Source organism: Mobula birostris, chromosome 31 (assembly GCF_030028105.1).
Source record: "Mobula birostris isolate sMobBir1 chromosome 31, sMobBir1.hap1, whole genome shotgun sequence".
NCBI classification, from domain to species: Eukaryota; Metazoa; Chordata; class Chondrichthyes; order Myliobatiformes; family Myliobatidae; genus Mobula; species Mobula birostris.
In genome coordinates this window covers 2,024,628-2,478,569 of record NC_092400.1, presented here as the reverse complement: position 1 = coordinate 2,478,569, position 453,942 = coordinate 2,024,628, and the positions used below count along the sequence as shown (strand labels likewise).

The window sequence follows — 453,942 nt, the reverse complement described above, 5'->3', positions numbered from 1 at the left end:
GGAGGGGAACCGATATCCTGACCGGGAGGTTTGTTGATGTTTGTTGTCGGGAGGATTTAAACTAGTTTTACAGGGGCAGGAAGCCAGAGCTCCAGGTCAGTAAATGAAGGATTGGACGGGAAGGTAGACGTCAGGGAAAGTATTGAAAGGGAAAGTTGAAATAACAGATATGATGGGTCAGATAGTTTGAAGCGTGTGTATTTTAATGCTAGGAGTATTATGGGTGAAGGTGATGAACTGAGAACATGGATCAGTACATGGAACTATGATGTTGTGGCCATTACAGAAACTTGGTGAAGAGAGGAGCAGGAATGGGTGATTAATCCACCAGGTTTTCAAAGTTTTAGAAAAGATTGAGAAGGAGGTAGGGGAGGGGGTGGGGTCGTTGTACTACTAATCGGGAACAATATCTCAGCTGCACTCTGGGGGGACATAATGGTTCAGACACTGAGTCCATTTGGGTAGAACGCAGGAATAGGAAGAGTGCAATCACACTGATGGGATTGTTCCACAGACTCCCCAATAGAAACCCGGATACTGAGGCACAGGTATGTAAACAGATTAAGGAAATGTGTAAAAATAATAGGGTTGATGTCATGGGGGGATTTCAACTTCCCTAATATAAACTGGACCTTCTTAGGGGCTTAGAGTGTATGGGGGGGGTTATTAAATCAATATGTGAATGGTCCAATGAGAGGAGGGGCTGTACTGGACCTGGTGTTGGTTAATGAGCCTGGCCAGGAGACTGAGCTTTCAGTCAGTGAACAGTGACCACCTTAACTTTCAGGATAGCTATAGATAAGGACAGGATTGGTCCTTGTGCGGGAGTATTAAATTGGAGTGGGACAAATTATGAGGGCATTAGGCAGAAATTGAGAAGGTTAATTGGGAACACCTTTTCTCTGGCAAGTTCACATCAGACATGGGAAGAATGGTTAAAGATCAATTGCACAGAATACAGGAAAGATATGTTCCTGTTAGAAGGAAGGACAGGGATGGAAAGATTGTCTGTCCAAAGAGTTGATGAATTTAGTCAAGAAGAAAAAGGCAAAGTACATAAAGCTTCCGAAATTAGGATCAAACAGAGCACTTGAGGATTATAAAGAAGCCAGAAAAGATCTAAACAAGGGATTAGGAATGCCAGGAGGGGTCATGAAAAGTCCTGGCAAGTAGGATTAAGGTGAATTCCAATCATTCTATACATACATCAAGAACAAGAGGGAGAAGGTAGGACCCCTCAAGGACAAAGATGGGAACATTTGCTTGGATGTAGAGAATGAGAGTGAGGTACTTCATGAGTACTTTGCTTCAGCATTTACCAAGGAAACGGACATCGAGGATGAGGAGATCAGTTCCAAGTGTATAAATATGTTAGGTTATGAGTCAGGGAGGAGAAAGTGTTGGGCTTCCTTAGGAGTATTAAGGTGGATAAGTCCCTAGGGCCTGGTGGAATTTATCCCAGATTATTGAAGGAGTCAAGAGACGAGATTGCTGGGGCCTTAACCAGCATCTGTGTCCTCTTTAGGCCCAGGCGAGGCCCTGGAGGACTGGCAAGTAGCTCATGTTGTACCTCTGTTTAAGAAGGAACAAGGGAAGATCCTGGGAAATATAGACTGTTGAGTCTCACGCCAGCTATAGGGAAAGTACTGGAGAAAATCCTCAGGGACAGGATATATGAGCATTTGGAAACGCATGTCCTAATCAGGGAGAGACAGCATGGCTTTGTGTGGGGCAGGTTGTGGCTTACCAACTTGACTGAGCTTTTTCGACATGGTGATGAGAGAGATTGATGAAGGTAGAGCAATGGATGTTGCCTGCATGAATTTTTGTAAGGCATTTGACAAAGTCCCTCATGGGAGGCTAATCCATTAGACTAAGATGCATGGGGTCCACAGCGAATAGGCTGTTTGGATTCAGAACTGGCTTGCGGATAGAAGTCAGAGGGTAGTGGTCGAAGGGACTTGTACAAGCTGGAGCTCTATAATTAGTGGCGTCCCCAAAGATCTGTGCTGGGACCTCTGCTGTTTGTAATGAATATACTGTAAATGACCTGGATGAAAATGTGGACGGGTAGGTTAGTAAGTCTGTGGATGATACAAAGATAGGTGAAGTTGTGGATGGTATGGAAGACTGGCAAAGAATACAGAGCAATATAGATCAGTTGCTGATATGGGTAGATAAATGGTAGATGGAGATTAACCCAGATAAATGTGAGGTGTTGCACCTCGGTAGGGCAAATGTGAGGAGACAGCACACTAGTAAGGGCAAGATCCTTAACAGTGTTGCTGAGCAGAGAGATCTTGGGGACCAAGTTCGTCGCTCCTTGGAAGAGGTTATAGGAAGGATGAGAAGGCTTATGGAATGCTTGTTTTTATTAGTCAAGGTTTTGATGCTACTTTATAAAACTCTGGTTGCCACATCTGAGTACTCCATACAGTTCTGGTCACCCCACTAAAGGAAGGTGTTGAGGCTTTGCAGAGGGTGCAGAAGAGATTTACCAGGATGCTGCCTGGTTTAGAGGACACATGCTGTCATGAGAGGCTGGACAAACTTGGGTTGTTTTCTCTGGAGTGGTAGAGGCTGAGGGGAGATCTGATAGAGGTTTATAAGATTATGAGAGGCACAGATAGACAAGGAGTATCTTCTTTCTCGAGTAGAAATGTCTAATACCACAGGGCATGCATTGAAGGTGAGAGGGGATAAGTTCAAGGGGGATGTGAGGAGTAGATTTTTACTCAGAGTGGTGGATACCTGGAATATGCTGCTTTTGTGTGGTGGTAGAGGCAAGTACATTAAAGGCTTTTAAGAGGCATTTAGATAGGCAAATGAAGATGGAGGGATATGGACATGGTGCAGGGAGAAGGGAGTTGTTGGGATTTTTGATTTCTTTTTTATTTGGTTCAGCACAACATTGTGGGCTGAAGGGCCTGTTTCTGTGCTGCACTGTTCTATGTTCTACCTGCATCTTCACCACTGTCTGTTGAAGCACTGAAATACAGTACTGCCAAATTCAAATACCTTTACAAACCAAACTACATAACGGTGACATCGCAAACACAAACATAAGAATGATCTTTATTTCTGAATTTATTTTATTTCTACATTTTTGGCATTTTTTTTGTCTTTAATCTCACAAGATGTTGTTTTCAGATGTCCTGTCAGCTTGGATTTTGATTGGTGCTGGTTAGATCGGTGACCAACTGTGGTGAGATATTCAAATGAGCAGGTGAGTGCATCCAGAAGGCCCTGTCTTTATGCAAATAAATCATTAATGTTTGTAAATATATTCCTTTAAGCAATTCAAATTTGCATACAAACTAAGGAGCCTTGGTTGCTTTCATAATTAAGCAGGTTATACAAGTACATGGGAAGAGCATGATTAACACATCCGCACCATTGAAAGTTCACACAATTCTATTGCATGGTTCCAGCAAGCTAGGTTTTCTGCACACTTTCTACCACTGAATATTACAAAATAGAATTAGAGGAAGTTATAACCATTGAGATTTACTAATAATGAGAATAAACTTAAGTCAATATAAATTGCAGTCTCTTTCTTCAATACACCTATAATGTTATTGTTGTACAGTGGAGTTCTGCCACTGGCTTCCGTGGTAATCTGCAGACGGTGACCCACCCATGTGTTCCACTTACAGACACAGATAATTTTGAACTATCAACCTAAACTTTTGAGCATCTGGTTTCCCTCACTCAAGTTTTACTGAGATGGAAATAACTTCCCAGTCTTATCCTGTCTAAACAAACAAGAAAGTTGTAAATACCATCTAATTAATTCAGAGGGTGTGGTTCTCTTCTGATCTGACAGAATGCTTTCCAATTAATTGTGAGCTGAAAAGATAGCAATTGTTAGAATGTGATCTGGGAAGGGCAGGAGTGGAATGGGGGAGTTTGAGGTTCATGTCAGATAGTCACCCAGATCCAATATAGAGATTATGGCATCATGCTTTGGCACCTTTAGGTAGCAGGCTGTTATCTAATTTATTTCTTATTATCCAGTTTGCTTAACATTTTTTACATTGTTGAATGGAATAATATTTGTTTAATTCCTCAATCCAACATGCAAGTTAAAGCATTCCTATCAAGAGAGAGTTCAAAAGCATCATCCAGCATGGGTTACAGTTGCCTATTAAGGAGGTATAAATTCAAGGGAGCTTCAAAGGAAGATGAGGAAAAGAGATTGCTTTACTCAAATATGGCCCCCAATGCTTAATTTTAGTCAAGAAACCTATCATCTTGACATAGGAACAAAAAATGTTGGAAATACTCAATAGGTCAGGCAGGATTGGTGGAAAGAAATTCTGACGTGGGTGTTCAGTCTGAAATGTTAATCTTATTTCTCTTTCCTCATATATTGATCAAGTGTTTCCAGAATCTTCTGTTCTTATTTCACATTTTCAGAATCTGCAGTTCTTCAATTCTCAGACATCTCGACACTCTGTCGAATTCAGCATTTTTCTGATTTAAAATAACTGGACGATCCTGGCATTGACCTAAAACATCCAGATCTATCAAAGGTAGAGATGTGTTATCTCTATGACTGGCATTTAACCGTGAATAGAAGTCCACCATCTCAGTTTCAAAATGAGGCCTCTGCAATATAACTACAGGTGATTCTAGATTATATATTAGGACTTCATGTCAATATAATATATTGTAGAGGCTACAGCCCAAGGAATTATGTTTAAGTGTTTTTATTCAAATGAAATAGCTCACTTGATTTAAACTTCCATTTTCCACCCTTCCAGAAGCTGTGTTTCACATCTTTCCAATTCAGAACCTTCATTGCCTTTAACTTTTCAACTGAGCCATCACCACAGATAAAGCCAACAATCCTGGGTGGGATCAATTGTATCAGCTTGAGTAAATATGTTATATTTCTTGTGAGAGAGGCTTTCTTCATATTGTCATAATACAACTTTAGATTAAGCAGGGGTTACAGAGTGCTGTGGAGCTAAAAAGCACCGCGATTTGCCAAAGACTGTGTCCCATGTCAGTGTTGAATGGACTCTAAGTGAACATATCTCAGTAGTAAAGCCTGCAGAGGCCAGCCCATATCGCCACCAGCCTGAAGCAATCTCAGCAAAGAAAACAAATTCTTGTGTCATTCATGGTGGGAGCAGAGGTAGCGAGAATACATGCAGCCACACCCTGTTAACGAATTACTAAAATAAGATTGATTATTAAAGTATGTGGGTAAGGAACCTGCATCAGTCAGAACATGCTCTCTTCTCATTAAGGTACAGAAGTGTCAGGACTATCACTACCAGGTTCAGGAACAGTTATTACCCTCAACAATCAGGCTCTTGAATGGAAAGGGACAACTTCACCACTGAACTGTTCTCACATTATATGGATTCATTTTCAAGGACTCTTCATCTCATGTTCTTGAAATTTATTGCTTATTTATTTATTATTTTTTTTCCCTTTTGTGTGTATTTGCACAGATTGTTGTCTTTTGTGCCTTGGTTGTTTGTCCATCCTGTTGGGTGCAGTCTTTCATTAATTCTATTATGGCTCTTGGATTTACTGAATATGCCCACAAGAAAACAAACCTCGGGGTTGTATATGGTGACATATATGTACTTTGATAATAAATTTACTTTGAACTTTGTAAACTGTGAGGTTCAGAACATGTTACCCCACACCTCCTCCCCAATGAGCATGGGGTGAGGGAGAGTCAGGGAAACCTGAGGGAAGGGACGATAGTTCAACATATCCATCAAACAATTTCCATTTCTTTATAGAGATTCACAACATTATCAAACCAGCAACCTCAGCTTTCTCTTTATCCCCCATTTTTTCTTGAATGAATACACTCAGGTGTGTTTTTACATTACTGAAATGAAAATCTTAATATATAACAAATTACAAATATTTTACTAGTCTGTTTTAAGTATAATCTGCAGATTTATACAATCTCAGTTTTATATTCTAAACAGTTTAAACAATGTAAATATTTACATGGTCTATTTGCGTAGTTTTTCACAAGGTATTCACAACTGTTGGTGGCAGACTATTGTGTCTGACACTCGACAAACTCAGGAAAGTAATGAGTATGTTTGTCCCATGGCATTAGATTCATACACCATATAACAAGTGAAGGATACAATGTAAAATGTATGGCCAATTATTGAATAGGAAACTATCCCAGTAATAGGATAATCAAAATTGACCTATTACAAACCAAGGAACCATGAAGGAGTTTGATTCTCGGAGGTTACTTTGTTTGAGGGTGGGGCTGTTTAATTACAAGTCACATATTTCAAAAGGCAGCAGAGAACTGCCTTTGAAGCTCTGTGATGACAGGTGTCAGGAGGGAGACTTGGTCTGTTTTCGTCCTTTCCTGCCTGATCTATCTCATTTTTTTTTACTTACTCTTACTTCTTCACTTCCCATTTAGCAGGTAAAAGTTCTGTGTAAGCACAACTGTATAAACACTCACAAAGTGCTGGAAGAACTCAGCAGGTCAGGCAGCATTCATGGAAATGAATAAACAGTCGATGTTTCAGGCCGAGACCCTTCATTAGGACTCACTGTGCCTTTAAAATGACATGTTAGGATGAGGCATTTGTAATTCCCCATCCACGTGTGAATCAAAGTGTACGTCGGGATGTCATTGTACACATAATCCACAGGCCACAGCCCAAGGTAATTGCTTCAGTCTTATTGATCATTCTTGCTTTTGGTGAACTGGGAACTCCCAGTTATCTAGTGCTGAATAACTGCAGACATTGATGTCATTAATGCAAGCTTTCAATGGCCTATTATATTTCCTCTGCTTGCTTCATTGTATTGAGTTGGGCAATTTGCTGTGTTTGTCTGCCTCTGGCCGATCTTATGCTGGTGGCTAACCAGCAGTAAGAGATGAGTGCATACTGATCTCTCCTCCTCCAACAAAGGCAATTATCATCGCTAGTACTCTATCTTCAGCTAACTCTACACTGTCCAGTTTGATGCCTAACATTATCATTTCAATGAAGCAACAGTAGCTACCTGAATCTGAGAGGACAGGTCAAGAGTCATAGGTCACTGAATAGGAAGAGTTTCAGAAAAGACGGTTTACGGGTCAGATCGTGATTAAAGGAGTTGGAACAAGATGAGAACGGGCCAAGTGTGGTAGGATGGGTAACGTAGTGGATGGCGCAATGCTTTACGGTACCAGTCACCCGGGTTCAATTCCTGCCACTGTCTGTAAGGAGTTTGTACATTCTCCCCGTGACCACACAGGTTTCCTCCGGGTGCTCTGGTTTCCTCCCACAGTCCAAAAACGTACCGGTGGGTAGGTTAATTGGTCATTGTACATTGTCCCATGATTAGGCAAGTGTTAAATTGGGGGTTGCTGGGTGGGGCAGACTGAAGGGCCAGAAGGCCTATTTGTGCTGTATCTCTAAAAATAAAATACATTGTGCAAAAACTGGAAGTTCAACTCATGTCCACAATCTATCACTAGTAAAGTGCCTTTAGTGAATGAAAAGCTCATGACTCAAAGTGCTTTGAAAATAAATGGAAACCAGTCACAAATGGGGGAACTGTAGTGAGGACGACGGGTGCTTATGAGTTAGGCAAGAATTAGAGGAAAGAAGCAGGGAGGGAAGTGATTTTCCTAGATATACCACAAATGGTGGACCAAGTACTGTAGAGGCAATAAATGGAAGAGAAAACAATTAAGATAAGGAATAAAAATGAGAGTAGCCATGAAGTCAGCACATCCCATCATCTCTTTTCCCCTCTGGAGTCCAAATAACTTTTCCTTCATTAATAGGAGATGTTTATTCTGCTTGAGGTACAGAACTGGAATGATTTAATTATTCTTCATGGAAGACTAATTCTGAAATTAGGCCAATCATAAATGTGAGCGGTAGATGCCATGGACTTAGCAGACTCTGTTACTACCTGTTGCTCCATCAAAAGGTTCTGAATTGTTGCTTGGAAATAGATATCTTAAGCAGCTTCCTTTCTGAGCTGATAACGTGGTTTTCTCAGTCACACTGAAGACCCCCTTTTCACGATATCACTGTTGCTCTTCTTCACGTCACCAACACAGCACAGAGGGAGGTGAATCTGTGGAATTCACTGCCACAGGCAATAGTGGAGGCCAAGTCGTTGAGTATATTTAAAACAGAGGCTCATAGATTCTTGATTAGTAAGTGCATCAAAACATATGGGGAGAAGGCAGGAGAATGGGGTTGAGAGGGATAAATAAACCAACCATGATTGAATGGTGGAATGTATTCGACGGGCCAAGTGGCCTAATTCTGCTTCTACGTTTTATGGTCTAAACTGGCTTCTCACAGGAAGCTGTTTCAGTCTGCATCACTGCCCATTTGTGGTAAATTCACAAAGGTTTGCTCAGGAAATACTCTGAAGCTTAAAAAATATGTTTGTCAATAAGATGAAGGGCAGAAAACCTGAGTGTGTGCGTTGAAAAAAAAACGACCACTGAATGTGTAACAACAACTGTAATTTCCAATCGTTGTGCTTTATCTGTTAGGATTTGGGATGGTGGTGGGGACGGCGAGTGGATTAGGATCAAATCACATTAGTACAAACAGCCGTTCAGGGCACTGGGAGTGGAAGGCAACCTTTAGTCAGTGATCCAGCAGCCCATGTTGTGGTGTGGTCAAAAACAGAACTAATCCACTGGATTGTGAGGTAGACAGCAATGTTGATGATACATTATATGTTAGAGCAAATGATTTGCTGTGTCAAACCTTGCAGAATCTCTAAACTTTAAGCTTGCGACATGATTTGCTACCTGACTACTGCAATTTTGCAATTAAGTGTGACAATGTTATGTTTTAAGTTGATCTAAAGCACAACAAATCAGTTGATCTACTTAGTAGCCGAGCAGGATGATGCTATGGAACAGCAGTCTGTGCTTCACCTTCCACACACTATCATTCTGAGCTTGCGTTCTCGTGTTAAGTTCAGTGATTCCCCATAGCAGGCCCTTTCTCCCTCGCTGCTGTCCCTTTCGTCTCTGTATGCAATGATGCCAAGAACACAAGGACCCATCACCGAGTTGCACACAAGGCTGATCTAGCTCCCAGCACAGAGTGATTCCAGTCTAACACTACTGCCAAGGATCTGTATATTGTCCTTTAACAGTAAAATCTAATTTCAGCTGACAAAATTCTGACCTTCTGTCCAGGACTGCAGATCACATCAACACTTGGGTTCTCAGGGTACTACGGATGTTGGATTACCTGGCTGTTTGAACATTGGTGCTGACCACCAAAACCCCCCCCCCCCCAAGCAACCCACCACTTTCACTCTATGGACATCTGTGGTTAAAAATAATTCCATGGATCTTCTGTGGGATGTATTTTTCAGGGGAGAGGGGAGAGAGCTGTGTTGTGTCTTGTGAGCGGGGCCGTGGTGTTTATTTGCATTGATGTTGTCTGTACCAGAGAGCTGCCCTGTACGTTTCCATTGCTCTGTTCTACAGTGGAGATTGACAATGCTCCTTTCCTCTACTGCTGGTGACTGGGGAGACTCTGAGGTCCTTCGGCCTGGAATTGAACATGCTCAGTAAATGTCTGGGCACAACTCCCAGTCTTGTGTGTCCTTGCACTCCCAGTAGCCACCTTTATAAACGTACATCTCCTCGCCAGTGAAGGGGTCCTCTTTCTTCTCGAACCACACCGGTTTGTAAGCTTCAGAGTCCCTGCCTGTGTTTGGAAGAACAGTTTCATTTAGAGATATGAGAGACTTCAGATGCTGGAATCTAGAGCAAACAGAACATAAATGGTGGGAGGAGCTCAAAGTTTGTGGAGGGAAATGGACAGTCAATGTTTTGGGATGAAACCCTTCTTCCGGTCTGAAAGAGTAGAGGGGAGACAGCCAGTATAAAAAGATGAGGAGGGGTAGGGCAAGATCTGGCAAGAAATACCTCAGGTGGATCCAGGTGAGGGGGGATGACTGGCGGATGGTGTTGGGTGGTGGGGGGGGCGGAAGCAACAGAGACTAGGAAGTGAGAGGTGGAAGCAACAAAGAAACAGATTACCTGAAATTAGTTTGCAGCCAGGAGCTTCTTCCCCTCCTTATTCCTTTGTACAGGAACCACTCTCTCAATGACTCCTCCGATTGGTTCATCTCTCCCCCCATCCTCCACCCTGCCTTCCCTAGCACCTAGCACTTGCCCCTGCAACCGAAGAAGGGGGACCTGTCCCTGTACTCCTTCCTCACCACCATCCAGGGCCCTAAAGAGCTCTTCCAGATGAGGCAAAGATCGACTCTCAGCTCCACTAATCTCACCTATTGCATTCAATGCTCCTGATATGGCCTCCTTCACATCGGTGAGACCAAGCACAAAGTAGGCGACCATTTTGCAAGTCCCCTGCTTGGCCATTTGGACCTTTTGGCCAGAAGTCATTTTAATTCCTCTCTCCATTTCCACTCCAAGCTGTCGGCCCTCAACTTCTGCCTCTGCCAGGGTGAAGCTAAACAGAGGAACAGCACCTCTCATACTGCCTTAGTGGTCTACAACCCAGCGGCATTAACGATGAATTGAATTCTCCATTTCAGGTAGCCTGCCCACCCCTCCCGTGCCTTCCTCTCTTCTGTTCTACCCAAGTCCATTACAGCCCTCACCTTATTACCCTCCCCTCCAGCCTCCATTCACCCAGTTTCTTTCTTCTGCCCCAGATTCTCCCCACACTTCCTTTTTTTGGATCCATGCTTCACCTTCCATTCCCATTAGTTCCAGCCCGTTTTTTGCCTCTGCAGAAACTACCAGCCTCTATCATTACTTCTGCTCTCTTGCCCCCCTCCCACTGCCAATCCCCCCCCCGCTTCCTTTCACTTCTTCACACTGGCCATCTCCCCTATATCTCTGAGTTCAGATTGAGGGTCTTAACCCAAAACATGGAATGTCCATTTCCTTCCACAGATGTTGCCAAACCCACTGAGTTTCTCCAGAGTTTAAGTTATAGAGTCATGCAGAGGTACATCACGAAACGGGCCCTTATCCACAATATCTATGCTAATGCTGCCTCTCTATTTTTCATCCACATCTACCTATATATTCCCCAGACAGCTCCTATCTTTACACACAAACTTGAAACTTTGGGGTAATGGTCCTATTCCGATCACTAGGAGCCTCAGTTATCAGTAAGCTCTTACAATGTATTTAAATTGCTTCTCTGTGATAATGTTACCGCAGCCCACTTCACCTTTCACTTGTGTGCGATTGATGAGAAAGTGGCTGAGATAAACTAGGGAGAGTCTATAACCAGCCATTTCCATTCATCTGCATTATTTTTGTAATTTTCCCCTCATTCCCATCAGCTTCACCTTGATTTGCCACTTACTTATACCCGAGGAACAATTTGCACTGGCTAATTAACTTACCAACCCACAAATCTTTGGGATACAACTGGAGAACCTGGAGGAAACCGACACATTCACAGGAAGCACATGCAGACTCCACCCTGAGGCCAGGATTGAACCCAGGCCTCTGGTGCAGTGCCAGTGGCTCTAATAACTGTTGCACCGTGCCGTCCACAAACAGTGCCTTTCAAAACATCCTGATATTCACAAGCAAGGGGTGGTGGGCAGAAAACAGTGCAGACAGCTGACACGAAATCCCACAGAAAACAATGACCAGGTCTTCTAAGTGTTATTGGTTTTGACAGGAGGGGTAAAGACACCTCCTCCTTTTCTTTGAAAGGCTGGTGTGACAGAGGGCAAAGTGAGCTACAGTGTGCCATTTGAGCTGATGGCATCTCTGGGCACTACCTCAGTACTGAAGCAGTTGCCACCCACCTTCTGCACTGAACTCCTGTAAACCCATGAATTTACAACTTTCTGATTCAGATTATAGAGCAACTAACTGACTCAAGGCATCCAAGAGGGAGGAGATACGGCTGCCTGGAGACGCACCCTCCACCACCAGGTTTCTGAGTGGCCCATGAACACTCACTACCTCCTCACTCCTTTCTTTTGTACGATTTATTCATTTTGTAATTTGTGGAAATTTGTTGTCTTTGCACTGAATTGTTGCTTTCAAACAACAACATTTCACATTGTACAAGTCTGTGACAATAAATCTGACTCTAAAGACTCCATTGTAAAATTTCTTCTGGAACGTTAGGAATGTTAGTTTCTAATACTGTGAGAGAGCGTGATGTATTTCTCTCTCTCCCCTAACGCCCAGATTTGAGGTTACAGGATTAGTGACTGATTCTTACAGGCAGTTTTCCCAGAGTGTTGCTGGGAGATGGTTAGAGGGTAAGACAGAGAGGTTGAGTTGGATTAAGGTCATGTGTGAAAGGCCTGGGCGTTGCCTTATTCTGTCATCCAGCTCCAGCTCCATCTCCAGCTCCACTGCTAACCAATGTCCTTGGTTCTCACCTTCCTCCAAGGCTCTGGCTGCCTCGGCCTCCCTCAAGCGCCGGGCGGCTCTCTGCTTCTCCTCCAGTCGCTGCTTCTCCACGTTTGCCTCCTCCCAGTCGCCGTTTTCCATCAAGCGCTGATCCGGACGCAGGCGGCTGTCAGTTGGCGCCGTCCCACTCTCCATCTCGTTCAGGGTGAGTGCCAGCTCAGAGAAGTAGTACATGTTTTCTGCATTGTCCCTGGAACAGAAGGGCATATTGTGGCCATCTTTCTTAATACAGGACACACATACAATGGCCTCAGAAAGGTGCACCACACAGATTCAACAGAATGTACCAGGGATTAAAAGGCTACACTGTGAGGTTAGGTTCCAAAATTTGGAGGTGGCTGAATGAATCAAGGTACGTAGAGAGTTGATAGAATAGAAAACCCATTTTCTTTGAGCAAAGGACTAGGAACACAACGGCGTGATATTAAAACTGAAGTCAGCCTATTCAAGACCAAAGTCAGGAAGCAATTTCTCTACACAAAAATGTCATGGAGGTTTGGAACATAGTCCCCTAGTAGAGGCTTGATCTACAAAGCCTAAGGCTGCAGAAAGACCAAGATCTGTAGAGGAAGAAGGATGTCTAAGGGCACATGACTAAATGAAGGAACAGATCAGTCATGATCTAGTGGAATCCCTACCCATATTCTAACCAATTCTACCAGAGCACCATCCAGTGTCCTGACCAGTTGTAACAACTTCTAGTAAGGTAATTACAAGGCATATGACTGCAAGACCCTTCAATGGATTGCGAGGACTGCTGAGAGAATCATCAGGGTCCCTCTCCCCCCTCATCCAGGATAAATACCAGAAAAGCCGTGTTCACAGAGCTCTCAGCATCGTCAAGGAACCACCCCATCCGTTCTACAATCTCTTTGTCCTCCCACTGTCAGGTAGAAGGTGCCCCAGTATAAGAACAAAGACTGTTAGGCCCAGACTGTGAGACTATTGCTACCATGCAGTATACACTATTTATGATGGTGTCAGTAGCAGTACACTGTTGCATACTTAACTATATGTCATGTATGCACTTTACATCAACTTGTACACCTACAGAATATTTCTAAAATATCTGTTAAAACTATTGTGTTCATATTATTTTATGAGCTGTGTAGGATATATACGAATACCCCCGGCCGTCCCTCTTAATCATGGCCTCAGTTCTGAAAATCAACAAAATAGAACTGTGGTCCTATTCCATTATCTCTAGCTCGAGTATTCAGGCGCGCCAGGCCTGCTTTGAACACTCTAATTTTTTCAAAGTAAATGCTTCGGACCCCCAGGACACTCAGCTAAGAGCATCAAGGGTGCGCCGAGAGGCAGGGGCTGGGACAGGCAGTAGCTCGCCTCCCGGTGGACCACCAACCCTATCCCAAGATCCAACTACGAGCTTTTTAACCGCGGCAGCTTTATGTGTTGGCGCGTGGCCAAGTGGTTAAGGCATTCGTCTAGTGGTTTGAAGGTCGCTAGTTCGAGCCTTGGCTGAGGCAGCCTGTTGTGTCCTTGAGCAAGGCACTTAACCACACATTGCTCTGTGACGACACTGGTGCCAAGCTGTATGGGTCCTAATGCCCTTCCCTTGGACAACATCAGTGGCATGGAGAGGGGAGACTTGCAGCATGGGCAACTGCCGGTCTTCCAAACAACCTTGCCCAGGCCTGCGCCCTGGAAACCTTCCAAGATGCAAATCCATGGTCTCATGAGACTAACGGATGCCTAGGACATATGTGCTGTGTTTTGCACCTCAGTGCCAGAGTAATGTTGCTTTGTTTAGCTGCATACATGTGTACAGTTGAATGACAGTAAACCTGAACTCGAATGGCAGATCAAGTTCAAGGGTCTGTTGTTCTGACCCATCTCGATCAAAGGCTGGTGACACTACTGAGCCTGAAGGTGTCTGGCATGACATTTCAAAATGCAATGACTTGCCGCGGCATACATAAAGCAGATACCGGCAGAGTGCAGTCTAGAAGCATGAGAATTACAAAGGAAAGAACAGCAAAGCACCAGCAAAAGACAGAAGGGGTGATTACAAGCCTGACTGAGGAGACCTTTCCTGGAGCACACAAAGGTAGACTGAAGGTCAGATGTCAGGAATGATTCCAATCGTGTGGCTGAGTACTGAGCCCTGCACCACCCAAACCTGGGCTGCAGGAGTGCAGGTTCAACTGAACCGATGGACTGAGCAATTGTAGGAGGGGATGCAAGTCTGGGGAAGGTTGCAAAAGTCACTCAGGGCAATGAGCACATTTTCAAAGCCCTTGGTAGAGCAGGGGTGCTGAACTTAATGAGAGCCAGCTGAACTTCAAATCAGGCGCTACAGAATGGCAATGTCAGTGAAATCTCGAAACAGCTCTGAGTTCCCTTGGTTTGGAGGTTTGACCGGACTGTAACAGGCAATGACAACATGGCTGGGGTGGCACGGTAGCTCAGTGTTTGTGAGATGTTGGCAAGCTAAGCTGGCACCAGAAAGTACGGTGACACTTGAGGGCTGATTTGATTTGATGCAAATGATGCATTTCACTGTATGTTTTGATATACATGTGACAAATAAAGCTGATCTTTAATTTTAAATACAAGTGGGTCCACTGTTGACAAGATTGTGGACCTTGGAGATCTGGGTGGCCTCTGAGGTGAATGGATTCTCTAGGTCACCATCCACGAAATAAGTTTATCGCAAGTATGGAGTATAACACCGTTAACGCAAGTATGGGGTATAACACCGTTAATGCAACTATGGAGTTTAACACAGCTAACGCAACTATGAAGTTTAACACCGTTAACGCAACTATGGAGTTTAACACCACTGTTGGACATCAATCAGGAAGCACTTCTTCCACACTAGAGTGATGGAAATCTAGAATTCCCTCCGAAAGCACCTGCCGAGTCACATTAAATCTTACAGAGTGAGAGCTTTAAGTACCCAGGGTAATGACTACGTTTTCGCTAAGAGAGGTCAGACTGTGGTTGGGGTGGATGTAAGGGTTGGAAGGGGGGATTGCTAATGAGCACTAAGGCTGGGAGGAAAAATGGCAAAGACAACCCTGCATAAAATTACCACCAGAAATTTGACATGATGTCTACCTTACACACACTTTGCCATTCATGAGCCTACAGCAAAAGAATTTCATTCAGGCAATGCTGCTTCACTGGCTTCACCTTGAACCTTTGTAACCAACTAAGAGGTAATTATCTAGGGTGAGGTTCAGGTGGTAGGCGGGTTACCAACTCACATCTCAGAGCACAGTAGTAGCTGTAAGAAATGAGGAAAGGTTAATGATCTCTACCTGGCATAGAAGCTGAATGTAATTGGCCAGAGTAATGCATACAAAATGCTGGAGAAACTTAGCAGGTGAGGAGCATCAATAGGAAGGAATAAACCGTTGACATTTCAGCCTGAGACCCTTTTCATAGCTGCTGCCTGACCTATTCAGTTCCTCCAGCATGTTGTGTGGGTTACCCTGGATCTCCAGCACCTGCGGAATCTCTTCTATTTATAACCGGCCAAGAGGCTGTACAGCATTTAATCATTAGTTGGACTAAGTTCAAAGGCAACTCCTCCTAGTTAGACTGTTGGGTGTTTTTAAAGAAACAGTTAAAAAGAGAAATCTCTCCTCTATGGATACATATGGGTGTGTGGATCAGTGTGGAGAATTGAAAGGTTAATTGACCATTGTAAATTACCCCTAGTATGTGGACAAGTGGTAGAATCTGGGAGGAGCTGGGTAGGGAAGTCACGTGAATGTGGGGAGAATGAAGTAGGATTTGTATTGATGAATTCCTGATAGTTGGTGCAGGCTTGGTTGGTCCAGGGGCCCATTTCTTTGCTGTGTGACTCTATTAACTCAATATGTTACAGCATAGAAAGAGGCCACTCACCCAACTGAAGGTGTGTTAGCTCTTTGGAAGGACACCAGATCACAAATGATTCTGCACTGGAATTTGCTGCTTTCAGAATACGAAGATAGCTGAGATGATGTTTACCATATTTACACTGTGTGTTAGTTTGTTAAGTCAATACTCACGGAAGTGCATACTTTCTCCACAGCACCTTGGGTGGAAGGGTCTGGTAAACAGTTTTCTGTTTGCCCTCATCTTGACTGCTCTGTACAACTTTTGCAAACTCCATCTTCTCATCCCATGTCCCTGACAGGATATAATTTGCTTTGCCTTCTCGGTCAGTCACCACACCCGTCACCTGTTTTATCGCAAGAAAAGGTATTCTCATTATATAGCTGAACTTCTCCCAGCTCAGTAAGAAGACCCTCATTAAATCCATCTCAATTAGTGGTTTCTCCATTTCATTGGGTTTCATCCTATTTTGGTGTTGCATGGATAATGGGATTCTAGCTCACAAGACAAGCTACTTCTGTAGGAAACCCATAGAAATCTGCTCTGTAATCCAGGTTTACAGGTAATCCAGTTTTAACTGCACTGTCTTGCTTGACATTCAAAACCTTTCTCCTGTACCACCTGAAAAAGCTCCTTGATGTTAAAGTGTTCTGTACCATGACTGTAAAAACAAAGAAACTTCAGTGGTCATGGGCTCTTGATCAGGACTTCGAGCCATCAAAAGCTCAACATAAATTCTCCTCAAGCCAAGAATAATGAAGCAAAACCTTCACTGCTGTGGCGTGCAAGTAGTTGAACAGAGTAGTATTTATTTATTAATCCATTTACTGTATTTACTTATCTATTCTTATTTATTGAGACAGTATAGAAAATGCCCTTCGAGCCATGCCTCCCGGCAACCCCCGAATTAACTATAACCTAATCACAGGACAATTTACAATGACCAATTAACCTGCCAACTGGTACGTCTTTAGACTGTGGGAGGAAACTGGAGCACCTGGAGGAAACCCATGCGGTTATGGGAGAACGTATAAACTCCTCACAGGACAGAAGTGGGAATTGAACCCATGTCACTGGTACTGTAAACCACTGTGCTAACCACTTCACTACCATGCCACCTCAATGGGGCAGTTAGCTACTTGGGGGATAAAAGAATAGAAGAATACAGGACTATGGTTAAATGAGATAGAAAGGTAGACTCCTGTGAGTCTAAATGCCGGCATATATCAGTTACGCTTCATACCTTCTTCCTATGCTTTAACATCTACACGGTTTCCACGCAGAACCTGAAATGCTCTGGATTTTGTCCAGGTGTTGAGCTTGATTCTGATAGGAAACTGAGGGATGGAGAAATGGTGCAAATGTCTGTTCCTTGGAGATTCCTCCCATCTTTACCTGCTCCTCTGTGCCTGATTGAATTTTTTGAGGATGTGACTAAACACATTGATGAAGGAAGAGCAGTAGATGTAGTGTATATGGATTTCAGCAAGGCATTTGATAAGGTACCCCATGAAAGGCTTATTGAGAAAGTAAGGAGGCATGGGATCCAAGGGCACACTGCTTTGTGGATCCAGAACTGGCTTGCCCACAGAAGGCAAAGAGTGTTGTAGATGGGTCATATTCTGCATGGAGGTCGGTGACCAGTGGTGTGCCTCAAGGATCTATTCTGGGACCCTTACTCTTCGAGATTTTTATGAATGATCTGGATGAGGAAGTGGAGGGATGGGTTAGTAAGTTTGCTGATGACATAAAGGTTGGGGGTGTTGTGGATAGTGTGGAGGCCTGTCAGAGGTTACAGCAGGACATTGATAGGATGCAAAACTGGGCTGAGAAGTAGCAGATGGAGTTCAACCCAGATAAGTGTGAGGTGGTTCATTCTGGTAGGTCAAATATGATGGCAGAATATAGTATTAATGGTAAGACTCTCAGCAGTGTGGAGGATCAGAGGAATCTTGGGGTCTGAGTCCATAGGACACTCAAAGCAGCTGCGCAGGTTGACTCTGTGGTTAAGAAGGCATAAGGTGTATTGGCCTTCATCAATCATGGAATTGAATTTAGGAGCTAAGAGGTAATTTTGCAGCTATATAGGACCCTGGTCAGACCCCACTTGGAGTACTGTGCTCAGTTCTGGTCACCTCACTACAGGAAGGATGTGGAAACCACAGAAAGGGTGCAGAGGAGATTTACAAGGATGTTGCCTGGATTGGGGAGCATGCCTTACGAAAACAGGTTGAGTGAACTTGGCCTTTTCTCCTTGGAGCGACGGAGGATGAGAGATGACCTGATAGAGGTGTATAAGATGATGAGAGACATTGATTGTGTGGATAGTCAGAGGCTTTTTCCCAGGACTGAAATAGTTGCCACAAGGGGGAACAGGTTTAAGGTGCTTGGGAGTAGGTACAGAGGAGATATCAGAGGGAAGTTTTTATGCAGAGAGTGGTGAGTGCATGGAATGGGCTGCCAGCGACGGTGGTGGAGGCGGATACGATAGGGTCTGTTAAGAGACTTTTGGACAGGTACATGGAGCTTAGAAAAATAGAGGGCTACAGGAAAGCCTAGTAATTTCTAAGGGAGAGACATATTCGGCACAATACTGTGGGCCAAAGGGCCTGTATTGTGCTGTAGGTTTTCTATGTTTCTATAAATTTTAACCTTACAATGTGCTTGGGTATGAGTCAATAGATAATCAGAAACCACCAATGTGAAGTACAAGTGACCAGCTCCTTGCTCAGTTGAATTTTTTTTGTATTTTAGAACTTCAAGTAACCTGCTGCCTGGCTCCCACTGATGCTCCTCAAGCTGACTGATGGGAATTACACGTGTTGCACCTTGTAGAGGAAGCTTCCAACGGTTGATAAGACCTGAGAGAACCATGGACGAGGGTGTATATGTACATAATCCTTTAGTGAGCAATTAGTGGCAATGAAGAGTTGTACCGGAAGCAGATAGGTTGCCTAATGAGTGGCGTCATAATAAGAGCCTTGTGCTCAATGTCAGCAAGGCCAAGGCACTGACTGGGGACTTTAAGAAGGGTACATTGGGAGAACACACAAGTCCTCACTGAGGGGCCAGCAGTGGAAATGCTGAGCAGTTTCAAGTTCCTGGACCTCAATATCTGAGAGGATCTATCCTGTGCCCAACACACTGATGAAATCATGAAAAAGATATGCCAGTTAGGTGCCTGAGGAGATATGGCTTTATCAAACTTTGACTGATGTACTGTGGATAGCATTGAGACTGGAGGCATCACCGCCTGCTATGGAGGCTCCAAAACACAGGAACCAAAGAAGCTGCAAAGGGTGGTATGTCAAATGTCTAGCCTCCTAAGGAAGTAGAGGTGCTGGGGAGCTTTCTTCAAAGTTCAAAGTAAATTTATTATCAAGGTACATGTATGTCACCTATACTACATTGACATTCGTTTTCTCACAGGCATTTACAGGAAAATAAAAGAAATACGACAGAGCTTGACAGGAAGTTGGACAGGAACAAAGACTGACAAACAACAAATGTGCAAAAGAAGATAAATTGTGCAAATAAATATAACTAAATAAATGTACAATATTGAGAATATGAGTTATAGAGTGACAGATTTGAAGGTGACACTCACCTTCCTGGCACAGTCTCGTGAGAAGTAACTATAGGGACTGAACTTGAGTTGACATTTGTCCTTTGTCTTGAAGTTCACAATGTCGATGTCTCCTGACTGAAGCACAGACACAAAATTATACTCTGAGTCTTTATAGGAATTTCATTAAAATAAGGTTAACTGGTATCCTGCTGTTGAATGGGAACTGGATCTGATTTAATGAGCCGATTCAATAAATTACTGAATGATTAGAAATGTAATTAAAAATTATCATCACTAAACTAAAACGGGGGAGCCACAGCTCTTTCTCTCATTCTCCTGCAAGGAAAACATCTCTGGGAAGTTCTCAGTGTACTACATAGTTTTACTTCCATCATTTATTCTTCTTGAAATGACTCCCTGATACCTGAACTTAATACTGCAGTACAATATTTTAGTTGCGGGACTGGAAGGAGTGAGGGATGGGGGTGAACCACAGCTGAACGCTTTTGTGTCGTAACCCAACAACCAAACAATGCACTTTCCACCAAATCCCCGAGGGCATCAGGATCAATGGTAAATCAGAGTTTGATAATTTCTTGATTAGTAAGGACATCAAAGGTTAAAGGCAGGCAACTGGGGTTGAACGAGAAAGTAAATCAGCCATGATGGAATGGTGGAGCAGACTCAATGAGCCAAATGGCCTAACCCTGCTCCTGCCACAGACTCAGCAGAGTTCAGCTGATGCAGCTCAGTTCTACAACTGCCAAAAGTCTCTAACGTCCTACATCTCTGCACAGCACTCACTGGTTGTCACGTTACAAACAGAGCAGGGCAGAAGTGAGGTGTTGGGACGGTGGATTTCCTTCCTTCACTTTGGATGTATTATGGGCTGAGGCAATGAAGCAAGAAATAGGAAGAAACCACTCACAGCCCTTGGGTTTCTTCGCCAGCTGACCAGGTCATGTCTGGCTCATTTCCCACTTAGTGCCACGCACCTCAACACTCAGAATGAAAAGTAACTCCATCTCAGCCTTGAATGTTTCAACTGCTCTGGATGAAGGAATTCCACACTTCCAACTTCTGTCTGGAAAAGTGATACCCAAATTCCCTCCTGAACAGCCTAGCTCACATCCCTTCATAGTCAGTGAGCCGAGGCGTTGAGAAATTGCACGCAGTTGTGAGGACAGCAGAGTAGTTTTGGTGGGAAATACCAACTTTCCCAGAATTTACTGGATCACTCAGAGTGCAAAGGGCCTGGATGGAATGGAATTTGTACCGTGCACCCAAGACTGTTTCCACATGCAATATATAGAGGAAACTACTCAGAAGGGATCATACGGGACCTCCTCTTAGGGAATGAGTTATGGAAAATACATAATAGGTTCATAGGTTAAAGTCCTGAAATGGGGAAGGACCAACTCTGACAGCATGAGGCAGGATCCAGCTGGGGTCAACAGGGTTACTCTATTTAAAGGCAAAGTAACAGCTGGCAAGTGGGAAGCTTTTAAAAGGGTCAAAGAAGTTCAAGGAGAGCGTGTTCCTGTTCAGGTGAAGGGTAGACCTACCAAGTTCAAGGTACCCTGGCTGATGTAAGATATTGAACCTCTGGTAAGGCAGCTGGGTACAAATGAATCCCCTCACACTTAACCACTCAGAACTGTCATGCAGTTTGAAAGAGATATGCGAAGTTTGTTACTGACCTGGTCAATCCATAACTTGCCTACAATGATATTATGTACGGTGGATGTGACCTTCCTCCACATATAGTGGTTGCCTCCAGAGTGGAATTGTAAGCGAATAGCACCTGTGGGACAAAAAAAAAGTAGCTGAGATCAAAGAACGAGAGTGCTGACATCTTTTAATCCAAGGTTAGTCCATCCACTCTGTACTACTTACACCGGCCACACCAGTCTGGCAGGCTGACAACTTAAGCAATATCTACAGAGACACAAGAGAGGCACGAAAGGGAAACTAGATATATACTTAACAAAAACAAAACAAAAGCAATGTGAAAAGGGCTGGATTCGATGGATAGGGCTTTGGTAAAAGCAGCAAAAGCAAAATAGACTGTGGCTACCTGCACTGCTGTAGGAAACAGGATCAGTTTCACAGTGATGAGCCGGAGAGAAAGAAACAGCTGAATTATTCAGCACGCTGCTCAGCAGCCAGAAGGGAAAAGTCCTGTTGCCAATATAAAACTTCATCAGAATCAGCATACTCACCATTTCAAATGGACCGCAAGTCAGAATAATATCAAGTGGGAAAAGGCCATTTGAGACCTATCGAGGCCTTCTCCATACCAAATCTTGCAGTAATGGACCCAGACATTAGAACATAGAACAATTTCAGCACAGTACAGGCCCTTCGGCCCACAATATTGTGCTGACTTAATAATGTAAGTTCAAGATTAATCTAACCTTTCCCTCCTACACGGCCTTTCGTTTTTTTAAATCATCCATGTGCCTACCTAGGAGTTTCTTAGACATTCCTACCATCTTTCCCAACTGGTTTGGGAGAAAGAAGACGAGTGCTGATCAAATATTTTGGATTGTTCCAGTGAGTGTACCTCAAGCTTTAATCATTGCTGGCAACTTTTAAAATCTCACATTTAAATGGAGAGACAAGAGACTACATATGCTAGAACATGGAGTAGAAAACCATCTGCTGGAGGAACTCAGTGGATTGAGCAACATCTGCGGAGGCAAATATACAGTCAACGTTTCAGGTCAAGCTGCCTCACCAGCTGAATTCCACCATGTTTGTTTTTAGCTCTGAATTCCAACTTCTGTAGTCTGTTCTGTCGTGAAGAGTTTCAACCTTAAAAGTTCACTGTCCATTTCCCTGCACAGAAGCTGCCTGACACACTGAGTTCCTCCCACAGTTTGTTTTTTGATGGCATTTTTAAAGGCTTCATGAATTTATTTTATCTATCTCACAATCAGTTTTTCTTTCTTTCTCTATTTTACTCTCTGCACCTCATTTAATATCATATTCAACACAAGAGAATTACTGGTCCAGACTTGTGGACTTTAGCAAGGTCCTGTATGGCAGCCTGGTCTGGAAGGTAAGGTCCCATGGATCTCAGCAGAGTTAGTTAGCTGCATATAGAACTGCCCCAGACGTAAAAAGCAGAGGGTGGTGTTTTGAAAATTCTGTCTTGGAATGGAGGACAGTGATGAGTTAGTACTGGGACCTTTGTTATTACATAGAACGTAGAACAGGCCCTTCAGTTCACAATGTTGTATCAATCCAATTAAATTTGTAATCAAATGGCCAACTAAACCAATCACTTCTGCCTACACAGAGTTCATATCTCTCTTTTTTCCTCACATTCATGTGTCTATCTAAACGTCTCTTAAAAGTCCCTGATGTATCTGCCTCTACCACCACCCCAGGCAGGGCATTCCAGGCACCCACCTCTCTAAGTAAAAAACTTGCCCCTAACAACTCGTTTAAAGTTACCCCCTCTCACCTAAAATGCATATTCTCTAATTTTAGACATTTCAAACCTGGGAAAAAAGATACTATCCATCTTCTCTACCTCTCATAATCTTATAAACCTCTGTCCCCTTAGTCTCCACCATTCCAGAGAAAACAAACAAAGTTTGTCCAACCTCTCGTTATAGCATATGCTCTCTAATCCAGGCAACATCCTGGTAAATCTTTTCTGCACCCTCTCCAAAGCCTTGACACCCTTCCTATAATGGGGTGACCAGAACTGTATAAATTACTCCAGATGCGGCCTAACTAGAGATTTCTAAAGCTGCACCGTAACTTCCTGACTATTGAACTCAATGCCTCAACTAATAACAGCACGCACGCCATATGCCTTCCTAACCACCCTAGCAACCTGTGTAGCCACTTTTAAGGAGCTATGAACTTAGATCCCAAAGTACTGTATTCATCAACATTGTTAAGGGTCTTATTTATATGAATGATTTGGGTGCAAATACACAAGGCTTCATCAGTAAGTTTGTGGATGATGCGAAACTGGGAGGTGTTATTGATAGTGATGAGGGTTATCACAGATTACTGTGGGTCTTGATCAGTTAGGGAAGTGAGCCGAGGAGTGGCAAATGGATTTCAGTACGGATAAGTGTGAATTTTTGGGAAGTCAAACTTATACTGTAAATAGTAGGGACCAGGGAGTTTAATGGAACAGAAGGACATACGAGTACAAGCGCATGGTTCATTGAAAGAGGCATCACAGGCACACAGTACAGTGAAAAAGGCCTTTCACACTCTGCCATTCAATAGTCAGGACAATATGTACAGGGGTTGGGACATTACGTTGAGTTGTATTGGTCACTGGTGAGGATGCATTTTGAGTAATGTGTACAGTTTTGGTCACCCTATAGTAGAAAAGACGTGGTTGAACTGGAAAGAATATAGAAAAGGATGCTATCAGACTAGAGGGCCAGAGTTATAGCAAGAGATTGGCCAGGGTAGGTCTTTAATCCTCAGAATTTAGGAGGAAGCATTCAAAATTATGGAAGGTATAGATAAGGTGGATGGGAACCCCATTCTCCAGGGAAGGGCAGACCAGAACTAGGGGGCATAGATTTAGGATGAGAGAGAAGAGATTTAAAAGGAACCAGAGGGGCAATTTTTCACACAGAGAGCTGTGGGAATATGGAACTGGCTGCCAGAGGTAGCGGCTGAGGCAGATACAATAGTATCATTACAGAAGTACTTGGATAGGTACATGGAGGAGCAGAGCTTAGGGGGATACAAGGTGAACACAGGAAGTTGGGGCTAGGTGAGTGGGTACCACGGTCAGCGTGGACTCATGCTATCTATGTATCTATGATTCTACCGCCCAATAACATTCCAAAACGTCACTACAGCTTGATTGGTTAGGGAGGCACAGGGTACTGTCTGTGACCAGTTCACAAAGTTACAGATGTCTGCTGAAAACATTACTGTTTTGTCAGTGATTGGTGGATAGAACTTCCGGTGCCAAAGCCCATAGAAAGACCATGAACAAGTGGAACTATCACTGGCCCATTTTAAACAATGCTTTGAGAAATATAAAGGGTGAGTCAGTATTAAAGTAAAAAGAGAAACCATGTAACTGATAGTGGGAGGGCATGTAAAATAAGATGAGAAATGTTGAAAACAAACAGTTAATCTGCCAACATTAGTAAAAAGCAAACACACAAAGTGCTGGAGGAACTCAGCAGGTCAGGCAGCATCGATGCAGAGGAATAAATAGTCGATATTTCGGGACAAGACCCTTCCTCAGGACGGGAACAGAAGGAGTAACAAGTAAGAAGCTAGGAAGATAAAAGTAGTAAAGGCTGAAAAAGAACAAATCTGCTAGAATTCTATCATTCCCAGCATCTTACTTAATTCCCCTCCCTTACCCATCCACCTTCCCCTCACCTAGTTTCACCTGACACCTGCCAGCTTGTGCTCCTGCCCCACCCCCACCCCCACCACCAAAGACTCTGCAAGTTTCTACGGCTACACGGTGGAGAGCACTCGGACTGGCTGCATCACAGCCTGGCATGAAGACTCCAGTACACAGGATGGCAAGAGGCTGCAGAGGATTGTAGACTCAGCTAGTTCCATTACAGGCACAACCCTCCCACCACGAGATGATGCCTCAAGAAGCCAGCTTCCAACATCAAAGGCCCTCACCACCTGGGACAGGCCCTCGCCACCTGGGACAGGCCCTCGCCACCTGGAACAGGTCCTCACCACCTGGAACAGGCCCTCGCCACCTGGGACAGGCCCTCACCACCTGGGACAGGCCCTCGCCACCTGGAACAGGCCCTCATCACCTGGAACAGGCCCTCACCACCTGGAACAGGCCCTCGCCACCTGGGACAGGCCCTCGCCACCTGGGACAGGCCCTCTTCTTGCTGCTACCGTCAGGGAAGATGTACAAGGAACTGAAGATCCACATTTAACGTTTTAGGAACAGCTTCTGACCCTCTGGCATCAGATTTTTGAACGGCCCTTGAAACCATACTTGCCATTCTTTTTTTATTGCACTATTTATTTATCTATTTATTTATATATAGCACTTATAGATGTTTATGTGTTTGCAAAATAAGTCTGCCGCAAAATTTCACATGATACGTCAGTGATAACAAACCTGATTCTGATCTGTACAGAATATGGAATGAGGAGATCCAAATGATCACTCCTTGGGAAAATTCAAGGTGATACACATCGTCAGTTGCATTGGGTACAGCAATTCCTCATCCAAGTCCTGTCTGGAAGTGAGAGAACCGTTCTCTCTCCTGCTGGCAGACAGAGCCCCAGCTAAGGCCAACCCAGTGGAGATTTCTCATTTCACAGAGAGTGGCGAACTCCTGGTGTGAGGGAGAGGGCTCCATGGGATGTGTTATCACGAGGAACGCTGTCGGGGACCTCATTACCCAGCGATAAGCAGGGATACAAATCTCTTACCTAGTGGCATGATGGAGAGGTACTTCCCACGAAACTTGCTGGCAATGGTAATTTCCTGCCACAAGGTCCAGCCATTCTTAGAGTAGACGTGGTGTGCTGCAGCCGGAGGATGGTGACTCACCTACATACCGGAGACCGGGAGAAAACAAATCAGGAAATGCACAGAATTATTAAACGGGATGTCACCGTTACAAAGTGCTTCTTCTAATCAAGACGGTTTAAAAAACTACAGTGGTCATTTTAACCTAATACGCTGGGTTAGAGTCTGATGGGATTGGTATTTGCATATATCCATTCTGATACACCCTGAAGATCAAACTATTGCTTCTCACAGATACACGTAAGTACAGGCAGATTTAACTTCCTCTGGTAGGGTTGGATGCAAAGATGCATTACAGCTCCCATTTTCCACTTTGCTGAAATAAATCAAGTAGATAGAGTGGACAGCCAGAGACATTACCCAGGGGGAAACAGCTAATACAAGAGGGCATTGTTTTGAGGTGACTGGAGGTAAGAATAGGGGAAAGTCAGAGGTATGTTTTTACACAGAGTGGTGATTGTGTTCAACGCCCTGTCAGGGGTGATGGTAGAGACAGATACATTAGGGACAAGTAAGAAGCTCTCAGATTGGCACATGGATGAGGGAATAATGGAGGGCTATGTAGGAGGGAAGATGAAATTGATCTTATGAGTGGATTAAAAGGTCAGCACAGCATTGTGGGCCGATGGGTAAAGATCTATATTCTAAATGGAACGTAAGAGATGGTGCAAAGCCCAATCCCATCAAATTGCTATCTCAAGAATTTGGTTAAAATGACCACCTTAGATTGCAAACTAATATTGTGGGGAATGGAATGCACAATTTTATACCGAGCCTCGAGATCACGCACTCTTGGGCAAGGTATAAAATTAGCTTAAAGTACTGTAAAAGTCCCTTCACCCCTTCCTGATGACTAAGGTTAGAATTCAGCCTGTTTTTTTGTTTTTTTATTATTCTCTGTTCTACGTTGGCACCTCATGCTTCATGGTTGGGTTAAGGGTTCTACTGATTACATTGAGATCACTCACAGTGCTTTAACAGAGTCAACAAGATTTTCACCAAGAACATTAAACAAACAGAAAATGACTTAGGACAGCAAAAAATGGTAAAACGACCAGTTATCAAAAGAGATGGAAGAGCTGAGAACTTAAGGGTCAGGGGATATTGTGGGACTGAGGATGGAGGCAAGAATTCATCAAGGAAGGAAGGAAGATTCAGGGGATGGGAAGTGAAGGGAGAGGAAGATCAGGGACAGAAAATGGTGAGAGAAGAGCAGGGGATTGGAAATGGAGGGAGAGAAAGAGCCGAGAACAGGAAGTGAAAGGGATTAAATGCAGTGGGAAATACATAAGGGGAGGGATGGACATCCTGCATCTGGAAATTAATAGGTACAGATTGTAGAGGATAAAGGGAAACTAGATGAAATGGAGAGGGTGTTTATTTCTCAGAATGGGCAATTTTGGAACCAGTTCTTCCACTGGAGAGCTTGTGAGATATTCTGACAATGACCCAGACCTCAAACACTGGAAAATTCCATAAATCAAATTTTTAGTATTTATGCACATTTTATCCCATATCAGACTTTATCCTCTAACTTTATTTTGATATAATTCTTCATTCTTTATAATTGTTGAATTTTTTTTTCTTAATACATGTCATACCCTGAACAACACACCAAAGCAAATTCCTAATACATATAAATGTATATGGCAAGTAAAGTTGATCCTTGATCCTTAGCTGTAACAAGATAGAAAAACCTAAAAGGAAAGTGACACTATTAGTAGATTTTCCTTCTTTGGGTACATACAGTACTACAAATGTACATTAATTATAAATATCACTAGCAGCAATTATCAACACTTTAAATATATGCTTATTTATAAATCTAGACTGTAATCATCAATGTAATAACACATTAGGGAAAATGCAGTACTGTATCTGTTCTTAATATTCATGTGTTTAGCTAATGATGGTAGCATCCACCATTAAGAGCCCCCATTACCCAGGACATGCCCTTTTCTCATTGCTACCATCAAGGTGAAGCTACAGGAGCCTGAACACCCACACACAATGTGTTAGGAACAGCTTCTTCCCCTCTGCCATCAGATTTCTGAATGGACAATGAACCCATGTATAATTCCTCAATGTATTTTTCTTTTATTTTTGCTCTTTTTCCACTACTTATTTAATATAATTTTTACCATATATTTCTTATTGTAATTTATCATTGTTTAATTATTATGTATTGCAATGTACTGCTGCTACAAAACACCAAATTTCACCACATATACTAGCGATATTAAACCTGATCCTGATTTCTATTGCGTTTAACAGTTGCAGGCTTGGTCATTTTAATGACTGGAGCACAACCCTGTTATTTCATCAATCCATCATGTCTGCTGATGTGTGGCAGATCGTGATTGGAGATCTAGTCCTGAGTGCTCATCCTACCTGACCAAGTCACCATCCACTCATTGAGGCTGGGGAGGACGAGTCCAAGACGGTATAAGAGCAAAAGAGAGGGCTCACAATACAGCGAAAATTAGGGGGAAGCTAAAGGATTGGAAAGCTTTTAATAATCAACAGAGGGCAACTAAATAAGGAGAGAAAAGATGAAATATGGTCAGCTAGCTGATAATATAAAAGAGGATAGCATTTTTTCCAGATATATGAAGAGTAAAAGAGAGGCAAGGGTGGACATCAGACCACTGGAAAATGATGCTAGAGAGGTAGTAATGGGGGCAAAGAAATGGCAAACGAACTGAGTAAGTATTTTGCGTCGGTCTTCACTGTGGAACTCACCAGCACCATGCCAGAAATTCGAGAGGGTCGGGGGCAGAAGTGAGTGCAGTCATTATAACTAAGGAGAGGGAGTATGGGAAGCTGAAAGGTCTGGAAGTAGGTCAGTCACCTGAACCTGCACTTCTAACTCCTCTAACTTTGACAAGTCAGGGAAAAGCTAGGAGAGTTACTGGTTAGTGATGGGACACTTTCCAAAATCAAAACTTAAACTTAGAACTTTTTAATTTGACTTCCTCTTCTCTTCAACGAATGTCTGTAGCTTACCCCAGCAAGGATTCCTTGAAAACTCACACAGCTGGTTGGGACAAAAAACTTCACTGCCCTCCAGTGATGGAGATCAGGGGAAACTTGAAGGCAAGTAAGGGTGGTCCCAGCTAAGAGAGGGTGTAAAACGCTAGTTAAGCAAAGGGTGCAAACTTTTACAGTTACGCTGCCATTGAACCTGCACTAGGGTTAGGCTTGAAACAGGTTTAATAACTCCATTTATCTCAATGAGGTGAGAGGTGTGGTTCAGGTAATTTACAACTTTTTAATTCATTGTTAAAACTTAAATGTACCTTACTGTTTCTGTTCTTCTTCTCTATACCTCCCTCTGCAACTGGATCCTCAACTTCCTAACCGAAAGACCACAATCTGTGTGGATTGGAAATAACATCTCCACCTCACTGACAATCAACACCACGCACCACAGGAATGTGTACTTAGCCCTCTGCTGTGCTCTCTCTACACCCATGACTGTGTGGCTAGGAACAGCTCAAATGCTATCTGTAAATTTGTTGATGATACAACTATTGTTGGCAAAATTTCACATGGTGACGAAAAGCTGTACAAGAGCGAGATATACCAGTTAGTCAAGTCATGCTGCAACAACAACCTCGCACACAGCGTCAGCAAGACCAAAGAGCTGATTGTGGACTTCAGAAAGGGTAAGATAAGGGAATACACACCAGTCATCGTAGAGGAATCAGACGTGGAGAGAGTGAGCAGTTTTAAGTTCCTAGGTGTCAATAACTCTGAGGACCTAACATGGACACAACGTATTGATGCAGCTATAAAGAAGGCAAGACAGCGGCTATATCTCATTAGGAGTTTGAGAATATTTGATTTGTCAACTAAAACACTCAAAAACGTCTACAAATGTACCACAGAGAGAATTCTGACTGGCTGCATTACTGTGAGGTATGGAGGGGCTACTGCACAAGATCGAAGTAAATTGCAGAAACTTGTAGAATTAGTCAGCTCCGACACATGTAGTGGCCTCCATAGTATTGAAGACGCCTTCAAGGAGCCAATCAGCTTGGGTCCAAGATTGCTGGGATCAGGATTGTGGGGAGGGTGCTGCCGGGTGGGTGGGCGGTGTGTGAGGTGGTGCACTCCTTCTGCTATTTACACTGGGTTTCAACGGGGCCCCAACAAATGGAGCCAAGGTTCTCCTTGCCATCTTGGATACTTCCTCTCCTTTTCCAAGCCGCCGTGGGTCAGCTATTTCCAGAGGGGACAATACACTTAGCCCAGTGAGGCTCTGAGAACATGCTAGAATAGTTTCCTCTATCTGATAATCGCTTGCCATGACAGAACTGAAAACTAGTGATTTGTTTTGAACATCTCAGTTTTTTTATAAATGAGGCAACAGAATGTAAAGGAATCATTGAACGTTGATAGGTATAATTATTTGGTGCTTGTGATAATCTGCTGACATACAATTGTAAGTCCAGTAACTGTAATATGTGTAATTCTGGTTGTGAACAATAATTGTTGCTTTAAACACTGTGTCAAGTGCCTGACTGTTCTTTGACTGCAAAATTTATTGAACGTTCTAGAGGCAATTTGTGAGGAAGAAAGAAGGCACACTTTGCTTTTGTGTAATTATACCAAATAATTATACCTATCAACGTGCAATGATGCCTTTACATTCTGTTGCCTCATTTATATGAACGAAGTGTGAACTGTGCTCGTATACCCCTATTAACTGTGCTTTTGAAAAGAGAGAGAGTTATTTAACATCGATATCTTGTTTTGAAGAGAGAGAGAGAGAGAGAGAGAGACAAAGACTAACTGTTGGACTGTCAGTTTAAGGCACGAGGAAGAACTGGCTAACTTTTGGATTTCTGCTGAGTTGGAGAGCGAGATGGCACCCAGCAGCTCGTAAGTTGCTATGGTGACCGAAGGCAGTGTTACTTGATGGACACTCGATGTTGTGATTTTCGGCAGCGTGTTGATACTTCCCAAGGACATGGCATGCTTGTACATTTCTTACACAGACAAAGGAAGGAGGAGTTATTTGAGTGTCAGTTGGTGCTCAGCACGGGAAGATAAAATAGGAGCTCAGATGATAGACCTCAGACACATCTTTTGGACACTGAATGAGCATTGTTGTGCCCGCAAATCTAAAGTGGGTTTTGGAGGATCAATCAGGCGGATCGATCAGTTGCTTTTGCAGTGGAAAGGAAAGGGGTTGACTGGTGGGGAGTTGTCCATGTGTCCACCCTCGCCTGGGTGATAGCTCCACCACAGAAAACTGGTCCCCTTTGTTAAAGTCACAGTCGGTGACTTTTAAAGGATTTCGAAGGACAACGAGAGAATCAACGGCGTCAGCTCACCTGAAGACTCAAATCTCTCCCTCTCTCTCTCTCTCCTTCACTACTCAACTCAATACCACGAACCGAACTGAACTGAAATGAACTTTACTCATTATTGTAAGACTGTATCTTTTTACCCCTAGACTTAAAGAAGCTTGGTTTTTCATACATATATTTCCACACTTACTGATATACTTACTTATATATATAATCATTGCTAACCTGTTTGATTTATCTACATTTATATTACTGTATTGCGTAGTTACTAATAAATATTATTAGTTAATAGCAATACTGGACTCCAAAGTGTTTTCCATCTCTGCTGGTTCTTTATTCCCGTCACAGGGTACATGACACTTTAAGCTCTCTGAGTCTCCCATTCTTATGCCAAAGATTAAAGATTAGATTACATGTACTTCAAAATGCACAGTGAAATCAAACCAGTGAGGATTGTGCTGGGCAGCTCAAAAGTACCACACGCTTCCAGTGCCAATATAGCATGCCCACAACTCACTAACCCTGACCATACATCCTTGGAATGTGGGAGGAAACTGGAGCACCTGGAGAAAACCCATAGAGTCACAGGGAGAAGATACAAATTCCTTACAGACAGTGGAGGGAATTGAACCCAGATCTTACAGCTGGTACCTGTAATAGTTTTTATTCCATAGAACTACCACACCATCCCTTACCATGCCAATGGACTTTGCTGGATATTAGAACTGCTCAGAGAACACAGTCCTTAGAGTTAAGGCTACTATCTGTCACAGAGGTCCCTCACCTGCTCACTCAGCGAACGGAAGCCACTCTCCTCTAGCCGGTCCAGCTCAAAGGTCTCCCCCAGCAGAGGATTAAATGGCTTTGCTGTGCGATGGACGGTCGTTGAGTAGGAAGACACTGAGAATGCAGCCACGTAGCACATCTGCTCAGCTGGGTTTTCACACTGAGCTGCCTTGTCCAATAAATCATGATATTCTAAGTCTTCAGTTAGTCTTTGAAGCATTGATAAAGGCTCATTGAAATTAACCTAGAAGAGGAAAGAACATGAGCTGTAAAGGTCATGCTTTTAATTAAACTTCAAGGATGCAATTGCACAAGGCATTAATTTTTCACACTCATTACTTAAATAGAGAATTGAGTCTTTAATAGTAAAATGAATTAACATCAGTTAAAATAGCAAAAATTGAACTTGAAACAAATATTTTAAGATAATTCTGCAAGGACATAGTTACCACACACCATCCACTTCAAGAAAATAGTTCCCAGTGTCTCCCAATCACCAGGTGACTAATTTCATCATAACATTTCCTCTAACTAGCTGATGATCTCTTGCTACAACAGGAGTAAAAATCTACTGATTTGTTTTTAACATCTTAGTTTTTAATTTTAATTAGCCTGAAGAGTGTAAAGTCATTTATAACATGTCTTGACTGCCTCCTGGCCAGCTTACACATGACTAAACAGCGAATCTGCCAGCGTGCAGAGACACAGCAAGAATTTGATCTCCACCAATTGTACACCTTGTTTGGGCGAACAATTATCAACCCGGTTTCAAACCAAAATCATCAGCAAGTCAATGATACTTCAGACACTGAGCCCACCTCCCCCGGAACCAAAGATGATGTTAGGATATTTTATACCATTTGCCTTTGTCAGTTAAATAAAATTCAGCAGGGTGACAATCCCGTCGCTGTAACAGTGTGCACGACTTGCGCAGTTTGGGTCCTGACGTAACTTCAGATCTGTGTTGATCAGTTTAGCCAGCAGGGAAATGGCAGACATTTGGGTCATAGCTATTCAAAGATTTACTCCAGTTTTAGAGATTATTTTTGACTGCAGTGCAAGCCCGAATATGGATGGAAAATGCATCAGTACATTGGGGGTTAATCCTATGCAGGTTATTCCAACTGAGTGTAACTGTCTGGAATGCACTCGAATACCTGCCTCCCCGCACCCCAGTGCACCCCCACCCTTCTGCTAGCCTTCTGCCTGCACCGATCCTTTGTGCCCCATGGCTGCCAATCACCTACGGGTCCCTCTGTCCAGTGAACAAGGTGGGGGCCAGGCCTGGGGACGGCCCCTCCCGAGGTTTCAGCCCCAGCCCTGTCCTCTCACAGGGCTGCCCTGCCCCTTTCGTGTCTTGTTGTCAGACACATTAAAAGAGAGACACAGGAGACTGCAGATGCTGGAATCTGGGGCAATACCCATTAAGGATGCAGCGTTTACAGCAGTACCTATGGGAGGAAACTCCGCATCAGGATGAAAATCTCTTTCCTGTCACTGATGTCACTTCACCCGCTAAGTTATTCCAGCAGATTATTTGTTAATTAAAAGAGAAATGAATTTAACAGAGACTATAAAATTTATAAAGTAATAATTTATTTTAAAACACATTACTTTTAAGTAATTGAAAGAATATGTGCGGTCAAAACAAAGAGGAGTGAAATTTCCCTTTAATCAAATGGGTGGAACTGTGGGCAAACAGCATCCAGCCCTCAGTTTTGGATATTAAGGGATCCCTCTGGACTTACTGGTCATCAGCTCCAGTGTGATCCAGTTCATTGCAGTTCTACATAGGTACACCTCAAGAATGTGTGTTTAGCCCACTGCTCTACTCTCTTTACACTCAAGACTGTGTTGCTGGGTCCAGCTCAGATGACATCTGTAAGTTCACTGATTACATTACTGTTGTTGGCAGACTCTCAGAAGGTGACGAGGAGGAAATCAGGAGTGAGACAGACTGGCTGGTTGAATGGTGTCACAATAACCACCTTGCTCTCAATGTCAGCAAGATCAATGAACTCAACATGGACTTCAGGAAGGTGATGTCAGGAGCACACACACCAGTCCTCATCGAGGCGCTGGAGTAGAAAGTGTAACCAGCTTCTGTTTCCTGGGTATCAGCATCTCAGAGTCTCAGAGGATCCATCTTGGGCCTAACATATTGATGTAATCATGATGAAGGCAGTTCTACTTCACTTGGTGTTTGAGGAGATTTGTATGTCAACGAAGATTTGTAAATTTCAACAGATGTGTGGTGGACAGCATTCTGACTGGCTGTACCTCAGCCTAGGACAGGGGGCTCCAATGTGCAGGGTTGAAGGAGGCTGCAGAGGACTGTAGGCTCAGCCAAAACCATCATGGGCACAATGCTCCCCACCATCAAGGACATCTTGAAGAAGCAGAGCCTTGAGAAGGCAACATCAATCATTAAAAGACCCTCACCATCCAGGACTTGGCTTCATATTTCTACCATCAGGGAGGAGCTACTGGAGCCTCAATGTTTTAGAAGCAACTTCTCCTCTGTGATCAGATTTGTGAATGGTCCATGAACACAACCTCGCTATTCCTCTTTTAGACTATTTATTTTTGTATTTTATAGTAATCTTTATGTCTTGCAGTGTACTGCTGCTGCAAGACAACAAATTTCAAGATGCATGTCAGTGATAATAAACCTGATTCTATTTCTGATAAACCTGATTTGAAGTGACAACTTTAGTAATTAAATAATACAAATGTTGCAAAATATTTATATTTCAACCCTTGACCGTACTCCGTTGAGCCTTGGCTGTTTAACAAACAGTTAGTGAAGGAACTGAACCTGTGGCAGCTGAGGCCGATTTGTTAATGAGTTATAGAGATATGAAACAGAAACAGGCCCTTTGACCCATAAAGTCAATTTCGACCATCAACCACCAATTTACACTTACCCCCATTCTCAATTCCCCCACCACCTGACTGTTCCATTCATTTACACACCAGGGGCAATTTACAAAGACCACTCAGCATGCCTTTGGAACACGGGATGAACTCAGAGCTTCTGGAGAAACCCTACACGATCGAAGGGAGGATGTAAAACTCCACACAGACAGCGCCGGACGTCAGGATCGAACCCAGGTCTCTGGAACTATGGGGTAGTGGCTCAGAATCAGATTTATCATCACCGACATATGTCATGAAATTTGGAAAAAGTCAGTAATACAGTGCAAGCCGTAAAAATTATGATAAGTTACTATTTAAAAAAGTAAATAGATAGTGCACAAGAAGAATAGTGAAGCAGTGTTCATGGACCGTCCAAAAATCTGATGGTGGAAAATGTTCCTAAAAAGTTGTGTGTGTGTCTCCAGGCTTCTATACCTCCACCCCGATGGTAGTGAAGAGAACATGTGAGGGTCCTCAAGGATGGATTCTGGGGGCTCTGCAGAATGTGAGAATTTGCATTAACAAAGCACTTTCCACAACCTAGGATTTCTCAAAGAGCTTTGTAGCCAATGAAATACTTCTGATGTGTGGTCACCCCAGTCTATGCACTCAAACAGCAATATAATATAACCAGATACCTGCCCCAGTGATGTCAGTTCAGGAATAACATTGGTCAGAGCACCAGGTAAAACCTCCTGCCCTCCTAAAATGTTGCTGTGGGGTTGTTCCATCTATCTGGACAGTAGGTGGTGAGGGCTTGGATTACCATGTCTATTGAAAGGTAGTAGCACTGACAGCGTTGTGCAGCCTCAGTACTGCATGGAAGTGATGGACCAGATTATGTGGGCCAGTTCTCTCTAGCATGGTATCTAAATTTGTATGTGTAAATCTGGTTGTTTATGTTAAAATGACCCAAACTGTACCACATACTTTGTGTTACTTTTTAGTTACTCCACAATGTTTGCCTGAAGTTCCCTCCATCCTTTTCCTGTTGATGCTTTAGTCTTTATGGATACAGTAGGTGGCGCTGTTTCACATCTTGAGGCAGATCACAGTGCATGTTTCAGCAAGTCACAAAGGACTTCAATGGAAAAAGCACCAACAGTACACAGAAACTGCTATTTAAACCCACAGGATGGCCACTGTCAATTTTGCATTTCATATCACTATTTTCAGAGCTTCTATAGCAACTCCTGGCTCTTGTGTGGGGCAAATGTTCATTGATTACTTGCAGAATCCAAATAACACTTTCATATGTCATGAAATTTGTTGTTTTGTGGCAGCAGTACAGTGTAAGACATAAAAAGCAATACATTACAATAAGATATATAAAAGTAAGTCATGCAAAAAAAATAGTGAGATAGTCTTTCATGGGTTGGTTCACTGTCCATTCAGAAAAGTGATGGTGGATGGGAAGAAGCTGTTCCTAAGACATTGAGTGTATGTCCTCAGACTCCTGTCCCTCCTCCCTGAAGATAGCAATGAGAAGAGAATATGTCCAGGGTGATGGAGGTCCTAAATGATGAATGCCTCATTTTTGAGGCATTGCCTTTTGAAGATGTCCTCTGTGCTGGGGGGGGGGGCTGGTGTACATGATGGAGCAGACTGAGCTTGCAATCTTCTGCTGCTTTTTCTGAGCCAGTAAAAGTGCCCCCTCCACACCAGATGGTGATGCTTCCAGTTAAAATGCTCTCCATAGAATATCTGTATAAATTTGCTTGTCTTTGTTGACATATGAATTCTCCTCAAACTCCTAATGAAATATAACTGCTGACATGCCTTCTTTGTAATTGCATCAATGTTGGGCCCAGGATGGATCTTCAGAGATGTTGACACCCAGGAGTCTGCGACTGCTCACCCTTATCCCTCAATGAGGACTGGTGTGTGCTGCCCTGACTTCCCCTTCCTCAAGTCCTCGGTCTTACGAACACTGAGTGCAAGGTTATTGTTGCAACAGCACTCACCCAGCGGGTTTATCTCACTCAAGTACAGCTCCTTGTCATCACCTGAAATTCTGCCAACAACATTTCTGTTCTCAGCAAATTTATGGATGCCATTTGAGTTATGCCTAGCCACACATCTATTTATCATCCAAAGTTTAGGTGCATTTATGAATGGACTACTTTGTGTTCTGATGCACAACATACCATCTTCATTCTGACCTTAGACGGAGGGAAGCAAGTTTCAGAATCAAAATCTAGGTTTATTATCACTGATATATGTCACGGAATTTGTTGTTGTCATGACATTAAAAAATACCATAAGTTACAATAAATATACATAAAACAATAGTGCATAAGAGAAATAATAATCGAGTGTTCATGAGGTAGACATCTTAAAAATTTCTTTTCCCAAGCTATTACTTTGATCAACCATTCTAGTTAGCTCACCTAACTCCCCCAGTCATTAAACTGCTCTGTAAAAATTTTAAACCACTTTTTATAATGCTGTTTATATTGTGTGTGTGTGTATATATATATATATATATATATATATTAGTACACATATATTATATACTATATATTTAATACATATACTATATATTTGTGTGTGTGTGTGTGTGTGTGTATATATATATATATATATATATATATTTCTGTATCTACCTATATTTTATTCCTTATCCATACTTTAACCTCTAACTTTATTTTTTATATAATTCTGTTTGAATTTAGTTGTTTATGATGCATGTTGTGCCAACACATCACAGCAAGTTCCTAATACATGTGTAACACCCTCACCAGGCGTGTACGCAAATTTTTCTCATTAGCTATCTCTGCTAACAGCCACGAGACTCGGTGATGAGAAGGCCACCTTTTATAAATGATGGACGCCTAGGATCAGTATCACTTGGGGTTCAACCAAACAGGAACGTCGGGATGTTCCAATTAAAGAAACCTCGATTTGAGCAAATGCTGTGTAAATACTGCCCATACACAGATATCGGTCGGCAAGAAATAACAGATTGTACACAGTATAAAGCAAGTATATTTACTAATTTCAGCTTTATCAAACAGTTGTTCAGAAACAGAAAAGGGCCAGTTACAGTTAAACCAGACCATTGGAGCTCAAACTGGAGTATTTGGGGATGTATCTCTAACTCATGTGTGGACCCACGGTCTACATGAAAACACCCACCATATTGTCCAACTCCCCTGGAAAATCTTTTTTTTTCTTTCTCTCTCTCCCCCCTCCCTCCGTCTCTCTCTCTCTTTCTTGTTGCCCTTCCTCCTTTGAGCCCTTCATCTGCATAAAGCACTTCTTGCATTGGGGATTCTCTTTGCAACAACATTCTGCAGCATCTTCCCTCCTGTCCTCTCCACAGTTCCCGCCAAAAAGCCCCAAACCAGACTACTGTCCATCACAAAACTCTCCCTGCCCCACTCTCTCTACAACTTTCTCCAGATCCCACCGTCCTGATTGGCTGACACCACATTCCTAAGTTGATCAGCAGGGCTTCTTATCTTTAGCCGAAACCAAAGCATTCTACCAGCAGGACACACTGCCTTTGTAAAAACTGCTAAAATGAAATATCTACAACATAGCAGCAGAAATCTTAACCAGGGTATTAACATGTAAATATATATGTGAATAAATCTGACCCCTGATTCTTGCTGCTTTTCACTCTGCACAAGGAACTATCTCCTAGGGCTAAGATGCTTGACTGCCCACAACTGCAACTATCTTCCTTTACATTTAATTTGCTGGGGATAAGTTTTCTCCAATTCCTGTAAAAATGGCCTTGATGTTATGCCATCACCTCATTTTGCCTCTGGAAATCACTTCTTTCTGATTAAGGTTAATGAGGGCTGAACAAAACCCAAACTGTAAGCAGGTTATTACTGAAGAAATGGCTGTCACTTTGTTAGCAGTAGACCCATGAAAGAGTAATTAGTTGCAATGAATTTGTTCTGTTTTTTTTTGTAAAGGAAATACCAAGGCAATCTTACAGATTGTCAGATAGTTACCAGAGTTAAAATCATATTTATAGTCATAGTCATACTTTATTGATCCCAGGGGAAATTGGTTTTCGTTACAGTTGCACCATAAATAATTAAATAGTAATAAAACCATAAATAATTAAATAGTAATATGTAAATTATGCCAGGAAATAAGTCCAGGACCAGCCTATTGGCTCAGGGTGTCTGAACCTCCAGGGGAGGAGTTGTAAAGTTTGATGGCCACAGGCAGAAATGACTTCCTATGACACTCTGTGTTGCATCTCGGAGGAATGAGTCTCTGGCTGAATGTACTCCTGTGTCCAACCAGTACATTATGTAGTGGATGGGAGACATTGACCAAGATGGCATGCAACTTGGACAGCATCCTCTTTTCAGACACCACCGTCAGAGAGTCCAGTTCCATCCCCACAACATCACTGGCCTTACGAATGAGTTTGTTGATTCTGTTGGTGTCTGCTACCCTCAGCCTGCTGCCCCAGCACACAACAGCAAACATAATAGCACTGGTCACCACAGACTCGTAGAACATCCTCAGCATCGTCCGGCAGATGTTAAAGGACCTCAGTCTCCTCAGGAAATAGAGACGGCTCTGACCCTTCTTGTAGACAGCCCCAGTGTTCTTTGACCAGTCCAGTTTATTGTCAATTCATATCCCCAGGTATTTGTAATCCTTCACCATGTCCACACTGACCCCCTGGATGGAAACAGGGGTCACCGGTACCTTAGCTCTCCTCAGGTCTACCACCAGCTCCTTAGTCTTTTTCACATTAAGCTGCAGATAATTCTGCTCACACCATGTGACAAAGTTTCCTACCGTAGCCCTGTACTCAGCCTCATCTCCCCTGCTGATGCATCCAACTATGGCAGAGTCATCCGAAAACTTCTGAAGATGACAAGACTCTGTGCAGTAGTTGAAGTCCAAGGTGTAAATGGTGAAGAGAAAGGGAGACAAGACAGTCCCCTGTGGAGCCCCAGTGCTGCTGATCACTCTATTGGATACACAGTGTTGCAAGCACACGTACTGTGGTCTGCCAGTCAGGTAATCAAGAAACCATGATACCAGGGAAGCATCCACCTGCATCGCTATCAGCTTCTCCCCCAGCAGAGCAGGGCGGATGGTGTTGAACGCACTGGAGAAGTCAAAAAACATGACCCTCACAGTGCTCGCTGGCTTGTCCAGGTGGGCGTAGACACGGTTCAGCAGATAGACGATGGCATCCTCAACTCCTAGTCAGGGCTGGTAGGTGAACTGGAGGGGATCTAAGTGTGGCCTGACCATAGGCCGGTGCAGCTCCAGAACAAGTCTCTCCAGGGTCTTCATGATGTGGGAGGTCAATACCATCGGTCTGTAGTCATTGAGGCCGCTGGGGCGTGGCGTCTTCGGCACTGGGACGAGGCAGGACATCTTCCACAGTACAGGAACCCTCCGGAGCCTCAGGCTCAGGTTGAATACATGGCGAAGTACTCCACATAGCTGAGGGGCACAGGCTTTGAGCACCCTGGTACTGACACCATCCGGTCTTGCAGCCTTGCTTGGGTTGAGACGTTTCAGCTGTCTTCTCACCTGTAGAGCTGTGAAGCCCACCGTGGTGGTCTCATGTGGGGAAGAGGTATAGTCATGAGAGCAGGGGGACTGTGAGGAGGGGTAGGAGGGGAGAGTGGAATATGTGTTGGTTGGGGGCCGACAACAGATGGCTCATGTGGGGGATGGGCAGGGGCCACAATGTCAAATCAGTTAAAGAACAGGTTAAGTTCGTTGGCCCTGTCCACACTGCCTTCAGCTCCTCTGTTGCTAGTTTGCTGGAACCCAGTGATGGTCCTCATCCCCCTCCAGACCTCTCTCATGTTGTTCTGCTGGAGTTTCCACTCATGCTTCCTCCTGTACCTGTCTTTAGCCTCCCTGATCCGAGCTTTCAGGTCCCCCTGTATTGCCCTCAGCTCCTTCCTATTTCCATCTTTAAACACCCTCTTTTTAGCGTTTAGGTTGTCCTTAAAATCATACTGCAACAACTAATTCTGAGGTACAGGTGTTCAGCAATATAAATGGACTGCTGTCTGGTCCCACAACCTTTGTAACTGGTGTCCTCATCCTCATCCATTTCATGATAACACTTGGAAGAGCTCAACTGGCTGGACTAGCTGGTCTGATGGCGATGGGTCCTCAGGAGACTAAGACAAATGGACCACTCTATCCTTCTGACTGAAGATGGTTACAAATAAGTCAGCCTCCTCTTTGCCACTTACACGCTGTGCTCAGTCATCACTGAAGATGGGGATGTTCTTCTTTTATTTGTTGTGGTGTCCTTATGACAGGATGTGTAGGATAGTAGAGTTTAAATCTGACCCGTTGGCTGTGAGATCTGTTTGTCTACTCACATCTTCCAGCCTCATATATATATTAAATAAGCAGTGCAAACACAGTGAGGAAGTGTTGATGGGTTCATTGTCCATTCGGAAACCTGTTGGTGGAAGGTAGAAGCTGTTCATAAAACGCTGAGTGTGTATCTTCAGGCTCCTGCACTTCCTCTTTGATAGTAGCAATGAGCAGAGTATTCAATGATGGATACCACCTTTCTGAGGCATTGCCTTTTGAAGGTGTCCTCATAAAAGCATAAATAAACAGATGTCAACAGCAAGTAATGTTACAGGGCTGAAGTTTATTTTGTTGAAATTTTAACTTGCATCTTTAATTAACAGAAAGTCGTTAAAGATGAGGATCAACAGCGTAGGGGTTTAGACAGCGATACAGACTTCGACTCTAGCCTGACCTCTAATTTCCCCACATCCATGTTCCTAAAACCATAACCTGGTCCCTAACTACCCTCTCTGTTCCCAAAACCATCCTTACGAACCTAAAAAAAAATTAACAATTAAACAATGAAACAATTAAAAAACAACTAAGTCTGAGCTGCGACTTTAACAGAGGTCACAGCTCAGCACTGTGCATAGGCTGAAGCACTCAAATGGAAATTTCCAATGCAAATCTCACAACCTTGAGAATCACTAATGTGATAAAAGATAGTGCTACACTGGTACAGCAGAGGCAGTCGACTGAGGATAAGCACAAGCCTGTTGGAATTTGCCTCTGTATATTTAGCAATCACCAAATGCAAAGCATCATTGCTGTGGAAAATTTCAAATATATATTGAACAATCATACCATGGGAAACAGATCTGCATTTTACATGCCCCCACTGTAGTTAATCTACAATTATAAGACTGACCCAGCACTGCAAAAAACATACATACAATTAATGCAAAAAGGTTATTAGATTATAAATGAGCATGGGTCAACCTGGAATGCCAAGTTTTAGAGATCTAATTTTGTACCTATTTTATTGCTCATTTGTCATTTGCCATCCTCAAGGCAGACTAAAATTCTACATAGGTTACCACAAACCCATTAGTCTCATTTGTACTCTCAGCAGAAAGAGAAGGAAGCCCAAAATATTATTCAAGGAATAGCAATCAGCAAGGAATGTTCAAGATAACACAGTGGGAGTGATCACCCCAGTAAAATACAATAATCCATCAGGCAAAATATCAGCTCTGAGGGAAGGAGACTGGAGCTCAGCAAGATAAACTGGAGATAAATACCTCTGAAGAAGTGAAAACAGCAATGGCCTGGGGAGGTGGATCTACTGAGGACAAATTTGCTAAGAAAAAGAGGGGAAAGATTTAAGAGGAACTTGAGGAGCATTTTATTTTACACAAGGCTGACATCTGTGTGGAATCAAGTGCCAGAGGACATGGTCGACACAGGTACAATCCCAACTTTTGAAGGACAGTTAAATATGTATATAGACTGGAAAGGCTCAGTTAGACTGGGGCTAGTTTGGATGGGTTATCTTGTTCAGCATGGACCAGTTGGGCTGAAGGGCTTGTTTAACTCTACAACAATGACCATGAGATAATGGCAATCTTGAACCTAAAGAGACATAAACCAAATGCATAAATAAAGGAGAGAATCCCTTAATAACTAAAATATATCGATCTTTATTTAATGCAGTAATATTTTCTATAAGCACATTCACAACACAAGTCTTTAACAAGGTTAGGGCACAAAAAACCTGAAGATAAACTTGAAATAAGATGTCTTTTACTTTACTTTTCATTGGAGAGGTTACAGTACAGCAGAAGGAATGTTCACAGTTAGTAAACGACCCAGATTTAAGATTAAAAATACAATTCCAGATGAATTTCAACCATGAACTTCCAAAAGAAATGATAATGAGTATTTAACATCAGAGTGCAGAGATAGAAAAATAGGAAAAACAGGGGATGCATCGCTCCAAAACAGGGGAGACAAACTAATCCATTGAGTTGTTAATCAACTAACTTCATGAAGTGATGGAAGATACTCAAAACTATGTTGTGCTGATGCTGATGTCAGTTGATAGTAAATGTTCTCCTCCTCCTATGCATCACCCACATCCCTCCATTCCCTTCATATTCTCTGTGCCAAGCCTCAAACTCCACCAGACTGCCTGATTCCACTACTACCCTGGTAACCTTTTCCACTCCCTGTGTAAAAAACTTTCCCTTCACATTGCCTTTAGACTTCACAACTCTAAACTTTAAAGCATGTCCTCTGGTGTTTGAAATTTCTACCCTGGGAAAAAGATTCTGACAATATACCCTATCTACGCTTCCCATAATTTAAAGAAAAACTCCACCACTCCCCCCCTCAGTCTCTGATGCTTTAGGGAGAACAATCCAAGTTTGTCCAATTTTCCTTGAAAGCTCATACATTCTAATCCAGGCAGCCTCCTGGTAAACCTCTCCTGTACCCTCTTCACAGTCTCCAATCTTTCCTATAATGGGGCGACCAGAACTACACACAATATTTCAAGAGTGGTCTGATTAAAGTTTTAAGCAGCTGCAACATGACTTTGTTACTCTTATAATCAATATACAGACCAATGAAGGCAAGCTTGCCATATGCCTTCTTTACCATCTTATCTACCTGCACAGCCACTTTCAATGAACGGTGGACCTAGAATCCAAGATCCTTCTGTACCTCAATGCTGTTAAGGGGTCTACCATTAACTGTATATTTCCTTTCACTTTCCCTCCTGAAGTGCAATACCTCACATTTTCCCAGATTAAATTCCATCTGCGACTTCTCTGCCCATATCTGCAACTGACCTATATCCCATTATATTTTTTACAGTCCTTTATACTGTCCACATCTTCTTGGTGTCATCTGCAAACTTGCTTAACCATCGATCTACATTTCAACCAAACCATTGTTATATATCACAAAAAACACCCCAGCACCGATCCTTGTGGAACACCACTAGTCATGGATCTTCAGCCAGACAGTAACAGCCTTCCACCCTTACTCTCTGTTCACCCTGAATCCCATGCACCGTTATCTTCTGAATTTACATTACCATGAGTGACCTTATCAAAAGTCCATGCAGGTAACATCCTCAGCTTTACCCTCAAACACCTTTGCCACTGCATTCTGGCCACAGAAACTCCTAACTGCACCACTTTCTACCAAGTCCCCTATCACTATTGATTACTCTCACTATATGCATTGATTATTTATTTTTATTATGCAGATATTTTTATGTCTTTGTACTGTACAGATGTCACAAAGTAACAACCTTCACATTTGCTAATAAATCTGATTTCAATCCTTACCTTAAATCTGCACCTTTTGGTTATAGACAGCTTGGTTATGGGGAAGAATCTACCTATGCCCCCCAACCCCATAATTTTGTATACATGCAACACACATAAAAGTTGCTGGTGAATGCAGCAGGCCAGGCAGCCAGACATGAGTCCTGACGAAGGGTCTCAGCCTGAAACGTCGACTGCACCTCTTCCTAGAGATGCTGCCTGGCCTGCTGTGTTCACCAGCAACTTTTATGTGTGTTGCTTGAATTTCCAGCATCTGCAGAATTCCTGTTGTTTGAGATTAAATTTTGTATACATTAACAGTTTATAGAAGGCCAGGTTTAATCAGATGAGACGGAGCAATGGTCTATTCCTTCTGTTAGGGTGTGTAGTGTCAGGATCGGTTAGCTGAACAGTTGAGTGATAATTACAAAATAGAAGGTAGGCACGGCAATTAGCTTTCTCCTGCTGGCAAAATGTGAAATGGTATCCTAGAGGAATATGTCCTGGTACTCCTGCAGTGGACAATATTCAAAATGGATCTGGACTCACAGATTGGAGGAAAACATTATGACTGGTGGTCAAAGCTTTGTGAAGGACTGTGTGAACTATAGAAAAGAAACACTCAGTGACTTGACAGATAAATCAACAAACAAATTCAACTTGGTTGAGTGTGAGTTGAATTATTTTGGAAAGAGGGATTTGGAATACATTTATTCCTTGGAAGTAGGGGACTAAATGGGATCAGCAATAAAAGGAGATGAGAATACAGTTAAGAAGAACCTATTGAATTGACAAAGCACACAGGTTCTTTTCTGGAAGAATCATGGAATTAAAGGAAATTCAATTGCATATGGCATTTTGATATTCAGTGTACGACTGAGACATAAAATCAAACAAGTTTACAATTCCTAGTACATAAGGCAAATTTCAATCATCTGCTTTGGTGATTGTGATACACTCTTGCATGCTGTGCTGCCAGTCACTACATAATCATAGTCATAGTCATACTTTATTGATCCCGGGGGAAATTGGTTTTCGTTACAGTTGCACCATAAATAAATAGTAATAAAACCATAAATAATTAAATAGTAATATGTAAATTATGCCAGGAAATAAGTCCAGGACCAGCCTATTGGCTCAGGGTGTCTGATCCTCCAAGGGAGGAGTTGTAAAGTTTGATGGCCACAGGCAGAAATGACTTCCTATGACGCTCTGTGTTGCATCTCAGTGGAATGAGTCTCTGGCTGAATGTACTCCTGTGCCCAACCAGTACATTATGTAGTGGATGGGAGACATTGTCCAAGATGACATGCAACTTGGACAGCATCCTCTTTTCAGACACCACCGTCAGAGAGTCCAGTTCCATCCCCACAACATCACTGGCCTTACGAATGAGTTTGTTGATTCTGTTCGTGTCTGCTATCCTCAGCCTGCTGCCCCAGCACACAACAGCAAACATGATCGCACTGGCCACCACAGACTCGTAGAACATCCTCAGCATCGTCCGGCAGATGTTAAAGGACCTCAGTCTCCTCAGGAAATAGAGACGGCTCTGACCCTTGTTGTAGAAAGCCTCAGTGTTCTTTGACCAGTTCAGTTTATTTAACAGTTCAGTTTATTGTCAATTCGTATCCCCAGGTATTTGTAACCCTCCACCATGTCCACACTGACCCCCTGGATGGAAACAGGGGTCACCGGTACCTTAGCTCTCCTCAGGTCTACCACCAGCTCCTTAGTCTTTTTCACATTAAGCTGCAGATTATGCAGATTAAGCAACAGCCATGATTGATGTTTCTGGCAATACACAGCTAATTAATAATGTGATCCTGAATCTCCAAAGAAGGACTTAATGAAAAGGTTCAATATTCAAAATAAAGTTCAAAGTAAATTTATTATCAAAGTATGTATCTGCCACGATGTACTACCCGGAGATTTATTTTCTTGCAGCCATTTACAGGGAAATAAAGGAATACAATCGAACTTGTGAAAAACTACATAACGAAGACTGACAAACATCCAATGTGCAAAAGGAGACCAATTGTGCAAATAATAATAAATAATAAACACCGAGAATGAGTCTATAGGTTGTGGAACCCACTCAGAGTTAAAATGAGTGAAATTATCCTTTCCGCTTCAGGAGCCTGACTGTTGCTGAATCTGGTAGCGTGGAACTTAAGGCTCCAGCACCTCCTGCCCAGTGGTAATAGTGAGAAAAGAGCATGGTCTGGATGGCGGGGGTCCACAATGATGAATGCTGCTTTCTTCTGGCAGCCTTCCTTGTAAATGTGCTCAATGGTGGGAAGGGCTTTGCCTGTGATCCACCACTTTTTGTAGATCTTTCCGTTCCTGGGCATTGCTCCACTATACCAGGCCATGATGCTCTCCATTGTGCATCTATATAAATTTACCAAAGGAAGAAAGCCCACTAATGTTCTTTAAAAATGACATTTCCTCTGAGAGTCATTGTTGGGTTGTCTACTGATAGACCAGCTTTTTCCCTTTATTGGAGTGGGAAAGAACATCAGAATGAGATTCAGGGTTATTATCACTGACATATGTTGTGAAACTTATTGTTTTTAAAAATTTACTTTTACTTATTGAGATACAGCACGGAATAGACCCTTCCGGGCCTTTGAGCCACACCACCACACCACCCAGCAATCCCCCAATTCAGTCCCACCTTCTATGTTAGTGCAATTTTAAGCAGATCTGCATTTTTAAAGGCAAACCTCACAGTTAAAGCTTTCTCTTTCCAGTTGGCCAATATCTTCATTGTTCATTAATTATTCCGGCTCTTCGCACATACTATAAATAGCTGCTCAACTTCGCATCAGTTTTCAATATTTTTTCAATTGCACCCCCACTGGAAGTGCTGCAACACATACATTCCCATAAATAAATATGATCAGTGTCACTGCACATTCTGTGCTATTAATGGAGGGCCATCATTAAGTACTCAATATACGTAACACCTGCAGATGAACTGTTTTGCGAATTTGACAGAGAGGGAGATGTAGAGAAAGTGAAGGAGAAAGAGGTGCAGAGAGAAGAGTGAAAGGCAAGGGTGACGAGAGTGAGAGAGACATCGGGAGAGACAAATAGAGAGAGAAGGAGATAGAGACAAGGAGGGAAAAGCCAGTGTTAAAGGGGTCAGAGACCACCAGACACAGATAATGAGAGAAGTGGGGGGGGAGGGAGGGAAGCGAGAAGAGGGAAACAAGGAGATAAAAAGTGAGAGAGAGGAGAGAAGGGAGAGTTAAAGATGAGGGAGGAAATAGGCAATGATAGAAAGAGACGAGGAGAAAGAGAACGTGAGACAAGAGACAGAAAGAAAGGGGAGATATAGAGCTTGAATGGCAGAGAGAAAAAGAGACAGTCAGGCAGACAGATCAGACAGCAAGGGAAAGAGGGTGAGCCAGAAGTGTGGCATACAGCGTGTGGAGAGATCAACTTCTTCCAGCTGACGGTTCAGGAGCTAGGGAGGTTGTTACAATTCGGGAATCTGTGGATTATTCCAGAGAGTCAAGACAGAAAACTGCGATGGATTAACACCCTCATGGGAGGTAATGTGCCAGAGGACATTTAATTCAGGGAAGTATGAAGTGATGCATTATGGCAGCAGGAATGAAGAGAGACAATGCAAACTGAATGATTTAGAGAAGAGAGGGCATAAACACAAGAGCTTCTGCAGATGCAGGTAATCCAGAGCAACACACACACACACACACACACACAATGCTAGAGGAACTCAGCAGGTCAGGCAGCATCTATAGAGGGGAATAAACAGTCAACGTTTCAGTCCAAGATGTTCCATCAGGACCGGAAAGGAAGGGGGAAGGAGCCAGAATAAGGTGACTGGGGGAGGGGAAGGAGTACAAGCTGGTAGATGATGCCAGATGAGGGGGAAGGGGGAATGAAGTGAGAAGCTGGAAGGTAAAAGGTGGAAAAGCTAAAGGACTGAAGAAGAAATCTGATAGGAGAGGACCCCCTATCCCCTCAGCTGGCTTCACTTATCACTTTCCAGTATGTACTCCTTCCCCTTCCCCCACCCTTCTTATTCGGCCTCCTTCCCCCTTCCTTTCCAATCCTGATGAAGGGTCTCGGCCTGAAATGTCAACTGTTTATTCCTTTCCATAGATGCTGCCTGACCTGCTGAGTTCCTCTTGCATTTGTGTTTGTAACAGAGGGCATATTTGCTTCCACCTCTTCTCTTGGGTGCCCCTAAATACCCATCGTTCTGTGTAAAAAAAAAACTTGCCTTTTAAATCACCTTCAAATTTTCACCAGCACTTAAATCCAGGCCCTCATTTGATATCTGGGAATAAGTCTATCCACCTTATCTATGCCTTTCATAATTTTGTAAACTTTGTAACCTATTGTACAATAATTATTGAGGCCAGAATGATCATCAGGGTTAGAAATAAATTGTCCTTCGTCTTGTGCCTTTCCCTTGCAGATGCATCTGGCCATGACAATACAGTACAGGGCAGTTTGAGGAAAGGGTTTAAAAAAGGCACATGGGATCCTGGACTTTATAAACAGGGCTATGGTGTACAAGAAATGACAACTCTTTATAAAACACAGATGTGGCCACAGCTGGAGTATCATGCTCAGCATCTAGTTTATTTTTATTTTAAAACATAGAACACAACGGCACAGTACAGGCCCTTTAACCTAATCTAATATTAATCTCACTCTTTCCTCCTCCATAGCCTCCATTTTTTTATCATCCATGTGCCTACCTAAGAGGTTCTTAAATGTCCCTAATGTATCTGCCCCAATCACCACCCCTGGCCGGACATTCCATGAACCCACCAATCTAGGTAAAAAACTTACTCTGACATGCCCCCTATACTTTCCTCCAATCACATTAAAATTATGCACCTTCATATTAGACATTAGCCATTTCCACCCTGGGAAAAAGACTTTGGCTATCCACTCAATCTATGCTTCTTACCATCTTGTACACCTCTAACAAGGTTCCCCTCATCCCCTTTTGTTCCAGAAAAAAGCCCTCACTCGCTCAACCTGTCTTCACAAGACATGCTCTCTAATCCGAGCAGCATCTTGGTAAATCTCCTCTGCACCCTCTCAAAAACTTCCACATCCTTCCCACAATGTGGCAACCAGAACTGAACACAATATTCCAAGTGAGGTTTAACTAAAGTTTTATAGAGCTGCAACATTATCTTGCAGTAGTTGCGTCCTTTTCCTTTGGAAAGATGTGAAGGTGTGAGAGAAGATTGTGTACAGTTTTGGTCACTGAATTATAGGAAAGATGTCAACAAATTAGAGAGAGTACAGAGAAGATTTACTAGAATGTTAGCTGGGTTTCATCCCCTAAGTTACAGAGAAAGGTTGAACAAGTTGGGTCTTTATTCTTTGGAACATAGAAGGTTGAGGGGGGACTTGATAGAGGTATTTAAAATTATGAGGGGGATTGATAGAGTTAACGTGGATAGGCTTTTTCCATTGAGAGTGGGGGAGATTCAAACAAGAGGACATAGTTGAGAGTTAAAGGGCAAAAGTTTAGGGGTAACATGAGGGGTAACTTCTTTACTCAGAGAGTGGTAGCTGTGTGGAATGAGCTTCCAGCAGAAGTGGTTGAGGCAGGTTCGATGTTGTCGTTTAAAGTTAAGTTGGACAGCTATATGGACAGGAAAGAAATGGAGGGTTACAGGCTGAGTGCAGGTCGGTGGGACTAGGTGAGAGTAAGGGTTCGACACGGACTAGAAGGGCCGAGATGGCCTGTTTCCGTGCTGTAATTGTTATATGGTTATAAGATGCAGAAGAAGTTCACTATAATGATTCCAGGGATGATGGACTTTAGACTGGAGAAGCTAGGATTGTTCTTCTTGGTAAGAGGACATTGCTGGGGATCTAACAGAGGTAGTTAAAATCATGAAAGATAGTTAAAGTCGTTGGGGAAAAACTGTTCCTCATGACAAAGGGGTGATAAAGTAGGACATGAAGTGGGCCACAACATGGCCTTTGTGGAACCGAATTCCCATGTTCACAATGAGAATAGTGTCCACCATGTTGTGCGGCAGAGTCAGTGAGATAAAATCAGAAGAAAACATTGTGACATTCTGTTGGAGATCTTTGGCATATTTATTATACTCCACCACAATCTCAAACTCTGTACTATCCATACCCAATCAGGAGAGCAACTGTGGTTCATTTAAGAGTGAAGATAGATAAGTGAGGAAAAGCACTGGGTGAGCAGACCTGGGGAGGATTGTAATCCAACACAAGATGACCTGCCTGTTAAACAGCTAAGGTAACATGATGTGGTCAAAGCCAACAACCAGCAACTCAGTCCAAAGGCATGTGGCCTCACACATCTGCTTGCGATAACCCTTTAAGCAATTAATGTGAGGAGATGGCTCCATTATTATCCCCATTCCCAATGACAGTAGAACAGAAGTGGTAAAGAGAGTCACAGAATTTTTAAAGCACAGGAGATAATTCATCCCATCAAGCTTATACTGGTTTTACGTACAGGCAATCTAGGCAATTCCATTCATAAACACAAGAGATTCTGCAGATGCTGGAAATCTTGAGCAACATGCATAAAATGCTGGAGGAACTCAGCAAGTAAGGCAGTATTTTTTGGAGGGGAAGATACAGCTGACGTTTTGGGCCAACACACTTCCTCAGGACTGATGAAGTGTCTTGGCCTGAAACATCAATTGCCAATTCCCCTCAAGAGGTGCTGCCTGACCTGCTGAGTTACTCCTACATTTTCTGTGAGCTACTCAGTTAATCCCATTCCCAGACGTCTTTCCATTGCCCGCCAAAGGTATCCCTTAACAGCTGACTTCTGAATGCTTCACTAGAATCTTCCTCCATCACTACTCCTTGTTGGGTAATGCAGTCCCTAACCACACTACAAAAGAAAAGCTCCTCCTGGGTATTTGCCAACACCTTCATCCTGTGTTGTACTTCTCAACCCTGTAAGCAATTGGAACAGCTTCTCCCTATCAACTATGTTCAAACCTTTATTGGTTTTAAATATCTCTGTCAGATCTCCTGGCAATCTGCTCTGGTCCAAGGAGAATCGCAGCTTCTTCAGTCAATATTAATAACTAAAGTTCCTCATTCCTGGAATCATTATGGTCAATCTCTTCTGCATTTTCACAACCTTCCAAAGGTATGAATACAAAATGAAAATCAAAATAGCTGCAGTTACTGGAACCATCGATGGACTGAATCGATTCATACGTATCCAAGTGACTGCCAATTCTATTCGATTATTATTTTTAGAACTTACCCCACTGCAAAGGTTAAACTGGCTTCAAATATTTCAATCAAAGGCCTGAGGGTCTGTACCTGCTGGAGATGAGAAGAATGTGGGGGGGGAGGGGGAGGGGGGAGGTGAGGGATCTTATTGAAACATACCAAATATCGAGTCAACATGGAGAGGACATTTCCAATAGTGGGGGTGTTTAGGACCTTGAGGGCACAGCCTCAGAATACAACGATATCTCTTCAGAATAGGGATGAGGAAGAATTTCTTTAGCCAGAGGGCAGTGAGTCATAATCAACATGGGGTCAATTTAGGAAAGAAAAGCATCAGGAAAGTGGTAAACAGTTTTCATTAAGGTAAATGAGTTTCTTTTGCAGTTTTCTCTCCTATGGGAGAAGAATCATGGGCTTAAACAGGTGAAGGATGCAGCTGCCTACTTTGCCTCAGCTCCCAGTCCTCGTACACAGGATGAAATAATATTGCAAATATAGTGTGTGGAGATCTGGACACAAATACAGGGAGCTTACGTGTTCATTATATAGGCCAACAGTGAGACAACAGCTGAAGTGCAGTGCACAATATTGGTCTCCATAGATAGAGAAAGATGCAAATGCATTTAAAACAGTTCTGAGAAGATTTACTAGTCTAGTACTTGGTTTGGGCAATTTGTCCTATGAATAAAGGATAAATAAGCTAGGGTTGGGTTCACTGAGGTTTAGCAGTGTGAGACAACTTGATTGAAACACAAAATCCCAAGAGGAGTTAAAAAGGGTGAATGTTTCTACTTGTAAGAGAATCTAGAACTAGGGATCTTAGAGTGGATAGCCAGCGCCTCTTCCCCAGGGCACCACTGCTCAATACAAGAGGACATGGCTTTAAGGTAAGGGGTGGGAAGTTCAAGGGGGATATTAGAGGAAGGTTTTTTACTCAGAGAGTGGTTGGTGCGTGGAATACACTGCCTGAGTCAGTGGTGCAGGCAGGTACACTAGTGAAAGTTAAGAGACTACTAAACAGGTATATGGAGGAATTTAAGGTGGGGGGTTATATGGGAGGCAGGGTTTGAGGGTTAGCACAACAATGTGGGCCGAAGGGCCTGTACTGTGCTGTACTATTCTATGTTCTATGTTCTTATGTTGAAAGTAAAGACTCATCTACTTCAGTGAGGAGGCAAAACTGTTTCTCTCAGCAGCTGTGAGTTTTTCGAACTATCTTCCTCATGGCCCTTAAACAGAGGTAGGACCAATTCTTCATAAATGTGGTGCATGGGTGGTGAAAGGTTACATGTGAAGTGGGTAGAGTTAGCTCAGCTATGTTCTTATTGAATGGCCAAACAAGTTCAGAAGGCTGGGTGGTCAACTTTAAATTCCTTGGTGTCATCGTATCTGTCCTGGGACCAGCACATAATGCCATCGCAAAGGAGATATGACACTGCCTCTACTTTCCTAGAAGTTTGCATAGATTTGGCGTGTCATCTAAAACTTTGACAAACCTCTATGGATACACAGTGGAGAGCATCCCGACTGGTTATATCACAGCCTCATATGGAAGCACCAATGCCCAGGAATGGAAAAGTCTTCAGAAAAAGGGGGATGCGGCCCAGTCCATCACAGGCAAAGCCCTCCCCACCCACTGAGCACAACTACAAGGCTGCAGCCACAAGAAAGCAGCGTCCACCAACAAAGACTCCGACCATCCAGGCCATGCTGTCTTCTTGCTGCTGTCATCAGAAAGACGGTACAGGATTAGGTCTCAAACCACCTGTTTTCGGAATAGTTATTACTTTACAACCAACAGTCTCCTGAACCAGTGTGGATAACTTCACTCACTTCAGCTCTCAATTGATTCTACAATCCACAGACTCTCTTTCCAGGACTCTACAGCTCATGTTCTCAGTATTATTCATTTTTTAATTTATTTATTGGCTGTTTCTCTGTTTTTGTTTATGTACAGATTTTCATTAATTCTATTATATCGATGAAGGATGTTTGGCAGTTATGGTAGGGCTTGAATACGATCACCTCTTATAAAGTTAAATCCAACAACAGGGCTTCACTTCCAGATGAGCACAATGTCTTCTATGCTTGCTTTGATTGTCAAAGCATGGAAACATCACAAACTCCCACATCCCCCAATGTTTCTGTGACTTCAGCCTCTGAAGCCGACATGCCAGCAGCCTTTGGGGGGGGGGTGAACCCCGAAAAGCACCCGGCCCAGATGAGTTACCTGGTCAAGTACTAAAGACCTAGGGGTATTCACTGAGATCTTTAAGTTCTCACTTCGGCAGTCTGAGGTAGCCACCTGCTTCAAGCAGGCTTCAATTATATCGGTGCCGCAGAAGAGTGTAGTGACCTGCCTCAACGACTATCTCCCTGTAGCACTTACATCCTCAGTGATGAAGTGCTTTGAGAGGTTGGTGATGAAACATCAACTCCTGCCTGAGAAGTGACTTACATCCACTTCAGTTTGCCTATCAGAGCAACAGGTTCACAGCAGATGCCACCTCACTGGCTCTTCACTCAAATCTGGGACATCTCATCAGCAAAGATGAGATGAAATGCTCTTCATTGACTACAGTTCGGCATTTAATATCATCATCCCCTCAAAGCTAATCAATAAGCTCCAAGATCTTGGCCTCAATCCCTCCTTGTGCAATTGGATCCTAGATTTCATCAATTGCAGAGCCCAGTCAGTTCAGACTGACAACACCTCCTCCACGATCTCCATCAGCACAGGAGCACCACGAGGCTGTGTGCTCAGCCTCTGCCCTGCTCGCTTTACACTTATGATTGTGTGGCTAAGCACAGCTCCAACACCACCTTCAAGTTTTGCTGATGTCACCACTGTCATAGGTCAAATCAAAGGTGGCGATGAACCAGCATTTGGGAGGGAGATTGAAAATCTGGCTGAGTGGTGCCATAACAACAACTTCTTACTTAATGTCAGCAAGACCAAGAAGATAATTATAAACTTCAGAAGGAAACCAGAGGTCTACGAGCCAGTCCTCCTCAGAGGATCAGAGGTGTGAGGGTCAGTAACTTTAAATTCCTCAGTGTTATTATTCTGAAAGACCTGTCCTGGGCCCAGCATGGGAGTGCAATTACTAAGAAAATGTGGCAGCATCTATGCTTCCTTAGGAGTTTGCAGAGATTCGATATAACATCTAAAACTTTGACAATCTTCTATAGATGTGTGGTGGAGAGCATATTGACTGGCTGCATCACAGCCTGGCACAAAAGCATCAATGCCCTAGAATGGAAAATCTTACAAAAAGTAGTGGATACGATCCAGTCCATCACGGGTAATGTCCTCTCAACCATTGAGTGCATCTACATGAAACACTGTCACAGGAAAGCAGCATTCATCACCAGGGACTCCCACCACACAGGACATGCTCTCTTCTAGCTGCTGCCATCAGGAAGAAAGTACAGGAGCCTTAGGACTCACACCATCAGGTTCCAGAACAGTTACTACACCTCAACCATCAAGCTCTTGAATCAAAGAGGTAACTTCACTCAACTTCACTTGCCCCATTATCAAAGTGTTCCCACAACCAATACACTCAATTTCAAGGACTCTTCATCACTGGTTCTTGATATTTATTGCTTATTTATTTATTTATTATTATTATTTCTTCTTTTTGTATTTGCACAGTTTGTTATCTTCTGCACTCTGGTTGAATGCTTTAGTTAGGCAGCCTTTTATTGACTCTGATATGGTGATTATTCTATAGATATAGACTGAGTATGCCTGCAAGAAAATGAATCTCATGGTTGTACATGGTGACACATATGTACTTTGATAATAAATTTACTTGGTTCTGATACCATACATTTATTTCACTGACTGAGTCTAACCCGTTCTCATTTTCCATCCACACACCAAGGTAGTGATAAAATATACTTACTGAGGCTACTTCATTTAATAAACTTTGGGAACTTGTACCAGCCCAGTGGTGCTCTGCCCCACCACCAATTCACAGGCAATCACACAGACAGTAGATCTGAAGTTACATACAGTCAAAAGGACATAGTAATATTGTAGTTTACTTACAGGCATAGGGATTTTGGACAGCTCCTTCCCAATGCAGTTTTTCATGATGCTCCAAAGGTTAAGGCTATAATTAGGCTTTTCTGGGATTTGGGTTCGCCTCTTTCTGCTTGGCTTTACCGCTCTACTTGCTGACACACTGAAAGAAGCCTGGTGCCCACAGTCAAATGCCTGCAGGAAGGACAACAAGGTGAGCAACAACAGCAACAACCAAGAAGCATTGCTATTTCCATAAAAAAGATGAATAAAGGACAATTTTTCTATGAAATGGTATTTAACCGGAAGCAACTCTGTAAATGCAGATCTTGTCCTAGATAAATGATGTGGAGACACAAACTTATCCTTGATTAAAAGGCACCGAAGAGTGTTTGTGAGTGTGCTCAGCATCAGACAAGATTAATAATTATATTTCAAGTTATTACATAATGTAAGCTGACATCATCTGGAATAGTTTGAAAACTAATGGGCTAATCAGTAATAATGTTGAGCAATCACAATTTGAAAACAAAACAACCAGGCAAAAGTAGTTTAGAACAGTTATTCATCAATGAGTTTAGTAGTGTTGAATCAGTACTGTGTTGACAACAGTATCAGAAGAGCAGTCACAGCATGAACAAGGCATAACACTGCATGCACTCCCTAAGACAGCTGTAATCAGCATATTAATTTAGTTATGTCACACTGTTCGATTTCGTACACTGGGGAGGTAGAACAGTGAGCTGTCTGTTGGTAGCTAAAGTGGAGCTTGATAGGCTCTCGATTAGAGAGGGTGTCAAAGGTTATGGGGAGATTGCAGGAGAATGGGATTGAGAGGGAAAATAAATCAGCAGTGATGGAATGGCAGAGCAGACTCGATGGGCCGAATGGCCTAATTCTGCTCCTGTGACTCATGGTCTTATAGTTGCTGCCTGTGGTCTTGTCAGTCTTATAGAAAGGGAGATTTTGTTACTGATGAACCTGTTATGATAAGGCTGATATTGCAAAGAGCTGCTCAGTCATTCTTTTCAGGGACTTTCTGATCAACAGGCTCCTATATCCTAAACTCTAAGTTTCTACCATTTCAGATTTAAGAGGAACAACAAATGCAGCTGCACCAGATCATCTTGGAATAACAGACACTCTTCAAAAACTGAATCCATCAGCACGTAAACACACAGAAAGTAGCATTAGTACATAGGAGGATATAATATTGGACTGGATGGTGCTGACAGCTAGCTCCCAGTTCTGTACATAAGTGGCAGCTCGCTGTATACATGTGCTCAGGTCTCCTGCTCCCTGCAGTATAAAGACATGGAATACACTGGAGGTCTCATGCAGCTGTGACTGACCTCTTTTCCCCGCTCCAACATTCACCATTGTCCAATGGTGCTGTGTTATGTGCTGAGCTGAAGGGCAATCATATTCCATAGCTGGTCCCTCAGTCTCAGTGATCTAATGTGGCCCCATTTTATTTAGAAGACAGGTATAACAAGAAAGTAGTCTTTTTTGCTTAAACATTTTAATTAATATTAATGTTTAAGTTGTGTTTGCTGGGCTTTTCATTTTTATTTTAATAACTTGCATGTTTAAAAAGTATTCAAATGTTTTTTTTTTCCAATTCATGTTCAATTCTAGAACTTACAAGTTCTCAGACAAAGAACCAATCCTTGCCCATGTGCAGCAAGACCTGGTCACAATTTGGGCTGGCACTGTGTTAGATACATGGGTTATGACCAAAGAAAAAATGGCTGGAGTCGCTTAGCATTTTAGTGCAAGGGTGTTGTCAGGTGCGTCAAACATCAAACTTACAAAAAATAGTGAAAAGAAAAGCGACAATATGTACAAAATGATGTCTACAAGTAAATGCAATAATAGCTCCATACTTAATCTTGTTCAGTGTGAACTCGCAGCCCCTATCTCTGCCTTACTGAGGGCAAAGAGCTCCTTTTTGTAGACAGTAGGACATACCATCTTTAATTACCAACCAAGTTAACTTAATGAATTAGAAAATCATGCACTCCACAATGTAGTTACAATCATATTACAAAATAAACAGGAATATCTATCTCAAATACAGGACACAAACAACACTTACACATCCCCACTATGAAAGAAATTGAATATTCCCCTGTGTATGGAGGGAAGGGCGACATAAAGCCAACCCGAGCGCATCAGCTTGGTTTAGAATTAAACTACGCTTTGGTGTCTGACTCTGACTGCATGTAGCATTGTGGGGCGAAATCAGTGGGTCAACTATGAGAACGTACCAGGAAAGTCACTAAAGTGCGGACACTCACCACAAGGACAAGGCAATGTTTGTGTTTGAGTGAATGTGTGTGCATAAGTAGTGTGTTTACCAAATGCTTTCCGTCACACACTGATAACTGGTAAAATTAGAGCCACATGCATTTTTTCCCCCGAGTGCTCCAATTTCCTTCAACGTCCTCGGAGACATGTGGGTGATTAGGACTATGTGTGTGAGTGGGAGGGGAGAATGTGGTTTGTTTTGCTGTTGCTGCTTGTTGTTTGATGCGTTCTGATTTTTGCATTGTGTTATTTTCCCGAGCACAGTGGGCACGCTGTGCTGGCACCAGAATACGTGGCTACACTTGCAGGCTGCCCCGAGCACCCCCTAGGGTGTGTTGGTTGTTAATGCAAATAACACATTTCACTGCATGTTTTGATATACTGTACATGTGATAAATAAATCTGAATCTGAATTTAAATGGACACTGTAAACTGCGCCTCGTGTGTGGCTGGGTGGTAGAATGTGGAGGAGATGATGGGAACGTGGAGAGAGTGAAATGGGGGAAGTGAAGATGGGTGTTTGAAGGTTGGCACAGACTTGATGGGCCAAAGGACCAGCTCAGACTGTTCCCTGGGACACTCAGAAACTGCATCAGGCCCAAGGAAGGACACAGTGAAGTGGATGCAGCAAGACCTGACCTATTACTTTGAAAGTGTTTTTAAACATGCCAAATGATAAACTCAAATGATCAGAGTCCCTTCAAGTTTCAGCAACTTTCTGCAGCAGTAGATTTTTTGATGGCTGTAAAATGATGTTACTCTCTGTACCATCCATTGATATAGCTATGGATTTCAGCTGTGGAATGAAGCGGGAATACTTGAGCCGCTCGCACAAGCTGCCTTCTTGATGGTGCCCCGGAAGTTGCTGTTCTGGTTTAAGGTTGTCTAAAGAAGCCTGGCTTTCGACTCCCAACACCAACCATGGCAAACGTAAAGACTGTGGTAAATAAAATCAAAGATCTCAGAGCTAGATTGCTGTACCAGAGGGACATTAGGACCAGTTGTGTTTTTTGTTTCATGGACTCTTGGCTATCCTCCGCCATTCTGGATGCTGCGATACAGATTGATGGCTTCACAATTCACCGCCAAGATAGGACTGCAGAGTCTTTCAGAGGCAGAGGAGGTGGCATATACTTTATGATCAACTCCTTGTGGTGTACAAACATTGCAGTGCTGTGCACCAACCTGGAACATCTCGCGGTCAAGTGAACATCTCGCGATCATTTTACCTTCTGTGGGAGCTTTCAGCCTTCAGCTTGGTAATGGTGTACATCCCACCTCAGTCCAGTGTCAAACAGGCGCCGGATGAACTGGGCGATGTAACCAACAGGCACGAAACAGCACATCCTGATGCCTTCCCACCACTTTGGGGGATTGAAACCAGACAGGCCAGCTTGAAAAAGTCTCTAAATAATTATTACCAACAAATCACTTGTAGTATCAGAGGAACCAACACACTGGGCTGCTGTTACACTCACATCAAGAGCGCTTAGCACGCCATTCCACACCCGCCCTTTGGGAGGTCTGCTCCCTGAGTATAGGCAGAGACTGAAGACTGCAGCACCATTAGTGAGGACCAAGAAAGTTTGGACAAGGGAGGTGTAGCAGAGCTCACAGAACTGCCTTGGGTTGGTGGATTAGACTGCGTTCAGGGATTCATCGTTGAGTCTGAATGAGAACGCCACAGCTGTCACTGACTTCATTAAAACCTGTGTGGGTGAGTGTGTGCCTATGAGAACATACTGTACATCCCCAAATCAAAAGCCGTGCATGAACCAGGAGGTTCGTGGTCTGCTGACCACTAGATCTGTGGTATTTAAGTCTGGAACACCCAGAACCATACAAGAAAACCAGGTATGACGTGAAGAGTTATCTCAAGAGCAAAGACAGAACTTCAGATGAGGCTGGAGGCGGAAGTGGATGCACAGAAGGGGTTGCAGGTCCTTACTTCCCACAAACCCAAACCTAACGTCATGAATAACACTGATGCTTCACTCCCAGACGAGCTCAACGCCTTTTATGCTGGTTTGAAAGGGAGAATAAAACAGCTATGACCGGCAGCAGCCAGTGACCCTGTGATCTCTGTCTTGGAGGCCGACATCAGACTGTTTTTCAAGAGGGTGAACTCTTGCAAAGTGTCAGGTCTCGACAGAGTACCCGGTGGGGCTTTGAAAACCTGTGCCAACCAGCTGAGGGGTGAGCTCAAAGATACTTTCAATCTCTCATTACTACAGTCGGATGTTCCCATCTGCATCAAAAAGGCAGCAATTATACCAGTGCCCAAGAAGAGCAGGGTGAGTTGCCTTAATGACTATCATCCAGTATCACTCACACCTACTTTGATGAAATGCTCTGGGAGGTGGGTTATTGCTAGAATTAACTCCTGTCTCAGCAAGGACATGGGCCGCTGCAATTTGCCTATCGTCACAACAGGTCTAAGGTGGATGGGATCACAATGGCTCTTCATGCGGCCTTGGATCACCTGGACAATACAAGTGCCCATGTCAGGATGCTGTTTATTGACTACAGCTCAGCGTTTAACACAATCAGTCCTTCAGCTCTGATTGAAAAGCTCCAAAACCTGGGCCTCAGTACCTTGCTCTGCAACTGGATCTCTGACTTTCTAACTGGAACCACAATCTGTGCGGATCAGAAACAACACCACCTTACAGAGTCACAGACAAGGATGTGTGCGTAGCCCACTGCTCTACTCTACCTACACCCACAAATGCATGGCTAGGTAGCACAAACGCCATCTGTAAGTTTGCTGTTGACGGAGCTCTTGTTGGTAGAATTTCAGTTGGTGACGAGAGAACGTACAGGAGTCAGATATATCAGCTAGTTGAGTGGTGTCGCAGGAACAACCTTGCACTCGATGTCAATGAGCCTAAAGAACTGATTGTGGACTTCAGAAGGGGTAAGATGAGAGAACACACAGCAGTCCTCAGAGGGATCAGAAGTGGAAAGAGTGAGGAATTTCATGTTCCTGGGTGTCGACATCTCTGGGGATCTATCCTGGGCCCAACATATCGATGCAGCTTCAAAGAAGGCAGGACAGCGGCTACATTTCATTAGGAGTTTGAGGAGATTTGGTACATCACCAAAGACACTTGCGAATTTCTATGATGTACCATGGACAGCATACTGACTGGGTGCATCTCTGTCTGGTATTGGGGAGTTGGGGTAGGTGCTGCAGAAAGTTGTGAGCTCCATCATGGGTACTACCCTCCCTAGTATCTTCAAGGAGTGATGCCTCAAAAAGGCGGCATCCATCATAAGGGATCCCCATCACCAGGACATGCCCTGTTCTCATTGCTACCGTCAGGAAGGAGGTGCAGGAGTCTGAAGGCACATGCTCAACTATTCAGGAACAGCTTCTTCCCCTCTGTCATCCACTTTCTGAATGGACATTGAACCCATTTATATACACACACAATATAATTCACGGATTTCTCTGAGGTATTGCAGTGTACTGCTGCCACAAAGACAATGAATTCCTGATTATATAAATGGGGGAACTGGACTCAGCAGCACTATCACCTTGAATTTTATTAATACAAAAACAAAACTGCCACACCATTTTGGAAATTTCTTCTCCCAGGCAGTTAATCTGATCACCCATTCTAGTTAGATCCCCACCACCTCTCTCTATTACCTCAGTCACTGTACAAAACAGTGAACACTTTAAACTACTTTTTATATAACAATTGTAGGCCGTATCTCGGGTAATGATGAGTTTGAGTACAGAGAGGAAATTAAGAACCTGGTGGCATGGTGCGAAGACAATAACCTATCCCTCAACGTCAGCAAGACGAAGGAATTGGTTGTTGACTTCAGGAGGAGTAGCGGACCGCACGACCCAATTTACATCGGTGATGCACAAGTGGAACAGGTCAAAAGCTTTAAGTTCCTCGGGGTCAATATCACAAATGAGCTGACTTGGTCCAACCAAGCAGAGTTCACTGCCAAGAAGGCCCACCAGCACCTTTACTTCCTGAGAAAACTAAAGAAATTTGGCCTGTCCCCTAAAACCCTCACTAATTTTTATAGGTGCACTGTAGAAAGCATTCTTCTAGGGTGCATCACAACCTGGTATGGAAGTTGCCCTGTCCAAGACCAAAAGAAGCTGCAGAAGATCATGAACATGGCACAGCACATCACACAAACCAATCTTCCGTCCTTGGACTCACTTTACACCGCACGCTGTCGGAGCAGTGCTGCCAGGATAATCAAGGACACGACCCATCCAGCCAACAGACTTTTCGTCCCTCTTCCCTCCAGGAGAAGGTTCAGGAGCTTGAAGACTCGTATGGCCAGATTTGGGAACAGCTTCTTTCCAACTGTGATAAGACTGCTGAACGGATCCTGACCCGAATCTGGGCCATACCCTCCAAATATCCGGACCTCCCTCTCGGTTTTTTTGCACTACCTTACTTCCCATTTTTCTATTTTCTATTTATGATTTATAATTTAAATTTTTAATATTTACTAATTTAACTATTTTTAATATCTTTAATATTTAATGTTTGTAATCCAGGGAGTGTGAAGCGCAGAATCAAATATCGCCGTGATGATTGTACGTTCTACTACCAATTGTGTGGCGACAATAAAGTATAATACTGTTTCCACTGTAAATACATGCTGGTAGTTATGTAATCATCCACATTTATTTACTTCTAATTTTATATTTACATAATTCTTTATTCTTCATAATTGCTGAATTTTGTTGTTTTTTGTTGCATGTTGCATTGACACCCTGCAGCAAATTCCTAATTCATGTAAATGTATATACCAAATGAAGTTGATGCTTTAATTTTGCTCTTATCTAGGAGATGAGCATGTGAGGTGTGATGCAAACTGGGATTACCTAACCAGCGAGCTGATTAACCTGAAGATTTTGGAATTGTTCTGTTTCTTCACCAGCAGATAAAGTGTGTGGTGAATTGCATTTGTCAAGCTGGAGATCAGCAGAGTTAAGTAGGTGGTTTCAACCATTGTAATCCATTTGCTAAATGGAGGAAGTTGTACAGCGAAGAAAAATGAACAAAGGAAAAAGTGCTTGCCTGGACACTTTTTAAATGCTGTCAGTGACTGCTTGTGCACTCCAATCATGGCCATGCTATTATGTGGCTGTCAAATGAGGAAGCAGCACAGGAGGTTACAGCATTGAGCAATGATTGGACGATGTGCTGAAAACTGGCAACATTTTTTGTGCTGTGGAAAACCCCATCCACTTAGGATGGCATCATCTACCTGAAACTCAAAATTGCAAAGACGGACACTTAGACTTCCACCTCAGTGCCTTGCCGTTCTCTAACCAGATTCACCACACATCTCATCTAATGGGGAGAACGCAGAATGTTTCCAAAATCAACTGGTTAAGGAGCTTTGTGGCTAGTCTTTAACCACCATGCTTTTCGCAGCACTGAACACTGGATCTCAACTCCATTGAGATTGTTAAGAGCAGCAAATTTCTTGGTGTTCACCTGGCGGAGAATCTCACCTGGTCCCTCAACACCAGCTCCATAGCCAAGAAAGCACAGCAGCGTCTCTGCTTTCTACTTTCTGCGAAGGCTGAGAAAAGTCCATCTCCAACCCTCCATCCTCACCACATTCTACAGAGGTTGTATTGAGAGCATCCTGAACAGCTGTATCACTGCCTGGTTCGGAAATTGGACCATCTCAGATCACAAGAACCTGCAGCAGATAGTGAGGTCAACTGAGAAGATCATCGGGGTCTCTCTTCCCGCCATTACAGTTACACTACATGCTGCACCCGTAAAGCCAACAGCATTGTGAAGGACCCCACGCACCCCTCACACAAACTCTTCTTCCTCCTGCCATCTGGCAAAAGGCACCGAAGCATTCGGGCTCTCAAGACCAGACTGGGCAACAGTTTCTTCCCCCAAGTTATCAGACTCCTCAATATTCAGAGTCTAGACTGACACCTACATCATTTATTATTATATTGTAATTTGTCCTCTACTGTGCCTATTGTCTTGTTTATTATTTATTGTACTGCCTTGCACTGTTTTGTGCACTTTATGTAGTCCTGTGTAGGTCTGTAGTCTAGTGTAGCTTTGTGTTGTTTCATGTAGCACCATGGTCCTGGAGGAACATTGTTTCGTTTTTACTGTGTACCGTACCAGCAGTTTAAGGTCGAAATGACAATAAAAGCGACTTGACTTGACTTGACTTGAGTATTCTGACCACAGACAAGTCTCAAGTTGTCTGATGCTTCACAACCAAGTGTGGATCACCTCCTCTTATCGGTCTACTGTGTCAGACAGGAAGTGAAATGAACCCAACCAGTGAAGTATCCTTCTGTCACTCACCTGGTCCTCCGGGTTCCAAGTTTCAGTCTGATCGCTGCTGGTCGCGCTGACATTACTTCCTGTTCGCCTGCACACAAACACAAGTTGAGAGATCTCAATCCTGACATGCCAGTATGTCAATGCAGCCTCTAATTCAACAAAAGTGACCTGGGAAGCAAGCAATGGAGGACCAGCAGAATGATGTTGGCACACCATTTCTAGTTGTTCAGAGGGCTTTCAGATAACTGCAAACAAGGGATGGTGTAGGAGGGATTGGTTCGAGGTGGCTGACTGCCTCCCCTGCAAGATGAGCCATTGTACTGATGAAGGCTCTCGGCCTGAATCACTGACTGCTTACTGCTCTCTATAGGTGATTCCTGACCTGCTGAGTCCTTCCAGCACTGTGTGTGTGTGTGTGTGTGTTCTGGTTTTCCAGCAACTGCAGAATCTCTTGTCGTAATGACCCACCGAGTTTGACGGCAGCTCCGTGGGATTTGAGCCTCAAGTTCCGGCTGCCATTCATTCATGAGATGTTAAGGGAATGCTCTGCTGCCTTTTGGATGAGATGTTAAACTGAGACCATACCTGTGGTCGGAGGTGGATGGAAAGGTTCCCACATAATTAGACAAAGAGCCATATATAAAAACACTGCAAAATTAATTCACAGTCATCTCTTCCCACAGATACTGCTTAATACGCTGTGCATTTCTATTTGTCCATGAAAATAGATTACAGAAATATTATCTATCTCTGGAGACAGTTTATCTACTGATATCTTTTATAAACCCATTCATTCTCCCAGCTACCTGGACTATACCTCTTCCAATCCTGTCACTTGTAAAAATGCCATCCCCTTCTCTCAGTTCCTCTATTCCTGATCTCAGGATGAGACTTTTCATTCCAGAACTAATGAGATGTCCTCCTCCTTCAAAGAAAGGGGCTTTCCTTCCTCCACCCGCAACACTGCCCTCACCCATATCTCTTCCATTTCACGCATATCTGCCTTTACCCCACCCTCCTGCCACCCCACCAGAGATAAAGTTCCTCTTGTCCTCGCCTATCATTCCACTAGCCTCTGCACATAATCCTCCGTAACTTCTGCCATCTCCAATGGGATCCCACCACCAAACACATCTTTCCTTCAAGTGACTTCCTTCTCCATTTGTATCTCCCTCTTCGTACTTATCCTTGCAAGCAGATCAAGTGCCACACCTGCCCCTACACCTCCTCCCTCACCACCATTCAGGGCCCCAAAAAATCCTTCCAACTGAGTCTGTTGGAGTCGTTTACTGTATCCGGTGCTTCAGTATATCGGTGAGACCTGACATAGACTGGGAGACCGCTTCGCCGAGCACCTACGCTCCATCTGCCAAAAAAAGCAGTATCTCCTGGTGTCTACCCATTTCAATTCTACTTCACATTCCCATTCCAACATGTCAGTCCATGGCTTCCTCTACTGTCACAATGAGACCTCACTCAGGCTGGAGCAGCAACACCTTATATTCCATCTGGGCAGCCTCCAACTTCAATTTCTTGAAATTCCAGTAATTATCTCCCTACCTGCCTATCACCTCCCTCTGATGCTTCTCCCCCTTCCCTTTCTTCCATAGTCTTCTACCCTCTCCTATCAGATTCCCCCTTTTCCAGCCCTTTATCTCTTTCACCTATCAGCTTCCCAGCTCCTTACTTCACCCCTACCCTTCTCACAGTTTCACCTATCACCTACCATCTCGTCTTCCTCCCTTCCCCCACTTTCTTACTCTGCCTTCTCATCGTTTTTCCCAGTCCTGATGAAGGGTCCCAGCCCAAAACATCAAATGTTCACTCTTTTCCGTAGATGCTGCCTAACCTGTTAAGTTCCTCCAGCATTTTGCGTGTGTTGTTTAGATTTCCAGCAGCTGCAGATTTTCTAGTGTTTGAAATAGATTAGCTGGTCAATATCTCACAGTTTAGACAATGTTTGCAAATGATTGCATTAGGGAACGTTGGAATGCCAAAATACATCACACAAATTTCCTTATCATTTTATAAGGGGTTATAGAAACTATATTTCCAAAAGATGACAAATCATAGCAAAATATTAAGGCCATTGTTGGTATGAATATAAAACAGACTATTTACAAAGTAACACATACTAAATGTTGCAGATCTCTTAGGCGGCATCTATGGAAAAGAGTGAACATTGGACGTTTTGGGCTGGGACCCTTCTTCAGGACTGGAAAAAACGATGAGAAGTCAGAGTAAGGAAGTGGGGGAAGGGAGGAAGACAAGATGGTTAGCTAACACTATGGTGTAGGCCAAACAGTTGACACTTAGGCCAAAACCCTTCATAAGGACTTTGAGCTCTACATTCTCACATGCCTCTGTTTCTCAATCCAGAGGCCACCAAAGACAACATCCATGCCTTTGTTATCTCTCTGTCCTTGTGTGACCTAGGGTCAGATTTGTTCTGGTAATGCTCCATGAAGCACCTTGGAAAGTTTTACTTTATTAAAAGGCTACGTATAAATAAACAGCACTGTTTAGGACCTAGAAGGGTTTCTTCAGCTTGTTCCAAGTTGGTATCACTTACTGAGGTAGTAAAAGGGGCTTCAAGGCTATTTGATTAGGGATGTGAACAAGGAAGTTGGGAAGAGTGAAGTTTGGCCCACAGTGTAACGTACAATCTGGGGTAATGGGGTTAAGTGTGCATGTTCCATCCCTTTATCCAACAAAGCCATCACATTAAAGGCATGCACAGCACTTTCCAAAGGTTCCCCTCTCGCCCCAGCATTCAAAAAGACAGCATTTCCAGCAGTGCAGCGTTTTTCTGCCAAGACTGGGATGTCAAATCTCAGCAGTTGGATTGAACCTGTAGCCCCCAAGTTCCATCAGGTTCATTTCTGTGATATATCACAATGACAGAGACAGGTCTCAAATAAACAATTGTAAACACAAGAGATTCTGCAGATGCTGGAAATCTTTGGCTTTACCATGCCTTTGCCATAGACCATCCATTTGAGGGAATTAATTGTAGGATTAACACATACAGATTTTTTATTTCATTTAGAGATACAGGATGGTAACAGGCCCTTCTGGCCCAACAAGCCTGTGCCACCTAATTACTCCCACATGACCAATTAACCTACTAACCCACGCATCTTTGTAATGTGGGATGAAATTGGAGCACCCAGTGATCACGGGGAGAATGTACAGTGGGAATTGAACCTTACTCGCACTGCTGTAAGATTGTTGCGCTAACTGCTACACTACTGTGCCACTCCTAATGTTGGCAGCAGGTCAAGCAGCATCTAGGGAGGGGAATAAACAGTTAATGTTTCAGGCCAAGAACTTCATGAGGACTGGAAAGGAAGGGGGTAGAATAAAAAGCAGAGGAGAGGAAGTAGGAAGCTGGGAGGTGATAGGTGCACCCGGTGCACCAGATACAGTAGATGACCCCGAAAGACTTGCAGGTGAAGTGTCACCTCACCCAGAAGGACTGATTGGGGCACTGAATGGTGATGAGGGAGGAGGTGAAGGGGCAGATGTGGCACTTGTCCTGCTTGCAGGAGACAAGTGGACACGTGGACAAGGGAGTCATGGAGAGACATCCCTGCGGAAAGTGGAGAGTAGAGGAAGAGGGAAGGATGTGTTTAGTGGTAGGATCCCTTTGAAGATGGCGAAAGTTGCGAAGAATGATGTGCTAGATGTGGAGGCTCAAGCAGCTTGTAGGTAGGGACAAGGAGAATTCGATCCCTGTTATGGCAATGGAAATATGGGGTAAAGGCAGAAGTCCAGGAAAGGGAGAAGATGTAGGTGAGGGCATCATGATGTTAGAGAAAGGGAAACCTTGTTCTTTATAAGCAATTCTCTATCCTGGAGAGATAATGGATGGATTATGATCTCTTTCCAAAGGGGCAAGGCTCCTGTAGGGTCAAGGAGAAGAGGTCTGGCCATTGGATTGCTGAATTTCCCTACTTAAGCTGATTGTATGTATCCTTGAACTGTTTTACTGAGCTCTGCAGACACAGAGGTCGATGTGGCATGTCCTTCGAACAGGGTTACAAACAAAAAAAACCACTTCTTGCAGAGGAGGCACTTTCACTTCATCAGTCTGGATCGCAATGAACCCTCTGCACAAGTAGCGTCACAGCACAGCGGTAGTCTGATCACTGACCTGTGTTCTGTAGGATCGGTTGTTACTGTGATGAATTCTGGTGCACTCTCCATGGCGTCAAAGTATTCGGTCTCCTCATCTTCGTCACTTGTCTCCCCTTTCACGGGTCGCGTTCTCGCTGCATTTAAGCACTTACGTTAAAAGGTATTCCTTGTTATGTAGGATGCAGGCACTACAGTTCCCCTGCTGATTAAAGTGATGGTTGTAGTTGTTAGGGATTGTTCCTTTTTGTGCCTTGTGGCACGTCAGGTGGCATTGTTTCCATAGCATTGGACTGCTTTATTTTACGAGGCTAACTTGCTAGCCCGAAGTTCAGCCCAGCACAGGTGGAAATCATGCAAGGAACCAGCTGGACTGAAACTTGGGACTATTTGCATTGAAGTCCAGCCCTTTATCTCTTTCACCTATCAGTTTCCCAGCTCTTTATTTCACCCCCACCCCCCCCCATGGTTTCACCTATCACCTACCACCTTGTACATATTCCCCTCTTCCCCCCACTTTCATACTCTGACTGCTCATCTTTCTTTCCAGTCCCGATGACGGGTCTGGCAGATGTTAGGAATGAAACAGTTAAAATACCCTACAATCTTCTTCATCCATCTCTGCACGGTCATGAAAAGGCCAGGTTGGAATTAAAATAAAGGAGGCTCCATACACCCAGCCACTGAGTATGTTTTGCTTCCCTCGTAACATTTTAATACAAGGAACTGAAATCCCCCTTGGATTCTCCTGGTCTCCAGCAGAACCTCTTAAGAACTGGGCTTTGTGACTCAACTAATTCTCCTGGGCTTCACTGTCGGTGCTTTTATTTATGTACACGCTATTTATTTATGTACACACTATTTATTTATTTACAGACACAGCAGGATCACAAGCCCTTCCTGACCAACAAGATTGTGCCACCCAGTTACATCCAAGTGACCATTTAATGACTAACACATGTTGGAATGTGGGAGCTAACACAGGTGGTCATGGGGAGAACATACGAACTCCTTAAAGACACAGCAGGAATTAAACTCAGATCGCTGGTGCTATAACAGCCTTATGCGAACCACTACACTACCACGCCACAGTGAAGTGTCAAAAGATTCCCAGAGTTTCTCCCCACTGCAATCCAGTAAGAGGAGAAAAAGCAGCAAGGGCCTCACAGATTCCCTTTACATCAGACAGTAAACCCCAACCTTGAGTGTTGCTGCTTGGTACCTCAATATCCCCTGCATCTTAACTTTCACAGACTTTCTAAGTGGAAATGACAGCTTAAGGCCAAGCTGCGAGCAATAACAGTTTTCCCCTGAGCTTGCACACCTGTCAGAGTGGCATCAGATTGAGACCATCGGCATTGCACATTTATTCACAAGTGAGGATGGAACATGTATCCTATCACTTCACAAGGTTAAAGAACAGAACAAATATGAAGGGTGATGTATTAGAATGAAATTTGAGGTGTGTGGCAAAACAAAGGGACCTGGGACTACAGATCCATAATTCCTTGAAAGTCACATTAGAGGTTACAAAGAGAGCATCTGGCACATTTGCGTTTATAAATCAGGTTATTGAGTGCAGGAGTTGGGATGTTACGTTGAAATTGTACAAGACGGTGAGTTCGAATTCAGAGCATAAGGATTTAGAGTATTGTGTGCAGTTCAGGTCAGTTAACTACAGAAAGATGTCAACAAGCTTGAAAGAATGCAGAGAGAATGTACAAGGACGTTGCTGGGAAATGGGGTGCCGAGTTAAAGGAAGAGGTAGAATAGGTTAGGACTTAGAGTGCAGGAGAATGAGGGGAAATCTTATAGAGGTATACAAATTATGAGGGGTATACATAGCATCAAACTATGCAGGAATTTTCCCCTCAGGTTGGATGATACTAGAACTAGAGGTCATAAATTTAGGGTAAAAGATGAAATATTTAGAGAGAATCTGAAGGGGAGATACTTCACGCAGAGGGCGGTCCGAAAGTGGAACAGTGGATGTAGTAGATGGGTTCAATTGTAACATTTAAGAGAAGTTCGGATAGGTGTATGGATGAAACAGGTACAGAAGGCTACGGTCCAGGTGCAGGTAGATAGGACTAAGCAGAAAACCAGGCCAGCGCTGACTAGATGGAAGAACAGCCCTGTTTATGTGCTGTATTGCTCTATGACTTGAGACTTTAAAAGTCAGAGATTACAGGAGAAGCAAAGTACTGGTCATTGAACACGTGGCACTTGCTTAAACAAAAACAAAAACTGTTGGGGGAAAAAATACCAGTTGGGCAGTAACCATGAAAAAAGAAACAGAGTTAACATTTCAGGGTGAAGACCTTTGGTCTCAAACACTGATTGTTTCTTTCCACAGATGCTGCCTAACCTGTTGAAAGTTTCCAGCACTTTGTTTATTTAGAGGTACAGCGCAGGAACAAGCCTTTCCAGCCCAACAAGCCTATGCTGCCGAATTGCACCCATGTGACTTTGCCTTTTGAAATCAAGGAGGAAACCGAAGCACCCAGAAGAAACGCACAAGGACATGGAGAGAACATGCAATCTCCTTATAGTGTTGTAATAATTTCAAATTGCCTTTTTTTTTATTTTCCTAGCATTGCTACAGGGCCATGTTGTGGCTCATGGACTAGAATGCTGTACAGGTGTAGCACACTCAACGGATCATTTTAATTTCACTGGTCATTATCACACTCTTCTTGGTAACAATACTATGTAGAAATTGTTGAGTGCATTTCACATTGTTAATGTGTCATTTGCATTTACAACCAACACTTTCACATTTGCCAATTACAACTTGCCACGGCAAACCCACATCTTACTCTCTCTGAAACAAAACCCTCCTCCAGGGCACGTTCACCTGTAAGAACTGGAAAAGTGACAAGAAATGACCCTCCATTTTAGCTGTGACTGGGAGACAGAGTCAGGTGTTAGTTGGGAGGTGGCTGGAAGAGAAACAGTCAACGCTGAAACATACTGCACATTTAGCATCTTGAACAACACCCTCATCATTCATCTGCTGCTACATACACTTACTCCACACCTGCCTCTGATATCCAGTTATGCCTTCAACACCCTCTCTCGCACAGATCCCCAAGCTCTTTTTTCGTTTAACCTCTCCTGCCCCTACCCCACCACAGCCCTCCACGATGCAGAACATGCCTTCTTTCCATTACAGTCACTGGGGAGGAGGTAGAGGAACCTGAAGGCTCACACTCAATGATTCAGAAACAGATTCAGATCTGTATATTACATATACATCAAAACATGCAGTGAAATACGTCATTTGCATTAACAACCAACACAACCTAGGGACATGCTGGGGGCAGCCCGAAGTGTGGCCACGCATCCTGGCACCAACACAGCAGTGGTAGTGCAATCACTCGAGTTGAGCATGATATTCTCCTAACAGGTTCTCTATTGGTGGGTCTGCGGGCATGTTTGTCAGAACAACACAGAGCACAGCCTTCTTCCCCTTCATCATCCAAAAGATTTCTTAATGCTCCATGAACACTACCTCATTATTCTTTCTTTTTACATTACATATATACTTCTGTAATTTACAGTAATTTTACATCTTTTCATGCTACTGCTGTAGCAAAACAACAAATTCCATGTCATCTAAGCTAGTGATAATAATTCTGATTCTGATTCCATCATTAAGGACATGCCCCCATCACCCAGGACATGCCCTCTTATCATTGCTACCATTAGGAAAGAGATACAGAAGGCTGAAGACATACAGTCAACATTATTGAAACAACTTCTTCCCCTCTGCCATCAGATTTCTGAAGAGACAATGAATCCACGTACACTTCCTCTCAATTTCTCTGCTCTCTTTTTGCACTACATATTTAATTATACATGTATATATATTTTTTCTCATTGTAACTTAGAGTTTTTTATTATGTATTGCACTGTACTACTGCCGCAAAACAAATTTCATGATATGTGCCAATGATAGCAAACCTAATTCTGATTCTAATTTTTTCCCTTCCTCTTGATTCATCTCACCTTCCTCTGCATTTTAGAATTTATTTTACACTTAATTGATGAAAGGTCACCAACTTGAAATATAATCTTGGCTGTTCTCTCTACAGGTACTTCCTTGTCTGCTGGCCCTAGCAACTTGCTTCACCACGTGCCAACACTATACCTGTACTCCTCGATTGCCTTAAAGTCCAGAACTCATTGGGTCTGTGCATTGAATGAATACAGCAAGCATACACCTTAATCTCAGAGGCTAAACAAGTGATGATCTGTATCTGCCTGGAATAGATTTTTGTTTTCCTCATGGTTTGCCTAATCACTGTAGTCACAGGGTCCCGTTTTGTTTAGTGCTCATGTGGTTGTACTGAGTCGAAGCAGGTGCAAGACACCTGTAGGAAGCCCTGTGTTAAGAAATTATTCTGGAGTTCGGGAATTATATCAATAGAGAAACATCAAATAAAATGAGAACTGGTCTTCAGAAATGAAACTTGTTGACAATTCAACTTTCACTGACACTTTACGGTCATTGAAATCAATGGCAGGTGTGGGACATTGTAAATACACGGGGAAAGACAAAAGATGAATGTTTTATATTAACTGACACTCACTGAAACCTTCACGATGCGATCAGGGAACGACTAAGTGGCCATCTCCTGTATCAACACCTTGTTAAAGACATTTCTCAGCCACTTAATGCAGAGTTTGGGACACTGGTTTTGCCTCTATTCTAGTTATTTGCATATTTGTGTACTCCCAGTTTATCTGAGCCAACCTCCAACATAGTAAAAAAAAAAGGGTATAATTTGGGAGCGTGGAGTTTGTGCTCAGAAGCTCTCAAACAAGCTACCAAAATTTAAATATTCCAAGAGGCTCTGCATTTGAGACATACTCCCATTTGAAATACGTAATTCTGCAAAAGTTAGCTGACTACCCTCAAAAAGTTAAAGTTATTATGGCCATGAGCACTATAAATTACAATAATAGATAGTACGGGAAGAAGGAATAATAAGGTCTATAGTCCGCTCAGAAATCTGATGGCGGAAGAGGAGAAGAAACTGTTCTTAAAGCTTTGGCTGTGAATCTTCAGGCTCCTATATCTCCTCCCCGGTGGTAGTACTGAGAAGAAGGCATGACCCACACGGTGATGGTCCTTAGTGAAGTTGAAACAAGTAGGGATGAAGATGGAAGAAATCATGAATTGATGCGCCCGACCAGTGCAGAGAAGCAACTAACAAAGAATTGTCTGAGGTTGCCAAATCTAACTGTGAAGTAAGAAGATGAATAAAGTGAGGTCAGTGTTCTGCTTTCTTCTTTGCAAGCATGAGAATAGCCCAGCTGAAGTAAATGATCAGTTCCTGCCATTGAAACATGGAAATCAGACCTGCCAACTGGTGCAGTGAGATGATCTGATTATGACTTTATTTTGGATAGCATCCATCTATGTTTAATAGAGATTGCACTGTAGCATTGGGCAGGGTGTTGTGATTGCTGAACTGAGTCACACAGAGACAGTCGCTGAGGGATATAAAAGGTCTTTATTCAACACAACAGAGCTCCTAGAGAACTTATTTCTTCTTTCCCCATACTTAACAGTACTGGGCTGTTTCTACTTTTTAAGCACAAAGAGTAATGATTTTGTCTTTGCACTGCTCTGCTGCTACCAAACAACGATTTCACACCACAAGACCATAAGATATAGGAGCAGAATTAGGCTATTTGGCTACTCTGCCATTTCATTACGGCTGATCCAATTTTCCTTTCAGCCCCAGTCTCCTACCTTCTCCCCGTATCCTTTCATGTCCTGACCAATCAACAATCTACCAACCACTACCTTAAATATACATGGAGACTTGGCCTCCATGGCTGCCTGTGGCAAAGAATTCCCCAGATTCATCACCCTCCAGGTAAAGAAATTCCTCCTCACCTCCATTCTACAAGGACACACATCCATTCTGGAGCTATGTTCTCTTGTCTTAGACTCTCCCACCATAAGAAAGAATCCTCTTCACGTCCACTCTGTCACTATTCAATAGGTTTCAATGAGGTCACCCCTCATTCTTCTGAATTCCGGTGAATTCAGAGCCCCTAAACGCTCTTCATCTGAAAAGCCGTTCAATCCTGGAATCATGTTCATGAACCTCCTTTGAACCCTCTCGAGTTTCAGTACATCATTTCTAATATGAGGGGCCTAAAATTGCTCACAATACTCCAAGTGAGGCCTCACCTTCTTCTTCTTCATGTGCCTTGCGCGTTACATGCTCGGGCGATCATGGCTCTCCACATCGAACGATCCCTCGCAGCGTCAATGATATCTCACACACTTTAGATCTGTTAGCTCTTTCACAGTGTCCATATATTTTCTTCTTTGCCTTCATCTACCGCGTTTCCCAGGCATACCTCCTCGTAATGTAAGGTATTCTATTTCTCCCTTGCTGATGACATTCCCCAGGAATTTAAGTTTCCTCTCATTTAATGTTCTCATTAACGATCTTTTTGTATGGGCACGTTGGAGTACTGTCTCATTAGTTACCCTATCTCTATATGATATTTTCAGCATTCTTCTAAGAAACCACATAAGGTCATTCTAAGACCTCACCAGTGTTTCATAAATTCTCAACATATCATCCTTGCTTTTATATTTGAGTCTTCTTGAAATGAATGCTAACATCATGGGCCAAAGGGCCTGTACTGTGCTGTTATGTTCTGTTATGAGGGAGGGAACTGGACCCCTGTGTATTGAAAGGAGGGTGGGAGGGAGGGAACTGGACCCCCGTGTAAGGAAAGGAGTGTGGGAGCTGGAAAACCACTGAACCATCAGAATTCCAAACAGTCGGGTAGTGAATTATCAAGATGCAGCGACATAAACACAACAAGAATGGAACGTGACTGATGTCCTCCTACAGAGAAGAGAGGTCAAACTTCCACCAAGATAACAACATTGACTATTATTCACCTGATAATGTAACTAACTACACATGCAAGTTTCCATTACATGATCACAATAATGGCAAAGATGTTAGTCTTAGAAGCTATGGTTAATATACTATATTTTTATCATGCCATAATAGATATCCAAACAGAATTTTATACGGGAATTATGCTTTTCTTTCTGTGCACAAGGAGGAACAAGCAACTTCACCACATCACTATTGTAAGATTTTGACTGTGCTAAATACACCACAAAATCAAGTTTCATGTTGCGATACTGACAAACGGAGGAAGGCCAAGCAGTCCTTCATAACTCCCCCACCTCATTTGCAACATTGTGACTTGATCTACCTAGCTCGTCATCACTCACAGGCAGTCAAGACTAGGCCATCTAATGCGAATGTCAACTATTAATCTACGTACCTTTTATACGGTGCGATCTTTGTCCCAGCCAAGAATCAGTCCAGCTTCCTTTGGAAGGCGTGCAAAAGAAAGACAGACTTACGTTTATATAGCACTTTCCACAACCTCAGAGTGTCTCAAAACCCTTTACAACCCATTAGGTACTTTTGACATGCAGTTACCAGAAAGGCCACAAATGCTCTTACAAATTTCTGGTGTTAATAACAAGAACTGCTGGTTTGAGTGAGGGTGATTATGGGATAAATAATGACTTAGGTATTGGGGAAAAACTTCACAGCTAGTCGCCAGAGAACGGCAATGAGAGTGCAGCGTTCCCTCAACACTGAGCTGGAACAGCCTGAAGAGGGAGAGGGAAAGGGGTAGGGGGAAGGGCGAGGGGAGGGGGAGAGGAGGGAGAGGGGGAGGGAGGAAAAGAGGGAGAGAGATAGATTGCAGGAGAGAGGGAGATAGATGGGAGGCCGGAAGAGAAATGGAGAAGGAGGAGAGAAGGAGAGACAGGAACAGAGATGGAGGGGGGAGGAGAGGGAGAGCGGGGGTGAGGCAGGGGGACTGGAACGGGGAGGAGGAGGAAGAAAGAGGAAAGGAACAAATTGGGGGGCAGAGAGGTGACAGAGGCACTAGATGGCTCCAGTACCTGATACCTACTCTGGAACAGAAAGAAACATAACACAAGCAGCATCCTGCAGATGGACAGGACCAACTGTTCAAGAGGACACATCTCCGCAGGAAGTTATTAGAAGTTGGCTTTGGAATCACTATGGCCTATTCTTCCCACTGATATGCAATTTACATCTACATATTTAACATACAGAGAAATTAGGAGACAGTCAAAATCGCACTACTACACAACGAGGCAAAGTAGGTACATCATTTTGTTTTTCTGCAATCTAAAATAAAGTCACAACTTGCATCTCTAATTCTGGGATCATAGTATTCCTTTGATATTAAATCTATTTTGATAAAGTTGGAAAAGTAAGAGATGATAAAAATTTAATCGGCAGTATTTGTTGAATTTCCTTTTTAATCCCCACTCCTCAGACTAACCAGCTGTGCTAAAGACAACTAACAACAACATGGGAAAGACCCAAGGAACAACTTTGCTCGCATTTTCAAGCCGGTTACTCCCCTAAGCTGGGTGAAAGGGAAGACCCTGACCGGAGCGCTGAAACTAAATACACCTGCATGAAGGCCTGTACTCTCCAGAGTTGAGAAGAATTGGGGGGGTTCTCACTGAAGCCTACTGAATATTGAAAGGCCAAAACAGAATGAACATGGAGAGGAGATTTTCAATAGTGAGAGAGTCTAGGACCACAGGGCAGACCCAGAACAGAAGGATGTCCCTTTAGAATAGAGATGAGGAGGAATTTCTTTAGCCCTAGCATGGTGAATCTGTGGAATTCATTGTCACAGTCAACTGGAGGCCAATTCTTTGGGAATATTTAACGTGGAGGTTGCTAGGTTCTTGATTAGTAAGGATTCAAAGATTATAGAGAAGGCAAGAGAATGGGGTTGAGAGGGAAAATAAATTAGCCATGATTGAATAACGGAGTAGACATGATGGACCAAATAACCTAATTCTGCTCCTATGTTTTATGGTCTTATTATGCTGGTTGGGAACACAACATCACTGCTGAATGGAGTTGTTACTGTTTCCAGTGACAGCAGACATCACAGTTTAAAAGGATGCATTCTGTAATATTATTTCAACAAGGGTAGGTGCATGAGTCCTAAAACAGGAATCCCTGACTGCACAACACCTTCAGATACTCACAACCGTATCACACCAAGGATAGCAAATCTCATTTTGCTTCCGTTTCCCTCTTATCCAGTCAGGCAATGTTGAAAGGCAGGCCTGATCAGATGAGAGTGATACCAATTTACCAGAGCCGTCTGCTCCCTCAATGTCACAAACTACCTCTGACACTCAAGAATCCTACAAGGAATCAAAAAGACAGGTCTGACAGCTGGGCTCAAATTTACATCGTAAGGGTGAGAATGTTTTTAATTCTGTAAGGTAGCACCTGCCCTGACACTACACTGAAGGACACAATTCTCTTTCCTGATTTGGACTCAAAGTAGCTGGATGACAAATCATAAAATCAAGATACTCTGCAGAAGCTTGAAATCCAGGGTAACACACACAAAATGCTGGAGGAACTGCATGTTATGCGTGCAACATTGGATAACATACGTTGTTCTAGAGGACTTGTACAACATTTGACAGACTTTTACCGCTGTACCATTGAGAGCATACTCACCAAATGCATCTCAGTGTGGTACAGCAATTGTCCCGTATCAGACCGCAAAGCACTCCAGCATGTGGTGAAAACTGCCCAGCGGATTATCGGCACCCAATTGCCCACCATTGAGAACATCTACCATAAACGCTGCCTGGGCAGGGCGAAAAGCATTATCAAGGATGCATTTCACCCTAACCATGGACTTTTTACTCTCCTCCCATCCGGTAGGTGCTACAGGAGCCTCCGCTCCCGCACCAGCAGGCACAGGAAGAGATTCTTCCCTGAGGCTGTGACCCTACTGAACCTCACATCACAGCGCTAAGCAGTATTGCACCCATATTGTACTGTCTCAGTACTTTTATATTTGTGTGCTGTGGCACTTACTTTTTATTCACAGTTATTTTATAAATAATGGTATTCTTTTGCACTTCTGGTTAGATGCTAACTGCATTTCATTGGCTTTGTATCTGTACTCGGCACAATGACAATAAAGTTGAATCTCATCTGAATCTAATCTTAATACAGGAGGCCAGTCAGCCCATTATCTATGCTATCTCCTGTAAATATCATGCCTATTAAACCTCTCTTTGATTCTTTTTGCCAACTACTCATCCAAGAGACAATTTACAACAGTCAATTGACTGAACAGCACAGCGTTGGGATGTGGGAGGGAACTGGAGTGAACTCAATGCAGTCTCAGAGGGAAGGTGCAAACTCCACGCAGACAGCATCCAGGGTCACTGGAGCTGTGTGGACAATCATATGATCACCATCTCCACCAAGACAATGTACAGATCTCACCTACTTCGGCAGACTTCATTATGCAAAATACAGTCCAGGTTTATAATGCATGTCACACACTTTACACCAGTGTCTGCAAAATACATTCAGTGAGAAATGCTGTTCTAGAGAGGCAACTCCTCCACTTCCCTGCTCTTTGGCTGGCCTACTGGAAAACAAACCTCGGTCACTGTCTAGAGTAACACACACAGAATGCTGGAGGAACTCTACAGGTCAGGCATCTATGGAGAGGAATGAATAATCGAGGTTTCTGGCCAAGACTCCTCATCAGTCACTGCCACTGAGTCCTGACATGAAGTGTTTGTACGAGGACAGACGTGGAGAGATAGAACATGGAACAAGGAACATGACAGCACTACAGGTCCCTCAGCTCACAGTGTACAGCAGACATTTTAACCTACTCTGAAAACTAGAATCAGGTTTAATATCACCAGTACATGTCATGAAATTCGTTAACTTTATGCCAGCAGTACAATGTAACACATGATAAATAAATATAGAGAAAAAAACAAATTACAGTAATTATATATACGTCTATTAAACAGTGAAGTAAAAATATGTAGTGCAAAAGAGAAGTGGTGAGGTGGTGTCCATGGGTTCAATGTTCATTTAGAAATCAGATGGCAGAGGGAAAAAGCTGTTCCTGAATCACCGAGTGTGCACCTTCAGGCTTCTGTACCTCCTTGGTACAATGAGAAGAGGGCATGTCCTAGGTGGTGGGGATCCTTAATGATGGACACCACCTTCCTAAGGCACCACTCGCTGAAGATTAATCTAATCTTTCTTTCCTACATAGCCCTTCACCCATTTTTTTTTATATAGTTCATGCATCTATCTAAGAGTTTCTTAAATGTAGAAAGGTTGATAACCCTGGTATGATCCAACTTCCTCGTGGGCTGTTGGGTGAAGTCACAAGTCCCTGGCTTGAGTCGAGTTTCTGATGATTGTGCAGCGTGGAAATTTCCCTTGATCACTGAGTGTTAGACCAGACTGAGACAGAAATTCATCAACAATCCCATGTCAGCTTCTGCAGCTGCTGGCCCCAGGTTCCCTCGTATTAAAATTGACGTGCTTTGTCCTCTACAAAGGAGCAAAACGAGCAAAGAAGAAGCAAATGTGAACTATGTTCTGTTTCCATGTTCTATAAAAATGGAGGGCTCTGCAGGAGGGAAGGGTTAGATTGATCTTAAAGTGGGTTAAGAGGACAGTCTAACATTATGGGCTGAAGAACATGGCAGTATAGTGCAGGTCTACGCTTCGTGTTCTGTGAACTAGCCGGAAAACGAAGCCAACTTCCAGTGAGGTTCGGCCCTGGGTAGCTGATTGACGCTGTTGGGATTCTGTTATCCGGTATATCTACTGCCTACAGACCAGCAAGACATCAAAGAGACACCAGACATTATACCACCATACATATCACTGGAAACATCACCACATAACCACCACAACACCCCCGCCCCTCATTGGGTCACACAAGACAATCATTATCACACTGCTATCCCTCAACACAGTTAGCAGATTTTTCACCTACAAACCCGTTTCTCCTTCCTACACCCCACTCCATCACTAAGTGCTGCCATTATATCCAATGGCCAAAAGTTCAGCCAAATAGGTTGGTTTTAAAGAGGACCTTAGAGTGAGGGAGAGACAGAGAGAAAGGAGTGAGCCAAGACCATCGGTAGCTGGACTGTGTCTGTTGATGGGACGGGGAGTGGTTTCTGGGGATGAGGCTTCTTGGAGGAATAGAGCAGGCTGACAGATATTAACAAGGGCAGAGCAACAAGGAGATTGAAAGCAAGCACAGTAATTTTTTAAATAAATATCAGTCTGGGCCAGTGAACTCAAGTTCAAAGGGTGATTAAGACAATAAATACTGCTCTGTGAACAGAGGTAAAACAAACACAAAAATAAACACAATGGATTGGAAATTAACAGGCAGCTGAATAAGCCTACTGTTACATCTTGTGGAACTGTGCATTCTGTGAAGAATGCTGCTAACATTCTTGGTAGTGACAGTGAAACATGCTGTGACATAATCACAACAACCAACAGGGTACGGAGCAAACAGCAACTCATCCATAAAAATGCTCTCCTAATGGTTTAAAAATCAATTTCTAATCATGCTTACTGCAGCTCATTACTCAAGGGGGAATATATGAATGTCAGGTTTAATGGTTACAGTGTTTATATATTCAGAATCAGAATCAGATTTATTATCACCAAGACATAGAGTCATAGAAAAGCACAGGACAGAAACAGGCCCTTTGGCCCACTTAGTCTGTGCTAGGCCATTTAAACTGCCTATTCCCATCGACCTTTACCGGGACCATAACCCTCCATACCTCTGCCATCCATGTCCCTATGAAAACTGACATGTTGTGAAATTTGTTGTTTTGTGGTAGCATTACAGTGCAATAGATAAAGTATAGTATTAAGTGCAATAATATATACTGTATAAATAAAGTGGATTCCCATTACCTGGGGCAGCTGCTTATTTGGGACAACTCATAAACTAATTGAGAAACTAGCTGGGATTTCCTTCCTTCATTTGGGGCACTATGCTGCTTAGTTAGGACAGGAGACTGTTGCCGGTCTCCGACTAGCATCCATCAGATGCACTTGCACAGCTGTTAGAAACAACACCATGCTTTGAGTGAACAGTGTTTAAATAGTACTGATTTTTGTCACTCATAGTAGCTTGGAGATGCCAGAAACAGCCTGAAGTGAAAATAAACGATTTCAAGTTAGGAACTACGAAGAATTTGAAGGTATTGTTAATCATTTTGAATGTGACAATGAAATGAAGATTTGGAGGACGCAACACTTTCTAACTACAAATTTGTAGCTACAGTCACATGCATTTGTGTAGCTATTAGACACTACACCATACTTCGAGTGAACAGTTTTTAAATAGTGTCAGTTGCTGTTGCTTGTGTTATGTTATTCATGTCAGCTGACCAACGCCGAATTAGAAAGCAGTGATTTTTGACACTACTTCATGCAGAAAAGCAATGCAGGCAGCTCATTATCTGCATGAGGTGTCTGTGCTTTTGTTCATTTACAGGCAATCAAAAGAACAGGGCAGCGTGCACTTTATGAATTCCTCTGTCGATAACAATTAGGAACTGATACACAGTTTTATAGTACTGCAGTAATACGGTAGTTTTAATTTGCTCTGTATTTCATTTAAATACATAATTTGTTACTCTGTTAAATGGTAGTTTGTCTTTTTTAAACTACTTCCGTGAAACTTCTGGTAACTGATGCAGCTGCTTAATTGGGCCAATGTGTCCCAATTAACTGGAATCTACAGTATATAGAATAAGTATTGAACAAGGAAAGCAAAAATAGTGAGGTAGTGTTCACGGACCATTCAGGAATCAGATAGCAGTGAGGAAAAAGCTGTTCTTAAAACACCGAGTGTGGGTGCTGCTGTACCTCTTCCCTGATGGTAGTAATGAGAAGAGGGCATGTCCTGGGTTGGTGGGTGTCCTTAATGATGGATGTCGCCTTTTGAAAATATCTTTGATGCTGGGTAAGCTAGTGCCCATGATGTGCAGGATGTGGACACAGCTGGCTAGTGAGGACACACCTTTGATGCCCTTACAGCTGCAGTACTCTCTCTCCTGTTGTCTCTCTCACTACCTGCAACAGGCCCAGTCTGCTCTTCAGGATTCTGCCAGCTTGTCAGTTCACTGAACCACTCCGACTAGCGGAAGATTTTATACTCAGCTGGGAGAAGGAGAAGCCGGCGGTTGGCTGGGAGAAGGAGAGGCCAGCAGATGGGCCAGAGATGGTGAAGTCAATGGTCAGCTGGAGAAAGAGGAGCCAGCGGATGGCTGGTGACAGTGAAGCCGACAGACAGCTGGGTCCAGACTGTGTTGCTGCTGGCCATCTGAAGACATGGCCGGCTGGTGGCGCAACGGCATCAGCGCCGGACTCCGGAACGAAGGCTCCCGAGTTCGAATCCAAGTCGGGCCACCCCCCCAGCACGCTTCCCATCCGTGCCGGGTTGGGCGTTGAGCTAGCCACTTGGCCTCGTAAAAAAAAAAAGGGTCGAGTCAGGAACGTTCATATCGTGACCCGGTTAATCCTAAAGGAGACCAATCCTGACACCACACGCCAGACAAGAATGGCTGACTGTGTGGTGCGACATGCTAAAAACAAAACCTGAAGACACTGGAGTTGGTGCAAGAAAGCAGCGTGCAGTGTAACCATGAGTGACTGTCCTGGACGTTTCTCTTCTGATCAGAAAACCTTGTTAGACATTGATAATGTGAGATGTCACTGACCTGTTTCCCTTATTTGTTGGGGAGACAGGCGATGAGGCAGCAGCGTGGCCTCAAGCAGGCTTGCCTATTATATCTATTAATCGCTATTATATCTGCTTGCACCACTCCCTGTGGGCGGCAACCTATTCCAGGCATTCAGCGCTCTCTGTGTAGAAGAAAACTTGCCCTACACATCTCCTTTAAACATGCCCTCTCTTGGAGAAAAGTCAAGTGTTGCTTGATGACAGCAAAACAGATCTACCAATAATAACACATTCCTAAGTATCGGAGGGAAAGACTTGGGGACATCAGCAGGGCTTGGGTGCATTCCTGTTGTGAATATTTAGGTTGTCCTTTGGTGGTCAGTCCGGTTTTCTACTGTTGTCCTGAGACTGTGGACTCCAGCCTCAACCTTCTGCTGGAACCCTGGGTCAGCCCAAGAGCCAGAAAGCTCGTGGAAGTTGGATTTACCTAGCGGAGATACTATAACAAGTACTCTAAACAGGAAGGCACTACCCACAGGAGCAGAGGGGAAGATCCCCTTTACAATTTAAGAACATGCCAATACTTGGGATTAGGTCTCCGGGAGGGAAACCAAATATGTCTCAGTACAAGTGCTGGCAGTAAATCTGTAGATCTATCTTATTTCATTTCATTGCTAGCCAAGACCTTTGCTTTTCATGTGCCCCACTGTCCTGAAGGTGTTTCTTCTGTGCTTTGACAATGACGATCTGGATCTTCCCTTTGATGCAATGTGCGGATTGGTGCTGCTGAGCAGGGAGAGAATCATTTCATGCTATCTCCCTTTGCCTTGTGTGGAAAAGGGACAGAATACCTGTGGTTTCACAAGTGGCAGTCATGTTCCAGTGTTTTGCATGTGGCCTGGAACTGCTTCATATCTGCACCATTTACTATTGTATTGAACCAAACCTCTGTCATGCACATCCATTTAAAATGAGATTCCTTCTGAATCCATTAAAAGCGTATGTACCACCAAGACCATGCTATATCCTAGAGTGACCTACTGCTGTATCCATTTAAACTGTGTGGTCACCCATCCAGTTAAACTGAATCTACTTAAACCATGAATAGATCACACAAAATGCTGAAGGAATCAGCAGGTCAGGCAGCATCTATGGAGAGGAATAAACTGTTGTTGCATCAGTCCAAGACACTTCAGTAGGTCTGGCGTGTGACTTCCTCCAGCATTTGTTGTGTATTGCTCTGGAGATACTGGAAACACTCGGCAGGTCAGGCAGTGTCTGAGGAGAGACTGTTAGGCAAGGAAACAGATTTTCACAGGTTGATGGTTGATAGTTGATAGTCAACACGGGCTCAGTGGACCAGTGACTAGCTTCTGTGCTGTACCTCTAGGAGAGTTAACATTTCAGGTAATCGTTAACCTAAAACAGAAATTCTACTTCTCTCTCCACAGCAACACACACAAAATGCTGGAAGAACTCAGCATGTCAGGCAGCATCAATGGAAATGAACAAACAGATCAAGGCATGATCTGCTGAATAATTCCAACATTTTTCTTATTTTGGAATACCAGCATCCATATTCTTTGCTTCTCTTAGTGCCCTACAAAATGTGTGAGGAAGGATTCAATAACAATGACAGCCAATAAATGTACTGAATTAAATAAATTTTTGAAGATAGCAGCAAATGATGTATTGCAGCTGTCATCTGTGGGAGTTGATGGAAACTATTGCCAGCCATGGAATCCACATCTGCAGTAAATTTGAAGATCCTTGGTATCTGAGATTCACACACTACAATGCATCAGCAAAGGAGAAGTTACCCAGATACTTTGTTCCAAAAGGCTGTTATACCCCCAGCACAACATACACAAAATCCTGGAGAAATTCAGTCGGTCAGGCAGCATCTGTGGAAGGAAATGAACAGTTGACATTTTGGGCTTAACTGGAAAGCAAGGGGGTAGGAGCCAGAATAAAAAGGTAGGGGGATGGGAAGGAATACAATAATTCATTTCAATCTGAAACTAGGATGTCAGACCCAAACAAAGCAAACCACAAAGGCATATGAGATGTGGCATTAGTAGATTTGGAAACTCCATTTATGGGTATGGCAGGAAAAAGCAATGGCTTAATATATAGATTGTAATTAAAATATACGTCACTAAGGTGAAAACCCTCCAGCAAGTAGCTGTGTTATCTAGAGAAATCAATGATATTTTAGATCAAAGGAAAAGCTTATAATATTGCCAAATAAAAAATAATGAGCCTGAGAATTGGGAACAATTCCAAGTTCAGCAAATGACATCCAAAGCACTGATAAGGAAAGAGGAATTAGAATATAAGAGAGAAACTGAATGAACTTGAGTAAATGAGAAACATAAAAACACAGAGCTCCTACAGATATATGAACTTAACATAGGTCTCTGGAGGCTGAAACAGGAGAAATTATTTAAGTATTTAAGCCTCCTAGAAACAGTGAAGGACTACAGATTTAAAGTGAATGAGGAGCTCCAAGAAATTGGCATTTGCAAAAAATTAGTACTGGAGAAGATAATGTGACCAAAATCTGATAAATCCTCTGGATCTGCTGATCTACATACTGGAGTTTCGAAGGACTTGTGTGTGTGTGTGGGGGGGGGGGGGCAGCGGGGGGGGGGGGGAAGGGCAGAGATAGTAGATGCACTGGTTGTTGTCTTTTAAAATGCCAATTATATATATTCTAGAATGATTCCCACTGACTGAATGGCAATAAATGTAACCTCATTATATAGAGATAGGTGGAAAAACCAGAACACGGGACTCTAAGCCAGTTAGTTGATATCAACAGAGGGAAATGGTGGAATCTATTATTAAAGGAATGACAGTTAAGCATTTGGTAAATCATAATAGGATTGGCCAGAGCCAGCATTGAGGTATGAAAGGGAGATCATGTTTGACAAATTCATTGTACTCTTTTTGGACGTGGTTGTCAATTGATGTGATGCATTTGGACTTTCAGAAAGGCTGTAATAATCACACGAAACCATTAATCAACATTAGAGCACGTACTATTGAAGGTACACTGGCTAATGGTAAAAAACAGGGGGTAATCAAGAGTTGTTTGGATTGAGGAGTAGTGGCCAGTGGGACTGATGGTGTGGACCCAGCTGTTCACAATCAACGTTAATGATTTTGGATGAGGGGATCAAACATAATATATTCAAATTTACTGATAATCAAGGACAGTTGGGAACATGTGTTGTGAGGAAAATGCAGATGATTCAAGGCACGGATCAGGCATTTGGAATATAACCTGGCAAAACTGAAGGTCATCCAATCTAATAAGCAATATAATGATGGTGTTGATTTAAATGGTTGGAGATTAAATGGTAGGGTGTTCTCAGGAAACTGGTGTCATTTTACACAAATCATGAATAACCAAGATATCAATGCAGACTCAGTCATTGAATATATTCAAAAGATATTGTTCTATTTTTAGGCATGAAGAGAGTCAAGAGACATGGAGATAATAGCTCAGGAAAGTGACGCTGAGGTAAATGACATGCTGCAATTGGATTGAATGGCATAGTGGGCACAAGGGGGTTAAATGGCACATTCCATCAGCTATTCCTTATGTTCTCAAATAAACCCTTTGAACTACAGCTAACAGATCACACACCTTAACATGTAGCAACGTATCAGATCTTAAGCATACACTGGTATTTCTACAAAATAATGGATTAGTTGGAGGATATTTTCAATTTAAATTCAATTTTCAATATAAATTGAATTTAATTCAAGTCACGAACAACAATGTTATTCCTGTGTGATTAATGGGAATCTGACCCGATCGCCACTACTCTGTGAATGGTGGTGAATCTGAGTGTAATAATAACATATACAGGGATATGTTGATTGAATATGCATGTGAATGGAATTACTTTCAGATCCCTGTGATATTTGCAGTACAAATTGAGGTGGGTAGACAAATTACCATGGACCCGCCCTAGGATTCAAACATGCTTGAATTCTTCCTTTGAATACAAGATCTAGCTGCACAGAACTGATGCCAAAAAAAGATTAATGATGGATTGCAGGATTTGCTGACTGTTTTACTAGCTTTTTATTCACATTACAGATAGCACAGAGATCTCAGGATAGCTTCACTCTAATATGAGCAGGCGTGTTCATCCAACGCAACCATGCACATTAAACCACTGTATGAACATCCCATCTAAGTAATTACTGTGGCCAAAGTCCAGTTAAATAGGAAATAGATGGATTCAATAGCTGAAACTTGTTGTCGTATTGATTTCACATTTATCGGGTACAATGGTGAAGCAGTTGTTAAATTAGGAAATTCAGAGACATGTCTGGACAGTCCAGAAACTAGAGTTCAAATTCCACCGTGACATGAAAGTAAAATCAAGCTCAGTTAATAATTGGGATTTGGAAAAAAAAAGTAGTCCTTATGGTAATAACCATGAGATTATCAGAATTTTATTGACAAACCCATCTGCTTTGTTAAATTCTTTCTGGAGAGTAATTCTGCCACCCTTAACCAGTACATGACTCTTGACTCTCAATGTCTCTGACCATTAACTATCCCAGCAAACAGTTTGTTCAGTGGCAATCAGGGATAGGCAATTTTATAGTTACTGTCTTAAAATAGGATCTTTATGAGATTTTGTTAGTTAAGTGAAAAGGAAATGAGAACAGTGATATGGCAACGCATGGGGAAATGGGATTATGCTGCACAGTGAACTACCCTGGTTAAGATTCCCACTGCTATGCTGAGAACTGGTTTATATTAGCAGTTTTCTGTAAAAGCAGTGTACCATGGTGGAAAGTGTGTTTTGGCTTCAGCTGAGATAAGGATCCATGTGGTCCAAGTTAGGAATGTGAGTCAGCCAGTCAGAATTGTGAATTGTGAGAGAAGGTTCCGGAGAGCTGTGGGGAAGAGATTTCTGAAGGGTAGTAGTCTGGTTTGGGGTCTTTTGGTGGGAGTAGTGGAGGGGGGCACAGGAGAAGATGCCACAGAATGCTGTTGGAAGGGGGGTCTCCGTTGCAAGAAGTGCTTTGTGCAGATGAATGGCTCCAAGGGGGAAGGGTCAATATTCCTGAGAGAGAGCCGGTTTGCTCAAGATGGACTTTGAGGGAATTTCAGAATGTGGCAGGTGTTTTCCGCAGACCATGGATCAGCGTGTGAGTAAAAGATACACCCCCAAATACTCCAGTATGAGATCCAACATTACGTGCACATTGGACTAGTTTAACTGTAATGGGCCCATTTATTTTTCTTTTCCTTTTCTGTAACTGTTTGTTAAAGTTGAAAATTCAGTAAATATACTTTCTTTATAATTTTATGCTGGTGTTCGAGCTCTCACTTCTGGGCTACTGAAAACTGTGTATGGGGAGTATTTATATAGCATTCACTCAAATTGAGGTTCCTTTACTCGGAACATCACGATGTTCCTGTTTGGTTGAATTCCAAATCATACCGACCCGAAACGAAAATTGTTCATGAAAGATGGCCTGCTTACCGCTGAGTCATGTGGCTGTAGGCAGAGTTAGCTAACAAGCCAAGTATGTACACGAGCCCCGATGAGAGGGTTAATATTCATTACTTATTGACTCTATAATACCTGATCACACCCATTGTACAATATCAGTGCAGTTTGACTCCCTCTATATATCAAAACAGCGCAGCTCCCTCTGTATAATATAACTACGGTGTGACCTCCTCTGTACAATATCATTGCAATATGGCTCTGTGTACAACAGCATCACAGTACAACTTCTTATTCACAGGACCACCGCTGAACAATATCACCTCAGTGTCATCCCCTCAGCATAAATTACTGCAGCGTGACACCTTCGTACACATCATGGTAGTATCGCAATATAAGCTGTCATTTGTAGAATTAAGAATTCAAAAGGATTGCCTATTTCACAAGTACAAGAAATTCTGTAGATACTGGAAATCCAGAGCAACACACACAAAATGCTGGAGGAACTTAGTCAGTCGAGCAGCATCTGGTGAGAGGAATAAACAGCTGACTTTTTGCATCAAATCCCTTCATCCTGTTTGTGTGTTATTCCACAGCTGTGCTCAGTCTGATAGTGACTGCTTTGTGTTGTTTTTCACATAAATAAATGAACTTGTATAATGCCTTTAACATAAGCCCTATGTTTTCATCACACAATTACTGGTCTGTAGAACAGGTTATTAACAAGTGACCAAATGCAACAATTTTTCAGAAGAGTCATCAGGGAAAGTGAGTTGGCCTGCTGGGAGAATTCCAGATCTTAGTCCATATGTCCATAAGACACAGGAGCAGAATTAGGCCATTTAACCCATCGAGCCTGCTCTGCCATTACATCATGGCTGATATATTATCCCTCTTTAACTCCATTCTCCTGCCTTCCTTCTGTAAATTCTGACACGCTTACTAATCAAGAACTTATCAACCTCCACTAACTTGGCCTCCACAGGCATCTGTAGCAATGAATTGGGACCATGCTGCCAAGTCACCAGCTCTGTGACAAATCAAGGAAACTAGAATTTAGTTTTAGAGGGCTGTGCAGCTGCAGGAGATAGATCATGGGATGACACAGATGTGATAGCAATAGAGAGGCTATCGGCTGGGAAACTAGGCTGAGGGTAAAATAGAGCGATATGTAAGAGAAGTGGCTGGTTTAACCTGAAATTAGCAGTGGAAGAGTAGAAAAAATATCAGAGGCAAGGATACTGTCAATGAAAGGTGACAAACAATGACTTTAATCTTTGCAAATGACTGAATAAAATTGTGGAAGTGGAGGTAGAGGTTGGGGTGGGGGTGAAGGAGGGAAGAAGGGGGAGACATTGAGGAGGGAGAGGGGAGAGATGAGGAGGGATAATGAGAGAGAAAGAGGGAGAAACATAAGGAGATGGGAGTTGACAGTGTGCACTTGCGGAAAGATTTTGACAGTGCCAGCAAGCAGGCTCAACAAAATAGGGAAGGACAGACCCTTGGGGAACTGGAGGTTACGGGTCGATGGATGGAAGAGATGCTGCTGCTTGGTGAGCTCATTGAGGGTCATTTTGACATTGTGGGGGAACTGGTGCCATTTTAACATGGAGTCGTATGAAAACATTGGCATAGATTTGATTAACAACACTATGCATTCCTGTAAAATTTTCTGACATCCCCTACAATTCTCAATGGATTTCTTCTTGCTTTACATTTAAGTAAACTCTGTGAAATATTAAAGAAACATCAAAGTGTTTTATGTAGCACTACTTAATTCCTGACGCTTCGGAAAATGGAATGAAATGTCTTTCCATTTGACCTAGGCAACATTTTAAAACCAACTAATAGATCAATTAAACAAACTGAAAAATTTGGCGTAGTTCCTTTCAAACTCAATACCCATACTAATGAAGGGTAGCTGCTGCTATCAGCCCGTGATGCTAACCATTTACCATTAACTCAGCAGCTAATTATAACGTGTTAAGTGTTATAGCCTATTACCAGCAACTCATTAAGCATTTATCCTGTACTTACCAATTTGCTCTGGTGCTTTCAGGCATATTGAGATATGAAAGCTGTTCTAATCACATTTTTAAACTCTATTTGATGAGACTCTGGTTGCAGCTGTTTAACATTAGAGGCACTTGTTAGGTGAAGACTTCCTATATTTTTACATCTGATACCCAGATTCATAGAACAAGTCCATTTAACCATTTGTACTGATACAACTCTCGGAATGAACTCTCCCTTCCCCTAGTTCTTTCTCATAGTCCTAGAGTATCTTCTTTTTAAGTATTTATTCAAAGTTCAAAGTAAATTATTATCAATTACATATATGTCACCATATACAACCCACAGATTCATTTTCTCACAGGCATACTCAGTAAATGCAAAAACCATAACAGAATCAATGAAAGATGGCATCCAACAGAGCAGACAAAGTTCAAAATACATTTATTATCAAATTATGTATACTATATATAACCTTGAGATCTGTCTCCTTATAGGTCACCACAAAACAACTAAACCCAATAGAACGCATTTTAAAAAAAGACCATCAAACACCCAATGTGCAGAAAAAAAACAAAACGTGCAAACAAAACCAAACAAACAACTAACGTTCACAAAAGTGAGTCCACAGCTGCGAAGCCAGTCATCACTGCAGCCGGTTCAGCCTGTTAACTCAGGCCACAGCCACAGTTCAGGACAGAGACGAGTAAACCTTGTGGAGCAACAAGATGAACTGGTTTGTCCTTCACCTCTGCCCCAACACCCTGACCTATTCAATCTGGCCGGGTGCTTAAATCGTCCAAACCTCGGGTTGCTCCTTACATGGTCCCAGTTGCTTCAATACCCTCTCAGGCCCGGGCCTAGGCCTGGGCCCCGCTGCTTCGCTGCACTCTAGGGCCCAGGCCCTGCCGCCTTGATCTGGCCGACACCCAAACTTTCCAATTCAGCCCGGCACTTGAATCGATCAATCCTCAAGTCATTCCTACTCTCAGACCCGGGCCCTGCTGCTTTGAAACACTCTCCGGCCTGGGCCCTGCTGTCTTGATTCGACTTGTACCCAACTTTTCCAATTCAGTCCATCGCTTCTTAAATCGATCAAACCTCGGGTCCTTGCTTGCTCTCAGGCCCCACCACCCTATCTCTGCCTTGCCTCGGTCCTGCTGCATTAGATCCCCTCCAAGTGCGCTCCAGCAATAGCCAAACATTAGCTCATTCCCTGCTGTCGGGCCTGGGCTCTGCCGCCTTCATTCTGCCTGTACGCACCATGCAGCAACTGTCCTGCATCTTTGAGAGTTCAGTTCACAACAGGTCGTACAGGTGGTTCAAAAGCTCAACTCTGAAAGGGAAGTTACAGGCTACAAACAACCAATCTGCAAAAAACTGCAAATACAAAAGAGAAAAATAAATAAACAAATAAACAAACAAATAAATAAGCAATAAATATGGAGAACTCGAGATGAAGAGTCCTTGAAAGTGAGTCCATAGATTGTGGGACCAGTTCACTGATGGGGCAGGTGAAGTTGAATGAAGTTATCTCACTGGTTCAAGAGCCTGATAGTAATAACTGTTCCTGAACCTGATGGTGTGAGTTCTGAGGTTCCTGCACCTTCTTCCTGATGGCAACAGCAACAAGAGAGCACAGCCTGGGTGGTGGGGATCCCTGATGATGGATGCTGCTTTCCTGCGACAGTGCTCTGTACAGATGTGCTCAATGGTGGGAAGGGCTTTGCCTGTGATGGACTGGGCCTTCCTTATCTATTGAATGTGTTGTATCAACACATTCCAGACCATGCTCTTAAAAAGAATTATCATAAAGCCTCTGGCTGTTTTGCTAGTTATCTGAAAATCTCCGATAACTGACACACTCCAAATGGAAACAACGTTTAGTTTCTTTTATTGACTAATTTCCTGACTTTAGACACCTATATTAAAACTCCGTTGAAGTTTTCTATTCTGAGACAAACAATCCAGGCTCTGAGGCACTGCTCCGAGAACAATCAATCGTTCCAGTCTCAGAATGTCACTGGTCCACCAATGACCTTCCTTCTATCACAAGGTCAGAAGGGATATTTGCTAATGACTGCATAACATTGAATTCAATTGTGATTCCTTAGCAAATGAAGCACGCAGTAAGAGTAGGTAATATTCAGCTAGGGGCTGAAAGTGGCCACCTGCAACATGTGAGAGGCATTGATTCCACGGCATTAACATTGAGTCCCACACCAGTATCCTGCAGTGGATCCACAAGATGTGGCTACCACAGCAGCTCAAAGGCTGGGAATCCGGTTGTAGGTGACTCACCTTCTGACACCCTACAGCAGGGGCTCCCAAACTTCTTTTTGCCATGAACCCCTACCATTAACCAAGGGAGTCCGTACACCCCAGTCTGGGAACCCCAGCCCTAAAGCTTTTCAAGCATACACAAAACAAAAATATAAAGCATGTAGGAATACCCCCCCGCCCCCAACTTACCTGAATGAGTACAACAAACCAAGAGGTTAAAAAACTCCCTTACAACAGTTCAAGGCGGTCTACTCATTATGTTGTTCTCAGGGGAAGTTACAGATGAGCGACACACATTAGTCTTGCCAGCAAAATCCAGATCCCAAAAGCTGAATAAATAAAAGAAACTCCAAGGGATCGTAGCTTCAGTAAAACTCTGCTCAAGCAGCAGCATTGGTGAAGACGTTAATGGCAAGAAACTAAAAAAAAAAATTACCCCCGTGTTTAAATTAACATCAATGCCAACTACTGTGATAAACAACGTGAAAAATGATTTATGAACATGTCTATAAATGTAACTGCTCATTTGTAATCATGTCTTAGAGGTAATCACTACAAAACTGAGACTCAATTACTGAGGACAATTATAAAAGTCAGAAGATGAGGTTCACCAATGGTATATTTTTGGGAAGATTTCTGCGTTTAGTCACTAACCAAATGAGCCTCTCATGGGCTTTACTAAAGGCAGTGTGGTCACATTGGGAACCCACTCTTGTAAAACCTTACTCCTGTACAGATGGTTCTGAAAAGTAAGCATGCCATGTTCTCTAGTACCCTCTGGCATTTTAGTATAGGTATGAACGTATGAATCAGGATGAGGGTTCAGCCACTGAGCCTGCTGCACCACTTCATGAATTCATGGTTGATCTGCTTACAGCCTCAAGTCTGCATTTATGCTGTAACTTCTCACCGACCTGCTTTGCAAAAATCTACTGTGAGTACCACAGTAGCATAGTGGTTAGCGCATCGCTTTCCAGCATTCAGTGATCAGGGATCAATTCCCACCACTGTCTGTAAGGAGTTTGTACGTTCTCCCAATGACCATGTAGGTTTCCTCCAGGTGCTCTGGTTTCCTCCCACATTCCAAAGATGCACAGTTAGGATTAGTGAGTTGTGGGCATGCTATGTAGACGCCAGAAGCTTGGCAACACCAGCACAATCCTTGCTGATTTGACTTTCACAAGCAACAGATTTCACTGATCTCCCAATGTACATGCGTCAAATAAACCTAATCTTTATCTATCTCTGCCTTAAAATACCCAGAGACGTTGCTTCCCCCTACCCTGCTCTCAGGAAGAGAGTTCCAAAGGCTTGCGACTCTCTGTAAAAAAAATAATTCACCTCTTTTGTCTTAAATTAGCGACCACTCATTCTTAAATTGGCGATCCCTCATTCTAGACTCTCCCACAAGAGGAAATGTCTACTCTACATACATCGTATCAGGTCTCCTGAGAATCTTACATGTTTCCATTAAATCACCTCTCACCCTTCGAAACTCAAGCAGCTACAAGCCCAGCTTGGCCAACCTTTCCTCATAAGGTAAACTGCCCATTCCAGGAATCTGTTCAGTTAAGCTGAAGTAATTGTTTACTGCCCCCATTAACTCAGGCTAACAATACTGCACACAGTCCAGATGTGGTCTTGCCAATATCCTATATAACTGAATTATAACCTCCCTATTTGTATTGAATTCCCTCAGCACAAGGTAACATTCTGTTAGCTTTCCGAATTTCTTGAATAAGGAGGAGATGATTGACAGTGACAGCCATGCGATGATTTGATCATCATTTCTCCTGCGTTAACATTTGAAATTTGATTGCTTAAGTTGTTGTGGTGCTTTAGGGCATTTGCTCTAAAGTTTCTTTTCCTAGCACTAAAATAATTCAAAGTCACTGTCACACGCTTAACTATCAAGGGACAAAGGAAGGAATGCAGCTGCTGGAAATCTGGAGCAACATAGTAAATGCTAGAAGAACTCAGTGCGTGAGACAGCCTCCAGGGAGGGAAGTGGACAGCTGATGTTTTGGGACAAGATGCACCATCAGAACTAGAAAAAGAGAGGGGAAATAGCAGTATAAAAGTGGGTGGTGCCTGAGCTAGCAGGTGAATGGTGGATCCCGCAGAGGGGGGTGAGATCGGCAAGTGGGAGAGGGGAGAGTGGGAATTACGTCAGAAGCTGGGTGGCGATAGGAAAAGACAGTGGACCATGGAATAAAGGGAAGGATGTAGGGAGGAATGAGTGAGTGATAACAGAGGGACAGAGAGGGAACGATGGGGCCTGTGTGATAAGGGAATGCAAAAGGGGGACAGAGGGGAGTGATTACTAGAAGTTAGAGAAATTGACGTTCACGTCATCAGGTTGGAGACTATCAAGACACTGTTCCTCCAATCTGCATTTAGTCTCAACTTGGTAGGAGAGGAGGCCGTGGATATGGAAGTGAAATGAAAATGGCTGGCCACTAGGGAATCCTGGCTGTTACAGTGGCTGGAGAGAAAGTGCTTGATAAGGACACCCCCACCTGCATCAGGTCTCACTGATGTAGAGGAGATCCTGCTGAGAGCACCGGATGTAATAAATGACATTGACTGCATCCAGTGGATTCACATACCTCGCCTGGGGTGCTGAATGGTCGTGGGGGAAGAGCGCAGGGACAGTCACAGGGACGAGTGCCTGGAAGGGTATCACTGGGAAGGGATGAACGGTTAAGGGAGTTTTGGAGAAAGTAATCCCTGCGTTACACGGAGGTGGGGTGGGGAGGAAGATGTGCCTATTGGAGATGGCAGAAGCCTTGGAGAATGACGCGTTGGATTCGGATGCTTGTGGGATGGTAGGGGATTCTATTGCTGTACGTCTGGGACAGATGGGATGAGGGCTGCATTGACAGCAATGAGGAAAACACTGTTTTCTGAAGAAAGCAGACAGGAAACCAGGAGTGGAAAGCAAGATCATGAGAAGAGATGGGACAGAGACGAAGGAATTGCGAGAAGGGAATAGCATTCTTGACAGTGACAGGGTAAGAAGTGGTCTATCACCTATCTGTGGTTCCCCTCCTTACTTTCTTCCCTTTATTCCATGGTTCACAGTCTCTCCCATCAGATTCCATCTTCCTTAGCTCTATTTCGCTTCCATCTATCACTTCCATGCTTGTCATTTTCATTCCCTCTCTTCCCCTCCTCCAGATGCCTATTTTCGCCTCCTCGCATGGGTCCATCCACCCATTCCCCCCACCCTTTTAGACCAACTCTTTTCCTTCTTCCTTTCCAGTCCTGATGAAGGGTCTCGGCCCAAAACATTGACTGTCGATCTTCCTCCACAGAAGCTGTCTAAGCTGCTGAGTTCCTCTGCACTCTGTGTATTGGTTAACTGCCAAGGCTTACCTTTGCTGGCGTTGGAGACCTCTGTGGAGCTGGTTGGCAGTGCCGGTGCTCCACGGCAGGCTCGCTCCAGACTGTTGTGCTGTTTGGCTAGCTGCTCGATCGTCTCCTCAAGTCGGGCACGCTGCTCACGCTCGTACTGCAAGGCTCGCTGCCATTTCCGACTGTGTGTCTCTGCTAGCTCCAAAAAGTCCCGGCATGCCTGAGGACAAGAAGGAGCAATGCTTATCAGGAATCAGTAACAAAGCGACAAAGAGGATAAACTCATCAGATTTCAATTTATTTCTCAAGGTTCAAGATTGTTTAATTGCCATTTCCAGTACACAAGTGCAAAGGAAAACAAAGTAATTGTTACCCTGGATCTGATGCAGATTAGAGGTAGAATCTGGGGGGCGGGGTAGGGCTGGGGAAGTTGGTGTGAGTGTGAGGAGAATTAAAACAGAAGGTTAGTGTAAATGGGTATTTAATGTCGTTACTGACTGGGTGTGCTGAGGGCCCATTTCTGTGCTGCATGACTCCTACAGCTTGGGGGTATGGAGGCATAAGTGAAATAGGTAGGGGTGAGGCTTGGAGGGGCGTACTAATCAAGGTGACAACATTAAAATTTCACATTTTAATACTTGCTGCAGGTAAGGTTCTTGCATGGCTATAATTTTATGTAATGGCTTCTTTGTAATGTTCACTGCTGAGGTAACGTTTTTTCCGTAGCAGCAATGTTTGGGTTATCGCTGGAGATAACAGGACTGTAGTATGCATGTTAGCCAATCGGAGATTGTTGTTTTGACTTGCGTATCTGGAAGGATGTTGTTTTCACGGTCTTTTGTCGAGGAGAGATAAAGAGGGAAGACGTGTGGGGTGAGAGCTGGTAGACCACCGGATGGAGTAGGCTGGGATCTGAGGGTCCGAAGGGCGGCGTCATTCTCATTGTCACCAATACAGACCATTTCCTGTTGAACAGGTTTAACAGAACATGCTTGACTTTGTATGATACAGGCATAAGAGGCAGCAAATTTTGACTGGACTTATTGTGACTCCGAAGGAGACTATTTAGCCTATCAGGTTGATGCATGCTCCGAGCAGAGCAATCTCATGATCCCTCTTCACAGCTTTTCCTGTCATTCCAATCCGCTTGCCCTTGATTCTTTTACCTTCACCAGGTCTGATGGACTACACAGGGAAGAGAAAACGCTAAAAAGTCAAGTTGCAGTTTCCAAAAGAGCACCAATCTGCACACTGTTGATGAAATATCTGATAATGATGAGAGTGACACGGAACTGTGTAGTCTTGAGATTTACAATGTAAAAATTAACAATGGACAAGTAATATGGCCTACGCCAGAAGTGCACAGCAAATTAAAGTTCTTCACACAAAGGGCTTGAAAACTAATAGTAGCTGACAGCAGCAAAGCACATGAATAATGAATAGAGGAAAGTGAAAACAAAATGACAAAAAAAACTCCTAGGTTTCCCAAGAAATTAATTCTATCTGTCTCGAACATACTGCCAGAGGAATGAAAGTACAGACAATTTGTTTCTGCATTATGTGCTCTCAGGGATGAGCTTGTAATTTATGCTCCCATCATGGGCACATTACTACGATAAAGCACTAACACGTTTTGTGCTGGCTGTACAAATAAACCAATAACAGCAGAAGAACCAGATTATTTGAGATTTCCAAACCTGATCCAACCCATTAGTAGAACAAATGATTTTGCTTTAAATTCATTCTTGGAATGTGGATGTTACAGGAAAGATCAGCATCTATTGCCCATCCTTAATTAGACTATAAAACATATGAGCAGAATTAGGCTACTTGACCCACTGAGTCTGTTCTGCCAATTGCCCTTTTGAGGGGTTATGGTGAACTACTACACTCAGTGTGGTGATTGTACTCCAGTATCCTGTAAATTTAGAGTCACTTGACACAGTTCTAGTGTAGATGAAGAAGAGACATTTTCTGTTTAATTCAGAGATGGTGTGCGACTTGGAGAGGAAGTAGGATGAGTCTCCAGCTTCCTACGACCTAAGCAATTGTGGTCATATGTTTGGGAGGTTCTGGAAGTGAGACCTTGGTTTCCTACTTCAGTGCATTTTACAGAAGATGTGAGGGTATGATGAGGGAGGAGGGGATGCTGATTAATTGGGTTCTTTGGTTCTGGATTGTATCCAGCTTCCTGAACATTTTGGAGCTGCACTTCATCTGCACCTGCCTTGCTCCTTGCAGATGGTAAAAAGGCTTCACACAGTCAAGTAGTGAGTTAATCACTCCAGAATTACCTGTCATTCAGATGCTCTTATAGCCACAGTCCTTGCACAGAATTCAATAAAATGTATGATACAGAGACAGGTCATTCAGCCTAACTAGTTTGTATTTCACTCTATTCTCTCCTCATTTTTCTCCGCTTAACTTTATCTTCATAACATTCTATTTCGTTCTTCCTCATGTGCTTGCCTACCTGTCCATTAAATGCTTCTGTACACTCGTCTTATCCGGCCCATGTGGTGGAAGTTCCACATTCTTCCCCACTGGATTTCCTGGTAACTATCTCATATTGTCAGCCTCTGTTTTCGTTATTCTCTTCAAATGCACTCTCTTTGCATCCACTCTATCTTCTCATTTTATACACCTCTATTAGGTCTCTCTCAGCCTTCTTTCTCAAAAGATAGCTGGTCTGTACACCCTTTCCTGATGCATCTACCTCACGTATCTTGTAAACTTTCTCCACATCCTTTCCCAGGCTTCTCAAGACAGGAGACCCAGTGTTATGGCTGCTCAATTAAGGAATTTCACCCTTACAGAATTCACAAATCACCAGCCAAAAATTTGACATATGGAATAAAATTTGATCCTCAGGAACTTATGTGAAAAGTAAATAAATAAATAAACACACAATGTGTTTCCTTCCCAAATTGCATTTCTTGATACTTATACAGATGATGTGGATTCACGTAATAGAAAAACAGGACATGGACAATCTTCTGGGTGAGGAACTATCCCCTAATGACCAGAACTCCTTGCAGTCTCTAGGTGTGATCTCACTAGTGCAGGTTTCGTATAAACTTCCTACTTTCTAGTCTTACTAAAATTATGCCTTGTGCTTAGTTTATAATATATATATGACCTTGCTATCCTGTGATACAACATTTCGTGATGTGTTCACTTGTAATCCAAAGTTCCCTTCGACCAAAATCTGCTACCCCCCCTTTATCTGTTGAAATTTCATGAATGTCCTTCGATGTGTTGCTATCCTCCTACCCAATCCTACCTCTGGCCCTTCCCAGGGAAACTTAGTATTGCCTACAAATTTATAATTTGTGTTTTTAATTCCAAAACTTAAATCCTTTAGCTCTCTCGCTACATGTCATTTATCTCAGTGATAGGCTATGAAACTCACTCACTCTACAAGGTGATGACTATGAAGAGCAAATTAATAATGACTATGCAAGATCATCTAGTCACATTTAGTCATGAACTCCAATTTTATGTCATGCACCATCAAGAATGTAAAAATATAAAAAGGAAGATGGTCATACAACACTAACTCACCATTCAACCAAGAACTGTAATCATTACACTATAGAAGAGAAACTCTGTAGAAAGAGAAAATATCTCTTTCCATTCTGCTTGTGCTAGTCTAGCATATACAATAATTTCATGTCCTTAAATAATATCATAAGACATAGGAGCAGAATTAGCCATTCAGCCCATACAGTCTGCTGCAAAATTTGTCACCTTCATTAATATTTCTTTTTTATATGTGCTTTCAAGCGTATATAACATACAATTCCCTTTCAAATAATGTCACAGTTTCTGCATTCGTAACCTGCTCATTCCACTTGCAAATAATTTTGAGACAATAACTTCCCCCTCCCATTTTCCATATGTTTTAATCTGAGCTCCATTATTATTAAATGATGAATACATGAAAATAGTCTTTCTTGTTCTAGATTCTTAAATAATTCACAATGATAAAAGCCATAAATGTTTATGTTTTTAGCAAAAATAAACTACTTTCAGGAGCTTTTTCATACCTATAATCTTTCATTTCTGAACATTTTCTGACAAGGGTTGGACAGACTAGGACATTATTCATTTGTACGTAGGAGACAGAGAGTTGTTTCTATAGAGGTGGCATAAAACCATGAGGGGCATAGATGAGGGAATGCATGCAATCTTTTTCCCAGAACTGGGGAATCAAAATTTGAAGGCATAGGTTTAAGATGAGAGGGGAAAGACTTAATAGGAACTTGAGGGACAACCTGCTTGGACAAAGGCTGATATAAGCTGCCAGGGGAAATAGTTGAGACTGGTACAATAACAAGCTTTAAAAGACAGATACATGGACTAGAAAGGTTTTGAGGGATGTGGGCCAAACGCTAGCAAATGGGATTAGCTTGGATGGGCTGCCTTGGTTGACATGGACCAGTTGGGATGAAGGGCCTGCTGTATAAGTCTAAGACCATAACTATGACCGTGAGTCTTCACGAAATCTGTCCATGACTCTCAAACCTACTTGCAATGACATTCCCAGAACTATGAGGACTCCTTGAATCAAATCAATACCTCACATAAATTCAACAGAATATTTTCAGATCTATAAATAAACATTAAATTCATTTACCTTTCTCAAGGTGTTTCTTACTTTTGGACAGAATTTTATCACTTAATGAACTTATTGCCAGTGTTCCCATTTGGATAATACTTCATAGCTCTCTGCATTGAACGAGTTTCTTCCTATCCATTAGATTAACTGACATTGTTTTAATCTTCTGTACTCTGCTTCAAAACAATGCAGTGCTTTCAGGAACAGACAGATAATGGTCTTTGACACTGTGAGGTTGTCAGGATGTACAGGGGCTAAATAGAATCTTGACACGTGCTTTCACAGGGACTGTAGTAGTAGTAGTGCAATCACTCAAGTCCAGTGTGATGTTCTCCTAAGGGGTTATTCCCTCAATAGAGAATGCCTGTGCATGATTTTGTTTAACACGGGGAGGCTAATCTACGGGCAGCCACTCTAAGGTCCTTGAAAGATCAGGGTCAGGGTCCAGTCACAAAATGACTGGGGACCTTCTACTGTGCAGCCTTCCTCCACCTTCAGCCTTTGTAGTGTGACATCAGTCACCACCTCCACCACTGAGGTCTTGGTTGATTCATTCTTTGTCTGCAAACTCCCCCTTGACCTGTGGGTGAACTAACCTGGATACCTGCAGGACATAAATGGCCAGTTTCCAAATACTCATCTCAATCATTCATTCGCCAAGTTAATCAACAATAAATGACAATCAAAATGGCTCATTTGAGGATGAGTCTGTTAGCTTTGCAGAATGTGTTTACATTTCTTCCAGTCCACTTGGGTTGCAGAGAATGCAAGGAAGCGGGTTAGAGACTCACTGGAGTTGGAAAGCTGATCAGCGAATGTGAGTCATACTTCTGAGTAAGCATGGTGGGAGGCTGAATCATTTACGTCCACGTGTTCCTGTTCATGGAAAACAGTGATTTCTGCTGGTGCAATGGAAACGGGATGTGAGATGGTTTAACCAACCACTAGTGAATGTGACAGCTCATCTGAGCTGTTTTGGAAATTCCACCCAGTAAGACAATGGAGGGTTTTTCCCGAATTCACCACTGTGGCCACAATTTGCCGCTGAGCCCTTCTCATTTCTCTTTCAGGGGAGAGGGTCCTCTGATGTTCCTGGTTGAAAGCCAGGGGTCTGACAACAGTGTTTGGAAAACCATCTTGCCCAAACACTACCCATCCTCGCAGTTAATTGAATCTGCCTCACTACTTGAAGCAGCAAACTGCAGCTCTGGCTCTTGCCAATAACACAGATATGTACTCATATGTACTTTACTACAATGCACTTTTTACTGGGCTTCCAAAGTTATCTACTGACAAACTTCAACTGATTCAGAATGCCGCTGCTAGACTTTTAACCAAAACCGGGATGAGGGAACATGTTTCTCCTGTGCTTGACATTGGCTTCATGTATCTTTTCGAATTAATTTGAAAGTTTTCTTACTTGTTTTTAAAGCTCTTAATGGTCGGAGACTAGAATACATCACAGACCCATTTTTGTTTTATAATCCTGCTCGAGCTCTCATGTACTGTATCTGAATGGAGGGTCAGCTGGTAACAGGTCACAATGAAGTCGCAGGACTATCTTCACTGAATTGTATACCACATCGATGCAGCTATTCACAAATTTATACTCCTTTCGAGCTGCTCTGAGTTTTTATGACAATTCGCTTACAGAGGTCCCTTTATGCTACCAGTTAAACCGAAAAATCAGAATTCATATTTCTGGTGATGTCACCATGACTCTCACAATTAAAGGACACAAGGTGTTTTACATGGTGTCTTACTTTCTTCAAGTAATATCAATATTGTAGGTTAAGCAACCAGGCACAAACCTATATCGGGTTGCTAGCGTATTCCTGGTATCAAGGGATTCTTGCCAGACCCTCACTTAGATGACATCATGATTAATTCATCAGTTCCTGAGTTAAATCCAAGGCAATCAAAACAGACCCTGCTGGGTAAGTATAACACAGTTCAGCAAGTATCTCAGATACTCATTCGTAAAAGCCCAAGATGACGCTAGCCATAACCAGAAAATCCACAGAGTATTAACAAATTGTCACCGCTCAGCTGGAATCTCAGTGCCACTGCAACCTTTCTCCTTGTCCAATTTCTGACAAAGATTATTGCTGAAACTCATGTAACAACCACCCAGGCATCCCAAAAGATATATTCAGGCAAAAATTGGGACCGAACCAAAGGGAATCACCCAAAGATCAAATGATTGGTCGAAGGAGGTAGGTTTTAAGCACATAAACGAGAAAGAGGTGACAGGGAAAAGAGTAACACACAAACTGCTGGAGGAATTCAGCAGGCCAGGCAATCCTTATGGAGAGGGATAAGCAGTGGATGTTTCCAGCCAAGACCATTCATCAATCACTGGAAAGGAAGCAGGAAGAAGCCAGAATAAGACGGTGGGGAGAGGGAAAGGAACAGAGAACAGAGATTTGAGGAAGAAATTTCAGAATCTCAGGGTGTATGCTGCAGAAGGCACAGTTATTGACGATGAGTTAAGGGACTTTCAAGAAGCCAGCGTTAGAATTGTTAAAAAGGCATATTTCTACTTTCCTTCCTTTATTGCTGCGGCAGAGAAAGTTTGCACATTAAGGAGAGGTAGAAGGCATTGCAAATGCTTGAGTAAAAATAGAAAATTGATCTTCCATTGATCTTTCATAAACCTGAAATGCTAACCTGGTTTTCTTTCTATTGACTTTGCCTGAGTGGGAGGAGCATTTTCTACTTTCATTTCATGTTTTCAGTATCTGGATTTTTAAAATTTTCTGATACAAATATCTAGCTCTTTCTGGGGACTCTTGAATGAGAAACACTGATCCTGCATCATTGTCAATTAGACCAGAAGACATAGGAGCAGAATTATGCCATTTGTCCCATCGAGTCTGCTTCCCCATTTGATCACGGCTGATTTATTTTCCCTCTCAACCCCATTCTCCTGCCATCTCCCCAGAATCTTTGACACTCTTATTAATCACTTTAAATATACACACCGATCTGTGGCAATGAATTCCACAAATTCACCATCACCTGGCTAAAGAAATTCCTCCTCATCTTTGTTCTAAAAGAACATACTTGAATTCTGAGGCTGTGGCCCCGGTCCAAGACTCCCCCACTATAGGAAACGTCCTCTCAACGTCCACTCTCTCTAGGCCTTTCTGTGTTAGACTGCTCCTTTACAAGTCCTCCACATGTCCTACTTTCAGCAACACTGGACTTTGATCCATTTGTTCACCCCATTACTTGTTATGTTTTGTAACTTCTAAACATTAAGCTAATCCAAGAGAAACACGGGAGTCCGAACAATGCGAGTATAACTTCGTCTTTATGTCAGGCGAGGCGGCATGTATCACATGGTAGCATGATGATTTGTGCAATCAACATATTTTTACATAAAACCCATAATTATTTAATCAAACAAGGATGCTTAATCAATTAATATATATAGAAAATTATTCAAATATCATTAAAATATTAAATACACAACTCTCCTCCCTGCTTAGCTATAAACTTCAACACAACGTAGAATGCATCTCAACTATATATTATACGGTGCATATTATATAATACAACTACTATATTCAAACATCCACAGCATAGTAAACTTTAAAGTAGTAGGCTTAAAGATTTAATCACTGTGGAGGATTTCTTACTCTTGTGGGATAACTCCTTTCCTGACAAGTGAGCTGACTTTGCTTGGCTGGTGAGAGCAGTGGCTGAGAAAGCAGTCTCAGGTTCTGGGGCATCCTCTGTGATGGTGAGAGACTGCAGCAAGTGGTTCTGACAGCTCTGGACAACCTTCTTCACCCTTTCTCTCTTTGGATCTGCTTCAATCCATTTCTCTTTCTTTATGTTCATTCTCCTTTTAATCATTTCTCTTTCTCATTCACATTCTTTGTCTCCATCTCTTCCTTCTTCTCATTAGTGTACCCTGATCTTGGGAAGGTCCATTCAGTTCACGGGAGTATTCTCTTCACAGCATTTCTATTGCTTCCTTTATGATACGATCTCTCCTCTTGGTTTCCGCATTCACAACGTCATCTGACGGATTCTCTGTTTTTGTATCTCCATTGACTTCTTTCGTTTTGGCCTTCCATTCATCCAGCTGGTTTTGGTCACTGCAAAATCCACTTTTACAAGCAGCTTTCTGCCTCCCACTCAAGCAATCACCTTAATGCACACAGAGTAGATCCTGGCTCTATATGCTCACAAAAGCCAAATGCTTGCAACTTTCCTAAAGCTCGTTGAACTCTTTTCTATCTTAAAACCAAGCCACAGTTTGCAAATAACTGCCTGATTAACATAGCAGAAGCTTTCTCAGAGACACTGTCTACAAAATCTGTTGCAGTCGGACCACTGATTTCATCACCTTCAGGACTCCTCTGAGCAGCGTGATCCTTCCTCCAATATGCCTTCCAACCAGAGGCACAGAGGTTGGCACAACTGTTGGTCCTCTGACAGGTAGCATTTCATGGGATTCAGCACAGGCATCGTGCAGTACCGTTCTTAATTTGCTTTCAGTTGGCTTCATTTCAGGGATGTGGCATGCAAACGGTGGATGGATCTCCAATCAAGTTGTAGTTGTCTCAGCCACTCATGCCCCCACAATGTTGTTTCTTCTGTCTGTACTGTACCACATAATAGCTCAATGTGGCTTTTTGGTTATTGTATCTCACTGTTACGAATGTCATTCACACAGGAGTTTTCCTTTCTCCAGTTCAAGTTCTCAGTTAGATATCTGCAGACTTCATTTCAGCATCTTTGAAATACCTCTCAAACTCATTTTGCTGAATGAACCAGTGTCCAATTCCACTTTAATTAATTTGCTGTGCACTTCTGGCGTAAGCCATATTGCTTGTCTATTGTTAATTTTTACATTAAAATTGTTCAATAGGAAATGGTCTGCATTGGTGATAATGAGAATGCTGACCCTACACTAACCCAGCTAATGGTGAGAGTAACACATACCAAATGCTGCAGGAACTCAGCAGGTCAAGCAGCATCTATGGAGGGGAATCAACAGTCGACATTTTGGGCTGAGACCCTTCATCACTTTTTTTCTGCTGGCCCAATCGTATCATGAGAGGAGGCTACACACAGGTCAGGGTGAGAAATTTAAAAAGGAGCGTTCATGGGCTATCGGCTTTTTCCTGAGGCCCAACTGAATCACGATTAATTGGCAAGAGCAAATAAAAACAAGGCAGGTACAAGCAGAATGGCCATTGTTGGAATGAACCAGTCAGGGTGGTGAGGCTTTTGTTCAACAGGCTTTGGTAAAGTAAGTTTCTTCTTCACTCTTCAACTGTTAGTGCATAGTTAGTGCAATGAGAATGGCTCCAGAGACTGTATTGTGTTCTTTGCGTGATTACCTCCAGCCTCCCAGATAACCACATCTGCACCAAGTGCTTCAAGCTGTAGCTCGATGACCTTCAGCTCATACAGGAAACTGAGGGGCTGATAGATAGGAGCTACAGGGAGGTAGTCACCCTTAAGTTGCAGGAGGCAGGTGACTGTCAGGAGAGGGAAAGGAAATGGGCGGCCAGTGCGGAGTACCTATGCCCACTCCCCCCACTCCCCTCAATAATAAGTATAACACTTTGTATACCACTGGGGTTGGGGGGGGGGGTGGAGAAGGGAGGAACCTACCAGGAGGAGCTGCAGCTACTGCGTCTCTGGCACTGAGTCTGGTGCTATGGCTCAGAAGGAGAGTGGAGGTGGGGGGGGGGGGGGAGAAAAGAACTGCAGTAGTGACAGGATATTCCATAGTTAGAGGAGTACACACAAGATTCTGTGGACGTGACAGTGACACCTGATGGTATGCGGCCTCCCAGGTGCCAGGGTCAGGGAGATCTTGATCGGGTCCACGGCATTCTAAAGCAGTGGTCCCCAACCACCGGGTCGCGAGGAAACGATATGATTTGGTGATATGAAACGATATGAGTCAGCTGTACCTTTCCTCATTCCCTGTCACGCACTGTTGAACGTGAACACCCCCATGCCCCCGGTTGGCTGGTCTGCAAGAATATTGTCAATATTAAACCAGTCCACGGTGCAAAAAAAGGTTGGGGACCCCAGTCTAAAGGGAGCAGCCAGAAGTCTTGGTACATATTTGCACCAATGCCATAGGTAGGAAAAGGGAAACAGTCTTGAAGAGAGAATTTAGGGAGTTAGGCAGAAAGGTGTAAAGCAGAACCTCCATGGTAGTAACCTCTGGATTGCTGTCTGTACCACATGCCAGTGAGGGTAAGAATATGATGGTTAGTTAGACAAATGCGTGGCTTAGAAACTAGTGCAGGGGGAAGGACTTCAAATTTCTGGATCATTGGGATCACTTCTGGTATTATCTGTATAAAAGGGACGGGTTACACCTAAACTCAAGGGGGACCAATAACCTTGCAGACAAGTTTGCTAGAGCTGTTGGGGAGGGTTTAAACTAATTTCCCGAGGCATGGGAACAGGAGTGATAGTGCTAGATGCAGTGTGCATTGAGACTGTCAGGAAGGACAGACAGATGTTAAGGCAAAAATGCAATTGGTGGGATGAGTTGCAGTGTAGTATAGGGACAAACTCGAAAAGGGTGATGAATTTAGGACTGAAGGTGTTATATTTGAATGCATGCTGTACAGGCATGAGAGAAAAGCTGGCCAAAGTTGATTGGAAATGACCCACAACACCATACCTACCAATCTCTAAGGGATGATGGCAGAACAGAAATGGCAAGTTTCTGGGACAAATTCAGAAGGTGTAGGGTAGATCCATCCCAAAGAAGAAGTATTCTAAAGGCACAACGACACAACCGTGGCTGACAAGGGATGTCAAAAACAATATAAAAGCAAAAGAGAAGGCAGAAAATAGAGGAAAAATTAGTGAGAAGTTAGAGGATTGGGAAGCTTGTAGAAACCAACAGAAACCAACTGAAAACCCATAAGAAGGGAAAAGATGACATATGAAAGTAAACTTGCCAAAAATATCAAAGAGGATACCAAAAGTTTTTACAGCTATATAGAGTAAAAGAGAGGCGAGAATAGATATCAGACCATTGGAAAATGACACTGGAGAGCTGGAGAGGTAGTAGTAGGGGACAAGGAAATGGCAAACGAACTCAATAAATATTTTGTATCCACCTTCAAGTTTGAGAGTGTAGTTGCTATTACTAGGGAGAAGGTGCCTGGGAAGCTGAAAGGTTTGAAAGTAAATAAGTAACTTGGACCAGATGGACTACACCCCAAGGTTCTGTAAGAGGTAGCTGAAGAGATTGTGGAAGGTTAGTAATAATCTTTCAAGAATCACTAGATTTTGGCATGGTTCCGGAGGACAGGAAAATTACAAATGTCTCTCTGCTCTTCAAGAAGGGAAGGAGGCAGAAGAAAGGAAATTATAGACTAGTTACCCTGACTTCAGTGGTTAGGAAGATGTTGGAGTTGATTGTTAAGGATAAGGTCTCAAGGTACTTGGAAGCACATGATAAACTTAGCCAAAATCAGCACGGTTTCCTTAAGAGAAAATACTGCCTGATAAATCCGTCGAAATTCTTTGAGAAAATAACAAGCAGGAGTGACAAAGGGGAATCGGTGGATGTAGGGTACTTTGATTTTCAGAAGGCCTTTGCCAAGGTGCTGCCTATGACGCCGTTTAACAAGATAAGAGCCCATGGTACTGTATTACAAGAAAGATACAAGCATGGACAGAGCATTGGCTGATTGGCTGGAGGCAAAGAATGGGATAAAGAGGGCCTTCTCTGATTGGCTGCCTGTGACTAGTGGTGTTCCACAAGGGTTGGTGTTGGGGACTGCTTCTTTTTGCATTATATGTCAATGATTTGGATGATGGAATTGATGGATTTGTGGCCAAGTTTGCAGATGATACAAAGGTAGGTAGAGGCGCAGGTAATGTTGAGGAAGCTGGGAGGCTGCAGAAGGACTTAGGCAGATTGTGAGAATAGGCAAAGAAGTGACAGAAGGAATACAGTGTTAGGAAGTGTATGGTCATGCACACTGGTAGAAGGAACAAAAGTATAGACTATTTTCTAAATGTGCAGAAAATTCAAAAATCTGAGGTGCAAAGGAACTTGGGAGTCTGTGTGCAGGATTCCCCAAAGGTTAGCTTGCAGGTTGAGTCAGTAGTGAGGAAGGCAAATGCAATGTTAGTATTCTTTTTGAGAGAACTAGAATATAAAAGCAAAGATATAATGCTGAGGGATTATAAGGCACTGACCATGCCTCAGTTGGAGTATTGCGAGCAGTTTCAGACCCCTTATCTAAGGAGATGCTGACACTGGAGACGGTTCAGAGGAGGTTCATAAGAATGATTCCAAGAATGAAAGGTTTATCGCATGAGGACCGATTGATGTCTCTGGGCCATTACCCACTGGAATTCAGAAGAAGGAGGGGTAATCTTATTGAAACCTAATGAATGTTGGAAGGCCTAGATAGAGCGTACATGGGCAGGGTGTTTCCTATAATGGAGAAGTCTAGGACCAGAGGGTATAATTTCAGAATAAAGGGACGTCCATTTAGAATGGAAATGAGGAGGAATTTCTTTAGCTAGGGGGTGAGGAAGTCATCGCCACAGGTGACTGTGGAGGCCAGGCCACTGGGCGTTTTTAAGGTGGAGGTTGATTGGCTCTTGATTAGTCAAGGTATGAAAGGTTACTGGGAATGGGATTGAGAGGGAAATGAGGCCAGCTGGGATGATATGGTGGGGCAGACTCAATGGACCAGATGGCCAACTCTGATGGTCTAATCAGGACTGGAAGCAAAGGGGGAAAAAGCCAGAATAAGAAGTGGGGTGGGGGAGAGGGTAAGGAGTACAAGCTTGCAGGTGATAGTTGAAATCAGGTAAGGGGGAAGATAAGGAGTGTGGGAAGGGAGACGAAGTGAGAGGTGGAAGGTATAATGGCTGAAGAAGGAGGAATCTAATTGTAGACCATGGGAGAAAGAAGAATGGGCGTCAGAGGGCCATGATATGGCTTCTTCCCCTTACCTTTTCAGTCCTGCTGAAGGGTCTCAGCCCAAAACATCAGCTGTTTATTGCTCCCCACAGATGCTGCCTAACCTGATGAGTTCTTTCAGCATTCTGTGTGTGTTACTCTGGATTTCCAGCATCTGCAGAATCTCTCTTGTGTTTATGACTTATGGTGAAAGATGCTTTCTTGTCCTTGCAGGCACCTGATACCTTCTGCACATTCATTGTGATCAACCAACCCATGTTAGTTGTTATCAGCAACTGCAGGGTTAATCTCCACAAGGAAAAGGTACACGACTGATGAGAGCTCAGCAATCAGTTACCCCACTGATTCTAACTAAGAAATTGTGGACCTTTACACGGTACAATGCTGGCTGCTGAAGTAGCTTGCCTACAGTCTGCACCTCTCAATCCTTTGCCAGGCAATATGATACACCCATTCTCCTTGGTACAAAGCATCTCCACAGGAAAGTGCACTCATGATTTGGCTGGATCAAGCAATCCATGAACAGTTTTACAAACCAAAAATGTTAGCAATTATTCAGCAGGGTAGGGAGAATCTATAAGAGAGAAACAGTTGGAATATGTCCTTACCTCAAAATAGATGAATATTTGGAATATTTCCTCTTTATATTTACAAAATTTGCACTGTTTTTCCACAGATAGTTTTATTTACACTCAAGGTCCATTTTATTAGTTATCCCTGTGTACCTGCTCGTTAATGCAAATATCTAATCAGCCAATCACGTGGTAGTAACTCAGTTCATAAACCATGCAAGCATTGTCTTGAGGTTCAGTTGCTGTTCAGACCAAATATCAGAATGGGGAGGAAATGTGACCTAAGTGGTTTTGACTGTGGAATGATTGTTGGTGCCAGGCAACTGAGAGAGTTTCTCAGAAACTGCTGATCTCCTGGGATTTTCACATACAATAGTCTCTAGAATTTACAGAGAATGGTGTGAAAAACAAAGTACATGCAGTGAGTAACACACATCAAAGTTGCTGGTGAACACAGCAGGCCAAGCAGCATCTGTAGGAAGAGGTACAGTCGACGTTTCAGGTCGAGACCCTTCGTCAGGACTAACTGAAGGAAGAGTGAGTAAGGGATTTGAAAGTGGGAGGGGGAGGGGGAGATCCAAAATGATAGGAGAAGACAGGAGGGGGAGGAATGGAGCCAAGAGCTGGACAGGTGATTGGCAAAAGGGATACGAGAGGATCATGGGACAGGAGGTCCGGGAAGAAAGACAAGGGGGGGGACCCAGAGGATGGGAAAGGGGTATATTCAAAGGGCCAGAGGGAGAAAAAGGAGAGTGAGAGAAAGAATGTGTGTATAAAAATAAGTAACAGATGGGGTACGAGGGGGAGGTGGGGCATTAGCGGAAGTTAGAGAAGTCGATGCTCATGCCATCAGGTTGGAGGCTACCCAGACGGAATATAAGTTGTTGCTCCTCCAACCTGAGTGTGGCTTCATCTTTACAGTAGAGGAGGCCATGGATAGACATGTCAGAATGGGAATGGGATGTGGAATTAAAATGTGTGGCCACTGGGAAGTCCTGCTTTCTCTGGCGGACAGAGCGTAGGTGTTCAGCAAAGCGGTCTCCCAGTCTGCGTCGGGTCTCGCCAATATATAAAAGGCCACATCGGCAGCACCGGACGCAGTATATCACCCCAGTCGACTCACAGGTGAAGTGTTGCCTCACCTGGAAGGACTGTTTGGGGCCCTGAATGGTGGTAAGGGAGGAAGTGTAAGGGCACGTGTAGCACTTGTTCTGCTTACACGGATAAGTGCCAGGAGGGAGATCAGTGGGGAGGGATGGGGGGGACGAATGGACAAGGGAGTCGCGTAGGGAATGATCCCTGCGGAATGCGGGGGGGGGGGGAGGGAAAGATGTGCTTAGTGGTGGGATCCCGTTAGAGGTGGCGGAAGTTACGGAGAATAATATGTTGGGCCCGGAGGCTGGTGGGGTGGTAGGTGGCAGTAAGGTGCAGTGAGTGGCAGTTCTGTGGGAGACAATGTTTTGTTAATGAGAGAGGACAGAGGAGAATGGCCAGGCTGGTTCAAGCTGGCAGGAAGATAATAACAACGCATTACAACATTGGTGTGCAGAAGAGCATCTCTGAACACACAACACATTGACACTTGAAGTGAATGTGTACAGCAGCAGAAGACAAGGAACATACTCTCAGTAGCCACTTTATTAAGTACCTAAAAAAGTGGCAAATAAAGTGGTCATAAACTACCCTGAGATTAATTTTCTTGCAGGCATTCACAGGACAACAAAAATAAATAGAACCAATAAAAAACTACACTAAAAGACTGACAATCAACGTGCAAAAGAAGAAAAACTGTGTAAATACAAAACAAATAACAACAATAAATACATAATACTGAGTACATGTATAGTAGAGTCCTTGACAGTGAGTCCAGAGGTTGTGGAATCAAATCAGTTCAGAGTTGAGGTGAGTGAAGTTATCCACGCTTGTTCAGGAGACTGATGCTTGAAGGGTAACAACTGTTTCTGAAGCCGGTGGTGTGGGACCTTCCCACGGGCTGACGGAATGTATACTGAACAAGCAGAACGCTCAGCTGCACCAGATTCTCAGCACTGAATGAACAGTGTCTCAGACTCACCCCAATTCCATAAAACACAGGAGGAAATGTACAAGCAGGTATCAAAGAATGCCTATAACCTGCAAGGCAATCGCCATACATTAAACACGTCACTCTATTCCCACACCCTGAACAGTCGTGGAGAGCAGTCAATTCCACATCCATATCTTGCTTGGCTGCTGCGCTCCAGCATTCATTACGGCTCGTTAGTTAATTGGTGGCTCTTGCTTTACCATCACTTTGGGAAAGTGTGAAACGTCACATTTACTGGACGCTATGACAGCTGGCATAAACTGGAGAAAGTGTGAATATCCCCAGCAAAACCTGAACTAGGCTGCAAAGGCGGGATGTAATTCTCTGATTGTTGTAGGTGCTGGGCAAAAGGAACATGCCAAACAAGCACGAGGGGAAGGAAAAATTAAAGCAATACCTTGTCACAGATTTTCCACGGCGATCCCCATGGATTCCAATATGCTGTTTCCTGAACAAACACCCAGGTTATTATCATTGTCCAAACTGGCTAGACCCCAGGGAGTTGACCATCTTCACCGAGGCATAAACAACACCATCAGCCCCCCCCCCCCCTCGTATCACCCAAATAACATATGGTACCTTAGTGAGAGTTCAGGGTCGCGAAGCACAGCACTAGACCCAGACATATTCGAACACATTCCCCCCATCACACTTTCCATAGTGATCACCAAAACACAGCTCATGGAAGAACAAACGCCCACCTCATACACAGGAGGAGAGGAACATACCTGCTTTCTGTCGTTCTACTTTCGCTTCTTCAAAGTGGGAAAGGCTGGCTCAAGATTCAGCAGCAGGATAAAAACATGTGACCACAGAGCCTAATTAAACAGAAGTGTTGCCGTGTGACTGAGAGGAGGGTGACACTAATAGCCATCTGTCGGGTAGTTACAGCACTCTGTCTGTATTCGACTGTCAGTATTTGGGGAGAGAGAGAGAGCGAGCGATGAAGAGGCAGACAGAAAGAACGAGAAGGAAGGAAGGAGAAGGGAAAGGAAGAGAGGAAGGTATAAAGTAAAAGAGTAGGGGAGATGAAGGGGAAGATGGAAAGGGCTTGAAAAAGAGGAGGGGAAAGAAAGGAGGGAGAAAGCAAGAGAGTGTAAAGAGTGAATTGGAAATATCCTTTAACCTGGCATTTTGTACGAGGTGACCTTGCGTTACACCGTTTCCAATAAAATTCTAAAAATCAGTTTGCTGATCACCCTCTCTGTCTCCTTGACTTACTTATATATTTCTCAATTCCTCACATTTTTACACATCAAGCAACAACAACATCTGAAAGCAACTCCGATCTGAATTAGTTGAATCCCAAGGTGGCATTCTCAGTACCTATTAACTAAGGTAGGCTGAATTACAAGTGCTGCTCTGTTACACCTCTACAGCAACGTAAGAGATGTGAACTATTAAATGTCGCAATACTGGCCAACAAAACAACCAGTTGTATTTATATTGCAATTTTTAACATAAATCTCTTCACAAAAGAATTACCAAACAAAATTTGATAATAATCCTGATAAGGTACCGGTGACCCCTGTTTCCATCCAGGGGGTCAGTGTGGATATGGTGGAGGATTACAAATACCTGGGGATACGAATTGACAATAAACTGGACTGGTCAAAGAACACTGAGGCTGTCTACAAGAAGGAGCAGAGCTGTCTCTATTTCCTGAGGAGCCTGAGGTCCTTTAACATCTGCCGGACGATGCTGAGGATGTTCTACGAGTCTGTGGTGGCCAGTGCTATCATGTTTGCTGTTGTGTGCTGGGGCAGCAGGCTGAGGGTAGTAGACACCAACAGAATCAACAAACTTATTCGTAAGGCCAGTGATGTTGTGGGGATGGAATTGGACTCTCTGACGGTGGTATCTGAAAAGAGGATGCTGTCCAAGTTGCATGCCATCTTGGTCAATGTCTCCCATCCACTACATAATGTACTGGTTGGGCACAGGAGTACATTCAGCCAGAGACTCATTCCACCAAGATGCAGCACAGAGCGTCATAGGAGGTCATTCCTGGCCGTGGCCATCAAACTTTACAACTCCTCCCTTGGAGGGTCAGACAACCTGAGCCAATAGGCTGGTCCTGGACTTATTTCCTGGTGTAATTTACATATTACTATTTAACTATTTATTACTATTTTTCTATTACTATTTATTATTTCCATGACTATTACTAGTTACTAATAGTACTATTACTATTTCTATTACTATTTATTATTTATGGTGCAACTGTAACGAAAACCAATTTCCCCCGGGATCAATAAAGTATGACAATGACTATGACTATAAGGAAGTATTCATGATAATAATAAGGAAATATTCGTGACAATGTCCAAATGCTTGGTGAGATACATCGATTTTAAGGGGTATTTTAAAGCAAGAAAGGTGGCGAGTTTTAAGGGAACAAATTCCACAACTTGAGTTTTGCACAAAATGAATTCCTGAATTTTGGGGAATGAGTTCAAAAGAGTAATGTGGGCACTGAATTTTTCAACACAAGTGTAGTTATTAAATGTTTCTAACTTTATCTAATTTTGATGAAAGGCCTTTGATTAGAAATATTAACTTAGTTTCTTATGCTTAAATTTGGAGAAAATTAGAAGTAATCTTTATGATTCTACAGTTAAATTCGAACAGACCTGGAGATCTTTTATTCAACATTTTCATTTAATGTAATTTTTTTTCTCTTGGTCCTGTGACAAGAATACACATAAATTAAGATGTTTGCTGGCCTGGGCTAGCATCAGTTGCATCAGCAGTTGGTCTGCCACCTGTCCTCAGGGGAAGGAGAGATAAGGAACAATGAAGCAGCATCTGGAGATGTGTAATGAAGGGACGGGAGAGAGAGCTGTCTAGAGCGGCTCCCCCTTTGAACCCTGAACTGTTTGAAGTGATGGACAGGCGATACCCCAGCAGGGGGATAAAAAGGGACAGGTTCGCTGAGGCAACACACACACGACACCCGAGGAAACAAGACCCTGGAAGCGGTGCGCCTCTCACGAGTCGGTGGAAAGTACCGGACCTTAAACGCACAGGGTGGAAAGGTACGATCAGTGGGAACCCGGTGTGTGTCCACCCTCGCTTGGGTGCCGGGTTCACTGCAGAGGATCGACCGCATCTGGAGGAGGGGTCACAGTCGGTGACCCCAGGTGACATCACAAAGGACCCGCCCGAAAGCTGCTTGTGAGCAATATCGCTGGTCTGTGAGTGGAAGCTGTTCTGAATGATCAGTCGTTCTCGTTCTCTCTCTCCCTCCCCCCACGTTGTCCATCGCCATGGCAACGATTACTGCGAACTGAACTAAATTGGACTGAACTTTGTGTCACTTTGAAATTGGTCATTTACCCCTAGACAATGATAGAGCTTGCTTGATGCTGTTATCTTAATTCTGTGCACATGTATGTTTATCATTGCTGAACTGTTGCATTTATTATCCTTTCGATTACTGTGTTGCTTGTTTCTTTAATAAAACTTTCTTAGTTCTAGTAATCCAGACTCCAACTGAGTGATCCATTTCTGCTGGTTTGGCAACCCAGTTACGGCATACGTAACAGTCCATATTTATATTCCCTTCTTGTTTTTATAACTGTTTTTAATGGAGGTCGGGTTTGAGGACGTGATTGTTTTAAGTTGTTTAACTCTACTTGATTCCTAGTTAGCCCATTGCTTTGCTTTGCGTTTTAGATTAGTTGCACGGTGGATTTTTTTGGGGGGTTTTTTTGGGTTTTTTTTTCTCTCTTTATTGATATATATAAAAATTAGTATACTATTATATTACCTTGCTATTTATGTTTAAATGCACTGTTTGTATTAATTTTTTTTCTGTATTAATATTTCCTGTAATATATTATATTCTAACAGTGTATTAGTGCCTATATGGTTTATCTTTTGTGTACTTATTCAATAAAAAGATTTAAAAAGAAAGAAAGTTTCTTTCTCCACATCTGCTGACTGATCTGCTGAGTATTTCCAATATTTTGTTTTTATTATATTCTGTACGTTTTTGCACCCTGACAAAAACCAACCCCTTGAAATGCAAGAATGCAGAATGTGCAACCTGCCTCCTCCAGATCCCATCATGAGAAACTTGTGAAGCCTATATTTCCAGAACACTTGCTTAACCCAACAGAGCAGGTGCACAATGATTTTGTCACATGTCAGGAGTGGTTCCTTTAGGAGACATCACTATTCTATTATCAGTTCCCTCTTGTGGATGGATGACCAAACAACGTGTAATAGTTTGTGGAGAACTAAAAGGTGTTGAAATGTGAGTGCTGTATTTGTTTGACAATTGCCCATCCCTTGGACGGCGCAATTCTGGTGGCTGGTGATGGCATTACAGGAGTGAGGTTTCTTAGCATCAAACATGCCCTTCTGACCAACCTCATCAATAGTGACTTATGATGCCTATCTGTGCCAACCCCATTTGTATGCACTAGACCCACATCCCTCTACGATTCTTCTATCCAAGTACCTGTCCAAAAAACAAACCGCTGGAGGAGCTTAAGCAATTAAGGCAGCATCTGAGGAGGGAAATGGACAGTTGACGTTTTGGTCTGAGACCTTTCTCTCCAGGCCCATGTCTCCATACCTGTCCAAATGCTTTTTCAATGCTGTAATTATTTCTGCCTCTACCATCTTCTCTAGTAGTTCATTCCACAAATCATTCCACAAATCACCACCTTCTGTGTGGAAAAAAAACCTTGCTCCTCAGATTGTCTTTAACTTGAAAGCCTGAGACTATTCATAATTTTATAAACCAGTGTGAGTCACGCCTCAGCCTCCTATATCTATTTGCATTTTAACAAAGAGAATAATCTCTTGGGAAATGTATTTCCATAATACCACAAGATGTAAGAGCAGAATTAGGCCATTTAGCCCAATCAAGTCTGCTCCACCATTCAATCATGGCTGATTTGTTATATCTCTCAACCCCATTCTCCTGCCTTCATCCCACAACCTTTGATGCCTCTACTAATCAAGAACCTATCAATCTCTGCTTTAAATATGCCCAATGACTTGGCTTCCACAGCTGTCTGTGATATATTGATTTAATCTTTCATGCTGGCATCAGCTGTATCAAGATGACTGCAAACCAGGTGACTAGATATTTGAAGAGTTGGTTAAACTATTGAAGTGAACAAATGTCCCAGGTGCTGGGACATATTTAACCAACACTGGAAATAAGCTGCTGTATTTATGACTTTCCACAGATTTGAGATGGGGAGTTAAGCACAGTGAGCATGGGGTAAACTTGGGAAAGATGTTACAAAGTTGTGCAATTTGTGGAATCCATGATGTGCATACTGAAAAGAGAGAAAACTAAATTTAAATTAGCTATTCAGTTATTTCTCCAGCAGAAGAGATGGAGGTCCAGTAGATGCAGGGTTTATAAGATCACCCAGCCAAAACACAGTGCATGATCAACCTGGGCCCTCCGTCTACGGTGCCCATGAGAAAAAAGTTCAAAGTAAATTTATTAACAAAACGTATATGTCACCATGCACTATCTTGAGATTCTTTTCTTGCAGTCACTCACAGCAGAACAACAAAATACAATAGGATCTCTGAAAAACTACACAAAGACTGACAAACAACCAAAGAGCAAAATAAGACAACCAAGACAAACTGAGCAAGTACAATGATAGCTAGATACATGCATACGTACACACAGCATGTGTTGTAAAGTCCTTGAAATTGAGTCCACAGGTCATGGCATCAGTTCAGAGTGAAGTTATCCATGCTGGTTTAGGAACCTGATGATTAGAGGGTAATATCTATCCTAAACCTGGTGATGTGGGACCTAAGGCTCCTGTAACTCCTTCCCAGGCCTTAGACTTAGCTTTCTCAATCCCTTTTGGAGAAAAGAGCTGACTTGATGATTGTGGCTGCAACATTTACCCAAGGTGCATAGACTCAACCTGTTATCTATAATCACAGTGTTAGGGACAGTTCACCTGAGTGCAGAACAAGAACAAGGACATGATTAAGTTCAAACAATGTTGGTCTTCATTGCTAGAGGAATTGAATTTAAGAGCAGGGAGGTTATGCTGCAGTTGTATAGGGTACTGGTGAGACCGCACCTGGAGTACTGCGTGTAGTTCCAGTCTCCTTACTCGAGGAAGGGTATACTGGTTTTGGAGGTTCACCAGGATGAGGGGGTTAGACTGTGAGGAGAGATTGAGTTGCCTGGGACTGTACTCACTGGAATTCAGAATGATGAAAGGAGATCTTATAGAAACATATAAAATTATGAAAGGGATAGATAAGATGGAGGCAGGAAAGTAGTTTCCACTGGTAGGTGAGACTAGAACTAGGGGACAGAGACTCAAGATTCGGGAGAGTAAATTTAGGATGGAGATGAGGAGGAACTGCTTTTCCCAGAGAGTGGTAGATCTGTGGAATTCTCTGCCCAATGAAGCCGTGGAGGCTACTGCAGTAAATATACTGCAAGACAAGGTTGGATAGATTTTGGGATGGTAGGGGAATTAAGGGTTATGAAGAAAAGGCAGGTAGGTGGAGGTGAGTCCATGGTTAGATCAACCATGATCTTACTGAATGGCAGAGCAGGCTTGACAGGCCAGATGGTCTACTCCTGCTCCTATTTCTTATGTTCTTATAAAAGGAAAGGTCATTATACACATGCCCAATGTGAAGAGGGTATGGAATGTTTGCACTAAATGTGACCTCTATTCAACCTTCTCACACACTGAAGGAAGGGCAGCATCAGTGGAAAGTGACATAAGTGCTACATTGACAGTGAGTTCAAGGGGTTGTTCAATGTCCATCACTGGAGAAGGAGTGAAGCCAACAGGAATGTGTGACACTATTGTGAGAAGTAGTGAAAGTGAAGCAAAGGTTCTTCTGTATATTCCAGACCATAGATCAAATACTGACTAGAACACACAATCCAAAGTATAGCTAAGATGATAAAGGAATTGTCTGCAGTAGTTGTATTTGACAAGTTACAAAGCTGTTTTGTAATAAACATGAAAGCTATCAAGCTATAAAAGCCAAGATTCACCCGAAGGAGAGAGACTGCACCTCCGTTTGTCACATCCTGAACTGTGCATTACAACAGGAAGTAGAAGGCTGGGCAGAGCCAAAGAGGCTGAATGGATGGTATCATTGTACTGGTTGTGTCTTCTGAAATGAGCTGCTCGAGTCATTCCTGCTGTGAAGACAGTTGGCACCATTCGGGTCTGTGAAGATTTCAAATAGATAGATACCTCTTACCTCTAATGAATGGCTTGTTTGCTCAGCTAGGAAGAAATCATAACCCTGGACATACCAGCAGGTAGACAAAAGTTTTATGGAGAACCTTGTGATAACTAGCTGTCTAGGATTGTTCCAGTAGAACAGATTTCTATTAAGGATGGCATTTTCTAGAGGACAATAGATTGATCCAATGTGTCAAGAACTATCTTGGAAAGACAGAGCAGGGATACAAGGAGAATCTAACCAATTCCAAGAAGTAAGGGAAGATGAGTACATCTTTGCTACCTGAGTGGCCTCTCTTTGAGATTGTTGCTGGAAGACCCCACCCACCCAGTTGCTGGCAAGGGTAAAGGAAAGCTGGCTAAGTACCAAGAAGGAACTGAAGTTCAAGCAAAAACATGCTGGAAATATTCAGCAGGTCAGATGGAATCTGTGGAGAGGGAAACAGGTCCCTGAGAGAGCAATGACCTGAAATGTTAACTCTGCTCCTCTCCCTGTAGATATTGCCCGGCCTGCTGCCCGTTTCCAGCATTTTGATTTATTTCAGATCTCCAATATCTGCTGTTGGTGGGCAGGTCTGTAATACACACCTAGCAAAGAGACAGCACACCCACCTTCTGGTGTGAAATAGCACATTGGCAAACTATGGACACTAAATAAGAGTAAATAACAGTAACTACAGAGGGCTACGTATTAGACAGAGTAAGTTCATAGAGTGAGTATTGTAGCTCTCTATACTGAGCAATCAGGTTAGCATTTTCCTTTTCGATGACAATGCTGTTGATTGACTAATTACTTCTTAACTACTAGGGCCATTTCCTGCCGTCTTTCAGCACCACTGCATAAATTGCTGAACAAAAGTCTATATGGAAGTGGGTAGGATGCTGTGGTCTGAGAGTCGGAGTGGTTGGTGCTGAGGTCACAGCCGTTAGTTGATCCCGATCCAGTGAGGAAATTGCGGTTATCCCTGACGGCTTGCAGAACTGCTATAGTGTTATTCACTGATTGGAGAATAGATATAAGCCACGCATTGCTTTGAAAAGGGATGACAAAGCAAGATCAGAGATAAAACTATAGCAGAGTTGTACAAAAATGGTTCAGTTAAGTGTGACAAAGTGTTGTGGCTGGCATTTTGCGATTCTCGTGAACCACAGGTCTCTGCAAGGTATTTCTGGGCACCCAGAACATAACCTCTTCTCATTATTAGCATTAGGATGGAGGTACAGGAGCTTGGGATATATATTTCTTATTGTAATTCATAGAACATTTAATGTATTGCTCTGTCCAGCTACCACATGACATACTGTACATCAGTGACAATAAACTCAATTAACTGCTTTGGATGGAACTAAGTTCTTCAATACAATCAGAATGCAGATGTGTGGCTCTGTGTGAGAGACTGATTCCAGCAGAATTTGCAGTATTGCTTGGACACATGGATAGTGCCATGGTCACAACCAAATGGGTTACAACCATTACAAGATGTACCACTACTCTCTTGCAGGTGTACAAACTCACTCAACATGGATGGGGAAGGGGGAAGGGGGATGTGAAAATGACTGGAAAATTTAGTGAACACTTAAGTGTATATATGCAATTATATAAAAATAAAAGCAAACATAGGAAAGATAAAGTACAAGAAAAATACAAGGAAAATAACAATTATATAGCCCAGTCCAACAATGGGGATTCAGAATTGTTCCATTGCTGAGAAGAACAATCCTTCTGAGGCAAATTAACTGGAACTGAATATGCCAGAAGAAATATGGAGTGTACACAGCCCATGCTACCCGACATCAAAGGCATGGGAACAAAGGGGAGATTGGTCAGTGAAAGGTGGACTGAAATAGATAAAGTTGTGACAAAGTTGTAAGTCTTTGACTGCACCACATCCAGCAGCTGAGTTACTGATTTACAGGCAGGTCTAAACTCAATTCAAATGATAGTGTTTCCCAAAGAAGTAAAGCACAAAGAACAGCATGATGCCAGGCCTCATTATCATCACTGTAACACAGTTGATGATCTCGTTGGAAGCTGGTTATGGATTGTACCCACCATAGGTTGCACTGGACTGCTTTCAGCCATGGTTTATCAGAATTTGGTATGGTCAGATTTTCCCAGGAACTGATACAAATGGCATCTGTGATGGCAGCATTGACCAGTGAGATGGTCACCGCACACAAGCACTGAGCAGAGTGCGAACTGAAGTGATGGCTTTTCAGATGGCGGCCTTGCCTTGGACTACCGGCTCACAGAGAAAGAGGTATCTGTGCTGCAACTACATCCCCGGTGAGTCTGAGAACGTTACTTACCTGGCTGATTACATCTAGCAGTCAGCAAATAAGACCAAAACAGTAGGGCGCTAGCTCCACAGGGGGATGTTGGTGGTCTTTTGGGGCATTAGGAGGCTGGTGGATGACTGTATTATGCTCCATGGTGACAGGTGGGCTGATTGTTCTGGGTATTATTGTGTTACGTTTTGTGTGTACTATAGCGGGCCGAGGCAGGGGGTTATACTAGCCTGTGTGCTGAGTGTCATGGTATTGTGGCTTTCGAAGGGCGGGATGTTGAACTGTGTCTTAACTACCTACTCATTGAAAGTCACTCCCTCTTGGGAGCACTGCATCCCCTTCTACAATCTCCCACTTATCTGACAACATCACAACACCAGCAGAGTTTAAAGCAAGCGCACGGTAACCATGCGACGTCTTTTCCACTCAGGTCACCGTGAACCAGGTAGACAAGGATGTTGTGGAAACAACAGACAGAGCGGATGTGCTGAAGTGCAGACAGCACAGATGCACACTGGAGTTCTGTATTTTCCATTGTGTGTATGCACACTGGAATTATGTACAAACGTTTGTATTTTCCATTGTGTAAATGCACACTGGAGTTCTGTATTTTCCATTGTGTAATGCACACTGGAGTTCTGTATTTTCCATTGTGTAAATGCACACTGGAGTTCTGTATTTTCCATTGTGTAAATGCACACTGAAGTTCTGTATTTTCCATTGTGTGTATGTTCAGTGTCTGTTTTGTCCTGCCACTTCAGGTACTCAGTTTGGATAAGTACTGTATCTGTAGCCGAATTTAGACTAAAAGGTTTACTAAATAGTTTGTGTCTGTTTTATCTAATAAATAAATAGTTAACCTACTTACTGTCAGTGAGTGTTTCTGTCCCCACTCACCGAACCCGTGAACCTGATTTCCCACAATGTGCCCATAACCTGTTAATGTCAAGAGTTGAGAATGAGCCAGTCTGACACTGTGGAGAGGAAGCAAACTTTTCAATGGATTCTGTGAGTCATCTGGTCTTTTAAAACCCATCTCAGCAGTCAATTCTACCAATACAACCAGCAGTCTCTTCCATCATTCCAACACACCTGGCGAAACAGTTTATGGTTTTCTCTTCTGGTTCTCCTCCTACAAGGACTTTCTGGACTTGTTAGCTATTCTTGCCTGAATAAGAAAGTGGGGGGGGGGGGAGGGTTCAAGACCCACCCCACAAAGTTGAGTACATTAGCTTTGCTGCTAGTTCAGTTTATACAATCCCATGGGACTGCTGTACCTCCGGCCCTGCACCCTTTCTATGTCTAATTCCTGAAACTGCCCAGGCAAGAGTACTCTGCTAAAAGCTCCACAAGAAAGATTGATACTTCAATGGTAATCATGATGGGCAAGAAATGCCGCCTCTACCATTGTTGATTATGTTCTGTAAATGACACCCTTTCCCTAGTCCTCAAGTGGGAGAACCATATCTCTTTCATTAACATAAACACTCGGCAGAGGGTGTACTGTATTTTTTGCAGCAGTTGGTAAAATTCCATCCTCTCCAGAACGTACTTGAGCAATTCTATACTGCTGACGTAAAGAGCATCCTCACATCAGCTATTACTGTCTGGTTTGGTTCAGCATCCTCTCACAATAGGGAAAACTACAGCGAACTGCCAGGACAGTGGAAAAGGTCATTGGCTACGGTCTACCATCACTGCAGGACTTGTATGTGTCCAGGACAAAGAAGAGGGCAGGAAAACTCATTGCAGACACTACGCACCCTGCAACCCGTCTTTTCCAAAAGCTCCCTTCTAGAAAGTGCTACAGGGCTATTAAAACAAAAACTTCATGCTATTTTAAAAGTTTCTTCTCCCAGCCAGTTAATCTGATCAACCATTCTAGTTAGCTCCCCCAAACCCCCTCTATCTATTAACCCCCATCACGGCACTGTACTGTATATAATAATCCTGTTTACGTTGTAAATACATGCATGTATTTATGCACATTTTATTCCATATCCATACCTTAATCTCTCTTTATTTTCTATACAATTCTTTACTCTTATAATTGTTGAACATTGTTGTATTTTGTTACATGTTGCACCAAAGTACCACAACAAATCGCTAATACATGTAAACGTACATGGCAAATGAAGTTGAACCCTGATTCTTGATCCTAAAATAGGTTCTGTGTACCTTCAGATTTGCAGCCAGATATTCCAAGGCACGATCCTGTGGCGTTATTTGTGGTACTGCAGTGGAGCATCCTGTAGAGCTGTAGCATCTCATCTTCAGTGACCTGCATTCAATCCTCACCTCTGATGCTGCATGTGCCTACTGCTGCTGCCTCTTCCACTGCCGTCTCCCTTCAACCAACCACTATCACACTCCTGTTTGTGGATCTTAGTGTAAGTAAAACTGCCTGCCTTGCTTTCTACGTTCAAGATGGCGCCATTAGGTGGGAACCATAAAATATTTATCTTTAGGACTACTACAGCTGAAATCCACAGTCTCAGCTGTGGGTACTTCAGTAAACAGCATTGTTTTAAGATGCTTAAAAACAATCTATTGATACACAAAATTGATGAACCTCAAATGGCAGACTCGGGTTGCGACTGCCGTTCCCCTTTAAGAAAGCTGAAGTGGGGATGCTACGCCGGCCTACAAGTTCACTTGAAAAGCGGAAGAGGCTTTAGAATTCCACCCCTGACTATCCTGCTGGCCAATGTACAGTCTCTGGAAAATAAAAATGAAGACCTCAGAGCAAGACAGAGGGACAGCAAGGACTGCTGTGTACTTTGCTTCATGGAAACATGGCTCACGCCTGCCATTTCAGACACAACTGTCCTGTGGATGGTAACACTTACAGTACGCTGGATGAACTCAGCAGGTTGGGCAGCATCAGTGGAAACGATGAGTCAACGTGGATGGCGTGGCTTATCCTACCTGTCCAAAATCGCTTTATCGTGGTTGGTTAGTTTAGAACCTGCAGCTGCTTTCCCATTGGTTAGCAGCCAGTTTCAAATATCCTGGGTGTAAAATAGCACGTGAAGAGGCTTGCTCTCTCTTCCTTTGTTTAAGGCAAGCGGTGCACATAACCATTGGGAAGGCATGCGCTGCGCGCACTTTTAACTAAGTATGTTTGTTGAATATTTTGCTTTGTAGCTTCCATAACTTGGGGAAAATGAATGTTTAGTCTAAGTTTTACTGTTTGTAAATAAATGATTAATATACTTACTTGCAGTGAGTGTTTTCTGTCTCAATCACCAGACCCGCAAACCTGATTCAACATCACATTTTGGCACTGTGGCATGCAGGGTCTGGCTTTTTGAGCAGAAATGTATTTCTTAAAAGGTTATTTAAAGGAGAGGACTCCCCGTATGAGCGATGCAGAATCCCATGGTGAACAGATAACAGTGTAGGCTTTGGAAATCTTGCTAGCCTACTGATGGGTTATGGAATGTCAGTAGCTGGTCAGACCAGTTAGATTTCACAGGGTTGATATGGGACACCACATTGTTTCCAAACTGAAATTGTTGGGTTTTCCCAGGAGGAAGGAGAGCCAGTGGGATGCTTTCTGGCTGTTTGCAGTGATCATAAGGCATCAGTATACAATGATAGCGAATCTTAAGAATAAACTTGGAAACGTCAGCCAGTGCTGTATTATTCTGAGACAATCACCATTGACGGCCCAGACTTGAGCTACAAAGTTAGAGGATAAGAATATAGAGATAGCTTGACAGCTAATGAAGCTACAGCACTTAGATGCCACGCGCCAAGCAGGTTGGCATCCTGACCCTGTTAAGGTTCGAGCCAAGATGAGGTGGGGTGATGATCCTACTGTGGGGCTGGGGGTGGGAATATCTTGCTGGATGATGAAAATGAAGGAGAGAGAGTAGCATGGACCCTTTGGTTTAATCTTGAAATAATCACCCTTTCCCCTGCGAATCGGAAACAGTACAGGCCAGGCCGGTGATCACATGCTCCACACGCGCCATCGGGGCATCAGTTCGTGGCTTCTTCCTCTGAGGGGCGAGCGAGGGGAAGGAGGATCAGGAATGTGTGGGGAATGGTAAAATGGGTCTCTTCAAGGTAACAGAGGTCAGAGAATTCTCTGCTAAGGAATTAGTGAGTTTAGGGGATAGGTACAGACAAAAGGCTGGGTAGTGTTTGGCCACATGGTTATTGAGGATATGGATGAGGGGGGTACTGGAGTGATCATATCCAACAGAGAGATGGGTGCCTTAGGGAGTCTATCAACCCAACATGTGATCAATAACGCCCTAAAGATGCTGCTTGCTTTCCCCCCCGCCCCCGAGCATAGAGTATCACTATGGGATCAGGTAACAGCTGCTGTTAAATTCAAGCCTTATTCTCTTACTAAATGGAACTTAAAACCCCTAGCAGAATGGAGCACAGTAGAAGGCGTACTAAAAGTTCTACACGAGTGGTCTCTTATCACAGAATCATACTGCAATAGTGGTAGCTCACCAGACGATGTAGAATTTACTTCTGGAATGATAGGACATGTGTTTATGACGGTGGCTGCAAGGTCATGTTTTTAGTGTTGCTCAAAGCTGGGGTCCCGGAGGAGCAGGTAAATGGGGTTCCCAGCCCACCTCTATGCAATGTGGAGGAAAGTACTGTCAGTAGAAGCAAGGAAGGGAGACTGTTGAGGGGAAGGGTCATTCTTCCTCTCCCGATAAGGACTCCTTTTGTCCTCTATCAGATGCCTTGCATTCCATTCAGGGTTCCCTACAAAGAACCTTGGCTAATGCTCAGAGGCAGTGGGGATCAGGAGGTGGCTAGAACGTTCCTCTCTTTTTGCACTAGAGTCATGGGGTCATGGAGAAGTACAGCAGAGGAACAGACCCTTCACCTCATCTAGTCCATGCTGAAACAATTTAAACAGCCTATTCCCATCAACCTGCACACGGACCATAGCCTTCCATACCCCTACCATCCATGTATCTATCCAAACTTCTCTTAAATGTTGAAATTGAGCTCACATGAACCACCTGTGCTAGCAGCTCATTCCAACTCTCACGACCCTTTGAGTGAAGAAGTTGCCTCTCATGTTGCCCTTAAACTTTTCACCTTTCACCCTTAGCCCATGACCTCTAGTTGTAATCCCACCCAACCGCATTGGAAAAAGCCTGCTTGCATTAACCGTATCTATACCCCTCGTAATTTTGTATACCTCTAAAAGATCTCCTCTCAATCTTCTACTTTCTAAGGAATAAAATTCTAACCTATTTAATTTTTCCTTATATCTCAGGTCCTCCAGATCCAGCAACATCTTTGTAAGTTTTCTCCATACTCTTTCAGCTTTGTTTACATCTTTCCTGCAGGGAAGGGAACAAAACTACACACAATTCTCCAAATTAGGCCTCACCAACATTTTATACAACTTCACCATAACATCCCATCTCTTGTACTCAATATGTACATTGATTTATGAATGCCAATGTACCAAAAGCTTTCTTTATGACCTTATCTACCTGCGACACCATGTTTGCCAAATTATGGACCTGTATTCCCAGATCCCATTGTTCTACCACACTCCTCAGTGCCATACCCTGGCTGGTCCTACTGAAGTGCAAAACCTCGCACTTGTCTGCATTAAATTCCATCTGTCATTTTTCAGCCTATTTTTCCAGCTGATTCAGATCCCTCTCAAGCCATGATACCTTCCTCACTGTTCATTACACCCACAATCTTGGTGTCATCCACAAATTTGCTGATCCACAAATTGCCAGTCAGAGAGGAACCATCTACCACCACTCTCTGGCTTCTCCCACAAAGCCAAAGTCTAATCCAATTTACTATCTCACCTTGAATGCTAAGCGAATGAACCTTTTTGACAAGCCTCCCATGTGGGACCTTGTCAAATGCCTTACTAAGGTCCATGTAGACAACAACCACTGCCTTGTCTTCATCCATTTTCCTGGTATCTTCCTCAAAAAGCTCTGTAAGATTGGTTAGAAATGACCTACCATACGCGGAGCCATGCTGACTATCCTTAATCAGTCCACGTCTATCCAAATACTTATATATTCGGTCCCTTGGAATACCTTCCAATAACTTTCCCACAACTGATGTCAGACTCACCAGCCTATAATTTCCCGGTTTATGTTTAGAGCCTTTTATCCTCTGGTACTGCACCTGTTGCTAAAGATGATTTAAGTATCTCTGCTAGGGTCCCAACAATTTCTGCATGTTTCCCACAGGGTCTGAGGGAACACTTGGACAGGCCCTGGGCACTTATCTTCCCTGATTTGCATCAGAATAGTAAACACCTCCTCCTCTGTCATTTGTACAGGGTCCATGAAGTTGATGCTGCTTTGCCTCACTTCCATAGACTCTGTATCTGTCTCCTGCGTAAATACAGATACAAAAAAAATTACTTAAGATAACCCCCAACTGTTTAGGCTCCATACGTGGCTTACCACTCTGGTCTTCAAGAGGACCAATTTTGTCCCTTGCAATCCTTTTGCTCTTAACATATCTGTAGAATCCCTTAGGATTCTCCTTTAAGTTGCCTGCTGAAGCAACTTCATGCCTTCCTTTAGCCTTCCTAATTCCTTTCTTAAATGTTATCTTGCATTTCTTATTCACCATAAGATCCTCATTTGCTCCTCCCTGCCTATATCTACAATGGACCTCTTAACCAGAGCCTCAATATCTCTGGAGAAGATGGCGGCGCGACACAGCTTGCAGCGGCCACTCCGGTGGTGATGTCTGTTATCTGTTAAGTAGGATGCCGTGCACAATCCTGATTTGATGGAGGCAGACATGAGAGAACGGAGGAACATCTGGTGAAACTTCTGAAATGCCTGTTTCACTGCCGCTGCTACTGTTTGATCCGGAGTCTCCGGAGGGGAAGGCCCCGAGTCCTTGGCGGCCGGGACGGGGTCAAAGCACTCGGCAGAGATGGTGCTCGGTGCTTGGTGTCAGAGGGCTGGTCAGAGGCTCGAAGTTTTCAGACGGACTCAGAGTCGGCTGCAGTCGGGTGCTTCCAATGCATCGACAAGTTTGCGGCACTTCCGTCTGCGTGAATGATGGGCTATTGGGACTTAAGACTTTTTTTACCGTGCCCATGGTCTGATCTTTATCAAATTACGGTATTGCTCTGCACTGTTGTAACTATATGTTATAATTATGTGGTTTTGTCAGTTTTAGTCCTGGTTTGTCCTGTGTTTCCGTGATATCCTTCTGGAGGAACATTGTATAATTTTTTAATGCATGCATTTCTAAATGATAATAAACAAGGACTGAGTGTCCTCATAATCTAAAAAAAACCTCCGAAAAACCAAGGTTCCCCACACTTATTATCTTTACCTTTTATTCTGACAGGCACAGACAAGCTTTGTACTCTCAGCATTTCAGTTTTGAAGGCCTCCCACTTACCAAGTACACCTTTGCCAGAAATCAGCCTGTCCCGATCCACACTTGCCAGATCATATTGATATCATCAAATTGGCCTTTCGCCAATTCAGAATCTCAACCTGTGGATCAGACCTAACTTTTTCCATATTTAATTTGAAACTAATGGCACTGTAGTTACTAGATGCAAAGTGTTCCCCACACAAACTTCCGTCACCCGCCCAGGGCATGCCCTTTTCTCACTGTTACCATCAGGTAGGAGGTACAGGAGCCGGAAGGCGCACACTCAGCAATTCAGGAACAGCTTCTTCCCCTCTGCCATCTGATTCCTAAATGGACATTGAATCTTTGAACACTACCTTACTTTTTTTTAATATACAATATTTTTGTTTTTGCACGTTTAAAAAATCTATTCAATATATGTAATTGATTGATTTATTATTGTTATATATTTTTTCTCTCTGCTAGGTTATGTATTCCATTGAACTGCTGCTGCTAAGTTAACAAATTTCATGTCACATGCCGGTTTTAATAAACCTGATTCTAATTCATTCCCTAGTAGCAGATCCAGTATCACACGCTCTCTTGTTGGGACTTATACGTACTGATGAAGGAAACTTTTCTGAGCACATTTGACAAACTCTATCCTATCTAGTCCTTTTACAGCAAACAACAGGAATTCTGCAGATGCTGGAAATTCAAGCAACACACATCAAAGTTGCTGGTGAACGCAGCAGGCCAAGCAGCATCTGTAGGAAGAGGTGCAGTCGACGTTTCAGGCCGAGACCCTTCGTCAGGACTAACTGAAGGAAGAGTGAGTAAGGGATTTGAAAGTTGGAGGGGGAGGGGGAGATCCAAAATGATAGGAGAAGACAGGAGGGGGAGGGATAGAGCCAAGAGCTGGACAGGTGATAGGCAAAAGGGGATACGAGAGGATCATGGGACAGGAGGTCCGGGAAGAAAGACAAGGGGGGGGGACCCAGAGGATGGGCAAGAGGTATATTCAGAGGGACAGAGGGAGAAAAAGGAGAGTGAGAGAAAGAATGTGTGCATAAAAATGAGTAACAGATGGGGTACGAGGGGGAGGTGGGGCCTTAGCGGAAGTTAGAGAAGTCGATGTTCATGCCAGCAGGTTGGAGGCTACCCAGACGGAATATAAGGTGTTGTTCCTCCAACCTGAGTGTGGCTTCATCTTTACAGTAGAGGAGGCCGTGGATAGACATGTCAGAATGAGAATGGGAATGGGATGTGGAATTAAAATGTGTGGCCACTGGGAGATCCTGCTTTCTGTGGCGGACAGAGCGTAGATGTTCAGCAAAGTGGTCTCCCAGTCTGCGTCGGGTCTCGCCAATATATAAAAGGCCACATCGGGAGCACCGGACGCAGTATATCACCCCAGTCGATTCACAGGTGAAGTGTTGCCTCACCTGGAAGGACTGTTTGGGGCCCTGAATGGTGGTAAGGGAGGAAGTGTAAGGGCATGTGTAGCACTTGTTCCGCTTACACGGATAAGTGCCAGGAGGGAGGTCAGTGGGGAGGGATGGGGGGGACGAATGGACAAGGGAGTTGTGTAGGGAGCGATCCCTGCGGAATGCAGAGATGGGGGGGAGGGAAAGATGTGCTTAGTGGTGGGATCTCCGTAACTTCCGCCACCTCCAACGGGATCCCAACGTTAGCAAACGTTCCTACTATTTCTTTAATTTATTTTTATGTATACTTTTATTGTAATTTATGGTTTTCATTACTATGTATTGCAATGTACTGCTGTCACAAAACAACAAACATCATGACATACAGTACTGTGCAAAAGTCTTAGGCACATACAGGTAGCTAGGATCCCAAAGACTTTTCGCACAATGCTGTAGTAATTTTATTTATTGCACTGTACTGCTGTCGCAAAAAAAAAGTTTCATGACTTCAGTGAGTAATGATAAACTTGATTTTGATATGAGTCTCGATTTACTGAGAGCAGGAAGGGGGCGGGGAGAGAGGAATCATGGTTGGGAAAAGAAGTAGGAAAAGTGGAGGGTGTGGAAAGCACCAGACAGATATTCAGTAATGATCAATAAATCAATCGGTAGGAATCAAATGGCCTTGCCTGGTGTCTCATGGCTGTGTGTGTCTGCACCCGCCCTGCCCCACCCCTTCCTCTGGCACTCCTTCTCTGCCACCTGTCCCACACCCTTGCCATTCCCCACAACTTTTGTTCTTGCCAGGTTTAAAACTCGGTCTCTGCTCCACGTTGACAGATATAGTGCTGTGGAAAAGTCTTACACAGCCTAGTTATACATATATATATATATATGTGCCTATGGCTTTTGCACAGCTCTGTATGCCAATGATATTAAACCTGATTCTGATTATGGTGCATTGTTACCAAAGTTATGATGAGGCAGCCTGGGGGAAACACCAGTGTGTAGACTGTTAATCCAGGCACAACGTTACAACATCACTCATCATTCTCACAGCTCAACCTCAGCTCACTGGTCAATATACACCTTACAGATACTTTATTGTCACCAAACAATTAGTACTAGAACGTACAATCATCACAGCGATATTTGATTCTGCGCTTCACACTCCCTGGATTACAAATATTAAATATTAAAATATTAAAAATAGTTAAAATTAGTAAATATTAAAATTTTAAATTATAAATCTTAAATAGAAAATAGAAGAATGGGAAGAAAGGTAGTGCAAAAAAACTGAGAGGCAGGTCCGGATATTTGGAGGGTACGGCCCAGATCCGGGTCAGGATCCGTTCAGCAGTCTTATCACAGTTGGAAAGAAGCTGTTCCCAAATCTGGCCGTATGAGTCTTCAAGCTCTTGAGCCTTCTCCCGGAGGGAAGAGGGACAAAAACTCTGTTGGCTGGGTGGGCCGTGTCCTTAATTATCCTGGCAGCAGTAATTTAGAGACAGGCTCTTTTAAAAGATGGCAACCGAAGAACATGATAGTATCTTAGAGCTATACAGCTCAGAAACTAAGCCCTTTGCCCAACTTGCCTGTGCAGACCAAGGTGCCTTCCCGTACTATTCCCTTCTGCCTGCATTTGGCTCAAATACCTCTGAACCCGTCCTATCCACAAACTTGTCCAAAGGCCTTTTAAACATTGTAATTATGGTGCCTTTACCACTTCTTCAGGCAGCTGATTTCATACACCCACCCTAGCTTCTGTGAGAAAAAGCTTCCCCTCAGGTCCCTTTAAGTCATTCCCCTCTCATCTCAAACCAAAACCCTCTCCGGTTTAGACTCCCCTAACCTGGGAAAACAACTGAGACAATCCTCTAATCAACACCTTGCAACCTCCTTTGCTCCATGTAGAATAGTCCTAGCCTAGCCAGTCTCTTCTTAACACTCAAGCCCTGCAGTCCTGGCAACACCTTTTCTGCAACCTTTCCAGAAGAAAGGCATCTCTCTTGTAACTGGACAAGCAGAACTACACACAATATTCCACTGAGATGCACTAGGCACCTGGAGATGATGGTGACATTTAGAAAAACTAAAAGTGTCTTTTCAACAAAAACATGCCGGAAAAACACAGTAACTCAATCAGCACCGAGGAAGTTCATTAGCAGTTTGTTCCAGCGAAGGGAGCACCCGGTAGCATAGCGGTTAATGTACAGCCATTACAGCACCAGTGACTGTGCTTCAATTCCAGCCACTGTCTGTAAGGAGTTTGTACGCTCCCTCCAGCTGTGCCAATACCCTCACACACGCTCTATCCCTAAGGCCCGTTACTGTGATATATCTCTAAGTAAGAAAAAAAAGACAAAAGAAGTACACATCATGCTGTATAGAAATAAGAGACTACAAACATGAATATCTTTCCAGTCTTCACTGAACTTTGAAGTCCCTCTCCAGCATCTTCCCTTTGCCAGTTAACTGAGAGATAATAGATTTAAAAAAAACAACTTTGGCATCACTCTGCTCCAGGGTTAATGACCATTTGTCACCTGAATTACTAGATATAGCAGCTGTTCGATAGCTATCCCAGTCCCTATTAAGACTCACAAAATTAGCCCCGCTTGACATATCAGGTAGACTATCACTTTCTCAGATTTATGTCCCAATAAGGGAAAATAATCAGTGAACTTAATGATTTTTCCAAAGCATAAACTGCCATCAAGCACACTAGAGGGTCACTAAGGGCTGATAAAAATACATTCATATCAACCGCTGAGCTCTGAGAGTAACACTACCAGATGGTGCTACTCTCCAGTGACAGAAGGGGAAATGATTATTCCAGGCTGTAGCATGGCACCAAAGGTCATCCCCCATGTGGCTAGTCTGCCACTACCACTCATCATCACTGGGCCAGTCCTGGAACTCCCACCTAAGCACACTGTGAAGCACCTTCACTCTATACTCCAACTTCATCCCATATCAGATTCCATCTTCTGTAGCCCTTTGTTGCCTCCACGAGTCACCGCCCAGCCTCTATCATTATTTCCACTCTCCCCTCTTCCATCTGCCTGTCACTCCTCCTCACCATCGCTTGCCAGCTCTTCAACCACCCTCATCCCTCACTTCTTTACTTTCCCTCCATCTTTCAGTCCTGACGAAAGGTCTTGAACTAAAACTGTTAATTTCCCTCCACAGATGCAGCCTGACCCAGTACTTTGCTCTGCACTCCAGATTCCAGCATGTGCAGTGTCTTGTGTCTAAATAAATATATATGTTGCACTCAATATCTGCATTTTTAATCAGAGATATCGCACAGTAACAGGTGCTTTTGGCCTACGAGCCTGTGCTGCCCAATTATACCCATATGACCAGTTAATCTACGTCTTTGGAATGTGGGAGGAAACCAGAGCACCCGGAGGAATCTCTGTGGTCATGGGAAGAACGTACAAACTCTTTCCAGACAACAGCTGATGTTAATAGTATTTGGCTAATCACAATGCTACCATACTGCCCATAATAATTTTTTTTTACAGAACTGCCCTCCAGGAAACAGGTATTGAAGGAATGAGGGAGAAGCACTTTCATATGTGTGTGTATAGTGAATTAAGAAGTAGCTGGTAGAGCTCAGTCCTGCTGCTCCATTTGTCAGGAAGGATGAACCACTCACTCACAGCTTCCCCTATCACCAGCTTCCTTTCCTCACTCAACTGAAATACCCACACGTGGCTCTGCCCTAATCCCATATTTCCTTGCAACACTCCAGGCCACGCAAGCTCTCAGAACAATTCTGTGTCCCCACTTGTTTCCCTGTGATCTGTTGTCACTTGCCCATAAAGGCCCCCTTGATTTTCCATTGATCCCCACCACCACCAGGGGTACTTTCCATCAGCTAATTCTCTCATTAACCAGCCTTGTGGAGTAGTTAAAAGATCAGCACAGTACCGTGGGCCATAGGGCCCGTACAGAGCTATGTTTGGGATGTGGGAGGAAAGCAGAGCATGTGGGTGGGGGGGGGGAACACATTGGGGTCACTAGAACTGCATCTACACTCCATACAGATAGTAGCAGTACTGAAGGTAGGTCGTTGGAGAGGTCAGTAAACAGCACTAACTGAATATGAAGACAACAGATCTCGAACCATAAACACAGGAAAGTCTGCAGATGCTGGAGAAACTCAGCAGGTCAGGCAATGTCTATGGAAATGAATGGGCCGAGACTGTTCCTCAAGATATTTGAACCATAACAGATCCAAGCGGTATGGGGAGAGAGCAGGAAAGTGGTGTTGAATCTGAAATGGATCAGGTACGATATTACTGAATGGTTCAGCCTTCTCAAAGGGCCAACTGCTTCGATTTCTTATGTCCTCATCCTTAAGTTTCCATTCCACCACTGGATCCCAGTCCCCAAGTACGTCACATTGAGTTAGCTCAATGAAATGGAGCTTGTGTGCCACTCATCCACATGCCATCACACTTACCTCTTCGAGGATTGTCACCTTGTCATGGTGCCAAAGCTTGAGTTCATGAGATCCCAAGGGTGTTGCCAGCCGGAGTTCAGCCATCTGATACTTAGCTCCTTGTCGGATTACCAATGGCAGTAAGGTCAAAGGGAAGGTTCTAGACAAACAGTGATCCAACCAAGACCTCAACGGTGGAGCTGGCAGAGGATGATGACACATCACAATGACAGGGTGGAGGAAGGCTGCTGCAGTGAAGGGTCCCTGGTCGTCTGGATCCTGACCCCGATCTGTCAAGCACCATGTGGTGCCTATCCGTGCATCCACCTCCCCACGTTCAACAAAGTCGCACACAGGCACTCTCCTTTAAGGGACCCCTCCTACCACCCCAGGTTATGTCCTGTAGAATATGTGGATCCCAGTTCAGCCTCTACAACTACTTGAGGACCCAACAATACACAACCCTGAGGAGAACATCATACTCAGCTTGAGCGATCACACGACTGCTACTACTACTTCAGCCTCTCTGTCGGAGATCTTCCAAGACAGATCATCTCCCTGGTCCAAATAAAAGACCATCAGTTCCCAAATGCAAATTGTTGCTTCCTCTAAACTAATCCTGCATGAATTGTCTGTGAATCGCTAAAAGGTGAAGATTTTCATGTCTAGGTATCTGGTTCCAATTTGTGTGGATCTCAGATGAGTCACTGTGGAGCAAGTTGTGGGTTGACCTCAGTAAAGCACATCTGTTACACAGATCTGTATAGTTATTGTTATAGAGTCACACAGCATGAAAACAAGGCTAATCATCCCATCATGTCTATGGCAAGCAGTGGGCACCAACCCATATTAGCAACATCTTCCAGGACTTAGCCCAGAGCCTTCTATGCTTACTTGCTCACCAAGACACTTGTTAAATGCTGTGACTGTCAACTCTTACTGACACATACGTACTTGGGGAGTGCTGGGATGAAAGCTGAATGACATAGAAACAGTTGCTCTAGATAACACCTGGTAGGTAAGGTGGTAGTTCATACACCAGACCTCATGTCCCTGACCTCCTTCATTCTGCTGCTCCTTCCTCATCATAATATCAGAGCAGATTTACCTAAAAGCAAGTAGTAAACCTTCAGCAGAGGGATTGCAAAGGCTGATTTCTGGTGCGCCTGGAAACTTGACTGCACTCTGAAGCAAGCCCTGAAGAAGGTTAAGTCATATGAGTTGGTGGTATAGAAGGCAAATGTTAACATTCGTATCAAGATAACTAGAATATAAAAGCAAAAATGTAAAGTTAAGGTTTCATAAAGCACTGGTGAGGCCTCACCTGCAGTATTGTGAGCAGTTTTGGGCCCCTTATCTAAGAAAGGATGTGCTGACATTGGAGAGGGTCCACAGGAGGTTCAGGAGAATGATCCCAGGAATGAAAGGGTTAAATCTATGAGAAACAATTGACGGCTCTGGGCCTGTATTCACTGCAGTTTAGAAGAATCAGGAAGGATCTCACTGAAACCTATCAAATATTGAAAGGCCAAGATAAGAGTGGTTTCCTATAATGAGAGAGTCTAGAACCAAAAGGCACAACCTCAGAATAGAAGCATATCCCTTTAGAACAAAGATAAGGGGGAGTTTCTTTAGCCAGAGGGTGGTGAATCCATGGAATTCAATGCCAATCACAGCTGTGGAGGCCAAGTTATTGGATGCATTTAAAATGGAGATTGATATATTCTTCATTAGTAAGGATGTCAAAGGTTACAGGGAGCATGGAGTTTAGAGGTAAAATAAATAAGCCAAGATCAAATGACGAAGCAGACTCCATGGGCTGTATGGCCTAGTTCTGCATCTATATAGTATGGTCTTAACGACAGGGAGCTCAGAGTAAAAGCTCTGTGCTTTCTCATGTGGTAGGATGTGTCTCAAAGTGCTGTATAGCAGAGAGGGGTGTGATAACGTGCAATTGCTGGGAAACCATAGGGCCAAATCTGATGGCGTTTGATGAGTCTCTTTGAGCAGGTATGTGCACTAAAGCCATTTGGCAATTCCCACAGTATGGAATTCTAATAGAATTAACTCTATCCTGTTCTCAACTATCATAGTAACCATTTCTCCATCCTGGGCTCAGTCACGCTAAATCCATAGCACCATTGCTATGGGGCAGGGGCATGCTTCAGAATATGGTCCAGACAGTGCAAAGTCTGACTGCCTCAGGTTGTTTGAGTTTATACTAGGTATACTAACTAACTAAGGAAGCAACTTAAAGAGAAGAGGGACCTATCTTTACGGTATGGTTTACAAAAATCCTGCAATGGGAATAATAGAAAAGAAGAACACAACACAAGAAGAGTAGGAGTAGGCCACTCAGCCCCTCAAGCCTGGCCCACCGTTTTCAATGATCATGACTGACTAATACTAGCCTCAACTCCTCCTCAAACCCCACAATTCTCAATTTCTCAATCTTCCAAACCTTTATTTAACTACATTTCATAGTATGGCCTCTGCCACACTTTGGGGCAGAGAATTATAGAGATTTACTACCCACTGAGAGAAGAAATGTCCACACACCTCAGACTTAGAGATAAGCCCATTATTGTACAAGGGGTGATTGATAAGTTTGTGGCCCAAGATAGAAGGAGCCAATTTTAGAAAACCTAGCACATTTATTTTTCAACATAGTCCCCTCTTACATTCACACACATAATCCAGCGGTCGTGGAGCATACGGATCTTGGACCTCCAGAAAGTGCCGACAGCAGGGATGATTGATAAGTTTGTGGCCTAAGGTAGAAGGAGATGAGTTATACAGCTCTTGTTACATGCACGTGCAGTTCAACTCTTTGAGTGATTATGCAGAAAGTTTGAAGTTAATAACTCATCTCCTCGTTCTTGACTCTCCCACATGTGAAAACTTCATAATATCTTCTTTATTTAGAAATGCAGTGCGATAACAGGCCCTTATGGCCCAATGTGCTCTCACTGTCCAAGTACACCCATGTGGCCAGTTAACCCGTTTGTATTTGGACTGTGAGAGGAAACCGGAGCACCCGGAGGAAACTCATGCAGTCACAGGGAGAATGTACAAACTCAGTGGTGGGAATTGAACCCGGGTTCCTGGCTCTGAATACTGTTACCCTAACTGCTACGCTACCATGCCGCCTTCAAATATCAACCCTGTGAAGCCCCTCAGATATTAAATATTTGAGTAAGTTCACTCCTCATTCTTCTGAACTCTAAGGAAAACAGATCCAACCCCTTTCACCTCCTTTGACAGGACAACCCTCTTACATGGGAATTAGCTGGTGAATCCCCTTTGGACTCCCTTCACCTAAAGTAGTTCAGTGAAACTTGACTCTAGCAAGCAGAGCCTTGAATCATAGCTGCGTGGATACATGAGGTGCAGTTCGGTCTTGTTAAATGAGTTGAAATACTTGTAATTAAAGTTTAAAATATCTAAACAAAAGCTCTCCTTGAAAGTATGCCACCAGTTCTCAGTCCCAGATACTTAAAAGCTCCTTTACAGCATCTTGTAATATAAAACCAGATGGAAAGGGGGAAAGGGCTTCTGAACAGAAATAGGCTCAGTTAATCCAGGTGACAAAGTGATGCAGAAAACATACATTACGGCATCTGCAGTCTCTTGTGGCTCCTTAACATATTAACGTTTCACAACCAAATGCTCGTTAGGTGAAACTCTGTGGAGGCGACAAAGAACCACAGTACCATCTTCAGAATCAGAATCAGGTTTATTATCACCGGCATGTGACGTGAAATTTGTTAGCTTAGCAGCAGCAGTTCAATGCAATACATAGTACAGTATAAAATAAAAATAAAATAATAATAAATAAATAAGCAAAGCTTTTTATTCAGTATACTTTATACAGTATATGTATATTGAATAGATTAAACATCATGCAAAAAACAGAAATAACATATATTAAAAAAATGTGAGGCAGTGTCCAAGGATTCAATGTCCATTTGGGAATCGGATGGCAGAGGGGAAGAAGCTGTTCCTGAATCACTGAGTGTGCGCCTTCAGGCTTCTGTACCTCCTACCTGATGATAACAGTGAGAAAAGGACATGCCCTGGGTGCTGGACGTCCTTAATAACAGACATTGCCTTTTTGAGACACCTTACTACATTTGTCCTAAGTGTTATAATGTTAAAGCATTACATCCAGAGGGATTTGCTTAACGATGAAGGCTCAAGATTTTGGGTGGTGATTGGAAATGGCTCCCTCTACTGAGGTCGCATCATGTTAGTGGACTCAAAGACTGACAGGTCATGTGCTCTACCATGACACTTGTAGGACTGGGGTGTTGGGAAGGGTTTTTTTGCAATGAGGCAGAACGATTAAGAGTACGTGACAATGGTCCCAATCTAGTATAGCCTTCCCTAGGGGACTTGGTGAAAAGAAACTGCAGAAGTTGGAAATCTGAAGCAAAAGCAGAATATGGCATAAGAACTCAGCAGGGCTGGGTAGAGAGGAACAAGGTCAAGGTGTAAACACAAGAGATTCTGCAGATGCCGGAAATCCAGAGCAACACACATAAAAAACTAGAGGAACTCAGTAAGTCCGGCAGCATTTCAGGCCAAGATCCTTCATCAGGAACAGGACAGCCAGTCCCAATGAAGGGTCTTGGCCCGAACATAGACTATTTATTGCCCTCCATAGATGCTGCCTGAACTGCTCAGTTCCTTCAGCATTTTGTGTGTTGCACAGAGTCATGGTTTTGGGACTGAAATGGTTTGTCAGATCCCATCTGTTCTAGTAGTACCCTTCACTAGTGATCAATGAAACAACATGGTCTGAATTACCCTACGCAGGCACAAAAGAAGAGCTGCACAGCAGAATCTTACCCTCCTCTATATCCCTAATGCAGAAATCGCATTAGATGCATAGCTGTGTTGCCATGGAAGGAGCTCATCCAAATTTCTGGAGTGGTGCAAAATAACCCAGAAGGCCAAATTTCACGCTAGAAACAAATCATATTCTATTCTATCCACCTGAAGGAATGTGTTAAACGGCTGACTTTGTAGGCCATTAATTGTTAAATATCTGACGCAGAAGATTCCTGTTTCAGATTTCCTCAGATGACACTGAACCTTGCCCACACAATCCATAACAGATTATAAATAGAATTTTATTCACTCCACTGAGCTGTGGTCACCTAGAAAGGACTATTAAACATAATGCCAGCTTAAAGCCTGGTCCATAAATACAAATGAGGCATCAAGGTGACACACCCCATCCAAGCAGCTGGCTTAACCAACCTCTTGTGGAAAAAATTAAAATTATATAGGAGTGAGAGTGACTGGCAGCCAGCCCTGTTTTAATGACTTCACTTCTGCATTGAACCCAGCCACCCCGCTTCCCACCCCCCGGTTTGGTTTTTGTCTGTGCCTCTGGCTAGTGCCCTGTTCTTGACCCTTGGGGTTTGGGGGTGGTGGAGGTTGAGATGAGTTATTGTCACACGCAGTGATGTTCCGAATACATTCCTGAATGAACGTGTTAACGATGTCGCCACACGCTGTAACCGGAACAATTCCTCACTCCCTCCTCCTCTATTGCTCTAAACCCACAACACCATGCTCAAAAATATCTTCGAGTCCAATTACATCTGTGAAACCAATTACAAACCCAAACTCAATCTTGACAACATTATATTAACAAAGTGCACGTTTTTGAAAAGCAGAGCCTGCTGCAATTTTGCTCCACAAGCAAGGTTTGTTGTTTTACAAACAAGAGAAAACCTGCAGATGCTGGAAATCTGAGCAACACACACAGAATGCAAGGGGAACTCAGCCGGCCAGGCAGCATCTATGGAAAAAAGCACAGTCCACATTTCGGGCCAAAACCTTTCAGAAGGAATGGAGAAAAAAGCATTTTGTGTGCGTGCTGTTTTACGACGTGATTCTGTTTTAAATCCAACTGAGTTGTGCTTCAGGGTGATCTAAGAGATTAGCTTTACTTGTCATATCTACATCAAAACATACAGTGCACTTACAACCAACACAACTGATGGTGTGCTGGCTGGCGCATGCTTCCAATGCCAACACAGCATGCCAGCACCTCACCACCCCAAATCCATTCATCTTTGGATTGTGGGAGGAAGCTGGAGCATTCAGAGGAAACCCCGGGGTGACGGGTGGAACTCCTTATGGACAGCGATGAGAACTGAACCCATATCTTACAGTTAGAGCTGTAAAATGATTGCTAACCACCACGCTAGGAACCTGAGGGGCACCTGTAACTAATTAGTTCAGTTGGCTGATGAGCAGTGAGCCAAGCGTGCAACCATCGCTTCCAAAAGTTAGTTGCCAAGAAAAGTAAGTTGCACCTTAAAGGGAGTGTGAGAATTTATGTAAATACATGGGCCATTTTGCCTCACAGGAATAGTGAGCCCTACCAGGTCAAGTATGACGGGTCTAAACATTTAAAAGTGTGGGTTCTTCTCTCACAATTCCAGAAGTCCAGAGGACATGCATAAGAATAACCCAGGGAATGAAAGACCCTATTTTCTATGTTTCTATGTTTAACACATGAGGAGCATTTGATGCCTCTGGGCCTGTACTCACTGGAGTTTAGAAGAATGAGGGAGGGATCACTTTGAAACCTACCACATACTGAAAGGCCCGAATAATGTGGTGTGGAAAGGATGTTTCTGATAGTGAGGGAGTCTAGGATCAGAGGGCATGCCTTTAGAACAGAGTTGAGGAGGAATTTCTTGAGCCAGAGGGTGGTGAATCTGTGGAATTACTACAGATGGCTGTGGAGGCCAAGTCACTGGGTATATTTAAAACGGACCTTGATAGGTTCTTGATTAGTAAGAGCATTAAAGAGTGCAGGATGAAGGCAGGAGAATAGGGTTGAGCGAGACTATAAATCAGCTATGATCAAATGGCAGAACAGAGGTTGGGATTTCACCAGAGTTTCTGTCAGATGGTTGGGGGTGTGCTTTTGTAAAGTAGTGGCAGGGGAGGCAGGGATCGGATCAGCAGATGGTTGGGGTTGAGGGATAAGGGCTTGCTGGTGCAGAGTGGTGGCAGGCGAGGCAGGGACCAGATCAGCAGATGGTTGGGGTTGAGGGATAAGGGTTTGCTGGTGCAGAGTGGTGGCAGGCGAGGCAGGGACCAGATCCGCAGGCAGGTGGGTTGGGGGTTATGTGGGTGGAGGAATTGAACAGAGAGTCTAGAGGCCAGGAGATGGATTGGGAGGGGTGATGCGAAGGGTGGAGTGGGATGGGCACAGGCCAGGAAGTTGGTGGTAGGGTTGGTCTCTGGGGCTTGTTGGGCCATTTAATGCAAGTGGCTAACATCAGGCCTCCTAACAGATTAAAATTTAGTACCTCAGAAGCACATCATGACAAAGTTCTTCAGTAACGTATCAAAAGGAGTGTTTTACGGGATATGAGATTGTCCCATACAGACACAGCAAGGGTGACCGTGTCAAAAGGATTTACAAAGTGATGTGAAACAATCGGTGAATTATCTATGTTTCCTTCATTGAATAAAAGAAAACAATTTTCAGTCACTTAATGCATAACCAAATGTGTAGACAGTGAATGTTGTCTAGAGAGATCTGCAACATGTCGAAATTAATTCTGGTGTGGAGAGGACTCGTTCACTTGTATATTAGACCAACGGCAGCCATATTTGCAACGCAGGCTGTAGTAACGAGTGAGTGGGTCATTGACAGACATCTTCTGGTTTTTTTCAGGCTGGTTCCCACAACAATTTGTCAGTCCCAGCTTAAGCCCATCCAGAAAACAAACTCCTCAGCTGCTAATGTGAATGCCTTTATAAAATAGTCACCACATGACTTATGAACACCAGGGCCACACTGGCACCGATATTCGCTGTGATTCTAACCGTTACTTTGCAGCATGTTGAAGAGATTACAGATTATTCACACAGAGACATCAGGCCCCAGAGAAACAATTCCCTACCAAGATGTAAACCTCCAGTTGTGGAAGTCAGTGAAGTAAAATAACTTGACAGCTGAGTAAGCATATCCCATCTGTCCCCAGTAATCTGTTACTTACAGCATTGTCTCTCAGTGATTTAAAAGGGCAGCTATCCTACAAAATAAAGCACATTCTGACCTATTAATAAAAACACACTTCACAGATTTCAGTTCATTTCACTGCTTTCTAATTGATAAGTTTATCTTTGGCATATTGAAAAGGGTGAATACAGCACTGAAGGTGTATTTGAATGCATGCAGTATATGGAATAAGGTAGATGAACTTGCAGTAAGGACCCCCATTACCCAGAACGTACCCTCTTCTCATTGTTGCCATCATGAAGGAGTACAGAAGCCTGAAGGCACACACTCAGTGATTCAGGAACAGCCTCTTCCCCTCTGCCATCCGATTCCTAAATGGACATTGAACTCATCAACACTACCTCACTTTTTTATATTATTTCTGCTTTTGCACTATTTTTAACTATTATATATATATACTTACTGTAATTGAATTACTTAATTTTTTTCTTTCTATATTTTCATATATTGAATTGTACTGCTGCCACTAAGCTAACTAATTTCAAATTTCACAACATATGTCGGTGATATTAAACCTGATTCTGATTCTAATCATCCCCTCAAAACTAATCAATAACTTCCCAAACCTTGGCTGCAATACTTCCTTGTGCAATTGAATCCTTGATATCCTCACAGTCAGTTTGGATGGGCAACAATGTCTCCTCCACGATGCCCATCAGCACAGATGCATCACAAGGCTCCTGCTCCACTCACTTTACACTTATGAGGGTGGCTGAGCACAGTTCTAATGCCATATTCCAGTTTGCTGACAACACCACTGTCAAAGGCCAAATCAAAGGTGGTCATGTATCAGCATGTTGGAACGAGATTTAAATCTGGCTGAGTGGTACCATAACAACAATCTCAACATCAGCAAGACCAAGGAGCTGATTATTGACGTTAGGAGAAGGAAAACAGAGGTCCATGAGCCAGTCCGCATTGGAGGATCAGAGGTGGACAGGTCAGCAACTTTAAACTCCTCGGTGTTATTACTTTTGAGGGCCTGTCCTGGCTTCAGCACGTAAGTGCAATTATGAAGAAAGCATGGCAGCGCCTCTACTTCCTTAGGTGTGTGCTAAGGTTTGGCTTGACAATTAAAACTTTGACGAACTTCTATAGATGTGTAGTGGAGATTATATTGACTGGCTGCATCACAGCCTGCCATGGAACCACCAACAAACAGGACAAGTAGAAAATATCTGTACTCTACTTGTGAAAGGACTCAAGATTAGGAAGTACAGGAGCCTTAGATCCCACAGCACCAGCTTCGGGAGCAGTTATTACCCTGCAACCATCAAGCTCCTGAACTGGAATGGATAATTTCACTCACCTCAACTCGGAACTGATTCCACAACCTACAGACTAACTTTTAGGGACTCTACTACTCATGTTCTCAGTATTATTTATTTATTTGCACTATTTGTCTTGTTTTTATGTATAGTTTTCATAAATTCTCTTGTATTTCAAAATCTTCCCGTAAATGCCTGCAGGAAAATGAACTTCAGGGTAGTACGTGATGTCATATACAGACTTTCATTGTAAATTTACCTTGAGGTTAAATTTAAAAAAGAGTAAATAACATTTCATGCCACTGTTTTTAAAGTTAGACATGATACATTTTACTGTTTGGGAATTAAAGTCATAACTGAATAATTTTGGGACCATCAAATTACAGCATCTTAATGCCTTCAATGTTCCTTTCTTAGCTCTGCAACCCCCAGACTTCATTTCCTTTGTGTCTAATCAGATTCTCTGTCTCTCTATCTCGTATAAGATCACCTTCATCTTCTCCTTCCCACAGGGACACAGGAGTAGAATCCTCCAGCGACAGCAGAAGTGATTATTTTGTTACTGCGCTGAAGCCTTGTCCCCCATAATCAGCTGCTTCCCTCCTCAGCAATCACTTCCCTACCATTCTGACTCTGCAGCTTCCAGCCAGCTTCTGAAGTACTGTTCAAACACATCAGAATCATCAAGGATCACAGAATGCCATGAGGGAGAAGGTTGCCTGTATATAAATTACATCAGTGCACACCCGAACCCTCTGCAACAAGAAAGAGGTTATTGTGTTGTGTTACAGAGCTGGAGTTCACTTGCACAAAGGCTTTGACTTTCAATGTCGCAGGATGATAAGCCATAGCAACTGCAAATCTCATGGGAGGGTAACCAATTTTAGACAATCAAAGTTATGGTATTACTGCCGAAATGGCGCTTCTTCAATGCCTCAGGTAATGCTTACTGTGGTCCAAAACATCTGCTGATTCAAATGCTGCTACTGTGCTCATTAAGCTTGATTTCCATCCAATCAACCACGTCATTTTCCATTACTGGTTCTGTTCTTTATAAACTGGGTACAAAGAGTAAATCTTGTCCTGAACAATCTAATGCAGAACAATGATTATTACTGAAGAAGGAGAGTGCTGAACCTGGAGTTTCTAAACGTGGCAAAGCCACATTTTGACAAAGATCGATTCATGTCTGAGACGCCCAGCATTCATCCAATCCAAATCTTTGCAACGTAGCACAAACAAAATTCTGAAGGAACTCAGCAGGTCTGACAGCATCCATGGAGAGGAATAAAGAACCAATGTTTTGGTCCAAGACCTTTCATCGGACTGGAAAGAAAGGGGGAAGAAGCCAGAATAAGAAAATGGGGCAGCTGAAGGAGTACAAGCTGGAAGGTGATAAGATACAGTCAGGTGAGGGGAAGGTGAGTAAGTGGGTGAGTAAAATTTATCATCGAAGTACATACTGGAGATGTCACCACATACAACCCTAAGATTCTTTATTTTTGCAGATATTACAGTAGTTGCAAGAAACACAATAGAATCAAAGACCACACCTAACAGGACACACAATCGCCAATGTGCAAAAGACAACAATCTGTGCAAATATACAGAAAGAAAAAATTATATTAACCCAGCAATTATCAGAAATAGTTAAAATATCAGCAAATTCAAGACTATAAATGCAGAAATGTCAAGAGAAACCAGAAATAACACAATATGTTACAAGATCCCGCACCAGTTTAACTCAATCTGATTACTTATACAGACACAATCAAGTGGCAAACATCATTCACTAAAATCTTGCTTTAAAATACAAACCCATAAGACACACAATAGCTTACTATAATACAAACCTGATCCAGTTTTAGGGTCCTGCAACTTATATTACAATCCATCCATCTTTACCATCCAGATATAATAATACAGGATAAACAGGCAAGAACTTCTTTCTTAATAGATATAGCCATTCCAAGCACACATAACATACAGAAATCAGTAAGTGAAAAGTACCAGAAATATGCTGAATTAAAAGACTATGGAACATGAACAGGTATACATTGTCCCAATAGTAATATCTACAACTGGTATCATCCCAAAGTCACTGCACAATGGCATTAAACAATTAGACCTTCAGATCAATATTTATGAAAGCCACAATACTAAATACCACTAAAATAGTCCAAAGGTTCTGAGCAATTGAGAACTGAGTTGTCTTGCATTACGTCCATACCTCAGGTTTTACCAGCTTGAGCTGAGAAAAAAATAAAAATACAATAATAGGTAGATAGATAGATAAATAATTGATAAATATCAAGATCATGAGATGATGAGCCTAGAAACTGAGTCCATAGTTTGAGGACAGTTCAGTGATGGGGCAAGTGAAGTTGAGTGAAATTATCCTCTCTGAGTCAAGAGCCTGATTGTTGATGGGTAATAACTGCTTCTGAACATGGTGGTGTAGGTCCTGAGGCTCCTATATTTCCCTCCTGATGGCAGCAGCGAGAGGACAGTATGGCCTGGATGGTGGGGGTCTTGATGATGGATGCTGTTTTCCTGCAAGAGCACTCCATGTAGATGTGCACAATGGTGGTGAGAGTTTTACCCGTGATGGGCAGGGTGCATATCCACTACTTTTTGCAGGCTTTTCCATAAGACATAAGAGCAAAATTAGGCCACTCAGCCCATCAATTCTGCTCCACCATTTCATCATGGCTGATCCATTTCCCTCTCAACTCCATTCTCCTTCCTTCTCCCCCATAACCTTTCACCACCTGACTAATCTAAAACCTATCCCTTTGCAACTTGGATTTTTGAATTTTCTCCCCATATAGAAAATGGTCTATGCTTTTACTCCTTCTGCCAAAGTCCATGACCATACACTTCCCAACACTGTATTCTATTTGTCACTTCTTTACCCATCTCCTAACCGGTCCAAGTCATTCTGCAGCCTCCTTGCTTCCTCAACACTACCCACACCTCCACCTATCTTCATATCGTCTGCAAACTTGGCCACAAAGTCATCAATTCCGTCATCCAAATCATTGACATACAGCATAAAAAGAAATGGTCCCAACTCTAATCCCTGCAGAACACCACTAGTCACAGGCAGCTAATCAGAAAAGGCTCCCTTTATTCCTACTCTTGGCCTCCTGCCAGTCAGCCAATGCTCTAGCCAAGCTAGTATCTTTCCTGTAATATCATGGGGTCTTATCTTGTTCAGCAGGCTCATGTGTTGCACCTGTCAGAGGCCTTCTGAAAATCCAAGTACACAACATCTACTGATTGTCCTTTATCTATCCTGAATGTTATTTCCTCAAAAAAGTCCATTCAAGGGCATAGATATTTCTATATCAGGCCATGATGCAACCAATCAATATACCCTCCACCTCACATCTATACAATTTGTCGAAGTTTTAGATGACATGCTGAACCTTCGCAAACTTCTAAGAAAGTATAGCCACTGCTGTGCTTTTTTCACAATGACACTTACATAAATGCTGGTCCCTGGACAGATCCTCTGAAATGAAAACACTGAAGAATTTTAAGTTGCTGACCTTCCCTACCTCCAATTCCCTGATGAGAACTGGCTCATGGTCCTTCAGCTTCCTCTTCCTGAAGTCAATAATCTTTGGTACCTTGGTCTTGCTGGTGTTGAGTGACAGGTTGCTGTCATAGCACAACTCAGCCTGTTTTTCCATCTCCTTCCATAATGCTGATTCATCACCACCTTTTATTTGGCCAATGACTGAGGTGTTGTCAGCAAACTTAAGTGTGGCATTGGAGCATATGGCAAAATGATCTGTTTTTACCTTCCAGACAATTTGAATGTATTTTCAAAAATGTATAACTCTTTTCTTAAATCCACAGACTGTGTTTTCTAAAGAGGCTGTCACGCACTGTTGACTTGAAGCTCATTAGTCAACTGAACTAATTGATTCCAGGTCTTCCTCAGGTTCCTGATCCAAACAGTTCACGTTTCAGATAAGGGATAATCTAGAACCAAAGGGCACAGCTTCAGAATAGAAGGATGTTTCTTTAGAACAGAGATGAGGAGGAACTTCTTTAGTGAGAGGGTGGTGACTCTGTGGAATTCATTGTCACAGACAGCTGTGGAGGCCAAGTATTTGGGTATATTTAAAGCAGAGGTTGATAGGTTCTTGATTTTTAGGGGTGTCAAAGGTTACGGGGTGAATGCAGGAGAACGGGGTTGAGAGGGAATGAATGGTGGAGCAGACCCAATGGTCTAATTCTGCCTGTATGTCTTATGGTTTCCAATACAAACCCACCCAATCCATAACCGCAAACCAGCCACCTAACCAGCCATTCACCTTCACCTGTCAGTAGTCACCAGCGTTGGAGTTATAGAGTCACAGAGCAATTCAGCACAAGTACAGGCCTTGCAGTCCAGTGATGCATGCTGACCAGAGTGCCATCCAGCTAGTTTCAATTTCCTGTGCTTGGCCCATACCCCACTAAATCCCACTCCTCTGTGTACCTATCCAAGTGCTCCTTAAAGGATACCAATGTACCTGCCTCTACCATTTCTTCTGGCAGTTCGTTCCATATACTCATCACCCTCTGCATGAAAAGTTGCTACTCAGATCCTTTTTCAGTTATCGACATCATGAGAAGCAGCTTCTGCCTGATATATAAAATCTAGTTTGTCAATCCATTATGAAAGTTTCCACAGCATATTCTGCATGGGGAACAGGTTATATAATACCAATGACTCTGACTGTCAGTTTGTTGGGTTAGTTATTACTTTTTGGTCTCAGTGAATAAGGGTATGAAGTACAATTCTCTGCTGTGAAACTGTAAAGAAAAATAGTAGAGTGATGTGGAACATTGGTACACGTTGACAGTGGATTAATCATTTAGGTTTTCAGCGTTCTCACTCATCGTTCATGGATGACGCAAAATCAGGAGATGTTGTTGATAGTGAAACATAGAGACGTAGACAATAGGTGCAGGAGTAGGCCATTCAGCCCTTCGAGCCTGCACCACCATTCAGTATGATCATGGCTGATCATCCAACTCAGAACCCTGTACCTGCCTTCTCTCCATACCCGCTGATCCCTTTAGCCACAAGGGCCATATCTAACTCCCTCTTAAATATGGCCAATGAACTGGCCTCAACTGTTTCCTGTGGCAGAGAATTCCACAGATTCACCACTCTCTGTGTGAAGAAGCTTTTCCTCATCTCGGTCCTAAAAGGCTTTCCCTTTATCCTCAAACTGTGACCCCTCGTTCTGGAAAACTTTCTGAAGAAAGTTATCATAAACTACCAGGGAATCTTGATCACTTAGGGAAGTGGGCCAATGAGAGGCAAATGGATTTCAATACAAATAAATCTGAGATGATGCGTTTTGGAAAGTTAAACTAAGATAGGATTTATACTGTGAATGGTAAGCATTAGTTAATATCAGTTTGGTGCCTGGTTTTGTGCTGGAGTTGGGAGTGGTGAAGGGATGTAACCAACTCAAACTTCCAGCACTTATTCAGCAGATGATCAGCTCTAGCTTTAGGAGCACAGTGAATAGCTGAAAATGGCCATTTGGGCTATTTTTCCTTGGACCTCCAACCAAATCGCTGGCAGGAGAACTTGTGTGCAATTGTGAGGCCTGTTAACTTCAGACTCCTTGTTGAAATGTAGAGCATTGCCCTGTCCTATCTAGGTCTGAGATCTGAGGTTTTGTACTCTGAGTACATATTCCAGCAGAATACATGTGGAAGCATTAGTCGTCCTTCCTTGACTGGCATTTTATCTTGTGGTCTGGAAGTGCTCCTCCCACATTTTGCCAGCTCTTTAGAGATGGCTCAGTGCAAAAGATGGCTCCTGTTGGCCGCTTGATCAAGGATCAACTTTATCTGATCTACATGGATTTGTTTTAATTCATTTACTCTACATATATTATAAATTTGTTCAGGTGTGTTAGCACGACATGCAACAAAAATAACAATATTCAACAATTCTAAAGAATAGATAATTATATAAAAATAAGTTGTTGGTAAAGTATGGATATGGAATATCATGTGTAAAAATACATCAATACCAGCTTATACTGACAATGTAAACTGTTTTATAAAAAGTGCTTTGAAGTGTTTATAATGCAGTGCAGTGACTGAGGTAATAGACCAACAGGCATGGAGGGGTTAACAAGGGTTAAATCGGTGGGTTGCTGGCAGCACAGCTCAAAGGGCCAGAAGGGCCTATTTCATACTGTATCTCTAAATAAAAAAATAAATTAAATAAAATAAGAATGGTTGATCAGATTAACTGCCTGGAGAAGAAATGGTGTGAAGTTTTTGTTTTAAGAGCGCTATGATGGCGTGAAGATGATGTAACTTTGAAGAAACTTTTAAAATGGAGCGAAGCTTTTGTTTTAAGAGCCCTGTGCCTTACATGTACTCTTCAGTTTCTGTGTTTCAATAATGTTGGTACACGGTAACATTCGAGTGCACTACTGAAGGAGTGCTGTGTCATCAGCGCGGCTACTTTTTTAACCGAGTTGCTAAATCAGAATGTTGGACAATATCTAGTAACATAAGGAAACAAACTGAAGCAGTGGAGATGTGGTTTTTGAGGAGGATGCAAAGAATATCATGGATGAAACGAAAATCTAACGTGGATGTCATGAACAGAGCAAGCACAAAAAGAGAAATAATGTATGAGATCATGAAAAGGCAACGTAACTTCATTGGACATGTGACTAGGAAAGAGGAGTTAGAATGCACGGTAATTATGGGAAAGATTGAAGGGAAGAAAGCAAGAGGAAGACAAAGACAAATGTTGATGGAGACAGCAGCCAGAGAACTGGAAGTGAATACCAATGAATTGATCCACTTGACCCAAAACAGGAGTGTGTGGGCCATGGCAGTCAAAGCTCAAACTGGACACGGCACCTGATGACGATGATGAAATCAACATTATCTTATTATCACAATGTTTCTAGTGGGACTTTGTTGTGTACAAAATTGGCTGCAATATTTCCCAGATTGCAAACCACCACACTTCAGCGGTGACAGTTTAGCAACATGCTGCTTTGAGGTTATGCTGTCTAAATACAATTAATTCCCTTCTGTCTACCTTGGTTGCAGCCACTGGCAAACGCAGAGATTCAATCCCAGCTGTTGGCAGCTGCAATGTCGCAGTTATTGGTGCATAACTCCACTCTGGATGAATTAATGCAGAAAGCAGCAATACTGAAGAGTGGTGTAAGAAGTCAATGCTTTAATTCCTCATTACCGACAATAAGTTGGCTCAAGGTCTAAAGGAAATAGCTCAAAAAGTCCAGAAGCATCTATTTACAGGCAAGGTGCACTCCAGCAGTAAAGGCACCCAAAATTATTATGAAGTTTATTTTAATTTATTATATAAAGTGTTGGTCAGTAATGAGGCTCATGAACAGTGTCAACAGTCAGATCTGCCACAGTTCAGTCATGCTGTGGAACGTACTGGGAATCAAAACCTACGCCCTTAGTTTTGTGATGTGCCCAGAAGGAACATCAGGGAATCAGCTCTGGTGATGAAATGAAAAATAACCAAACAAAATAAAAATTCTCTTGGTGTGAACATCCTGAATCAACCCGTCCTGTGTTCAGACATCTCTCACACCTACCTCAATGGTGTGAGCTTATGCACAGACAGGGTTATTTTAAGACTGCCAATTTGATGGAGTGATTAACAACCTCAAACAACTGTGCAGAGAGTAAAAACCCATCTACAAAACAGTCCCACTTCACACAAAACAACATAATTGGATATCTTTCCACTGATGCCATCATTTAAACCTCTCTCTATCATTCATGTCAATTAACCAGGTACCTGGATGATGATCAATCAAATCTAAGGCACTTATATCACAGAGAGAAGTACAGTTATGAGCTCTGCAGCTTAGACCATTATTCAGGGCGTAACCACGCAAAGAGATTGCCATGTTTTAGACGGGCCAGTTGCCCAGGGAAACAGAAGAATGGAAGCACAAAGTGAACACTTGTTCATCAGTGTCAGGGATGATCCGCAAAATTCAAGAAATGATTACTTTCCTGCTTCTCCTATAACATTTCTCACCCCCTCAACAAGATTCTCCCCTCCCCCTGATTTTCCAGATCCCTATTTGCCCAGCTTACCTTCAAAACACCACTTCCCCTTCACCAAGGCCATCATTTCACCCTTGTCTCATACCTGAATATATTACCCTCTTTTCTCTGGTTCTCTGTTCGTGCACTGAACAGGTTCAGGTACATATCTGTGTAACTTTCCTGTGTAGTATATAGAGAGATCCATTTATAGCCTCTTCATTTCTTTATTTTTTACCTTAGAAATACAGCATAATAATAAGCCCCTCTGGCCCAATGAGTCCACACGTCCCAATTACATCCAACTGACCAATTAACCTACTAACCTGTCTTTGGAATGTGGGAGGAAACTGGAGCACCTGGAGGAAACCCATGCAGTCACGGGGAGAACAACAGACAGTGGTGGGAATTGAACTCAGGTCAATGGCGCTGTAACTGAGTTACACTAACTGCTACACAACCCCATTTCTGCAGGCTGTTCTTGCACAAATTAGCAATTTTTGGTGACTAAAGTAAAACAGTGCATAACCTTCAGCCAGATAAAACAATGCTTCCACTTACATTGATCATAGCATTGGATGTGATGCGGAAGAGGGTGGCTCGCTCACTGACTGCTTTAATCTTCTCCCTGCTCTCAGCTGGGAGCTTCAATGTCTCGAGCTCGCTCAGGGATCTCTGAAGGGCTGCTCCATGCTTTGCGATGAGATCGTTGCACTGGCTCAGATCATCAAGCTTACTGGCTAGCGTCCTCAGGGTGGTGTGCAGCTCGCTCTTATCAGACTGCGAGGTTGGCTCCTCGTCACCAGAGTCATCTACAGGAGGAGGAAATTTCCACAGTTACACCATTGGTCACTTAGGATACTTCCAAAACAGGAACAAGAGAGGCAGAGGGCAGAAGAAAAGTACAGTAAGCCATCTGATGGTCTGATTTTGGCATACTTTTCTCTTTCATTCTTTTACGGATTTCTTCAAAAAGACAAATTTCCAAGAGCACAGCTGACCCACAACAAAGATCACAGAGGGGAAGCAGTGAGAGAGGGTCTCACTGAACATGGATGTAGGTGAGAAGGCGCTGAACCAAAGGGGTCAAAATGGAGTTGAGGTATCCAGACATGAATTTGGTGGGGCAGGAGACAATAGTCTACCCAGTCAGGTTTATGAATCTTAGGTAAGAGGTAGAAAGGTGACCCACAACAAAACCCAAATGTCTACTGAATGACCAAAGCAACGGTGACACAATAAATAGCTGTTTGTTGCTTTCCCAATTACTTTTTCCATTAAAAGGTGTTTGGCAAATTATAGAGGCCACTTGCCCAAGTCAGATCTTTGAAAAAATTATCCAATCAGTCTACCACAATTCTCTTCCAAAAGAAATGCTGAAAGCATCAATAATTCTGCTTCCACCAACTTTTCAGGCAAGACATTCCAGGTCACAAATGATTGCATTAAAAAATCTCTCTTGATCTCCCACTCTATTTTGTTGTCACTTTAACTCTGTATGCTCTTATCTTTTATATTTCCACAGCTCTTCATGATGTAAGATTAGAACATTGAGCCTATGCCAACTCTCAGAAGTCCCATTCCTCATATCCTTTTCTCTCTCTCTTATGCCATCAACTCTTCTTCCGACAATCTTCACCATTTTGAGTACCTGTATGAAACCACCTGCTAACATCTATGTTCTATGAATAACAATGCCAGCTTCCGGTCTCCCTGTATTAAAGGATCACTTGCGTCATTCCAGTGTACCCCAGCTCTGGTGTACCTGCTCTCTCTCCTTTCCATGCACCACCCAACTCTGTGTTGCTTCTGAAGAACTAGAGGACCCCCAGTGGTTTCCTGACCACTCAATCTAACAGAATAATTAGATTGAGTCATAGTCTGCTTGTACTGAAGAAAACCTGATTTGCCCAACCTCTTCCACCGGAGGTTGGAGGATAGCTGCTCCCAACTTCAATGAGCTGTGGATTTCACTGTGCGTCATGCTGAGCAGCAGGAAAACGGGCAGAAGGCCTGAGCCCAGTAGTGAAAAAGGAAGAAGGCTTCACTTTTAATGGTTGGGCTAATTAAACTAATCCATCTTCGAGAGAACTGGTTGTGGAGAATTTCAGTAGCCCCACAAGGCACATTTACACCAATGTTACAAGTACTTGTCCTTGTCTATAAACTGCTGTATTACTCTCACGTTATCGGTTCAACACTACCTCACTCTCTCTTGCATTCAGCATCAGCTGCTGCTCAGTGACACAGCATGACAGAACTGGGCCAATGGAGCAAAGAGCATATAAAGTAAACAGTGTATTAGGCCTCTCTCCCCTATTTATGACATTTACTGGGAGCGTTGCAGACAATCACTACCACCCATCTCACAATCTCTCTGACCCACTACTGTAAGGAGGGAGGTACAGAAGGATCAGGACTAGGACTGCCAGACTAGGTAACAGCTTCTTCCCGCAGACTGTGAGACTAGTGAATATCCTCCCACCACTGAGGTATCGTCACTAGGACAGAGAGGTGTTTACAGTTTAGTGTTTACCTGTGCTGTGCACTAAATGCATTTGTACTGCATTTTATTTACTTATTTAGGGTATTTGTTCATGAGCTATGTGTTTTGTGGGTTCACCATGGTCCAGAGGAACGTTGTTTTGTTCGGTTGTATATACGTACAGTCAGATGACAATAAACTTCAACTTGAACTAGATGGGAGGGAGGGAGGGAGAGAGAGATGGGGAAGTGTGGGAGGGCAGAGAGGGCAGAGAGAGAGAGAGAGAGAGGGGGGGGGAGAGGGAGAATGAGGGGAGAGAGAGGAAAGAAGAGAGGGGGATGGAGGGATCAGATCAGCAGAAAATATCACCTGCAGCAGTTTACCATCACTGCAGAACTTGTATGTATTCAGGACAAAGAAAAGGGCAGGAAAAACTATTGCAGACATTATCCACCCTGCAAATGACCTTTTCCCAAACTCCCTTCTTGAAAACATTATGGGGCTATTAAAACAAAAACTTCATACCATCTTAAAGATTTCTTCCCACAGCCAGTTAATCTGATCAACTATTCTAGTTAGTTTCCCATCCACCCCCCAACTATTACCTCAGTCACTGCTCTGCACTGTAAACATTTTTACCATTTTTTTATAATGCTGTTTACATTATAAATACATGCTGGCATTTTTGTATTAATGCACATTTTATTCCATGTACCTACTTTAACATCCAACTTTACCTTTATATAATTCTTTATTCGTTATAATTGTTGAATGTTGTTTCTTGTTGCATGCTATGCCCTGACCAACATACCATAGCAAATACCTAATACATGTAAATATATATGGTGAATAAAGCTAACCCTTTTACAGGGCTATCCAATTGCCCACTCTTCCTTTGGCACCTTGTCCTGTTGGTAACTCTCAGAACAGGAGCCCACAACTGAATGAATGGAGAGGGTCTGCCTCTGTTCTAATTCCTCCTGACACTGCAGATTAAGGAGAGGCAAACAGCATGCATTTTAATGGTTGTAAAAGAAATGAGCCATCACTCCACATCTGTGCTTTTTCATGACTAGAAATAATCACCTAGGCAAACTAAGAGATGAATTTGATATACACCTGACTACTTAAATGCAGTGTCTGTGACTTCACTCAAATATTCACAAAATTTGCTGATATTTCCATTTTCAAAATCACTACATGTAGTTAGACGTGACCTAGATGGCTTTCAGCTACTTTAGCAATGATCTTCCCTCCTATAAGGTCAAAGTGCAAGTATTCACTAATGAATGGACAGTATTCAGTTCTATTCACAACCCCACAGAACATGAGGCAGCTCTTGTTGAACTCAACAAGACCTGGACATTAGGCTGAAGCCAACAAGCCACAAGGTGCCAACAAAAGACTCTCTCCAACAACTGAGTCCATCCGTGCCCCCGATATTCAATGGTACTTCATCGAGTGCCCTGATCAAAGGTTGATCAGAAGGCCAGAAGCCAAAACCCAATGGACGAAGTTTGCAGACTGGAAAGTGGAGACCCAGACGCCTGTTCTGGAGTGGAAAGTGTGTGTGATTTAACACACTAGCCATTTCGTTGTGTCCTGATATTAATTCCTAAGCCTCATACTTAAGATGAATTACACTTACCTCAGCCACTTTCTTCTGATTTATATTGCTATACAAACTCTTACTGTGTATCTTCATAATACATGCAAGTTTTCTCTCAAATTCAATGTTCCCCCCCTTATGAGATTTTTAATCTCTCACTGCGAGGTCTTTTTTCTCAAGGAATCCCTGTTTCTAATTAATATTAACTCCTGCTGAGTGCTGGGGAAGCTGCTTTTAGAATACACTCAGTGGTCACTTTATTAGGTACACCTGTACACCTGTTCATTAATGCAACTATCTAATCAGCCAATCATGTGGCAGCAACTCAATGCATAAAAGCATGCAGACATGGTCAAAAGGTTCAGTTGTTATTCAAACCAACATCAGAAAGGGGAAGAAACGTGATCTAAGTGACTTTGACCGTGGAATGACTAAGTGCCAGACAGCGTTGTTTGAGTACGTCATAAACTGCTGATCTCCTGGGATTTTCTAGCATAATAGTCCCTAGAGTTTACAAAGAATTCTGTGAAATACAAAGAGCATCTAGTGAATGGGAGTTCTGTGAGTGAAAATATCTTGTTAATGAGAGCTTTCTGAGGAGAATGGCCAGACTGGTTCAAGCTTACAGGAAGGCAACAGTAATTCAAATACTGTACCCCACGTTACATCAGTGGTGAGCAGAACAGCATCTCTGAGCACACAACACATTGGCCTATGAAGTGGATGGTTCACGGCAACAGGAGACCAAGAAGAGAAACTCAGTATCTCCGTCTATCTGCCACTGTTGATCTATTTGTCTGCTTGTTTGCTCATTTTCCTGGTGTATTCCAGACAACTGCATTTCACACTATTATAACTGCCCTTATTTAAATGGAAGATGGTGGCTGTGATGCTGTGTAGCACCTGAAACAGTTCCCCAGGTCAGGATGAACCTGCGCCTCTGGAGCCGTGAGGCAGCTGCTCTGCTAGCTGCACCATTGTACCAGCCATGGCTCTGTTTTTCCATTTTGCATCAATGGTCCTCATCAGAACTGCGTTCCTGGACTACTCATGTCATTACATAGAATAGTACAGCACAGAAACAGGCACTTTGGCCCACAATGTGTCTGTGCTAACCACAGTGTCAGTTTAAACCACACATCTGTCTGCATGTGTTTCATTGCTTTATTTCCTCACCTGTGCAATGATTGTTATTGTATCTACTTTCACCACTTTCCCTGGCAGTTTGTTCCAGGTACCGATCACTCTCAACATATAAAAAACGTGGCCTCAAGCTCTCCTTAAAGTTACCCCTCTCACTTTACAGCTAGTAGATTTCATTCACAGCCTGGAAATAAAGATTCTCACTATCTATGCCTCTCATAATTTTATATACTTCTCAGCTTCTGATGCATCAGAGAAAATCTCCTTATAGCAATAGCCTCTAATCTGGGCAATATCCCGGTGACCACTTCTGCATCCTCTCCAGAGCCTCCACATCTTTCCAGTGACGCTCCATTAGTCAGTCAGAAGAACATGTGTATCTGTAAAATTGCATCATGTACCTTAAACAAAAGAGGTTCTGCACGTGCTGGAAATCCAGAGTAACACACGTACAAAATTCGGGAGGAACTCACAGACCAGACAGCATCTATGGGGAGGAATAAATAGCCGACGTTTTGGGCCGAGACCCTTCATTAAGCTTGAAGTACAGGATCCTGACCAAGTTCAGAAACAGTTATTACCCCTCAACCATCAGACTCCAAAACAAAAATGGATAATTTCACTCATCTTAACTCTGAAATGATTCCACATCCAATGGACAAGCTTTCAAAAACTCTCCAACTCATATTTTCTGTATTATTTATTTATTTAGTTTATTATTGCTCTATTACTGCACAGTTTGTCTTTGTTTGCAATCGGTTGTTCGTCAGTCTTTGTGTGCAGCTATACATACATCTCAGTTGAGCCTGATGATAACACCCCATGTTCTCTGATTTCTGGTTTGGCTGCAATAAACAAATGGATGAGCAATAATTTCCTAAAATTAAATGAAGATAAAAACTGAAATAGTTTTGGTTGGTCCCAAAGTCAAAAGAAATAAATTTCTGGATAAATTTGTGAACTTGGATCTCCTTGTAAAATCAGAAGTAACAAGCCTGAGGTGTTATCCTTGATTCAGATTTGAATTTTAAATCCCACATAAAGTGACCAGAGCAGCATTTCTGTACTTAAGAAACACTGCAGAGGTACATCTGTTTCTGTCATGTAACATTGCTGAAAAACTAATTCACACCTTTGTATCAAATAGACTAGATTACTGCAATGCACTTTTCACTGGCCTTCCAAAGCAATTTATTGACAAATTTCAATTCATTCAAAACACCACTGTTATACCTTTAACTAAAACTAGCATGAAGGAGCATATCACTCCCATCTTAGTTACTCTGCACTGGCTTGCTGTATCTTTTGGAATTGATTTTTGTGCTCTTTTACTTGTTTTTAAAGCTGTCAATGGTCTGGGTCTAGAGTACATCACAGAATCAGTTTTGTTTTATAATCCTGCTCAAGCTTTCAGGTTTTCTTCTGCTGGTCTCTTGAATTTAAATAATCTTCTTCAAAAGGTAATTGGTAGATCAGCTTTTTTGAACTACATTCCTAAACTGCGGAATTCAATTCCTTAAATCATAAGGGATGCAGACTCAGTTAACATTTATTAACAGTAACTCAAAACCTATTTATTTAACCTTTCTTTTAACTAACACCATTTTATCTTTTATTTCCATGTCTGCACTTTATCTCAATGTAACTCATTTTGAACTACATCATCTGGATGAAAAGTTCTCTATAAATAAGTTAGTGTATTATTATTATTAGTTTTTCATTGACTGTATTGTATTTCTTTGTTCTCTTTCTTCATTTTGAACGGATAGAGAGTCTGCACAAATTCACTAACTTTACAAGATACAACGGGAGACAGGGCTAATTTATGCAGCCCTGGAGATTGTAGCTGATCATCAGAGAAAGATTCATTCCTCGCTAGTGGGTATTCAACTTGAATCAGTCTCATTCGTCTGCTGTACTGGAGCAGATAATCCCTGGAACATTTCAAGAACAGTCTTCCAAACATTGCTGTGCCAACACAGGAGATCACCATCATTTTCAAAGATAAAAAGATGTTCAAATATTGCTAATTTTGAACATCTTTTTATCTTTGAAAATGATGGAGATAGGACTGAAAGGCTAGAGGAAGTGTTAAAAGAAGGAAGATCTAAAAACCATCAAAAATACATCCAATTAGGGTTGTCCTTCTTATCTTGTCCTTGCTTCAATCGAGATGGCACTGAGCTGCGGTCTCCATCGAGGATGTGGCTCAGATTTCATCAATTTTGAGGTTTGTAGAGATACTTTTGGGGACAGAGAGGGGAAATAGGGGTCAGGTTGGGTTTAGGTATAGTGATATGGGGCCTCCGCTCCACACTTACAGGCCAGCGATGTGGATAGGTGATGAAAGACATCTGTGGATGTTGGCATGCCCCAGGAAGGTGAGTCCCAGGACTGGATGTCCATACTAGCAGGAAGCAAGTGGGCTGATGAGTTAAGCCTGGTGTCTGGGGGGGTCAGCACTGAAGATTGAAACCCGAAGACTGATCAGAAGTCTTGAAGTTGAAGCCCATTGGCCAAAGCCTGGGGAATAGAGATCGGAGGCCTGTCTTTGGAGAACTGCATGTGTGGTTAGGTGGGTGAGAAATGAGGAAAGAGGCATGTTTTTCCGTTGTTGTTTTGTTACTTGTGTTCTTTGTTGCTCTGCTGAGCATTGTGTGCGTGGTATGCTGGTGCCAGAAAGTGTGGCGACACTCGCAGGCTGCCCCGACACACCCCTGGGTGTTAGCTGCTGATGCTGATATATTTCACTGCATGTTTCAACGTTCACGTGATAAATTAATCTCAACCTGCTCTCTCTGCACTTGGATCCTCGACTTCCTAAACAGAAGACCACTATCTGCAGGTATATGTGATAATATCTTCTCCTTGCTGACGACCAACACTGGTGCACCTCAGGGGTGTGTGCTTAGCCACTGCTCTACACTCTCTATACCATGACTGTGTGGCTAGGCATAGCTCAAATACCATCTATAAATTTGGTGATGCTACAACCATTGTCGGTAGAATCTCAGGTGGTGACAAGAGGGCGTACAGGAGTGAGATATGCCAACTAGTGGAGTGGTGCCGCAGCAACAACCTGGCACTCAGCGTCAGCGAGACAAAAGAGCTGATTGTGGACTTCAGAAGGATAAGATGAAGGAACACACACCAATCCTCATAGAGGGAAAAGAAGTGGAGAGAGTGAGCAGTTTCAAGTTCCTGGGTGACAAGATCTCCGAGGACCTGACCTGGTCCCAACATATTGATGCAGCTATAAAGAAGGCAAGGCAGCGACTATACTTCATTAGGAGTTTGAAGAGATTTGGCATGTCAACAAAAACACTCAAAAACTTCTAGAGATGTACTGTGGAGAGCTTTCTAACAGGCTGCATCACTGTCTGGTATGGGTGGGGACTACTGCACAGGACCGAAAGAAGCTGCAGAGGGTTGTAATTTTAGTCGGCTCCATCTTGGGCACTAGCCTACAAACTACCCAGGACATCTTCAAGGAGCGGTGTCTCAGAAAGGCAGCATTCATTATTAGGGACCCCCAGCACCCAGGGCATGCCCTTTTCTCATTGTTACCATCAGGCAGGAGGTACAGAAGTCCGAAGGCACACAGTGATTCAGGAACAGCTTCTTCCCCTCCGCTATCTGATTCCTAAATGGACATTGAACCCATGAACACGACCTCACTTTTTAAGTACATATTATTTCTGTTTTTGGATGATTTTTAATCTATTCAGTATACGTATACTGTAATTGATTTACTTATTTATTTTTTACTATTTTTCTTCTATATTATGCATTGCATTGAACTGCTGCTGCTAAGTTAACAAATTTCACGACACATGCCGATGATAATAAACCCAATTCCGAATCTGATTCTGATTCTGAAGGAACAATGCAAACTTCTCTTGGGCTCTGCAGCTTGGCAACAGCACACTCATCAGCAGACAGTTGTTCTGGGTATAGCTATCAAAAGAGACATTGACAGCTCCACACAGGAAAGACTAACTGGTTGTATCAGTGTAAGCTAGGGGGTATATTCATTAATTTCCACGTGTGCTATTTCTATTTATTGGCACAGCTTCATCCATCATGTTAATCACCAGAAGCAAGATGAAAATGCAAGCTACAATCAAGCCCTGATGCTATCAGAGTCAGGTATTCTATAATATAATTCATAAAGCTGGAAATTACTTTAGTCAAACAAATTTCAATATTTTATGAAGGCAAACAGCATACTGCACAATTTATGAGCTGCATTGAGGACAATGAACAGAACTTGAATCTCAATGGGGCAAAAGAAAAACATTTAATTGAATTCAGATTAAAAATTTCAGCAGCGATTGACATGGATCTGATGGAAGCAAGTTCGTACCTTAAACATATTTTGGGGTATCACACAGACTTGTCATCATTATTATGTGCACTGGAACAATCAGTGGATCAGCGTGCACTCCTGGGTTATACACACTAGTTCCTGCTGTCAATATTCTGTACAGTCTGGGCACCATCCCTACCCCACCCCAACACACACACCACACGCGCGCACGCGCGCACACATACACGCACACACACCATGCATTCATCCATATCTGGAGGACACAGCACCGCCACATTTGATCAAAATGAGCATTCTCAGATCAGATAAGTCGCCATATACTACCTTGACATTCATTTTCTTGCAGGCATTTACAGGAAAATAAAGGAATGCAATAGAATTTATGAAAAAAGCTACACTCAACAAAGATTGACAAATATCCAGTGTGCAAAAGAGAACAAATTATACAAATAATATCTTTTTAAAAATTAAAAATATACCTAAATATAATAAATAAAAAACAAGACTATAATGCTGCCAGATAACGTCTCCCACCAATTAAAATTCCAGCATTATTCTTTAAGTTTAATATATCTTTTGATTTTTACGCCAAAAAAATGAGCTTATCAAAAATTTGCTAAGGTATGCACAATGTTTTCTGGTGGATGTGCATCCAGCTCATTTTTTTTGAATAAGACAATGGAGAAATTAATTTAGTCTGCAGAGATTCAGTGCCAGTTCTTCTAGAGTTTAATTTATTCCATTAAAGCTGGATCAGCTTCATTTCAGGTTCATGATTCTCAGGAAACAAGCAGTCCAAGATGCACCAATGCACACAGCCTCAGCTCCTGTTCTTTCCACTCAGTCATCCCCCAACTCCAGCCTGGGGATTAAGGGGCAGCTCATCAACAAAGGATAGAGGAGAGTGTCAAAAGACTGAAGGATTAATTGGGAAGGAAAATACAGAACACAATATGAATACAGATGGAAATATAAAGACAGTAAGAGTGTACATTATAACACAACCGATGGACTCGAGGCCTCTACAAAAATATAACACTAGCAATGTTCCTAGTGTTCATTGTAATGTATGGATCGATTTATTTAAAGCAATGACTCCTCTTAGCACTACTATGGACTGATAACTCACCTATGTGCATTGATCTGTTGTCTACGCATGCATATTGATCTGCTCTTTCTCTCACTGCAATGTGAATATATCAGTTAAAGCCATCTCCCGCATCCATGTTTTTAATTGATATGTAGTTGCACAGACACAGCAATTATGTTTTGCTGTACTTTTTATTTGTTCTCAGCTCAAGCTGGTATTGTTATTATTATTACTATTTATATTTGCATAAATTTATCTCCTTTTCCACACAGGTTACTTGTCAATCTTTGCGTGTAGTTTTTTACTTTATACTTTATTGTCACCAAACAATTGATACTAGAACGTACAATCATCACAGAAATATTTGATTCTGCGCTTCCCACTCCCTGGATTACAAATATTAAATATTAAAAATAGTAAAAATTAGTAATTATTAAAAATTTAAATTATAAATCATAAATAGAAAATAGAAAAATGGGAAGTAAGGTAGTGCAAAAAAAACCGAAAGGCAGGTCCGGATATTTGGAGGGTACGGCCCAGATCCGGGTCAGGATCTGTTCAGCAGTCTTATCACAGTTGGAAAGAAGCTGTTCCTAAATCTAGCCGTACGAGTTTTTCATTCATTCTATGGTATTTCCCTGTTTTACTATGAATGCCTGTGAGAAAATGAACCTCAGAATAGAATATGGTAACATACACGTACTTCGAACTTTGATTTTAACAAAAGGGTGGCAACAAAGTAAATATTGCTCCCGCCAAAAATGAGGCAAGGAGATGGCAGGTGGATGAAACAGATATATTGCATCAGTCTTCACTATATAGATGATACAGAAAGCATTCCAGAAATACCGATTCCCCCCAGGTTATAGTCCTCTAGCTTCCTGCTAATTTTTGCATACAATATTGCAAAAATTAGTGGGATGCTAAAGAAGCTTTTAAAAACCAATAAAAGCAATAAGGGGAGAAAAGTGAAGTATGGAGGTAAACTGGCCAATAGTATAAAAGGAGACACCAAAAGTTTTAAATAAAGGGTAAAAGAGAGGAGAGAGTGAATATTGAACCACTGGAAAATGATGTTGGAGAGGTAGTAATGGAGAACAAAGAAATAACAGATCAACTGAATAAGTACTTTGCATCAGTCTACACTCTGACAACATGCCAGAAATTTGAGAGAGTCAGGGGACAGGGAGTGAGAACACTCTAAAGAGAAGATGCTTGGGTAGCTATAGGGTCTGACTGTGGATCTCACCCGGACTGGATGGGCTACACTCCAATATTCTAAAGGAGGTACCTGAAGAGATTGTGGAGGCGTTATTAGTGATCTTTCAAGGATCACTAGAGTCAGAAATGGTTCCAGAGGAGTGGTTAATCACAAATGTCACTCCATTCTTTAATAAGGGAGAGGGGCACAAGTAGGAAATTATAGGCCAGTTAGTCGAACTTCAATGGTTGGTGAGATTTTAGAGTCCATAATTATGAAAAGTTTTGGGGTACAGTACTTGGAAGTACATGATAAAATAGGCTGAAATCAGTATAGTTTCCTTAAGGGAAAAAACTGCTGGAATTATTTGAGGAAATAACAAGCAAGATAGACAAAGGAGGCAAAGGATATTACTTATTAGGATCTTCAGAAGGCCTTTGACAAGATACCACACACAAGGCTGCTAAACAAGACAGGAGCCCATGGTATTGCAGGAAAGATACTAGTACGGATAGAACATTGGATGACCAGCAAGAGGCAAAGAGTGGGAATAAAGGGAGATTTTTCTGATTGGCTTCCGATAACTAGTGGTGTTCTGCAAGGATTGGTGTTGAATCCACTACATTTCTGGATGGCAGAATTGATGACTTTGTGGCCAAGTTTGTGAATGATAAAGGATAGATGGAAGGGAGGTAATATTGAGAAAGTAGGAGTTGAGGGCCAGGACAGCTTATGGCAATGGCAAAAAAGTGGTAGATGGAATACGTGTAGGGAAGTGTATGGTCATGCACTTTAGCAGAATAAATAAAGTCGCAAACTATAAACACAAGAGATACTGCAGATGCGGGTATTCAACAGCAGCACACACAATTGCTGGAGGAACTCTGCATGTCAGGCAGCAGCCGTAGAGACAAATAGCCAGTTGGTATTTGAGCCGAGATTCTTCATCAGGACTGGTACGGAAGGGGAAAGGATAAAACGGTGGGAGGGAAGGAACATACAAGCTGGCAGGTGAAAGGTGAAGCCAGGTGGGTGAGGTGAGAAACTGGGAGGTGATAGGTAGAAGAGGCAAAGGGCTGAAGAAGAAATCCAATATGAGAAGAGATTGGACCAGGGGAGACAGGGAAGGAGAAGGGGCTTCAGAGGGAGGTGATATGCAGGTGAAGAGAAGAGAAAGGTAACAAGGGAGCCCAAATGCAGAATGGAAAGAAGAGGGAAGAGAAGTTAGAGAAATCAATATATATATATCATCAGGTTGGAGGCTATCCAGACAGAAGATGAGGTGTTGCTCTACTAACCTGAGAGTGGCCTCATCACGGCAGTAGAGGAGGCCATAGACCGACATGTCGGAATGGGAATGGGGAATTGAACTAAAATGGCTGGGCACTGGGAATTCCTGGTTGCTGTGGATGGAGCAAAGGTGCTCAATACAAACTATTTTTTTAAAATGGAGTGAAAATTCAGAAATCAGAGGCACAATAGAATTTGGGAGGCCTAGCATAACGTGCCAGAAGTTTAAGAGGGGCAGGAGTGAATGTAGTTGCTATTATTATGGAGAGGAGCTTGGGAAGCTGAAAGGCTTGAAGGTAGATAAGTCACTGGGACTTCATGGACTATATCCCAGAGGATTTAAAGAGGTAAAGTTCAAAGTTCAAAGTACATTTACTATCAAAGTAAATATACTAATAACCACCTTGAGATTTGACTCCTCACAGGAGCCACAAAACAAAGAAACCCAATAAAACCCATTAAAAAAGACCGTCAAACAGTCAATGTGCAGAACAAAAACAAATTATGCAAAGTAGGTAGCCAAAGAAAATATGGATAAAGCAAGAGGAAGGAACTCAGGAACGTTGCCACCACCAGTAAAGTGGCACAAAGCAAGTTGTTGGGCTGACACGTGCCTGGATCATGATTATCTTCAGTCTACAGTTTTAATGTACAGTGCCTAGAAAAAACATTCACCTGTCCCCCACTGGAAGTGCTCATGTTTTGTTATCTTGCAACATCGAATCACAGTGGATTTAATTTGGCTTTTTTGACACTGATCAACAGAAAAAGACTCATGTCAAAGTGAAAACAGATCTCTACAAAGAGATCTAAATTAATTACAAATACAAAACACCAAATAATTGATTGCATAAGTATTGACTCTCTTTAATATGACACACCAAATCATCACTGGTGCAGCCAATTAGTTTTAGAAGTCAGATAATTAGTTAAATGAAGATCTGTTTTTGGAGACCTGTCTGCAGTCAAGGTGTTTCAGTTGATCGTAGTAAAAATACACCTGTATCTGGAAGGTCCAACAGTTGGTAAATCAGTATCCTGGCAAAAACTACACCATGAAGACAAAAGAACGCTCCAAGCAAGTCCATGAAAAACTTATTGAAAAGCACAAGTCAGAAGATAAGATAAAACTTTATTTATTCCAAAGGAAATTATTGTTGCAAGGTTGTTCAGTCAGAAATATATACTTTAAAGTACAAATTGTAAACATTGAGGTACGAAAAAATACAAAATGTGAATTAAAAAGTAATATGCAAAATACAGATGTGCAATAAAACCACATATTTATATACTTAAGGAGGAGAAGTTGTAGAGTCTTATTGTCACAGGGAAAAGAATCTCCTGTGGCATCCAGTGGTGCTCCCCTGTTTGTCCAGTATGTCATGGAGGGGGTGAGGGCGATTGTCCATAATGCTCTGTAGCTTCTGCAGCATCCTACGCTCAGACACAACCACCAGGGAATCCAGTTCCACCCCCAGAACAGAACCAGCCTTCCTGACGAGCTTATCGATCTTCTTGGCGTCAGCTGCTCTCACCCTGCTGCCCCAGCAGACTACAGCGTAGAATAGAATGCTACCCACCACTAAGTTGAAGGATATCTGCAGCAAAGTACTGCAGATGCTGAATGACCGGAGCCTCCTCAGGAAGTACAGTCAGCTCTATCCCTTCTCGTATACAGCCTCTATATTTAGTCCAGTCCACTTTATTGATCAGGTGAGTTCCCAGGTATTTGTAATCCTGGACAACTTCCACATCTGTTCCCTTGATGGAGATGGGAGTGCAGAGTGTTTTCATCTTCCTGAAGTCCACCACCAAATCCTTCGTCTTAGTGATGATGGTGATTCAGCCCACACCACTCAACAAAGCTGTTCACCACACATCTATACTCAGCCTCTTCACCCCGGTTCATACAGCCCACAACTGCCAAATTGTCCAAAAACTTCTGCAGGTGGCAGGAATCCGAGTTGTATCTGAAGTCTGAGGTATAGACAGTTTACAGGAAGGGGGACGGGACAGGACAGTCCCCTGAGGTGCACCTGTGCTGCTAACCACAGTACCTGATACACAGCTCTGCAATCTCACATACCGTGGGCATCTGGACAGTTAGTCTGTAATCCTGGGTACTTAGGAAATCTATAGAACAGTAACTGTAAACAGTATCTGTAAATTGTAAATAAACTGCAAAAATGCAGATAATAAATAAATAGCAATAAATAACAACCATGAAATAACAAGATAAAAGAATCCTCAAATGAATGTAGTTATCCCTTTTGTTCAAGAGCCTGATGGTTGAGGGTTGTAACTATTCTTGAACCTGGGGGTGTGAACCCTGAGGCACTTATATCTTCTGCCTGAGGGCAGCAGCGAGTAAAGAGCATGGCCTGAGTGGTGAAGATCTTTGATGACGGATGTTGCTTTCCTATGACAGCAATGTTTCATGTAGATGTGCTCAATGGTTGGGAGGGTTTTTATCCATGATGTACTGGCTCAAATCCGCTACCTTTTGTAGGATTTTCTGCTCAAAGGCATTGGTGTTCCCGTACCAGCCCAAAATGCAGTCGGCCTGTACACTTTCCACCACACATCTCTAGAAGTTTGCCAAGGTTTCTGATGACTTGCCAAATCCCCACAGACTCCTGAGGACGTAGAGGCACTGTCGTGCTTTCTTCGCTATTATATTTATATGTTGGGTCCAGGACAGGTCCTCTGAGATAGTGACACCCAGAAATTTAAAGTATGGCCCTTCTGCACTTATTTTCCCTATTGTGTTATGGTTGTGATTTTATATCAAGATTGGTTTACAACAGCAACATCCACGTTGCTTGGTGGAATACAAGCAGCAGTGATCATGACCGTGAACTTGATGCAGCTTCCAATAGACAGGCTGTCATAGTGTGGAAACATGTCTGTTTTACACCATGTTTGTAATTGCCATGTGCTGCCAGAAACATTTCTATGTCATGTAAATTAAAGAGTATTGCACCAACTACAAAGGCAGCTTGTGGATCATTTCACTCATATGAATAAAAGAACAAAGTAAATCCTAGAGTAACAACAGAAAACCTGCAGATACTGGAAATCAAAGTGCTGCAGGCAAAATGCTTCAGGAATTCAGCAGGCCAGGCAAGCGTCTATGGAAAAGAGGAAACAGTCAATGCTTCCGGCTGAGACCCTTCATCAAGATCTCATGGTAGGTCCCTAAAACGATACTCTAGCTGATTACAAAGAAAACACATGAAAGCTAAACAGCAGATTCTGCAGATGCTGAACAAACACACATAAAGTGCTAGAGGAACTCAGGTCTGACAGCATCCATGGAGAAGAATAAACAGTCCGGGTTTTGGGCTAAGAACCTTCATCAGGACAAGAAAGGAAGGAGTAAAAGCCAAAATAAGAAGCTGGAGGGGAGGAGAGTGAGGGGAAGGAGCACAAATCAGCAGGTGATAGATGAAACCGGGTGAGGGGGAAAGCGGATGGCTGGGAAAGGGGGGAGTGATGTGAAAAGCTGAGAAGCAATAGGTGGAAGAGTTAAGGGGCCAAAGAAGAGGGAATCCTATAGGAGAGAAGAGTGGTCCATGGAAGAAAGGGAAGGAGGAGGGACACCAAAGAAGGTGATGGGCAGGTGAAGAGAAGGGGTGAGAGGGGAGCCAGTATGTGGAATGGAAAAAGCAAGCGGGGGAGAGGTTAGAAATAACCAGAAGTTAGAAAATAGACAAAAGCTGGATATTTGCATCCCTTTCCTGTTGGCCTCAATAATTACTGTCCTTTATATGAAAACCCATCTGGTTCATGATCTCTAATGGGAATAAATCCCAATCTGGGGCAGGATCAGCAGACTACTGTGCCTGTAACAGCTTCTTACAGCAGAACACGCAAGACTTACAGCCAGGCTCAGCTGGTTCTTGTTGCCCAGACCCAGGCTGATCCTCAGTGGACAAGTTTAGTGGGCCCCAAGACTCAGGCCTGGTAATAGGCAGACTCTGGAGTTCAGGCAGACACCAGGGGGTGTTTAGTTCTTACCTTGAGTCTTCAGCCACAGTCTCCACACTGCTCCTCCCATAACCACACAGCACAGGTCTTCAGGGCAAAATTGGTGAGATGTCACCTACCTCTCCTTTTAAGGAGTTGTGGCAGTCCTGAGGATACCTAATACCATCTTCACGTTTCAGTCGGTTTTAAAGGGAACCCAGCATTCCATGTCAGAGCTGGACAGGACAAACAGTTTTCATTTCAGATCTGAAAGTCCTGGATACAGGATTGCAGGCAACTCTAGTGGGGGACCATTTCAGCTCAAAATGTCATATCTTGTATTACTCCACAATTCAGACTATTACCTATACACTTTATAGCAGTTACAGATAGAAAATGATGATATTTGGATATCTTCAGAGTTGGCCACTCATTGTTTTTAATGATATGGTTGGAAAATTATTACAAGTTTACAGACTAAATTGTAGCACCGTGGATGTCTGATTGGTGTGTGCTTCTTGCTGAGAGTGGTTGTGAAACTAGATCAATTTTCGCTCATTACATTGCAGCCTGACATTAACTGAAGCAATTATCTCAATCTCATAAATTGTTATAATGAACAAACTCTGATGGTTGTTTTAGTTAGACAATCATCTTTCACAGAAGTGGTTCCTGTTGCCAGATATAGAGACCATAAGGCATAGGAGCAGGATTAGGCCATTCAGCCCATTGAGTCTGCTTCATATCTTAGTGAAGTATTTTCACCGTTACAGTTGCAGGTGGCAGCAGATGTCATGGATGCAAGGCACTTCCATAATGACGCTTTTTTGCAAGCTAATAGAGCTAAAGATTGTTAACTCCTTAGGTTACCCCTGGGTCTCTGGCTCTATCTTGGCCATTCCCAGGGTCTCACAAAACTCCTCCAGAGAGATTAGCTACTATAAACAAGCCCACACCATTCTTTTGCAGCCAACACCAGTGCACTTGATTCAGTCTTTCTTAATCTTCACCCCATCACAGGCATGAACTTTATTTTCTCTCTCCCTTTTCTGCATCTTAATTTTTTCTGTTTTCTGAAGGCCATCAACTCAATTTGCTTCACTCTCTACAGACAGTGCCTGATCTGCTGAAGATTCCCATCATTTTCCATTTTATATTGTTTTCATCTTTATATAAATACTGAGGGCAAAAAGGCAATTTAATAATACACCAACATCTGTTCACTGAAGAACAACTTCAGATTGTACATTAGACAGGACAGATGCTGAGAACGAAAACTAGTGAGCACTCAAGTGAATCAAACAAACAAGAGAAAAATTGCAGATGCTGGAAATCCGAGCAACACACAAACTGAATAATAAATTGTTCACTGATAAAATCTTTCTGCACCCTCCCAGGCCACTGTATCTGTGTTCTTCCCCATCCTCTCCCAGCAGAAACACTTGACAGCTTGTCTCCAGCACAGTGGGTAGAGCAGTTTCTTGGTCCATGGGCAATGAAGCAAAGTAGAGATCATTCTCAGATAATAAACGACAAAGACCTCCGCCTTGGGTGAGGAAAAATACATCAAAAAATGGGTTACACCTGTGGACAAATTGAAAAACTAGCCCAGGATTGAGGATTCTGATAAGCTACTGTCAGCAGTCTATGGTGCAGTAAGGGTGATAGGCTTAAGTTAGTTATGAACAAACCATATGTGCAACTGAGAACTCGTAGTATTGTTAAATGCAAAAGTCCAACAATCACATGTACGTGCATTTGTTCCTATAAGAGCAGAGTTAGTTTCCTCTTTCAGTAATTGTTTCTTGTTATCAGCTTCATGTGCTGTTGATGCCTTCCATTACAATACCGTTGAGGTGTGCTTGCCATATCAAGTGGTGTTTGTGGTATCTTCCGACTCAGGGACAAAATCAACTTAAAGAATTTAAGTCTATAAGACAGAGGAGCAGAATTAGACCATTCGGCCCATCGAGTCTGTTCCACCATTCGATATTAGCTCAACCCCATGCTTGTGTCTTCTCTCCGTAATCATAAGCACCCTTACTAATCAAGAAAAATGTTCTCTCTTCACTTTCTGAAACCCAACTGAGCAACATTCATAACAGTATTGCAAGTAACCAGATATATGCAGAAAATTATTGCTGGTTTTGACGTTTATGGTGGTTTAAGGGAAATGTTATGGTAAAAGGTAAGATTATGGTGGTTCAGTATGTTATTATAGTAATAGAGCACTACAGCACAGAAACAGGCCCTTCAGCCCATCTAGCCCATGCCAGACTGTTAAACTGCCTAGTCCCATCGACTCGCATCAAGACTATAGCCCTCCATACACCTCCTATCCATGTACATATACAAATTTCTTTTAAATGTTGTAATCTAACCCACATCCACCACTTCCGCTGGCAGCTCATGCCACACTCGCACCATTCTCTGAGTGAAGTGTCCCCTTAAATATTTCACCTTTTGCCCTTAACCAATGACCTTTCTTTTTAGTTTCATGCACCTCACTGGAAAAAGCCTCCTTGCTTTCACCCTATCTATTCCCCTCATAATTTCGTATTCTTCTATCAAATCCCTCCTCATCGTCCTATAATCCAAAGGAATAAAGTCCCAACCTATCCAATCTTTCCCTGTAACTCAGATCCTCAAGTCATGGTAACATCCTTATAAATGTTATCCATAGTCCATAGTCTTATCCAAAGAATGGTATCAAATCAGTAGAAAGATGTGACATAGGATGGGAAGATGTTGAACCCAGTGGGTTGAGTTAAGAAACTGCAAGGGTAAAAGGACTCTGATGGCAGATATATACAGGCCTCTAAACAGTAGCTAGGATGTTCACTACAGATTACAATGGGAAATATAAAAGGCATATCAAAAGGGCAATGTTATGATAGTCGTGGGAGATTCTAACATACAAAAGAATTGGGAAAATCTGGTTAGTAATGAATCTCAAGAGAGTGAATGCATTGAATACCTATGAGATGGCCTTTTAGAGCAATTTGTCATTGACCTACTGGGTGATTGGCTATACTGGATTGAACATTATGCAATGAACCAGAGTTGATTAGGGAGCTTAAGGTAAAAGAACCTTAGGAGGCAGTGATCACAATATAATTGAGTTCAACATGAAATTTCATAGGGAGAAAGTAAGGTATGAATTAGCAGTATTGCAGTGGAATAAAGAAAATTACAATGGTATGACAGAGGCGTTGGCCAAAGTAAATTGGAAGGAGATGCTGGCAGGGATGACAGCAGAGCAGCAGTGGCGTGTGTTTCCGGGAAAAATGAGGAAGGTGCAGGACAGATATATTCCAAAAACAAAGAAATACTCAAAATGGCAAAATTGTACAACCATGGCAGACAAGTGAAGTCAAAGCTAATGTAAAGACAAAAGAGAGGGAGGGTATACAACAAAGCAAAAATTAGTGGGAAGATAAGAGGATTGGGATGCTTTTAAAAACCTACAGAAAGCAACTAAGAGAATCATTAGGAGGGAAAAGATGAAATATGAAAGCAAGCTAGCAAATAATATAAGGGTGAATAGAAAAAGCTTTTCCAAGTACATAAAAAATAAAAGACAGATGAGAGTGGCTATAGGACCGCTAGAAAATGAGGCCAGAGATATAATAGCAGGGGAAGAAAGAGATGGCAGATGAACCAAATGAGTATTTTTCATCAGTCTTCACTGTGGAAGACACTAGCAGTGTGCCAGATGTTGAAGGGTGCGAGGGAAGAGAAGTGAGTACAGTTACTATTACAAGGGAGAAGGTGCTCAAAAAGCTGAAAGATCTAAAGGTACATAAGTCATGAAAGACCTAAGGGTACATAAATCACCCAGACCAGATGAAATGCAGCCTAGGGTTCTGAAAGAGGTAGCAGTAGAGATTCTGGAGGCATTAGTAATGATCTTTCACGAATCATTGGACTCTAGCGTGGTTCCAGAGGACTGGAGAATTGCAAATGTCACTCTTTAAGAAAGGAGGGAGGCAGCAGAAAGGAAATTATAGACCAGCTTGCCTGACCTCCGTGTTGGGAAGATGTTGGAGTGAATTGTTAAGGATGAGATTATGGAGCACTTGGTGACAAGGGCAAGATAGGAGAAAGTCACCATGGTTTCTTTAAGGGAAAATCTTGCCAGGTGAACCTGTTGGAATTCTTTGAGGAGATTAGAATAAAGGGGTTGTAATGGATGTTGTATATTTGGATTTTCAGAAGGCCTTTGACCAGATTGCATACATGAAGCTGCTTAGCAAGTTAAGAGCCCATGGTATTACAGGAAAAGTTACTGGCATGGCTAGAGCATTGGCTGATTGGTAGGAAGCAGCAAGTAGGAATAAAAGGATCCTTTTCTGGTTGGCTGGCAGTGACTAGTGGTGTTCCTCAGGGATCAGTGTTTGGACTGCTTCTTTTCATGCTGCATATCAATAATTTAGATGATGGAATAGATGGCTTGTTGTAAAGTTTGCAGATGATACGAAAGTTGGGGGAGGGGCAGGTAGTGTTGAGGAAACAGGTAGGCTGCAGGAGGACTTAGATTAGGAGAATGGGCAAGGAAGTGACAAATGAAATACAATGTTGGAAAACGTATGGTCATGCACTTTGGTAGAAGAAATAAATTATCACACTATTTTCGAAACAGGGAGAAAATCCAAAACTCTGAGATGCAAAGGGACTTGGGAGTCCTCATGTAGACCACCCTAAAGGTTAACTCACAGGTAGAGTTGGTGGTGAGGAAGGCAAATGCAATGTTAGCATTCATTTCAACAGGTCTCAAATATAGGAGCAGGGATGTGATGCTGAGGCTTTATAAGGCACTGGTGAGGCCTCACCTTGAGTATTGTGAACAGTTTTGGGCTCCTCATCTAAGAAAAGATGTGCTGGCATTGGAGGGTTCAGTGGAGGTTCACAAGAATGATTCTGGGATGAAAGGGTTATCATATGTGGAACGTTTGATGGCTCTGGGTCTGTACTTGCAGGAATTCAGAAGGATGTGGGGCAATCTCATTGAAACCTTTGGAATGTTGAAAGGCCTACACAGAGAAGATATGGAAAGGATGTTTCCCATGGTGGGAGAGTCTCGGACAAGATGGCATAGTCTCGGATAGAGGGGTGTCCATTTAAAACAGAGATGCAGAGAAATTTCTTTAGCTAGAGGGTGATGAATTTGTGGAATTTGTTTTCACAGACAGCTGTGGACACCAGGTTGTTGGGTGTATGTAAGGTGGAGATTGATAGGTTTTTGGTTGGCCACGGCATCAAAGGATACAGGGAGGAGGCCGGGGAGTGGGGCTGAGGAGGGGAAAAGAAAGGATCAGCCATGATTGAATGGCGGAGCAGACTTGATGGGCCAAATGGCCTAATTCTGCTCCTATGTCTTATTGTCAAAGTATACTTCTGTGCCTTAAATTCCATCAACCATTTTCCAGCCCTTTTTCTTGGCAGATCCCACTTCAAGTTTTGATAGACTTCTCCACTCTGCCCCATATCTTGGTGTCCTCGGCAAATTTGCTGATCCAGTTTACGATATTATCATCCAGATTGTTGATATAGATGACAAACAAGAATGGGCAATGGGAAGAGTATGCAGGGTTATAGTCCGGGAGCAGGTCGATGGGACAAGGCAGACTAAGGACCCCTAAGGACCCCCATCTCCTTAACCCAGTAAGTGGAGCAGAATATTATCACCTCTGAGTTGTTCTCCTGGTGCACCTCATTGAATTGACTTTATTTCTTACATCCTTCACATACATGAAGAGTAAAAATCTTTATGTTACGTCTCCATCTAAATATGCAATCTGCAATCATAGTAATTTATAATAAATAGAACAGTCAGTGTAACACAGAGTACACTCAAATCAGCATGAGTTCATCAGTCTGATGGCCTGGTGGAAAAAGCTGTCCCGGAGCCTGTCGGTCCTGGCTTTTATGCTGCAGTACCGTTTCCCGGATGGTAGCAGCTGGAGCAGATTGTGGTTGGGGTGACTCAGGTCCCCAATGATCCTATGGGCTCTTTTCTCACACCTGTCTCTGTAAATGTCCTGAATCATGGGAAGTTCACAACTACAGATGCACTGGGCTGTCCGCACCACTCTCTGCAGAGTCCTGAGCAACCAGCAACTGATGGAGGAACTCACTAGGTCAACTGGAATCAGAATCAAATTTATCATCACTGACATCTTGTACTCTTCCCCCCCTTTCCAGCCCCAAACATTGACTGTTTATTCCTCCCCATGGATGTTTGCTTACCTGCCGAGTTCCTCCAGCACTTGGTGTAAACACTGAAGATTTCCAACATCAGCAGAATCTTTTGCGTTTATTGTATCCCAGACTTGTTTGCAGGAATATTGGTTTTGGATACAGCTTGCCAGGTTCCAGGGAGTTAAAGGGTTGCCAAGGAGATGCACAACTTGTAGAGGCAGTTTATTTATAGAGCAGCAAAGCAGTTTAATCCATATGGATCACTACAAGTAGGTCACAACATAACTGCCGTCTGATGGTGAGTGAGTGAGGAGCACTGCCTGACCATTCAAGAGAAGTCTCAGAGCCCAACTGTCAGTGACCGAAGCTGGTCTCAATTCCAATGACCGACAGTAATTAACCGTGCTAAAGGTTAATCAGACCTTTCAACTCCCCACTCATTTGAAGCAAGACTTCTTGCTGTATAAATTATGACTAAAGACACACCACACATCCGTGAGTTTATATTTTTGTTTCATACGCAAACCTCCGAATAACGAGGATTACTTTCTGTAAGGGGTCAACTATTCAGGACAGAAGAAATTTCCTCAACCCAAAAGGTGAGGGCAGTCACTGTCCATTTTCTGCACAGTGCTCAATAGGTTACTAGATATTGAGGGAGTAAAAGGTTATGTGGTTGAAATTTCCTCAATCGAAAAGGTGAGGACAGTCACTGTCCAGTTTCTGCACAGTGTTCGATAGGTTAGGGAGTAAAAAGTTATGTGGTTGATACAGCAAAATGGAGCTGTGATAGATTATCCATGATCTTATTGTACTTGTCGAGCTGAGGATGGAAATCCTCACTGTGGATGGCATGCAAAACTCAGTTTTTCACTGTATCACAGAACATGTGAGAATAATAAACCAATTACCAACTACCTCTTGGGCCAGAGGTCACTGATTCAGGTTTCATTCTAGAGATAGATGTTCAAATGTAGATTGGCACGTTGCACAGCTCAGAGGGAGAGCTCCAGAGGTAGGGATGACACCTTTCTGATTATGAATGGTCCAAAGCACTCCCTATCCTAGAGATCCCACAAAATTATTCCATTATGAATGATCCAAAGCACTCCCTATCCTAGAGATCCCACAAAATTATTCGAAAATGAGCACAGGAGTCCCTAGTGTTCTGGTGGCTAGTATTTGTCCTTCCACCAGATTCAAATTCAGATTTATTTAACACAAGTACAATGAACCATACAGTGAAATGCATCATTTGCATTAACAATCAACTCCTAGTGATGTGCTGGGGGAAGCCCACAAGTAGCACCAACATAGCATGCCAACAATGTTGGTCAGAATAACAAAGAACACACAAAGCAACAAAACAGCAACAGCACCACAAGATCCTTTCCTCCCTCCTACCCAACCACACAGGGACATTCCTCCAACTCGAGGATAGTCCTCCTGGCCTCCAGTCTTCTGTCTCCAGAGTTCCGGAGTTCTGATCAATCTTCAGGCTTCATTCTTCAATCTTAACCCCCAGATTACCGATGATGAGACCTTGAACTCCAGGCACACTGACCTAGCCATCAACATCACTGACTTCAAGCGAGAAGCAGTGGCCCAAACTGCAGATGTCCTTTGTCACCCATCCACGTTGCTGGTTTCAAATGTGGAGTGGAGGCCTGACCTTTAACTTCTCCACATCCCTGTCCGTAAACCCTAATTTAACCTCTAACTCACCCTCATGGTCCCTAAACCCTAACCTGTCTGTCCCTAAAACCATCACTACAATCTTAAGAAGTAACTAAATCTGAGCCATGATTTCGAAAGAGACCACAGCTCGGAGCCATCTTGACCAGAAGTGGGGAAGCAACATCACTCAGCTCAGTGTATCTGGTTACATGCTATCTGTTAAAGCTGGCTGGGCACAGACAGGCACAATAGTAATTCCACAATAAATGTACTCCATTTGCCATTTAACTCATGATGTCTGGAAGTTGTAAAAGAAATGATACAAAAGAAAAGCCTTAAGATCTTCCCTCCAGTTCAAATTACTTCCAGATCTTATCACAAGCATCACTTTTTACGCAAGTGTCAACTGGATAAAATCAAAAACTCATTTTTTTTTATTAGAACACAGAACAGTACACACAGGAACAGTCCCTACGGCCCAAAATGTTGTGCCAAACTAACTAAACTTGTAATTAAATGTGTAATTAAACAAATCACATCTGCCCGCACAATGCCCATATCCCTCAGTTCTCTGCATATTCAGAAACAGAATCAGACTGATTATCACTGACGTATGTTGTGAAATCTGTTGTTCCCTGGCAGCAGTTTGGAGGAACACTGAGAAAAACAATGAATTACAATGAGAAATATATAGAACAATAAACAGTGCAAAAAGAGCAGAATGGTGAAGTAGTGTTGATGGACCATTCAGAAATCTAATGGTGGAGGGCAAGAAGCTGCTCCTCAAACATTGAGTGTGTACCCTCAGGCCCCAGTACTCTCTGGTAGTAATGACCAGCGGGCATATTCCAAATGGTGAGGGTCTTAAATAATGGCCCCTGTACCCTCTTCCCTGATGGTAGTAATGCCCAGCGGGTATATTCCAAATGGTGAGGGTCTTAAATAATGGATGCCACCTTTTTGAAGCACTCCATTTTGAAGATCTCCTCGATGGTGGGGAGACGGCCCATGATGGAGCAGGCTGAGCTTACAATCCTCTGCAGCTTTTGTCAGTCCTACGCATTGGAACCTCCTTACAGGGCAGTGATGCAACCAACCAGATTCTCTCCACCATACACCTGTTGAAATTTGCAAAAGTCTTTGATGTATCACAAAATCCCCTTAAAACTTCTAATGAAGCACTGTCCCTGGCATGGCTTCTTCACGATAGACAATAGGTGCAGGAGTAGGCCATTCAGCCCTTCGAGCCAGCACCACCATTCACTGTGATCATGGCTGATCATCCACAATCAGTACTCTTTTCCTGCCTTCTCCCCATATGAGTATGTGACATGTGGCTGTTGTGTTTTACTATTTATTGTTATGTTTATTATTTAGTGTCGCGTTTGTTATGTTATGATTGCACTGCCCCTGAGAAATGCTGTTTCACTCTGCCCTGCAGAGCTGATGTATGGTTAGAATGACAATAAAGTTTTCCGAATCTTTGAATCTTGAATATCCCTTCACTCCGCTATCTTTAAGAGCTCTTTGTAACTCTTTTTTGAAAGAATCCAGAGAATTGGCCTCCACTGCCTTCTGAGGCAGAGCATTCCACAGAACCACAACCCTCTGTGTGAAAAAATTTTTCCTCAACTCTGTACTAAATTGTCTACCCCTTATTCTTAAACTGTGGCCTCTGGTTCTGGACTCCCCCAACATCGGGAACATGTTTCCTGCCTCTAGCCTGTCCAACCCCTTAATGATCTTATATGTTTCAATTAGATCCCCTCTCATCCTTCTAAATTCCAGTGTATACAACCCCAGTCGCTCCAATCTTTCAACATATGACAGTCCCACCATCCCGGGAATTAACCTTGTGAACCTACGCTGCACTCCCTCGATAGCTAAAATGTCCTTCCTCAAATTTGGAGACCAGAACTGTACACAATACTCCAGGTGTGGTCTCACCAGGGCCCTGTACAGCTGCAGAAGGACTATGATTGCATCAATAGGTTGGGTCCAGGATAGATCCCCAGAGAAGTTCCCATCCAGGAACTTAAAGCTGCTCATGCTTCCCATTGCTGACCTCTTAATAAGGACTAATGTATGTTTCTCCCAAATTCCCCTTCTTGGAGTTCAAAGTTATTTACTTGGTCTTATTGACATTGAGTGCAAGGTTGTTGAGACACCACTCAATGTGCCGATCTATCTCACTTCTGGATAACCACTCTATACTATCTGAAATTCTGTCAACAATCATGATATCGGCGAATTTATAAATGTCATTTGAGCGGTGTTTAGCACACAGTCATGGGTGTAGAGAGAGTAGAGCAGTGGGCTAAGCACACATCCTTGATGTGCACCTATACTGATTGTCAGCAAGGTGAAGAAGTTAGTCATGATCCGCACTGACTGTGGTCTCTTAATGAGGAAGTCAAGGATTCAGTTGCAGAGGGAGGCACAATGGCCCAGGTTTTGGAGCTTGTTGATTAGTACTGAGGGGATGATGGTGTTGAAAGGTGAACTGTAATAAATAAACAGCAGCTTGACATAGGTATTGCTGCTGTCCAGGTGGTCCAAGGTTGAGTAGACAGCCAGTGAGATTGCGTCCACTGTGGACCTGTAGTGGTGGTAGGCAAATTACAGTATTCCAGGTCCTTTGCTTAGTTAAAAGTTAATTCCAGTAATGACCAACTACTTAAAGCACTTCATTACAGTAGATGTAAGTGCTACCAGGCAATAGTTGTTGAGCCAGCTCACCATGCTCTTTGTGGGCACTTGTTGCCCTTTTGAAGCAGGTGGGAACATCCAGGTGTAGCAGTAAGAGGCTGAAGATGATCTTGAACACTCCAGCCAATCGGTTGGCACAGATTTTCAGTACCCTGCCAGGTGCGCCATTCAGGCTGACACCTTGCAAGGGTTCACCCTTTTGAAAGATGTTCTGACACTGGCCTCTGAGATAGATACCAGAGGGTCAGCAAATGGCTGCAGGCATTTGTACCGGTGTTGCTTTATTCTCCCTTCCAAAGCACACGTAAAAGGCATTGAGCTCAACAGAGAGTCAGTCATTTATGATGCTCTGTTTCACCTTACAGTAAGTAATGGCATGCAAGCCCTGCCACAGCTTATGGGCATCCAGTTGTGTCTCTAAGTTCATGTGCCTATATAAGAACCTCTTAAATACCTCCATCATATTTGCCTCCACTATCACCCCAGCGTATTCCAGGCAACCGCCACATTCTGTGTATACAAAAACTCATCCTGCATTTCTCCTTTGAACTTGCTCCCTCTCACTTTAAATGCGTACCTTTGTGTATTGGACACATCATCCCTGGGAATAAAACACTGGCTGTTTTCTCTATCCATGTGTCTATAATTTCTAAACCTCTCGTCTCCTCAAATTTCCACTTTCTGCACGTTTGCATCAACTCTCTCCAGAATCTCCCTCTCATTTACACACTAGGAGCAGATTACAGTGGAGAATTAACCTACCAACCTGCATATCTTTGAGATTTGGGAGGAAGTTGGAGTACCTGGAGAAATGCACACAGTCACAGGGATACAGCAGCCAGGGTAAGGATTGAACTGGCTCTATCACTCTAATCTAAAGAAATAGAATTGAACAGAATATCTAGCACATAGCTCAGATTTTAAACAGCCTTAAAATCTGAAATTTTGTGTGCAAGTTAGATTTAGCAGCAGGACATGCAATATATCCTTAGTATTTCTAAAACGCACAGAGAAGTCATCCACAGCCCAAAGGTGGCTTGATATTCCCTATTGAAAATTAATGAGATTTTCTTCAGATCTATTTCTGAGATACTGAATTCTCGGGTGGACCAGACCTATCTACTTTTAGCTTAACTGAACAACAAAAAGAAATTGAAAATTTGTTGGAAAAGTTTTCACAAGAGGCCATCTATGATTTAAACAAGTTAAGTGAATATATGCAAGTAAAAGAACGAAGTTTAGTGAGATACCAAAGAAATGTTGTTGATACTATTACAAAGGCAGTTTACAATGCTTGTGGTGAAATGGGAAAAAACTCTGCTTGCTTATCTACTTCTGGCTAAAGATAGAAGATAAAACATAAATGTGCAGGTGGTATCATCAGGCACACCTTCAACACTTCTGACAGGAGGAAAACTACAAATTCAGTTTTTAAACTCTCTTTAATTTTGACAAATGTGCAGACTCCAACAGGTAACATTGGTTGGGGAACTGCAAATGAACTGATTCTAAAAGATTGTAAACTTATTACCCAGGATGAATGTACTGTAACTCAAAAAGCAGCCACTGGAACATTCGCTGCAAGGTCCTACACGCAATAATAGATGACTGCAACTTTAGTGCTTGTTAAGAGATTTTCATAAAATGCTACCTGTCCTTTCACACGGTATTAAAACAGATGAATTGAAAGCCCATATTAAAGCATTAGGAAAATGTTAAACAATTACACTTGAAAACCAATATGTGAGCATATTCGACAGGCCATCCATTCTATGAGACAGCTTGCTTTAAGTTTACTCAGATTAGGAAAAGGGGAAATTAAAAACAAGGATTCAACAGGAATCATTGAGGTGAAAACCTTGGGCCAACAATTGCCACATCACTTCATGATCTGATGCAAGCTGCTTTTCCAAATATCACTCAACGCTTCACCAGCCCGTCACTGAACTGTTCCCAAAACCTACAGCATCGACTCACTTTCAAAACCCTTCAGCTCATGTTCTTGATATTTATTGCTTATGTATTTATTATTATTCCTTTTTTTCCTTTTGTACTTGCACAGTTGTAGTCTTTAGCACATTGGTTAACACAAAATAATCTGCAGATGCTGGGATCAAAGCAACACTCACAACACGCTTGTAAAATTAGTGCGGAGAGAGTAGGGGGCTGTGCGTTCAGAGGGAGTGTGTTATTTACTTATCACATGTACATTGAAACATACAGTGAAATGCTTCAATTGTGTTAACAACCAACACAGTCTACGGATGTGCTGGGGCAACCCACACACCCCAATGCCAACACAGTCTACGGATGTGCTGGGGGCAGCCCACACACCCCAATGCCAACACAGTCTACGGATGTGCTGGGGGCAGCCCACACACCCCAATGCCAACACAGTCTACGGATGTGCTGGGGGCAGCCCACACACCCCAATGCCAACACAGTCTACGGATGTGCTGGGGGCAGCCCACACACCCCAATGCCAACACAGCACGCTCACAATGTTCAGCAGAACAAAAAGCTACAAAACAAGCCCCCTTCCTCCCTCCCGCCCACCCACCCACCCAGTCTTCCAACCCAAGGACAGGCTGCCCCCAGGCCTCCAGCCTTCATCGGATTCGTGGACTTACAGACATTGGGTGGAATGATTATATATTTAATTTAGATTTTGTACCAATTACAAGAGGTGTTATAAAATCCAAATGTATGGAAATAAGTGCAGATATTTTAAATGCCAGAATAACTACATGCTCAACACCAGGTACAGTTGGTAATATTCTGTGTTGATGGACATCCTAGTTATTAAACGCTCTGCTCTGACAGACTCAGTAACTAAACTTTCCCAACACACCACATCCTCTCCTCTCTCCCAAACATGAGGCCTTTCTGTGACTTGCCAGTATCCAAAACCACACCATCCCTTAAATTTATCTTGTGATTCATTTTGAAAGCTGGTGTTTATCCATACCATCAGTAACTAACTGATTCATGGAACATAGATGGGTTTGTAATGTTGACTGTTAACTAGCAATCAAAACAGAGTAATTAGAACCTGAACCTTCTGATATCATCTACAGTCTCAGATATATTTAGTCACTTTTAATCTTTTATTAATCACACAATTTATGCATAAGGAAAAGAATCGATTGCCCACATGCAGGATGAAAGATCTGGCTAATTTAGCAGTGATTCAGTTTAAAACTACACCTCCCACACAGACTACCCAAATAGAACTAAATGTGTAAAGAACAGGTTGTGAAGTCTCCTCTAACTATCCAGAGATCTTATCTCTGACAGAAAAATCCCACCATTAAGCAATATTTCAAAGACAGAGCAAAGAACCCCTTCAGCATTAACTGGTGACAATGGAGAAGAGAAGTCAGCACCATAAATGGGAACTGATTGAGAGATTTTAACTCTGAATACTGAGAATGCAAAGAGAATCCAGCAGTGACCAATGCGAATAAAGAGAGAAACCAGGGCTAATCGACGAATGACAATAAAGAGAGAATCCAGCTCTGGTCAATGGCAATGGAATGAAAATCCAGCACTGACCAATGAGAATGGAGAGAGAATGCAACACTGACCAATGAGAATGAAGACAGAGCTCAGCACTGACCACAAAGAATACAGAGAGAGACTCCAGCACTCACCAATTAGAATAGAGAGCAAATCCAGCAAAGACCAAACAGAATGGAGAGAATACGGCACTGACCATCAGATGGGTTAGAAAGAGTCCAGCACTAACTATGAGATGGGTCAGAAGGAGTCCGGCACTGACCAAGAGAATAGTTGGGGCATGTTTAGTTCTACCCATTACAGGAATTGACACCAATTCTGGTCCATAAGGTACATGGGTGGGGTGCGACTGTGGATGGACTGACTGTTGGCATTTGCCTGCATTGTGTTTGGTGGGTGAATCGGTAGTGGAAACTATCAGTCTTCAAAGTGACTGGCTTGGGAACGCCAGCAGTCTTGTGGCGGGGGCTGAGGATGCAGTTGAGAAGATGGGGGAAGGATAAATAAATTGAGTTTAGTTGAGGGGTAGGTGTGGTTGAAGTATGGTTAATGGACAGCAGTCTGGCCCAGGGAAATAAAGAGCATTAATGGAACTGAATATCAGCCATGATCAAATCACAGAATGGACTTGTTGGGCCGAATAGCCTAATTCTGCTCCAGTGTCTTAAAGGTTATGGTCAGACCATTGTGTCGAACATTTTATGTCAAGACTAAAGGATTCAGGTGACAGAGGAGAGATTTAATAGGAATATGACAAGTAAATTCTTCACCTGAGAGAGTTCCATATTTGGAATGAGGTGTCAGTGGTGATGGTTGAAGCTGGTACGTTAATAACATTTAAAAGGTACTTGGACAGGTCCGTAGATTTGAAAGGCTTTGAGGGATATGGGCCAAACACAGACAAATGGGACTAATTTAGATGTGCACCGTGGACTGTTTCCACGCTGTGTGATCCCATAAAACTATATGGGGCTTGTTTTACTGTTGTTGTGATCTATGTCGTTCCGCTGAGGATGGTGGGCATGTTACCTTGGTGCCAGAATATGTGGTGACACATATATGCCCCAGCACATCGTTAGGTGTATTGGTTTTTAATGTAAACAGCACATTTCACTATATGCTTTAATGTACATATGATAAATAAACTGGAATCTAAAATCTAATCTCAGTGGATCTTCCCACCAACTATTCTTAATTTGGACCAATTGACATTACAGTGAGAAATGATGCCCGGGGGTTAAAGCTCTCCTAGATGAGAGCCAATGCATGCTGCATTTGCTTGATTTTTCCACTTAAAACAGCAGGTCTGTCTTACAGGGCAGAAGCACTTGGTCACCATTGTCAATACAAGAGTTAATTTTGACCGAGCTCCAACAGGATAGTGCTACAGAAGTAACATACAGCTGAAAATGGTGAAGTGGACATGAAAGGATGGCTTAAACTTAACTTTTGACAGATAGTAGAGGACTAAGAAGGTAGTTGCAAATAAAAGTAACACAGCTTGTTAAAGATGATTCAAAGCAACATTTTTGAGGGATTTATAATTTACACATTTACAATCTGAACTATTCAAAGGGGCCACACGAGACGAGTATGATCTATTTTAATTATACACAACCAGATAATAATGTTTATGGGTCATTGTTCCGGCCTCTAGAGGTGCAGTTCATTTTGTACGAACATCACTTCCTGTACGTAAGTTGTTTTTTGCATCATCTCTTGCGTGCATTAATTTGGATTTCAGCCTGAAGCATCCATGTCCACCGTCTCTTTATTTGCCCTTGAAACAGCAGTATCTTTCTCATTAAAAGCCCTGAAGGTAGCTTCTGTCTCCGGTAACTTTTGAGAAGGTGCTTAACTCACTGCATAGCTTTGCATCTAAGCGCTACAAGAGCAGCAGAATCATGCTTGAAGGCAGGCGTACCAAAGTGCTCGCTGCTCCCTCACAGCTTCATTTGCTGAAGCCTCCACACTCCTTCAGTCACTGACCACACGCTGCGGCACCTCCTGGCCCCTCATTATTCCAGACACTGACTCTCACCACTCACGCACTACACCTCCAGTTCTCTTTTCCACCTTTCTGTACCTCTACCCACTAGTAAACTAATATTATAGCTTAGGCACATCAGTGTTATACTCCAATATTATGTAGTAAAAGACCTGTGCCAATAGTACTATGCCCATGTTAAATAGTAACTAACTGATGCCTATCTGGACTAAATTGACTTGACTAGACAGTGACAGACCTGTACCCAGCACTTCTGTACCCCAGTGTTATACAATGACAGACCTGTACCCACCAATGTTCTACAGTGAGAGACCTGCATACATCTATACTTCACTGTTATAGGGACAAACCTCTACGCACCAGTGCTGTGCCCCAGTGTTATACATCTGTCCTCTACCCTGTTATAATGACAAACAGGTCCCCAGCAGAACTATGCCTCATTGTTATACAGTGATAGACCCGTGCCATGAGTACCATTCCTGTTTTACAGTAACGGAGCCCTGTCCACCCCTGGATCTAGAGATGAACATCTACTTGGATCTGGACTTGGCCCAAAAGGCTGAATGAGCCCCAGTTTAGTCACTGGCCTCTGACTTCTAGTCCCAAGCCCAGTTTGGCCTCTGGTCCAGGGCGGGTCCTGGGGTCTGGTGTCAGAGGGATCCCAGTGCCACTGAGAACATCGGGCATGAGCCAGGGGCATCTATCCAGTGGGCCAAACGCTATGCACCACAGAGACAGACATGCAAGGTGAAACAGAAAGTGAATTGAAACACAGAAACACAAAGAAATAGCAGGAGCAGGCCACTAGACCCCTCAAGCCTGCCCCATCTTTCAATGTGTTCATGTCTGATCAACACCAAGCCTCAACTCTTTGTCTGTGACAGTTCTCCATAACCCTCAAATCCTCAGTCTTTCAGAAAATTATCTATCTTTAACAAGTCCAAACATCACATCAGTCTGATTTGGTCATTTGTCAACATTTCTTCATAATCAGCTCTAGGCGGTGGCAATTTCAATATATGAATTGTAGCCATTCATATACATGGCTCACCACTCCTCTCCAAAACTAATGTGGGAAAGGTAAAAACACCAGTCTTGTTTGCAATGCCTACATTCCACAAAGCTGATGACAAAGGATCAAGGGTCCTGCACAGGGAAAGGGCTGGTCAGTCAGTAAGTGCCTCATAGACAATCTAACAACTCCCTGGCAACAGTCTGCCTGGTCAGTCCTAGTCCATCTTAGTATGCATTCGTTATGATACTTATTTTCCATGGCAGAAAACCCCAGGATTGATTTGATGTGAATGACCAGAAATTTCAGGAAATAAGTAACTGAAAATAGCAGGCATCCTTGGTCTGGAAAAACACACCAAGACGTACAGGCAAATGAAGGCCCGGGTCCAACAAATTGAAGTGTTTATATCATGTTTCAGATGTTCAACAGAGATTTTCTCAAAGCCAGCACCATGCTCAGTGACTGCCACCCTCCCTGCAGACCTCAGGATCTACTAAATGCACCAGAGAAGTGTCACCAATGCAAAGTTCTCCCAAAACTATTGGCAGGATAGGTGAACCAGTATCAGGGTCAAAGGGCCAACATTCAGAGAACTGAGGCTCCAATTATGGTCAACAATCTCTTTTGGGTACATCTCCCAAAACCAGACTCACTATTCTGATCTCTGTTACAGCAGGAAGCTTCATATTTTCTCAAAGCTCCGTCCAGAATGTCAAACTTCCCCGCTGACTCTCGGAACTCCACCAACTGCGACCCATCAACACGGACGAGCAGCATCCGGGACAAGCTCCTCCATTTCCTATCATCAGAGAACAGGGAGGCAATGTACACAGAGTGGAAGGAGAGCACAGCATTCTCAATTAGCCAGTCCTCTTCTAACAATTCAGACTCCAGCAGGGGCTTTGGCATTGTCAGGGGAGGTGATCAGGTTCTCTGGTTGGAAATGATAGTTGTCTCATTCATGATGTCTAGCCATCATAGACAGCATCCTCACATTACTGTCTGCTTTGGTGCAGCATCTTCTCACAATATACAAAAACTACTGTAAACTGTCAGTATAGCAGTAAAGATAATTGCCTGCAGTCTACCATCACTGCAGGGCTTGTCTGTGTCCAGGACAAAGAAGCTGGAAGGAAAAATTATTGCGGACTCTACCACACAGCATTGTCTTTTTCAAAAGTTCCTTTGACACCTATCAAGATATAAAGCCTCTGGCAAAATACCCCATGTACAACAGAGCACCACTGAAGTAGTCTCAGGTTATCATCACAACCTACCCGTACTCTGCAATTTTTCTTCATCCCCCTGGGAGATCAGGTAGTTAGCCTCAGCAGTTTCCTACACCATTCCAGTAGGGAATTAGTCTGAAAGCAAATCAAAATGTGTCTTCCACCATCAGAGTTAAGTCTATTACCTGTAACTTACAAATTTATGGGTTTTATTGAGCTATTTCTGTACAAGTTATCCAAGGCTGATTTGAGGTATTTATTTTGCAGTCCCACTGATGAGTTTATTTTACAGACTAAAAACAACCTCTTGTAAAACAGATGAAGAAACTCTCAAGACTCTTTATCATGTTCACCTAAATATTAATGATGGTGTAGAAAAAGGGAACAGTCAGCCACTGAGATTATTTTCCCTATCTTCCTCAACTCACTTAGAGTCTTGGGTGAAATGTGATGGGAGAAAAATCTTGAAGGACTTTCCGCCTTCTCTAGAAACTGAACAAATGTCACAGTGCAACAGCAATGTCGCCATCAGGAAGTTGCTTTGCAACAGTAGCGATCACTGATCAGGACTCAATTCCCACTGCTGTCTGTTCTTCCCATGTGGGTTTCCTTCAGTTTATTCATTGTTCTCCCGCATTCCAAAGACATACAGTTAGGGTTAATGAGTTGTGAACACAGTATGCTGGCACCAAAACCCTAGTGACACTTGTATGCTACCCTTAGCACAATCATTGCTGACTTGATTTGATGCAAAACAATGCATGTTACTGAATGCTGCGATGTATATTTGACAAATAAAGCTAATCTTTTTTCAATCTCAATATCAATCCTACATTATTTTTATCTTTATTATTTACGTATGTCCAGATAAACGCTGAAAATAAAATGCATTTAGGAAATTTTTTAAAAAGGTACTTACGACTTACATCCAATACTCTCTCCAATTTTTTTTTACAGAGACACAGACCAGCCTTTGGACTGAGCAGGAAATTTTTACTTGGCCTGAAAACTGCATGGCACTTTAAATGTTTTTTCTTGTAATATGCATACTATGAACATTTAGAATGAAAGTTGAAAAATCACATACTTCTGATTTTATTTAATAATTGAAGGGTATGTATAATGAAATACAGCGCAATAAAACACTTTCACATCTTGTTAACTTTTTCTCGTCTATCTTTATTACAATTCCATTGTCTATATACACTATCCAGATTAATTTCGCATCCAGATGAAAGATACATCTTAATCCTCATTACATCATCCAAATGTTCCACTTCTGGTCTGTTTCTGGATTTACATTTGATTGAATTCATAAGACTGAATCCACATTCACAGTCAGCACTAGAAGCTTCAAATGTTCCAATGATGTCCACAAGAACTGACAGTTCTTAAAATTCTTTGTTTCTAAGCACATAGTTCAACATTATCAGTGAATGCCTTAATTGATCCAGTCTTAATTTTGTCAGAAATGACAACTTTGAAATCTCAGTATTGCTGCATCATTTTTGAGGCAATATTTTCATTGTAGTTCATAAAAGTAGCTGAGTATTTTTTTTTGTCAGTCATACAACAGTCTCTTTTCCAAATTCAAAATTGGTTGTGTTTGTAATAGCAACAAAGTCAAGAGCTTGCCATTCTCTTATCATCAGGAAATCTATTATCCAAGTGAACACACACACATTGAATTATTAAATAATAGGCACAGTACCGATATCAGAATATAGAGATGCAAGCAGATCTTTCACTTTGTCACTCCAATAAACTGTATCACCAAGATACTGTGACCGGAAGTTGTTAATTTTAGCTTTTGCAATCTGCAGTACTTCAATTGTATTCAAACAGCTTTTCTGAATGAATTTACAAAGAAATGCCAGATGTTCTAAAACATCGTTAAGGACAGTTAATGCTACTTGATATTGTGGATTGGTCAAAATCTTCAGACAGTTGCTGCTGATTGAATCATTCCATTCATTAACTTGCTCTTTGCAATAGTCAAAAATATATTAGTAGCATTTAGCATAATTTCAAAATTATATTATATTAACATTATAAATTATATTGGATTTGTGAAAGGAAAATCATGTCTGACGAATCTCATAGAATTTTTTGAGGATGTAACTAGTAGAGTAGATAGGGGAGAACCAGTGAATGTGGTATATTTGGATTTTCAAAAGGCTTTTGACAAGGTCCCACACAGGAGATTAGTGTGCAAACTTAAAGCACACGGTATTGGGGGTAAGGTATTGATGTGGATGGAGAATTGGTTAGCAGACAGGAAGCAAAGAGTGGGAATAAACGGGACCTTTTCAGAATGGCAGGCAGTGACTAGTGGGGTACCGCAAGGCTCAGTGCTGGGACCCCAGTTGTTTACAATATATATTAATGACTTGGATGAGGGAATTAAATGCAGCATCTCCAAGTTTGTGGATGACACGAAGCTGGGTGGCAGTGTTAGCTGTGAGGAGGATGCTAAGAGGATGCAGGGTGACTTGGATAGGTTGGGTGAGTGGGCAAATTCATGGCAGATGCAATTTAATGTGGATAAATGTGAAGTTATCCACTTTGGTGGCAAAAATAGGAAAACAGATTATTATCTGAATGGTGGCCGATTAGGAAAAGGGGAGGTGCAACGAGACCTGGGTGTCATTATACACCAGTCATTGAAAGTGGGCATGCAGGTACAGCAGGCGGTGAAAAAGGCGAATGGTATGCTGGCATTTATAGCGAGAGGATTCGAGTACAGGAGCAGGGAGGTACTACTGCAGTTGTACAAGGCCTTGGTGAGACCACACCTGGAGTATTGTGTGCAGTTTTGGTCCCCTAATCTGAGGAAAGACATCCTTGCCATAGAGGGAGTACAAAGAAGGTTCACCAGATTGATTCCTGGGATGGCAGGACTTTCATATAAAGAAAGACTGGATGAACTGGGCTTGTACTCGTTGGAATTTAGAAGATTGAGGGGGGATCTGATTGAAACGTATAAAATCCTAAAGGGATTGGACAGGCTAGATGCAGGAAGATTGTTCCCGATGTTGGGGAAGTCCAGAACAAGGAGTCACAGTTTGAGGATAAAGGGGAAGCCTTTTAGGACCGAGATTAGGAAAAACTTCTTCACACAGAGAGTGGTGAATCTGTGGAATTCTCTGCCACAGGAAACAATTGAGGCCAGTTCATTGGCTATATTTAAGAGGGAGTTAGATATGGCCCTTGTGGCTATGGGGATCAGGGGGTATGGAGGGAAGGCTGGGGCGGGGTTCTGAATTGGATGATCAGCTATGATCATAATAAATGGCGGTGCAGGCTCGAAGGGCCGAATGGCCTAGTCCTGCACCTATTTTCTATGTTTCTATGTTTCTATATTATATTCCAGCTGCGTGACAACAAAGGCTATGTGCATGGCAGCATCTCAGTTAAGGCATGGCCATGCACCCGTACAGCTTAATTTGTACGTTCTCCCCGTGACTACATGGGTTTCCTCCTGGTGCTCCAGTTTCCTCCCACAGTCTAAAATTGTACTGGTCGGTAGGTTAATTGGTCATTGTAAATTGTCCTGTGATTATGCTGGGATTAAATCGGGGGGTGGGGGTGGGGGGGGTTGCTGAGTGGCACAGATCAAAGGGCCGCATCTGAAGAAATAAATGTTAATTAGAAACAGACAGAATTATCCTATTTGGCAATATGAAGAACGTAATTAATGGATGTAAGTACTGGGTATTACTCTTGCTTAAATTCCCGAGTGTTTGGAGCTCCTAGAACTTGCTGCATTGGGTTTGTAAATGGGAAACTGCAGTCACAATGTGATGGGGGCAGGAGAAGTGAATGTTTTCAATAAAGGGAAATGGTGTGCTCACTGACTGAGCTACTTTGTGCCAGGATTCTCGAGTTCTGTTGGCACTGCATTCACGCAGACAAGGGAAGAGTATGCCAACCCACCCTGAACATGCACATGGCTGGAAAACATTTGCAAATTGAGATCTGAGTCACTCACTGGAAGATACGCCTACCTTATGGGCCTGCTACTTGTGGACTGTTCAGTTCAATTCTAGTCAATAGTAACCACCAATTCCATGATATTGACAGTGGAGGACTTGACTGTGATGTTGTTGAATGTCAATAAGTGGTTAGAGTCTCTACTGTGGGAGATGGAACTCGAATTGTTATTTGCTGCCTATCAGCTCCTCTCTGAATATTATCCAAGCTTTGTTGTTTAGGAGTACTGGCTACTTCAGTAACTGAGGAATTACAAATGGAATTAAGCACTGTGTAAACTGAGGAATTCTGCAGATGCTGGAAATTCAAGCAACACACATCAAAGTTGCTGGTGAACGCAGCAGGCCAGGCAGCATCTCTAGGAAGAGGTACAGTCGACGTTTCGGGCCGAGACCCTTCGTCAGGACTAACTGAAGGAAGAGCTAGTAAGAGATTTGAAAGTGGGAGGGGGAGGGGGATATCCAAAATGATAGGAGAAGACAGGAGGGGGAGGGATGGAGCCAAGAGCTGGACAGGTGATTGGCAAAAGGGATACGAGAGGATCATGGGACAGGAGGCCCAGGGAGAAGGAAAAGGGGGAGGGGGAAAAACCCAGAGGATGGGCAAGGGGTATAGTCAGAGGGACAGAGGGAGAAAAAGGAGAGAGAAAGAAAGAATGTGTGAGTATAAATAAATAATGGATGGGGTACGAGGGGGAGGTGGGGCATTAGCGGAAGTTAGAGAAGTCAATGTTCATGCCATCAGGGTGGAGGCTACCCAGATGGATTATAAGGTGTTGTTGTTCCTCCAACCTGAGTGTGGCTTCATCTTTACAGTAGAGGAGGTCGTGGATAGACATATCAGAATGGGAATGGGACGTGGAATTAAAATGTGTGGCCACTGGGAGATCCTGCTTTCTCTGGCGGACAGAGCGTAGGTGTTGTCTCCCAGTCTGCATCGGGTCTCGCCAATATATAGAAGGCCACATCGGGAGCACCGGACGCAGTATATCACACCAGCCGACTCACAGGTGAAGTGTCGCCTCACCTGGAAGGACTGTCTGGGGCCCCACCAGCCTCCAGTCCAACATACTATTCTCCGTAACTTCCACCACCTCCAATGGGATCCCACCACTAAGCACATCTTTCCCTCCCCCCCCTTCTGCTTTCTGCAGGGATCGCTCCCTACGCGACTCCCTTGTCCATTTGTCCCCCCAATCCCTCCCCACTGATCTCCTACCTGGCACTTATCCTTGTAAGCAGAACAAGTGCTACACATGTCCTTACACTTCCTCCCTTACCACCATTCAGGGCCCCAGACAGCCCTTCCAGGTGAGACGACACTTCACCTGTGAGTCAGCTAGGGTGATATACTGCATCCGGTGCTCTCGATGTGGCCTTCTATATATTGGCGAGACCCGATGCAGACTGGGAGACAACACCTACGCTCTGTCCGCCAGAGAAGGCAGGATCTCCCAGTGGCCACACATTTTAATTCCACATCCCATTCCCATTTTGACATGTCTATCCACGGCCTCCTCTACTGTAAAGATGAAGCCACACTCAGATTGGAGGAACAACACCTTATATTCCGTCTGGGTAGCCTCCAACCTGATGGCATGAACACTGACTTCTCTAACTTCCGCTAATGCCCCACCTCCCCCTCGTACCCCATCTGTTATTTATTTTTATATACACATTCTTTCTCTCTCTCCTTTTTCTCCCTCTGTCCCTCTGACTATACCCCTTGCCCATCCTCTGGGTTTTTTCCCCCCCTCCCCCTTTTCCTTCTCCCTGGGCCTCCTGTCCCATGATCCTCTCATATCCCTTTTGCCAATCACCTGTCCAGCTCTTGGCTCCATCCCTACCCCTCCTGTCTTCTCCTATCATTTTGTATCTCCCCCTCCCCCTCCCACTTTCAAATCTCTTACTAGCTCTTCCTTCAGTTAGTCCTGACGAAGGGTCTCGCCCTGAAACGTCGACTGTACCTCTTCCTAGAGATGCTGCCTGGCCTGCTAAGCACTGTGTAATTGTCATCCAACATTCCTGCTTCTCACTGTACAATACAACGAGGCTATTGATAGAATAGCTGATTGACAGGTAGAGAAAAGCATGAGGACATTCTCCTTTATTAGTCAAGACACAGAATCTAAGAATGGGGAGGGGAGCCTCAAGGCTCATTGAGTGCCTTGCACAGTTGAGGATATCACATTACAGAAAGGATAGAATTAAATGGAGTGGAGGCATTTACAAGGATATTGCCAGGCCTGAAAATTCTTAATCATGGAAAATGACTGTATAAGCTAGAATTGTTTCTATTGGATGATGAGAAGAGGCATAATTGTATAAAATTATGAGGAGTATTTCTATTATCAGTAGGGCCAACAACCAGAGGGCATATATTTAAAGTAATTGGAGGAAGGATGAGAAAGGAGATGAGGAAAAATTGTTTCACGCAGAAAGGGGTATTGGTTTGGAATTCAATGGCTTAAAAGTGGATAAAAGCAGAAACATTCACTGTGTTTAAACACCACCTTCATGCAGTGCTATGGTTTGGGCTACAGTTTCAGTACTTTGCACAGTTCAGGTCATCACATGACTGGAAGAATACAATTAAATGCAGTGGAGGTTACTCACAAGAGTATTGCCAGGCCTGGAAAATTTTAATCACGGGAAGTGATTGTATTAAGAGAGGCCTGTTTCCATAGGATGCTGAGATGAGGTGTAGTTGCATAAAACTCTGAGGGCCCAGATAGGATAAATATGAAGAACCTATTTCCATTATCATTGGGGTCAACAACCACAGGGTATACATGTAAAGTAACTGGAGGAATGATGAGAGAGAAGATGAGGAAAAACTGTTTCACCCAGAATTGGGTATGCATTTGGAACTTCTGCAAACACTAACATGACCAGATGTGTCAATAACAGCTAAATTGACATTAAAGATTTGCTTTATTTTTCACATGTAGATTGAAGACATCAAAACATACAATGAAATGTGGGATTTTTGCACAAATGACTAACACAGTCCAAGAACTGTGCTGGGGCAGCCTGCAAATCTCATCACATTTCCGACGCCAACATAGCATGCCCACAACTCACTAACCAAAACTGTACATCTTTGCAACATGCGAAGAAATCCACACAGTCATGGAGAGAATCATGATGATTACAAGGTCAAGGAGATCTATCCATGGTGTTGAGCTGCTCACCACCTGGCTCAGATACTGTCTGGTAGCTCTGTCCTTCAGAACACAGCCAGCTTGGTTAGAGGCAAAGGCACCTGTCCAGCTCTTGCTGGTAAACAATGGAGTCCCACAATTCTGTACCCTTATTACTCTGAGTGGTCCCTCAAGTATTGTTTAATATAGAGATGCACTGATTCATTAGTTATGGGAGGACAGGCAGTATTCTTGCCTTATTTAGGTCCAACGCCACAAGAGGGCATCATTGTTGAGGATATCCAGGAGCTCTTGGTCCTGCATGTGCCCAGCTACCTGAGGGCTCTCTAGCCGACTAGTGAAACAGGATGATGTACACTCTCTCATATATATTTGCAGGATGCTGATTGTTCTGTGCATTATTGGTGCTCTGTCACACACATAAAACCATAAGACATAGAAACAGAATTAGGCAACTTGGCCATTCAAGTCTGTTCCGCCATTCAATCATGGCTGATTTATTATTCCTTTCAACCCCATTCTCTTGCCTTCTGCCTGTAATCTTTGACACCCTAATCAAGAACCTACCAACCTCCGTTTTAAATATACCCAATGACTTGGCCTCCAGAGCTGTCTGTGGCAATAAATTCCACAGATTCACCACTTTCTGGCTAAAGAAATTCCTCCTCATCTGTGTTCTAAAGGGACTTCCTTCTATTCTGAGGGTGTGCCCTCTTGTCTTAAAATTCTTTTCACTATTGGAAACATCCTCTCCACATCCACTCAATCTAGGCCTTTCAAGATTCAATAGGTTTCAATGAGATCCCCACTTACTTTTCTGAACAACAGCAAGTACAGGTCCTGAGTCATCTGTGAGTCCTTTACCCACTGCCTCTTCTTTAAGAATGTATTAACAGCCCTGGAGGTGGTGATTCAGGCTGAAATGTCCATGTCCATACTCCAGTTCCTGTCTTCACACCATACTCCATCTGACCACTTCATCATGCTCTCCTTTTCCATTCTACCTCATGCCCCGATCTCTGGACAGGATTCCCAGCATTCCTTTGTGCTGCTGCTCTAAAGCCTGGGACTCTGGCACAAATCCAAATGAATGTGGAAATCCCATCCATTTTGAGGGGTGTTCTCCAGCAAATTCTCAACTGGGGTCCGATGCCAAGCTCATGAAAAGCACTAACGTCCTGTGACTCTTCAATAGTTCTGCTGTGAAGGTTACTGCTCCAGGTTATACCTTGTGTGTTACAAGTTACTCCATAAACGTCAATAAAAATGAACAGCTGGAAGGGAGAGAGAAGTTTTATTTTAGGTAACCTGGTAGGAACATGAATTGACAAAACTGGTGTTCAAAGCCTAGCATTCAATGATTGGTGAATCTTGGTGCTGATGATGGGGATCAAAGTTCGAAGGATGATTGAAAGTCCAGAAGTCGAGGGCCAATGGGCCGAGCCCCAAATCTGTGAATCTCTGAGGAAGCTGAAGGCCCAAAGTCTGCTAGTCTGAGACCACTGGTGTCTGGAAACCAAAGATGGCCTGACCTGTGGTAGGACTTTGTGCATGGGTGTGTGTGTGGGGGCGAGGAATGAGTTTGTTTTGGCTTTTGTTGTTTTGTCGTTTGTTGTGTTCTGTTTCCTTGTATTCTCCGTTGTTCTGGTGAGCACTGTTGGAATGCTACGTTGGTACCGAAACCTGTGGTGACACTCGCAGGCTGACCCCAGCACATTCTTCCGTGTGTTGGTTGTTTATGCAAACGACACATTTCACTCTATGTTTCAATGTACAAGTGAAAAATAAATTTGAATTTTGACTGTTTCCACAACCCTCAGAGGCCGCAAGTTCCAGACCATAGCACTGAAAAGCACTAGGTGCTGTCTTATATCTCAGTTGTATTTATTTAATAAATTAAGATTTTAAAATAGACATTTGTGAATACCAGCACTCAGATGTGAAACAGTTCTGACAATCTCTACAGCCTGGGGGTTCCTGGCTTTGCCATCAGTCAATGAACCTCTGTTGCAGGCGCCCACGTCCCACCACATCGCACGGCTTATAGCCAGATGGCCTTGCCCACCAGTTTGGAGTTGGCTTTGCGGACAACTGGCAGCTTGAAGATCTGTAAAAGCTAAGTGCCGATCTTGGTGATCTTGTTGTTATAGGAATCTCTTCTAGAATGTTCCATACTCTTGGCTTATATTTATAGTTCTAGTTCTATTTTCACCCTGATCCTCAAGCTTTGACTGATCACATTCTTTTTACGTGCATCAGAATGCTTCATAACATTTGGGGTGCTATCCAAATGGGATTTGTTGGTCTTACTGTTGAAGGAATTAATCTAATCTATTTAATTTTCCCTGGGTGATTAAATGTCAGTTCAGACAATACTCCAATCTATGTCTTCTACACCTTCTAGCTCTGTGAATGGTAATTTCTGAGAACGTTTGCATGGAAACTGCTACTGTACAGAATTCATGCAAGTTCCCTTGGAAAGTGAGACAAAACCAGAGGGACAATGAAAATAATGACTTTGACTTTCCCTCTTTCGTAGAAGGACAAAAGGACCTCTGGTAGATTCACTTGATGAGTTGTGATTTGTACCCTTGTACTCGTTCTTGCACCAATAAAGTGGTTGAGTGCTACACATTTTGGTTTCAAATACACTATGGATTGGGACCAAAATTCCTGCAGATGACAGAAGAAAAAGACTAAGTCTGGCAATAAAACTGAAATTGAAATGCCAAACAGATGTCAAACAAGCTGAAACACACTCCTGATCCTGGCTCTAACCGCAAACCTCCCCTAGCGTTCCCAATACCAAACTTAACTCTGGCCACACACGGACTAGTGATATTTTGCTGTTTGCCAACACAAGACATCAATGCAATCCATCCTACAATAAACAGGAGCAGTAGGGCAGGTTTCTTCTGAACCTACTACTGTATATTTATTAGTACTCCCAATAATACACAGCCCACTCATGAGCATGCAGATCCATCGAGCGTAAGTCAGCAGAAAACAAAAACTTTGGTTAAAAAAAGCAATTTAAGAACAAAGCAACGCAGATGCTGGAATCCAACATGAAAAAATATTGGGAATACAGTATTTCTGATTAAGGATCATTAATCTGTAATGCTAACTACTTTTTTTCCTCAGATGCTGTATCCTGGTGCTTTTGTTAGGGTTTTAAATAAGGCACTTTCACAAGAATGACCACATAAAGAAACAAATCGAATCCTGTAATCCTGAGCTTGTTGAAAGCTGATACTTGCAGAGGGACACGTGTGGATTACACCACAAATGGAGAAATTCCCACATATAACATTTAATTCTGTCTCATTTATTACATCCATACTCAGTACTTATTGAAGGAAACTCCTGACCTCACACTAACTGTAAACGTCAGACCAAGGCTTCCCACTGTCACAAGAGAATTAATCTAAGCAGTAAAATTACCTTTGCAAAACCTGGTTTTATACTGCAAGCTAGCTTCTCTCCCATTCTCCCCGTCAATTGTCATTTTGCCTCCTCCTCCCATTCTGCTCCCTCCTTGTTGAAAAGTAATCTAGCAGAGATGGAACACTCACACCAAATAACTGAACAGACAACTCAAGTGAGCCATCCGAGACTCACTAAGTGAAGAGCTTGAACCATGGTACAGACAGATAGTTGAAGTGTGATGCTTTGCAGGAAGTCATTACAGAACATCACCACAATGGGAGACACTGTATCACTACAGTGAAAATAGTACAGGTCCAGAGTGTGCCCACTGTGCAAACAAACTCAACATGCAAAGTCAAAGTGCAAGTACCACAGAGTGGAGTGTGTTATAGTGTAAATGGACATAAGATATAGTGTGGTTACCACTGTGCAAATTTAACAGGGTGCAGAGTGTCACCAAGTTGTAAAGAGACATGGGGCAGCTCCATCATGGGCACTAGCCTCCCCAGCATCACGGACACCCTCAAAAGGCAATGCTTCACAAAGAGAACATCCATGATTAAGAGCTCCCATTAACCAGGAATAGCCTCTTCTCATTACTACCACCAGGGAGGAAGTACAGGAGTTTGAAGACATACACACCATTTTAGGAATGTTTCTTCCTCTCTGCCATCAGATTTCTGAACAGATAACGAACTAACCCATCAACACTAATAATTATGCTTGCTCTCTGTATGCACAAATTTCTTATGATAATTTATAGTATTTTTTTCTGTATTACACTGTACTGCTGCCACAAAACAACAAATTTCACAACGTCAGTGATATGAAACCTGATTATGATTCTAAGTATTATACCGTAATGCACTGCAACTTGTACGTAAATGCACACACAGGGTGTAATGTGTCACTGCTGTACAGAGGATGAATCATCATAGTATATATAGCACATGGGCATTGCGTATGAACATTATAATCAGTGTGTGTCGCTCAAGACCCGCTTGGTAAATAAGCCATCACATGTTCTCAGCTTTGTAATACCTTATTCAGCAACCCCTCTTCTAGTAACTTTCGATTGCCTTTGGTGATCCTGCTAAATATTAGAAGAATAGGTTGTTTTTATCAAAGTTTGACATGAAATATGGACAATTGGCAATACAATGCAGATGTACAAAACACCACAATACTTTATGGAACAGTACTTAGGTATGTTACAAATACCAGTTTGAGACTGGTATCTGTCTTCCAATGCAAGTCAGCAGTAGTGATACAAGAGAGACTGCGGATGCTGGAAATCTGGACCAATAGTCCTGACAAAGGGTCTCAGACCGAAACGTCAACAGTTCATTTCCCTCCATAGATGCCGTCTGACCTGCTGAGTTCCTCCAGCAATCGTTATGAGTAGTTATACAAGTGGCTCCCCACTGGCGCATGGAAAAAAAGACTTCATGGATATGAATTTGCAAACACATATTAACATAAAATGTCAGCAATAAATGAATAAACATTTTCATTTTTCTTTCCATTTGTGTGGGCATTGCGAGTACAATAAACATAGGCAACTAAATTATACTATTTGTCTCTAATGCCTCTGGATATTACATTATCTTTGACCCCTGAGACACAAAAAGTCAGTGTAACCTCAATATTCTCTTCAGTATAATTTTAACATCAGAGCTAACCTACTTACTTCAAAATGATGAAGGCATCACTGAGTCTGTCCACTTTATTATCTAGGGTAACTGTAGCAGTCCAAGCTCTGTACAAGTCAAACAGGGCTCAGTGCAGATTGTGCCCATATAGAGGGGCTGTATCAAAATTTATTGTGTAGAGATTACAGAGCACAAGTACAGAAGGCAAAATTTACAGGTAAAGACACAAAGTTTAATTAACATAAATTAAATTTACAATGAAGTGTTGGTCAGCCAAGGATCCAGCCCTCCTGAGCAGCTCAGGAAACAGCTGTTTGTTTCTGTGGCTAAGGCAACAGCTGAGTGTGCCCAGTAACGGGGTGTTCATCTCGGAGGGTGAAGCATAACTGTCAGTTGTAGCTTAACTGGAGGCATTCTTGACCCCTTGAGTCAGAAATATATGGGCTCAATTTGCATGCCAGAAACATGACAACAAAAATCTCGGCCGCTATCGCAAAGGACTGCCACATGGTTGGCGATCTGTCTTTCAAAGGAGATTTCAACCTCAGCCTTCATCATGATCCCATGGTAGCAGTTGAAGCAGAGCAGGGGATTTCTCCACAGTTCCCTCTTTGACATTTACCCTTCATTTGACAGAGCTGCAAAACTTACCATGTTATATGTTTAGGTGGTTGCTGTGCACGACAAAACTGATAACTTCATTAGTACTTCTGACCTTTGGATACTCAGAAACATCCTAAAAGATACATAGTTACAGTCTTTTTCTGCAGAGACGTGATTGCCCCAGATCTGCTGTGCTCCACAAATGAGACAGATGGCTACAGGACCTGAAATTTCAGGAGACCCCATGTACACCAACAGCAGGAAAGCAAGATAGCTAGGGTTGAGCTGGAATGCTGGATAATTTGAATATACCTGTGACCCTGAGCTGGATTATTTGTCCGTATTAAGCTATTAACTAGGTACCACTTTGAACAGTTCATTCCCACAGCAATTCCAGCCTTACCTTACCAGAAATATTCTCTTTATCTACAAAGTTTGCACCATCCCATGATATCTTCTTTTGTTGTTCTGACAAGGAATTTTCAACCTGAAATGTTATCTCTTTCTCTCCTTCCACACATGCTCCCTGACCAGCTGAGAGTATTTGGCATTTTCTGGTTTGATCTGAGGCGGGTAACCTTACTTAGTGGCAAGGATGTCAGCTGCTTATCCCAAGTCCACGCCTGCCCTAATCTTCAGGTGTGAAAATTCTAAGAGGAAGATATTTGCAAGGAGACAGTGACATCTGAAAGGTGACTAAAGGGAAAGAAAAACGTACTCACTATTTCCAAGCATTTGCTGCATGAGGCATATTGTAAATGTAAACATCAATTTGAAAATTAACAAAATTACTTGATGAAGATTATTAAGAGCACTCACAGTGAATCACAGACAAAAACATTTTCTTTGCAGTGGCTGAATCACTGTCACATTAACTCTTGGGAAGAGAGTCAGACCTTGAAAGAACTCCCTCTCTGGCAAAAATAATGGCTGCTCTGCAGATAGGTGAAAGTGGAGGTGTTGGAAGGGGCAATGGAGTTTTCCCATGCATCCAGGAAACCCCATGCCTTGGCCTGGACTGAAGGCTACTGCCTGTGTGTGACTACCCTCCCTACACACCCTCCCCTAATTCATTGTGAGGCACAGGCTCATCATTGGACCAGAGATGGCAGCATTTTGCACTGAGGTGCAGAATACAGTAACATTGCTGAGGATAAATGTGGAGCTTGGAAAAAAAAGTCTGAAGAGACTGTGGGCAGAATATAAATGCATCAGTGGTTGCTGCTATGGTTTGATTTTCCTTTTCCTGTGAGTGAGAAACTTTGGTTCAAGTTTTCATATTGAACAGTCAGCGAACAAGGAAATAGATACTACAAATTGGGGGACATCACTGATCCACATATTACGAAGGCAAACTTTGGACGCACTGAGACAAACCCACCTCAGTACTTGGGGAAATTTACCGAACTGGAAACAACTGAAAGTTTGAACCAAAAAGCCCCAAACTGTGTTTATCCATAAATGATACACTGAAAATGCACAGATTGGTTTAATTTCCAACCAAATATATCTGGCAGAGCCAGTATGGAGTACCTGCAATTACCAAGAAAAAAGCTAACGCTGTGATGTACCCGCGTGAGGTATCAATACAAGTCCCAACCTATGAAAAAGGAAATAAGACATTATATCATAGAGTCATAGAATTCTACAGCACAGGTACAGGACCCTCAGCCTATCTAATCCATGCTGAACCATTGATCTGCTTGGTCCCGTTGACCTGCACCCGGACCATCGCCCAACTATCTACATATCTATCCAAATTTCTCTTAGATGTTCAAATTGGACCTGATTCCACCACTTGCGCTGGCAGCTTGTTCCACACTCTCGCCACTCTCTGAGTGAACGATATCCCCCTGAAGTTGCCCTTCAATATTTCATCTTTCACCCTTAACCCATAACCTCTAGCTCTAGTCTCACCCAACCTCAGTGGAAAAAGCCTGCTTGCATTTAGCCTTTCTATAGCCCTCATAATTTTGTATACCTCTATCAATTCTCCGCTCAATCTTCTATGTTCTAGGAAATAAAGTCCTAACCTATTCAATCTTTACATATAATTCGGGTCCTCAAGTGCTGGCAGCATCCTTGTAAACTTTCTCTGCAGTCTTTTAATCTTGTTTACCTCCTTCCTGTAGCTAGGTGACCAGAACTCCAAACTAGGCCTCACTAACGTCTTGTACAATTTCAATATAACATCCCAGCTCCTGTACTTAATACATTGATTTCTGAAAGCCAATGTGCCAAAAACTTTCTTTACAATACTGTCTACCTGTGACATCACTTACAAAGAATTATGGATCTGTATTCTCAGATCCCTCTGTTCTACACCCTCCTTTGTGCCCTACCACTCATTGTGTAAGCTTTGCTTGGTCCTTTCAAAGTGCAACACCACACACTTGACTGCATTAAATTCCATCTGCCATTTTTCAGCCGACCCAGATCCCACTGCAAGCTTTGATAGTCATCCACACTATGCACAATACTCCTACTCGTGGTGCCATCCACAAATATGCTGATCAAGTTTATTATATTAGCATCCATGACGTTGATGTAGATGACAAACAACAATGGACCCAGCACCGATCCCTGTGGCACACTACTTGTCACAGGCCCCCAGTCAGAGAGACAACCATCTAGTACCACTCTCTAGGTTCTCCCACAGAGCAAATGTCTAATCCAATTTACTACCTCATCTTGAATGCCGAACAACTGAACCTTCTTGACCAGCGTCCCTTGTGGGACTTGGTCAAAGGCCTTGCTAAGGTCCATGTAGACAACATCCACTGCCTTGAGTTCACCAATTTTCCTGGTAATTTCCTCCAAAACCTCTATGAAACTGGTTAAACACGACCTACACCACACAAAGCCATATTGACTATCCATAATCAGTCCCAAGTCCTTATAATATCTGGTCCCTTAGAAGACCTTCCAATAACTTTCCCACTACTGTTGTCAGGCTCACTGGCCTATAATTTCCTGGCTCATTCTTAGAGCCTTTCTTAAATAACAGATCAACATTAACTATCTTCTAATCCTCTGACTCCTCACCCATGCTAAGGATATTTTAAATATCTCTGCCAGGGACCCTGAAATTTCTGCACTAGCCTCCCACAGGGTCCAAGACAGACCCCTGATATTTTTCCATCCTAATTTGCCTCAAGACAACAAACACCTCATCCTCTGTAATCTGTGTAGGGTCTATGATCTCGCTGATGCTTTGCCCCACTTTTATATACTCTGTGTCCATCTCCTGAGTAAATACAGATGCAAAAAATCCAATTAAGATCTCCCCCATCTCCCTTGGCCCCAAACATACAGTAGAATATCACTCGGATCTTCCAGGGGAACATTTGTCCCTTGTTATCTTTTTGCTCTTAACATATCTGTAGAAGTCCTTAGGACTATCTTTCACCTTGTCCGTTAAAACAACCTGATGCCTTCTTTTCACCCTCCTGATTTCCTTCTTAAGCGCTCTCTTGCATTTCTTATACTCAAGTACCTCATCTGTTCCTACCTGCCTATACCTGCTATGTACCTCTTTCTTTTTCTTAACCACGGCCTCAATATCCTTCAAAAACCAAAGTTCCCTAAACCTGCTATCCTTGCCTTTTATTCTGACAGGAACATACAAACTCTGTACTCTCATAATTTCACTTCTGAAGGCCTCCCTCTTACCAAGTACCCCTTTGCCAGAAAACAACCTGTCCCAATTCACACTTGCCAGATCCTTTCTGATACCATCTAAATTGCTCTTTCTCCAATTTAGAACCTCAACCCGAGGACCAGACCTATCCTTCTCCATAATTACCCTGAAGCTAACGGCATTCAATAAGATCATTCAATAGGTCACACATTTGATTTTTTTTTGTTAATCCTTGTCACATTTTTTTTACAGCTGTATTAGTTCATGAATGAAAAAACACCACTTCATGACAACAGACAAAATTCCTGTCCTACCAGCTAACATCTTTACTGAAGGAATGTCCCTCACTCATTGCAATGAATAATGATAGAGAGATCGATACAGACTGTTAAAACAAATGGGACATACACACATGATAATGACCCTGATATTTATAGTTGATAGCATGCATTCATATCGTGTTCCCTCGAGTGAGTCTAAGAACTATTATATTACTTAATTTTATTCTGATCCAGAGCTGTACACTACAATTACAATTCTGACTGCTGACTGTACAGATTTTAAGATGAGTACGACCATGGCTTCTATTCACAAGCCAGGTTTTCTGGTAAAGAGAAGCACTGCAAGGCCACTAACCCCTCTTCAATTTACTCAGGCAGCCGGAGTTGCAGAACGAGCGAGCGGATCCGGTCTCCCAGCAGCCTCTGCCCTTCATCCCCCTCAACAGTGTCGGTCAATGAAGCGGAGCTGTACAGCAGCACGGAACCCAGCGGCCTTCTCATTCGGCAGGATACATTGCTCACAGTCCTTGCAGCGGCAGGGTGTTCCATTCACTGGGTATTCACCCACGTTTTTTGTTTCACTCATTGCACCACTATCGGCCCGCAGGTTGCCATACCACAATGCACTGCTGCTTACTCGACAGCATGGGCCAGCACTTAACCCCTTGTGATCCAAACTGAACACACCATAACAGCACCACACAATCCTCTTCAATATTACTGGATAAAATCGAAAACACTTCCATTTTCTCTTAAGGAGATCAACAGATCTTTTGAAATGAGTTTTAAACCATACACCAATCGGATTAAGGTAGTTCTACATGGTAAATGGATACGAGCAAGTGAGTTATATGTAATTAGGGACTCATACAGCTTACATCAGAATCAGAATCAGGTTTAATATCACTGGCATATGCCATGAAATTTGATGTTATGAGGCAGCAATACATTGAAATAAATAATAATAAAAACTGTAAGTTACTGTAAGAAGTATACATAGTAAAGAAGTCAAATTATATAAGTAGTGCAAAGAGAGAAGAGTATTGAGAATCCTTCAGAAACACTTGCAGGTCAGGTCATTGATTTCTACAGAGGTACAGTGGAGAGCATCCTAATTGTCTGCATCACTGTCTGGTATGAAGGAGCCATTGCACAACATTGGAAAAAGCTTACGAGGGTTGTAAACTCAGCCAGCTCCATCATGGGTACTAGCCTCACCAGTACTGAGGACATCTTTAAAAGGCAGCATCCTCATTAAAGACCCCCACCACTAGGACATGCCCTCTTCTCATTGCTACCATCAGAGAGAAGGCACAGGAGCCTGAAGGCACACAATTAACATGTTAGGAACAACTTGCTCCCCTTCGCTATCAGATTTTGGAATGACCCACGAATTCATGAATACTACATCACCATTGTTGCTCTAAATTTACACTAATTTTTTTCCATATATCTCTTACTGTAACTTATAGCATATTTTATATATTGCACTGTGCTACTGCTGCAAAACAACAAATTTCATGACATACGTCAGTGATTATAAACCTGATTCTGGTTTTGAGAGACTGGATACACATTACAGACTAAAATATAAAAGAACAATATAGGACAATGCACTGTGTATACAGAGGGTCGGGATGGACTCATATAATTGCTTATTATTACGTACATCCTTGCTGTACAAGATATGCATGCTGTCTGAAGAGCTAAGCACGATCTAAAAAAAGCTGATGAGATAGCGGTTGGAAATAGATGGACAGAGTGAAAGTTTAAATCTGCAAACAAGGGCTTGTGTTGAATCACCGAAGAGGAGCTAGGGATGTGATTATGCTTGCTTCTGCAAAGACTGCGGCATGATGTCAGAAACTGATCAAAGCTTGCTTGTGTAGATAAGCAGTTTGGGGAAACAAGAGACCATGCACTAGGTTGCAGGGCAGGAATGCTGACCTTCCCTGTCTAATCAATTTACCTTCAACACAAGAGCTATATCAGCTGCAGTCAACTTTCTCATCCTGAAGCTCCTCAATGGTAACACTTTTTTCATACAGTTACAGAGTTATCCAACAAGAAATCTGTACAATCTTGTCCAATTTGTCCGCGTTTGGTTCCTACTCCTCTAAACCTTTTCTATCCATGCACCTGTATAAGTGCCTTTTAAACATTATAATTTTATCTGCCTCTACCACTTCCTCTAGCATCACATTACATATACCTGCATCCTCTGAGTGAAAAGCTTTCCTCTTCAGGTTTGTTTAAAATATTCCCCCCCCTTAAATATATGTCCTCGAGTTTTAGACTCCCCTAATCTGGGGATAAAGCACTGTGTGTCTCTTCATGGTCTTATACACTGCTATAAGGTTACCCTCACCCTTCTATGCTTTGGGAGAAAACGTCCGAACCTATTTGAAAGGAAGAAAGTGAGGGAAAGAAGAACAGAGGCTACACTCAGTGTATTTGCCACTTTATTAGGTACCTCCTGAATCTAATAAAGTGGCCACTAAGTGTATATAAGGCCATCTTAAGTATATACAGCCACACTCAACAGTTAATTGTACATTGTGTTTTATAGAAATACTTCTATATTTATGTTTATTGTGCTCTTACACTTACTCTGTGTTTTTTATACTGCATTGAATCCAAAGTAACAATCATTCGCTCTCCTTTACACTCATGTACTCAAAAATGACAAACAATCTTGAATCTTGAAGAAAACCATGGAGGTTCAATTGTTAAGCACATTCAAGGTATTAAGAAAATCAGGTCTTATTAGGGGAAAAAGAGATATGACCAGCGGCCAGTCCAGACATCAGATGTTTGGAGAGGAGGGGACTTCAATCAGGTCCACTGCCCAAGGATAAGTAGGCAGCAGTGGGTTGCAGCAGCAAAAAAGAGCTTTGACCAGCAATCAATTGGTATTTGAGATTAATTAGTAAGAGCAAATTAAAAGAAGGCAGTGGCCGTTGTCAGAGTGGACATAGTCAGAGTGGTGATCTTGAGGCTTTAGCTCTTCGAGGTTTCATTGAAGAGAGGCTTCACTCAGAGAAAAGAAAAGGAAAGAAAAGCTCAAGTTTTTTCCCTTCTCTTCTCTATATCTGCTCAGCTAGGACAATAGAGATGTCAGCCAGGATAATAAAATGCTCCTCTTGTGGGATGTGGGATGTGGGATGTGGGAGGGCAGGGAGATGTCCAGTGTCCCTGACAAATACAACTGCAGCTTCTAATAAACCGTGTTAAGGAGTTGGAGCTGGAACTAGAAGTCTGGATCATTCGGGAGGCTGAAGGGGTGATAGATAGGACATATAGAGAAGTAGTTACACCAAGGTGCAGGACACAGGAAACAGAGTAACAGTCAGGAAGGGGAAAGGGGTTAAGGAGCTAGTGAAGAGTACCGCTGTGGCCATTCCCCTCGACAACAGGTATTTCACTTTGGATTCTGTCGGGGGGTGGGGCAGTGAGCATGGGATTACCTAACAGGGGAAAGTCATAGTGACACACATAAAAATTGCTGGTGAACACAGCAGGCCAGGTAGCATCTCTAGGAAGAGGTACAGTTGATGTTTCGGGCCGAGACCCTTTGTCAGGACTAACTGGAAGAAGAGATAAGAAGAGATAGTAAGAGATTTGAAAGTGGAAGGGGGTGGGGGAGATCCAAAATGATAGGAGAAGACAGGAGGGGGAGGGATGGAGGCAAGAGCTGGATAGGTGATTGGCAAAGGGGATATGAGAGGATCATGGGACAGGAGGCCCAGGGAGAAGGAAAAGGGGGAGGAGGGGAAAAACCCAGAGGATGGGCAAGGGGTATAGTCAGAGGGACAGAGGGAGAAAACAGAGAGGGAGAGAGAGAGGGAGAAAAAGGAGAGACAGAGAGAGAGAGAGAGAGAATGAGAATAAATAAATAACGGATGGGGTACGAGGGGGAGGTGGGGCATTAACGGAAGTTAGAGAAGTCAATGTTCATGCCACCAGGTTGGAGGCTACCCAGACGGAATATAAGGTGCTGTTCCCCCAACCTGAGTATGGCTTCATCTTGACAGTAGAGGAGGCCGTGGATAGACATATCAGAATGGGAATGGGACATGGAATTAACATGTGTGGCCACAGGGAGAATCACAAGTCGTACTGGTTAGGTTACTGGCACTGAGCCTGCCTCTGTGACTCTGTGACTCTGAAGGGAAGAGGGGAGAAGAGGCATGCTGTGGTGATAGGAGATTCATTAGTCAGGGGAATGGACAGAGGTTCTGTGGGTGAAAGCAAGATTCCTAGATGGTACCTTGCCTCCCGGTGCTAGAGTCCGGGATATCTCAGATTAAGTCCTCAGCATTCTTAAGAAGGAGGGTGAACAGCCGGAAGTGATGGTCTATATAGGTACCAGTGACAGGTAGGACGAATGACGAGATTTTGCATAGAGAGTTCAGGGTGTTAGGTACTAAGTTAAGGGGCAGTACCCCCAGGTTTGTGATCTCAGGATTGCTACTCGTGCTTGTACTAGTGAGGCCAGAACTAGGAAGATTATACAGTTTAATACATGGAGGGATACAGGGAGGGCGTAACATTTTTGGATCATTGGGCTCTCTTCCAGGGAAGGTGAGAACTGTACAAAAAGGACAGTTTGCACCTGAACTGGAGGGTACTTACATCCTAGTGGGAAGGTTTGTCAATGCTGCACTGTGGGGTTTAAACTAGAGTTGCAGGGGGATGGGAACCAGAGTGCCAGAACAGTTAGTGGAGATGTTGCTAAGAGGTTGGGCTCATATGGATAACACTAGAGGTCAGGATTGAACCAAGGGCCCTGGAGCTGTGCGGCAGTAACACTACTTGTTGCGTCACTGTGCTACCCATCCACCTGCTCCGCTCCTCCCTGACTGTATTACGAATGGTAAAAACTACATGGCAGCCCTAAAATCACCAACAGTGTTATAATACAAGTGTCTGTTTCATATCCCTGCTTATATGATATCCGGACAAACAACACCACCACGCCTAAATACTACATGCTGTAAGGGGAAAATACTTTTGCTAACTGCTGGGTGAATTTATGTTTACATCACATTCTGATTGTTTTGCATGCTTACCTCTGGAGAGATTTATAAAATTCATGCAAACCTTTGTAAATCCTTGCTTTGCTCTAAGCTGGAATATCAGGTCTAATTCTGGGCATCATATCTTAGAGGACGTCTTTGCTGTGACTCATATGAGCTTCAGCAGAACAGTGTTAGGGTTTAAGGATTTGCTGAAGAGACAAGAGAAACCAGGGGAAATTTAGTAAAAGCATTCATAATTGTGAGGTATTTTGTTGGCGTGCACATGGCAAAATTCTATTGTTTCAACAAAACAATAAATTTCACAACGTATGCCTGTGATAATAAACTTGATTCAGATTCTGGCATTAAAAGGCTGGTGTAACTTTCAAATGGAGTTAGATTCAATTAATCATGACCCTGATATGTGCAATAGCATTGGAAAGTCAGGCACTCGCCCAGCCTCTGACCTCTCTTTGTATTTGCGTTGGTGTGACCAGTATAATTGCATTTTGGATCACATACAGTACCTATGATTTGGAAACTGAACTTGATTCTTTGCTTATATTATTGTTGTATTGTTCCATTTCTTTATGACATATATTCTGCTGCCCAGATCCATATGAGAGACTTCTATGATGACGATTCACTTCATAACCTATGGTAATGCATAGAAAGCTTGAGCAATAAAACTGGCTGAAAATGTAGACATCCCTTTCTGTATTACAGAAACATTCCTCACAGTTATTATTTTTTCAGCTCACGAATTCCGTAAGATATTACTGATCAGCATTTTCATCTCAACAGATTTTTCATAACATTTTCCTGTAAAATTCACCACTTGGCTCGAAAGGAGGCACTGAAAGTTCCTTGCCTGAAGAGGAAATCCCATTTTCATCAGCACCTTATTCTTCCTTTGTCTGCATGCTCTATGCTTTTTCCTAGGACATTCAGGAAGAAATTTGGTACCTACCTACTGTGTACTCTCGCAAATTTCTACAGCTGTACCATGGAAAGCATTATGCAGGGGCCACGAAACAAGATCGGAAAAAGCTACAGAAAGTTGCAAACTTAGCCATCTCCATCATGGGCACCAGCTTCCTCAGCATCGCGAACATATTGAAAAGGCGATAACCATCACTAAGGACTTTCATCACTAGGACATACCCTCTTCTCATTGCTACCATCCAGGAGAAGGTACAGGAACCTAAAGACACACACCACACACTCAACATATCAGAAGCATCTTCTTCCCCTCCGCCATCAGATTTCTGAATGGGCAATGAACCCATGTACACGATCTCAATAGTCAGTTTGCTCTCTTTGTGCACTATTTATTTATTTTAAAAATATATTTCAGAATAAGGTTTAATATCACCAGTATATGTTGTGAAATTTGTTGTTTCTTATTGTAGTTTATAGTTTTTATCATGCTGTACTGCTGCCACAAAACAACAAATTTCACAATGTTTGCCAGTGATATTAAACGTGATCCTGAACTTTACTGTCACACAAGAGTCCATTCAGCCCAACGGGTGGGCGCTAGGTGCCAAAAGTAGAACCACATCAGTTCCATTGCCGTGTACCACTGCAATTCAGTCCCTCTCACGTGCAAATCAATTTCCATAAGATCATAAAACATAGAGGCAGAATTAGGCCATTTGGCCCATCAAGTCTGCTCCACCATTTGATTATGGCTAATTCATTTTCTCTCTCCATCCCATTCTCCTACTTTTTCTGATTAATCTTTGACACCTTTACTAATCAAAAGCCTATCAACCTCCACAGCCATTGGTGGCAATGAATTCCACAGATTCACCACACTCTGGTTCAAGAAAGTCCTCCTCATCTAAAGGGTTACCTTGTATTCTGTTGGTTCCTCTGCCACATAGCTATACATAAATTACAATGTTAACCCAGAAACAGGTCCTCGAGCTGTGAAAAGAAACCAGATCACCGAGGGGAAGCCCATGCAGTCACCAAGAGAACATGGTCTACATGGGCAGCATCTGAGGTCAGGATTGAACCCAAGTGTCTGGAGCTGTAAGGAAGAAGCACCAAGTACTGAGTGATTGTGCTGCCTCAACATGAACTATCACGCGATGCAAGCTGGTACATGCTATCATTCTACTGTTTAGATCAAATTGGATGGCTTGGAAAAATATCCACATGATGGAAATATGAAATACAAACAGAAAATGCAGAAAACACCAGCAGATCAGGCAGTACCAGTGGAAGCAGTAATACTTAACATTTCAGATCTGGGATTGTTAAATTAGAACAAATGCTGCCAGGAACAGAAAAGTTTACAAAAAGTAGTGGATACCACCCAGTCCATCACAGGCCAAGCCCTCCGCACTATTGAGTACATTTACAAGGAGCGCTGCTTCAAGAAAGCAGCATTCATCATCAAGGACGCCCACCATCCAGACCATGCTCTCTTCTCACTACTACCATCGGGCAGGATGTATAGGAGCCTCAGGTCCCACACCACCAGGTTCAGGAACAATTATTATCCTACAACCATCAGGCTCCTGAATGAACCAGCGTGGATAACTTTACCCACCTCAACTCCGAACTCAATCCACACCCTACACACTCTCTTTTAAGGACTCTACAACTCATGTTCTCAATATTATTTTTTCATATTTGTCTTTTGCACATCAGTTGTTTGTCAGTCTTTGTTTATGTAGATAGAAATTTCATAAATTCTGTTGTATTTCTTTATTTTCTTGTAAATTCCGGAAAATGAATATCAAGGTGACAAATACATATTTTGATAATAAATTTACTGAGTATGAATTTGACCTGCTCAATGGTTCTAGCATTTTCTGTTTGCACTTCAAACTGCATAGCTGTCTGACTTCAGTATTTTGTTTATAACCAGTAGTCCATTGCACAGGGTTCTATTGGATATTTCCATGTTGGTGATTCAGCTCACATCCAATGATGCACAACATTAACACACACCACCTCACAATCCACTACTGTTCCTCCCAGGGGATCAAGGCAAAGGGTGCATGCTCTGTAAAGAGTCTGTTCTTTGATGCCCTGCAGGAACCCCGGAGCTTGGAACTGATAGTTAACACTGAAATTTATAAGTATGGGGATGTTTAGCCCTGTTCTGGATTCAGCCCATGGTATCAATATAACACCAGATAATTTGATTATTTCACTTATGCAGGAAGGGAAACATTAAAAATGTGCAAAAATGCAGTTTATTTTCCAAAACAATAATCAATGAAGTTGTAGCAGAATTCCTGGTGAGCCGTCCTTTTTAATCATTCAGGCAGAGCTCCTCACCGATAATCTCAGGAAGATAATCTGTACAACGTGCACTGGCTCCCGAGTTACATTACAAGATTTCTTCACCAGCTTCTTAACATATAAAAGAGGACAGGCAAAGTCGGCGCATCGTTCCAGCATATTCTTATATTTAGAAAGATAGGACAGAAAACTAGGATATTGTATATGAAAGTCAAACACAGTGCACACACTGATAACCTAAAATAAAAACAAATGCTCAGCAGATAAGGCTGCATCTGTGGGGAGAAAGCCAGTCAGCATGTTATGGACATGTACTCAACATCTGATGATGGGAAAGTTCAGGAACTATGGATAGAGTTCATGATCATCTAAAAATTTTCATCTAGTCAGAGTGAACCAGCATGGATTGATTAGGTATTCTTCGTTCCTTCCAATGGACCTTGATGACAGGATAAGAAGTCACTTGAAGTTTGCCAGCAATTTGTAGGGATAGGAAAATTCATTAAATTATAATGCAATATTACTAAAGCTGAATTTTAATGTAGCCAAATGTGAGGTTAATTCCTATATCTGGGGAGGGGGAGGGAAGCAGACGAAATTTCAAATTGTGAAAAATAAGGAAACGACTCTGACCCTCTGCACATTGGTTATTAAAATGACATGGACAGCATTAGATCATAGCCAGTCTAACGGAATGCTGACATCAGGAATTCTGCAGACGCTGGAAATTCAAGCAACACATATCAAAGTTGCTGGTGAACGCAGCAGGCCAAGCAGCATCTGTAGGAAGAGGTGCAGTCGACGTTTCAGGCCGAGACCCTTCATCAGGACTAACTGAAGGAAGAGTGAGTAAGGGATTTGAAAGTTGGAGGGGGAGGGGGAGATCCAAAATGATAGGAGAAGACAGGAGGGGGAGGGATAGAGCCAAGAGCTGGACAGGTGATAGGCAAAAGGGGATACGAGAGGATCATGGGACAGGAGGTCCAGGAAGAAAGACGGCGGGTGGGGGGGGGGGGGACCCAGAGGATGGGCAAGAGGTATATTCAGAGGGACAGAGGGAGAAAAAAGAGAGTGAGAGAAAGAATATGTGCATAAAAATAAGTAACAGATGGGGTACAAGGGGGAGATGGGGCCTTAGCGGAAGTTAGAGAAGTCGATGTTCATGCCATCAGGTTGGAGGCTACCCAGACGGAATATAAGGTGTTGTTCCTCCAACCTGAGTGTGGCTTCATCTTTACAGTAGAGGAGGCCGTGGATAGACATGTCAGAATGGGAATGGGATGTGGAATTAAAATGTGTGGCCACTGGGAGATCCTGCTTTCTCTGGCGGACAGAGCGTAGATGTTCAGCAAAGCGGTCTCCCAGTCTGCGTCAGGTCTCGCCAATATATAAAAGGCCACATCGGGAGCACCGGACGCAGTATATCACCCCAGTCGACTCACAGGTGAAGTGTTGCCTCACCTGGAAGGACTGTTTGGGGCCCTGAATGGTGGTAAGGGAGGAAGTGTAAGGGCATGTGTAGCACTTGTTCCGCTTACATGGATAAGTGCCAGGAGGGAGATCAGTGGGGAGGGATGGGGGGGAACAAGTGGACAAGGGAGTTGTGTAGGGAGCGATCCCTGCAGAATGCAGAGAGAGGGGGGGAGGGAAAGATGTGCTTAGTGGTGGGATCCCGTTGGAGGTGGCGGAAGTTACGGAGAATAATATGTTGGACCCGGAGGCTGGTGGGGTGGTAGGTGAGGACCAGGGGAACCCTATTCCTAGTGGGGTGGTGGGAGGATGGAGTGAGAGCAGATGTACGTGAAATGGGGGAGATGCGTTTAAGAGCAGAGTTGATAGTGGAGGAAGGGAAGCACCTTTCTTTAAAAAAGGAAGACATTTCCCTCGTCCTAGAATGAAAAGCCTCATCCTGAGAGCAGATGCGGCGGAGACATGTCCTATGATCCTCTCGTATCCCCTTTTGCCTATCACCTGTCCAGCTCTTGGCTCTATCCCTCCCCCTCCTGTCTTCTCCTATCATTTTGGATCTCCCCCTCCCCCTCCAACTTTCAAATCCCTTACTCACTCTTCCTTCAGTTAGTCCTGACGAAGGGTCTCGGCCTGAAACGTCGACTGCACCTCTTCCTACAGATGCTGCTTGGCCTGCTGCGTTCACCAGCAACTTTGATGTGTGTTGCTTGAATTGCCAGCATCTGCAGGATTCCTGTTGTTTGCGTTTAAATTCACTACTGCGAAGCCTCTTCCGGTGATGCCTACACCGAAGAAGTTTAGATCCTCTCTTCGACGGGAGTTCAGTGAAACCATCTCTCACTGCTCCCCATCTGTAATTTCTTCGACTCTTCAACTTTTCGACCACACTTTGACTCAGACTCGCTATCACAGCTATATATCCTTTCTTGGAACGTGCCTCCGTCACCAACTTACTCCAGTTGGCTTTAGAATTCGTTTCCAAGCCTCTCAATTTGGACCTTCTGAGGATCCCAGGTACTCACATTTTATTGACTCTGCCTCTCGCCACTTCTCCCGTCAAGCTCTGAAGGCGACTCTCTCCGCCATGAGGAGATACTTGGTGTCCCTATTCCAGACCCTTCCACACCTTCGGGACACTTTCTTCGCCGTCTGTAATGGTCCTACCCGTCATTTCATCCTTCGTCAGATTCACGCCTGCAATCGCCGTTTTTTTGACTTTGTCATGTTAGGCAAAGATGGCAAGATCCTACATCTACGGACTCCAGAGCCTGCCGACCCCGACGCTAGCAGGCATGAACTTCAGATTGCGGCTCCTGCCATTGATCTCGCCAGCTCCAACACCTCAGGGCATATTCAAAACCCGGACTCCAGCAACGACCATGGACACCTTCACAGCGATTGCGCAACCACCAACTGCGACGCCAGCCTTGAACTCCAGGCCGGGTCTTTACGGGCTGCTATTGTGACTCCTGTCTCCCCTTCCCCCATCACCACTCTGCAATCCCGTCTCCCTCAGATCCCACCGTCAGCTCCTGGGCCCTCAGAGGCTCCATCTTCCTCTCACCCCAACCCTCCCCGCTCCATTGACACCCCCAGCCTCCCCCCTCCCCCCTCTGATCCCAGCTCTCATCCGTGCTGGGTCTTTACCATCCCCTCCGACCTTCAACTGTCGGAGGCAGAACGCTCTGTTCTCGGTAAGGGCCTCACGTTTGTCCCCCTTCGCCCACACCTCAGCGAGTTCCGTGTTCACCACGATGCGGAACTTTTCCTCCGCCGTCTCCGTCTCCGAGCCTACTTCTTCGGCAAGGACTCTTCCACCCCCACCGATGACCCCTTCTCCCGTCTTCAACCCTCCTCTTCTTCATGGACACCCCGCTCTGGTCTTCTGCCTGCTCTGGATCTCTTTATCGCTGACTGCCGACGGGACATCAACCGTCTCGACTTTACCGCACCTTGTCCCCTTTCCAACCTCACTCCTTCGGAACGCTCTGCTCTCCACTCCCTCCGCACTAATCCTAACCTTATTATTAAACCCGCCGATAAGGGGGGTGCTGTTGTAGTCTGGCATACTGACCTCTACCTTGCCGAGGCACAGCGACAGCTCGCGGATACCTCCTCTTATTTACCCCTCGATCGTGACCCCACTAAGGAGCACCAGGCCATTGTCTCCCACACCATCACCGACTTTATCTGCTCAGGGGATCTCCCATCCACTGCTACCAACCTTATAGTTCCCACACCCCGCACTTCCCGTTTCTACCTCCTATCCAAGATCCACAAACCTGCCTGTCCTGGCCGACCTATTGTCTCAGATTGCTCCTGCCCCACTGAACTCATTTCTGCATACCTCGACACTGTTTTATCACCCCTTGTTCAATCCCTTCCGACCTATGTTCATGACACTTCTCACGCTCTTAAACTTTTCGATGATTTTAAGTTCCCTGGCCCCCACTGCTTTATTTTCACCATGGATGTCCAGTCCTTATATACTTCCATTCCCCCATCAGGAAGGTCTCAAAGCTCTACGCTTCTTTTTGGATTCCAGACCTAATCAGTTCCCCTCTACCACCACTCTGCTCTGTCTAGCGGAATTAGTCCTTACTCTTAATAATTTCTCCTTTGGCTCCTCCCACTTCCTCCAAACTAAAGGTGTAGCTATGGGCACCCAAATGGGTCCTAGCTATGCCTGCCTTTTTGTTGGGTTTGTGGAACAATCTATGTTCCATGCCTATTCTGGTATCTGTCCCCCACTTTTCCTTCGCTACATCGATGACTGCATTGGCGCTGCTTCCTGCACGCATGCAGAACTCGTTGACTTTATTAACCTTGCCTCCAACTTTCACCCTGCCCTCAAGTTTACCTGGTCCATTTCCGACACCTCCCTCCCCTTTCTAGATCTTTCTGTCTCTGTCTCTGGAGACCGCTTATCCACTGATGTCTACTATAAGCCTACTGACTCTCACAGCTATCTGGACTATTCCTCTTCTCACCCTGTCTCTTGCAAAAACGCCATCCCCTTCTCGCAATTCCTCCATCTCCGCCGCATCTGCTCTCAGGATGAGGCTTTTCATTCTAGGACGAGGGAGATGTCTTCCTTTTTTAAAGAAAGGGGCTTCCCTTCCTCCACTATCAACTCTGCTCTTAAACGCATCTCCCCCATTTCACGTACATCTGCTCTCACTCCATCCTCCTGCCCCCGCACTAGGAATAGGGCTCCCCTGGTCCTCACCTACCACCTCACCAGCCTCTGGGTCCAACATATTATTCTCCGTAACTTCCGCCACCTCCAACGGGATCCCACCACTAAGCACATCTTTCCCTCCCCCCCTCTCTCTGCATTCCGCAGGGATCGCTCCCTACACAACTCCCTTGTCCATTCGTCCCCCCCATCCCTCCCCACTGATCTCCCTCCTGGCACTTATCCGTGTAAGCGGAACAAGTGCTACACATGCCCTTACACTTCCTCCCTTACCACCATTCAGGGCCCCAAACAGTCCTTCCAGGTGAGGCAACACTTCACCTGTGAGTCGACTGGGGTGATATACTGCGTCCGGTGCTCCCGATGTGGCCTTTTATATATTGGTGAGACCCGACGCAGACTGGGAGACCGCTTTGCTGAACACCTACGCTCTGTCCGTCAGAGAAAGCAGGATCTCCCAGTGGCCACATATTTTAATTCCACATCCCATTCCCATTCTGACATGTCTATCCACGGCCTCCTCTACTGTAAAGATGAAGCCACACTCAGGTTGGAGGAACAACACCTTATATTCCGTCTGGGTAGCCTCCAACCTGATGGCATGAACATCGACTTCTCTAACTTCCGCTAAGGCCCCTCATACCCCATCTGTTACTTATTTTTATGCACACATTCTTTCTCTCACTCTCTTTTTTCTCCCTCTGTCCCTCTGAATATACCTCTTGCCCATCCTCTGGGTCCCCCCCCCCCACCCGCCATCTTTCTTCCCGGACCTCCTGTCCCATGATCCTCTTGTATCCCCTTTTGCCTATCACCTGTCCAGTTCTTGGCTCTATCCCTCCCCGTCCTGTCTTCTCCTGTCATTTTGGATCTCCCCCTCCCCTTCCAACTTTCAAATCCCTTACTCACTCTTCCTTCAGTTAGTCCTGACGAAGGGTCTCGGCCTGAAACGTCGACTGCACCTCTTCCTACAGATGCTGCTTGGCCTGCTGCGTTCACCAGCAACTTTGATGTGTGTTGTTAACAAAATGCTGCCCTTTTTTGTTGGTTAACAGGATCAAAAAGCATCAGATTTACTATTGACATTTGACTTCCAATCATTTTGGAAGAAAGTCTATCAGCCCTTCCATACTTTACTTCTGAAAGGCTTATCACTGATCCTTAAATAATCCGTCTCATCCTGGACTCTTGCAAACACTGGAAATTGTTTCTCCATCCACCTCATAACTTTGGAAAGGCTTACAACTGTTCCTTAGACAATCCTTCATATGCTAGACTCTCCCAATCACTAGAAGTAGTTTCTCCATCCACACCATCAGTTCCACTTAATAAGTTGAGGAATCACCTTTACCCTCCTAAATTCCAGGAATATAGCTTGAATATTTACAATCTCTGAATTATTTAAACTTTGGAGCAGAGCTGTTGTGGGAAATTAATGGGTTCTGGGAAATTTCTTCTCAAAACTGTGCCCGAAGTGACTCACAGTATTCTGAATGAGACTTTGTGCACATGTAGAGTAACCTCTAGGCTGGCTCTGGAGCGAAGGTTCCCGAGTTCGAACCCAGTCGGGCTGCTCCCGGGTGCTCTTTCCACCTGTGCCAGGTTGAGTGTTGAGCTCGCAACTTGGCCTCGTAAAAGTAAAACTGTGCTGTGAGAAGAACGTGGGGGACCACTTACAGCCGAGGCTCTGGCAGAGTATGGCACACAAAAAAAAAGCGTAACTTCTACACTTTATACTCCAGTAATCTTATAAAAGTGCTTAGTGCTTGGGAGAATAAGGCCTCAAATAAATGCTGTGCAGTGTTAGTTTTAGTGGAAAATAATAAAGCAGAGAAAACAATTGCAATGAGAATGAAAGTTTACATCATAAAAGGAAACCACTTAACATCAGACAGATGATATAATACAGTGGTTTGAACATAGTAAAGCATCCTAAACTGCCACACAGTACAAACATAAGGTAGTATCCATACAAAAAGCCAGCATGAGAATGTGATACTGTAGGCATGATCCCAGGACAGGATTTAAGATGTGTTAACAAGACGTGTGTACTGGTGCTCGGTTAGTGTCATTAGTACAGTATCATCAAGGGTCCAAACCCCAACCCTTCTGACCAACACTGAGATTGATTCTCCCACCCTCATCACTTCCAATCTCCATCACTTGATTTAGCAACTCTACTCTACGTAGTGGCAAGTTCACTTCCATCGTGCACCTCAATCCTGCAGTCCCATGGAAAACCACAGTTCATGTATCTTTCTGGGCCATGACTCTATTGGTAACTCCAACAGTAAGACTCTCCTAAGCGACGAGCACAAAGCTATTCCAGCAAAATATTAATTAAAGGAGCCGGCAGCAATGATTTAGCACCGATCCTTCGCCATCACCAAACACAACACAGAGTTAAAGCCATTTGAACAGCACATAACATTGAACAGGACACGCATAATTCCTGTAATCAGAATGGTATCACACCTCCCACAATCCCCACTCCCACTCAGTTACTCCTTCCACACTCAGCTCCCCAAATCACTCTTCCCACTATCAATGACTTTCAGCACACCTCCCAATATCGATGACACCCATCACACCTCTCAATATCAGTGATCCCCTATCATACCTCCCACAGTAGTGACCCCCATCACACCTTCCACCACAGTGACCCTCATCACAACTCCCACTATCAGTGACCCCCATCACACCTTCCACCATAGTGATCCCCATCACAACTCCCACTATCAGTGACCCCCATCACACCTTCCACCATAGTGATCCCCATCACACCTTCCACTATCAGTGACCCCCATCACACCTTCCACCACAGTGACCTTCATCACAACTCCCACTATCAGTGATCCTCATCACAACTCCCACCATAGTGATCCCCATCACACCTTCCACCATAGTGATCCCCATCACAACTCCCACTATCAGTGACCCCCATCACAACTCCCACCATAGTGATCCCCATCACACCTTCCACCATAGTGATCCCCATCACAACCACTATCAGTGACCCCCATCACACCTTCCACCATAGTGATCCCCATCACACCTTCCACCATAGTGATCCCCATCACACCTTCCACCACAGTGACCCTCATCACACCTTCCACCATAGTGATCCCCATCACAACTCCCACTATCAGTGACCCCCATCACAACTCCCACTATCAGTGACCCCCATCACACCTTCCACCATAGTGATCCCCATCACACCTTCCACTATCAGTGACCCTCATCACACCTTCCACCATAGTGATCCCCATCACACCTTCCACTATCAGTGACCCCCATCACACCTTCCACCATAGTGATCCCCATCACACCTTCCACTATCAGTGACCCTCATCACACCTTCCACCATAGTGATCCCCATCACACCTTCCACTATCAGTGACCCCCATCACACCTTCCACCATAGTGATCCCCATCACACCTTCCACCATAGTGATCCCCATCACAACTCCCACTATCAGTGACCCTCATCACAACTCCCACCATAGTGATCCCCATCACAACTCCCACTATCAGTGATCCCCATCACACCTTCCACTATCAGTGATCCCCATCACACCTTCCACCATAGTGATCCCCATCACAACTCCTACTATCAGTGACCCCCATCACAACTCCCACTATCAGTGACCCTCATCACAACTCCCACCATAGTGATCCCCATCACACCTTCCACCATAGTGATCCCCATCACAACTCCCACTATCAGTGACCCCCATCACACCTTCCACCACAGTGATCCCCATCACACCTTCCACCATAGTGATCCCCATCACACCTTCCACCATAGTGACCCCCATCACAACTCCCACTATCAGTGACCCCCATCACACCTTCCACCATAGTGATCCCCATCACAACTCCCACTATCAGTGATCCCCATCACAACTCCCACTATCAGTGACCCTCATCACAACTCCCACCATAGTGATCCCCATCACACCTTCCACCATAGTGATCCCCATCACAACTCCCACTATCAGTGACCCCCATCACACCTTCCACCATAGTGATCCCCATCACACCTTCCACTATCAGTGACCCCCATCACAACTCCCACTATCAGTGACCCCCATCACACCTTCCACCATAGTGATCCCCATCACAACTCCCACTATCAGTGACCCCCATCACACCTTCCACCATAGTGATCCCCATCACACCTTCCACTATCAGTGTTCCCCATCACACCTTCCACTATCAGTGACCCCCATCACAACTCCCACTATCAGTGACCCCCATCACACCTTCCACCATAGTGATCCCCATCACAACTCCCACTATCAGTGTCCCCCATCACACCTTCCACTATCAGTGACCCCATCACACCTTCCACCATAGTGATCCCCATCACACCTTCCACCATAGTGATCCCCATCACAACTCCCACTATCAGTGACCCTCATCACAACTCCCACCATAGTGATCCCCATCACACCTTCCACCATAGTGATCCCCATCACAACTCCCACTATCAGTGACCCCCATCACACCTTCCACCATAGTGATCCCCATCACACCTTCCACTATCAGTGACCCCCATCACAACTCCCACTATCAGTGACCCCCATCACACCTTCCACCATAGTGATCCCCATCACACCTTCCACCATAGTGATCCCCATCACACCTTCCACCATAGTGATCCCCATCACAACTCCCACTATCAGTGATCCCCATCACACCTTCCACCATAGTGATCCCCATCACACCTTCCACTATCAGTGACCCCCATCACACCTTCCACCATAGTGATCCCCATCACAACTCCCACTATCAGTGACCCCCATCACACCTTCCACCATAGTGATCCCCATCACACCTTCCACTATCAGTGACCCCCATCACACCTTCCACCATAGTGATCCCCATCACACCTTCCACCATAGTGATCCCCATCACACCTTCCACCATAGTGATCCCCATCACAACTCCCACCATAGTGATCCCCATCACACCTTCCACCATAGTGACCCCCATCACAACTCCCACTATCAGTGACCCTCATCACAACTCCCACCATAGTGATCCCCATCACACCTTCCACCATAGTGATCCCCATCACAACTCCCACTATCAGTGACCCCCATCACACCTTCCACCATAGTGATCCCCATCACACCTTCCACTATCAGTGACCCCCATCACAACTCCCACTATCAGTGATCCCCATCACACCTTCCACTATCAGTGACCCCCATCACAACTCCCACTATCAGTGACCCCCATCACACCTTCCACCATAGTGATCCCCATCACAACTCCCACTATCAGTGATCCCCATCACAACTCCCACTATCAGTGTTCCCCATCACACCTTCCACCATAGTGACCCCCATCACAACTCCCACTGTCAGTGACCCCATCACACCTTCCACTATCAGTGACCCCCATCACATCTTCCACTATCAGTGACCCCCATCACACCTTCCACCATAGTGATCCCCATCACAACTCCCACTATCAGTGATCCCCATCACACCTTCCACCATAGTGATCCCCATCACACCTTCCACTATCAGTGACCCCATCACACCTTCCACTATCAATGGCCCACCTGCCATCACATCTTCACATTCAGTGACCCCTCCCATCATCCCTCCCACTATCAGCTTCCAAAATCACTTCTCCCACTATCACAATCAGTGATCACACTCATCTTGTATAAAGGGTGCAACTATGGTACATACTACAACAACAGAACCATAGCTGCCGCAGTCAGTACCCGTCATTACATTTACAATCATTGCTGTCCATAGCTTTTTGCAATCAAATTCCCAACATACCACTGAAGAAATTCTCAAATCCTGATTGAAAAAGTGTAGCTCATGGGAATTCATGGACTATGAAAACTCAAAATTGAGAAGGCAGGATGTCAGGTCCATTCCTTACCAGTATCTAGTCCCACTGTAGGCAGCAGAGGGAGCATACCACACTCCATACTACCAACCTCATATCCATCACCTCCTGCCCCAGCTACGGCAGTCATCATTTTGGTCTCATCAGCCTCCTCAGAATCCATATGCAGGGAAGCAAGTCATCCTCAAACCCCTAGGAATCCCTAAGAGGAAAAAGAACTGAACTTTCCTGCCTATGATAAGCAGTGTTTTCTTAATTAAGTGCACAATTGGAGCCAAAGAGTAAAACTTTCAGACAAATTCTACGTTTGTTAAGAAAAAAAATGGCTTCTATTATTACATTGGGAGTATATTACATACCAATGAATAGTGGGAAAGAAAACAAGGAAGAGATTTATAAGCAATTTATAACGATTTACTGGCATTAATGAAGAGACATCAATTACCCAAGGGTGCCTCAGGATTGCACTGGCTTGAATTCAAAGCTGAGAGGAGAAAAATGCATTTAGGGTTGCTTTCCTAATTGGAGTGTAACTTATCCAGGAAGAAGGACAGATTTGATGTTAAATGACAAAGTGCTAGTGACCAGAAGAAAATAAGACTTTGGAAGCAGTAAACAAACAACTAGACTCACAATGGAAAATAGATTTGAGAAGAATTAGTCAACAAAAAGGTGTTGGCTGACACAAACTCTAGATCAAATAGTAGAAGTAGTAGTTTAAAAATGGAATTGATAACATACGAGGAGTGATTAATAAGTTTGTGGCCTAAGGTAGAAGGAGTCAATTTTAGAAAACCGAGCACATTTATTTTTCAACATAGTCCCCTCCTACATGTACACACTTAGTCCAGCGGTCGTGGAGCATATGGATCTCTTCTTTGTAGAAGTGGTCCACAGCAGGGGTGACTGATAAGTTCGTGGCTGAAGGTAAAAGGAGATGAGTTATTAACTTCAAACTTCCTGCATTATCACTCAAAGAGTTGAACTGCACAAGCATGTAATGAGAGTGTCTTGGACCTTCAGGTGGTCCACAGCAGGGATTGATTGAGTTCGTGGCCCACAGTAGAAGGAGATGAGTTATATAGCTCTTGTTACATGCACGTGCAGTTCAACTCTTTGAGTGATCATGTGGAAAGTTTGAAGTTAATAACCTTCTACCTTAGGCTACCAACTTATCAATCACTCCTGCTGTGGACTACTTCTGGAGATCCAAGACGCCGACTTCTTCAAAGAAGGGATCCATATGCTCCACGACCGCTGGACTAAGTGTGTCAATGTAGGAAAAAATAAATGTGTTAGATTTTCTAAAATTGACTCCTTCTACCTTAGGCCACGAACTTACCAATCACCCCTCGTAATAGTTAAATATAGTCCATGTCAACAAAAAGAGGAAGAAAACCTGACGCTTCATGATAAACAAAAGGAAACAAGAAAAAAGAAACATATTAATTGTCAGCCTTTTCTCATCATAAGTACCTTTCGAGCCAATCAAAGGATCGAAGTGTTAATCCAGCACAACAGCAAGATAGACACTCCACTGCAGTATTAAGGGGCTCTGCAGGGTTACAAGTGAAATGTTAAACCACAAATCCATCTGTTCTTCGGGTGGACATGAAAGATCCTGTTTTCTCTTTTGTACTGATTCTACTGCAACCATTTGGGATTGGACACTGTATCAAAGTGGAGTAACTTTGCAAATGTTACTGCACTGTTTAAGAAGGGTGGGAGGCAGCAGAAGAGAAACTATAGACCTGTTAGCCTGACATCAGTGGTTGTGAAGTTGCTGGAATCGATTGTTAGGGATGAGATTACGTTGTACCTGGAGGCACATGACAAGATAGGCCAAAGCCTGCATGGTTTCCTGAAAGGAAAATCCTGCCTGACTAACCTACTTCAATCTTTTTTGAGGAAATTACAAGTAGGATAGACAAAGGAGATGCAGTGGATGTGGTGTACTTGGATTTTCAGAAGGCCCTTAACAAGGTGCTGCACATGAGGCTGCTTAGCAAGATAAGAACCCATGGAATTTCAGGGAATTTACTAGGATGGGTGGAGCATTGGCTGATTGGCAGAAAACAAGAGAGTGGGAATAAACGGATCTTATTCTGGTTGGCTGCCAATTATCAGTGGAGTTCCACAGTGGTCGGTGTTGGGACCGCTGCTTTTTACGATGCACGTCAATGATTTGAACTATGGGATTAATGGACCTGAGGCTAAATTTGCCGATGATACAAAGATAGGTGGAGGAGTGGGCGGTGTTGAGGAAACAGAGAGCCTGCAGAGATTTAGATAGTTTAGGGGAATGGGGAAAGAAGTGGCAAATGAAATATAATGTTGGAAAGTGTATGCTCATGCACTTATGGTCTTATAAAGGAGAATAAGGAGTGACAAAGAAAAATGGTCCATCTGTGATTTTTTTTGTAACTGCAAGGCCCAATATAGCACAAAATAATGAACATTTAGAAATTTTAATCAGTCAGTGGCTACAGAAAGATTATATGTGAAAGGTTGTGAGAACAGGTCTATTTGCTCATTTGAAGGCTAAATGCCAAGACAAATTAGTTCGGCCAGATGATTTGATTCTGTGTTGTAAGGTCTAGCATTGCTACTCGTGGTGCTGAGATCAAGTAAAAAGAGATGGATGCCAGACTTTTTAATTGAGTACACATTACGGAGGATAGGCTTCTAGCTTCGACATAGCCAATTCTCACATTCTGGACTCTCCCAATCACTGGAACATAACACATATCTTCCTGTAGCCTATTCTCTATCACATGGCCATCATCTCTCACACTTCTTCTATCACCTACCTACACTAGGAGCAATTTTCTGTAGGCAACTAAGCTACTAAACCACGTGTCTTTAGGATGCAGGAGGAAACCAGGGATTGGGGGAAAGCATGTGATCGCAAACTCCCTGCAGGGAGCATTACAGGTCAGGACTGAACCAGAGTCATTGCTAGCAAGAAGTTTTGGTAAAGGTTTGCTGTGTGCATAAAAGGAAAACAATAGATAATGCATGTTGATTCACAGAAAGCTCTTGCTAAGGTGCAACATTATATGTATGTAAAAAAAAATTAAAGCAAATGACAAAGAGGGAGTGAAATTCATCTGGTCCGGAAGCACAAAATAGACAGCAGTGCACTGGCAATCCCACTTACAGCACTGTGCAAAAACTTTAGACGCATACACCGTATCGCTAGGGTGCCTAAAACCTTTGCATAGTACTGTGGTAACTTGCTGCCACAAAAATAGACTAATTTCATGATATGGATCTTTTTTGTGGACTGAGTGTGAGAAGGTGTTAGGAAGAGGGGAATCATGATTGGGAAAGGGGGAAGGGAGAGAGATATGCTGCAATGATTAATAAACCAATTGTTTGGAATTAAATGATCTTGCCTGGTGTCTCAGGGATGGGTATGTCTGCACTAACACCAACCCCCACCCCAGCACTCCTTCTCTGCCACCTGTCTCACACCCCTCCCGCAGCACTCCACCCTCACCATTCCCAACATCCTTTTTTCCCATCAGATTTACAAACTCGGTCTCCGCTCCACATTGACAAAAACAGCACTGTGCAAAAGTCTAAGGCACCATAGCTATATATATGTGCCTGAGGCTTTTGCACAGTACTGCACACTTGCTTGGCACTGGTTCAGTGAGAATCAACGCCCTCTTGTCTAAATAAGGTTAACTATTGTCATAGAACTATTGTCTTCTACTGAGCACCGTGGATCTTTTATAATGAGCCTCTCCCCAAGACTGTGTTGCTTATTAACTTACTGTAGTGAGGAAAACAAAGCCGAAACTTAAGAACTCTGAAATCAGGTAATAAATCAGTTTGTTGTCAATGCCCTCTGAAGCAAACTACACGAAGGGTAAGGCAACTTTTCACAGGTACATGAATCAAACTAATTGTACAGACATGACCACCTCATTTATCATTTTGCAAGTCTTCAAATAATCCTTACCAATGCAGTTCTACATAATTAGTGCGGAACATTCATGAGGCTTTCACTGCCGGACCACAACAGATCTCCTCACCATGCCAAAGGATTTACTGTGAACTCTGCATTTCTGTAAAACCCTTATCCTGCACTCCTCTATTTCCACTTCAACCAACTTTAATTTATTTTATTTTATTTATTTAAAGATACAGCTTGGTAACAGGCCCTTCCGTGACACCCAGTTACCCCCATGAGACTAATTAACCTACTAACCCATATGTATTTTGGAACACGGGAGAGAAACAGAGCACCCGGAGGAAATCCACACTGTCACAGGCAGAATTATAACCTCTTTACAGACAGCAGCAGGCAATGAACCCAAGCTGCTAGTGCTGTAACAGTGTTAAGTTAACCACTATGCTACTGTGCCACCTTTTGCAAGAGTGTGCCACAGCCTCAAGACTCTGCTAATTCTCTCAATGCATGCAAGTTTATCGTAGTCTTTGCCTTGTCGCTTACATTTAACCTTGCACTTACAGATCTTTGTTCTGCAGAATTGAAAGTAATCATCTTCTGTCTGCCTTGTCCTATGCTGTCTTACTAACCTTGTCCTACATTGTCTTACTACCTGCATCACTGCACTTGTTAATAGAAGTCTCCAGGCCTTCCTTTTAATAACATCTTCTGGCAGCATATATCATTGTAAAGAATCTGAGTCATACACTTTCTACAACCTCAAAAATCCTAGAGTCAAGTACAGCACACAACACTTTAATTGTACTTGATTTTAATAGAGCACTGATTAATGCCTGACAACAATTCCACCCACACTTTTCCAAATATGGCTTGTCACCAAAGACACTACCATCAGCTCAGCATCAAGCTGCATGAAGTCGCATCTTGGTCTTTAGAATTACAGTATCCCTTCTAATTTCCTCTCTCCTACTCCAAACAACTGTACCAGCCTGCTCCTTTATTCAAATGATGTGTATTACGAGAAGAGGTTGAGCGAACTAGAACTTTTCTCTCTGGAGTGAAGGAGGATGAGAGGTGACTTGTTAGAGTAGTACAAGATGATGAGAGGCACAGATCAAGGCCAGATCTCAGACCTTAAAAGGTCAGCAGTCATCATGGGCCAAAGAGCCTGTACTGTGATGTAATTTTCTATGTTCTATATGTCTCCTGCTTTTGTTGCAAGTCTATAACATACTTGTGATTCTTCGTGGTAAAATACCATACATTTAACATTCATTTCATGTGAGGTTGGTGTTGAAGTATATCAGCTCCTGTCTGCATGGTGACTTGGATCTGCTCCAGTTCACCTACAGCAGATGCTATCTTGTTGGTTCTTCACCCAGCCCTGGAGCATCTGGATAGCAAAGATACATACATCAGGATGCTCTGTATCAATTACAGCTTGGCATTTAACACCATCATCTCCTCAAAACTAATCAGTAAACTCCAAGGCTTGGACCTCAATACCCCCTTGTGCAATTGGATCCTGGATTTCCTCACTTGTAGACCCCAGTCATTTCAGATTGGCAAAAACATCTCCTCCACAATCTCCATCAGCACAGGAGGACCACAGGGATGTGTGCTTAGCTCCCTGCTCTACTCGCTATACACCTATGACTGTGTGGCTAAGTACAGCTCCAATACCATATACATGTTTTCTGATGACACCACTGTTGTGGGCTGTATCAAAGAAGGGTGACTGAAAATTTGGCTGAGTGGTGTAATAACAACAACCACTCACTCAATGTCAATAAGACCAATGAACTGATTGTAGACTTCAGGAGAGGGAAACCAGAGGTCCAGGAGCCAGCAATCATCAGGGGATCAGAGGTGGAGAGGGTCAGTAGCTTTAAATTCCAGGATGTCACTATCTCAGAGGACCCATCCTGGACGCATTATGTAAATATTATTGTGAAGAAAGCATGACAGCACCTCTACTTCCTCAGGAGACTGCGGATGTTCGGCATGTCATCAAAAACCTTGGAAAACTTCTACAGATGTGCGCTGGAAAGTGTGCTGACTGGCTGCATTACAGCCTGGTATGAGAACATCAATGCCATTGAGCGGAAAATCCTACAAAAGGTAGTGGATTTGGCTCAGTAGATCCTACCCAACCATTGAGCACATCTACATGAAACATTGCCATAGAAAAGCAACATCCATCATCAAAGCTCCTCAGCACCCAGAGCATGCTCTCTTCTTGCTGCTGCTATCAGGTAAAAGGTACAGGTGCCTCATGACTCACATCGCCAGGTTCAAGAACAGTTACTACACCTCAAGCATCAGGTTCAAATAAAAGGGGATAACTACGCTAATTTAAAGACTTTTATATTGTTATTTCATGCTCATTTTTATTGTTTTTCATTTATATCTACATCTTCACAGTTGGTTTACAGTTCCTGATGTTTATAGATAGATAGATAGACATACTTTATTGATCCCGAGGGAAATTGGGTTTCGTTACAGTTGCACCAACCAATAGAGTATAAATATAGCAATATAAAACCATAAATAATTAAATAGTAATATGTAAATTATGCCAGATGGAAATAAGTCCAGAACCAGCCTATCGGCTCAGGGTGTCTGACCCTCCAAGGGAGGAGTTGTAAAGTTTGATAGCCACAGGCAGGAGTGACTTCTTACGACGCTCAGTGTTGCATCTCGGTGGAATGAGTCTCTGGCTGAATGTACTCCTGTGTCCAACCAGTACATTATGGGAGACATTGTCCAAGATGGCATACAACTTGGACAGCATCCTCTTTTCAGACACTACCGTCAGAGAGTCCAGTTCCAACCCCACAACATCACTGGCCTTATGAATGAGTTTGTTGATTCTGTTGGTGTCTGCTACCCTCAGCCTGCTGCCCCAGCACACAACAGCAAACATGATAGCACTGGCCACCACAGACTCGTAGAACATCCTCAGCATTGTCCAACAGATGTTAAAGGACCTCAGTCTCCTCAGGAAACAGAGACAGTTCTGACCCTTCTTGTAGGTAGCCTCAGTGTTCTTTGACCAGTCCAGTTTATTGTCAATTCATATCCCCAGGTATTTGTAATCCTCCACCATGTCCACACTGACTCCCTGGATGGAAACAGGGGTCACCGGTGCCTTAGCTCTCCTCAGTCTACCACCAGCTCCTTAGTCTTTTTTCACATTAAGTTGCAGATAATTCTGCCCACACCATGTGACAAAGTTTCCTACCGTAGCCCTGTACTCAGCCTCATCTCCCTTGCTGATACATCGAACTATGGCAGAGTCATCCGAAAACTTCTGAAGATGGCAAGACTCTGTGCAGTAGTTGAAGTCCGAGGTGTAGACGGTGAAGAGAAAGGGAGACAAGACAGTCCCCTGTGAAGCCCCAGCGCTGCTGATCACTCTGTCGGACACACAGTGTTGCAAGCACACGTACTGTGTTATACTTCACAGTTACTGTTCAATAGATTGGCTAAGTATGCCTGCAGAAAAAAATCTCAGGATTGTATGAGGTGACATGTGTCCTCTGATAATAAATTTTACTTTGAATTCTGAACTTTAATTTCCTCATGAGTATAACCCTATTAATGCATTAACAGGAACTACGAATTACCTGCTTTTAGTTTCAAGCAAACTTAACCAAAATGATATTAAGATTCCACATTGGTATCTTTTGACTTTTATACTTAATTTCTCATTAAAAACCCAGCCCTATATTACCCTTTTCAATATGAGGTCTTTAATACTCAGTGAATCCATCACCCCCATTACTCTGCCTACTTTCATTCAGAACATAATTGCTTTTCCTATGTTTGCTACTGTCAGTTCATACTTAATAATATTGAATTCAAAGTAACACGCAAAATGTATGACACGGTAGCTTAGTGGTCAGCACAATGCTTTACAGTACCAGTGACCCAGGTTCAATTCCCGCCATTGCCTATAACAAATTTGTACATTCTTCCCGTGACCATGTGGGTTTCCTCCCACAATCCAAAGACGTACTATTTGAAAGATTAACTGGTCATTTTAAATTGTCCTATGATTAGGCTATGATATATCAGGCATTGTTGGGTGGCGCGGCTTAAAGGACTGAAAAGGTCTATAACTCACTGGATCTCAATAAATAATCAATTAAAAAATGCTGGAGGAAATTCAGCAGGTCAGGCAGCATCTGTATATAACAGTTGACTTTTCAGATCGAAACCCTTCATCAGGACTGGAATGGAAGGGGGAGGAAGCTGGAATAAGAAACTGGGAAGGGAAAGGAGTACAAGTTGGAAGGTGACTGATGAAGCCAGGTGGGTGAGGGAGCGAGATGAATCATTCTAGTTTTGGTCTCTTCCCTTAAAGTACTAACATTCTTTACATTTCCCACAGTTTTCTAAATAATTAGCTACCCCTCTTACTATAGTACCATCCACAAATTTTGATACTACTCCATGACAATACAACTGAAATACAGTGAACAGCAGTGATCTGAAACCAGATGCAGAGCAATACCACTGGTACTTCCAGCCACCATTACAAGTCATCATGAATTTCTACCATCAGTTCGCTCACTTTAAAACAATCCACAATTCAGTTTCACAAAAGATTCTGCAGATACTGGAAACGTTGAGCAACACATTCAAAATGCTGTTGGATCTCAGGCACGCAGCATCGAGAGGGGGACATAAAGAGTTTTTGATCAAGACTTGAAAGTAAGAGAACAGAAGCCAGAATAAGGGGGAGGGGGGGAGTACAAGGGGCAGGTGACGGGTGAGGCCAGATGAGGGAGAAGGTGGAGGAGGGGGTGGTGGTGAAGTAAAGAGCTGGAAGGTGATAGGTTAAAGAGGTAAAGGGCTGAACAGGAAGGAATTTAATAGGAGAGCAACACCCACAACATGCTGGTGGAACTCAAAAGGTTAAGCAGCATCCATGGAGAAGAATAAAGAATTGCCGTTTCGGGCTGAGATCCTACATTAGTACTCAGCCCAGGACCTCGGAAGTTTATTCCGCTCCATAGATGCTGTATGACCCACTGAGTTCCTCCAGCATTTTGTCAGTGTTACTCTGGATTTCCGGCAACTACAGAATCTCTTGTATTTAATAGGAAAGGAGAGGATCTAATTAGACAAAATCTAATAGAAGAGAAGCACTAAAACCTAACTACACGCTCAAATTAAACAAACATGATAAAGCTTCTTGCTCAGTTCTAGGCTCACTACTGTGCTTATCATGCGTAGAAGACAACTCTCTTTACAACAAAGAGTAACAAATATAAATTAAATATATGTAACATATTGCTTTGTGAAATCTTCAAATAATTAACTGCTCATTCATTTAAAAATCTGTTCCAAAACCAGGTGTGCCTCTGTACAACAGTGATGTCTACCCAACAATGGCGAACATTGCTCAGTTTTATGTTAACATTAAGGAGGATTAAGTCCAACAGTACTTGAAATCAAAGAGTGACTGGGAATGGAAATTCTGAAATTGAAACAAAATGCTGGAAAAACTCAGCAGGTCAGGTGCATCTATGGAAAGAAAAACAAATGACATTTCAAATCTCCAACTACTTCACTTTCCATACATGCTGCCTCTCCAGCTGAGTAATTCCAGCATTTCCCATTTTAATGAAGGACAAATCCAGGATGTCTAATATTCCCCAATCAGTTTTCCACTGCTTTAAACTAATTTGCTAGAGGGATAGGAACAGGAGAGACAGGGCTGAAGATGGGGCAGCTGGTATACAAGTATATGCAGTGTGTAGTAAGACTGATGAAGGACAGGCAGATATGATAGAGCAAAATTATAGTCAGTGGGATGAAGTGAAGTGTAACTGGAGTAAAATCAAAAACGGTGCTGAATTCAGAACTGAAAATGTTATAATGCACTTAGTATACAAAATAATGTAACACAGTTAGAGATTGGCAGGCATTACATGTGCATCAGTGAGTCATGGCTGAAAGAAGATAGCAGTTGGGAGGTTAACACCCAAGAATACACAGTGCATCAAAAGAATAGGAAGGTAGGCAGCGATCTGTGGTGGCTCTGTTGGTAAAAAAATGAAATTGAATCCTTAGAAACAGATGACATAGGATTGAAAGATGGAGAGTCCTTGTGGATAGAGTTAAGAAACTCCAAGGATAAAAAGACCCTCATAAGAGTTATACAGTATACAGGCCTCCAAACAGTAGCCAGGATATGGGGTACAAATTACAACATGAGATAGAAAAAGAATGTAAAAAAGGCAATGTTACGATAGTCATGGGAGATTACAATTTGCTGGTAGATTGGGCAAATCAGGTTGCTGCTGACAGGTAGCTTGTAGAACGCCTACGAGATGACTTTTTAGAACAGCCTGTGATTGCGCCCACTACGGATAAAGTTATTCTGAATTGGGTGTTGTGTAATGAACCAGATTTGATGAGGGAGCTTAAAATAAAGGAACCCTTAGGAGGCAGTGATCATAATATGATAGAATTTACCCTGTAGTTTGAGAGGGAGAAGATAGATTAAATGGATCAGTATTACAGAGGAGTGAAGGAAATTAAAGCGATATGAGAGAGAAGCTGGCCAAAGTTGATTAGAAGGGGACACTGGCAGGGATGACAGCAGAACAGAATTGCTGAAGTTTCTAGGGGCAATTCGGAAGGTACAGGATAGCTACATCCCAAAGATGAAGAAATATTCTAAAGGGAGAATGAGACAACCATGGCTGACAAGGAAAGTCAAAGACAGCATAAAAACAAAAAGGGGGACTTGTAATACAGCAAAATTAGTAGGAAGTTAGATGGAAGCTTTTAAAAACTAACAGAAGGCAACTAAAGAAGCCATAAGGAGAGAACAGATTAAATATGAAGTTAAGCTAGCCGATAATATAAAAAAGCACACCAAAAGTTTTCTTTCCCAGATATATAAAGAGTAAAGGAGAGGAAAGAGTGGATACTGGACCACTGGAAAATGACGATGGAGAGGTATTAATGGGGGACAAAGAAATGTCAGATGAACTTAGTAAGTATTTTGCAACAGTCTTCACTATGGAAGACACTAGCAGTGTGCCAGAAATTCAGGTTTGCCAGGGGGAAAAAGTGAGTGTAGTTACTATTACTAGGCAGAAGGTGCTTCAGAAGCTGAAAGATCTGAAGGAAGTTAAGTTACCTGGACCAGTTGGACTAGCATGGATAAAAGATTGGTTGATAGCAGGAGGCAACGAGTGGGAATAAGGGTGGCCTTTTCTGTTTGGTTGCCAGTGACTAATGGTGTTCCGCAGGGTTCAGTATTGGGACCACTTCTTTTCAATTTATACGCCAACAATTTGGATGATGGAATTGATGGCCTTGTGGCCAACTTTGCAGATGATAAAAAGGCAGGTGGAGTAGGGGGGAGGGGGCAGAGAGTCTGCAGAAGCACTTACATAGAATGGGAGAGTGGGCAAAGAGAAGGCAGATGGAATATAGTGCAGGGAAGTGCATGGTCATGCACTTTGAGAGAAAGAATAAAGACATAGACTGTTTTTTAAATGGGGAGGAAATTCAAAAATGAGAATTGCAAAGGGACATGAGAGTCCTTGTGCAGAAATCCCTAAAGGCTAACTTGCAGGTTGAGTCAGTGGTAAGGAAGGCAAATTCAAAGTCAGCATTCATTTCAAGAGGATGAGAATTTACGACCAAGGATATGATGCTGAAGCTTTATAACGCATTGGTTAGACCACACTTGGAATACTGTGAGCAGTTTTTGGCCTCTTATCTGAGAAAGGATGTGCTAGCATCAGAGAGGGTCCAAAAGGAGGATGACAAGAATTATTCTGGGAAAGCAGACTCGATGGGCTGAATGGCCCAATTCTGCTCCTATGTCTTAGGTTTTATGGTTGTCTGCCAGTCATCTGTAAATCGATTGACAGTATCATCACAGTTCTCTTAGATGCCATTTACTCATGAATAACCTTCTTACTATTACATAGTTTGAAACTGGGCTCCAGACTTTACCACAGCTTTGGTTCAAACCAGAGGACCAAAAAGCTCAATTCCAAAGCTGAGCTGAGAGTGACTGCCTTTGGTGCCAAGTCAGCTGTTGACCAAGATGGCTTCTGATAAAACCCGTAAGCTGGCTTTACAGTTGAATGTCGATCAGAAATGTCATCCACTCCTTTTCCCTCCAGAGATGCTGCATGATCCACTAGATTCCTCCAGCAGTCCTTTTTTGCCAAGCTTAATTAACACCCTAAGTACTCAGTCATTTCTCCACAAGCACTCAGTGTACCATCTAGAAATGCTCTACAGTTACTCGCCCAAGCTATTCTAACAGTATCTTTCAAATCCAACGATCAGAATGGAATACCACCATCTGCTGTTTCAGGCATCATTCTACTTTGGAAATATGTCACTGTTCAATCTACAGTAAATCCTGGAACTCATTCTCGAGCAACATTGGGTGAGCACCTTCATCGGAATTACTGTGGTAAAAGAATGCAGTTGGCCATCATCTTCAAGTGCAGTTAGGAAAGGGCTGCCAATAATGCTTAGACCCCAGAAAATGAATACATAGAGTCATGGGGCACAGAAACAAGGCCTTCAGCCCAATTGGTCCATGCCAACCAAGACTTTCCAACCACACTCATCCTACTTGCCATAACCTTCAAACCTTCTTTATCCATGATGGACCATTAGCAGTGACAAAATCCCTATCACCTGTAATCTTACATGCTGTCACCACTACCAGAATCAGGTTTATTATCACTGACATATGTTGTGAAATTTGCTGTTTTCCTAATAATAAAAAAAATCTGGAGCAGTTAGAACATGTTCATAATTGACAAATCAATTTTAAGGAGTCGGAAGTGATACTGTTATACATATTTTGTTTCTCCCTGCCCTCTTCTCTGACTCCATCTACCACACTTTCTCATGGTTTAAGTGAATCAAAACACTGGAGACAAGCAAGAAGTAACCAATTAGAATCCATGTTTGGATACTTTTCAAAAATTGATATTTTCCAAGTGCAAAGACAACCCTTTAATGTTATGCGTGTTCCATGAATGGTATACAATATGGCAGTTGCCATTTCATCATACGAGGATAGTGTTGACTGCCTGTTCAATCAGTTCAGTTGAACCAAAGTCCTTCATTGTGAACATAGAAATTCATTCAAAAGCAATACTGTATTATTAAGCATGGTTGTAACTATTTCTGGAGATTCTATAATTATTTCTATACATATTAATTCCAAATTTTTCATATTCATGAAGTAGCAACATCAAAAATGATTCATGGATAAATCATTAGTAACAACAATAAGAAAGAACAATCTTGGATTATTAAGTATACTCTATTACCAACACTTGCTAATAAAACAATGATGCCAATGTCTTGGATGCAGCGTGATCTCTTATTATGAAAATGAGATGATATTTCAGTAACCCACAAAACCCAGATTAGCAGCTACAATTGGTCTTGTAGCCAAGTGGTCACAAGACTTATAAGGAGAGGAGAGGCAAATGTCAAGATATCTCTACTGACAAATATAAATTGCCTAGAATCAGTTGTATGGCATCCAGGTTATCACTACCTGAGATTTTCAAGGAACATAAAAGGCTACCCAATAAACAAATGTTCTAGGATTAGTTACGACATGAGCAGAAATAGGACCAGCAGTAGGTCATCCATTGCTTCAAGTCTGAGAAATGACGGATGGAATTTAATGCAGACAAGTGTGAGGTGTTGAACTTTGGGAGGACCAACCAGGGTAGCTCTTACATGGTATGCAGTAGGGCACTGAGGAGTGCGTTAGAACAGAGGGATATGGGAATACAGATCCATAATTGCTTGAAAATGGCATCACAGGTAGATAGTGTCATAATAGTAATTTTTTGGCACACTGGCCTTCATAAATCAACGTATTGAGTATCGAAGTTGGGATGTAATGTTGAAGTTGTATAGTATAAGAAATCAGTGAGGCCTAATTTGGAGTATTTGGTGCAGTTTTGGACACCTGTCTGTGGGAAGGATGTCAATAAAACTGAAAGAGGACAGAGAAAATCTACAGGGATGTTGCTGGGACTTAAGGACCTGAGACCTCAGGGAAAGGCTGAATAGGTTAGAACTTTTTTCTCTAGAATGTAGAAGATTGAGGGGAGATTTAGCCACATACAAAATTATGAGGGGTATAGATGGGGTAAAAGCAATCTTTTTCCACAGAGGATGGTTAAGACTGGAACTGGAGGTCATGCGTTAAGAGTGAAATGTTTCAGGCAACTTCTTCACTGAGAGGGTGGTGACAGTGTGGAACAAGCTGCCAGTACAAGTGGTGAATACGGGTAAATTTTAACATGTAAGAGTAATTTGGATAGGTACATATATGAGAGGGTATGGAGAGTTAATGTCGAGGTGCAGGTCTATGGGACTAGGCAGATTAATGGTTTGGCACAGACTAGATGGGCTGAAGGGCCTGTTTCTGTGCTGTAGTATTTTTGACTCTTTGACTTTAATAAATTCAATGACCAAGACTCTACAGTCCTCCAGGGTACAGATTTCCATAGGTTCATCAATCTGAGTGAAGAAATCCCTTGCATCTCAGTCCCAAGGAAGGTAATCCCTGGACCTCAACTACTAAACCATGGAAATTTTGTAAGTTTCAAAATTATCTATTTTTATACTTCTAAACTTTAAAGAATATAGACCTAATATATAGAATCTGTCTTCTTATGGCAAACTGTGCATACCAGGAATTAGACCAGTAAATTTTCTTTGCACTTCCCAAGTGACAGGTGTACTTCTTTTTTGTAGGTAAGGAGACCAAAACCGCACTCATAAACCAGGTGCAGTTTCACCAGGCCCTGTGTAATTGTAGAAACAGATCTTCGTGTACAAAAATTGTCTCAATAATAAAAGCAAATAGAAGTAATTAAACATGCTATTTGCCTTCCTAATCACTTGCTGCACTTCCACTTTAGCTTTCAGGATCTTGTTCAAGAATATTTAAGCTTTACTATCACCCACTATTGCCTATTGATGATGGTTAGAGGGAATTTATTGTAAATAATGTTACTCTTAACTCAGTTTGTGCAGCAGGTTATAGACTTGAATCCCACTTCAGAAACAGCCAGCAGCTACCCTAATGCAAGACTGAAGGGATGCTATCAAAGAATGAAACATTACGTTGAGGATGTAGAAGATTCCAAGACATTGCCTCAGGAAGGAGCTCTGGTTTGCCCCATGGTACTCTGGTTAATACTTAAATTGCAACTAGAATTACAAGTTACATTTTGCTTCTGGAAGATTAATGTATAATGACAGCTCTGCTTTCCCATGTTACAATTGAGATTACACTTGAATTGGTGGTAAAATACTTAAGGACCATCCACTGGTTGTGAAAGCTTGAAGCAAGCTGTTCTGCATATGAGTAGGGCTAGTCTGAAAGCAATGTCAACGGCAAAATTGTTTGCAACACATTTAAAGTGCTGGAGGAACTCAAAAGGTCAGATAGTATCTACGGATAGGAATTAGCAGATGACATTTCAGGCTGAGACTCTTCATCAGTACTGGAAAGGAAGGAGATAGAAGCCAGAATAAGAGGGTAGGGGAAGGGTAAGGAGTACAAGTTGGCAGGTGATACGTGAAGCCAGGTTGGGGAGGGGGGATAAGTGAGAAGCTAGGAAGTGATAGGTAGAAAAAGTAGAGCTGAAAAAGAAAGAATCTGATAGGAGATGAGAGTGAACCATGGAGAAAGGAAAGAAGAAGATGCACCAAAGGGAGGTAATGGGCATGAGAAGAGAAGGGATAAGGGGGAGGCAGAGTGCAGAATGGAAAAACAGAGAAGGGGAAGGGGGGAGAAATTACTGGATGTTAGAGAAATCGATGTTCATGCCACCAGATTGGAGACCACCCAGATGGAATATGAGATGTTGCTCCTCAAAACCCGAGTAGCCTCATCATGGTAGTAGAGGAGGCCAAGGGCCAACTTGTCCGAATGGGAATGGGAAGTAGGATTTAAATGGGTGGCCACCGAGAGGGCACACCTTTTGTGGCAGGCATAGCTAAAGTATTCCAAGTTCTGTCTCACGGCTAGACTTGCACCATTACAGGGGCTGGCACAGAGGAGAGGAAAAGCAAGTGCTGGAGGAGGAGTGATTCCCGAGAGATGAGGTGCCACATTAGTGTAGCTGCTAGCATGATGCTATTACAGCTTGGGCATCAGAGTTTGGAGTTCAATTCCAGTGTCCTCTCTATGTAAGTCTGCACATTCCGTTCTGTTGGCACGTGGGTTTCATCTGGGAGCTCCAGTTTCCTCCCAGTCAAAAGATGTAGTCGTTAGTAGATCAATCGGTCTTTGTAAATTGTCCCATGAGTAGGCTAGGATTAAATTGGTGCATTGTGGGGTGACATGGCTCGAAGGGCCAGAAGGGTGTGCTGTGTGCCATAATGTTAAACCATGACAGTATGTTAAATCAGAGAGAAAGTGATATGTTAACAATGATATATCGTCTGGGATATTACTGTATCAATACTGAACTGTTAGGTTAGACTTATATTACATTGTTTTATCCTTTTATATAAATTTGTACAGCTGTCAGCAAGCTCTTGCTATATAGTTAAGTGTAGAATACAACTTTTATATTGTAATATAGAAAGTAACTATGTGTAATCAATAATATAAATCTTTACCTGCTTTAAAACATTGTGTTCATTCAAAAGAAAACAAACCTGAAAATGCAAACATGACAGCCTTCAGTTGTCTGTTATTGTTTTAAAATATCTCACTGGTTTAATCATTTATGATTATTAATTACGAAAGTGCATTTTTGTTCGTCAGTAAGAGTGAGGCAAAATGGGGGCTCACTGATATTTATTGATGAAAATTGCATCATGTCTCGCCTATTGATGCTTCAGCAGGATGCCTTTTCATCAATGAGAATTGAATATATTTAAATAGTTGTTTATTGCTGAATTGATGGATGCTGGGACCATAGCTGATCAGTTGGCATAACACAAACGTATTCTCACTCTATAGTCTCCAAGGTGTTGGGCATTTCCAAATGTAGACAATTCTAGACCTTTCTATTTGTGGCTAACTGAATACTTATTCAATTGCTGCACTTTAATTTTGGAGAAACTATAAGCAACAGTAGCATTACACTCTACTTTGCAACTTGTACCATAAATTCACATTATTTGTTGTTATTTGTGATAGCATTACTTTATGTGTTGTGTATGAGTTATATGTACCGTATTGGGCAGCTTGGTCCAGAGGAACGTTGTTTTGTCTGGCGGTATACATGTATATGGTTGAATGGGGGTGTACGGGGTGTCAGGGAGGGGTAGCACCTCTGCTGGGGGAAATATGTTGCATCCTTTTCAAGGTGGTTAGTCCACCTTTGGTCCCCACCTGGCACTCAGCTCTCACCTGTGGCTCCCTGTAGCTGTTTGCATGGGACATTGGCCACACCCCGAGCAACGGCTTCGACAAGCCGGCTAAATCAGGTGAGGGTAGCCGACGGGTCTCAAACCCTCTGTGAGACAGGGAGTTGTCTATCCCAGCATGTGAAGACAGACTCCGGCGGATTGAGCGGACGAGACCCATGGAAGGTCCAACGGTCAAGAAGGCGATCTCTGCAAGCGTCGTGGAACGTGTAGAGCAGGACATGACACAGAAGATATCCTGGTCATCCACCGCGCCTAGTCCCATCTCCAGCCGTCTCGACTCTGTCTTGCCACTGGAGCCAGATGGGAATTGGGAAGAGAGAGTGAGGCTGACGCTGGACAACTCTCCCTCACTTAAATCCAAATCACGCGCTAGTCTCGGCACCATCATTATGATGGTGTCGAGGTCCTCATCGATGGCGACGATGGACGAACGTATAGTTGAATGACAATAAACTTGAACTTGAACTTATTAAGACTATTCCGTTTTATTCAGTGAAAATAACATTTATTTTAAAAAGGCTGGTCAACTAATCCACCTCCTATGGGAATTCTACTTTATAGAAACATAGAAACATAGAAAGTAGGTGCAGGAGTAGGCCATTCGGCCCTTCGCGCCTGCACCACCATTCAGTACGATCATGGCTGATCATCCAACTCAGAACCCTGCCCCAGCCTTCCCTCCATACCCCCTGATCCCCGTAGCCACAAGGGCCATATCTAACTCCCTCTTAAATATAGCCAATGAACTGGCCTCAACTGTTCCCTGTGGCAGAGAATTCCACAGATTCACCACTCTCTGTGTGAAGAAGTTTTTCCTAATCTCGGTCCTAAAAGGCTTCCCCTTTATCCTCAAACTGTGACCCCTCGTTCTGGATTTCCCCAACATCGGGAACAATCTTGCTGCATCTAGCCTGTCCAATCCCTTTAGGATTTTATACATTTCAATCAGATCCCCCCTCAATCTTCTAAATTCCAACGACTACAAACCCAATTCATCCAGTCTGTCTTCATATGAAAGTCCTGCCATCCCAGGAATCAATCTGGTGAACCTTCTTTGTACTCCCTCTATGGCAAGGATGTCTTTCCTCAGATTAGGGGACCAAAACTGCACACAATACTCCAGGTGTGGTCTCACCAAGGCCTTGTACAACTGCAGTAGTACCTCCCTGCTCCTGTACTCGAATCCTCTCGCTATAAATGCCAGCATACCATTCGCCTTTTTCACCGCCTGCTGTACCTGCATGCCCACTTTCAATGACTGGTGTATAATGTGACAAGAATACACATAGAGAAGATGTTAGCTGTCCTGTGTGATCAGCAGTTGGTCTGCCACCTGTCTTCAAGAGAGAGATAAGGAACACAATGAAACAGCATCTGGAGATGTGTAATGAAGGGACGGGAGACAGAGCTGTCTAGAGCAGCTCCCCCTTTGAACCCTGAACTGTTTGAAGTGATGGACAGGCGATCTGAAGATGTGTAATGAAGGGACGGGAGAGAGAGCTGTCTAGAGCGGCTCCCCCTTTGAACCCTGAACTGTCTGAAGTGATGGACAGGCGATATCCCAGCATGGGGATAAAAAGGGACAGGTTCGCTAAGGCAGGATACACACGACACCCGAGGTAACGAGACCCTGGAAGCGGTGCGCCTCTCACGAGTCGGTGGGAAGTACCGGACCTTAAACGCACAGGGTGGAAAGGTACGATCTGCGGGAACCCGGTGTGTGTCCACCCTCGCTTGGGTGCCGGGTTCACTGCAGATGATCGACCGCATCTGGAGGAGGGGTCACAGTCGATGACCTCAGGTGACATCACAAAGGACCCGCCCGAAAGCTGCTTGTGAGCAATATCGCCGGTCTGTGAGTGGAAGCCGTTCTGAATGATCAGTCATTCTCGTTCTCTCTCTCCCTCCCCCCATGTTGTCCATCGCCATGGCAACGATTACTGCGAACTGAACTAAATTGAACTGGACTTCTGTGTCACTTTGAAATTGGTCATTTACCCCTAGACAACGATAGAGCTTGATTGATCCTGTTATCTTAATTCTGTGCACATGTGTGTTTATCATTGCTGAACTGTTGCATTTATTATCCTTTCGATTACTGTGTTGCTTGTTTCTTTAATAAAACTTTCTTAGTTCTAGTAATCCAGACTCCAACTGAGTGATCCATTTCTGCTGGTTTGGCAACCCAGTTACGGGGTACGTAACAATAATGACACCCAGGTCTCGTTGCACCTCCCCTTTTCCTAATCGGCCACCATTCGGATAATAATCTGTTTTCCTATTTTTGCCACCAAAGTGGATAACTTCACATTTATCCACATTAAATTGCATCTGCCATGAATTTGCCCACTCACCCAACCTATCCAAGTCACCCTGCATCCTCTTAGCATCCTCCTCACAGCTAACACTGCCGCCTAGCTTCGTGTCATCTGCAAACTTGGAGATGCTGCATTTAATTCCCTCATCCAAGTCATTAATATATATTGTAAACAACTGGGGTCCCAGCACCGAGCCTTGCGGTACCCCACTAGTCACTGCCTGCCATTCTGAAAAGGTCCCGTTTATTCCCACTCTTTGCTTCCTGTCTGCTAACCAATTCTCTATCCACATCAATACCTTACCCCCAATACCGTGTGCTTTAAGTTTGCACACTAATCTCCTGTGTGGGACCTTGTCAAAAGCCTTCTGAAAATCCAAATATACCACATCCACTGGTTCTCCCCTATCCACTCTACTAGTTACATCCTCAAAAAATTCTATGAGATTCGTCAGACATGATTTTCCTTTCACAAATCCATGCTGACTTTGTCCGATCATTTCACCGCTTTCCAAATGTGCTGTTATCACATCTTTGATAACTGACTCCAGCAGTTTCCCCACCACCGACGTTAGGCTAACCGGTCTATAATTCCCCGGTTTCTCTCTCCCTCCTTTTTTAAAAAGTGGGGTTACATTAGCCACCCTCCAATCCTCAGGAACTAGTCCAGAATCTAACGAGTTTAGAAAAATTATCACTAATGCATTCACTATTTCTTGGGCTACTTCCTTAAGCACTCTGGGATGCAGACCATCTGGCCCTGGAGATTTATCTGCCTTTAATCCCTTCAATTTACCTAACACCACTTCCCTACTAACATGTATTTCGCTCAGTTCCTCCATTTCACTGGACCCTCTGTCCCCTACTATTTCTGGAAGATTATTTATGTCCTCCTTAGTGAAGACAGAACCAAAGTAATTATTCAATTGGTCTGCCATGTCCTTGCTCCCCATAATCAATTCAGCTGTTTCTGTCTGTAGGGGACCTACATTTGTCTTTACCAGTCTTTTCCTTTTTACATATCTATAAAAGCTTTTACAGTCAGTTTTTATGTTCCCTGCCAGTTTTCCCTCATAATCTTTTTTCCCCTTCCTAATTAAGCCCTTTGTCCTCCTCTGCTGAACTCTGAATTTCTCCCAGTCCTCAGGTGAGCCACTTTTTCTGGCTAATTTGTATGCTTCTTCTTTGGAATTGATACTATCCCTAATTTCTCTTGTCAGCCACGGGTGCACTACCTTCCTTGATTTATTCTTTTGCCAAACTGGGATGAACAATTGTTGTAGTTCATCCATGCAATCTTTAAATGCTTGCCATTGCATATCCACCGTCAATCCTTTAAGTGTCATTTGCCAGTCTATCTCAGCTAATTCACGTCTCATACCTTCAAAGTTACCCCTCTTTAAGTTCAGAACCTTTGTTTCTGAATTAACTATGTCACTCTCCATCTTAATGAAGAATTCCACCATATTATGGTCACTCTTACCCAAGGGGCCTCTCACAACAAGATTGCTAATTAACCCTTCCTCATTGCTCAAAACCCAGTCTAGAATAGCCTGGTCTCTAGTTGGTTCCTCGACATGTTGGTTCAAAAAACCATCCCGCATACATTCCAAGAAATCCTCTTCCTCAGCACCTTTACCAATCTGGTTCACCCAATCTACATGTAGATTGAAGTCACCCATTATAACTGCTGTTCCTTTATTGCACACATTTCTAATTTCCTGTTTAATACCATCTCCAACCTCACTACTACTGTTAGGTGGCCTGTACACAACTCCCACCAGCGTTTTCTGCCCCTTAGTGTTATGCAGCTCTACCCATATCGATTCCACATCTTCCCGGCTTATGTCCTTCCTTTCTATTGCGTTAATCTCATCTTTAACCAGCAACGCCACCCCACCTCCTTTTCTTTCATGTCTATCCCTCCTGAATATTGAATATCCCTGAACGTTGAGGGATAATCTGAATCCTATTTTAGACTGTTCCCTGAAGAACTGCAGGGTATGTGGAAATTGTCCAGACTTGGAAGATGTATAGCTCTAAAGTAATAGAACAGTCATTTAGGACTAAACTAATGGACCATTTATTTATGCAGAGCGCTGTAAATCTCTGCAAGTCTCTCTGCAGTGGATGCCAGTTATTGGGAACATTCAAGGTTGTGGTCGACTTTGGCTATTAAAGGGGTCAGATAATATGGCTACTGCATAGGAATATGGACCTGAGGCATGGAATAAGCCATGAAAGTGGGCCAGACTATAAAAACTTGTGGAGCAAAACACTACAGATGCTGAAAACCTGAAACAAATTCGGAGAAATCTAGAAGCACTTAGCATGTCAGATGGCTTCCATGTGGAGCAGGAAAGGCCAAGGACCCTTCACTGGACTTGGAGAAGTGAGAAATCAATCTGCAGAAGGGAAGATAGAGAGTGCAGAGAGAAAGTCTAATGGTAAGGAGCAAACCAATATGAATGTCATTTGAGACACCACATACATGTTGGTTGACCTTCATTAGGTTATGAAATACCTTTATGCTGTCTACAAAGCTGTATCTGAGCTTCAGTTGCCACTTTATTTCTCTACCTACACTCATTCTGACCTCTCAGCCTGTCTCCAAGATTGCTGCAATAAACACCCAGTGGAAACTTTTACAGAACCCCACTTCATCTTCTGACTAGGTATACTGTAACCACTGGAACCTCACTATTGAACATAGAACATTACAGCACAGTAAAGGCCTGTTGGTCCATAATGTTGCGCCGACCTTTTAACCTATCCTGAGATCAATCTGAAACTTCCCTCCTACATAGACCTCCATTCTTCTATCATCCATGTGACTTCTAAAACAGGGGTTCCCAATCTTGGGTCCATGGTCCCCTCAGTTAATGATATGGGTCTATGGCCTAAAAAGGTTTGGGAACCTCTGATCTAAAAGTTTCTTAAATGCTCTAATGTATCTGCACCTACCACCACCCACAGGTATGCAAGTGTTCCATGTACCCGCCAAAAAACATGTATGTATTAAAAAAATGTTAAAAAAAACTTACACCTAATATTCCCCCTATGATTTCCTCTAATCACCTTAAAATTATACCCCCTCATATTAGCCTTTTCTGCCCTGGGAAAAAGTCTCTGGCTGTCCACTTGATCTGTGCCTCTTATCATCTTGTACACTTCTATCAAGTCATCTCTCATCTTCCTCAATTCCAAAGAAAACAGCACTAACTCACTCAACCTATCCTCACAAGACATGCTCTCCAATCCTAAGATTGAGTTCAACAATCTCTGATAACTATAGATTGTCTTCCTGTACCCCTAACCTTCTGTTCTACTTTTACAGATGTGGATGTATCTTTTTATTTCAACTTGTTATGCTTCAGTTGATCTCAGTATTATCTTGTTCCAACTGATAATTTTCAAAGTAATCAATACATTAGTAACTTCTGTCTGTTTTTTTGACACTGATATTCTTTAAGTCTTTCCTCTTTACAGGTTAAAACATGCATCTCCTCACTTTTTCATTTGATTAAGGATCCTTGTCCTGAAACATTGGTTCTGATCTTCTTCCTGCAGATACTGCTTAACCCACTTAGTACTTCCAACATTCTCTAATTTTGTTTCAAAAGATCTTGCTTCAATTTCTGATGTTTGGATATTTGCACTTTCATTATTGGACAACATATAAAAATAGCAGTTTTTAGAAATATAAATTGTCTCTGCATCTTTGTTGGATTGCAAATTCAAAAACCAAAGTTCAGGGAATTAAAAAAAAATAAAACAAAAACAATTACAAAACAATGTAGTTATTTTTACTGACTCATACAATGGAAACCATCCTTACCCAGAATTCTACTGCAATCATTCAACAAAACTTCTGCAAGTTCAGTAAAAGATCCTTGATCTGAGACAATGGCCTTTTCTCCTCCCCATGGAAGCCATCTGACATGGCAATAATTCAATTTTGTTGGAAATAATTGGGAGAGTTCTATTACTTCCAACAAAGTTGAAATAACCAAGCATCGTAAACTTATTCCTAATGCAGTAACTATCAAAATTATTTTCACTTCCCACTCTTCAATTACTTTAAATCCCTTTGCCATATCACTGATGTGAAATTGTTTCACATCTGCTATGAGTCAAACAAGTGGCAACAATTCCCTCCTCAATCTCTTCCAGACGATCTTTTCCATCTCCCTCCACTTTAATGCAACTGCTCCTGTAAACTCCTTCCTTGAATGTGGCCTCCTCTCATCTACGTACTCAATGCTGGAAATCAGACCCCATTAGTCTTCCATTCCACCAACTTGTATTTTTCCAAAAATGTATAATTGTAAATTCTTGACTTTGACCATAAGACCATAAGACAAAGGAGCAGAAGTCAGCCATTCGGCCCATCGAGTCTGCCCCACCATTTTATCATGAGCTGATCCATTCTCCCATTTAGTCCCACTCCTCCGCCTTCTCACCATAACCTTTGATGCCCTGGCTACTCAGATACCTATCAATCTCTGCCTTAAATACACCCAATGACTTGGCCTCCGCTGCTGCCCGTGGCAACAAATTCCACAGACTTCCCTTGGATTTGAATGCCTTTCACAAAGGATATTTAGGAGAGCTAGTTTGGCATTTCCTGAACAGCAGCTCCAAAGTTACCTCTTACTCTTTTCTACATATTCTGATTGGGAAGAAACTACTGGCATGAGCTTTGACTCTTTATCTAAGATTCCAAATTTTGATGAGTTCATAAAGAACCATAACTGAACATTATTTTGATGGACATTTTGGGAAATGTAGTCAAGGATCAGTTTAAGGATTACCTGTATTCACTGTATAAATTGACACACATTAGGAATTTGCTGTGGTATGTTGGCGTAACATGCAACAAAAAAGCAACATTCAACGATAAGAATAAAGAATTATATAAAAAATAAACAGAGGTTAAAGCACAGATAGGGAATAAAATGTACGCAAGTGGCAGCACTTATACAGAATCATTTACTTTCAACTCTGTATCCAAACTCACATGTTCCGTTTGTGTTTGATCGAGAAACACTATATGACCTAGGAGTGCAATGTAGTAGAAACTTTCCACTATCACTTTGCTTTGAAGGCAAAACACCAACTCTTGCAAACATTCAGCATTGTATGATGCTCAGGGATCTTAAAGAGGATTTCTCCATGTCTATTAGATCAACAATTAACATTTCAATTTTCAGTTAGCTGAAGACCAAACTAAACCATCTTTCTTCACTTCAGGATTATGTTGAAGCTCTTGTCCTTCAGATGAGTTCTCCAACATCAGCTTCTGACAATTCTTAACTAGGGAAGAATGGGCAGAAGATCCACAGGAAGATTTGCTCAGCACCCATTCCTGGCCAATTACAAAATGCCACCAAGGTTTACAAAAATAGTAGACATAGCTACCATTCAAACGTGCTCAATTAAACTCCAAATAAACAGATACTTCTATTTCAAACATTTCCCTTCAGCAATTCCTAAGGCTCTTTAAATCTCAAGTCTTCTTTAAATTAGTTTAATTCATAGACAGTTATAGTCCCTTCAGCCCACTGAGTCTCAACTATCCATTCACACCAATCCTGCACTAATCCCTTTTTAATCCTCCCCACATAGTAATTAATACATAGCGGATTCTACCATCCACCTACCCAACTAGGGGCATTTTGTAGTGGCCAATTAACCTACCAACTCACGCATCTGGTCATGTTAGGAATCCGGAGCAGACAAAGAAACCGCATCTCAAAGAAAACGAGCAAACACCACACGACAGGACTGGGGGGGGGGGGGGGGTCCAGATTACCCCATTGTGGGGCAGCCACTCTTCTAACTGCGCCACACCAGTTCTATCTCTGGAGAAGTCTATAACTCTCTCTCTTACAGCCGGGGATCAGATTCAAGAATGGACTGATGAGCATCATGATGACTGATGAACTCTGCCTTCTTGGTACACTTGGTCTTGACTTTTTAATTTCTGCAGTAGACCAGGATTTTCCTCCCCTCAGTAATAAACGCCCAACAAGTAATCTGCTGGAGGAACACTTGCACCTCATTAATAATATTGCAGCGGAAGTCGTTAATACAATCAAAGTTCTCTTCCTATTGACTCAATTTGAGAACGGTATGATTTTCCACATCCTCATCTGAACCTCTGTTCCTGATCCACCTCAGCTCTGCCAAATTAGCAACTCTGAAAGGCTCCTTCTATTTTAAACTGTCGCTTGCAACGAAACGTCGCAGCAGGATACAGAGCAATCGGTCCGTTCCCGTAACCCACTTGAGTTCCTTCACAAATATAAAAGCCAGGACAACACACCGAGCGCAGCTCAGGAAGCTGAACTATCACTCCCGCTGAAAACAAATCTCAAGTTGAGTCCCTCTTCCAAACTAGATCTTTTATTTTATTTTCGCTCACAGGTTTTTGACCTTATCCTCCTGACCTTGCCAGCCGCTGAAGAGACACGCTACAGTCTGCTGAAGCTGCAGGCGGAGATGACCGAGGAATTTGAAGCACATCACTGCACACTGAGGTCCACGTGGCGACGTGCAAAGGAAGGGGACCGACTCGGACTCGGGTGCACCGGCCGTGCTGCTTTACTGGACGAGGGCAACCTGACATTCCCAACGATGAGCCATTAGCTTGGGCAGAGAGGAAGACAGCGAGCTGTTGCAGCCAAACGCGGAGAGAACGCGTGGGCTTAGCGATATCTGCTTTCCCACCCCCTGTCATCCTCCGTCCGAGGTTTGAGGGACAGCTGGAAAATAGCCCCCGGTTTCTGGCTTTCCTCCTCCCAGAAACCGGGGTCAGGTGGAGACTGCCGTGCCAAGTCATTCTGCGTTCTTCTCTCCGAGACCGCCAGACCACGCTTAAAACCAGGACACCAGAAACTGGTCAATAATTACTTCAAGGCCTACCTTGGGACAGTTCTCCCTAAGGAATTCAACAAACCAGGGGCTTTTCTAAATTAAAATATCTGAGCGTTAGGGTAGAGATACAGGAGAGTCCAGATGCCGGAATTTGGAGCAACAAACAAGAAACCTGGATGAACTCAGTGGGTCAGTCAGCATATGCGGGTAAAGACAAGAGTTTACAAGTGAGCCCCTGCATCAGTCTTGGTGTTAAGGTCGATGTTACCAGAATTCTCTACATCTAGCTCGTTTAATCACAGCCCGAGCCAAAAGCTCGGCTGCAAATGTGCAGGTCATCATTCCGCGCCCTGCCCTCCCGGTACAGTAAATGGCACTTGAGCGCCCGGGGAAAAAAGATGCAGTGCATTACAGACCCTTCGAAATCTGGGCACAGGGATGGAATTCCTGCGAGCAAGAGCATTGTTTCTATACAAACGGTGACTGTGCCTTCATCGAACCCGTGGCCGTGAGCCCGACTCCCATAACGGCCTGAGGCCGGGGCAAACAGGAGAAATGCGCGGTGGGGGGGGGGGAGAGAGGAGGGTCCCGACCACGCGTTTAGGATAAAGGGGGGGGGGCGATTTTGAACATTTATTGAATAGTATGGCATACTCGGTCCAATGTGCCCGTGCACCCCACCGGGTGCTCAGTCCTGTCCGTGACTTAAAAGCACTTCCAAGACCGGTTTTAATGGGGTAAGGATTTCTGACCATACACTCCTGTCTTCCCTCTGGGTGAAATATATATCCTCATCTCCCCTGCTAACCCCTCCCTCTACATTAAATCTTTAGCTTTCTGGTTCTTGGCCCTCCTGCATATTTTGTAGACCCCTCATATTAATACAATGGTTAAATCTCTCTTCAGTCTCCTCGCTCGCAAAGAACACGACCCCAGAAGCTCCTGAGCTCCAGTCCTGACAACATCCTGGTAAATCTCCTCAGTCCCCTCACGAGCAATCACGTCGGGTTCTGTGCTGACCGGTATGCTGTGTGCAGCGCAGCCACCCGTGAATTTCTTTAAAGATGAACTATAGAGCTGCTTTCAATGCCCCGGCTGCATTTTGGGGTTTGCTACTGTCGATGTAATAAGCAAACACATAATCTAATGGCCTTGCCCGTGAGAGATCAAATCGGCCAAACACATCACGCCTCGCTATGAAAAGAACCAAACATTCCGGTTTCTCCCGCTTACGTTTCCCGAGATACGAGGATCAACGTACGAGGCTCTACTTTATAAAGCAATATGACCACCAATGATAGAAAATTGCCGAGACCAAATGTTCTCTTCTCACTCTCGTGTCAGTTAATCGTCGGGCTGGAATCTCGGCAGCTATTGCGAGATATTCAGATAAACGAGAGGGTATGGATGAAAGATTCTTATAGGAGATCCTGGCTCAGATGACTGTCTTGCAGGACGGCCAGAGAGACAATACAAACAGACAGATTTAATCAGCGGAAGATTCGAAGTGAGAAAAATGAAAGTCTCGACTGAACTGGCAGCACGACAAGTACAAATGGACGAGAAAAAAAGCCAAATGCAAATACGAAGAAAATCACTACCGCATCCCCATTCTCGCTTCGATTCGGATGAATCCGGCCCCGTCAACGTGATCCACTCACCTTCCGTACACAGGATCAGTCCCAGCTTGTGGAGAGCAGCGTACGGTTTCAGAGACAGACGAAGCCTCTCTCTCCATCCCCACTGAACAGAATCCCACTAGCTCAGGGGCTGCGTAAGACATCTTCCATCCAATAAAACACCACCGCCAAAAATAACATTGCACACTAACTCTGACAGTTGCTAACAGCTTGCAAGCAACGCGACCAAATGCTTATGTCTCCAACTGTCTCTAGAAAAAGCCTTGTATTTATCTAATGTGTAACAAATACTTTCCCAGAGATTTTCTCTCATTTTCGGCAATACCGATGGCGGTTCTCTATTGGACTTTTATACATGATATGAGCGGGCTAAGTTAAACAGACATGTTTATCCCAGGTGTGGCTCCAAGTACAAAGCAAATTTATTATTAAAGTACGTAGACACTACCCTGAGATCAGGCGTTTACAGCAGAATTAAGAAATGCAACAGAACCAATGAAAAATCGCACATAAACTTACCAGTGTCCAGAAGACAAACTGCGAATACGAAATATATAATAAATAAATAAATAAACAAACGAATAAGTAATACCCAGAACATGAGTTGAAGATTTCTTTAAAGTGAGTCATAGGTTGTGGAGCCAGTAGAGAGCGGCGGTGAGTGAAATCATTGATACACGCTGATTCCGGAGCCTGATAGTTGAAGGGTAATAACTGTTCCTGAACCTGGTCGTTTGGGACTTGCATAACACAGAAGACATTTATGGCGGCGAGGTGGCGGACTCTCCGCAACATCTCCACATCTGCCAATTGAAGCACCAGGCGAGGAGAGTACTGTACCTGCACCTGCAAGACGCCAGCTGTTGTCCGGATTCCCTAGTGCCACTATCGTGAAATCTGCTCGCCTGCCCAGCACTCGATTCGTGAGCCGAGGCGAGGTCACCTACACTTGCCTCCATACAATCAAATCCAACACAATCTGATTTACCGATTCAAAACCAGTTGAGACTCAGATTAATTCGGGAGCTAACCAGCCACATAGCACACGGCTGAATTTTGTCAAGCACATTCTGAATTCGCAGCCTAAAACTTCCAGCACTGCTCAGAAGTGCGGAGAAGATTGCAAGTCGGGAAAAAAATGAGCGGTTCAGGAAGGGATTATCCCCCACCTCCTCCGCTTTCGGTTAGAAATAAAAATACTCACCTGTGGAAATACATTTATTTTTCATGTCACAAACAAGAGAAAATCTGAGGATGCTGGAAATCCAAGCAACACACACAAATTGCTGGAGGAGCTCAGCAGGACAGGCAGCATCTATGGAGAAGAGTACAGTCGACGTTTCTCGGCCGGAAACGTCGCCTGTACTCTTTTCCATAGATGCTTTCTGGCCTGCCGAGTTCCTCCAGCATTTTGTGTGTGTATTATTTTTCAAGTCAATTATTTTTATCGGGGATTTTATTGTGTGTTTGAAGCATCTGCAATTTTACTTTCTGCCTTCAAATGACCTCAGCTCAGCTATCAGCCACCTACCTGTGTCTCCGAACTCCACCCCTCCCTACTCCAGCAATTGCCTACTGGTCGATGCCTCCCCATTTCCTCTCTGCTTTATGTACTGGTTTTCTCCACTCTCCGTCCCCATGCTCGACGCGAAGATTAAAAAATAGAGAGAAAGATTAGCTTTATTTGTCACATGCTCATCAAAACTTTGAAACATACAGTGAAATATATCATTTGCGACCAATACGGGTTCAGGATGCCTGTGTCAGGCTTTCAGCACTCACAGAGCGTGCTCACAACTCACTAACTCTAACCTACGTCTTTGGGATGCGGGAGGGAACTCACAGGGAACGGCAGGAACAGAACCCCGATCGCGGGCGCTGTAGAGGGATACGCTACCGAGACGCCCTTAAATGTTGACAGTTCGTTTCCTCCCGAAAAACTAGATCCTCTGCGTTCCTCCAGAAATGTATTTCTTGCGCCAGATTCCAGCACATGCAGTCTCTTGTCTCTTCATTCTCTTGCCCCAGTTCCCCAAACCCCACTTTTTCAAGGCCCTCAGTTGGTGGGGGTCGACCCTAGCTGTCTAGGTCAAAGTTGATCGGCAAGCCACGACAGTACAACATGGAGAGCAACCCATTGCCCATACAGCAGACCAAGAAATGACCCGTTTTGGAACCAGTTGCGTCGCAGGAGTTGACAGTCAGCTTTGAACTCGCCACCTTAGAGACATTCAACCACTGCTGACGAGCCCCATCTGCTCAAAGCAACTAGTTTTAAGACGTCAGTAACCCACCTTTGCTCTTTCTCCTGTCAGTAGAAAGGGTTTAGCAGGGTTTACCAGTTAGCCTGACCTTAGTGGTTGGGAAGATGTTAGAGTCAATTGTTAAGGATGAGGTGGTGGAGTACTTGGTAAGACAGGACAAGGTAGTACAAAGTCAGCATGGTTCCCTTCAGGGAAAATCTGGCATGTGGAAGCTGTTGGAATTCTTTGAGGATATTACAAGTAGGATAGATAAAGGGGATGTAGTAGATGTTGTATATTTGGACTTTCAGTAGGCCTTTGACAAGGTGCCACACATGAGGCTGCTTACCACGTTAAGAGCCCATGGTATTACACGGAAGTTACTAACGTGGTCAGAATACTGGTTGATTGGTAGGAGGCAGAGAGGGGGAATAAAAAGATCCTTTTCTGGTTGTCTGCCAGTGACTAGTGGTGTTCGCAGGGGTGGTTGTTGGGACCACTTCTTTTTATGTTCTATATAAATGATTTAGATGATGGAATAGACGGCTTTGTTGCCAGGTTTGCAGATGATATGAAGATTGGTGAGGGCAAGTAGTGTTGAGGAAACAGGTAAGATGCAGAAGGACCTAGACAGATTAGGAGAATGGGCAACGAAGTGGCAAATGAAATACCATGTTGAAAAATGCATAGTCATGCACTTTGGTAGTCAAATAAATGTGCAGACTATTTTCTAAATGGAGAGAAAATCCAAACATCTGAGATGCAAAGGGACTAGAGAGTCTTTGTGCAGAACACCCTAAAGGCTAATTTGCAGGTCTAGTTGGTGGTGAGGAAGGCAAATGCTACGTTAGCATTCATTTCAAGAGGTCTAGATTACAAAAGCAAGGATGTGATGCTGAGGCAAAAGATTACAAAAGCAAAGTTGTGCTGGCATTGGATAGGGTCCAGAAGAGGTTCACAAGGATGATTCCAGGAATGAAAGGGTTATCATACAAGGAACGTTTGATGGCTCTGGGTTTGTACTTGCTGGAATTCAGAAGGATGGTGGGGGGGGTCTCATTCAAACCTTTTGAATCTTGAAAGGCCTAGACAGAGTAGATGTGGAAAGGGTGTTTCCCATGGTGGGAGAGGGCACAGCCTCAGGAAATTTCTTCCTTTCAAAACAGAGATGCGGCGAAACTTCTTTAGCCAAAGGGTGGTAAATTTGTGGAATTTGTTGCCACATGCAGCTGTGGAGGTCAGTCATCGGGTGTATTTAAGGCAGAGATTGATTGATTCTTGATTGGACATGGCATCAAAGATTACGGGGACAAGGCCGTGAACTGGAGTTGAGGAGGAGAAATAAAAAGGATCAGCCATGATTAAATTTCCGAGCGGGCTCGATGGGCCAGATGGCCTAATTCTGCTCCTATGTCTTATTGTCTTTATTAACTAAGCCAATATTAAGGCCAGCAGCTGGACTTAGTTTTCAAAGGCTATTTAAGACACATGCCATTGGGAGCATTTAATAGGTAGTGAGAGCTTATCCCCCTCCCAATCCCTCTATAGCAATCTTAGGAATCCCAAACCCCTAACCCGCCTATAACCCAAAAAATTAGCCCAGAATAAATACGGAAAACCATCCAGAGCTATCTGGGGTTCAGGGCTCTCTGGAGTAGTAATTTCTCTGAAATAGGAGTTTCTTTTTGTTGATACTATATCTCTGTATTTTACTGAAACAGGAAAAAATATTATGACAATTCCATCCTGTGAAATTCCTCAGAATCTTTTAGGTTTCAATTACACCAGCTCTGATTCTCCTAACCAACAGAAACAATCAGCTTAATTTTTCCTTATAGAGAAAGCCTTCATCCTGGGGGCCAATCTGATGAATGCAGCTTTACATAAGTATGATTAAAACTTTTTGTATGGTTTCAGGTGTAATCTCATTAACATGTATCCAGATTTCACCCAGTCATGTAACATGTCTACCCTTCTGTGTTCTTGCATTTATGCACTCACCTTAACATTCCTCTTAAGATGTTGTGAAATGCCTACATCATCACCAGGTATAGGAACAGTTATTACCCTTCAACCATTAGGCTCCTGAACCAGTGTGGATGACTTCACTCAACAATAAACTGATCACGCAAACTATGGACTCATTTTGAAGGACTCTATAACTCATGTTCTAAGTATTACTTATTTATTTGTTTGCTGGTTTATTTATTTATTTGCTGCTCTTTTTTGGCATATTTTCACATTACTGTTTGTCAGTCCTTCTGTGTAGTTTTCATTGTATTTCTTTGTTTTACTGTGAACGCCTACAAGAGATGGCAAGGTAGCACAGTGGTTAGCAAAACGCTTTACAGTACAGGTGACCCGAGTTCATTTCCCAGATCTGTAAGGACTTTGCACATACTCCCCGTGACCATGTGGGTTTCCAGTTTCCTCCCGCATTCCTACCAGTTGGTAGGTTAACTATGATTGTAAATTGTCCCATGATTAGGTGAGGTTTAAATCTGGGGTTGCTGGGCAGCATGGCTCGAAGAGCCGGAAGGGTCCATTCCGCGTTGTATTTCTATAAATAAATAAAATATGGATCTGATATGGTGGCATACTGTATATGTACTCCGATAATACATTTGAACTTTGCTTTACAGCCTGCGCAGTATTATTCTTTGCACTTAGGAGATGTGGCAGCCAATTTGTGTGGAACAAACTTCCACACTTGCAATTTGATAAATCAATGTTTTAGTAATATTGAGTCAGGATAAAAAAAACTGGACACCACAAATTCTCCTCCCCTCCTTTGAAACTGTGGCATAGTTGGGTGGGGAAGCCCCCAAACAATGAAAAGGGTGATCACACATTTGTTCTTCCTTCAAAAAATAAGTTTACACCACTGAATGTATCAACCATGAATGAAGATTTTTTTTACAGTTTCGCCCCCTTTGTGTGTATCTATATTTTGAATGAAGTCCATTTTTGACATTTTTTTTTACAATTGTGCCACAGGATCTCTTCCAACTGAGGTGGATCAACAATACAATGCCTCATTCTAAAGATGCAATATCCCTTCCCACAGCGCAGTTCTCCCCTCGGTATCACTTTGAAGTTACATGAATGTGAAATATTCTGAAACTGATGCTGCTAAGCTGCCAGATTTTCTATAAACTAGAACTTAATTTCTATTGTATATCTTCCTGTTTTTATGTATTTTTATGCAAACACAAAATTAATCTGAAGGTAGTATATGCTAATGTGTACATATTTTGATAATAAATTTATTTTGAACTTTGAATAGAAATTAAATTGAGCTATTTTTAAGTGCTGATATTGCTGGCTAAGTAATTTGTTTAATTATCTGATGATAAACAAAAACAATATACAATAAATGGATACTTTTTTTCTCATTTTTGTACAGTGCTTTTCTTTAACCAAGGACAGGAATTTGCAACAAACATGATGTTGGAGAAACTCGGCAAGTCAGGCAGCATCCGTGGAGGGAAATGGACAGTCAACGTTTCCGGTCAAGAAGCTTCAGCTGGATACTTTAAACTAGGAAATTTAGATTGGTAAATTGGTTTTGTATTGTCGCATGAACTAAGGTAGGGAGAAAAATTTCTACTTTGCGAAGAGATTATTTCATCACATCAGTGCGCTGACACTGCGCTGTACAAGGTAAGCAATACCAGAGAGCAGAATAAAGTGTCAACAGTCATAGACAGAGTGCGGTGTTGACAGACCATAATGAGGCAGATTGTGAGATCAAGAGTCCACCTTACTGAAATACGGCACCAATCAATAGTTCGATAATAGCGGGATAGAAGTTGTCCTTAAGCCTGGCGTACGTTGTTTTCTATCTTCTGCCAGATGGGAATGGATGAGAATGTCTAAGGATGGGTGGGGTCCTTGATTATGCTGGCTGCTTTAACTAGCCAACTAAAAGTGTAGACAGAGCAACAAACACAAAGTATCTACAGAGGGGAATAAGCAGTAGGTGTTTCAGGTCGAGACCCTGCAACAGGACTGTGAAGGAAGGAGAACGAAGCCAGAAAAAGAATTTACAGAGAAAGGTGCAAAAAAACAAAATAAAACATACAGTCAGCAGCAGTCCTGTGGGCAAAAATGCCTTGTTAATGACAGAGGTCGTAAGAGAACAGCTAGACTGGTTCAAGCTGATAGGATGGCAACAGTAACTCAAGTTACCATGTGTCACGGCAGTGGTGTGCAGAAAAGCATGTCTGAGCACACAGCATGTTGAGCATTGAAGTGGATGGGCTACAGCAGCAGAAGACTACAAACTGTTACGTCATAGCATTTATGAGGGTCATTGGTGGAGAGCCAGGGGTAACTCAAGAGGACAGGAGTGTTGGGTTAGTCAATCAGGAGGAACTGGATGGAGTCACAGTGCTCTCTGTCTCTCATGTGCACAGTCTGTGTGTGTGCTCTGACCATCCCAGACCTCCAAGGACGTCCGTCAATGGCCGTGATGCAGAAGGGGTGAGAGATAGGCTCAGTAGGGAGTCTAAGTAGCACACGCAAGAATCCAGTCTAGAAAGTCGTCTGCTACATCAGAATCCACCAGAGCCTCCTGTGTGCGTACAGCCATCAGGATGTGAAGGGGGACAGAGAGAATGAGTCAGGCTACAGTGCTTGCATGAGAGGCCAGGGGGAGCTTACCAGATAGGAGGCCCCTTGGCTCTACCTACTGTTGTCGTTTTCCTCAATATAGTGGGCATCTTATGCATGGCTGATTGGCAGCTCCACAGTAAACGCACAACTGGTTTCTCCACTGACAATCGCGCTCTTGGGGGATTAAGGGACCTCTCCCTACCTACATAGGGTTCTGGAGATGTTCATGATGAGGGTCCTGCAGCCTGAAATGGTTCTGGGAACAGAATTGTGGTTCTAGTTGATGATCTGGAGGGTCGTTCCATTAGATGTTTGTCACTTCAGAGGACCAGAGTGATGAGGCTTTCAAGGTCAGTGAGCATCTCCCAGGTAGACAGCTCATCTTTCAAGCACTCCAGTGCTTGTGGAATTCCAGCCACGCTCCATTGTGAGGGTCCTGAATTCCACACTGTTATCCAGCACCGAGCATGAGCCTTGACGCAGGCGAACTGCAATTCCAGCCACACTCGGCTGTGAGGGTCCTGAATTCCACACTGTTATTCAGCACCGAGTGTGAGCCTTGACGCAGGTGAAGAATCCAATCTGCTGCCTCCCATCCACCTCCTGGATGGTCAAAAAGTTGGCGCATCTCAGCAGTAAAATCTTCATATTGGTTGTAAATATGGATTTATTGTGCAAGTTAGCAACAACCCAGATCAGAGTGGTAGTGTTCATGGGTTCAATTTCCCAGATGGCAGAGAGGAAGAAGCTGTTTCTGAATCATTGAATGTGTCCCTTCAGTTTTCTTGATGGTAGCAATGAGAACAAAGCATGACTTGGATGAGTCCTTAATGATGGATGCTGCCTTTTTGAGGCATCGCTCCTTGAAGATGTCCTGGATACTACGAAGACTGGTGCTCATGATCAAACTGACCAAGTTTACAACTCTCTGCAGCTTATTTCGATCCTGTGCAGTAGCCCCCACCCCCATACCAGACAGTGATGCACCCAGTCAGAATGTTCTCCACGGTACATCTGTAGAAATTTGCGAGTGTTTTTTGTGACATACCAAATCTCCTCAAACTCCCAATGAAATGTAGCCGCTGTCCTGCCTTCTTTGTAGCTGCATCGATATGTTGGGTCCAGGATAGATCCCCAGAGATACTGACACCCAGGAACCTGAAATTGTTCACACTTTCCACTTCTGATCCCCCTATGAGGGCTAAACGCAAAATAATCTGCAGATGCTGGGGTCAAAGCAACACTCACAACACGCTGGAGGAACGCAGGTCAGGCAGCATCCGTGGAAACGATGAGTCAACGTTTCGGGCCGGAACCCTTCATCAGGACTGTAGAGGGAGGGGGCAGAGGTCCTATAACGAAGGTGGGGGGAGGGTGGGAAGGAGAAGGCTGGTAGGTTCCAGGTGAAGAACCAGTAAGGGGAAAGATAAAGGGCTGGGGGAGGGGAAGCAGGGAGGTGATAGGCAGGAAAGGTGAAGGAGGAATAGGGGAAAACACAATGGGTAGTAGAAGGAGGTGGAACCATGAGGGAGGTGGTAGGCAGCTGGGGGAGGGGGCAGAGTGACATAGGGATAGGGGAAGGGAGGGGGAGGGAATTACCGGAAGTTGGAGAATTCAGTGTTCATACCAAGGGGCTGGAGACTACCTAGATGGTATATGAGGTGTTGCTCCTCCAACCTGAGTTTAGCCTCATCATGGCAGTAGAGGAGGGCATGTATGGACATATCCGAATGGGAATGGGAAACAGAGTTGAAGTGGGTGGCTACAGGGAGATCCTGTCTGTTGTGGTGGACAGAGCAGAGGTGCTCGACGAAGCGCCTCCAGCAGCCCTATGAGGACTGGTGTGTGTTTCCTTATTTTACCCTTTCTGAAGTCCACAATCAGTTCTTTGGTCTTAATGGCACTGAGTGCAAGATTGTTGCTGCGACAGCACTCAGCTAGCTGATATATCTCACTCCTGTACACGCTCTCATCACCATCTGAAATTATGCCACCAATAGTGTATCACCAGCAAATTTATAGATGGCATCTATTTTACTAATACACTGCAAAATAACAAGCCACAAGGGACCACAAAACAAGAGAGATCAGACATTTAACATGATAAGGCAACAAGGTAACTGAATGCTAGGAGCAATTGGTTGTGGCTGGCTGGTGATGTGAGCTGGGTTTAAAAAGGTGATGATTTGGAAACAAATGGTGGGTGACTCCTGTTCACTGGGTGTGGACTGTGAGATCTCTGCCTGTGCAGGCCTGACAAAAGCAGCTAAATAAATTGCTTTCTAACCGGTCAAGCAGCTATGTTATAGATGGCAATAAATGAACAACAAAACAAATCCCCCTTGGACCTCAGAAATAAGAAAGTAGCTTCCAATTTTGTCCCACGAACATTTAAGCTCTGATCATCAGAGGGTTACAGGCATTCTGAATAATTAATGAAGTCATCATTTTATAACTATAAAATAAAAACCTTTAATAAGTTAGTGGAGAATAGGATAGCAAAACTAGCAGTGAGAAATGCTACAGTCCACCTTACAACAGCCCATAATCAGTCATCTGGCCAAGGATGGGTAAGATACAAAACAAGTTCATTGTCTGAAAAAAAACACAAACCCAGAAACATTAATAGTCATTCAAAAGCCTGTGGTATCTTCAACACCGAATCAGAAGAAAACTGCAAATCATTGAAAATGAAATCCAAAACCATGCAACAATGAAAAATATAGCCTGCACCTTCACTTCAGCACAATGGGACTTTCCTCTTTCCAAGTGAACCTTTTCCTCCAGATGTTTCCATGACTTAACAGATAACATCAAGATGATGGAACTGTTAACATAATGGCTCTTTATGGACAGGATGGAGCAAGATAACAATTACAATAAAATTTAGATATACATTAAAGATTTTGAGAGGCTGGAGTCTCAGTTTAAGCAGTTAGTCCCTTGCGAATATGGCTTTTCATTCAGATTCATAGGTTCGGGGAGGTAGCCCCATTGGCTCCACTCCATTCTGGGTCAAGAGCATCATCTAAAGAGGCTTTGAATAAATTTATAATGTCCCCAGATCTTTAACTCTTCCACAATCCCTAATGAGTAAATGAAGTTATAAAACTGGTCAGTGAGATGCTGGAACTGATTCCAAAGTCAGCCTGGCTTTCTCCAGTTCTGACATTGTCTCACATTCACATATTTTTATATCCACAGATGGAAAGTTGCCTCACATCAGATTGAAAAGGTTCTATACCACAGACTTCAAGTCAAATTCAAAGTAAATTTATTATCAACTTATGTAGATGTTACCATATACTACCTTGAGATTAGGTGTCTTCAGGTAGTTGCAGAAAAATAAAGAAATTCAATAGAATTTATAAAGAACTACATATAAACAAAGACTGACAAACAAACAATGTGTAGAAGAAGACAAATTCTGCAAATAAAAATAAAAAAATAATTCTGAGAACATGAGTCCTTGAAAGAGAGCCCATAGGTTGTGGAAACAGTTCAGTGTGTGATGTAATCCACAATGGCTCAGGAGCCGATGATTGGAGACTAATAACTGTTCCAGAACCGGGTGCTGTGGGACCTGAGGCTCCTGTACCCCTGCCCAGTGGTAGTAGCGAGAAGAGAGTGAGGCTTAGATAGTGGGGGTCATTGATGATGGATGCTGCTTTCACCTGTGAAAGCAGATGCTGGCATTGGTTCAGAGTCTCATTTGAAGGACATCACCTTTGCCAGTACCGCACTGCCATGTTACTGCATTAAATGTAGAATTTATGAAAAACTATACATAAACATTGACAGACAAGTAATGTGCAAAAGAATACAAATGGAGCAAAACAAAAATACTGAGAACACAAGATGTAGAGGCCTTGAAAGTGAGTGTGCAGGTTATGGAATCAGTTCAGAGTTCTGGTGAGTGAAGTTATCGGAGGCAGTATGTGGATTTATTTTACCGATTTGTTATGAACAGGAATGAGCTGCCTGTGACGGTGACAGTCAATAATAACTTTCAAAGGCAAATGGATAAATACCTGAAAAAGTCTGTAGATAATGAGGAAGGGATAGGCAAATAAGAATTGGGAGCTTCTGACCCCATGCAAGATAGAATAAGAAGGAATGACTGGGTAATCGAGAGTGGGTGATACCAGACAATGGTAAGGATGCTAATTATCTGGATGAAGAGAGTTTAGGGAACGTAGTGATGGAGCTCAGCAGTTTTCATGCACCTCTGAGGTTAGAGCAGCATAATGCTGACTAACAGACTACGGAACATGAGGCTGCCCAAGGACAATATGTGCGGAGTTGAAAGCTTGTAATCATATTAATTTCTATTATTAGGAGCTTGACAGTTTTGTTCACAGCCAGGATAAAAATTCTTAAAGGATGTGGATAAAAAAAGAGAATCTGAAGTCAGTGGAGAAATAATCATAACTATTACAAAGAAGCCCTGTTAAGAGACTGAAGCAAGCTAGCTAATTTGAAGATCATCAGTAATATTTACCCAAGTCATATGAAACTTTTTATAGGCACACACAAATCAGGCAGTGCAATATGGAACCAATGGGATGTTATTGCAAAGAAACAACTCCGATACCAGTTCCTCACACAGGAAAGAGCTTTGACCTTATGAATAAGGCTAGGCCATGATCTTAGCACATAGTATAACTAAGATTTTGGATTTTGCAGTAATGCTGGTGGAACTGTCTTTATGATCTTAATGTGAAAGCCTAATGAATTCCATGCTTGTGGTGATTAATGCAGCAATTTCAAAGCTGCTGTCTATGATTCAGTCGTTCATGTTTTGAGGTTTACAAACTTATTCAATAAATTCAAATGAAATCACTTGAAGTAACGTGAATTTGAGTCAACAATAGACCTTCTGAATGCCAGAGATTCCCACAGAACACATGCCTGACAGACTCTAAGGATAGAAACTGCCACTACTTTTAACATTGATTTTTTTTTGATAACTGGCCTTTGTGGCCAGAAAACCAATAGTTTATGGTAAAAGCACAGCTTCACTATTGTCCTCCACCTAAAGGATAATGAAATAAAATACGTGAATCCATCCTCCATACAAAATGGTCGACTTCCAACCGCCCTCTGAAATAACCTAGCTAAACATCCATTTACATAAAGACCATGGTATCAGATTCAGATTCATCACAAGTACATCAAGACATACAGTGAAATGAATGTTGTGTTTGCATTAACAGCCAGCACAACCAAAGATGTGCTAGGGGTAACCCACAAGTGTCACTACACATTCAACACATGAAATAGCATTCTTCTAGACTGGGTCTATAGTAGCTGAGCAGATAACCAACACTAGGGTTAAACATACTTGTTTATTCATTTCACAGTATTGGCAGAAACTACCTTCGATCTGGTTTGTAATATATTCTCGTGGCCACTTCATTAGGTACCCCTGTACACCTGCTTGTCAATGCAAATATCTAATCAGCCAATCAGGTGGCAGCAACTCAATGCATGAAAGCATGCAGACGTGGTCAAACGAGGTTGAGTTGTTATTCAGACCAAACATCAGAATGGGGAAGAAATTTGACTTAAGTGACTTTGACTGTGGAGTGATTGCTCATACTATATAGGGTGGTTTGAGTATCTCAGACACTGCTGATCTCCTGAGTTTTCTCACACAACAGTCTCTAGAGTTTAAAGAGAATGGTGTGAAAAACAAAATACTACCAATGAGCAGCATTTCTGTGGGCAAAAACACCTTGTTAATGGGAGAGGTCAGAGGAGAACTGCCGGACTGATTCAAGCTGACAGGAAGGTGAAGGTAACTCAAATAATGACATGTTTCAACAGTGACAACAAGAGAGGATCTGCAGATGCTGGAAATCCAAGCAACACACACAAAATGCTGAAGGAACTCCAAGGCCAGGCAGTGTGTATGGAAAAGAGTACTGTATCGTCGATGTTTCGGGCCGAGACCCTTCAGCCGTTACAACAGTGGTGTGCAGAAGAGCACCACGAGTACACAACACTTTGAAACTTGAAGTGGATGGGCTGCAACAGTAGAAAACCACAAACATATATTCAGTGGTCACTTCATTAAATACAGGTGGTATCTAATAAAATGGCCCCTGCGTGTAAGTGTTGCAGTTCTCCCACGTCAGAGATGTCAGGCCTAATGAGAATACATGCATTTACAAGAACAATACAAAAGGCATTCATTGCCCAAAGGGCTTGTTGGCAGCACTGACTCAGTGCAAGTTTAATTAACGTCACAACTGCAGTGAACATACATAGGACATGCTGGGTATCACATCAGCTCCTGCGCCTGGGAACAGGAGCTAAAGGTTAATACATTGGGTTGTAGAGATTGTTTTGCTGGCACATGGAGCCGATTTCTTCACCTCAACAAGCATAAACTATTTTGGCTGAAGATACAACTGGAATCGAGAATGACAGGGTGAAAAATGGGTTGATCAATGAAGAAGATAAAGGCAAAGGTTGTAATGCCAGCTAATTAACAGTTGCAAAAATCTGCAGACACAAGATTATTTTCAGAATTAGGGTTTGCTTAATATCGGGCACAATTTCAGCTACTATTTCATCCTAATGCCACTAATCCGTCCTTGTCCAACCATATTGATGTCACAACCACGAAAGTTCACCAATGCCATTACTTCCTCAGGAGTCATAGAGTCATGGAGCACTATAGCACAGAAACCGGCCTTTTGGCCTATCTAGTCTGTGCCAAACTATTAATCTTCCCAGTTCCATCAACCCTCCAAACCTCTTTCATCCATGTGCCTATCCAAATTTTTCATAACTGTTGAAGTCAACCCCACATCCAACACTTGCACTGACAGCTCATTCCACAGACTCACCACACTCTGAATGAAGAAGTCCCCCCTCAGGTTCCCCTTAAACATTTCATCTCTCACCCTTAACCCATGACCTTAGTTGTAAGAAAATGCCTCCTGCCCTATACATCCCCTCATAATTTTGTATGCCTCGATCATATCGACCCTCAATTTTCTATGCTTTAGGGAATAAAGACCGTAAGATATAGGAACAGAATTCATCAAGTCTATTCTGCCATTTCATCATGGCTGATCCATTTTCCCTCTCAGCTCCAATCTCCTGTCTTCCCCGCGCCCCCCCATACCCTTTATGTCATGACCAATCAAGAATCTATCAACCACTGCCTTAAATATAAATGGCCTCCACAGCTGCCCGTGGCAATGAATTCCACAGATTCACCACTCTCTGGCTAAGGACTTCCTCATCTCCATTCTAAAAGGACACCCCTCTATTCTGAGGCTATGTCCTCTGGTCTTAGACACTCCCACCAAAGGAAACATCCTCTCCGCGTCCACTTTATCAAGGCCTTTCACTATTCAATAGGTTTCAATGAAGTCACCCCTCATTCTTCTGAATTCCAGTGAATACAGGCCCAAAACCATCACACGCTCTTCATATGACAAGCTGTTTAATCCTGGAATCATTTTTGTGAACCTCCTTTGAATCCTTTCCAGTTTTAGCACACCCTTTCTTCCAAGATAATGGGTCCACAACTGCTCACAATACTCCAAGTGCGGCCTCACCAGTGCTTTATAAAGTCTCAACATTGTATCATGGCTTTTATATTCTAGTCTTCTTGAAAAGAATGCTAACATCACATTTACCTTCTTCACAACAGACTCAACCTGCAAATTAACCTTTAGGGAATCCTGCACAAGGACTTCCAAGTCCCTTTGCACCTCTTTTTGTATTTTCTCTCCATTTAGAAAATAGTCAACCCTTTCAATTCTTCCCTAGATTAAACCATAAAGTCCTATCCAATTCAACCTTTCCTCTTAACTCAGGTCTTCAAGTCCTGGCAACAGCCTTGGAAATTTTCTCTGTACTCTTTTAATCTTATTTACTGTACATCTTTCCTGTAGGTAGGTGACAAAAACTGCACACAATACTCCAAATTAGGCCTGACTAATGCTTTATACATTTTCAACATAGCATCCCAACTCCTGTACTCAATAGATTAGATTAGATTATGAGGACACTCAGTCCTCGTTTATTGTCATTTAGAAATGCATGCATTAAGGAATGATACAATGTTCCTCCAGAGTGATATCACAAAAAAAAGGGACAAACCAAAGACTAACACTGACAAAACCACATAATTATAACAGCAGTGCAAAACAATACCATAATTTGATAAAGAGCAGACCACGGGCACGGTAAAAAAAGTCTCAAAGTTCCGATCGACTCCCGGTAGCCCCGATAGTAGGCAGCAAAAGGGAGAAACTCTTCGTGCCATAAACCTCCAGGCGCTGACAACTTGCCAATGCATTGGAAGCACCTGACCACAGCCAACTCTGAGTCCATCCGAAAACTTCAAGCCTCCGACCAGCCCCTCCGATACAGCCTCCTGAGCACCATCCTCTGCCGAGCGCTTCGACCTCACCCCGGCCACCAAGCAACAAGCAAAGCCAAGGACTCGGGGCCTTCTCCTCCGGAGATTCTGGATCACACAGTAGCAGCGGCAGTGAAGCAGGCATTTCAGAAGTTTCTCCAGACGTTCCTCCATGTTCTCACGTCTGTCTCCATCAAATCAGGATTGTTCACAACACCCTACTTGACAGATGACAGATAACAGATATCATTCACCGGAGTGGCCACTGCGCACCGTGTCGCGTCACCATCTTCTCCTCCTCCTCTTCCATAAATACATTGATTTATGAATGCCAATGTGCCAAAAGATTTCTTTATGACCCTATCAACCTGTGACACCACTTTCAAGGAATTATGGATTTGTATTCCCAGATCTATCTGTTCTACCGCACTCCTCACTTTTGAAGGCCTCCCACTTAGCAAGTACACCTTTGCCAGAAAACTACCTGTCCTAATCCACACTGGCCATATCCTTTCTGATACCATCAAAATTAGACTTTTTCCAATTTAGAATCACAACCAGGCAACCAGACCTATCCTTCTCCATAATTGCCTTAAAACCAATGCCATTATTATCACTAGATGCCAAGTGTTCTCCTACACAAACTCCTGTCACCTGCCCTGTCTCATTCCCTACATTCCTTAATAAGAGATCGATATCACATTCCCTTTTGTTGGAACATCTATGTACTGATTAAAGAAATTTTCCAGAAAACATTTGACAAACTCTTTCCCATCCAGCCCTTTTATAGTATGGGAGTGCCAGTCAATATGTGGAAAGTTAAAATCACCTACTTTCACAACCTTTTGTCTGTTGCAACAGTCTATGATCTCTCCACAAGTTAGTTCCTCTAAATCCCACGAACTGATGGGTGGTCTATAATATAATCCCATTAACATGATTATATGTTTCTTATTACCCAGTTCTATCCATAAAGCCTCACTAGATGAGCTCTTCAGTGTGTCCTGACTGAGCACTACCGTGACATTTTCCCAAACTAGTAATGCTACCCTTCCCCTTTTAATCCCTCCCGCTCTGTTGCATCTAAACAACAGAACCCCAGATCACTGAGCTGCCAGTCCTGCCCCTCCTGCAACTAAGTCTCACTAGTGGCTACAATGTCATAATTCGACATGCTGATCCATGCCCAAAGTTCACCTGCCTTCCTACAACAGCCCTTGCATTGAAATATACGCAGCTCAGAACATTAGTCCCATCATGCTCAATCTCTTGATTCCTGACTTGGTATGTAAGCTTAACAACATCTTTCTCGGCAACCACTCCACTAACTGTTTTGGCACTCTGGTTCCCATCCACCTGCGACTCTAGTTTAAACCACACTGTGCAGCACTAACAACCCTTCCCACTAACATATTAGTCCTCATCCAGTTCATCCTTTCTGTACAGGTCCCACCTTCCCTGGAAGAGAGCTCAATGATCTGAAAATCTGAAGCCCTCTCTCTTGCAGTAACTCCTTAGCCATGTGTTAAACAGTATGATCTTTATATTCTAGCTTCACTGGCAATCCTGAGATCATAACCCTTGAGGTTCTGTCCTCTAACTTAGCAGTAAGCTTCCTGAATTCATTTTGCAGGATCTCATCACCCATTCTACCCATGTCATTGGTACTGATGTGGGCCATGACCTCTGGCTGCTCATCCTCCCACTTAAGAACGCTGTGGACTCGATCTGAGTTGCCCCCGAACCCTGGCACCCAGGAGACAACAAACTATCCGGGAATCTTGTTTTTGTCCAATGAACCTGCTGTCTGTTCCCTTAACTAACAAATTCCCAGTCACCACAGCTTAGCTCTTCTCCCCACTCTCTCCTGAGCCACAGAGCCAGACTCAGTGAGTCTTCTATCTGGGAGGTCATCCCTCCCAACAGTATCCAAAATGGTACTCTTATTATCGAGGTGAACAGCCACAGGGGTACTCTGAACTGGCTGCCAATTCCCTTTCCGTTTCCTGACAGTCACCCAGAAACCTGCCTCCTGCAACTTAGGGGTGACTACTTCCCTGTAGTTCCTATCTATCACCTCCTCATTCTCCTTTATGAGTCAAAGGTTATAGACCTGCAGCTCCAGTTCCTCAATACGTTCTCTGAGGAGCTATAGCCCGATGCACTTCATGCATATGTAGATATCAGGGAGACTGGAGGTCTCCGAAATTCCCACATATCACACAAGGAACATACCACTAACTTTGGATCTAACTCAGTGCACTAGCTATGCACGAACAGGGAAAAAAAACTTACTGAAACTTACCTAGAACCTGCGTCCGTGCTTGTCCAAGCCTGTTCTTGTCCAGGCTTGTTGAGCCGAAGCCAGACCACTCTAACACTGCAACTAAAGAAATTTGACATGTCCCCACTGACCCTCGCTAAGTTTCATTGATACGACATAGAAAGCATTCCATCTGGATGCATAACTACTTGGTATATGGCAACAGCTCTAAATTTGATTGCTATTTACCCGCATGGGGACACACTAACAGAGTTGTGAGGCATCGACTGAAAGATTGGATTCTAAAGATTCCAAGGGAGTAAATGTTGCTTAAGCATTCTGTTCCCAGGAGGAGAACCTTGCAGAGCTGAAGATGCTGGATTTTGTTTTATTATGTCCAGAGCTGATACCCATGCCAATTCCAGGTGGTCCATAAAACCTAGGAGCAGAATTAGGCCATTCAGCCCATTGAATCTGCTCTATTTGAATTATGGTAAGGAAAGAGGTGATGGCATATTCCTCATAGTCAATTATCGTTGGTGCACAGATGTTGGGGTTATGTTGACTTCTTCCCCTGACTTCAAACAACTAACAATTAGATGTAGACCATTTTATCTTGCTGGCTCTTCACACAACCCAGGAACATCTGGACAGCAAAGATGCATACCTTAGGATGCTCTTTATCAATTACAACTCTGCATCTAACACCATCATCCTCTCAAAACTAATCAGTAAACTCCAAGGCCTGGGCCTCAGCACCTCTTTGTGAAATTGGATCCTGGATTTCCTTCACTTGGAGACCCCAGTCATTTCAGATTGGCAAAAACATCTCCTCCACAATCTCCATCAGTACTTAGTTCCCTGCTCTACTCGCTTTACATCTATGACTGTGTGGCTAAGTATAGCTCTAACACCTTATACAAGTTTGCAGATGACACCACTGTTGTGGGCGAGATTAAAGGGGGTGATGAATCTGCATACAGGAGGGAGACTAAAAATTTGACTGAGTGCTGCAAAAAAAAAAAACAACCTGTCATTCAATGTCAATAAGACCAAGGAACTGATATAGACTTCAGGAGTGGGGAAACCAGAAGTCCATGAGACAGTAATCACCGGAGGATCAGAGGTGAAGAGGGTCAGTAGGTCAGAAACTTTAAATTCTAGGGTGTCCCTATCTCAGAAGACCCATCTCATAGGACCTGTTCTGGACCCATCATATATATATATTATCGGGAAGAGAGCATGGCAGCACCTCTACTTCTTCAGGAGTCTGTGGAGGTTCAGCGTGTCATCGAAAACATCAAGCATCACTCCCCACTCACATCTTAACTACATTCTACAGAGGCGTGGCTGAGAGTGTACTGACCTTTTGCATCACAACCTGGTACTCCAGCTGCAGTGCTGTCAACAAAAAAGCCTTGCAGAGGGTGGTTAGGGGAGCAGAGAAGGTTATTGGGGTCTCCCTACCTTCTGTCCAAGACCTCTTTCAGAGTCGATGCCTCCAGAAGACACGGTACATCATTAAAGACCCCTCACACCCTCTCCATGAACTGTTTGTTTTTCTGCCATCAGGCAAACGTTACAAGGAGCATCAAAACTAAAACCACAAGGCTACTAAACAGCTTCCTCCCACAGGCAGTCAGACTGCTAAATCCACCTGACTCTGCTTTGGACACTTTTAACTTGCACTGGACACTTATAACTGATTTTAACTGACATGTGGATATTTTCTTTACTATTTATTGTTATGTTTATTATTTAGTGTTGCGTTTGTTATGTTATGATTGCACTGCCCTTGAGAAATGCTGTCTCATTCTGCCCTGCAGGGCTGATGTATGGTTAGAATGACAATAAAGTTTTTTGAATCTTGAATCTTTGAAACCTTGGTAACTACTATAGATGTGTGCTGGAAAATGTACTGATGGCTGCATTATGGCCTGGTATGGCAACACCAATGCCTTTGAGCAGAAAATCCTGCAAAAGGTAATGGCTTTGACCCAGTACATCATGGGTAAAACCCTTTCAACCATTGAACACTTTATGTCAAAGTGAAAACAGATCTCTACAAAGTGATCTAAATTAATTACAAACGTAAAACACAAAATAATTGATTGCATAAGTATTCACCCCCTTTAATATGATACAACAAAGCATCACTGGTGCAGCCAATTGGTTTCAGAAGTCACATACTTAATTAAATGGAGATCACCTGTGTGCAGTCAAAATGTTTCAACTGCTTGAAGTAAAAAAATGCACCTCAATCTAGAAGGTCCAGCTGCTGGTGATTCAGTATCCTGGCAAAAACTATACCATGAAGATAAAAGAACATTCCAAGCAACTCCGTGAAAAGGTTATTGAAAAGCACTAGTCAGGAGATGGATACAATAACATTTCTGAGTCACTGAATATCCCTTGGAGTACAGTTTAGTCAATCATCAAGAAATGGAAAGAATATGGCACAGCTGTAAATCTACCTAGAGAAGGCTGTCCTCCAAACCTGAGTGACCGTGCAAGAAGGGGACTAGTGAGGGAGGCCACCGAGAGACCTATGACAACTCTGGAGGAGTTACAAGTTTTAGTGGCTGAGATGGGAGAGACTGAGTATATAACAACTGTTGACTGGGTGCTTCAGCAGTCCCAGCTTTATGGGAGAGTGGCAAAGAGAAAGGCACTGTTGGAAAAACAGTTCACCTGAAATCTCAGCTAGAGTTTGCCAGAAAGCATATGGAAGACTCTGAAGTTAGCTGGAAGAAGGTTCTACAGTCTGATGAAACCAAAATTGGCATAAGCCAAACACCACATGTCATCAAAAACACACCATCCCTCCCATGAAGCATGGTGGTAGTTATGTCATGCTGTGGGGATGCTTCACTGCAGCAGGCTCTGGAAGGATTGTGAAGGTAGAAGGCAAAATGAATGCCCCAAAATACAGGGAAATCCTGGAGGAAAACCTGATGCAGTCTGCAAGAGATTTGCAACTTGGGAGATTTGTTTTCCAGTAAGATCCCAAGCGTAAAGCCAAAGCTACACTGGAATGGTTCAAGAACAACAAAGTTAATGTCCTGGAGTGGCCAAGTCAGAGTCCAGACTCCAATTCAATTGAGAATTTGTGGCTGGACTTGAAAAGGACTGTTCACTCACAATCCCCGTGCAATCTGACAGAACGTGAGCAGTCTTGTAAAGAAGAAAGGGGGAAAAAAATCGCAGTGTCCAGATGTGCAAAGCTGATAGAGACGTTGCTACACCGACTCAAGGCTGTAATTGCATCTACTAAATGCTGACTTGAATGGGGTAAGTAATTATGCAATCAACTATTTTGTGTTTAATAATCATAATACATTTAGATCAATTTTAGAATTTTTTTTCATTTTGACACGAAAGAGTCTTTCCTGTTGATCAATGTCAAAAAAGCAAAATTAAATCCACTGTGATTCAATGTTGTAAAACAATAAATCAGGAAAACTTCCAAAGGGGGTGAATACTTTTAATAAGCACTGTAATTTTTTTTTATTGTACCTAACTAACTGCTTTCTCTGGAAGCTCATTCCATATACACACCACCCTCTACATGAAGAAGTTGCCCTTCAGGTCTCTTTTAAATCTTTCTGCTCTCAGCTTAAATCCTATGCCCCGTTGATTTTAAGGACCCCTTCCCTGGGAAAGACTGTGTGCATTCACCCTAGCTATATCCTCATGATTTTACACCCCTCAATAAGGTTATACCTCAGTCTCCTACACCCCAAGGAAAAAAAGTCCTAGCCTGCCCAACCTCTCCCTATAACTCAGGCCCTCAAGTCGTGGCAACATTTTTGTAAATCTTCTTTGCACTCCTTCTAGTTTAACCACATCTTTCCTATGAGGGTGACCAAAACTGTACATAATACTCCAAGTATTATCATTTCAGAGGATCTGACCTGGGTCTAGCATGTACAGCAAGTGCCATTACGAAAAAAGCACAGCAGTGCCTCTACTTTTTAGAAATTTTCTAAGATCTAAAACTTTGACGAACTTCTATAGATCTGTAGTGGAGAGTACATTGACCAGTTACGTCATGGCCTGGTATACAAACACCAATACCCTTGAACAGAAAAGCCTACAAAAAGTAGTGGATACAGCTCAGTCCATCACGGGTAAAGCCCTGCCCACCATCTACACAGAGTGCTGTTGCAGCAAAGTAACATCTATTATCAAGGACCCCCACCATCCAGACCATGCTCTCTTCTCGCCTCTGCCATTAGAAAGAAGTTACAGGAGCCTCAGGCCCCACACCACCAGGTTCAGGAACAGTTATTAGCTCTCTACCATCAGGCTCTTGAACCAGAGGGGATTACTTCATTTACCCCAACACTGAACTGCTCACACAACCTATGGATTCACTTTCAAGGACTCCTCATTTCATGTTCTCAATATTTATTGATTATTTATTTATTATTATTTCTTTTTTCTTTTTGTATTTGAATTTTGTTGTCATTTGTACATTGGTTACTTGTCTGTCATTTTGGGGGAAGTCTGTCATTGATTCTGTTGTGTTTCTTGTATTTACTGTAAATACCTGCAAAAAGATTAATCTCAGGGTTTTATATGGTGACATATATGAACTTTGATAATAAATTTATTTTGAACTTAGAACTTTAAAGTGCTGCCTCACTAAGGAGGAGGAGGAGAAGGTGGTGGCACGATGCAGCGCGCGCGGCCACTTCGGTGGTGATGTCTGTTATTTGTCAAGTAGGTACCGTGCACAATTCTGATTTGATGGAGACAGACGAGACAGTACAGAGGAACATCTGGAGAAACTTCTGAAATGCCTGCTTTGCTGCCACTGTTACTGTGTGGTCCGGAATCTCCCGAGGAGAAGGCCCCGAATCCTCGGCTTTGCTTGTTTCAGCGGCCGGGAGAGGCCAAAGGCGCTCGGCAGATGGCGCTCGGGAGGCTGTATCGGAGGGGCTGGTCAGAGGCTCGAAGTTTTCGGACGGACGGACGGACTCGGTGATGGCTGTGGTCAGGTGCTTCCAATGCATGGGCAGTAGTCGGTGCCTGGAGGTATATGGCAAGGAGTTTCTCCCTTTGCCGCCTGCTATCGGGAACTCGGGAGTCGATCGACTCGGGACTTTGAGACTTTTTTTTTACTGTGCCCATGGTCTGTTCTTTATCAAATTATGGTATTGTTTTGCACTGCTGTAACTATATGTTATAATTATGTGGTTCTGTCAGTGTCAGTCTTTGGTTTGTCCTGTTTTTCTGTGATATCACTCTGGAGGAACATTGTATCATTTCTTAATGCATGCATGCATTTCTAAATGACAATAAACGAGGACTGAGTGTTTTCATAATCTAATCTAATGACTTGTGCACTGCAACGTTACATCCCAACTCTTATATTCAACACCCAGAATGATGAAAACCAGTGTGCCAAAAGCCATCTTCAACACCCTGTCTACTTTCAACAGCATCTTTCAGCAACCTATATACTTGTACTGTACTTTAGAGGAAATTTAAACCAGACTAGGCAACCAAGCACAAGGAATCAGTTGGATTGGATTTGTAATCAGAATCAGAATCAGATTTATTATCACCAGCATGTGGCGTGAAATTTGTTAACTTAGCAGCAGCAGTTCAATGCAATACATAATATAGAAGAGAAAAAAAATAATAAGTAAATCATTTACATGTCCTGGTTGCCAGAGGTCCTTAATAATGGACTCTGCCTTACTGAAACACCGCCCCCTGAAGATGTCCTGGGTACTTTGAAGTTAGTACCCAAGGTGGAGCTGACTAGATTTACAAACCTTCTGCACCTTCTTTCGGTCCTGTGCAGTAGCAACCCCTCCCCACACCAGACAGTGATGCAGCCTGTCAGAATGCTCTCCATGATACATCTATAGAAGTTTTTGAGTGTATTTGTTGACATGCCAAAGCTCTTCAAACTCCTAATGAAGTAGGGTCGCTGTCTTGCCTTCTTTATAACTACTTCGATAAGTTGGGACCAGGTTAGATCCTCAGAGATCTCGACACCCAGGAACTTGAAACTGCTCACTCTCTCCACTTCTGATCCCTCTGTGAGGATTGGTATGTGTTCCTTCGTCTTACCCTTTCTGAAGTCCACAATCAGCTCTTTTGTCTTACTGACATTGAGTGCCAGGTTGTTGCTGCGGCACCATTCCACTAGTAAGTACTGTACGCCCTCTCATCACCACTTGAGATTGTACCAACAACGATTGTTTCATCAACAAATTTATAGATGGTATTTGCGCTATGCCTAGCCACACAGTCATGGGTATAGAGAGAGTAGAGCAGTGGGCTAAGCACACACTCCTGAGGTGCACCAGTGTTGATCGTCAGCATGCAGGATACATTATCACCAATCTGCACAGATTGGGGTCCTTCAATTACATTCTTAGATTCAGTGATGATCACCTTTACGGAAAACAGCTTTAAGCTGTATAATAACAATAGCCTAGTCACAGGCCTATCTGTGTTATTGAACAGATAGCCCTAAGTTGTAGGCACAGCCTTTAGGTGATACCCGAGGTATTAACACAAAAATCTTCCAAATCCATTGGCAGGATAAACAAACCAATGATAACACTCTCTCTCAGGCCAATACTCCCAATAGGGAGACTCTGATCACATTCGGCTGCTTACCCAACACCATACTCCTGAATAAGAGAAAATCTGCAGATGCTGGAAATCAAAGTAATTCACACAAAATGTTGGAGGAACTCAGCAGGCCAGGCAGCATATATGGAAAAGAGTAAACAATCAACATTTCAAACCGAGACCCTTCATCAGGACACTACCAGCACACTGTGGCTGTAACTTATACCCAACTAAAAATACTCTGCATTTACCTGCCTGGCTACTCCAAAAACATCACCCAAATCCATGACTTCCACAGTCAAGAAGGACAAGGGCAGCAGGTGTATGGGAACACAATCGCCTGAAGATTTCCCTCTCAGTTCCACATCATGCATTTATAGAAATTTCCAACAGTATTCACAGAGCTATTCAGCCAGGAAGTGTCCTTGGCATTATCATTTCACAGGATCTGTACCAGGAGCAGATTGTGAGTCATTTCAAAGAAGGCATAGCACAATTCTATTTTCTTGGAAGTTTCAGTATGATTCAGTATGTCATCTAAAGCTATGACAGACTTCTATAGATGCACAGTGGAGAGTATCTGGACTAGCTGCATCAGTCTAATATGAAAACGCCAATGCCCAAGAACAGAAAAACCTTCTGAAAGTGGTGGATACAACCCAGTCCATCACAGGAAAAGCCCTCCCCACCATTAAGCCCACTTACAAAAAGCACTGCCACAACCACAAGCAAGCAGCCTTCAAGGACACCCACCATCCAAGTTATACTTTCTTTTCACTGCTACCATCAGGAACCTTATGTCCCACACCACCAGGTTCAGGAACAGTTACTACCCTTCAACCATCAGCTTCCTGAACCAGTGTGGGTAATTCCATGTGAATTAATTCCATGATCTATGGACTCACTTACAAGGACTCTGTAACTCATGTTCTAAGTTTTATTTATTTATTATAATTTTTTTGTATATTTGCACATTTGTCTTCATTAACACATTGGTTGTTCATCAGTTTTCGTGTGTAGTTTTTCATTAATTCTATTATATCTCTTTGTTCTAATGTGAATGTGTGCAAGAAAATGAATCTCAGGGTAATACATGGTGACAGATACATACTTTGATAATAAATTTACTTTGAACCTGAATGTTGAACTTCAGATCTAAGTAGCCCCTGGGAGTACTTTTGAAATGAATGAATTGACACAATGGTCTGACCTTTACATATTATACTCATCTTTCAAAAGTCCCAAAATTGCTCCATGTTGTTGCATCAGATGTGAAGTTTTAATGGCTTATACTGTTGGCAATCTCTCTAGCACTAAAAATCTCATTTAATGTAGGTGGACTGCAATATATTTAAATGAATATTTCAAAATAATGGCTTTTAAAACACATTATTCAGTTTTATGAAACTCCATCTACCTTACTTTTTATGCTCCATGATTAATGTTTCACTAAAATATTTAAAACACTGGCGGGAAAACTCTTGATTTGCTGTTTGTGAAAAATCTTCATTTGTTTGAGGGTTTAGCCAAGGATTCCTTGAACCAATTTCTGACTGTAACTGATACAAAAACAGAAAAAATATATGCCATGCAAATTAAGATTCAGAGTTTGTATAGCACAAAAACTCGTCCTTTAGCCTACCATGTCGACTGTTACTTGCATATCTACACAAATTGCAGTTGCCCATTAGAATTTCTATGCTTTGACTAGTTAAATGTCTTCTAAATGTAGTAATTGCATCTGATTTCACCAGTGCCTCTGACAGTAGGTTCCACACAATTACCTCTCTGTAAAATAACTTGCTCCTCAGATCCCCATTAAAACTCCTTCTCTCACCTTAAACCTGTCCTCTCCCTCTTCCATGGTCTTTGAGGCTGGCAGTGAGCACCACTAACTTGCCTCTCACATCATAATAAAGGCATATTATATTTCAAGAGTCAGTTTTGGTTCAACCATCTTGAAAAAGCCAATTAGCTAATCAAGGCCCCAGAGAGTCCATTACTTTCAAAACTAACACAATCACATCAAACCAAATAAATTATAAACCCCACTGATAATCATTCCACTCATCACAGGGGAAAAAAACAGCACAAATAGATAAACAAGGGATTCTGAAGATGCTGAAACCCAGAGCAACACACACAAAATGCTGAAGGAGCTCAGCAGGTCAGGCAGCATCTATGGAAGATGCTTCAAATAGCTCACTTTTGTTTCTATATTTCAGAATATCACCTGCAAACCAACTTAGTTGATTACGACCCTTTCATTTTGGACAAGACTGATGTCAGCTTTAAGCATGGATGAGATTCTCTGGTGTTTTGAGAGAATGGGGATATTGCAGCATACTGATTGATTACTGTAAACAGCTCATCAAATTCTTGTCATGTCACACCTCTCTGCTTTTCTTCTCAATTCTCCAACATCTCCAGCCACATCAAACTCACTGCAGAGGGATTCAAGGTCACAATCAATCCTCACAGCGTTGCAATATTCGTCTCAATTCAAACAATCCTGATTCATCTAATTTACCCTGGCTATTGATTTTATGGTGACTTTGTATAGCTGGTTCCTGCAATACAAATCAGCTGGTGACAAACCAGATCCAGCATGTTTACTTTGTCTATTTCTCAAGAAAGATATATTTGTACCGTGATCTAATACACTACCTGCAACACATACAAAATGCTGGAGGAACTCAGGTCTGCTTATTATTTCTTGATAAGTTTATCACAAGACTGAAATTGATAGTACAAATACAGCTGTGAAATCATACAGTAAAATTTCACGTGATTTATATGATAACAAGCGTAAGTCACAAGGATCGACTGATGTTGTACCTTGATGCTCCAAAATTCTGCACCAAAGAGTGATCAGCTGTTGGTTTGATCCTACAACTTCCTCCACATATTGGGTTTTTTAGATCTTGGGTTGGCAGCCAGGAAAGCATAATTATTGTGGTGAGGAAAGATATGCTACTTCCTAAATAACATTTGTCTTAAGAGTAACCATAGAACACAAGTTTAGAGTATGTTTTATTCTGGAGAATGTAAGAGGCTTCTTTCCAAATATTTCCATCCTGACTATAACAAAACCTGTCTTTTTCTAAACCAAGAAACTAGTTACTGTTCCCAATGATCTCAGCTGCCATCTACCACTATGGTGAGGATTCCTTCTTTGGATACAGGTCTTCAAGTGACTTTATCCAAGCTGTGACTCATATTGTGAAAACCTAGGTAATAATCTGAAAAAAAACATTTGACTGTTGTCAGGGCATTTCACGAACAGTCAGATGTATTGATTCAACCTGAACTCAGCATTCTTTTCAAAATGTACTTCATTGGTAAAAGATGTAGATAATATAAATTATACAGTTATACACTATGGAACATTGATTGCTTTCATTCACTGTACCAAGCACTTTCATACTGTACATTCACTTACAGTATTTACATTATAATCATGGCATCTTTCATTCACAAGCATTGAATGAGCAATACATTTGATAGGTAAGTACATACAATAGTGTCTCTCTATGTCTAGTAATGGAAGTACTGTACTCCACTCCATAACTTTGTCTTTTCCCCTAAAAGTCCTTTGCATCAACTGCACCAAGTCAGGGCATTGAGTATAGGAGTTAGGACATTGTGTTGCAGTTATACAGTTCATTGAGGCCACACTTGGAGGTCCATACCCTCAGACCCCACTTAGCAGGGCTGCTGGCTTAATATGGCACCTCCAAAGTATCAGGAATCTGGATTTCTGACTTACAGACAACTTGAGGAAGCTCAGGACCAAAATATTCCAGGGGTTTTTGTCAAGGATCAAAGCTCAAAGTTCAAATCAGAAGTCCAGAAGTTGAAACCCACTGACTGAAACTCTGAGTCTGCGAATCACTGTGACTCTGCCGGGGTAGTCAAAGGCCCAATGTCTGTGAGTTCAAGTCCACTGGAGGCTGGAGACCGAAGAAGACAGCCTATCATGGGTGTGTGGGAGGGAGGAATGGGGCTTGTTTTTCTGTTGTTGTTTTATTACTTGTTGTGTGTTGTGGTGCTCTGCTGAGCATTGTGGGAATGCTATGTTGGTGGCCAAATGAGTGACCACACACGTGGGCAGCTCCCAGCACATCCTTGGGTGTGTTGGTTGTTAATGCACCTGACACATTTCACTGTATGTTTCAATGTACATGTCATAAATAAACTTGAATCTTACTCTATTCTCATGAGCAAGAAAACCATGATGTCCAATGCTTCCACATTCTCCAATCAAGCATGAATTCATTTTAATTTTATCATTCCCAACAGCACAAATGAAGGTGATGACAATTAGTAGAATTTAATGTTGCCGTGATTTGAGCTGCAATGGAACTTAGAGCTGGGTGACGAAGAAAAAAACTAATTAGAGAGTAGCAATTCATGGCCAAGCAGTGTTGATTAGAATATATGCACAGTCAGAAGACCAGAGTGCTTCCAATGTCAAAAAGGACAGCATTCCCACTGCTGGTTGGATTTTGATATATTCAGTTCATACATTAGCTCTGCATTTTTCCCATCACACATTCCCCCAAGTTTATTCAAAGTTTATGAAAAACTTGTGCAAATATATGATTTTAAGCAAAAGGTGCAAGTAGTGATGTAAAAGTCATTTCATCTCAGAAGTGCAAATTTGGGTGTATAAATGCAAATCACCTTTCCAGATGGCACTAAACTCATGCCGATATGAAGCACGTAGCATAGTAGAGTTTCAAGAAGATTTTAACCAAAAGTTGAGTTCCAGTTTGTGAAGTATGAGAGGGTACCCTGCCATCAAGAACCAAAACAAGCTGGACAAGTAGACTTCTCACTTCATCTCTTCTCCCTCACCTTGCTTCACCTATTACCTGCCAGCTTGTACTTCTTGCCTTCCTTTCAACTCTTATTTTGGTTTCTTTCTCCTTTCTTTGCAGTTGTGATAAAGGGTCTTGGCCCAAAATGTTGATTCCTTATTCCCTTTCACAGATGCTGTCAGACCCGCAGAGTTCTTCCAGCATTTTTGCATGTTTCTCCGCCTTTCCAGCACTTGTGTAATTTTTTATTAGATTAGATTATGAGAACACTCAGTCCTCTTATATTGTCATTTAGAAATGCATACATGCATTAAGAAATGATACAATGTTTCTCCAGAGTGATAGCACAGAAAACAGGACAGACCAAAGACTAACACTGACAGAACCACATAATTATAACATATAGTTACAGCAGTGCAAAGCAATACCATAATTTGATGAAGAACAAACCATGGGCACAGTAAAAATAGTCTTAAAGTCCTGAGTCAATCGACTCCTGAGTCCCCGATAGCAGGCGGCAAAAGGGAGAAACTCCCTGCCATAAACCTCCAGGCACCGTCAACTTGCCGATACCTTGGAAGCAACCGACCACAGCCAACACTGAGTCCATCCGTCCGAAAACTTCGAGCTTCCGAGCAGCCTCTCCAATACAGCCTCCCGAGCACCATCCTCTGCTGAGCACCTTCAACCTCTCCCCGGCCGCTGAAACACGCAAAGCCGTCTTCTTATGTTTATGAAGCAGACTGTGCGTGTGTGTGTGTGTGAGTGAGAGAGAGATAGAGCTAAGAAACAGCAGCAGCAGAGACTGATGCTGACAAAGAGCAGTGATCACATATTTTCCCAGCAGTCCAGTTCAAAGTAGATTTATTATCAAAAACATGCATGTTACCATATACATCCCTGGATTCATTTTCTGTGGGCCTTCACAGTAAATACAAAATAACACAACAGAATCAGTGAAAAACTGCACACAAAGATGGACAAACAACCAATGTGCAAAAGAAAATAAATTATGCAAATACAAAAAGGAAAACAAATAATAATAATAGATAAACAAGTAATAAATAATATTGAGAACATGAGTTGTCGAATCTTTGAAAGGAAGTCCATAGGTTGCAGGATGAGTTCAATTTTGGGGAGAGTTAAGATATCCGCTCTGGTTCAGGAGCCGAATAGTTGAGGGGTTAATAATCTGGTGATGTGGGACTTAAGGCTGATGTAAAAGACCAGCAATAGTCATACGGAATAGCAGAACAAGCATGACGGGTTCAATGGACTGCTCCTTCTGTTTTGATGTTCCTGGGGTTCTACCACTGCCCTGTGTCCTTTGTACCTTCATTTAAGACATAATAGTACTGTACAAATATAGGATTGAGATATAACAAGCACTTGGTCCATCACAACAGACAAGGAAGCTCATTTAACTCAAAAAACATTTTATTATGATAAACACAAAAACAGAGCATGTGCTATGAACCAGGGAGAGAACTGCTTCATCTCATACAGACCAGAGAGGTGCTTATCACACACCCCAGTTACAGTCAGGATGAAACGCAAGCACATACGCCAATGAAAAAAGGGTTCATATTTCAATTTATTGCTCTTTCATCAGAATCCTTATGCAAATCTGAAAAAGTGACACAATTATTCCAGGGAAAAAAGAAATTCAGTAGTGTGAAGAGATAACAAAATCTGGGCTTGCTTTCTTTAGTCAAGAGAAAGTTAAAAAGAGATCTAATAATAACATTCAAGATTCTGTGATAATAATAGGTAGGAAAAAACACTTCATACTATAGATTGTCCCACTAGAGACACTGATTTAATGCAATTAACATTTTAAAAAACGTGTTATAAGGCATTGAGTTGCTAGGATTGAGTGGTGGGGGAAAATTCCATTGTAGGTTTCAAACTTAGAAAGGAAATGTTTGTGGAATTGTGGGTAAAGAGTGGAAGAAATGGGATTAATCGGATAGAACAAAGAGGGGCATCAAAGAAATAACAGCCAGTTGCCCCTGTGCGGTATAGATTCAACAATTAGCAAAGTGGACAAGGAAGTTCATTAGGAAGGCACAGTAGTGTAGTGTTAGCACAATGCTTTACAGTACCAGGGACACGGTTCAATTCCCACTGCTGGAAGAGTTTGTACGTTCTCCCCATGACTGTGTGCATTTCCTCCAGTTTACTCCCACAGTCCGAAGACACACCGGCTGGTAGTTAATTAGTCATTGTAAATCGTCCTGTGATTAGACCATGGTTAAATCGAGGATCGCTAAGTGGTGCGGCTCAAAGGGCCGGCACAGTGCGTCTCAATCAATCAATCAATAGGTAAAAATAGTGATTATTACGATTATGAGGACACGCAGTCCCCTTTTATTGTCATTTAGTAATGAGCAGCAGTTAGGGAGTTTATGGATTGAAGGGGAATAATGACCACAAAATGAATAACTGTATATCCCAAGCTAAAATGTAACAATAAATGAACTTGAACATTCCACCATAATCCCGCAAAAGCATTTTTAACACATGAACAATAAGCAGTGCTGGTCATTAGGAATGCTGGGGCATACCTTCAACAATTCTCTTCCCCCTCCCACCACCCCAGAGTACCACAATATGAATATTATTTTTAGTTTCTAGTTATTCAATAAACAATTAAAATTTCCCTCTCACCTATCACCTCAAACACAAGAAAATGTGCAGATGCTAGAAACCTGAGCAACACACACAAAATGCTGGAAGGACTCAGCACGTCAGGCAGCACCTATGGAAAAGAGTAAACAATCGACGTTTTGAGCCGAGATCTTTCATCAGGACTGGAGAAAGGTGGGAAGTCAGAGTAAGAAGGTAGGGAAGAGAGGAGTTAGAATAGGTGATACGTGAAACCAGGAGCTGGGGAGGGATTGAAGTAACGAGGTAGGAAGTTGATTGGTGAAAGGGCTGGAGAAGGGGGAATCTGACAAGAGAGGGTAGAAGACCATGGAAGGAAGGGAGTGGTGAGGAACACCAGAGGGAGGTTATGGGCAGGTAAGGAGATATGGTGAGTGAGGGAAATGGGAATGATGAAGGAGCGTGAGGTGTAATTACTGGGAAGTACAAGAAATCAGTGTTCATGCCATCAGATTGGAGACTACCCAGACAGAATATAAGATGTTGCTTCTCCAACCTGAGTGTGGCCTCATCGCGGCAGTAGAGGAGGCCACAGACTGACATGTCGGAATGGGAATAGGAAGTAGAATTGAAATGAGTGGCCATCAGGAGGCCCCACTTTTTCTGGCGCACAGAGCGCAAGTGCTCGGTGCAGCCATCTCCCTATCTACGTCAAGTCTCACCGATATACAGCAGGCCACACAGGGTGCACCGGATATAGTAGGTGGCCCCAGCAGACTCACAGGTGAAGTATCTCCTCACCTGGAAGGACTATTTGGGGCCCTGAATGATTGTGAGGGAAGAGGTGTAGGGGCAGGTGTGGTACTTGACACGCTTGCAAGGATAAGTACCCAGAGGGAGATCAATGGGAAGGGACATTGGACAAGGGAGTCCAAAAGGGAGCGACCCCTGTGGAAAGTGGGGGTAAGGAAAGTTGTGCTTGGTGGTGGGATCCTGTTGTAGATGACGGAAGTTATGGAGAATTATGTGCTGGATCCAGAAGCTAGTGGGCTGGTAGGTAAGGACAAGAGGAACCCTATCCCTGGTGGGAGGGTGAGGGCAGACACACATGAAGTGGAAGAGATGCAGGTGAGGATAGCATTGATGGTTGCGGAGAAGAGTGGAGAGCAGTAAATTTGGAAGGAGTGAGGTTAAATGCAGAGAGAGTGGAGAGCAATGCACTCCTTCCTCCTCCCCCACCTTAATCTGGCTTCTGCCCGCTTCCTTTACAGTCCTGAATGAAAGGTTCAGCCCGAAACATCAACTGTTTATTCCCTTCCATAGACTGGGATTTGCATTGCCATACAAAACCAGGGGAAAAAGCAGCAGGACCTGATTGTATGAACCTGAGCATATGAAGTTTTTTAATGTACTTGGTTGGTCACGTAATAATCAAACACGTCAGTTGCAAAGAATGATGATGATCCAAAGATTAAGATAATGACATAAGTCAAAGGAAATTTATTATCTAAATAGGTGTTCTAGATGTTCAGTTTCACACATTCAGGTTCTGCTGCTTAGAATTTATGAAAAACTATATACTGTATAAACAAAGACCGATAAACAACAAATATGTGAACACAAATTGAGAAAATAAATATATTAAAATATATATGGTTAAACACAATGTGTTGTGAGCAGATTTTTCAATCCCAGTAGAGCATTCAGTGACACATCCAACAAAGGTTTCTCCCACAGGGTTGCAATTACCGACTGACTGAAACAAATGATTTTGTCCCAAATGCAACTGCTGCTAAAGCTAGCCATAGAGTTCACGAAGATACTCTGTAGATTACTAGTAAAATATTTAATTATATTTAATTGCTTTATTTAAGTTTGCTGATGACATCACCATTGTTGGCCAAATCGAAGGTGGGGACAAATTGGCACATAGGAGGGAGATTGAAAACCTGGTTGAATAGTGACACAACCACTTCTTACTCAATGTTAGCAAAACCAAAGACTGTAGATGAGGAAGAAACGGAAGCCAGTCCTCATTAGGAGGTTGGAGGTGGAGAGGGTCAGTAACTTTCAAATTCCTTGGCATTATCATATCTCAGAATCTCTCCTGCGACCAGCATTTGAGCAACTCACATCAAAGTTGCTGGTGAACGCAGCAGGCCAGGCAGCATCTCTAGGAAGAGGTACAGTCGACGTTTCAGGCTGAGACCCTTCGTCAGGACTAACTGAAGGAAGAGCTAGTAAGAGATTTGGGAGGGGGAGGGGGAGATACAAAATGATAGGAGAAGACAGGAGGGGGAGGGATGGAGCCAAGAGCTGGACAGGTGATTGGCAAAAGGGATATGAGAGGATCATGAGACGGGAGGCCTAGGAAGAAAGAAAGGGGGAGGGGGGAAGCCCAGAGGATGGGCAAGAAGTATAGTGAGAGGGACAGAGGGAGAAAAAGGAGAGAGAGAGAAAAAAAAAATTAATGATAAATAAATAGCAGATGGGGTACGAAGGGGAGGTGGGGCATTAACGGAAGTTAGAGAAGTCAATGTTCATGCCATCAGGTTGGAGGCTACCCAGACGGAATATAGGGTGTTGTTCCTCCAACCTGAGTGTGGCTTCATCTTTACAGTAGAGGAGGCCGTGGATAGACATATCAGAATGGAAATGGGATGTGGAATTAAAATGTGTGGCCACTGGGAGATCCTGCTTTCTCTGGCGGACAGAGTGTAGGTGTTGTCTCCCAGTCTGCGTCGGGTTTCGCCAATATATAGAAGGCCACATCGGGAGCACCGGACGCAGTATATCACCCCAGCAGACTCACAGGTGAAGTGTCGCCTCACCTGGAAGGACTGTCTGGGGCCCTGAATGGGTGGCCACTGTGTGGCCACTGGGAGTTCCTGCTTTCTCTGGCGGACAGAGCCCAGTGCACAGTGGACAGCATTTTGAATGGTTGCATCACAGCTTGGTACGGAAACACTAATGCCAAGAACAGAAATCCTACAAGAAGTGGTGGATACAGCCCAGTCCATCACAGCATAAGCCCTGCCCACCATAGAGAATATCTACGAAGGGCACTGCCACAAAAAAGCAATATCCAACATCAAACATATCCACCATGTAGGCCATCCTCTGCTATCAGGAAGGAGGTACAGGAACCTTAGGTTCCACACTACCAGGTTCAGGAACAGTTATTACCCTTGAATCACCGGTCTTCCGAACCAGCACAGATAATTTCACTCACCCCAGCTCTGATCTGATTCCACAACCTATGGACTAACTTTCAAGGACTCCACAGTTTATGTTCTCGGTATTATTTATTTATTTTTATTTGTACAGTTTGTCTTTTGTACATTGGCTGTTTGCCAGTCTTGGTGTGTAGCTTTTCATTGAATCTATTATATTTCTTTGTTCTACTGTGAATGCCAGCAAGACAATGAATGTCAAGGTAGTATATGGTGACATATACATACTATAATAGTCACCTAGACACAGGGGTTGTCTTGTTAGACTACTGTTCTTTTCCAACACACACAAAATGCTGGAGGAACTCAGCAGGCCAGGCAGCATCTAGGAAAAGAGTACAGTTGCGACTGTACTCATTTCCTAGATGCTGTCTGGCCTGCTGAGTTCCTCCAGCATTTTGTGTGTGTTGCTAGGGTTTCCAGCAACTGCAGATTTTCTCTCGTTTGTGACAGGAAAAATAAATTTATTTCCACAGTTGAGTATTTTTATTTCTAACCAAAAGCAGAGGAGGTGGGAGGAGGATAGTCCCTTCCTGAACCGTTCATTTTTTCCCCGACTTCCAAACTTCTCCACACTTCTGAGCAGTGCTGGAAGTTTTGGGCTGTGAATGCAAGACATGCTTGGCAAAATTCAGTCATGTGTTGCTGGATTTCCAGTATCTGTAGATTTTCTCTTGTTTGTTACTGTTCTTTTCCCACTGTTTTGATGTTGATAAAACAACAGGATATCCGAGATCCAAGTACCGCGACTTGTTTACCCAACCAATATTTGAGATAAGATTGTTCAGACAGGATGATAAACCAGTTGCCAACTTTTGTACAAAAGGAAAACCATCTTTTACTGTGTGTAATAAAACAAAATTCTGAAATCTCAGCAGATCAGGCAGCATTTGTGGAATATATTTGATGTTACAGGTTGAAGACCCATCATATTTCCTCTCTTCCCACCACTTGGAGCTCTAGAATAAATTTCTCACAGCTGAAACAGGAATTTGCTGCCAATTTCATTATGTATCCTTTGTATGTCCCATTAAATTGAGACTGAATGATCACTCTGTAAACGTTTTGTTCTGTTCACAAGGCTGATCTTAATCAATTTCATTTTGGAATCACTAGCTGATTAATAATTTTAATTGTACACCTCATTCTACATGCTATCCTCTCTGCCAATCACACTGGCCCAATGAAACCCGAGGGGGGAGCTGTAGGAGGGGCTTTGGGGTTCTAATGTTTTTCTGTCATTCATTCTTGTAGGGTTTTTTTCTGTTTCATAGATGCCTGCAAAGAGTAAGAATTTCAGGTTGTACACTGTATACATTCTCTGATATTGCCTGGACGCACTGAACCATTAACAGGCTTAGGAACCATATTCCATTGTTCAGGTTGGCACTCCATTGCCTTTTGAATGACTACTTTTCTTCTGTACACCTGCTCCAGGTCCATCATTTGCTTCTTGTCCTATTATCATCTAGTTAATCATTTAATCTTTGCCTTCTACCCTATCACTGACATTTTCTCCAGTTCTTACCCTTTTCCGTACTCTTCGTCCATGTTCTTGTTTAAAACCACTAACATTGTTGAGCTTTGATAAAAAGACCTGACTTGTTAATTTGATTTCACTTTTACAATGCTGCCTGACCTCATGAGCATTTTCCCTCTAACCATTCTTTGGCTGAAGCAGTTTTCCTGAACTCAAAGCAATTCAGGTGATAATTTGGATAAGACTGAGTATTTCAGATTCAAGAAGTACAGTAAAATTTGGAAGAAAGAAACCCTTACCCATTTTAAAATTGGACTGGAGTTAATGTGCAGAATTTGCTCTTTTGCATTCATTCACAGAGCAAAATTTGTTACCTAGAATTAAGCACAGAATCAATAGCATGCAAAAAGGCAGACGCTGTATGAGATCTATTTTTAGTGAGAATGGACACGTGAGTGCCTTGCACTGCTGACAGCAAACTAGTCAAGCATGTACAGCAAAATACAGCTGTGACACTGCCTGGGACAGGACATTCTCTCAAAAACATGACTCCGACAGATGGCAATCTTCCCCACAGAGACTGGGGCAGTAGCGGCAATGAGGATACAGAATTGACTAAGAAACTGGAATGAGGCAACAGTGGTATAAATTTATTTTTTAGACTGGAGGAAAGAGTGCAGGCTCCAAGGGTTAGGATGGGGACCACTTATCTTTTTTTTTTATGCACAGTGGATTCTGGTTAATTGGGCCAGCGGTTAACAGGGACAGCCGCTTAAATGGGTGAACTCTTAAATAACGTAAACTAATGGAGCAAATAACCAGAATTCCCTTCAGTTATTTGGGATACTATGCACCTTAATAGTCGAACAGTTTCTAACTAGCGTCAGTCACATGCACTTGCATGGCCATTGGACACGACACTAAGCTCAGAGTGAACAGCTACTCCAACCTGTTGGCATGAACATCAACTTCTCTAACTTCCGCTAATGCCCCACCTCCCCCTCGTACCCCATCCGTTATTTATTTATATTTATACACACATTCTTTCTCTCACTCTCCTTTTTCTCCCTCTGTCCCTCTCACTATACCCCTTGCCCATCCTCTGGGTTCCCCCCCCCCTTGTCTTTCTCCTGTCCCATGATCCTCTCATATCCCCTTTGCCAATCAACTGTCCAGCTCTTGGCTCCACCCCTCCCCCTCCTGTCTTCTCCTATCATTTTGGATCTCCCCCTCCTCCTCCCACTTTCAAATCTCTTACTAACTCTTCCTTCAGTTAGTCCTGACGAAGGGTCTCGGCCTGAAACGTCGACTGTACCTCTTCCTAGAGATGCTGCCTGGCCTGCTGCGTTCACCAGCAACTTTGATGTGTGTTGCCAGTTTTCCAATAACGGCAGTTGCATATGTTTATGTTCAAAAAGCAGTGATTTTTGTCACTGAGAGTTGGTGAGAAATAAGCACCAAGACAATTCAGAACTATTTTGCTCACTGCATTTTCAAGCATTCGGGCCAGGAGATGCCAGAAATGGCTGGGAGTGAAAATAAAACTAATTCAATAAGTTAGAAACTATGAAGAATTTGAAGGTATCAACAATCATCTTGAATGTTATAATGAAAATGAAGATTTGGAGGATGCACTTGTCAAAAGGGTTGTATGAAGACAGTCCATTACCTATACTAGATGCCTGCACTGATCTTGTTCATTTACAGTCAATCAAAAGAACACAGCAGCATACACTAGATTAATTCCTTCTAGGAACTAATACACTTTTATAGTACTGCAGTAGTATTGATAGTGTTTTAATTTGTTCTGTTTTTTTCATTTAAATACATAATTTGTTACTCAGTTAAATGGTAGCTTGTCTTTATTACACCTTTTTAACAATTTCTATGAAACTTCAGCTAATTGGGGTAGCCGCTTGACTGGGCCAAAATGTGTTGGTCCTGATGTGTCCCAATTAACTGGGATCCTCTATATTTATTAATGTTCAAAACATCAATGTACAAGGTACAATTTCAAAATACACGAGTGATTGATACTTGGAAATTTAGTACCAAGTGAATACAATTGTTCCAGTCTTCAGGAACATATAGATAAATTACTAATGTAGGCAAATTAGAGAAGTGTGAAGCTGTGCATTTTGTTACAGATTGAACCATATGGTACAATATGGAGGAGGAACAAAGAAGTGGAATTGACAAACACAAATTGTTGAAGGTAGCAGATGAAATTGAGAAAGCTGTTAATAGAATGTACAGGATGACTGGATTCATAAACAGAAAGACTGTTCAAAAGCAAGTAAGTAATGCCGAACCATTACAAATTACTTTTCAGTCTTGCTTCCAGTTCAGGGCAGCTGAGGTTTAGAAGGGGCCTCGATAAAGATGCAGAGAGCATTTACTAGAACATTACAAGAGATTCAGCACTCCAGCTAGTTGGAGAGATTGCTGTTTTACAGCAGAGAAGTTTTGACAGGGTTGTTCATAATCATAAGTTTTCTTTTGGCAAAGGAAACAAAACTAAAGGAGAAGGTTTAAGGTAACCAAAGAAAGAACCAGAGCACAACTAGAATCATTATAGTCTGGATCACACATCCCAATAAGGGTGCTGGAAGAAGAGAAACAACATCTTGGGCTGAATGAATATCTGAAAGGCAAAATCAAAAAGATATGAGAAAGTAGCAGCCATGATAATGACTCCAGACACACAGTATGCAGATACTAAATAAAGGTACGCCAAAATATAGAAAAATGTTATTTTCCAAAAGATAATTTACTGTTTATTTATTTATTTACAAGAATCAACACCAGCAAGGCCAATGTTAATTGCCCACTGCCTGCGTAGCAGTGTTGAGTCACTTTCTTGAGCTAGAGCCTGCCACGGAAATATAATCATAAAAAGTTTTCTTTTGGCAAAGGAAACAAAACTAAAGGGTTAGGTTATTTGGTCAGGAATACCTAGATTTAGAAGCAGTAAAGATGAGTGAAGAGCAATATTCTTCCAAGTCAGGATGATATGTAACATGAAGGTGGTGGTTATCCCATGAACCCATTCTCCTTGTCACTCCAGATGACAGAAACCACATGTTTGGAAGTGTTATCTAACTCTCCTTGGTGAGCTATTGCATTAGATTTTAAGGTTGATAACACTGCAGGCATGGTGTACTATAGAGTAAATGCTTGGTCTACCAGGGTGGTGAGCCAATCTTCTGGCTTGTATCCACTTTATTCATGAATAGGCTCAGTTAAGCTTCTGGTCAATGGTGTGGACTCAGCAATTGTAATACCCTTTAATGTCAAAGATAGCCCTTTATACTCTTATTGACAATGGCCATTGCTTGCAATTTTGTGGTATGAATGTTGCTTGCCACTTATCAGTTCATGATTGAATATTGTTCCAGGCAGGCCAGGATTGGTTCACTGTTTTTTGAGAATCATCAAAAGCAATTAAACATTATGTGATAATCAGCAACCATCTCCACATCTGTCTCTATACTGACGAAAAGCTCTTAATTAGATGCTATTTGTACACTGCCCAGTAGTTATTCCCTGGGCTAAAATGATGGACATCCAGTCTTTTCTCTATGAATGCTACATGACCCAAACAGTGTACCCCATCATTTTTTTGAGCAAGAGATGAATCATTTCTTCTTCCCCCACCCCCCGGGTCACAAAATCTTTGGAACCTCCTTTCTCAAAGAATAATTGAAGCTAAGTCTTCCAATATTTTTAAGACAGCTTGATATTTCTCGATAAACAAGGAGTGAAAGATTACCAAGGATAGGAGGGAAAGTGGAGTTGATGTTACAATCAGATAAAACGTGTATTTTATTAAACAGCAGAACAGGTTTGATTACCTACTGCTTACCAGTGCTCTTATTCACATGTTCGATCACATGCATGTTTGTAACAGAGAAAAAAGAGGAGTGATTTCCAGCTCAAGAACTTCAGAAGTCAGTGAAAAGCAGTACTTTATGAGATGAGTTTGGTGAGGAATGTGACTAGGGACAAACAGATAGTCAAATGGGTGGTGTGTGAAAGAGGGTTCAATTTTCCTGCAATGCTGGTACCAGAACTGAATCAGCAAGTAAGCTGGAACAAGGGTCCTTGCAGGAGCTGTAAAGAAGACTATTAGCTAATAACATATTGTGTTGCTAAGAACTAATTAAGAATATTACAGAATTTTAGCAATAAAAGGATCTGGAAAAGAGAGCAAGGACAAAGTAAATGGTAGAAAAATGAAATTATGGATGGCCAAAGATCAGAAAGAATCAAAGTTACAGAACTATCAACAGAGATAAAATAATTTAAACTGCTGGTGGAACAACAGACAGCATACTAAAAACTGATGAACTGGGGGCAATTTGCAGAGCTGATACTGATGCAGAAAGAATGACTAAAACATGACTACATGGGAGAACAAGACTGGCAGCAAATGCAATAAGACAAATACACAATTTATATGCATTGAGTAAGGACAAGTGATCCACAATGCAATAATTGAATGACTCCAAATATTGGAATGATATGGAGGAAGAAACATGCACACAAATCTGTAGCTATGATTAAAAAACAGGCTCAAAATAATCATGGGTGAATTCCACACATCAATAACTTCACAGAGAAAACAGAATCGAGTATTGCAGTGTTTATAATTATTTCACCTTATTTTGGTCTAAAGATAATGAAGCACACGTCACTGGTGACAGACAAAAGACAGCCTGAACAAAACTACTTAATTCCCTTCTCACAGCACCTCTCTGTGCAACTGAGGGAAATGCACCATCTGTCATTTTATCTCTTCCATTGCCATTACCCAGGGACACAAACGCACTTTCTAGGTGAAGATATGATTTTCTTGCCCAGCGCTAGAGACTCAGAACATGGTCTCCTCTGTACAGCAGAAACAAATTGGCTACTGTTTTGCAAAGGTATCTCAGATTCCAGCTGGTGTTTCCTTTCTGACCACTCTGCTTTGACCTCTTATACTCTCACAGCTTAGTTCAAAATAAGATAATGAAACATGCTTCTAACTTAACACATCCAGCCTTTCAGACTCAATTTTTAATTCAACAAGTTGACATTGAGCTAAATCAGCCTTGATCTGAAATTTCCAACACTTATCCCTTCTGATAATGACAGATTGCATTTACACAATAGATTCTGAAAATACTGGATATCTTGAGTAACACACACAAAATGCTGAGGGAACACAGCAGGTCAGACAGCATCTATGGAGGAGAATAAACAGTTGGCATTTCGAGCTAAGACCCTTCATCAGAACTGAATTCATTAATTTTTTTTCCTATTTATACCTCCTCATTAGCTCTTACTATCCTTTCAGCCAGCACCACCACTACCATCTCTCCTGGTCCCTGTCCTATCACGGACCTTCTTTTCAATGCTCTTTTTATTCTTTGCAACTAAAACCTTGTTTAATTTCTCAATTCTCCTAGTTCAGGTGAAAGATTGTCAGTCTGTAACATGAACTACATTTTTCTTTCCACAGATGCCATGCCTGTATTTCTAGTATCAGTAATTGCTTTTGGACTACCAATGTTGTTTTGGAAAAAAAAATAACTGTCAAGCTAGCATACTTAAGTAAATACACTGCACTAAATCGAAATGATACGTTCATGAGCATTGAAGAAAGGAAAGAGAGACCACTGACTTAAGCTCATGTACTGTATATGCAACAGTCATATTACAGGAATTATTGGAAGAGGAATGGTGCACAGCTAATATTATAGTTTTATGTTTATTTGCTTACTTACTTATTGAGATACAGAATGGAATAGGCCCTTCAAGCCACCCACCCAGCAATCTCCTGAATTAATCTGAGCCTAATCACAGGACAATTTACAATGACCAAATAACCTACCAGCCGGTACGTCTTTGGACTGTGGGAGGGATCCTGAGCAGCCGAAGGAAATGTGTGCAGTCACAGGGAGAACATACAAACTCCTTACAAGCAGTGGTGGAAACTGAACCCAGGTCACCTGTACTGTAAAGCACTGTGCTAACCTCCATGCTACCGTATCATCCCATATGAAAAGGTAGAGCAAAATCTGGAAAAAGGAGAAGATGACAGTGCGACGTAGCCTGCGCGGCCGTTCCAAATTGATATCGATATGTGTTAACTAGGGGGCCGTGCACAATCCGGATTTGATGGAGACAGCTGTGAGAAGCGCAGAAGAACATTTAGAGTAACTTCTGAAATGCCTGCTTCGCTGCCACTGCTACTGTGCAATTGAGATCTCCGGAGACGAGGGCCCCAAATCCTCGGCTTTGCCTATTGCTTGTTGCCGGGGCCGGGGTCGAAGCACTCGGCAGAGATGGTGCTCGATGCTCGGTGTTGAAGAGGTGGGTCGGAGGCTCGGAGTTTTTTGGACGGACTCAGAGTCGGATTGCGGTCGGATGCTTCCAGTATGCTGCACCGGCAAGTTGGTGGCGCTGGAGGTTCACCATCTGCGTGAGATGATGGGGATTTCGAGAGACTTTGAGACTTTTACCGTGCCACGGTCTGTTCTTATCAAATTACAGTATTGCTTTGCACTGTTGTAACTATATGTTATAATTATGTGGTTTTTGTTAGTTCTTAAGTCGGTTTGTCATGTGTTTTCATGATATCATTCTGGAAAAATATTTTATCATTTCTTAATGCGTGCATTACTAAATGACAGTAAAAGGGGACTGCGTGTCCTCATAATCATAAATCACATGATAATCATCCTAAAATCTGCAATATAGAACGTGCAGCATTCTACTGTCCCTCACAGGAGAGCACAGTAGTGCAGCTGTTTCTCAGTGCCAGAGGCTCAGATTTAATCCTCACTTCCAGTATTGTCTATATGGTGCTCCAGTTTCCCCCCTACATATCTCAAGGATACACAGGTTGTTGGGTTAACTGGCCACTATAAATTTTCCTCATGGTGGAATTTCAGGGTTGGTGGGAATGCGAGAGAATAAAATGGGATTAATGTTGGTGGTGGCATCCATTAGTCTCGCGAGACCATGGATCTGCGCCTGGAAAGTCTTGCTTCAGTCTGTGTTAGAGCAGCGTCTGTTGTGGCTGTAGAGGCCCACACGGGAGTGACAGTCTCGGCTGCAGCGACTGCACTTGAAGGCGCTGTCCTCCAGTGTCGTCTTGGTGCTGTTTTTTCTGATGAGTGCACTTTTCTTCAGCAGCAAGCCTCAGCTTCTCTTCTCCTCTTTTTAGACCTCTGTGTAGTTCCAGCCTCCAGTGAGAGCGATCACTTGCAATGTCCTCCCACCTCTCGACGTTCGTTTTCAGTGACTTCATGTCTCTCTTGCAAACGCCTTTGAAACAAAGATGGGGCCACCCTTGTGCTCTCTTGCCGGAGGCCAGTTCCCTGTACAGCAGGTCTTTCAGGATCCTCCCATCAGACATGCGGTGTACGTGGCCCAGCCAGGGGAGACGGCGTTGTTGGAGCAGGGTGAAGAGGCTGGGTATCTGGGCGCGGTCCAGGACCTCATTGTTGGTGACTCGGTCAATCCATGTGATGTCCAGGATGCTGCGTCGCCTCACCGCGACAGCACAACACAGGGATTAATGTAGAGTTAATATAAATGGATGGTTGATGGTTGACATAGACATGATGGATCAAAGAGTCTGTTTCTATACTATATGTCTCTAAAAGACACAAAGTATAACAAAAGCCAGCATTAATTCCAAAAGGCTGATTTATGTTTAACTGATCTGACAATATTCTTGGAAAGGCGTCAGAAAGTACACAAAGGTACTATATCACCTACACGATCTACTTTCTTGAAATTTTTCCAAGACTATATCAGCCATTCGGATTTTCAAAAGGCTATTCGTAATACAAACACGAAACTGGCTCACAACATGCAGAGTTGTGGGGCAGGTAACAGAGTGGATGGCAAATTAGCTTAAAAAGACCAAAGAATGCTCTTCAGATTGGAAGATGGCTGAAGACAGTACTAACTATGGACTATGCTAATACAAGGTATGTTGATGATTAAGGTTTAGGTATAAATAGCAACCATAAATTTGCTGATAATTAGAATTGATTATGGTGCCTCAGTTGGGACAACATTGGTAAGAGAAAATCTGTAGATGCTGGAAATCCGAGCATCACACACAAAATGCTAGAGGAACTCAGCAGGCCTGGCAGCATTTAAGAGAAAAAGTACAATTGATGTTTCCGGCCGAAGCCCTTCAGCAGGACTGAAGAGAAAAAGTTGAGGAGTAGATTTTAAAGGTAGGGGAGGGGAGACAGAAACACAAGGTGACAGGTGAAACCTGAAGGGGGGGGATGAAATAAAGAGCTGGGAAGCAAATTGGTGAAAGAGACAGAAGGTCATGGAAGAAAGAAAAGGGAGAGAAGCACCAGAGGGAAGTAGTGGGTGGGCAAGGAGATAAGGTAAGAGAGGGAAAAGAGGATGGGAAATGGTGAAGGACAGAGGGGGCTCGGGTCACACCCCCAATCACGGTGCAGTACAGTGATGCAGACACGTGTAGACTGCAAGCAAACGAGCTGAGAATAAAGCTGGGCTTCATTACGAGTTTATGGCAAGACAATCAACAATATTCAGAGATGAAATATACTGAGTACATTAGTAACAGTCAACATATTAAAGGGAGTAAACTGAAAGATATTGTTATTAATTTATTTTTATTGAAAGAGACAGTGTGGAGTAGACCCTTCTGGACTTCAGAGCCACACCGCCCCAGCAACCCCTGGTTCAACCCCAGCCTAATCACGGCACAGTGCCCTCCTGTACGCCTGGAACATCGTCTCCACATCCCACCGCCCACGGGAGGACTGCAGTGAGTGACCCACCTCTTTGCACACTGTGGGTTCACGGAGAAGGTGTGGAGGAGGATGGAAGGGCTAGTGTCACACTTGATCCCCAGCAGCAGCGTAACAGAGGACTCTCTGATCTACAGGCTATTCCCAGGGGCGCACACGGAGATAAACTTCCAAATATGCCACAACTGCATTTTCTACACATAATGACAGCTGAACTTCAGATGGGACCTCAAGACCTTGTAAAATGTCACTTCAAGATTGCAAACACTATTAGCATTTTCTAAGTTCAAAGTAAATATATTATCAAAGTACAATAATGTATAGGTTGTAGAATTAGTTCAGTGTTGAGGTGGGTCAAGTTATCCATGCTGTTTCAGGAACCTGAATAGTTGAAGAGTAATCACTGTTTCTGAACCTGCTGGTGTGGGACCCAGGCTCCTGTACCTCCTTCTCATTAGCAGCAGTGAGAAGAGAACAAGGCCTGGATGATGGTGGGGGGGGGGGGGGTCATTGATGATGAATGCTGTTTTCCTGTGGCAGTGCTCTGCGTAGATGTGCTCCATGGTGGGGAGATCTTTGCCTGTGATGGACTGGGCTGTGTCCACTACTTTTTGAAGGCTTTTCCATTCATGGACTTTGGTGTTTCCATCCCAAAACCTGATGTAACTAGTCAAGATATTCTCCACTTTGCATCTATAGAAGTTTGTCAAAATTTTATATGACATGCCGTCTATGCAAAAACTTTAAAGAAAGTAGAGGTGCTGCCATGCCTTCTTTGTAATGGCATTTACAACACCTCGGACAGATCCCCTGAAATGCAAATGCCAAGGAATGTACAGTTACGGACACTCTCCAACTCAGATCCCAATGAGGACAGGATCACGGACCTCCAGTTTCCTCCTCCAGAAGTCAATAATCAGCTCTTTGGTTTTACTGATGCAATGCTCTGGTTAAGATCTTTACTGCTAATGCTGTAGGGTATTTCATTTAGTAGCTTTCTGTAGAAGCAGAATGTCACTGCTGGTGTTTGAGTTTCGGTTAAAGATAAGGGGCTACGATGTTCAACTTAGGAATGTTGTGTCAGCCATTCAGGATGGTGGAATTGGGAGAAGGTTCTAGAGAAAGCTGGTTGGAGAGAGATTTGTGATGGACACTGGTGGAGTTTGTGGTCTTTTTGGGGGAAGATGGAGAGAGGAGAAGATCAGGAGAGATGGCATGGGATTCAATCCAACGGAAAGATAAGATTGCAATGGGGGCTTAGCAAATTGAAGGAGTCCAAGATGGGAAGCTCTACCAGTGATTGGTGACGAGAATTTGGCGCCGTGAGAAACGGTCAGCTTTTGGTAGATACGAGCTCCAATGCTGTGCTTTAGACTAGTTTAATTGTAATGGGCCCTTTTATTTTTTTTCTTTTCCTCTTAATAACTGGTTGATTAAGCTGAAATTAGCAAATACCCTTTCTTTATAATTGTATGTGGTGTACGATCTGTTATTTCTTGGCGACATAAATGTACATGGGGAGTACTTACACAGCATTCGCTCAGATCGGGGTTCCGTTAACCAAAACCTCCCAACTTTCCTGTTTGGTTGGTCCCAAATCATACTGACCATGTTGTTTATTGTTTAAGAAAAGTGGCTTTCTCACCGCTGAGTCCAGTGGCTGTTAGCAGAGCTAAGTTTCTATACAAGCCCGGTGAGGGGGCTTCACTAATTCAATCTTATTTACATCTTTTCTGCAAGTAGGTCAAATTAAGCCTCAACAACGTTTTATACAATTTCAACATAACATATCAACTCTTGTATTCGATACAAGAAAAAATCTGAAGATGCTGAATATCTGAGCAACACACACAAAATGCTGGAGGAACCAGCAGGCCAGGCAGCATCTAGGAAAAGATGACAGTCGGCATTTCAGGCTGGAGGGTTTCTTATTCAAGTCAGACAAGCACATTGCTGTGTCATGAGCTATAGCTAACAGAATGTTATACAGAAACTGCGTGGAGCTGCAACTTGCAGTACCCCTTCAGTCTGTTCACTCAGGTCAACCAGATTCTATAATGTGGCTCCCAAAACAATCTGTCCATTATCCACTGGGCAACAGCTGGTATAATTCCAGCTCCTAAAGTTGTATTGGTTAACCAGAAGTCTATTTATAGCACATTTAGTTCAAATGAAACTCTCTATCCTGAGCAACACACACAAAATGCTGAAGTAACTTAGCAAGTCAGGCGCATGTATGGAGAGAAATAAGCAGGCAAATTTTCAGACTGGAACTCTTCATCAGAACAGGAAAAGGGGGGGCAAAGCTAGAGTGAAAAGATAGAGGAGGGGTAGGAGTGCAAGCTGGCAGGTGCTAGTTGAAGCCAGCTGAGGGGAAAGGTGGTTGCATGAGGGAAGTGGGGAGATTGAAGTGAGAAGCTGGGAAGTGGTAGGTGGAAAAGATTAAGGGCTGAAGAAGAAAGAATCTGACAGGAGATGAGAGTGGACCATGGAAGAAAGGGAACAAGAGAGGGCTCAGAGGGATGTAATGGACAGATGAGGAGAAAAGAAGGGGTAAGAGGGGAGCCTGAATGGAGAAAAGTTCAAAAGGTTAAGGGGAGGGTGAAGAAGTTACCAGAAGTTGGAGAAATTAATGTTCATGCTGTCAGGTTGGAGGAAGTTACCCAGGTGGAATATGAAATGTTGCTGCTTCAGAAGACAAGGCCATTGTCTGACATTTTGGAATGCAAATGGGAAGTAGAATTGAAATGGATGGCCACTCAGAAAACCTGCCTTTTGTGGCAGACCCAAGGACTCTGCCCTTGCACTAAATTTTGTTGTCTGATTACAAGGGCACTTCATCAGGTAAGTTGGGAAGAGAGAGTGGTTAGATTCAAGGCTACCTTCCTTACCTGGAGCACTGAATAGCACAATGGGGTAGTGGAGGTATAATTTGTCCATCTGTGCTGATCACCCCATCCTTGACTAAGCTGTTCCACCGTGAACATGATCTGTTATGAGTCAACATGATGCTTTCAGATCAGGTCATGCATAGCACGTACCTCCGCCGCATCGCTCAGGTGTGTTTCTGGGGTACAGGGGCTAGCGACCCTTGTGTCTGTTTTGTGTTCTATCGCTGAGCAGCAGTGAACCATCCGATTGGCCTGTCAGAGTTCTCTTTGGGAACTTGTTGACTTGATCGGCGTTTCTGATCTGGCTATTGTTCACGACTGCGCTTAATTTTAAAAAAAGCCTTCATAAGGAAGAGTGAATAGCATTATCCTATATAATGGTCTTGGTTACTATCACACAAAAGGCATGTTGAATGAAATTGCTACCTGTACCTTCAGGCTTCCAGACTTGGTACAGCCATTTGGCTAATAACTGGGATTCAAAGTTTCAGCAAAAGCCTGACATTGACATAGGGAAGTCTTCATTTTCTACTTCTCCTTAGGCAGCAAGATCCAGGATGACCTTTGTTCGGATTTGGTTGATTCTGGGACAACTCATGTGGTCGATGTGGGATTTGGAGTCTGTGCTACAGAATACAAATGGGGCAGACAATTGAAGAATAGTTTTGAGTTTAATAATTTACTCTTGCCTCTTGTGTACTCCCACGGAACCAGCAGGAGTGCAATAATTCAAAATCAAATCACAATGCTCAAGGAGTCTTCATTCTCAATAATAATCCACACATTCCCTTTTACTTGGAACAGTCACAGGGCCATGGATTCCCAAGAGTCGTTGGGAATGTTACATCAACTGGACCCATGCCATAATGTTGTTACAAAAGATAGAATTGTAACAGAATACAAGTTCCAATATTACATGAAAACACTTCATCAAAGATTACAATGGAGATGTACTTTGAAGAAAGACACTTAAATTAAAAATTTGTTCTGCAAGATGTAAAACGGGAAAATCAATCCAAGGATCTCCAGATCACTGCACATTCCCATTTGGTTCAACTGTAGACCATCAGTAAGCCTGCTAATAAAATCCTTTATGGCAGATGTTAACTATTTGTTTCAAACTTATCTGATTATGATCTTCTTGTGTTTGTGGCAGATCATGTCATCACAATAATTTGTACTACAAATGTGTGTCAGCCAAATTACATTACATTCAATTACATTCATTTCAACCAGCAAATTTGCAAACCCATCATGATTAGCACATACAAAGTAAAGATACACATATGAAATACTGGCATCAATTGCCCCTTCTAGCATCCTTTTGTGCTGTTATTTTTAAAATTTTCCAATAGGCTAAACATCTCAGTGCTTTCTGTTAATGGAATGACCAGTTGTTACCTATAAGTTGGTGTCTCAACACAACACAGCTACGTACAAGGATTCTCACAATTTCATTTTACCCTCAAGCATATGTTGACTGACCATTCTTTTACCAGAAGCTGGCTGCACAGCAAAATATACACAGCTAGTTTTCAGCAGCTCTTTAATTCAATTCATCAGCCTGTTAGGTGTGTAAGATATGGCGATGACATGAAAAGTTCAGAAGCATTCTGGTACTTTTTTTACATAAAAGCATCAATATGAAAAAAAATGAAGTACTATTACTGCCTTCACCAGTTTTCAAATCTTGCTTTTGAAGAAGGGTGTCAGCCCAGAACATTGACTGTTTATTCATTTCAAGCTGCCTGATGTGCTGAGTTCCTCCAGCATTTTGTGTGTGTTGCTCTGTATTTCCAGCATCCGCAGAATTTCTCATGTTGATAATCATCTTAGTTCATTTTGGTCCATTCGATTAATCTCTCAAAAAATTGCAAGATTAAATTTTGATTTCTAAAAGCTCATGAGCTCTTTTTAATGGCTATAAAACAACATAAAAATACATGAAGAGTCTCTGTTTGAATATATGAATAAATAATGAAGAAACTCTTAAATGCCCTCATGCAGATGAATGTGCCTGATTCATCAACAGTTCAAGCAGTATCTTGTGCAAGGTTCTGATTAAACATTTTTGCCTAAGTCAAGCAACTGCAATTTTTTATCTTAGTTTTACAGTTTTTCCTCATCATAAATACTTATATACCAATATACTATTAAAGTAGGTTGTTTTTTAAGCCTGTTTCCTTCATTCAGCAGACAAATCTTTCATTATTAAAAGATAGAGATGGTTTATTATCTATACTGTATAAGATATTATTTGATGACCATGGAGGTTCCTTATTGTCCTGCTTAAAACGAGATGAACCACAACACTTGGTATTCATCTCATTATATTTGTGTGATCTTGCTGTCCACATATTGGCTGATAATTTTACTTATATTACATTATAATGCAATCAGCAAATTATTTGCATTAGGATGGCCAGACATGAAAAGTTATTTTACAAGTGGACACTCACCCTTCTAGCTCTTAGCTACACAAACCCAGGATTCAAGCAGACGGCTTACTTCAAACACATTTAAGCCTTAACATCATTTATGAACTATACAGAATTTCACTGCTTTGGTTCTTCAATTATTATCTCCTGTTATCCACAACGGCACCATACTGTGGAGCGGATGCAGTAACATGCAGATTTGCAATGACAAGATAACAGACATCCCACCCTGCAAAAACTCATTTCAGGGAGGTAGCACCATCAATTTGCGGGGGTCTTCCCAGAGAGGTGGGATGTCTGCAATAGAGTAGCTCCTTAGCAGCTGGCCAGCTAGTTTAAATAATATTAGCTATGCTAATGAACGAATGACACCTGTTAAGCTCACCTCAATATGTCTTTTACAGTCTTAACCCACCATGGGCAATAGAAAAGTCACTGTTGCAAACAGTGCAGCGAGCTACACTATCATTATTTTTGACCCTTTTAGGCAGGGGTACACTTTACTGTAGTCTGAGGTGACATACGTTTTATATTTTCTTTTTTTTTGGAACACTCTGCCATGGCACACTTATTCTCTCTCTCTCGCGCGCTCTCTCTCTCTCATGGTCGCTTGCTGTCTCACGCTCTCTCTCTCTCTCTCTCTCTCTAGCTCTCATGCTCTCTCTCTCTAGCTCTCGTGCTCATTCTCTCTCACGCGGTCTCTCATGGTCACTCTTGCGCGCTCTCTCATGCTCTCTCTCTCTTGCTCTCAAAAAAATTGGTTTCCGGGACATTGTATATAATTTGCAGGCATCAGGGAGCCACTATTAATATGCGGGAGACTCCCGGAACTTCTGGGAGAGGTGGGATGTCTGAGATAATGAATTTATGTACTTCTATAAAAATCTGTATATTTTATGTATATTGACACACACACAATTAATGACAAATAATTGAATGGATTCAAAAGCATTTCAGAATAAAATTAAATACTCAAGTGACAATAAACCACAGCTCAATAAACTAACAAAATAAACATGCTTAGAAAAGCTGTCTGCAATCTCATAGGATCTGCCATCACAGGATAAGCACGCATAGTGATAAAGAGGATGAAACTCCCTGAGGCGAACACCCTAGTAGCTATCACAACTCAGCTTGTGAGTATTGTGAACAAAGTACTTTTGTTAGCGATTTCTTCACTCTTTCCTTCTAACATCATAGATCAATAAGCTTATACTCAATCTTAGCCACTTAGTCACCTTGGATCTCCTCTGCACATCCGATGCTTTATCCAATTTACACATTGCCATGTGATCATCTGCTGTGACGAATTCTTGACCAGGCCAGTTTCATAAAGTCACTAAATAAGTATTATCATAAAATCACCTGCGGTAGCAGAGGAAATAAAGCAGTGGACCACTGTTAATCTAAGTTCAAGAGTGTTTACCATGCTATCTCACGCCCACATTTTAGTAAGTTTGATCACCTGGCTGTACTTCTACTCCATGAGTACATGCAGAGACTGAAGATTGCAGCAATAGTGGTGAGGACCAAGTAAGTATGGACCAGGAGAGCTTACATGAACTGTTTTGAATTGGTGGACTGGACTGTGTTCCAGGAGTCTGGATGAGTACGCCACAGTTGTCACCAACTTCATTAAGATCTGTGTGGATGAGTGTGTGCCTACGAAAACTTACTGTACATTCCCAAATCAAAAGCTATGGATGCACCAAGAGGTTCGTAGTCTGCTGAGAGCTAGATTTGTGGCACTTAAGTCTGGTGATCCAGGTCTGCATAAGAAGACCAGGCAGGACTTGTGGAGGGCCATCTTTTTGCATATTCTTTGTAATTATAATGTTTTCATACAATCAGATTCTAGATGGCTAGCGACTTTATCCTCAAATCTGCATCAAGTGAATGCTAAGCTGTGCAGAAATGGTAGCCTTTGCTCTTCAAAAATTGCCATACCATGGATAAAAATTGGAGCAGCTTTTTCTCGCTGCATTCTCAATTAGTGGCTTACAACTATAAGTAGAAATATTTTTGAATATTGAAATTTAAGCTATGCTACAATACAGCAGCCCCACCTAGAGACATTTAGAAATCATAACAAGTCAAATTAATTTGTGGGTACTATTTGAATAATTGTATCAAGCCAATTTTTAAAAATCATTCTGTTAAAATATTATGTCCAATTTAAACAAACACAAATTGAATTCTAAAGCACTTGATTTCTTTTCCACTAAGGTATTTCTTCCTAAATTTTCATAACATTTGTGCAATTTTTGGTCATTAAACATAACTGACTGTACTGAAAATGTCAAATAGCAATCATTACAGGAAATTAGACAGATTGAAAGCAGCTCATGTTCACAATCATCTCAATTGGAAAGTTATTGATATAGTTGTGCAGCAAAGGTTAGTCAGCAGGGGAGGAAAAGGAAAAGAATCATTTCATTCCCACTACTCTCAGACTTGTATAGTATAATCCCACCAACATAAGGAACATCAAGATCCTACAAAGGATTGTGAGGACTGCTGAAGAGGATTACCAAGGCTTCTCTTCCACCCATTTGACGTATTTATCATGTGTGCTGCATACGCAGGGCCCTCAGTTGTCAAGGATCCCTGTCATCTGTCCCACAATCTCTTTGATCCCCAGACCATCTAGGCAGCAGGTACTGTAGCATTAGGACAAGGACTGTTAGGATGGTAAACAGCTCCTTCCCCAAAGCTATGGGACTACTGAACTCACTTCCACTACCCAGGTCTCATTACTTTTGAAGTACCAGTAGTGTTTTTTTTTTACTTTTTTATGTCAATTTTCTGGAGTATTTTTTATTATTTGTCAATTTATATGTGGTAATATTGCTTCATGTGTTGTGTGTGAGTTATATTTACTGTGTGGGGTATCCTGGACTGGAAGAACATTGTTTCATTTGGCAGTATACATGTATATGGTTGAATGACAATAAACGTGAACTTCATAATCCCTAACCAGTACTGCTTTAAATAACATGATAAATCAGATGTGGCATCCAAAAACAGGTCTTTATCACTATGTAATGCTTTTGATAGGATATTTCCATTCTTAAAAAATCTTCGACATCTGATCCTAACCCTAACCCTCACCCTAAACTGCACAAAAATGGGAAAGCAAAGGAAATCCAGATTTGACAGGGAGTAAGGGCTCAAGCCAAGGGTTTGCTTTGCTCATCATTCAAGCTTAACATTCCAAAACATTAGGAGATACAGAATCACACCACATAGCCCATCTAGTTGCTCCCCCATTGAAAGGATCACAGCTAATCCTTTATTTCAAGCAATACGTCAGAAATGGAAAAGGTGAGTTTCAAAAGTTGCATTTCAAGTAATTAGTTTATATATTTCACAAACTATGGAAAGCAGACTTCAGTATTTAAAATGAGAGTTGGAACAGAATGCAAAACTGGGGAACTTGGAGTAGGAGGTGTATTGCATTTTATGCATGGTCGATCTTGTAAACTTTGTCCTGCGCTTATAATTATATTTTGTTAGAAACATATGAGGAACTAAATAAGTGTAATGAAGACAAATTATCTTTTAAAAATTATTAAAAGGAACTGAATAAAGTGACAGAAGACAGTTCAGATGAGGGTGATTTAGAAATTTAAAATTTTGTGCATGTTGATCAGCATAGTACACAATTATACAGAGTCTATCCATCCACAGTGGGAAATCGGGTCTAAGCAGGGAAAGGCAATACTGCATCCAATCTAAAATGCTGTACGAATGTACAAAGCACTCAATACATGACGAATAAACTCTTCTCAGGCTTCAAGCTGGCTACAGATATCGATTATAACTGTTATTTCGATGACAAATTCTGCCATCTACTTCAGGGATGATGCCTTCCCCAAAGTATACCTTTGCCAGAAAACAGCCTGTCTACACTTGCCAGGTCATTTCTAATACCATCAAAATTGGGTTTTCTCCAAGTGAGAACCTCAACCCACAGACCAGACCTATCTTTTTGCATATTTACTTTGAAACTAAATGGCATTGTTATCACTAGATGCAAAGTGTCCCCCTACACAAAACATGTGTCATCTGCCTTGTCTCATTCACTAACAGCAGATGGAGTATTGCATACTCTCTTGATGCTTCTCCATGATCCCGAGAGCGATGCCGTCTGGAGCTATGCTCCTGGTAGGGTCACCCATGGCGGTGAGGTCGAGGGTGAGGTCCCTGACAAACAACAATCCAACCAAGACCTCAACGCTGGAACAGGCGGATGAAGTTACTTCGAACTCAATGGCTGTGAAGGCCGATGAAGGCTGCAACAAGTCCATCAGCTCCAATCATCGTGGCTTCCATGTCATTGGAATCAGTTGGTTGACTTGTGAAGTATCTTCTTGGAGTGCAACATCAAGTACACATTAAACAAATACACGCACAGGCGTCTTCGCTCTGTGGGCCACTTCTTCAGAATGAAGACCATCATCCTCGACCTGGAGGGATAGCCACGACGACGACGCTCTTGTTGGGACTTCTACGCACTGATTAAGGAAACTTTCCTGAACACATTTGACAAACTCTATCTCCTCCAGACCGCTTACAGTAGTGGTGCATGTGAGATCGATTTCAACCTTCAAGAGAAGTTTAGATAGGTACATGGATGGCAGGGGTGTGGAGTGGGGTTCAGGTGCAGGTCATTGGGACTAGGGAGCTTACATGGTTCGGCATGGAGTAGATGGACTGAATGGCCTGTTTCTGTGCAGTACTTTTCTATGTTTCCATGAAAAACTATACAGATGGTGAAAATGTGAAACTAACAGAAAATGTTCTAAGCACACGGCAAGTAAGTCAGCATCTGTGGGAAAAGGCAGAATAATCCTTCTGACTAAAAGTCCTGGACCTGAGACATCAACTGTGGTTCTCCTTTTCTTGAGACTGCTGAACTGCTTATTGTTTCCAGTGCTTTATGTTTTTTTTTTATTTTACATTTGAAACCTACTCCTTTTTCTAGCCAAACTTCTGTTATGCTACTATTTTGCAATCTCACCTCACTGATTACAGCTGAATTACAGTTAAGATGGCACTAAATGGCCACTCCTTTGCTTGCATCTTCGGAAACAGTTCTATTTCCATCTTTATTTTTCCCTTTCCGGGTTCATTTGAAGACCCTGACCTGGAGTTACTCACTGACTTCGGTTCTTTGCGGGAATGGGACCCGTTCTCGGGGTTTCAGGACTGCCCGTTGTTCGGCACAACAAGGGTTTGGCCTGACAGTCCGGCTCGAATTCAGAAGCCGAAGATCTCGTGGCTCTGGAGACGAGCGGATTGAGGTTTGGTGTCATGGCAGGGGACCCATGTGTCGTCAGGGGAGTTGGGATATCTGCTGTGGGACTGAAGACCCAGGATCTTCAGGCACAGAGTTTGAAAAAAGCTACATAACAGACTTGTAACATCAAAAACCAGTGAGTTGTTTGTTATATCTCCCTGCTCGCTAGGGGAAAAAAACAGAGACACCTTTTTCTCCCTTATTAGGGATAGAGAGAATCTGCGGTATGTTGAATGCCGGGTATAATGCGAAGTCTTTGGGGTAACTGCAAGTCTGCATCTTTGCTTTTGCTTTGCTCACACTTGAGTGCTTGGATGCTTAATTTTTTTTGCTGGTGGGGGGAGGAGGGATTGCTGCTCGCTGCTGCTTACGCGTGGGAGGGAGGGGAGCTGGGGGGTGCTTTTGAGTCCTTTTGTTTATCTGTCGTTCATTCTTTGGGGCACTTCTCTGCTTTTATGGATGGTTGTGAAGAAAAAGCATTTCAGGATGTATATTGTATACACTGCTCTGACATTAAATTGAACCTTGAAATCACCAATTTTTGTTAATAGCCCTCAGGTTTAAAGTGCCTGCATGTAAACACTTCTTAGAGCCTCTTGAAGTTTCTCAGTCTGATCCGGTCTAAAAATTCCCTTTTTACCTTTCACTGACAATAATGTTTGCATCCTTATTCTCCTCGGCAAATGCTAACTTTCTGCACCCAACAACTTGCTAAATTAATAAAAGAAAGAGCTTACCCCTACAACAACCTCCCTGGAAGGACACTGAACCCCAAATTGCTGAAGTACAATCCAACCATCTTACCCCAGACTGGTTCCAATGCCCTATGAATCAAAAGCAATTTTCTCTGTGCCATTTCTTTAGCCTCATATTTAGCTATGTAATTCTCTTATTTCTATACTCATTGGCAGGGTGTATGGGGTGTCAGGGAGGGGTAGCACCTCTGGTGGGGAACGTGTCGTGTCCTTTTCAAGGCGGTTAGTCCACCTTTGGTCCCCACCTGGCACTCAGCTCTCATCTGTGGCTCCCCGTAGCTGTTTGCATGCGACAGCGGCCACACCCCGAGCAACGGCTTCAACTAGTCAGCTAAACCAGGTGAGGGTAGCCGACGGGTCTCAAAACCTCGGTGAGATAGGAAGTTGTCTATCCTAGCATATGAAGACAGACTCCGGCGGACTGAGCGGACGAGACCAATGGAAGGTCCAACGGTCAAGAAGGCAGTCTCTGCAAGCGTCGTGGAATGTGTAGAGCACGACATGACACAGAAGACGTCCTGGTCATCCACTGCACCTAGTCCCATCTCCAGCCGTCTCGACTCTGTCTTGCCACTGGATCCAGATGGGAATTGGGAAGAGAGAGTGAGGCTGACACTGAGCAACTCTCCCTCACTTAAATCCAAATCACGCGCTAGTCTCGACACCATCATAATGGTGTCGAGGTCCTCATCGACGTTGATGATGGACAAACACATACTCGTTGGCATGTGCAATAGGAAGTAATCCAGAAACAACTACTTTTGAAAATTGTACAGTATGGACCATGACTTTTGGCTGTTTGCCTTCCTCCTTTTGAATCTTCTCCCGTGGTTCTGACACCAAGAAGTCTGCAGCCACAGAAACACCAGAATGCTCACCTAATGCCCATTATCCTTTGCTCCCATGACCTTTCTCCTTCCTGAACAGTCTAGTCATTCACTGTTCTACATACAGCTAACAAGTCTGTTAACTGTGGATTCTTGTGGCCATCTCACAGCTTGGTTTCCATTCTGGCTTTGTATATTCAGTAAACTTGGACATCTTACAAGCAAGTTGACCAGTTATCTATTACATTGTATGCCATTACTTCACCAAGTCCCTCACCATCAATACACTGGGGATTACAACAGACCAGAAACTCAACTGAATGACCACTTAAACACTTTAACAGAGCATGTCGGAATTGTGTATCCTGCCATAAATGATTCACCTCCTGATACCTTGAAGTTTTTGTACCAACCATATGGCACAGTTAGGAATGCAAGGGTTTCCTATCAAATAATATCTGGTCTATAAAATAGAACATAACAGCACAGTACAGGCCCTTCAGCCCACATTGTTATGCTGACCTTTTAACTTACTCTAAGATCAATCTAATCCTTCTCTCCTACATACGCAGTCTCCCATTTTTCTATTATTTCATATGCCTTTCTAAGAGTTTCTTAAATGTCCCTATTATACCTGTCTCTACCACCACCCCTGACAAGGTATTCCATGCACTGACCACTTGTTGTGTAAAATAATTATCTCTGACATCCCTCTTATACATTCCTCCAATCACCTTAAAATTATTTTTATGTTTTTTTATTTATTTAGATATACAGTGCAGAATAAGCCCTTCCGGTCCTTCGAACCGCACTGCCCAGCAACCCCTGATTGAACCCTAGCCTAATCACAGAATGATTTACAATGGCCAATTAACCTATTAACCTGTACATCTTTGGACTGTGGGAGGAAGCCGAAGCACTGGGAGAAAACCCACACATTCCTCAGGATGGAGGTACAGACTCCTTACAGAGGACATCGGAATTGAACTCCGAACTCTGACGTCCTGACCTGTAATAGCATTGCACTAACTGCTGGGTACCATGGCACCGCCATGGGCACCGTCCCCCCAGTATTAGCCATTTCTGCCCTGTGAAACAGTCTCTGTGTATCCACTATCAAGTCACCTCTCATACTCCTTTCGTCCATAATTACCCATTTTGCCTCTCACTTCTTTCTTACCTGGCAGTATCACATTTGCTATGCCCAATCTGCTTAGACTACTCCAGAGTTAAGAAATTTTGATTTAGAATCACTAAAGCATTTATGTTCAATCTTTCAAAAAGGATTTAAAACTTCTCCCTGGATCTGAAAGGCTCCATTAAGAATTCTGATTGTAGGCTATCATTTACGGTGAAGTGAAAGATATTTTCTCATGGAAATACTTACTCTCCATCCATCACAAATTGTGGGTTCGTCCATTTATCAATCCATATCATTGCTTTCCTAGAAAATTGGTTTAAGCACAAATATAACATACTCTATGACTTTTGACTGTACATTATTTGTGACTGTACACTATTCTCACAAACGCATACAGCAGTTTGTCCTGCTTTAACACTGCTTTAAAACTACCTTCTTGACAGTATTCTGGAGACACCATCACTCACAAGGTAAACAGAAGCCCAGCACTGCGTCCTCAGGTAAACTAAGAATGGACAATAAATTAGGTCTTACCATATTTCAAGAAAAGTAGCAAGTCACAATTCCTACATTTTTTAATTAATTCAAAACTTCAAAAAACAATTTTCACATACTCCCAAATTTCAAACTTCAGAACTATCACCAGTCTGAGGTCAATAGACCAATTCACAGCTATTTCTTATAAAGAGAATCGCACACAGATAAAACACATCTTGGCCTATAAAATTGCTTTCACTCTAAAGAGATTCCTCCAATCACTAGAGTTGAGAGCATCTCACTCCTCACCATGCCATCATTACCCATGCCAGTTACAACACAGTGTTGTAACTGAAATCCAGTACATGTATTGTGTGAAGGAATTTAGTGAAGAACACAAGCATCACAGGTTTTCACCAATGTGAAATCGCAGTTAACACCATGCTCACAGTGAATGTGTCAAAGATATTACATAGCTCTGTACGAAGTGAACCCAAGACAACATTATCATACGGGTTAGGATATATATTAGGCACCCTGCACAGACGATACCTGACTGATTGCTCATCATCCGAACAGCTTTGGACTTGGCCAGTTCAAGTGCTGTCACCCAGCATTGTCTCTCCACCTCAGAGCTCGACTTCAGATAGTATGTGTGTCCACTATCTGAGAGCACAATGATGCATGCATCCTCTGCGTCGATGTGGGCAGTTGCTAGGTTAATGGTGCCTCTGCATGTGTGTGCCATCTCAGCCTGTGTTCTGGAAAAACAACAAGATAATAAGAGGCTTGGTGAATGATCATAGCATTAATATTCGAGAGCATTACATAGGAGCAGTGATTTCAATAACCTCCATTCAATACATTTGACTAAAAATATAATCAGCAGACTACCTTCCACAAGTTTGTTTCCCTTGCACGAGATCTATTACTATTTTGTTTCTTCACTGCTCCCTGAAGCCAAATTATTCAACCACATAACAGAATAATATTCGTGTCAGATGCAGAACTATCCATCCTCATCCAGTGTAGAATTCTACAAGATGAAACACTGAACAAGAACTAATATTTATCTAGGAGTGCTAAAGGAAGTTATATCACCCCTACATCATGTTCTCAGTACAGATGGGCTGCTGAATCTTTTAGTTTACTTGTTTAATTACTGAATACAACATCTAAAATTGACAAAAGGTTTAGCAAAGAAATTATTGTATTAATTTCATGATTAATTTTACTTGCATTCTTTAGTGTGGCTAGGTTCTTCCATCCACTGGCCCATCTCTTCCCACTCAGCATCTTTTCTATAAACAGTCTGATCATATCTTCCACAGGCAATGCATACAGTATTAAAATAATTACAGACCTTTATTATTCATAACTGCACTATTAGTATAGCATAGGTCCAATCAAAATAAATTCATTATTAGATGACGTACAGAATTCCTCCCAAGTCTCCTTGCACCCAACAAAGAATAGAGCATGATCTTGGCATGTGTTCAATATAACATACTGCATTATTGATGCAGTTTTCTTGGCTGAGATATTAAATTGTGATGAAATAGAAATGTGGGCAACAATTTTCCCTTGAACCAAACCAGATTATTTGTCATTCTGGACTCTAATGCGGTGAAGCAGTGCGAGACATCATGGAGCAATACACTAGAAAAAAATTGCCTTTAGCCATCAGCCCAGTAGCTACAAACAACCACTTCGCTCCCCACGGAATTAAAAACTACGATCAAACTCATAACTTGCATTGAATTCAACACAAGTTACTATCACCTCTAAATTGTATTACATTTCTGTGTTTGTACTATGTCTCTGTGATGCTGCTACAAGTAAGCTTTCCATTACACCTGTGCATACATGTACTTATGTATATGAGAATAAACTTGAATTTAATTTGGAAAAATCCCGCTGCATGACTCCAAAGTGTCTGGCGGTTATGCTTATTCAAGTTGAGTGAATTTGGCTTTGTCAGATGTGGTACTCGATAGGAGAAATTTTAATTTAAATAATACAAGTTGGACAATTGACGTCAAGGAGTGCATGAAAAGATTTTAAAGGCAGAACTTCATGGCTGTTTCTCTGAGGAGCGATCAGTCAGCAGGAGGCAGTGCGTAAAAAGAGCTACCTTTCAGTCAGGTTTGCGTTCAAGATTTAATAAGCAGAGCTTCACTGCAGTCTTATCTGAGTTGGACAATCGAGTCACGGAGTGCGTAATAAGAGCTACCTTTCAATCAGGAAGGCAATTGAGATTTTAAAGGCAGAGCTTCACGGCAATAACTTTGAGTTAAGGGGCGACCAATCAGCAAGAGGGATTCATTCGAAAGGGCCAATAAAAATAGCACAGGTGCAAGCGGAGTGGCCATTCCTCTTAGAGTGGCTTTGGCTCATCAGGCTTAGGCAAGATAAGGCTTGGGCGAGGTAAAGTATTTGGTAAATTTTTCTCTTGCTGTTCTTATTTATTCACTCCTTGTCTGTTAAGGCATAGTAGATTAGTGAGAATGGCTCCAGGGGCAATGTTTTGAACTGTATGTAGGATGTGGGAAGTCTGGGAGACCTCGAGTCTCCTGGATAAACATACCTGCACCAGGGGCACTGAGTTGCAGCTCCAGAGAGAATGTATAAAGGAACTGGAGGTGCAGCTCAATTACCTTCAACTCATATGGGTGAATGAGGAGGTGACAGACAGCAGCTACAGGAAGGTAGTCACCCTTAGATTGCAGTAGACAGGTAACTAGGTGACTGTCAGGAGACGAGGGGGAAATGCACAGCCAGTGCAGAGTACACCTGTGGTCATTCCCCTCAATAATAAATATACAACTTTAGATACTATTGAGAATACACCTGTGGTCATCCCCCTTAATAATAAATATACAACGTTAGATACTATTGAGGGGGACGACCTGTTGAGGGGGGAGGACCTATCAGGGGGAGCTACAGTGACAGGGTCTCTGGTATTGAGTCTGTTGCTGTGGCTCTGAAGAGCAGAGAGGTGAAGAGGACTGCAGTATTGACAGGAGATTCTCTGGTCAGGCGACAGAGACAAGGTTCTGTGGGCACAATTGATACACTTGGATGGTATGTTGCCCCCCTGATGCCAGGGTCAGGGATGTCTCAGATTGGGTCCATGGCATTTGCAAGGGTGAGGATAAGCAGCCAGAAGTTTTGCTGCATATCAGCACCAATGATATAAGTAGGCTAATGAAAGGTTTCAGCCTGAAACATCAACTGCTTATTCTGTTCCATAGATGCTGCCTGGCTTGCAGAGTACCTGCAGCATTTTCTGCGTATTATTAAGAAGGTAAAGATGGAATTCGAAAGTAAGCCAGCCAATAATATTAAAGAGGATACCAAAAGTTGCTTCAGATATACAAGATGTAAAAAAAAAGAGGCAAAAGTGGATATCAGACTGCTGGAAAATGAGGTTGGAGAGATAATAATGGGGGACATGAAAATGGCAGATGAACAGAATAAGTATTTTGCATCAGTCTTCACTGTGGAAGACACTAGCAGTCTGGTGGAAGTTTTAGGTTTCAGCAGTCATGAGGTGTGTGAAGTTACCATTACTAGAGGGAAGGTTCTTGGGAAATGAAAGGTCTGAAGGTAGATAAGCCACCTAGACCAGATGATGTACTCCCCAGGGTCCTGAAAGAGGTGGCTGAAGAGATCGTGGAGGCATTAGTAATGATCTTTCAAGAATCACAAGATTCCGGAATGGTTCCGGAAGACTGGAAAGTTGCGAATGTCACTCCACTCTTCAAAAGGGGCAGAGGCAGAAGAAAAGAAACTATAGGCCAATGAGTCTGGCCTCAATGGTTGGGAAGATAGAACATAGAAATCTACAGCACATTACAGGACCTTCGGCCCACAATGTTGTACCAACCACGTAACCTACTTGAGAAACTACCTAGATTTACCATACCACATACCCCTCTATTTTTCTAGGCTCCATGTACCCATTCAAGATTCTCCCAAAAGACCCCATTGTTGGAACTGTTTATAAGGGATGAGGTCTCAGAGTACTTTGACATACATGATAAAATAGGCTGCAGTCAGCATGGTTTCCTCAAGGGAAAATCTTGCCTGACAAATCTGTTAGAATTCTTTGAAGAAATAGCAAGCAGAATAGACAATGGAGAATTTATTGATGTTGTGTACTTGGATTTTCAGAAGGCCTTTGACAAGGTGACACACGAGTATGCTTACAGGAAAGATTCTAGCATGGATAAAGCAGTGGATGATTGGCAGAAGGCAAAGAGTAGGAATAAAGGGAGCCTTTTCTGATTGGCTGCCTGTGGCTAGTGGTGTTCCACAGGGGTCTGCGTTGGGACTGACCCTTTGTACATTATCTGTCAATGATTTGGTTGATGGAATTAATGGCTTTGTTGCAAAGTTTGCAGATGATATAAAGATAGGTGGAGGAGCTGGTAGTATTGAGGAAGTAGAGGGACTATGGAAGGACTTGGATAGATTAGGAGAATGGGCAAAGAAATGGCAGGTGGAATATAGTGTCAGGAAGTGTACAGTCACGATTAATTTGCAGGCTGAGTCTATGATGAGGAAGACTTTATAAACCACTGGTGAGGCCTCACTTAAGAGTATTATGAGCAGTTTTGGGCCCCTTGTCTTAGAAAGGATGAACTGAAACTGGAGAGGGCTCAATGGAAGTTCACAAAAATTATTCCAGGATTGAATGGTTTGTCAAATAAAAAGTGTTTGATGGCTCTAGGCCCATATTGCCCACCATTGAGAACATCTACCATAAATGCTGCCTAGGCAGGATGAAAAGCATTATCAAGGATGCATCTCACCCTAACCATGGACTTTTTACTCTCCTCCCATCCGGTAGGCACTACAGGAGCCTCCGGTCCCACACCAGCAGGCACAGGAAGAGCTTCTTCCCTGAGGCTGTAACACTGCTGAACATCACGTCACAGCACTAAGCAGTATTGCACCCATATTGGACTGTCTCAGTACTTTTATATTTGTGTGCTGTAGCACTTACTTTTTATTCGCAGTTATTTTGTAAATAACACTATTCTTTGCACTTTTGGTTAGATGCTAACTGCATTCCATTGGCTTTGTATCTGTACTCGGCACAATGACAATAAAGTTGAATCTAATCTAATATTAACTAAAATTCAGAAGAATGAGGGGTGAGCTAATAGAAACTTATCAAATGGAGAAAACCTTGATAGAGTGGATGTGGAGAAGATGTTTCCTATGGTGGGAGAGTTGAAGACCAGAGGTCACAGCCTCAGAATAGAGGGGTATCCTTTTAGAACGGAGAGGAGGAGGAATTTCTTTAGCCAGAGAGTGGTGAAACTGTGGAATTCATTGCCACAGGCAGCTGTGGAAGCCAATTCGTTATGTATATTTAAGGCAGAGGTTGATAGATTCTTGATTGCTAGTCTAGTCAAAGCAAAACATTCTAAATGATGTTGTGAAGGAACAAAGGAGAGAGGCAAGAAACAAAAAAACAAAAGTCAGGTAGATTGGCAGAACTTTGTGAAACAGTTTATAGAGTTAGTCACCAATATAAGCATAATTAAAATCAGATGCACTAGGTAAAATCCATATTTTGGGTCATGGAAATCAGCTAAGAAAACAGATATAACATGGACGAAATGAAAATAACTTTAAATAAAAAAAATAGCTGCAGATGCTGGACATTTAAAATGTAAAATAATCAGGAACTCTTCAATGACCCAGACATCACTTTCAGAGTAAAAAGCAATTAACATTTCAGGTTGATAACCAGGCACAATCAATGAGAACTTTAAAATGCAATTTAAATTTCTCTGATTTCAAGTTCTCTGGTTCCAAGCATCTTATTTTCACCAAGGATGTCCAGTCCGTAAACACCTCTATCTCCCAACAGGAAGGCCTCAAAGATTTCCATTTCTTTCTGAACGCCAAACCCAACCAGTTCCCCTCCATCACCACTCTCCTCCGTCTAGCAGAACTTGTCGTCACTCTCAATAATTTCTCCTTTGGCTCCTCCCACTTCCTTCAAACTAAAGATGTACCCATGGGTACTCGCATGGGTCTCAGCTATGCCTGCCTTTTTGTCAGTTAGATGGAACAGTCTATGTTCCAAGCCTATACTGGTGTCACTCCCCCACCTTTCCTGCACTACATCGACGACTGTATTAGTGCTGCATCCTGTACCCATGCCTAGCTAGTCAACTTCATCTACAACTTCCACCCTAGCCTCAAATTTACCTGGTCTATTTCCAACACTTCCTTCCCCCTTCTCAAACTCTCTGTCTCCATCTCTGGAGACAGCTTATCCACTGACATTTATTACAAACCCACTTCTCTCACACCTCCCCGGACTATCATTCTTCCCACCGTGTTACTTGTAAAAATGCCATCCCCTTCTCTCAATTCCTTCTTCTTTGCCGCATCCGCTCTCAGGATGAGGTTTTTCATTCCAGAACGAAATTGATGTCCTCCTTCTTATAGGTGACTTTATCATCCTGATCATGGGTGACTTTAACTTCCCTAATATTGATTGGCACCTGATTAGTTCCAAGGGTTTGGATGGGGCAGAGTTTGTTAAGTGTGTCCAGGACGGATTCCTGTCACAGTATGTTGACAGGCTGACTAGGGGGAATGCCATACTAGATCTAGTATTAGTTAATGAACCAGGTCAGGTCACAGATCTCTCAGTGTGAGCATCTGGGGAACAGTGACCACCACTCTCTGGCCTTCAGCATTATCATGGAAAAGGATAGAATCAGAGAGGACAGGAAAATTTTTAATTGGGGAAGGGCAAATTATGAGGCTATAAGGCTAGAACCTGTGGGTGTGAATTGGGATGTTTTTGCAGGGCAATGTACCATGGACACGTGGTCGATGTTTAGAGATCCCTTGCAGGATGTTAGGGATAAATTTGTCCCGGTGAGGAAGATAAAGAATGGTAGGGTGAAGGAGCCATGGGTGACAAGTGAGGTGGAAAATCTAGTCAGGTGGAAGAAGGCAGCATACATGAGGTTTTGGAAGCAGGGATCAGATGGGTCTATTGAGGAATATAGGGAAGCAAGGAAGGAGCTTAAGAAGGGGCTGAGAAGAGCAAGAAGGGGGCATGAGAAGGCCTTGGCGAGTAGGGTAAAGGAAAACCCCAAGGCATTCTTCAATTATGCGAAGAACAAAAGGATAACAGGAGTGAAGGCAGGACTGATTAGAAATAAAGGTGGGAAGATGTGCCTGGAGGCTGTGGAAGTGAGCGAGGTCCTCAACGAATACTTCTCTTCGGTATTCACCAATGAGAGGGAACTTGGTGATGGTGAGGACAATATGAGTGAAGTTGATGTTCTGGAGCATGTTGATATTAAGGGAGAGGAGGTGTTGGACTTATTAAAATACATTAGGATGGATAAGTCCACGGGGCCTGACGGAATATTCCCCAGGCTGCTCCATGAGGCAAGGAAAGAAATTGCTGAGCCTCTGGCTAGGATCTTTATGTCCTCGTTGTCGACGGGAATGGTACCGGAGGGTTGGAGGGAGGCGAATGTTCTCTCCTTGTTCAAAAAAGGAAGTAGGGCTAGTCCGGGTAATTATAGACCAGTGAGCCTTAAGTCTGTGGTGGGAAAGCTGTTGGAAAAGATTCTTGGAGATAGGATCTATAAGCATTTAGAGAATCATGGTCTGATCAGGGACAGTCAGCATGGCTTTGTGAAGGGCAGATCATGTCTAACAAGCCTGATAGTGTTCTTTGAGGAGGTGACCAGGCATATAGATGAGGGTAGTGCAGTGGATGTGACCTATATGGATTTTAGTAAGGCCTTTGACAAGGTTCCATATGGTAGGCTTATTCAGAAAGTCAGAAGGCATGGGATCTAGGGAAGTTTGGCCAGGTGGATTCAGAATTGGCTTGCCTGCAAAAGGCAGAGGGTTGTGGTGGAGGGAATACATTCAGATTGGAGGATTGTGACTAGTGGTGTCCCACAAGGATCTGTTCTGGGACCTCTACTCTTCATAATTTTTATTAACGACGTGGATGTGGGGGTAGAAGGGGGGGGGTTGGCAAGTTTGCAGACAACACAAAGGTTAGTGGTATTGTAGATAGTGTAGAGGATTGTCGAAGATTGCAGAGAGACATTGATAGGTTGCAGAAGTGGGCTGAGAAGTGGCAGATGGAGTTCAACCCGGAGAAGTGTGAGGTGGTACACTTTGGAAAGACAAACTCCAAGGCAGAGTACAAAGTAAATGGCAGGATACTTGGTAGTGTGGAGGAGCAGAGGGATCAGGGGTACATGTCCACAGATACCTGGAAGTTGCCTCACAGGTAGATAGGGAAGTTAAGAAAGCTTATTGGGTGTTAGCTTTCATAAGTCGAGGGATAGAGTTTAAGAGTCGTGAGGTAATGATGCAGCTCTATAAAACTCTGGTTAGGCCACACTTGGAGAACCGTGTCCAGTTCTGGTCGCCTCACTATAAGAAGGATGTGGAAGCATTGGAAAGGGTACAGAGGAGATTTACCAGGATGCTGCCTGGTTTAGACAGTATGGATTATGATCAGAGATTAAGGGAGCTGGGGCTTTACTCTTTGGAGAGAAAGAGGATGAGTGGAAACATGATAAAGATATACAAAATATTAAGAGGAATAGATAGAGTGGATAGCCAGCGCCTCTCCCCCAGGGCACCACTGCTCAATACAAGAGGACATGGCTTTAAGGTAAGGGGTGGGAAGTTCAATGGGGATATCAGAGGAAGGTTTTTTACTCAGAGTGTGGTTGGTGCATGGAATGCACTGCCTGAGTCAGTGGTGGAGGCAGATACACTAGTGAAATTTAAGAGACTACTAGACAGGTATATGGAGGAATTTAAGGTGGGGGATTATATGGGAGGCAGGGTTTGAGGGTTGGCACAACAATGTGGGCCGAAGGGCCTGTACTGTGCTGTACTATTCTATGTTCTATATGTTCTTCAAAGAAAGGGACTTCCCTTCCTCTATGATCAACGCAGCCCTCAAGCACATTTCTTCCATTTCCTGCACATCTACACTCAGCCCACCCTCCTGCCACCCCACCAGGGACAGGGTTCCTCTTGTCATCACCTACCACCCCATCAGCCTCCGCATCCAGCACATAATTCTCCGTAACTGGGGGAAGTGAGGGAGGAGATTGCTGAGCCTCTGATAATGATCTTTGCATCATCAATAGGACAGGAGACGTACCAGAGGATTGGAGTGATGCAAATATTATTCCCTTGTTCAAGAAAGGGAGTAGAGATAACTCAGGAAATTATAGACCAGTGAGTCTTACTTCAGTAGTGGGCAAGCTGTTGGAGAAGATCGTGAAAGGCAGGATTTATGAGCATTTGGAGAGACATAATCTGATTTGGGGTAAACAGCAACAGGAATTCTGCAGATGCTGGAAATTCAAGCAACACACATCAAAGTTGCTGGTGAACGCAGCAGGCCAGGCAGCATCTCTAGGAAGAGGTACAGTCGACGTTTCAGACCCTTGGTCTCAGCCTGAAACATTGACTGTACTTCTTCCTAGAGATGCTGCCTGGCCTGCTGCGTTCACCAGCAACTTTGATGTGTGTTACCTGATTTGGGGTAGTCAGCTTGGCTTTGTCAAAGGCAGATCATGTCTTACAAGCCTGACTGAATTCTTCAAGGATATAGCAAAACACATTGATGAAGGTAGAGCAGTGGATGTAGTGTATATGGATTTCAGTAAGGCTTCGATAAGGTTCCCCATGCAAGGCTCATTCAGAAAGTAAGGAAGCATGGGATCCAGGATACCTTGCTTTGTGGATTTCAGAATTAGCTTGCCCACAGAAGGCAAAGGGTGGTTGTCGATGGTTTGTATTCTGAAAGGAGTTCCGCAGAGATCTGTTCTGGGACCCCTCCTCTTTGTGTTTTTTATAAATGACCTGGATAAGGAAGTAGAAGGGTGGGTTACACATGGCTCAAAACGTTGACTGTACTATTTTTTTTCCATAGATGCTGCCTGGCCTGCTGAGTTCCTCCAGCACTTTGTGTGCGTTGCTCAGATTTCCAGCATCTGCAGATTGTCTTGTTTGAGAAGGGTGGGTTGGTAAGTTTTCTGATGACGCAAAAGTTGGGGGTGTTGTGGATAGTATGGGGGGCTGTCAGAGGTTACAGCAGGACATCAATAGGATGCAGAACTGGGCTAAGACGTATCAGATGAAATTCAACCCAAATATCTGTGAGGTGGTTCACTTTGATAGGTCAAATTTGAAGACAGAATATAATATTAATGTTAAGACTCTTGGCAGTGTGGAGAATCAGAAAGATTTTGGGGTCTGTGTCCATAGGACACTCAAAGCTGCTGCGCAGGTTGACAGTGTTGTTAAGACGACGTATGGTGTGTTGCCCTTCGTCAACCGTGGGACTGAGTTCAAGAAGCGTGAGGTAATGTTACAGCTATATGAGACCTTAGTTAGACAAGAGTACTGTGTTCAGTTCCAGTCACTTCACTACAGAAAGGATGTGGATATAGAGAGGGTGCAGAGGAGATTTGCAAGGATGGTGCCTGGACTGGAGAGTGTGCATTATGAGAATAGGTTAAGTGAACTTGGCCTTTTCTCTTTGCTGGCCTGGCCTGCTGAGTTACTCCAGCATCTTGTGTGTGCTATTTAAAAAGTAATTGCTGTTTAACTGGGAGCTCATGTAGCTCCATAAGGACGAAAGTATAGATAAGCAATACCTGGTGCATGTTGGGATGCAGGCAGTGGAAGAGAATAGGACAGAGGAGGCCTCCAAGAAGGGTAACAGTCCAGAGGTAACAAAAGACAGGAACATAGATCTCATCAGGAAGTGAGCTGAGGCAGTGTCACAGATCAACAATATCACAGGAGGTGGAAATATCCCGTCTTCGTAACAATGCAGATGTGAGCTCCAGTTTCCACACTGACATTAAATATGATAATAACAGTGTGAGTAATCTGGTTCAGCCTTGGTCAGGGATGTGTGCTGAGCTGACTGCTCTACTCACTCTACACCCATGACTGTGTGGCTAGGCACAGCTCAAATGCCATTTATAAATTTGCTGACGACACAACCATTGTTGGCAGAAATCTCAGATGGAGACAACAAGGCATACAGGAGCGAGGTATACCAATCAGTTGAGCGGTATCACAGCAACAACCTTGAACTCAATGTCAGTAAGACCAAAGAGCTGACTGTGGACTCCAGAAAGGGTAAGATGAGGGAACACAAACCAGTCCTCACAGAGGGATCAGAAGTACAGAGGGTGAGCAATTTCAAGTTCCTGGGTGTCAATATCTCTGAGGATCTAACCTGATCCCAATGTATTGTACAGCTATAAAGAAGGCAAGGCAGTGGTTATATTTAATTTGGAGTCTGAGATTTAGTTTGTCATTTAAACTTCTACAGATGTACTGTGGAGAGCATTCTGACTGGCTGCATCACCGTCTGGTATGGGGATGTGAATAGCAGTGCAAGTATTCATATCCATTTCTAACTGCCATTGAGCAGGTGGAAGATCCACACTGCTGTTATCCTTGTCATTTAACATACTCCTCTGTGTTGTTAGGTGACTTTATCATCCTTATCATGGGTGACTTTAACTTCCCTAATATTGATTGGCACCTGATTAGTTCCAAGGGTTTGGATGGGGCAGAGTTTGTTAAGTGTGTCCAGGATGGATTCCTGTCATAGTATGTGGACAGGCCGACTAGGGGGAATGCCATACTAGATCTAGTACTAGGTAATGAACCAGGTCAGGTCACAGATCTCTCAGTGGGTGAGCATCTGGGGGACAGTGACCACCACTCCCTGACCTTTAGCATTATCATTGAAAAGGATAGAACCAGAGAGGACAGGAAAAATTTTAATTGGGGAAGGGCAAATTATGAGGCTATAAGGCTAGAACTTGCGGGTTTCCAGCCCTGTTGCTCTCCGAGTCATTGCACTGCCACTTCTCTGCCGGGGAGCCCACTATGTCGTACCTCTGCACCGTTCTGCAAGGGGATTGTTTTCTTTTCTTTCCCCTTATTCACTTCCAGAGCTTTCTGCATCCTTTCTAGTTTAGATGACGCATTTACCAAAACACTCTTCCAAATCCTTGTCTTTTTTCCTTAGCAATGTCTTTGGCTCCTGTTTATTCCACATGGATTACAATTAAATTCTACTCTTTAATTTTTTAGAACCACCCATGATTATTAATAATTTAGACACATTCAGCCATTTTATGTTCAAAGTATTCTCCTCAAGGCTCTCACTACATCCCAAGATCCAGATGCACATTTCCAGCATTGTTTTTTTCATTTCTCAGGCACAAGTTGATATGTTTCATCACCAACCTTTCAAAACACTTCATCACTGTGGATGCAAGTGCTACCAGGTAATAGTCATTAAGGAAGGTCACCACACTTTTCCTGGGCACTGGTATAATTGAAGCCCACTTGAAGCAGGTGGGTATCACACACTACTGAAGCAAGAGGTTAAAGTTCTCAGTGAAAACTCCAGCCAGTGGATCAGCATAGGTCTTTAATCTTTGGCCAGGTGCCCCACGTAGGCTGGATGTTTTTCATGGGTTCACCCTCTTGAAGGCTGTTCGCACATTGGCCTCAGAGGCTGAGATCATAGGATCAATGGGGCATGTGGGAGTTTGTGATGGTTCCTCCATGTTCTGAGGGTCAAAATGAGCATAGAAGGCATAGTTGCAGACTTCAGTCAGAAAACATCCTTCCAGCATTACCCTCTGCCCCCTATCACCAAGTTAATTTGGGATCCAATTAGCCTTGGATCTGATGTGCCTTAACTTTTTGGACTACCCACCATGTGAGACCTTATCAAATGTAATACTAAATTTCATATGATCAACATCTTCTGTCCTGCCGTCAAAGTCCTTTGTTACCTCCTCTAAAAAAAATCCGTTTTGCGAGACAGAATTTCCCCTGTACAAAGCCATATAGGATTACCCTAATTAGTCCCTGCCTTTCCAATTGAACACAAATCCTTACCCTTAAATTTTTCTGCAATAATTTCTTTACTATTGATACAAGACTCACCAGCCTATAGTTTTCTGGTTACTGCCCCTTTAGAATTAGGGAACAATAATAGCTCTCCTCATCTTCTAACAATTTGTCTGTCTGTCTGTCTAGGTACCATATCCGATGCGGACTTTGGTGACCATGGTTTTCCATATAGATCTATCCTTTGTTTTTTGATGACTTCCGTTTCCTTGATGTGTAGCCACCTGGCTATGCTTTTGATGTACATAAGCCGAAGTCTTCCTCTAAGTTTGCTCCCCTCAATCTTTCCAGAGAGTATGAGTTTTTCTGGTTCATCTTTCCGCATGATGTATCCTAGGAATCTGAGTTGTCTCTCTCTTATTGTTGGTATGAGTAATCGAACTGCTTGGGCTCTTCTGAGAACTTTTTCATTTGATGTGTGTGTGGTCCATGATATTTTTAACATTCTCCTGTAGAACATAATTCAGCTGCTTCTAGTCTCTTTTCCATTGCTGGAGAAATGGTCCAGCATTCACTTCCATAAGTCAGGAGAGAATAAATGTAGCACTGCAGTATTCTGTTTTTAGTGTTTAGCTCATCTTTCTGTCTGTTAATAAGGTCTTCATTTTTTGGAAAGCTTCTTTCGCCATTGCTATTCTGTATTTGATATCTGTGTTGCACCTGCCATTACTTGTTATTAGGCTGCCAAGATATTTGAATTTGTTGACTTGTTTGATGTTTGTATTTCCGATCTTGATCACACAGGTGGGATGTTTGTCTTTCTGGAGATGACCATGCTTTCTGTCTTCTTGGTGTTGACTGAGAGGCCTCTGCGATTACTTTCTGCTGCCACGATAGTGAGTAGTTCTTGAAGTTTTGTTTCTGAGTCAGATATTAGTACAATGTCTTCAACATATCTGATGTTATTTATATTATGGCCTCCAATTGTGAATCCTTTGATGTCTTTGATACTTCTCAAGGTACTTTCACTATATAGGTTGAATAAGTCTGGCAAAAAGACACAACCTTGCCCGACTCCTCTCATGATATTCACATACTCACTCACTTCTCCTTCTATTCTGATGGATGCGGCCTGGTCCCAGTATAAGTTTCTTAAGAAATGTATATCTTTCCCATCTGTGTCAAGATCTTGAAGCATTTCCAGAAGATCTTGCTGTCTGACAGCATCAAAAGCTTTTGTATAGTCAATGAAACATAGGTAGATGTCTTTTTGTATCTGGATGGCTTGTTCACAGATCATCCGTAGCATGAAAATTGCATTTCTGGTTCCAGTGTTTTCCACAAAGCCGCATTGTTCTTTACTGATTTCTGGTTTTATACAGCGTCTTGCTCTCGTCATGATTACCCTGAGAATTTTTGCCACGTGGCTCATCAGGCTTATTGTACGATGTAACTCGCATTCTGTTGCTCCCTCTTTCTTTGGAAGTGCGATGAACACCGATTTACTTAAATCATCAGGTATCTCCCCATGATCATAGATTTCATTTGCTATTTCTGTTATTTTCTCTATTCCAAAATCTTCTAAGGCCAGTATCATTTCAACAGCGATGTTGCCTGGACCAGTTGCTCTGTTATGTTTTGTTTTATTTATAGCTGCTTGAATTTCTGATTTAAGAATGATAGGTCCTTCAAGATTCTTCTTTATGTTCGGTTTTTCTCCTCATTGGTCTTCAAAAAATTCTTTTATATATTCTGTCCATCTGTTTAGGATTTCGGTTTTTTTCATAATTAAGCTGCCATCTTTTGCCTTGATGCATCCACTTGCTGAGCAAGGTAATTTCCCCGTTAGTTCTTTAATCTTATTGTGCATCAACTTTGTTCCAGGGTTATGGGTTTGTAGCATTTCTATCTCTGAGCATTTCTCATTTAGCCATCTGTCTTTAGCTTCTCTGCATTTTCTTTTTATTGTCTTATCAAGTTGTTTGTATTCTTCACTGTCTCTTAGTTTGATTGCTTTTGTTTCATCAATTGTATTATATCTTCAGTTATCCATTTCTTCTTACTTTTCCATTCTTTTCTTGGGATCGTTTCTTTTGCAGCTACAACCATGGATTCCTTCAGTATGTCCCAGGAAGATTTGCCTCCTTCATCCTGCAGCAATTGAAAACGGTTTTTCACCATGAATGTGTATTCTGTTTTCAGGTGAGGGTTGTTTTGTAGTTGTTGATAATCCAGTGGTTCTGATCTTTCTGGTTTCTTTAATTTTCTCTTTATTTTCATTTTGCAAATGACTGGTATGTGGTCGCTTCCACAGTCTGCTCCAGGGTAGCTTTTAGATTGAGTTATCCAGTTTTTGAATCTGTTATTGATAGTTATGTAGTCAATTTGATTTTTGTTGTTCCCATCTGGGCTTCTCCGTGTCCATTTCCTTCTTGGATGTTGTTTAAACCAAGTGTTGGTGATTGTCTGATTGTTTGTTTTACACCATGATATAACTTTTTCTCCTCTTTCATTTCTTTCTCCCATTCCCTGGTCTCAACAATATGGTCTTCTCTTCCCTCACCAACTTTTGCATTGAAGTCGCCCATGACTATGATGGCTTCTTGTGATTTGCACTCTTCTAGTGCTTTGTCTAGGGAGTGGTAGAAGGCATCAATTTCTTCCTCTGAGCTTGCCATTGTGGGTGCATATACTTGGATGATAGAGGTGTTGTTTGGTTGTCCTTTTAGTTTGATTAGCATCATTCTGTCTGAGATATGCCAGTATCCTAGCAGGCTCTTGGATGTTTCTTTGTCTAAGATGATTGCAACACCCTTTTCATGTTTACCTCCACCAGAGTATATCATCTTGTAGTCGTCTGACTAGAATACTCCAGTGCCTTTCCATCTTATTTCACTTAGGCCTAGGATGCTGACTTCTAGCCTCTTCATTTCTAATTTTACGTTTTCTAGCTTACCAGCTTGGTGCAGGGTTCGAACATTCCAAGTGGCAATTCGCAGTCTCTTGATCTTGCTAATTCGTCTGTAGCTAACAAAAATGTAAAAATCAGTCAGGGTTGTTGAAATGGGGCCCAGATCAATGTTTTTATTGCATTTTTCCTTGTATTTTTAGCTTTCTTTACACTTGCTTATATGTTTGTCTGTAGATTTCAAGTAACTTGTCATGTATTTGGCTCTATAGTTCTATAGTTGTCTGCAAAGTTGAAGTATGATCCAGTCAGTAACTTTGAAAACCGGTTTCTTTTCTAAAACTGGCCCAAACCATTTTGCAGTACAAAAGCAAACCATCTACATTCTTTTGTTGCAGCCAGTCACAATTATAACCAGGTACAGCCACTTACAGTTACAGTTCTTTTGTTACCTCTCTGTCATGCCTACTGGTGAAGAATGACTCTGTCTGACCCGTACTATGATGAATATCTAATAAAACGGCTGTAACCATAAGATTTACATCTCATTCTTGACTTCCAGATTACATCACCTTTTGGACTATATAATCCCCAGATCCAACAGGGTCTCAGCTATCTCCTGCCTTGTTTCCCATTACATTCTGGGATAGAACTCATCTATCCCTGGGGATTTATCCACCCTTATGCATTCCAATACATTGACACCACCACCTTCTGACGTGCCTCAGATAATCACTCCCCAAAGCCACTGATTTTTAGAGACATGAGAAAGATTGTGGATGCTAGAAATCTTGAGCAACATACAAAATGCTGGAGGAAGTCAGCAAGTCAGGTTGCTCCTGTGGAGGGAAACAGTCAAAGTTTTGAGAAGGGGGCGCCTTCTCTGTTAGGGCTTTCTGCATATTGTCTCAAAAAAAATAACACCTTAGAACCAGTGAATCCCATCACATCTGAACCCATTGCACTAAAGCCACCCGAGTCAATATTGGGAAAGATAAAATCTCCCACTATTATAACAATATTATGTTTACACCTTTCTCCAATTTGTTACACATCTGTTTTTCTAATATTCACTGACTACTGAGGGGAAGAGGTAATGGTGTAACCTCTGCAAAATTATCACCCCTCTCCTATTCTAAGTTCTAATCATATGACCTTGTTGGGCAGCCCTCCCAGGATATCATCTCTATATACAACTGCAATATTTTCCCTCATCAGAAGTGCAACTCTTTCTCTTTTGTGTCCCCCTCTGTCACACCTGAAACTTTTGAACTCTGGAATAGCTACCAGTCCTGCCCTTCAATCAAATATTCTTCCATGATTGCAATAATATTGTTTTGCATTATTAACATCTTTCCAGTATCAACAGAATAGGTGATATATCATTTCACCCTTACTAATGAGCTTCTCTTTCCAGAAGAAGAGGGTGGTTGAATAATGCAGTAGTGGTTTAGGATGCAAGTTCTTAATCTCAGTTCCCCTGCCATGCGGAACCTGATCTTTTTTAGGTCAGTCTGAAACACTAGATAGACACATTTCAGAATTATACAAGTTCACAACTCCAAATGAAATCAAGTGGCACACCGCTGCAGCAATTATCTATCCAATTTCCCCTTAAAATGTGTCTTTGGTCTGTTATGGTCTTTGGTTCAAACAATACCTAGAGCAAATTTTCATCCAAATACATAATTTCTTTACTTTTCTATCACCACTCTCAGCTAAAGGTTGAAACTGAGAATCCTTAAGCACTAACTTCCTTGTAAAATAAAGTTGTTTCCAAATCCTTCAGACCATTAAAAACATGTATTAATTCATCTGGTATTCACTGTTCCAGATGAAATGATTTCTCAAGCTTCCATCTATATCCTCATCCTTAGCCTCAGCCTGAACCTATGCCAGACTATATAAACGGGTAACACCAAAAATGCACATGGCTTTCAAAATTTGGCAGAATCATATTTTGTGATATTTTATCGTGTCTCTACTTTGAAACCATAACCCCTTCTAAAAGAAACAAAATACTGTTTTGATAGCTTTATAAACCTGAATGGAAACTACAAGGAACTATTATTTGCATCCACGATTCTTTTGGCCTTCATCTTTCCAACAAATGTGTCCTCAAAATATACAACTCACACTCTTTCATATAATCACATCCAAGCAGTGTGCAAATTTCACAAAGTCCCTGAAACCTTCATGTTGAGATAGATTTTTCGTTGGAGGTACAGTGTACAATGTGAGGGATTGTGATGACCAATTAAAACTAAAAAGCAGTAATTAAAAAAAGCTATCTTTGTGGGAAAATGTGGAATTCACAATCTAACCAGAATAAAATGACCCAACTACTTCAGTCTAAAAAGGATAACTCAAAAAAACTTCCAGAACATTTTTTTTCAAAATTAAATTGGACCTGGTGATTGTTGAGATGTGGAAGCTCATTTTTTTAAGCTTGTTCCTCCATAAACCCGCCGCTTTTCTTCACAGGATAGTTTAAGCCACACATCATTTGCAAATGGTCATGTAGCTGACAAGCTCCTGCAAATGTCCTTCATAATTAGCCAAGATATGCACCGCAGGAAACTCGAGCAACTCTCTCTCCTTGTGGTTGAGAAGAGCTCAAAGGACTGAAGAGCATAGCCATAAACCTCGTCCACTGTGGTGACATCAATTACCTCCCTTGAATACTCTGTCATCAAGTGACTGACCTCCTTAGGTAAGGAATTCTGCAGGAAATCAAAAGTGATAATTGTCATGTTACATCACTAAAGCTGCCACACATCAATCTGCTGGTTCATTACTTAGTGAATACAAGTCGTATTGGGCTGATTAACTTCAGGATCTGCTGGAAATGTAAATGTGCCAGGTAGCAAAGATAGTTCATTTGACTACATTTTGTAAACAAAATTAATAAAGTTGGAAATGTGATGGCAATAATACAATTAAAAACACAGCCAAAAAGATAAATTGGATAACCTACATTAAGTAAGCATTGAATCAATTTCAAAATAGCCATACGCATTCTGATTTTGAAAATGCACATTTTACCGCTTAGTCAGCTCCTATTCTTGAATGTATTTGATACCATTAATGGGAATAATGACTGAATAAAGTTAGAGAGATTTTTGGTCAATGTGACCTCCATGAAGCAGGATCAGTCAGCAGAGATTTCTAACTCAAAACTATTTTCTAACTAAAATACAGTAAAACTAGTTTGGAAAAAAAGCAGTGGCCTTCAAAATTTTGCAGATTATATTTTAAGACAAGAAGTGTGTCAAGAGAACAAGGAGGCATTTGGAACGAGAAATCATTTCCTCTATTGCAGACATTTTGGAACAAGGGAAATCTTAAAGACTTAATATAAGATCATTTGAGTGATTTAGTGGAAACCTGAAATACACCCTTTTCAAAAGACTGACCGTAAGACCATAAGGCAAAGGAGCAGAATTGGGCCATTTGGCCCATTGAGTTTGTTCCGCCATTCAATCATGGCTGATCCTTTTTTCCCCTCCTTAGCCCAACTCCCCAGCCTTCTCCCCATAACTTTTGATGTTGTGGTGATTCAAGAATCTATCAATCTCTGCCTTGAATACACCCAACAATCTGGCCTCCACAGCTGCCTGTGGTAACAAATTCCAGAAATTCACCACCCTCTGGTTAAAGAAATTTCTTGCATCTTTGTTTTAAATGGACATCCATCTATCCTGAAGCTATGCCCTCTTGTCCTAGACTTCTCCACCATGGGAAACATCCTTTCCACATCTACTGTCCAGGCCTTTCAATATTAGAAAGATTTTAATGAGAGCCCCACTCATCCTTCTAAATTCCAGCAAGTACCGGTTGCTATCAAACATTCCTCATTTGATAATCCTTTCATTCCTGGAATCATCCTTGTGGTCCTCCTCTGGACCCTCTCCAATGCCAGCACATCTTTTCTTAGATGAGGAGCCCAAAACTGTTCACAGTACTCAAGTTGAGGCCTCACCAGTGCCTTACAAAGCCTCAGCATCACATCCAGCATCTAGTCCTCTTGAAATGAATCCTCACCACCAACTAAACCTGCAAGTTAACCTTTAGGGTGCTCTGCACAAGGACTCCCAAGTCACTTTGCATCTCAGATTTTTGTGGATTTCTCCCCATTTAGAAAATAGTCTGCATATTTATTTCTTCTACCAAAGTGCATGACCATGCATTTTCCAACATTGTATTTCATTTGTCAATTCCTTGCCCATTCTCCTAATCTGTCTAAGTTCTTCTGTAGCCTTCCTGTTTCCTCAACACTACCTGCCCTTCCACCAATCTTCTTATCATTTGTAACTTGGAATGAAGCCATCTATTCCATCATCTAAATCACTGATATACAACATAAGAAGGAGTCCCATCACCGACCCCTGCAGAACTCCACTACTCACTGACAGCCAACCAGAAAAGGATCCTATTATTCCCACTCACTGCCTCCTACCAATCAGCCAATGCTCTAACCATGCCAGTAACTTTCCTGTAATACCATGGGCTCTTAACTTGGTAAGCAGCCTCATGTGTGGCACCTTGTGCAAGGTCTTCTGAAAATCCAAATATACTACATCCATAATATCCCCTTTATCCATCCTACTTGTAATCTCCTCAAAGAACTCCAATAGGTTCATCAGGCAAGATTTTCCCTTCAGGAAACCACGGTGCCTTTCTCTGTCTTGCCCTGTGTCACCAAGTACTCTATAACCTCATCCTTAACAATTGACTCCAACATCCTCTCAACCACTGAGGTAATGCTAACTAGTCTATAATTTCCTTTCTGCTGCCTCCCTCCTTTCTCAAAGAGTGGAGTGACACTTGCAATTTTTTCAGTGCTCCGGAACCATGCCAGAGTCCAATGATTCTTGAAAGATCATTACTAATGCCTCGATAATCTCTCACACTACCTTTTCCAGAATGAGGTGCATCTCATCTGGTCTGCTGACTTATGTACCTTAGGTCTTTCAGTTTTTTGAGCAACTTCTCCCTTGTAATAGTAACTGCACTCACTTCTTTTCCCTCACCCCCTTCAACACCTGGCACATTGCTAGTGTCTTCCACAGTGAAGACTGATGCAAGATACTCATTTAGTTGATTTGCCATCTCTTTGTCCTCCGTTATTATTTCTCTGGCCTCATTTTCTAGTGGTCCTATATCCATTATAGTCTCTCTTTTATTTTTATATACTGTAGTTGAAAAAGCTTTTTCTATCCACCTTGATATTATCTGCTTGCTTGCTTTCATATTTCATCTTTTCCCTCCTAATGATTCTTCTAGTTGCTTTCTGTAGGTTTTTAAAAGCTTCCCAATCCTAAATCTTCCCACTAATTTTTGCTTTGTTGTATGCCCTCTCTTTTGCTTTTACATTAGCTTTGACTTCCCTTGTCAGCCACGGTTGTACTGTTTTGCCATTTGAGTATTCCTTTGTTTTTGGAATACATCTATCCTACACCTTCCTCATTTTTCCCAGAAACTCACACTATTGCTGCTCCTCTGTCATCCCTGCTAGCATCTCCTTCCAATTTACTTTGGCCAACTCCTCCCTCATATCATTGTAATTTCCTTTGCTCCACTGAAATACTGCTACATCATACTTTACTTTCTCCCTATTAAATTTCATGTTGAACTCAATCATGTTGATCATTGTCTCTTAAGGATTCCTTTACCTTAAGTTCCCTAATCAACTCCAGTTCATTACATAACACATTACATCACAGTTCATTACATTACATCCAGTATAGCTGATCCCCTAGTAGGCTCAATGACAAACTGCTCTAAAAAGCTATCTCATAGGTATTCAACAAATTCACTCTCTTGGAATCCATTACCAACCTGATTTTCCCGATCTACTTGCATGTTAAAATCCATGACTATCATAACATTGCCCTTTTGATATGCCTTTTCTATTTCCCATTGTAATCTGTAGTCCACATCCCAGCTACTGTTTGGAGGCTTGTATATAACTGCTATCAAGGATTTTTATCCTTGCAGTTTGTTCACTCAACCCACAAGGATTCAACGTCTTCTGATTCTATGTCACAAATTTCTAATGATTTGATGCCATTCTTTACCAGCAGAGCTATGCCACCTCCTTTGCCTACCTTCCTATCCCTCCAATACAATGTGCAACCTTGGACATTCAGCTGCCAGCTACAATCATCCTTCAGCCATGATTCAGAGGTGGCCTTAACATCATACCCGACAATCTATAAAAGTGCAATAAGATCATCCACCTTGTTTCTTATATGCCATGCATTGAGATATAACACTTCGAGTACTGTATTGGCTACCTCTTTTTGATTCTTCATCCCTAATGCACTGATACACACCTGGCTGGCTGCAATTTTGTCCTATCATCTGTCTGCCCTTCCTGGCAGTCTGACTGCACACTATCTTTGCTTTATTACCATCCATCCAATCCTGAGTCCCTTCACTCCGATTCCTATCCCCCTGCCAAATTAGTTTAAACCCTCCCCAAGAGTTCTAACAAACCTGTCCACAAGTATACTGACCCCCTCAGGTTCAGGTGCAACCCATTACTTTTGTACAGGTCATACCTCCTCTAGAAGAGATCCCAATGATCCAAGAACCCGAAGTTCTGCCCCCAGCACCACCTTCTCAGCCACACATTTATCTGCCAAATCATCCTGTTTCTACCCTCACTGGAGCATGGCACTAGTAGCAATCCAGAAATTACTACCCTGGAGGTCCTGCTTCTCAGCTTTCTACCTAGCTCTTCAGGACCTCTTTCCTTTTCCCTTCCTATGTCATTGGTACCAATATGTACCAAGACATCTGGCTGCTCTCCCTCCCCCTCCAAAATGCTGTGGACGCGATCTGAGACGTCCCTGATCCTGCATCTGGGAGGCAAAATACCATCCAGATGTCCTGTTCACTTTCACAGAATCTCCTGTCTGTTTCTCTGACTATTGAGTCCCCTATCACTACCACTGGCCTCTTCTCCCCCTGCACCACAGGCCCATGCTCAGTTCCAGTAACCTGGTCTTCATCACATTCCCCTGGGAGGTCATCCTCCACAACAGTATCCAAAACAGTACACTTCTTATTGAGGGCAATGGGCATAGGGGTGCTCAACGCTGACTGCCTATTCACTGTCCAATTCCTTCTCCTGACAGTTACGCAGCTACATGCTTCGTGCAAATTAGGGGTGACTGCTTCCCTATAACTCCTATACAAGCCGAAGCTCATTCATCTGCTGCTCCAGATCCCTAGCACGGTCTTCAAGGAGCTGCAACTGGATGCTCTTCTCCCAGATGTAGTTCCCTGGGAGACTCTGGGTCTCCCAGGACTCCAACATCCACATGAAGAACACATAATAGTCACTTAAACTACACTAAGTATCCCAAACACAGCAAGAAAGAAGGGGAACCTTAACAGAAACTTACCCAGACAACCTACCTAGAGCCAATGCTTCTTTCCGAGCTGAAGCATCCTTTGAGCCAAAGCCCAACACTCCCACTCTTATCACTGGCCCACTCCAACAATGACCACTTCACTTGTCCCTTCTGTACTTTAATTTACTCTCTGCACTGCTCCCGCTGCTGATTGGGCCACTAGAATGACACCAAATGCCCACAAAGCTCTCCTTATAAACAAGCGCCGCTGACCTGTGAGAAACCTCCTCACTGTGCGCTGCTCCCGCCGCTGACTGAGCCACCTGTAGAGAGGTATTTAATCATTCTCTTCCGCTCTGCCATTGAAATCAAGACCTAGAGAATGTATTTCAAAAAACTGTATTTCTTGTACGTAGTGATCTGGTCCTCTAATGCAGTGTCCTTTGTGTTCAGAAAATTTAGCCAATGGTAGCTTACTTCGAAAATCCCAAGAAACCACCATATTGTTAAAGGTCTGTTTTGCGTTCTCTGATCTCCTCCTGAAAGTTGTTTTCTTATTAGGCAATGGTCATCCTTCGTGGATATTTCACTAAAATGGATACCACCAAAGAATTTTAATTTACTAAAGTGGATTACTTGTGACTTGCATAAAGTTGATTGTGGTATCACCACAATGTGATCATCAAACACAGATCATGGAATGAACTTGGATGTTCAGATCCATAAAGTTAAATGTAATAGACCATAAAACATTAAAGCACGATGTTGCACCAATCTTTTAACATACTCTAAGATCAATCTCACCCTTCTCTCCTACACAGCTATCCATTTTTCTATCATCTATGTGCCTACCTAAGAATCTTTTAAATGTCCCGAATGTACATGTCTCTACCACCACCACTGGCAAGGTAAAAAAACATACTTCTGATATCACCCATATAAGATTTTGCCTGATAAAAAAAAAGAGATCCTGGCTGTTCACTCCGTCAACACCTCTTATCATCTTACACACCTCTATCAAGTCATCTTTCATCCTTCTTCGCTGCAAAGAAAAAAACCCTAGCACACTCAACCGACTTTCATAAGACATGTTATTCAATCTAGACATCATCCTGGTAAATCTGCTCTGCACCTCCTCTAAGGCTTCCACATCCTTCTTATAATAAGGTGACCAGAACTGAGGTGAAACATTACTGTACCTTGTATCTCTTGAACTCAATACCCTGATTAATAAAGGCCAACATGCTATAAGCCTTCTTAACCACTCTATCAACTTGAGGGATCTGTGGACATGAAATCAGTTGTATGCTCAGCTGTTATAAATACATATGCACACACTCGAGGACTAATCATCAACTTATTTAAAAATTATCAAGATTTAATTCCAATTATCTTATAACAACGTACAAAATATATTATATATTTTATTTCAGTCATGAACAGCCAGTATTCTGCTGAGTTAAGCATCCATTGAGAATGTGTACCTATTATTTCACTGTAAATGCTCAAATTTATTGGCTGTATTTTATTTACAACTCTTTTATATCTCCTTCAACCAAGGAGACCATTCTACCCATTAAACTGAGCAGTTCACAGAGTTATCCCATTCTCCCCACATTCTCATTAATTCTACCTCCCAAACTAAGGGCAATTTACAGTGGTTGATTCACCTACCAGCCTGCATATCGTTTGGATCAGAGTAGTCAGAGGAAAGCCACGTAATCACAGGAAGAGAATGCAAACTCCATGCACTGGAGTTCTGGATTAAACCCAGTTCTCTGGAGCATTGAGTTAGCAGCTCCGCTCGGTGCACCACAATGCTTTCCATCATCAACCGGCTCCTTATCAGTCAGGATAAAAGGAACATTCAGGATGACATTGAGAACTTTGAAGCCTTACAGCAGGAGTAAGCAGAGGCCTACATAAGTGATAAAGAGTGAGTTCAAAGGTTCAACAGTTGATTCATTATCATTTATATACAACTCTGAGATTCATCTTCACCAGGTAGCCATGAAACAAAGAAAGAGCATGAAAGTCATTCAGAGAGAAACATCAACAACTCCCACCTCTCACAAAAAGAAAAGCGTATTGCCTCCTAAACAGCCTTGTCTACTTCACCTGCCATCTCCTGCTGGTGGAATCTGAGGCTCCCACATTGGACTCATGAGCCACTCAGAACCCACAACACAAGAAAGGACCAAGTCATACTCAGTACAGACGGCTCTCATCCAGCAGCATACACTTGGATAGCAAGTAAACTAACATTAATAACGTTGCTTAACCCATTTAATACTGAAAAAGACCCCTCCCTAACTGCTTAGTAGAGAAATAATATACCATCTCGAATGATCCCATTCCTCAGCGGCCAAAGTCTAAACAACAACATCAATATGATACTGAAATATCCAAGTTAAAGTACTAAAATAATTCTTCATAAGAGAGCCTAAGGGAAAATTAACTTGAAATTGTGAAATAGTGCAGATTATTGTAAAAACCTGTCCCTCACCAAACTACCAATAACAAAATATTTCCATGACTGCCAGCTGCACAAAGCATTACACCTTTACAAAATCAATGAAAATTAAATTTTTCATTTTGGTGATCGTTAACCCGATGGCTCAGAGGGGAAAAAAAAACATTTAACTTATTTCAGAGCGAGATTTCAATATTAACCTACAGTTTATATGGAGCATCTTTGTGGTTCAATTTAAAGCTTTCAGGAGGAAGTCGAAACTCAACAACTGACAAAGGAGTGATCAATATAGGCTACATCAAATTGCACTTCTTCACGCTCACAGGAAATGAACGAGTCCTCTGGCTAGACTTGGATGGATGAATTAATTCCCATAAACATTACTTTCTACAATCTCTTCTACCCACCAATGACATTGGGTAATGTGACCTCGTAACTGTTTCAGTCTTAATATCTATTGCTATAATATTAGTGCATATTAATTTTGTGTAGTCAAGTAAAACAAGCTTCTTATCCATATTGGTGCCAGTGTGAATCATTGATCCTTGCACATGGCCAAATCTTACAGGAAATGAAATATTCTGTTCTTAAGGTCAAAATTCCCCTATTAATGCCTTTTAAGCATTCACTGCTCAAGGGAGAGCAAGATTCATCCTAATACCAAAACAAGTTTTCCTTCTACCAAGCAGCCTATCACATGACACATTTAATGCCACAGTAATCAATCGCTGTCAATGTGAGACGCTATTATTAAAGATGCTATAGCAGGTCATGTAAGGTAAAATTATCAAGGTAATCACGAAAAGCCAACATGGTTTTGTGATCACATTTCATTAACTTACTGGAGTCTTTTGAATAAGTAACCTATTCTTTAAATAAAAGGAGAATCAGTGTATGTAGTCTGATTAGTAGAAGATAATAGCTCATGGAGTAGGAAGTAATGTACTGGTGCAGACAGAGGAATAGCTAACCATCAGGAAACAATGTGGATATAGATGGGTCTTCTTGTTTACAAAAAAATAATTATTTGGCAAGATCTGAGATGCAGATGGTATCCAAATACATGATTTCAAGAGATCAATGAGGTAGATGCACCAAATAACTTAGGTAGCTAACAGAATGTAAACATTTATTGCTGGGTGGTGGAATAGAATTGGTTTATTATTGTCACTTACACCAAGACATAGTGAAAAGCTTATCCTGCACACTGTTCATACAGATCATTACATAGTGCTTTATGGTAGAATAATTGTTGCTGCTGTTCAATTAGATTATGAGAACACTCTGTCTTCTTTTATTAGTGTTAGTCCTGACGAAGGGTCTCGGCCTGAAACGTCGACTGCACCTCTTCCTAGAGATGCTGTCTGGCCTGCTGCGTTCACCAGCAACTTTGATGTGTGTTGCTTGAATTTCCAGCATCTGCAGAATTCCTGTTGTTTGCGTCCTCTTTTATTGTCATTTAGGAATGCATACATGCATTAAGAAATGATACAATGTTTCTCCAGAGTGATATCACAGAAAAACAGGACAAACCAAAGAATAACACTGACAGAACCACGTAATTATAACATATAGTTACAGCAGTGCAAAGCAGTACCATAATTTGATGAAGAACAAACCATGGGCACGGTAAAAAAAAGTCTCAAAGTCCCCGAGTCGATTGACTCCCAAGTCCCCGATAGCAGGCGGCAAAAGGGAGAAACTCCCTGCCATAAACCTCCAGGCACCGTCAACTTGCCAATGCCTTGGAAGCAGCCGACCACAGCCAATACCGAGTCCGTCCGTCCAAAAACTTCGAGCCTCTGACCAGCACCTCCGATACAGCCTCCCGAGCGCCATCCTCTGCCGAGCGTCTTCGACCTAGCTCCAGCTGCTGAAACACGAAAGGCCAAGGATTTGGGGCCTTCTGGGAGATTCCAGTTACCACACAGTAGCAGCGGCAGCGAGGCGGGCATTTCGGAAGTTTTCCAGATGTTCCTCAGCACTCTCACGTCTGTCTCCATCAAATCAGAATTGTGCACGGTCCCCTACTTGACAGATTACAGATATCATTCACCGTCGTGCCACCATCTTCTCCTCCTCTTCAATTGAATCTGACTCTTTGTGACCTCATGGACCATAAGGTCCATAGGGTTTTCAAGGCAAGATACGGAAGCAGATTGCCAGACCTTTCTTCCGTGCAGGTACTGCCAGGTTGGGACCCGGCTGGGTTTGAACCCAGGGCCATGTGCCTTGCAGTCCAGCGTTGATACCACTACACCATCAGCCGGCTGTTGAACAGCAGCAGCCTTCATTCAGGGAACAACCTGGATATATCCACCTTTTTACAAAAATATTAAATTCCACATACAAATTTGAACAGTCTGTTGGCATTCAATATAGTGCCCTGACCCATCAAAACAATACAATATACACTTCTGTTCACACTCCCTGTATATCAAGGACCGTCAAAATTATTCTTATGGGAATAATTTTTTTTAAATTAGATTAGGCCAACCATAGGTGGCAGATCCCAGTAGCTGTTAATTTATGCCCAATCGGCTTGTGCAACAATAGAAGAATTTATTGCTTGTTATGCCTAGTACAGTAGTGAATGGTGCCGTCTCAGTACACACAAAGCATCACAGTCCTCAATGAACAAAGAATGTTCTGTTTGTGACTGAGCTCTATAATGTACGGGTGCTGTAGACAACACCATTCTTACTAAGTTCAACAGGACTGAGTACCCATGCATTATAGCTTAAAAATTCCATGGATTGAAATGCCTCCCATCCAAAAATGAAAACATTATTAAAATTAACAAAGCAATAAAATTTCTTGACCTTTAACTGCACAGAGGCAGCACCCTAAATGGGAAAGCTGGAAGAAGGAGGCATTTATTAAGCACACACAGAAAACAGAGAATCTGCATTTCTGGTTAAACTAAAATGGACTGCAGTAATATATTAAAAATAATAATCATGAGAATTTCTATTAGCTAAACTGTTACAGGAATTTTCTAATATTACACAAAACGTTTTGCTGCACACGTTTGCTTGAAGTATTTGGGTTCAAGGTTTATTCACTTGTCACAATAGTATTTGCAGAACAATAAAATAAAGCAAATCAAAGGAGTCTGCGACTGGATACCAGACGTGAATATAGGTAAAAAATAAAAGGTGTACAGAAACTCAAGCATGTTACAGAATATCTAAGGACAGAGCTGATGAGCCACAGAAAATCAAAATATTTCATCCGTGTACTGGCCCCTTGCAGTAGGTCCTGTGCAGGTTGGTGCTTTCACAAGACAGTTGTAGCAGGGCTTGAATACTATAACCTCTTATAACGTTAAATCAACCAACGTAGATGACAACAGGGCTTTGCTTGCAGATGAGCTCAATGCCTTCTATGCTTGGTTTGACCATCAAGATATGGAGGAACTTCCACCAACTCCCACGACCCCGGGTGGTCCTGTGATTTCAGTCTCTGAGGCTGATGTGCCAGCAGCCTTCAGGAGGATTAACCCATGAAAAGCAGCCCAGACAGGATACCTGGCCAAGTACTAAAACCCTGTGATGATCATCTGGCTGGACAGCTTTAATCTCTCACTTCAGTAGTCTGAGGTGCCCACCTGCTTCAAGCAGGCTCCAGATATACTGGTGCTTGAGAAGAACATGGTAACCTGCCCCGATGACTATTGTCCAGTAGTATTTACTTCCACAGTAATGAAGTGTTTTGAGAGGTTGATGAAACATATAAATCCTGCATGAGAAGCAATTTGGATATACTCCAATTTGCCTACTGGAGCAACAGGTCCACCGCAGATGCCATCTCACTGACTCTTCACTCAACCCTGGAACATCTGGAGAGCTAAAATGCATACATCAGGCTGCTCTTTAACAACTGTAGATCGACATTCAATACCATCACCTGATCAAAACTAATCAATAAGCTTCAAGACCTTGGCCTCAATACCTCCTTGTGCAATTGGATCCTCATTTTCCTCACCTGCAGACCTGAGTCAATTCAGATTGTTAACAACATCTCCTCAAAGATCTGCATCAGCACTGGTGCACCACAGGCTGGATGCTTAACCTCCTGCTCTACTCGCTTTATACTTCCAACTGTGTAGCTAAGCTCAGCTCCAATGCCACAGGTTTGCTGACGACACCACCATTGGAGCTTGAATCAAAGGTGGTGATGATTCAGCATATAGGAGGAAATTGAAAATCTGGCTGAGTGGTGCCATAACAACAACCTCTTACTCAATATCAGCAAGACCAAGGAGCTGATTATTGACTTCAGGAGGAAGAAACCAGAGGTCCATGAGCCAGTCTTCATCAGAAGATCAGAGATGGAGAGGGTGAGAAACTTAAAATTCCTTGCTGTTATTATTTCAGAGGGCCAATCTGAACTGACTTCAGTCTGCAAGTGAGGAAAATGAGGATCCAATTGCACAAGGAGGTATTGAGTCCAAGGTCTTGAAGCTTATTGATCAGTTTTGATGAGGTCCTGGGCCCAGCACATAAGTATATTTACAAAGAAAGCATGGCAGTGCCTCTACTTCTTTAGGAGTTTGTGAATAATTGGCATGACATCTAAAATTTTGACAAACTTCTATCGATCTGGAGTGGAGAGTATATTGACTGACTGCACCACAGCCTGAATGTAAACACCAATGCCTTTGAACAGAAAATCCGACAAAAAGTAGCGGATATGGCCCAGTTCATCAAAGATCTCTCCACCATTGAGCACATCTACATGAAACGTTGTGACAGGAAAGCAGCATCCATTGTCAGGGATCCCACCATCCAGGACATGCTCTCCTTCGGCTGCTGCAATCTGAAAGGAGGAACATGAGCCTCAAGATTCACACCACCAGGTTCAGGAACCACTCAACCACTAGGCTCTTAAACCAAAGGAGAAAACTTCGCTCTACTTCACTTGCCCCTTCATTGAAATGTTCCCACAACCAATAGACTCACTTTCCAGGACTCTTCATCTCAGGTTCTCCATAGTTATTGTATATTTATTTATTATTATTTCTTTCTGAATTTGCAGTTTGTCGTCTTCTACACTCTGGTTGAACACCCTAGTTGGGCAGCCTATCATTGATTCTGTTATTGGTACTATTCTATAAATTTATTGAGTATGCCCACAAGAAAATGATTCTCCAGATTGTATGTGGTGACATAGATGCACTTTGATAATAAATTTACTTTGAACTTTGAAATACAGAGGCACAGAATAGTACAGAACAGAAATGGGCTCTTCAGTCTAACTTCTTCCTGCCAACTATGCCTACATTACTCCAATTTGCTCATTTCTCTTTACTCCATTCCTATCCAATTATCTGTCCAATGCGATTTAATGTAATTGGCTCTGTCACCATAATTTCCTCTAACAACTTGTTCCACATAACAGCAACCGTGGCACGAGAAACCTCCCCAACAGATCTTCTTTAAACTTCTCCTCTCTCACCTTAAATCTGTGCCTCTAGATTTAGACACCCCCGCCATGGGAAAAAGAATCTGACTTTTCACTTGATCTATGCCCCTCATAATTGTATAATAATAAAAATGTAGTATAGTATAATAAGCAGTACAGCCTTCTACATTTCAAGACATGGCTCCCTCGTAGGATGAAATGGAGTCTTGACCTCAAAATCCACCTTGTGGTGGCCTTGTATCTTATTGTCCATGTGGAATGAACTTTCTCTGTAACTGTAACATGACATTCTGCATTGTTATTGTTTTACCTTGTACTATCTCAAGGCACTGTGTAATGAATTGATCTGCATGAACGGTACACAAGACAAGCTTTGAAACTGCACTTCGGTACATGTGACAATAATAAATCAATTTACCAATGTTTTGCATAGCTGCAACATGGCATCATTGCCTTTATACCAATATTTATACTTATTTGGGTATTTATTTAAAAACCACACATGAACAAATTTATAATATACCGACAATTATAACTTCAGCCTGATTATATGAACTGTAGACTTCTGGATAAATATGTACAATTACTTACACATTTATTTCTATTTACACAAAATGATACAAACATTGATCTGAAAATCTGAGGCATTTTAAACTACTTTCCTTCACTACTGATAGTGGCCATTTATGCTGGTGGGAATTTCCAAATAAATCATGCACCCCTGGAAGGCCATATGTGAACTCTAACCTGCACTGAATTAATGGAAGTCATTTGTGGTGTTTTATTAGCATTAGTGCCTGAAGCTAGGGAAAAGATCAAGCACTGTTGTCGGTCTTGTTGGCTATCCGGTGACAGAGCTAATGCTGTTAGAAAATGATTCCGTGTCAAGGACTTCTGTTGCAAAATGCATGTGTAGTTCAAGGGCAGAGATTAGGCTCAACAATGACTCATAGTTTGGACTCATACATTAACAAGACCACTTGGACAAGCACAGGGTGGATTGCAAGGCTACAGGGACATCTGTCAGAAACTACCTCTGTCCTTACAAAGCAAAAGGGGAAACAGGAAAGTAAAAAGATGTCTTTTAAAGAGCTAAACAGATTTTTAAACTTGTGCTCAAGACATAGCAGCACCGCCAAGGCAATTTCCTCTAAGCTGTCCAAAACTACTGAGAGCCTATGTTGACTGGAATAAGGTCACATCAAGCGCTAGAGACTCCCTTCCTCCACAGACTTTAGAAAGTCCTCCTGGCAGCTTTGCTGTCTACCATAAACACATGACTATCACACACACTGTACATTAATATCAGCAAGAAATTAGCTGATACACTCCAGCATTAACCCCAGGAAAGTTACATCCTCTGGTCTTAATGACTCCTATCCTTTTCGATCAATGTCAGTTATCAGCACAGGCCCGAATAATCAGCACTGCCAGATGGACCTATGCTAACAGAAAGTTTACTTCCTCAAACCTCAACACAAACCTCAAAAATACCAAAGGGTAATTTCACCAAGCTAAATATCCGCATTCTTCTCAAGACTGGACAGTTGCTTTGATTAGAAATACACGATAATAAGTTTTAACTTACAGGTCTAAAACTGCTAAGAACCATGAAAACATAAAGACTCCAAACTGATCCATCTGTAGCTAATTAAAGACTTCAAGAAAAGGCTTACTATACTAGGCTGTAAAGAACAATGTGACCCAAGGATTGTGAACGTGTTAGAGACACAGCAAAAATATGTTTAAAATACTGAACAGATAGGCTGGAGAATTTACAATTGGGAATCAGGAAATAGCAGATAATTAACCTATTATTTTCTGTTTTCACAGAAGATTAAAAAAAATCCTCCAGTTGTACAGTTGAAATTCCTGTTCCAGAACCTAGAATGCAGTGCAAATGAGAAAGTAAAATGAATTAGTATCAGTGAACAAAAACTGCAAAAGGAATTTGTGAGAATGTGAACTGATAAATCCTAAAGACATGGTAATGTACGTGGCAGAGTTCTGAAAGAGGCGACTATGGAGGGAGTGGATACTTATCTTCTAAAATTCTATACAGATACTCCTACAGCTGCTGAACATGTAATAAATGTAATCCTGTTATTCGAGAATTCATTCTAGAATGAAGGAGATATCCTCCTTTTTCAAAGAAAGAGGCTTCCCTTCCTCCACTATCAACGCTGCCCTCAACTGCCTCTCTTCCATTTCAAGCATGTCTGCTCTTACCCCATCGTCCTGCCACCCTACCAGGGATTCTTCTTGTCCTCACCTACCACCCCACCAGCCTGTGTCCAGCACATGATTCTCCACAACTTCCGCCACCTCCCACTGGATCCTACTAACAAGCACATATTTCCCTCCCCCCCAACACTTTTTGCTTTTCACAGCGATCACTCCCTATGCGACTCCCTTGTCATTTCATCCCTCCCCACTGACTTCACTAACGGCACTTATCCTTACAAGTGGGATAAGTGCTACACCTGCCCCTATACCTTCTCCCTCACTACCATTCAGAGCCCCAAACAGTCCTTCCAGGTGAGGCAACATTTCACTTGTGAGTCTGTTAAGGTCATCTACTGTATCCAGCGCTCCCAATGTGACCTCTTGTATATCGGTAAGACCCAGTGTAGATTGAGAGACTGCTTCACCAAGCACCATCCGCCAGAAAAAGCAGGATCTCCCAGTGCCCACCCATTTTAATTCCCATTCTGACATGTCCATCCATGGCCTCCTCTACTGTCATGATGAGGCCACACTCAGGTTGGAGGAGCAAAACAATATATTCTGTTGGGGTAGCCTCCAACCTGATGACATGAACAATGATTTCTCAAACTTCTGGTAATGCCCATCCCCCCCCCAATCTTTCTCTATTCCCCATTCCCTTTTCCCTCTTTTACCTTCTCTCCTTGCCTGCCTATCGCCTTCCTCTGGTGCTCCTCCCCCTTTTTCTTTCTTTCATGGCCTACTGTCCTCTCCTATCAGACTTCCTCTTCTCCAGCCCAGTATCTCTTTCACCAATCAATTTCCCAGGTCTTTACTCCATCCCTCCCCCTCCCAGTTTCACCCATGTTTCTTTCTCCCCTCCCCCACCTTTTAAATATAGTCATTTTTTTTCCCCTCCAGTCCTGCCGAAGGGTTGGCCCGAAATGTCGAATGAACTTTTTTCCATAGATGCTGTCTGGCCTGCTAGTTCCTCCAGCATCCTGAGAGTGTTACATGTAAATATTCAGTAATGCCTTTAAAGAGGCCAAAGGAATACTGAACGTTAATTGGTGATCAAGGAGCACAGGGAAATGAACTAAAAGAATAGATACCACGGGAAAAAAGATACAATGCAAGTATTTCAAGATTAAAGACCAACAACACACACAAAATGCTGCTGTGATGCAGCAGGCCAGGCAGCATTTATAGGAGGAAGCACAGACGACATTTCAGACCGAGACCCTTTGTCAGGACTAACTGAAAGATCAACAAATTGCCTGGACCTGCTTAATTGTACTCAAGAATTCTAAAAGAGGTGGCTACAGAGGTAGCAGGTGTTCCACCTTGATTGTGTCCTCCAAAACCTCCCTAAAATCTGAAAAGTCCCAACAATAATGAGAGAGCAGCAACAGTACTATTCAAAAAAGGTGGGAAAGGAAAAGAAAGAGAAATACTGGGTGGTCTAATATCAGTTATAGAAAAATATTGCAATTCATTATGAGGAATGGTACAGTCCTTAGAAAAGCATAAAAGTTTTAGACAGAATCAACATGGCTTTGAGAAACAAATAACGCCTAAAAAAATTAATAGAGCTGTGTGAACTTGTTAACAAAAGAACGACATATATACTTTGATAATATATGATATTAAAGTTCAAAGTTCAACATAAATTTATTATAAAAGTACATATACATCACCATATTCAACCCAGAGATTCATTTGCTTTCAGGCATTCATGGTGAATACAAAGAAACACAACAGAATCAATGAAAGATGACACCCATCAAGATGGACAACAACAAATACGCAAACGACAACAAACTGTGCAAATACAAACAAAAATAAGCAATAAGTATGGAGAACATTGGATGAAGGGTCCTTAAAGTGAGTCCATAGGTTGTAGGAACAATTCAATGACAAGGCAAGTGAAGTTGATTGAAGTTATTGCCTTCGGTTCAATAGCCTGATGCTTGAGAAGTAATAACTGCTCCTGAACCTGGTGGTGTGGGTCCAGAGGCTCCTGTGCCTTCTTCCTGATGGCAGCTGTGAGAACAGAGCATGGTCTGGATGCTGGGAGTCTTTGAAGATGGATGCAACTTCCCAGCGACAGCGCTTTACCAGTGATGGACTGTGCTGTATTCACAACTTTTTTTTAAAATCGGATTTTCCCTTCAAGCGCATTGATGTTTCCATACCAGGCTCTAATGCAACCAGTCAATATACTCTCCAACACATATCTATAGAAGTTTGTCAAAGTTTTAGAAGACATGCTGAATCTTTGCGAACTTCTAAGGAAGTAAAGAAAGTAGAGGCGCTGCCAGAATCAGAATCAGGTTTATTATCACCGGCATGTGACATGAAATTTGTTAACTTAGCAGCAGCAGTTCAATGCAATACATAATATAGAAGAGAAAAAATAATAATAATAATAAATAAAATATAAAAAATAATAAGTAAATTACAGTATACGTATATTGAATAGATTTTAAAAAGTGCAAAAAGCAGAAATACTGTATACTAAAAAAAGTGGGGTAGTGTCTAAGGATTCTATGTCCATTTAGGAATCGGATGGCAGAGGGGTAGAAGCTGTTCCTGAATCGCTGAGTGTGTGCCTTCAGGCTTCTGTACCTCCTACCTGATGGTAACAGTGAGAAAAGGGCATGCCCTGGATGCTGGAGGTTCTTAATAATGGACGCTGCCTTTCTGAGACACTGCTCCCTGAAGATGTCCTGGGTACTTTGTAGGCTAGTGCCCAAGATGGAGCTGACTAGATTTACAACCCTCTGCAGCTTCTTTCAGTCCTGTGCAGGAGCCCCTCCATACCAGACAGTGATGCAGCCTGTCAGAAAGCTCTCCACGGTACAGCTATAGAAGATTTTGAGTGTATTTGTTGACATGCCAAATCTCTTGAAACTCCTAAAAAAGTATAGCCGGTGTCTTGCCTTCTTTATAACTACATCGATATGTTGGGACCAGGTTAGATCCTCAGAGATCTTGACACCCAGGAACTTGAAACTGCTTACTCTCTCCACTTCTGATCCCTCTATGAGGATTGGTATGTGTTCCTTCATCTTACCATCCGGAAGTCCACAATCAGCTCTTTCGTCTTACTGACGTTTAATGCCAGGTTGTTACTGTGGCACCACTGTACTAGTTGGCATATCGCACTCTTGTATGCCCTCTCGTCACCACCTGAGATTCTACCAACCATGGTTGTATCATCAGCAAATTTGTAGATGGTATTTAAGCTATGCTTAGCCACACAGTCATGTGTAGATAGAGAGTAGAACAGTGGGCTAAGTACACACCCCTGAGGTGCACCAGTATTGATTGTCAGCGTGCAGGATATGTTATCACCAATCTGCAGAGATTGTGGTCTTCCGGTTAGATTATGAAGACATGCAGTCCTCTATTATTGTCATTTAGTAATGCATGCATTAAGAAATGATACAATATTTCCTCTGGTGTGATATCACAAAACAAAGGACAGACCAAGGCTGAAAAACTGACAAAACCACATAATTATAACATATAGTTACAACAGTGCAACAATACCATAACTTGATGAAGAAGTCCACGAGCACAGTAAAAGTTCAAAGTCTCTCAAATGTCCCACCTCTCACGCAGACGGGAGAAGGAAGAAAAACTCTCCCTGCCATGCCCGATCACAATCCGTCTCTGAGTCATCCGAAAACTTCGAGCCCCCAATTCAGCTCTCCGACACCGAGTACTGAGCGCCATCTCTGTCCGAACGGCTCAACCTCAATCTTGGTCGCCAACAGCAGGCAAAGCCGAGGATTTTGAGGCCTACCCTCTGGAAGATTCCCGACCACACAGTAACGACAGCAGCGAACGAGCGTTTCAGAAATTTCTCCAGATGTTCCTCTGTGCTTTCACGCCCCTCTCTATCAAATCAGAATTGTCCACGGCCCCTATTTAACGGATACAATATCATTTTTCACCGGAGGGCTGCGCACGCGCAGCGCGCTGTTCTCTTTCCTCTCGCTGACTAGGAAGTCAAGGATCCAATTGCAGAGGGAAGTACAAAGGCCCAGGTTCTGCAACTTCTCAATCAGGATTGTGAGAATGGTGATATTAAATGCTGAGCTATAGTCGATGAACAGCATCCTGACACAGGTGTTTGCATTGTTCAGGTGGTCTAAAGCCATGTGGAGAGCCATTGAGATTGCGTCTGCTATTGACCTATTGTGGCGATAGGCAAATTGCAATGGGTCCAGGTCCTTGCTGAGGCAGGAGTTCAGTCCAGTCATGACCAACCTCTCAAAGCATTTCATCACTGTTGATGTGTGTGCAACCGGGCGATAGTCATTAAGGCAACCCACGTTATTCTTCTTAGGCAGTGGTATAATTGTTGCCCTTTTGAAGCAAGTGGGAATTTCTGCCTGTAGCAGTGAGAGGTTGAAAATGTCCTTGAATACTCTTGCAAGTTGCCTGGCACAGGTTTTCAGAGCCTTACCAGGTACTCCATCGGGACCTTCCGCCTTGCGAGGGTTCACTCTCTATAAAGACAGCCTAACATCAACCTCTGAGACGGAGATCGCAGGGTCATTAGGTGCAGCAGGGATCTTCACAGCCTTGATTGTGTTCTCCCTTTCAAAGCAGGCATACAAGGCATTGAGTTCGTCTGGTAGTGAAGCATCACTGCCATTCATGTTATTGGGCTTTGCTTTGTAGGAAGTAATGTCTTGCAGACCCTGCCAGAGTTGTTGTGCATCTGATGTCGCCTCCAACCTCATTTGAAATTATCTCTTCACCCTTGAGATAGCCCTCCGCAAATCATACCTGGTTTTCTGGTACAGGCCTGGGTTGCCAGACTTGAATGCCACAGATCTAGCCTTCAGCAGACGATGTACCTCCTGGTTCATCCACGGCTTTTGGTTTGGGAATGTACAGTAAGTCTTTGCAGGCCACACTCATCCACACAGGTTTTAATGAAGTCGGTAACAACTGTAGCATACTCATCCATTATCTCTTTGTACTGGCACTTGCATGTTGGACCCAGGACAGATCGTCTGAAATGATAACATTGAGAAATTTGAAGTCGCTGACCCTCTCCACCTCCGATCCCCCAGTGAGGACTGGCTCATGGACCTCAGCTGGTTACAGTCTGCATTAATAGCTTAAACAAAGTTGCTGATTGTCATACAAACAAGGTTCATGATGATAAAAAAGAGGTGGAAAAGTATACTGGGGACAGTCTTCAATAGCATTTAATTGGGTTTAATGTTTTAGACACATACGTATGTGAGGCAAGAGCATAATGAAGGAAAATGCAAGGATATCCACCTCAGCAGATGAATACAAAATTATTTTAACCATTGTGAATCTTATGGTGGCTTCCCAAAAAGATCTGAATATCCTCCTGCAAGAAATATTGATGTGGAATTGTGATATATTTGGACTTTACTACAAAGGGAAGCAGCAGCAAAATAAGAAAGCTTTAATGAGATCACAGCTTCAGCTCTGCTTAGTTTTGGCCTTCTTATTTGAAGGAAGGGTTCACAGGCGTTAGAACAATATAGAACAAGTTCACCAGATTGACTCCTGAAATGAGGGCATTCCCTTGAGGACATACTGAGCAGAATGAGTCCATTACAGTCTGGAGGTCAGAAGAATGACAGTCAACAATGACATAAAAGAGAATATCTATACTGGAAACGCTCAGCAGATTTTCATTATTTTTCAGTAGCCTTAATAAAACTCAAGATAAATGCTTTAAAAATTGTGTGGAGGAATAAGGGAGTAAGAAAAAGAACGTATTGCTTCATGGTAAGAGATAAGTCCCTCAAAACTAAAATGAATTGGAAAGTCTTTTAATAAACATCTGTGACTCTGATATTTTCTACACAGAGAACTCTGGTTGCTCGTTCTTTAAGTATATTCAAAGCTGAAATAGACAGGCTTTTGAACTATGATGGTTAACAGATTAGGAAATTAACTACATCTCCTATTAAGAAACAGGAGGAACTCAGCAGGTCAAGCAGCATCTTTGAGGGGGGAATGAAATTGCCAATACTTTGAAGTGAAACACTGACAGTTCCTGACCTCCCGCAGATGCTGCTTGAGCCATAGTTCCTCCAGCACATTGTTTCTTCCTCCAGATTCCACGTCGTTTCTTCCTCCAGATTCCACGTCGTTTCTTCCTCCAGATTCCACGTCGTTTCTTCCTCCAGATTCCACATCTGCAGTCACTTGTGCCCCTATTAAGAAAAAGCTCTGACTAGGTACAAAGCCGGATTCCCATGCAACAATCTTATTCTTCAATGACGTTTGTGAAGAGACTTTTACTGGATTGAATACAAAAATCAACAATATTTGTGTCTCCCACTTATCAACTTAGTTTACAATTATTATCGCATTATACATATTCTGGATTCCAGTACAATTCCTGGGCACAACACACTCCAACGTACCATGCTTCCTCTGACAAACTGTCTTGCAGATGACTTGCTCCAACAAGTTGTATGTAGTCCTGAATCACTGTACTATCCACTGCATGCTCCAAAGTGTTAGAACTAATCCAGAAGTAATAGTGCAATTGGCATCATATTCAATCTGAGTGGGCTGATCCCCCACATAAACCAAAACCAAAAGAATGTACATACTATTATGTTTCTCAGATATGTGGCAATGCATTGTCTGTATAATGAATTGCTCTCAAATACATTGCAGGAGCTGGGAAAGTATTTTGCGTATAGAAACATACACATTAACAAAGTGAACAATAAGCAGCTAATCGATTCTTTGATGGTTTATGGTCGAGGGAAGATCATGGACCAGAACACTCCAAACGCTTCCTGCTCCTTCTAAACTGTTATGGAATTGTTAACACAATGACACCATCAGCAAAGCACCAGTCTCTCTGTACTTGATAAACACAGACGTGAATTAACACCTTGAATCCCAGGCTGCAACCTGAAGCTATAACTTTGTGACTTGTTAGCAAAAATATTACCAACCTATCATGCTGACAATAAAATTACTTCAATCCGCAGTTACCATTGTTAGAAATACATCTGTATTTCTTTCAAACACCTTCTTTCTACATAAACACCACATCAAAAGAAGGGCAAAAAACAGTTTAACTTACTACCTCAAAGATCAAAATTCAAAGTAAAATTTATCAGAGTACAAGCAGTACACGACACCACACACAGCCCTGAGATTCTTTTCAAAAACAAGGGAAAAGCTGCAGATACTGGAAATCTAAGCAACATACACAAAATGCTGGAGGAACTCAGCAGGTCGGGCAGTTTCGAACACACACAAAATGCTGGAGGAACTCAGCAGGCCTGACCTGCTGAGTTCTTCCAGCATTTTGTGTGTGCAGCAAATCTATGGAACAGTAATTGTAAACAGGATCAATGAACAACAAAGTGTGCAAATACAAATATAAATAATTAGCAATAGATAAGAAGAGTGCTTTAAGTAGGACCATTGGCTGTAGGAACACCAGAAATAGAATTAGTCTAGTTATCCCCCTTTGTTCAAGAGCCTGACAGTTGAGGGGTAGGAACTGTTCTTGAACCTGGTGGCACAAATCCTGAGGCACTTGCTCCTTCTAGATTATGAGAACACTCAGTCCTCTTTTATTGTCATTTAGAAATGCATGCATGCATTAAGAAATGATACAATGTTTCTCCAGAGTGATATCGCAGAAAACAGGACAAACCAGAGACTAACACTGACAGAACCACATAATTATAACATATAGTTACAGCAGTGCAAAGCAGTACCATAATTTGATAGAGAACAAACCATGGGCATGGTAAAAAAAAGTCTCAAAGTCCCCAAGTCGATCGACTCCCGAGTCCCCGATAGCAGGCGGCAAAAGGGAGAAACTCCCTGCCATAAACCTCCAGGCACCGTCAACTTGCCGATGCCTTGGAAGCAGCCGACCACAGCCGACACTGAGTCCATCCATCCGAAAACTTCGAGCCTCCGACCACCCCCTCCGATACAGCCTCCCGAGCGCCATCCTCTGCCGAGAGACTTCGACCTAGCTCCAGCTGCTGAAACATGAAAGGCCGAGGATTTGGGGCCTTCTGGGAGATTCCGGTTACCACACAGTAGCAGCGGCAGCGAGGCAGGCATTTCAGAAGTTTTCCAGATGTTCCTCCGCACTCTCACGTCCGTCTCCATCAAATCAGAATTGTGCACGGTCCCCTACTTGACAGATTGCAGATATCATTCACCAGAGAGGCCGCGTGCGCTGCCGTCGCGTCGCCATCTTCTCCTCCTGCTACCTCCTCCTTCTACCTGATGACAGCAGTGAGAAAAGAGCGTGGCCTAGGTGGTGAGGATCTTTGATGATGTGTGCTGCTTTTCTACAGGAGAAGGAAAATATGAGCCAGAGCTCACTGGAGGATCAGAGGTGGACAGGGTCATTCACATAGATGTGCTCCATTGTTGGGAGGGCTTTACCCGTCGCGTACTTTTGTAGCATCTTCCACTTAAATGCATTTGTGCTCCTATTCCAGGCCGTACTGCACACATCTAGAGAAGTTTGCCAAGGCTGTCGGTGACATGCTGAATCTCCACAGAATCCTGAGGAATTAGAGGTGTTGTTGTGCTTTCTTTACAATTATATTTGTATGACGGGTCCAGGACAGGTCCTCTGAGATAGTGATACCCAGGAATTTAAAGTCACTGACCCTCTCCACCTCTGATCCTTCGATGAGTGCTGGCTTGTGGTTTCCATCTCCTGAAGTATACAATCAATTTCTTGGTCTTATTGAGAGGTTGTTGTTATTACACTACTAAGCCCAATTTCCAGTCTCCCTCCTGTTTGCTAATTCGTTAGATCTGTGCCAACATGGCAGCTGAACCTTCATTATATTTTGTTCTACAAAAAGCTGGAAGTGGAAGTAGAGGGTGCACAGGTGAAGCAACTTTGCAGTATCGGAAACATCAGATATTAAACCAACGTCCGGATTTCTGCTCAGACAGGCATTAAGAAGAAACCCCTTCTACACTACTTCAAGAGTAAGAGAACTATCACCAATGGTTTAGCCCATCTCTTTACATGGTTAGAAAACAAATTATTCTTCACAAGGGTAGAGAGGAACTTTAAGGGATATTCTCAGAACCGGAATATATCAGCTCTGAAAAAAGATTGAAAAGGCCTGTTTTGTTTTCTCTGGGACAGTGCAAGTCGACAGAAGATTTAATTAAGGTATAAGATTATGATGAGTCAAGAATGAAATGTAGGGGCAGAAATGCTTACCATATTTAAACAACACTTGGATGTGATTGACAATACTAGAAGCTGGGAATAGATTGCCTCCTTTTCAATTGGCATATTTTCTACAATATGTCCATTGTCACATGATTGTTTGATGAGAACTTTGATCTGTGCAATTCGACTGCAGCATTTGCTGTATTATGAAGACGACCACACTTAAAAAGTACTGACTGAAGAGGTTAGGAGAACCTTAACACATTTTGCAGGATTATGAAATTCATAATGCATGCCCAAACATGAAAGCATTAATCTGAATGGTAGATTTAATTATGTATAGAAGACAAAAAGTTGAAGAGTAAAAGAAAGCAAACTAAATTTTATTAAATATTGTCTTGGGCAACTGAAATCAAAACAAATGAAGAATAGCTCATTTTTAGCTCCCACAACGGCTGACTGGCAGTAGCTAACATTTACAATAACTGCCGCATCTGTTTCCAGGATAAGACTTTCCTTTCCAGGATATCAAAGATATCCTCCTTCTTCAAAAACAGAGATTTCCTTTTTCCACCATTGACACTGCCCTCACCCACATCTTATTTACCAACCATCCACATTCACCCCATCTTTCCTCCGCCTTAACAGATCCCTTGATGCTATTGGGGCATGGCACCGATGTTCTGAGTCTGCAGTTTGTGGATTGGACTAATGAATACTGAGCTGAATTGAATATGGATTCATTCAATGTTGTGTTTTATCTGTTTTCGTTCGTTCTTTCTTGTTGCAATTTTTTTTGCACATGGAACAGCTGATTTTCTTGTTGCCGCTTGCAAGATTTGGGATTCTTTTGTGCATGGGGGGGGGGTTGATATTCTTATTGCCATTTGTGCAATTTGTATTTTTATATGAAGGGGGATTGTTATTCACTTTTGAATAGGTACCATGATTTTCTTTGTTTTGTGACCATCTGTGGAGAAGATGAATCTCAGGGCCATATCCTGCATAAATAATTTGATAATAAATGTATATTGAAAAGGGCTAACAATATCTTGCAGGATCCACTCATCTTGCTCATGAACTGTTTGTCCCACTCCCTTCAGGGAGGAGGCTACACCGCATCCACACCACGGCCACCAGACTCAAAAAAGGCTGCTTTCTCCAAGCAGTAAAGCTGATCAACACATCCACCCACTAACCCACCCCTGAACCATCTCTATTCTATCACTTCCTGTCAGTCTCCTTATCTATAGACACTTCTGTGCCTCACATCATTTTATGGACATACATTATACTTTACTGTCGCCAAACAATTGATACTAGAGCGTACAATCATCACAGTGATATTTGATTCTGCGCTTCACGCTTCCTCGAGTACAAATCAATAGTAAATAGTAAAAATTTAAATTATAAATCATAAATAGAAAATAGAAAATGGAAAGTAAGGTAGTGCAAAAAAACCAAGAGGCAGGTCCGGATATTTGGAGGGTATGGCCCAGATCCGGGTCAGGAGCCGTTCAGCAGTCTTATCACAGTTGGAAAGAAGCTGTTCCCAAATCTGGCCGTACGAGTCTTCAAGCTCCTGAGCCTTCTCCCGGAGGGAAGAGGAATGAAAATCTATCACATAAGCTATCTTATGTGTTTATATTAATTGCATTATTTTATCATGATTGTGTTCTTTATCATATTGTGTTTTTTTTTAACTGTATTGAATCCAGAGTAACAATTATTTATCTCCTTTGCACTTGTGTACTGGAAATGACATTAAACAATCTTGAGTGGCATTTTTAAAAAGCCACCTGTACCATTGTCATCGTACTCTCCCAGAATGCATTTCTGCACACACTACTCCTCATTGAACCTGATTGACAGATATCGTGATTGCTGATTGGTTGTCCATTATATCCAATGATGACAGTTGGACTTCTGTAGCTCTTTTAATGAGGTTGAAATTGCACAAAGACACCGGTGCAGATGAGATTTTAAAGTGGAAAAGTTGCTGATCTGGGGCAGTTGCATTCTCTTGACCTTGGAATCCAGGTCCAATGGTATGAATAGTCATCACAACTGGGGTCTTCCTTGGTTGCAGTGGATCACCATGACCTCTTCTGTATCTTGTCACGCCTTTCATTCTGCACAAAGCGTTGCAAAACCACTTTCCAGGGCATTGGATCTTACTGTTGATCTCATCCATACAATTTACAAGGCTTATGGTCCTATAAATTCTTGCTGCTGTCAATGGTCCACAATATGCAGTGGATGCTCAGTTTTGAGCTTTCAGGTGCATTCAGAGTTTAAAAGCAAATACTGTATGTGCAGCAGTTGAAAATCTAAAATAAAACCAGAAAATGTGGGAAATATGCAGCTCAAACCAACGTTTGTAAAGAGAAAAACTGGAAAAAAATTATTCACTCTGAATATGTTTTATCGATTTACTTTATTTTGCCATTTTAAATCCCAAAACTACTACATTGGGATTCAAACTTTGGTTTCTGGATTCTTAAGCCCCATCCCTACACTATTAGTCCAATAATTTAAACACTGCACCACTATATTTTTGGAGATTGCAGCTTGACCGATCCTAGATGAACAATGAAACACAACTCACTACCTGTGAAAAGTTGATCTTGGCAAGGATTCAGTTGGATTCATTTCTATGAACTGATCTTCCAGCCCACTGACCGTGCACAGAAACTCTTCTTTTCCTCCTTTATTGTCACAAATGTATCAATATTCCACTAGTGCTACCTTGAATATGTTTGCCCTGAGGATAAAACTGAAAATCAACAACCCACTCTATTATCACAATGGCAAATCAGTTGCACAATTAGGGGTTTAGACAATGAGGTTTAGATAATACCCGTACAACTCAGAGATATTTAGCCAATAAACTCAAACCCAAAAGTATCTTTCGAAAACATGTTTCACGTGCTTGCTGATATCATAGTGCTAAACCTTCCCAACAATTCTCTCAACCCTCCCCACTTAATAAACCTCTACCATTTAACCCAGATCAACGTACAATGAGTCTTCCTTTGTTTCAATCATGCTGAATAGGCAATGCTAAAGTAAGGACAAAAGGAACCAAGAAATATATAATTAGATTTTTATATGGCTGTTTTCATAATTTTCTCTATAAAATCTGCCTTGCATTGACAAATTTAAAAGCAGCTAAACAAGTAATGGATGGCATATGAATCCGTAGTGAGCCATATAATGACTGGAGCCCTGGCAGTACATGTATCACATTATTTATGCAGAGTGTAACTGCTCACGGATATGATGGTCCATAATTGGCTACAATATTAAAGTATAATATCTGTCCCCAGCATGTTAAATAACATGAGACACCCATTTGTTGAATTTTAACTACCTTCATCACCTGAAGAGCAGAACACTATCAAAATCCAGGTACAGTATCAGACATATCAAAGATTATTATCACTGATGACAAGAATAATATCCCAAACAAAACTTGAGATTAATACATCAATATCAATCTAACCGTTTAGAGAAGAGAAAAGAAATCAATAAAAGAGTTAATGATTCAGGTCAATAATATCACATCAATCCCAAATATAATAACGTTTGACTTTCCACCATCACTACCAATCCTGATTACTTTCAGCATTTTCTAATTTTCAACCACACAAGTTTGCTCTGCTATTGAATAGTAAAACTTACGTATACCAAAGGCAATGAGAATCTCATTGATTTTTTTCTTACTATGTCTCTGTTATAGTTCTTTCCTAATAATATAACCATGTTCCTCTTTACAAAATGCAATACAAATAACTTGCTAAATCTTATGCTATGCCTCCATGTCTGTGAAGCTCAGTTTTAGCCACGACACCAATCTCAATTCTAAACTTCATTCCAGCAGACGGTTTGTCAAGCCCTCTTGCATTTCTGACGCAGTTCCTACAAAAGCAGTTTCGTTTTACCTTTTCTCACCTTCTGAATTTTTGGAATGGCAACTGCCTCTGAAAGCAGAGTCCAATAATTGATTTAATGGGCACAAGATGGTAGATGATAATGTTGCAATCATCTTTATCAATAAAAATTACCTTTTACTTTTAACGTTTTCAACATTTTAGGAACAGCTTCTTCCCCTCCACCCTCAGATTTCTGAATGGTCAATGAACCCATGAGCACTACCTCAATTTTTTTTTGCTCTCTATTTGCACAGTTTATATATAATTATATTTAATTATAGTACATTTCACTTATCGCATCGTAATGCTTCTGAGCAACAATTTTCACGTCAGTGCTAATAAGTCTGATTGTGGTTCTTTTCAAAAGATCAGCCTAAAACCTATGCTTACAACATAAACATCTAAGCCACACATACCACAACAACAGTTTGTTAAAGTCAATCTGGCCTCAACATTACTGAAATCAATAGCAAAGAATAAATCAGTGGATTCCAATTTTAAAAACTTCCCAGCATATGAAATCTGCCAACTTCTTTCCCAGGACGGTTGCCCAGATGGGAGCACATCTTTAAAAGCACTGGCAGCAGTTTAGGGGTTTTAATCCTCCTCACCATGGTGCCAAGCATCTGCTAACCTTCCATATCAGCTAATCAATCTTCGTGTGGCTCTCCTTAGATATTGATCTCTCTATGCAGCCCAACTTCTCAGCAGAATCTTCCCATCCATGCATTGCCAGGTGGCCCAGGCATTGTATGCTGGCCATTCGGGCTACCTGGTCCTAGGTGGTGGCATTTGGATTCTGGAAATAGTGAGATGCAAGCAAAGGACTGTCAGTAATCTCCTGTAATCTCTTCCTGAAATGTCCACCCTTCAAAACGGGCTTCTAACTGCAAAATGTCATCTTGCATATTGCTTTCTGGAATTAGTCCACGTTGTTGTGAACCAAGAAAAGCAATACATGGTACGAAAAAATTAGCCAGACACACAGACCAGGCACATTCAAGTCTCTCCTACTCTTTCTTCTTTTGAGAAAATTTAAATGTGTAATATAATCCCATACACTCACTTAGATATCACAGAGAGGATCACTTAAAGAAATATGCACTATCCCACAAAGCAAAACAAAGTTAATTGTATTTAATGTTTGTTATGACTAATCTGAGAAGCCACATCCTGACGTGGTCAGAAGAGTAAGGAGGTCATAAATAAAAGCATGCTGTCTGCTGTCACTTCGGCTCACGAGTCCAGGATGGAATTAACAGGAATACTTTTGGTGTCCCAGCAGCAACTCCACATCAGAAACTAGGGCCTAAACTGGAAGGAGATGAGAACTTGAAGAATGTATCAAGATAAAATGAACTGAGATACAAGGTGTATTTCAGCAACACTAGCAGAACAAAAGGAACTGACACGAGTCCAGATATTTAGTTGTTTGCAAAGAAGAGATGCAACTTTTAAACAAATGCAGAGGTGACATTTTGTAGCTCTACATACACAATCTTAACATTCGGGTCCAAGAGTAGCCACCTTTGATCAGAAAGCCTTAAATTGCCAGGGGCATTGCCAATCCACCAGCAGGGGGTGTTGACGATCAGAAAACTGCCCAGTGGTCTTTGGAAGAGCCAGCTCATTCAACAGCTTGACCTTTGTTCCATATAAAACAGGAAAGTCAGTTATAACAATATCACGATAACTTTATTATTCAAATGACATTACAATGCTTCACACAGGTCCACCCTTCCATCCTTTAGAGATCATGTGGGTCCACTGAAAAACTTTGAACCAGTCTATCCTATCATGTACCCTATAATTGGATAACAATACTGGAAAACAAATTTTTCAAAAATGTTGCTTCCTCAGAAATTTTTTGAAAGTGATGCTTCCGCAGAATTTTTTTGGTTATGATAGACAATAGACAATAGGTGCAGGAGTAGGCCATTCGGCCCTTCGAGCCAGCACCACCATTCACTGTGATCATGGCTGATCATCCACAATCAGTACCCTGTTCCTGCCTTCTCATCATATCCCTTGACTCCGCTATCTTTAAGAGCTCTATCTAACGCTTTCTTGAAAGAATCCAGAGAATTGGCCTCCACTGCCTTCTGAGGCAGAGCTTTCCACAGATCCACAACCCACTGTGTGAAAAAGTTTTTCCTCAACTCCGTTCTTAATGGTCTACCCCTTATTCTTAAACTGTGGCCTCTGATTCTGGACTCCCCCAACATCGAGAACATGTTTCCTGCCTCTAGTGTGTCCAATCAGTGTTCATGCCATCAGGTTGGAGGCTACCCTCCTATCATTTTGGATCTCCCCCTCCCCCTCCCACTTTCAAATCTCTTACTCACTCTTCCTTCAGTTAGTCCTGACGAAGGGTCTCGGCCTGAAACGTCGACGGTACCTCTTCCTAGAGATGCTATCTGGCCTGCTGCGTTCACCAGCAACTTTGATGTGTGTCCCTTAATGATCTTATATGTTTCAATCAGATCCCCTCTCATCCTTCTAAATTCCAGTGTATACAAGCCCAGTCGCTCCAACCTTTCAACATATGACATTTCCACCATCCCTGGAATTAACCCAGTGAACCTATGCTGCACTCCCTCCATAGACCACTTGAAGCTGAACACAAATGTACTGCAAGTTCAGACCACTTGCATCATGTAGGGATTTGGAAAAACAAAAAAATTAACTTTTATTGAATATAATGCATTTAATTGCATAACAGGGCTGAACTTTGCAACAGTTCAACTAAGCTAAAAACGTTTTGATGATTTTCATTTGTACTCAGTATCTGAGGCTCCTCGCTTAAGTGCCCAACCTTTCACTATGCTCATCACTGACGGCACCTAGATTTGCAGGGAAGATGTCTAAATGGGAATGGAGAAAATTAATCTTTAGTGACATGTCACACTTCATGGTTTTGTATGCTTGAAGAATGTTGTCAACCAGCTGCACATAGTTAGGTGCTCAGAAAAATTTCAATAACATCTTTGAATGCCTTCCATGTGATTTTCTCTGGTCCCAGTAGAAGTTCTTCAAATTGTCTGTCATTAATGACCGGTTTAATTTGTGGACCACAAAAGTGCCTTCCTTAACCTCAGCATCAGTTATTATGGGAAAAATCTGTCTCAAATATCAAAATCCTTTACAGAAACTTTTGTACCTGGTGACAACAAATTCCATCCTTGTTGCCTTCAACCCAATAATTCTGCTTTTGCCTTTGACAAACACAAGTCTCTGACCAGATCATTCAAGTCAGATCGAAATATCAAATGAGGCTTACTCAGCATAAGGTTCAAAATCTGTATCAGTATCATTGTTGTTTTCCGTTCCTGGCTCGTGAATCTTTGTCTGCCTCCTCCAGACTCTATGTCCTGTTTTTCTAAAGCCTGTCCTGCCATGCAGCATCCACCCTTGACAAGATAGAAACTTTACAGCTTACATTGTGAGCAACAATTTAATTGACTTGAAATGTAAATTGAAATAACAAATATCAGCAATTTGTTAAAAAGTTGTGTGTGATTGGGAAATTTCAGGGTGATTTTCATGATCAGCAGCCCAAAATCTATAAGATACACTCAGAAGTATTCAGGAACCAAAATCTTTGTTGTCCAGTGCAATCAGAGACTTTCCTTAACTTTCTCCTCTATGTTTCTCTTAAGTGCACCACCACGAAGTACAGGTATAAACCAACAAATTTCCAGTTACTCACCTCTAATTGCTATTCTTTAATCACTTTCCCTGATTCAGCCAAGCCATGAAATTAATCTTCACGCTGGGTAACTCCAACGAAGGATACAAAAGGTTGCTCCATTGGATGAAAGGACTCAGTTCTAATCCCCGAAGCATTCCATTTCAAACACACATAACTTGTGTTTTCAATTACCGATCATATCTGCAATCTAGGTGGCTGATTTGTTATTAGTCCAATTTAGTTTTCTTTCAAACCAAGGAATTTAAGCATTCAAGACACCTCCTCAAATTATAAGTAAATTAACCCAGTTGAGAACTTCAGTACCTTTAAGTTGACATAAAGCAATGAGGGGACATTTATTCAAGATTGTGAAGGACAAGTTTCAAAAGTAGATCAGAGAGGTCAATTATGTTCAAAAGATTTTTTTCATGCCTATGTATCATTGTCAACTGGTCAGCAACTCAATTCAGTGCTGGCAAAGCAGCTTGAAACACAGCTTTTGTTCATTTACAATTCCTGCTTTTCTACCTAACAGCATCAGCTGACATCCTGGCTCAGAACCAGCAAATCTGGACACTGGATAGAGGCTACATAAACCAGTAACTACAACTGTTAGTTTTAGTTTGGCTCTTGGTTGAAACTCAAACTGGAAACAATGAAAGTGACCATGTGCTTTATTGCAGGTGGGGGAAAGGACGAGAAATGGAAAGTTCTTGTAATATTAAGCTTAACAAACCTTCAATTCAGATAGTTCACTCAGGTCAAAGTCTTATGAAGTGTCTCATCTTTAGTCAGTGATGGGGTGGGGGTGGGGGGATAGGAGGTTGGTGGCAGTGCACATGAGAGAGCAGTGAAATGGTAAATCAGCTGATGAAACATTGATACAGTGAGGATAACCTTAGCAGCATGTTGCTTAATTCAGTTTACTATTCACATTTAATATCTCCCTGTCTAAATGGTTTAATTGAACCACTCTGCCCATGATCAACAAATGTAAGATTCACAGAAGTACTTGAAAATGGGACTCTTTTCTCATCAACGAGACAGCATACTTAATGTTTTAGACTGAAGAAATATTATTTATCCTAAGCTCTTGTACTACTTTTTATTAACTCTACAAACATATCTTCTCTCGTATATCTTAAACAAAAAAAAATGCATGCCAGAAAGCAGCCTCAAATAATGCCTGACCTGCTGAGTTCCTCCAGCATTTTGTGTGAGTTGTTCCAATAACTTCATTGCTGTTAGTACTGAATGAATCAACATGATATTGAATGTCTTAGAATCTTGAATTACAATCAAAATCCTTATTAGAAAGAGTAATCAAAGGTTTTATTTATTTCCCATTGTATGCCAGGATCTGTCACAGGTGGTGTGGATCATGCATACTTATCATGCAGTAACAAGAGCCACGACAGTCCAAGTTGCTTACACCAGTTGGGCTAGTAATAAAATTTCACATCGACAGCTATATCTGGCCTATGTAAAGGCCAACGCGGGATTATTTGTAAATACACATTGATGCCTGCCTGACTATTTACATACTGCCAGCATTTGTGTGCTTTTAAGTAATGAGCTGCTGGAAATCTGAAATAAAACAGAAAAGGCTGGAAATTCTCAACTTTGTAAGGAGCACCTGTGAAGGAAACCATGATCATATTGAATGCTGGGTGTGTCTGAGTCATCTACATATGCTCCTATTTTCTTTGGAAAGAGTTCATCATGGGATTTCACCATTAAATTTGATCAAAACCTCGCTATCTGGCCTTGTTATCTGTGACCCCCTATACTAAAGCCAATGCATGTCCAAAGAACAGGATCTCACCTTCCAACCTGTCACATTACAGCCTTATGATAATCAGTAATCCTAGCCATTGTTCCTACATGTTCAACTTTTATAGCAGGGTGAGCTACCTCAACAACTATTTTGCAATGGCACTCACATCTACCGTGGTGAAGTGCTTTGAAAGGTTGCTAGAATCAACTACTGCCTAAGCAAGGACCTGGACCCGCTGCAATTTGCCTATTGCCACAATAGGATTTATCCTGGGCCTAATACATTGATGCAATTACAAAGAAGGCACAGTAGATGCTATCTCACTGACTCTCCACTTGGCCTTGGATCACCTGGACAATAATAATATCCTCCAGTCCAAAATGTCGACTGTTTACTCATTTCCATAGGTGCTGCCTGACCTGCTGAATTCCTCCAGCATTTTGTGTGTATTGCAAAAATAATACCCAAGCCAGGCTGCTTTTTATTGATTACAGCTCAGCGTTCAACACAATCATACCCTCAGTTCTAATCAACAAGCTTCAAAACCTGGGCCTCTATCTCCCTCTGCAACTGGATCCTCGACTTCCTCACCACAACCCGTGCAGGTCGGAAGTAGCATCTCCTCCTTGCAGCTTGCAGACAACAACACTGCTGCACCTCAAGGAGGTGTGCTAAGGCCACTACTCTACTCTCTCTACACTCACAACTGTGTGGTTAGGCACAGCTCAAACGCCATTTATAAATTTCCTGACAACACAACTATTATTGGCAGAATTTCAGATGGCCTACTGGAACAAGATAGATCAGCTGGTTGAGTAGTGTCACAGTAACAACCATGCGCTCAATCTCAGTATGACCAAGGAAATGATTGTGAACTTCAAGGGAACACACACCAGTCCTCATTGAGGGACCAGCAGTAGAAAGGTAAGCAGTTTCAAGACCCTGGATGTCAACATCTCTGAAGATCTATTCTGGGCCTAACATGTTGATACAATTACAAAGAAGGCACCACAACAGCCATATTTCATTAGGAGTTTAAGGAGTCTTAGTATGTCACCAAAGACACTCACAAATTTCTATACCATGTACCATGAAGAGCATTCTAACTGGTTGCCTCACCATCTGGTCTGGAGGAGCCATTATACACGATCGAAAAAAGTTGCAGAAAGTTGTAAACTTAGCCAGCTCCATCATGGGCACTAGCCTCCCCAGTATCGAAAACAACTTCAAAAGGCAATGCCTCAAAAAGACGGCATCCAATACTATGAACTCTTGTCACCCAGGACATATCCTCTTCTCATTGCTACCATCAAGGAGGAGACACAGAAATCTGAAGACACACACTCAATGTATCAGGAACAGCTTCTTCCCCTCCACCATTAGATTTCTAAATGGATCATTAATCCATGAATAATATCTATCTTTTTTCCTCTCTGTAATGGGCTGGGTTAATCAGTCGCAACAATTCGAGTGGCCAGGAGATGTGGAAATAAGCATACAGGCACAACAAAGTAACTTAAGTGTAATTTCTTATCATAAAAAAGAAAGTACAAATAAACCACATAGAATACTACATAGCAAGTCACAAAGACTCTGGGCTTCATATTCTTAGTCACCACTTGATTGTTGCTGTTGTCGGTGGAACTATGATTTCTGGCCCTCTTGTGAAACCACCCCTTAATCACAAGCACCGATCATGATTTCCCGCCCCAGCTGAAGTCCAAAGAATTAATGAAAAATTCTTACATTTATACAAGCTCCACAAGTGTTGACACCCACAAGACAAACTCTTTGATCTTACATTAACCCTGCATGCTTACACCAAACAACACATCATTAACACAGCATTCAGCATACCCTCATAAATCAATTTAGACATCTTAATGGTCACTGCTCATTATCTTGTAGCACACAACATTCCTTGGACTTGCAATACATTAATGTTTTCAAACAAGCAATAAGCCTGAAGAAAGAATCCAGCTATCACCAGACATTCACATTTTAATGGTTACTCATGGTTATCTCAGTGTTTAACTGACTTCACTTGCTGCAAGTTTCAGAAAGAGTTAAGTGGTCTTTTGACCTAACAGACATTCACTCATTGTTTTGTAAACAAAATCCAATATGCCACTATCTTTTTGCACTACTTATTGAATTAAATATTTTATATATACTTATTGAAATTTCATTTTTATTATTATGTATTGCAATGTACTGCTGCTGTAAAACAACAAATTTCACAACATATGCCAGTGATTCTATTTTACTGATTATTTCCAGCATTCTCCATTCTACTTTCAATATTCACGAGGTCTGATTGAATGACTGTAACCTGCAGAGTAGCAACATCCAGAAGAGAAATTGGTGCAGCAGACAGCTCCTGCTTTATTAAATTTAAAGTTATTCCTTCCAAGCCTTCCATTGCATCATTCCAAGGATTGTTGCCAAGTCATACTTCAATGTCTGCTTGGCCTTGAAAAGACAGTTAATGATATTCCTCTGCAGACCAATGGTAAAATTCCACACTTCTACCTAGAAGTCCACTCTAAAGTCACTCTTCGAACACGACGATGATTTTAAAAGCAATGTTGTTTGATTCTTTTACTAGTTAAAATTTGAGACCCTTCATCTGAATGCTGATATTTATTTTATTAACCCTTCTGATTTTTCCATGTGGCATTAAAAAACATGACAAAATTAACTTTCAGTCATCTCCAAAGCTTAAAAGGTCACTTTTCTCCAGTATTTCTGTAAAGATTTCATTAGTTCAATTCTATGTTCTTTTCCAAAACATCTTCCCCTGCAATTCAAGACTTGGAAAAACAACAGTACATAGCAAGGTATGACCAGGGCAGTACTTCTAAACACATTCCCTCCAAATTACATGCACCCTTCCTGATTTCAAGACATGGTACTGGATTCACCTTTTTGACTATTCTTCTGCGAGAAATGGATATATTTGTCATTCACTAGAATAAAATTGCAAATTTATTTTAATTTAGCTAACATTCCCAGTGCATATTGCCTTTCTTTCCATTTTAAAGCTAAAGATCTTAAGGATTAGATTTTTTGCCATATGTATAGCAAAACATAACGTGAGAAGCATCATTTGCATCAACAACCAACACATTCCGAGTATGTGCTGGGGCAGCTTGCAAGTGTTGCCATGTTTCCTGTGCCAACATAGCATGCCAACAACTAACTAACCCATATGTCTTTGGAATATGGGAAGGAAACCAGAGAACCCAAAGGAAACCCACAGGTCACAGAGGAAATATACACACTCCCTTAAAGACAGGAATGGAACTGAACCCAGATCTTGAAGTTGTAGTGTTACACTAACCACTACGCTGCCATGCTGCCCAGTGCTGCTTTAAATGTAACCATGTTTATGATTTGCCCCATGTCCCATCATTGACTGCTATGCTTTCATATGCCAAGGGCTTAAACTCCAGAATTCTCTACATCTTAGCCCAAGCCCTTAACAATTTGCTCCCTACGTATCTTGGCACCATCAGTCACCAAGGTGAACCTACGCCAACCAAAAGTGGACTGACAGGAGCCTGCAACAGGCAGCCGAGGGTAGAGGTGGAAACAGCTACCACCGTGGCGTTTAAGAGGCTTTTAGATAGAGACGTGAATATGCAGGATACAGCGGGAAATTAATCACGTAGAGGCAGAAGAGATTTACTTTGGCATCATTTTCAACGCAGACACCGTGGTCCAAAGTTGCTGAACTGTTCTATCTTGTACGTAAATTAAACCCGCACCTCAGGTGTCAGTTCATAGCCTGGTAGATAACGGCTTTTCCAGTGGCCAGCCAGTTACCTGCTAAATGTGATCAGGGATCTCAGGCTGATTTACTATATTAGAAGTTGCCAAATAAACAACTTGCTGATGAACTCCTTTTCAAATCATTAGAGTGAAATAAGAACTGCATGTCCCTAGCCCTAAGCCCCGAGGCGCACCACTTTGTTGTCTCATTTCAAGCGGGTGCCTCTCTAACCATGACAAAACGCCTCAGGTTTTACCCGTACTGCGAAGTTACAAAGTAAAGCGGGTGGACGTGCCCGGTTTACCTGTAATAGGAGAGGAGCCCATTGCTGAGCACGAACCAGCGGCGCTGGTAACCTTTCAGATAGTTGGTCCATTTGTGGAGCCAGCCTCTGCGAGTGTCAGCGGTGGCGGCCGGGGGCAGTGCGGGCCCCGCCGAGCCACCCGCCTCCCGGGGCAGCTCGTTCATGCCCAGGCCGAAGGGATGTCCGTGCACGGCGCCGAGACAAAGTCACCCACCGGCTGCGAATTCGGACGGCAGCCGGCGTCCCCATGAAAGAGGCGGGTCTCGGGCTGGAGGAGGAGGCGGGCCCCAGAGAGGTGGAGGAGGAGGCCTGGCCGGGACCGGCCCATCCCAGCCCAGCCAGCCAGGGGAGAGGTCCGGCAGCTGCAGTGGGAAGCTCGCCGCGAACGGCCGCCAGTATCCACCTCAGCACCAAAGCAAAACACACACAGAGTGAAAGGGAGGGAAAAAGTACTACCGATTGTCAGCATCAACATCCGAACAAAAGTAATCCTCGGTTTTAAAATAAATATTTATAAATCTCTCAGGACATCAGTGGCGCGAGTCTTTAAACATGATTCGCGTGTGTAAAGCAACACACAAAGTGCTGGAGGACAAACAGCGTCTGTAGCAGAAAAAAGGACAGTCGACGATTCATACTGCGACACTTCATCGAGAAGGGGGCAGAAGCCAGAATAATAAAGTGTGGGGAGGAGGATTGTAAGAGATCAAACTAGCAGATCATATGTGAGTCCGCAAGCAGAGGAAAGGTAGGACTCACCTATGACCTGCCAGCTTGTTCCTCCCCTACCTTTCTGCTCCCTTCCTTTCCAGTCTTGATGAAGGGTCTTGGCCAGAAATATTGATTGTACAATTTCCCTCCACAGATGTTGCTGAGTTCGTCCAGCACTTTGTGTGTGTGTGTTGCTCCAGATTCCCAACATCTGCAGCATCCTGGTAGTTATTACAGAGAGCTATTGTTCAAAGAAAGGACATATTTACCTGGTTATCTGCATGCCCTCTAACTTCAAGGAAATTGTGAACATGGAATAGGTTTCTTTAAAGACATAAGCACCCAGCAGATTGTAAAGAGAAATTGAAATCCACAGTATCATGGTGTAGACCTAATTGTTCAATGCTATTATGTAGAGATTTTGGGATGTTAACAGATGATGATGTATACCCTGTTCGTGTAACATAGTCTTTCAATTTCCTCTTTTAATTCAGCATATTTATGCTGTCTTTCACTTACTGATTTCTGTATGTTATGTGTGTTTGGAACGACTATAACTATTAAGTAAGTTGTCATTGCTTGCTTATCCTTTAATATTATATCTGGATGGTAATTATGGATTGTCGTATCTGTGGTAATCGATCAGTCATAATATAATTTGTTGAACCCCACCTCAAAAACTGGATCAGGTTTGAATTTATAATACCGTATGGGGACTTTTTTGTGTTGGTATTTTAAAGCAAGATTTTGGTAACCATGCCTGTGTAAGTAATCCTGCTTCTCTGTTTTATATTCTTCTAGCTCTAATGCACCTTTCTTTACATTTAATGTTCTACACTTCTGTTGTCCAAATTTTGTGTTCATATCTTTCGAAAATAGTTCTACTGTTTGAATTAATTGCTTTAGTTTTACTGATGAGGGAGCATATAATTTCAAATCACCCATACATAGAAGATGTGTCAGAGTATAATTCATTAGATTGTTTCTAATTTGATTACACTATTTTCATCCGATACACTAAATTAAAGAGCAAGTTTAAAGCTAAAGAGAACCATAGTGGGCTTAGAGAGTTGCCCTCAAAAATGTTGCTGTTTAATTTGGTAATGGTAGTTGTTTTTTTTTTTGGTTGTTAACAGATAGAGTGATTATAGTATCCCAGTACTTCATCAGATGTTGTAGTAATTTCACAAGTACTCAGTGTAGTTTATATATAGTAAGAACTTCTGTGAACCATGAGTGTGGGACAGAATCAAATGCTTTTTTGTAGTCAATATAAACATGAAATATTTCTGCTTTTCCTCCCGGCTTGATTTGGAATTACAGAATCTATTATTAATTGTTCTTCACATTCTTTTCATAGCCCTATGGCATATTTCCTGCTCTTCTGTAAATATATTGTGATTTTCTAAGTGAGTGGTGATTAGCTGTGAGATGCATGATGTTACAATTTTATATACAGTTTGTAAACAAGTAATAGGACGATATTTTGATGGGTCATTTGTGATTTCTCCTTTAGGTAAGAGATATCTTTTACCTTCTGTCAAACATTTTTTCAGAATTTTAAGAAAATTGTTGATATGCATTAATAGGTACGGATGAAGCCACGTAAATTTTTTATACCCATAATTATGAATATTATCACTATTAGTATTTTCCAATTGTGGTTTTTTGTGTAACGGCTTTCAGCATATCCATTGTAACTTCAGGTGTTTGCATGTCCTTAATTGTGTGAGTGTGTTCTTATTCCTCTCTAATCCAGTTTGCTTCTTGATTGTGCGCCACCCTGTTTGAGTAGATATTAGACCAAAAGTTCATTATCTCGTGTTTGTTGGTAATTCTCTATGAGGGTTGGTGATATTTTGGTGTGTCGAATTTAGTTTCAATGTCCTGAATAAACCTTTTTTTTTTCAGAACTGATAATTCTTTTTTCTTCATCTGGCACATTTCATGTATCTATTTGTCTGGCTTTGCATGCTCCAAGCTTTTTGTTTTATTTTATCTATAAATTCTGTAATGTTTTTGTTAGGTTGATCATATCTTGTATGGACTTTGTATTTCCTTAGTATTTCCTGAGATTTTCTCTTAATTTTCTTGCTCAGGTTATCCATTTTAAACTCCATTGGGTGGGCTATTACTGTTCTTAAGGTTTCAGTTTTGTTTCTTAATCTCTTCTGCCTTTTCAGTGTTCTCATTTCATTGGGTTTATGTTAATGAGTGCCACTACTATGGAGCCGTTGTACTGCACTGCTGTTAATGCTGTGCCGTATGTTATTGTGTGTAGTTCTTCAAATGCTTCAAGTTTTCCTAAATATTGTGGTAATATATTTTTGTTCAGAGTATTAACAATTTTTGCAAATTTTGATGACATTTTGTTTTGGTACGTAGGCTCATTTTGTTGGGTCAGTGCCCATGTATTTTTTTGACATCATCACTCTGTGGAGATTCTACATCTGTGTCATTGTTGAAGTAATTCTGCTTTCATCTGCACATCGGGGGGGGGAGTGTCATCTTCATTATTTTCTCGCGTAGTATTATTGTGGTCGGAAGGTTGGTTTCTTTCTAGCTCTTGTGCAACTTCATGTTTTATTTGGTTTAACATGCCTACAGGGATTAAATTGTTTATTTACAATCACTCTAAGTTGACCTGTTGTTCATTGTGCATTTACTTACATGGAAGGATATTGTGCTATAAACTGTTGATGAGGTTGTCTCTGTGTGCTGCCATGTCAGTCTCAAGTTCCGTTACTCAATAATATACATGCAGTATGAATGAATTGACTTTATTACTTACATCCTTCATATACATGAGGAGTAAAAATCTTTACATTACACCTCTGTCTAAATGTGCAATGTGCAATTTATAATAATTTGTAATAAATAGTATGAAAACAGGACAGTCAATATAACATAGAAATACAATTGTATCAGCATGAATTAATCAGTTTGATGGCCTGGTGGAAGAAGCTGTCCCAGAGCCTGTTGGTCCTGGAATTTATCCTGCAGTAGCGTTTCCTGGATGGTAGCAGCTGGAACACTTTGTAGCTGGGGTGACTCAGGTCCCCAATGATCTTTGGGCACTTTTTACACACCTGTCTTAGTAAATGTCCTGAATAGTGGGAAGTGGAATGTCTGACAGACAGGAGGCAGCAAGTGGGAATAAAAGGGGCCTTTTCCGGTTGGTTGTTGGTGACTAGTGGTGTTCCTAAGGGGTCAGTTATGGGACTTCTGCTTTTAACTTTGTTTATCAATGACTTACGTCAGGGGTGGCCAACCTTTTACATTCCATGTGTTAATTTTTTTACTCACGAGTTCAGATGCGCCATACAACTCTTGTATCCCCATTCAATTCTTGTAAAAATATGTTAATTAGAACTTGTGCGTGAAGAAATCGCATCTGAACTCGTGCATGAAAAATTGACGCATGGAGTATAAAAGGCTGACCACCCCTGATTTAGATAAAATTGATAACTTTGTGGCAAAGTTTGCAGATGATACAAAGATAATTGGGGGGGCAGGTAGTGCTGAGGAAGCAATGCGATTGCAGCAGGACTTAGACACATTGGAAGAATGGGCAAAACGTGGCAGATGTAATACAGTGTTGGGAAATGTATGATGATGCATTTTGGTAAAAGGAACAATAGTGTGGACTATTATCTAAATGGGGAGAGGGTTCAAACATCAGAGGTGCAGAGGGACTTTGGAGTCCTCATTCAAGACTCCCAGAAGGTTAATTTTACAGGTTGAGTCCATGGTAAAGAAGGCAAATGCAATGTTAGCATTTATTTCAAGGGGAATAGAATATAAAAGCAAGGAGATAATGCAGAGGCTTTATAAGGTGCTAGCCAGGCTGCTCTTGGAGTATTGTCAACAGTTTTGGGTCCCATATCTCAGAAAGGATGTGCTGTCATTGGAGAGAGTCCAGAGGAGATTCACAAGGATGATTCTGGGAATGAAGGAGTTAAAGCATGAGGAGCATTTGGCAGCTTTGCGACTGTACTCACTGGAATTTAGAAGAATGCGGGGAGATCTCATTGAAACCTACCAAATGTTGAAAGACTAGATAGGGTGGATGATTCCTATGGTGGGGGTATTCAGAACTTGAGGGCACAGCCTCAAAATTGAGGGGCAACCTTTAGAACAGTGGGAAGGAGGATTTTTTTTTTTAGCCAGAGAGTAGTAAACCTGTGGACTGCTCTGCCACAGACTGCGGTGGAGGCCAAGTCCATGCGTATATTTAGGTGAAAGTTGATCATTTCCTGATCGGTCAGGGCATCAAAGGATATGGCGAGAAGGCAGGTGTATGAGGTTGAGTGGGATCCGGGATCAGCCATGATGGAATGGCGGAGCAGACTTGATGGGCTGAATAAACTAATTCTGCTCCTATGTCTTATAGTCTTACAGTTCATATTCAGATCTGAAGATTGGTGGCTGAAGTTAAGTTGCTGAATTTATTTGCTAAATGTGCTAATCCCAAAAACACCCTAACACATACAAAGAGCAATCAGGCATCCAAAAATATATGGACTGCACAGAGAGGAGAAAAAGATAAAAAGTCAAATTGTAGTTTCAAAAACAGCACTAATCTGCATGTTGTTGATGAAAAATCTGAAATTGATGAGACTTACAATATGAAAACTAAAAATGTTCAAGCAATATGGCTTGTGCCAGAAGTGAACAGCAAATTAACTAAAATGGAGTTGGTTGCTGGTTCAGCTATGTCAGACATTTCACAAAAAGAGCTTGAATGGCATTTCAAATACATTGAAGCCTGCAAATATCCAACTAAGAACTTGTTCTCGAGAAAAGATCATTCCTGTGGGAATGACATTGATAACAGTGAAATACAACAGCCAACAAGTCACATTGGGCTTGTATGTGGTAATAATATGAGGGTCATTGTAGGGGGGTGATTGGCTGAGACAATTGCATCTTGATTGGAAATCCATCCACCATTTACTAGTCATAGTCATACTTTATTGATCCTGAGGGAAATTGGGTTTCGTTACAGTTGCACCAACCAAGAATAGAGTATAAATATAGCAATATAAAACCATAAGTAACTAAATAGTAATATGTAAATTTTGCCAGATGGAAATAAGTCCAGGACCAGCCTATTGGCTCAGGGTGTGTGACCCTCCAAGGGAGGAGCTGTAAAGTTTGATGGCCACAGGCAGGAATGACTTCCTATGACGCTCAGTGTTGCATCTCGGTGGAATGAGTCTCTGGCTGAATGTACTCCTGTGCCCAACCAGTACATTATGTAGTGGATGGGAGACATTGACCAAGATGACATGCAACTTAGACAGCATCCTCTTTTCAGATACCACCATGAGAGAGTCCAATTCCATCCCTACAACATCACTGGCCTTACGAATGAGTTTGTTGCTTCTGTTGGTGTCTGCTACCCTCAGCCTGCTGCCCCAGCACACAACAGCAAACATGATAGCACTGGCCACCACAGACTCGTAGAACATCCTCAGCATCGTCCAGCAGATGTTAAAGGACCTCAGTCTCCTCAGGAAATAGAGACGGCTCTGACCCTTCTTGTAGACAGCCTCAGTGTTCTTTGACCAGTCCAGTTTATTGTCAATTCGTATCCCCAGGTATTTGTAATTACATGCCAGATTCCTGTAATAGAGTCAACTGGAAGCAAAATAAGAAAGGTACTGGATGATGCCACAACTGTCTCAATGCTGTACACCATTAGCTGCTGCCCAACAGAAGTCAAACAGATGCTGGTGCCAGTCTCTGTGCCTCTGGTTGGAAAGCATATTGGACCAAGGATGGACCATGCTGCCAGAAGGAAGCATGAAAGTATCAAAAGCAGTGGTCAACAGTTCAACAGTTTTTGTAGGAAACGTATCTGAGAAAGTTTCTGATACATTAATCAAGCAGTTACTTGTGAAATGTGGCTTTGTTTTAAACTAGAAGTTTAAGGAGCTTTAGGAAAGTTGCAAGCATTCAGGTTTTGTGAGTATAAAGACCCATAATTACTCTGCATGCATTAAGGTTATTGCATGAACTTTGAGTGGGAGATAAAAAGCTGCCTGTAAAGGTAGATGCAAAAGCCCAAGCCCAGCTGGATAAATGGAATGCCAAAGAGAAAGGAGTCAATGGAGATATGAAAACAGAGGATTGATCAGAGCATGTTGTGGATAAGGAAACCAAGAGAGGGATCAGATCGTAAAGGGAGTAATAGAAGGATTAATAGAAGATTCCAGTAATCTAAATGCACCTTCCCAAGATCAAGATACACAAACTAGAAGAAGAAAAGTGTCCGGAGCTGTCAGAACCAATTCCTGCAGTCTCAGAGTCGACTCCTACAACCACCACAGAGGAGGCCCCAGAACTTAAGATTGTTTTCACAGCCACACGTTTCACCTGCCAAGCAGAGTGACCTCCCTTGTCAGAAAAGACATTATCCCACAAGAGTGAGGAAGCCTCCACAGTGATTAAATCCTTAGGCCTGAATGGGACAATTTAAAACTTACTGTGCTGTGGATGTCTGTATAGTGGTTGTATATATATATATATATATATATATATATATATATATATATATATATATATATATATATATATATATATATATATATTAAATCCTTAGGCCTGAATGGGACAATTTAAAACTTACTGTGCTGTGGATGTCTGTATAGTGGTTGTGTATATAATTGAGATGCAATCTATATTGAGTTGTTTATAGCTAAGCAAGATGGAGTATTGTGTATTTAATATTTCAGTATTATTTGTGTAAATTTGTAAATATATTATGTGGGTAAACATTCTTTACTTGTTTAAGTAATTCCTTATGGGTTGTATGTGAAAATACATGACCTGTGTACATCATGATGCTACCATATGACACATATGTGCCTCACTTGAAGTAAATATGAGTTAGATTCACAGTTCAGGCTCCTGTTTTTTTTCTTGCAATTAGTTCTTATGTCTTATTGTTATGCTTTTAACTTCAAGACAATTAAATTGCCCACTTGTACGATAAGATGGATAAGAAGTTAAAAGCTTATGTCAAAAAGCCAAAGAAGAATGGTTAAACCAGGAACGTGAGCAAATAGGAAGAATCCCTATTACTGATCCAAAAAGGTTACATCAACAAATCAAGAATATCACTGGTAAAAAGCTCCTCTTCTTCAGGTGGATGTTTTGAGAGCAAAAGACGGTACCATTATCATGGAAAAAGATGAGATTATGAACAGATGGACTGAGTATATCCAGGAATTGTTTGAAGATGATCGAGGCGAAAAACCAGAAATTAAGAAAAACATTGAAGGTCCAAGTATTATAAAATCTGAAGTTCGTAATGCAATAAATGAGATGAAGAAAGGAAAGGCAGCAGGTCCTGATGAATTAGTAATAGAACAAATTATCATCCTTGAAGATTATGGAATTGAAAAACTTACTGATTTAATCAATGACATTTATGAGACTGGAATAATACCTGAAGAGATGAAAAAATCAGTATTTATCACTCTTCCTAAGAAACCTGGAGTAATAGAATGTAAATTACATAGGACCATAAGTTTAATGAGTCATATCACCAAGATACTTCTAAGAATTTTGACAACAAGAGCTAAAAATAAGATACAAGCTGAAATAGGTAAAGAACAATGTGGTTTTGTGAAAGACAAAGGTACAAGAAACGCAATGTTGATGTTGAGGATACTATCAGAATGAGCTATTCAAGTGCAAAAAGATCTGTTTGTTTTATCGACTACACAAAAGCATTTGATAAAGTGAAGCACAATAAGTTATTTGAAATATTACAGAAAACTCTTATGCTCTCTCCACCCACCAACATCAAATGCTCGCAGAACCCGCCTGAATCACTAGGAGGCGCTGCGACTTCCTTTTGAGTGGGCGCGCCCTAGGACCGTTTGCACGGGGTTCGCGTTTCCTGCCGGATGGTCGGGCGGCGGTGGATGCGAAGGCGAATGGTTGCTAGGGAAGAGCAGGTAAATAAGCAGGAGTGCTCCGGCGTTATGGGCGGTGGAGAAAGCGGGGCTTCAGGGGCCGGTGGGTGGTCAGGGAAGAGGTGAGGGAGTGGGCACTAACGTAATTTGGGCTCCCCGCCTTCTGCGGGCCGATCGTTCGTCAGACAGTTGTCCGTACCGGTACGTTAAATGTATTGAATTATAAATTCCAACGTTTGTTTAATAACAAGTGAAAGTCTTGAAGTCAATTATGTCAATTATTTTGAAGGAACACTTATTCAATTCAGCCTGAAAATGTATTAATAATCCAATTATTTTTAAGCGTGAGTTTTCCCTTGGATTATATTGCAGTATCTCCTTGTCTATCGAGGAATGAACATAACAATTTGTGGTAGTTTTAATACGGTATTAGTTTATCCCAATAGAACATAAAGTGTGGAACATAGAACACAGAAACAGGTCTTCTGTTATCAATGTCTGTGGCGACCATGATGCTTTTTTAAAATGTAGATCTATCCATTTTTCCTCCATTTTCCCCCTATTAAACGCCTTCCAGGTACCTACCACTCTTTAAAATACTAAAATGCATAGCTTTAAGGTGGGAGGGGTAAAGTTTAAAGGAGATTTACAATGCAATTACATTTTAAAGAAAGATAAGCTACTGGAGGAACCCAGTGAGTCAGGCAGCATCTTGTGGGTTATCAAGGAACAAGGGAGAATCAGTATTTCAGGTCGAGACTGCATATGAAGATCCTGTATGAGTCAAAAGACTGGAATGAAAAAACACACAGCTGAAGAAACTAAGTGGGTCAGGCAACATCTGCTGATGCAAAGTAATAGTTGACAATTTGGGTTGAGACCTTGTATCAGGACTCGTATAGAGTGTTGACCTATAACGATGACTGTGCTTTTGCATCCACAGAGACTGTCCAGCCCACTGATTCCTGCAGCAGCTTGTTTTTTTTTTCAGTTTAAAAAAAAAATTGCCTTCTGAATCTCTTTCACACTTCCTCCTCTCACCTTAAAGCTATGTCCTCTAGTGTTTAATATCTCTTTTTCAGGTCTTTCCTCAGCCTCCAGTGCTCCGAGTAATCAACCCACATTTGTCCAGCCTCTCCTTGTGGCTAATATGCTCACAATACTCCAGGTGTAATCTGAATAAAGTTTTATATGGCTGCAGCATAACTTCCTCACTATGATGCTCAACACCCATACCAATGGAAGTAAGCATTTCATGTGCTTTCATAATCACCTTATCCACTTGTGTAGCCAGGGAACTGTGGACGTGGACCCCAAGATGCCTCTGTACTTAAATGCCGTAAAGGGGTTTACCATTAACTGTATACGTTCTACTTTTATTTGACCTCTCAAAATGCAACACCTTATATTTTCCTGGATTAAAGTCCATTGACTACTTCTCTGTCCGTATCTGTAATTATATCCTGTAGTCTTCTTTGATATCTTTTATGCTGTCCACAACTCCACCAATCTTGGTGTCATCCACAAACATGCTAATCCACCTATCTGTATTTCATACAAATCATTGCTATATATCACAAACAAAAGAGGTCCCAGCACCAATCCTTGCAGAATACCACTGATCACAGACCTCCAGCCAGAAAAACACAACTTTTCACCCCTAAGGTCTGTCTTCTATGGGCAAGCCAATTTAAAACTTGTAACTCATCCTGGATCCATGCGTCTTTATCTCCTGAATCACGTTGCTGGATGTCTTGCTTGTTTGGGCTTTTATGCTTGGCTCTTTAGTCTCTGGCTATATGCAGGAAGGAGGAGGTTAGATTTCCTGAAATGCAATTGAGGGATGGAACAGCATTGTCAATGGTAGTGTAGCAGAGGATGCGTCTGTTGGGTCCTCTGGTGCTGCAGGTGATGTGCCAGTAGCAGTTGGCAGAGATTTTTTTCAAATTAGCCTGATTGAAATTCACAGCAAGGATATAAAGGGCATCATGGTAAGCCATTTCTTATTTGTTAATCATGGCACTCAATACATTGAGTGCTAGCTTGATATCTGCCTTTGCTAGTATGTAAACTGCAGTCAGGATCATGGCAGAGAACTCGCTTGGTAAGTAAAACAGTCAGCACCTAATTATCAGATGTTTGAGGTTGGGAGAACGAGTGATACAAAACCACTATGTCTCAGCACCAATATGAATTAATCATGAAGCAGATGCCACTGCCTTAACCCTTTCCTGATGCTATTGTCCAATCGATCCAGTGGATTGAGAACACCTTGGGCTGGAGTGTGGAGAAGAGAGTAAGCCTGTCTCAGAAACAGAGAACACAGCTAGCTCTCATTTCCCTCCGATAAAGCAATCTAGCACTTGGGTCCCCGATCTTGATCGTCAGTGACAGCACCACTTTAGCTTGCTTGAAAGGGCTGGTGTGTACTTTTAGCAGAAGATTAAGATGCACGAGGTCCACCATGAATTGGCTGTTTGGATTCAGAACTGGCTTACTCATTCAAGAGAGGGTAGTGGCTGAAGGGACTTATTCAAGCTGGAGGTCTGTAGTTAGTGGAGTTCAGTAGGAATCTGTGCTGGGACTTATGATGTTTGTGATGTATATCAATGACCTGGATGAAAATGTAGAAGAGTGGGTTAGTAAATTTGTGGATGATACCAAGATTGGTGGAGTTGTGGATAATGTACAAGACTCACAAAGAATAGATCACAATATAGATCAGTTGCAGTTATGGGCTGAGAAATGGCTGATGAGTTTAACCCAGATAAATGTGAGTTGTTGCACCTCAGTAGGGCAAATGCAAGGAGAAAGTACAATGTTAAGAGCAAGATCCTTAACAGTGTTACTAAGCAGAGAGATCTGCTACTAGCTTGTCAATAAATTGATTAGCAATAGTTTCATTTTCAATCCTGTTTACCTTCACTCCCTTGGTCTTTTATTGGAACAAGTTAGATCTCTGAGGATCTAACCTGGTCCCAACATATTGATGTAGTTCTAAAGAAGGCAAGACAGCGGCTATATTTCATTAGGAGTTTAAAGAGATTATGTATACTGTAATTGATTTACTTATTTATTCATTATTATTATTTTTTATTTTATTTATTATTTTTTCTCTTCTATATTATGTATTGCATTGAACTGCTGCTGCTAAGTTCACAAATTTCACATCACATGCCGGTGATAATAAACCTGATTCTGATTCATAGCTGTCAATCATACTATTTCATCACTGTCATTCTCACTTTAGTTGCTTGGGACCGCTGTAGAGTCCATGTTGTTTTTCAGAGTTCACATGGTGTCTCTCAGAGGTCTGTCTGAAGTAGGCTGTAATTCCTCAGGTGAAGTTTCAGAGGTAGATGTGGAGGACCAGCAGAAGCGTCACCAACAGACCGCCCACTTGAAGTTGAGGCTGTCTCTTCTGATTTTGTTTTAGTTCACGTTGAAACTTAATCGATTGTACTACCATGTTTTTCTTGCACTCATTCTGCCAATGTAAAGGCATGCTCGCTAGTCTTTTTACTGTCTCTATTGTGCTGTTGTGTTTTATTACAAGTTTCGTGTTTCTTTTGATTAGTAAAAGACTTTACTCACCTCATTAACTCTTTCAATCACTCACACGTTCGATCAAACTGACCACACGGTCTTATCTCTAAATCAGTAGCAGCCATTTTCTGCATTTTAATGCATTCCTCCTTATTCTATTGGTATTTTTTGTCTGGACTTTTTCGTATATTTGATCAAACTGAGATGTTTTATTCTCGTAAGAGTTCTTAGTAAGATTCATGGCTTTGACTATTGTTTTGATTCAATGTTATTTCATATGTACTTTAATCACTCCAAGATCTCAAAATATTAATAGATTGCTCCAGCAACCAAATAGATCGCAAACACATTTGTTGATCGAATAATCAAATAGATCACAACCAAATAGTTTACATCCAAATAGATTTTACAAACACTATCTTCACCAAGTACCAAAATAGATTGCAACCAATATTTTCACAGTGGTTTCTCTTTTAAATGGCAATGAAGTAGCCCTCAATCCTGATTTCCATCCAATATTCAAAGCCAGAAGTTTTTTCTCCGATGGCAGAGGAACAGAGGAAGTTCTTACCCATTTGTTGCACACTAAAAATTGCCTCCTTTGTCTTCAAGTGTAACAAATTTTAAGCTTCAGAATATCTCTGCTGACTGCCAGAAATGTTGTTTCTGGAATTTAAATCCAAGGTTCTTCAGAAGTCAAGTATGAGGCATAAAACTTGTTGTTTCACAATTGTTTTATTAAGAGTTGATAGAACAAAGAGAACAGGAACAGAACAGTGACAAGGGGTCTTACTACTTAAGAAGGGAGGACCTAAAGAAAAGATAGATGGTATCTAGCACGAAATAACTACTTTTATACCATAGAGCTAAGAAAAATTCCATAGATAAGAGAGAACCAATTGGAAAATGCTTATTCAATATTGGAGTAAAAAGTTAACCAATGAGAAAATACCAGCCAATTAATACAGTACAAAGTTTCCAGAATTACACTTTGTAACACCACAAGAGGCATATTAAACTGTTATGTATATAAGGCTATTTAAAATCCAGGCAGATAATTAATTGTTAATTGCAAAGAAAATGACAATTAAAATTGAACAGTTGGATCCAACATTGGTAATAGCATATCAGAAGATATGTCCTGGGACCAGCTAAGTTGTGTCATCACAAAGAAGGCATGGTAGTGCCTCTACTTGTTTTGAGATTTGCACGTCAGCAAAAATGTTGACAACTTCTATAGATGCACAGTGGAAACTATCCTGATTGGTTGCTTCATAGCCTGGTGTAGAATTACCAATGCCTAAGAATGGAAAAGGCTACAGAAGGTAATGGATACAGCCAGTCTATTAGAGAGGAAACCGTCTCGCCTTTGAGTATATTTACATTGATCACTACCATTGAGCACACCAACACGAAACGTTGTTGCAAGAAGGCAGCATCTATCATCAGGGACCCCCACCACACAGGACATGCTTTCTTCTCGCTGTTGTCACCAGAAAGAAGGTCAGGAGCCTTGGGGCTCACAGCACCAGGTTCAGGAACAGTTATTACCCCTCAAACATCAGGCTTCTTAACCAAAGAAGATAACTTAAATCAATTTCACTTACTTCATCATTTCAGTGTTCCCACAGCCTACGGGCTTACTTTCTAGGATTCTTCATCTTATGTTCTCAATATCTATTGCTTGATTATTTATTACTATTTCTTCCTTTTTGTACTTGCACATTGGTTGAACGCCCAAGTTGTTATGGTCTTCCATTGATTCTGATATGGTTGTTATTCCATGGTTTTATTGAATATGCCTGCAAAAAATGGATGTCAGTGTTATATGTGTTAACATATATGTACTTTATACTTTGAACTTCGAGCACTCTCACAAGAAAACAGCATTTATCATCAAAGACCACTCCCCGCCCATCCAGGCCATGCTCTCTTCTTGCTATTATCATTGGGTAGGAGATACAGCAGCTTCAGGAACAGGTTATTGCCCTACAACCACCAGGTTCAGGAACAGATTATTGCCCTACAACCACCAGCTTCTGGAACAGTTATTGCCCTACAACCACCAGGTTCCAGAACAGTTATTGCCCTACAACCACCAGCTTCAGGAACAGTTATTGCCCTACAACCACCAGGTTCAGGAACAGGTTATTGCCCTACAACCGCCAGGTTCAGGAACAGGTTGTTGCCCTACAACCACCAGGTTCAGGAACAGGTTATTGCCCTACAACCACCAGGTTCAGGAACAGGTTATTGCCCTACAATCACCAGGTTCAGGAACAGTTATTGCCCTACAACCACCAGGTTCAGGAACAGGTTATTGCCCTACAATCACCAGGTTCAGGAACAGGTTATTGCCCTACAACCACCAGGCTCCTCAACCTGCAAAGATAATTTGATTCAGCACCACTCTGATTTGATTCTACAACATACAGTCTTGCTCTCAATGACTCTTTACAACTCAGGTTCTCAGTAATAGTTACAGTTTGTCTTTTGCACATCAATTGTTTGTCAATCTATTTCTGTTTATGTGTAGTTTTTTTGTAAAATTCTGTTATATTTATTTTTTTCCCTGTGAATACCTATTTGGAAATTAATGTCAAGGTAGTATATGGTAGCATATATGTACTTTGTACTCTGAACTTTGTGTATGTATGGCTGGGAATGTTGGATTTTACTTGACACAATAGAGAACAATTTGTTATTTATTGGATTCCAGTGTGAAGGTTTGCTCCAGTGATAATATGGCCGTACCACAGCAGGCTGGAATACCTGGCCTAGATGCACAGCAGACTCTCTTGGCCACAGTCAGTGGAAATGTACAAAAATATGCAGTCAAGAAGAAGAAGGTCCTCAACGCAGAAGAGCTGGAGCTGTACGAGCTTACTCAAGCAGCTGGTGTGGTTATGGACCAGGAAGTGTTCAAGTAAGTTCAGAAATAGTTATGAAAAGTTGAGATTGGCTGGTGTGGTTCCTTATTTAGAAGTGAATGCACAACTGTATGTTTCCAAACATTTTTCAATTGTGATTCAACTACTGCATCAAGCTTTTCATAATTATAGCAGTTTATTTCATCAGTCTTTGTAAAGGTGTAATGCACTGTAATTGTAGGGAATCATTTCCAAATATAATGATGTTGAAGAAGAAGAGCAAGACACACAAAATGCTGGAGGAACTCAGCAGGCCAGGCAGCATCTATGGAAAAAAGTACACTGGACATTTTGGGCCAAGACCCTTCGGCAGGACTGGAGAAAAAAAGCTGAGGAGTAGACTTGAAAGGTAGGGGGAGGGGAGAGAGAAACGGCAAGTGAAGGTGAAACTTAGAGGGGGAGAGATGAAGCAAAGAGCTAGGAAGTTGATTGGTGAAACAGACAGAAGGCCATGGAAGAAAGAAAAGAGTGAGGGACAAGGGGATGGGAAATGGTGAGGGGGGGGGGGACATTACTAGAAGTTTGAGAAATTGATGTTCATGCCATCATGTTGGAGGCTACCCAAACAGAATATAAGGTGTTCTTCCTCCAACCTAAGTGTGGTCTTATCCCGGCAGTGGAGGAGGCCGTGGATGGACATATCAAAATGGGAAGGGGAAGTGGAATTAAAATGGGTGGCCACTGGGTGATCCCACTTGTTCTGGTGGGCGGAGCATAGATGCTTGGTGAAACAGTCTCCCAATCTACGTCCCTTCTCACCGATATACAAGAGGCCCCACCGGGGGTACTGAACACAATATATGACCCCAACAGACTCACAGGTGAAGCGTTGTCTCACAAGGAAGGACAGTTTGCGGCCCTGAATGGTAGTGAGGGGGGAGGTGTAGGGGCATGTGTAGCACTTGTTCTGCTTGCAAGTATAAGTGCCAGGAGGGGAATCAGTGGGGAGGGACGAATGGATAAGGGAGTCACGTAGAGAGCGATCCCTGCAGAAAGTTGGGGGGAGGGAAAGGTATATTAGGTGGTGGGATCCAGTTGGAGGTGTTGGACGTTTCAGAGAATTATGTGCTGGACATGGAGGCTGGTGGGGTGGTAGGTAAGGCCAAGAGGAACCCTATCCCTGGTAGTGTGGCGGGAGGATGGGGTAAGAGCAGACTTGCGTGAAACGGCAGTGTTGGTGGTGGAGAAAGGGAAGCTCCTTTCTTTGAAAAAGGAGGATATCTCCTTCGTTCTAGAATGAAAAGCCTCAACCTGAGAACAGATGCAGCAGAGACAGAGGAATTGAGCGAAAAGGATGGCGTTTTTGCAACTGGCAGGATGGGACGAAATATAGTCCAGGTAGCTGTGAGAGTCTGTTGGTTTATAATAGATATCGGTGGATAAGCTGTCTCTGGAGATAGAGACAGTGAGATCGAGAAAGGGAAGGGAAGTGTTGGAAATGGACCAGGTGAACCTGAGGGTAGGTGGCAAAGTGGGTGAAATCAACGAGTTCTGAAAAAGAAGATTTTGTTCAAGCATGAAACTTCCAAGTAAGGTGTTTACTACTTCTGTTTAGTATTCTGTAGCTGAGCTTAATGGCATATTTGTCTCCAAATCAGAAATTTGTGGTTCAAGTTTCCCTTTTAGAGATCTGAGTAAGTAACTTAGGTTGACGCTTCAGTGAGCATTGCTAAATAGTGTTGTAACTGTAATCTTAGTCACCCAAAGATACACTGAAACTGGTGATATAAAGGTCTTTATTCATCATGACAAGCAGGCATTTTCGTGTAGACTGTCTTGGTAGAGTTGCTCAAACTCAACGTACAAACAATTTTTATACCCTTAAGATCAAAGGTAACAGCAGATGATTCAATGCAATTTCAATAGTTATAATGACATTGTTTACTCCAATATTTTGGGTTTGACAACGCTTTCTTTGAGTTACATACCTACAGTTGGAGACACTCCTGAAAGTTCAAACAACTTTACTGGGATGAAGTAATTTATACAGATGGTCTAAAAGCTTCTGGGAACATAGTTCCAGACACCCAAAATTAAGGTTTTGAGTACTGTACACCATATCCCAACTGTTGTTAAATTAGCTATGCACTGACCTCAATTGATGTGCTAAGTGACAGTATTAGTCTGGTCTGCAAACTTTCTTGAACATCATAACCATGGTGCAAATAACAGCCAGTGTTGTGTGGTTTGATGAGGGTCAATTAGCATCCTCCATATCTTAGAATATATAATATGCTGGAGGAACTCACCAGGTCATGTGGCATCTAATAAACAAATAATTGACGTTTCAGGCCGAGATCCTGATGAAGGGTGTTGGTCTGAAACGTCAGCTATTTATTCCACTCCATAGATGCTGACTGCCTCCTGAGCTCCTCCATCATTTTGTGTGTGTTACTCTGTACCATCAGCATCTGCAGAATCAATTGTGCTTACCCATTGTCTTACATTTGGCTGATGCAGACCAGAACGTCTCATCGTCATTTCACATTGAAAATAATACCTCTTGAGCAGCCATCCCTTACTGTGGGCCAGCAGCTATGCTCTGTGGTCAGTGCTGTTTGTTTGCAATGCTGTCCTTTTACCTACAAACTGTTTACTGCTTGTGATTTACATTTAGAACTGAAGACTGATCCTTGCTTGAACTAATATCTGCTATATCCATTCAGCCCCACACACTGTACAGCTAGGTCTGGGCAGATGTGTATCTTAAATTTTTTTTTTGCATTGGTTCAATAAATGGCTAATAATCCTGTTTAACTTAATCCTATCCGTCTCTTTTCTGGTACTTTCAATTTAAATAATTTTCCTGGAGTCTTGGCCAATATTTGTTACTTAATCAACATTACTAATGCATATTGGATGTTCATGTATCTTATTTCCATTTATGGAATCTATATATATGCTATTTTTTGCTGTGTTTCCTATGTTACAGCAGTTTTAATTTTGTTATATAGACTGTTCTGGCTTTCCCCAACATTTTGAGGTGAAATGAGTTGCTTTCAATGTGTGAGAGGTCACATTTTCTTTATTCATTGAACACTTTCTCATCATTACAGTGACAGGAGCAGCCGTTAATTTTTCCAATGCATCCCACCCACCCCATTTCTTTTTGAATGCTATGTATTTTTATTTCTAATGGAGATTAACATGTCTTCTGTCACAGATGCTATCTCACTCATGTATTTCTATTTGATCATTTATCTTTTGCTTTCAGTAAATAAGTACTGTCCCTAAGCTAAATTACTGAGAAATCAATATGAGCAGAATTCCTATTTGCCTGCTATAGAATTCATTGTCTCTCTTAAGAGGCCTGATCATTGAGGGAGTTTAAGGAGGAGATTGACAGGTACCTAACTAGTCAGGGTATCAAGGGATATGGGGAAAAAGCCGGAAATTGGAACTAGATGGGTGAATAGTTTAGCTCATGGGGGAGCTGCAGAGCAGACTCGATGGGCCGAATGGCCTACTTCTGCTCCTTTGTCATGTGATCTTGTGAAGAACAAAAGCTGTAAATCTGAGTTTATTGTGAATCATGTCATTCTGCAAATAGCTCTTCAGTGTTGAGCCTATGCTGTTTAAATTGCATTATCTTGCTGTTTCCTCATGTTTGTAGTCATTCTAGTTTTTTCTTTGAAGTTACAGTAATCTCCATCATTCATGTGGAGTTTGTTTCAGAATGATACTTTTTTTCCAAAAGAAAGCATTGATTTTAATTTGCATGGCTTTATAATATGCCTTTCCACAAATGACTCCCACAGCTGGTCTTCACAAACTTAGTTCCACAAACCAATTTTTAATCTTTGAAATATTTGCCATTAATTTTTATATTAGTAGAGTGGACTTCATAATTGCTGTTATTTAGGTATGTTGTTCTGTATATTCTAATGACCTTTCCAGCATTTCATACCAAATAATCATGTTTATCTTTGTGATATTCCTTCAGATGAAACATTACGTAAGTAGAGAATTGGTGTATCTGTGCCTATTTATTGATTGTTGAAATGGTCTGGTTCCTCTAATGTCTGTTCTGCATTCTGACCATCAGAATAATTGTGGATCTGTTGAAGATGAATGTAGCTCCATTGGCAGTTTTCCAGATGCTGAAAGCTATGTGTGCAGGACACAAAATTGCAGAGGTATCCTCAGCTGAAACACCATCCACAACAACGCAGAGCAGTTTGGCAGACTCCAGAGGTAAGTAATGAACAATTGACTGATGGAAATGTTGCCCAAAGTAATTAGTATTGGACAAGCAATATATACTTTGCAGGTTTTCAAATTCAATTATTCACATATAGATTACATACTCCACAGTGATGTTGTTGAAATGTTGTAACGATTTATAGAATCTGAAGACCAACAGATTGAGACTAGTTTTATTGATGAAATGTTGAATTTATAACATGGTAAAATGCATTTAATCCACACGGTACCTGAAGAATGGGTCCAATTAATTTAAAAATCAGTTTTGATTAGATCAGTTCTTTCCTCTCGTCTGAATTTATTTAGATCTAACTCAAAAGGGAAAGAGATACATTTGCACCATTCGTGCTGTCAGCTTTATTCTAAATCTGAAAAGTACAACATATGTCTGTGATCACTGGCATAGTCAGTTCACTATGTAGGGTGTGCAGTTTGTGGAGAGATATTCTCTGAAAGGAGTGAAGTTGGAGTCAAAGTTTTCTCAAAACTAATCAGTTGCAGATTCCACTAATCAAAATTAAACCAGTAGAAGTAGCTCACAAGTACATTACCAAGCTCTCAGCCAGACAATGATGTGTGAAATAAAATATAGTTAAAGTAAAATAAACTTCAACATGGTAAAATTATTTTTAATGAACAACCCCAGCTCACAACATTTCTACCTTTTATCATAACTATCCTAATACTGACTCTGTTCCCCTCCTTACAAGATGTTAATTCATCTTGGAGAAAAGTTCACAGGTGCTGGGCACTTTATCTTCATTTATGCATCCCAGAGAATGAGTGCTGGAAGCCAAGACTGATTTTTCCTTTAATAGATGTTTGGTACTTTCCCTTAAGGGAGAATTAGTGGATGATTTTGCTTTCCTCCCTTACCTCCCTTACAGTTCGCCCGACACCAGCCCCCTAGGCCTGAGTCGACATAGAAGTAGTCCCTTACCCTCTCACTTCTGCCCTGCTTAAGACGGCGGAACAAATTTTTGCAGTTAGTGGGTCGTTATCTAAACCAGCTGACTCAACACAGATAGAGCATTGAAACAGGAACTTTTCAGAGTGGGACAGAATTTAACAGCAGGTGTCAGATGTAGCCTATTCAGCATTTTAAAGCTTGCTCTGCTTTTAATGTGATCATGGCCAATCAATATCCTGTTCCTGATTTCTTCTCAATCCCTTGATTTCTTTAGCTAATGGTTGTTTATCTAACTCCTTAGAAACATAGAAAATCTACAGCACAGTACAGGCCCTTCAGCCCACAAAACTGTGCCAAATATATCCTTACTTAGAACTACCTAGGCTTACCCATAGCCCTCTATTTTTCTAAGCATGTATCTATCCAGGAGTCTCTTAAAAGACCCTATCGTTTCCGCCTCCACCACTGCCGCTGGCAGCCTATTCTACACATTCACCACTCTCTGCATAAAAAAACTTGCCACTGACATCTCGTTACCTACTTTCAAGCACCTTAAAACTATGCCCTCTCATGCTAGCCATTTCAGCCCTGAGAAAAAGCCTCTGACTACCCACATGATCATGCCTGTCATCACCTTCTACACCTCTATCAGATCAACTCTCATCCTCGTGGCGCTCCAAGGAGAAAATGCCAAGTTCACTCAACCTATTTTCATAAGGCATGCTCCCCAATCCAGGCAACATCCTTGTAAATTTCCTCAGCACCTTTTCTATGGTTTCTACTTCCTTCCTGTAGTGAGGTGACCAAAATTGAGCACAGTACTCCAAGTGGGGTCTGACCAGGGACCTATACAGCTGCAACATTACCTCTTGGCTCTTAAACTCAATCCCATGGTTGATGAAGGCCAATGCACAATATGCCTTCTTGATCAGAGAGTCAACCTGCATAGCAGCTCTGAGTGTCCTATGATCTTGGACCCCAAGATCCCTGTGATCCTCCACACTGCCAAGAGTCTTACCATTAATGCTGTATTCTGCCATCATATTTGACCTACCAAAATGAACCACCTCACACTTATCTGGGTTGAACTCCATCTGCCACTTCTCAGCCCAGTCTTGCATCCTATTAATGTCCCGCTATAACCTCTGACAGCCCTCCACACTATCCATAACACCCCCAACCTTTGTGTCATCAGCAAATCCCTCCACTTCCTCATCTAGGTCATTTATAAAATCACAAACAGTAGGGGTCCCGGAACAGATCCCTGAGGCACACCACTGGTCACCAACCTCTATGCAGAATATGACCCGTCTACAACCACTCTTCACCTTCTGTGGGCAAGCCAGTTCTGGATCCACAAAACAATGTCCCCTTGGATCCCATGCCTCCTTACTTCCTCAATAAGCCTTGCATGGGGTAGCTTATCAAATGCCTTGCTGAAATCCATATACACTACATCTACGGCTCTACCTTCATCAATGTGTTTAGTCACATTGTATATATTTAATAATTTTGCCTCAAACTAGCTTTTGTAATGGAGAATTCTAGAGATTCACCTCTTCTTTGGCTGAAGAATTTTCCCTTCATCTTAGTCCTAAATGGCTTACCCTGTACGCTTAAGCTATATCCCTTGGTTTTGAATATCTCCATCATAGAAATATCTTTCCTATCTCTGCAGTCTTATTGGAATTTTAGAAGGCTAAACCAAAGTAAAATTTCTTTACAGCAGTTAACTTTGTGCTACTATTGATTTATACTTTTGCTATTAGAGAAAGTTAGCCCCAGGTGGTTAGAATGCAAATGGAGTCACTCTTCAGAATTGCTGATGTTTTTATTATTTGATAATATCATGATTTATAATGCAGTTTTTAAAAACGATTTCTGCTCAAAATTCAGAATAAAACTATTTATTAATGCATAAAGCCTGTTTTTTTCCCCTGGGTTACAGCTTCAATTTACTTGGCATGATTGTACAGAAGTCTAACATATTAGGGATCTAATAGCACACAACTGTCTGTATTTGTTCATATAGCACTATTGTTGAAAACAGTCGTGTTTTAGCAGGGAAGAAGAATAATCCTCTTGCTCGGACATAGCCTGAAAATACAGTTGTCAGATTGCATAATAAATTGCACAATGCTGGTTTCATCTGGGTAGATATCTGGTGATTTCCCAGAGGGAGTAAAAACTGATCTTGTTGTCTGAGGGAGGCATTTACACAGGTCATGGCCCAAGTTTGCTCTGCACCCAACTATCGGCTGGAATATGGTATATCACTTAGAGAGATATAAGGCTAGGAAGAATTTTAAGTCTAAAGTTACATTTCCTTCCACCTCTCCCCATATACTCTTAAAAATATATTTCAGTTTGTTTAAGTTGTCCAAATCGCATGGTGTGTAAACATCACCTGCAGCTTTAAGTAACCATTGCTAAAAATAGTTAAACTCAGCAAATTAGTACGGACTTAAAATTAAAATAATGTCTAAAATAAAACTTCAATATCCAAACATTTCCAATGACAAATACCCGATGAAATAAAACTGTGTTCAAAATAATGTCCGATGTTGGGTATCACAGGATATTCACAAACATCTTTTAATACCCTGCAATCACAAAAGATAACAATGGAACATGTGCATTATCCAGGCTATACAATTGTGGCCACCGCCAAAAAGAGACATCCAGCAAAGCATTCTTTCCCTCAAGTGCAGATCTTGTTTTGAATTGAGATTAGTTGGAAAAAGTTTTATTTTCTGATTAAATTTCTGATCTTGATTAGTTCTATCAAAGGAACACTCTTTCTTTAAAACATCTATTTATTTAATGTCTTCATGAAGGGCACACTTGTTACTTTGTCATGATGGTTGGGCAGGATTCCTCCATTAACAGCTAGACATTTGCTTTTCATTATGTTATTTGATAGTTTCCAAGAAGAGACTGTATTTTAAAATATATTGTTCTTGAATACTCATTATAAAAGGTTTCAGGGAACATTGGTTACTCCTGCTGTAAAGTATTTCCATATAATAGCCAAATAGATACTGATTAGGGATCAGATGCTGATGTTTAGTGGTCAGCTAGCCCACCAAAACACATTATTCAACTTGCATGAGTATGGTTTGAGTTTGATGCCAGTGGCCAATGTCTTTTGTATCTGCAGCTGCAGAAATTTAGTCTCTTTTTTTCCCTTTGTATATTCTTTTTTGTCCAACCAGTGCATCTATTTTTAAGCTGCTATTAAAACACCACAGGAATTTAGGTCAGATTTCTGCTATGGAGGTTGAGGGGAAGGTAATTGAAGGCTTTTTTCTCACAGTTCTATCATTATGAACCAAAGTACCCTGAAAATTTCACTGATCGCGTAGTGCTATTTTCAATCAACATCTTCTGCTGTTGTGAATGTTTTGGTGTTGAAGAGCGTATGGATTTGAATTATATCAGAGAGAGTAATGTATCTTTATTTTAATAAGTTTTCTTAATATATAGTTGGTCTTCCTAGAATCATTACCTCAAGGCAGAAAAATGCAAAGCTTTAATTTACATAACAACTAAACATTTTTAGAAATGGAACTGAATAATGGTGTCATTAGTTAAATTTCAAATGGATTGTTTTCTGAGCTAGGTTGTGAAATGAGGCATTGTTTATGGCCAGGTGAAACCTAGCACATGGTGTCCATTCTCCTATTTTCTGTGCAAATTCTGCATTTGTTTGTATTGTCTCTCTTCCCTGCCCATCCCAGAAGCTCCCCTCCTCATTCTCTTGCTTTTCTGAACAGCTTCAGGTAAGATGTACACCTCTATTGTTGGACTAGTGTTGTTTCAATGGTATGTTCAATAATAACTACAGACGTTTGGCTGTGTTTTACAGAAAAACAGATACTATTGCAAATTGCAGGTTTTTTGTAAAATTGGCACTATGGAGGTGGTATGAGAATTTAGTAGGGGTAGAGATACCACAATCAAGTTTGAAGTATTTTATCGCATATTAATTTTGGATGTATTTGGCCCTATTGTGTAATAAGCTTGACACACAGACTCACTAAGTATATTTTACCAGGTCCTCTGAGAAATCTCATTGTAACAAAATGAGAATTCGGTAGTGCAAATAAAAACCTTGCATAATTTAATCGTAATATGTGAAGTGTAAAGAATAAGTCTTTCTGTTAGGTTTTCATTTAAGAAATACAAATATCCTTCTCCATACTTAATTGGTACTGAGTTTTAGTTCCAAAACACTCCCACTTGCTCTTCACTTTCACTCATTCTCATTCACTGTCTCTGTCTCTCTCATCCTCATTCACTCTCGCTCTCACTCATTCTCTCATTTGCACTCGCATTGGGTCTTGTGTGCTCTCTTGCTCATTCATGCATTTTCATATTCTCTCACTCACCCTTTAGGGAAATTACTTTAATGGGTAGTAGTCCTTATTTTTATATAAGCTATTACAGAATGCAATCCATTCCCCTGAAGATGATGCATGTAAATAAATTTCCAAACAAAATATAAAATTGAGGAAATTTTAAACTACTTCATTACTCTTTCTAAGTAGTTTTCATGTTGGTTGTCAGTGGTGACTTTTAAGCCCAAAGACCAGTTTGAGCTAAATTCTTCATGAAAGGTCAACCTGAGTTTGTATCTTTACATTGAACTAAGTTTCTGTACCTCTCTCCATCTTGTCTTTTTTAATGTATTCTCATATCTTTCCTCTTTGAACTAGAACATTCGTTTATCTCCGCAAAGAGCAGTAAAATCCCAGCACTCTCCTTTTCTTCTGCCCTTCGATCTCCAAGACTGGGCACTAAGATTGTGGTCTACAGCCCTGCTGACGCTTGCTCACCTCTCTCTCAAGGTCCCCCTGGTTCCTTCCAGTTTTCTTGCTGCCTGTTCTCGCCCTTCTCAGGTTGCGTTTATTAGTTTATCTGCTGGGTTCCTGTACAGTCAACGATTGCACCAGGAGCGAGATTACCTTCTGAAAGCTTTTACACTGCATGGCTTTTAAAGCTTTGTGCCTGCACCTCGTATTAGATTAATTTAACAACTGGATATGTATCTTCCTTTGACCAAGTTATTTCCTTTTGATTGCACTCATGATTAGATGGAAGCTATATTTAGAGAATGTCATTTACTTGTACTAGACCTTTGCCAAAAAGCAGGCTGTATCTGGAGATGGTTATGTAGGTTTGGGTAACTTCAAGTAAGAGGCTGGTAGACTATCCTGCAGAATTTAATTGAAAGGCTCCGCCATGTGAAATTCCTTTGCCGGAGTGGCAGATAGCCTAGAGGCCTTATAGGTCGGGCTATTTCAAAAGGTCAAAGCCCAGAGGAAAGATGTTTGAGAATAAGAGAGATGTGGCAATTCATGGTATCCATGTGACAGAGTTGGTGGGAGCTGGGTGATGAGTGTCAGAAAGCATTTCATTTTGGGATATGTCCCTGTATCTGAGATTGTTCAACTGCAAGTCTGAACAGTGGAGGTGGAGTGATAATTACTGATAAAGACCATGATCTGTAGTACAACAAAAACTAATCATACACCTGACAATTCAACATACCACAAGCGCTCTCTCTGACCCTAATAAAGGGACAGAGGGGTGTAACACTGAGAGGGGAGACTAACAAGACAAAAAAGGATATTTGCTGATCTACAGTGTTGAAGTCTGCTGCATCACTTTGTTCATTCTAAGTTCTCCAACTCAAGAATTGACAACAAACTCTACCACACCAACAACCCCAGTCAGTCTGGATTGGCAAAAACATCTCCTTCATAATCTCCATCAACACAGGAGCACCACAGGGATGTGTGTTCAGCCCCTTGCTCTACTCGCCTTACACCTATGATTGTGTGGCTAAGTACAGCTCCAACACCATATACAAGTTTGCTGATGACACCACTGTTATGGGCTGCATCAAAGGTGGCGATGAATCAGCATACAGGAGGGAGATTGAAAATTTGGCTGAGTGGTGCTAAAACAACAACCTCTCGCTCAATGTTAATAAGACAAAGGAACTAATTGTAGACTTCAGGAGAGGGAAACCAGAGGTCCATGAATGCGTAATCATCGGAAGAACAGATGTGGAGAGGGTCAGTACCTTTAAATTCCTGGATGTCACTATCTCAGAAGACCTGTCCTGGATCCATCATATAAATATAATTGCGAAGAATGCATGACAGGGCTTGTACTTTCTCAGGAGTCTGTGGAGGTTCGGCAAGTCATCAAAAACCTTGGCAAATTTCAATAGATGTGTGGTGGAAAGTGTGCTGACTGGCTGCATTACAACCTGGTATGGGTACACCAATGCCTTTGGGAGCAGAAAATCCTACTAAAGCTGGTGGATTCAGCCCAGTACATCGCAGGTAAAACCCTCCCAACCATTGAGCACATCTACATGAAACGTTGCTGTGGAAAAGCAGCATCCACTATCAAAGATCCTGACCACCCAGGCCATGCTCTTTTCTCACTGCTGCCATTAGGTAGAAGGCACAGGTGCCTCAGTAATCACCCTCAACCATCAGGCTCTTGAACAAAAGGGGATAGCTACACTCATTTAAGGACTGTTTTATCTTGTTGCTTTATGCTTGTTATTTATTTATATCTGCAATTACATTGTTGTTCATTAACTTATGTCTGCAGGAAAAAGAATCTTAGGGTTGTATGTGGTGACATGTATGTACTCTGATAATAAACAAAGTTAACTCTTACTTTGAGAAAGAGAGATTGAAACAAAACAATTAAAATTAAAAAGAATTAATTGAGGTGTATGAATAGGAGTCAAGGCGTACTTTGCAGGAAGGACCTATTTTCCATAGCAGAGTAATCATTGACTAAGGAAGGAATTGAAGTTGGTCACTAAAATGATTAGAGGGAAATTGAGGGTAATTTTTTCATCCAAAAAATAGTGGAGTCTGGACATTAATGCATGAAATAATAATTGGTGTAGAGGCACTCATTATAACTGAAAGCTATCCTGATGAGCACTTGGAGAGGTATATCCTACAAGGAAATTAAATAATAGCTGGTAAATGATATTAACCTAAGTTCCTTTTTTAAGCTTGCAGGATGTAATGGACTGAATTGCCTATTTAATATGCTGTAAATATTGAGGATTTTATGGGTATTAAGTCAGGGATGAGTTTGCATCTGCTTTGACTCTAAAGCATCTGGTTGTAATCTGCTCATTTAGTATGGGCAGGGATCAAGATTACTTAAAAAGTTCGAAGCAAATTTATTATCTAAGTACATATATGTCACCACATACAAACCTGAGATTCATTTACTTGCAGGCATACACAGTAAACCCAAAAAGCCCAATAGAATCAGTGAAAGACTGCACCCAACAGAACGGACAAATAATCAATGTGCAAAAGACAACAAATTGTGCAAATACAAAAGAAAAGAAAATAATAATAGTAATAAATAAATAAGCAATGAATATCAAGAACATGAGATGAAGAGTTCTTGAAAGTGAGTTATGGAGGTTATGGAAAAATTCAATAATGAGGTGAATGAAGTTGATTGAAGTTATCCTCTATGGTTCAAGAGCCCGATGTAAGAGGGGTAATAACTGTTCCTCAACCTGTTGGTGTTGGTCCTGAGGCTCCTGTATCTTCCTGATGAAAGCAGCAAGAAGAGAGCATGGCCTGGATGGTGGGGGCCCCTGATGATGGATGCTACTTTTCTGCAACAACGTTCCATGTAGGTTTGCTCAATGGTGAAAAGGGCTTTACCCGTGTTGGACTGAGCTACATCCAGTACTATTTTTTAGAATTTTCACAACTTTGCAAACTTCTAACAAAGTGGGGGCACTGCCCAGCGTTTCTTTGAAATGATGATCAAGGAATTTAAAGTTGCTGACCCTCTCCACCTCTGATCCCCTGATGAAAATTGGCTCATGAAAATTTGGTTTTCTCCTTTTGAAGTCAATAATCCAGTTCCTTGGTCTTGGTGACATTGAGGGAGAGGTTGTTGTTGTGGTACCACTCAGCCAGATTTTCAGCCTCCCTCCTCTGTGCTGATTCATCACCACCTTTGACTCGGCCAACGACAGTGGTGTGGTTGGCAAACTTAAATATGGCACTGGAGCTGTGCTTAGCCTCTCAGTCATAAGTACGTTATAAAGTGAGTAGTTCAGGGGGCGAAGCACACAGAATTGTGGTGCACCAATGCTGATGGAGATTGTGGAGGTGATGTTTATGCCAATTGGAACTGACTATGGCTTTAAGTGAAGAGATCAAGGATCCAATTGCACGAGGAAGTACTGAGGCCGTGGTCATTAAGCTTATTGTTTAGTTGTGAGAGGAGGATAGTATTGAATGCTGAGCCATAATTAACAAATCCTGATGTATACTTCTTCATTGTCCAAATGTTCCAGGGTTAAGTGAAGAGCCAATGAAATGACATCTACTGTGGATCTGTTGTGCTATTTGGCATATTGAAGCAGATCCAGATTGTTTCTGTCAGGAATTGATACGTTTTATTGCCAACTTTTCATAGCACTTCGTCACAGTGGATGTAAGTGCTACTGGATGATAGTCATTGAGGCAGGTTACCATGTTGTTCTTGGACACCAGTATAACTGAAGTCTACTTAAAGCAGGTGGGGTACCTCACTGCCAAAGTGAGAGGTTAAAGATACTGGTGAACACTCAAGCCATTTGATCAGCACAAGTCTTTAGTAATCAGCCAGAGTTTTGACAATATTGTGGGTAAATATTGTATTATGCAAAGAGTTGTAAATGGTATTAATAATGGATCTAAAGTAAAGTTCCTGAATATTTTGTAAGTCTATTCCTAGATCATTTAGATTTTTATTGCTTTAAAGAACTAGCAGATGCCTCAATTTGTCCACATTTCAAAATTGTAGGTTGCTAATTGTAATAAGGCTGAGATTACAAACAATACAGATTACTTAGAGGTAAAATATATTACCTCAAGGTGATTGAATTGAGGGAATTGGGTTGCAGTTTTTTAGCTCAATTTATTTGACTTCTTACATAGTAAATAATATGAGAAATTCAGTTTGTGTATTATAAAGTGAATGGAGTGATTAATTTGCTTTAACAGTTACAAACCTGGATTAGCTACTTTGGGAAATGTTATTCAGGTAGGATTTTGGATCCAAAGATTAATATTTAAGTGCAGTATATTTTAAATTGTGAACTCCAAAGAGATTCACTCTTCGATTCTGTGTACAGGCAACTCCTGTGTTATGGATGTTTGGGTGACTGGAATTTGCCCTTAGAAAATTAAGAAAATGTTGATAAATGGAATAAATTTCATTCTGATGAGAATGAAGTGGAGATAAAATGTAAATAAATAAGTACAATTTTTTCAGCTCGCATTTCTTAACACATGCATGGATGGCTCTTTCATTATGCAAAATAGACCATTTTCAATTAACGCAGCACCCCCTCCCTGTCATGCAGATGTTGCCTGTACTGTATTTTTCGAGAGGGCAGAATGTGCTGTGATCTATCCCCAGCATGCAAAACATAAGACGTTAATATTAGACCATAACAATACAGGCATCGTCATAACACCTTGCTGTTCCACACACCTTTCTGTCAGAAAATGATAGTTTTGTTGTGTATCAATTTTTTGCTGATATATGTGATCTTATGCCAAAAAAAAAGCAGAAGATCACATATTTTTGAATTTCTTCACTCCTTTTCAATGAATCCAATAATTATTGGAACTGGTCCAATAATTCTTCTCAATTCTGTAGAATATATTGAAGATTACAGCATTCAATGAAGGAATTTGAATGTTTGACTACAGAAATCAAAGTCTTCAAGATTTTGCTTTCATATTAAGAAGTTTTGAGTTCTTAATGTTTTACGATAAAGCACATTGTAATTCACTCAATACTAATATTCAGGGTAGAATCAACACTGACCTGGTATTATTCATGTTGTGTTTTATCCCATGATGCTTTATTTTATTTGCTCAATATTTTCTTTTAGTCTAATGCCAAATGTTTTTTTTATAAATCTGATTGCTCTACAATAACATTTCTATTAATATTTGCTGTTATAACCAAAATGTAATATATATCTCTTAGATTCAAGATCTGGATGTAACAAGACTTAAAATTTAGTCTTCAATGGTACAGTCCAATATGTATAATAATTAAGTGCTTTGATTTTTGACATATTCTACTTACTCAAGCAGATGCAACCGTGGTTCTTGTCACAGAACCCTGGAAATTAGCTTTTATTCGTAAAGGGGTACATGGATAAAGATAAGGATAATGCAGAAATATATCCAGGTATCTTGATGGTCTTAGTACTAAATACAGTATGTATAGTTGATCACAGGTCTGATATTAAAGCACAAAGAAGGGCATGTAAAACAGTGAAACAACTTGGAGGGAATTGCAGTAAAAGTTTACTGTACCTCAGTTATGCCCATTCCTATTTGCCAAGGCACAAGTATTCAAATACTGGAGGAATAAGAGAAAAGGACTACAAGATTAATGTCAGTAAAACAACTGAAGGGTGGCATTTGAGAAGCAGCTTAGTGGAGGTATACACTATAAGAGGAATATTGAATGTTACTTTATCGAGCCACAGATTCAAACTAACAATCTTGTGACTTTTAAATGTGAAAAGAAGTTCTGTCAGTGACTTTCAGGTATAAACAATTGGGTAATAAGTAATAGCTGAGTAATGTTGAACTGAACAATTTTTTTAACAAACCATGTTTATTTCAAATTTTAAAAGGCTTCAAGTTGATACGTTCCAATAATAATTAAAACAAAGATGAAGCAATGATGAGACTTCTGGTTCCTGGTGCGATCTGACTGTCTCTTTCAGAGAGCGTTGTTGGTTGGGAAATAGTTGATCTTAAGGGTTGGAATTTTCTTGGTACCTAGATGTATGAAAAGATTTAGTGCTGCACAAATACCCATTTTACAAGAACTAACTCACTAATCCTAATGTTCTTGAGCCTCCATTTTAATGGTAATACAACAATGCAGTAATTCAATATTACCAATTAATCTCATTAGAAATATGAAATGGATTGTTGTATTAATGTGAATATTGAGGTATTGTTATCTCCTTTAAAGCATTGAGATAAACTGTGAATGTAAAAAAAAGATCTACGTGATATTGGCCCATTAGGATTTTGAGATTAAATCATTCATTCATCTAATCATTCATGGAGAATTATTTGTTCTGATGCTTCACATAATTATTTACAAACCTGCTTATTTACTGCTTTGAATGCAATGCGAGTTAAGGGACTTAGCCTCAGATTCTCATTCATAAACAAAATGAAATTATTATTATGTAGATGAGCTTGTGAAAGAGGATTTATTTATGGTGAGTGGAATGATGAAATTGAAAATTCTGGACAGAAACTTAATAATTAAGAATAGTCATATTAATTTTTCCACCTGAGTCACTGTGAGTCATTAGAATAGCAAGAATCCTGAATCTTTTAAGATCTCTTCAAACCATTATTAAATTGGTTCTTCAGTATTGCACTTAAGGCTGTAAAGAAGCTTCAGTTTTTTCATTGCTTAATGAATGTCTCAATCAAAGCAGCCACTCACTGGATCTTTAATGTTTGGAGCTCCTAATTACTGTTGCCCTTTGATTCTGAGCCTTGCCAGATATGAATTTATAATCTGACAAGTGGTCACAATGACAGCTAAAGGTTCAGTTTAACCAAGTACATTGTGATATTAATTTGTTGTCTTAGATTTCCTTCAAGGTGGCTTGGGAGATTTGAGCTTTTAAGTTTTTTTTAAACAGACTAGTACTGACAATGTATTGCAGTGACACAGTTGGTAGTGCGCTGATGAAGGGTGCTACCTCTGCTTTCTTCATCTCACTGATTAGTTCTTCAGTGAAAGTCTCATTGGTAGCGTTCATCCTGAGATACTTCTGATGCAGGTATCCAGGATTCTGCCTGCATCAGATTTTCCTTTTGTGAGAACACTGCACAACCTTATTAGTTTGCACTCATTGAGTTGTGGAATGTAATCTCAACTTATTCCTTTCCTGCTAGTTTCCAATTTGCCTGAGAATTTTTCTGGATAAGTTTCTTCCGAACACCAAAGGTGATATGGAAACATTAAATAGTGCTGCTGGGCCCCACAGTTCCCCTTCCCCCAGCACCACTCTCCAACCCTGGGTCTCCACCATCACCTCTTGGTCCTTGAAACCTCCAACTTTTTCCCACCCCACCTTTTCTGAACCCCTCCAACCCTCCCTTCTCCTCAGGTGCCACCAACTCCCATTCCCCCTCTGATCCCAGCCCTAATCCTTGCCATGTCTTCACCATTCCCTCCAACCTTCCCCTCTCTGGGGCAGAACATTCTGTTCTCAGCAAGGGCCTTACCTTTGTACTCCTTTGCCAGCAGCTCAGTGAGTTCTGCGCCCACCACAACACTAAGCTCTTTTTCTATCACCTCTTTCTTCAAGCTCACTTCTTTGGCAAGAATTCCACAGCCCGCACTGATGGCCCCTTCTCCCATCTACAACTCTCCTCCTCTTCTTGGACACCCCACCCTGGTTCTGTACCTGATGTGGATCTTTTCATCTCAAATTGTCAACAAGACATCAACTGTCTCGACTTCAGCATTCCTTTCTCCTTCTCGAACCTTACCCCCTCTCAACGCATTGCCCTCCACTCTTTCCACACCAATCTTACCATCAAACCCACAAACAAAGGAGTAGTGTAGTGGACTGATCTCTACCTTGATGAGGCCAGGTAACAACTCTCAGATACCTCCTCATACCTACACCCTTTGAAGTGGACCCCACTCCAAACCATCAGAAAGCTGTCTCTGACACCATCACTGACCTCACCAACGTAAGAGAACTTCCATCCACTGCCAGCAAATTCATGGTTCCCTTACCCCATACTGCTCGCTTCTACCTGCCTCCCAATATCTGCAAACCTGACTGTCTGTGTAGGCCCATTGTCTCTGCCTGCTCTTGTGCAACTGGACTTGTGTCCTCATACCTCGACTCCATTCTATCCTCCTTGGTTCTGCCCTTTCCTATCTACATCTGTGACATTTCTCCTGCTCTCGATCTCCTCTGTATCTTTCAATTCCCTGGCTCTAACCGCCTCATCATTTTCACCATGGATGTCTAGTCCCTATACATTCCAATCCCCCATCAAGAAGGCCTTAAAGCTCTCAGCTTCTCAATGAAAGAACCTGCCAGTTCCCCTACACCACCACCCTCTTCCATTTGGCAGAACTGGTCCTCACCCTCAAGAATTTTCCCCTCAGCTCTTCCCACTTTCTCCAGACTCGAGGGGTAGCCATGGGCACCCACAAGGCCCCACCTATGCTTGTCTTTTCGTTTGCTACGTAGAGCAGTCCATGTTCCAAGCTTTCTTTGGTAATGCTCCCCAACTCTTCCTCCACTACATTGATGACTGCATTGGTGCTGCTTCAGCACCCATGCCAAGGTTGTCAATTTCATCAACTTTGACATTAACTTCCACCCTGCCCTTTAAATTCACTTGGTGCATTTCTGACACCTCCCTCCCCTTTCTTGACCTCTCTGTCTCCATCTCTGGAGACAAACTGTCGACCAACATCTTTATTAAACCTATAGATTCCCGTAGTTATCTTGACTATACCTCTTCCCACCCTGTCTCCTGTAAAAATGCTATTCCCTTTTCTCAGTTCCTTTGTCTCCACCGCATCTGTTCCCTGGATGCAGCCTTCCTTCGACGACATCAGAGATGTCCTCCTCCTCCAAAGAATGAGGTGTCCTTTCCTCCACCATTCATGCTGCCCTCACCTCCTCCATTTCCTGAACAATTGCACTCACCCCATATTCCTGCTGCCTTAACAGTGATAGAGTTTCTCTTGTCCTTGCCTACCACCCCATGACCTCGCATCCAACACATCATTCTCCACAATTTCCACCCCCCTCTAAAGGGATCCCACCACCAAACGTATCTTTACCTCCCTCACACCTCTTTCCACTTTCTGCGAGGATCGCTCCCTCTGTGATTCCCTTGTCCATTCATCCTTCCCCATCAATTTCCCTCTCGGCACTTATCTTTGCAAGCAGCCAAAGTGCTACACCTGCCCATTCACATCCTCCCTTACCTCCATTCGGGGCCCTAAACAGTCCTTCCAGGTGAGGCAGCACTTCACCTGTGAATCTGCTCGTGTCATCTAGTGTGTCTGGTGCTCCCAATCCGGCCTCTTCCACATTGGCAAGTCCTGTCATAAATTTGGGGACTGTTTTCTTGTGCACCTCCAGTTCCATCCACTAAAAGCAGAACTAACTGGTGGCCAAACATTTTAATTCCCATTTCCATTCCCGTTTCAAGGCCTCCTTGTACCATGTTAAGGCCACCCTCAGGGTGGAGGAGCAACAACTTATATTCCTTCTGGGTAACCTCCAACTTGATGGTATGAATATTGATTTCTCCTCCAGGTAAAAAGAATTCCCTCCCTCTTCCATCTTCTATTCCTCACTCTGGCCTCTTGCCTCTTCTCACCTGCCTGTCACCTTCCCTTTCCCCCATGGTCCACTCTCTACTCCTATCAGATTCCTTCCTCTCTAGCCCATTACCTTTCCTTCCCTATCCTCCTGGTTTCATCTGTCACCTTAAAGCTATCCTTCTTCCCCTCCCCGCACCTTTTTATTCTGGCATTTTCCCCCATCCTGTCCAGTCCTGAAGAAGGGTCTGAGCCTGAAGCATCAACTGTTATTCATCTCCATAAATGCTGCCTCACCAGCTGATTTCATCCAGCATTTTGTGTGTGTTGCTTTTGATTTCCAGCATCTGCAAAGTTTCTCGTGTTTACATTAAATAGTGTATTTGATTTTTTTTAAGCCCTTTTGCTCTTAAAAAAAAATATTTTATGATGTGTACAATCCTAGTACATTCATAGAAAGTCAAGGATATGAAAATGATTTTCCCCAACCTTCACCATTTACTCTTAAGTTTATTCATAGTAGCCAGCTGTAAATGTTGCTGTTCTATCTATGTATTGCAGTACAATGCAACCAATAATAAACACTGTAAACCATGTAGTTGGGTATTTCACAGTGGAAATTATGTAATTTGAAAAGTACATATCGATTTTCTTATGTTGATTCAAAGAATGGAATTTTCCAACCCTAAGATGTCTGCAGGTGTGAGCTATCGATGATAAACTAATAAACTCCTGTTATATTTATTCTGGAATCTATAAAGATGTGTTGGAATTATTAGTGAAAAGATTTTTTTCCTAAGTGGTTTGCTGGGCTTTTTTATAGAGTGATGCATGTCTGCTTGGCTGCTTCCTTTATTGTGACTAACAGGAATATTATATGATATGCATATGATTCCACATCAGGTCACCAACTGAAATTACATCCCATTCACTGAATATGCCCAGTCTTTGTACTTATTTTAGCTCAATCACTTATACTTTGAAGGCTGCAGAAATGAAGTATCTTCCAGTAAATCCTTACTGGTTGGCTCTTAAACATTACTTGAAGCTATTAACTTCTTTTAAACCTAGGCCACAGTACATCAATATTCTCTTAGGAAGTGGTTTATCCTTGTCTATCCTTGCATTTAATAATATTGTTTTCCTTTTGTATGAAATCCTCCTCCAAATGTTGGTATGTTTCCATAAATTTCTATTTCTGCTGAACTCCAAAGGACATTGATGGTGTATTGAATTTTGTTGTGGTAACATAATTATATGCTTGTAAGTTAACACTTTGAAATCATTGTAATCCTGTCCTTACACCTGAGCCCAGAAAGATAGAAAGCTGATCTTCTGGTCCCTGCTTTAAAATCTAGCCATAAATTTTACTTCTTGTGCTTTGCAGGTGACATCCTAAGCATTGATCTCCACTGTTCAGATTCAAATGCTGTACATAGGTCCCTGGGTCTCACTGATCTGGGGATCGCCAATTCTTCTTACCATGAGGATCGCTGATGTTCATCCTCTGTGTCTGCTGACACAACCTGACGCTCACGGTTGCTTGTCCTCGACTGCAGAATGCTCCAATCTGGACTCTGACTGCCTGATTTTGCCTCTGACTTTACTTATTGCCCCTGACCTCTAACTCCCCCCATTCCTGTTCCTAAATCCTAGCTTGACCCTAACTTCCTGCGTTGTCTCCATAACCATCCCTGTGAACCAAAAATAAAACTTATTCTATGCAACACTCTGACGGACATTCTCAGCTATAGTTGTACACATCAAGGTAAACTTCTTGAGGAATTGGAAAAACAATAGGAAATAATGTTTGACTTGTAGTTCTATAACTGACATCTGCTGAAAATTCTTCTTTACTCATTTAAAAGGCTTGTATAGTTGGACTGAAACCACCACTTTTAGCATAAGTTTTCATATATTATTAATTCCATGTAACACCCACAGTGGCCATTTTGAATTAACTTGTATCTCACCCCTCATCATTATTTTAGCCACCGCAAAGAAACTACTTCCTTAAGTGGAGGTGGGGCAGAGCTGAACCCTCTCCAGTAAACCTTAAGCTGTATATTAATTTCAGACACGTGAATGAAATATTGTAGAATTTAAACATGTGAAAATGAATTATGCTATACTATCGGATAAGTCAACTAGATTTTGATCACCTTGAGTTTAAATAGAAAGTCTTTCCGTTTTATATTTGCTTTTGTTTTAAATTCCAAGCACAAATTGAGACAAAGGTTTTAAAAGGTTTTGACTCAGCACAGTTTATTAGAAATAAGCAGTCAGAACCCAACATGTTATAGTGTATTTTATTGCTATGTTGCAAAATGCATTAACCCAAACTGAGGTGATGGCGAGTCTCTTGTATAATGTAAATATCCAGAAAAAGAAATGCCAATGATTTGTTTTTTTGAAATTGTTGCATACAGAGATTTTCTATTAGTTTATGGGGTAGGCAGGGTTTATGATGTGTTAGGCTACAGTTGTTTTTCTGAAGAAGGTTTGAAGGGTTAGAATTCCTAATTCTATGCTTTTATGAAATCTGTGGTCTTGGGAAAATTGTACATAAATATTTTGCATGTGAATGTAGATAATTCCTGCAACACACACAAAATGCAGGAGGAACTCAGCTGGCCAGGCAGCATCTATGGAAAAGAGTACAGTCGACGCTTAGGGCTGAGACCCTTCAGCAGGAAAGGGTCTTGGCCCGAAACATCAACTGTACTCTTTTCCATAGATGCTGCCTGGCCTGCTGAGATCCTCTAGTACTTTGTGTGTGTTGCTTGGATTTCCAGTATCTTCAGATTTTCTCTTGTTTGTGTGGATAATTCCTGCTGAGATTCTGGCTTTTTCTAGGTAATGATGGCCACTTCATTACTTGGTTATTTTGTTTCCAGTTTGCTGCTACTTAACAGTGAATTATGAAGTAGTTAGTAGTCAGGTTCATTAGGTTGCTTCCTGGGATGAACCGTTTGCCTTGTACTTTAGAAAAGAATTTGTGGGTGATGGTGTTCCTGTGTGCTAGTTGTCCTTGTAGCTGGAGTTCATGGTTTTAGGAAGTTCTGTCAGAGTAGGATTGGTGATCTTACAGGAGTATATTTTATAAACAATACACAGTCTACACCTTCTGAACACTAGATGGAATGAACAAACACCCAGTAAAAGCTGGTGGTTGGGCCACCTGTTGTCATTCAGGCAATTTTGATCTGGATGGTATTAACTGGAGTGTGATGGAAGCACTTGTGTTTTATGGAGGAGTCCTTATTTTTGTACATGGAGAGTATTTCACCAACTTCAGGATTTGTTGCATCCAGATTGTGGACAATTTGTGGAGTTTGGAGGTGCAAAATGCTCATTTATTTGATGGTGGGGAAATTGGAATGGTGTCACTATTGAATATTGCAGGTGGATTGTTTCTTTGAACAATTCCTTGTTGGAATTCAAGTTTGCTTGCACTTGTGTGACACAGATGTTTAATATCATCCAACAGCCCAAGCTTATTGATCAGGCTTTTCTACACAAATTGTTTTTATAAATCCTTTCATTTTCTGAACTGAATGTTCTGCAACCATCGGTGAATGTTCCAAGTATTGAACTTATGAGAGAGAGAAAGGGGCCATTAATGAAACAGATGAAGTTGGTTGGACCCAGATCATGGCTCTGAAGGGCTTTACCACTGACACCCAAGGTCTGAGATGATTGGCCTCTCTATCAGTCAAGAGTGATGCCGGTGGAAGGTTCAATGCCAGATTCCAGTCTCTGTACCTGATTTCAGTTTTGCTTGGGTCCTCTTGAAACCACATTTGATAAAAACACTCTTAATCATTAATGGCAGTTACTCTCACCTGACCTTCTTGGATCATGTCTCTTATCCATGATTGCAACAAGACTAAAGTATGGTCTGGAGCTGAGTGTAATCCTGGCAGAATCCAACATCACTGAGCAAGTGATACTTGATGGTAATATTCACAAAACCCTCCATCTCTGTGATAATTGAGAATGGATGATCAAAGTAGTACTTGTCCAGATTAGATTTGTGATTTTCTTTTGAAAACAAAATGCACCTGCCCTATTTTCCACATTAATAAATAAAACAGAAAATTCTGGAAACACTCAATAGGTCAGACAGGACTAATGTTTCAGCCTAACCCATTGTGCTTTCCTTCCTTTTCAGTCATCATTTCACATTTCCAGCATTGGCAATTTTTTTTATTTCAAGTTTACACCTCTTTAGTAAGTGCCCTTGTAGTACCTGTTTGGCCAGAGGCTTGACCATTTGTGGAAATCACATTTCTGGCATTGTTGTCAAAAGGTTGCAAGGCTCCACAAATTTATTATATCCATTTCTCAATGCCATAGAGCAAATTAAATTAGCTAAAGACTGTTAACTGAAAACATTGTTAAACTCACATTTAGTTATTAAGGCCTTCTGTGGAAGGCTGAAAAAGATTAGGCACTTGACACATCTAGGTGAAGATAGTTTGTAAGTAAACGTTCTCACATTTATTTATTTGTAATTTGTGAACACTCTGCTCTTAAACGCATTTCTCCCATTTCACGCACATCTGCTCTCACCCCATCGTCCCGCCACCCCACTAGGATTAGGGTTCCCCTTGTCCTCACCTACCACCCCACCAGCCTCCGGGTCCAACATATAATTCTCTGTAACTTCCGCCACCTCCAACGGGATCCCACCACTAAGCACATCTTTCCATCCCCTCCCTTTCAGCTACGCGACTCCCTTGTCCATTCGTCCCCCCAACCCCCCATCCCTTCCCACCGATCTCCCTCCCGGCACTTATCCTTGTAAGCGGAACAAGTGCTACACATGCTCTTACACTTCCTCCCTCACCACCATTCAGGGCCCCAGACAGTCCTTCCAGGTGAGGCGACACTTCATCTGTGAGTCGGCTGGGGTGATATACTGCGTCTGGTGCTCCCGATGCGGCCTTCTATATATTGGCGAGACCCGACACAGGCTGGGATCATGATGTGTCTATCCACGGCCTCCTCTACTGTCAAGATGAAGCCACACTCAGGTTGGAGGAATGACACCTAATATTCCGTCTGGGTAGCCTCCAACTTGATGGCATGATCATTGACTTCCCTAACTTCCGTTAATGCCCCACTTGCCCTTTGTACTCCATCCCTTATTTATTTATGTATTTCTTTTTTCTTTTTTTTTCTTTTTTTCTCTGTCTCTTTTTTTTCTCCCTCTGTCCCTCTCACTATAACTCCTTGCCCATCTTCTGGGCTCCCCTCCCCTTTCTTTCTCCCTAGGCCTCCCGTCCCATGATCCTCTCCCTTCTCCAGCCTCGTATCCCTTTTGCCAATCAGCTGTCCAGCTGTTGGCGCCATCCCTCTCCCTCCTGTCTTCTCCTATCATTTTGGATCTCCCCCTCCCCCTCCCACTTACAAATCTCTTTCCATCCCTTCTTTCAGTTAGTCCTGACGAAGAGTCTGGGCCTGAAACGTTGACTGTACCTCTTCCTGTAGATGCTGCCTGGCCTGCTGCGTTCACCAGCATTTTTTATGTGTGTTGCTTGAATTTCCAGCATCTGCAGATTTCCTTGTGTTTGAAGAATATTGTTCTTGTTTTTTTGTTTAGCTCACACCCTCACTATTGGAAAATGCACCTTTCAATCAGACTCCACTTACCTATGGAATACCATCCTGTCTTTATTTCTGAATCTCGGTAGCTGCCCAGAGAATTGCCATTTGAGTAGTATAAGCTCCATATGCCAAATCAATCATCTTCTTTTAAGGCAATCCTTGGCGCCAAGGATGGCTTGTTTCCGTTCCAGTTCTGTGGGTCTTAAGATACCTGATGAGATCAACATGTCCCCCACAGACTCCGTGTCAGGTAGGTTAGAAGAAGCTTGATATGTTTGTTAAATAAAATGGGTTGAGGTGTGCCCTTCCTCTGTTTTGTGTCTCATGAAACTTCTGTAGGTTTGCAGTGCCATATTGCACATTGAAAGGCCTAGATAGAGTAATGTGGAGAGGGTGTTTTCTATGGTGAAGGAATCAAGGATCAGAGGGCACAGTCTCAGAATAGAGGGGTGCTGCTTTAGAACAAAGATGAGGGGGAATTTCTTTAGTCAGAGGGTGATGAATCTGTGGAATTTGTTGCCACAGGCAGCTGTGGAGGCCAGGTCTTTGGGTGTATTTAAGACTTGAGGTTGACAAGTTCTTGATTAGTCAGAGCATGATAGGTAATGGGGAGAAGACAGGAGAATGGGGTTGAGAGGGAAATAGATCCACCATGATTAAATAGTAGAGCAGACCCAATGGTCTAAATGGCCTCATTATACTCCTATGTCTCATGGTCTTATGTTTCTTCTCCATTTTTAGCAAATATGTTCCAGGGATTCCCATGGGTTAGTGAGGATGTTTTATTTTTACTCTCACTAACCAGTATGGGGTGGGGGAAGGAAAAAATTATCTTTCTAATTTCTTCCCTATTTCTCCTCACTCTGTCCCTTAAAGAGGTGTGCAAGTAGCACTATTCATGTTAAGTAATTCTGATTGATGTGTAACTATATAATTCTGAATTGGAGGCTAAACCAAATTCCAAGTTAGCTAGGGAAAAAATTACATCTATGTTCAAGGCAAGCTTTAGCTTTTGCTTAAAGTCCATACAGGGCTGCATCCTTGTTTAATTTGTATTTAGCTTCAGAGCCACAAAATTAAAATAAGTTTTTCCAATTAATAAGTAGAAATATGAATGGTTTGTTCAACATCAATTGATGCAAATATTTAAATAGCCTGAATGAATTACAGAAGCTTGCTTTAACATGGTGTTTTGAATAAAAAAAGAAATTGAAGGCAATTTAGAAGAATAACTGAGGATTGAAGGATGACTCAAAGCTGAAGATCAAGGTGATTGGTTATGAAGAGTCTTCCACACACAGGAAGAAAAAGTGAGGTATTTTGGAGAAGCCCTCTGGCTGTAAAGCTGCAGTAGCTGAATCCTGTACCAGAGTTGGTGGACTGGAGGTGACATAGATGACAGAAATAAAAGACCATGGATGGATTTGAAATTAAATTTGAGTCTCCCCTCCCCCCCCCCCCCCACCTGTCCAAGTAGTGTGGACAATGCTATATTTGTTGCCTATTCCAAGTTAACAACACTTCAATACTGTTTGGTTTAAAAATGCTAATGGTTATGAGTAAACTATTGCAAAGTGAAGATGTTTGTAGGCATCTTTACTGTTAGAGGAAATGAGTTCACTTTCCTGACTGACACAAGTTAACAAGTCCATTGCACAAGACATACTGGCAACTTTCTTAGTAATTTGTCAGTGAAACCATTTGAAATATAGTGAATGCTGCTTCATAACCTACCATGATGTGATTTGACTTTAAGATCAATTAATTGTTAGTCTGAGATCAAAGCTATTGCATCTGTTAGATAACCTGAGCCAATGATGGGAATGTGGTGACTGATTTGGGTGAATTTGTGAGTTATGTATTAGAAAGCTCAAATGAGATGGCTTGTTCAATTGGCTTAGTTCTGAGGTTGTATTTTGTTTTTCAAGGATGCAGAGAATAATAAAAAGATTTCAAAAAAAATATGCAGTGAGTACCTTTAGGGAAAGATAGGCTGATTGGGTATTGGTTCCTCTTTCTTTTAATTAAATTCCACTCCTGTTGCAAAACTCCTGTATAATAACTAATTAAATTTACAGAAGTATTTTACAACGATTAGCTGCAGTTGTACAGTAATAATGTTGATGTGAAGTGTTTGCTGATCAGTGTACAATGTGAAGATTAATGAAAAATCCCTCATACTAGAGGAAAACTGTCAAGTTAATTATTGTCATCTAGATTTCAGGAATTTAAACACCAGTTTCATCCTTATTGCTTCTTGATGTGGGAACAACTGATGCAGTTCTAATAATAATAATTTCGTGAACACTTTTTAAATTTCAGACCTATATTACCAACCCAAGTGGCTGTCCATGTCCTTTTTTCAAAATGATCATTTGGGTTGATTCTTGAGGCCGTCCCAGTGGATTCCTGTTGTATGATTTTGCTGGTACCTGTTGTTGGAATACATGCTCTTGTTACCTGCTGATTTACAAATTCCTGCAATCCGTTTTCCCATCTTGGCTGTGAATTCACATGCTTCTGGCGGTGCATCAGATCTGGCTTGCTTTACGCTGTAGTTTCCACGCTGTAGGCAATAGCAAGGGGCACGATTAAGCTGCCAATAGTTGGCTTTCACACTTCTTTTTATTTTATTTGTGTTGCTAAAAACTGCTTTTTCAAAAAAAACATTGCAAGTTGCTAGTGTTCCTCTGAGATGGAGGTTTTAATATCTTTCCTAGCCTTAGCTAGTTATGGGAATCCAGATTATGTTCACATGCAAGCTCATATTCACCAATTTGTTTAATTAGCACAGCACAATGATGTCAAGATATGTGTCGTCTTATCAGAAGTAAAATATTGCAAGTTGAAAGAAAAATTTTGGTGAATCTGATTGGGCTGGTTGTTTCTAACCTGGTCATGGAAGTCATTTTCCGTTGAGCAAAAATGACTTCGTTTGGGACTAAACTTTAAACCTCTCTCCACTCTTCATGTTAAGCAATTGGTTGATGAATCAACTCTAAAAAGTGTTCAGAGAGCCATGTCTTTATATTATCGCACTCTGTGATTTGAACTTTGAATGTAGCTTTAAGGGAAATGAAGTCAGTATACTTTCTGTCAAAGAATTTTTCTATATACCTTATTAAATCTCTTTTTTTTTTAAGAACCCAGTGTGCTATAAAAGTAAATTTGATTTATTTCAGCAAGTTATGAATTTTCTGCATGCGGAAGCCTGATTTGTATATGATTTTCTCTAAATTCATTTACAATTCTGAGAAAGATGCATTCTCCTCCTGCCTAGTTTATCTCAAGTAGCAAGCATGGACCTCGGCCCACACAGAGTGACAGGATTACGCCTCACCCTGCCAATCCTTTATGCTAAGCTCTTCATCTTGAAGGTGCAGTAGTCGCAATGAGCACACTCCATTTTCCACCTTCCAGGTAGTCTGGGAGGGCAACGAACAAAGTGATGGAGGAATTCAGCAGGTCAGGCAGCGTCTATGGAGGAAAATGGACAGACAAAATGTTAGGTGAAGACTCTTCATCTGGACTGCCTTTTTTTTTCCCTTTTTGGCATCATATCTATTGGACTTAATCAAAATTACTGATGAACTCTAGGCCGGAGAGGATCAAATGGGTACCTTATTGATAAAGCAGCTGTTATTGCATTTCACACCAGAAAGGGGCTCCTCAATACATTTTGATCAGGTTTTTACCTTGGAGGAACACTGGCACAGGACATGTTATCTTTTCTAGAGTGTGTGATACTTTTAAATTCCAAATTGTCCTGATTACAAAACTGACTGCTATCTTTTCTTCCCCTCCCACCACTACCCTTTTTCTTCGTAGTGAGAAATAAATCCAGCACTGCTATCAGTGGCTCACAGACACAGACAGAGCGAAGCACCACCCGCGAAGGATGCAGCCAGCGTATGCCGCGCCAGCCGAGTGCTACCAGAGTCCCCAAGGGCAACACTACCGGGAAAACTACTGCAGGTGGCAGCAGTGCACACACAACATCTGGCCAGTAGACTGAAAGACATCTAGCACCTTACAAACATGCCTGTGTCATTGGGTAGAGGGAAATTAAAGCAGGGGTACTGTCCTTGTATATTGTTTTGCTTCCTGTGTAATTATGTAGAGCACACAATATGCTATCTATTTTGAGTTTTTAAATAGCTTGTATAAAGTCCATCCTGGGGACCTTGACTCAGAAATAAAGTGTGATGCATAATCTGCAAAGAGCGGGATAGAATTTGAACTAATGGTCAGTTTTGATACGTGTGAAGTCCCTGATGTCTTGAAACCCATAAGTTAAAACCATCTTGTATTCACATATTTTAAAACAATACCAATGTTGAAACTGTAAACCACAATGACAATAATAATTAAAGATGTGCATTTAAAATTTAGTGATAAAATCAAGAAAAGGGCAATGTCCATTTTTTTAAGAAAACATAGACTCTATATTGTTCCAATTAATGCAGTCCCAGGTCCTTGTGAAGAAAAACTTTGATAATTCTTGACACTGAAGAATCTCATGAAAAATTCATTTCCAGGGAACCATTTCCCCTTTGTACCATTAACAAAGCCAAAGTACAACCCCACCAGAAACCATGTCAAAACACTCCACAATGATGGCCTCCAGATGAGTATGTTTCATTGATTTTTTTTATGTATACTCTCATTGTATATAATGGATACAATAATATCCTTCCTAAAGATCACCATCCAGTATCCATGTCTTTCCATCAACTCAACAAACCTGGGTTCTTTGAATAGTGTCCATCGATACTGAGATACTTTTCTATACTGTATATAACTCTAGGACTTTATTACATTGCTTTATCTTAGAATTCTTGAAAGGTAACAGCAGTCTGAAAGGTGACATCAGGTCATATTAGCCAGTCCACTGCACCTGCATGTTTAATCCAAGGAGAATTTATCAGAAAGGTACTCTTAACAATTTTACATTAATAAATTTAAACTGCTTAAAAGGGACGTAATTCCTAAGCCAATCACTTGAAATAATTTTACTTTAAAAATGTGCAATCCTAATATGTTAATATGATAAATACCCTATCGTGCCAATTACTAATGTTGGTAAGGAAATTATATTTTATTACAAGCACCTCAAATTTCTTGACATCATCTGCTTCTGCATTAAAACACTTCAACTTCTCATACTTAGTAATGGTGTCATTTAAATGTTCCAAAGTGCACAATGACCACCTTGAAGCTTTAATAGCTTCCTAATAGTTGCAGTTGGACTTTGAACTTTCTATCCAAGTAAACTAGCTTCCCTGCCTCTACTCTCAAGTATAAAACTAATGTTAATTCTGATGGGAATATGCAGAATTCTTTTCAGTGTTCCTAATACTTCTGTCAAGTTTCTGTGAGGGATTCTACAAAACCTCGCATAAAATTAATGAACAGTGGTGGAGCTGGGCTTGTTGCGCACAGTGTTGCAACCTGCTTCAGCTACCCAGGGAAGAAAACATCAATGGCTGTGCATGGAGGTGGTACACAATCCAATGAACTGGGTGATTGTCTTGATTGTTTTTGTTGTGATCGCAAGACCCTGTTGGGCATTGGTTAGGAGGAGAAGATGGCGGCGCGACGCAACTTGCAGCGGCCACTCCGGTGAATTATATCTGTTATCTGTCAAGTAGGGTGTCGTGCACAATCCTGATTTGATGGAGACAGACGTGAGAGTACCGAGGAACATCTGGTGAAACTTCTGAAATGCCTGTTTCGCTGCCGCTGCTACTGTGTGATCCAGAATCTCCGGAGGGGAAGGCCCTGAGTCCTCGGCTTTGCTTGTTGCTCGGTGGCCGGGGCAGGGTTGAAGCTCTCGGCAGAGATGGTGCTTGGTGTTGGCGGGCTAGTCGGAGGCTCGAAGTTTTCGGACAGACTCAGAGTCGGCTGCGGTCGGGTGCTTCCAATGCATCGGCAAGTTTGCGGTGCTTGGAGGTTCATGGCAGGGAGAGTTTCTCCCTTCTACCGTCTGCGTGAGATGATGGGGCAATTGGGACTAGAGACTTTTTTTTACCATGCCCATGGTCTGCTCTTTATCAGATTACAGTATTGCTTTGCACTGTTGTAACTATATGTTATAATTATATGATTTTGTCAGTTTTAGTCTTGGTCTGTCCTGAGATTTCTTTCTGGAGGAACATAGTATCATTTTTTAATGCATGCATTTCTAAATGACAATAAATGAGGACTGAGTGTCCTCATAATCTAATCTAATATAGAATACTGCAAGTCCAATTGGGGGAGCCACGTGGCCTCAGTTGTGACGCAGACTAGGCCCTCATTCATGCCTCGGTTGCCCATCGCAGCGGCTAAGGAAGAAGACACCAAAGCTGGCATTGGATCCCATGCTGTCTTTGGGGTAGGCACCTTCTAACGGTGCTGCTCTCCAGTGCATTTGTCTGCAGCTGTATCGTGTGATAAGAGGAACTGCTGCAGGCTGTTCTTGCAGAAACATGGATTCAGGACCACATCAGTAAACCAGCAATCTACAAGCCATGGCACTCAGAGACTTGGGCCTCTGTAAATTGTTATTTTTAATATCTTTGTCACTATGTTTTTTACTGTCATACAGTTATTCTGCAATCATAATTATATGTGCTGTGTGCAACTGTTGGTTCTGTGTTTTGCACCTCAGTCCCAGAGGAATGCTGTTTTGTTTGACTCTGTTTATGTGAATGGTTGAATGACAAACTTGAACTTAAATAGTAAAACTTGGGAATCATAAAGACATCTCTAATTTCTAAATAAGTTTAAGTTTTCTCTTGAACAAATTTTTACCACACCATCCTAATTTCTCCAACCCTCCAATCCTAGATACTTCACAAAGGATTCAAGGGCAATAAAATGCAGCTTGGTTTTATTAATTTTCCACCTATTAACAACATTATAAACAAAAGTCTCATTCCTAGCAGTCATATAAAATTTGGCCTTTTTCTTCATATTTATTTCTAAGTCTGCTTTCAAACAAAATCACTAAATGATCTTTGAACTCTTGCATGCCCTAATCCAAATTGCTTACCAAAGTGTCGCTGTTCGTAAAGGCTAAGGCACTATAACTATAATCAAGACTATCTAAATAAAACCACACCCTACATTATCTAATGTACCCAATAATAAAATATCCATAACTGCATTGAATAAAATAAGGCAAAGTGGGCCTCCAGGCTTAAGCTCTATAGATACAGTACATATTTCAATTTCCCTGCATTACTCTCCTTCAATGTATGTATGTTTGAATAAATGTCCACCACAATGCCAACTAAATGTTTTACAACATTCATATAACAAAATCTTTATTGTTATATTGTGAGCCACTGACTCAAAAATTGATTAAAAACTGCTGTTGAGTTCTTATCAAAAGCAACACACATAAAATGCTGGAGGAACTGGAGTCTAGCATCATCTGAGGCCATGAATAGATAGTCGATGTTTTGGGCTAAGACCCTTCTTCAGTCCTGTGTTTGTTGCTTTGGATTTCCAGCATTTGCAGACTTTCTCATGTTTATGCTAAGTTCTTGCTCTTTTTGGCAACTTGCATTATATTCTTCAAAACTGGTGAATTTTGATTTTCTTAAAGCCCTTCTGGAGTGCTATTTAAAATAATGGCCCCAATCAATCTTCTCAGTTTCTTTGTAAAAAAAAATATAAGTGGAGCTGATCATAGTGGGTCTCCAAATATTGATGTTCTTCAGTTTAACTGGATCATCAAACACTGGCTGCAGCTGAAAACTGTGCTAAATACCCTATTTAGTTCCATTTTCATGACCACCTTCAATTTTAAACTATCCTGATTGGCAACCATATTTCAATGAAACCATTGAAGTGGAGGTGGGATCATATGGCTTAATGTTGTAGCCTGCCGTAATTCACAGTAGTCATCAATATCCTGTTTAGTGGGTGAGGACATTGAACACATCTGCCTTGCTGATTACTTCTCAGCTGAACTCACTGGAGTTGAAGCTTCTGATACTTATTTTTTGTGTGGAAATGGAAGATTAGAGGGAAGTGTGGCTTAATTCACTTTGTACTCATACATTACTACCTTTCATTGTATATGTGATTTTAAAAAGTGCTTAAATGATTGTACAAGTGAAATTAAGGATCAACTTTATTTGCCATATACATATATATTTTTAGGAACTTGCTGTGGTGTAACAAAAGCAACAATATTCAACAATTATAAGAATAGTGGATTTTATAAATTAAGAGGTTAAAGTATTGATGTTGAATAAAATGCACTAAAATGCCAGCATGTATTTTTCAATGTAAATGTGGCTTAAAGTGTTTACAGTGCATTTTAATGATTGAAGTAATAGAAGGGGATGGAGGGCTGATTAGATTAGAATTAGATTAGATTAGAATGATCAAATTAAATACCTGGGAGAAGAAATTTAAACTGGTATGAATTTCTTCCTTAATATCACTTTAGCACTTTTCAGAAGGAAGATGAAAATGGATGCTGATTAACATTTCAGCTGGGTCACCACCTCTGCAAGCCCATCTCACTGGACAAGTTTCTTAACAAAGCTAAGAAAGTAGAATACTTTTATTTATAGAAGTGGACAGTGGGTATTAGACTTAGGCCTTGAGCATTAGAACTTCTGTTTCTCCTGTTTACTAATTGTAGGGAAAATTTAGGCTGCTCTGTCATTCACCCATAGCATGCAGGCCTATTTGTTTCTCTACAGCAAGAATAATTCTTTAAATTGAACTCTAACTGTAAGGAGATAATTTCTTACACTTATGCTCCATCACCAAATTTGAGTAGTTTTAGTTTTCACAATGACTGGAATACAGTAAAACTGTTTATCCGTAATCTGTTGATGTTTTAATGCCGTACATATATTTTTATGCATCTTCCAGGGAGATTACATTCCAACAAAATGTAGTATCATCAATTTGACACATTTGGGTTCAACAAGAACAGGAAAACAAACTGGATGAAATCTTACCTTTCTTTTATAGATGAAGGAAATAAATTGCCTGAATCAGTAATTTTAACTTTGTACTAGCAGAATGACTTTATTTACTGAAAATGCAAATTTTATTTTAAAATTACTTCTCTCCCCTCCATCTAAGGCAACAATTCTGATGTCTTTCTGTGTAATACTTGTATCAAGCCTCTTGTGCTGTGTGGCCTGCAGTGGAAAAGTCAGTTCCCTGCATGAATGAAGGATTGAGCCAACCAGACCAAACTATTTTAAAACTACAAACAACACACATCAAAGTTGCTGGTGAATGCAGCAGGCCAGGCAGCATCTCCAGGAAGAGGTACAGTCGATGTTTCGGGCCGAGACCCTACAAAATAAGTTTTCTATCATATCCGCACATCCAGGTATTTCAGCTGGGATGTGATTTTGCTTTAACTGTATTTGAAGTCCAGTAGCTTTGCTTCCATCCATCCAGTTCTTACCTTGATATCAAACCAGTATTAATGCTGTGCAAATCAGTGCTCTAAATAGAGGTTATTGGATAACTTTACAAACATTGGTAAGTTGGTTTCAAGTTATTTATTGTGATATGTACACTGAGTAATTTAGTGGCTGGGTTGATAATTCCTTATGAAAATCTTTTTAAATAATTATGTTTTTTTTTCTAATTACACGCCCTCAAAGTTGAGTAGATTCTGTAAATTAAACGGTAGAGACAAGGTAATAAGGAAAATGGTATTAACACAAGAGGTTCTACAGACGCTGGAGGAACTCAGCACATCAGGCAGTATCTATAGAAAGGAATAAAGAGTTGACATCAACAAATCAAAAATGGTAACAAATCAGCTTAAGAAGGGAGATTGAACAACAAACTCAATGTCAGCAAAATCAAAGTGCTGATTATTGACTATAGGAGAAAATCGAAGGTCCATGAGCCAGTCCTTATCAGGGGATCAGAGGTGGAAGGGGTCAGCAACTTTAAATTGGTTACTATTTAGGAGGATTTGTCCTGGGTCCAGAATGTAAGTGCCATTAAAGAAGACATGGCAGTGCCTCTACTTAAAAGATTGTGCAGATTCAGCGTGTCATCTAAAACTTTGACAAACTTCTATAGGTGTGCAGTGCAGAGTATTCTGACTGATTGCATCACGGGCTGGTATGGAAATACCAATGCCCTTGAATGGAAAAGCCTACAAAAAATAGTGGATACAGCCCAGTTCATCACAGGTAAAGCATTTCCCACCATTGAGCTGATGCAGGAAAGTGTTAAGGACCCAGACCATGATCTCTTCTCGCTGCTGCCATGAGGAAGGAGGAACAGGAACCTCAGGCCTCACACCACCAGGTTCAGGATCAGTCAACCCCTCAACTATCAGGCTGTTGAACCACAGGGGATAGCTCACTCACCCCAATACTGAACTGATTCCACAATCTATAGGCTCAATTGCAAGGGCTCTGTAACTCGTAACAATATTTCTTAATTTATTATTATTATTTAGTTTTTTTTTCTTTTTGCCACTATTTGTTGTCTTTTGCACATTGGTTATTTGTCCAACTTTGTTATGCAGTTTTTCATTGAATCTATTGTATTTCTTTGTATTTACTTCAAATGCTCATGAGAAAATAAATCTCAAGGTGGCATATGATGACATATATGTATTTTGATAATAAATTTACTTTGAAGTTTGAACATTTCAGGCTGAGACCCTTCATTAGGGCTAGTATGAAGGCAGAAGAAGCAAGTATAAGAAGGTGGGGGGAGGGAAGGAGCACAAGTTAGATGGTGCTAGGTAAAGCCTGGTGAGGGGGAAGGTAGGTAGGTGGGTAGGAGAATGGGAAATGCTAGACTGCCTAGAAGGGATAGAAAGTTACAAAAATGATTCTGTATCTGCATATAGGTAGCACTCAAAGGAAACTAGGAATTGAAAGTGCAAATAGAAATGAATATCTGACAGTGATCACGGAAACGTGGGTGTGGCACAGAGTTAGACCTGAGTATAGAAGAACATATAGTATTTAGGGAGGGCATAAGGACAGGAAAAGCTTGTGGAATTGCTTAGAACAATAGAGAGGGATGACCCAAGTTCAGGAAACCAGGATGTATAAATAATAAGCAATGATTCAAGTTTATCACATGTACATCGAAACATATGGTGAAATGTGTCATTTGCATTAACAACCAACACACCCAAGGGAGTATTGGGGACAGTCCGCAAGTGTTGCCACGTATTCCACCGCCAACACAGCAGGCCCATGATCCTCAGCGTTACTCCACAGAACACAGTAAGTAACAAAACAACAGCAAAACAAGTCCTGTTCCTCCTCACCTACACACATACACTCTGTAGCCACTTTATTTTACATACTTCCAGTATCTAATAAAGTAGCCACTAAGTGTTTGTTCGTGGTCTTATGCCGCTGTAGCTATCCACTTCAAGGTTTGATGTGTGTTCAGAGATGTTTTTCTGCGCACCACTTTTGTAACAAGTGGTTATTTAAGTTACTGCCTCCTTCCTGTCAGTCTAAACTAGTCTGACCCCTCTCATTAACAGAGCATTCTGGCCTACAGAACTGCTGCTCACTGGATGTTTTTTGCGCCATTTCACACCAGTTTTTTTGTAAACTAGAGACTGTTGTGGGTTAAAATCCCAGAAGACCAGCAGTTTATGAGATGCACAAACCATCCATCTGGCACCAACAATCATTCCATGGTCAAAGTTGCTAGGATCACATTTCTTCCTCCATTCTGATATTTAGTTTGACCAACAACTGAACCTCTTGATCATGTCTGTGTGTTTTATGCATTGAGTTGCTGCCAAGTGACTGGCTGATTAAATATTTTCATTGACAAACAGGTGTACCGAATAAAATAGCCACTGAGTCCCCCTCAGTCCCCCTCTTCAGCATCCAGTGGAGTCAGACTCAGGATCGCAAACATTGGGCTTCAACCTCCCCAGCACACCTGCAGTGATTCACAGACTCTGGACTCAGGCCAAAAGGCCTTGACTTACAGGCTTCCAATTTGACCATTGGGCCCCAATCCTTGGCATCGACCCCAGAACCCACTGACCACCAAACAATGCTTGAAAAACTCAGCGAGTTAGGTAGCATTTGTGAGAGCTGATGGTGTAAGTCAAGAATTTGGGTTAGATCATGAGAGGGATGGGGAAAGATGGCCTACATATAATCATATGAAGGAGGACTGAGACAGAGGTTGGTAGGTAATAAATTGAACTAGATGAGGGGTAAAGGATGTTGGTCAAATGGAACAGTGTGGGGAGGAGGGGAGGGGATGGGAAAAATGAACAAAGGAAGAGAAAACTAGGTGGATAAGTGAATGGGTATGGGAGGAGAACACCAGGGTCCTGGATTACATGAAACTGGAAAGTTCAATATTCATGCCGAAGTGGAATACGAGTTGTTTTCCCAATCTGTGTTTGGCCTCACCATAGCAATGCCCAAAGACAGACAAATCAGTTTGAGAGGAGGAGGGAGAATTAAAATGAGAAGGCCAGAAGGTCGAGATGGCTGCTGAGGGCAGAGCACAGATGCTTCTCTAAATGGTTGCCTACATTACAGTTGTTTTTTCCAATGCTGAAGTGGCCACATAGCATTTGGTACAGTAGACCATCTTCAAAAATTGTAGGGGATTCTCTGCTTCACTTGTAGGAGTAGTAGTATAGTGCAATCACTTGAGTCGTGTTTGGTGTTCTCCCAAGGGATTATTCCCTTAATGGAGAACAACTATGCATGACTGTTTAATGTGGGGAGGCTGATGCATGGGCAGCCACTACACAGCCCTTGACAGATCAGTGTCAGGGTCTTGTGGCATGACAACCAAGATAACTGATGACTCTTCACTGCTGCAACCTTCTTCCACCTTCACTGCTGTTGTGATGTCTCATCAACTTCCACCAGTTCCACTGCTGAGGTCTGGTTTGGTTTGCTCTTTGTCTGGAGCCTCTTCCCCCTAGACCTTACCGCCATGGATGAGCCCACCAGGAGCTAAGCTCCAAATTGCATCACTCTTTGGATCTCAGGAACTCACTTGGAAAGGCTTTGTATGTCCTGAATGGCAGTGAGGAAACAGGTGATATCCTTTCTATGTTGTAGGGGACAAGGAGGGAAGGGTGGGTGGGGAAAGATGGGTGGACAGGGAAGCACAAAGAACGGAAGATGTGGCTCATGTTGGGCTCGTGGAGTCAGCAGAATTGATAAAGGATAGTGTATTAGATGCAAATGCTGGTGGGGTGAGTCGGGAGGACAAAGGGAATACCATTGCTGCAGTATCTGGTGATGGCGGGGGGCTGGGACTGGGTTCATGGGTGAGAGCAGACATCAGGGAAATGGAGGAATTTAAGGAGATCTTTCAGAGTAAGTAGAATGGATGCATTCTACTGAGAGAAAAGTCCCAAGGGAGCATACACTTCATGGTTGATACTAGCAAATGCAAAGGCAAAGCATATCATTGAACAAAGATGAATGTAAGGTTCAAAGAACTGAATAGCATATAAAAGCAGTGAAGAATGTATAAGAATGGAAAAGTGAGAGTATGAGAGAAACTGAAGAGTTCTATAGTTAAAATAGATAAGGGTTAACAAACTGAGCTACAGAAGTGACTCTAGGAAATTAATAATGAAAAATGAGGAGATTCCAAGGAAGGTTAATTTGATTGAAAGGTTATGAATATAATTCCTTCATTCAAAGTGGAAGAGTTATATTTGCAATCTTCCTGCAGGCCAATTAGTGTCACAGCTGTAATCAGTAAAATGTGAGAAACTATTCAAAACGTTGTAGCAGAATGCTGAGAAAAATACTTAAGGTAAACAGGTAAAGTCAACACCATTTTTGAAAGGGAAATCATGTTTGAGTAATTTACTGGAGTTCTTTGAAGAATTAACTTACTGTGGATAATGGGAAATTAATGAAGGTTCTAATCAGGTCTCCACATCTGAGTTTATTGCAGGAAATAGAAGCTCATGGTATAGGAGCTAACACTTTGGCAATGGGAAGAACCACTGGCTAAAAGGAGACAGAACAGGCACGGATAGGTCTTTTCCTGGTTGGCAAGAGGTAACTAGTGGTGTGATGAAGGGATCTGTGCTGAAGCCTCGACCTTTTACAGTTGGCTGCAGGGATCTAATGTACAATTGCTACATTTGCTGATGATATAAAGATAAATAGGAAAGTAAGATGCAAAGGGAAATAAATTAAACAGGTGGACATAAATCTGGAAAATAGAGCATAATAGGGGAAAATGTGAAATTGTCCACTTTTGCAAGAAATTCTTTTTTAAAGTATATTTAGCTCTAAGTTGCAGAAGTCGTGGTGAATGATTGTCAAAATTTTAGTATGTAGGCATTTTAGTATTTAGGTATGTAGGCAACCAGTGTTCAGCCCCAACACTCCATGCGAACCCACCTGAGCCCATCCCATCTGCCTGCATTTGACCCTCTTTTCTCGTGACTACTATTTGGGCGGGTGGTGCAGGAGCCTTGGGTTCCATTCCACCCCAGATTCCAGAACAGTTGTTGCCTTACAACCATCATGGCAGCCTGTAGACTCACTTTCAGGGACTCTGCCTTTGTTATGTATGTTATTTTTTCATGGATTCTATTGTATTTCTTTGCCTGCAAGAAAATGAATCTCAAGGTTGTATATGATATACGTACTTTGATAATAAATTTACTTTGAACTTTGAAGTTTCTATGAATGAAACATAATCTGAGGAAGTTTTGGAAGGATGAATGTGGAGAGGATGTTTCCTGCTGGGACAATTTCAAGCTAATTCATAGTTTAAAAATAAGGGTTGCTCAGATAAGATGACCTTTTCTCTCAGAGGGAATGTCCTTGGAATTCTTAAGGGGCTGCAGAAGCAGGGTCTCTGAGTATTCTTGAGGAGTTTTACACACTCGATATGCAAGAGAGAAAATAGTTACTGAAGGTTTCTGAGAATGAATTACAGTCGAATCAACCGTGATCGCACTGAATAGTGGAGTAGCACTGAATGACCGACTATTGCTCTTAATTCACGTGTTCTTCCCCCAATATTCATCCTTTTCTGTAAGAAGAAATTATAACTAGCTACCTTAATTATATTACCTCTGCGGTCATTATTTGTGTGAAATACCTTAAGTATCTCACATGTGTCATCATTCTTTGTGCATTTCTAAGGAAGGGACTTCTCCACAGCACAGAAGCAAAAATATGCACAAGCTGCTTGCTCCTCAGATGTCCTGATCATGGCCTGAAATATCAACTGTTTATTCTTCTCCACAGATGCTACTTGACTTGCTGAGTACGTCCAGCATTTTGTGTGTATTGTCTCAGATGGAAAGCTATGAATAGCACAACTTTGTGATTATGGATTTCACTCTACCAGGCCAGTATCAAAGTGGGACATCCACATCTCAGTGTTGATTATCTCTACGGAAGTACCTCAGGCAAGATGACGTGCACTAGCTTGAATATAATTATCTTTTAATATTTATTCACTTTTTGATCACATCTTCCGCCTTGGGTTATGTTAAATATATTATTGAAGTGCCAGTTGTTACTGATTTACTTGATGGAGGTCAGGTTGAGGATGCCTATCTGATTTTTATTTTTCTCCTTGTTATTAATTGGAAGCTCTCAATGGCTTCTGATATCCTTCAGCTTGAGACTAACTAGAGATTGGAATATGCATAAATATTTGAAAGTAGTAATGCTGAATGTAAAAACATGCACGTCTTACAAAGGGGAATTGTTGCATCAAAATGCTTAGACAAAGCCTTTCAATTTGAGGTAAATGTGGCATTCCAGCAAGCTATGTCTCGTAAAACAGAAATAATTTGACATAAATGAGAAGAGACTCATGGAATTCTCCAAGTTTATTAAAAACTAATGATGGATACATATGCTAAACAAACTGATGGAATTAAACATTTCTATAACTCCCACGGCTCAGATTAGCAGCAATGGCTCAGTTAGGTCCACTCAATTAGTACTTGCTTGGAGTTATAAAGTAAGATGTCTGATAAAAGCCAGAACAAATTCCTGTAATGGAATAACTCAATAAACTGTTGCACTAAGTACAAAATATCATCTAATTTCAAAAGCATATATTTATCAAAATAGCTGGCTACAATATTTTGTGGTATGTTAATATAAAAACATTCCAAGAAGTTTATTATAAAACTATAATAGGCAATATTTCTTCAGGAGGATAGTTGGCTGCAATCTTGTTGACCTGGTCTTCATCATTGCGTGGTATGGAAGCTGCAGGGCATTGGACCTCAAGACCCTACAGAGGACAGTGAAAACCACTGAGAGGACCACCGGGGTCTCACTCCCCACTATTTCTGACATTTACGTAGTGTTGTATAGTGCTGAAACATTGTTGAAAATCCATGCCACCCATCCCACAATCTCTTCAACACACTACTGTCAGCAAGGAGGTACAGGACCATCAAAGACTAGAACTGCCAGAATGGATAATAGCTTCTTCCCTCAGGCTGTGACACTAATGAATACCCTGCCACCATCGAAGTCAGGACAGCAAGGTATTTACCTGTACTGCTTACTCTTTACCTGCGCTATGCACTATATGCTTTTTGAATTGTTTTATTAACTTATTTATGGTAATATATTATTTTATGTGCAGTGTGTGATATATGTTTTGTGGGTGCACTGTGGTCCAGAAGAACATTATTTTGTTTGGTTGTATAAACTTGAATTTTGTGTCCTGCAATAAGTAAATTGAATCAAGGAGCGACATAGCTACCTGTAATGTGATTCATACAAGGTTATTTTTGTTGATCATTCTTCTTAGAAATACAGGATAAATACCTTAGGAAGCCACATTTTCCAGATAATGATAATATTAATTTTCTGTCAATTACTCTGGAATCATTGACTTAGTTATCAAAATTGTTTAATAGGAGCACACTTGGAAGAGCCAAAAGCTTATAAAAAAACAGGACAACTAGACTATATTCTCCCTTAGACCATAATACCATAAGAGCTAGAAGCAGAGTTAGGGTATTTGGCCCATTGAGTCAGCTCTGTGATTCCATCATTACTAATTTCTTATCGCTCTCAACTCCATTCTCCTGCCTTCTCCTCATAACCTTTGACACCCTGATTAATCAAGAACACTCCCAACCATTGCGGACATCTACATGAAACATTGCTGTGGAAAAGCAGCATCCATCATAGGCCATGCTCTTTTCTCGCCGCTGCCATCAGGTAGAAGGTAGAGCATCCTCAGGACTCACACCACCAGATTCAAAAACAGTTGCTACCCCTCAACCATCAGGCTTTTGAACAAAAGGGAATAGCTATGCTCATTTAAGGACTCTGTTATAGTGTTATTTCATCCTTGTTATTTATTGCTATTTATCTATATCTGCATTAGCACAATTTCTTTACAGTTAACTGTTCCTGATGTTGTCAGCTTACAGATACTGTCCTGATTTTCTAAGTATGCCTGCAGAAAAAGAATCTCAGGGCTGTATGCCCTGATATGTACGGTGATAATAAATTTTACTTTGACCTTTGAACTTGAACCTAGCCTCTGCCTTAAGTATACCCAATGACTTGGCCTGCACAGCCATTTGTGGCAAAGAATTCCACAGGATCACCACCCTCTGGTTATAGAATTTTTTCTTTATCTCTTTTCTAAATGGACGATCGTCAATTCTGAGGCTGTACCCTCTGGTTCTAGACTCCCCCACTAGAGGAAACATTCACCACTCCACATCCATTCTATCCACATCTTTCAATATTCCATAGTTTCAATGAGATCCCCACTCATTCTTCGGAACTCTAGCAAGTACAAAGCCTGAACCATCAAATGCTCCTCATATGTTAACCCTTTCATTCCTGGTATCATTCTCATGAGTCTTCTCTCGATTTTCTCCAATGCCAGCTCATCCTTTCTTAAATAAGGAGGTCAAAATTTGTTCATAGTACTCCAAATGTGGTCTGATCAATGCCTTATAAAGCCTTAGCTTTACATCCTTGCTTTTGTATTCTAGTCTTCTCTAAATTAATACTAATATTGCATTTGCTTTCCTTACAACTGACTCAGTCTCAGGGAATCCTGCACAAGGACTCCCAAGTCCCCCTGCACTTCTGATTTTTGAATTTTCTCCCCATTTACAAAGTAGTTCACGCCTTATTCCATCTGCCAAACAGCATGACCATGCACTTCCCTACATTATATTCCATCTGCCACTTCTTTGCCCATTCCCGCAATCTGTCTAAGTCCTTTTGCAGACACCTTGCTTCCTCAATACTACCTGCCCTTCCACCGATCTTGATATCATCTGCAAAGTTGGTCACAAAGCCATCAATTCCTTCATCCAAATCATTGACATACAACATGAAAAGAAACAGTCCCAACACTGGCCCCTGTGGCACATCACTAGTCACCAGCAGCCAACCACAAAAGGCCCACTTTACTTCCACTCTTTTCCTCCTGCCAGTGAGCCAATCTTCTATTTGTTCTTGTACCTTTCCTGTAATACCACGGACACTTATTTTGTTAAGTAGCCTCATGTGTGACATCTCATCAAATGCCTTCTGAAAATCCAAATAAACAACATCCATTGACTCTCCTGCCTTGTAAATGTCTATCCTGCCTGTTATTTCTTCAAAGAATTCCAATAGATTTGTCAGGTAAGATTTCCCCTTCAGCAAACCATGCTGACAATGGCCTATTTTATCATGTGCCTCCAAGTATTCTGAAAACTCTTCCTTAATAATAATTTCCAACATCTTTCCAACCACTGAAGTCAGACTAATTGGCCTATAATTTCCTTTCTTCTGCCTCCCTCTCTTCTTGAGGAGTGGTGTGACATTTGCAATTTTCCGGTCCATAAGACCATGGAGTAGAATTCAGCCCATTTACCCTGCTCTGCCATTCCATCATAGTTGATCATGGATCACACTTAACCCCATACACCCGACTTCTCGCCACACCCTTTCATGCCCCGACCGATCAATTTTGTCACCCCCCCGCCTTAAAATCTTATTTGTCTTAATTTTCTTCAATACTACATTAAGTATCATACAAACCCACTCAAACTTTCTTCATATGTCAACTTTTCATTGCAGAAAGCAGTTTATGAGCCTTGTCCAAATTGCTTGCATTGCAACCACATCCTTCTTTAAATATGTAGACGAAAACTTGTACACATTTGTCGAAATGTAGTAAAATCAGAGGACCGTAAAGTTCAATCAAAATATCCCTACAATTATATTTCACATCCTATAGAATGGAGAGCAATGGTCCATCAGCTTTTATTATTACATTTTGCAGGTGCGTGCTGACTTCATGTGTTTCGTGTCATTAGACCCTCAGATCCCTTTGTGAAACCACATTCTGTAGTTCCATTTAAATTCTTCCTTACAAAGCAGGTTATTTGACATTTTATCACATTATACTGCATCTGCCAACTCCTCCTCAACAAAATTAACCCAACTATATAGATTTTTGGGCCCCATCACAACTTGCTAACCAAGCTATTTTTGTATTAGCAACAAATTTGATAATTGTGAACACAGTCCATTGATCCAGGGTTTAATCATCATCATCATCATCATTATCATCGTTATGTGCTTTATCATATTGACATGCGCAATCATGGACAATGATTGTTCTTGGCAAAATTTTCTGCAGAACTGGTTTGCCATTGCCTTTTACTGGGTAGTATTTACAAGACAGATGACCCAACCATTATCAATACTCTTTAGAGATTGTCTGCCTTGTGTCAGTGGTCACATAACCAGGACTTGTGATTTGCACTGGCTGTTCATGCCATCCACCACCTGCACCCATGGCTTCACACAATCCTGATTGTAGTGTAGGTCGGGGCTGGTTAAGCAGGTGCTGCACCTTGCCCAAGGATGACCTGCAGGCTTTCGTAGAGAAGGACCCCAACACTTCCATTGGTAGACATGTATCTCCACCCTGCCATCCACAAGATTTAATGTCAATTCTAAATAATATAGCTTCTAAACTGTATTTAGTGGCAAGTATGAGATACTGACTGCTAGTTCATAAATGAACCACCTAGCACTCCCTTATTCATGCAAATTTATGCTGTGTACACTTTAATCTTGTGCCTTTAATGTGGCATCCTATCGAATGTCTTTAGGAAATCCAAATACAGTGCATGCACCATGTTTCTGTTATATACCCAGTTACATCCGTAGAAACTAGTAAATTTGTCAAACACAATTTTCCTCATAAAGCTACATTGATTGTCTTGTGATTTTCTGAATGCCCTGCTATTTCCTCTTACTAATGGATTCAGCATTTAACCAATGATATTTGCTTGGTAACTGTTTTCCTACTTTTTGTGTCCCTCATTTCTTGAATGGAGGCATCATATTTGCTGTTTTCCAATACTTTAGGACCATTACAGAATGTAGACAATTTTAGCCCATTACAACCAATACATCAACTGTCTGTGCAGCCAATTCCTTTTAAGTTCCTGATGCAGACTGCCATTCCAGGAGACCTGTTGGCATTTAGCACTGTTAGATGTGGGTAAAGTGCCAGTGCTCTGTACCTGAGGGGGAACCTCTTTAGCCAGAGAGTGATGAATCTGTGGAATTCTGTGCCACAGGCAGCTGTGGAGGCCATCTTTATGCATATTTAAGGTGAAGGCTGATAGATTCTTGATTGGTCAGGGCATAAAGGGATACAGGGGGAAAGCAGGAGACTGTAGCTGAGAGGAAAATTGATATCAGCCATGATAAAATGGTGGAGAAGACTCAATGGGCCAAATGGATATGTCCTCTTCACATTACCACCATCATGGAGGAAGTACAGGAGCCTGAAGACACACACTCACTGTTTTAGGAACACCTTCTTCCCTTCCGCCATTGGATTTCTGAACAGTCCATGAATACTACCTCACTATTTTGTTTCTCTTCGCTCTATTATTTTTTAAATATTTTCTTATTGTAGCCTTCAGTAATATTTTATGTATTGCACTATGCTGCTGCCACAATACAACAAATTTCACAACATATGTCATGATAATAAACCTGATTCTGATTCCTCCCTTGAAGTAATCAGCGATTCCTGATTCAGCACATTCTACACTTCATGAATTCTCTGCATTAAGATCTCCAGCCTCCATTTGCTTTCATAATTAAAGTTTTTTGCTCATTATTTTATTGACAATTTTAAGTTGATATCTCTTGCTACAATTGATGGTCAAAGGGAACAATCTTTCATAATTTCATCACCTGATATTTGATCTACTCCTGGTCTTCTTTGCATGGAAATAATAGCAGCATCTCAAATCTCTCTCCATAATGGTAATTATACCAACATTGCTATCGACCTGGTCATCTACAGTTCTTAAGGCTTTATGTCTTTTATGATACTTTTATGCACACAGTAAAAAGTATTGGTATCTTGATGAAGGATTGAAGTCCTGATGAAGGGTCTCAACTCAAAACGTTGTCTGTACTTTTTCTTTCATAGCTGCTGTCTTGCCTGCTGAGATCCTCCAGCATTTTAGATGTTGTTGTAGCATTTTTATTATCAGATTCAAACTCTAGCCCTTGACTGTGACCCAATCTAAAAATCCTCCAATACTATTACAACAACTTGCCTTTTGATAGAGCCTGAAACACCCTAAAGCTCTTCAGAAATGAATTATTAAACAAAAGCACAACAAAAAGAATGTGGATGTTAGAAATCTGAAACAATAGAAAAATGCTGCAAAACTCAACAGGTTTGGCAGCATCAGTAGAAAGACTTGGCATTTTGGGTCTGTGAGCTTTCATCCACAAAATTATCAAATGAAATTTGTCAGTCCTATGGAGGAAGTTAGGGCAGCTGACTCAGATATGTGAGTTTTAAACTGTCCCAAAGAGGGAAGGTAGGTTGCTGAGGGAGGAGGGATTAAACAACAAAATATAGGAAACGTTCAGCATGCCAGGCAGCGTCTTTGAAGAGAGGAAGATAAAGTGAACATTTCAAGACATAATTCTGATGAAAGACTGCTGACCTAAAGACTGTTTTTCTTCCCACTTTGCAACTCGACATGTTGAATACTTCTGCATTACTTCCTGAGGGAAATAAAATTAGATCTGAATAAGAGACTAGATTTGAAGCATATAACCGTGAATCTACAGGAACGGGGAAAAATTGGACCATGCAGGAATTCACAAAGTTTTTTCTAATAGGATTTGTCATGGAAACCGCCGTGTGGGTGAATGAGCATGAGTTGGCATTAGTTAAAACTGAAGTCGGACGCGTACTGGGATGATTGAGGTTCATCCAAGCAGTACAGTTGGCAGGGATTGCAAACTCTTGCTGAAGGTGAGAGGTGCCTCCTGCGTGCACGCGCCCACCCTCGCAGCGTGCCGGCGCGAGCGCGCCCCCGTGGATTACAGTGCGTGCGCGTCTCCTGTCACCACGGAGAGGTCCGGACCCGACCAGGAACCGGGATGTCCTCGGCGGCCGATGCCGCTGTTGCCGCCCCACCCGAGGAGTCCGCGCCACTGGCACGGCTGTCGCTGCGCACCGGGCAGCACGGTAAACACGCTGGGGTGGGTGGGGGGTGGAATGGCGTCAGGCCTTCCTTCACACCCCGTCTCCTCTTCCCCCCACCCTCCGCCCGCCTCGCACCAACTCCCGCGCTGCCGGCGTCGCAACTGGTGGCTGTGCGAGCGGCCGTCAGGGTCGGGTCAGATCGGAGGCGTGGGACCCGGGGCATTGGAGAAGGCATGGTGGCACTGAGGGGCAGAAAACTCGAGGGCTTCGAGCTGGAGGAAGCGATGTGCAGGTACTTGAGTTGGTGGAAGTGGAGGGAAGGGGAAATATCTGGAGTCAGCAGAGATACGAGTGCTCACTCTGATCCACGTGTTGTGGATGTGTCAACCATGGCTATAGTCCTGTCACTGAAACCTGAGTGTCTGGTCTCACTTCGCCAATGTGAGCACCGTCTAGTCTGTAGGCGCTGGTATATGGAGGGGCCACTAGACTACCAGTCAGCTTCTGAGAACCAGATGCTATCTTCCAGATGTGTCATTAAATTTGATTGCACATTGAAGATTGCCTGACACCATTCACCAAGCAAAGTTCTTCCTGGAATTCCAACCAACGTCACTAAAACGTGTTGTCCGGTTCGTATTAAATTGCTCTTTGTGGCAGTTAGCTGTGCATCCCTATTGCCACCCTGGCCATTCTTTAAGAAATATTGTTCTGTAAAATGCTCGTTGTAAAAACACCGTTTTAATACTTTTTTAACTATTTTGTTAAAAAATAACTTTGGAGTCAGTGAAATCAAAGTCTGACATTCTTCGTGGTGCAAGAAAATAAATTTGTATCTATGCAAAGTGGGCATTTGTTTGTGTTTTAAAGAAAAAAGTGTTGAATTAATAAGCAGCATTGTGTACAATCAGGACATTGTGTTCTGACACTTAATTACTGTGGAACTGATTACTGGTTAGCATGGGAGTGTGACTACCAGTAAGAATTTCCAAAGCTAGCACTTGAGGATGCATCTCCTCGAGGTGATGTGCACAGCTTCAGTCCTGACCTATTCTATGTGTAGAATTTGTGCTATCTTCCTTTGTCCACAAGGCTGTTGTCTGGACCCTCTGGTAGTCAAAAGGACAAGAAATCCAACTAAAAATATCACAAAAAGTACCTTATCTGTGGTAAGTTGTGCTAAATTATCACCACAAACAGTGAAGGAGTGAGCAATGGTGTGGCGAGTTTGGGGGATGAATTGTTGGAGATGGAGTTCTGCTGCCCATACAGCTGGCCCCGGAGTGAAGTTGGATCACTTTGGTTGCTGAAAGGAGAAGTCAGGGCTCGGGCAGAGGGGATTCGATTTTGATGCTCATACAACTGGCCCGGGTATGAGGTTGGATCACTCTGGGCACTGAGCTGATTCGAAGAGCTTGAGAGTTGTTTTGTGCTGGGTGATGAAATTTGGCCCTGGATCTAGTCACTGGGTGGTGCAGTTTAGGCCTGGAGACTTTTGCAGCAGCAGTGCCTGGGTCCTATTGCGAGGAGTCCTATTCGCTGTTTAGACCATTTAAGCACCAGCCCAGATCGGAGGTGAGAGCCGATTTTGCTCACTTTCCGTGATCTTCACACCTTTCCAGGGCACCGGAGCCTTTTGTTGTTCTATCATTGTGTCAGTTTAAACGCCGGCCCAGATAGACTGAAAAGACAGGGTGTTGGGATCTGTGGCAAGAGCTGATTTTGTTCGTGCTCCGCGATGGTCATCTCCATGGCGCTGAGGCTATGAAGACTGCCCCAGCTGCTGCGCTCTGTGCCCACTCATGTGATGAACTGATAAGCGAGGCTTTGGGCCTACTCCAAGCTACTCGGGTTCAGATGTGAGGACTCAGTTTTGGTTTGGAATGCTGTTGCTTGCTTCATTTGTTTGCATGATTTGTATTTTTCTCTTTCTGTTGCACATCGAGTGTTGGTCTTTTAGTTTTATTTTTATTTATTTTCTTTAACTGGGTTCTTTTTGGTTGCTTGTTCAGTGGCTACCTGTGAGCAAGCAAATCTCAAGGTTGTGTAATTTATACATTCTTTGATAATACTGTAAATGAATCTTGAATCTTTGAACAAATCAAAAAGGGGAAGATGGCCTTGAGGACAAGTTAAAAGCATTTATTTAGGATAGTATTGTGAAACTAACCAGGGAACAGGCTAGTTTAGATTTTGTCTTGAGTAATGGGACAAGATTAATTAATGATTTTACAGTAAAAGATTCTTTCAAAGAATGATCCTAATGTGATTTTAAAAACTGCATTCCATAATATCTCAAACTTATGGCAATTACAAAGGTATGGAGGTGAAATTGGTTAAAGTGGACTGAGGAAGGAGATTTGAAGGTAGAAAGCAGTGACACACATTTCTTAATTTACTATTACCTCACTATTTTGCTCTTTTTCTGCATAATTTATTTAATTTATTCTCTCTCTCTCTCTCTCTATCTATATATCTATATAAAATTTTGTGGTATCTTGTATGTTTTTCACTGCCACAAAACAACAAATTTCACAACCTTTGTCAGTGATATTTAAAGCTAATTCTGTAATTCTGATAAAATGTATATCCCATTGAGAAATTGGGATTGTGTGAGGAGAAGGAGGACCCTCTTGTAGATTAGAACATTGAGGAAATTAGAGGACTACAGTGCTGCATAGATTAGTGGCTGGTCATACAACTGGGAACATTTTAGAAACCAACAAAGAAGTAGAAAGCAGATGATGGGCATTAACAAAGAAAATGGTACAACAATGTACTCCTGCATATAAAAAGGAAGAGCATTGTTAAGGTGAACATTCGTCTCTCAAACATGAGGCAAGGGAATTAATGGAAAATAAAATATGGCCTAAACTTAAAACAAATATTTTGTTCCCATATTCAGGATAGAAAACACTAAAAATATTCTAACGATAGTAGAATATAAGGAGGTAAATGGGAAAGCGGTGCATTGAAGGAGGTTCACTAGGTTGATGCGATGATCTATTGAGGTATGAATAAGCAGTTTAAACCTATACCCATTGAAGTAGAGGAATGAAATGTGATCTATTAAAACATCTGCAGGGTCTTGACAGGGTAGATACTGAGAGAATATTTTCCCATTTGAAGGAATCTTGAACTAAGGAGCATCATTTCAGAAAAAGGGGATGCCTATTCAAGATGGACATGAGGAGGAATGCCTTCTCTCAAGAGGATCGTGAATTTTCTGGATTTATCGTCCCAGTGTAAAGTGGAGCTGAGTTATTTAATATAAGGGGAATGACATAGTTTTTCAGCCTTTAGAAGAATTAATGGCATTGATTGTGACTAAGTCATTGGATAGACTAAAGAAGTTGGTAGTATGAAGGTCTTTATTCATCAGGACAAGCGGACATTCTCTTGAAAACTCAAAGTACTTCAAGGTTTTACACTGTTGAGGACAATAGTAATAGGTGATTCCATCTAATTTAAAAAGCTGTAAGTGTTTAATATTTTGTGTCTGACAAATGGTTCCTTTGAAGTACATGTTTACAATGGAAGCACGTTGTCATGATAAGTCACCTCTGCAGGTTCAATCACCTTTGCTGGGACAAACTAATTCACACGGTCTGAAAGCTTCTGAGGACAGAAAATTCAGGCACCCAAGATTAGCGTTATAAGGACTGACTCCTGAGTACAGAAATCGCCCATTATTGTTAGATCAGTTATGCCTGTGACCATGTTTGATGTGCTAAGTGTTAATATTAGTCTGTTCTACAAACTTCCTTGAACTTGGTTACAATGGTATAGATAATTTAGCCCATGCTTGTCTGGTTTGTTGCTGTCCACTTAACATAACCCCATTGTTTAATGTTTGGCTGATGGTCACTTCATTTTGCAAACCATATCTCTTAGCTGCTGGACCCTGCTGTGGGCCAGCCTGTGGTCCACAGACAGTACTGTTTATTTGCAAAGGTGTCCTATTAACAAACTGATTGCTGCTTGCAATTTACATTAGGAACTTAAGACTGTTAATCATTTGAATTAATACCTGATATTAATCAAAGTATTGAGTATAGGAGTTAAGAAGTTATGGTGAGGTTGTGTAAGACATTGGTTAGACCAAATTTGGAGTATTGTGTGCAGTTCTGGTCACCTAACTATAGGAAGGATATCGGTAAGATTGAAAGAGTGCAGAGAAGATTTACTAGGTTGTTGCCGGGTCTTCAAGAGTTGAGTTACAAGGAAAGATTGAACAGGTTAGGACCTTACTCCTTGGAGCATAGAAGAATGAGGGGGGATTTGATAGAGGTTTACAAAATTATGAGGGGTGTAGACAGAGTAAAGGCGAGTATGCTCTTTCCACTTAGATTAGGAGAGATAAATACAAGAGGACATGGCTTTAGGGTGAAAGGGGAAAGGTTTAGGGGGAATTTCTTCACTCAGAGAGTGGTGGGAGTGTGGAATGAGCTGCCATCTGATGTGGTAAATGCAGGCTCGCTCTTAAGTTTTAAGAATAAATTGGATAGATACAAGGATGGGAGAGGTCTGGAGGGTTACGGACTGGGTGCAGGTTAATGGGACTAGTGGAATAAAGTTTCGGCACAGACTAGAAGGGCCGAATGGCCTGTTTTTCTGTGCTGTAGTGTTCTGTGGTTCTATTTGCATAATTCCATAACTCCATAATCTCTATCAGAGGATTTTATGTAGAAGAGGCTGAAAGGTGAAGCTGAGGCTAAGTTTAGGTCATTCCAGATCTTATTGAGTGGTGGAGGAGACTGAAAGGTTCCAATGGCCTACTCTTGCTCTTTTTTTTTAATTAAGTGCAATTGTGAACAATAGCCAGATCAGAAATGCTGATCAGGTCAACTAGTTTCCAAAGAGAACTCTGACAGGCCAATCGGATGGTTCACTGCTGCTCAGCGATGGAACACAAAACAGACACTAGGGTCGCTAGCCCCTGTACCCCAGAAACACACCTGAGCGATGCGGCGGAGGTACGTGCTATGCATGACCTGATCTGAAAGCATCATGTTGACTCATAACAGATCATGTTCATGGTGGAACAGCTTAGTCAAGGATGGGGTGATCAGCACAGATGGACAAATTATACCTCCACTACTCCTCTTATTGTTAATGTTCTTATGATGGTAACAAACCTGCTGGGTTGAGGGAAATATGAACTTTTGTGAAGGAATAATTGAAATATGGGTGAGTCACCTACAAATAAGCATTGGACCACATCAAAAAGCAGAAAATTTGTATCACCCTAGGTTTGTAAGAATCAGGTGTTAGCCTATTTTTACTTGACAGGATGTGGTTTCATTTTCCCAGAGTATGTTTACCTGAATTTATGTACAGTCTCTATTTCTGAGATACTTGCACATGTTCTATATAACGGTGAAGAAACTCTGATAGAAGTTGCTAAGCAGCCGCGGATGTCTTTGATACCTACACCAATTTTATTGGAAATTAGGTATTTCATGGAAGTACTAAGCAAACCTGCTATGTATCTGTGCAAAAGATGACAATATTCCCCAGTTATTAAAGCAACGATATGTGTAACAGTTCTATCAGATAGTGCAGCTTTAAGGGGTCTGCTTAGGGAATTTAATATGTACATTCAGGACAGTTTGACTCGCACTGAGTTACACAGGATCCACGCATATACCCCCTGCAGGTGTACCCAGCTCTCTCACTGTATTCCTCTGCCTGGTGTTGCCCATTGTTAGATCTGCCTTTCTTCAAAATGATGCACCCTTTTCTGCCACAGTTACTTCCTCCTCTCCAAACTTGCCAGAGTTTTCCTCCTATTTTGCCTATTCTCCTGACCTCCTTTCGTCCTCATCCTAAACCCTTTTTCAGCCAATAATTTCAATATGTGATTATACCAAGACAGCATCATCATTTCTTCATAAATTAATGTCAGTGGGCTAGTAATAAGCGAGGTTCTCTGCAATCTCTTAATATTTGATTGGAACTGCCTTAACAGAATCCTTAAAATTTGTGGCCATTGTAATCAATTCTTTGTTTACCTTTTTCACACCATTGCAATAATTTCTCAATTACCTGCAGCAACAAGTGGTCAGGAGTGACATCAGTGTGACTATTGAATGCTGTTCCTTCTCTTCATTCACTAGTCTTTGCATTCAAGTATAATTCCCCAATGTTCACCAATATCACTTCTCTTCCACAGAACTATTTCAATTCTGCCATTTCCGAAATATAACTATTCCATCTGGCATGTGACTTGACCTTATACCTCTTTTGTACTTTAGATGTCCGTGCCTGATGTCCTCTTATTTATTTTCTTTGAGCTTATGGCATCATCAACATAAGACAAAATGGACACATTAATTCACTGTCTAATTATCTAATATTAATTACAGGACTGGTCAATGTTTTCTTCAGTATCAAGTTTATTATCATTCTCATATGATGTGAAATTTGTTGTTTTGCAGCAGCAATGCAATGCAAAGACATAAATTGACTATAAATTGCTAAATTAAATCGTGCTAAACAAAAAGGAATAATGAGTTCGTGATTGTAGGCAGCTCAGCATTGGAGTTTGGAGGGGAAGAAGCTGGTTCTGAATCATTGAATGTGGGTCTTTAAGACCTGGCAGTGGTGATGAGAAAAGGGCATGTTGTAGATGGTGAGTGTCCTTAATGATGGATGCTGCTGCCTTGAGGCACTCCGTCTTGAAGATGTCCCTGATGGTGGGGAGGGTTGTGCCCATGATGGAGCTGGCTGGTCTACAACCCTCTGGAGTCCCCATATTAGTCAGAATGCTCTTCACCATATATCTATACAACTTGCAGCAGTCTCTGGTGATATACCAAATTTCCTCAAACTCCAGCTCAGTGTTGCAAATCCAAAAGATTTTTCTTGCTTCATGTTAGTACCAATGTGCAAAGTAAGTGACTGTACTTACATTTACTTACCACACTCCGTTTGACAGATTAATTTGGTTAGTACACAATGTTAGCATTCACCAGAACCATGGAAATTCCCTACCCTGCTTCCAGCCAACTGACACGTGTGTGTGCTTATCTGCCGTTATCTGCAATGCCAAAGCCCTGTGTCTTTATCTAAAGGGGTTTTCTTAGTCACTAATGTTCCTTCCAAAAACCTTCTTTTAAAAAAATCCATGCATTTCAGCTGATAATCCCCCACACTAATGAAAAAGCACATTTATATTGATGCACCAAATTGTTGCAATGGTGAGAAACATAGCAGCCAATTAGCACTCAGTATTTTGGAAGTACAGTACATAGATCAGATGATTCGTTTTGGTGTTGCAGGCTGTAGGATAAATACCTTCCACTGAGTAAATTTCCTTGGTAAATGAGATGTTTCAGAATTGTGTTGCTGAAGAAACTGGAGCTCAAATCTCCATCTTTCAGTCTGCTAATGCTTCAAAATTTCTGCCTCCCAGTTTCAGCTCCGCTCTCTTGGACTTGGCTAAATTTACTTGCTCCACTACTAGTGGCCATGACTTCAGCTGTCAAAAACCTGTGCAATGGAATTCCCTCTCTCGATCTTTCTATCTCTCCTTCTTTAAGTTGTTTCCTAAAATGTGCATCTATGCCCAAATTTTGGCCTCCTGAATTAATGTCTCCATATGTGATTTGGTTGCAAATTTTATTTGCTAATGTTCTTGTGACGTGCATCTGAACAGTTTGCAGTTTTCAAAAGTGTTGAATAAATATTGTTTGTGTTTGTTGCTGAGGTGAAGCAATGTTTTACAGGCTACATACAATACTTTTTAAAATCCCTTATTTCAATTATTTCTCTGCAATCTGCAGGATGTAATTTTCCTTCAAGTAATTTACTTTTAAATCAACTTGGTGATCGATGGATTTCACAATCTTATGAAAGACTCAGTGGACTAAGTCTTTATGGCACCCTTAAGTGGACAAAGATTCATCGCCATGGCCGGAAGTGAGGCGAGGGGTAGGGGAGGATCAATAAGCCAGGCTGAAACACAGAGGAATGAAATCCCCTCTACCCAGCATCTTGTTAGCAAATGTGTAGCTGTTGGAAAACAAAATTGAGGACCACCTGAGGGTGAGATTCCTATATAGGAGTGAAATGAGAGATTGTTGTGTTCTATGTTTGAATGAGACATGGCTTACTCTGACCATGCTAGATACGACGATCAGACCCAAAGGCTTTTTGATTTACAGAACGGTCCGAACTGTTGACTCGAAGAAGGCAAAAGGTGGAGATGTGTGTTTCATGATAAACTCTCAGTGGTGCTCTGATGTGGCAGTTTTGTTGAAACTTGTGTTCCCCTGACTTTGAACACCTAACAGTAAAATACTGTCCATTCTGTTTACCTAGGGAGTTCTCCTCCATAATCATAACCACAATTTACATACCACCAGTGGCTGACGACCATCAAATGATGGGATACTGCATTATGCTGTCTCCGAACAAGAAACAGTCCATCCCCATGCATTTCAAATCAGAGTCTGGGAAATCCATGCCTGATTACCATTAGCAATAACACCTGCAGCAGAGTTCCCAACACACTAGACCACTGTTAGACAAAGATAGTAATGCCTACCATTCCATGCCTAGACTGCATTTTGCTAAATCTGATCAAATTGGCCGCCCTTCTCCTACCTGCATACAGGTAGAGGGTAAAGAGCAAAGCTCCAGAGATTAGGACAACAAAGAAGTTGTCGCAGGAGGCAGAGGAGCAGCTATGGGATTGCTTCTAGTGGGCCGTGGTCACAGACTCGTGCGGATCTGAATGATTACATCATGATTGTCGAGGACTTTATTAAAACAATTGCAGATAAGTGTGTCCCCACAAAATTGTACAGTCTTCTACAACCAGAAGCCCTGTATGAACCATGGGATCCACAATCTACTGAGGGCCAGATCAGAGGCATTCAAGTCTGGTGACCAAGAAAGTTATAAGAGGTCCAGATATGATCTCCGGAAAGCCACCTCACAGGCAAAGTGGCAATTCTGGACTAAACATGAATCAACGAAAGACGCTGAACCATTGTGGCTGGGCTTGAATGTTATCACCTCTTATAAAGTTAAATCAAGTGGCATACGCAACAACAGGGCTTCGCTCCAGATAAGCACAATGCCTTCTGTGTTCATTTGGACTGTCGAAACATGGACGAGCCATCACGAACTCCCACAGCCCCCAATGATCCTGTGATTTCAGTCTCTGAGGCAAATGTGCGAGCAGCCTTCAGGAGGGAGAACCCACGAAAAGCAACTGTGCCAGTACCTGGCCAGTTATTAAAGACCTGTGATGACCATCTGGCTGGAGTGTACACTGAGATCTTTAACCTTTTGCTTTGGCAGTCTGAGGTGTCCACCTGTTTCAAGCAGGCTTTAATTATACCAGTGCCCAAGAAGAATGTGGTAACTTGCCTCAATAACTATCATCCAATAGCATTTGCATCCACAGTGATGAATTGTTTTGAGGGGTTGGTGATGAAACACATCAACTCCTGCCTGAGAAGCGACTTGGATCTGCTCTAATTTGCCTGCTGGAGCAACAGGTCCCCAGCGGATGTCATCTCACTGGCTCTTCACTTGGCACTGGAAAGCAAAGGTGCATACATCGAGATGTTCTTTATCGACTACACCCTGCTATTCAATGCCATCGTCCCCTCATGGCTAACCAAAAAGCTTCAAGACCTTGGCATCAGTACCTTCTTGTATAATTGGGTCCTCAGTTTCTTCACTTGCAGACCCCAGTCAGTTCAGATTGGCAACAACCTCTCCTCTACGATCTCCGTCAGCACAGGTGCACACAAGGCTGTGTTCTAACTCCTCTTCCCCCCCCGCCCCCACCCCCGGCTCTACTTGCTTTACACTTATGACTGTGTGGCTAAGCACAGCTCCAATGGCATATTCAAGTTTGCTGACAACACCACCATTGTGGGTGATGAATTACCATAAAGGTGGGAGATTGAAAATCTGGCTGAGTGGTGCCATTAAAAACAACCTCTTACTTAATGTATACAAGACCAAGGAGCTGATTATTGACTTCAGGAGAGGGAAGCCAGTCCTCATCGGAGGATCAGAGGCGGAGAGGGTCAACAGCTTTAAATTCCTCGGTGTTATTATATCAGAGGACCTGTCCGGGGCCCAGCATGTAAGTGCAATTACGAAGAAAGCATGCCAGCGCCTCTACTTCCTTAGGATTTTGCAAAGATTTGGCGTGATACCTAAAACTTCAACAACCTTTTTTAGATGTGTGGTGGAGAGTATATTGACAGGCTGCATTGCAGCCTGGTATGGAAATACCAATGCTCTTGAAAGGAAAATTGTACCATAAGTAGTGGATACGGCCCAGTCATCACGGGTTAAGCCCTCTCCACCATTGCGCACATTGACATGAAGTGTTATTGTAGGAAAGCAGCACCTTTACTCAACTTCACTTGCCTCATCATTGAAATGTTCCCACTACTTAGGACTCACTTTCAAAGACACTCTTCATCTCATGTTCTTGATATTTATTGTATTTATTTATTTATTATTTCTTTCTTTTTGAATTTACACAGTTTGTCTGTCTTTTGTACACTGGATGAACACCCCGACTGGTGTGATTTTTGATTCGATTATGTTAATTAATTCTATTATGGGTGTTGTGAGTATGCCCTCAAAGAAAATGAATCTCAGGGTTGTATATGGTGACATAGATGCACTTTGACAATAAATTTACTTTGAGCTTTGAATGCTGGTACAGTGATAAAGGGAGAAAATGCAACTTTCGTCAATGACCTATTTACTTTAAATACTAGATTTCCAAGTATAATTAAACATTTGGCACGCTGTCTCTTGTAGAATGCTGTCATCTGTTGAACAGAACAGACTTGCTTATTATGTATTTACTTGATCGGGATATTTTCTAATTCTGGAAGTGTTCAGGAATATTGTGAATTATACTGTGATGTATATTTGAGTATTTAACAATATGTATAGTAGTAGGAAGTAATAGTTGGTAACTACAAGAGATATGAAGTTGCAAGGACCAGCAACACACCCTGCATCCTTTGACCTTGGTTGTGGAGATGGAGATCAGTGGCAGTTTCATGATCAAGGCATTAAGGCAGGGTGTGCCCTTTTCATAAGCTACCAGTTTCCAGTTGCAGTGGAGAACTTTGACAGGGTCTGAGGAGCAGATTGCCTGGCCTGCTGAGTTCCTCCAGCATTTGGTGTGTGTTGAACAGATTGCCCTCTCACCTTTTGTTGGAGAATGGTGAGACAGTTTAAAAAGTTAGTCTGTTTTAAATACTTGCCAGTTTGGCCTTGTATTCCAGATGATTGGCAAATAAAGTTAGTGGAGGGGTTTATTTAACTCCTTGAGTATTTTTTATTCACTCCTGTTCCTCTTGATCTTTGCCTATATGTGATACAGTGCTCTTTTCACATACTAGCGTGAAAAAAGTACTTCTTGATTTTAAAGTCAGGGTGTAATGTTAAATTGTGGCCCCTTGTGTTGGTTTCCCTTTCTTCACATTTATTTATTTATTTATTCAGTCACTCATTAATTCTTGGAGATATAATGTAGAATAGGCTTTCTGGCTCTTCGAACTGCATCACCCAGTAACTCCCGACAATTCTAATTTAGCCCTAACCTAGTTGTGTAACATTTTACACAGTATGCCTTTGGACTGTGGGAAGAAACTGGAGGACCTGAAAAAAAACCCCACACATTCCACGGGGAAGTCATACAGAGACTCCTTACAGAGGACACTGAGATTGAACTCTGGGCTTAGAAACCCCGAGCTATAACAGCGTTGTGCTAACCACTATGCTACTGTGGATGCTCCCTTATCCGCATCTCCTCCATTTCCCAGACATCCATGCTCACCCCATCTTCCCGTTGCCTTAGCAGGGATAAAGTTCCTTTTGTCTTCACCTAGCACTCCATGAGCCTCTGCATCCAACACATCATTCTCTGTAACTTCCACCACCTTCAATGGGATCGCACCACTAAACACATCTTTACCTCACCCCACTTCCACTTTCCGCAGGGCTTGTTTCCTCCGTGATTCCCTTGTCCATTCATCCCTCCCCATTAATCTCCCTCCTGGTATGTATCCCTGCAATTGACAGAAATGCTACAGGTACCTATTCACCTCCTCCGTTAGCTTACATTCACAGCCCCAAACAATCCTTCCTGGTGAGGCAACACTTCACTTGCAAATCTTCTGGGGTCATCTGTTGTATCCGATGCCTCCATTGTGGCCTCCTCTGCACTGGGGAGACCCAACCTTAATTGGGGGACTGCTTTGTCAAGCACTTCTGCTATCAGATTCCTTCTTCTTCAGCCCTTTATCTTTCCCACCCACCTAGCATCACCTATCACCTTCTAGCTAGTCCTCTTTCCCTTCCCTCTACTTTTTTATTCTGGCGCCTTCCCCCTTCCTTTCCAGTCCTGAAGTAGGGTCTCAGCCTGAAGTGTTGCCTGTTTGTTCATTTCCATAGACGCTGCCTGTCCTGCTGAGTTCCTCCATCATTTTGTGCGTGTTGCTCTCAATTTCCAGTATCTGCAGAATCTCCTGTTTTATGCCAATATCTTCCTGGTCAGTCTCCATCTCCGTGCTCTTTATTAACTTAATCCAAAACTTTTCTGCCATATGGAGCAAACTCAGAGGGCTAAATGGCCTAATTCTGCTCCCATGTCTTGTTATCTGTGTCCATAGAGTGCTAAATGTCCTTCAATCTTCAGATTCTGCTTTTTAACAGATATAAATGCTAGGATTTACCTTTTTGGTTTAAAATAGTTGATATACAGTGTTGAAATTCTTTTGCCAGCTTTGAGCATTTTCGATCTATCATTGTCATTTTGTACGTTCCACACTTACTATCTCACCACCAAATTTTGTGTCATTTGCAAACTTGGATATATTCCTTGAATCTTGGTTATACATCTGAATGAAGTCTTGTTCAGATCTTGTTGGATACCACAGGTTGGTTCTTTCCAAAAGGACTAAATGATGTGTAATGAATATAGAGAATATTCCATCTTGACTCTGCATTGTGAAGTCAGATCTCAGTCTATCATTTACAGAGTATTTTCACCTACATTATATAAGGTTCAGGGATATGTTGGACATAGTCCTTTTGATTCTAAAGAATGAGCTAAATCCAGACATTTAATTCAACTGCTTTATTTCTTCCCATTATGCATTGAATAACCTGGAGATATTGAATGGGGAGCCACAGTATACAACTGGTATGATAGTAAATTGAAACTAAAATATCAGTCTTCAGTGATTGCACAATGCAAGTCCCATTTTTAGAAACAAACAAGAGAAAATCTGCAGATACTTGAAATCCGAGCAACACACATTTTTAGAAAGTTGTGGACCCAGTCTTTAGTATTTGTCCACTTAATCTCTGTTGACACTCCTCTCTGAAATTTCGGTTCAAGCCTTGCGCTGGTGATTTGAGGACAACTACCTCTTTTGTTTCTTCCCCCTCTCACCTGGATTTACCTGTCACTCATGAACTTTGCTCCTCCTGCCTCCCCATCTTTATTCTAGCTTCTGCCCTGTTTCTTTCCTAGTTCTGATGAAGGGTCTTGACCCAAAACATTGACGTTTTTTCCTCCATAGATGCTGCCTGACTAACCGGCTGAGTTCCTGCAGCATTTTTTTGTGTGTGTTAAGACGCACAAGCTGGTGTATCTGTGCTTGACTGAAAGAGTGCTGTATGGTGGAGTTGCCTTCAAATGGCATGTTAAACCAAAATGTCTCCACCATCTCAAGTATTGTAGAAGATCCCTTGGTGTTATTCAAAGAGGAGTAGATGAGATTTAGAACATAAAACATTGAACATTACAACACAGTACAGGACCTTCGGCCCACAACATTATGCCAACATTTTAACCTACCCTAAGATCAGTCCAATCCTCCCCCCCCCCACACACACACACATAGCCCTCCATTTTTTTAAATCATCTTATGTGTTCTTAAAGCCCTTCTTTAGAGTTTCTTAAATGCCCTTGGTGTATCTGCCTCTACTCTCTGTATTTAAAAAAAACTTACTGACAAGCCCCCATGCTTTCTGATATTCAGCTTAAAATTATGCCCCCCCCCGGGAAAAAGACTCTGGTTACCCTCTCCTGGAGAGCATATATCTCACAAAAAACACCCAAAACAGATTACCTCATTTATAGTTTAATTGCTCTTTGTGCAGGCTTGCTTTGTGAATATTGGCTACCATCTTTCCATTATTCATATTAGTTGTAAATCCCCTGGGATATCCTGCAGCCATGAAAGTACCACTTTCTACATCTGCTTCAAAAAAAAATAAAAAATCAGCTGCTCATTCAATTTTGCTTGCAGTGTTTATACCTAATGACAACTTTCTGTATGTGTAAATCCTTTTCAGAGTGGGTGAGAAATGGAACTTAATCTGATATTCTTTCTTTGTGCAGATTTTGCTTCATGTATCAGATTTTGTTTGGGTAACTGAATGTTTTACTTCCTGGACTGTCTCCAGTATTTCTGGGCAAAAATGTGAAGGGGCACCTGTCATTCTGTCATTTCTTGTTACAATGTGAGTTGTCTGCAACACACTCAAAAAGCTGAGGAACTCAGCAGGTCAGGCAGCATCTGAGGGGGGAATGAACAGTTAAAATTTCAGCCAAAATCCTTTATCAGGACTGGAAGGGAAGGGGAAGAAACCAGAATAAGGTGGTGATGGGAGGGGGAGTGGGGTTTGGTGGGAGGGAAGGAGTACAAGCTGGCAGGTGATGCGTGAAGCCAGGTGAGGGTGAAGGTAGGGGAAGCGGGGATGAGGTGAGAAGCTGGGAGGTGATGGGTGGAAACCGTAAAGGCCTGAAGAAGGAATCTGTTAGGAGAGGGCAGTGGACCATGGGAGCAATGGAAGGAGGAGGGGCACCGGGAGGTGGATGCTATGGCTGCGGACTGAGTCACCCAACTCTATTCCTTAAAGCATTTGTAGGATAGGTATAGCATGGATCAGATACAAAGTAACCTTTAAATGCACATGGCTGTGTATTGTATCAATTGTATCATAGCACAAATTCAGGAAAGCATCATGTCATATATTGCCAATTTATCTAAACTGATGTGTGTTGTCTTTACAACTTCTATACTACTCAACTTTTGGATCTGCTGGAAAGAGAGCACAAATTAGTGCTTGAATTGTGTGAAATATGCCTTATGGAATGCCTAATCCATTAGGCAACTTTAAGGAAATATCAAGTAAACAGTGGTGTAATTGTCCTTCACTTTGCTTTTGAAGTTTTTGCAAATTTTGTAATGAATGCTTTTTGGAGTACAAATGCTTCACCATTCTTGCTTGCTCTTGTAGATTAGTAGTACAGTGATGCTGTGTACATTGAACTTACAACACCACAGCACAGTATAGGCTGTCGGCCCATGATGGTTGCCGACCTTTAAACTTACTCTCAGGTCAATCTAACCCTTCCTTCCTACGTAGCCCTTCATTTTTCTTTTATCCCTGTGTCTATCAAAGTCTCTAATGCATCTGTCTCTCCCACCACCTCTGTCAGTGCATTCCAAATACCAACCACTCTCTGTGTAAAAGAAATGCAAGTGTTCCCTTAACAGCCTCCACGTTTCCATTGTCTATTTTCCTAAGTACATTAGTTCTCAGTTCATGCTCCCAAGTTACTGACTAATAGCATCATAATTCCCTCTTCCCCAATTTCCATGCTGTCTGCTCCTGTCCCCGTCCAAGGCAATGATAAAAGTTCAGGAAATTGTGGTCACTGCCGCTGCAATGCTCACCCACTGATAGATCTGTCGCCTGACCAGATTCATTGCTTAGTACTAGATCCAGTCTGGCTTCTACTTTTGCCAACCTATCTACATATTGAGTCAACAATAGGAGTTCTGCCCCACCTCAATCTTTGGCACTAAGGAGATGCCAGTGAACATTAGGGAAGTTGAAATCATTGTTGGTTGTTTGATCATCTTCATTATGAGATTGATTGTTGATTTTCTTGTTAAGGATTTACTTTTAGCAGGGTAAGTCTTGAACAGTTTATCATATTCTATTTTGCATTAAACTGGATCTGTACTTGTCAAGCCAGATTAGAAAAGAAAGTGTAACAATGGGTTACCAGGCATTAGGAGCAAGACCTTGAGAAAATTAGAAGATACTTTGTCAGATAGCTTCTCATTTCCTATACTATTCTTCCTCACCCTTGTATTTACTAGAAATACTCTTAAGGCAAGTTACCGTATAATCACGGCATTTAAGGGCAAATGTACCTGAATCTGCCTTTAAAGGAGAAGCACTGTGAGCAACTATAGTACCAAAGATACCTCTTACATAGCCCTCCAGTTTTCTATCAGCCATGTGCCTATCAAAGAGATTCTTAAAAGCTTCTCTGTATCTGCCTCTTAATACCAGTCGTGGCAGCACATTCCAGGCACCCTACTCTCTGTATTTAACAAAAATGATTACCTCTGACATTCCCTGTATACTTTCCTCCAATCACCTTAAAATTATGCACTCTGGTAATAGTCCTGGAAAAATATCTCTGGCTATCCACTCAAGCTATGCCTCTGATCATTTTGTACTCTATCAAGTGATCTGTCATTCTCATAGAAACCTAGAAAACCTACAGCACAATACGAAGAAAAAGTCCTGCTTGCTCAATTTAACCTTGTAAGACATATTCTCTAATCCAGGCAGCATCCTGGTAAATCTACTCTGCATCTTCTGTAAAGATTCTGCATCCTTCCTTTAATGAAGCAACCAGAACTGAACACAGTATTCCAAGTCTAACTAGGGGTTTACAGAGCTACAACATTACCTCATAGCTCTTGAACTCAATCTCCTGAATAAGCAAGGCCAACTCCAATACGCCGCCTTATCCACCCTATCAACTTGCATGACAATCTTGAGTGATCTATGAATGTTGGACTCCCAAGATCCCTTTGTTCCTCTACACTGCGAAGAATCCTGCCATTAAACTTCTATTCTCATTATGCTGGAGTGAAGCACATGACTGTGTTAAAATACAAAATAATTTCAATTTTTGCTGCTCCTATTTTTTTTGCTTGGAGGGCTGCAACATGAAGTAATCAGCTGCAGTTCCCCTGCATTAAATCATGAGGCATATCCAAGTAAAATTGTTATCTGTTATTCATCACATCAAATTGCCAAACCCAGTTGTGCTATCAGGAATGGGTGGAGAGTGGAGAAGAGGTCAATGTAGATGTATGGTTCACCTTGATCACTACTTAAAAGGTCAGCTTGTAAAAAGAAATAGCACAAATCTGAAGTGAAGGTAGTAACTGTTGGGAAAACAGTTCAAGTGTTTGTGTGGATCTTGTGCTTCTAGGTCTGCCGGTTAATCCAGAATAGGCTTGAATCAGGTCAGGCCTGTTCTGAATTAGTTGTAGGCTTGAGTGGAATGTGTAAACCTGATACGGACTAATTAGGACCAATAGCTTCATTCTATGTGATCATTTCTGCTTAGCTTTATGTGTGGGGAGAAGAAGACAATTATAAAATTGTTTGAATCTTTTGATGGAAAATTGATGAATTAGTTAATTATCCAAGAAACGAATGTTCTTTTTACTTGTGTATCTATTTTCTTTGAAGTAGCCAGCACTCATTTTTCAATGGCTTGCAAATGACAAAACCTGACTTTTAAGCATCTAGAGCACATTCAAAGGAGTGGTATGATTATTGGGACACATGGACCTTTGTTGCCAACAGCCAGAAGCGAAAAACAGCACACGGTGAAATTAAGCTGAGCAGTTTTACTGACCTGTTCATATAAATCATCCTAATTATATCATTTGATGTTTGTCGCTGTCAAGAAAAATTGTTAGTTAACTCTATTGTGTTTGTACCACACTTAGATGCCTTGCTCTGTCTCTAAAACTGCATTTCCGTTACTCTCATAGTCTTCCACAGCTACTGAGCACCAATCACTGCTGAGAACTGTAAAGCTTCTTTGTTTTGACTGCACTGAATGCCAATGGTGAACACCATTGATCAGTCCAGCCCTAACTGGCATTCAAGAGTTTGATTTCTTTGGTCTTATCACCCAAAATTTTTATTACTTTGGCCTTTCTTACACCATAGGTATATAATTCATCTCTCACACAGGCAGAGACTGAGGCAGGGGTCAGGGAGACCCACACACAAGCCTTATGTGAATTAAAGCTACTCTCATTGTTCTGCTACAATACAAGAAGCATGAGCAACAGGAACGAAGGTGGACTAGTTAGCTGATCCAACCTTGACCTCAGTACCACTTTTCCTTCTGTAGCCCTTGACTTTTGCCTCCCTTGTAGTTGAAAATATTTGTCAGCCACTGCCCCGAAAGTATGTAATAACTCCACCTTCACAACTCTGTGGGTTAAAGAAATGAGGAAGTTCATAACCCACTGATGGAAGAAAATTTGTCTCATAACAGTTTTAAATGCCCTACCACTATTCAAACTGCAGTCGTCTGGTCCTGGATTCCTTAGTTGTTTGGTGGGGGGGGGGGGGGAGAGACAGTGGAGTGGGAAACATCCAACTTATCCAACCTGAACGTAGCTTGTTGATCTCTTTAATACTTTTGTAAGTTTTAATAAGATTTTCTCTTACCATCCAGAACTCTAGAGAATATAGACCCTGTCATGCCAGCCCTTGGAGTATGTTCTTATTTATATATTTTTATTGTTATCCTTAGCTAATTTTAAACATTCCCCTGGTCTACCATTAATCTCTTTAGCACTGTATGCCATTTCTGTTAGAGTAGAAATCTTCTCCATGATTGTGACCCTCCGTCAATGAGGGAACAGTGATGACGTTTCTAAGTCAGGATAGTGTATCCCTGCAGTCTTCCTCCTCGGTGGAAGAATTTATGGGTTACTTATTTTGTATTGTGCTGATCCTTTGCCATTTTTGATGCTGTTCCACTGTTGATAACAATGAGTTTCACACTTAATAAAATGGTTCTGTACTGCTTGTCTAATCGTTGCCATTATAAAAGTGATGGGATTTAGTGGCCAGTAATATTGATCAACATCATCCTGCAACATAAGAATTTGAACTAAATTCTGTTGTCATGCCATTGACAGGTTAATATTGCTCCCTGCAGAGTAGAAACCAAACATTCCCAGTATTTTAATAACTTGTTTTTTTAAATAACATTATTGCTTATAAAATTCCCCATATATTTGGAAAATTAAATTGTTGACTGGAAATAATGGAGAAGGCTTATCTGCTAAATGACAGTGAAGCTTTGGCATTTCTGTTTCTCAATATGCTGTTTTAGAAATGTTGCAGTGCCTAATGAGGCATCACAATAGAGTAGCGATTGGCATGGCACTATTACAGCTCGGGGTGTCGGAGAACAATTACAGTGTTCTCCGCAAGAAAATTTGTATGTTCTTCCCAGTTTCCTCCAGGTGCTTTGGTTTCCTCCCATGGTCCAAAGACATACTAGTTAGTACGTTAATGGGCCATGGTAAATTGTCTTGTGATTAGGCATTGGTTAAATAGGTGGATTGCTGGGCAGCGTGGCTTGTTGGGCAGAAGAGCCTCTATCTCTAAATAAATTAAATAAATAATTTTGCCATTGAACTCATTTAGGCACTGCAATGGCTTGTTTCTGCTGGAGAAGCTTCAACACAGCTGTGCATTAACCCGCTCTTGTCCCTGTTTGCCTTTGGGCTTAGTTTAATTTCTAAAAGGTTGAAATTGTTCAGAAGTCTTTACAAACAGCCAAGCTAGTTCAATTGATTTTGAATGGCTCAGTTATACAGTAAAAATAAGAAAGGGGTTGAAGAGTTTGAGATGGCAGTATAATCCCATCTTCTGTAGGTGGATTGCTGGTCTTATTGTGGGTTGCCGGTATTGAGGAGCACACACAAAATGCTGGAGGAACCCAGTAGGTCAGGGAACATCTGTGGAAAGAAATAGAGTTAACATTTCGGGTAAGACCCTTTGCCAGGACTGGAAAGGAAGAGGGAAGAAGCCAGAATAAGATGGTGGGATGGGAGAGGGAAAAGAATACAAGCTAGAAGGTGATAGGTGAAGCCAGGTGAGGGGAAAGGTAGATGGGTGAGGGAGTGGGGAGGTGGGGGGGGGGGAATGAAGTGAGAAGCTGGAAGGTGATAGGTGGAAAATGTAAAGGGCTGAAGAAGAAAGAATCTGGTAGAGTGGAACGTGAGAGAACATGGAGTAAATGTTCAGAAAAGATGGGATGAAGTGAAGCTGATGCCAAGTGGGCCCAGTACGGAAAATTTTGTGAACATTAGGATATAAAGGAGAGATAGGAAAGTTAATATTGCTATCTATCCTGATTTAAGATAAAGTATTTTCGTCAAGTTTGATTATGTTTTTGAAATGCAGTTTCACACTGTCTTCAAATAAGACCACTTAAAATGGTACTTGATAAAGAACATTTGTTTTCTTTTCAGATGATTTTTTCAAAATTACAGGTTAAGAGGGGTTGGGTGTGAGGAAAGTAATCACTGTCAGATCAGAGCAGAGAGAAAGTATCCAGCCTGTTATCTATGCTGGTGTTTTTCTCTGGTAGAATGGTACTGTGCAACAGTATCTCAGATCCCTGTTTCCCAAACAAATGATTTCGTTAAAAAAAAACGTGAACTTTTCAACATCATTAATGCAGTATATTATCATACCTCTGTGATAGTTATTGGCTTCTAAACAATGAAGATCTTAATTAGTAATGGCATCAGAGGTCATGGGCAGAAGGCAGAAGACTGTGATTTGAGTGGGATAATAAATCAGCTATGTTTGAATGGTGGAGCAGACTTGATGGGCTGATTGGCTAATTCTGCTCCCATGTCTTATGGGTAGGGAAATCTCCCTGAGCTCCTTGATAGCTTTCAGACTTTCTTAGTCTTGGGCCAGCCATTAAAGAAAGGTAGACCTTCTATTTCTTTCTTTCTTTCACAACCTGTGATTCTAGCCAGAGAAAGTGGCTCACCTGAGGACTGGGAGAAATTCAGAGTTCAGCAGAGGAGGACAAAGGGCTTAATTAGGAAGGGGAAAAAAGATTATGAGAGAAAACTGGCAGGAAACATAAAAACGGACTGTAAAAGCTTTTATAGATATGTAAAAAGGAAAAGACTGGTAAAGACAAATGTAGGTCCCCTGCAGACAGAAACAGGTGAATTGATTATGGGGAGCAAGGACATGGCAGACCAATTGAATAATTACTTTGGTTCTGTCTTCACTAAGGAGGACATAAATAATCTTCCAGAAATAGTAGGGGACAGAGGGTCCAGTGAGATGGAGGAACTGAGCGAAATACATGTTAGTAGGGAAGTGGTGTTAGGTAAATTGAAGGGATTGAAGGCAGATAAATCCCCAGGGCCAGATGATCTGCATCCCAGGGTGCTTAAGGAAGTAGCCCAAGAAATAGTGGATGCATTAGTGATAATTTTTCAAAACTCGTTAGATTCTGGACTAGTTCCTGAGGATTGGAGGGTGGCTAATGTAACTCCACTTTTTAAAAAAGGAGGGAGAGAGAAACCGGGGAATTATAGACCGGTTAGCCTAATGTCGGTGGTGGGGAAACTGCTGGAGTCAGTTATCAAGGATGTGATAACAGCACATTTGGAAAGCGGTGAAATGATCGGACAAAGTCAGCATGGATTTGTGAAAGGAAAATCATGTCTGACGAATCTCATAGAATTTTTTGAGGATGTAACTAGTAGAGTGGATAGGGGAGAACCAGTGGATGTGGTATATTTGGATTTTCAGAAGGCTTTTGACAAGGTCCCACACAGGAGATTAGTGTGCAAACTTAAAGCACACGGTATTGGGGGTAAGGTATTGGTGTGGGTGGAGAGTTGGTTAGCAGACAGGAAGCAAAGAGTGGGAATAAACGGGACCTTTTCAGAATAGCAGGCGGTGACTAGTGGGGTACCGCAAGGCTCAGTGCTGGGACCCCAGTTGTTTACAGTATATATTAATGACTTGGATGAGGGAATTAAATGCAGCATCTCCAAGTTTGCGGATGACACGAAGCTGGGTGGCAGTGTTAGCTGTGAGGAGGATGCTAAGAGGATGCAGGGTGACTTGGATAGGTTGGGTGAGTGGGCAAATTCATGGCAGATGCAATTTAATGTGGATAAATGTGAAGTTATCCACTTTGGTGGCAAAAATAGGAAAACAGATTATTATCTGAATGGTGGCCGATTAGGAAAAGGGGAGGTGCAACGAGACCTGGGTGTCATTATACACCAGTCATTGAAAGTGGGCATGCAGGTACAGCAGGCGGTGAAAAAGGCGAATGGTATGCTGGCATTTATAGCGAGAGGATTCGAGTACAGGAGCAGGGAGGTACTACTGCAGTTGTACAAGGCCTTGGTGAGACCACACCTGGAGTATTGTGTGCAGTTTTGGTCCCCTAATCTGAGGAAAGACATCCTTGCCATAGAGGGAGTACAAAGAAGGTTCACCAGATTGATTCCTGGGATGGCAGGACTTTCATATGAAGAAAGACTGGATGAACTGGGCTTGTACTCATTGGAATTTAGAAGATTGAGGGGGGATCTGATTGAAATGTATAAGATCCTAAAGGGATTGGACAGGCTAGATGCAGGAAGATTGTTCCCGATGTTGGGGAAGTCCAGAACGAGGGGTCACAGTTTGAGGATAGAGGGGAAGCCTTTTAGGACCGAGATTAGGAAAAACTTCTTCACACAGAGAGTGGTGAATCTGTGGAATTCTCTGCCACAGGAAACAGTTGAGGCTAGTTCATTGGCTATATTTAAGAGGGAGTTAGATATGGCCCTTGTGGCTACGGGGGTCAGGGGGTATGGAGAGAAGGCTGAGGCGGGGTTCTGAGTTGGATGATCAGCCATGATCATAATAAATGGTGGTGCAGGCTTGAAGGGCCGAATGGCCTACTCCTGCACCTATTTTCTATGTTTCTATGTTTCTATGTTTCTAATCATATGGAGCCATTGGCATGCTCTGAAAGTGCAATTACTGTTGTAAGGTAAGAAATGTGGCAGACCCCTTAGTATTGTTATCACATTGCTATATGCTATCTACTTGAATGAGGGGTATCTGATTGATGGGAAACTGCTATTCAACGCATCCTATCTTTTTACCAATATGCTGCAGCATCTTTGATATCATGTCAGGCATTTGGAATCTCTCGCATACCAATGCTGATGGTGCACCACTACCTCCATTATATTAATCACGCTATAAATATTGAGTTGACCGCCTGTTCCATTGCAGAATCAACGAAGAAATTAAGTTTGTTCTATGGGAAGCCCTCTAAGTATGCCAATATTTGAGTGCCATTGTTAAATCTGTATATGATGCCTTTTATATATTCCAGTGTTAACTGTCATGCAATGTTGGCTTATCAAGCAATGAGTGTTTGTCTGCCCAGGATAAATGCTCTAAAATTGGCAAAAACAAAATGCCACTGATGTTTGAAATATAAACCGAGAATGGAAATTAGTGGAATCAGAATTGGGTATAATATCACTGGCATATATTGTAAAATTTATTGTTTTGTGGCAGCAGTACATTGCAATGTGTAATACATTATAATTAAGAAAGTGCTACAAATTACAATAAGAAATAGGTACCACTCACTCGCTCATTTTTAAATCTTCAGTATAAAAGACAGCATAGCTTCACTTCCAGATGAGCTCACTAACTTCTCTGCTCGCTTTGACCACCAGAACAGGGAGGAACCATCGTGCATCCCCGTGTCTCCCAATGATTCTTTGGTCTTAGTAGCCGAGGATGATGTGTGGGCTGCTTTCAAGAGTGCAAATCCAAGGAAAGCTGGTCTGGATGGAGTATCTGGCCAAGTGCTGAAGACCTGTGCCGACCAACTGGCTGGTGTATTCACGGATATCTTCAGCCTCTCACTCCAGCAGTGTGTGGTACCCACCTGCTTCAAGCAGGCTTCAATCATACTGGTGCCCAAGTCTAAATGACTATGCCCCAGTGGCATTAATATCCACAGTGATGACGTGTTTTTAGAGGCTGGTATTGAAGCACATCAGCTCCTGTCTGAAT

General features: G+C 42.1%; 2 protein-coding genes across 6 annotated transcripts; one reads left to right on the top strand and one right to left on the bottom strand.

Moving 5' to 3' along the window:
* Positions 1-3,079: 3,079 nt before the first annotated feature.
* Positions 3,080-367,447, bottom strand: osbp2b (oxysterol binding protein 2b). Of its 3 annotated transcripts, none has more exons than XM_072247657.1 (15): positions 205,716-205,975; positions 153,686-153,936; positions 96,787-96,985; positions 76,331-76,378; positions 69,012-69,129; positions 64,877-64,943; positions 56,259-56,426; positions 32,446-32,691; positions 26,244-26,364; positions 21,524-21,627; positions 19,863-19,958; positions 16,429-16,601; positions 12,376-12,596; positions 9,623-9,692; positions 3,080-3,250 (listed from the first exon to the last, which is right to left on the bottom strand). In XM_072247657.1, the coding sequence occupies exons 1-15, from the start codon at positions 205,792-205,794 to the stop codon at positions 3,088-3,090; spliced, it is 2,124 nt and encodes a 707-aa protein (XP_072103758.1). In that variant the 5' UTR covers positions 205,795-205,975; the 3' UTR covers positions 3,080-3,087. The 3 variants fall into 3 exon arrangements, with proteins under 3 accessions (XP_072103758.1, XP_072103757.1, XP_072103759.1); XM_072247656.1 differs by lacking the exon at positions 205,716-205,975 and adding exons at positions 311,799-312,007; positions 367,232-367,447 and having other exon boundaries at positions 3,166-9,692; XM_072247658.1 differs by having other exon boundaries at positions 3,166-9,692.
* Positions 367,448-375,821: 8,374 nt separating this feature from the next.
* On the top strand, positions 375,822-412,656 carry mzt2b (mitotic spindle organizing protein 2B). 3 transcript variants are annotated; one of them, XM_072247637.1, is made up of 5 exons: positions 375,822-375,912; positions 382,136-382,342; positions 386,392-386,540; positions 392,178-392,360; positions 411,322-412,656. In XM_072247637.1, the coding sequence occupies exons 2-5, from the start codon at positions 382,161-382,163 to the stop codon at positions 411,501-411,503; spliced, it is 696 nt and encodes a 231-aa protein (XP_072103738.1). In that variant the 5' UTR covers positions 375,822-375,912; positions 382,136-382,160; the 3' UTR covers positions 411,504-412,656. The 3 variants fall into 3 exon arrangements, with proteins under 3 accessions (XP_072103738.1, XP_072103736.1, XP_072103737.1); XM_072247635.1 differs by lacking the exon at positions 392,178-392,360; XM_072247636.1 differs by lacking the exons at positions 375,822-375,912; positions 392,178-392,360 and adding an exon at positions 375,978-376,071.
* The last annotated feature ends 41,286 nt before the right edge of the window (positions 412,657-453,942 follow it).

What these genes read in the sequence shown, in the direction of transcription:
- osbp2b (XM_072247656.1), bottom strand. Translation starts at nt 367,395, where the DNA reads ATGAACGAGCTGCCCCGGGAGGCGGGTGGCTCGGCGGGGCCCGCACTG. An exon ending in CCTCTCCATCATGCCACTAG is followed by an intron (nt 21,628 to 26,243) that starts GTAAGAGATTTG and finishes TTTGTCCCACAG; the next exon opens with GTGCTATTCGCTTACAATTC. An exon ending in TGGAGAAAGTATGCACTTCC is followed by an intron (nt 12,597 to 16,428) that starts GTGAGTATTGAC and finishes CTTCTGTTCCAG; the next exon opens with GGACAATGCAGAAAACATGT.
- mzt2b (XM_072247637.1), top strand. Translation starts at nt 382,161, where the DNA reads ATGGCCGTACCACAGCAGGCTGGAATACCTGGCCTAGATGCACAGCAG. An exon ending in CAGTTTGGCAGACTCCAGAG is followed by an intron (nt 386,541 to 392,177) that starts GTAAGTAATGAA and finishes TCTTTGAACTAG; the next exon opens with AACATTCGTTTATCTCCGCA. An exon ending in CCTGTTCTCGCCCTTCTCAG is followed by an intron (nt 392,361 to 411,321) that starts GTTGCGTTTATT and finishes TTTTCTTCGTAG; the next exon opens with TGAGAAATAAATCCAGCACT.